Here is a 445428-nt window from a genome sequence, read left to right as displayed (position 1 = left end):
TTTTCTAAATATACAATCATGTCATCTGCAAACAGGGACAATTTGACTTCCTCTTTTCCTAATTGAATACCCTTTATTTTTTTCTCCTACCTGATTGCCCTGGCCAGAACTTCCAACACTATGTTGAATAGGAGTGGTGAGAGAGGGCATCCCTGTCTTGTGCCAGTTTTCAAAGGAAATGCTTCCAGTTTTTGCCCATTCAGTCTGATATTGGCTGTGGGTTTGTCATAAATAGCTCTTATTATTTTGAGATACTTCCCATCAATACCTAATTTACTGAGAGTTTTTAGCATGAAGCGATGTTGAATTTTGTCAAAGGCCTTTTCTGCGTCTATTGAGGTAATCATGTGGTTTTTGTCTTTGGTTCTGTTTATATGCTGGATTACATTTATTGACTTGCATATGTTGAACCAGCCTTGCATCCCAGGGATGAAGCCCACTTGATCATGGTGGATAAGCTTTTTGATGTGCTGCTGGATTCGGGTTGCCAGTATTTTATTGAGGATTTTTGCATCGATGTTCATCAAGGATATTGGTCTAAAATTCTCTTTTTTTTTGTTGTGTCTCTGTCAGGCTTTGGTATCAGGATGATGCTGGCCTCATAAAATGAGTTAGGGAGGATTCCCTCTTTTTCTATTGATTGGAATAGTTTCAGAAGGACTGGTACCAGCTCCTCTTTGTGCCTCTGGTAGAATTTGGCTGTGAATCCGTCTGGTCCTGGACTTTTTTTGCTTGGTAGGCTATTAATTATTGCCTCAATTTCAGAGCCTGTTATTGGTCTATTCAGGGATTCAACTTCTTCCTGGTTTAGTCTTGGGAAGGTGTATGTGTCCAGGAATTTATCCATTTCTCCTAGATTTTCTAGTTTATTTGCACAGAGGTGTTTATAGTATTCTCTGATGGTAGTTTGTATTTCTGTGGGATCGGTGGTGATATCCCCTTTATCATTTTTTATTGCGTCTATTTGATTCTTCTCTCTTTTTGGAGCTTTAAAATGTAATGAATGCCCTGCTGGGTTTCAGACTCATATGGGGCTTCTAGTCCCCTTTTTTGACCAACTTCTGTCTTTTGAAATGGTAATGTTTACCCGATGCCTGTACCACCATAGTATCCTTGGAAGTAAATAACTTGTTTTTGATTTTACAGGCTCATAGATGAAAGAGACTTGCCTTGTCTCAGATGAGACTTTGAACTTTTGAGTTAATGCTGGAAAGAGTTAAGACTTTGGGGAACTATTGGGAAGGCATGATTGTATTTTGCCATGTGAAAAGAACATAAGATTTGAGAGGGACCAGGGGCAGAATAATATAGTTTGGATGTTTGTCCCCACCCAAATCTCATGTTTGAATTATAATTCCCAATGCTGGAGACAGGGCCTGGTGGGAGGTGTTTCTATCATGGGGGCAGATTCCTCATGGCTTGGTGCTGTCTTCACGATAGTGAGTGAGTTCTCATGAGATCTGGTCATTTAAAAGTGTGTATACCTCCCTCCTATTCTCCTGCTCTTGCTCTTGCTCTGCCATGTGAGATACCTGCTCCCCCTTAATTTTCCGCCATGATTGGAAGTTTTGTGAGGCCTCCCTGGAAGCCAAGCATATGCCAGCTTTGTTTCATGCTTTCTTTGCCATGCTTCCTGTACAGCCTGTAGAACCTGAGCTCTTAAACCTTTTTTCTTTATAAATTACCCAGTCTCAGGCATTTCTTTATTGCAATGTGAGAAGGGCCTGACACAGTAACTGCCTCCATTTACTGATATGAATCAATTAATTGGCTGTATAAAATTAAGGGCCTGATATATGGGACATGCTATGAATTGAATGTTTGTGTCCCCCAAAATTCATATGTTGAAATATAATCTCCAATATTATGGTATTTGAAGGTGGGGCCTTTGGCAAGTAGTTAAGTCATGAGTGTAGAGCCCTCGTGATAGGATTAGTGCCCTTATAAGGAGAGGCCAGAGTGATCTCCCTTTCTCCTTCTGCCATCTGAGAACATGATGAGAAGGTAGCAGTCTGCAATTTCGAACTGGGACCTCACCAGAACCTGACCATACTGGCACCCTGACCTTGGACTTGCAACCTCCAAAACTGTGAGAAGTAGATTTCTGTTGTTTGTAAGCCACCAGGTCTATGGTACTTTGTTCTATCAGCTCAAACTGACTAAGGCAGGACAAATTGTTCTTTATTCATTATTCATTTATTCATTACTCATTGACTTATGAATAAAGGGACAGGCATCCAAATAGGAAAGAAAGAAGTAAAATTATCTCTATTTGAAGATGACATGATCCCATATGTAAAAAACCCAAAGATTCCACAAAACACTGTTAGAACTAATAAATGAATTCAATAATGTTGCAGGATACAAAATCAATATACAGTAATCGGTAGCATTTTTATTCACAAATGCCAACCTAACTTGAGAAAATAAATTGAAGAGGACACAAATAAGTGGAAAGCTTCCTGTGCTCATGAATCTGAAGAATTAATATTGTTAAAATATCCATACTTCCCAAAACAATATGCAGATTCAACACAATCCCTATCAAAATCCCACTGGCATTCTTTGCAGAAATAGAAAAAACAAATCCTAAAATTTGTGTGGAAACATAAGACCACAAATGGCCCAAAGAATGTTGAGCAAAAAGAACAAAGCTGTAGGCATCACACTTCCTGATTTTAAATTATATTCCAAAGCTACAGTAATCAAAACAGTAGGGGATTGGTATAAAAACAGAAGTGTAGACTAATGGAAAAGAATAGAGAGCCCAGAAATAAGTCAAAATATATAAAATCAACTAATTTTTGCCAAAGACATCAAGAGGACACACTGGAGAAGGGATAGTTTCTTCAATATCTCCAAAAGTTGGATATTCACTGTCAGCAGGCCCTGCAAGCAATGATTTAGAGACCCAGCTCCTTATGTCTTCTGGCTGCAGCATCTTTATCACTGACTTTAAGGTGAATGTCTCCATCAAGCCAAATGAAGGGGAAAGAAAGCTGGAGAGTGACAGTGGCAGACCTGGAAGAATTATTTGTCACTCTCAGTTAAATTCCATTGAACGGACTTCAGTCTCATGACCACACTAACTGCAAATGAGATTGGGATATGAGGCCCAGCTGTGTGCCCAGGAAGAGAAAGAAATGTGCAAATAGGCAGCCAGCCTCTGCCACACACCCTCTTCCCTGGCCTGCCTGCAGCGCCCTTACACGATTAACCAATTAACCAACAGGGAGCACACAGACTTGACCACAGCGCCATCAGCTCCCGCGAATAGCAAGCTAGTCAGCCAGGTGTAGGTGCTGCTTCAGCCAGCTGAGCTGCATGCATGTTTATCTTGTCAAGTATGTTCGTTCTCAAATCTATTTATGCTGGCTACACTGATATGTAGTTTAATTAGATGTTATAAATTAATGAAATATAAGTATTAAAAGAGGAAAAGTTATTATGTCTGCGAAACTGAAAGATGAATGAATGCTTTGGGGATACTAGATGGAGGTAGGTCACTAAATAACACTGCTACTGAATTAGGAGTGGGTGAGACCCTGGTAAAGGACTGGGGATAGGGGACAAAAAGTCAGACAAATCTAGAAGTACTCAGCTCTCATTGTCTGGCACCTATCTTTAAGCTTTACCTTCACTTTATAAGAGTAAAACTGGAAATCTTTGCTGTCTGTGATGTATTACCAGTATAATATTCTAAAGAAAGAAGAAACTCTAACCAGTGGACAAATATTCAAAGAAATTACCTTGACCCTGTTAGATAATTTTCAATAAAAGGTAAAATCATGACTCTTATTCAAATATAAAAAAAGAACACATATTAAAGACTTTATTAAACTTATTAAATGAAGGAACCAGGTAAGTGTTCTAACCTTCAAAGGAAAGGTCAAAAAAGAAACACATTTATAAGCAGAAATGTTGAATTAAATGTGCAAATGGACACAGGCGGGCTTTCCCACGTGAGACTGGGAAAACAATTTCCAGCAGACAAGACATAAATTGTGTGTCTATCAGTTACCTACAATGTAGAGATTTCTACAAGAGCTCCCATAGATTCAGCCTGATAAGGCAGAAGGCTGTGCTACAGAGGATGCAAAGTTTCCCGTTGAAGTACAACATGTTCTTCTACAACCCAAGTCAGAAGATTGGAGAATGAACACATTTATATGAGGCAAGTTAGAGGAAGTATGTAAGGTCTATGTATCGTTTTTAATGGTTTCTATATTTACCAATTAACTGGTTAACAATTAGCCTCAATCCTTTGAATTAGAGAATCTCAGTTGTAAGACACCTTCTTTCACTGGCCAAAAGGAATGGTTAAAGAAAAGATTTGTTGTTTTCTAGTTCAAAACAAAAGGAAACAACACAGGAATTGATTATCTTTTCCAAATGTAGTAACCTGGAAAAATGAGCATTAAAGATGTAACTATTTGGAGAAACAAAGTGAAGCATACCTAGAACTTCCCTGTAATATTTGTGCAATTTCCTATGAATCTATAATTATTTCAAAATAAAAAGTTCTTAAAAAGTACATTAAAGTACAGCACTAGTAGAGACTCCCAAAACTACCACCTTCCCTTTCCAGTAGGACAAAGGAAAATTGTCTGGGACAGGGAGCAAGGGACAAAGGAGGCTGCTCTGTGTATTCAAGACTAGGATTAACAAATCTTAGAGGACACAGCGTTTTTCTGCTCAAAAAGGGCACGAGGGTTACAAAGCCAAAATTGCCTGAGCAGTGTGGAGTGCAGAGAACTTGAACCTGAGAGTAGTAGATCTTAGCAGGAGATGGGACTCATTGCTTTTCTTAGATTTTAGGAGTTTGAGTTGTCAGTCTTTCTACTGTCAGATGTCAAAAAGTATAGTGGCAATAGCAGCAACATCAATGCCATTTTCCTGGTTTGGGGTGTACTACAGTTATGTAAGGTATTACCACTGGAGCTCGGGGAAGAGACTAAGGAACTCTCAGTACTACTTTTACAACAATTTAAATAATTGAGTCTACACTTATTTAAAAATAAAAGTTAAAAAAAGAATAGTGGCATATCATTCAAAGTTTATATAGTTGACTTTATAAACTTTTGCTGATTATACTTTGTTCCTGACACAGATAGAATTGTCTGGTAATTTTTCTGGGATGTTGGGTCTGTTATGAGGTCAGATGAATTATGGAGCAAATAAGGGTCAAATTAGCAGTAAAAGTATCATTCCAGGGTATTGGAACTTCCTCCAACAGTGTTTAAAGGACAATCAAAAAAACATTAACAAGCAGAAGTGCTTTTTATACCTTCAGGAAAGGACAAACTTAAGAGCTTTCTTCTGCGGATCATAGTCAAAGGTCTAGTTTCCGGTGAAGAAAACCTGTGGTTGTTCTGCTTCTGTCTCTGTAAATGCATTCAGAGTCAGATTTGCAGGAGAATTCTTTCCCATGCACAAATCTAAACATAGATTGGGCCTGACTATGCAAGTTTCCCTTAAACGGAAGAAGGGCATCAGGCACCCGAGTGTGTGATGGTTCCTAATACTGCGATTACAACAACTGGGCCCTCAGAGTTGCGGGTCCTCACGGCATCTCCACAGCCAGGCACGGGGCTTCGTCAGCACAACAATGATCATCTCCAGACGGTCTTTCTGACTTGGAATGGCAGCCTTTGGCTGAGCCGCAGTAGGACCCCCATAAACGCCTGCTCTGTCAGCCCTCCTTTGCCCTGGGTGCTCCCTTCTTTATTCCTGCTGTGGAGGCTCACAGGGACAGGGAAAGTTTCTTTACAGACCGAACAAGCTACAAGGATTCTGCTACCTCATTTAGAATAATAATAAACAAGACCACAATTGTCTAGTGAGCACCATCTTTTAAAATAAACCTTCCCTGAGGAACAGGGGACTGTTTTGAGAAAGTAGCTTTTAGGAATGTGTTAAGTGGCATTGTTTTATGGTTACTTGTACAGAGAGCGTTTTATCTGTTGTTTTTCAGCACATGTGAGTGCCCTACCACTAGTTTATTCCAGTGCGATAAAATGTACTTTTTGTCCTAATATAGAGGATGCTGCTTACTAAAAACAGAAGCCCATTCTGCAACTTTGTTCATATATTTAAGACCCCAAGTCACAACTCTTTTTTTCTGTAGAAGAGCATGAGCAAACCCTTGGCATATTCTCAACAGGTTTGTAGCTATACGGGAAAGAATGTTGTCCCATCTTCCAAAGAGCAGCTAAACATCAGCCCAACCTTTTATGAAGTTAATTTCACTAAAAACTTGTATTTTTTTCTGCCAGGCGCGGTGGCTCACACCTGTAATCCGAGCACTTTGGGAGGCCAAGGTGGGCAGACCACTTGAGGTCAGGCGTTTGAGACCAGCCTGACCAACATGGTGAAACCCTATCTCTACTAAAAATACAGAAATTAGCCGGGTGTTGTGGCGGGCACCTGTAATCCCAGCTGCTTGGGAGGGTGAGGCAGGAGAATCACTTAAACCCAGAAGGTGGAGGTTGCAGGGAGCCAAGATTGCGCCTCTGCACTCCAGCCTGGGCTACAGAGGGAGACCCTGTCTCAAAAAAAAAAAACCAAAAACAAAAACAAAACTTGCAGTTTTTTTAATTGCAGCTATGGCCTTCAATAGCTAAATTCAGCTATTCAAGCACTGTGCTCAGGGGATGTAAGTCATCAAGACAAGCATAGTCCTCAGTCTTAGGAGATTTGCACCTAAATTACAAAATCATCAATAAAATCAATAAACAAAGGGTAAATATATATCAAGTGAAGTGTTTGTTTTGTTTTGTTCATTTTGTTTTCCTGAGATGGAGTCTTGCTCTGTCACCCAGGCTAGAGTGCAGTGGCGTGATCTCGGCGCATTGCAACCTCCACCTCCCAAGTTCAAGTGATTCTCCTGCCTCAGTCTCCCGAGTAGCTGGGATTACAGGCACACACTACCACGCCTGGCTTTTTTCTTTTTTTTTTTTTAAGTACAGGCAGGGTTTCACTGTGTTGGCCAGGCTGGTCTCGAACTCCTGAACTCAGATGACCCACCTGCCTTGGCCTCCCAAAGTGGTGGGATTACAGGGATAAGACACTGTGCCCAGCCTCAAGTGAAGTTTTATAATGGTGCAAAATTGTAATCAACTTGAGTTTCAAACAGGACACTTTGGTTAAATAAATTATATACAAACCAGCCATTAAAAATGGTGTAGAAGACACACTTAATGATTTGGAAACAGTATAGTAAGTGAAAACAAACACCAATGAAATACACTGCATATATGGTGCGAATGTGCTGAAGGAAGTACAAATAATTATAGGTCACCTGAGGTTATCTCCAAATGGAAGGATAATGGGTGATTTTCATTTTCTTCTTTTTTCTTTTTATATTTTCTATAATAAATATGCATTATTTTGTAATTTGACAAAACTAATAATTATTTCCCCCTTAAGTGAAAGAAAAATGCATCCCTAATGTTATTTACAATATAAAAATCTGATGCTAATCAAGTATTTTCTTTTTTTTTTTTTTTTTGATGGAGTCTCACTCTGTTGCCCAGGCTGGAGTGCAGTGGCGTGATCTTGGCTCACTGCAGCCTCCACCTCCCGGGTTCAAGCGATTCTCCTGCCTCAGCCTCCCAAGTAGCTGGGACTACAGGCGCCTGCCACTGCACCCGGCTAATTTTTGTACTTTTAGTAGAGATGGGGTTTTACCGTGTTAGCCAGGATGGTCTCAAATTCCTGACCTTGTGATCCATCCACCTCGACCTCCCTAAGTGCTGGGATTACAGGCGTGAGCGACCGCGCCTGGCCTCAAGTACTTTCTTTAAGAATATATATGTGATTGCTTGTCTGTATATAAGCTATTTCTGGAAGGAGACTCAAGAAATAGCATTATTGATTGCCTCCAGGGAGGGGAAATAAGTGTTTAGGGACATAAGTAGATAGAAGGCTTTTCACCCAACATTGTTTTATATCTTCTAAATGTGTAACCTATTCAAAAATTAATTTAAAGCTTGGAAATTAAAATTTTAATCGATAGTAACTGAAAGTTACCTTTATCAGCCTTAGTCAAGTCCTTGCCTTGGTGTCACTGGCAAGCCTTCAATGCTTGGGACCTCAACCAGCATATCCCATAAGGTTTTTTCCAACTTACTCACTACAAGTAATGCATATGGGGCTGGGCGCAGTGGCTCACGTCTGTAATCCCAGCACTTTGGGAGGCGGAGGCGGGCAGATCACACAAGGCCAGGAGTTTGACAGCAGCCTGGGCAACATGGCGAAACCTCATCTCTACTAAAAATATAAAAATTAGCTGGGCGTGGTTGTGCACACCGGTAATCCCAGCTACTCGGGAGGCTGAGGCAGGAGAATCACTTGAACCTGGGAGATGGAGGTTGCAGTGAGCCGAGATCACGCCACTGCACTCTATCCTGGGTGACAGACCAAGACTCCGTCTCAAAAAAAAAGAAAAAAAGTAATGCATAAAGAGTCTACACATTCCTAAAGCTCAGTCATGGATACTCTTTTCAAGAACCTGATTGCTATGGGCAGAATGTTAAATGTAATGTGTTCTGTGGGCTACAGTTGACAAAGCAACCTATCAGTTACTCTATCCTGCTTGCTACACAGTTGTTGATCACGGTGGGTAGAGAGAATAGAGGGTGAAGGAAAGTCACTGATTTCATTGATGGGGTAAAATACATTGAGCTTGATAATCAAAATTGAGGCTAACCTTGGCACCATTACTCTAACGGCCACACTGGATCTTCCCATGTGTAAGGTTACTCTATCTGTCTTGGGATACCCTCAGTCCCACTTTTTCATTGACTTCCCTTTTGGAGGCCTATGACTGCAGGGTTTGCTTCTGTTCTGGTCTGTCCTCCTGGGATCCATTCAGCTGCCCCTCCCATGAAACTTTTTCTCACTGTTCCACTCCTGAGCCACTTGGGCCACTCAGGACTGCTATAGCACCTAAACTCTGGACCACACTCTTTGGTGGTAATACACTGCCTTGGATGTTCACTGTGTAGTCAGTTGTGATTTGTTTCTCCAACTAGATTCTCAGCTTCTGAAGGCAGGACCATGAACTATATTGGGGCCCCTACTGAACCGAACATAAAGTAGATACTCATTATTGCTTATTTGACTAACTATAATAACATAAAATTATGTACACACACACACACTCTTTCCAGGAATATTGCTCTCTCTGCCTCAAGTTCCCCTCTCTTGTTCCACACATGGGGAATTCCTTGTCATTCATCCAAGCACAGTAACTGATGTCACTGGGCTTTGATGAATCTAAGTCTTCCCTCTAGTCTCCAGAGCACCTCGCAAGCTGCACTCTCACATTGAACTGACTGCTGTGGCCCTCTACCCGCTCCACCGTATCACTCCCATTGAATGCCCATGCTTAGCCATGTCTAAACATAAAAGGGACCAACACATTTTTAATGCATCAAAGAATAGCCAATGGCAATGTTTTTCAGAGTGAATTCCCAATCCCACATTCTCTAAATTTTTTTGGATGTCCATGGATGTTCTATAAAAGTTTGTTAATATTGTGTTTTCATTTTGATTATTGGTCTACTTAAAAATATTTAACTCTATTATTAATTAATGAATGAATAGCTGAAGGAAGTCTTGCTAACCAGTGGGATTTGGGTGACCATGTTTACATGTGTATATTTATGTGCTGGTTTTCAGAAATTAAATGTCTCAACTAATTAGAAAAGAAATGGGAAAATACCATAAATATGTAAGTGATGCATTCGGTAAAGTGAAAGCCGAATGGCTGTCAAGACTATGTCTGTGAGTGAAGGTTTCATAGCAGTTTGATAGAGACCAGCGGTGGGAAAATGAGATCATCATGTCATATGCAGTCATGGAGACTGTGGTAGGGACAGTCAGAACATGGCCTCACTGCAGGATGAGGCGTAGTCTCCACAGAACAGCAGTGTATCCCATGAAATGGCAACTTGAATTTTGTTGGGTTTGGTGGTCTTTTGTGTTCAATTTGTAAATTTCTTTTTGTTTTAAAATAGCAATAGGTGTTATACACATGAAGAGTTTATTACTAGCTTTATGTTGATGCATGTTTAAGAAATATTATAAGAAAAATAATATGGCTGGGCGCAGTGGCTCACTCCTGTAATCCCAGCGCTTTGGAAGGCCGAGGTTGGTGGATCGCCTGAGGTCAGGAGTTCAAGACCAGCCTGACCAACATGATGAAAACCCGTCTCTACTAAAAATACAAAAAATTAGCAGGGCATTGTGGCAGGCACCTGTAATCCCAGCTACTTGGAGGCTGAGGCAGGAGAATTGCTTGAACCTGGAGGCGGAGGTAGCAGTGAGCCGAGATAGCACCACTGCACTCTAGCCTGGGCAACAAGAGCAAAACTCTGTTTCAAAAAAGGAAACATAAGATAAGGGAATAGTCCAGGCTGGGCACTAAGAGCAAAACAGAAAGAGAGAAAGAAAGGAAGAAAGAAAAGAAAGAAAGAAAGAAAGGAAAGGAGAGAGAAAGAGAAAGAAAGAGAGAGCGAGAGAGAGAGCAAGAGAGAAGAAAGAAAGAAAAGAAATGAAAAGAAAGGAAAAGAAAAGAAAATTAATGTAAGGGAATAGTAGCCGTCTTCTTTTCTTTTCTTTTTTTTGGGGGGGTGGGGGATAGAGCGAGACTCTGTCCCCCAGGCTGGAGTGCAGTGGTGCAATCTTGGCTCACTACAAGCTCTGCCTCCCGGGTTCACGCCATTCTCCTGCCTCAGCCTCCTTAGTAGCTGGGACTACAGGCGCCCGCCACCACGCCCGGCTAATTTTTTGTATTTTTAGTAGAGACGGGGTTTCACCATGTTAGCCAGGATGGTCTCAATCTCCTGACCTTGTGATCTGCCCACCTCAGCCTCCCAAAGTGCTGGGATTACAGGCGTGAGCCACTGCGCCCGGCCCTTTTCCTTTAAGAGAGTCTACAAGTAACCTCAGATGGGAATTCAAAGCCACATACATGCAAAAAAAAAAGCTCTGGTAAAGGTGATTATGCATTTTTAAAAAACAGTATAAATACTTGAAAGTGCAGTATAAACTAATAAGAGCAAAATTTGGGAAATCCACAAATATGTGGAAATTAGACAACATAATTCAAAATAATCAATAGGTCAAAGAAGAAATCACAAGGTAAATTAGAAAATACCTTGAGGTGAATAAAAATGAAAACACTACATAACAATACTGTGGAATGCAGGGAAAGCAGTGATCAGAGGGAAATTTTTCTAGCTGTAAGCATCTATACTAAACAGAGAAGAAACGTCTCTAATTAACAACCTAGCTTTCTACCTTAAGACACTGGGAAAAGAAGAGCAAACTAAACACTAATGCAAATGTAAGGAAGAAAATAACAGGGATTAGAGCAGAAATTAATGACATAGACGGTTCTTTGAAAAAATCAACAAAATGGACAAATCTTTAGCTAGACTGACCAAGGAAAAGACTAGAAGACTAAAATTAGGAATGAAAGAAGGGACATTATGACTAATCTTACAAAAATAAAAAGGATTATAGGGGAATACTATGAAGAACTGTAGGCCAACAGATTAGGAAACTTAAGTGAAATTGAACAATTTCTACAAATACACAAACTACTAAAATTGACTTAAGAAAAAATAGGAGATCTGAATAAGCCTATAATAATTAAAGATATTGAATTATTAATTAAAAGCTACTGACAAAAAAGGGGGGGGCAGGCTCAGATTGCTTTAATGTTAAATTCTAACAAACATTTAAAGAACTAATACCAATCCTTCAAAAATTCTTCCAAAACATTGACAAGGAAGGAACACTTTGCACTGCATTCTATGAGACCAGAATTACCCTGATACACAAACCAGACAGACACCACAGGAAAATAAAACTAGAGACCAACATTTCTTATGAATATAGATACAAACATTTATTTTCAACAAAATACTAATAAACTGAATCCCACAATGTATAAAAAGGATTTTACACCATAAACATATGGGATTTGTCCCGAGAATGCAAGATGAGTTCAATCAATGTGATGCAGGGCAGGCAAGCCCCAAAATTGGGAGAGTTTTTGGCTTCGCTCAGGAAAGAATTTAAGTGTGAACTTGTGGTGTGAAACAGCAACGTATATTGAAGCAGCAGTGTATAGTGGCAGCAGAGGTACTGCTCCTTGTGCAGCAAAGCTACCCCATAGGCACTATACCCAGAGCAGCAGCTCAGAGGCAGTACTATTTGTACCCACTTTTAATTATATGCAAATTAAGGGGCAGATTATGCATAAATTTCTAGAAAAAAGCTGGTAACTTCCAGGCTGTTGGGTTGTTGCCATGGAAAGGGGCAATCACTTCTGGATGTTGCCATGGCAATGGTAAACTGACATGGCACGCTGGTGGGTGTGGCTTACAAAAAGCTGCTTCTGCCCTGTGTCTGTCTTAGCTAGTCCTCAATTTGGTCTGGTGTCCAAGCCCTGCCTGCAGAGCTGAGTCCCACCTACTACCTCAAATGTAATGTACCTTTATAGAATAAAAGACAAAACCACACGATTATTTCAATCAATACTGAAAAAGCATTTGAAAAAATCCAGCATTCCCTCATGATAAAAACACCCAACAAACTAGAAATATAGAAGGGAATTTTCTCAACCTGACAAAGGGCACATATGAAAAGCTTGTAGCTGGCCAGGTGTGGTGGCTCACGCCTGTAATCCTGGCACATTGGGAGGCCAAGGTGGGTGGATCACCTGAGGTCGGGAGTTCCAGACGAGACCAGCCCGGCCATCATGGTGAAACCCTGTCTCTATTAAAAATACAAAAAAAGAAAGAAAAAGAAAAACCTACAGCTAATATCATACTTAATGTTGAAAAACTATCTGCTTTCTCCCTAACATCAGGAACAAGACAAGGATATTTGCTTTGGCACTTATATTCAGTGTTGCACTACCACCTCTAGCCATGTTAATTAGGCAGGAAAATGAACTTAAAGGAATCCAGATTGGAAAGGAAGAAATAAAACTCAATTTTCAGAGGATTTTTGTCTTACATATAGAAAATTCTAAGAAATGCATTAAAAGCCTATTAAAAACTAACAAAACAAGTTTAGCAAAGTTGCAGGATACAAGATCAAGGTACAAAAATCAATTGTATTTCTATAGATCAGTCATGAACAAACTAAAAATGATATTAAAACAATTCCATTTATAATAACATCAAGAATAAGATATTTAGAAATAAAATTAGGAAAAGAAGTATACAAATGCTCTGAAAACCACATAACATTTTTTAAAGAAATTAAAGAAGAGTTAATTAAGTGTTAAGATAGCTCATGTCCAAGAATCAGAAGACTTAATATTGTTAAGATGGTGGCACTACCTAGACTGGTATCTGTAGACTTATTGCAATGCCTGTCAAAATCTCAGCTTTTTGCAGAAATTAACAAGCTGATACTAAAATTCATGTGGCAATGCAAGACAATCAAAACAACCAAAACAATCTTGAAAGGAAAAAACGAAGTTGGAAGATTCACACTTTCTGATTTCAAAACTTACTACAAAGCTATAGTAATCAACTACTTTAAAGTTCATATGGAACCAAAAAAGAGCCCGCATCACCAAGTCAATCCTAAGCCAAAAGAACAAAGCTGGAGGCATCACGCTACCTGACTTCAAACTATACTGCAAGGTTACAGTAACCAAAACAGCATGGTGCTGTTACCAAAACAGAGATATAGATCAATGGAACAGAACAGAGCCCTCAGAAATAACGCTGCATATCTACAACTATCTGATCTTTGACAAACCTGAGAAAAACAAGCAATGGGGAAAGGATTCCCTATTTAATAAATGGTGCTGGGAAAACTGGCTAGCCATATGTAGAAAGCTGAAACTGGATCCCTTCCTTACACCTTATACAAAAATTAATTCAAGATGGATTAAAGACTTAAACGTTAGACCTAAAACCATAAAAACCCTAGAAGAAAACCTAGGCATTACCATTCAGGACATAGGCATGGGCAAGGACTTCATGTCTAAAACACCAAAAGCAATGGCAACAAAAGCCAAAGTTGACAAATGGGATCTAATTAAACTAAAGAGCTTCTGCACAGCAAAAGAAACTACCATCAGAGTGAACAGGCAACCTACAAAATGGGAGAAAATTTTTGCAACCTACTCATCTGACAAAGGGCTAATATCCAGAATCTACAATGAACTCAAATAAATTTACAAGAAAAAATCAAAAAACCCCATCAAAAAGCGGGCAAAGGATATGAACAGACACTTCTCAAAAGAAGACATTTATGCAGCCAAAAGACACATGAAAAAATGCTCGTCATCACTGGCCATCAGAGAAATGCAAGTCAAAACCACAATGAGATACCATCTCACACGAGTTAGAATGGTGATCATTCAAAAGTCAGGAAACAACAGGTGCTGGAGAGGATGTGGAGAAATAGGAACACTTTTACACTGTTGGTGGGACGGTAAACTAGTTCAACCATTGTGGAAGTCAGTGTGGCGATTCCTCAGGGATCTAGAACTAGAAATACCATTTGATCCAGCCATCCCATTACTGGGTATATACCCAAAGGACTATAAATCATGCTGCTATAAAGATACATGCACACGTATGTTTATTGCGGCACTATTCACAATAGCAAAGACTTGGAACCAACCCAAATGTCCATCAATGATAGACTGGATTAAGAAAATGTGGTACATATACACCATGGAATACTATGCAGCCATAAAAAATGATGAGTTCATGTCCTTTGTAGGGGCATGGATGAAATTGGAAATCATCATTCTCAGTAAACTATCGCAAGGACAAAAAACCAAACACCGCATGTTCTCACTCATAGGTGGGAATTGAACAATGAGAACACATGGACACAGGAAGGGGAACATCACACTATGGGGACTGTTGTGGGGTGGGGGGAGGGGGGAGGGATAGCATTAGGAGATATACCTAATGCTAAATGACGAGTTAATGGGTGCAGCGCACCAGCATGGCACAGGTATACATAGGTAAGTAACCTGCACATTGTGCACATGTACCCTAAAACTTAAAGTATAAAAAAAAAAAAAAGCTATAGTAATCAACACAATATGGTACTGGCAGAAGGAATGCATAAATGATGTCAATTGAGCAATAAATCCAGCAAATGGTTGCTGTGAAGACAAATGGAGCCCAAGTGGACTGTATTAAGAGAATCAAGTTTCCATTCATCCAGTGAACATTTAAGTTTGTTTCTATTTGCACTGGAAGCTAGCAACTGCCTACAGCAATGCTCCAGGAGTTAGAAACAAAGGTTCTTGAGTTTGACAAACATTCTCCATGGTTATCAGAAACCTTACTGCTAATAAAGAATGTTGGCGTAAGCTGACCAAGTGAGGGTGTCCAGTGCTTTTTCACACTTGCTGCTGCACGTTTCCTTAGCCCCTGTCTCCCAGCTCCTCCTAGGGATGGGTAAGGCCACCGGCTCCTCTTTCTTTACATTTTGAGTAAGAAGGATTTAATATGGTCGGCCTTTCAAACGAGTCTCGGGTATAGTAGGCCTTCACTACAGAAGTAATTAGTTGGAACTGTTACTGATGGAAGTTGTCCTGGTTACTGGCAATGAATCCCTACAGGTCTGCAGCAACCTCAGTTCTTGCTTCCTCAGAAGAAAGGATTCAACTGAGGGGCATTGCCCGCTCATGCCTGTCTAACCACCTGTAATAGGACTGTATCGGACTATTGGGATTGGAAATGGGTTGAAAAACATAAAGAACATAAATCCATAGGGACAGAAAGTAGATTAGTGTTTGCAAAGGGCTGGGGTAGAGGAGAATGAAGAGTGACTGCTAATGGGTGCAGGTTTCTTCAGGGTTGATGAAAATGTTGTGGAATTAGATAGTGGTGACAGTTGCACAACTCTGTGAACATAATAAACATCACTGAATTGTACATTTTAAGCAGATGGGTTTCATGGTATGCGAATTATATCTCAATCAATCAATCAATAATGAGAGCTGCTTCAGTGGCCAAAAATACCAGATGGAGCAGAGTAGTTTAGTAACACGAAAGTCTAGATCGTAGATATTTTGAGCAACAACTGCAAACTCGATTTGAGGGCAGGACTGGAGACTTCGAAGAAGGTTTTATATGAGGCCAAAGGAGCTGCAGTTTCTCTTTCCAGAATGGAGGAAAAGGTTGAAGGTAATTTTTCTGACATTTGAAGATTAGATTACATGAGTGTAATAAGTTTACTGAGCTCAATATTTGACTTTGCATTTAGTCCAGGACAAACTATTCATTGAAAGATTGGGTGGTTCTTATGAATGCTCTCATGTATTTTAAAGGCTTTATATATAAATCTATTGGGAGTGGGGATAGACTTCAGGATACATCTCCAGGCAAGAGCAGAAAGTAGTGATCGCAGTGGGGAGGTCTATATTGAACGCAGGGAGTCAAGCACAAAGGAAATAGAACTTAAGAGGGAAGGAGCAGCAGCTATAGCGTACTGGCTGACTCAAGCATCGAGATGTCCTTGTCTCTAGTGATTCTTGATCCCCACTATCCTTTCCTTGAGTATCCAAACCAGGGAGGCAAGAAGTTCAAAGCCCTAGAACTTTGAGGCTGGAAGCTCAAAAAGTCTTCTGAAATGAGTGTCTGAATTAGTAGCCTGATATATGACGACATGGTTTGTCTTCTCAGGTAAACAAGGCTGTTGTATTTTCCAACTTAGAGGAGACCCTGCCTACCCTTAGGAAGTAGACAAGATGGAAGTCTAGCACACTTAATAGGTAGATTTGCTTATGTCTCTGCCTAAGGGATAGAGCTCTCCCTAGGAGAGAACTCATCCAAAGGAAGAGGAGGCAGAGTGTCATGGAACTAACATAGATTTGCTACTGAGTTTGGTCCGCACCCGGCCTTCCCTGAACTTATTATATCTGGGCCCCAGGGAAAGAAGGGACAATGAGTAAAAATGGAAGGAGGCAATTTTCCTTGAAGCATTTGTGAGATGGAAGCAGCTTTAGCCGAGTGTAACACAAAAAGGGAGAGAGGCATTCTGTTTTCAGCTGAGCTAAACCCATCTTTAGGCCCAACATTTGTACTGCTATTTTGGGTATCTCTAGGCTCTGCCAGTTGGAAGTGGGCGGAAGCTATATATTTCATTCCCCAAAACCTCACAACCAGATGGTACGTACCAATCATTGTACGTCTCAGACTGGAATCTGCAATGTACAGGTCTCATTAGCAACTAGGTTCCCAAAGTCACACAACCAGTTTTGTGACCTCTGTGGTTTCCCACCTCTTTCCATTTATTGGCACCCATACACTGGATTCGTTCCCTAGGGCTGCAGTAACAAAGTAATGATATCTTGATGGTAAAAAGCAGCAGAAATTCATTATCTCACAGTTCTGGCGGCTAGAAGTCTGACATCAAGGTGTCCGCGGGGCAAGGCTCCCTCTGAGACTCTGGGTAAAATCTTCCCTTGACTCTTCCGAGCTTCGAGTTGCTGCCGGCAATCCTTCACATTCCTTGGCTTGCAGCTGCATCACTCTAGTATCTGCTCTATCATCATGTGACATTCTTCTCTCGGTGTGGCTCTTCCCTTCTTATCAGGACACCAGTCATATTGGATCAAGGGCCCACCCTGTTCCAGTATAACTTCCTCTTAACTCGATTCCATTTGCGAAGACCCTGTTTCCAAAAAAGGTCCCATTCATAGGTGCCAGGGGTTAGGATTTCAATATATATTTTGGGGGAGCACAATTCAACCCACATCGTGCCAGAAAAGGCCACTCAAAAGCCAACATGGTAACGTCCCAACTATAGGACCAGGTGACGATGACGTATGTAAAGCGGGTCCAAGATCTAAGTGGAACTTGCGAGCGTGGTACTACCGGGTCTTCTCATGCTTGTGTCCCAGTGATACAGGAGCAAAGCTCGTAACTTGAACATCTCTCGTTCTACAAATGAAGAATAATATCTAACATCCCTCAGATAATTAACCTTCTAAGGATGAGGGTTTCTTAAAAATTTTGTGCCATGGACTCCTTTGGCACTCTGAGAAGGCTATGACTCTCTTCTCTGAAAAAAAAAATGCATTTACTCTTTTATTGTAATCTTTTAAATTAAAATAAAATACATAGCTTTGCAAAGGAAAGCAATTATTTTGAAATATAGTTCTCAAAATACTAGAAAAAATCAAATTTGTGCTATAGTAATATATGTGCTTCATGATTATCCCTTGAAATAACAAGCTCTAGTGGAAAATCTAATAATTAGTGTCATTTAGAAGTGATGACAAATGTAAAAAATATTTGGAGATATCTGCAGCAACTGGGACATCAGTGAGAGTCCCTGGGACTCCTGCACAGCAGAGCTACTGCTCCTCTCCTACTGGGGTTTGCTGCCTACTTTTGTAATGGAAGGAAATGCAGTTTTTCAGTTTAAAGATAGTGAAATAAGTATGTAATTTTTTCCATTCCGGTTGATGGACTTCCTAAATTCTATCCTGAGACTCCTGGGCGGTCAGTGGACCTCATGTGAAGAATCCTCCAATGGATATGGAAAGTGGATTCCTAATTAGGGAGCTTCAAAAGGTGACTTACAGCACCAGGGGGAAGAAAAATTTCATTCTATTACACTGTCTACACAGAATCATCTTAAAATAGGTTATAGACCCTTTAAGGCATTTCTCTTCACAACAGAATTCTGGGAGATGAGGGCTATGCAGGCACCATGTGGGGGGCTGCAGACGCAGGGGTTAGCCAGATGGGAGGAGTGGGGGTCTCGGAGAAGCTGTAGTACGATCAGCTGGAAGCAGAGCAGGAGTAGACCTAAGAAACAATTGGGAAGTGAAGATGATGGGGCCAGAGCAGAAGAAATTAAACTGCTGAAATGGCTAACCTCACCTAGTAACTAATTCAACGTGTTTGTAAACATTTGCAAGGTAGCCTGGGCACCCCTATAAAATGCCTGAAGAAATTCCTGCATTATTTGGTGGTTGGATAGAACCAATGAAATGTAGGTTATGTTAGAATGTTTCAGATGGGTTTCCTCTACAAACAGTACAAGTACAAGTTGAAAACCTGAAAATCAATAATTACACTACCGCTGTTATTTCACTGTGTACTCAAGGTTAAGAAACAGGAACTTAAATTTCAGAATTTATATTCCCAGTTCAGTGATGATGCCCTCAGAAATGGATCTCTTTTTTTTAAGAAAAAAAAAAAAAAAAACCAGGCCGGTCGCGGTGGCTCACCCCTGTAATCCCAGCACTTTGGGAGGAGGCCGAGGCGAGCAGATCACCTGAGGTTGAGAGCTCGAGACCAGCCTGACCAACATGGAGAAACCCCATCTCTACTAAAAATACAAAATTAGCCAGGTGTGGTGGCACGCGCCTGTAATCCCAGCTACTTTGGAATCTGAGGCAGGAGAATCACTTGAACCCGGGAGGCGGAGGTTGGGGTGAGCCGAGATAGAGCCATTGCACTCCAGCCTGGGCAACAACAGTGAGACTCTGTCTCAAAAAACAAACAAACGAACAAACAAACAAACAAAAACCTACCAGTAAAGAACCATTGAGAAGCTCATTCTCTAATGCATATAATCTGTGGCATCCATTTAGAAATGTTCAAAATAGCCCTTTAGCACATCCTCTGTCATCTTCTGTACCTACACAAACGTGATGGAGGTGGAGTATATGGTAATGCTGGTTTTGGTGGGGTTGCTGGGGGTGGAGTGGAGACTGATGTTGAATCTTGTCTCTAAACTTCTCTTCTTGTTTTTCAACTGTGCCTGGCCCACAGTTGATATATTCCATGTGCCAGTGGCCTGCAAAAGAAAAAGTAAAGCTCCCAGCCTCTGTTTTAGGGAAGGCATGGCCATCCAATCACCTGGGCCTGAATAATCCACCTTCTTGGAGCCCTCTTCTGAACAGCCGTGCCTTGGAAAGGGGCCTGGGGTGGACATCAGGAGACCTAGGGCCTAATCATAGCCTTGCTGAGGATGTGTTGTCTGACCTTGGAAAAGTCTGTTAATCTCTTGGGGTTTCAGCTTCCTCTCTACTAAATCTCCCAAGAACTTTCCAGTTCAAAAATTATTCTATGGCAGCACAACACTTAAAGGAAAAGCATTTGTGTGGCCCTCCAGTATTGTTTTTGATTATTTTAGTCAAAATGTTTCTTAAACATGTAAAGTTAAAACTCAATAACGGATTTCCTTATGTAAATAATTTTAGAGATTTGAGACAAGCAAAACAACAGATGAGATAAAATTTTAACCAATATATACTATTAAATTTTAATTACTTTTCCTCATTGATAATTGACATTATTAATTCCATGTGATGAATAATACTGGTTTTGCTAGACCCAAACTGCTGCTCACACTGGAACATGCTACAGAGAACTCCTCCACCATTGTGTTCCATATGATGACTCAGGTCTCCCATCACTGTCTCCTTCTGAACCACTGTGAAATTTTCTTCAAGCCCTGCCATCATTTGGCCTTTGCATTGGAAGAATGCACTGTTTTTACTTTATATTCTCCTTTGTTCCTTCCTCCTGAGCCTGCAATTATTAAAGTAAAATGACAAGACACCAAATGATGCTGTAATCAATGGCCATATCTACATATGGGTCCTCCAGACAACCTCAAAAGTGTTTACACTAATATTTTTGTTAGGTTATCACTGAAATAAAAACACAAGAATTTTAAGCCAAGCATAATGGCGTCTGCCTGTAGTCACAGCTACACAAGTGGATGGCTTGAGCCTAGGGGTTCAAAACCAGCCTAGGCAACATAACAAGACCCCAAGCTCTAAGAAACAAAACAAACAAACAAAAAAAAGAATTTAAAAATTTTTCATAAATTCACAGTTCCTTGAAGATGTGTGCCTGGATCTTCGTGTGAGAAATGCTCCTTTATCATTTACAGGGGCCTCGACAGAACCTTCCTCTAGTGTCCCCATCCCTCCTCCGAAGGAAGGACACAACACATACACAAGACCTTCAGTTCTTCTCAAGTGTTTTTGGAGATCAGGGTGTAGAAACCAAGATCAAGTTTGTTTCCAAACGTCATCAAAAACAAGGTGACGTACCCAGAAAACTTGCGCCCTCTCTTACAGAAATCCAATTCTCATTCCCTGCTTTCTAGGAGGAATTTAAGAAAATAGGTTGAAAAGATTCGAGGACCAAAGGTATATTACTTCAATGAGAAAAACACAGCCAGAGACTGACCTCTTGACCTCCAGATGGGCTGTTTCTTTTCTTTTTTGCAGGATGCTGCTATAGAAAAAGCTCATGAAACTCAAAGGCACAGAGACAAGCTCATGGCTGCATTATGAAGCTTGCATAGTCCCAGGAGAGCGGATAGCCCTCTTAGCAGATTCAAATTCCACTCTCTCTAGAAACATGAAGTAGCAGCCTACTGTGTACAAGAAAGCCATCAGCAATGAGGTAAGGTTGACCTTCACAGCGCAGCCCAAACCCTGAGACCTCATGGTCAGAACAACAGGAACGTAGTGTTTTCATGATAAGGTGTGGGAAGGTAGAAATCAGTCATGACACAGAAGCCAACCACCACACAGGAAGCCCCCAGTCCACTGGTGGCCCAGCAGGGTACAATGGATCCAGATGAAATTGTCAGGATCTGTGGCAGTTTGGCCACTTTGGCGGAGCTTTAAAATTATTAATCCAATTTCATGACATTTATAGAATTATTTAACTTATCAATTTCATAATCGGTGAACACATTAAGGATTGTTCTTTCTTCTTAGAGAGTTGGCCATTTTGTTATTATGTAAGTTTGTCTTTATTCCTGATAATTTTCCTTGCTCTGAAGTCAGCTCTGTCTGAAATTAATGTCACCACTCCAGTCTTAATAGGTTGAATCTTATCCCCTTGTTACAGGAAAGGGGTCCTGATCCAGATCCCAAGAGAGGGTTCTTGGATCTCACACAAGAAAGAATTCAGGACAAGTCCGCAGTGCAAAGTGAAAGCAAGTTTATTAAGAAAGTAATAAAAGGAAAGAAATAAAAGAACGGCTACTCCATAGACAGAGCAACCCTGAGGGCTGCTGGTTGACCATTTTTATGGTTATTTCTTGATGATATGCTAAACAAAGGGTGGATTATTCATGTCTCCCCTCTTTAGAACATATAGGGTAACCTCCTGACATTGCCATGGCGTTTGTAAACTGTCATGGTGCTGGTGGGAGTGTAGCAGTGAGGACAACCAGAGGTCACTCTCGTGGCCGTTTTGGTTTTGGTGGGATTTGGCTGGCTCCTTTACTGCATCCTGTTTTATCAGCAAGGTCTTTATGACCTGTATTTTGTGACGACCTCCTGTCTCATCCTGTGACTTAGAATGCCTTAACTCTCTAGGAATGCAGCCCAGTAGGTTCAGCCTCATTTTACCCAGCTCCTATTTCAGATGGAGTTGCTCTGGTTCACACACCTCTGACATTTCCCCCCACCCTTTTTATAAACCCTTAATCCTAAGGCTTGCAGAGGCATAAAGATCCGTCTTCTGTAACTTCTTCATGCTGAATAGGGGCAATGATATTCCTGCCTAACTATGAGGGCCTCTTGCATTCAGGGTAGAGAGGAGCTCAGTCAGAAAGCATTAGTATGGTAAGGTCCATTTATAACTTTTGAGTTTCAACAAAAGGTGATATTTGGAAGATTAATAAATGTTTAATTTAAGAAAGCATTCAGTAAGTTTGTCCTGTATTCCTACACAAAGAGTATTTGGAAAATTAATAAGTGTTTAATTTAAGAAAACATTTAGTAAGCTTGTCCTGTATTCCTACACAAAGAGTATAACAGCAATATATTTCACAAGAGTAAAGGAAAATAAGTAAAGTTATTCCAAGTAAACTAAATTAGAAAGCTTTTCATGAACTGGGCAACTGTTGGAACTAAGCTGATATGGGGTTGTTAGCTGATTGTAATGTGCCCAGAATTAGAATACTGATCCAGATTTTTGCATTACCCATCTCTCTTGTTTCTTCTGAGCAGCAGTTAGACATCAGTGGTTGGTTCACAGGAATATGCAGTGTTAGACTAAATTGCAGAAACAAACTTAAAAACAACTGATAAGACTAGAATCTAATACAAAGTATACCAGTTTTTGAAATGTAATATTTCTCTCTCCAGTTTCCTATTTTTACTAAAGACAAATCATGGTAAGACCGATTTGCTTTATTATACTTGGCCTGATTATTTGTACAGCAAGAATAATTATTTTTCACATAAGCTCATTTTAAATTGGCTTTGAACTCTATTCCATAGAAGGAATTTCAGATAAGACTTCTTTTTTTTAAATTGAGACAGAGTCTCGCTCTGTCGCCCAGACTGGAGTGCAGTGGTGCTATCTCGGCTCACCAGAACCTCCACCTCCTGGGTTCAAGTGATTCTCCTGTTTCAGCCTCCCGGGTTGCTGGGATTACAGGCCCTGCCACCATGCCCAGCTAATTTTTTTTCTATGCTTTTAGTAGAGACAGCGTTTCACCATATTGGCCAGGCTGGTCTCAAATTCCTGACTTCCAGTGATGTGCCCACCTCGGCCTCCCAAACTGCTGGGATCCACTTTGCTCTGCCTCAGGTAAGACTATTTTACAGCCGAGCCCAGCCATGGGTTTGCACCCTCAAATACCTGAGTTGGGTAAATTTTTTTCCTCTCGAGGTCACAAGATAACTTGGGGCTCCATGACCTGTCAGAAAGTGACATTCTTTACTCACCACAGGTTAGAAATTCTGCACAGAGACTGTTTTAGGCAAGGTATGAGGCCAGTCCCCCAGGGGGCTTTTATTGGCTCTATATGTTAGGTTTAATACCCTAAAGGAAAACATGCTGTTCCAGTCAAAGCCTTAGCAAAATAACCAATGTCTCCCGTTGTGTCCTGTTACAAAAGAAAACGGATTTTTATTGCACCTATGCAAATAACTATATTGCCATAAGTTAAGAATACTTACAAACAGTTTCCAAATTTTAGAGAAATTAAATACAAAGAAATAAAAATAAATATGCTCCAAATTCTGTTCATAGGAGTACACTCAACTGTTAAAAGCTGTAAATAGCTCAAAAGAAAAGTTTCCTTGACTCTGAAAAACAAAACAAAGGATCAGCAATGTTTTAAGCAAAGTTAAAAAGATTAGACTTCTTCAGTTTAGTCCATATAGTTAACTTCTGTTTGATAGTTATGAATATTTCAGTTCTCCATTAGAGTTCTGAAAGTTTTTTCCTTTATTCTGATGACACAATCTCCAAAGTTATCAGAAAACCTGCATTTAAGAACACCTATTAGAGTTCTATAATTGATTATAAATCACCTTTTAAAGAGGATTAAAACGAGGTAACGATTGGGCCAGGCACAGTGGCTCACACCTGTTATCCCAGCACTTTGGGAGGCCGAGGCAGTTGGATCACCTGAGGTCAGGAGTTCAAGACCAGCCTGACCACCATGGCGAAACCTCATCTCTACTAAAAATACAAAAACTAGCTGAGCATGGTGGTGGGCACCTGTAATCCCAGCTACTCAGGAGGCTGAGGCAGGAGAATCACTTGAAACCAGGAAGCAGAGGTTGCAGTAAGCTGAGATTGCGCCATTGCGCTCCAGCCTGGGCAACAAGAGAGAAACTTTGTCTCAAAAAGAAAAAAAACCAGGTAACAATTGTCTATGGCTGACAAAATGTTTTAGGGGAGCCACGATCAAAGAAACAATTGACAAGGAAATTTGTTACCTCCATGGCATACAATGATTTTATGTAACGATTATCATTATTACTGATAATGTACACTAAGTCATATCAGAATTATAAGAGTTTCCCATGATTTTGGAATATATATACCAATAACATATTTATACAAATATGGCCCAAAGAAAACCAAACACCATTTTATATTTGACAATGCTCCCTGTATGATTTTTGTACCAAATAAGCCAAATGTCACTGTTGCATTAGTGCATTATCAATGTCAAACCCAATTCTTAATAAAACCTTATAAATATATCGATCCAATCTTAATCAGTTTGACCATAAGGTAAGATTCTTATAAACCTTTTATAACCCTTTACAAGTTTTTGTTAAATAGCAGATCATAAGCAGGTTTTTGCTCTAAGAAAAATCTGTTGTGCTTTTATTCCAATTTTTAATTTATAGAAAAACTGAATAATACTCCTTTAATTTAGCCAATGTCCACACACAGAATCTCTTTTACAATTAATTTTCTACAAACCCTCCACAATTGTTCAAACCTTTATTCTAACTTAAAACAATTCTTTAACCCCTTAGGCAAAAAAAATGCACATTCCCATGCCTTCTTGTAATCTTTCGCCAAAAACACATTTTACTTTCTTTACACACCTTGCATGTAAAATTTTTTTTAGTAGTTTTAGTTACATATTATAACGTTAACTTTTAGCAACTTTTATTTTTGGTGAAAAACTTGGTAAGTTCGGGATTTTAATTATATACAAGGTGTGGCGCCTAGCCTAGGACACACCAGACAGAAGTGTAGATAAGAGCTGACTCTCCAGCATAGCTAGGTTGCATGACTAACTCCACATGTCCCCAGGCCTTACCTAGCTATAAAGCAGGCAAGTTGTACAGCAAGAGTCATAGTGGCATTTTATGAAGCATTTACAAGGCTTAACAACCTTTGAATTGTATGACATTTCTTGCATAAATTCCCTTTCACAAATCCTTTCATGACTTACACAGACCATCTGAGATATTATTGGACTTTCTGACCTGCCCTAAACATCCCTCCTGTTAGACAACCAGTCATTTTACTTTAGGACAAGAATTTCCCATACAAGATCCTTTCTTACATAAAATCCCTTTCTTAATAATCTTCTTTGTATAGCAAAGGGGCATGGCTAATTCCACATGTCCCCAGGCCTTATCTAGAACCTCATGGCTTTAAGGTAGGTAAATTGAACAATTTTGGAAAAGTTAAAGCAGCAGTTTATGACCTTAAAGCCTTTAGCAAACTTAATATCTGACCTGCATAATTTAGACTAAATGTTTTTATTTTAACAATAATTTTAAAAGCTGTTTTTCCCAAAGATTACTAAAGTTATATGAACTAAAAGGCATTACAGTTTCTATTTTGCTTTTAAAATATTTGATGTAAGTGCTTATTTTTGTTTCAGCCAATTAATTAGAGCTCTTATATATAAACATTACACACAACACATATGTAGCTACAAGAAAGACAGAAGATTATACTACAGTAGTTGTAAAATTTTTCATTTGCCAGTTTTTAAGTTTCTTCATTGGATTACTGGCTTTAGGATGGAGCCCCCGGAAGAACAGGGCCAGGAAAGTGGTCTCTGTTTCCTCCTGTTTTTCCCAAGGAGTCTAGGCTGTTAGAGTTTAACTATCCGCTTTTAATAGTACTGATTTTAACCATAGCACTCTTTAATAAAGTCCTTTTAGAATTTCTTATGCCAAACGGCCGATATTTCTGACTTTTGAACTTTACCAAAGGTAACCTCCCAGGTGCTTAGAGAAAGGAAAATTTAAGACAGTCCACAGAGGAGAAGAGAATAGACAAGGTCATGCAGGTATTAAACCAGAAACGACTTACTTCCTAGGTGGGGAATTGAACCTGGACCGCTACTGTGAAAGCGCAAAACCTTAGCAACAGAGGTGCAGCATGGGACAGCCTCTGTTTCCTTCCCCAGACGGAGTCTAGAGTAGTTAATTTTGAGCTTGTAAAGGCTTTTAACTTTTTAATATGATTTTTAGCACTAACTATGACATGAACCCTAAAATTTCTGTTCCCTGGAAGGCAGAGACCAAGAGAAAGTACCGCCATGTGGTTAAAAGGTCAAGCTCCCAAGGACATAAAATAAGGTGGAAACTTCATCCAGTTGTTTTTTGTTTGTTTCAGGGACCTGCAGCCAAGTTCGTTACGGACCAGCTTGCTGAGTTGTCTTGAAAAGCGGGCTTACAGGTGTTCTAAGCCCATGTTTTATCCTGAAGTTCCCCTCGACAAGAAAAACGAATTCATAGCACAAAGTACACCAGTTTAAGACTAGCCTTAGAATTCTTTTTTGCATTAATCCAAACAGAAGAGATTTGTTTTACCATTCCTTCAATCGTTCCCACAGAGAGAAGTCAGAAATCTGACTGGTAAGAAATTTTTACCCTTTTGCCGGCATGCCAATCTTCTGGGTTCTCTTTCTCTGAGCAGTCCTAGTGATCCAGCTTGTGGCACCATCACCCTGGGGCCAAGCCACATTATAAAGGAATTTTTTTTTTTCATTCTGGCCAGAGCAAAATACATGTGATAAAACACAGACATTAGCCACTCTGCTTAGCACCCAATATCAAACTGGCAAGGCTTAAATTTTCCCCCAGATGAGTCCCATCATCTTTAATCCAACCTCCGACTTGGAGTATCAACATATGGTCTCTGGGCAAGATGGTCACCCTGAGTGACAGAAAATATAGGAAAGGAAAAGTAGAGAAGGAAAGTATTACCTGTGGTAGGGTGGGGAAGGTGAAGAGCTCAGGGAAGCCAGAGAAAACGCCCACTCATTGCAGCCGACAATGAAAAGTTCAAGGCCGGGTGTGGTGGCTCGAACCTGTAATCCTAGTACTTTGGGAGGCCGAGGCGGGTGGATCACCTGAGGTCGGGAGTTGAAGACCAGCCTGACCAACAGGGAGAAACCCTGTCTCCACTAAAAATACACAATTAGCCTAGCGTGGTGGCGCATTGCTGTAATCCCAGCTACTCAGGAGGCTGAGGCAGGAGAATTGCTTGAACCTGGGAGGCGGAGGTTGTGGTGAGACGAGATCGTGCCATTGCACTCCAGCCTGGGAAACAAGAGCAAAACTCCATCTCAAAAAACAAGAAAGGAAGGAAGGAAGGAAGAAAGAAAAGGAAAGGAAAGGAAAGGAAAAAGGAAAGGAAAGGAAAAGACAGGACAGGACAGGAAAGGAAAGGAAAAGAAAGGAAAGGAAAGGAAAAGACAGGACAGGACAGGAAAGGAAAGGAAAAGAAAGGAAAGGAAAGGAAAGGAAAGGAAAGGAAAGGAAAGGAAAAGACAGGACAGGACAGGAAAGGAAAGGAAAAGAAAGGAAAGGAAAGGAAAGGAAAGGAAAGGAAAGGCAAGGCAAGGCAAGGCAAGGCAAGGCGCGGTGGCTCACGCCTGTAATCCCAGCACTTTGGGAGGCTAAGGCGGGAGGATCACCTGAGGTCAGGAGTTCGAGACCAGCCTCAACATGGAAAAACCCCGTCTCTACTAAAAATACAAAATTACCTGGGCGTGGTGGTGCATGCCTGTAACCCCAGCTACTTGGGAGGCTGAGGCAGGAGAATTGCTTGAACCTGGGAGGCGGAGGTTGTGGTGAGCCGAGATCGCGCCATTGTACTCCAGCCTGGGCAACAAGAATGAAACTCCGTCTCAAAAAAACAGAAGAAAAGAAAAGCTCAGGTGGCCGCTTTTCAGTAGCAAAGGGATCTTTTCCAGCAGTCCCATCAGCTCTTAAGTTTCCCCTTTTAGGGAGGAAAAAGCTCCGCATGTCCCATGATCCTGTACATGCCTAACCCTGTCACCCACAGCCATCAGCAAAGAGTGCAAGGCAGATTAATCCAAAGAGAATAGCAGTTAACATCCCGTAGTGCCAAACCTGCTTTTAGCCGAGAAGGACTTATACTGAGAGGGGCCTCTAACTTCCTAAATCTTAGAAGGGACTCTAACCCTCCTAAGTTGGGCCTCTAACCCAAGGTCGGTCAAGCGTCCTTGCCTTTTATTAAGAGGGACCTCTAACCCACTCTGTTTTAGGAGAGACTGTAACTTCCCTAGCTGGGTCTGTAACCCAATCCCATTCTTTATCCAGGTACTCCGCCACTCACCCAAAGTTGTCCAATCACTTTACCTTTATCCAGGTACCCCACCAATTACCCAAAGTTGTCCAATCAGTGCTGCAGTCTATTTCCTTTGGGTTGCGGGGGGCGTTCCTCAGTATTGTCCCTTTTGTGGCTCACAAGAAAAATGTTACTGAACCCCACCATTTACCCAAAGCCAGCATTTGGGTCAGGGGTTTCTGCAGTAAAGTCACTACCGTGGTTGCCACAAATATGTTACAGGACTCCAACACTTACCCAAAGGTAGCTGTTGGGTCAGGGTTTCTGCACTACAAGTCTCTTCTGTGGTCACCAGAAATATGTTACAGGAAAGCAGTCCCGATCCAGACCCCAAGAGAGGGTTCTTGGATCTCACCCAAGAAAGAATTCAGGGTGAGTCCATAGAGTAAAGTGAAAGCAAGTTTATTAAGAAAGTAAAGGAATAAAAGAATGGCTACTCCATGGACAGAGCAGCCCCAAGGGCTGCTGGTTGCCCATTTTTTTGGTTATTTCTTGATGATATGCTAAACAAAGGGTGGATTATTCATGCCTCCCCTTATTAGACCATACAGGGTAACTTCCTGATGTTGCCATGGCATTTGTATACTGTCATGGTGCTGGTGGGAGTGTAGCAGTGAGGACGACCAGAGGTCACTCTCATCACCATCTTGGTTTTGGTGGGATTTGGCTGGCTTCTTTACTGCAACCTGTTTTATCAGCAAGGTCTTTGTGACCTGTATCTTGTGCTGACCTCCTATCTCTTCCTGTGACTTAGAATGCCTTAACTGTCTGGGAATGCAGCCCAGTAGGTTTCAGCCTCATTTTACCCAGCTCCTATTTCAGATGGAGTTGCTCTGGTTCACACGCCTCTGACACCCTCAAATGATATTGAAGTCCTAACCCCAGTATCTCAGAATTTTACCTTATTGGGAAATAGTGTTGTTGCAGATACAATTAATTAAGTTAAGACAGCCCTGGAATAGAGTCCCTAATTCAATATGACGTGATGTCCTTATATAAAAGGGAAATTTGGAGACAGACATGTACACAGGGAGAATGCCATGGGAAGACTGGAGTTATCCCGCCACCAGCCAAGGCCCTACCAGAAGGTAGGAGAGAGTCCTGGAACAGAGCCCTTCCTAATGCCTTCAGAGTGGTGGCCCTCCTAAAGCCTGAATCTTTGAGCAAGGCCTCCACAACTCTAAGAAAACTGTAAATTCCTGTTGTTTAAGCCACCTTGCCCTAGCTTATGGTATTTTATTATAGTGGCCCTAGCAAACTAATCCATCCAGGTTTCTTTCGATTAGTGTTTAACATGGTAGATCTCAGGGCTATGGCTGCTATTTAGTTTTTGCTTTTTGTTTTTCTCTCTGCTTTTAATTTCTCTATTTTCTTTTTTCCTTACTTCCTTTGGGTTACTTGAACATTTTTTAGAACTCCATTTTGATTTATCTATGCCTTTTAAAAGCGTATGTCAAGCCTCTGAGCCCAAGCCGGCCTGTATACATCCAGATAGCCTGAAGCAACTGAAGAATCACAAAAGAAGTGAAAATGGCCGGTTCCTGACTTAACTGATGACATTACCTTGTGAAATTCCTTCTCCTGGCCCAGGAGCTCCCCACCAAGCACCTTGTGACCCCCGCCCTGCCCTCAAGAGAACAACCCCCTTTGACTGTAATTTTCCACTACCCACACAAATCCTATAAAACTGCCTCACCCCTAGTTCCCTTTGCTGACTCTTTTTTCAGATTCAGCCCACCTGCACCCAGGTGATTAAAAAGCTTTATTGCTCACACAAAGCCTGTTGGTGGTCTCTTCACATGGACACGCATGACATTTAGGTGCCGAAGATCCAGGACAGGGGGACTCCTTTGGGAGACCTGTCCCTTGTCCTTGCACTCACTCTGTGAGGAGATCCACCTACTGTCAGGCCTCTGAGCCCAAGCTAAGCCATCATATCCCCCTGTGACCTGCACTTATACATCCAGATGGCCTGAAGCAACTGAAGATCCACAAAAGAAGTGAAAATAGCCAGGTCCTGCCTTAGCTAATGACATTCCACCATTGTGATTTGTTCCTGCCCCACCCTAACTGATCAATTGACTTTGTGACAATACACCCTCCCCGCCCTTGTGATAATGTACTTTGTGATATTCCCCCATCCTTGTGAATGTGCTTTGTACAATACACCCTGCCCACCCTTAAGAAGGTACTTTGTAATATTCTCCCCTGCCCTTAAGGTACTTTGTAATATTCTCCCCACCCTTAAGAATGTACTTTGTAAGATCTACCCCCTGATCGCAAAAAAATTGCTCCTAACCCCACCGCCTATCTCAAACCTATAAGAACTAATGATAATTCCACCACCCTTTGCTGACTCTCTTTTCAGACTCAGCCCACCTGCACCCAGGTGGTTAAAAAGCTCTATTGCTCACACAAAGCCTGTTTAGTGGTCTCTTCACATGGATGCACGTGACAGTGTATATCTTTGAATAGCTTTTTTTATGTAATATGTTAAATATTTAAGACAATAATGATATAATTATAGATATTAATGATAAAATTGTCTTAAATATTTCCCCTGCTTACATTTAAAACCACAATAGTGGCTACACTTTTTGCTTCCAAAAAGTGGAAACGTTACAATTTTTGCTTCCACCATCATCAAATGTCATTTAGGAAAATCAAAAAGTGAGTATATTGTATTTTTGCTTACTGTGTTTTCTTGCTTTCTGCTTTTCCAGAGTTCCTTCTTTTATTATTTTCTTTCTGTTTGGAGAGCTTCCTTTATTCATTATTTTAGGGTAGATCGGCTGGTAAAAAATTATTTAGTTTTTCTTCATCTGAGGATGTCTTGATTTCTTCTTCATTATTGGAAGCTATTTTTACTGGATATAGAATTCTGGGTTGATAGTTATTTACTTGAAATATTGTGCCATTTCCTTCTGGCCTCTATGGTTTTGGATGAGAAATTTGTTGTAATTAAATTACAACAAATGTATTGTTGTTTTTTGGCTGCTCTAAAGATTTATATTCTTTTACTTTAGTTTTCAGACATTTGACTATAATGTGTTTCGGTGTGGATTTCTTTATGTTAATTCTATTTAGAGTTTGCTCAGCTTCTTCCATCTGTGAGTTTACATCTCTTACCAAATTTAGGAAGTTTTCTAGACATTATTTCTCCCAGTACTTTTTTAGCCCTGCCCTCTCTCTCTTCTCCTACTGGAACTCTGATGAGATAAATATTAGATCTTTTGTTATAGTCCCATAGGTTCCAGAGGTTCTGTCTATGTATTTATTTATTTTTAGTCTATTTTTACTCTGTTGTTCACCTTGGGTGTGAACTCAAAAGTATCTGAGACAGATCTCAATCGATTTAGTTTTTTTTGCTAAGGTTAAGGAGCCCTGCGTGACACATCTTCAGGAGGTCCTGATGACATGTGCCCAAGGTAGTCAGAGTGCAGCTTGCTTTTATACATTTTAGGGAGATATGAGAAATCAATCAATATGTGTAAGATGTACTTTGGTTTGGTGCAGAAAGGCAGGACTGCTCAAAGTGGGGCCTTCCAGGTCATAGGTAGATAAGAGACAAACAGTTGCATTCTTTTGGGTCTCTGATCAGCCTTTCACTGAATACACAGTTTATATGTGGGTGGGGAGGGGGTGAAGATAGAGGAACAGTCATGCCTTCTTCTGGCTCAGTGAATCTGCATTTTCGCATAAACAGTAGGGCAGAGGAAGCCATTAGATAACCATTTGACTCAGGTGAGCAGAGGGATGACTTTGAGTTCTGTTTGTCCTTCCAGCATCTGTGAAGATAAGCTATCAATTTACATTGCCAGGGTGAAATTCAACAGAATTGTTTTAGGATAAAGATCTTGAGGCCCACAAGGAATTCCCATGTGGGCAAATGGTGAGGGAAGGATGTAGCTTCTTTATCCTTGTAGCTATCTTATTTAGGAATAAAATAAGAGGCAGGTTTGCCTGATGCATTTTCCAGCTTGAATTTTCCCTTTGGCTTAGTGATTTGTGGGTCCTGAGATTTATTTTCCTTTCACATTGGGTAGTCTCTATTGTGCTATCTTCATTTTCTTTCATTCTTTCCTCTGTCTCTTCCACTTGCTTTTGAGCCTTTCTATTGCTTTTTTGGTTGTTGTACTTTTCAGTTCTAAAATTTCCATTTGTTTCTTTATGGCTTCTATTTCTTTGCTGAGACTTTCTATTGTTTCATTTGCTTCAAGCAGGTTTACAATTGCTCATTGAACCATTTTTTATAGCTGCTTTAAAATCTTTGTCAGATAACTTTGACATCTTTGTCAACTTAAGTGTTGAAATTTATTGATTTGTTTCATTCCGAGATCTTTCTGGTTCTTGATGAGTTTTTTAAATTGAATCCTAGGTATTTTGGTTGTTATACTATGAGACTTTGGATCTTATTTAAACATTCTTTTTAGCTTCCTTCTTTTGATGCCACTCTGGCAGAAGAAGTGAGGTTGTTGCCATCTCATTCCTGCCTAGTGAGGATCAAAGCCCAGGTCCCCCAGCTGGCCTCCTTTGGCACTAGGGGAGTGAGGGGTCCTCAATACTACTGGGTACAGTGGAAGCTCTGGCTCCCCCACTGGGCTGTACCTTCTGCACTGGAAAGAATAGGAGTTTGTCCACACTCTCCCGACACGGTCTCCAGTGACACCACTGGGGGTGGCCTTGTCATCACAAGGTGATGGTGAACATCCTGACCTTCCACTAGACCTTCTCTGACACCACCTGAGTAGGGAGATTGGGACACCCCTTTACAGCCTGATGAGGGTAGAACTCTTGGCTCTCCAGTAATCCTTTGCTTGCATAAGTGGGAGTGGGACCACAGTCTTTTCTGTAGCATTTAGCTGGCGTAGAGCAATTATTGTCTAACAGTTTCCTATCTTGCTAAGCTGTCCCTCTGCTGGCTCTTTGGCTAGGAAGATCAAGCGTTGTTGAGGCTTTTGTTATGTTTTGTTTTGTCTGTGCCATTGGCATTTCTAGTTTTCCAGTTGCTTCTGTTCTAACTTTGGTATATATAAGGGGGAGAAATCGAGGGAACTCATCATCATGTTATTCCTTCAGTCCTGAAGTCCCTAGCCAGTCTTTCTTCTCCTCTCCACCTTTCAGTCTTCTTGTGTTTGTTTTGCCTATGTCCAAGGTTTTTAGTTGTGCTTCACAGGAAGAATACGCAAAGTCCACCTACTCTCTCGGCAGAAGTCCCTTAGTATTTTTTTTTTTTTTTTTTTGAGACAGAGTCTCACACTGTCGCCCTGGCTGGAGTGCAATGGTGCGATCTCAGCTCACCGCAACCTCCACCTCCCAAGTTCACATGATTCTCCTGACTCAGCCTCCTAAGTAGCTGGGATTACAGGTGCACACCACCACACCCGGCTAATTTTTTCTATATTTAGTAGAGACAGGGTTTCACTATGTTGGCCAGACTGGTCTCGAATTCCTGATCTTGTGATCTGCCTGCCTCAGCCTCCCAAAGTGCTGGGATTACAGGTGTGAGCCACCGTGCCCAGCCCCTTAGTGCATCTTTAAGACTTATTTTGGAAGTTATCTTTAGATGGAGAAAAGGAAAGGAGGACGTTGCCTTCCCCCACATTAAGGCCACACTGCTGAGGCACATTTTTTTTTTTAATAATTATCCAGTTAGAGCAGAGCTGCCCTTGCCTGTCTGACATTCAGGTCCCCCAAAGTAGACCTGAGATGGAATCTGGGTGAAAGGGATTTATGAAGAACTGAATAACCAGTAGGGGAATGAGGAGGTGGGACTAAGAAGTGAGGGAGGCCAAACAAGGGGGCATGATCCACAGAGGGTGATGTTGGCCTGATCCTGTGCAGAGCAGGAGGGACAGTACAAGTGTCCTCTCTGAGTCGTTCTGATCAGAGGCAAGGGTGGGGGTCTTCATGGGAGCATGCAATTATACAGGACCCTGTGCTCAGAAGGGCCCATGCTTGGTTTAACCTTCTGCTGTCACCATCTTGAAATTCTCCACCATTTTCTATTAATAGCAAGAGGCTCTATGCTTTTATTTTCCACTGGGCCCAGTAAATTAGGTAGCCAGTCCTAGACAAGGGGGTAGAGTACTTATAGCCTTCTTCCCCAAAAAGGAGTTGGAGGGGTATAAATTCCTAGGCATTCTGGATTCTTCCTGAGCTCGGGGTTCCTGGGCTGAACAATGTCCCCCGCCAAAATTCATGTTCATCAGAACCCCAGAATGTGGCTTTGTTTGGAAAAAGTGTCTTTGCAGATGTAAACAGTTAAGATGAGGTCATACTAGAGTAGGGCAGCCCTAATCCACTGACCGGTGTCCTCATAAGGAGAGAATACAGACAGACAGACACACATACACACACACACGGACCATTGCCATTTGAAGATAGAGCCAGAGGTTGCAGTGCAGCAGGCACAAGCCAAGGAACGCTGGGAATCGCTGGCAGCCACCAGAATCTTGGAGAGAGGCATGGGACAGATCCCGCTCCGAGCCTCCAAAAGGAACAAACCCTGCCAACACCTTGACTGCAGGCTCCAGCTGCCTGCACTGTGGCAGAATAAATGTCTGCTGCTTCAAGCCACCCAGTCTGTGGAACTTTGCTGCAGCAGCCCTAGTAAACCAGCACACCAAGCCAGGTCAACTCCAGGTGCTGGCTGTTGGGAGTCAAGGCACATCTGAACAGGTGTGCCAGAAAAACGGCAAAGGATCTGAGGGGCAAAGGCAGAGCCCAGCTGAAGCCAGGCCCTCTGGCCTTGACCTTTCAGTGAACCAGACCAACTTTGCACCTCTAATATGGGGGCATGGACTAATGACCCAGCCAAAAGGGAGGCATTCAGACAATAGGGGAGGTAGGGCCTCCAGTGAACCAGAGATGGCCGGCGCCACTTGAAGGCATTCACATTCAGATTTTTAAAAACGAAGCAATGCCAACCAAACAAGCATGTCTGAGTGCCCAATTCAGCTCCTGGACCTGGAAATTATATATTCGGCTGGGAAGCTCTCCAGGGACTCAGCTGATCCTCACGTTACAGCTGCTCTCTGGGGTGAAGTTTCTTCTACCTCCAAAGTAGGCTGGCTTTATTCACAACACCTTCATATAGATGGTGTTCTCAGCTATTCACAAAAACCTCCCCTGCTGGCCCTAGGGGTTCTGAAATTCTAGCCAAATTACTTCTTGAGTTAAAACATAAGTTATTTGCTCGAATGTGTTATTGTTACTGGCGTTGAGTCCATACAGGCCTGCGGCAACCTTGATTCTTGCCTCCTCAGAAGAAAGAATTCAACTGAGGGGGCATAAGGCAGAGAGAGGACTGAGGCAAGTTTTAGAGCAGAAGTGAAAGTGTATTAAAAAGTTTTAGGGCAGGAATAAAAGGAAGTAAAGTACACTTGGAAGAGGGCCAAGTGGGCGCCTTGAGAGATCAAGTGCCCGGTTTGAACTTTGACTTGAGGTTCTATATGTTGGCCTGCTTCCAGGGTCTTGCATCGGCTCTCCCGATTCTTCCTTTGGTGGGGAGCTGTCCATATGTAGAGTGACCTGCCTGCCAGCACGTGGGAGGGGAGCATGCGCAGTGTGTTTACTGGAGTTGTACCCGTGCTCACTTGAGGCGTTCTTTCCTTACCAGTTGAGTGTTTCCATAGGCCATATACCAGTTAAATTCCACCATTTTGCCTCTTAGTATGCATGCTTGAGCCCACTCACCCAATTTCCGAGATCCTATCCGGAAGCTGCTGATCACCAGTTCCAGGTTTTTTCTATCTATTGGGAGACTGCCTTTCCCTGGCACTGGCTGTGACCAATTACTCTTTTAGAGAAGACAGTTAACAACCACCTGACCATCACCTGATGGTCGCCTGACATTCCTGGTTGGGTGGGCGGTGAGGGCCTCTCCTGCCCTGCTCATGTCTGACTAGTTACCTACTATAACATTGTCATCAAGGACTATAATATAGGTAGATTAACATAGATTGCACCATCACCTAATCTCTCTGAAGACCCTGCAAAGTCTTAAGCTAAGGGGACATTTGACAGGTACATTTCAATTTAGGTAGGGGAATCAGGAGAGCTGGAGCCACAGGCCACTGCTTGGGGGGCACAGTCCAGACAGAACAACACTGGATAAGGCATCCGGCAGCTGGGCAGAGGCATGCACCATGAGGACAAGGAAAGTTATGTAGAAAAGAAAGAAGGAGGCCGGGCGCGGTGGCTCACGCCTGGAATCCCAGCACTTTGGGAGGCCGAGGCTGGTGGATCACCTGAGGTCAGGAGTTTGAGAGCAGCTTGGCCAACATGGTGAAACCCCGTCTCTACTAAAAATACAAAAATTAGCTGGGTGTGGTGGTGCACGCCTGTAGTCCCAGCTATTCAGGAGGCTGAGACAGGAGAATCACTTGAACCCAGGAGGTGGAGGTTGCAGTGAGCCAAGATCGTGCCACTGCACTCAAGCCTGGGCGACAGAACAAGACTCTGTCTCAAAAATAAATAAATAAATAAATAAATAAATAAATAAATAAATGAAAAGGAAGAAGGAGACCTGGCAGAGAAACGCTATATCTAAATAGTGCTGAGGCATTTGGCTTGATGCCAGAGACCCAAAAATAATAAAATCATAAATGTAAATATATGTATTTTCTTCTTATTTCTGAAATTTCTGAAACTCTAGCTGGCTTACTTCTTGGGTTAAAACATAAAAGTTATTTGATCAAATGTATTATTATTACTGACAGTGAGTCCATACAGGCCTGCAGCAATATCTCTGATGCTGCTCACAAGATCTCTGAAAAGCAGCTATTTACATGTCCATTTTATAGACAGGAGGGTTAAACTCATAAAGATTAAGTTAGTTTTCCAAGGAGCAAGTAGGAGAGCTGGCATCAAGCCAACTTCTTTTCAGAGGCTTACACTTGCTGGCCATCCCAGGGGCTCCTGGCCCATTTGGGTTCAAATCCTGCCAGCAGGAGGTTCCATAGAAATGATAAAACAGAAATAGCCATCAGGGCCAGCTGCCTAAGCCTGCAACGAGCCAGCCACCCAGGACCACATGCTAAGCAGGGGGCCTCTCCTGGGGTTTGGTGCTTTGCAACTGGCATGTTGAAATTCCTAATAATTTGATCTTTGAATCTATGCTCTATTAGTGAAGGCCAATGCAACATGCTCCAGGGGGGCTTGGAGCCTCAGCTCACATGCGGTCCCACTCCTGCTGCCTCCCAGCCTTTCTGGGCTCAGTTGCCCACTCCTTACCCTCAACCAGCAGCTGCCACTGCCCTCCACTCCTGCTGGGGGCCTGGGCATGCCACCATGACCAAAAGAGCATATTAAATAGCAAATTTTAAAAATGCCTTATCAGGTCAAGAAAGAAAAAGAGAGACTGCAAAGGAAAGGAAACAAGCCTTTTTCCTTCTTTATAAGCATGTAGATCCATGCTTTTATCTTGCACTGGTCCTTGAAAATTATATAACCAGCCTTGATAGCAGTGACCTATTATACTGTCTAGAAAAGCAACATGAATGTGCCCAGAAGCCCATGAGCTGCTTGTTGGCTGACTTAACACAGCCCCAACATTCCAGATTTTTAAAACCTATTTTTAATACTAAAAGTAGCTCTCCAGGGACACTCAGCCTGTCACACTGCTCTCAAAAGACGGACCAGTCTTCACAGCTGGTCCATAGCTCAGAACTCTGAGCAAACCAGTTATCAGCTCCCTTAAAAGAGCAAGAGCTAACCCTCTCCTGCAACGGAACTCATCCTCCTTACACATACTCTTAGATTGTGATAGTCTATGTATAAGTAAATTATGATTATTTTGTTCATTTCTAAATTCTACCAGTAGAATCCCAGGGATGTACTTAAAAAGTCAGTCGTGAGCTTTTCCCTTAATTTTACTATTCAATGGGAGTGTGGAAGGGGAGACTCATCTGTCCTCCACCTTCCTGCCAGCTGGTTGCCGTTGACTTCCGAAGATTAAGGTTGCAGCTTTACCACTTGTTTCTGGGTATGTGTCAGCCTTTTTAGATTAAACACAATTATTGCCTAAAGTGGGGCTAAGTTTTGTTCCAAGTCTACTGCGAGCATGCGTGTGTTCTCTCTACCTACCGTGTTGCTGCGGGGAGATTCAGCCCAGCGCTTGTCACTGCTCCAGGCAACAGCTGACAGGCAGGACAGGCTCCTCCTGGGCCTGCTCTCAGGCAGCTGGCAGGAGAAGAGGCTGTGCACTTGAGCCCTGTCCAGTAGCAACCTGGTCACAGAAGGGAAGCAGGTGGCCTGGAGCTGGGACAGCAGGGACTGAGAGGTTCTGCTGCCCTGTGACTGGACAGTGCTGGGTGCAGAGAGCAGCAGGATGCCCCCAAAGGACAGCCACAGTCTTCCTCATGCCCTGTGCATTGGGGACCCAAGGAACAGAGTAGAGATCACACCTGTGACTGCAAGCAGGTGAAGAGCCTGCCTGTGTGGGGCCCCTGAGGGACGGTGCTTGAAGCTGCTCCAAAGAAAGCCGAGCCCACGGAGGCTGGAGTCTTGCACAGGCTCCCTGGCACATGAGCTCAGCCTATTAAAAGTGCTTGCTTAGCCCAATGGGGACTGACAGCCAATGGTCATGAAAGATTTTATTGGGGTGATGGAAACACTATAAAATTGGATTATGATGGTGGTTGCACAGCTCCATACATTTACTACGCTATTGAATTGTACACTTAAAACAGGCGAGTGTTATGGTACATAAATTATACTTCAATAAAACTCTTTAAAGAAAAACAGAAAGAGGATATATTTTATATACATACATATATATATATATATATATATATATACACACACACACACACATATATATACTTTCATTTCTTTCAAAATTCCTGTCTAGTCAGATCCTAGCTCCAGGTTGCATTTATGTTCTTGCTTTTAAATTTTACTGATGTGTAATTTACATAGAATTAAATGTGCACTTTGATAAGTTTTGGAAAACGTAGACATCTATGTATCCACTGGCACGATCGTGATATAGAACATTTCATTCCCCCAGCAAGTTCCCTCTAGCCTCTCTGCAGTCAGCCCTCTCCCTTATCCCAGCCACAGGCCACCACTGATCTGCTTTTTGTCACTATAGATTAGTTTAGACTCTTCTAGAATTTCATATAAATATACTCTTTTGTGTCTGGCTTCTTTTAGCCAGCATAATGTTTTTGAGATGCATCTTGTGCTCCCCTTTAAAAACAAAACAATTCGTGTTGGTGAGTTCTCCAATGTGAAAAAGGCTTCTCTATTCCAAGAACAAGTTTTCCAAATTAGGAAACAACTTTGCTTCAATAGTCTAAGGCTTTTGGTTGAAAATGTTTTTCTTAATGATGAGTTTGAAAGAGGATCCAAACTTAAGAAGTTATTGTTGCCAGGCACGGTGGCTCATGTCTGTAATCCCAGCATTTTGGGAGGCTGAGGCGGGCAGATCACGTGAGGTCGGGAGTCCGAGACCAGCTTGACCAACATGGAGAAACCCCGTCTCTACTAAAAATACAAAATTACCCAGGCGTGGTGGTGCATGCCTGTAATCCCAGCTACTTGGGAGGCTGAGGCAGGGGAATTGCTTGAACCCGGGAGGCGGAGGTTGTGGTGAGCCGAGATCACGCCATTGCACTCCAGCCTGGGCAACAAGAGCGAGATTTCGTCTCAAATAAATAAAAAGTTATTATTAAGTTATTGTTAAGAATTTTACTTCTAATTTAGAAATCGTTTTCTAAAATTACCCTTGCTAAACTAAAAAAAAAAAAAAAAGACAGCAAGAAAGGACTTAGGTTAGAGAGAAATAAACAGGCTAAGATAGAAGTATTTTAAACTAAAAAACTTACCCAAAGATATCACATATGTAAAGTTTACAAACCAGGTGAGTAATTCCTTAGGAAAGGCAGAATATTTCTGTTAGGGACGAACTGCCCCAAAAAAGCTTCTTGGTACTGCCGACACTTCCCCCAAACCTCTCCGTGCTGCCCACTCCTCCCGCTTATGCTCTGCAACCCTTCGTGCCGCCCACCCTTCCCCCTGAGCCCCGTTACACTTCTAAGCCCTTATCTAGGTGCCGTGGTGAAGCCAGCAGACTTCACCTACCAGGCCTTGCTGCGATAAGCAAACCCCAATTACAAGCCATCGGACCGCACAGTGGGAGGTTGTGGGAAGCATAAACCAACTTTACCTACACCCTCCTGTAAATTCTACCATAAACGTCACAAGGCAGTATGTGGTAAAATTAACCAGCAAACAACCCCGGGATGCGGCCATGCCAAAGGACTCCCCCAAACTCCCCTCCCCACTATAAACCCCTCATTTTGTAAGCTCAGGGCTGCTCCTCTGACTGTTAAGAGGGCAGCCGGCAGGTTAACAAAGGCTTGCCTGGACTTGGGCCTCTCTCTGTCTTGTCCTTTCTCTCTCGGCTGACCTTACATTCCATTTTGAGGTATATAGTAGACACTCAAGTAATTTTTGAAAGATTGGATGAATTTGAAAATATTTATAGAATTCACAGGAACAGATGTCTCTCCAAACTTGCCTAAATTACTACATGAAGCAGTCAGTATGAAATTTGCCTTTAGTGATGGATGTGAATCCAAAAGTATCTGAGACAGATCTCAATCAAATTAGAACATTTATTTTGCCAAGGTTAAGGGGCGTGCCCATGACACAGCCTCAGGAGGTCCTGACGACATGTGTCCAGGGTAGTCAAGGTGCAGCTTGCTTTTATACATGTTAGGGAGACAGGAGACCTCGATCAGTATGTGTAAGATGTACATTGGTTTGGTCCGGTAAGGGGAGGGGAGTGTAGATAAGAGACAAAGGTAGAAAAGAGACAAAAGTTTGCATTGTTTTGAGTCCTTGATCAGCCTTTCAATGAATACACAATTTAGTCTGGCTCAGTGAATCTGTATTTTTACATAAACAATAAGGCAGAGGAAGCAATCAAATATGCGTTTGTCTCAGGTGAGCGGAGGGATGACTTTTGTCCCGTACCTGTGAAGATAAGCTATCAGTTTACACTGCCAGGGTGAAATTCAAGAGAACTGTTTTAGGGTGAAGATCTTAAGGCCTACAAGGAATTTTCTTGTGGACAAATTGTGAGGAAGGTATATAGCTTTTTTTTTAATCTTTGTAGCTATCTTACTTAGGAATAAGATGAGAGGCAGGTTTGCCTGATGCAGTTCCTGGCTTGACTTTTCCCTTGGCTTTGTGATTTTGAGGTCTTGAGATTTCTTTTCCTTTCACATGAGCAAGTTTTGCTCACAAGATAGCAAGCAGCCACTTTGGAGTTGCAGAGTGAGTTTTTAAAATAAATAAATTGGCCGGGCACAGTGGCTCACGCCTGTAATCCCAGCACTTTGGGAGGCCAAGGCGGGTGGATTACCTGAGGTTAGGAGTTAAAGACCAGCCTGGGCAACATGGTGAAACCCTGTCTCTACTAAAAATACAACAATTAGCTGGGCATGGTGGCTGGTGCCTGTAATCCCAGCTACTCAGGAGGCTGAGGCAGGAGAATCGCTTGAACCCAGGAAGCAGAGGTTGCAGTGAGCCGAGATCATGCCACTGCATGCCAGCCTGGGTGACAGAGAGAGACGCTGTCTGTAAATAAATTAATTAACTAATTAATTTAATTAAATAAATCAACTGAACAAAATGTGGGTGTTGGCTGATAATGGGAGTAGGCTAAGTTGCGAGTGCAGTCTGGGAGCCATTACTGAAGCCAAAAGTGGCCTTTGACTGGTTTAAGCCACTTGGGGAAGGAGGTGAGACAGTGAGTATTAGCTGAAGAGGGCTCCACGCTGGGGCACATAAGCCTTCATCTTTGCCTCCCAGGAGAGAAAAAAATTGTTCCATTGTTACTTTTCAAAGAGGTGAGTGTTTCTCCACACTGTGCCCCGACAGCAGGCACCATCTCCAGAAGTCCCGAGAACATGCCTCTGGAAGTCTATTCTATTCCCACAACTATCTCATACAAAGGTATCTGAAGCTTCTGCCTGGGCCTCCCTCTTCCTACCATCCTAAATAATTGTCATTTTTCAAGTGTTTCAACATTTCAACTTATAAGAGTATCTGGTAATCTAAACATACTCATTTCTTTGTTCCCTTCCTGTCCCAGCTTCCGTTTGGGACAGTCTTCCTTTTCACTGTCTGACTATTGTCTTTGACTCACTTCGGGTCACCCTGATCCCCTAGCCTCCTTGATTATCTTCCCCCTGTAGCTTGGGGCCAACCACCCCCACCCCAGCTCAATCCCTGCTGGCAGCAGGGGCAGAAATACTCCACACCTACCTGAGTTTACACAGTCACTTTCTACACAAGGAGCTGAAACCGAATCCAGGGCCCACCCCATCCCTCTCCAAGTGTATGGGCTGAATTGTGCTCTTCCAAAAAAGATGTGTTGAAGTTCTGGCCCTCAGTACTGCAGAATGTGACTTTATTTGAAGAGTGTCTTTGCAGATATAATTAGTTAAGATGAAGTCATACTGGAGTAGGGTAGGTTCCTAATCCAATATGATAATGTCCTTATTTTTAAAACCATCATGCAAAGATACAGACACACAGGGAGAGCAGCATGGGATGACAAAGGCAGAGATGGGAGTGATGCAGCTGCAAGCCGAGGAACAGCACAGATGCTGGTGACCCCTGGAAGCCAGGAAGAGGCAAGGAAGGACTCCCCTCCAGGCTTCAGAGGCAGCAGGCCTTGCTGACACCTTGATCTCAGACTCCCAGCCTCCAGGACTGCGAGGCAACACAGTTCTATCTTCAGCCACACAGTTGGTGGTACTTTGTTACAGCAGCCTAGGAACTGATACTTTGCATGTGATGGTGAATTTTAGGTGTCAACCTAGATGGATTAAGGAATACCTAGAGAACTAGGAAGGCATTATTTCTGGGTGTGTTTGTGAGGATGTCTCCAGGAGACTGGAGTGTGAGTTGATAGGCTGAATGAGGAAGATCTCCCCTCAAGGTAGGTGGGCACCATCCAATCAGCTGCGGCCCAGAAAGAACAAAAAAGTCAGAGGAAAGGTGATTTCCTCTCTCTCTCCTGGAGCAGGACACCCTTCTTTTCTTGCCCGTGGACACCAGAACTCCAGGATCTCCAGCTCTGGGACTCCAGGACCTGCACCAGAGGCTCCCCAGGTTCTCAGGTCCTTGGTCTTGGACTGAGAGTTCCACCATCTGCTTCCCTTGTTCTGAGGCCTGTGGACTTGGATTAGGCCAGGCTACTGGCATCCCAGGGTCTCCAGTTTGCAGACAGCCTGTTATGGGACTTCTCAGCCTTCACAATCATATAAGCCAGTTTCCCTGATAAAATCCCTCCTCTGTATCTGTCTACCTACTCCATCTATGTATCTATCTATGTATCTATGTATCTATGTATCTATCTATCTATCTATCTATCTATCTATCTATCTATCTATCTATCGTCTATCCAATCATCTATATGTCTAGCCTATTGGTTCTGTCTCTCTGGAGAATCTTGACTAAGACACTGGGTGGCTCTCATTTGCACTTGATAGTAATCTCCTCCAAGAAGCCAGTCAAATTTAGGAGATACTTCTTGTCAGGCCTCTGAGCCCAAGCTAAGCCATCATATCCCCTGTGACCAGCACGTATACATCCAGATGGTCTGAAGTACCTGAAGAATCACAAAAGAAGTGAAAATGGCCTGTTCCTGCATTAACTGATGGCATCATCTTGTGAAATTCCTTCTCCTGGCTCATCCTGGCTCAAAAGCTCCCCTACTGAGCACCCTGTGACCCCCCACCCCTGCCCACCGGAGAACAACCCCCTTTGACTATAATTTTCCTTTACCTACCCAAATCCTATAAAACGGCCCCACCCCTATCTCCCTTCCCTGACTCTCTTTTTGGACTCAGCCCGCTGCACCCAGGTGAAATAAACAGCCTTGTTGCTCACACAAAGGCTGTTTGGTGGTCTCTTCACATGGATGTGAGTGAAACTCCTATGATATCTTATATTTATCCTGTGTTTGGTAAAATAAGATTTCTAAAATAACCAATTTTGGGGTTATTATTATTTAAAAAAACTTTTTTTTTTTCTTTTCTGGCGTTCTTCCCAAGCAAATATTCAGTCCTGATATGGTCAGGGAGATGATAGGATGGTGGGGGACGGTGGAAATTACCAGCAAGATTCTTCCCAAAGTGACTTAAAACAAGATTTTTATTTCACACCTTTCATGAGGCAAGAATCTGGGAGTCCCTCAGCTGGGTGGTTCCAGTCCAGAATTTCTGCTGTAGATACAGTCAAAGTGTCAGCTGGGGCTGCAGTAATCTGAAGGCATGGATTCCAAAGCATGGTCCCTAGGGGAACACGGAGGACCAAAGCATAGACATGTATTTGGGGACATGAGGTTTGAAGAAGGAGGCTCACCCCCACAACAACCCTGTCAGATTAGAAAATTTCCTGACAAGTGAGGAGGGAAAGGATGAATAGGGGAGGAGGTGAGAGCAGAGGATGGAGGGTTTCTAAAAGAGAAGCTGCAATTGGCTTTCCTGGAGGAGTCCTGGGAAATGTGGGAAGACCTTGGGGCAGTTCCAAGCACTTTGTAAGAGGACTTCATAAGTATTTAATCTTCACGAATCTCTGTAAATATTATTATTTACAAATGCACAAACTGAGGCTTAGGGAGGTTAAATAACTTGCACAAAGACACTCCCTGGATAAGCAAGTGTGGTAGCCAGCCTCCAAGATGACCTCCAATGAGTCCTACTTCCAGTATTTATGCCCTTCCACAGTCCCAGCCCCCCACACTGAATCAGGATCAGTCTATGTGACCAAGGGAATGTGGCAGAGGTGATGGTATATTGCTTCTGAGGCTAGGCCATAAATGATATGTGGCTTCTGCCTTCTGTCTCTCGGAGTGCTTGCTTAGGGCGAAGTTAGCCGAAAGTCATGAGGACATTCACACTGTCTATGAAGAGGCCCATATGGCGAGAAACTGAAGCCTCCTGCTAGCAGCCAAGTGGGTGACCCATGTTAGGTGTGAATCTTCCAACCTCAGTCAAGCCTTCAGATAACTCAGCCTCAGCTGACATCTTGACTGCAACCACATGAGAAATTCTCAACTGGAACCTCCCAGCTAAGTCACCCCTAAATTCCTGCCTCACTGAAAATGAAATAAGAAATACTTGTGTTATTATGAATCACGTTGAGGTAATCAGCTGCATAGCATAGAGAACTAGCACAGCAGGGTTCAAACAGAAGCTTGTCTGACCCCTGGGTGATGCCATCAGTTTCCCACAGGCCCTTCTGTCTTCCGCCTTTTCTCTTATCAATAATAAATGGAGAATACATTAATACTTAAAAATCAAAATGCAAATGTTATAAAATGTTCAGGCAGAAATTTAAAGGAGAGAAAAAAGATTCTAGCAACCACCGAAAGCAAACATGGCACGAACAGAGGGCACGGGCTGGGGCCGAAAGTGTTCAAGCCATAAACTGTAATGAGTGCAAACTCTAGGCCCAGCACGGAGCAGGCAGGGGCTTGGCCCTGGGGAGGTACAGACATACAAAAACCCCAGCACCTGGCCTCAGGGACCCTGCAGGCTAGCCAGAGAGAGTCTCTTTTTTCTGGTGTGACTGGTGGTCACGTACAAGTTGAGCAAAAGCAGGAAAGGAGGAGACTGACGGGTCCTGGGAACACAGCAGGGGACATACATTCAAAATGGGGACATTTGGTCCTTTTCATTCTGGAAGTGTCCAGTTATCAACCTTAAGAGACAGCGTAACCTGCGCCTAGCTGTGGGTGAGCAGCACCCTGAGGTGTGGCCATGGCTGGAACCCACTGGGAGCTGCCCGAGTCACCTTAAGGTGCCCGTGTTCAAACAGTGTTGAGTTAATATCTTCTGAGCTCTTGTTTGCAAGGCACTGTGTCAGGCATTGCAGACTCCACCCTTAAGAGGTCAAAAGTGTGAGACAAACACACAAAGAATTCAGATCCAAGAAAAATATTCTGTGTCCGTGAAGTTAATGACATGATCCAATGGCTAAAGCCTGGCCAGCAGTGCTCAGTGGGCAGCTGGGAGATTGTGGCCTGGGGTCTGACAAGGGCAGCAGCAATGGCTGCTGGAGTAAAGGGCTCTGGAAATTGGAAACTCATTGACTGGTTTGTCAGTACAGTAGTATCAAGGGAATATATGTACATTTATAGGCAGGAGCTAGGACTACCAAGACACTGATGGAAACGGTAGGCCCCAAATCTGAAAGTTCCAGGTCAAAGCAAGAAGCATAGAGGAACAAAGTTGAAAGTCCAGTTGAGCATAAAAAATGGGTTTGGGCAGTGAGAGCCAGGACAGCAGGAGTTTGAGCCTGGTTTGGCAGGGCAGAGGAGCGAGATGAGGTGTCAGAGTAATAGTCCTGCTTCCTAGGGAGTAGTACCTGATCTAAAAAGATTGTGAAAAATTTCCCAGAGGTAGACAGAAAGTTCATATCCGGTTGGGGAATCAGTAAAGGCCTGTGGGGCTTTGAAGGATAAGCAGGGTTTTGAGCAGCAGAGCTGGTTATCAGGGAAGAGAAGGAATCATGGTGGAAGAGTCAGAATGAGCAATGGCACTGGTATGGGACAAACGCAAGGCATGCTTGGTGAACAGCTTAGACCAGTCGCACGCAGCAGGGGTGGAGGGGAGAGGATGCTGCCAAATCTCAGAGGGAAGGGAATTTGCCTGGCTTTTTAACCTGATTCCTTCCCTTTCATTTTGGCTTCATGGAGTGGAGGGATTTGAATGGCAGGCTATAGCATTTAAGCATTGTTCTGCAGACAATGAGAAGACAATAGGTGTGTTGGAAAGTTGAGGGCAGAGCTCATTTCTGAGGCAAAGAATTGGCATTCAATTCAATAGAAAATGAGCTGTCAAGTGTCACAGAACACTGTTTTCTCCCCAATTGGATTGTTTCCTATTTGATTCCTAAACCCTCCCTGAAATTTCAGCCTTTCAAAAGTTGATGCTGCTCCAGGGAAGGCAGGTAAGCCCCATGCTGCTGCAGCTCTGTCTGCCTGCATCTGTCTGCTCCATGCTCACTGTCCTTGCCAGCCTGCTGGACCATTCTTCAGCCCCAGCTGAAATATCATACGCCATTTTTTCACATTTTTACATTCCTGCCTTTGGGAAGCATCTTACATTCATGTCAAATGACACTTACCAGCAGTCAGACAGAGAAGTATACTGCGAGGGGGTTGTCATTGCCTGCACATATGCAAGTTTAGCCATGTGTGACCGTATCAGATGATTTGACTGTCACTTCAGTTGAGCTATTTGCATTGGTAGCACCAGGCAAGACTGAATTTAAACTTGAATTCAGGTCCCTAATCCTAATCTTAAATGACTCTTAAAAGAGTATGTATGATGCAGGCTGGATGCAGTGGCTCATTCCTGTAGTCCCAGCTACTTGGGAGGCTGAGGTGGGAGGGTCACTTGAGCCCAGAAGTTCAAGGCTGCAGTGAGCTATGATCATGCCACTGCACTCCAGCCTTGGCGACAGAGTGAGACCCTGTCTCTAAAAACATAAAAAGATTATATGTGATACAGAACTGAAACTAAAAATAATGCAGAATGCAAAAGACTCTGAGGGTAAGCCTGTGGTTTTTAAATGTGGCATAAAGAGGACCATTTCCCTCTTCTCTGAGAAATCACCCAAAAGTGAGAAGGAGAATAAGAAACAGGAACAAAACTCTATCTTGAAAGAAATTAAGAGACATCTGAACCCTGAACCAAAATAGAAGAGGAAGGACTTCCAAATACAGTGAAGGTCAAGCAGGCGTGTGGGAAGATAATGAGAGAGGATGCCCACAGATGGAACCATCAGTCAAACCAGGAAAGCCTAGTTCCTCAAAGTAAGGGACATGCCCTGAGTAGCAAAGCCAACAGCCCCTTTTTGGACCAATAGGAACAGTCTAGAGGTTTGTGACTGGAGACTCCCTAGGCTGGTTAAATCCATAGTCTGAACAACTAAGAAAGGCAGGACTGAGTGAGAAAAAACACAGACAAGCTAGGCTGGCATTCTGATGGTGAGGCAGCATGGTGCAAACTGTCTTACCCTGCTTATGGTATCTGGGAAAAATAGAGGATAAAAGAACTTTCTCACATACACACACAGCCATCTTTAGCCGGGAACATAGCACTAGCCCCTCTTCAATCTAAGCCTCTAGGAAGAATTCACCTCTTTACAAAATATTTTTTCTTAAAAGTCATAGGATCTAAACAAAGATACCACAATAAAGGAAAAGATGAAAGTAACAGTCGAGAAGTGGCATGAAAAACCCTCACCAAAAAAGCCATTGCCATGAAACAGATGAAAAGTTAACCAAACGCAGTGCCAGAAATTTAAAAAAGCAATTAATGAAGCATTTAGTCTTTTCAAAGGAGAGCATGAAACACAAATTCGAGAGCCCAGGAAAGACATGGCAAGGCACAGAGAGAGATGAAATGTGAGTTGGCAGAGCATGGAAAAGCAGGGAGATAAAAAGTGAAACCATTTCAGAAACACAGGCTGGGCGCAGTGGCTCATGCCTGCAGTCCAAGCTACTTGGGAGGCTGAGGTGGAAAGATCACTTGAGCCCAGAAGTGAAGCAATACTCAAGAGAAGAAACTGAGTTGGAAACACGGTAAGATAAAGGGGAGAGAGAATTGAGAAAGGTGAGCAAAGTGAAATTAAAATGACCAGAGAGTTTAAAATGATTGCAGAGGATATCTTCAGTTACGATGGGCTGGTTAGTATCAGACCAGCTTTCCCCATGAGAATACCACCAGACTGAGCCCAGGAGAGGGAATTAAGGAATGGGAAAATAAGTAAGTTGAAAATACCTAAATTGAAGTCCTGAAAGGAAAAACAAAGAGTAGAAAATATAAAAAGGGCATAAGAGACATCTGGGACGTGGTGAAAAAGTCTGACATGCACTGCAGATAATCTGGCTTGTAATTTTCCAAAAGTGATAGAAGATATCAAGTCACAGGTTAAAGAATCCTCCCAGGATACATGTAATGAAAACCACACCCAGGCACATTGTAAAAAGGATAAAGGGAAAATTTTAAGGACATTTTTAAAACAGAAAAGGGAATAAAAACACATTACATTCAAAGATACAATGACACTTCTAGTTAACTTTCAACAGAAGTTGTAAAAGCCCAAAGAAATGCATTGTCATCTTTCAAGTCCTGAAAGAAGACAATGGCCAACCTGAAATTCTCTTCCCAGAGAAAACAGGATTCAAAAGCTGCAGAGATGGTCATTTTCAAAAACTCAAACAAACAAAAAATCAAGAAACCTGAGAGACTGTATTACCAGCAGAGTCCACTAATAGAGAACTGAAGAGGTTTTCTTTAAGCAGGTAGAGATTGATCTTAGCTGGAGGTGCAAGAAGGAATGAAGAGAACCAGCAGAAACATGAGGATAAATCTAAGTCAATACTGAGTTTTAAATAGTATTTTTATTGAGGATCTTATATGTTCAATTAAAACACATAACAGCAATAGTATAAAAGGCAAGAAGAAGGTAATAAAATCAAAGTGTTCTGGTCAGGTGTGGTAGCTCATGCCTATAATCCCAGCGCTTTGGGAGGCTGAGGTGGGAGGATCCCGTGAGCCCAGTTTAAGACCAGCCTGGGCAACATAGCAAGACCTTGTCTTTACCAAAAATCTAAAAAATTAGCAAGATGCAGTGATGCGCACCTGTAGTCCCAGCTTCCCTGGGGTGGGGTGGGGCATCGGTGGGAGGATTGCTTGAGCCCAGGAGGTGGAGGCTGTAGTTAACTGTGATTGTGCCACTGCACTCTAGCCCCAGTGACAGACTGAGACCCTGTCTCCAAAACTACATATAATAAAGCATTCTAAGGTCGTTGCACTGTCTGAAAAGTGGTGAAAGCATTAATTTAAGGGACACTCACAAAGTCAAAAATGCATTTTGCAATCTCTAAGGCAAGCGAATAATAAGAGAATATGTAACTAATAATAAAGGAAGGGGCATGAAATGGAATAACAAAAACACAACCAAAAAAAGGTTGTTAATCTAAAAGAAGTCAAGAAAGGATAAATATTAAAAAACAATGAAAATATAGAACAAATAGAAAAATGGATAAGACGGTTGATTTAAACCCAGATATAGAATTAATTATATTAATGTAAATGAACTAAGTAATTAAAAACCGAAAACATTGTCAGACTCAATTAAAATGAGCCAAAAACTATGCTGCTTAAAAGAAATATTTTAAATATAGAAACTATGAAAGGTTGAAATTAACAGGATAGAAAAAATATAACCAAAAGTAAATTGTGTAGCTTTGCTATATCAGACAAAGTAGACTTTAAGACAAGAACTATTATTAGAGACAAAGAACATTTTATAATAATAAAAGAGTCAATTTAACAAGAAAATGTGATTATTCTAAATAATCCAGAAGTCAACATAGAAATCACAATGGAAATTATGAAATATTTTAAATGATAAAAAAAACAGACAATGTATGGCATTCAGCTAATGTCATACTTAGAGGGAACTTTGTGGCATTAAATGCATTTATAATGGGAGAAAAAGGCTGAAAAGCAATTACCTAAGTAACTATTTCAAGAAACCTAGAAGATAATCATCAAATTAAAACCAAAAGAAATAGAAAGAAGAAAATAATAAAGAACAAAAATCAATGTAATAAAAAACAAACATGCAATACTTAAAAATCTAAGAAGCCTAAAATTAGTTTTTAGACTAATAAAATTGATAATCTCCTACCTGAACCAATGAAGAAAAATAGAGAAAAAGCATAAAACACCAACATACAGTTATAAAGATCCTAAAGACAATAAGAGGATAATGAGAAGGCAATATAAATAACTTGATACCAATAAACTTAGACATTTAGATGCAATGAGCAAATTCCTCGAAAAGCACTATTTTCCAAAATAGTCACAATGAGGAATAAAAAATATAAGTCATTCTATATTTATTAGGTAAAAATGAATATATAATTTAAAATCTGTCACAAAGAATAAGCTAAGCTCTGATGGTGCCAATAGAAAATTTCTCCCAATATCCCACGATATTATGTAAACCTTTACAGAGAAAAGACAAAAAGATTAAGAGGCCAGCACAACATAAATTGTATCACAACCTGAAACTTCAGTTAAAAAGTTTGTTGTTGTCGTTGTTTGAGATGCAGTCTCGCTCTGTCACCCGGACTGGAGTACAGTGACGCGACCTCTGTTCACTGCAACCTCTGAGTAGCTGGGATTACAGGCGCCCACTATGATGCCCGGCTCATTTTTGTACTTTAAGTTGAGACAGGGTTTCACCATGTTGGCCAGGCTGGTCTCAAACCCCTGATCTCAGGTGATCTGCCCACCTTGGCCTCCTAAAGTGCTGGGATTACAGACGTGAGCCACCGCATCAGGCCAAAAAGTTTACTTTAAAAAGAATCCACTAGAACAGCAGTCCCCAACCTTTTTGGCACCAGGGACTGGATTCATGGAAGATAACTTTTCTACAGATGGGAAGGCTGTGGGGTGGTTTCGGGATGAAACTGTTCCACCTCAGATCATCAGGCATTAGATTCTCATAAGGCACGTACAACCTAGATCCTTCTCATGCACAGTTCACAATAGGGTTTGTGCTCCTTTGAGAATCTAATGCCACCGCTGATCTGACAGGAGGCAAAGCTGGGGCGGTAATACTCCTTGCTCACCCACCTCCTGCTGCACGGCCCAGTTCCTAACAGGCCACGGACCAGTACCAGTCCACGGCCCAGGTATTGGGGACCCCTAGTCTATCCTGTTGGAAAGTCTCTAGTTATATAATTACAAGTTTGTTGGATGCTTCTGACTGGTTGAGCTTAAGTTCTGTTTTCCTTTAATACAAATATTTACAAGAAATAGCTCGAGTTAAGTTTTGCTTATGTTTACAAATCAAGCAAGGTCGTGGTCATTTGTGAGGCCTGACTTATGGTTCTGTCTGCTCAGGGGTTCTTCAGACCTGGTCTCCATTTTAATGGACTGTATCATTAGAGCCTGCCTGCATCCAATGACTGTACCTCTCTTCATGTAGAACCCTCTCTTATGAGGATAAGAATTTCTGTATAGCTTTGCATAAATGAAACCAAGGATGCAGGCTCTGCAGCAGATTTAAGAGATTTTCTAAGGCACTTCTGGTTCTGCTTGATTTTTGCCTCTGGGCTAATTACGACACATTATCTGCTCATCAATTTCGATGCCACCGCATAACAGATAGAGAGGATGTAGTGTGAGAAGATAGATTCTACATACCCACGCACACACACACACAATTGAGGGGAGGATGAGGGGGAAAAGGATTTATGCATGTACAGGCATTTCTGCCTTCACCTGAAGCATAGATAAGAACTCAGGAGTTCTCATCAGCGTGGACTTCCCCGGCAGAGGAACTGAATATGCAAAGACATGGAGGCATAAAGGTCGAGGCTTGTTGAAAAACTAAGGAGTCACTTGTGTTTCCTCTCTCTGGTGAGGGGACATTAGCTCATGATCCTGACAGAGGGATAGACTGCTGACATTTTCTCTTTGGTTCCTAGTGTTAAATCTAGTTAAATGGTTCCAATGGGCTGGGAGTGCAATTAACAAGCAGCAAGAGCACCCCAGGGACACTGGTTATGGAGTCCTCTTAGGGCAGCACTGCCCAATAGAACTTTCTGTGATCATGGAAATGTTCAGCAGCTACACTGTCGAATATGATAGTCACTAGCCATATGTGACCATTTAGCATTTGTGGCCAGTGGGAATGAGGAAGTGAATTTTTTTTTGAGATGGAGTCTTACTCTGTTGGCCAGGCTGGAGTGTAGTGGTGCCATCTCGGTTCACTGCAACCTCTGCCTCCCGGGTTCAAGCAATTCTCCTGCCTCAGCCTCCCTAGTAGCTGGGACTACAAGCATGTGCCACCACACCCAGCTAATTTGTGTTTTTTTAGTAGAGATGGAGTTTCACCATATTGGACAAGATGGTCTTGAACTCCTGACCTCAGGTGATCCACCTGCCTCAGCCTCCCAAAGTGCTGGGATTACAGGCGTGAGCCACCACACCCGGCCAGGAAGTGAATTTTTAGTTTCAGTTAATTTAAATTTAACTAAGCTTGAATTTAAATAGGTACATGTGGCAATACATAACAGCAGCTCTGGGGACACCCTCCATGATCACAGCTCCTGGTCCTCCAGTCTGCTGTGGCAATTCCCCATAGGCTTTTCCCTTCTACCATTCGTTAGCATTTCTTGAGCAATTACTATGGGTAGAGTTCTGAATTCGATGCTGATGGGAGCAAACGATGGAACAGGCATGGTCCCTGACTTCTAGGAGCTTGTGTTCTAGAGAGACAGAACTAAGGGAAGGCCACTCGGTGAGTGCAGTGGCCAGAAGGGCCCAGGGTTCTGGGACAGCACGAGGAGGGCTGCAGCCCTGTCTGTTGTTCAGGGGTGGCTTCTCAGAAGGCAGAGGCATGAGGCTGAACTGGCACTGGGAATGGAGGTTGGGGAAGGGCCAAGTGGAGGAGGCGGCGCCCTGCTGTTGTCATGGCAACACTGGGGCCCTGGCATTCATAGCCTGCCCCTGTGCTGCTATGTAATGAAGCCACCAAACTGTGGTAGGGAATTGCCATTCATGTAATTTATTTTTATACCTTATTTCCTCCCTGAAACAGTTGAGGAGAATTGTGAGAGCAAACACACAGCACAACAGGATAAAAATAGCCCTTCAAGTGAAGGGAAAGCAAGGAGACCTGGTCAGATGAAGCCGGAGGGCTCCAGGGTAATCTCCAGCCCTGGGGAGCCGTCAGATGCGTTACTCACATAGAGACGGCCTGCCCGCTGTGTTATCTGGGAGCCCAGGCACTTGGCATCACTGCAGCCTGGTCCTGGGCAGGCCCAAAGATGGGAGTAATTTGAGGAAGCAGAACCATGGGGTCCTCTCAGTTTCATAAGTGCTGAAGGACATAGAACTGAACCCTTGACCTAGCACCCAGTGATGGGTGGAATCGTGTTCCCCGGAAAAGATATGTTGACTGACATCCTAGCCCCCTGTACAGTGTGAGCACTGTAACCTTATTTGGAAATGGGGTCTGTCCAGATGTAATCAAGTTGAAATGAAGTCAGTCATTCAGGTGGGCCCTAATCCAGTATGACTGGTATCCCTATAAAAAGGAGAAATCTGAACACAGAGACAGACACGCAGAAAGAAGATGGCCACGTGAAGAGGGAGGATTGGGGCAATGCACCTACAAGTCAAGAAAAACCAACGTCTGCTGGCAAACTGGTAGAAGCTAGGGAGAGGCAAGGAAAGGTCTTTTCCCTGCAGGTTGCAGAGGGAGGTGGCCCTGTCCACACCTTGATTCCGTCCTTTCAACCTCCAGAATTGTGAGATAATCATTTCCGTTCCTCGAAGCCACCTTGTTTGCAGTGTTTTTTTACAGCAACTCTGGGAGGCTCAGACACACCCTGATTCACAACTTGCTGCTTAAAAGGCTGTTGGAATGAGGGCCAGCTTGGGAGCATGTGAGGGGCTGAGACTGTGAGGTCAGGGGCCAAGGGGGACTGTATAGCAGAAGGTGCCCAGTGTGGGGAAAGGAGGAATGTGTCAATGACAGGGATTGTTCCTAACTCGAGAAACCTTCTTCACCATTAATTTCACTTCTATTGTACCACAAGGAATGGAAGGAGACCACACATACAGAAATTTCAGTTCACTCACAGTCTTAGAAAGACTTCCCATTTCCTGATCAGTGTTCTACTTGTTTCTGGGTTTTTGGCTGTTTTTTAAAGTTTCTAATGTCTTTGACTAATCATTTTTCTACATAGTCTATAACACTTTATTTTAACTTTATGTTAAAATACAAATAGCCAATTATAACTAATTTGTACCTTTCATTCCATGTCAGAATCACAGACAATGTGACTTGTCACACCTGACAGAGTTTGGACATGCCCCTAGGTGACTAGTCACTGAAAATGAAAAACTATTTAAAAGAATAATTTTTTTAAAAATGTAAGGAGAGGTGGGGTGGCAAGGCCAACTACTTTAGTCTGCCTTAGTGTAGAGCAAAGCTCCAACATCTACTGTACAATTTTTGATTTCTAAGATTTGGTTACATAACAGCACCCCAATGTCAGTTGGTCTTTGTTTTTTTTTGAATAATTTTTAGTGCTTCAGTTTCCTTATTTGCAAAGGAGCAACAATAATATCACTACCTCATAGGGTTGTTGAGGGCTTAGAGGTTAACTTGGCGCCATGCTTGGCACGTGGTTAGTGCTCCAGGACATTAGCATGGGTGTCTCCTCTACACTGTTCCTGACTCATGAAAACACTGCCAGTGCTTGACCCTCACCAACGACCGCACTCTACCAGCTCCCTGCACAGCCCATCCCAGTTTAAACAGCTTAAATGTTAAAATGTTCCTCCTTACTCTAAGTCCATGAAATTCTGCTACTAGAAATTTAAAATTAAGAAGTGAGTCGGGCCAGGTACAGTGGCTCACGCCTGTAATCCCAGCACTTTGGGAGGCCAAGGCAGGCAGATCATGAGGTCAGGAGATTGAGACCATCCTGGCTAACACGATGAAACCCCGTCTCTACTAAAAGTGGAAAAAATTAGCCAGGCGTGGCGGCGGGCGCCTGTAGTCTCAGCTACTCGGGAGGCTGAGGCAGAAGAATCGCTTGAACCCAGGAGGCAGAGGTTGCAGTGAGCCGAGATCGTACCACTGCACTCCAGCCTGGGCGACAGAGCAAGACCCTCTCTCAAAAAAAAAGAGAGAATGTCTTTGTAAGTAATACATGCACGTGTGATGGGGCATCAGATCAGCAACTTACTGTCAAATGGCCCTGGGAAAAAGTTCTTCATTGTATACTTGGAGAGAGTTTAATAAAAAGACTCAATCTTGTTAAGATGGCGGTACTCTCCAATTTGATCTGCAGAATCAGTGAAATCTCTATCAAAATCCTAACTGGTTTCTCTGAAGAAACTAACAAGCTGATTCTAAAAATTGATATGGGAGAAGGAAGATTCTTTTCAACAGATAGTGCTGGGAAACTAGATATCCGCCTGCAAAAAGAATGAGGCTGAATCCTTACCTCACAGTATATATAAAAATTAACTCAAAATGGATCAAAGCCATAAATCTAAGAGCTGAAACTCTAAAGCTCTTAGAAAAAACAGAAGGGTAAATCTTTATGACTTTGGATTAGAAAAATGCTTTCTTAGCTATAACTCTAAAAGCACAAGCAACCAAAGAATATACATATAAATTGGACTTAGCCAAAATTAAAACCTACTGTGCTTCAAAGGATACTACCAAGAAAGTGAAGAGACAACTTAGCAGCTTTTTAAATAATAGCCCCAAACTGGAATCAACCCACATGTCCTTTAATGGGTAACTGGTTAAACAAACTGTGGTACATTCATACCATGAATACTATTCAGCAGTAAGAAGGAATAGACTACTGACACATACAATAACTTGAATGGACCTCAAGGGCACTATGCTGAGTGAAAAAAAAGCCAACCTCGGCTGGGCGAGGTGGCTCACGCCTGTAATCCCAGCACTTTGGGAGGCTGAGGTGGGCGGATCACCTGAGGTCGGGAGTTCGAGACCAGCCTGACCAACATGGAGAAACTCCATCTCTATTAAAAATACAAAAATTAGCCAGGTGTGGTGGCGCATGCCTGTAGTACCAGCTACTTGGGAGGCTGAGGCAGGAGAATTGCTTGAACCTGGGAGATGGAGGTTGTGGTGAGCCAAGATTGCGCCATTGCACTCCAGACTGGGCAACAAGAGTGAAACTCTGTCTCCAGAAAAAAAAAAGGAAAAAAAAAAAAGAAAAAAAGCCAACCTCAAAAGGTTACATACTGCATGATTCCTTTATATGACATATGACATTCTTTTTTTTTTTTTTTTTGAGACAGAGTCTCGCTGTGTCACCCAGGCTGGAGTGCAGAGGCATGATCTCGGCTCACTGCAACCTCTGCCTCCCAGGTTCAAGCCATTCCCGTGCCTCAGCCTCGCAAGTAGCTGTGATTACAGGCACACGCCACCATGCCTGGCTAATTTTTTTTGTGTTTTTATTAGAAACAGGGTTTCACCATGTTGGCCAGGCTGGCCTCCAACTCCTGACCTCAGGTGATCCACTCACCTTGGCCTCCCAAAGTTCTGGGATCATAGGCATGAGCCACCATGCCTGGCTGGTGCTTCTTTAACTATATTTTGGGGAGTTATTTTCTTGGTGTTTGCCTTTGGGATACTATTAGCCTCTTAATTTATAAAAATCAAATTGTATTGATACCAAATTAATTTCAATCAGATTTAAAAACTTTGCTTATACATAGCTCTGTTTCCTCCCCTTCCTTTGTGCTGTCTGTGTCATGTGAATTATATCCTTATACATTGTGTACCTATCAACATAGTTTTACAATTATTGCTTTATTGCAATTGTCTTTTAAATCAGATAGGAGACGCCGGGTGCGGTGTCTCACACCTATAATCCTAGCACACATTTGACTGCAGAACTCAACTCTCCCAGAGACAGTAATCTGCAGAACATAATTGAGACTTGGACTTTATGCTTGGATATCTTCCAGCTGTGCCCATTCTCTGACCTGCCATGCTCTCCCATATTGCCACACCTCTGAACCCTACTTCCTCTGCTTTGAAACCCTTTACGCTCCCACATTTATCTGATTAACTATTCATCCTTCAAAACTTATCCTAACCATCTTCATCTTCCTGAAGCCTTCCCCACCTCCCTCTCATAGAATTGGCCACTCCTTCTCCTGAGATTCCCGAGCACTTTGTAGAAACATCCACTGAGTCATCATTTGCCATGCTGCAATATAATTATATGTTTACATGGCTCTTCTTGTGACCTCCTTGTGGGGACTGTCACCTCCTCAAGAGCAGTGACCAATCTGATTCATCTAGATGTCCTCAACGCACAATATAAGGCCAGGCATTGGCAGCATCATAACCGTTGAGTGAGCAATTCTTACTTCCAAAGATGACAGCCAGTGGAAATCAAGGATCATGACCAAGATGATCCACCCTGCAATATTTAGCAGCATTAAGACAAGTCACTGCAATCCTCTGAGGCACAGTATTTCATGATGACTAGGAGCACAAACTCTGGGGCCTGATGGCCAGGGTTCATATCTACACTTTATCACTTGCTATCTGTATAACCTGGAGCAACTCATTTAACTCCCTTTAGCCTCAGATTCCCCATCTGGAAGATGAGGATAGTAGCCTCCTCTACCTGATGGGATGTGTGGGGATTAAATGAGATAATTCATGTAACAGAGCTACCAAGCCCGACACATAGAAAGCACTCAGTGAGCAGTGGCTGTTTATGTTATTACCTTTTCCTGCTTGTCACCTGCCTGCCACCACCTCCCCTCCTATGTTCAGTCAGTTATCAGCAGGCTCCCCTCTAGCTTCCTTACCCCTGACCTCCTGCCTGTCACTATCACCCATGACCAACACTTGTCCACCCATTCATACCCAGGGGCAGCCTGAGCTGCCAGCATGCACCCATCCTCACATGTACCTCCAGGGCTGTATGCACAGGCCCAACTCATCCCTCAAGGCCAGATTCAAGCTGAGTCTGCCTGTGAAGCTTCACCAACCCTTGGCCTCTCCCTTCCCTCCTGTAGCATTCATCTGGCCCACGTGATGAGCATTTGGCCATGTACCCCCATTGTTTCACATAGGCCAGAGTTCCTCCCTCAGAAAGATGACAGTCCTTCTGGGCAGAGGCCTAAGCTCATTCCATTTCCTTCTGTGACTGGCTCCTAAATTCAAGACCCAGGCAAGGGCCATGGCAGGATACTGAGAGTGCAACAGCACATCACGCCGTCTCTATACATGTCCCTTGAGGTCGCAATGATGAGATAGCAGCAGTCCCACAACCAGCTGCCTCCAGAGTCCAGGCAGCAGGTTCTATGTGAGATCTTCAAGGTTTTAGATAACTAAACCTTATACTCAGAGGTGTGATGTTATCTAAAATGGTTTGATGATCTTGGGCTGCATGAATAGAAGCTCAGTTTCCAGGACAAAGGCAAGGGTTTTGTGTCTTCTCAACTGGTGTGACATTGTGTTTCATCCCTGCACACTGATGGACTGTCATAGCAACACCAAGAATACACAAAAAAAGGGAAGCACCAATGTCTAGTAGTCTAGAAACGACCTCTGATGGGGAACAGCCAGAAACATAAGAATTTTCCATTAAGAAAATATAATCATGTGATGTCCTTTAATAAAGATTTTTAGGGTTTTTTTTTTAACCTTAAAATCTAGCATTCATAGTGATGTAGCTACAACATCCTAGCAAGCTGTTGTTATTGTTTTTTCAAAAAAAATCAAATTGCCATCTGCTAAACCTTGTTGATAAATTTATTTCGAAACATGCTTTCTTCTTCCTTTCTCCCATCCCAATCTTAATTATAGAAGAGCCAGCCCACAGTACTCTCCTCCAATCAGGGCTTTAAAACACTATGAGCTATCTCACACGAAATGTGAGGTCTGGAAATCAGTGGGAAGAATAGTCTGTAAACTGAGCATTCAGTGTAGGAAGACAGTGAATATTATCTTGAAAAACTGGAATTATGTTACTGAAGAAGTGTAAGGTGACTATTCATGTCTACATGAGATCGTAAGGAAGAGAGACTCAGCAGACACAGCCAATGGTGGGACCCACACTGCAAAACCTAATGATGATTAAACAGTCTGAGAGGCTTAAGATGCTCAGAGAAACAAAGGAAAGGACAGAATCCACAGGGCAGGGAGAGGATATTGGGGAAAATAAGGAAGCAAATAGAAATAAAATAGCCATTAAGGTTAAAACACTCCCTAGGCAAGTTAAACTAGATGACTAGATAGAGGACTTGTAGTTTGGAAGATGATTCTAAGGAAATCAGACCAAAACACAGAGAAAGAGCAGAAATTATGAAAGTGAAATCAACGTAATGTGAAGAGTAGAATGACAAATTCAATATAAATCTAAATAGGGATTTGAAGCAGAGAATAGGGAGAGTGAGGGAGAGGCAACATATTGAAGAGATAATGGAGGAGAATTCACCAGAATTGAAGAAGGGTGAGTGCTCAAACTGAAAAGGCACACGAATTATGAGCAGAATACATGAAAATAAATCCACCTGCAGTCGCACTGTAGTGATGCTGAGGAGTGTCAAATACAAAGACCAAATATTAAGATTTTCTTAAGAAAGGGAACTAATGTAAGTTACTGAGAAGCTATATCCTGTCTTTTCTGCTGGGCTGGTGGGCTGGTGGCTGGTGGCTGGTGGGTTGGTGGGCTGGTGGGCTGGTGGGCTGGTGACTGGTGGGTTGGTGGGATGGTGGGCTGGTGGCTGGTGGGTTGGTGGGATGGTGGGCTGGTGGCTGGTGGCTGGTGGGCTAGTGACTGGTGGGCTGGTGGGCCGGTGGTTGGTGGCCTGCTGAGCTAGTGGCTAGTGGGCCGGTGGGCTGGTGGGCTGGTGGCTGGTGGCTGGTGGCTGGTGGGCTAGGGGCTGGTGGGCTGGTGGGTGGTGGGCTAGTGGCTGGTAGGCTGGTGGGCTGGTGGACTGGTGGGCTGGTGGCTGGTGGTCTTCAACTTCCAGCCAGAGAATGCAGCAAGAACTGAGAAGTAGCCAGTTACTCTCCAAGTGAAGGTTAGGCTACTTGAGTGAGACATTTAGACCAAGAAGAAGGTGGCAACTTCATCCAAACCACTCTGCAAGGCCTCGTTGTTAAGATATGTTGATAACGTGGGCTTGGGCTTTCATTCTTTAACATGGGTGGGCATGCATGTGCGTGCATGTAGGGCAGTGGTGTTGGGCATCTTAAATTATCTGCAATCCATCTCCTACTTTTTAGTAATGTACATAAAAGGATAATGAAAGTCTCCCAAAGCAAAAGTTCTCAATCCTAGCTGCAGGTGAGAATACACTGACGCCCAGGCGGGCCCATGTTTAAACTCTCTGGAGAGTGACATCAATGATATAGATGAGTCTGTGTCACGGGGCCTCCTCCTCTGTCCATGTCCTGAAGGAACTCAGCCAGTGTGCCTGCAATACGTGTCAACTGCCTCTCTGAGCATCAAGTCCCGTGAGGGTCCCTGAGCCGTGATGGGGTTGCTGGTCCCCTGCGTTCTCCACCCTCTCGTAATCATGGTTGTGTCCACTGCATGCCCCCAGTCCTGTTGTAAACTTAAGCTTCACCACAGGCAGGGAAGAAAGACACTTTCTCTTTAGACAACTGGCTCGGCTAAAATGTAAATATGACCTTTGGGAACTGCTAACCTGACCACCCGAGGGTTGATTCCAGTAAAAAGAATATCTTCATCATTTTCACTTGCAGAATTACAAAGACATGACAAACATCGCGTTCTGTTTTAAACATCGTCACCCAGAAAGCTTTACCCCGGCTTTGGAGTCAGAGTCTGCTGGGATGTACTTGTTGAAACCACTTCTTTCGCATGTGGGAGGCTACACAAATTCCTGTGGTTTTGGGACCTTCAGTTTCTTCATCGGTAAAAAGAATGAGGGGGCTGGACTGGACTTTTGGCTTGTGGTCCGTGGGATACAGGGTTCAGACCTCCAGGAAACTCTCCAAATCAGGGCCTTTGCAGATAGGACCCAGGCTTTTGTATTTTAAGAAGCCCCCACAGATGATACTGACATACACTGCTGGCTACTGACCTCGATTACTTTAATTCCTAACATTTTATATTAAAACCCCCAGTTTGCAGACAAAGTAAAACAGTGTCTAATAATAGTGCTAAAAATTCCCTCACAAAATTTTAGTACTATGATTCCATTTAAATTGGATTTTTTCAATTATTTAGATAAATAATTAATTTATAATGAAAGAAATCCAAGTACCAACGCTGTATTAACCAATATGGCTCTAATATATATATACTCATCATTTAAGTGAAACAAAGTACTTGGTTTAGGAGGAATACTAATAAGAAATGCCTTAGTTAGGAAATGTTCTAAAACATTCATGATGAAAAAAGGGCAGTGTAGGAGTCTCCAAGCAAAACTACCTCATTTCATTACCAAATCATTAGACCTCAGAATCAGGTCTTACATCAGGGATGAAAATAAAGAACTGAAACTTACCCTGGAATTGAGAACAGAAACTGAAGCCATGGCTAAAAAGCAGAAGATAGCTGTAGAGAAAGCACCTTCTTGTCATAGCACCCAGTGGGTGAGCAAGGAAAAACTGATGAAAGGAAAATCCTGGTGGGCGAGGCTCAGGGTGCCACTGAGTGCTGGTCTCTCTGGCCTGTGTGGAGAGGCAGGAGCACTGTCTCAGCATCTGAGGATGAACTAGACACTACACCCCAGCACAGGTAGGGCGCACCTCAACTCCGACCCCTCACCTCTGGGCAAAGGTGGGGCAGGACTACAACTCTAAAGCTATTAAGTGCCTCATCCTGTCAAAGTCAAGCCTCAGAATAGAAACTGAGTTGACTTATAGAAAAATGAAGTTGTTTTTCCTTGCACATTTGTGGACTGGTACATATATATCCCCGCCACAGAGTCGCTGTGGTCGTTAGCTTTGTTTAACTCTGCTCTTTGGCTCAAATGGAGATCTTGGCATACCCTGAGTACCTTCCGGCTCCTTCTTTTTTTTTTTTTTTTTTTTTTTTTTTTTGAGATGGAGTTTTGCTCTTGTTGCCCAGGCTGGAGTGCAGTGGCGTGATCTCAGCTCACCGCAAACTCCGCCTCCCAGGTTCAAGCAATTCTCCTGCCTCAGCCTCCTGAGTAGATGGGATTACAGGTGTGCGCCACCACCCCAGCTAATTTTGTATTTTTAGTAGAGACGGGGTTTCTCCATGTTGGTCAGGCTGGTCTTGAACTCCCGACCTTAGGTGATCCTCCCACCTCGGCTTCCCAAAGTGCTGGGATTACAGGCGTGAGCCACCGCGCCTGGCCTTCCTGCTCCTTCTACTTCTTCAAGTATAGATTGCTCCTTCCTCCCTCCATTAGCAGTGGGAGAATTTATTCATTCACTCCCTCATTTCATTCATTCGTTCTATAAACACCACATGTCAGAGACAACACAAATGTCAGGCACATGTCAGGCAACACGTCAGGCAACACACATAATAGCAGGAGGCTGCGCATGGTGGCTCATGCCTGTAATCCCAGCACTTTGGGAGGCCAAGGCAGGCATATCACCTGAGGTCAGGAGTTTAAGACCAGCCTGGGGAACATGGTGAAATCTTGTCTCTACTAAAAGTACAAAAATTAGCCAGGTGTGGTGGTGGGTGCCTGTAATCCCAGCTACTCAGGAAGCTGAGGCAGGAAAATCGCTTGAACCCAGGAGGCAGAGCTTGCAGTGAGCCAAGATCATGCCACTGCACTCCAGCCTGGGCAATAAGAGTGAAACTGTGTCTCAAAAAAAAAAAAAAGAAACGGAAAGAAGGAAGGAAGGAAGGAGAGAGAGAGAAAGAAAGGAAGGAAGGAAGGAAGGAAGAAGAAAAAGAAAGAGAAAGGAAGGAAGGAGGAAAGAAAGAAAGAAAAAGAAAGAAAGAAGAGAAAGAAAAGCAGAGAACAGGACAAGTTCCTTTTCTCCTGAAGACTACATTTTGAAGGTGAGCGACAGACAGTAAACAAATAAATATATAATGTGTCAAGTGGTGACAAGTGCTCTGAAGATAAATATAGTAGGGAAAAGGAATGAAGAGAGACAGGAGGCAGATGCTATTTTAGAGGTGGTCAGGGAGGCCTCTATGTTGACCTGACATTTGAGCAGAGAGGTCTGTGAACTTATAAAAATGCTTTATACACAGGATAACCACAGATAATCAGCCAACTGGCACAGTAGGGGAACTATTCCCTCAGCAGTACACCCAGAGCCTTGTCACAGTGTAAGGCTGGATCAAATGACCTCTAAAAGAGGCGTAATTGCCAGCTGGGTATGCATCCCCACTGATGAAAGGGAAGCTGACCAAAAATAAAAACTGGTAGCACTAGAAATGGGCTCCCATTCAAAACAATGTTCCTGTAAACATATATTGAATTACTTATCAAAAGAGTAGACTGACAAAATCTAAATACCTAAAACTATCCAGAGTATTTCCCAATCATGTTTTTCCTTATACTGCATTGATCCGAAAATGTCGAGGAAAGGTTTAGAAATGCATGCTCCCCCAGGCACAGAGGCTCACTCCTGTCATCCCAACACTTTGGGAGGCCAAGGCAGGAGGATCACTTGAGGCCAGGAGCTCCAGACCAGCATGGGCAACATTGCAAGACCCCATCTCTACAAAAAAATTTTAAAATTATCAGGGCATGGTGGCATGCACGTGTAATCCCAGCTACTCAGAAGGCTGAGGTGGGAGGATCCTTGAGCCCAGGAGTGCGAGGCTGCAATAAGCTTTGATTGTGCCACTGCACTCCAGGCCAAGCAACAGAGCAAGACCTCATCTCTAAACAAAAATAGAAGTTCAAGGTCGCAATCATGTTCCAAGATTCCACAGAGACACACAATACGGCTTATGGAAGGCCTCCTCTCAACTGCAAGTGAGAAGCAGAAGGTGTGTGGAGGGTAGACAATGAGACTTCATGGTCAGGCGGGCCTGTGTCTGAATGGAACTGAGACAGGGATGTTAAATAACTTGCCCAAAAGCACACAGCCAGTGAGGCAGGAAGTCAGTATTAAACCTCAGGCAAATCTTAGGGGAATTATGCTGAGGGAGAAAAAAAAGCCAATCTTAAGAGGTCACATACTGTCTAATTCCATAACATTCTTGTGTAACATTCTTGAAATTACGAAATTATCAAAATGGAGAACGGGTTCCAGGTCAGAGGGGTAGGGAGGGAGGTGGCTGAAGCCATAGCAGGGTAGGATGAGAAGTCCTGTGGTGATAGAACAGGTCTGGGTCTTGATTGTGGTGGTGGTGTGATACCGAAATCTATGTGTGATACAGTTGCACAGGATTAAATACACACACACACACACACACACACACACAGGATGTATTAAAGCTGGTGGAATCTGAAAAAGCTCTGTGGATTGTTCCAATGTCAATTTCCCGGTTTCAGTAGTGTTCAGTAGTATGCAAGATATTACCCGTGGGTGAAACTGAATGAAGGGTTCACAGGATTTCTGTTTTTATTTCTTACAACTGTGCATGAATCTATAATTACTTCAAAATAAAAAGTTAAAAACCAACCAAACAAAAAGCAACTCAGGCAGTTGTAGGCTTGAGCCTAAGCCTTAACCATGATGTAGGGCCAGTAGCTGTGAAACTTTTATGAATCAAGAGATTTTTTAATTAAACAATTTCTATTATTCTGCAATGTTCTCTTTACCTTTTTAATGGACAAGGAAAATAAATCTAATTTAAAATAGCTTTCAAATGCATGTATTGAGTATTTTATCTAAATCCTTACTTTCTCATAATATAGCCCACATAAAACATCCCAATTCAACATAAGGGGAGAAAACAGCTTCTAAAATATCTGCATTTCTTTCACACATCCCCATTAAAATACAAACTTCTATAGATAGAAAAGTAATCAGGAAGCAAAAGCTTTAAAATAATCCTTGGCCAGGTGTGGTGATTCACGCCTGTAATTCCAGCACTTTGGGAGGCCGAGGTGGGCAACCCCGTCTCTATTAAGAATACAAAAATTAGCCAGGTATGGTGGCACATGCCAACATGGTGCAACCCCGTCTCTATTAAGAATACAAAAATTAGCCAGGTATGGTGGCGCCTGCCTGTAATCTCAGCTCCTGGGGAGGCTGAGGCAGGAGAATCACTTGAGCTGGGAGGCAGAGGTTGCAGTGAGGCTAGATTGTGCCACTGCACTCCAGCCTGGGCGACAAGACTCTGTCTCAAAAAATAAAATAATAAGCAAGACTCTGTCTCAAAAAATAAAAAAATTAGAAAAAATAATCCTCAATGTCCAGCACCATGGACTGAACTGTCCATGTAACACTCACGTGTTTCTACTGCATTTGTGGAAGGCTGTAGGGAGAAAGGAGTGCCTTTGCTCAGCATACCTTCTGCAAGTGTCCCCCAAATCCATAGTAAAAGTAACATCCCTTTTGTTCACCTTTAGTTGTTTAGATTTTTCTGAAATTTTACATTTTAGGCTCTGGAAGATACTATATCGCATGTACAGCAACAATCTGCGCAAACTGCTATGCTTAATTGTGGGAAAATGTATTTTTAAACAATCATTTACAAAGCAAATTTGAGATAGCACAGGATGGTGACCTGGCTCTGCAGAGACCACAGGCAAGGAGGCAGAACAGTCTGGCAAGACTGTGATCCGGGAATGCAAACCTGGGCCTGAGAAGGAGGGGAAATTAATTCCCCCAGAGAGGCCTGGGAGCCCTGGTGAACCCGAGAGCAGGGAAAGGACCAGCTCGACCCATGAACTCCTGGGAAGAGCTGGGGAGCCAAGATCCTCTTGGCCCCAAGCAAGGCAGCTTAGGGACAGTCACAGGGCACAGGCCTGGGGGGCTGCACCAGCAGCTCTGGAAAACCTGGCTCTCCTTCACTTACTCTGCCTGCCCCTTCTCCCTTCCTATAATAGGAAGAGATTGCTTGAGAAAAAAATTAAATAATATTTTCATTGTAAATTTGAGAATTTATCAAAGAGAAACATTTTCTGCTCTTGGGCCTCAGGCAGCTGCATGGTCTGCATCCCAAGACCTGGGTGCTAGGTGATAATGACAAGAGCTTTGATGGGTATGGTGCCAGAGCAGAGCTCAAGAGAGGATGACTTGAGCAAAGATTTGACATGTAGTTCATTTCCCTCTCCTGCTTTTTAGTATTTGTATTTGATTCCAGACTTTCCTACTAAGTACCTGTAATCCCAGCACTTTGGGAGGCCAAGGTGGGAGGATCACTTGAGTTCAGGAGTTCAAGACCAGCCTGGGCAACATAGTGAGACCCCCCCCTCCCTCGCCGGCTCTGTTAAAATAAATAAAAATTAGCTGGGTGTGGTGGTGTGTACCTGTAGTACCAGCTACTTGGGAGGCTGAGTTGGGAGAAGCAGTGAGCCTGGGAGGTCGAGGCTGCAGTGAGCCATGATGGCGCCACTGCAGTCCAACCTGTGCAACAGAGCAAACCCTGTCCAAAAACACAAAACATAAAAGGGGTAGGGGGAATAAGCATTCCCATTAATTTCTGATGAACCCCAAAATGGGTTACTGTTGGTGATTTTATAGCCTCCAGCAGTCAGTGCAAAGACTTTCAGATTCCTACGCGTGAGACTTAGGCCTGGTGGGTATAACATGTGGGGGAATCAGCCAAGCTCACAGTGATCCTCTCACTGCCCTTGTTACCTACAGGAATAGAAGAGCACCCAGGACTGTGGGTGCACTGGAATACTGCACCCTTGGCCCCACCCCCTCCCAAACACAGTTGGTGGGCCCGGCCTCTACTTCCTGCAACTGAAAATGAGTCTGAAATTCTGGTTCTGTCCGTTCTGTGCAGACTGCAGCTGACATGTTTTATGCCATGGGGATGGAGTAACAGGAACACCCATCTTCAGGGACAGGACTGAAGCTGATGAGAGGCACATAGATAAAAAGTGTCCTCAGAGACTTTCCTCTTCCAAGTGTTATCCTTTTCTGGGACCCAGCCACAGCCCCCTTCTCAGGTCTCCACGGCACACTTCCTTTTCCTCATGATAATGTCTACCTTTCTGGCCAATCTGGTCTGAGTTCGTTTTTCTCACCTTCCAAGGAAGTGTCCTGCTGAATAGTGGTGGAGTCTGCAGGGCCAGCGACTGTGCTGTTTTGCTCAGCACTGTATCTCCTGTGCTATTGCATCTCCTGGCATGTAACAGGGGCTCAGTGATGGAGTTTTGCTCTTGTCGCCCAAGCTGGAGTTCAGTGGTGAAATCTCGGCTTACTTCAACCTTCGCCTCCTGGGTTCGAGCAATTCTCCTGCCTCAGCCTCCCAAGTAGCTGGGATTACAAGCACCCGCCACCACGCCAGGCTAATTTTTGTATTTTTAGTAGAGATGAGGTTTCGCCATGTTGGCCAGGCTTGTCTCCAACTCCTGACCTCAGGTGATCCACCTGCCTCGGCTTCCCAAAGTGCTGGGATTACAGGCATGAGCCACCACATCAGGCTGACACAGAGATTTTTTTTAAAACTAAACTTGAAGTAAAAACACACCACTTTAGCCATGTTTAATTCAACAGAAACGTTATTAGCTTTGGCCCACACAAGGGGTGGGGGTGTTTACAGAAGAATGTAGAGATAATCGGCGCTGTCTTAGAGGTTTCCCACCACACCCTTCTAGTCACTTGGCAAAGAAAGCAACCTCAATCTCATATATGAAATATATATATATGAGATATATATATGTATATATGTATATATACGTACACATATACGTATACATACGTACACATATACGTATACTTGTATACGTATATATACATATATATGTATACGTGTACATGTATACGTATATATATACGTGTATATATATGTCATTGGAACTACATATATAGTTTCATACATATGTAACTATATATCTATTTATACATATATGTAACTACGAAACTATATATGTATGTAACTTTGTATACATAAAGTCCAGTTTCAATGGCATCCATGGAAATGCTGAGCAACCAGTTCTTGGCAGGGTGGGGCTAAGGGTACCTCTGTAGCAAAAGTTCATAGACAGTCATGTAAGCTTCACATTTTACATAATTCAGACTCATCTTCAACATCCATATTTCTTGGAGAAAACGTTCAAGAGAATCTGGTTGGGCCAATGTGGGAAAGGAGTCCATGGCCAATTAACTATGGCAGGGAAGGCAAGACCATGAAGAACAAGCCTGTGTGCCAGAGGTCCACCGCTGTGGGCAGGGGAGCTGCGCTCTCAGAGGGAGAACAAACGGGTGATGCACCAGACTTCACCCTGGTGATGCTTACAGCCTGCATCTCTGATGGGAAGGGATTGGCAGCAGCTAGAGCTGAGAGCAGGCTGCTCAAGGGAAAGGAGCTGTGATGAAAGCAGGGGCCTCAGGAGGCAGGGAGGTGCATCTGCAGCAGCTCTCAGGTCATATCCTAGGCCTGTGTTTGGCTCAGGCTAATGCCTCACATGCTTCTGCCTGCCTCAGAGACATCAAAAGTCTGTGCGTATCATGTTAGTGAACAAACGAACTTTAGTGTCCTACCAGGGTCTCAGACTAACCAGAGAAGAGGAAATTAGCTCAGAGCTGGACTCAAGCCTTCTGTGCTAACCTGTGCAAGCAATCATGGCCTCAGGAGGCTCCTGGGTACTGCCTCTTTAGAGGACAAGAGCAGGTGGTCCTGAGGTCCCAGTAGATGCTGCAAAGCATGGGCACCATTGGCTGCCACTGCAGGCTAAGATTGGTTGATTCAGACGTTTGGCAACAGTGAAAATTCTGTGGAGGAAATATTTCCTAGGGCCTGATGCACCCTCAGGCAGGCCCCACCTGCACCAGCAACGGGCTAAGATCCTTGCTAGCCATCTCTAGTGGAGCTTCATCTAGATCTGAAGTAGCTGTAGGCCTATCATTGCTTCTTTTGTCTTTTTGAACTTTTTATTATGGAAAGTTCCAAGCGTACCTAAAGTAGAGGGACTAGACAGACTAACATAATGAACTTCCACGCGTTGATTACCCAGCTTCAATAATCACCAACTCATGGCTGATCCTCTTTCTTCTATAGCCCCGCCCACTGTCCCCACCCACCCTGCAGATTATTTAGAAATAAATATCATTATATCATTTGATTCATACTTCAGTATATATTTCTGAAAGATAAAACGAATTTAAAAAATCTTTAAAAACCTCTACAAAATCCAAAATAGCCATTATTACGTCTAAGATGATTAATAAATTCTCATCAGAAGTATAGTAGAGGCTGTGCTTTGTGGCTCACGCCTGTATTCCCAGCACTTTGGGAGACTGAGACAGGAGAATCACTTGAGGTCAGGAGTTTGAGACCCATCTGGGCAAGAAAGCGAGACGCACCCCTCCCAATACCCCTACGACCCATCCCCCACCCAACACACAAATTTAGCTGGGCTTGGTGGTGCATGTCTGTAGTCCCAGCTACTCAAGATGCGGAAGTGGAAGGATTGCTTGAGTCCAGGAGCTCAAGGCTACAGTGAACCAAGATCATGCCACTGCACTCCAGCCTGAGTGACAGAGCAAGACTCTACGAAAGGAAGGAAGGAAAGGAAGGAAAGGAAGGGAGGGAAGGAAGGGAAGGAAGGAAAGGAAGGGAGGGAAGGAAGGAAGAAAGGAAGGAAGGAAGGGGAGGTAGGAAGGAAAAAAGGAAGGGAGAGGAGGAGGAGGAGGGAGGGAGGGAAAGGAGGGAGGGAGGGAAGATCAGAGGGAGGGAGGAAGGAAGGAAGGAAGGAAAAAAATCAGTATTCAAATATTCCCTGTTACTGCTTTTCTTAATACATAGACTAAAAATTAAAATTTCAATTTCCCCAACTGCTTTTAAAAACATTCATATTTCACTGGTGACTACAACAAAAATGTATAAAGCCAACAAACAAAAATGTATAAATGACAAAAAATTAAATCTGCTCTTTAGAACTTGATAATTCATGAGAAAATGAAAATAGTTTCCATCATCCTTTCTCAGGCTGCTGTTTTTTATTTGTCTAAGAAGAAAAGAAAATATGTCAAAGCCTATGGTAGTCACTAGGGCTGTTCACTGATGGGCCCACTTATTTATCTCCAGCCAATGGGAGGATTGAACTTCCCTGGTACCTTGAAGTTTGTGTGGTCATATGACTTGTTCTGGCCAATGAGTGTGAGTGGAAGTGATGAAACGTCAGTTCTTACCAGAAAATTTAAATCGACATTAGGAGACCCTCCATAACCCTCTTTTCTTTCTGCTACAAGTGACCCAAATTACTCCACTAGCCAGGATCCTGGATCAACATGTTGTGGGAGAGAAAAAAACAAATTGCTGTTTTAAGCTATTGAGATTTGGGGGTTCTTTATCATCACAGCATAACTTGGCCTACCCTGACTTATAGAAAGTGGCTAGGCTTAAGCTTGTGATTTCAGGGAAGTTCAAGCTAAGGCTAATAACCTTTTAATGTCAGTCCTCTTGAGGAATCATTTCATTCACCTCTTATGATATTACTATATTGATCCATGCTATCATTTTACTAGAGGAGTAGAATTTTAATTCTGTAGTCTTCGACATTATTATGAGATTAAAACAATAATTATAAGAGTGGCCTGCCATATAAAACACCAAAGATATATACAACTTTAATTAAATGGACCCGAAGACGAAACAAAAGACGAGACCCTGGCCTGGAAGTCATGTCTCTGCCCTGCCATGGTCTTGGATAGGTTTCTTCATTTCTGGGCCTCAGTTTTCTTTTTTATAATAATGATTATTATTATAACAGTGACATTGTTGAATATCTGCCATTTGCTAGGTAATTCCATGGTACTTTAGTTTATTCAATTCTTACAACTAATCTTCAGTAGTTATTTTTACCCTTTTTTAAAAACGTGAAACTGTGGAAACTGAAGTTTAGACAGGCTGAGTAATTTGTCAAACCATAGCTGGAAGTGGAGGAGATACTTCCAAAGCCAGACTCAAATAAATATTTAAGATCCATTTCTTGTTCTAAAATCCTATGGCTATTTTGGTGTAAGATGATTCACAAGAAGCAAAATTACATTGTCAAAATGAAAATCATATTTACTCCACCAAAAAGAGCAGTTCTCTTACTGGCAATCATATTTTCCAGTGTGATAGAACACATATTTTATGGAGATCAAAGACTCTGCTATTAATATTTCCTTGCCTGCATAAACTATGAAAGGGCTTCGAAGCATCAAACTTTTATGACAGTGCATGGTAACCATTGTTAATGTATTGTATTATTGAAAATTGCAAAGAGAGTAGATTTTCAGTGTTCTCACCACAAATAAGAATGTATTAGAGGTAATGCATATGTTAATTAGCTCAATTTAGCCATTCCACAACATATACATATTTCAAAACATCATGTATACAATAAATATATACAATTATTGTTTGTTAATTTAAAAAATTAGTTTTAAAAACTTTAGGACTGAATACAGATGCTCACCGTAATGTAGACTAAAGGTGAAACAAAATTATTCCCCTTGAGATTTTGCACAGACTATTTCTTTGCTAACATTTTTAAGAATAATTCAAACACTTGTTAATTCATGGTCATAAAGACTTCTGACCAGCCATGGTGTGTGGTTTTAAAATATCAGATTTATTTTATTTATTTGTTTGTTTTATTTTTATTTTTTTGAGATGGAGTTTTGCTCTTGTCACCCAGGCTGGAGTGCAGTGGCACAATCTCAGCTCACTGCAACCTTTGTCTCCTGGGTTCAAGCGATTCTCCTGCCTCAGCCTCTCAAGTAGCTGGGATTACAGGCATGCACCACCACGCCCGGCTAATTTTGTAATTTTTTTTTAGTAGAGACGAGATTTCACTATGTTGGTCAGGCTGGTCTTGAACTCCTGACCTCAGGTGATCCACCCGCCTCGGCCTCCCAAAGTGTTGGGATTATAGGCGTGAGCCACTGCACCCAGCCTATCAGATTTAAAATACTAAATTTAACTTGTTAAAGTACCAGAAATTAAAGTAATAACATTTAAAGGAAGTAGAATTTACCTTCTGGAAAACACTGCACAGGTACGTGTGTGCGCTAGCTGTGATGCCTGCCCTCAGACCACCCTGCAGAGGCCATGCAAAATGGCCAATTCTCGATTCTTCATTTAGGGAACTCACACCAGACTTGGCAGAGAGAATTGTGTCTCTCCTACCTTATATTTGTCTCTGCAATTGTCATTATTTTACTGTTTTAATTTTTTCATTGTTTCTGGTATTTATCTGCATCTTGAATATGTTGATCTTTGCCTTTACTTACTATTGCTGGGAATTTTACAGTTACAAGCAATTAAATAATAGGGAGAGGGAGAAACACAAACATCCCTCAATACATTGTTCAATGGCCTTTTTTTCCCCTGAATGGCTTTCCATGGCTGTTAGTTTCCACCAAGCAATGCAATATTAAGTACAGTTGAATGACGGGTGAGGCAGGCTTCTTTAATAATGGTGTTTAGGAACATTCAGAAACTCAGGGCAGCCTAAAAATCAACTTTAAAGTACTCATCAGTACTAGAGAGGACAATGGTAAGGGGAGGTGGAAGGAACAAGAAAAATACTAGGGTATTATTTCCCTCCTTTTAATTGAAAGACTACCAAACCACATGACATTTTTCAAAAGTCACAAGATTAATAATTAAATGTTGCAGGAGAGAAAAAATCAGAGTGGCGCTGGAGCCTATTGTGGAGGAGTTGAAAGGGCAGGCCAAGATTTTGATTCATGTTAAACTTGGCTGTTTGTCCCAAAAAACATTTCTAAAGAATGCCAGAAAAATAAATATAAGCTTATAAACTGTGTCAGTCAGCTTGGAAGGAAAATATTGAACAAACCCATCATTAATTCTCACATCTAAATCCAGTATGTTTATTAGTAAAGGTATGTATGTGTTGTGGTAGTGGTCATTGATGAGATCTTAGTTCATGTAGATTTAGAAATTGCAAAGGAATCTAGTTTTCCTGAGGAATATATGAATAAGGATCTTCAAATATGGGATCCACACTGATACAGAGCTCGGCCCACATGCTCAGAAGCTACTACCCTCATCCTGCTGCATGAACTTGACTGAGGTCTATTTGCCCTACCCTAGGTTACCATAATTTACTACTAAGTTGAACAGACTTAAACCTTAGGCTTCGTGAGCTGACTTTTTTTAAGAATAACACCCAGGGAAACCTCCCAAGGAATAAGGGACACAGGAGACAAAATAAGCAGGTTACTCTTCATCCTGAATAAGACAGACAAGATGCCATATTCCTTCTTACTCGCTTGACTGCTGTGGGCTTCAGACTAGATGAAAGAGACAGAGAACTGAAAATAAAGAAAAATCAGTTAAAGAACTTGAAAAGGCTGGGTAAATAAAGAAATGAGTAGAACCCAGAGTTGCCTTCATTTAATACTCCTCCTCTTTCCTCCTTTGATTCATTTCTTCCTATTCTACCATATTTTGTATATGTCTCTTATTTACCAGATTTGAAGCTCCCTGGAGGAGAAGGACTATGTCTTCGTGATCTTTATCTTTTAGTTCTGTTCATTCATCCATTCATCTATCCATTCATGTAATAAGTGTTATTGAGTGCCCAATATGTGCCAATATTGTAGAAGCTCGGAATTCATCAGTGAGCAAAACGAATGGGGGGAAAGATTGGTAATAACAATACATTTAATGAGTAAGTAAAGTATATAGTATTATAGAAAGTGATAAGTGTTATGGGGGGAAAATGAGTGCAAGGTAAGGAGGATTGGGTCTTGAGGGTAGGTGTAATAAGCTGCAGTATTAACAGTGGTGATCAGGGTATGCTTCGCCAAGAAAATCATAACTGAGCCAAGACTGAGAGGAAGTATGACAGTGAGCCCAGCAGAGAACCAGGGAGAAGGGGGTGGGGAGAAAGCACTTCAGGTGGAGGGCTAGAGGATAGACCCTGGAGTAGAAGCATTCCTGATATGTTCCAGGAACAAAATGGTGGTCATTTCAGCTGAAACAGACCGAGCCTGGAGGAATCCAGGAGGAATGGAAAGACCGGGGCAAGCCAGATCAAGGAAGCTTTTACCCTGAGATGGGTATTCAAATATTCCCTGTTATTGCTTTTTTTAATATACAGTCTCTAAAAATTAAAATTTCACTTTCCCCAACTGCTTTTAAAAACATTAAGCAGGCCACTGCAGGATGTGAACATTGAGAGACGTGACATGTCTTATGTTTTAAATGGATCATGCTGGCTGTCAGGTTGACAATAGACTATAAAAGTACAAATTTATGTCAAAATATAAAGCAAAGCCCAACAAAACTCAAAAAAAAAAAAAAAATCAAAGATGAGTTTATATACTGCCAGGGGTGGATGTAAACACACCAGTGAAAAAGTTCACTGAGTAACTCATGAATTAGGAAAAGTCAGGGTTTTTTAAGTGTGAGAAAGAGAGAAGGGAGTTTGGAGGTTATGCGGATTAAGGGCTGGAAAGTAGTGCTCTGGATAGGTTGGAATAGTGTTGATAAAACATGTCCCTTTGTTAACTGGTCAGAAAGGAGTCTTTGGTTAGGTCTAACAAGGGTCTGGTATGGGGTCACTCAAAGTTCACAGTCCTTGATCTGCTTCAGTTGGTTAGAACCAGTTGTGGTAGAGCATAGCATTCCGTTTTGATATCTACTATGCAAGTGTTGTAAGTGGAAAATTTTCTTTTACAGGTGGAAACAGGGAAACCTGTTAGGAAGCTCTTGCAGAAATCCAGGCAGCGGATGACAGGGCTCATACCAGAGTGGAGTAGTGCAGGTGGTGAGAAGCAGTTAGATTTGGGTACATGTGGAGAGAGTAAAGAATGACTCCCAGGTTTTTGGCCTGTGCAACTGGATGGTTGGAGTTGCCCTGGAGATAGGAAAGGCTGTGGGTGAAGCATGTTTGCATGGGAAGATGTGGAGTTCATGTGAGTTTAAGACACCTCATTATACACCTGAGTGGGAACAGCAATAGAGACAGCGAGGTCTGGCTGGTGACATGAAGTGGGGACCTGAAAGTGTATAGATGGTGTTGAACGGCAGGATACCAGGTGCATTCACCTATGCAGCAAAGGAGATAGAACCCTGGAAAGCCCAACAGTTTACTCCCTCCTAGTTCCAGTTTTAATTCATAGAAGGCATTCTTGCACACCTCCTTAAGTATTTTGTGGAATGAAGTGGAGGTATCAATGGATCAAGGATCTTCGTGCCTAATGTGGTGTTTTGAAAAGAGTGAGTGCTCACTAATAGCTACTTTTGACAGTCTCCTATGTCCCAGACACTAGTCTATATGCTTCACAAACCTATATGCTTAATCTCCCCAAATTTATATCATAATCCCCATTTTTACAGATTAGGAATCTGAGGCCAGAAAAGTCATTTGCTCAGCATCATATAGCTAGTAAAGGCAGGGATGGGATTTAAGTTCAAATTTGTCTGAGTCTCTTATAATTCTGCCTTGAATGGTAAATTACTAACCTGCATAGAGAGCAAAATGAACAGAAAGTGAGGAGTCCCAACAGCTTGTAGCTCCTGGCATATATCACTGTGCAACAGTCTTCAATCTTGAGCCTGTATCAGAATCACTTGGATGCCTTGTTTAAACAGATTGTTGGACCTCAACCCAGAATTCCTGATTCCACAGGTCTGGGATTTGGCCTGCTAATTTGCACTTCTAACAGGTTCCCAGGTGTTGCTGCTACAGCTGGTCTGGGGATGACACCTTGAGAACCACTGGTTTAGCGAGTTTTCCCTGACTCTGCCAGCTAATACCTCCACCTGCCAAATGGCCAGGTCTCTCCAATTTCCAAAAGGGAAAAAGAGAAAAGTTCACAACTAATCAGAACTATTTGAGAGTCCTTAGTGTGATGGTTCCTTCAATTTTAACTCCTGGTTCTCTCCTGAGACACATGAGGGTTGGGGAGTGGGGGTAGAGGATCATAGGGTGATGGTGGCTCCACGCCAGGTTCTCTCTAACACACAGTTTACCATGCTGTCTAGCAAAACGTCTTTCACTGTTAGACTCTCAGTGGCCTCATTGTCCTTTCCTGGGAGGAAAGTTCCATCATCACCCCTCCTGCTCCTAGTGTCCCTCAGGCACAGGGGAGGGTTCAGGTATGGTGGGCCTTAAAAGCCTACCCAACTATTGGGAGGGCTCCTTTAAGAACAAGAATACAGGCTTATAAATACACAATTAGGTTCAGGGACTTGGAAGGAACTTGTGCAAGAGAGGGGGCCCTGCGGCTTAAGCTTCATTAGCTGCATGGGAAATCGAACTCTGATCAAACATGTCTGTATACGTCTAAAGATCCAATTACAGACAGGTGCAAGTTATTTCCCATGGAGCTGCTGAGCCTCAGGCTAACCAGGGGATGTGGCTGATTGCTGTGTAAGAGAACCTCAGCACTTCATGGTTGGAAAGGCTTGTTTGTCCTGAATCTGGCCATGGGGGAAGGGCTGCTGACTTGCAGAGCTAGCACGTTGGAGGCTAAGCAAAAGCGCTCAGTTACATATCCTTGGGTTTGATCTCTTCCGTGAGTCAAAAGCCTTCCAGAAATCTCTTGCCTCAGACATTTTAAACGCCAACTTAAGAGATAATTATTCCTATTTCATTACATCAAAATAAAATTTGACTACTCAATTTTAAGGCTAATATTCAAAAAAGTAAAATTGCTTATGATTAATTTTTTGAGACGGAGTTTTGCTCTTGTCGAGGGTATAGTGCAGTGGCGCTATCTTGGCTCACTGCAACCTCCACCTGCCGGGTTCAAGCGTTTTTCCTGCCTCCGGAGTAGCTGGGATTACAGGCATGCACTACCACGCCCGGCTAATTTTTATATTTTTTAGTAGAGACGGGTTTTCACCATGTTGGCCAGGCTGGTCTCGAACTCCTGACCTCAGGTGATCCGCCCACCTTGGCCTACCAAAGTGCTGGGATTACAGGCGTGAGCCACTGCGCCCTGCCCTAAAATTGCTTTTTAAAATCATTAGGCTAAGGTCATATTTAAATATATATTAATTTATGAATAAATTTAAGTGCTTGCTTGACACAGGGGACTACTTCATAGAGTAGATTCTGGAGTTCCTTTTGTCTTTCTGAAACCTTATTTTCCTATCTAGCTTGTTCTGAGACGTACTGTGGGCAGACTTGGCCTTACACATATATCGACTCACTCAACAAATACAGCTAAGGAAAGTAAAATGTCTCTGGGCTACAAGCTGGGAGGAAGTTACTAAGATGAGTAAAGAAGGACCCCCTCCAAGAGCTTAAATTAAGTCTTGGAGACAACAGCCATGCGCACCAAGAAGCTCAACCTAAGATGAAAAGGGCATCTAAGAGGCGCGAGATGGCTCGTGAAGGTAACAGACGTCTTAAGAATTTTTCCGGGCCCAGCACAGTGGCTCACGCCTGTGATCCCAGCACTCTGGAAGGCCGAGGAAGGCGGACTGCTTGAGCCCAGGAGTTCGAGACCTGCTCGGCCAACATAGTGAGACAGCGTTTCTTAAAAGAAAAAGAAAAATTGGCGTGGCGTGGTGGCGGGTGCCTGTAGTCCCAGACCGCACCACTGCACTCCAGCCTGGGCGGCAGAACCAGACCCTGTCTCAAAAATAAATAAATAATTAAAAAATAAAGAAAAGAAAAAAAAGAATTCTTCCTCGAGAGAGGAAGCCGGCTACTGGATATTCTAAAGAGCAGTCTGTTTGCCCCTGCCTTCTCCATCCAGAGTCACCGACGCTTTCTGCACACGAGGTGTTCCGCGCCAATGTGGGCACAAGCCAAGGCAAGAGGACTCCATCAAGCTCCTCCTGGGTACCATGATTTGGAAGACCCAAGGATGAGTTCAGCGGGCCACCATCCTCAAGGAAGCACCATCAAGAACTGAGTCAGGCCCGGGGTATTCTCGACGTCAAAGCGGTCGAGAGGTGGGGGTGCCACCAGGAAGAGTCACTGGAACGGACCTTCCGCGCTCGTCTCGCGGTCTGTATGCGCACTCACACCCCTGGAAGGCTCTACCACTGTAGGACAGAGCACGGAGGATTGCCCAGGCGCCGGAGAAGAGGTTAGCGCCCCGCAACTCCGCCCCTGCCCCGCCCACGCAACGCGGCGGCTGCGCGGCGAGGCCGCCCCGTCTCCACGTGATTGCCGACACCGCCTCCGCGAAGCAGAAGCCGCCATCATAAGTCCTGGCAGCTGGACCTGGGCCTGCCTCCCTCCTTCTCCTGCGCCAGGTAGCGGTAACGGGCTGGGGTTGTTCTGTCCTGGTTCTGTCTGGCCGTGAAGCCGCAGGCCTCCGAGAGCGGGACGAGGAGGTGGGGCCCAGGGGGCTCCGGGGCGGACAGACTGACCGCCGGACAGCCCAGGTGTCGGCACAGCGTGGGCGGTGCCCAGAGCCGCGCCCCGCCCCTCGCAGGCCAGCGCTCAGGGCTCGCGGGCCGTGCCCGTTTCCAGTATGGCCGCCCGCCGCGCCTGACCCGCGGCCTCTCCGCTCCGACTGCTTGTAGGCGATGCCCAGGCAAAGACCGTGACTGACACTCTCGCTCACACGCACGCACGGACCCAGGCCCACGCTCGGAGATCGAGCCCCGGGCTCGCAACCGTTGTCGCTCCCGGCGCCGCGGCCAGAGCCCGGACCACGGCTTCCGCGCCGCCGCCGCCTCGCCGAGAAGGGCCGCGCCGGACCTCGAGCGCGGCGGCCCCCGGCCGGCAGGGATGGGGAAGCGGGCGGGAGGAGGAGCAACCGGAGCCACCACCGCCGCCGTCTCCACGTCCGCCGGGGCCGGGCTGGAACCTGCGGCCGCCCGTAGCGGGGGCCCGCGGAGCGCGGCCGCCGGCCTCCTAGGCGCGCTGCACCTGGTGATGACCCTCGTAGTGGCTGCGGCGCGGGCCGAGAAGGAAGGTGGGTGTCCCCCGGCGGCGTCCCTGCGGCGGGGCTGTCACCCCGCTCTCGCGGAGGCCGGGAGGGCTGGGCCGGGAGGAAGGGCCGCGGCCGGGGCTCCGGCGCAAAGTTGGGCGGTCGGGTACCGTCCCGAGCCGGGACCTCGCGGCGCCCGCCGCACGGAGTGGCCTTCGCTCTCCGTGATTCCTTCCCGTGCCTTCCCCCGTCTCCTGTCACTGCCATTTCAAAACTTCCTGACTTCTCGTACGTTCTTGCCACTTGGCCCGCTAGGTAGGAGGGGCATATTTTTTGGCTTTATTGCGGCGAATAGGTACATTTTAGGACACTTCTGTTTTCTTGGTTGCGGTTGGTTGCATGCAGACAGAGCTTACTTTAAAATGTGGTAAAAATAGCGAGACACAGCTTAAAAAATTTCACTTTGAATTTGTTCAGACATTTCTTCGAGGGGAAATCTTGGTCCTGTAGCTTCCTCCTTTAGTGTCTCTGCGTTATTGATAACTTTATTATTAGACCTAAATACAATTCCATTTAACTCTTTAGTAAGCTGTTGAAAGCCTGTTTACATTTCTTATTTTAAAATACGTGATTCGGTGCCTTTATCTTTGATGTGAAAGCCTTTAAAAATAAACGTGAAGTTGCCAGCTTGCAAGCATTTATCTATAATTTACAGTTAAGGGCTGGCCCCTATTTTAAAAATCTCATTAGTATTGTACTGCTGCAAAACGGGTACTTGGACAGGGTCAAAAATTATTTTGTAATCTTGAAGACCAAATCAGTGTAATTTCATCTACACTACCTCTTTTTGAGCCAAGGGACATGTGAATGGTCACAGAGCCTTCATGAAGAATTGACTAAGTGAATAGTTTAAAAAAAAAACAAACCACGCAAAACTTGTTAGTTTAGCATTGCACATGAAACTGCCTGTACAAGAAAACAATTTCTTGCCACGGTAATTTTAGAGTTAACATTCTACTTTATGACTAAAGTCACTTGCTTTTTATTGTTGCTGAAGGTGAAAGCAAATACAAACCAAATTAGTATTAAAGTGCAAATGTGCTTCAGTATACTGTTTCTTTTATTTTTGTCCACATTACATTCCCTTATCTAACTCTCTAAGCAACCTTAGTCTGAGTTAACATTGGTGGAAATTATTCAAAGAATTGTCGTCTATAGAAAGGATTAATTGATGGAAGCAAAATTATTTCCAGAATAAAATATTGCCGCTTTAGGACTAGTCGGTCCTGGGGTTGTCATAATACATCATTGGCCACAGATCTGCAGTTAGTTGAGTGTTCTTTCTTATGTGTGATCGTGGCACCTAGCATTTTGGCCTGTAGTGGGTGTTCAGTGAACCCAAAATAGTGCAGTAATTTAATGGACATTTTTTGGGTGGGACTTCAAGTAGACCTTGGTGGGTATTGTGTCCTTGTTTTTCTGTTCCTTTGCTTACCTTGCACAGTGCCAGACACACTGGCGCTTAGCCTTTGAGTGAATGACTGTCTTCATGCGCCCTTAGCACAGGGAATTGAAATAATGGTTGAATCTAGTAAAGCATTAAGTTTGTATTTTCCTTCTACTGCTGCTGATTTTTCCAACAGCCATTTTATATGCTAATAAAAACTTTACTCTGGGTAAAGTTAAGTAAACAAACCTTTTGTTTGAGAACTGTCAGCCTAAAATATATTTGCTAATTTCTCATTTGCATAGTTTATACATGTTAGTGCACCTCTCTAATACCCATAAATGTGTGTAAGGATTGGATGAGGAGAATACTTGCCAGGGTGTTAAGTATGTATTAAAGGGGTGGTTGAATCAGCCAGTGGCCTGGGTGAATCAGATATCCTTTGTGGCCCATGCTTTTCTGTATGAACAATTTGTGTGTGCGGTTATCCAAGATATTAATGGAGATGATGCTGATATAGAACATAGGCCTCTACCCATCATAAACAGATCTGGTTCTAATCAAATATTCTGTGAAGGTATCTCCAGAAATGGCTTCTCCTTTAAAACTGATCATATTCCAGTATTGTTTCTGAGTAAGTAGGGGAAAAGCAATTTATTTTCTTACGTGATTGTGACACTGTGAGTCTGGCATCTGATGAGGCACAAATACAGTATTTGTCCTAAAAGGTACTGTTGAGTTTTTCAGCAAGTTTGGGCAGATTTCTGAAGATGGCTGAGTTCAGTTTGATCATTCACACCCGGAGGAATTTTGTGTCTATTGAAGTAGCATAAACTAGTTTAAAATTTCAAAGTTAAGATTTACCTGCAGTTTTAATGATGATTCTGCAGGTATTTTGTATGTTTGTATTTCTTTTCCTTCATTACTGTATAATTTCACTGCAAAATCTTTAAAAGACAATAAAACTCATTGTCTCCTGAAGAAAAGCTGCAGAAATAAATTACCTAATGTAGTTTTTCATGTTTGGACTTGATGTTGATTTTCTTGAGTCAGAAGCATGGACCATTCCTTGTCTTAACATCCTATATGACTTAACTGAGCTATGGGAGTGTGCTATCACTAGTCCAGAGGAAAGGTACCTTTGAGATGGTTTTGGCTGTGATGTAAAGTTTGTAAGGACTTTGAAAGAGTTTCCAGAGATAGAAGTTGTTATAATCACTACAAATAACTAGTTCTAGATTGGTGGCAAGATTTTGTCTTGAGGCTAACATCTAGATACTGAGAATAGCAAAAATGTGTGTGAGTTGTGAAAATATATTTTTAAAATATATAGTGAAAATACATGTGTATGTGTATATATTAAATGTATACTTTTAGTAGTCTTTTGAATTATAAAGCAGCCCATTATGACTGGCAAATAAGACCTTTTTTAAAAAAGCATTATATATCATGTAATATAATTTCATTGTGAAGTGGGTTTTTGGAAGGCATTTATTATAAATGAGAAGCTATAGTTTATGTATCTAGTAAATATAAATTCGAATAAGTTTTCAAGAATGTTTCAATTTATGACAATTTAAATTTCATTGTCACATGTTTTATTAATTGGCAATTAAATGGCAGGGTAACGTTTGACAGCCTTTATTAGGACTTTAAAAATTTTTTGCCAGTGTACTATAGTTTCATGCACAAATTTTTGTTTTAAGCTGTATTTGTGACATAGGTGCAAAACACAGTACAAAAGTATTTACAAAGCATATGAGAAAAGTGCATAGGACTAAAGACCACAAGAAAACAGATAAGAATCTAATAGTTTTCTAAGGGTAGCCAAATTGACTAGGAGTGTTATTTACTTTTTCTTAACCAAACTATTTTTAACCTACTTATTACTCGATAATGTTAAAATGTTTTTGAAAGTGATTTTCTTAAGAGTGAGATGTGTTAACCCTTTGTATGGGGTAGAGTGGGTACCTTTTAATTTAGGGCCTTGTAAATAGAATGTTATTTAATAAGTGCTTCACTAATGAACGTTTGTAGCCTGCTTTTACTAAAGGCTGTTGCCTGATGGAGCATTGGAGTTTTGTAGTTGGAAAAAGTGTGTCCTTTTTTCCTCTTGCTAATGACCATTTTCCTCCTCCTTCTAATTCTTACAGTGGACCCTCATAGACATCTGCCAACAAGATTGCTTTGGGAGTAGATGTAAACTCATCTAATTGTTACTATCCAGAGTAGCAATAAGCCAAATTACTCTTGGAGGAAAATAAAATCTTTGCTAGGTGCTTGATATTTTAGGTGTTCTCTCTCTTGCCTATATGTGACTCAAGCGCTCTGATTGGCCTTGCCAGACCAAGAGGCCCTTTTCCTACAGCTGAATTTTCCCCTACGGTCTCTTGTAAGCAGCATCTGGCATTGTTTCGGTGACTCTGTACTTCTCGGTTCTGGTTGTGCCCTAGCTGACAGTTGCTGCTCTCCAATTGCCTGTTGGTTGTCTTCCTCCCTGTGTGTGTCTAGCTGCTGGTGCACACTGCATGTGTCCAGGGCAGAATTATCTTGCGCCACCTCCAGTTTTCAGTTTTTTATTAATGCTATGATTATTCTGCCTGCCCCACTGGATTCAGTTTTGACCCTTCACCAAGTGGCATCAGTGCCTGTTACATCCTCTTTTGATCACTCTCCCACTGCCTTCACCATGGGGCACTGCAGCAGCCTCTCTCCTACCGCCTTTCGCCATTTCTGTTCAGTCCTGCATGCTCCCTCTGAATTTGTGGTCTTTGTTAATCATTCATCATTCATTTTGACACCTAATTGTGTACTGCCTTGTTAGCTACTTAAATGATTTCAGGGGTGTCATTCTTCACCTAGGCTGGAATTTCTGTAGGGCAGAACCTTTGTCAACATCTGTAGTACATAAATAGCAGGCATTCAGTTTTGATTGAAAGTTTGCCTAAACTTTCATTGTAATATAATTTCATTGTGAAGTGGGTTTTTGGAAGGCATTTAATTTATTATAAATGAGAAGCTATAGTTTATGTATCTAGTAAATATAAATTCGAATAAATTTTCAAGAGTGTTTCAACCTATGACAATTTAAATTTCATAGTCACATGTTCTATCAATTGGCAATTAAATGGCAGAGTAACGTTTGACAGCCTTTATTAGGACTTTTAAAATTTTTTGCCAGTGTACTATAGTTTCATGCACAAATTTTTGTTTTAAGCTGTATTTGTGACGTAGGTGCAAAACACAGTACAAAACTATTTACAAAGCATATGAAAAAAGTGCATAGGACTTTTTATACCTGAGAACCTGAGAGTCAGAAGTACAGGTAAAATTCAGTTCTGGTGCAGATGTCATGAGGAAGTCTGCTATAGTAGGACATTGAGTAACACCAGTTTTTTCTTCCCCACATGTTGCTTTTCCTTGTAACTAAAAGGAGTTGTATACACTTATCTAAACCATCACTTTTATAACTTTTTGATTTTAAGATTTTCAGATTCTCATAAAACCCTAATCTAGAGATCATGAAACTGAGGCTTAGAGAGGTTAAGTAATATACCCAGCGTGATAGGGCTGGTAAATAGTGGAGCCAGGATTCCGCCCTAAGACATCTGTCCCTTGAGCCAAACTATGTAACCCCAAATGAGCACTTCAGGAATTAGATTTTGTTATATTGTACCAACTGCAAAAAGAACAGACTTGACAGTTCATGCAAAACCCATGTATTAGTATTCAAGTAAAATGTACTTTTTTTTTTTTTCAATCAGCCACAAGCTTTCATATCACTTTCTGTTGACTTGTTAACAGTTTAAGTAATCACAGGCCATTCTGGATCATGAAGGTTCTTAAAAGGAAACCAGTGAGTGGATAATACAGGGAAATGAATATTTGGTATTCGAAGCTACTGTCTCTTTGTTCTTGATGACTTAGATACCTGGTTGTATTGCTAAGGTTAAGCAATATTGCCTTCTGTAGATACTGCTTAGCTCCAGATTGGTGTGATGAGTTAGTCTAGACTTGTGGAATATTCTCAGAAGCTGGCCCTGGACTAACAGGAGCTGGAGATAATGCAAGGGCTGGTAGTGGCATTTGCCTCGGCAGGCAGAAATCTCTCGCAGACTTCCATTAGAGGTCCAAGGGCTCCAGAAGAAGTTCAAAGGTGCTTTGTTCTTATTAGGGCATTTTGGAATTAGGTGGTCATTAGTTCTCATCTGTAGTTCCAAATCTGTTTTGTTGTTGTTGTTTTTTAATTCCCATGTGATTACTTTTAAAACCACAGATGGAGGGTTTCTAGAAAGCCTTTGCCATTTGCCTGATTGATTTTGTTGCATACAACTCTGCCGTTTTAGGGCAGAGGTTTGATGTTTAAGAGGATCTTTTAGATGGTCAGTCATGATAGAGTATGAAACCTACGTTTTTATTTATTTTCATTTATTTATTTTCTAGAAACTTGGTGAAAAAAACACATAACAAAATACTTAACCATTTTTATATGTACAGTTCAGTGGTGTTAAGTGTATTCACGTTGTTGTGTAGCAGATCTTCAGAACTTCTTCATGTAAAGCTGGAAGTCTATACCCATTAAACAACTTCCTATTTCTCTCCCTACCCTTAATCCCCACCCCCAGGCTCCTGGTAACCACCATTCTACTTTCTGTGTTTATGAATTTGACTACTTTAGATACTTCATATAAGTAGAATAATGCAGGATTTGTGACCTGCTTATTTTACTTAGCATAATATCTGTAAGGTTAATCCATGTTGTAGGATGTGACAGTTCCTTCCTTTTTTTTTTTTTTGTTTTGTTTTTTGAAATGATGTTTTGAGAATTTATTTACAACCATTGAACACGGATGATTTTGTAAAACTGACAATTACAGGCTCCTTAAACTCACAACATACATATATTTCAATATTTAAATAGCCTGTTTTCTTCAAAAGTAATTTTCTGCTTTTTCATAAAAATATAAAAAAGACAACATTTATAGTTCCTTCCTTTTTAAGGTTGAATTATATTCCATTGTATGGATATACCACATTTTGTTTATCCATTCATCCATCCGTGGACACTAGGCTTGCTCCTACCTCTTGGCTCTTGTGACTAATGCTGTGAAGTTGAGTATGCAAATATCTCTTCAAGACCCTGGTTTCAACTATTTTGCATATCTACCCAGAAGAGAGATTTCTGGATCATGTGATAGTTCTATATTTAATTCCTTAAGCAACCACCACATTTCCATAGTGGTTGCATAATCTCAGAATCCCGTGAATAATGCACAAGGATTCCAATTTCTCCATGCCCTTGCCAACAGTTGTTTTTGTTTTGTTTTGTTTTGATAGTGGTGTGAGGTGCTATCTCATTGTGGTATTGATTTGCATTTTTCTAATGATTAATGATATTGAGCGTCTTTTCATATCCTTCTTGGGCATTTGTATATCTCCTTTGGAGAAATGTCTATTCACGTCCTTTGCCCACGTTATATTCAGGTTTTGTTGTTGTTGTTGAGTTATAGGAGTTCCTTATATATTCTGGATATTACCCCTTATCAGATGATTTGCAACTATGTTCTCCCATTTGGCAGGTTGCCTTTTCACTCTGTTGATCATATTCTTTGAACAAAAGTTTTTGTTTGATATAGTTACTTTTGCTTTTGGTGTCATATCCAAGATATCATTGCCAAATCCAATGTCATGAACTTTTTCCCTATGCTTTCTCCTAGGCATTTTATAGTTTTGGGTCTTATGTTTCGGTCTTTAACCCATTTTGAGTTAACTTTTATTTATGGTGTAAGATAAAGGGTATAACTCTATTCTTTTGCATGTGGATATCCAGTTTCTCCAGTTCCATTTGTTGAAGAGGCTGTCCTTTCTTCACTGAGTAGTCTTTGTGTCCTTGTATGAAAATTAATTGGCTATATATGCAAGGGTTTATTTCTGGACACTTTATTCTGTTTAACTGCTCTGTGTGTCTGTCTTTATGCCAGTACCAGACTATTTTGAATACTATAGCTTTGTAATATGTTTTGAAATAAGGAAATGTGAGACCTCTAACTGTCTTCTTCCTTTTCAAGATTATTTTGGCTATTTGGGGTCCCTTGAGATTCTGTATGAATTTTAGGATGCACTTTTCTACTTGCCTTGGGATTTTGGGATTTTGATAGTGATTGTGTTGAACCTATAGATCACATTGGGTAGTATTGATATCTTAACAGTATTTTAACCCATAAACTTGGGATGTCTTTCCATTTATTTGTGTCTAATTTTTTCAGCAGTGTTTTGTAGTTTTCAGTGTACAAATCTTTCACTTCCTTGGTTAGGTTTATTCCTAAGTATTTTATTCTTTTTGATGTCATTGTAAATAAAACATGCATTTTTGAACTAATGATTTTAATCAGTGTATCATTAATAGTTGTAAATACATAGTTTTTAGTAAACACTCCATATTTGAAACAAGAAAAAATGCTGCGTACTTAAGGTATTTCGTTAATTACCTGCCTATAAAATGAAAGACATTTAAGCCCTCGTTAGTTCTAACAGTTTGTGACTTTTTTTTGTTTTTGTTTTTTTGTTTTTTTGAGACAGAGACTCACTCTGTTGCCAGGCTGGAGTACAGTGGTGCGATCTCAGCTTACTGCAGCCTCTGTCTCCCGGGTTCAAGCGATTCTCCTGCCTCAGCCTCCTGAGTAGCTGGGACTACAGGTGTGTGCCACCACGCTCAGCTAATTTTTGTATTTTTAGTAGATGAGGTTTCACGGCCAGGATGGTCTCGATCTCTTGACCTCATGATCCACCTGACTTGGCCTCCCAAAGTGCTGGGATTACAGGCATGAGCCACTGTGCCTGGCCAATTTGTGACTATTTTTTAAATCAGTTATAATGATTGCAAAGTGATATGGCAGTTTGGTTCTTGAAAGCTGATTTTTTCTGTATAGTTCTAGTATTACATTTGGATCAAAGGATGTGCTAGTTAAAAACTGTCTTGGCAGTGAAGTTTGAGAAATAGCATAGCCAACTTTATGGATTCAGGTTAATTAGTGGTTTGTATTCATGGTATGGCAAGGGCCCTACATGGATTTTCTTTTTAGAGCATGATTAAACTGGGAGCAGAAGATTTTCTAGGCAATTATTCATGGTACAAAGGTGCTCTGTGAAACCTAACTGTATTTATAAAGATCTTTGAGATAGTTTATGTTTGTCATTCCAAAAGTTATTAGGTAGAGCAGTGTACAAGAGAGGGTAGTGTGCTTTCAAACCTTTGGGCGAAATTGGACCACCTTTAGAAATGCTTCTATGGATTGGTGACATGGGCTCATCTGAAGTATTGCTTCTTGATTAGCAAATGGGAAATGAAGTAGTGGTCAGCACTACCAAGAGGTAATGTCTCTTTCAGAATGGGTGCAGCAGTGGTTATGTTTCAGATATAGGGGAGTTCTTAGGTATTTAGGGGTCCACCTCATTATTCTGGGTGGCTTCTGTTGAGTTATGGCTGGGCATGAAAATAGGTTACTGAGAATTGTTTTGAAGAGAGATGTAGGAAGGAAAAAACAGGCAAGGAATTAGGTCCAGTTTTATTGGAATCCTAGAAATTCTTGTTTAAATTGATTGTAAGAATAAAACAGATTATAAAATGCAGATTAATAAATGGTGAAAAACTGTAACCAGTCAAGAACTAACATGAGTCATCCATGTTTTGGTCTCTGTTCCTTCCTCATCTCTCTTCCCTCTCCTCACTCTTTTCCTGCCCCTATTCCCCATTTAAAAAAATAGATACTGCCAATAGTTTTCTTCAAAGGCAATCAATTCACATCTCAACCATACTGTATGCATGTGCTTACTTCCCCACACTGGCTGTTACTCTTTTCTTACCAGTCTACCAATAAAGTTGTCACGTTGTTTTAATTTATTTTAAAACAATTACTACTAAGACTGAATACTTTTATACATTTGCGACCATTTGTATTTGTGTTTGATCAGTCTTTTGTCAGTTTTCCCATTGATGTTTGAATTTTTCTTTTTGACTTAGTCTTTTGACTTTAAGGATTTAATATTTTTCTGAGTTTCTATTTGCATTTGAATTTTTTATTTTCTATTATTTTTATACCTGTCAGGCAACTCTCTTTTTTTTTTTTAAATGGTTTCTGCCTTTCTGATACCTTAACACCCCTAAAGATTATATATTCACCAATATTTTATGTCCGTGCTTCCATCTTTAAATGCAAATCTCTATTTCTTCAGTCCGTTGGCATCAGGTAGAGAATCTGTTTGTCCTCAAATCATTAGTCAGTTGCCTTAACACCACTTATTGAATTATATACAGTATTTCCTTTCATTCAAATTCTGTTATGTACTGGGATCTATTTCTTGATTTTTTTTTTCCCAGGGTATTTTTTTTTCTCATGTATATGTCTATGCATTTGTACATTTCTGTTTTAACTTTATTTTAGGTAATATAGCTTATTTATACATTTCATTAGCTGGCTTGGCAGGTCATCCCCTCTCCCTAAATGATTATTCTTCAAAAAGCAGTTTCTTATCTATCTTGTTTTTATTCCCTATGAATCCTCAAATCATTTTGTAAAGAAAATTTAAAGTTGCTATTTGCTTTTTGGTTACAATTACATTAAAACGTTAGATAAATTTGGAATTTGACATCTTTATAGGGTTTTCCATTTTGTTTGTCTTTCTCCTAAGTCTGTGTGTGTGTGTGTATATATATATATGTATTAAGTAAAACTGTATGAAATTATAATTTTTGTCAGTCCAACATAATTAACAACTTATTCAATCTAATATTAATATGTATGTTTTTATGCATTATTGCTTTGGCTAGAGCTTCAGAACATTGTTAAATAAGAGTGATGAAAAAGCAGGCATCCTTATGTTTTTCTGTTTTTTTAAGAGAAAAATACCTTAAGTGTTTCATTGTGTAGTATGATTGGGGTAGTTGGTTGAAGTTAGATGTTCTTAATAATAGGAAATTTCTTATATTTTTAAAGAGTTTTAGTTTTAAGAGTTATTAGGGACAGCTACTACATTTTATCCCATGGAGTTATTTTATGACCTTTTTACCTTAAGCTGTAGGAGCAGTCCTCTTAGCTGCACTGAACTCTCTTGGTGAATTTATACCCATGTCTGTTTTCCCTCTAGTAAACTCGTCCAGGGATACCCATTGGACTTGGGCTGCCTGCAGCTGCCAGGCTATACTCACACACTTCCACATTTGCTCCATTTAGTTAATGTGCATATTTTTATATTGTGGTTTTGTTTTTAACTAAAACTCTTTTTAAAAAGCTATTATATCGATATGATCCCTCATGAGTATTGATGTATCAATATATAGTAATTATTATAGTAATATATCATTATATATAATATATATTAATAATCCCTCATGAATAGATTAATGCCCTCCCCAGGGGGATGGGGAACTAAGTTCTCACATTTAATTTCCAAGAGAGTTCACCTGAGACCTGGTATTAAAATGAGCCTGTCACCACCCCCCTTGCCGCCATGTGATCTGCACACTCCTTTGCCTTCTAGGAGTGGAAGCAGCCTGAGGCCCTCAGCAGAAGCAGATGTTGGTACCACACTTCCTGTACAGCCTGCAGAACCATGAGTCAAGTAAACCTCTTTTCTTTATAAATTACCCAGCCTCCAGTACTCCTTTAAAGCAACTCAAATGGACTGAGACATCAGTTTGCTGTCAATTAATTTGATATTTAAAAAAAAAATACCAAGAAAACTTCTTATGGAATTAGGAAAGTTGCTGTTAAATTTTCTATGAAAAAATGAAAATGTAGAAATACTGGGAAAATTCTGGAAAAGTTATGAGGAATGACTAGCACAAGCAGTTATTAAAACTTGCTCTTAAACTATTATGTAATTGGTATAATTAGAATAAGTACTGGTATATAAATAGACAAATTAATGGAATAGAATAGAAATTCTAGTAATAGACCTAAGTATATATGGTTTATGTTAACCTACTTTTCTTCTGGGAGTCTGGAACTTTGGTATGTGTTAGGCAGAGGGGTACCGTGTGGCTAGCCCCAAGTAAAAACCTTGGGACTCTGTGTTAGTTTCCTATTGTGCCTGTAGCTAATTATCACAAGTTGAGTGGGTTAAAACACAAGTCTATTCTCTTATCATTCCAAAGGGCAGAAGTCTAAAGTCAGGGTGTGTGGCTGACTGCCACAGTTATGGTTTGAGACAATCATTACAGCAGTTAACTCCTGTTATTGCTTGAGACTGTCATTACTGCAGTTACTACTGGAGACCATCATTACAAGACTGAACGAAGGGACGAACATAGAAATGAAAAAAGACAAAAGAAACTGTTTTAAGGAAAGGCAACATGGGGAGAAGAGGAGAGCTCCCTGCTTCTAGTGATCAAAGGCAGCCCCCTTGAGCTTCTACAGTCCTTTCGTATTTATTGGGTAAAGAGCAAGGAGGAGGAGGTAACCATTGGTCAGCTGCTTAATTGATCACAGGTTCATGTTGTTACTGACAGGCTTCAGTTATGCCTAATCATGAGAAACATTTGTGCAGCCTCCATCTCCTTTTTGTTTTTAAATTAATTGAGCAAGACAATTGCAGATTATGCAGCCCTTAGTGGCGCCTAGACAGGAACTTGAAGGGACTATCAGGGACAAAAAGGGACCTGAAGAGAACTGAAGAGACCCGAAGAGACCTGAAAAACTAGTTCAGGCCATGATGGGAAGAGGGGGTCGGACATGTCTCATTATACCCTCCTCCCTTTGGAATTCAGGCACCACTTGTAGCTGACTGTCACTGCTACTACTTGAGACTGTCACTACAGCAGTTTCTACTGTTACTGTCTGAGACCGTCATTATGAGACTGAACGAAGGCACAAACGTAGAAATGATAACAAAAAACAAAAGTAATTTTTAAGGAAAGGCTAGCATGGGGAAGAAGAAGAGAGAAGAAAAGAATGAAAGGGCTCCCTGCTTCTAGTGAGCAAAGGCAACCCCTGAGCTTCTACAGCCCTTTTGTATTTATTGGGTAACAAGAGCATGGAGGAGGAGGTAACGATTGGTTGGCTGCTTAATTGATCACAGGTTCATATTATTACTAACAGGCTTCAGTTGTACCTAATTACAAGAAACATTTGTGTGGCCTCCAACAAGGGTGTTGGGGCTGTGCTCTTTCTGTAGGCTTCAGGGGAGAATCTTTTTCTGTCTTTTTTAGCTTCTAGAGGCTTCCTGAATTCCTTGGTTCATGGCCTCTGACATCACCCTTTTCCTAATCCAAACATCTTGCATATCACATTCTGTTCCTCTGAGTGTGATTATTAATATATTTGGCCCATCTGACTAATCTGGGATAATCTCCCCATCTCAAAATCCTTAATTTAATCACATCTACAAAATTCCTTTTGCCATGTAAGGTAACATTCACAGCTTCCTGGGATTAGGACATGGACATTTTGGGGAGTCATTATTCAGCCTACCACAGACATTGAGTTTCTAATGAGCTTTCTTGATAGATGTGACACCAAAAGCACAAACAACAAAAGGGGAGAAAATAGATAAAGTAGACATCAAAATTTGAAAGTTTTGTGCTTTAAAAAGCCCTATAAAGAAAGCAGAAAACCCACAGAATGGAAGAAAAATTTTCGCAAATCATGTATCTGATAAAGGGATATGTATCTAGAATGTATAAAGAACTCATAACCTCAGTTACAACAGACAGTGCAATTAAAAAATGGGCAGGGGATCTGAATAGGCATTTCTCCTAATAAAGATATATAATAAACGTATGAAAAGATGCTCTACATCATTAGCTATCAGAGAAATACAAATGAAAACCAAAATGAGATTCCATTTCACACCCACCAATATGGCTACGATCAAACAGATGGATAATAAATGTTGGCAAGGGTGCGGAGACATTGGAATGTCTTGTTGCTTTATGGGTAACATAAGATGGTGCAGCTGCTTTGGAAAACAGTTTGGTAGGTCCTGAAAATACGGAGTTACTGTATGACCCACAGTTATGCTCCTTAGTATATACTCCAAAGAAACGAAAACACAAAAACTTGCACATAAAAACTTGTGCAGGAACATTCATAGCAGCATTATTTATAGTAGCCAAAAAGTGGAAACAACTGAAATGTTTGAAGAATAGATCAAATGGAATATTATTCAGCCATAGAAATGAGTGAAGTATTATTATGAATGCTTGTTACAACACAGGTGAACCTTGAAAACATTGTGATAAGTGAACAAAGCCACTCACAAAAGACCATATAAGACCATAGAAGCCATTTATATGAAATGTCCAGAATAGGCAAATCCACAGAGACAAAATAGATAACATGGTTGTCTAGAACTATGGAGAGCAGTGTAGGGAGTGACTGATGATGGGTACAAGGGTTTTTCTTTGGGATGGTGGTTGAACAACTCTGAATACACTGAAAACTATGCATTATATACTTAAAATGGGAGCTGTTATTAAACAAGTTTTATTAAAAATTGATAGGCTTTTCATCTAAGGGGGAAAAAACCTAAATGAGATACCATTTCTCACTTATTTGGGTGGCAAAGTTCTAAAAGCTTCACAACACTTTCGATGAGACTGCAGGAAAGCACGTGTTCTCACACCTTGTTAGTTGGAATGCAAAAAAGATACAACCTTAATGGAAAGAAGTTTGGCACAGTGTCTAACAAAATTACATATATGTTACGGTTTTCACCTAGCAATCTCATTTTTAGGAATTGGCTGTTTTAACAATACAAATACATATATATAAGGTTATTCATAGCATGATGATTTGTGAATGAAAACTATTGGAAATGACCTAAATGCCCCTATATAGTTGAATAAATTGTTACATCCACATAATGGATCATTATGCACCTTAAAAAAGAATGAGGAAAACCTCTAGAATATGCTTTTTAGTGATTTCCAAAGTATATTGATAAATGAAAGCAGCAAGGTTATAAAGAGTGTATGTGTGTGGATAGCTACCTTAACAGATTTTTAAACTTTTTTTTTTTTTTTTTTTTTTTTTTTTTTTTTTTTTTTGGTGTGTAGTTCTGTGAGTTTCAGCACATGTATAGATTTGAATAACCACTACCATAGTCAGGATACAGAACATTTTCATTACCCTCCAAAACCTGTGCTATCTCCATATAGTCCACTTCTGACTCTTGTCAACCACTGATCTGTTATGTGTCACTGTAATTTTCTCTTTTTGAGAATGTCATATAAATGAAATTAGTGTGTATAATTTGAGATTGTATGGTTTTAAGACTGGTTTATTTTACTCAGCACAAGACACTTGAGATTCTTCCAACTTGTGTGTCTTGATAGTTAGTCTCTAATGTTGAGTAGTATTCTGTTGTATGAATATACCATGATTTATTTGTTCATCTGTTGAAATTTTGGGTTGTTTGCAGTTTGGGGCTGTTATAAATAAAGCCGCTTTGAACATTCATGTGTAAGTCTTTGTATGCACATGTATTTTATTTTCTCTCAGGTAAGTACATATGAGTGGAATGTCTGGATCCTATGGTAGCTGTATGTTTAAGAAACTGCTAACCTGTTTTCCAAAGCGGCTGTACCATTTTATATTCCCATAAGAAGTGTATGAGAGTTCCATTTCCTCCATATGCTTGCCAGTGCTTGGTATGGTCAGTCCTTTAATTTTAGCCATCTTAACAGGTGTGTAGTGGTACAGGCATTTCTCATTTTATTGCACTTTGCCTCCTTCACAGCCAATATGCTGTTTACAAATGGAAGGTTTGTGGCAATCCTGCCTGACACAAATCTATTAGCACCATTTTTCCAATAGCATATGCTCACTTCTATTTTTATGTCACATTTTGGTAAGTCTCACAATATTTCAGGCTTTTTCAGTATTAAATCTGTAATGGTAATCTGCAATCAGTGATCTTTGATGTGATTGTGTAATTGTTTTGGGATGCCCACAAACCACACCCATATGACACTGCAGGCTTAACTGATAAATGCCTGTGTTCTGACTGCTCCAACTGGCTGTTCCCCCACTTCTCGCCCCTCCTCAGGCTGTCGTTTTCTCTGAGACAACAATATTGAAATTAGGACAATTAGTAGTACTAAATAGCATCTAAGTGTTCAAGTGAAAGGAAGAGTCACACCTCTCCCTTATAAATCAAAAGCTAGATATGATTAAGCTTAGCGAGGAGAGCATGTCAAAGCTGAGAAAGGCCAAAAGCTAGGCCTCTCGTACCAAACAGCCAAGTTGTGAATGCAAAGGAGAAGTTCTTTAAGGAAGTTAAAAGTGCTACTCTGGTGAACAAATGAATGATAAGAAAGCAAAACAGCCTTATTGCTGATAGGAGTAAGCTTTAGTGTTCAGGATAGAAGATCAGACCAGCCACAAGCATTCTATTAGGTCAGAGTTTAATCCAGAGCAAGGCCCCTCTCTTCTCTTCAGTTCTATGAAGACTGAGAGAGGGGAAGAAGCTGCAGAAGAACAGTTGGCAGCCAGGAGAGGTTGGTTCATGAGGCTTAAGGAAAGAAGACAGTTTCATCACATAAAGTGCAAGGTGAAGTGGTTAAGTGCCGATGTACAAGTTGCAGCAAGTTTTCCAGAAGATCTGGCTAAGATCATTGATAAACGTGGCCACGCTAAACAACAGATTTTCCATGTAGATGAAACAGCCTTCTTTTGGAAGATGCCATCTTGGTCTCTCATAGCTAGAGAGGAGAAGTCAGTGCCTAGCGTCAAAGCTTCGAAGGACAGGCTGACTCTCTTGTTAGGAACTAATGAAGCTGGTAACTTTAAGTTGAAGCCAATGCTCATCTGTCATGCTGAAAAAATTCTAGGGACCTTAAGAATTATGCTAAATCTACTCTGCCTGTGCTTTATAACTGGAACAAGAAAGCCTGAATGACAGCACATCTGTTTATAATGTGGTTTACTGAATATTTTAAGCCCACTGTTGAGACCTACTGCTCGGAAAAAATATTACTTTCCAAATATTACTGCTTGTTAAAAAGGCAACTGGTCACCCAGGAGCACTGATGGAGATGTACAAGGAGCTGCATGTTGTTTTCGTGCCTGCTAACACAGCATCCATTCTGCAGCCAAGGATCAAGAAGTAATTTCAAGTTTCATGTCTTATTTTAAAAATACATTTTTTAAGGCTATAGCTGCCACAGAGACTGAGTCCTCAGTTGGATCTGGGCAAAGTCCATTGAAAACCTCCTGGAAAGGATTTGCCATTCTAGATGCCATTAAGAATATTTGTGATTCATAGGAGGAGGTCAGAATATCAACAAGAGTTTGGAAGAAGTTGCTTCCAACCTTCATGGATGACTTTGAGGAGTTCAAGATGTCAGTAGAGGAAGTGACTGCAGATACAGTGGAAATAGCAAGAGAACTAGGATTAGAAGTGAAGCTTGGGCTGGGTATGGTAGCCCTTTCAGAGGCCTAGGCGGGAGGAATATGGAGCCCAGGAGTTCAAGGACCTCCTGAGCACTGTGGCAAAACCCTGTCTCTACAAAAACTACAAAAATTAGCTAGGTGTGGTGGCTCTCACCTGTTGTCCCAGCTACTCAGGAGGCTGTGGTGGGAGGATTGTTAGAGCCCAGGAAGTCAAGGCTGCAGTAAGCACTCCAGCCTGGGCAACAGAGTGGCTGGCATCCTGAAGATGTAACTGAATTGCTGCAGTGTTACGATAAAACTTGAACAAATGAAGAGTTGCTTCTTATAGATGAAGTGATTTCTTGAGATGAAATCTGCTCCTGGTGAAGATGCTGTGAACATTGTTGAAATGGCAGCAAAGGATTCAGGGTATTATCAACTTAGTCGATAAAGTAGTAGCAGGGTTAGAGAAGATTGACTCCAGTTTTGAAATAAGTTCTTCTGTGGGTAAAATGCTGTCAAACAGCATTGCATGCTACAGAGAAATCTTTCATGAAATGGCAGCAAACTTCATTGCTGTTTTTTATTATTATTATTTATTATTATTTTTTTCCCCAAGACCGAGTCTTGCTCTGTCACCCAGGCTGGAGTGCAGTGGCGCAGTCTCGGCTCACTGCAACCTCCACCTCCCGGGTTCAAGCAGTTCTTCTGCCATGACCTCCCGAGTAGCTGGGATTGCAGGCGCCCCCCACCACACCTGGCTAATTTTTGTATTTTTAATAGAGACGGGGGTTTCACTATGTTGGCCAGGTTGGTCTCGAACTCCTGACCTCATGATCCGCCTGCCTCTGCCTCCCAAAGTGCTGGGATTATAGGCATGAGCCACCACGCCTGGCCCATTGCTGTTTCAAGAAATTGCCACAGCCACCCCACCCTTCAGCAACCATTATCCTGATCCTGATCAACCTTGAGGCAAGACTCTCCACTAGCCAAAAGATTATGACTTGCTGAAGGTTCAGATAATTGTTAGGATTTTTTAGCAATAAAGTATTTTTAAGTTAAGATATATACTTTCTTAGATACAATGCTATTGCGCTCTTAATAGATTACAATACAGTGTAAATGTAGCTTTTATAAGCACTGGGAAATCAAGAAAACTTACCTGACTTGCTTTATTGTGTGATATAGGTTTTATTGTGGTGGTCTGGAACCAAACCTGGCAATATCTCTGAGGCATTCCTGCATTTCATTGTAATTTTAATTGTATTTCTCTGGTGAATAATGATGTTGAGCATCTTTTCATGTGCTTATTTGCCATCCATATATCTCATTTGGTAAAGTGTCTTTTCACATCTTTTGCCCATGTTTTATTAGGCTATTTTCTTATTTTTGAGATTTGAGAGTTCTTTATATGTTCTGGGTACCAGTATTCTGGAGATACATATTTACAAGGATTCCTTCCAAGTCTGAGGTTTGTGTTTTTATTCTCATAACAGTCTTTTGAAGAGCAGAAGTTTTTAATTGATTGAATCAACTTTACCAATTTGCTCTTTTATAGATCATGTTTTTGGTATCGTATCTAAGAAATCTCTGCCTAATGCAAGGTCACAAAGATTTTCTCCTGTATTCTTTTCTGGAAGTTTTATAGTGGTAGGTCTTTCATTTAGATCTGTGATTGATTTTGAGTTCATTTTACATATGATATGAGTTTTGTACCCAAGTTCTTTTTTTTTTTTTTTTTTGCATATAAATAACCAGTTCTTCTAGTGTCTATTAAAAAGTCAATTAAAAAGACTACTACCCTTTTCCCACTGTATTGTGCTTGTACTTGTTGAAAAGCAATTGCATGTACATGTGTGAGTTTATTTCTGGTTGTCTGTCTCTCTTTTGTTCTGTTAATCTATTTTTCTGCCTTGATGCCAGTACCACACTGTCTTGACTGCAGCTGTATTATAGTTACCGAAACAGTGTCAGTTCACCAACTTTGTTCTGTTTCAGAGTTTTGCCTATTCAAGATCCTTCACATTTCATTATGAATTTTAGAATCAGCTTATCAATTTGTACAACAGAGCCTTCTTGGGTATTGATTGGGACTGTGTTGAATCTATAGATGAATTTGTGGGGGGAACTGACTTCTTAACAGTATTTAGTTTTCTGACACATGAACAGGGATATTTTCACCATTTATTTAGGTCTTTAATGTAGTTTTCAGTATAAAATTTTTAAAGTATCTTTTGTCATATTTATCTCTAAGTATTTCATATTTTTGATACTAGTTTATTAATAAATGATATTTTTTTAAAATCTCAATTTCTGGTTCATTGCTAGTATATAGAAGTAAATTTTATGTTGATCTTGTATTCTGTAATCTTGCTAAACTGACTTAATAGTTCTAATAGCTTTTCTGTAGATTGCATTGGACTTTTTACGTAGATGATCATGTCTGCAAATACGTTTTTTTCCAGTCTGGATACCTTCTGTTTTGCTTACCTGATTGTACTGCTTATGACCTCCAGTGCAATGTTGAATAGAAGTAGTAAAAGTGGACATCTCTGTCTTGTTCATAATCTTAGGGGGGAAGCATTCAGTCTTCCACCATTAAGTATGCTGTTAGCCATAGGTTTTTCATAGATGCCCTTTCCCAGGTTGAGGAGGTTCTTTTATGTCTTGTTTGAAGAGAGTTTTTAACAGGAATGGATATTTATCAAATGCCTTGTCTGTATCATGGATTTTTTTGGTTAACATGATGAATGACTAACCTTGCATTTTTTTCTTGGTCATGATAGGTATTATGCAATTTATTTTAAAGTTTTGTTTGTTTGTTTGTTTGCTAAGACTTAGAATTTTTGTATCTTTGGTCATTAGGAATATTGGTCTTTTTTTTTTTTTTTCTTGTAATACCTTCCCTTTCAGTATTAGAGTAATGCTGGTCTCATAAAATCAGTTGAGATGTGTTTTTCCTTTTTAATTTTTTGGAAGAATCTGTATAAAACTGGTGTTATTTCTTCCATAAATATGTGGTAAGAATTACCATTGAAGCCATCTAGGCTTGGAGTTTACTTTATGGGGATTTTTTTAACCACAATTTCAATTTTTAAGAAGCAGGGCTCTTCAGGTTATCTATTTCTTCCTGAGTGAACTTTGGTAATTAATATCTTTCAAAGAATTTGTTCATTTCATCTAAGTTGTCAAATTAATTGGCAAAGTTGTTCATAATGTTCCCTTACTATCTTTTGAATATTTGTAGCAACTGTAATGATGACACTTCTCTTATTCCTGAAACTTATAATTTGTGTTTTCTGTCGTTTTTTTCTTGATCAGACTGGCTACAAGTTTATTAATTTTAATCTCACAAAAAGCATCTTTTGGCTTTATTATTCTCTGTATATGTTTGTATTTGTCTCACTTTTTCTGTTTCATTGACTTTTTCACTTGAATTTTATTTCTCTTTTTTTTTTCTTTGCTTACTTAGAGTGTAATTTTTCCTTTATTTTCTAGTTTCTTAAGGTGGATACTGAGGTTTTTGATTTGAGGTCTTTGGGTATTTATCAAAGATCTTTTTGTTATTGATACATAATTTAATTCCATTCTGGCCAGAGACCATACTTGGTATGACATTAGTTCTTTTGAGACTTGTTTTGTGACTTTGAATATAGGCTATCTTGGTGAATGTGTGCATTTGAGAAGAATATGTCTTCTGCTGTTGTTGGAGTACTCTGTCAATGTCAGTCAGGTTGGTTGTAGTGCTGTTCAAGTTCACCATTTTCTTGCTGATTTTTTGCCTGCTTTATTCATCAATTATTGAGAAACACATATCTGTATTCCACCTGGTATCATTTCCTTCTGCCTGAAGGATTTTTTTGTAGTGTGGATCTGCTAGTAATGAATTCTTTCAGGTTTTATATCTCTGAAAATGTCTTCATTTTGCCTTTGTTCTCAGATACTTTTATTTGCTATAGAATTACAGGTCGACATGTTTTTTTTTTTCTTTTTCTTTTAGTCTTTAAAGAGATACTGTCTTCCCACTTGCATTGTTTTCCAGAAGAAATTTGATGTCATCCTTATCTTTGTTCCTCTGTATATAACATGTCTTTTTTTTTCTCTTGATACTTTTAAGATTTTTTTTGTAAATCTGGTTTGAAATAATTTGATTATCTCTTGGTGTAGTTTTTTTCATGTTTGTTGAGCTCAGGGTTTGTTGAGCTTCTTGGATCTCTGGATTTATAGTTTTCATTAAGTTTGGGACATTTTTGCTTACTATTTCTTTAAACATTTTTCCTGTCCTCCTCCTCCTCCTCCTCCTCCCAACCCCATTTTGAGGATTCCAGTTCTGCAGGCATTAGACAGCTTGAAGTTGATCCCACAGCACATTGCACTGTTTAGGTTTTTTAGATCTTTTCCTGCGTGTTCCATTTTGGATGGGTCTACTGCTATGCCTTCAAGTTCCCTAATTTTTTCTTTTGCATGTCTAATCCACCCTTAATCCCATCCATCACATTTTTTTCATCTCACAAATTGTGGTTTCATCTCTGGAAGTATAATTTGTCTTTGTATCTTCCATCTCTCTACTTAACTTTTTGAACATATGGAACACATTTATAATACCTGTTTTATTGTCTTGTCTGCTAACTTCTGTGCCAGTTCTAGGTTGGTTTCAATGGATTATTCTCGTATTGGGTCATGTTTTTCTGTCTCTTGTGTGTGCCTGATAATCTTTGATTGGATGCCAGATATTGCAAATTTTACGTTGTTGGGTGCTGCTATTTTTGTATTCCCATAAATATTCTTGAGCTTTGTTTTAAGATGCAGTTAAGTTACTTGACAGTTTGATATTCTGGGATGTCTTGCTTTTAAGATGTGTTAAGTGGGTCTGGAACATTGTTCAGTTTTGGACTGATTATTCCCCACAGCTGAGGTAAGGCCCTCCTGAGCACTCTGTCCAGTATGTCATGAGTTCTGGATTTTTTTCCAGTTGGTATAAATAGGTACTGTTTCTGACCCTGTTTGAATGGTGGGCATTGTTCCTCTAATCCTTTTGGATGGTTCCTTCCCCAGCGTTGGGGAGTTACCTCACACAAATGCACTGATCAGTACTTCACCGAGGACTCAATGGGGACCCTCTGTAGTTCTCCAGGGTTCTCTATGCAGCTCACTCCATTTTGGTATTCTTTTCTATGAACTCTAATTGCCTTGGTTTCCTCGGACTCTCAGCTTTGTCTCATCAATTTGGAAAATCCACCAAGCTCTACCACTGTTTCCCCTCCCTGCACTGTGGCCTAGTAACTCCCTTGAGGCAGTAAGCTGGGCCAATCATAGGGCTTACCTTGTTTGTTTCCCATGTCCTTCGTTGACTGATGTTTAGGGTCTGAAAATGATCATTTAATTAATGCAGTTCGTGTGAGTTTCTGGTTGCTTCAGGATGGGAGGGTACATCATGCCCAGAAGTAGAAGTTCATATGTCTGCATCAGTTATTATTCTACAGTGTAACTGGCATTGTTATTTTCAGATGTTATTCCTAAACCTCTTGGTACAGAAAATTTTTGGTAATTAATGTGAGATAGTATGGTGTATTAGTTTCCCTTTGCTGTTACTGTAACAAATAACCACAAATTTAGTGGCTTAAAAACAACACAACTTTATTATTTTATGGTTCTGGAGATCAGAAGTCCGTATGTAGTGAGTCTCACAGGCTAAAATCAAGATGTTTGTAGGCCCCTACTCTATACCCACAAAATTAAAAAAGATTTTTTTTAATATGTGTTTGTAGGACTGTATTTCTTTCTGAAGGCCCTAGGGGAGAATTTGTTGGCTTGAGTTTTCCAGCTTCTAGAGGCCACCTACATTCCTTGGCTTGTAGCCCCTTCCCCTGCCTTCAAAGCCAGCAGCATTGGGCCGAGTCCTCCTTATGTGCCTTCTCTCTGGGTCACCCTCTTCTGCCTCCCTCTTCCACTTTTAAGGACATTGGGCCCACCTAGGTAACCCAGAATAACCTCCCTATTTTAACATCAGCTGATTAGAGCCTTAATTGCATCTGGGAGCTTAATTCCCCTTTGCCATGTGATTTGGCATATTCACAAGATCCCGAGGTTAGGATGTGGGCGTCTTGGAGTGGGCTGATGACTATTATTTTGCCCACCACAGATTGATGGTTTTTAGAATGGTCTCTGCCTAAGACTGCCTGCCTGCCTGCCTGCCTGCCCGCCTGCCTGCCCGCCTTCCCTCCCTCCCGCCCGCCTTCCCTCCCTCCCCTCCCTCCCTCCCTCCCCTTTCTTTCCTTTCTTTCCTTTTTCTTTTCTTTCTTTTTTAACAGGGGATCTCATTCTGTCACCCAGGTGGGAGTAGTGCAGTTTCTGGGGGGTCTTGCTTTTAAGATGTGTTAGGTGGGCCTGGAACATTGTTCAGTTTTGGACTGATTATTCCCCACAGCTGAGGTAAGGCCCTCCTGAGCAGTCTCTCTGGTATGTCATGAGTTCTGGATTTTTCCAGTTGGCAGAAATAGGCACTGTTTCTGACCTTGTGTTTCTGTTTCTGAAATGGCAGATCTCGGCTCACTGCAGCCTTCACCTCCCAGGTTCAAGGGATTCTCCTGCCTCAGCCTCCCGAGTAGCTGGGATTACAGGCATGTGGCACCACTCCCGGCTAATTTTTGTAGTTTTAGTAGAGATGGGGTTTCACCATGTTGGCCATGCTGGTCTCAAACTCCTGACCTCAAGTGATCCACCCAGCTTGGCCTCTCAAAGTGCTGGGATTATAGGTGTGAGCCACTGTGCCCGCTCCTTTCTTTTGATGACAGTGAAGAATTGTCTATATAGGATTTTATTTTATTTTGCTTATTTTTTTAAGACAGGGTCTTGCTCTGTCACCCAGGCTGGAATGTAGTGGTGTGATGGCAGCTCACTGCAGCCTCGACCTCTGGGGCTCAAGCAATCCTCCTGCCTCAGCCCCCTGAGTAGCTGGGACTATAGGCATGCACCACCATGCCCAGCTAATTAGGATTTTCTTTTTAACCTACACACAGTAAGACATTATTAGAAACAATGAGACTACAAACCTATACTTTAAAAATGTGTTGGTTATATATAGCCTGTCTGTCATACATAGCATTTAGAAGTAGCTTATTTTAATTTCAGGTATGATTCAGAAAACTTTATGGATTATTTCACAAAGTTTTGATTTGAGAATTTCTCAGCCCATTGCATTTGGCAACGTATAGAAACTTTCAAGCTTGGGAAATTGATTGATAGCCACAAATGTAATTTTAGATCAGTATCAACTGTCTTATATTTCAGTATTTTTTTTCTTTTAAAATTGAAGAATGGTATATTTTCCCCCCTTCCTCCACTTATCACAGCTAATGCCTTATGTTCTTTGTTGCTTTTGTCACGTGGAACACCTCCTTGTGTGCTATTTTCCTGTCAGGACTTCAGTGTGTCATCCCCCACATTGTCAGCAATTTCAGTGATCTCTGAAAAAGCCCAGGATTTTCTCCCTGACCTTTACCCAGTGCCCTTTGTAAAGGGTTATGTATACCTGATTTGATGGAATAATTTATGTATAGCAGCTCTGAGCTGAAGTTAGCACTTTTGCTTCCATAACTGTCTTCATATTGTATTTGACTCCCATCTTCTTCATATGTTTAAATAATTATTGATAGAATTCTAAAGTAGTAGTTTATTTAAGCCAGAAGTTAATGTGCAAGGTGAATAATAATTTTAATCATTCTTTATACTCCCCCCACCATAGGCTACATTAAAAACAAACCCGGCTTTTATTTGTCCAAGAATGGTTGAGTGTCAGTAGGTCAGTAGAGCCAGTTCCAGAGCACATAGTCAAGCCAGCAGGTATTTGTAATACCTTCTCTTCTGCTGCGTTCTGCTTGCTTCTACTTGCACACTCCTGGGTAAAAGTGAATGAGATATGTCCAGCATGGCAGACCACCAGAAGTTGGCCATAGCACTCAGCACTTTGTCCTTGCTTCAGGAATAGGCCCAGATGGTTACTCTTCTCTGGCCACAATCCTGGGACCAGAAGCCCAGTCAGCAGAGCACCTGCTCTTCCACCAGGCTGGTTTGTGCCTGGAGTGAGTGGTGAATAGATGAGGTCAAGGCTTTGCAAATGGATGGCTTTTCTTCACGTATTGGTTTATCATTTACTTGTTGTGTGTGTCCTTGGGCAAATTATTTGTGGACCTTTCTCAACTGTACAGTGGGCATAAACATGCTTAATAGAGTTGCTAGGCACTTTGCCATAGGTCTTGAAATGTTAGTTTTCAGATATGTTTGCAGATTAGGCGTGCTATCTTTTGTCTCCTCTCTCTGTACTGTTTCTTTTGGCCTATGTCTCTATTTACCTCCTCCCGCACCTTGCCTCCAGTGAAAGAAACCAGGCATGGAGCATTTGTCTCTTGGATCAGCCTTGATACCCTTATGCTCCCTACTGAGCAGTTCCTTGGGGCCAAGGGGAGTCTAAGGCCATCCCCAAAAGAGGTAGCCATTTCTTTAAGGTACTGTGTTTTATTTATTCAAATTTTGCATTCCGTTTCAGTATCCATGCTGGTTCCAGTAGAAAAACAGATTTTCCCAAGTGGATACACCTTAAGATGTGTCTCATGCTTTGTACTTAGGGCTCACAATAGCACGTTTCTGGAAACATTTCTGTGTTTCAGCAGTACTATAACAGTCATTCTTCATCAACAAGGAGAATGGAATGGAATGGAATGTTGCCAGGGTCTTGGTTCACAGAGGTAGACTAACTTTGACCTTCCTGGGACCCTGAACAACTCCACATCAGACAGATCGTTGTGAAAGGCACTGAGTAACATTTAGATAAGTGGATGATTTTGCATTTTTTACAGTAACATCAGAAAGTCCAGTGTTGTATGAAACACTGCTTATTAATAAAGTAAGAGCATGTGGTTAGATATCAGCTACTTGTAGGAGAATATGCGTGGCTTTCAGTTTCATAGTTCTATTCCTGCAGATTTTTATTGCATCAACTTGTTTTATTTGAGCAGTTTGTGTACAGTGATGTATGGAATAATCTTCACCAAATAGTGTGTAGATATGTTTTTGACTCATAGCAGAATAAGTACTCTAAGGCCTTAGAATAGTAGCCTGGGAAGACAAATGTTAGCACAGAAAGATACATCATTCTTAGATAGCCAAGAAGACCTGCAGGTGTCATTAATTAGCATCTGAAAAGGAAATATTTTGGAAAACATAAATAATACAGGCAGTTAGGTGTCTGCAGCCAGAGAGTTAGAGAAGGAAAGAAGTAACAGACTAATGGAGGGGAGTTGTCAGGGAAGGAGGTGTTGGGGCAGAAGGGCCCAAACATGGGGAGCTTGGTGGAGGGCCTGGAAGAAACTGGTGATTAAAGCAACAATTGTCTGTCTAAGCACACACACCCTTACCCTGCCCCTATCATTAGGCGGCTGGCCTTATGATATGTACTGTGTACAGGGTAACTTCTCTTTTGTACAATTGAAGATAAAAGGCTTAATTTATACATGTCTAGTGGTCATAATACATCAACAAATTGCTCTTAAATGAGTTAGTTTGTCAGCTGAATTAACTAACATAAATGTTGTCATATCCTTTTCCTTTTTTTTTTTTTGAAACAGAGTCTGTCTCTGTCACCCATACTCAAGTGCAGTGAGTGGCACAATTATGGCTCACTGCAGCCTCGATCTCCTAGGCTCATGTGATCCTCCCATCTTAGCCTCCCAAGTAGCTAAGACTAGAGGTGCGCCTCCAGGCCCAGCTAATTTTTTTTTTTCTTTAGTAGAGATGAGGTTTCACTCTGTTGCCCAGGCTGGTCTCGAACTCCAGACCTCTAACCATCCTCCCACTTTGGCCTCCCAAGGTGCTGGGATTACAGGCAAGAACCAGTGCGCCTGCCCGATATCCTTATTCTGATGGGAAGGATGTGCCTTAGCAAACTGGTTCAAATGAGAAGTTGGGGAAGGAGTATAATCTTCTGGATAATGGGAGCCAGGAAACTTGCCAGGTCTCGTCTTCACTACGCACAGATGAGTGGGAGATGTTGGGAGTCACTCTTGCTTTGTGCAGGCTTCCCTACAAACATGTCAGCACTGCTTGGCATACTTCCTGAAACTTATGTTTTTGTCTGAACATTGCCCCTCCAAAGGGAGAACTCATTTTCCGAGACCCTACTGCAGGGAGATAGGAGTGCCCACTGTGTTGTCTGAAATGTGTGTGGTACACAGCAAGTGCTCAGTAAGTCTCAATTCAGTTGAAAGTTGAATTACACACTGACAGGCAGGTTCATGACTATTCCCATGTTTACGTCCGAAGTTCATGTTGGTGTCTCAAAGTGTTAACACTTAAAATATTAAAACACCACATTGAGATATACATAATATATAATATATATATAATAAAGGAAACATAGACCCTCTGCGCCCTTATCTGGTAGTCACTCCTCGGTTCTTATCTGGTCACTAGGCTAGACAGAACACCAGCAAATTAATTCGTTAATTTTTATTCAGTAGGTGCCATGTCTTAGGCTGGGTGTAGAAAGATAATGACACAATTCTGGCTTTGCAAGAGCTTTCAGTGTGGTGGAGTGAACAGGCCTACAGATGGATGCTGAGTTATAAGTGGTTGCCAGGATAGGTCGGGTGCTGGGGACAGGACTTAGTGTACTAGGGCATTACTTAGAATAAGTAACTCATTTTGAGGTCTTAGGCAGTAAGACATTATAGCCTTGTTATGTGTCTGTGTCTCAGAGTTCTGAGATTTTTCTTCTGTGCCTCCCACCTTAAAAAACCTCTCCAAAAAAAAAAACAACCTAAAAAAAGTGGCGTAAGACATCCCAACAGGATGTGTTACATGGGAAGACAACATGGTATGATAAGAAGAGCATCGAGGCTCTAGTGCTTACTAGCTCTGTGACCTTGTACAAGTTACTTATCCCTGAGAGTCTGTTTCCTCTTAGACTAAGTGGGAATAAAAGTATTCTGTGGAATGTTGAAGAGGTTAAACTTTTGGTTTGAGGATGCTTAATCTATTTAGCTTCATCTTCTCTCCCCCCACTATCAACCCTCTTGAAAAATTTTCCATTGCACCGTTCGAATTAGTTGAGTATACAGTTTTTTATTATAAGCAGTTTGTTACTTATTAAATTTCTTATTTCCATGTGATCTTTATACTCTTTTTTTTTTCTCTTTCCTTTCTGACAATTTGTCTGTACCCAGGGAATTTAAATAAATAAACATTTCATTTTGTAGTCACATATGAATAAATTTACACACTGTACTGTTTTATGTTACACTTCCTGTTTTCTGTCAGTGTGCATCTTTCATGCAACCAGTATATTTTTCAGTACACTGCTGGGTCCTTGGATATGTTTATGAGTAAGATAGTAATTAGCTTCCAAGAATTTTTTTGTTAGAGACAGGCATAAACAATTACAGTGTAAGATTAAAGGTACATATTAATATGTGTGTGCCACAGGAGAGAGCTAGGTTGACTGTATACACAGACCTGTGTATCAGTCAGCTTATGAAATTAGAGAGGACAGTTCTAATGGGGCATTAGGTCTGGATCTGAGTAACTCCCTTTTATGGTGAGTCAAAACAATACTCCATAAGTTCCATCTGACTCACCGCCCCCATCTAAGAAGTGTGCCGTTTGTTTGTTTGTTTGTTTGTTTGTTTTAGGTGGTGGGCAGGTGTGGTTGAATTCACACCTGTGAACACCCCTGGAACAAGTTTGGTCAAAGCAAGGGCTTGTCTTCGTAAGTGATTAGTCTTGTCATCTTATATGAGGGACCTGCCTGGCTACCTTTCTCAGTGGTGTAGAGAGTAAACAGACTGCTGACTTGGAATATGGGCTTGACTGTGACCTTGAGCAAGTTAACTAGTCCTCATGTGTCAGCTTCCTAATTTGTTTAATGGGGATAATAGGAATACCTGTCTTCTAGGGTTGGTGTGAGTATTGAATCATCTGTAGGGCTTGGTATGTAGTAAGTGCTGGATTAGTGCTAGCTCTTGTTGCATATTCATGTTATGTTTGACTCTGGACTACTTGTGTAATCCCAGGTGAGCCAACTTGAAGCTATTTTCAGTTGGACCAGACCAACTCCTTAGTCTGAAGGTAATCCATGTAGTCAGCTCAACAAACATTTATTGAGGGCCACTGTGTCAGACACTGGATTGGTCGTTGGAACCTAAGAGATGAAGAAGGGGTGATTCCTGGCCTCAAGTAGTTTATACCTTTTATTTATTGTGTTCTCTTTAGTTTCTCAAAATACTTTTAAGATCAAGACATTCAAAGAATTAAGATTTGAAGAGTGGAAGAAATTTTAAAAAATTAGGAAAGGGTTCTTTTAAAGTAATGTATTAGGTAATTTAGGGAGAAATTGTCCCTTCCAGACTCTGTTAACCACCCGGAAAGATTTTGTCTGAGTCGAATGCCAGACACCTTGCTGGTTTAACTACTGCTAAGTTATGTTGCAGTGAGCAGAGAACAGCCGATTTACCCTGTGAGGCTTACATGTTCAGTGTATGCATTGTCAGCTCTAGTAATTATTCTAACATACTAGATATTCATGATAGAAATTTGTTTTATGACAAGGGAAAAATATACCCCTGTCAAAATGATAGCAAATAAATTTGATAATTTTGCAATTTAAGTTTTTTTTTAAAAAATTGCTTTTGTTCAATTTTTTTGTTTCTAGGCTTTGCTTACTTTCTCTTTTACTGAATTATCCTTGCATTACTGTTCTTTTTCTACTCAAATTTTTAGCTCTAGCAGGAAAAGCCACCCTAGGAAAATTGACTAATGCCATCTAGTTCTACCTTTATGTGAATTTCAGGGTTACATTTAAATCACTTCTCCATGGGCAGGCAAAAGAAAGGTAGAAAATAGCTTTTGAAGTTAGCCTGTCTAGGAGTAGGTAATTTTACACAATCTAAATTCACAGGAGAATTTCTTCAGATTTTTAGGAGCAGTAATTTTCATTACACATTCCCTAATTTCATTAGGAAATTTTTAAGTAATCTGTGCTGTTTGTGAGATTAGATGAATTGGTGCCCAGCCATGGGGCTTGTCACAGCCATCCAGATTCATCATTCCTGGTGTCCACTTGGTGCTTAGCAGCGTGGCCCTTGGTAGTAAGTGGTAGCTATTATGTGCCAGGTAATCTATGCAGTAGTGCCTGTTTTAAAAATGTTGGAGAAACCAGCCCCACACCACCTGGCGGGTACCCCGAGTCCAGCGGAGACAAAGGAGTTAGAAAGAGACAGAATAAGAGTTTAAAAGGTGGGTCCAGGGGACCAGAGTGTCAGAGGCTTGCTCACAGCCCGGAACTCTCAGCCTCCACCCAATTTATTGGTTTACAAGCTCTTTGTTCTTAGGGTAGATGGGAGGGGTACGAAGCGATGAGGAAAAGAATTAATCGGTGAAGGAGAACTCGTCAGTCATTCAATAAGATATATAGCAGTGGCGGTTTCTGTGAATTTCCCCAAGCAAAGGCGTGTGTCTAAACGGCTTAAGATCTTTAACTTACCGGGACTGAAATGGGTGGGAGTGGGTTTCAAGAGGAACCAAGATGTTTGATTATACTCCACTGTTTCAAGGGAGTGTTATTTCCCCGAGCAACCTGTGGCATGCCGCGGAGCTCTTACGCTCTTGGGGCATAAAGACATGAAGGCAATAAGGAGACTTTTCTCCTCAGAGGCCGCCCATGGCTCCCAGTGGGTGTCTCACACAGGGGAGACCAACTCATCTGGCACCCTAGAAACTCTCTTTCCCACAAAAAAGAATTGTATCTATATTTTATAGATGAAGAGACTGAGGTTGTAAAGACCAAGAGTCAGTGTTTTCCCAAAGTTTGCTGATAATAGTGTGTATTAATTTACTGCTTGGTAACTTATTTCTGTTTTATAGATTAGTATCTTCCTTCCCAGGATTTGTTGGAATTAAATAAGAATAGTGCATGCAGATTGCATAGTACAGTGTCAGGATGTAGAAAGCATTTAGGAGATATGGTTAGACATTTTACTTGGGTTATTTCTGTTTCGATGTGTTTTTCTGTCTGGGAGTAAACAGGTGGTTTAAGGAAAAATCTTGATTGCAGTAGAATTGACTTAGTCAAGGACGTATATTTCAAATGTGTGTTTAACAAGCTTGATATGATAAAAATAGATCCAATTCTTAGTTGCATGTGATTTTTGCTTTCCTCTGTAATATTTATTTGACTGTTTTAAAGAAATTATGGAAAACATTGACTTCTTTCCCAACTGTATTTCCCTGCAATTTGTTTGCAGTGGAACTGAATTTACTCTAAAGAGGAGGTATGTGGCTTGCATATCATTTTCAGTAATAGGAAGTGACATGAGCAAAATTGCAAGGAAACAGAGATTAGAGACCAGCCTTGAATAAATCCAGTATAAAAGTAGAATGCCTTAACATTTCTCCTAATTTCCTAAATTGTATTACAGCAGTATTTTTGACCTTGTAGGTGGTGGTCTCCTTTATTATTATTATTTTGTCTGGGGACATAGGAGATTTCTTGAGAAAGACCTTTAACTGCAGCTGTATGTGGTAATAAGTGTGTAGGGATTGCTGTCATTCTATTAGTAGAACATTCAGGAATGTGAATGCTTGATTTGCCAGTTTCCTTGGAAGTCGGTTGGAGTATTAGAATATTACTGTACACTATACCTGTGCCACTTTTATGTAAGCCTGTTAGAACTGGATTCTGGAAAACATTTATATTTGAGAAGTTAACTTATTCTTCCAAATATTAATTCATTCTGTATCTAGATATTTCAGACTTTTAGCAAAAATTTACCACTATGCATTTGCATAGAAGAAAAACTTTTAAAAATATGTGATGTAGTATAAACATCTGATTTATAAGTGAAGATAAAATTATTCTAGCTTATATATAACAACAACAACAAAGGGAAATTATTCTAGCAATCTCAAAAATTCTTATTGTATTTATTTATTTTTTGAGATGGAGTTTTCACTCTTGTCACCCAGGCTGGAATGCAGTGGCGCGATCTCCGCTTACTGCAACCTCCGTCTCCCTGGTTCAAGCGGTTCTCCTGCCTCAGCCTCCTGAGTAGCTGGGATTACAGGTGCCCACCACTAAGCACAGCTAATTTTTGTAATTTTAGTAGAGACAGGGTTTAGCCATGTTGGCCAGGCTGGTCACAAACTTCTGACCTCCAGTGATCTGCTCACCTCAGCCTCCCAAAATTCTGGGATTACAGGCATGAGCCACCATACCTGGCCTGCAATCTCAAAAATTCTTAAAGCTGACTGGTTCCTGAGACCTTAAGGAAACAAAAAAGCTATCAAAAATTAGTAAAGCTCCTTTTCTCCCACTTTTAACATACAAGAAATTAATAAAAGACAGAAATGAGGTGACATCTATGTGCCTTCAGGGTATTAAGAGCCCAGGGTAATAACCTACTTTAAAACAATGCTGTAAGGTTGAACATGACTAAACTTGTGCCAGCTTTCTTTTTCTTTCCTTTATGTTTTAGCCAACTCTATTGAGGTATAATTTGCATACAGTAATATTCACTAGTTTGAAGTGTGCATTTTGATTAGTTTCATAAACATACAGTTGTGAAAATGGCACCATCTTAATGTAGGACATTTCCATCATCTCAGAAAGTTCCCCTGTGCCTGTTAGCAATCAGTGCCTTTTCCTCATCACTGGTCTCAGGCAACAACTATTGCTCTGCTTTTTGTCACTTTCTGTAGCTGCTGCGTGGTCTAGAATTGTAAATAAATGGAATCATACTACATGCAGTCTTTTGTTTTGACTTGTTTCAGTTTGCATAATGCTTTTGAAATTCACGTTACATTTATCATGTTTGTTTCTTTTTATTGCTAAGTAAACTACAATTTAGTTTTTTACCTGTTAATAGATTTCTGGGTTGTTTCAAGTTTAGGGCTATTATGATTAAAGCTTTTATGAAGGTTTAAGTAAAAGTTTTTTTGTGGACAAATATTTTCATTTCTCGCAAGTAATACCTGGGAGTAGATTGATGAGTTGTATGGTAAGATTATGTTTAACTTCAGAAGAAACTGTCAAACCATTACCAGCAGGATGTGAGAGTTCCAGTTGATTTTACAGTATGTCTTTCCCCAACACTTGATGTTGTCAGTCATTTCAGTGGGTACTTAGTGGTATTTCATTATAGTTTTTTTTTGAGACGGAGTCTCACTCTGTTGCCCAGGCTGGAGTGCAGTGGCGCTATCTCAGCTCACTGCAAGCTCCACCTCCCGGGTTCACACCATTCTCCTGCCTCAGCCTCCCAAGTAGCTGGGACTACAGACACCCGCCACCACGCCCGGCTAATTTTTTTGTATTTTTAGTAGAGATGGAGTTTCACCCTGTTGGCCAGGATGGTCTCAATCTCCTGACCTTGTGATCCACCTGCCTCGGCCTCCCAAAGTGCTGGGATTACAGGCGTGAGCCACTGCGCCAGGCAGCCTTTTCATTTTTTAAGCAGCGTTTTTTGAGAGTAAATATTTTAAATTTTAATGAAGTACAGTTTTTCAATTTTTTCATTTACAGGTCTGTGTATATTCTGTATCCTGTAAGAATTTTTGCCTACCACAAGATCACAAAAATTTTCTCCTGTGTGTTTCTCTAGAACATTATAGTTTTAGCTGTTTATTTAGGTCTGTAATCCATTCTGAGCTAATTTTTATATATGGTAGGAGGTGGGAGTCAATATTCATTATTTGCGTATTCAAATAATGGGAATATGTAAATAATGCATATTGCAATAGGGAATAGAACACAAAAGCATGCTTTTTGTTGTTGTTGACTTTTAAAATATTGACCTACAATTTCCCGTAAGTTCACTTTTTAAAGTGCATTTGCATATTCAGCTGTTGCAGCACAATTTATGAAAAGACTTTCATTTTCCTCCATTGAGTTGCTTTGGCACCTTTATTGAAACTCAGTTGACCATGTATTTGCGTGTCTGTTTTTCGATTTTCAATTCTGTTCTGTTGATTTACATATCATTTTGTCAGTTCTGTATTAGCTTGGTTACGGCAGTCTTTTAGTAAGTCTTTAAAGGGAGGCAGTATGAATACTGCAACTGCTTTGGCTGTTTTAGTTACTTCCATTTCCATGTAAATTTCAGACTTGTCAATTTCGAAAACAACAACAACCTGAGATTTTGATTGAGAGCACATTAACTCTAATCAAACTGGTGAGAATTGATATAACAACATGGAGTTTTTAATCCCAAACAAGATTCATCTCTTTATTTAGATCTTTTTTAATTTCTTTAAACAGTATTTATCTCTCATGTTTTTGGAGGCTGTTGTATAGGGAATTGTATTTTTTCCATATACAACAATTGTATATTGTATACAAGTATACAAACAATTGGATATTTGTTCTGTATACAACCGATTGTATTTTTTCCAAATACAATGAAATTATATTTTATTTTATTTTTCAATTGTTCAGTGCTTGTATATAGAAATGTAATTGATATTTGTTATTAACTTTACGTGCTATAACCTTACTTGTTCTAATAGCACCTTTTTTTTTTTTAGATAGTGTTTACAGCTTCCTTTCCTTGTTCCCAATTTTGGGGGGAAACATTCAGTCTTTGACCATCAAGTACGATGTCAGTTGTAAGTTTTTAATAAGTGTTCATAATCGCTGAGGAAGTTCTTTCTATTGGCTTACTGGTAATTTTCATCATGAATTGGTGAATTTTATCAAATTCTTTTTCTCTATATTAAGATGGTGAAGTAACTAGTTTTTCTTTTTTTAGAATGTTAATATGGTAAAATACATTACTTTTTAAAAATGTAAACCATCCTTGCTTTTCTGGTATTAACTCTGTTTGGATGTTATATATTACTCATTTTTACATATTGCTGGACTCAATTTGGTAAAACACCTTTAAGCATTTTTTATGTCTGCATTAATGAAGTCTGTTGGTTTTAGTTTTTGTATGCTATTTTTATTTCTGGTGTTGGATTAATGCTGGTCTCATCAAATGAGTTGGGAAGGATTTTTCTTACAATGTTGAATCATTTTTATAGAATTAGTCTTATTTCTTTTAAGCCGTTTTAGCATCATTTGTTAGAATTAACCAGTGAAACCATCTAAGGCTCAGACAGGAAAACTGCAAAATGATACTGGATCATTTTGTGTCGTAAAGCAAACATGTGCTCCAGGACTAATGGAAACAAGTTAGAACAACACAAAAACTGGCTTGAAGGGATTCTCATTGGCCAAATTTGGAACATTTTGAACATCAAAAAAAAAAGTAATCAGTTATATTGGAAGAAAATATGAGTCCATAGTGATACTTAAACATGAAGAAGGTGGATGGAAATAAAAATGACATTACCAAAGAATGCCTTCTAGTAAATGTACAAGGAATGATTGAATTAGAAAGTTACCGTTTTACAACTGCCACTGTAATCATTGACTCAGGCAGGAATTGTCAATGGATGCTAAAAATTATTGGTAAAGATTATTGGGTATATGTGTACTATCTCAAAATTCTTTTTATGAATTATCTATTACAAAGGGAAAAATACATCTTTGTGATGCAAAGATCTGGTGGATACTACATTAAGCAAGTGATCCAATTTAATATCACCAGTAGTGACAAATTGAAATATCAGTCTCTTGTTAGGGTTGCATGTCATTTCTATATTATTCTTACCAAAAATATTTGCCCTGAATCTAATCATGAGGAAACAATAAAGCAAATCAAGATTGTGGGATATTCTGTAAAACACTAGGTCTTGATTCTCCAAAAATTATGTCATGAAAGACAAAAACTTTTGAGGGGGACTGTTGTAATTTAAAGGAGACTAAAGTGACAACCAAATATAATGCTGTAATGCATGATCCTTGATTGGATGCTGGACTGAAAAAAAAGGTTATAAAGGACATTTTGGGGTGGAAACTTAAATACCGACTGTATTTTTTAAATGTTATATGTCAGTATTAAAATGGTTGGCTGTGGTAATAAAATTGTGATTATGTAGGAGAATGTCTTTGTTCTTAAGGGATCTGTGCTGAAAGTATTTACTGGGAAGTGTTGTGGTGTCTGTAGCCTGCTTTCAAATGGTTTGACCATATATAGATACACACACACACACACACGCAGACATATATATATTTTTTTCTCATATATATGAGAGAGAGAGAAAGGGAGAATGTGCTGAAACAAATCTGATAAATACAGTTGTTTTAACTATTCTGTAGGTTAACCTTTTCTACAGTAAAAGGTGCGCCAAGAAAATACTTCCCTGTTTGAGAGTCAGGACCACAGTGGCTCTTCCAGGCCTTGACCATGGGGCTGAAGCAGTTGGTTCTTCAAACCTGTCCAGCTCTTCCCCACCTCCCCAGAGACACAGATGACCTTGTATCTTAGCTCATTGAAACAGACCCTCCAGCGTCAGCTCCTTCTATTTCTCCCTTCTTGTAACCTCAGTTTGTGTCTCCCCCCACGTTTCTTTACTTCAGTCTTCAGATAGAGCTTTTCTTCTCCTTTCTCTTCTCCTGTTTTCTTGACTTTCCAAGGCATCTACTTTAGAGTCTGGCTTCTCTCTGCCACTCAGAAACCTGTCTCAAGACTTACCAGTGGCTTCCAATTGGCCAACTCTGGTGGCTTATTTTCAAGTCTCTGCCCCTCTGTCCTCTTCTTTTCTCTGTGGGATAGTCTTTGACACTGTTGAGCCCTTTCTTGGCTTCCATGACACATGCCCTCTTCTGTTCCTCTTGCTCATAAACCTCCACTGTCAGTGCTCCACTGCTGCTGGAGGGAGGTTCTGCCCGTAATAAGTTGCAGAGCTCAGCCCTCTACCATTTCTTCCTTGATTTTTGAAAGCTGAGAGCTTCAGTTTCGTCCCTCTGTTGGTGTCCCTTTCCCCAAGTTCAAGTACTGTCTTGGAACTGCCTGCTTCAGCATTTTTCCTTGCATAGCTCATTGTTAACTCAGATCCCATTTATCTGAAGTTGAATTAAGCCTTTCCTTTCTTCATATGCCCCTTCAAATCTGGTCACTTGCCCTAGGCGTAACAGGCATTTAAATCACCAGCCTTCAAAGCTTGTGGGTATCATAAAATGCAGACTCCCAGGCTCAGTCTCAGAGAATGCGATTCAGTATGTCTGAATGTAGGCCCAGAATCTACCTTTTGCTGAGTACCAAGGCATTTTAATGCAGTGGTCCAAGAACTCCACTTTGAGAACAGCTACTTTAATGATTGGTTTCAGGGTTTGTTACTGTTCTACTTCACCATGGGCTTTCTCTGTCTTCAGGAAGCTGCACCTGTTGGGAGATTATTCTAAGTATTGGAAGGTCGTTGAGAGACAGCCTGAGCTTGAGCTTTGTAGAGATGCAGACCTGATCTGTCCTCTCATCTCTGCCACTTGCCAGAAGTTTGACCTTGGGCAAATTACTGGAAAATGGGAAAAATAGCACACAACTTCCAGGGTTTGGTGTGGATGGTGGCTCAGCTTCTGCCCCCCTCTCCAGCCTCTTCTTAATTCTCTTCAATGCTCCCCAGATTTCAGACCTATGAAATGACTTATCTTCTTAAAGAACCATGATTTTTCATACCTCAAATTCCTTTGCACTGTTGTGCTTTCTGGTAGGAATGCCCTACCTTAACCTCCGTGTTCACCTGACTCTTCCTTCAGACGTAACCACTCCATAAACCCTTGTGGCTGAATTTGGTGGTTTCAGTGCACCTGGAGCACCCAGTACTTGATTTATTCGTCTGTGTCTCATCTCAGTGTATGAGTTCCTTGAGGAGGTCCAGCCTTAGCCGTTAGCACTGTGGTTATGTGCAGTAGCTTTTAGTTAAAAGTTATCTTTTTTTTTTTGGAATAATCAAGGCACCTACTATGACATTAGCTAATTGTATTTCAGAGGCCTAGTTTTGAAACTTTCATTATTTGTCAACATACTTGGCAGCCATGCCAGCAGGTATAAGCTTTCCCGCATGTTTTCAAAACAGGAAACTTTTGTCCTTTGGAATAGAAGTTCTAACACTTGAGCACATTTTTTTTTTTAAACTAATGTCTTGAAGAGGTAACTTGTTTCTTTTTTTAAGTTTAGGTTTGCCTCATCCCACAATGAGATCATGAAATAACCTTGCCTCTCCCCATCCTATGAGTTAGCTGGTACTTTCTGTTTATAGTCAGTGGTCAGCACCAAAATAGTATCCCTTGAATTTCAAAGCAAGCCAGGACAGACTAGAAGTACATTAAAATTTGTGCCTGGTTACTAGAGGGGGAAAAATAAAATATATAATGTTGTTTCATATGTATGTAGTCAAAAGTAAAACATGTGACTAAATAAATTTTAAAAATAATAAACTAAAATTCATAGTAATGCTAAAATTTAGTTTATGTAAATCATTAAGTACCAGGCACAACAAAATTTTTGTTTCTTTGCTTTTTGTTTTTATGTAAACATTATTGTGCTTAGAAGTTGCCAAATTTGGTGTCTTTCAATTTTTTTCCTTTTGGAATAAATGTGAACAAAGTCTCACATTTATTCAAACATTTAACTTCATTTTAAAAATTATTGCTGTAGGATAACTTTTTTTTTTTTTTTTGAGACGGAGTCTCACGCTGTCGCCCAGCCTGGAGTGCAGTGGCGCGATCTCGGCTTACTGCAACCTCCGCCTCCCGGGTTCAAGCTATTCTCCTGCCTCTGCCTCCTGAATAGCTGGGACTACAGGCACATGCCACCACACCGGCTAATTTTTGTATTTTTAGTACAGATGGGGTTTCACCATGTTGGCCAGGCTGGTCTCAAACTCCTGACCTCAGGTGATTGCCTGCCTCGGCCTCCCAAACTGCTGGGATTACAGCCGTGAGCCACCGTGCCCAGCCGCTGTTGGATAATTTTTTAACTTAAAATTTATGTCAGAGATGGAGAATAAACTATTAAAGACTAATAGAGAATAAAATTTTTGGACCATGTATTTACAAAAGTCATGTTTAGTAGTAAAAAAAAAATCTAGTTTACACTACTTAATGAAAAAAGAGAAATATTTTTAAATATATATAACACATTCTCACTTTGACATAAATTTTTCTCTTTTTACCCCAGTTACTACTATGCCCAAGAAAATTTTCCAAACTTTAAGTCTTTTTTTTCTTTTACCACTTTGGAGTATGACCTGTTATTTATAAACTTTCCTTGAAAAAAAATCGAAATTTTAATTTGTACCCTGAAACTTTGATCAAAGTAATAGGAGATCAATACCACATGAGTTAAAGAATGGAGTAAAAATATAATTGTTCTCTGTATAATCAAGAAATTATCTGATGGGCCATTGTAACTATTTCACATTTCCATTTAGCAAGTTGGTTCCGAGATACAAAAATATTTGGCACTTTTTGGCTTGTGGATGTCCAGTTGCTCTAGCACCATTTATTGAAAATTGAAAAAATTCCTCCAGTGGATTATTTTCATACTTGTATCAAAATCAATTGGGCATATTTGTGTGGCTCTCTTTCTGGGTCATCTGTTCTATTCCATTAGTCTGTGCATGTCATTTTGGCAATGTCACACTCTCTCAGGTACTCTATTACTAGAATAATACTACCCTTACTCTTACTCTACCTTAATATTGGGGAAAGTAATTTCTGTCACTTTTTCCTTATTTCTCAAGATTGTTTTGACTATTTTAGGGTGTGTACCTTTGCATGCAAATTTTAGAATAAGCTAGTTTGTGTGTATGAAATATGTTGCTGAGATATTGATAGGAATTGCATTAAACCTGTATATTAATTTGGGGAGAATTGACATTTTTCCTGTGTTAAGTACTCTATTATATATGTTCATTTATTTAGGTTTTCTTTTTTTAATCAGCATTTAAAATTTTTTAGTATATAGATCCTGTACATAGCTTTCACTTTCCGGAGTGATTGCAAGTATTTCACTTTCCAGAGTGATTGTAAATGGTGTTTTGTTTTTTATTTTTTGGTTTCCATATGTTCATTGTTAGTATATAGTGTCTTGTTTTTAACTTTTTGGTTTCCATATGTTCATTGTTAGTATATAGAAATGTTATTGATTTTTGTGTGTTAATCTTATATCCTGCTTCCTTGCTGAACTTACTTATTCTAGAAGTTTTAGATGATTTTCACAGGTTCCTTTGGATTTTCCATGTAAACGATCGTATCATTTGCCAATACGGACAATTTTATTCTTCCTTCCTGATCTGTATGCATTTTATTTTCCTTGCCTTATTGCAGTATCTTAGAATTTCTAGTACTGTGCTGAAAAAAAGTTGTGGATCACCTTTTCCCAGTCTTAGGGGAAAACCATTCTTTCACCATTAAGGTATAGATTTTTGCAGATGCTCTTTGTCAAGTAAAGGAAGTTCCAGTTTGTTCCTATTTTAGTGAGAATTTGTATCATGATGAGATGTTGGATTTTGTCAAATGATTTTTTTTGCATCAATTGACATGATCATATGATTTTGTTATTTATTAGTATATTTGATTCCATTAATTTTTTTTCAAATGTTGATTCAGTCTTGCATATTTCGGATAAATTCTGCTTATGGTGTGTAGTCCTTTTTCTATATTACTAGATTCAGTTTGCTGGTATTTGTTTGAGGGTTTTTGCATCTAACTTAATAAGGAATAGTGGTCTATAGTTTTAAAAAAATTTTGCAATGGTTTTGTCTAGCTTTGATGTCAAGAGTAATACACTAGCTTCATTAGATGAGTTGGGAAATGTTCTTTGTTTTTTTAAACTAGATTATGTAAAATTGGCCCTAATTCTTTTTAAAATGTTTGGTAAAATTTTCCAGTAAAGCCATTTTGGCCTGGGAATTTCTTTTTTGGAGATCTTTCTCTTTTTTAGTTTTTTTTTTTTTTTTTTTTTTTGAGATGGAGTTTCACTCTTGTCTCCCAGGCTGAAGTGCAATGCCGTGATCTCAGCTGACTGCAACCTCTGCCTCCCGGGTTCAAGCAATTCTCCTACCTCAGCCTCCTGAGTAGCTGGAACTACAGGCGCACGCCACCACGCCCAGCTAATTTTTTGTATTTTTAGTAGAGATGGGTTTTCACCATGTTGGTAAGGCTGGTCTCGAACTCCTGACCTCAGGTGATCCACCCGCCTTGGCCTCCCAAAGTGCTGGGATTACAGGCGTGAGCCACTGCGCCCGGCTGAGATCTTTCTCTTCACAAATTCACTGTCTTTAATGGTTATGGGTATATGCAGGCCATTTCCTTCATCTTGGTTGAGCTTTGGTAGTTTGTGGTTTTTGAGGAATTGGTCCGTATTTTCAAAGTTGTCAAATTTATGAGCATAAAGTTATTCATTCTATGCCCTTAGTAATCTTCTAATGGCTATAGTATGAAGCTATCCCTTGTTTCATTCCTGATGGTTGTGCTTTGTGTCTTCACCTTTTTGTCAGTCTTGCTAGAGCCTTTTCAGTTTTGATTATTTTTCAGAGAACCAGTATTTGATTTCATTGATTTTTGTTGTTGTTATTTTCCTGTTTTCAATTTCATTGGTTTCTGCTCTTGTTTTTATAATTTTCATTCTACTTGCTTTGAATTTATTTTGCTCTACTTTTTCTAGTTTCTTAAAGTAGGGGACAGAGATTATTAATGTGAGACCATTTCCTCTTTTCTAATATAAGCGTCACTGTGACATAAGTGTTTCGGTCAGAACTGTTTTTTGATATTTTGCGTTTTTATTTTTATTTACGTATATGTATTTTTTGCTGTTCTATTGCTTTTTGGCCAATGATTTGTTTAGACATGTGGTATACAGAAGTGTTTGAAGATTTTTGTGTTATGTTTCTGTTACTGATTTCTAGTCTGATTACATTGTGATTGGAAATCATATGAACTTAAGGTTCACCAGCATTATAGTTGGAAAATGGAATAATTTTAATTATTTTAAAATAGTTGGGGTTTGTTTTATGACCCAGGGTATGGTCTGTCCTGGTGCATGGTCCACGGTAGCTTAAAGGGAATGAATATTCTGTTGTAGGGTGGAGTGTTCTGGAGATGTCTTTTAGATCCTGTTGGTTGATTGTTGTTCAGTTCTTTTCTGTCTTTGCTAATTTTCTTTTAGTTCTACCAGTTGCTGACAGTGAAGTGTTGAAATCTCCACCTGTAATTTAGCTTTATCAGTTTTTGTTTTATTATTTTGCAACTCTGTTGTTTGGTGCATTTACTTTTAGGAGCAGTATTTTTTTATTGATGGATTGATTTTTAAAGTATCGTTATGTAATGTCTTTGTCTCTAGTAATTTTCTTTCCTCTGAAATCTACCTTATCTGTGTTAACATAGCCATACCTGTTTTTAAAAAATAATGTTAGCATGATATATCTTTTAACGACCTTTTATGTAAAACTGATGTGTTTGAAATAAGTTTTATTAGACGGTATGTAGTTGGGTTTTGTCTGACTTTCATTAAGGTCTCTTTGCCTTCTCTGTTTTTTAAAATGCACTTTTCTGAAGTTATTTCATTTCCATACATTGAGCACAGCAGATGTTAAGTTTGTTTTAACCGTCAGTATGATTTAAGAAACTTGATGGAAAAGGATGGTCTCTTATATTTACCCCTTCCTTTGCTCTTGTTTCCTTTATGAAATTCCAAGCTGCCTTTTATTATTTTCTTTCTTTTTGAAGATACTCCTTTAGACCTTCTTTAAGCGTAGGCTTGGTAGTGACAAAATTTTTAATTTGCTAATACCTTTATGTTACCTTCTTTTTTGAAGGATAGCTTTGCTGGTTATAGCATTCATAATTAACAGTTTTCTGTTGTTTTTTGTTTGTTTTGTTTTTGTTTTAATGAGACAGGGTTTCACTCTGTCACCCAGGTAGGAGTACAGTGAGTGGCACAATCATGGCTCACTGCAGCTTGACCTCCTGGGCTCAAGCAATCCTCCCACCTCAGCCTCCTGAGTAGCTGGAACTACATATGCACAGCACCATGCCCAGCTAATTTTTAAAATTTTTTTGTAGTGATGTAGTCTCACTGTGTTGCCCAGGCTGGTCTCGAGCTCCTGGGCTCAAGTGGCCCTCCCGCCTCGGCCTCCCAAAGTGCTGGGGTTGTAGGCATGAGCTACCGTGCTGGGCCCACACAATTGACAGTACTTATGTTTCAGTTCTTATATTTCAGCATTTAAGAAATATGCCACTCCTTTTGCACTTTCATGGTTTCAGACTGAACACCAATTCGAATTGGTGTTCTAGTATAGGTAATGTGTCATTTTTCTTGGTTCCTTTTAAGACTTTTTGTCTTTAGTTTTCAGAAGTTTGTGATGTGTCTTGATATGAATTTCTTTGGGTTTATCCTATCTGGAATTCGCTCTGTAAGTTTATGTCTTTCACCAAATTTGGGAAGTTTTCCTGTATTAATTTTTCAAATCCTCCCTCAGCGTCACATTTTTTCTCCTCTCCTAATGTTAGATTTTTCATTATTGCCCTGGAGGTCCCTGAGGCTTTGTTCATTTTTTTGTTTCAGCCTACTTTTTCTGCAGCTGTTCAGACTGAACAATTCTTTTTTTTTTTTTTGGAGATGGAGTCTCGCTCTGTCACCCAGGCTGGAGTGCAGTGGCGTGATCTTGGCTCACTGCACCCTCCGCCTCCCGGGTTCAAGCGATTCTCCTGCCTCAGTCTCCCAAGTAGCTGGGATTACAGGCGTGCGCCACCACACCTGGCTAATTTTTGTATTTTTAGTAGAGATGGGGTTTCACCATGTTGGTCAGGCTGGTCTTGAACTCCTGATCTCGTGATCTGCCCGCCTTGGCCTCCCATAATGCTGGGATTACAGGTGTGAGCCACTGCGCCTGGCCGAAATTGAACACTTCTTTAGATCTGTCTTCAAGTTCACTGATCCTGTATGGTATTAAAGGACTCTAAAAGGTGGAAAGCGGGTGGACTGGCTAGGGGACGTTAGGACTTGAAACACACTGGACTGGAGTAATTTCCATGCATGTGTGTTGGGGCGGTGTGGTGTGTATGCGTGTTTGTGTTTTTCCCCCGTGTATCCCAGACTGGAGTGGAGTACAACTTGAAATTGCCAACAGGCATAAACAGCAACAAAAACAAAAAACAGAAAACCCTGTCCTCTCTGGCCAAAGGATCAGGAAAAGGGAAGCCCAGGAGGGACTTGCCAATGAGACATTTTACCCAGTGGCAGTAGCAGGCCTAGTCTGCCCACAACAGTGGCCCAGCAGAGATAGAGTGAGAAGCTTACCAGTGAGGTGACTGTAGAACAAGCCACGGGAAATGCTCTTATTCACCCCTCAGGTCTGGCAGTCCCCTACCCACTGGCCTAATCATACTGTGCAGCCTGAGGATGTGCCTTCCACCCCGCTGTGTGGCACCAGAAGCTATCCAGTGGGAGCTCCAGCAGAGCTAGAAGAATGAAGCAGACACATATTACCATCACAGGGGCTTACAAAACTCAATTGTCTTTGGAACTACAGACTACAAAAGTAGACCAGAACCTACACACCAAACCTAACTGACTCCATGTTTTTCTAACTTCCTTAAATCCTTATTTTCACTTAAAGGGATTTTTTTTTTCCTGTTACAATATGTCTGGTTGTGCTGAATGTGAGTCTGCACCATCAGTGAACTGTTGACTTATTCTGCTCTCTGCTTCTGTTCTCTGGTTCTATCATTTTAACTTTAAAATGTGCAACTCTGGTAAATCCCTAAAATTAACAGTGCATGTGTTCTGTAGGAAATGAGTTCCTCTTGGTTTGTTGGCTATTTCCAGCTTATTGTACTTTCTTTACTGCAAATTTAGGCTATTAAAAGGATATTAGTACCTGGAAACTAAGCTCGTTTTCCTCCTTTTAATCCTTATTGGCTAAAATATTAGTCATCTTTGGTTACAAGTTGATGGCTGAGCAGTTTTTCATTCCACAGTGTTGAGAAACTAGACTGGAATCTTGAGCTGATAAACCAGAATGCAGATGTGGTAGATATTGGAGTCTTGGAATCAGCAGACCCATGCCCTAGTTCTGGCTCTGAACTCATTCAACTTCTACATGATTTCTGAGAAACCCGTAATTAAAAAAAAAAAATTATTTCTAAGTCAGTGATGTTAACTGCTCTCCCAGTCTGTTGCTGCCTGAAGGGGAATATCCGGTAAAGAGACCCTGTCCTGATGCTCTTTGCCACAGAGTGTAGAGCTGCTAGCAGGGGGAGAAGCAAGTGTAGGGACATTAGGATCATGGCATACTGGAGAGAGGACTAGGGCTACAGAAGCCACAAGGACAGTCAGGGAGAGGAAAGGTGGAATGTCCATGAAACACAGCACTGCTATCTTCAAACTTTGACTGTTTTTAAATTGAAACATAGCTTATAATCAGTAGAGCACACACATCTTAGGTACGTAGCTTTTTAAATCTTTATATATGTATGTATTTGATTATAGTTAATGATTTTAACTATCATACAGACGAAAATGTAGACTATAAAGCCTTGCGAACACTTTTCATGGGGAAATACTTTTTTCCATTCACTGCTTTAATGAAGTGGTTAAATATTGGCTTGATAAGGTATCTATATGTATAGATGTATTTTTATTTTTTGTCTTGTGCTGAAATTTTGGATATTCTGTAAGAAAGACACGTAATGAGATTGGTAGCCATCATCCTCACAAAACATAGTGATGTGTTTCTCAGAAGGAGGATTTAGTAATGATAGGCCTTTGGGTTTGCAGGTACAAGAAATAAGGCAAGGAAAATGGTTGCAATTTTGGAGTAAGGCCTTCATGTAGTTGATGTGAGATGATGATTTGGAATCCTTCAGAAGCTATTGTATAAAAGTAACCAAAAGAAGCAAGCCCTGTGTGGGGTGTAAAAATAAATACTGACTTTTTTTTTTTTTTTTTTTTTTGAGACAGTCTCACTCTGTCGCCCAGGCTGGAGTGCGGTGGCATGGTCTCGGCTCACTGCAAGCGCTGCCTCCCAGGTTCATGCCATTCTTCTGCCTCACCCTCCCGAGTAGCTGGGATTACAGGTGCCCGCCACCACGCCCAGCTAATTTTTTTGTATTTTTTTTTTCAGTAGAGACGAGGTTTCACCATGTTAGCCAGGATGGCTCGATCTCCTGACCTTGTGATCCACCCGCCTCGGCCTCCCAAAGTGCTGGGATTACAGGCGTGAGCCACCACGCCTGGCCTTGACTTTTAATAAACAGATTTATTGAGGTATAATTAATGTACAATAAACTGCACACATTTAAAGTGTACAGTTTGAGTTATGGCCCATGTGAAACTATTACCATAGTGAAGATTGTGTGAACGTGTGCACTCTCTATTTCCTTGTGACCCTTTGTAGAATTTTCTTACCTCCCTTCCTAATCCCAGGCGACAGTTCTTCTGCTTTCTGTCACTTAGATTAGTTTGCATATTATACAACTTTGTATAAGCAGAATCATACAGTATTTACTCTTCTGTTGTCTCCCTTCTTTCACTCAGCATGATTATTTTTAGATTTGTCTGTAATGTTGCATGTTTGACTGTTTTAGTACTGCATAGTATTCCACTGTGTTGCTGTATCACAATTTGTTTATCCACCCACCCGTTGATGGGAATGTGAGTTGTTTCCTCTTTTGAACTATTACAAATAAAGCTTCCCTAAATATTCATGTACAAGTCTTTCATTTTCATTCACACATACGTTTCATTTCAGTTGGGCAAATACCTAGAAATGGAATGTCTGGTGGGTTATGTGTTCAACTTTTTCAGAAACTACTGGCCTGGCACGGTGGCTCACGCCTGTAATCCCAGCACTTTGGGAGGCCGAGACGGGCAGATCACGAGGTCAGGAGATCGAGACCATCCTGGCTAACATGGTGAAACCCCATCTCTACTAAAAATACAAAAAATTAGCCGGGCGTGGTGGCGGGTGCCTGTAGTCCCAGCTACTTAGGAGGCTGAGGCAGGAGAATGGCTTGGACCTGGAAGGCGGAGCTTGCAGTGAGCCGAGATCACACCACTGCACTCCAGCCTGGGCGACAGCGCGAGGCTCCGTCTCAAAAAAAATAAATAAAAAAAAAAGAAACTACTGACATGTTATCCAAAGTGGTTGCACCATTTTATATTCCCGTTAGCAGGGTATTACAGTTCCACTTCCTGCACATCCTTGCCAACACCTGATATGGTAAGAAGTTTTCATCTTAATCATTTTATTGGTTATGTAGTGGTGTCTCCTGGTGTTTTAATTTTTATTTTCCTAATGACTAAGGATTTTGAGCATCTTTTCATGTGCCCTCTTATTTCATGTGCTATTCATGTTGTCTTTGCTTAAATGTCTGTTCACATCTTTTTTGCATTTTTTTAAATTGAGCTGTTTGTTTTCTTATTTAGTTGTAACAGTTATTTACATATTCTGGATACAAGTCCTTTGTCAGATAAGCATTTTGCAAATATTATTTCCAGTCTGTGGCTTGTATTTTTACTTTTGTAACAGTGTCTTTTGAGGAGTAAAAGCTAAAAAAAAAATTTTTAATCCACCTCTCAATTCATCTTTTTTTCTTTTATAGTTCAAGATTTTTTTCTTTTTTGTATCCTACTTAAGAATATCTTTGCCAAACTCAAGATCACTAAAATTTTCCCGTGTTGATTTCTAGGAACTTTAGAATTTTAGCTCTTACATAAATTCTGTTATTCATTTCAAGTTGATTTTTGTAAATTTTGGAGCATCCAGATTCTCTTTTGTTTTTCTTTCCCATGTGGCTATTCATTTGTACCAGCATGACTTATTGAAAAGATTACTTTTCCCCAATTGAATTGCCTTGGCACCCTGTTGCAATCAGTTGACCATATATGTGGGGGTCTACTTTTGGAGTCTCTGTTCTATTTCACACATCTGTTATCTGTGTCAGTTTTATACCATCTTGATTACTATGATTTTAAGTCTTAAATCAGGCAATGTTGAGTCCTCCAATCTTGTTCTTCTTTTTCAAAATTCTTTTTACTATTTTGGGTCCTTTGCTTTTCTGTATAACTTTTAGAATCATCTTGTAAATTTTTACAACAAAAAACTTGATTGGAATTGTATTGACTGTCTAGATCAATTTGGGGAAAATTGCTGTAACAATATTGGTTCTTTTGATGCATGAACATGGTATATCTTTCTTTTTATTTAGGTGTTCTTTAATTTCTTCCAGCTGTATTTTGTCAAATATTTATCTTAGTATTTTGATGCAATTGTAAATGGTTTTGATTTTTATTTTCCAGTTGTTCCTTGCTGTTATTAGAAATATGATTGATTTTTATATGTTGGCCTTGCATTTTCCTACTTTCCTAATCTTACTACTTTCCTATATCCTGTATCACCTGTAAAAATTGTACCAGAATCAAAAAAATTCTAGTAGAATTTTTATAGGTGTTATAGGAGATATCATGTCTGTGTCTAAAGACAGTTTTATTTTCTCTTTTCCAGTCTACATACTTTTTTTTTCTTTGCGTTTTATTGGCACGAAGATTGCCCTCTTACCTTCATTTATTCTTTCACTATGATGTTAAATAGGAGTGGTGAGAAGGAACAATCTTACCTTGTTCTAATCTTAAATGGAAAGTATTTAGTCTTTCACCATTAAGTATGATGATAGCTGTATATCTTTTGTACATGTCTTTTATCAGCTTAAGGAAGTTCTTTTTGTGCCCATTTTGCCAAGATCTTTTACCATGAATGGATGATGAATTTTGTCCAATGTTTTTTGTCTGTTTTTTGAAATGATTAATTTTGTTTTTTAAGTCTTATATGTTGAAGTTTTTTTTTTGAATATTTAAACAGTATTTCATTCCTGGGATAAATCCCACTTGGTCATGATGTTTTTATCTTTTTTATACATTAATGGATTACATTTGCTGAAATTTTGACAAGAATTTTTGCATCTGTAATAAGATGTGAAATTGGTCTGTAGTTTTTTTGTTTTAATACCCTTATTTGTTTTGGGGATCAGAGTGATGCTGGCTTTGTAAAATGAGTTTGGAGAGTTTCTCCTGTTTCTGGGAGAGTTTGCGTATGATTTTTTTTTTCCCCTTAAATATTTGGGAGAACTCATCGTTAAATACATCTAATCCTGGAGTTATCTTTGTGAGAAGATTTTAACTACAAAATAAGTTTCTTAAGTACATATAAGCCTATTCAAGTTAGCTAGTTTTTTGTGAGTGACCTTTGGTATTTTGAGTCTTTGAAGGAATTTGTCCGTATCATAAACTGAGAGTTGTTAATTATATTTGCTGATTAGTCTTCTAATGTTTATAGAAAGTATAGTCGTATTCAGTCTCTCATTTCTTATGTTCACAATACCTGGCTTCTCTTTTTTCAAACTGACTAGCTAGATGTTTATCAATTTTGTTAATCTTCCCAAACAGAAAACTTTTGTTTCCTTCGATTTTTCTCTATTTTCTGCTTTCTACTTTATTGATTTATATTCTTTATTATTTCTTTTCTTTTTTTATTAAAAAACAAGATATGGATTACTTATCTAATATTTAGAATGTGATCTTATAGATTATATATGAGTATGCAATATAGATAACTGTATGGATATACCATATTTCCAATCATAAATATTATATTACAAGATGTAATGCAAGATAAAATCCCTGCACAATAGCTGTGTTGGCATAAGCATCATTTTAACTGAGTGTTTTAAGATGGTTGTAATACCACTGAGTGTTTTAAGATGGCTATAATACCACTGTAGTCACAGACATGTCAGCAGCATGTTCTTGGCACATTTAATCTGTGGCTACAGTAAGGATACCAACCTCCTCTGTAATCAGTATTTCCAACTTAGCATAATTTAAGTGAATTTACAATTGCTTGATGTATATCTTTTTAAAAGAGTGAATGTGTTCAAACGTTGAGATTTTTAGAAGTCTTACAGTAGTGGTTTTCTTTTTTCAAATTTTTGGCATATATTCAAACTTTCAGAAAATTTTTAAGAATGAAAATAGTCAAAAACATTCATATTCTTTACCCAGATTCACCTGCTGTTGACAGTTTGACCCATTTGCTTTATCATTTGCTGTTTTCTCCTCCCCGTGCACAATCTAATGAATGAATTTGTATCCATGAAAGAACTATAAGCTTAAAGCTCTTGAGCAGAGATTACATTTTGTCCTCTGGTTACACAATATTTAAAATACCATTTAGATAAACATTTTAGAAAAGATTTAGGGAATAGAACACAAAAGCATGCTTTTTGCTGTTGTTGACTTTTAAAATATTGAGATACAATTTCTCATATCATACTTCACCTTTTAAAGTGTATAATTCAGTGGGTTTTTGAAGTATACTCATAGACTTGTACAACCATCACAACTGTCTCATTCCAAAATATTTCCATCACCCCAAAAGAAATCCTTTATACAATAGGAGTCACACCCTATTCCTTCCCAGCCCCTGACAACTGCTAATCTAGGTTCTTTTTGCCTATTCTGGACGTTTCCTATAAATGGAATACTAAAATATATGGCCTTTTGTATCTGGCTGCTTTCACTTAGCATTAGTCCTCAAGATTCATCTGTGAGCTTTGTGTCAGTACTTCATTCCTTTTTGTTGTGGCTGAAAAATACTCCATTAAATGGATTTACCACATTTTGTTAACTGCTCATTAGTCAGTGGACATTTAGGTTGTTTTCATTTTTGACTATCATGAATTTGAACAATGCTATTATGAACACTGGTATATAAGTTTTTGTTTGCACAAGTATTTTCGGTTTTCTTATGTATATACATAAGAGTATAATTGGTATATTGTATGGTAACTTTATATTTAGTTTTTTTAATAACTACCCAACTGTTTTCCAGTGTGGCTGCTCCATTTTATGTTACCACCAGCGACTTAGGCGTTTTCGATGTCTCCACATCCTCATCAATGCTTATTGTTGTCTTTTTTATTACAGCCATCCTTTTGTTTTTGAAGCAGTATGTTGTTTTGCTTTTGATTAACATCTGTCTAAGGACTGGTTTTGAGCGTCTTTTCGTGTATGTATGTATTATTGTCCGTTTATGTATCTTTGGAGAAATGTCTAGTCAGTTTCCTTGTCCATTTTTTGATTGGGAGGTTTGTCTTTTATTCATTGCAAGAGTTCTTTTTATATTCTCTGTATGTATCTCTTATCAGATACATCATTTGCAGAAATTTTCTCCCATCCTGTGGGTTGTCTTTTCACTTTATTGATAGTGCCCTTTGAAGCACAAACTGTTTTAATTTTGATAAAGTCTAATTTATCTGTGTTGTCTTTGCTTACCTATTCTAGTTAAGAAACCATTGCCTCATCAGAGGTTATGAAGATTTACATCTATGTTATCTTCAAAAGTTTTATAGCTTTATCTCTTACACTGAGGTCTTTGTTCCTTCTGGATTTAATTTTTGCATATGTTGTTAGGCAGGGTCCGTCCTCATTCTTTTCCAAGCAGATACCTAGTTATTCCAGTGCCAGTTGTTGAGAAGATTGTTCTTTTCTCCTCTGAGTTATCTTGGCATTCATCAATTGAGTGCCGAAATCAATTGGCCATAAATGCGAGGGTTTGTTTCTGGACTGTCAGTTCTATTCTGTTTGATCTATTTGATTAGGTTTATCTTTTATTTATTTATTTATTTTTATTTTTAGTCTGAGTCTTGCTCTGTCGCCAGGCTGGAGTGCAGTGGCGCAATCTTGGCTCACTGCCACCTCTGCCTCCCAGGTTCAAGCAATTCTCCTGCCTCAGCCTCCCAGGTAGCTGCGACTACAGGCGCGCACCACCATGCCCAGCTAATTTTTGTATTTTTAGTAGAGATGGGGTTTCAGCATGTTGGCCAGGATGGTCTTGATCTCTTGACCTCATGATCTGCCTGCCTCGGCCTCCCAAAGTGCTGGAATTACAGACGTGAGCCACTGTGCCCAACCTTGATAAGGTTTATCTTTATTCCAGTACTGTTCTGTCTTGATTAATATACCTTTGTAGTTAAGTTTTGAAATCGGGAAGTTTTGAGTCCTCCATTGTGTCTTTCTTTTTCAAAACTGTTTTGGCTATTCTTGAATATTCTTATGAACTTCAGGAGCCACTTGTCGATTTGCAAAAGAGCAAGGTGAGATTTTGACAAGATTGCGTTGGATCTGAATATTACCATTTTAACATTATTAAGTATTCTAGCTTATGAATACCAGATATCTTTCTATTTAGGTCTTTTAAAATTTTTTTCAGTGATGCTTTGTAGTTCACAGTGTACAAGTCTTGTACTTGTTCGAGATGTATAATCCTTTGTATATGTTTCTAGATATGATTTGCTTGTATTTTGTTGAGAATTTTTATATCCACATTCATAAGAACATCTGTAGTTTTCTTTTCTTGTGATGACCGTGTCTGATTTATGTATCAGGGTATGAATTGCTTCATATAATAATTTGGAACGTGATGTTTTCTCTTGAGTTTTAAAATTTTTGTTACTTAAATTTTTTTAGAGACAGGGTCTTGCCTTGTTGCCCAGGCTGGAATGCAGTGGTACAGTCATAGCTCGCTGTCACTTCAGACTTCTGGGTTTAAGCAATCTTTCTGCCTCAGCCTCCTGAGTAGTGGGAATACAGGCATGCACCACCACACCCAGCTCTTTCTTTCTTTCTTTCTTTCTTTCTTTCTTTCTTTCTTTCTTTCTTTCTTTCTTTCTTTCTTTTCTTTTCTTTTCTTTTCTTTTCTTTTCTTTCTTTTCTTTCTTTTCTTTCTTTTCTTTCTTTCTTTCTTTCTTTTTTTTTGTAGCCATGGTATGTTGCTATGTTGCCCAGGCTGGTGTTGAACTCCTAGGCTCAAATGATCCTTCAGCCTCAGCCTCCTAAAGTGCTGGGATTACAGCCGTTCCCCATGCCCAGCCTGTTTTTTGTCCTTCTTTATGCTTTTTAAAAAAAGCTTGTGAAGGATATGTTTTAATTCTTCTTTAAATGTTTAGTAGAATTCATCAGTGAAGCCACCTGTCCCTAGGCTATTCTTTGCGGGGAAACTTTGATGGCTAATTAGGTTTGTTAAGATTTTCTGTTTATTTTGGAGTTAATTTCAATAATTTGTGCTTTCTAGTTATTTGTTCATTTCATGTAGGCTGTCTAATTTGTTTGTGTATAGTTGTTTCTTGTGTTCTCTTTTAATCCCTTTTACTGTAAGATTGGAAAGTTCATTTCTTTTTGTAGCATTAGTAATGCTCCCTGTTTCTTTCTTTTCTTTTTTTTTGTATTTTTTTTTTTTAAATTATACTTTAAGTTCTAGGGTACATGTGCACAACGTGCAGGTTTGTTACATATGTATACATGTGCCATGTTGGTGTGTTGTACCCGTTAACTCGTCATTTACATTAGGTATTTCTCCTAATGCTATCCCTCCCCCCTCCCCCCACCCCATTGACAGGACCCGGTGTGTGATGTTCCCCACCCTGTGTCCAAGTGTTCTCATTGTTCAGTTCCCACCTATGAATGAGAACATGTGGTGTTTGGTTTTCTGTCCTTGTGATAGTTTGCTCAGAACGATGGTTTCCAGCTTCATCCATGTCCCTACAAAGGACATGAACTCATCCTTTTTAATGGCTGCATAGTATTCCATGGTGTATATGTGCCACATTTTCTTAATCCAGTCTATCACTGATGGACATTTGGGTTGGTTCCAAGTCTTTGCTCTTGTGAATAGTGCCACAATAAACATATGTGTGCATGTGTCTTTATAGCAGCATGATTTATAATCCTTTGGGTATATACCCGGTAATGGGATGGCTGGGTCAAATGGTATTTCTAGTTCTGGATCCTTGAGGAATCGCCCCACTGTCTTCCACAATGGTTGAACTAGTTTACAGTCCCACCAACAGTGTGGAAGTGTTCCTATTTCTCCACATCCTCTCCAGCACCTATTGTTTCCTGACTTTTGAATAATCACCATTCTAACTGGTGTGAGATGGTATTGCATTGTGGTTTTGATTTGCATTTCTCTGATGGCCAGTGATGATGAGTATTTTTTCATGTATCTGTTGGCTGCATAAGTGTCTTCTTTTGAGAAGTGCCTGTTCATATCCTTCGCCCACTTTTTGATGGGGTTGTTTGATTTTTCCTTGTAAATTCGTTTAAGTTCTTTGTCGATTCTGGATATTAGCCCTTTGTCAGATAGGTAGATGGTAAAAATTTTCTCCCATTCTGTAGGTTGCCTGTTCACTCTGATGGTAGTTTCTTTTGCTGTGCAGAAGCTCTTTCATTTAATTAGATCCCATCTGTCAATTTTGGCTTTTGTTGCCATTGCTTTTGGTGTTTTAGTCATGAAGTCGTTGCCCATGCCTATGTCCTGAATGGTATTGCCTAGGTTTTCTTCTAGGGTTTTTATGGTTTTAGGTCTAACATGTAAGTCTTTAATCCATCTTGAATTAATTTTTGTATAAGGTGTAAGGAAGGGATCCAGTTTCAGCTTTCTACATATGGCTAGCCAGTTTTCCCAGCACCATTTATTAAATAGGGAATCCTTTCCCCATTTCTTGTTTTTGTCAGGTTTGTCAAAGATCAGATGGTTGTAGATGTGTTGTATTATTTCTGAGGGCTCTGTTCTGTTTCATTGATCTATATCTCTGTTTTGGTACCAGTACCATGCTGTTTTGGTTACTGTAGCCTTGTAGTATAGTTTGAAGTCAGGTAGTGTGATGCCTCCAGCTTTGTTCTTTTGGCTTAGGATTGTCTTGGCAATGTGGGTTCTTTTTTGGTTCCATATGAACTTTAAAGTAGTATTTTCCAATCCTGTGAAGAAAGTCATTGGTAGCTTGATGGGGATGGCATTGAATCTGTAAATTACTTTGGGCAGTATGGCCATTTTCATGATACTGATTCTTCCTATCCATGAGCATGGAATGTTCTTCCATTTGTTTTTGTCTTTTTTTTTTTTTTTTGAGATGGAGTCTGGCTCTGTCGCCCAGGCTGGAGTGCAGTGCCACGATCTTGGCTCACTGCAAGCTCCGCCTCCTAGGTTCACGCAATTCTCCTGCCTCAGCCTCCCAAGTAGCTGGTACTAACAGGCGCCTGCCACCACACCCGGCTAAGTTTTTGTATTTTTAGTAGAGACGGGGTTTCACCACGTTAGCCAGGATAGTCTCGATCTCCTGACCTCGTGATCCGCCCGTCTTGGCCTCCCAAAGTGCTGGGATTACAGGTGTGAGCCACCACGCCAGGCCGTTTGTGTCCTCTTTTATTTCACTGAGCAGTGGTTTGTAGTTCTCCTTGAAGAGGTCCTTCACATCCCTTGTAAGTTGGATTTCTAGGTATTTTATTCTCTTTGAAGCAATAGTGAATGGGAGTTCACTCATGATTTGGCTCTCTGTCTCTTATTGGTGTATAGGAGTGCTTGTGATTTTTGCACATTGATTTTGTATCCTGAGACTTTGCTGAAGTTGCTTATCAGCTTGAGATTTGGGGCTGAGATGATGGGGTTTTCTAAATACACAATCATGTCATCTGCAAACAGGGACAATTTGACTTCCTCTTTTCCTAATTGAATACCCCTTTATTTCTTTCTCCTGCCTGATTGCTTGGCCAGAACTTCCAACACTATGTAGAATAGGAGTGGTGAGAGAGGGCATCCCTGTCTTGTGCCAGTTTTCAAAGGGAATGCTTCCAATTTTTGTCTATTCGGTATGATACTGGCTGTGGGTTTGTCATAAATGGCTCTTATTATTTTGAGATATGTCCCATCAATACCTAGTTTATTGAGAGTTTTTAGCATGAAGGGATGTTGAATTTTGTCAAAGGCCTTTTCTGCATCTATTGAGATAGTCATGTAGTTTTTGTCTTTGGTTCTGTTTATATGATGGATTACGTTTATTGATTTGCGTATGTTGAACCAGCCTTACATCTCAGGGATGAAGCCAACTTGATCTTCGTGGATAAGCTTTTTGATGTGCTACTGGATTCAGTTTGCCAGTATTTTATTGAAGATTTTGCATCGATGTTCATCAGGGATATTGGTCTAAAATTCTTTTTTTCCTGTGTCTCTGCCAGGCTTTGGTATTAGGATGTTGCTGGCCTCATAAGATGAGTTAGGGAGGATTCCCTCTTTTTCTGTTGATTGCAATAGTTTCAGAAGGAATGGTACCAGCTCCTCTTTATACCTCTGGTAGAATTCGGCTGTGAATCTGTCTGGTCCTGGACTTCTTTTGGTTTGTAGGCTATTAATTATTGCCTCAGTTTCAGAGCCTGTTATTGGTCTATTCAGGGATTCAACTTCTTTCTGGTTTAGTCTTGGGAGGGAGTATGTGTCCAGGAATTTATCCATTTCTTCTAGATTTTCTAGTTTATTTGCATAGAGGTGTTTATAGTATTCTCTGATGGTAGTTTATTTCTGTGGGATCGGTGGTGATATCTCCTTTATCATTTTTTATTGCGTCTATTTGATTCTTCTCTTTTCTTCTTTATTAGTCTTGCTAGAGGTCTATCAATTTTGTTGATCTTTTCAAAAAACCAGCTCCTGGATTCATTGATTTTTTGAAGGGTTTTTTTTGTCTGTATCTCCTTCAGTTCTGCTCTGATCTTAGTTATTTCTTGCCTTCTGCTAGCTTTTGAATGTGTTTGCTCTTGCTTTTCTAGTTCTTTTAATTGTGATGTTAGTGTGTCAATTTTAGATCTTTCCTGCTTTCTCTTGTGGGCATTTGGTGGTATAAATTTCCCTCTACACACTGCTTTAAATGTGTCCCAGAGATTCTGGTATGTTGTGTCTTTGTTCTCATTGGTTTCAAAGAACATCTTTATTTCTGCCTTCATTTCGTTATGTACCCAGTAGTCATTCAGGAGCAGGTTGTTCAGTTTCCATGTAGTTGAGCGGTTTTGAGTGAGTTTCTTAATCCTGAGTTCTAGTTTGATTGCACCATGGTCTGAGAGACAGTTTGTTATAATTTCTATTCTTTTACATTTGCCGAGGAGTGCTTTACTTCCAACTATGTGGTCAATTTTGGAATAAGTGCGATGTGGTGCTGAGAAGAACATATATTCTGTTGATTTGGGGTGGAGAGTTCTGTAGATGTCTATTAGGTCTGCTTGGTGCAGACCTGAGTTCAATTCCTGGATATCCTTGTTAACTTTCTGTCTCATTGATCTGTCTAATGTTGACAGTGGGGTGTTGAAGTCTCCCATTATTATTGTGTGGGAGTCTAAGTCTCTTTGTAGGTGTCTAAGGGCTTGTTTTGTGAATCTGGGTGCTCCTGTATTGGTGCATATATATTTAGGATAGTTAGTTCTTCTTGTTGAATTGATCCCTTTACCATTATGTAATGGCCTTCTTTGTCTCTTTTGATTTTTGTTGGTTTAAAGTCTGTTTTATCAGAGACTAGGATTGCAACCCCTGCTTTTTTTTGATTTCCATTTGCTTGGCAGATTTTCCTCCACCCCTTTATTTTGAGCCTATGTGTGTCTCTGCAGGTGAGATGGGTTTCCTGAATACAGCACACTGATGGGTCTTGACTCTTTATCCAATTTGCCAGTCTGTGTCTTTTAATTGGAGCATTTAGCTCATTTACATTTAAGGTTAATATTGTTATATGTGAATTTGATCCTGTCATTATGATGTTAGCTGGTTATTTTGCTCGTTAGTTGATACAGTTTCTTCCTAGCCTTGATGGTCTTTACAATTTGGCATGATTTTGCAGGTGGCTGGTACCGGTTGTTCCTTTCCATGTTTAGTGCTTCTTTCAGGAGCTCTTGTAAGGCAGGCCTGGTGGTGACAGAATCTCTCAGTATTTGTTTGTCTGTAAAGGATTTTATTTCTCTTTCACTTACGAAGTTTAGTTTGGGTGGATATGAAATTCTGGGTTGAAAATTCTTTTAAGAATGTTGAATATTGGCCCCCACTCTCTTCTGGCTTGCAGAGTTTCTGCAGAGAGATCCGCTGTTAGTCTGATGACCTTCTCTCTAGTTGTTCTACCCATGTTTGAAAGTGGGATATTGAATTCTCCAAATATTTTTATTGAATTTCTTCTTTATCCCTTCATCCTGCATGTTTTTATTTCCTGTGTTTTGGAGCTCTCTTGTTAGGTTCACGTATGTTTATAATTATGTCATCTTAATGGAGTGATCCCTTTATTATTATTAAATGTCTTTTTTCCTCTTGTAGCAATTTTTATCTTAAAGTCTGAATTTTTAAAATTTATTTTTTAATAGTTGCTGTGAGAATTACAATTAACATCAACTTGTAATAGTTTAGTTTGGACTAATGTCACCTATTCTTCAAATATTCTTCATGCCTTTTTTTCTCTCCTCTTCTGAGACTCCTGTTGTACAGATGGTGTTTTGTAGTCACTCAGGCTCTTTTCATTTTTCTTCATTTTTATTTCTGTTTCCCAGACTGGATAATCTTAACCAACCTATTTTTGAGTTTGCTGATTCTTTCCTTTGCCTGCCAAAATATGCTATTGAGCCCCTCTGATGAATTATTTTAGTTATTGTACTTTTATGTCCAGAATTTCAATTTGCTTGTTTTTTCCAGTTTCTTTCTCTTTATTGATATTTTCTGTTTGGTGAAGCGTTGTTCTCATACTTTAGTTTTGCACGTGGTTTCCTTTTTTCCTTTGAACATATTTAAAATAGCTTATTTAAAGTCTTCTAGTAAGTCCTGTCCTCAGGGACCATTACTGTTGATTGCATTTTTTCCTATGTATGAGCCATACTTTCTTGTTTCTTTAAATTTATTTGAAAACTGGGCAGTGGGAGGGGCTCATTTCAGTTACTGTGCTTTTCTATTTGGTTATTTTAATAATTTCTTTCTCTTCTTAATATTCTCCATTTGGTGTGACTTTTAGTTCTTTGGACATTATTTCCTTTAGTTCTTTGAATATATTTAATATAGCTGAATTAAATTATTCAGTAATTCTAAAACCTGGGCTTTCTCAAGGGCAGTTTCTATTAAATACTTTTTGTCCCTTTATACTTTTTTGTTTCTTTGTATGTCTCTCAATTTTTTGTTGAAAACTGGACAACTAACATATAAGGTGGCAACTCTGGAAATTAGATTTTCCCCTCCCTAAGGTTTGTTGTTGTTTTTGTTGCTGTTTGTTTAGTGGCTTTCTGAACAAGTTATTTTAAATCTATATTATTTGTGGTGCATGGCTACTGAAGTCTCCGTGTGGTGAGCTTCATAGTCATCTAATGATTGAACAGAGATTTCCTTAAAAACCTGGAACCAGTAATTCTCCCCATCTTTGTTGAGAGGCCTGTGTATTTGCGTACATATGTGTGTGTTGGGGCACATCAAAACACTCAGCCGGGCAGTTGACAGCTGTTCCTTAGCCTTCCCCTCCTGTTTACACAAAGCCTGGGGTCAGCCCCAGGTGTGAGAGCTTAGGGATGTCTCAGGTTTCTTCTGAGCACAGGCAGAGCCAGAGCCCGATGCGTACACAGGACCTTCTAGATTGGCAGGAAGGTGTCAACACTTTTTACAGCCCCTGTGGACATCTTATTCCCAACTTTTCCTTTTAAACTTTTGGGTCTGCTTATTGTTTGGCCCAACTGTCATCTACCACATTGTTCTGCAGCCAAATTTTTAAAAATTTCCCCTAAAGGTTTTTGACAACTGTTACCAGGGTCGAGGCTTTTCACAGTGGGAAAGCTCTGAGTCAGGTCAAATAAAAGTAGCCTTCCAGGTGGGGCCTCACTGGGACTCACCACACAGATCAGATAAAGACAGTTCTCTGGAAATCAGGCTTTCGAGGAGCTGCAGCATTGTTCTGCCACCCTTATTGCCTGTCAGGCTGCTGATTTTCACTGTGATTGGGCTGTTGGTTATAGTGCTGTCACAGAGCTGGAGAGAAGAGAATGAGAATAGAAAAGTTAAATGCCACATATTTCACTGTTCTTGTTGAGATTCAGCTTTTTAAAAATGTATTAACATTCCATGGATTGCTGCAAGCTTTTGGAGATTGCTGCAAGCTTTTGGTTAATTGCCAGAGTTCTTAGAAAGTTTATTCTGATGCTGCCAATTTTCTTGTTCTTGTTAGAATTTTCAAATGTCCCTAACTTTGCCATTTTCACTGACAGTACCTCTGTTGCTTTTTTTTCTTCTTCTGTGCTATTTTGTTTCTTCAAACTATTCTCAACTTTTGCTGTCAAAACCAGTTGATTGAATTAACATTGATAATGGCATGTAGGTCCTGAAATTAAATTTCATTATCTTAATATTATAAATATTAACCCATTTAAGAATCACTATTACAAAAACATTTTGAAGATAAACTATTGAGCAGGTAGAACTAATTACCAGAATTTATCATTAGCTATTTCATTTTTTAATACAGATTCTTATTGAGATCATTTTAGAATCATACACTGTTATAAGAAGTTATACAGAGAGATCCTGTGTAGCCTGTACCTGGTTCCTCCCAATGGCAATATCTTGACAAAGAATACTACAAAGTCACAACCAGGATGTTGATCTTTTGATAGGAATGGGTATTTCATTTTCACCATCCTGATATTGTGGCTTTCATTACCATTTCCCTGATGGTTAATGATGTTGAACATCTTTTCACTTGCTTATTGGATTGTTCTTTTCTGTTTGTTTTTGAGTTCTTTATATAGCCTAGATCTTTAGACTTTTGTTAAATATGTAGTTTGCAAATATTTTATACCTTTTCGTAGTTTGTCCTGTCCTACTCTTAACAGGGTCATGTGAAGGGCAAAGTTTTTAATTTTGAATGAGGTACAACAATTTATCATTTTTTTTTTCTGGATTGTGCTTTTGGTGTCAACTCTAGGAACACTGCCAAACCTTAGATCCTGAAGATCTTCTCTATCCTTTTTAAAAAGTTTTATAGTTTTACATTTTAAATTTAGAGCAGTGATGTATTTTGAGTTAATTTTTGTATAAGTTGTAAGGATTAGGTCAGGGTTCTTTAAGAAAAATATTGTTTTGGTCTATAGATGTCTCATTGCTTCTGTGCTATTTGTTGGAAAAGCTGTTCTTCCAATGAATTGCTTTTGCAATTTTGTCAAAACCAGTGAGGCATATATGGTTCTGTTTCTAGGTGTTCTACTCTCTGCAAGTGATTTATGTGTCTATCCCTCTGCCAATATCACACTGCCTTGGTTACTGAAGTTATGCAGTAAGACATAATGTCTGGTGGAGTGATTCCTCTCACTTTATTCTTGTTTTTGAAGATTGTTTTTAGCAATTCTAGGGTTTGTTCCTATCTAATTTTTTGTATAAGCTTGTCAACAAAAAATTATCCTGGGATTTTTACAGGGTTTACATTAAACCCACAGATTAATTTGGGAAGAATTAACATCTTTACATTTTGAGTCTTTTAATCCATGAATATAGTGTGTCTTCTTGTTTATGTAGATCTTCTTTGATTTATTTCATCAGCATTTTGTATATTTCAGTACATATGTCCTGTGCATGCTTTCTTAGATTTATATCTGAGGTACTTCATTTTATTTGGAGTCGTAAATGGCGTTGTAAATGGCATTTTAATGTTGATTTTTGCATATTCATTGTTAGTATATAGAAATGTACTGGATTTTAGGATTTAGACCTTGTATTCTGCAACTTTGCTATATGTACTTATTACCTTTAAGAAGGACTTTTCTTTTTGAGTCCTTGGGGTTTTTACATAGACAAGTATGTAGCCTGCAATTAGGGAGTTTTATTTCCTTTCCAGTGTGTTCGTCTTTTTTTTTTCCTTGCCTTGTTAAAGTGGCCAGAACTTCTAGCACATGTTGAATAGAGTGAGAGCCACATCCTTGACATGTTCCCAGTCTCAGGGCCTATATATTCAGTCTTTTACTGGTAAGAAGGATATTACCTAGAGGTTGAGATTGAGGTAGTTCTACATTTCTCCTATCTTCTTGAGAGTTTTTATCATGAAGAGGTGTTCGGTTTTGTCAAATACTTTTTCTGTGTCAGTTGATATGATCATGTGTTTTTCCTCTTTAGCCTGTTGATGGGGTGAATTACAATGATCAGTTTTTGAATTTTGGGTGAGTCTTGCATACCTTGAGTAAAAGTCACTTGGTCGTGATGCATAATTTTATACATTGCTGGGTTCAATTTGTAATTTTTTTTTTGTCTAAGTTAATGAGTTTTGTAGTTTTTAAAATAACATGTATGTAGCATAAAATTCAGCATTTATAACTATTTTAAGTGTACAATTCAGTAGCATTAATCACAATGTTATACAAACACCACCATTCTTTTTTCATTACCCTAGAGACTCAGTAACCATTAAGCCACAACTCCTCACTTCCCCCTACCCTGTTGCCCAGTAACCTCTAATCTACTTTCTGTCCCCGTGAATTTGCTTATTCTACATTTTTCATGTGAGTAGAAGCACAGTATTTGCCCTTTTTTGTCTAGCTTATTTCACTTACTATAATATTTTCAAGGTCCATCCATGTTGTAGCATATATCAGAATTTCATTCTTTTTTGTGGCTGAATAATATTTCATTATGTAACTGCCATGTTGATCCATTCATCTGTGATGGACACTTGGTGTTTCTGTTTGGAGACTTTGGGTACTATGGTCACGCATCACTCAACGTGGAAAACATCCTAAGTGGTGTTAGGCCATTTAATCATTGTGCTAACATAGAGTGTACCTACACAAACCTAGGTGGTATAGCCTACTACATACCTAAGGTATATGATACAGCCTATTGCTCCTAGACTGCAAGCCTGTACAACATGTTACTATACTGAATACTGTAGGCAGTTGTAACACAATGGCAAGTTTTCGTGTATCTAAACATAGAAAAGGGTACAGTAAATACAGTATTATAATCTTATGGAGCCACCATCATCTATGCAGTCCATCGTTGACCAAAACATTACATGGTACATGACTGCATTTAAATACTTTGTTTTAACAGTCAGCCTATTTAGGTTTATCATATAGGTCCTGACTAGGGCCTGCTGTTTTGGGCTATAGTTCCAGTAATAGCTTAGTTTTTAGAGCATTTGCAGTGCGAGCTTCAGAGTTTTAGTGATTTTCTGATACTGAAGCTGCTAAGAGTAGTTGGTGGTTCTTGAGCATTAGTTCTACATTTTATAACTGAAGTTTACAGATCTTTTTAGATGACTTAGATTCTTTAGGATAAGGTGAAAATTAATTATGGTATTTTGTCTTTAGCTATAAAATTAATTTTGAAAAACCTTTCTGGCTCATCTTTTTAGATGTATGGTATATATCCTGCACATCTGAATTACATAGGATTATATTTTGAGTTTTAGTAAACAACATGGGCATTAGCTTCTTTAGGAAGTTGATGATATTGAGTGGTCTTGATAAAATTAAAATATGGTTTATATGAGTTCCCTTGTACTTCTAATGTGGCAAGAAGACAAGTATATGTTACATTTTTCAGATAATAAAACTAATGAGGGAAGAAACAAAGCTTTGATCATAAAATGTCTTTAAGCTCGAAGGGACCCATGTGGACCTAGTCCAGGATGTTTTAAAATTGCTATTGAGCCCTTTGTTGAAACAAAATATTGAGCAAGTGTAACTGTAAAAGAGATATTGATGTATTTAACAATGTTGAATTCTAAAATAGCAGTGTCTTTTTTTTTTTTTTTTTTAAGACAGGGTCTTGTTCTGTCACCCAAGCTGGAGTGCATTGGCACTATCTCAGCCCACTGCAACCTCTGCCCCCTGGGCTCAAGCACAATGTCATTATCCTAACCAGAATTTCTTATCTTATGTTTTTCAGACTTGCTTCTAGGCACAGATTATTGACAAGCAAACCAGGAACTTTTACAGATTGTGATAAGAATTAAGATAGGGAATATAATAGAGGATAACTGGGCTGCTCTGAGAAGCCAAGGAGGGCCACACTGTGAGTGGGGTCAAGGCTGAGACTTGAAGGAGGAGAAGATGCCAGCCATAACAACAGCATGCTAGGCAAGGTGACTCTGTAACACAGCTTTGGGGACCCTCCTGAGGCCTGCCTGTGTGGCCCTTTCTTCTGTTCCTAGTTTTTGTAGAAGAAAGTTTAAAAATCGCTGATTTGACTAGTCCAGCCTTCTCCTTTTGTGGGTGAGGAGATTGTGAAGGCTAGAAGGTAAAGATATGCAATGACAACCTAGGTTCCTAATGCCTGATACCACCCCCCACAATATGGCATAAATTTTTCTACTAGTTATTTACAGCATTTGTTTTTTTCATGAGTTATTTTAGATGTATTAAAATTGCAAATTATATTTATTCATCAGTTGTAATATTCAGAAAAATACCTTCACCTAAAAGAAAAACAAAAACTTAGTAGACAAAGATTTGTCTTTAAAGTGAAAGATATTTTTAATCTTAACTAAATGAAATAGGGAAGTAAACAGTTTGTGAACTTCTGTTTTGAAAGCAAGTGTTCCTATTTTGAAACAACTGACACATTGACATTTTTACACTGATTATAAATGGCTTTGTTACTCACAGACAGCTTAGAGATGTGGGTCGGTGTGAGGAGCTTAAAGTAGATCTTACTGAGCCCAGCTTCAGAGTAAATATGAGTAGAATCGTAAAAGCCAGAAATGTAAATCCTTTTCTTTCCTTTGTAAATCTTCCTTTCCTCACTTATTGTCAGAAATATATGCCCAATTAAAAAAATTTGGTTGCTAAAAGGTGCTGTTAGTCATGAGCATTCTGTAAAGTTTATTTTGAAAATAAATAGGGATGGGTTTAGAAGCACAGATTCACATTGCCAGAATTCATACTTTTCTCTAGCCACTTTCTTGCTAAGTATATCTCTCTGTGTGTATTTCTTTACCTTAAAATGGATCATAATGTCTGTGTCATAGGGTTAGTTTGAATATTAACAACAGTGATCAGTAATTATTAGTTTATTTTTATTTCAATTACAGTTGTTTGATGCTTGAACTAGGGAACATCAGGAAAGTTTGGGATTCATTAACAGCATAAAATTAGGGGAAATATTTTTGGGAGAGGAAGCTGTTACTAGTTCTGGTTTTGAATCTGGAGATGTGATAACTTGACTGACTTTTGTTACATTTTATATTTTATAGCTTAATAACTGCATGTGAAATGATTAAGTCTGTATCTAGTGTTCTGTTTTTTGAGGCATATAATTGAAAGGTATTATAATTGGCTGTTTAAAGCAAAATACGTTAATTTGTTTTATGCCAGAGTTGAATCCTATTTATCTCTACATCTTTTAAGGAAAGCCAGTGATGTGTAACATAGTATTTTCCTTTTGAGACTTTATAATCAGCTGCTGTTATTAATTTTTTTAACTAACATTCATATTTTTAACATAACTCATACTTTTTAAAATATGAATTCATAATTCATAATAGAATTTTTATATATTTTTAAAGCTTCTGATTTAAAAAGCAGTATACCCAAACTACTGCCTTTATGTAGTTCTCTTCAGTTAGATCAGCATTTCTTCTGGCTCAATGGTGGGAACTCATTCAGTGGTCGTTCTATTGGAACTCTTAATAGCAGCCACCTATAGCTCGTTTCCAGTTGTTTCTTGTTGGTTTCCTCTGCCAATTAGACATAAAGCTTCTAATTAGAGGCCTTGACTTTATGTCTTTTACATTGTGAACATCTGGCTGTTCAGTTATTTCTTGTTAGTTCATTGTGTTCTTATGTTAATAAATTTGTCTTCAGTAGGGAATAACCAAAAAATTCTCTGGATCCTGTGAAATTTCAGTTTGTGTTAAAAAGTGGGGGGAACAGGTGAGGAATGGGATGGGTGAGCTGAGCAGAGCCTTTTATATTCATAGTCCTTTATTGTAATGAGTTTATCACTTTACTTAGAGACATTCTAAGTATACTGTGTCAGTAATTCTGTTGGAGCCATTAGCTCTGATCTTGATATTGAAATTCCACTATAAGCCAGGACTAGAGATAACATAACCAGAAAAAGGTCATTTGCATCAGTAAGTACAAATGCCAGTGCTTATTGTACCTGAGCAAAAAGGTGGGACATCATTCATGCTTTCAGTATTTATTGAATATTCTCTATATGCCACAGACTGGTTAGGGGATGAATAGAAGTGGAGCAGGTTGGCACTGTCATTGAAGAGAAACACAGGAAATGGAGGACAGGAGTTTTCCCAAAATAAAATCAGGATGTGACTGCTAGACTAAGGAGAAAAGGATGCTTGGCAGGCAGAAAAAACATCCAACGAGGTAATGTAATCTAATTAACTAGTATCTTATTCTGCTGCTTGACTGTCCACTTTTGTCATACCGGAACAGCCAGGTACATATGTGGGACAGTGAGTGTCTTCCCTGATTTCCAAAAGACCAACAAATGGGAGTCAGTGAATTCCATATTAAGCCAAATGAAATATCACATAGTTGAAATTCTGCATGTGAAAGTTGTCCCTTTTCTCCCATTTATTCAGCAATTTATAGCAATATGGGTTTATGGATATTTATTTTATACTTTGGGCTACATCTAGTACTTCTTCATTTTGTTGCTCAGATTGTTTCAGCTTTGGTCATTTGGGAGCTCTTTCTGTTGATTCTTACCTTCCTTTCTCTATCCCCATCAGTGTAGGATTTGGGTGGTTTTCTCTATTTTTTACTTTCCGGCACTATAGGATGCTCCATTCTCATCTCGTGTATTTCCTGCCCCTGTCCTCAAATCGGCCATTGCTCCAGGAAGCCCTGGTTTCTTTTATTGGAAAATAATATTAGAACACAAGATCTGAGTTCCAGGTGTGTTCTTTGCTATTGGCATGTCATTGCTTTAGGCTCTTAGAGCTGACAGAGCAAGGAAATACATGTATGTATACTAACCTATGAATATACACATCTATAAATATTCTTATATGTATGTAATAATGTATATGTTTCACTAAACATGAATTCTTACTGATATCACTGACTCTTAACCATTACCACCTGGATCATTTTGGCCTCCCCCGCCTTGTTTCTGTATAAATTGCTCTTCCAACAGTGAGACACCTGGCTCCCAGTATCCACCATCTGTGTACTTAATTGTTCGATTTCAGTGTACATGTATAGTGGCATCAGAATGGTTAACCCAAACTCCCATGGGAAAAAGCATTATTAACTAGAATACATTGCGTGTGTATGGTTTCTTTTGCCTTTAGTCTTACAGATTCTATTCATTTCCAGAATTACTTAGGTGAGCACTCTCCCCTCTCCCCCCACTTCAGTAAGGTTGATTCATTCATTTGTAATACAGTTAAATTGTTTTGTCATTTTATGCATTCCATCCTGGAGTCTCCCAGTCTTCTAAATAAATTTTTAAAATTTGCATACATTTAGATTCACTTTTTGTGCTGTGAAGTTCTGTTTTGACAAATGCATCATGTCCTGTATCCACCATTACAATTTGATAAAGAATGGTTTTACCACCCTAAAATATATTTGTGCTTCACTTATTCAACCTTTCCCATCTCCCCCTGATCTCCTAGCAACCACTGATCTTTTTACTATCTCCATAATTGTCCCTTTTCCAGAATGTCATGTACTTGGAAGCATACAGTATGTAGCCTTTTCTTTTAGTAATATTCCATTGTATAGATATACCACAGTTTGTCTGTTCACCTTTGATGGCCATCTTGACTATGCCCAGATTTTGGTGATTATGAATAAAGCTGCTTTAAGGAATTGTATGTAGATTTTTGTATGTAAGGTTTCAAATCAGTTCAGTCAATACCAGAAGCACGATCGCCAGATTGTATGGTATAACTATGTTAGCTTTTAAATATATTACCTTTGCATTGCTGTTTCTTGGATCAGAATAATCTTTTGCTATTTTCCCTGCCCACTTCCTCACCAAATCCCTTTGACTGTGGATCCCAGGTCATATCATCACTACAAAAAAGCAGATGATACCGAATTTCAGCTGATCATTTCTTGGGGGAAATATAATACTGTAGTGATCTTTTCTATATGCTTTTGATATTTTCAATTAATCTATCAGGGAAAATAATTAGTTGCATCTTGTTGAATTTGACTATTTTGTGCTTTCTCATAATATAACAGTAATGGATATTTTGAAGTTGATGCATATAGCCTGTAGGTTGTTGAAGTTACTTTATTATTTGTTTTATTTTAAAGTATTTCTTAGTTTGTAAAATTCTGAAGTATTAGTCATATTTTTCTTTTCAACCATCACCATTAAGCAGTCCATTTTTAGATATAAAATTATATTAATTAACTTTAAAGTCAAAGATGTTATGAAAATCAAATTTATGTTCCTGTAAGTGATGGTATGTTTTGTTTTCTTCACAGCATTCGTTCAGTCAGAGAGCATAATAGAAGTACTGCGTTTTGATGATGGAGGGCTACTACAGGTAATTTTTTTTTAAGTAGACAAGTTATTGTTAAGCCTTGAATAATATCTGGTTATTATTTTTCTTTTAAAAATGTAATTGGTTTATCTGAAATATATTTATATTTTATGAGCTTTGAAGATAGGTCAGTAGAGTCTTTAGTAATATAAAAACCTCTGTAGTTACGTGAGTTTTCTTTTAGATTAAATATTTCTTTAAAATGCAAACTCATTGTGGTATTAAAACCTTGTAAATAAGTACATTATCATTCTTATCTTTACGTAAGAGGTGTTGAGAAATGTAATAGAGAGTGGTTGCATAGTATTTGCCTAGAGTCAGCTTTGTATGTTTTAAAACTGAATAAAAACTGAACATAATGAGCTCTAATTTTATAAAGCCTTCCTACTAAAAAATGATCTTAAGTCTCTTTTTTCTAGTTCTTTAATCTGTTTCAAGGTGAGAACTTGGAGAACCTATGGGAACAAATGTTTTAAATATCTCCCTTTAGGTGGTTGTTTATAGGATCTGGATGGCAGACAAATCAGGACTGAATTTCTGGAAAATTCCCTAAGTGTGTTTGCTCTGTATTGATTGAGGAAGGATTTGTGTCTGTTAGGAACTGGACATCTAGGTTGCAGGTTGATAATCCATTCTAAAAATTCTGGAGCATGATTTGTATTTTTGCTGAGGGAGGCTGCTAATTTGTATCTAGATGGAGTTGGCTATGGAAAAGCTTGTGAACTGGGATGTGATTCACTAATAGTCTTTGGATCTGCTCAGATGCTTGGACAGGAGCTTGGGTGAGATCTCAGAATTCTGTGGCAAAGGTAATTTTGGTCTAGAAAAATGTTGAGGGCAAGTAGTATCAATTGGTTACTTAAGCCACAAAAAAACCTAAGACTCCTACAGAATGTCTAATATTGAGATGCTATATAATGTAGTATATGGCCCCTAAATAGCTGAATAGAAGACCCTTTTGAATAGATGTAAAATTGTTCATTTTAATGTTGAAGAGTGTTTCTCAGAAACAATTTTTATTTTGACATAATGTTATCTTTTTCTGACTGTAATTTACCAATAGGTTTAACGATTTTAAATAACTCCTGGTTTCTTATGCTATGATTAGAACAGAAAAATGTACATGTAGCATTTCTATGGCAGAATATATATCCTTTCTCTAATTTAAATTTAAGCTAAAGCAGGGAGAGTGTCAAAGCAACAACCTTGTTTTACATTATTTAAAATGTGAATTTTGCCCAAGAACATTCCTTCTTAGATCTGCAATTCATGTACATTCATGTGGCTTGGCCATAGTAATTTTTTTTTTTTTTTTTGAGACAGGGTCTCGCACTGTCACCCAGGCCTGGAGTGCAGTGGCGCGATCTCGGCTCACCACAAGCTCTGCCTCCCGGGTTCACACCATTCTCCTGCCTAGGCCTCCCAAGTAGCTGGGACTACTGGCGCCTGCCACCATGCCCAGCTAATTTTTTTTGTATTTTTAGTACAGACGGGGTTTCACCATGTTAGCCAGGATGGTCTCAATCTCCTGACCTCATGATCCGCCCGCCTCGGCCTCCCAAAGTGCTAGGATTACAGGTGTGAGCCACCGCGCCCGGCCAACTCATAGTAATTTTTTTAATCCTCAAAAATCAACTGATAAGAAATCAGTAAAAAAATAAATTTTAAAAATTGCCAAAAAGATTAGACTTGTTTTCTTTATTTTTAGATAAGGAAAATTAGGTTTATGGAAGTTAAATAATTTATTCTGTAGTACTCAATTGCTAGAGCAGGAATTCAGTGTCCAGTAAGTACCATACTCACCATGTCTAATTTCAAAACTCTCCACGGCACGATGCATGTGCAGTGCTCTCAGATATTCCATGGGTTTGCACTTGTTATGAATATAAATTATAACCCCCATAGATTATGTTTTCTATAGTTGATGCTTTGGCCATTGTCATTCCTGTTTGGCTGGACTAAGATTTAGCATCCAGAATACGTAAAGATCAGACCGTTCCTAAGATGACACGGACTCTGAGGAATCTGCATCTCAACAGAAGAAATCCACATTAAGGCCATAACCACAGGATGCCCTGGTCAGGTATCTCAAACCATCATTCCCATCCTAACTGATCAGAATGGTTGGCTCTTCTAACCTGTTCCTTTGAAAGATTATAAAATGGAATAACAAAAGATTCTTTCATTTACAAGCATAATTTAATAAACCTGAATCTGCTTCCTAATCTAACTTTCTTTTTAAAAAAAATAGAGGCAGGGGTGGACACAGTGGTTCACGCCTGTAATCCCAACACCTTGGGAGGCTGAGACGGGTCAGTCGCTTGAGTCCAGGAGTTCAAGACCAGCCTGGGAAATGTAGGGAAACCTTGTCTCTACAAAAAATTAGCCAGGTGTGTTGGCACACACCTGTGGTCCCAGCTACTCTGGTGTCTGAGGCAGGAGGATCGCTTGAGCCTGGGAGGTCGAGACTTCAGTGAGCTGTGATTGTGCCACTGTACTCCAGCCTGGGCAGCAGAGTGAGATCCTGTATCAACAACTACAAAAAAGTGTTCCCTGAGTTCAAGTCCCTTAAATTTATTTTGCACCTCATTTTAAAGGGGGGTTGAGAGTCCTGAGCTAAAGTGGTGAGCAAAGCCCCCATTATTGCCCAGCCATTCCTCCTCTAAGAGGTTCACGCCCTTGGCCAAAGTCCTCAAAACCTGGAGCATCTCAGCCCCAGCTCCGCATTGGAATCACCTTGAGAGCTTTAAAAATTTCTGGTGACAGGTACTTTCCTAAGGGCATTACAGGAACGAACTCACCTGGGCCTCACCAGCAACTGATGGCATGGTACCCAAGGGTCCCATTGTACAGGTGGTGGGATGTGGTGGGGACAGGGGCCAGGTGTACCACAGGCAGGGAGATGGTGGCTGAGCTGGGGTAAAAAATGCATGCCTGTCCCCACAGGGCCAGTGGACCCCCATGTCCTGACCTTGGAGGTCCAGAGAGCACATCAGAACTTGGCCAGCATACGGAGCTCCACAGCTGACTGACCACACAGTTCATAGAGACAGGGTCTCACTCTATTGCCCAGGCTGGTTTGCAGTGGCGCAATGACAGCTCACTGCAACCTTGACCTCCCGGGCCCAAGTGAACCTCTCGCCTCAGACTCCAGAGTAGCTGGGACTACAGGCACATGCCACCATACCCATCCAATTTTTTGTATTTTTTATAGAGACAGAGGTCTATGTTGCCCAGGCTGGCCTTGAATTCCTAGCCTCAAGCCATCTTCTCGCCTTGGTCTCCCAAAGTGCTGGGATTACAGATGTGAGTCACCATGCTCGGCCTCTAATCTAACTTTTTTTTTTTTGAGATGGGGTCTCGCTCTGTCACCCAGGCTGGAGCGCGGTGGCGCAGTCTCGGCTCACTGCAAGCTCTGCCTCCTGGGTTCACGCCATTCTCCTGCCTCAGCCTCTTGAGTAGCTGGGACTACAGGCACCCGCTACCAAGCCCGACTAATTTTTTGTATTTTTAGTAGAGACGGGGTTTCACCGTGTTAGCCAGGATGGTCTCAATCTCCTGACCTCGTGATCCACCCGCCTCAGCCTCCCCAAGTGCGGGGATTAGGCCACTGCGCCCGGCCTAATCTAACTTTTTTATATGAAGATAAAGGTCAGGAAAAAAGCTAGCTCTGTATTTTTTTCACTATCCTGCCAGAATAATAAATAGAATTTTAAAATTTTGGAAAGCAAGCTCTAGAATGTTTGTGAGTTGAAAACACAAACAGAATTTTGTCTTTTTTTTTTTTTTTTTTTTTTTTTAAAAAAAAAGACAGTGTCTTGCTCTGTTACCCATGCTGGAGGCCAGTGGCACAATCATGGCTCACTGTTGTCTCAACCTCCCAGGCTCAAGTGACCCTCCTCCCTCAGCCTCTCAAGTAGCGGGGACTACAGGCACATGCCACCACATCTGGCTAATTATTCATTTTTTATAGAGGTAGGTTCTCACTATGTTGCCCAGGCTGGTCTCAAACTCCTGGGCTCAAGCAGTCCTCCCATCTCAGCCTCCCAAAATGCTAGGATTATAGACCTGAGCCACTATGCCTGGCAGAATTTTGTCTTTTAAAACTTAAAGTCCTGTTTTATTTTATTTTTATTTATTTACTTTTTTTGAGATGGAGTCTCGCTCTGTCACCCAGGCTGGAGTGCAGTGAGCAATCTCAGCTCATTGCAGCCTCTGCCTCCTGGGTTCCAGCAGTTCTCTTGCCTCAGCCACCAGGATTACAGGCGTGTGCCACAACACCCAGCTAACTTTTGTAGTTTTAGTAGAGACAGAGTTTCACCATGTTGGCCAGGTTGGTCTCGAACTCCTGACCCCAAGTGATCCACCTGCTTTGGCCTCCCAAAATGCTGGGATTACAGGTGTGAGCCACTGTGCCTGGCAAAAGCCATGTTTTATAAATGGAATTCTAACCACTTAATTAGAGAACCTATATTGAGCCTTCTTGCAAAGAGTATACGATTTTGATTCATTTATTTTTTTTCTTTAAAGTGTTTATTGTGAGATATAATTTACATATAGATGCTTAAATTTGGGGAGGGAATGCAAGGCAAATACCTGTGTAACCACCACCCAGATTAAAAACTAAAAACAGGCCATTACCCTCCAAAGTTTCCCCTCAAGCTCTCTCCTAGTTACTACCCATAAAGTTAGCCATTTTCCAGAATTTTATAATAATTGCCTTTCCCTGTAATTTTAACATCTGAGTGTATATCTCTAAATACTACAGGGTCACATATTTTTTGAAGTTCATACAGTTTGTATTTTTTTTTTCTGGCTCCTTTTTCTCAGCATTATGTTTCTAAGATTCACAGCATTATGTGTTGAGTGTAACTGTAGTTACTTCAGTTTCATTGCTGAATAGTGTTGCATTGTATGGATATGCCCCAATTTATGTATTATTTCTGCTGTTTATGTGTATTTTGGTTGCTTCTTGTTTTTTGCTGTTAAGAATAATGCTGTCTCTTGGTGAACATAATATATGTGTTCAAATGATTTTTTTCTGAGGGATTAGAATGCAGTTGTTGGGTCATAGAGTAGGGATCCCCAACCCCCATGCCATGGACCAGTACCGGTCTGTGGCCTGTTAGGAACAGGGCTGCACAGCAGGTGGTGGGTGAAGAAGTGAACATTACCTCCTGAGCTCAGCCTCCTGTCAGATCAGTGGTGGCATTAGATTCTCATAGGAGTGCAAACCCTATTGTGAACTGCACATGAGAGATCTAGGTTGTGCGCGTGCCTTAGGAGAATCTAACTAGTGCCTGATGATTTCAGGTGGAACAGTATTATTCTGAAACCATCCCGCTAACCCCCCATCCATGGAAAAATTGTCTTCCATGAAACCAGTCCCTGGTGCCAGAAATGTTGGGGACCACTGTCATAGAGTATGTGTATCTTCCATTTTAATAGATAATGCATATAGTTTTCCAAAGTGGTTGTTTTAGTTTGCAAACCTGTCATCAGGAATTCCTCTGCAACAACTTTGTAAAGTGTTTTCTTCCTTCCCTCCTTCTGTTCTGGAGAATGGCTAATGATCTGTAATTTCCATTTTATTTTCGTTTCCCTGATTTCTCATAAAGCTGAGCAACTTTTCATGTTTACTTGACCATTTGGATATCTTCCTTTGTGACATCCGTTAAGTCTTTTACCCATTTTGCTGTTGGTTTGCATGTCTTTTTTCCCATTGTTTTGTAGAGGTTCTTTATAAGTTCTGAATACAAGATCTTTCCTGGAGCCGTAACCTCACAGCAGTAACAAAAATCAGTTCCATTACATGAGTTCTTTATTGGTTACATATATTGAAAATAGCTTCTCTCACTGGATGGATTGCCCTTTTGGCTTATGTAATGGTGACTTTTAGTGAACAGGAATTCTTAATTTTAATGAAGTTCAGTCTGTCAGTATTTTCCATTATGGTTAATACTTTTTTATTTTGTGTCTTGTTCAATGTTTTTCTATCCCAAGGTCGTGAAGATATTCTCCCGTATTCTAGAATTTTACTGTTTTGCCTTTCACAGTTAGCTCAAATTCTGTCTGGAATAAATTTTTGTTATTGATGTGAGATCAAGATTTTATTTCTTGTATTTGATTGTCTCAGCATCCTTTATTGACTATTTCCCAATGTTTTCTTTCCCTAGTATTTGTCAGTGACACCTTATTCATAAATCAAGTGTCCATATATGTGTGAGCCTGTTTCTGGGCACTGTATTGGATTTCTTTGGCTTATTTGTCTATCCTAATACCAGGGTCACCGTTTTAATGACTATAGTTTTTAAAGTTTTGATATTTGGTAGAACAAATCCTGACACTTTGTTATTCTTCTCAGTAATGTCTTGGTTATTCTCAGTTCTTTGCCTTCCATATGTATCTTTTCAATTAGCTTTACACACACACACACACACACACACACACACACACACTCGGGATTTTTTATTAGCGTCACTCAGAATCTGAAGATCAATTTGGCAAGAATTAAAAATCTTTCAGAATTTTCAGTATTCAGTCTGACAGTCTGAGACAGTATATTTTTCAACTTATTTAGGTCTTCTTTATCTCATAATTTTATATTCTGCATAAAGATCTTGAACATCTTTCGATAGATTTATTTCTGGGGCTTTGGTATTTTTTAATACTACTGTAAGTGACATTTTTTCAAAATGTTCGCTTTTTGTCATTATTAGGTTGAAGCATATTGCTGATGCCCGGCCTTTATTGATCTATAAAAGTGGCAATTTCATACGACTCAACATAAAATGTAGAAATGTGGTTGCTTTTAATATATTTGCTGTGTATCCTGAAAACTTGCTAAATTACTTATTGATTCTAATAACTTAGCTGTAGATGCTTTTGAACAACCTCCATAAACTATCATCTGAGCTTGATGACATTTCTTCAGTTTGGCACTCAAAATCAACTGTCACACATTCTACCTTTTCTTTTTCTTACCTTAACTTTACTAGCTACAGCCAGTATGATGTTAATACAGTGCTATTTAGTAGTCCTCTTTGACACTTTCCTCATCTCAGAAATACAACATTCAATATTTCACGGTTAGATACGATTTTTTCTTCACTGCCCCCTTTGCCACCCCCACCCAAGATAGCCTTTATCACATGTCAGTTTGAGTTCTCAACAAGATCCTGAGACAGAATTAGGAGTGCAAGAGATTGAGGGCTACTGCCTGTGAAAAATAAGCTAAAGAAAGCAGGATTGGGCAAGGAGAGTCTCAGACTGTGATGCAGAATCTCGGCCAACCCAGTGGGGAGCTCTGGAGCAAAGATTGCCCATTGGAAGCATCCTGCACTGGGTAGAGTTGGCCAGGCCCTAGTATACCTGCTGTGCTCATTCATTGTCTGGGAGGAGCCCAAGAAGAACGTGGCCTTACCTCAAATGCCACAGTTGATCCCAGAGTACATAGGTGGAGGCTGGTAGCCAACAGTGTTTTTCACAACTGAATGCCAAGTTCTTCCTTGTAGGGAGATCTGAGCTGTTCATAGAAAAAATATTGGAAATCAAAGCCAGGCTGGGCGCAGTAGTTCATGCCTGTAATCCCAGTACTTTGGGAGGCTGAGGCAGGTGGATCACTTGAGGTCAGGAGTTCGAGACAAGCCTGACCGATATGGTGAAACCCTGTCTCTACTAAAAATACCAAAGTAGCCAGGCATGGTGGCACATGCCTGTAATCCCAGCTACTCAGGAGGCTAAGGCAGGAGTATCGCTTGAACCCGGGAGACGGAGGTTGCAGTGAGCTGAGATCGTGCCATTGCACTCCGGCCTGGGCAACAAAGGTGAAACTCCATCTCAAAAAAAGAAAAGTCAAAGCCAAAGAGATACATTCTAAAAGCAACTAGAGAAAAAGAGAGACCTTCAAAGAAGGTAGAATTAGCCTGACAGCTGACTTATAGACTGAAACAATGAGAGGCAAAAATAATATATAATAAAATTTACTGAAAAAATTTGCCAAACTAGAATTCTATACCCAATGAAAATATCCTTTACAAATGAAAGTGAAATCGACATTTTAAAATAGATAAGAATGGAGAGAATTTGTCACCAGAAAATTTGTGCCAAAGGAAATAATACAGTCTTTAGGCTGAAGGTAAATGATTTTAGAAGCTCAGAAACGCAAAGGAATAAAGAACATTAAAAATGTTTAAGTGTGTGGATAACTAAATGAATGTATACTTTGTAGAACAATAATAATAATGTTTTGACTAATGCATTGTGGCAGAACATTTTGGTACCACTAAGGCTAAATCTTATGAAGCTTGACAACTTCTACCTGGGTCTGTCAGTTTTGGAACGTTTCTTTTGGGAAGTGAATCACCGTGATGTGAGAAACTTAAGCCACATGGAAAGGCCACATGTAGTCTTCTGGTCAGCAGTCCCAGCTGAGCTCCCAGCTGACAGCCAGCATCACTTTCCCATCACGTGAATGAGCCATCTTAGACAACCAACACATTTGAACTTTCAGACAAATGCTGCCTGAAATCACATGTAACTGCAATACAAAAGAGACTTTAAGTGAGAATAAATTGTTTTAAGCCGCTAAACCTTAGACTGCTTTATTATGCAGCAGTAGATAACCAGAATGCTTGATATATCATATCAGACTTGGTTGGTCTGTGTTCAGTTTTCTTCCACTGCTTCAGAAATGCCTTTTTGCATTTGGTTTGTCCAAAACAGGATCGAGACAAGGTCTACACATTGCATTTGGTTGCTATGTCTCCTAAGTCTCCTTTATGCTATTTCCCCCACCCGCCTTTTTGTTGTTGTTTTTGTTGTTGTTGTTGTTAATGAAATTGGCTCATTTGTCTGTGGGATTTCCTACATTCTCAGTTTGGTTATTTTCATCCTCTTGGTGTCATTTAACATTCACTTATGGTGTGAATTTTCTGTAAACTGTTAGCTAAATCTAGAGTCTTGATTAGGTTTAAATTCATTTGTTTTTCTTGGCAAGAAGATTTTATAGCTAGTTGTGCAGTAATCTGGTCTTTGTCTCTGGTCCTGAAGATGCTCTAAATCTTGGAATTTTCTTAATAATAAGAGTGTCTTTGTTATTCATGAGTCCCTTGGATCACATCTGAGTTTATACCTAATGAGAATACTCAAGATGGGGGTTGGTCATCAGAAAAACCAACCATGTTGGCCGGGCGCAGTGGATCACACCTGTAATCCCAACACTTTGGGAGGCTGAGGCCGGTGGATCGCCTGTGGTCAGGAGTTCGAGACCAGCGTGACCAACATGGTGAAAACCCGTCTCTACTAAAAATACAAAAATTAGCCAGGCATGGTGGCATGCGCCTGTAGTCCCAGCTACTCGGGAGGCTGACACAGAATTGCTTGAACCCGGGAGGCGGAGGTTGTAGTGAGCCGAGATCGTGCCACTGCACTCCAGCCTCAGTGACAGAGCAAGATTCTGTCTCAAGAAAAAAAAAAAAAAGAGAGAAAAAAACCAATCATGTGATTAGAGGGTTGGGCTTTGAGCCAACCCACCCTCCTCTAGGGAAGCCGAAATGTGAGTTGGGTCACATGGTGGTCAGTGATTGAATCAGCCATACCTTACCTACCTGATGAAACTGGATACTGAAGCTTGCTAGAACCTGCTGGGAGGTAATTGAATCATGGCGGCGGTTACTCCCATGCTGTTCTTGTGATTGTGAGTTCTCATGAGATCTGGTGGTTTTATAAGGGGCTTTTCCCCCTTTGCTCAGCACTTCTTGCTGCTGCCATGTGAAGAAGAATATGTTTGCTTCCCCTTCCGCCATGATTGTTAGTTTTCTGAGGCGTCCCAAGCCCTGCAGAACTGTGAGTCAGTTAAACCTCTTTTCTTTATGAATTAATTACCCAGTCTTGGGTATGTCTTTATTAGCAGTGTGAGAACAGACTAATGCAGATGGTTAGCATCAGAATTGTACTGCAGTTCACTAGTGGGACTGTACATTGTCTGTATTTTTCTTGAGGACATGCTATGCCAGATTGCCTTAGATTTTTAGGTCACAGATTTTCTTATGTAGGGACTTAATGATTCTGGAAATAAGATATTGTGGCATTATTTCTGTTGATCTAAGCCAGATGTTGGCAAACTTTTTCGGTAAAGGACCAGATATTAACTACTTCAGGGTTTGTGTCCCGAATGGTCTCTATCACAACTATTCAACTTTGGTCATCGTAGTGTGAAAGCTGCCGTAACAGTATGTGAGAAATGGGCATAAAACTTTATTTGCAAAAGCTGGCAGAAGACTGGATTTGGCTCATGGGCTAATAGATTACCAACTTCTTTTCTAAATTGTCTTGGAAATGGGCTTTAATGTTCTCCCAGGAGAAAAGGAAATGGAGAAGGAGCTGTGATTTTGACTTGTAAGGAGGCCTAGAAGTACTCATCTTTTGTTTTAAATTAAAGGACTTCTATTATAAAAGAAATATAAGCTTGTAGAAAATTTGAAAAATGTGAAAAAATAATAAATATAAGTCATATTTATTGGGTGTTGACAAGTCAGGTACTCTTCTAAATTCTTAAATACATGAGATGGTATTCATTTTATGATCATTTTACAGGTGAGCATATTAAAGTGCAGGGAGTTTAACCTAACCAAATAAATGATTATTAAGTGATAAAGCTAGAATTGAAAACCAAGCATTTGACTCTGAGGCCTAAGTTTTTAACCGCTCTGCAATAACAGGGGTCATTACCCTTGTATCCCACTGCCTAAATGTACTACAAGGTAGTGCTTTTTGTTTTTTCAGTTATTTTTCTCTCTGCAAACAAAGCTAGATTTTCTCACTCTACATTATCAGTTTTACAATATTACAACTAATTTTGTACTCAAAACAGCCACTTCATGTCATGTCAAGTTGATTACCTGTGGCTGAAGAGAGAAGTGGGTGGGACACTAGAAAGCCGTCATCAGAGGCCAACAGCTCTGCAGCTCCTTGTAGTTGGCAGAATGCTGCTTTTACAGACTTTCCCCAAGGGTATTTGGCTAGTGAGGGCAGAGCTGGTGTTTGCACACAGGTTTTTATTTTCTACTTTAAATTTTGAGTCTTCTCAGAAATACCTGCTCCCCACTTCATCCTCATTTTGATTCTCCCTTTACTACTATTTCCTGCCCTCTATTGTAGTACAATAAGTGGTACAAAAGAAGAATAAATAGCGGGTTCAGAAACAGCCTTAAGGCTGGGTGCCGTGGCCCACGCCTATAATCCCAGTACTTTGGGAGGCTGAGGCGGGTGGATCATTTGAGGTCAGGAGTTTGAGACCAGCCTGACCAACATGGTGAAACTCCATCTCTACTAAAAATTAAAAAAAATTAGCTGGGCGTGCTGGCACATGCCTGTAGTCCCAGCTACTTGGGAGGCTGAGGCAGGAGAATTGCTTGATCTCGTGAGGCAGAGGTTGCAGTGAGTTGAGATCACTCCACTGCATTCCAGCCTGGGCAACAGGCAAAATTTTATTTTATTAAAATAAAATAAGAAACAGCCTTAAAAACTAGGAATAAAGAATACCACAGAATACTAAAATGGTATGCAAAGTCTGAATATAGAAAGATCTCACACCTTAAACAAAAACTAACTCAAAATGGATCATGGACTTAATGTAAAACTATAATAAAACCTTTAGGGAGAATAAAACTAAGAGGAAAGCTTCAGCTTACAGGGCTAGGCAAAGAGTTCTTGACACCAAAGAATTAATACCAGATGTGCAATGTATAAAGGAAAGATCGATGAATTTAAAACTTGCTCTGGGCCAGACGCAGTACCTCATGCCTGTAATTCTAGCACTTTGGGAGGCCAAGGGAAGAGGAGCCATTGAGCCCAGGAGTTTAATTAAGACCAGCTTAGGCAACATAGTGAGACCTTGTCTCTAGTAAAATAAAAAGTAAGTAAATAAAATAAATAAAAAATTGTCCAGGTGTGGTGGTGTGCACCTGTAGTCCCAGCTACTCAGGAGTCAGAAGCAGAGAATCTTTTGAGCCTGGGACATCAAGCCTGCAGTGAGCCATGATCACACTGCTGCACTCCAGCCTGGGCAACAGAGCCAGACTGGTCTCACAAAAACAAACAAACAAAACCTTTCTCTGCAAAAGACCATGTGAAGATGTAAAGATAAATATAGACTAGGAGAAAATATTTGCAAGTCACACACCTGACAATGGACCTAGTTTCTGGAATATAGAAAGAACTCTCGAAACTCAATAGTATAAAAATAAAGGAAACAGGGAAAAGAGATGAGCACACATTTCCCTGAAGGGGAAATACAGATGGTAAAAACGACATGAAAACCTGTTCAACATTGTTAGCCACCAGGCAATGCAAATTAAAACCCAAAACACAAAACAGTGACAACACCAAATACTGGCAAGGATGTGGAGAAACTGGATCACGCATGCATTACTAGAGGGTATGTGAGTGATACAGCTACTCTGGAAAAAACAGTTTGGCAGTTTCGTATAAATCTAAACATGTGGTTACTATAATTGACCTACTAATTGCTCTCTTGGGGATTCTCCCAAAGAAATGAAAATTTATATTTGCATTAAAACATGTATATAAATGTTCATAGCAGCTCTGTTTATAATAGCCCCAAACTGGAAACAACCCAGATGTATTTCAGTAGATGTACTGTTAAACAGTGATACGTTCATACCATGGAATACAACTCAGCAATAAAAAGGAATAAAGTGTTGGCACACACAACAACCTGGGTAAGTCTCCAGAGAATTAGGCTGAGTGAAAAAAGCCAACTCCAAAAGGTTACATGTGCATGATTTCATTTATATGACCTTTTTAAAATGAAAAAATTTTAGTCATGAATAATAGAGGAATGGTTGCCAGGGCTTGGGGGGAAGGGCAGGAGGAAGATGAGTGTGATTATAAAAGCGACACACTGGATTCTCAGGGTGCTGACACTGTTCTGTGTCTTGACTGGTGTTCATGAACCTACACAGCAGAGAAAATTGTGTAGAACTAAATACATGAACAAACACAAATGAGGACATACAAAACTGAGACCTTCTGAACAAGGCAGGTGGATCGTACCAGTGTCGCTGTGCTGCTTGTGATGTTATGCCATAGTGTTTGCAGAATGATACAGTGGGGAAACTGAGTTAAAATATAGCTCTTTTTACTATTTCTTGCAACTGCATGTGAATCTACAGTTATCTCAGTGAAAATTCATGTTAAAAATACATACACACAGAGAAGCACAGGAAGCAAAACAATTAGAAAGTCAGGAAAGACCCCTTTTGTGAGTTAAAAATTCTTAAAACTCCCTCACAGATGTCATCCATTTTCACTATGAGATGATTTGCAGAGAACTTTGTGGGGGAGATTGGGTTGATAAGAAGTAGGATTACATGTTGAGATCTTCATAATCAAAAGCAGACCTCATCCTCTACCTTCCCCCAACCCAGTCCTGGAGGAAGTATGTAATTTTGTCTCTAAAGGTGACAGAGAAGCATAGTCTCATCGCCTGCAAGGAAACTGGCTCCCAGGTATATCCCTGGGGAAAGCTGCCCAGTATGTAAGTAATACTCAAATGGCGCCTGGTGTGGCTTCCTGGTACCACGGGTTTGTGTGCATGTGCTGCCTGTACCATCAAGAAGCTTAAATTCTAGGGTGTGCAGACCTTGTCTTATTTCTAAGCATCCATGCCGTGTGCACAACTGCCACGTACCTCATTCTGAAGTGAATTTCATTTTATTTTTCTAACAAGATTAAATCTTCTGTTTAACAATAATGCAGTATAAAAGTATGGCCATCTTAAAATTTGTTAGCAATAATATAGCCAACTTCAGCTCATGTAAGCTAAAAGTTGGTTTTAGGCATATGCAGTTCTGTCAAGGATAGGTTATTGTATGAATGCAGTACTAGACCAGATCGAAGGATTTGAATTCTAACTCTTACCATTTGCTAATTTAGAACATTTAGAGGCTTAGTTTCTTTATCTGTAAAATGAATTCTGTATTTATCTCCAGTGTGTTAAGAACTGCAAGGACCACTGGAAATACAAACACAGTTAAGACAGTAACGCACTTTGAATTAAAAGGCAAGGAGATGTTATTACAAATGAACATCTAAATTATTGATATCTCTATAAAATTGAGGTTGTAGTACGATGTTCAGTCTTGGCCTGTGTACGTTTTGGACCAGATAATTGGTTGTAGGGTAGAAGAAAGAGCGTCCTGTGCATTACCGGGTGTTTAGCAGCAGGCCGGACTCTACACACTTAATGTTAGTGGCCCCCTGATTTGCGACAAACAAAAATGCCTCTTAGTTTTTTAACTCTTTTAGAATTTGTCCAGCATGTTTTTTGGTGTTAATAAAAACCCGCACACAGAGAAATGCTTCTGGACGTTGCCAAATTCCCCCAGGGAAACAAAATTGCCCTCGGTTGAGAACCACTGAGTTACAGGGATAAAATTATCAGATGTGTTCGTTTTATAAAAGAATTTAATAATATTTTAAAGCATATCACATATATTTTTGCCGAGGCTGGTCTATTTGATTGGAAGAAGAGTCCATTTTCCTCCCGCATATCCCCTTTTGGAGTTGGGAGTGCATTCTGAGAGAAGCTGTGCTCAGATTATTTGGAATCTGCACCCTAGTGAGGAGCGAGGTTGAAGCTGAAGTCCTTAAGTATGACAGAAGCATGGGTGGGAAGGTACCGAAAGACCAAAGAATTTGGGGATGGGGAGGTAGGAAAGGTGTCTCCAAACTCACATGCATATACATATTTTCCTTAACACCTGAGGTGAAAGAACACCCCTGTTATATCTTGTCTGTTCTAAAGAGATGTGGTGAAGAGAATTTGCAGTGAGTTAAGAATCACTAAAGTTTCTGTGATTCAGTGAAATTGCCTTTGAAACATTGTAGGAGTGTCTTATATTTGATAGAAGATTAAAAAAATGCATGGCATGGGCATTTTCTAGGGCTCTGAGTACTCTTAATAGACCCTTATCTCTGGATGTGAATTCATGAGGTTCAAAGGTCCCTGCCAGTCAAATGGCAAACTATGGAATTTCCCTGTCCTCTAGAGATTGCTTTACTGTCTACTGAGGTTGATCATCTTTTTCATATGGTTATTGGCCATTTATTTTTCTTTAGTGAATTGTCTTCTTGCCCTTTGCTTACATTTCAGTCACAACATTGGTTTTCCCATTTCCTTTTTTCCTTTTCACTGTCGAATTATAACAGTTTTTATGTATCTTTACATTGTAAAGTTATTAATGTTGTAATCCTTATTTGCCTGTTTTTATCCTTATTCAGTGTTTATTTTTGCCCATTCTCTGACCTTTGACATTTCTGCATTTTGTATTAAATTGTTATAGTTAGGTTCCAGTTGTTTGATGCAATCCTTTTGTCTTTATATAAACAGTTGAGTTTATCTTATTTAGTCTCACTGTAGATGTGTTTAATCTTTTCCATCTGCTTTTTATGCATTCATATTGGCTTTTGTTTTGTTTTTAATCTCTTGATAATGGGGCTCAATTTTCAGATATACTTTTAAGATATGTTTATGCCTTTATTTCTCAAATTGCTTCAGAAACAAAATAGTGTCTATTGTGATCTTCCTTATTCTCATAACACTTAAGGATGTGTTGGCATGTTCTGAGATTTTTATTCTTGTTTATTACAGTTAAATGATTATTTTTCTGTTTTGTGGCATATACTTCAAAAACAATATTTATTTTCTGATTTTCTAACTTTATTTCCACAGATCCTTTGCATTGAGTATCTGCTTATCTTTCACAAGACAGCTTCCTCATTTGTGAGTCTTCGTATGAGTAATTTCAGTGGTCAGATTCTGTCTTCATGATAATTTTTTTCTCCTCAAGAAAGTGCACATGAGTGATACACGTCCTGAGTTCCTTTTCTGTAGACTTCATGTGAGACCATAGCTTCTCATGCTCTAGAATTCTGTCATAACCATTATTGATGTATAAATGACATACAATAAACTGCATGTGTTTAAATTATGTAATTTAAAAAGTTGGCATAATTATGTACCTGTGAAATTATTACTACAATCAAGATAATGGACATACGTGTCACCCTTAAAAGTCTACTTGTGCCCCTTGGTAATCCCTTTACGCTCCTTATCTTTAGGCAACCACCAGTCTGCTTTCTGTCACTGTCAGGAAGTTTACATTTTAAAACACTTTATATAAATGGAGTCATACAGAATGTACTTTTTTGAGGGTCTGGGTTGTTCCACTCAGCATAATTATTTTGAGATTAATCTGTGTTGTTTTGTATATCAATAGCTTATTCTTTTTATTGCTGAGTCGTATTCCATTGTACGGATATAACACAACTCATGTGTCTGTTCACCTGGATACGTGGAAGTTTGGGCTGGTGGAAATTTGGGCTGTTCCAATACTGAGCTGTAACAAAGCTGCTACGAACATTTATGTACAAGCCATTCATTGTACGGACAAATGCTTTTGTTTCTCTTGGGCATATATCTAGGAGTGGAGTGATTTGGTCATATGGTAGGTGTATGTTTAACTTTGTAAGAAATTGGCTTCAAACTATACTACAAGGCTATAGTAACCAAAACAACATGGTACTGGTACCAAAACAGGTATGTAGACCAATGGAACAGAACAAAGGCCTCAGAAATAATGACATTTATGCAGCCAACAAACATAAGAAAAAAAAACTCATCATCACTGGTCATTAGAGAAATGCAAATCAAAACCACAATGAGATACCATCTCACACCGGTTAGAATGGCAATCATTAAAAAGTCAGGAAACGACAGATGCTGGGGAGGATGTGGAGAAATAGGAACGCTTTTACATTGTTGTGGCATGTGTCAGAATTTTCTTCCTCTTTAAGACTGGATCGTATTCCCTTGTATGTATAAATCACATTTTGTTTATCTGTTCACCTGTCAATGGGCATTTGGGTTGCTTCTACCCCTTAATGGTTGTGAATAATACTGCTGTGAATGTGGGTTCATGCAGTATCTTTTTGAGCCCCTGTTTTCAGTTCTTTAGGGTATATACACAGAAGTGGGATTGCGGGTCGTATGGTAATTCTATGTTTAATTTTTTTGGGAACCACAATACTGTTTTCCATAGTGGCTACACCATTTTAATATTCACACTAACAGTGCACAAAGGTTCCAGTTTCACCACATCCTTGCCAAAGATCCTTATTTTCTTTTTAAAATTTTAAATAGTAGTCATCCAAACAGGTATGAAGTGGTATCATTGTGGTTTTGATTTGCATTTCCCTAATGGTTAGTGATGTTGAGCATCTTTTAAAGTGCCTACTGGCCATTTGTGTATTTTCTTTGGAGAAATGTTTGAGTCCTTTGCCCACCTTTTAGTTTGGTTGTTCTTCTGTTATTGAGTTGCAGGAGTTCTTGATATATTCTAGATATTAATCTCATCAGATATTTGATTTATAAATATTTTCTCCCACTGCATGGGGAATAGATGTAATTTTCATAATAAAAAGTTAAAGAAATTTTTCTTTACAGAAAATAGAAGAGCTCAACCAATACCAACTCATTTACCACCCAGACTCAACGGTTATTACCATTTTGCTGTGTTTGCTTTATCCATACACCTCCCCACACACACAAATTATTTTGCCAAGACATCTCAAAGAAAATTAAGGACACCCTTACACTTTACCTAGTACGCATCTTGAAAAAATTAGGACAGTTTTCTACATCTGCCACATTTTCTGCATAAACAGTCTCCAAAATACTATTTCAAAATAATATATATTATTGGGAAAAAATAATGCTGTTTTTTCTCATTTTGATGTAGCAGATAACCTTTTGGGATAAGTTCACTGATGGTATTCCTTATAGCATTGGCATTTTCTCGTACATCAATAAGAACTTCCATTTCTTCATCACCTGAACTACAGCTGTTGCCTCCAACTTCCTACTTTTTCTCATCTTCCTTATCTTTAAAACCTAAAGTAGACCAAACTTCTTCCCATGACTTCCTTACAAGGCAGAGCATTATCTGGCCTCTGCTTAGCCCTCCAGTCTCATTTTCTCCTTCTCTCCCAGCTCCAGCAGAGAGACCTGCCATCTGTTTCTTGAACATACCAACCTCTGCTCTCTATGAGGGCCTTCACATGTGCTGTTTTCTCTACCACCATCCATCCCACTGCCACACTGCTTTTTTTAATCCTTCAGGTTTTTATGTAAATATTGTCTCTTCAGACAGGCCTTCCTTCATGATGTGTTTAAGTATGGCAACTATTTATTCCTGTTCACAGCACCTTTTCAATATTTTGATAATCCTATTTCAGTATATAAATATGTATTTTTAAATGACTATCTCCCTCACACACACCACCCACTGTACCTTGAGTTCCATGACAGTGGGAATCATTACCACCAGCACCTGGCAAGCAGTTAGTGAGCAGGGAACAGTCCGAGGCACAGCAGCCTCACAAAGTGATTGTCAAAGGGGCTGTTCTCAGGATGTGTCGGTTTGGCACACTTTTAAAAATCCATCGCATTACTTTCTGTTACTTCATGTGTGTTTACAATTTGATCTAGTCATTGTATGTGATTTGGAGACCAGGTTTAACCTTAAAATCCAAATGGGTATAAAATGAATGTTGAAACTAAAATAGAATATTTTGGATATTCCATATGTCTGTAATATAAATATTTGGCTTCAGTTTTTTAATCATTATTTTATTCCTTTTACAGACCGAGACAACACTTGGACTCAGTTCATATCAGCAGAAAAGGTAAGTATATTTAATAAGATAATTAACATACTTTCGGTTCCTTCTGGGGGATTCCTGTGGTTCTCCCTCCTCTTTCCCCTTGCTCATTTTGGTGAAGAAGGAATAGCAAATTGTAAATCACATTATATGATTATTTCTAAGTGTTGTGTGTGGGAAACCAGGTTTAAGTTTGAATGTGCACATCATGCAATTGTGTAGCATGCCTCCCCTGTCGTGTACGAAGGGCTGTTACTCAGCTGAAACTCCCCTTGCTTTGTGAGATGATCAGCTGTGTAACTCCTTAGAGGCTTCTCTTGTGGCTATCCCTGCTTTTGATGTACTGACCACTGCTGCCCCCAGTTACCAGGGGTCTGCCCGCAGGCCCCCAGAGAAGGATCTCAGACCTGCGAAACCCAGTCTTGTGACTTGGAGAGACCGCTTTTAAATACAGCTTCCCTGTGATAACAGGGGGATGGTTTTACCTCAGGTGTTAAGGAAAATAGGTACATGCATGTGAATTTGGAGACACTTTTCCTGCCTCCTCACAACCAAATTATTTGGTCTTTTGATACCTTCTCACATCTGTAAAGAGACATACTGTGCTGATTCTCTTTCTATATGCGGTGAAAGTCTGTTCTGGTGCCTAAAGGTGAGAGAGAGCTTTCTTTGAGTTGGATAAAACAGTCCCTCCAGCAGCTATTTTGTGTTCACTCCCAGCCCTTAATGATTGCTCCCCGGAGGACCATAGATGTAAAGGAAGTTAGCTTAGAAGATTCAGCGTAATGGTATAGTTGCTCTTCCTGTTTGCCAGAAACAACTAGTCAGGCACCAGTACCTGTTCTAGTGAGCGCCCTTTAGTAACAATTGAACGGCTGGCAGTGGTGTCAATAGGGCTTTCAGGTAAGGAGCCCACATCATGGATTTAAGAACCCAGTTATTTTACAGTGTGTGTTTTTAGAAGTATGTTTTATTCTGTCAGTATATTTATTCCTTAAATGACAGCAAGGCAAATTTATCCTTAAAAATTATTACTATCCACTGAAATCAGACACTTAGCTACCAAAGTGGCTATGGCAACAGAAGGTGTCCCCACCCTTGCTGTCATCACTGCAGTTTCCATTCTGATGTAGCAGGAACAGGGAAGCATTTGTTCCTCCTAGGCCTTCATGTTTAAAGTACATCTATGAATGTCTCCAGACTAGCGAAATGCAGACTGCATCAACAAAGAATTTTGCTTTGAGAGAGAAATATAAAATATTCAGACTATTAGGAGGACAATTAAAACTTCTTACCTCATAAATAATGAAAATTCTTTAGTATTCACTATTTTTTCTCTTTTTACTCTTTCATCTCTGCAGTAACATGGCCCTTTTCCCCCATTGTTCTGTCATTCTCTCTAATATTATATGCCCTGTTGGGACCTGCCCTGTCTGTGAATCTTGCCCAAATATTTAACACTGGCATGGGTTGTCTCCAAACCACTGCATGTTTAGCCTGATTCCTCCTTGGCTGGACCATCTAAGAACCCTAGAACTCTCTAACCACATCTAGAGCCAAAATAATGGTGAGAAAAACATATATGTTATCTTGTGATTCTTCCTTGATTCTTTATTCCAGCAATTAGGAAATTAGCTGTGGAATTAGACTGCACTACATTTACGAAGATGAGGATGTTCATTCGTGATCAAAATTTGGGCTTTAAGTATTTTCCTAGTATAATGAAGAATTGACATCAGTACATAATTATATTCTCATCTCATGCTCTACTTATCTATTATCTACTTCTATCTAAAAGTTAGTGGCATAAAATAACCATTTTATGATGCTCTCAAACTCTGTCAGAAATTCAGGCAGGGGACAGCAAAGACAGCTTGTCTCTTCTCCATGATCTGGGGACTCAGCTGGGGAGATTTCAGAGTTGGAAATGACTTGATGGCTGGGAGCTGGAGGCATGTTCATTACATGTTGATGCTAGTTTCTAGCTGGGACCTCAGCTGAGCTCTCAACTAGAATGCCTATATGTAGGCCTCTTTGTGTGGCCTTCACATGGGCTAGTTTGGGCTTCCTCCTAGTATGATGGCTGGACTCCAAGAGTGAATGTCCCAGAGGAAACTAGTGAAAGCTGTATCACCTTAATCTGCCCTTGGAAGTCATAATATTACTTCTGCTGCCATATGCTATTAGTCAGCAAGTCACTTAGATTGGCCTAGATTCAAGATAAGGGTGGGGAGAAAGAGCTCCGTACCTACTGATGACAGGAATATTAGGTTTGTAGACAGAATTTACAACTGTCACATTTTACATTTTGTGTGTGTGTGACCAGGATCATGAGTTGGGTAAATATTTAATTCAAATTAGTATGCAGATTGGGTATGGGACTGGGTTAAGCCCTAAAACATGTCTTAGTGAGTCCAGGATGCTATAACAAAATACCATAGACTGAGTGGCTTAAACAACAGACATTTATTTCTCACAGTTCTAGAGGCTCAGAAGTCTAGGATCAAGGGCTTGCAGACTTGGGCCTGGCAGACTGTTTTGATGCTGATGAAAGACTGATAACCATATGGACCACTAACATATACCTTAGGTGTCTTGATACCCCTTACAACTAAACCCTGAGAGGCTTACAGCATCCGTTTATAAGACCCTCTTCAAAAGCACAGCTTTCTTTTAGAGTAGATTGCATTTTGTCATTTCATCAACACATATGCTTTATAACCTCATCAGAAGTGGTGTCTCCAATATCCTCCAGAGGTATTTGGGTGTGTTTAACGGCCAGAGGATATTGGCAGATCTCATTTTCTACAGGCTTTGTGCTACAGAGGCTTATCTTGAGGAGGGCCGGTGGCATCCAGGTGATGCCTGTTCCTCTACAGAGAATTTAATACATCAATTTTATGTGTTCAGCAATTTAAAGGAAGACATGAACATAATGAGGGAAAATGGACAGTATGAAAAAGAAACAAATGAAGCCTCTAGAGTTGAAAAATGTTGTTTCTGAAATGAGTATTTCACTGGATAGGATTAAGAACAACCTAGACATTGCAAAAGAAAAGCTTAGTGAGTTTGAAGACAGTGACAGCAGTAATTTAAACTGAAGCACAGGGAGAAAAATGACTAAAAAACAAATAAACCCTTGGTGACCTCTGGTACAGTAGTAGCAAGCAGTCTAACACATGTCTAAGTGAGTTCCTAGGAATTGGGAGAGGGAGGAGCTGTCAAAGAACTTTAATAAACCTGAAGCAAGAGTAACACAGAAAGTCACACCAAGCCAGATAATATTCAAGTTGTCGAAAATCAGTCATAAATAGAGAAACAGCCAGGGAAGAAAACTAAATATAGTAGTTCAAAAGATAGGAATGACTGCTGGTTGTTCATCAAGGACAAATGCCACCCCAAAACCAATGAAATGACATTTTTAAAGTACCAAAAGAAAAAATCGCTAATCTAAAACACTGCTTCCAGCAGGAATATCCTTCAAAAAAAATGAAGACATTTTCAGACAAAACTGAGAAAATTTGCAGTAGACTGGCACTTTTAAGAAATGTTACAGGCTAAAGGTAGTTAACCATTTGAGGTGAAAACACGGATCCTACGAAGAACAAAGACCACCAAAAAGGCAAAAATATGTGGAAAAATATAAAAAATGTTTTCTGGTTAACAAAATGTTAATTTCTAACATTTTAAAAACAAAAATGATTGTTTATAACATGTATACATTGCATATGTGATAACAGCACAAAGGACAGGAGGGTTGCATGGAAGAATTGAGTTGTAAGGTTCTTAGATGTTATGTAAAGTAGTACAATATTATTTGAAGTTAAACTGTGGTAATATGAAATAAGCCCCACACGAAACATTAAAATCAAAAAAAAAAAAAGAACTATAGCCAATAAACTAGTCACGAAGATAGAATGAAATACTAAATGAATACTCAGTTGATCTAAAAGAAGGCATAAACAGAACAAGAGGAATAAAAAGCAGATGGGAAAAATAGAAAACAAATGGCAATATGGCAGACTTAAACCCAAACATATCAGAAACCGTAGTAAATGAATAATTTCAACACCAATTGTCAGATTATATTTAAAAAGCAAGACCCAAGCATATTTTGTCTACAAGAACTTTATTTTAATTTTGTATTTAATATTTTACCTTTTGTTTTGAAATAATTTTAGAGAAAAGATGGAAAAATAGTACAAATAATTCTTATATCTTCTTGACCCAAATTCCTCATTTGTTAATGTTTTTTCATATTTGCTTTATCACTCCTAATCTCTCTTTTTTAACTCTCTCCTTTTCCTTCCCTCCCCATAGCTACCTTTTTATACATACATGTACATGTATTTATAATTTTTCTGAAGCATTTGAAAATCATTTGTAGACATGATGCTATTTTACCCCTAAATATTTCAGTGTATATTTCTTATAAACATGAACATTGTTTTAGAGATCATCATATACTCATCAAATTCAGGAAATTAAGACTGTCTCATACTGCTGTTTAATCTAGAGGCCTCATTGGAATTTTGTAAATTGTCCCATTAACGTCTTTTATTTTAAAAAATTTGGGGTCCAGGGTTCAGACCCTCATATTTAATTTTCACTTCTCTTTAGTCTCTAATGTAGAACTATTGATTTGTCTTTCTTACTCTCTTAGAACTTTGACATTTTTGAAGAGTAGATGCTGTTTATTTTATAGAATAACCCAGATGGGCCTGGGCACGGTGGCTCACAGCCTGTAATCCTAGCACTTTGAGAAGCTGAGGCGGTGGATTGCCTGAGTTTAGGAGTTCGAGACCAGCTTGGGCAACACGGTGAAACCCCATCTCTACTAAAATACAAAATGCGCCTGTAATCCCAGCTACTCAGGAGGCTGTGACAGGAGAATTGCTTGAACCCGGGAGGCGGAAGTTGCATTGAGCCGAGATTGCGCCATTGCACTCCAGCCTGGGCAAGACTCCCTCTCAAAATAAATAAATAAATAAATAAACAAACAAACCCAGCTAGAGTTTTCTGATATTTACTCATTATTTGATTCAGAATTTGCATTTTTGGTGGAATATTACTGAAGTTTGTGTCTCTCCCAATGCATCCTATCAGGAAGCACTTGGCGTCTCTTTGTTCCATTTTTCTCTTATAATTCATAAGTGTCTTGCAGAGAAGTACTTTGAGACTATGCAAGTACTGTGTTTTACATGAAACTCTGACTAGTTTTAGAATCTACTGATGATTCTTGCCTGGAACAGTTATTGCGCTGGCTGGGTTTTCTAAAAATTCTATCACACTTAATCTATGTTTCTTAGTTGACATTCTGATTGAAGTTAAGATTGAGGTCACAGTTCATTTTTATCCAGGTATTTCACCATCATTTGCGCTGTCATAAAAAAATCGCACGTGCTTAGTTAGGTCTATTCTGTGTCATTTACGTGTCCCCAGCAATCATTGAGCACTTCTTACTTTCTGGTATGTTAGGATGTTCCAGGCTTGTTTTGTAATTTCCTTGCCACAGCCCTGGAACAACCTATTTCTTGAAAGACTCCTGCTTCATTTTAGTGGAAGATAATATTGAAAAATTAATCTTTATGTGCCATGTGTACTCATTGCTACTGTAATGTATTAGGATTCTCTTAGAGGGACAGAACTGTTAGGATAAATATATAAAGGGGAATTTATTAAGTATTAATTTACACGATCACAAGGTCCCACAATAGGCCGTCTGCAAGCTGAGGAGCAAGGAGAGCCAGTCTGAGTCCCAAACTGAAGAACTTGGGAGTCCAGCGTTCAAGGGCGAGAACCATCCAGCACAGGAGAAAGATGTAGGCTTGGAGGCTAGGCCCATCTCTCTTTTCATGTTTTCCTGCCTGCTTTATATTTGCTGGAAGCTGATTAGATTGTGCCCACCAGATTAAGGGTGGATCTGCCTTCCCCAGCCCACTGACTCAGATGTTAATCTCTTTTTGGCAACACCCACACAGACACACCCAGGATTAATACTTTGTATCATATCCTTCAATCTAATCAAGTTAACACTCAGTATTAACCATCACAAGTGGTGTCATTATTAGTGAGGTGTCATTATCTCTAGACTCTTAGTAAAAGGAAGAAAATGTTTATGTTTATGTGTATAAATATGTACAGTATACACAAACATATTCCTATTCTTGTATCTGTGTATATTAAAAACCGTGAGTTACTGATGCCTCCAATTTTGATACAAAACCAGTGTTCTGTCTATTCTGTTTCTGTCCATTCTCCAACAATGAGAAATCTGGCTCCAGTTATCTGTCTACAGTAAGTGTATTGATTTGTTCAATCCTAGAATACAGATAAATTAGTTTCAAAATTGTTAACTGTTACAGCCATAAAAAAAGAGTACGGTGTTTAGAGTTCATGTTTTTTCTTTAGTCTGAGTGTATATTGTCAAAATACTGTATTCTAAATTTACATGGGTTATAATGTTCTTCATCTTTCTCTTCATCCTTCTCCCACCCCCACACCCATCTGTGTTGTACATTTTAAATGAAGTTTAGTTTATTTGTTTCTCTCTGTATCCCATTTAGGATTTTTACTCTACTTTAAAATTTTTTTTTATTATTGCATAATACATATTGATGGGGTACATGTGATAGTTTGATACATGCATAGACTGTGTAATGATCAAATCAGGGTGTTTAGGATATGCATCACCTTGAACATTTATCATTTCTTTGTGTTAGGAACATTTCCAATCTTCTCTTCTAGTGACTTTGAAATATGCAATATATGGTTGCTAACTATAGTCACTCTGCCCTGCTGTTAAAAACTAGGGCTTATTCCTTCTGTCTGTTAATAACTGTATACTTGAGCCCAGTAGCCTACCTCTCTTCATCCTCCCTCTCACACCAAAAAGCAAATGCTTCCCAGCCTCTGGTGACTGTCATTCTACTCTTTACCTTCACAAGATAAACTTTTTTAGCTCCCTTCTATAAGTCAGAACATGCAATATTTGCTTTTCAGTGCCTTGCCTGTTTCACTTAACATAAACTCCAGTTCCATCTATGTTGCTGAAAATAACAGGATTTTATTGTTTTTTATGGCTGAATAATATTCCATTGTGTTTAATATATACCTATTTTCTTTGTTCATCCATTGATGGACACTTAGGTTGATTTCATATCTTTGCTACTGTGAATAGTGCTACGGTAAACCTGGGGTTGCAGGTGTATCTTTGAAATACTGATTTCTTTCCCTTTGGATAAATAGCCAGTAGTGGAATTGCTGGGTCAACTCTTATCTCTCACCATATACAAAAATCAACTCAAAATGGATTAAAGACTTATATCTAAGACCCGAAACTATAAAACTACTTGAAGAAAACGTAGAGGAAATGTTCCAAGACATTGATGTAGGCTAAGATTTTAGGGCTAAGATCTCAAAAGCATAAGCAACAAAAATATCCCCATTTAAAAAATTTACTTTTGTGCCATTATTTTTTTACCCACTGTCCTATATATGAGCATTTCATTTGTTTCCCGTATTTTGCAATTGCAAACAGTGCTTCAAAGAATAATCTCTTGTGTATGTATTTTCATATTTTTGAAGGTTATATTCAGGGTAAATTCCTACAACTTGAATTGCTCAATCAAAAGATAAGTGTAGCTGTAATTTGTATTGTTGAATGTATATGTTTAGAAATGACTAACGGTTATATGAAGAAATGCTCTGCATGGCCAGTCATCAGGAATGCTAATCAAAACAAAGATGCATTATCATCTCACACCTGTTAGAAAGGCTGTCATCAAAAAGACAAAAGATAACAAATATTGACCAAGAATGTGTAGAAAAGGGAACCCTGGTTCACTGTTGGTGGGAATGTAAATTAGTATAGGTATTATGGAAAACAGTGTGGCAGTTGCTAAAAAAAATTAAAAATAGAACTGCTATGTGATCCAGCAAATTCATAACTAGGTATATATACAAGAGAAATGAAATAATTATGTCAAAGAGATAGCTGCATTCTCATGTTCATTGAAGCATTATTCACAATAGCCAAGACAGGGAGGAATCAACCTAAGTGTTCATCAGTGGACACGTGGATAATGAAAATGTGGGGGTGTATGTGTGTGTGTCTGTGTGGATTCTTAATAGTATTCCACACATATATAGTGGAATACTGTTAAGCCTTAAAAAATAAGGAAATCCTGTCATTTATGACAACATGGATGAACTTGGAGGACATTATGTTAAATGTGATAAGCCAAGTACAGAAAGATGAATAATGCATGATCTCACTTAAATGGAGAATATAGAAGCAGAGAGTAGAATGGTGGTTACCAGAGCTTGAGGGTGGGGACCAGGGAGATTTGAGAGATGTTAGTCAAAAGACACAAAATTTCAGTTAGAAGGTGTAAGTTCAGCTTAGCAGTTTTTGGACTTTATGATGGTGCCAAAGCACAGTATATGTTCAGTAGAAACAGTATTTCACATTTTGAATTTTGATCTTTCCTGGGCTAGCTGTACAATACTCTTGCAGCTTTCAGTCAGCCACACAATTCAGAGAGTAAACGACTGATACTCTACCTGTACCATGTTACCAGATGACTTTGCCCAACAGTAGTCTAATGTAAGTGTTCTGAGCATGTTTAAGGGGAGACTAGGCTACCTTAAAAGTAAGTTGGTGTATTAAATACATTTTTGACTTGTGATTTTCAACTTATGATGGATTTATTGGTATGTCACCTCATCATAAGTCAAGAAGCATCCGTATTGTGTACTTGAAAATTGCTGAGAGAGTAGATTTTGTGTTCTTACCATAAAAGACAACTATGTGAGGTAATGCATGCATTAGCTCAATGTAGCCATTCTACAATGTGTACATATTTTAAAATATGTTGTACATCATAAATATATACAGTTTTCACTTGTCAAATAGGGAAAGGGATAGATATAAAGTTTATGTGTAGGATAAATTCCTGGAAGTGGGGTTGGTGAGTCAAAAGTAAATGCTGACATTGTTTCATTAAGCATTGACAGATTCTCCTTCAAGGTCTGTGCCACCTTGCATTCCCTCATTGGTGAAAAAAAGTGCCTGTTTCCCACATCCTTTCCAACAGAATGTGTTACATTTTTTATTTTTGCTGATCTGATAGGTCAGAAATTTTATCACAGTGTAGTTTTAGTTTGTCTTTAATTATGTGTGAGGTTAACCATCTCCTGGTATTTAAGAGCCATGCTTATATTTGTCTCTTGATGTTGTCTCTTCATAACTGTTCTACCCATTTTTCTATAGTGCTTTTAATTTTTTCTGATTCAGTTAAGAGTTCTTTATATATTGGAGATATTAGTCCTATTTTGCAAGTGTCTTCTCCTGTTCATCAGTAGTCTTGATTTTGAAGAAATACACTTCTTCGTAAGTATGCAAGTAGGTTAAATGTAAAAAGACCTAGGAAAACAAGTAAACACTAATCTTTAAAATGCTGGGATGGTTATGTTACTCTCAGACAAAGTAGACTTTAGGACAGGGAATATTATCAGAGATAAAGAAGGACATTTTACAATTATGAAGGAGACAGTTCCCCAGGTAGATACAACAATCCCAGATTCTAATATTGGAGCTTTAAAGTACGTGAAGGAAAAAAATGAATAAAACTAAGGGAAGATTTCAACATTCATCTGTTAGTAACTGATAAAATAGATGGAAAATCAGCAAGGGTGTAGATTTGAAGAACACTATTAAGTAACTTGACCTAATAGGTATTTATTAAACACTACATCCACCAAGAGCAGATTATATAGATTATACTCTCTGATTATAGCAAAATTAAATTAGAAATCAGTAACAATGAAAATCCAGATATTTTATAATTAGAAATTAAACCAGAAGCTTTTCAATACTCATGGGTTAAGAAAGAAATCATAAGGGATATTAGAAAATGCTTTGAAAACAAAAGTACAACATATCTTAGTCTGCTTGGGCTAGACTGCCATAACAAAATACCATAAACTGGGTGGCTTAAACAATAGACATTTATTTTCTCACAGTTTGGAATCTGGAAGTCTGAAATCAGGTGTCAGCGTAGTCACTTTACACTGAGACCTGTTTTCCTAGCTTGTAGGTGGCAGCCATTCCACTGTGTAACTCACATGCCCTCTTTGTGCACATGTGTGCATGGGGGCTTTCTGGTGTCTCTTTTTGTAAGGATACTAATCCCATTATATTAGGGCCCCCACCATTATAACCTCATTTAACCTTAATTGCCTGCTTATAGACCCTGTCTCCACATAATAGTCATAGTGGGGATTAGGGCTTCAATATGTGAATTTTGGAGGTAGCGGGTGGGGTGGGGGAGAATTCAATTCATAGAACAACATACCAAGTTTTCTGGAATTTAGCCAAAGCAGTATTTAAATAGACATTTATAGCTTTAAAAGTTTATATCAGATAGAAGAAAAATTTTATAATGAACAATTTACATTTCCAGTTTAAGACATAGAGCATCAGCTTTAAATAGAAGAAAATAAAGGATATACTAGAAATCAATTAAATAGAAAGTGAAAAAAAATCAATGTAAACTAAAACTGATTCTTTGAATGTAGCTAGATTGGTTAAGAAAGGCAGACAAAAAAAATCAGTAATGAAATAGGGGATATCACTACAGATCTTATAAACATTCAAAGAATAAGAGAAATTATGAATCCCTTCATTCTCAAATTCAGCAATTTAGATGAAGTGGTCAAATACTTGAAAGATACAAATTATTAAAACTAACCAAGAGAGAATTAGAAAATTAGTTTTTAAATATCTGTTAAAGACATAGAATTTACAGTTTTAAACCTTTCCACAAAGAAAACTGCAGGCTCATATGACTAAACTGGTAAATTCGATCAGACACCTAGTGAAAAATTACTAGTCTTACATAAACGCTTTTAGAAAAGAGGAATAGAATGTCCTTCCTTACACGTTTTATGAGGTGATTATTGCAGGCATTAAAGAAAGCTAGAAGCGACATCTCTTCAAACATATATTCAGAAATCTCTAACAGAATATTAGCAAATCAAATCCAGAAACGTGATAACAGGGTAATGCATCATGGCCAACAGGGTTTTATCCTAGGAATGCAAGATTATTATTTGAAAACAATATAATTTTTCTTGTTAACAAAATTTTAAACGCCTTTGTAATTATTTGAATAGATGTAGAAAAAGCCTGTGACAACATTCAGCATCTGTTCAGCACATTAAGAATAGAGAAGAATGTCTTTAACCTGATAAAGAGTATCTATGGAAAAGTAACAGTTAACATGGTATTAATGGTAAAAGATTGAATGCTTTCTTTCTAAGATTGGGAAAGTGGCAAGGATGTCCACTTTCATCACTTACATTAAACATTGTACTGGATGTGGTAGTCATTACATTAAGACAAGAAACAGAAATAAGAGCCATCAGATTGGAAAGGAAAAACAAAAAGGATTTTGTCTACAAACCATGTGATTGTGTGCATAGAAAGTCCTAAGGAATATACCAAAAAGTAATACAGTCAGTAATCAGAAGTAACTGATTTCTTCATAACAAATACAAAAATAAAATGTTGTAGAAAAATGTGATTTACAATGGCATAAATCACTGCATACTTTGGGATAAATTTAACAAAAAAAATGTTGAGACCTGTACACTGAAAACTGTAATATAGAGTAATTAAAGAACTCCTAGATATATTGAGAAAGATTCCGCGTTCATGGATTAGAAGACTGTGAAGATGATAATTCTCCCCAGATCAGTTTTAGATTAAGCAATTCCAATAGAAATTTCAACAGACAATTTTTTTTTTTAGAAATTGATAAGCTGCTTTTCAAGATTAGATGGAAAACGTTAAGCATCTAGAATAGACCAAACAAGTTTTAAAAAGAAAAACATCAGAAGATTTAAACTACATGTTTTGAAGATCAAGTTTAAAACTTCTTGTCCAGATGTGTCAAGGTAATTCAATGGCACAAGAATACTCCTTTTCAGCAGGGGTTACAATCCTAGTCTCTGATGAAACAGACTTGAAACCAACAAAGATCAAAAGAGACAAAGAAGGGCATTACATAATGGTAAAGGGATCAATGCAACAAGAAGAGCTAACTATCCTAAATATATATGCACCCAATACAGGAGCACCCAGATTCATAAAGCAAGTTCTTAGAGACCTACAAAGAGACTTAAACTCCCACACAATAATAGTGGGAGACTTTAACATCCACTGCCAATATTCGACAGATCAACGAGACAGAAAATTAACAAGGATATTCAGGACCTGAACTCAGCTCTGGACCAAGCAAACCTAATAGACATCTGCAGAACTCTCCACCCCTAATCAACAGAATATACATTCTTCTCAGCACCAGATCACACTTATTCTAAAATTGACCACATAATTGGAAGGAAAACACTCCTCAACATATGCAAAATAACAGAAATCATAACAGTTTCTCAGATCACAGTGCAATCAAATTCGAACTCAGGATTAAGAAACTCACTTAAAACTGCACAACTACAGGGAAGTTGAACAACCTGCTCCTGAATGACTACTGGGTAAATAATGAAATGAAGGCAGAAAAAAGATGTTCTTTGAAACCAATGAGAACGAAGACACAATGTACCAGAATCTCCGGGACACATTTAAAGCAATGTGCAGAGGGAAATTTATAGCACTAAATGCTCACAAGAGAAAGCAGGAAAGATCTAGAATCGACACCATAACATCAAAATTAAAAGAACTAGAGAAGCAAAAGCAAACAAATTCAAAATCTAGCAGAAGATAAGAAATAACTAAGATCAGAGCAGAACTGAAGGAGATAGAGACACAAAAAACCCTTCAAAAAATCAATGAATCCAGGAGCTGTGTTTTTGAAAAGACCAACAAAATAAATCACTAGCCAGACTAATAAAGAAGAAAAGAGAGAAGAATCAAATCGATGCAATAAAAAATGATAAAGGGGATATCACCATTTATCTGACAGAAATAAAAAACTACCATCAGAGAATACTATAAACACCTCTACGCAAATAAACTAGAAAACCTAGAAGAAATGGATAAATTCTTGGACACATACACCCTCCTAAGTCTAAATCAGGAAGGAGTCGAATCCCTGAATAGACCAATAACAAGTTCTGAAATTGAGGCAGTGATTAATAGCCTACCAACCAAAAAAAGTCCAAGACCAGACAGATTCACAACCAAATTCAACCAGAGGTACAAAGAGGAGCTGGTACCATTCCTTCTGAAACTATTCCAATCAATAGAAAAAGAGAGAATCCTCCTTAACTCATTTTATGAGGCCAACATCGTCTGATCCAAAACCTGGCAGAGACACATCAAAAAAAGAAAATTTCAGGCAAATATCCCTAATGAACATCGATGCGAGAAGCCTCAATAAAATCTGGCAAACCAAATCCAGCACCACACCAAAAGGCTTATCTACCACGATCAAGTTGGCTTCATCCCTAGGATGTAAGGCTGGTTCAACGTATGCAAATCAATAAACGTAATCCATCACATAAACAGAACCAACGACAAAAACCACATGACTATCTCAATAGATGCAGAAAAGGCCTTCGACAAAATTCAACACCCCTTCATGCTAAAAACTGTCAATAAATTAGGTATTGATGGAACATATCTCAAACTAATAAGAGCTATTTATGACAAACCAACAGCGACTATCAAGCTGAATGGGCAAAAACTGGAAGCATTCCCTTTGAAAACTGGCACAAGACAAGGATGCCTTGTCTCACCACCCCTATTCAACACAGTATTGGAAGTTCTGGCCAGGGCAGTCAGGCAAGAGAAAGAAATAAAGAGTATTCAAATAGGAAAGGAGGAAGTCAAGTTGTCTCTGTTCGCAGATGAAATGATGGTATATTTACAAAACCCCATCATCTCAGCTCAAAATATCCTTAAGCTGATAAGCAACTTCAGCAAAGTCTCAGGATACTTCACTGTGCAAAAATCACAAGCGTTCCTATACGCTAATAACAGACAGCCAAATCATGAGTAACTCCCATTCACAATTGCTACAAAGAGAACAAAATACCTAGGAATCCAACTTACAAGGGATATGAAGGACGTCTTCAAGAAGAACTACAAACCACTGCTCAAGGAAATTAAGAGAGGACACAAACAAATGGAAAAACTTTCCATGCTTATGGATAGGAAGAATCAATATCGTGAAAATGGCCATACTGCCCAAAGTAATTTATAGATTCAATGCTGTCCCCATCAAGCTACTATTGACTTTTCTTCACAGAATTGAAAAAAACTACTTTAAACTTCATATGGAACGAAAAAAGAACCCACGTAGCCAAGACAACTCTAAGCAAAAAGAACAAGGCTAGAGGCATCATGCTACCTGACTTCAAATTATTCTGCAAGGCTGCAGTAACCACAACAGCATGGTACTGGTACCAAAACAGATACATAAACCAATAGAACAGAAGTGAGGCCTCAGAAATAACACCACACATCTACAGCCATCTGATCTTTTGACAAACCTGACAAAAACAAGCAATGCAGAAAGGATTCCCTATTTAATAAATGATGTTGGGAAAACTGGCTAGCCATATGCAGAAAACTGAAACTGGACCCTTTCGTTATACCTTATACAAAAATTATCTCAAGATGGATTAAAGACTTAAAACGTAAAACCTAAAACCATAAAAATCCTAGAAGAAAACCTAGGCAATACCATTCAGGACGTAGGCATGGGCAAAGACTTCATATCTAAAACACCAGAAGCAATGGCAGCAAAAGCCAAAATTGACACATGGGATCTAATTAAACTAAAGAGTTTCTGCACAGCAAAAGGCACTATCATCAGAGTGAACAGGCAGCCTACAGAATGGGAGAAAATTCTTGCAATCTATCTGACAAAGAGCTAATATCCAGAATCTACAAAGAACTTAAATTTACAAGAAAAAAAAACCATCAAAAAGTGGGTGAAGGATATGAACAGACACTTCTCAAAAGAAGACATTTATGCGGCCAACAAACATATTTAAAAAAGCTCATCATCACTGGTCATTAGAGAAATGCAAATCAAAACTACAGTGAGATACCATCTCACGCCAGTTAGAATGGCGATCATTAAAAAGTCAGGAAATGACAGATGCTGGAGAGGATGTGGAGAAATAGGAACGCTTTTACGCTGTTGGTGGGAGTGTAAATTAGTTCAACCATTGTGGAAGACAGTGTGGTGATTCCTCAGGGACCTAGAACTAGAGATACCATTTGACCCAGCAATCCCATTACTGGGTATATACCCAAAGGACTATAAATCATTCTGCTATAAAGACACATGCACACATGTGTTTATTACAGCACTACTCACTATAGCAAAGACTTGGAACCAACCCAAATGTCCATCAAAGATAGAGTGGATAAAGAAAATGTGGCACATATACACCATGGAATACTATGCAGCCATTAAAAAGGGTGAGTTCATGCCCTTTGCAGGGACATGGATGAAGCTGGAAACCATCATTCTCAGCAAACTAACACAAGAACAGAAAACCAAACACCTCATGTTCTCACTCATAAGTGGGAGTTGAACAATGAGAACACATGGACGCAGGGAGGGGAACATCACACGCCTGTCGGGGGTTGGGCGGCTAGGGGAGGGATAGCATTAGGAGAAGTACCTAATACAGGTGATGGGTTGATGGGTGCAGCAAACCACCATGGCACATGTATACCTGTGTAACAAAACTTCACGTTCTGCACATGTACCCCAGAATTTAAAGTATATTAAAAAAAAGTCTTTTTCAACAAATGATAGTAGGCCTACTGGATATTTACAGAGAAAGAAAAAGTGAACTTTAATCTTTAACTCACACCATCGCCACAATTAACTTAAAACAGACAATAATAAATAGGCTCATGTCTAAAAGTTAAAGGTTTAAAATTTTTAGGATAAAACCAAGCTTTTCATAGAAATATTTGCAAACTGGACAAAGCTTTAAAATACCAAAAACACATACCATAAAAGAAAAAATGAGGCCAGGCACAGTGGCTCACGCCTATAATTCTAACACTTTGGGAGGCTGCAGTGAGAGGATCACTTGAGACTAGGAGTTTGAAACTAGCCTGGGGAACATAGTGACACCCTGTATCTACAAAAAATAATAATAAATTAGCTAGTTGTGGTGGTGTGTGTCTGTAGTCCCAGCTGCTTGGGAGGATGAAGCAAGAGGGTGGCTTGAGCCCAGGAGGTCAAGGCTGCAGTGACCCATGATTGGACCACTAACTACACTCCAGCATGGGCGACAGAGTGAGACCCTATCTCAAAAAAGAAAAAATGATCATCATTTCGACCTCATCAGAATTTAAAACTTAGGCTCTTCAAAAGACACCATTAATAAAAGGAAAAGGTAAACCAGGACCAGGGTAAAAATATTTGCAGCACGTAACAGAGAACTCTTACAACTGAATAATAAGACAGACATTCCAGTTAAAAAACTTTCCACAGACGTTTACAAAAGATACCTAATTGTACACCAAGTAAATGGAAAGATGGTCAACATTATTCATCATTAGGGAAGTGCAAATTAAAAATGTGTTTATGGGAGAATATATATCATATAGGAGAAGTCTTATTCATTTAAATCACTGTTTATTTAGCTGGCTCTTTAATAAAAATCATATTTGAAATCAATTTAAACTGCTGGTGACTTTGATAGTTTTACTGGTTAAGGCACTTCCTTCCCCACCTCTTATTTGTGGCTGTAATGTTTGTGGATCAAGATGCAAAATAGTGGCTCCTAAATGTGAGGGTGCTTAAAAATGCAGGTTTCTGGGGTCCATTCTGCTTACAAGGAATTAGATTCTGGAGGTGGGGCCCCAGAATCTGCATTTCCACAAACATTGTAGGTGTTTATGATGCAAATACATCACAAACAATTGTTTTAAAAATGCTGGGCCAAAGAGTATCTTTTGTTTAGGTAGTAGTTGATCCTAGGAAAACATTTTAAACTCCCAGAGACCCAAGAAGCCCATATGTTTGATTTGGGAGTTTCCTGCTCAACTTTGACCTGACAGTTCAACAAGCAGTATGACCATTTCCCACAAGATTTCTTGTATCTCTTCAGTTGTTTCCTAGCTTGAAATCAGAAAATAGTCTTCATTCATCTCCATATAAATAAGATTTTAGTGAAAATTTATAAAACCAATTGTATTGACACTTCAGAACATGTGTAATCATTGCAGAAAGCATAAAATAATGCAATATGCTATCATAATGTCTCAGATTTTGTTGCTTTGAAATTGTCAAAGGGTGAGCCCAGCACACTGGCATGCTGCATCTGTAGTCCCAGCTACTCAGGAGGCTCTAACACAGGAGTTTGAGACCAGCTTGGGCAACATAACGAGACCCCTGTCTCTCAAAAATAGTAATAATAATAATTTTAAAAATCAGGGAAAAAACTGCAATGATATTAGCAAAGGCCACCACTCTTTATATTGCATCTTCCCTAGTTTGTTTTTCAATATTACATATTTGCAGACATTTGCTTTCTGTTAATAAAGCACTAAACAGTGCCATGTTAAATAAACGTGGATAGGAACCATTTGAATCAGCTGTGGAGACAGCTGTGTTACTGCATTTTTGGTTTGGTTAACATAGGATTGTACCTGTGTCAACTTGTATCGTACTCACTCGGATATTAAACTGTTCCTTAGATATAGATCTGGTATGGTTTTGAAAATATGCTTTTATTTATGAGGGAATCATATTTGATGTACTGTTTCTTCTATATCATTCTGTGAGCACTTTGTAAATATCACAGTAACAGTTGCTGGACATCACATCTTTGAAGCATTTTACAGGAGATCTTAGCACAAGACATAAAAAATAAAACTTATCTAAGGATTTGAAAGGAAGAATCAAATTGTTACTTGCAGATGATTTGTCTACAGTGATCATCCAAGATAGTGCTCATTTTGGCAGCACATATAGCAGCAGTGGAAAATCATGAGAGAATCTAGACAGACTGTTGGAATTAAACTCACCAAGGTGACTAGGTATAAGATCAGTACGTGAAAATTAGTAACTTTTTAATATGAACAGTATCCATGTATAGTTACTTTATGACATCTCCATCTAGATAAGACATCTAAATTTAAATGTCTAAAACAATGCTCTTGAAAATCTACCTCTTCCCACTTCCAACCCACTCCTCCCATGTCATGACTGTGTATCCAGTGAAAATCTTAGAATGAGTTATCCTTGATCCCTCAAAATCAATCCATCAGCACAACCTGTTTTCTCAAGCTTCCAAATATATTCAGAAACCAGCCACTGCTCGCTACTCTCCCTTGCAGCCACCCTAGATTGTATCTGCCGTCACCAGTTGCCTGGAGCACTCCAGGACTTCCCTGCTTCCCACTGTTGGGCTCCTACAGGAACTTCCTTGGTACTTCACAAAGTAGCCAGAATTAACCTTATGATATGTGTCAGATCATGCTACTCCTTGCTCAAAAACACTGTAGTTTGTTACACTTTGAATAATCTATACTCCTACAAGGAGACCTGGCTCTTGTACCTCTGAGCTCAGCTCCTACCTCCTACTCCTCCCTCACTGCACAGTGGTCACTTCAGCCTCCTTGTTCAACTCGCCAAATACATTACTACTTTCTTCCCCTAGATCTCTGTCGTTCAGGTCTTGGCAGCAGTGTCCCTCCTCAGAGAGGCATTTTCGGTTCTAAACACAGCCCCGCCGTGTTTGATTTTTCTTTATACACACATTTTCACCTAACATATTCAACTTTTGTTCCCCCTACTAGGAGGTTAGTGCCATGAGAGCAGGTGCTTTTCTTTATTCCCCACTGTAGCCCCAGCCAATAGACGGTAACTGGCATATAGTAAACATTCATACATTTGTATTGAATGGATGGGGTATATACTTTTTTACCCCACCTGGCCACTTTAGACATTTCCATTTGTAATTTGCAGAACAGCCTCTTGGCTCTGTGAGAGAAAAACACTGTATCTTAATTTCCTTTTTCTCCAACATCTAAACAGTCCATGGAATTAATATATAGGAATTATATATTATATATAGGAATATATATTACATTATAGGAATATATATTATATATAGGAATATAATATTATATAGGAATTAATGACATACAGTTATGCCTTATACTTTATTTTTCCTTGATTTGATTAAGATTTATGTAAATTTGAGTTTCATACTAATGAAACTAATGAGCTGAGGAGCATCTCTTGTTTTAAAGGCGCCAAAGAATGTTTTTGTTACATAACATCTAAGAAACAGACAGGGCAGAAAGCAGGAAGGAATAGATGCCAACACTGTGTTGCAAGGAATTGTGCCTTCATGTCCCGGTGTCTTTAGTTTCATGCTTTAGTAAAATATAATCTTACTTTTGGTGCTTGCTTTCTTTTTTTGTTTGTCATCTTTTCTGTTCAACATATGCAGAGGGATTCTTAAGCTACACAAAAGAATGTTCTAAATTGGTAGGGCTAAAAACATGTTTGGATTTTATTACCTTCAGCTAAATTATTCCACTACTCAGATTATTTAATCTTTATAGAATTGAATTAAAGCCAAATTTCCTCCATATTATGAATGTCCTTGTCTATTTCTAATTATTTCTTGTATCTCCTAAATCCTGGATATTTCCTCTGACTCCTTAATCCTGAATGAAATTACTATATCATTTCAAAGCTTACGTTACTATGAATTTCAGTGATGATGGAAATAAAGTAGTCTCACAAAATGGGTTTTGCTCTGACATCATTTCCTAGAACAAAAACATCAAAATCTACTATTTTGAAACTTAGTGCCTGACTGAATTTCTGACTTTCTGACTGAATTTCTGACACTTTAGGCATGTGAACCACCACCACTACTCCCCCTACCCCACCAAAAGTCATTTATGTTTTATATCAGCGTTAGGCCCTGATGTTGTCTGAGGTTTGCTATTCAGAAATCTGTTCTATTGAGAAGTTCTGGTATCAGGTGGGTTAGTTAGAAGATGCTACTGTAATATGGAGGCCAGGACATCAGAGATCAGTTCTAGTGTATTCCAAACTCTCAGATGAAATAGATATTTCAATTCTTGGAAGTTTGTATCCCAAATTCATTTTTGTTTAGTCCTTTGCCACTCTAGTTACAATCTGATTGTGATTTTTGTCTTCATATATTGTCTGCTAAATGTATGTAAGTTGTATTAACTCTTTATTCATCATACATGTATCAGAAAATCCAAGCGACCTATTAAAGTATATCGTTACCAATTATACCAACCAAATAAATTTCAACATTCAGTCTGCCTGAGCATTTTCTATTTGCATATACCTTTGAAGAAGAAAAATAATCCCACTTTTTCATTTTCTAAAACGCAATCTTTATTGGTTTCTGCTAATTTAAAAAGTGACGCACATTTCTGATAGATTGTTAGACCCAATTTTTCTTAAAATGGCATTGTTATGACAAAAGTCAGCTGTCTGAATAGAGTTTGGGGAAACATATATTTTGAAGAATTGCTTCTTATGTTGTTTTCTTTTTATTTACAGTATATCTCTCTACCGGGGGAATTGCAGGCCCATACGATTTGAGCCACCAATGCTGGATTTCCATGAACAGTAAGTTTAAAATTTTTGGACTGTACTTTCCCATTAAACTATTAAATGTATTTTACATGCATTTGTCTTGTCTTTTGCCTGTGTTACATCTATGTGGGAAAGTTACATGTTCTAGTCATCAGGAAAACAAATGATACTGAATGCAGTTTGAAAATGGGAAGTAAGTATCTATTAGGAGTCTAACATGTAATATTAACTTTTAAAGCTTGAAAAATACTCGCTTGTTGTAGTCTCTGGTTCAGAGACTCTTTGGAAACAGCAAAGAACTTATAGTTAGCTGTTTTGATTAGCACTTCATTTTTATTTTTACTATTTAAAAATCTTCTTATGAATAAAATATATTCTATTTGTTTAATATATGTGCTTTTAATAGACAAGCTCTTATATATCACCAAATAGTATTATCACCAACCCATAATGGCAGGTAAAAGCAAACGCACAGACAGACATGGTTCATTCACAGAACTCTGCCTTGATGAGCTAAGCAAACCACTGCACACCCTCCCCCAAGCAGGAGAGACCCCCGGGCCTCTAAGCAGCTAATATACCCAAGGGCCAGCAAAGCAGCTACATACCTGCACTCAGCACCTAAGAAAGAGCCCCACAGTGCACCCCCAAGATATTTCCTTGGCCTGCCCAATGGCCCTGCACCTGAAATCAGGGCCTGAAAAACAGCCCTGTGGGCAACCACCGGCAGACACACCTCCAGACCAGCTGAGCATCTCTGTGCCTGTGTCAGGCCTAAGAAATAGCCCTGTGGGTCGCCACTAGCAAACATGTCCCCAGGCTAGCCAAGCAGCTTTGTGCTCACATCATGGACCTGAGAAGCAGCTGTATAGGCTGCCCCTGGCAGACACATCCTCGGGCCAGCTGAGCAGACTTGCAACTGTGTCTTGGACCTGAGAAACAGCCCCATAGGGCAGACACACTTCAAGGCCAACTAAACACCCATGTGTCTGCACCCCCACCCTGAGAAACAGCCCCATGGGTCACCCCAAGCCAACAGACACCCAAGCCATCTGAGAAGCCATGAGACTGCATCCCACGCCTGAAAAACAGCCCTGCGGGCCATCCCTGGCAAACATAACTCCCAGTTCAGCTGAGCAGCCTCAGCGGGCTCCTATATGTCCCTTCTCAGATTCTCCAAAAAGAGTTTTTTCATCTTGCTGAGTCAAAAGAAAGTTTTAACTCTGTGACATAAATCCACACGTCACAAAGCAGTTTCACAGATAGCTAGGCCTGAGAAACAGCCCTTTGGGCTACTCCTGGCAGGCATACACCCACACCATCCAACTAAACACGTGCTTGTGCTGCTGTCCAGAGTAACAGCCCTGCGTTTTAGAGCCAGACCCTAAGTTGGCCAGATTCCAAGCTGCCTGACCCACTGTGTGGATGCACACATCCCTGACCTGAGAAACAGCCTTGTGAGCCCACCCTCAACAAAGCTGCACCACTACCACCACAGACTCTCTCAGCCTAGGCTACTGAGATACTTGCAGACGTCAAGTGTGACTGACAGCTGAGGAAAGTACCCAGAGACTACACTACAGTGCCCACCTAGACACAGATGCACCAAAGCCAATGCACCCCACCAATCTGACACTCCAAGACCCATTTATAAGAATAAGTCTTTCCCTGTGAAATGTACTCCATAAAATTGGAAGAAATGACTTTTCTACCAGATGTATAGAAATCAACATGGGGACACATCAAACACAAAAAAGCAAGGAAACATGACGCCTCCAAAGGAAAACAATAATTCTTCAGTAACAGACCCCAATCATAAGAAAATATACTAAATGCTAGAGAAAGAATTCAAAATAATCTTAAAGAATCTCAGTGAGATACAGGAAAACTTACAGTTCAGCAAAATCAAGAAAACAATTCATGATTTGAATAAGAAATTCAACAAAGAGACAGGTAACATAACAAAGAACCAAACAGAAATCCTAGAGCTGAAGAATTCAATGAGTGAAATAAAAAATACAGTCAAGAGCTTCAACAATAGACTAAACCAAGCAGAAGAAAGAATTTCTGAACTTGAAGACAGATCTTTTGAAATGACACAGGCAGACAAAAAAAGAAAAAAGGGTGAAGAAAGCCTACAGGATGTATTGTATACCATGAAGTGAACAAATATATTATGGTCATTCCAGAAGGAGAAGAGAAAGGAGAAAGGCTTAGAAAACATACTTAATGAAATAGTAGCTGAAAACTTCCCAAGTCTTGAAATTTGAGATGGACATCCAGGTCCAGTAAACTCAAAGAATTCCAATTAGAGTCAGCCCAAACAGGTTATCTCTGAGGCACATTATAGTCAAATTATCAGATGTTAAAGGCAAAGAATTCTAAAAGTAGCAAGAGAAAAGTGTCAAGTCACATATAAGGGAATTCCCATTAAACTAACAGCAGATTTCTCAGCAGAAAACTTACAGGCCAGGAAAGAATGAAATGATATATTAAAAATACTCAAAGTGGGGGTGGGGGACCTGTGAGCCAAGAACACTATATACCCTGCAAAGCTACATTTCAGAAATAAAAAAGAATTAAAATCTTTCACAAACGGCCGGGCGCGGTGGCTCACGCCTGTAATCCCAGCACTTTGGGAGGCGGGCGGATCACAAGGTCAGGAGATCAAGACCATCCTGGCTAACATGGTGAAACCCCGTCTCTACTAAAAATACAAAAAAAAATTAGCTGGGCGTGGTGGCGGGCGCCTGTAGTCCCAGCTACTCGGGAGGCTGAGGCAGGAGAATGGACCGGGAAGCGGAGCTTGCAGTGAGCGGAGATCGCGCCACTGCCCTCCAGGCTGGGTGACAGAGCGAGACTCCGTCTCAAAAAAAAAAATCTTTCACAAACAAGGAGAAATGAAGGGAATTCATCACTGCTAGACTGGCCTTACAAGAAATGCTTAAGGGACTCTTATATCTGGAAATGAAAACATAACCACCATTATGAAAACATGTGAAACTATAAAATTCACTGGTAGAGCCCAAATACAAAGAAAGGAAAAAGAATCAAACCGTATCAATGTGGAAAACCACCCAAGCACAGAAAAACCATAAGAAAAGAAGTACAGAACAAAAGATAAAACATCCAGAGAACAATATGACAGGAACAAGTCTTTACCTATCAATAACCTTGAATGTAAATGGGTTCAGTTCCCCCATCTAAAAGATATAAACTGGCTGAATGGATAAACCCCAACTATATACTGCCTGTAAGAAACTCACCTCATCTGTAAAGTCATACAGACTGAGAGTGAAGGGAAAGAAAAAGATACTTCATCCAAATGGAAACCAAAAGCCAGCAGGAGTAGCATTACTTACATAAGGCCAAACAGACATCAAGTAAAAAGCTATAAAAAGCAACAAAGAAGGACATTATGAGATAAAGGGATCAGTTAAGCAAGAAAATATAACAGTTGGAAATATATATGCACCTAGCACTAGAGCACCCAGATATAAAAAGCAACTATTAGATCTAAAGGGAGAGATAGACCCCAGTACAATAATAGAGTTGGGGATTTCAGCAGTCCACTCTCAGCATTGGACAGGTCATCTAGACAGAAAATCAACAAAGAAGCATTGGATTTAAACTACACCATCAACTAAATGGACCTAACAGACATTTACAGAACATTTCACCAAAAAGCTGCAGAATACCATTTCTTTCGTCAACACATGAAGCATTCTTCAGGATTGATCGTATGTTAGGACACAAAATGAATCTCAAAAAAATTTTTTTAAATTAATTTTATCAACTATCTTATCTGACCACAATGGAATTTAAAACTAGAAATCGATAACAAGAGGAACATTCAAAACTACAAATACGTGAAAATCAAACAACATGTTCCTGAATGACCAATGGGTGAAGGAAGAAATTAAATGGTAAACTAAAATATTTCTTGAGACAAATGAAAATAGAAATACAATATACCAAAACCTATGGGGCACAGCAAAAGCAATATTAAGAGGCAAATTTATATAACAATAAATCCTACATCAAAAAACTAGAAAGATTTCAAATAAACAACCTAATGATGCATCTTAAAGAACTAGAAAAGAACAAATCAAAGCCTCAAAATTAGTGGAAGGAAATAAGTAAGATCAAAATCAAAATGAATGAAATTGAGACTAAAAATACCTACAAAAAGTGGGGAACATCTGTATTTATTTGTTGAGTTACAAAAATCTAACCATATTATCTCAATATACCATTTTTATAACAATATATTGTGCATACTTCAAAAAATTCCATTGAATTTTCTGTTATTTTATAATAAAGAACATCAAAATTTATGGGTATATTATATTTGTTAAATTCACTTATTTTTAATTGTTTTAAACTTTTTATTTTGTGATCAGTGCTGAAACTGATGATTTAAACACAACCATGACTATTTCCTTTCCTCAAGAGAGAGTCCTAATGGAAGGATATACAGAATATTAAAGATTTTAATTAACCTTTAGCCTAGAGAACAGTTCGGTGTCATGAACAAGGAGCAACTTAAAGAAATAAAAGAATCAGTCTATGACAAGTGAGGAAATAAATGGGATTTCTCATAGAGACTGTTACTAGTCATAGAGAACCTGAAATCTCATGAGCTGAGAGAAATTGTGGAAGATTTGTGGAAGAAGTGTGAATGGGTAGATGAACTCCAGTACAAGCAAGGGTCAGTTGACACAGTAAAGAAAATTTATTTGAAGCATAGCAAAGGAGTATAGTTATATAAGACTGTTCCCCAAAGCAGCGGATTTACATGCTGCTCCAAAATAGTGGAAACAGACAAACAAACTTCGCTATAGTCTGAATGTGTCCTCCCAAAATTCATACATTGAAACCTAATCTCTGATGTGATTGTGTTCAGAGGTGGAGCTTTAGGAGGTGTTTAGGTCAGGAGCGCAGACCTAATCTCACAAATGGGATTAGTGACCTTACAAGAGAGGCCCCATAGAGCTACTGTCCCCTTTCTGCCATGTGAGGACCCAGCTAGAAGGTGTCACCTGTGACCCAGAAAGAAGGCTCCACACCAGAACCCAACCATGCCGACACCCCGATCTCAGATTTCCCAGCCTCTAGATCTATGAAAAATAAATTTGTCATTTATTGTGCTATAGCAGTCCAAAAGGACTGAGCCACCATTCTACTATTATTTAAAACTTTCTGGATCAAGTCAGAGAACACTGAGCGGAGTTTGTTATATCTCGCAAGTGTAGAAGTGGATCTGTAGAAGTAGGGGTTGCAGGCAGGTGTGAACCAACATGTGTAAGGGTTCAATCAGAGGCAGAACCAGTCAGATTTTAAATGAATGTATATGTATATATACACGCACATGGGTTTATAATAAGGAATTGGCTTATGCATTTGAGAGAGCTGGTTAAGCAAGCTCAAAGCCCACAGGGCCAGGGAGTCAGTAAGGGAGGATAGCGGGCTGGAACCCCAAGGGCACAGACTGAAGTTTCTTGTCCACAGATAAGTATCCAGGGAAGATCCTGAGGAGAGGAGAGAAATTGCAGGTCTAGCTGCTGTTTGAAGCCTCTTGGCTCAGACAGGGCCTAAGCTTTCTTTGAAAGTGCTTCCCAGTGACAAAGTCACAGACTCACCTAGAATAATCGTTTTTATTAACTTGAAATCAGCCTATTAGGGACTTTAATTATGTTGGCAAAATCTCTCCCAGCAGCACTTAGGTTAGTGTTTGAATAACTGGGAAAAGGTATATTATGCTACAAAATAGCTGCTGTCTCACTTTTCTCTTCTGTCTCTAAGGAGATAATATTACTTTTAACTCACCCTAACCAGAAACATACTAGAAAGGGAGTTCTGGGGACTTTAGTTCAAGTCAAGTTGATATCACAAAGCTACCCCATAGATACAAACAAAGAGGTTCCTAAATTTTGAACTTCTGACTCTAGAAAATGAAGAGAGATATGGTTGAAAGAATTTGCTTAGTAATTTTAAGGTAAGGTTCTTTTTGTGAAACTTGAAAGTAGTCTTGGGACAAAGAAAATGAAATTTGTACATTTTCACTGCAGAAAGTAAATTATCAATGTCTTCAGAAAGTGACTGCTAAAGGAAAACAGATATTTTAGAATAGATCCTCTTTTAAAGTTATTGTATGTTTTTTCCACTCTCAGAAGCATACAACTTGTTGATTCAAGTTTTTTCCTGCATTAACTGCATTTATTTTTGCCCCCACAAATCACTGCTCTTTTTAACATGAATGTTATTAAGTGAAAAAAGATTAGAATACTGTAATACAGAATGGCCCCTCTTAATACCTGTTAGCTACCTATTCAACATCTACCTCCCCCGCCCCCCCCCCTTTTTTTTTTTTTTTTGCAGTTATCCAGCCTTTAGGCCTGGCACCCTGTCCCTAGCTCAGGGGTAAATCTTGATAAGTCAGTTGTAATAATTCCATTATTATTGCTTGTGGTCTGTTCAAGGGTGAGTGTGACCCAGTTTTACTCTGTAACAGGAGGGCAGGTCAACTGAGGTGTTTCTGGGGAAGGATTGTTTTTTTTACTCTAAAAAGAGTCACAGCCAGATGCTGTGGCTCACGCCTGTAATCGCAACCCTATGGGAGGCCGAGGTGGGAGGATTGCTTGAGCTCAAGAGTTTGAGACCAGCCTGGGCAACATAGTGAAACCCAATCCCTACAAAAAATTTTAAAAAGTAGCTGGGCATGGTGGTGTGCACCTGTAGTCCCAGCTATTCAGGAGGCAGAGGTTGCAGTGAGCTGAGATCACAACAGTGCACTCCAGCCTGGGCAACAGAGCCAGACCCTGTCTCAAAAAAAAAAAAAAGAGTCGCAAGAAAGAAACGCCCATCTTCTATGCCAGATACTGTCTGCATGCAGTGCCTAGGATACTGCGGCAATCATCTTGCAATCAGTGAGGGGTTCTAGCCGGAGGACTGATGCCATGCAGTCATGAAAGGCAACTGGTCTAACAGAGTGGAAAGATGGAAAGAACCTGCGTCTTTCATAATGTTGTCGAACTGCTAAATTAACCCTGGAACTGCCCTACTTTAGGTCTTTTTGTTTGGTGACACTTTGATCTGTTGGAGAGTGCATGGCACCTGGCACCACTGACTTCTTCCTCCCTCTCAGATCTTTCCCTGCCTATACCCTTGTGAACCATTGTCCATGTTTTCCTCCTGTGCCTGAGGCTATTTTTAAAATTATCTTTCAAGGGTTTATGTTCCTCTGTGTATCCCCAAATTGTGGTTGTGTGCGGCTGCATTTCTTTCTTCACCTCATTTCAACCAACTCTGCGCTTTCTTACTGGGTGGGCTCTTCCATGCCTTTGACATATGCCTGTAATCTCCCAATCTCTGTCATCCCCCCTCACTTACCATGTGTCTCCAACACCACACTAAACTCACCATGTCTTGCTCTTCTGTATCTCCAGTCCATGAACGGTACCACAGTCACCAAAGCCAGAATATTCAGGCTTCCTGGATTCCTCCCTTTCCCTCACAGCACTCCATCCCCTTCCTGTCAAATCCATTCCAGGAAGGAATCCTATGAATTTTTCATGTCTGTTCTGCTCTAATCCTCACTACTTACCCCTCTCCTCTTAACTCAGGTCCACATCATTTCTCATCTGGACTGTTACCATATGCCTGCCACTTTCTAGTCAGGATTCATGCTGTCAACAGGGAAATGTTTTTCACATCAAAATCTGATCATGTCGTTTTTCCCACTTCCCCTCCCCCAAAATTCCTTTAATGGTTTCCTATTTGCCTTCAGGATAAATGCTAAATTCATTATAAAACCTGCCTTTTTACCTTCCTTATATGTCCTCCACACCTGGGGAGAACTACATGTCATTTCCTGAAAGCACTGATCTTCATAAGGGCTGGGCGTGTTATTCATACCTTGAGTCTCCCCTCTAAAGATAGTTTTTTATGGAAGTTTTCATACATATAGGAAAGTAGAAAGAACAAATAATGAATGTACTTTTAACATAAACTCAGGGATTATTGCCATTTTTGCATATTTATACTTCTGTTTTTGAATCATTTGAAAGCAGCAGACCTCATGACCTTTCATTCCTAATTCTTGAGCACACACTGCCATACAGTTGATCCTTTAACAACATGGCAGGTTAGGGGCACGGACTCCCCACCACACTGCGTAGTTGAAAATTCACATGTAACTTTTGACTCCCCAAAAACTTAACTACTAATAGCCTACTTTTGACCAGAAGCCTTACTGATAATATAAGCAGTCAGTTAACATGTATTTTGTATGTAATAGGCATTATATGTACTGTATTTTTACCATAAAGGAAGCTAAAAAAAAATGTTAAGAAGACAGTAAGGAAATTCTCATTCATTAAGTGGAGGTGGATCATCGTAAAGGTCTTCACCTCATCTTCACATTGAGTAGGCTGAGGAGGAAGTGATAGTCTTGCTGTCACAGGTGGCAGAGGCGGAAGAAAATCCGTGTGGACCCTCATAGTTCAAACCCATATTGTTCAAGAGTCAACTGTATAAGGACATTCTGCATAACTACAGTACCATTATTGACATTGTGAGAAAATTAATAGTAATTATGGAGTGCTTTTAATCTCCCTCTGTTTTGGTCAAGGCTGTAGTTATTTGGTTGTAAGTGACAGAAACCTGAAATTAACTGAGGCAAAAATGATAATATATTGGAATACTGAGGACCATAATATATCTGCAGGAAAGTCAGAGATGCAGCTGGCACCTGGGAACAACAGCATTCACTTGCTCTAACACCACCAGGAGTCTTCTGTCTCTTATTTCTGCCTGTCTATGTATTGGCTTATTCTCTCTCACTGCCGGTATCCTTTCCCTACAGCAGTGGGAAGAAATTCGCTGACTGCTCTTCAGCCTTGCATTCTGTGTCTTCACTCCACTGGGAAGCTCTGTTGTAAAGCAAGCCTTTCCCCAGTCTAACTAGCAGGGGTGGAAACTGCCTTCTCTCTGCTTCCAGGGTGGTGTTAATCCTGCTGAGATGAGATGGAGCCCCACCCAAAATTTGGTTCAGATATCAAGACTGTTGATGTCACATATGCACAGACACCAGCAGAATGAAAAAGTTTATTGTACTCACCGAATGAAGATTCTAGGGGATGACCATGGTAGGCAGATGTGAGAAAGGGCTGGAGAGAGCAGAGAAGGACTAGATTGGTTTTTTTGTTTGTTTGCTCATTATTATTATTTTTTAATTATTATACTTTAAGTTCTGGGGTATATGTGCAGAACGTGCAGTTTTGTTACATAGGTACACATGTGCCATGGTAGTTTGCTGCATGCATCAACCCATCACCTACGTTAGGTACTTCTCCTAATGTTATCCCTCCTCTAGCCCCCCAGCCCCTGACAGGCCCTGGTGTATGATGTTCCCCCCTCTATGTCCATGTGTTCTCATTGTTCAACTCCCACTTACGAGTAAGAACATGCAGTGTTTGGTTTTCTGCTCTTGTGGTAGTTTGCTGAGAATGATGATTTCCAGCTTCATCCATGTCCCTGCAAAGGGCATGAACTCATCCTTTTTTATGGCTGCATAGTATTCCATGTTGTATGTGTGCCACATTTTCTTTATCCAGCCTATTGATGGACATATGAGTTGCTTCCAAGTCTTTGCTATTGTGAATAGTGCCACAGTAAACATACGTGTGCATGTGTCTTTATAGTAGAATGATTTATAGTCCTTTGGGTATATACCCAGTAATGAGATTGCTGGGTCAAATGGTATTTCTAGTTCTAGATCCTTGAGGAATCACCACACTGTATTCTACAATGGTTGAACTAATTTACCTGCCCACCAACAGTGTAAAAGCGTTCCTGTTTCTCCACATCCTGTCCAGCATCTGTTGTTTCCTGACTTTTTAATGATCGCCATTCTAACTGGTGTGAGATGGTATCTCATTGTGGTTTTGATTTGCATTTCTCTAATGACCAGTGATGATGAGCATTTTTTCATATGTTTGTTGGCTGCATAAATGTCTTCTCTTGAAGTGTCTGTTCCTATCCTTTGCCCACTTTTTAATGGGATCTTATTTTCTTGTAAATTTGTTTAAGTTCCTTGTAGATTCTGGATGTTAGCCCTTTGTCAGATGGATAGATTGCAAAACTTTTCTCCCATTCTGTAGGCTGCCTGTTCACTCTGATGATAGTTTCTTTTGCTGTGCAGAAGCTCTTTGGTTTAATTAGATCCCATGTGTCAATTTTGGCTTTTGTTGCCATTGCTTTTGGTGTTTTAGTCATGAAGTCTTTGCCCATGCCTATGTCCTGATTGGTATTCCCCAGGTTTTCTTCTAGGATTTTTATGGTCCTAGGTCATATGTTTAAGTCTTTGATCCATCTTGAGTTTATTTTTGTATAAGGTACAAGGAAGCGGTCCAGTTTCAGTTTTCTGCATATGGCTAGCCAGTTTTCCCAACACCATTTATTAAATAGGGAATCTTTTCTGCATTGCTTGTTTGTGTCAGGTTTGTCAAACATCAGATGGTTGTAGATGTGTGGTGTTGTTTCTGAGGCCTTTCTTCTGTTCCGTTGGTCTATATATCTGTTTTGGTACCAGTACCATACTGTTTTCGTTACTGTAGCCTTGTAGCATAGTTTGAAGTCACATAGTGTGATGCCTTTAGCTTTGTTCTTCTTGCCCAGGATTGTCTTGGCAATACGGGTTCTTTTTTGGTTCCATATGAAGTTTAAAGTAGTTTTTTCCAATTCTATGAAGAAAGTTAGTGGTAGCTTGTTGGGGATAGCAGTGAATCTATAAATTACTTTGGGCAGTATGGCCATTTTCATGATATTGATTCTTCCTATCCATGAGCATGGAATGTTTTTCCATTTGTTTGTGTCCTCTCTTAATTTCCTTGAGCAGTGGTTTGTAGTTCTCCTTGAAGAGGTCCTTCACATCCCTTGTTAGTTGGATTCCTAGGTATTTTGTTCTCTTCGTAGCAATTGTGAATGGGAGTTACTCATGATTTGGCTCTCTGTTTGTCTGTTAGTGGTGTATAGGAATGCTTCTGAGTTTTGCACATTGATTTTGTATCCTGAGACTTTGCTGAAGTTGCTTATCAGCAGCTTAAGGAGATTTTGGGCTGAGTCGATGGGGTTTTCTAAACGTATCATCATTTCATCTGCAAACAGATACAATTTGACTTCCTCCTTTTCTATTTGAATACCCGTTATTTCTTTCTCTTGCCTGATTGCCCTGGCCAGAACTTCCAATACTATGTTGAATAGGGGTGATGAGACAGGGCATCCTTGTCTGGTGCCAGTTTTCAAAGGGAATGCTTCCAGTTTTTGCCCACTCAGTATGGTATTGGCTATGGGTTTGTCATAAATAGCTTTTATTATTTTGAGATATGTTCCATCAATACCTAGTTTATTGACAGTTTTTAGCATGAAGGAGTGTTGAATTTTGTTGAAGGCCTTTTCTGCATCTATTGAGATAATCCTGTGGCTTTTGTCATTGGTTCTGTTTATGTGATGGATTACCTTTATTGGTTTGCTTATGTTGAACCAGCCTTTCCACCCCAGGGATAAAGACAACTTGATCGTGGTGGATAAGCTTTTTGATGTGCTATTCAGTTTGCCGGTATTTTATTGAGGATTTTTGCACCAGTGTTCATCAGGGATATTGGCCTGAAATTTTCTTTTTTTGTTATGTCTCTGCCAGGTTTTGGATCAGGATGATGCTGGCCTTATAAAATGAGTTAGGGAGGATTCCCTCTTTTTCTGTTGTTTGGAATAGTTTCAGAAGGAATGGTACCAGCTCCTCTTTGTACCTCTGATAGAATTTGGCTGTGAATCTGTCTGGTCCTGGACTTTTTCGGTTGGTAGGCTATTAATTACTGCCTCAATTTCAGAACTTGTTATTGGTCTATTCAGGGATTCGACTTTTTCCTGGTTTAGTCTTGAGAGGGTGTATGTGTCCAGGAATTTATCCATTTCTTCTAGATTTTGTAGTTTATTTGCATAGAGGTGTTTATAGTATTCTCTGATGGTAGCTTGTATTTCTGTTGGATAAGTGGTGATATCCCCTATATCATTTTTTATTGCATCTATTTGATTCTTCTCTATTAGTCTGGCTAGTGGTCTATCTATTTTGTTGACCTTTTCAAAAACACAGCTCCTGGATTCATTGATTTTTTTGAAGGGTTTTTTGTGTCTCTATCTCCTTCAGTTCTGCCCTGATCTTAGTTATTTCTTGTCTTCTGCTAGATTTTGAATTTTTTTGCTGTTGCTTCTCTAGTTCTTCTAATTTTGAAGTTATGTTTTCGATTTTAGATCTTTCCTGCTTTCTCTGATGAGCATTTAGTGGTGTAAACTTCCCTCTACACAGTGCTTTGAATGTGTCCCAGAGATTCTGGTACATTGTGTCTTCATTCTCATTGGTTTCAAAGAACATCTTTTTTCTGCCTTCATTTCATTATTTACCCAGTAGCCATTCAGGAGCAGGTTGTTCAACTTCCATGTAGTTGTGCAGTTTTAAGTGAGTTTCTTAATCCTGAGTTCGAATTTGATTGCACTGTGATCTGAGAAACTGTTTGTTATGATTTCTGTTATCTTGCATATGTTGAGGAGTGTTTTCCTTCCAATTATGTGGTCAATTTTAGAATAAGTGTGATGTGGTGCTGAGAAGAATATATATTCTGTTGATTAGGGGTGGAGAGTTCTGTAGATGTCTATTAGGTTTGCTTGGTCCAGAGCTGAGTTCAGGTCCTGAATATCCTTGTTAATTTTCTGTCTTGTTGATCTGTCTAATACGGACAATAGGGTGTTAAAATCTCCCACTATTAGATTGTGTGGGAGTTTAAGTCTCTTTGTAGGTCTCTAAGAACTTGCTTTATGAATCTGGGTGCTTCTGTATTGGGTGCATATATATTTAGGATAGTTAGCTCTTCTTGTTGCATTGATCCCTTTACCATTATATAATGCCCTTCTTTGTCTCTTTTGATCTTTGTTGGTTTAAAGTCTGTTTTATCAGAGATTAGGATTGCAACTCCTGCTTTTTTTCATTTCCATTTGCTTGGTAAATATTCCTCCATCCATTTATTTTGAGCCTGTGTGCCTTGCATGTGAGATGAGTCTCCTGAGTACAGCACACTGATGGGTCTTGACTCTTTTTTCAGTTTGCCAGTCTGTGTCTTTAATTGGGGCATTTAGCCCATTTACATTTAAGTTTAATATTGTTATGTGTAAATTTGATCCTGTTATTATGATGCTAGCTGGTTGTTTGCCTGTTAGTTGCAGTTTCTTCATAGTGTTGATGTTCTTTACAATTTAGTATATTTTTACAGTGGATGCTACTGGTTGTTCCTGTCCATATTTAGTGCTTCCTTCAGGAGCTCTTGTAAGGCAGGCCTGGTGGTGACAGAATATCTCAGCATTTGCTTGTCTGTAAAGGATTTTATTTCTCCTTCACTTATGAAGCTTAGTTTGGCTGGATATGAAATTCTGGGTTGAAAATTCTTTTCTTTAAGGATGTTGAATATTGGGCCTCACTCTCTTCTGGCTAGTAGAGTTTCTGCAGAGAGATCCGCTGTTAGTCTGATGGGCTTCCCTTTGTGGGTAACCCAACCTTTCTCTCTGGCTGCGCTTAACATTTTTTCCTTCATTTCAACCTTGGTGAATCTGACGATTATGTGTCTTAGGGTTGCTCTTCTCGAGGAGTGTTGTTGTGCTGTTCTCTGTATTTCCTGAATTTGAATGTTGGCCTGTCTTGCTAGATTGGAGAAGTTCTCCTGGATAATATCCTGAAGAGTGTTTTCTAGCTTGGTTCCATTCTCCTTGTCACTTTCAGGTACACCAATCAAACGTAGATTTGGTCTTTTCACATAGTCCCATATTTCTTGGAGGCTTTGTTCATTCCTTTTTATTCCTTTTTCTCTAATCTTGTCTTTGCTCTTTATTTCATTAAGTTGATCTTCAATCACTGATATCCTTTCTTCCACTTGACCAATTCGGCTGTTGAAACTTGTGTATGCTTCACAAAGTTCTCGTGCTGTATTTTTCAGCTCCATCGGGTCATTTATGTTCTTCTCTACACTGGTTATTCTAGTTAACAATTTGTCTAACCTTTTTTTCAAAGTTCTTGGCTTCCTTGCATTGGATTAGAACATACTTCTTTAGCTTGGAGGAGTTTGTTATTACCCACCTTCTGAAACCTACTTCTGTCAGTTCGTCAAACTCATTCTCCATCCAGTTTTGTTCCCTTGCTGGCGAGGAGTTGTGATCTTTGGAGGAGAAGAGACCTTCTGATTTTTGGAATTTTCAGCCTTTTTGTGCTGGTTTATCCCCATCTTTGGATTTATCTACCTTTGGTCTTTGATGTTGGTGACCTTTGGATGGCATCTTTGAGTGGACGTGCTATTCCTTTCTGTTAGTTTTCCTTCTGACAGGCTCCTCTGCTGCTGGTCTGCTGGAGTTTGCTGGAGGTCCACTCCCGACGCTGTTTGCCTTGGTATCAGCAGCGGAGGCTGCAGAACAGCAAAGATTGCTGCCTGATCATTCCTCTGGAAGCTTCTTCCCAGAGGGGCACCTGCCAAATGCCAGCTAGAGCTCTCCTGTATGAGGTGTCTGTTGGCCCCTACTGGGAGTTTTCTCCCAGTGAGGATACACGGCGGTCAGGGACCCACTTGAGGAGGCAGTCTGACCTTCAGCAGAGCTCGAACGCTGTGCTGGGAGGTCCACTGCTCTCTTCAGAGCTGCCAGGCAGGGATGTTTAAGTCTGCTGAAGCTTCGGCCACAGCTGCCCCTTTCCCCAGGTGCTCTGTCCCAGGGAGCTGGGGATTTATCTATAAGTCCCTGACTGGGGCTGCTGCCTTTTTTTCAGAGATGCCCTGCCCAGAGAAGAGAAATCTGGCAGTCTGGCCACAGCGGCCGTGCTGAGCTGCAGTGGGCTCTGCCCAGTTCGAACTTCCCCGTGACTTGTGACTTTGTTTACACTGTGATTGTAAAACCACCTACTCAAGCCTTAGCAATGGCGGACGCCCCTCCCCCCACCAAGCTCCATTGTCACAGGTTGACCTCAGACTGCTTCTGTGCTGGCAGCGAGAACTTCAAGCCAGTGAATCTTAGTTTGCTGGGCTCCATGGGGGTGGGACCCACTGAGCCAGGCCACTTGGGTCCCTGGCTTCAGCACCCCTTTCCAGGGGAGTGAATGGTTCTGTCTTGCTGGTGTTCCAGGTGCCAATGGGGTATGGAAAAAAAAGAACTCATGAAGTTAGTTCGGTGACTGCCCAAACGGCCGCCCAGTTTTGTGCTTGAAACCCAGGGCCCTGGTGGGGTAGGCACCGGAGGGAATCTCCTGGTTTGCAGCTTGCAGAGACCATGGGACAAGCGCAGTATCTGTGCCAGAGTTCCTCAGGTTCAGTCCCTGACAGCTTCCTTTGGGTAGAAGAGAAAATTCCCTGACCCCTTGTGCTTCACAGATGAGGTGATGCCCCACCCTGCTTCGGCTCGCCCTCCGTGGGCTGTACCCACTGTCTAACCAGTCCCAGTTGGAAATGTAGAAGTCACCCGCCTTCTGCATCCATCTCGCTGGGAGCCGCAGACTGGAGCTGTTCCTGTTCGGCCATCTTGCCAGCAATTGGTTTTTATTGCGGTTGGGGAGCAAGGCTGGAGTGGGTTTGCATGATTGGAACTTCTCACTAGCTCCGAGAGAGAAGGGCTTTTTGATTGGCTTGCCCAGGTTTGGGGCTAAAGGTAAAGGGGCATCATTGGGGCTTGAAAACTATCAACAGTTGAATATCAAAAATGGAGTTAGAGTCTTTCTAACTCATGGCATCTTCTAAAAAGTATCAGGCCCTTCAGGAAGGGTGCATCTAGAATTTCCCTTGCTTCTTTCTTGACCCCAGTGCTGACTCCTGTCATTACCCTGATCATTCCTACTCTCCTGTAGAATTTGTTTCACAATAAACAGATCAAATTAGCTTTCTTTGTTTTCAGACTTTTTGTTTAAATTTATTCTTTAAGCCTACCTGTATTCTCTCTGCCCTTCCTCCCTTTCCCTCCCCCTCTTTTCTTTTCCCCCTTTCTCTCCTCTTCTCTCCTTGTAACAATCCCATGGGGCAATCTAGACACCACTGGCTCCCCTCCCATTCTCCACTCCCCCCCCGACCCCATTTTTATGCCAGTGCTGTTAAATGTTTTTCTGTTTCCATAGCAACTCCTATAATTACCTGATGGATTCTTCCTGCCTGCTATACAGACAAAACCAGTTCACTGAGACCATGGTATTGCAATAAAGAGTTTTACTAACATGAGGCCAGCCACACAGGAGATAGAGTTATTACTCAAATCAGTCTCCCTGAAGGCTTGGAGATTAGGGTTTTACAAGGATAGTTTTGTGGGCAGGGGGCTAGGGAATGAGGAATGTTGATTGGTTGAGGATGGAATCATAGGGATGTGGAATATGGTCCTCCTGCTCTGAGTCAGCCTTTGGGTGGGGGCCACAGGACCGGTTGAGTCAGCCAGTTGTCAGAAATGCAAACATCTGAAAGGATCTCTCAAAAGACCAACCTTAGGTTCTGTAGTAGTAATGCTTCCTACAGGAGTGATTGGGAAATTTAGAAACCTTATGATCTCCCAGACAATGTCCGGTTATCTCAGGCCCCTCTGATAACCCTAACCTCATGGCTTTTCATTAGTTTTCAGAAGCAGTTTCGTTTTGGGAAAGGTTATTATCATCCTTGCTTTAATGTTAAACTATAAACTAAATTCCTCCCAAAGTTAGCTTTGCCTGTTCCCAGAAATGACAAAGGACAGCTTGGAGGTCAGAAGCAAGATGGCGTCAACTATGTCAGATTTCTCTTACTGTTCTAATTTTGCAAAGGCAGTTTCACTCCAGACATTCATTGCAGGCTGTAAAAGATGCTTTGGGTAGAAACTTGGTTTACTAAAATCTTTGGCTTATATAATTATTACATTCAGAAAATCTTGATTTCAGATCTGAAGGTTAAAGTAGGTACTTCATGGCTATAAAAAAAATGGACGTTGAATAGACTATTGCTAAAAATAGATGTCTTTATTGTCAAGATAAATTTAGTTTATGAAAGGCATTTTTCTCTGATGACTTTTTGGTATTCCAAGAAAATCAAATAGGCCCCCTAAAGGGATACTTGGTGCCTCTTAGCTTTTCAATTCCTACCTACCCAATCTTTCCATAAAAGATTTTACATCAACTCCCCAGCTCAGCCTTCAATCTAAAATGTTTTTGAAAGGAGGATAGTAGTATTTTGCGGTAATTGAGTGGTACAAAGTACTGCATATTGATTTGACCCGACTTCCTGCCCAAAACTATGCTTAACAGAGTGCTGTGTCACTGTCATTCATAAGGTCTGCCTCAGGGCAGTTGCTAAGCCATTTCTTCAGCTGTTTCCTGGCACTGCAGTGTCATCTTTCTGTGGTGTAGGAAACTTGCCCTTGACCACAAAATTGCAGTTTACTTTCCAAGCTAGTCTCTAATTCATAGCTGCTGCTTTCTAATTCTTTTGAGCCTCAGACTATTCGAAAATATGGACAGTTCGTAGTTCTGCTGCAGCAGCACAGAGAACAGCTGTATGCCTGCTTCAGCTTGGTTTATAAATACCTCACACTGTCCCTTTTGGCCCTACTTCTGTCTTTGGACAGCCAGTAATGGAAACAAACAGGACCAGCACTGGCAGGCATTTGGAAATCTTTGTTTTATTTTTAAATTTTACCTGTTCAGCCAAGTAGTCATATATCCTGCTTATGATAGGCAGAATTCTAAGATAGACCAGAATTCTAAAAATTTCTGGCCTCTAATGTACCTGTACATACATTCTCCCAATTATTCAATCAAACACCAATCTAGGTGTTGCTATAGAGGATTTTGAAACTGTAACTAAGGCCCCAAATCAATTGACCTTTGAGATAGATTTTTTTTGGGTGAGCCTGACCTAATCCACGAACCTTTAAAATCTGGCTTTAGCAATCAGAAACAGAAATGTCAGGTATTTGAGGTAAGGGAGATATTGGATGCAAGAGAGTTTCTTCGTGCTGCTTTTGAAAATGGTAGGGTCATATGGCAAAAGACTGAAAGCAACCCGAATTTTATCAACAACCAGAATGAACTTAAAAGAACTTTGAGCTTCAGATGAGGACACATCTTGCTGACACCTGCATTTCCTTGTGAGACCTCGAGCAGATAAACCAGGCATTCTTACAGAATTGTAAGATAATGAACGGGCATTGCTTTAAGCCTCAAAGTTTGTGGTAATTTGTTACATAGTATAGAAAAGCAACACATTGTGAGTTTACAAATGGTCATGTACTTTCCATGGTCTAGATTCTGCTCATGTCACCAAAGGAACGGAGGATGGTGAGGAGGAAGGCAAGCTGTTCACAGACCTATGAGGTCTGTGAGCAAGTCTGTCCAAGGAGTGCCCGCTCCCTTTGCTTCCTGTGGTGTGGACTGCCCAGAGCTAGAGGCAGCCTGCCCTGTTTGAGCACGCAACGACTAAAATAGCCTGCTGATGTCCTTCCTGACAGCTTCCCTCTGTTCTTGTTACTCCAAGCTACTTTGAACAACATAAGTAGATGACTCATCTCCTCTGAGCAAGGGTTCATTCATTTCTATGGGATGTGGCCCATGCCTTTCCTCTTTGATCCCTGGAAGAAAGGGCAGGGCCAGCCTCAGAAGCATTGCAGATCAAGCATTCTGATCCACTCCTGCTTCCAGGCTCCTAGCACTTCCACACTTGTCTCTTTTCCCCACAGCCCTCTCCTGCAGGAGGCCACCTCCAATCCTGTCTTCTTGAAGGATACCCCAAATTACCTGTCCATTATGTATCCTGTCTTCTTTATCTTAGCTGAGATTGATTGTACTAAAGTTACACAAGGAAAAACATTGAGAAGGAATTCACAGGGATGTGCATGAATGGTTGCCAGTTAGCCTGAAGTCTATTTGAATTGTAAAAGCATTTTTTTTCTTAAGAAAGCATACAGTTGGTGAACTTTCAGGATGCAAGGAGGATGTTTTTATTTCTGTGCGCTGTTGTTTTCTACGTAAATGTCTATATGAAGCTTGAGGAAGAAGACTTTTATCTTCTATATTGTATCGATTGAGCTTCCTGCAGTATCGTGGCTGTAGTTTGAGGCCCCTTGTGGTTTGTACCCATTTCCCTAATTGTTTCATGGTGTCGTAACCCCACCTGGGATTGATGAGCCTGTCATTTAAAGGATCTGAGTCTCCACGGAGGCAAGAGGAATTCAACAATTTGAGTGCTTCTTGGTTTGAGGAGTTCTACTGTCTAACTCCAAATATGTTCTTACAGACCTTTTCTGGATACCTATCTATCACTGCCTCAGGACCCAAACCCTGTTCCCACTTTTTGTTGTTGTTGTTGTTCTGAACTGTTAGGCCACAGAATGATTGTGGACCTCATAATGTGCAATCTACAGAACGTCAGCCACAGAATGATTTTTGGCCAGGATTTTGCTTCCCTGGGTAAAGCAGAGAAACTCTCCTGTGGGATCCTACCTCTCCAGTGCAGTCTGTGGGCACGGCTTTCCTAGTTAGTAAAAAAAATAAAGTAACTAGCATGATGATAGACTTTAACTCTATCAATAATTGCATTAAATATACATAATCTAAACACATCAATTAAGAGACCAAGATTGTCACATTGAATAAAAAAGCGAGACACAACTAGCAGAAAACCTACATATATGTGTGTGTGTGTATATATATAAAGACATAGACAATATTTTATATATAGATAGATAGATAGATAGACATAGACAAGTTAAAAATAAAAGGATGGAAAAGATATTACCATGTAAACACTAACCAAAAGAACCGTGAAAGGGCTGTGTTAATTTGGACAAAGTAAACTTCAGAACAAGCACTATTACTGGGAATAAAGGGGGATATTACATAAATATAGAGGGGTTAATTTAGATACACAAAAATAACAACTCGAAATATGCATGCATCTAACAATGGAGCTTCCGAATACTTGAAGCAAATATACCCTTAGGGCATGGGATTTTAAGAATGGAGTAAGGAGCTCAATGGACCACCTCAACAGACAGTACTTTAACTAATGAGAATTATTTTTTAAAAAGTTATTAAAGTTGCAGGAAATTATTCATTCAAAAAAATGTTGTAAATCTTCATAAGAACAGTGGCAGTCTCTGGCATTTGGGCTACAACCTATTCTATTATGCTCCCCACCACATACCCCTCAAGCCCCAGCTCCTTGTTATAGAAGCTCCCTCTAACCCCAGTTTATACTCTGGGACTGCAGTTTCACCCTGAGAAGGGAGGGCTGCTAGCATTTCTCATCATCTCCAACTTTATGTTGCAGAAGTTCTATTTCAGGCACATTTCAGAAAGGACTGGGTCTCTCTTCACCCACCCCACTCTAGGACAGATGCTGTATCCCAGATGCAGCAGGCCTGAAACCTGGGGAACCCAATCTTGCTCACCTCACTAGTAGGATAAGTTCCACACTAGGAAGAGCAAGCTGAGAAGACCAGGGTCTACCACCCCTTCCCCAGTGACCACTACTTGTACAGCAGGGCATCACTAGGGGAAAAGCATATCAGACAACACAGACTTTAAAACCAAAAAGTTACTACAAATAAAGATGGACATTTTATGATTACAAAAGGGTCAATCCAGGGAGATATAACAATTATAAACATATATATATATAACTAATAACAGAGACTCACCCAAAATATATGAAGCAAAACTGCCAGAACTGAAGGGAGAAATACACAATGCGACAGTAATAATGACAGTCTTCAGTATCCCCATTTTCAATAATGGCTATACCATCTAGGCAGAAGATAAAGATATAGAAGACTTGGAAAAAGTATAAACCAACTTGACTTGTAGACATCTGTAGAACACCATGCTCAACAACAGAATACTTATTCAGCTCAGGCATATGTAGAATGTTCTCCAAGATAGACCATATGCTAATCCATAATACAAACACTAGTAATTTTAAATGGATTTAAACAATACAGGCTGAACATTCCTAATCTGAAAATCCAAAATGCTCCAAAATCTGAATTTTTTTGTGTGCCAACATGATGCTCAAAGGAAATGCTTATTGAAGAATTGCAGATTCTCAGATTAGGGTTGCTTAACTGATAAGTGTAATGCAGATATTTCAAAATCTGAAAAAATCTGAAATTCAAAACACTCATGGTTCCAAGCATTTCAGGTAAGAGGGATACTCGTCCTGTACAAAGTATGTTCTCTGTCTTAATTTTCTACTGAAATAAATTGGAAATCAAAAAAGTCTTGGGATAATAAACATACTCCTTAATAATCAGTGAATCGAATAAATCAAAAGGGAAATTAGAAAATACTTCGAGATGAACAAAAACAAAACATATCAAAACTTACGGGATGCAGCAAAAACATTGCTGGGAAGGAAACATATACACACCAAAATATCTCAAATCAGAAACTTAACCTTCTCCCTAAAAAAACTAGCAAAAGAGCCAACTAAAGCAAACAGAAATAATAAAAACTAGAGGAAATAAATAAAATACAGAATAGAAAAACATAACAAAATCAACAAAACCAAAAGTTGGTTCTTTGAAAAGATCGAATTGTCAAACCTTTAGCTATACTGACCAGGGAATAAACAGAAAAGACTCAAATTACTAAAATCAGGAATGTAGGAGGTGACATTACTGTCAACTTTATAGAAAGAAGATTACAGGGCAATTTTATGAACAACTGTATGCTAATTCATTAACTTAGTTGAAATGGACAGATTTCCGGAAAGACCCAAAATACACAAACTGACTCACGGAGAAATAGAAAATCTGAATAGACTTATAACAAGTGAAATGTTTGCATTAGTCATTTAAAAACTTGCCAGAAAGTGGCTGGGCACGGCGGCTCACGCCTGTAATCCCTGCACTTTGGGAGGCGAGGCAGGCGGATCACGAGGTCAGGAGATCGAGACCATCCTGGCTAACGGTGAAACCCCACGTCTACTAAAGATACAACAAAAATTAGCCAGGCGTGTTAGTGGGCACCTGTAGTCCCAGCTACTCGGGAGGCTGAGGCAGGAGAATGGCGTGAACCCAGGAGGCGGAGCTTGCAGTGAGCCGAGATCGTGCCACTTCATTCCAGCCTGGGTGACAGAGCGAGACTCCATCTCAAAACAAAACAAAACAAAAACTTGCCAGAAAGCAAGCCCTGCTCCACATAGCTTTACTTAAGGATTCTATGAAACAATCAAAGAAGAATTAATACCAATTATTCCCAAACTCTTCCAAACAATAGAAAGGGAAACAATTCCCAGCTTAGTCTGTTAGATCTGTATTACCCTAATACCAAAACCAGACAAAGACACTACAAGAAAATATAGACAAATACTTCTGCTGAATATAGACGCAAAAATCCTCCACAAAATGCTAATAGATTATAAAAAGAATCTAGTGTACACCATGACCAAGTGACATTTATCTCAAGAATGCAGGGTTGGTTTAACATTGAAAAAATCAATACAGGGAAAACCAATAATCAAGTCAATAAACACAGAAAAAACATTTGAGATAATAACATCCTTTCATGATAATAATGCCTAACAAACTAGGATAGACGGGATTTTCTTCAACCTAATAAAGAGCATCTATGATAACCTGAAGGCTGACATCGTACTTAATGGTGAAAGAATGAAAAAATTCCCCCTACATCAAGAACAACACAAGGAGATCTATTCCTGTCACTTCTCTTCAACATTCTGTTCCAAGTTTGACCATGGCAATAGACCACATTACAATCTATCACAACATTGTGTGTGTTATCCAATTAATTTACTCCAAACATATCATGTTACTTGGGTGTGTGAACTTATGAGCTACTGTCTGGTAATGCGTATTGAGAAGGGCAGAAGGCCAAGCCCTGGTCTTTGTCTCTTCTTGTGAATTTAAAAGGAGAGATAATCCCCAAAATGGAGAGCCCCAGTTCCATACATACACATAAAAACTATTGATTGCCCCATATTTGTCACCACTCTTAACTGACAATGCTTAGGCAGAAGCATCGTGGGACAAAGGTGTCTTCCTAAATCATAGTTCAGTAGCCCTAGGACTGTGGAGGACCAGAGAGAGATGTTAGAGGAGAGCATTTCAAGGGCAGCTGCTCATCAACTCCTTACCCTGGCAAGCTTTTCTATTCTAGGTTGAAGGATCTGGCTCTATCTCAAGGCAGACAGGGAAGAAAGTGGAGAATAATAAAGTTCGGAAGCCTTCTCATAGCCTAGCCTCTCGTTGTCAGCTCAGGCTGCCCATTGACACTCACTTTCCTTTGCCTGCCACTTTAAGGCAGCCTTCAGTTCTCCCAAGGGCTTCTCACTGTTTTTTGGTTATTTCTTGGAGTCAGTACCTCCCTCTAACTTCTAAATTTTTTCAGCATTATTGTTGTGGGGAAGGAAGATGGCAGGAAGAGCCAGCATGTACTAAATCACTATCTTTAAGGAACCTAAATTAGCCCCTGATTAATTTGTTGCTTTTTTTTAAAATTATTTTAAATTTTTGTGGGTACATAGTAGATATATATATTTATGGATTACCTAAGATATTTTGATACAGGTATGCAATGCATAAAAATCACATCAAGGTAAATGGGATAGTCATCACCTCAGTCATTTATCTTTTGTGTTACCAACAATCCATTTATATTATTGTAGTTATTTAAAAGGTACAGTTAATTTTTTTTTTAACTGTAGTCACCGTGTTGTGCTAGGAAATGCTAGGTCTTATCCATACTTTCAGTTTCTTTATACGTATTAATCATCCCCATTTCTACCCATCCCCGCTGCTATCCTTCCCAGCCTCTGGTAACCATCCTCCTACTCTCTATCTCCATGAGTTCAATTGTTTTGATTTTTAGCTCCCACAAATAGTGAGAACATGGAAAGTTTGTCTTTCTGGGTCTGGCTTATTTTACTTAACATAATGTTCTCTAGCTCCATCCAGGTTGTTGCAAATGACAGGATCTCATTATTTTTCATGGTTGAATAGTACTCCATCGTGTATATGTACCACATTTTTTTTATCCATTCATCTGGTAATAAACACTTAGGTGGCTTCCAAATCTCGGCTATTGTGAATAGTGCTGTAATAAACATGGGAGTACATAAAACGCTACAATATACTGATTTCCTTTATTTTGGGTGTATACTCATGACTGGGATTGCTGGATTGTATGGTAGCTCTACTTCTAGTTTTTTGAGGAACCTCCAAACTGTTGTTCCTAGTGTTTGTACTAATACATTCCCACCAACATTCCCTTTTCTCCATATCCTTGCCAGTATTTGTTGTTGCCTTTTGGATAAAGCCATTTTAATTGGAATCAGATATCTCATTGTGGTTTTGATTTGCACTTCCCTGATAGTCATATTGAGCATTTTTTATATACCTCTTTGTCATTTGTATGTCTTCTTTTGAGAAATACCTATTCAGATACTTTGCCCATGTTTTAACCAGGTTATTAGATTTTTTCCTTTAGAGTCATTTGAGTTCCTCATATATTCTAGTTATTATTAATCCCTTGTCAAATAGGTAGTTTGCAAATATTTCCTCCCATTCTGTGAGCTGTCTCTTAACTTTGTTGATTGTTTCCTTTGCTGTGCAGAAGCTTTTTAAGTTGATATGATCCCATTTGTCCATTTTTGCTTTGGTTACTGGTGCTTGCGGAGTATTACTCAAGAAATCTGTGCCCACTCCAACGTCCTGGAGAGATGCTAACTAATGTCCCTTTCTTTCAGTTTGAAAGAACTCCCATTAGCATTTCTTGTAAGATATATCTGATGTTAGTGAAATCCCTCAGCTTTTGTTTGTCTGGGAACGTCTTTATTCCTCTTTCATATTTGAAGGATATTTTCGCTGGAAAGGATATTTTTGCCAGATATACTATTCTAGGGTAAAAGTGTGGGGGTTTTTTTTGTTGTTGTTGCCTTCAGCACTTTAAGTATGTCATGCCAGTCTCTCCTGGCCTGTAAGATTTCTACTGAAAAGTTTGCTGCCAGGTATTGGAGCTCCATTGTACCTAATTCTGTTTCTTTTCTCTTGTTAATTTTAGGATCCTTTCTTTATCCTTGATTTTTTAAAGTTTGATTATTAAATGCCTTGAGGTAGTCTTTGAGTTAAATCTGCTTGGTGTTCTATGACCATCTTGTAGTTCAATATTAATATCTTTCTCCAGATTTGGGAAGTGTTCTGTTATTATCACTTTAAATAAACTTTCTACCCCTATTTCCTTCTCTACCTCCTCTTTAAGGCCATTAACTCTTAGATTTCCCCTTTTGAGGCTATTTTCTAGGTCCCGTAGGTATGCCTCCTTTTTAATTCTTTTTTGTTTTCTCTCCTCTGACTGTATTTTCAAATAGCCTGTCTTCAAGCTCACTAATTCTTTCTTCTGCTTGATCAATTCTGCTATTAAGAAACTCTGATGCAGTCTTCAGTATGTCAGTTGCATTTTTCAACTCTAGAATTTCTGCTTGATTGTTTTTAATTATTTCAGCGTCTGTATTAAATTTGTCTGATAGAATTCTTAATTCCTTCTCTATGTTATCTTGAATTTCTTTGAATTTCCTCAAAACAGCCATTTTGAATTGTCCGTCTGGAAGGTCACATATCTCTGTTTCTCTCGGATTGGTCCCTGGTGCCTTATTTAATTCATTTAAGGAAGTCATGTTTTCCTGGCTGGTCTTAATGCTTGCAGATGTTCATCAGTGTCTGGGCATTGAAGAGTTAGGTATTTATTTTAATCTTCACAGTCTGGGCTTGTTTGTACCCCTTCTTCTTGGGTAGGCTTTCCAGATATTCAGAAGGACTTGAGTGTAGTGATCTAAGCCATATCTGCATTAGGGGGCACCCCAAGCCCAGCAACACTGTGGTTCTTGCAGACTTGTAGAAGTACCATCTTGGTGGTCTTGGATAAGATCAGGAAGCATTCTCTGGATTACCTGGCAAAGATTCCTGTTCTCTTTCCTTACTGTCTCCCAAACAAACAGTCTCTCTCTCTCTGTGCTGAGCCACCTGGATCTGGGAGTGGAATGACAAAGCATCCCTGTGGCCACCACCACTGGAACTGCACTGGGTCAGACCTGAAGCCAACACAGCACTGAGTCTCGCCCAAGGCCCACTGTAACCACTCCCTGGCTTCCAGGTGTGTTTCTTCAAGGCCCTAGGACTCTAAAATCAGCAGATAGTGAAGCCAGCCAGGTTTGTGTCCTTCTCTTCAGGACAGTGAGTTCCCCCAGGTCCCAGGTGGGTCTGTAGGTGTGTCCAGACCAGTCCAGACCAGGGACTGGAGTCAAACACCTTAGAAATCTACCTAGTGTTCTGTTGTCCTGCAGCTGAGCTGGCCTTCAACCCATTTGATGCAGTCCTACCCACTCTTCCCTCCCCTTTCCACAGGCAGAAGATCCCTACCCCATGGCCACCACCACCACAAGCCCACGGAGAATACCGCCAGGCTACCACCAGTATTCACTTAAAGCCCAAGGGCTCTTCAGTCAGCTTGTGGTAAATGCTGCCAGGTCTGGGACTCACCCTTCAGGGAATTGGGCTCCCTCCCCAATCCACAGCAGCCCTATCCTGCTGTGGCTGAGCTGGTATCCAAGATGCAAGACAAAGTCCTTGTTTCTCTTCCCCCTCCTCTCCTCTGTCAAGCAGAAGAAAGGGATCTCTTTCAGAGCTGTGAGCTGTGCTGCCTGGGGTTGGAGGAGGAGTGGTGCAAGCACTCCCTTGGGCACCCCAGCTCATGTCTCAGTAGGTTGCATGCCCCCCAAGTCTACTGGCTCCAAGCCCAGCACGGCACTAGGACTCTCTTAGGAATTGCGGTGCTTGTGGCCTAGACTGCCTTTCAAATTTATTTAGGGCCCCAGAACACTTTAGCCTGAGGTGGCAAGGCTAATGGGAACTCAAGTTAGGACTGCTAGAGTTCATCTAAATGCTGTCTCCTTGGGCAGGCGACCGCTGAGTTCAGCCAGATTTTGCTTTCTGCTGTGACAGGGCAGCACTGAGTTCATGGCAAAGTCTCACAGTCGCTGCACTGTCCCTCTCCCAAGTGCACAGACTCTCTCTCTGTGCCACTTGGCTGCTGCCGGGTGGAGTGGGGTAGGTGGGAAAGGGTGGCATCAGCGATTCAAGATTTTCTTCCCTACCCTCTTCATTGCCTCTTTCAGTGATATGAAGTTAAAACCAAACCAAGTACTGTGAGTGCTCACCTGATTTTTGGTTCTTATGAAGGTGATTTTTTTGGCATAGAGAGTTGTTAAATTTAGTATTTCTGTGGGGAGAAGGGACAATGAAGGTGGAGCCTTCTATTTGGCCATCATGCCCTGCCCTTCCACCTGCATTCCATTTTCTTAAACTATTGAAAATTATCAGCTGTTCACTGTTTATCAACTTTCCCAAGTCTTGAATTAGAGGTGAGCAACTAAATTGAAGAAAAGGTAGAGACAGAACTTCTTGAAGAACAAAAGCATGGTGGACAGTTGAACGAAATATAAAATGAAGTTCTGGCTCTGCGTTTTCAACTGCTTGGGATTTGAGGTTTATATGCATACTTTAAATGTGAATTACAAAATGTAAAATTTCGAAAACCATGGACCAAAATGATTGCATGAGGAGAGGACCTTGTGAAAGAAGGGTGTATATTTGAATTAGAAATGAGGGTTTGGATTGGTATAGGAGGATAGGGAAAAAAAACACAGGGCAGGCAGATTAGCAGAGCCGTGGGGGACTTGCCCATGGAACTAGCCTGGCTCAGGTGGAAGGTCTGGATTGAAAACAGGGTTACTTGTTTAGGTTGGGTCATGTGAGATTAGGAAGGAACCTAGTAACTAGTGGGTGTGTATAGGTAGTTAGAAAAAGCAAGGAAGCTATAGAAGTTAGGAGGCCTGTACCAATAAGATTAGCTACAGAAGTAGTAAGTGGACTATAGAATAAAGTTTCACTTCTAAGGCAAACCATGGCATGGATGCCAAGGGAGTCATTAAAATGGATTTGTGGATTTCAGACCATTGAGTGTGTTTAGGTTTGACAAGAGGCAGTTCAGTACTGGCGGTTAAAGCGCAGACTAGACCCAGAAGACTTAGATTCACATCCAGGTTCCAAGTGTGCCTTTGACAAGTTAATTAACTTTTCTGTGCCCCAGTATTCTCATCTATGAAATGAGTATAGTAAAAGCCCCTAACTCACAAGATTTCCTCACACAACTTTGCTACTCAGTTTCTGCTCCTAAAATGAAGAGCACGTATCTGTGGAATTTGAGAAGAGGACACAATTGGTAGGAGGCCGGGTGGTGGTACAGAAAGAAAGAAAAGGAACTGACCATTTTGTGCCCCGTCCGCCGCCTCACTGGGTTCTGAGCCTCAGGGATGAAACTTGCTTCACTGTATCCCAGCACCTGGCACTGTACGTGACATAATTGGCACTCAGGAAATATTTATTGAAAGACTAAATGCATTTTTATGTGTAATTTTAAATATAAATTCAGAAAGCATTTTAATATATTTAGCTATGTATTTGTCTAACAATTTTGATTAATTTTTTAACAACTAGAAATAATCAGAATTATCTGTGAAATATTTGTGATAATTTTCTTTTTGTTTTACAGACCAGTTGGAATGCCAAAAATGGAAAAAGTCTACTTACATAATCCTAGTTCTGAAGAAACGATTACTTTAGTATCAATATCTGCTACAACATCACATTTTCATGCATCATTTTTTCAAAATAGGGTAAGTTTCTCTGCTATACATGATCTTTCCTGAGTTTGAAGTTGAAATGTCTAGATTTTTATTGATTAATAACTTGCTGTGATTAGAATTGGGTTTGAATATTTCAAATCTGTTCCTAGATTTGTTTCACTTCCTAAGAATGATTACTTCTACCCTTAACCATATTGTTTTTCTCAACATGCAACAGCTTAACAAATCAGCAGTGAACCTTAAATACTCTGAAAAAGGTAGCATTCTTACATTCAGTACATTTTATTTTCCTTCCTAATAATAGGTAATTCCTTCGCATTGTGTTAGTTGTTTCTTGCTACATAATAAATTACCACAAACTTGAGACTTGTGGCAACAGCCACTTAGCACACAGTTCTGTAAACTGTAAGCACACTGGGTTGTTTGTTCAGTGTATCAGGCTGAATTAAGATGTCTTCCGGGCTGAGTCCTTGTCCAGAGGCTCTGAGGGGAAATCACTTCCAAACTCATTAAAGTTGTTGAGAGAATTAGGTTCCTTGTGGTTGTAGAACTGAAACCCTTGTTTCGCTGCTGGCTCTTGGTCAGTGACCCCTCTCAGCTCCTCAGGGCCTCCAGGTTCCTTCTCACGGGCCATCCATCTTCAAGCCAGCAACAGCGCATCTTTCCCCTGGCACTTTGTACCTCTCTGGTGTCCTCTTCTGCCTCCAGTGAGAAAACTCTGCTTTAAAGGGCTCCTGTCAGTGGGTCAGGACTCTCTGGATAGTCTCCCTTTTGATTAACTGAAAGGCAACTGGTTGGGAGCCTTAATTACATCTTAGTCACAGCCTCAGAGATTAGGGTATAAAGTCTTGGGCTCCAATTTAAGGTTCTCCTTACCACAAATATCCTCTAAAATTTTATTTGTAATTTTCATAGGAAGTATGTAAACTCATTATTAAAAACTTTCTCTGACCAAATAAATAAAAATGGTATCTTAAGTACATTTTAAATTTGAGAGAATACCTAAAACTTTAATATATAGGTTTCCAAAATAATTAACAAAATAACAAAGATCAGAGGGAAGTAAATGAATAGGACCGAATTTCATCTTCCCAGAATTTTCACTGACTCCTTTGAAGGGATGTGATTGAGTAACAAAGAAGAAACCTTTTTAGCCATGTAAGATATTGGTTGCTACATTTTTATATCATTTATTTGATGTTTACATTTCTCCTCTCTAAAATCCTGTTTCATCATATGTTGTTTACTTTAGAGTAAAATTAAAAAGCATAACTTTTTCATTTAAAGGTATTTTATAAACAAGGGACTGATAAATCAGCATATTACTTCTGGTAATAAAAAGTTTAATTTTGGGGGGATCTTTGTGGAAATATCCCTTTTCTAAATTATTTCTTAAAATAGCTTTCCCTTGAGTTATTCTTTGTTATCTAAAAGATATTTCCACACTTTTTATAAATGTGCTATTAATAATAGCCTCCAACAATATAATTCTAATGCTGTGAGAGACCTGTGTATACACAGGCCGAGCTCCAGAGAGGCCTGTTCCAGTCATGCAGTGAGTGACAGGTGCCAAGGTGAAGGTGTCGGTGTTCTATTATCATCCCCAGTGATTTATATCATATTACACTTCAGTGAGTGGCCTGTACCTAATAGCTTCTATAGAGAGATGTATTTATGTGTAATGAAACCATCCAGCTTTCAGGCATTGTCAGTATGCAGAGACAGGTTAGGTTAAAGGGCAAAATTGTGAAGTAAAAATGGAATCAGTTAAAAAATAGTTCACAATTGCACTATACATTTTATTTCTAACTTGTTAACTTTTTGCTAAGTCAAGCAATATTTTGTTGTTTCTGAACACTTCAAGCTTCACCTGTGTTAAAGGCCAGGGTTTTTATTTTTTTCATTGCTACCGTAATACAGAGACTAGAACAAGAGTTGCAAACAGATTCTTAAACTGGGCTAGGTAAACAATATAAATGAGGGAAGCAAGCCAAGTGGGATGTGGGGGTGTCCTAGAGAACATGTGACCCATTCGAAGAGATCAGCCCCCACCGGGCTCCAGCCCAGTGGTTACCATGTTGGGAGTCTAAGCCCATGTGCAGTTCTGCTGATTCCCAAGAAGAGTCAGAAATAAGAAGTTTCATGTATCTGCCAGTCTTTACACATTGAAAATCAGTTCAATTTTAGAAAGACAGTATGGGCCAAACAACATAGGCTAAAGGCTACTAACTTGACGTTTCTGAACTAGACTCTCCCAGGGACTATTTCTATATATGAATGTTAGGCAAAGAGAATAGTTTCTCTGGAAATTTTTTAAAAGATAAACTAAATGTGTAGGTAATCAAGGAACAAGTTAACCAATCTGTTTTGTGCTGTCAGATGATGGAATTAAACAATAAAAATAATTACACCTATCAAAATCCACATTTAAATAGTCAAGATTTAGCTCAAAGGAGATAGCCAAAATCTTTACTCTCTCCTCTTATCCTTTTTTCTTCTTCTTGCTTTGCATCTTTTTTTCCCTACAATAAGACACTGACTTAAGCTCGAGACGTAGAGGGGAGAGATAGAATGAACTCTTGGGGGAAGAAATAACCTATTTCCTCTCCACTTCAGCTTTATGCCAACAATAAGAGCCTTGGGGAAAGATGAATAGAGTTTCTTATGTCGAGGAGAGCAAAATCTTTCTGTATGTTTACTCTAATTGCCTTTGTCATGCTCGGAATTCCTGGTCAGGTCTTATTTCTTTGACAATAAAACATTGTCTATAACTCAGAGTTTTTAGTTATTAACTGTTATCTGTACGTTAACCAAAAAGTAGGAAATACAGAAAAGACTATTTTTTAATTATTGTTCAAACTAAGTTTTACATAATTATATTTTAACACGCACATGCAAGTAATCTTGTTAAGGTTTTGATTTTAAGACCACCTGAAAATCAAAAAGAATAGAAATACTAAGAGAGGTACGGGGTATGGTTGTATGACAATTTATTTCTCTGTATATAAGTTTTTGTAATTATCTATAATTATCTGTTAATTGAATATAATTATCTAATTATAATTCAAAATTATGTAATAGACTGCATTTAGGCCATTCATCTTTCATGGCCATATTATATATAGGCCATAAAATATGCAATATATGTTTTGCATCAGAAAATACAGAATTTTATAATAATATTCTATACAAGTCCAATTGTGGAAATGGGGTGCCTTACACACAGTAGGAAACAAAAATGTTTTCTTTATTGACTAGAAGCTTTTGATTAATTAAATTTTCAGACAAACTGAAGATTAGGACAAACTTTGTTTCAGTCTGTGACTAAAATTAAAATGTTATAGTTCACTTATTTCAGTATACTTAATGATCAATCTCTTCTCATGGGTTGAAGGGTGTTAATAAATATTAATGATTATTTTAATTAGATATAGAAGGACATTATTCTATTGATTCCATGCATGTTTTTGGGAATTTAACAAAATGCGATGTAGCAATAGTATGGAATTTTATGCAGATAATAAAGAGAATGAAATAGGTCTCTGTCTATTGATCTGGAATAATATACATGACATGCTAATATGTAAGAAAAGCATATTGTAGAGTAGAATATAATGCCTTTTTTTTTTTTTTTGAGACAGGGTCTCTCTCTGTCACCCAGGCTGGAGTGCAGTGGCATGATCTCAGCTCACTGCAACCTCTGCCTCCTGGTTCAAGCAATTCTTGTGCCTCAGCTTCCCCAGTAGCTGGGACTACAAGCACCTGCTACCACACCCAGCTAATTTTTGTATTTTTTGGTAGAGATGGAGTTTTGCCATGTTGGCCAGGCTGGTCTCAAACTCCTAGCCTCAAGCAATCTGCCTGCCTCAGCCTCCCAAAGTGCCGGGATGACAGGCGTGAGCCACCGTGCCTTGCCTATAATGCCATTTTTATTAAAAGCAAAAAATCTGTGTATATTTATTTGGGTATATTAATAAGAGCCGGAATAAAGCACAGATTTGCCAGGTTGACTGGATAACCTAATAATGGTGAGAATGGAGGAAGTTTGAGTGTATTAGCTTTTTATTCAGTCATCTTTGCACTGTATCACTAAGTAAAATAAGCACTTGTTACTTTTGCAGTTTAAAACATACAAGAAAATGTAAATTAAAAATAGTTTTGCCACCCCACCTATGTGGAAAGAAGGAATTAATTTAACAAATATTTATGAAGTGTCTACTTAAAGTGCCAGGCACTTTTGTTTTTACCAGTGAAAACAGAGATGCTTATCATACATACTCTGGGGAGTTTGGGTGAAGTCAGCAGCAGAGGGAAGGCAAGCATGATAAATAAGTAAATTTTATAAGATCTTAGAAGATGTTACAAGGTCAGAAGAAAAGTATAAGATCAGAGACTTAGGTGTGCACAGGGAAGGCGGTACCATTTTAAATAGGGTGGTCAGGGTAGGCTTTATTCAGAAGGTGACATTTGAACAAAGACTCGAAGGGCGTGAGGTAGGACTGTTTGGAGGAAAGTGAAATATATGGAAGAAGAGCATTCTAGCCGGAAGGACCAAGCAGTATAAAGTCTCCATTGTTGAAAGCAGGCCTGTTGTGCAAAGACAGCCAGACCAGAGTGAGCATGGGTGAGAGGAGAAGTAAGGGGGCAGACTATGAAGGGTCTTACAAACTATGGTTTGACTTGACTCTTTTTCCTGAATGATGTGGAAAGCCATCAAAGGGTTTTGAACAGAGGAATGAAATTGTAGCTTTAGGTTTTAATAGGATCATTGTTCATCAAAAATAGGACAAGGGACACCAGTCACATTGGCTGTTGTCATACTCCAGGGTAAGAAGATGATTAGATGATTACTCTGACCAGAGTGGTACGTGGAAGAGGTGAAGAAAGGAGTTGGACTTGGGATACAGGGATACCTTGGAGATATTATGGGTTCCGTTCCAGACCACTGCAGTAAGCCAGTCACAGAATTTTTTTGTTTCCCCATATATATAAAAGTTATGTTTATACTATACTGTGGCCTATTAAGTGCAGTAGCATTGTGTCTAAAAAATGTACATACCTTAATTTCAAAAATACTTTATTGCTAAAAACTGCTGATGATCATGTCAGCCTTCTGCAAGTCGTCATCTTTTTGCTGGTGGAGGGCCTTCCCTCAATGTTGACAGCCACTGACTGATCAGGGTAGTGGTTGCTGAAGGTTGGGATGGCCGTGACAGTTGCTTAAAATAAGACAGCAGTAAAGTTTGCCACATTCATTGATTCTTCTTTTCACAAAAGATTTCTCTGTAGCGTGCAATGCTGTTTAATAGCACTTTACCCACAGCAGAAATTCTTTCAAAATTGGAGTCAATCCTTTCAAACCCTGCCTCTAAGTTTATGTAGTATTCTAAGTTCTTTGCTGTCATTGTCAGCATATTCACAGCATCTTCACTAGGAGTAGATTTCATCTCACGAAACCACTTTTTTTGCTCATCCCTAAGAAACAACTCCTCTTCCGTTCAAGTTTTATCATGGGATTGCACAAATTCATTCACATCTGCAGATGCCACTTCTAATTCTTTTCTCTTGCTGTTTCTACCACATCTACAGTGACTTCTCCACTGAAGTCTTGAACCCTTCCTTCAAAGTCATCCATAAGGGTTGGGATTAACTTCTTCCAGCCTCCTATTGTTGACATTTTAACCTTCTCCCATGAATCACAAATGTTCTTTTTTTTTTTTTTTTTTCCAAGACGGGGTCTCACTCTGTCGCCCAGGCTGGAGTGCACTGGCACAATCTTGGCTCACTGCAACCTCCGCCTCCCAGGTTCAAGCAATTCTCCTGCCTCAGCCTTCTGAATAGCTGGGATTATAGGCCCGTCCCACCACTGCCAGCTACATTTTTTTTTTTTTTTTTTTTTTTAGTAGAGATGGGATTTCACCATGTTGGCGAGGCTGGTCTCGAACTCCTGACTTCAGGTGATCCACCCGCCTCAGCCTCCCAAAGTGCTGGGATTACAGACTTGAGCCACTGTGCCCAGCTGCAAATGTTCTTAATGGCATTTAGAATGGTGACTCATTTCCAGGAGGTTTTCAATGGACTTTGCCCAGATCCATCAGAGGAATCACCCTTTGTGGCAGCTATAGCCTTAAGCAGTGTATTTCTTCAATAAGAAGACTTGCAACTTGAAATTACTCCTTGATCCTTGGCTGAAGAATGGATGTTGTGTTAGCAGTCATGAAAACAACGTGCATCTTCTTGTACATTTTCATCAGAGCTCCTGGGTGACCAGTTGCCTTGTCACTGAGCAGTAATATTTGGAAAGAAATCTTTTTTCTGAGCATTAGGTCTCAACAGTGGATTTTAAATATTCAGTAAACCATGTTATAAATAGATGTGCTGTTATCTAGGCCTTGTCCATTTATAGAGCACAGGTAGAATAGATTTAGCACAGTTCTTAAGGTCTCTAGAATTTTCAGAATGGCAGATGAGCACTGGCTTCAACTTAAAGCCACCAGCTGTGTTAGTCCCTAATAAGAGAGAGTCAGCCTGTCCTTTGAAGCTTTGAAGCCAGGCACTGACTTCTCTTTAGATGGTATCTTCCAACAGAAGGCTGCTTGATCTACATGGAAAATTTGTTGTTTAGTGTGGCCACGTTCATCAATGATCTTAGCTAGATCTTCTGGATAACTTGCTGCAACTTGTACATCAGCATTTAATGCTTCACCTTGCACTTTTATGTGATGGAGCTGGCTTCTTTTCTTAAACCTCATGAATCGATCCCTTTTAGCTTTCAGCTATTCTGCAGCTTCCTCCCCTCTCTCAGCCTTCACAGAATTAAAGAGAGTCAGGGCCTTGCTCTGGATTAGACTTTGGCTTAAGAGAATGGTATGGCAAGGCCAGGCGTGGTGGCTCACGCCTGTAGTCCCAGCACTTTGGGAGGCTGAGGCAGGTGGATCACCTAAGGTCAGGAGTTCGAAACCAACCTGGCCAACGTGGTGAAACCCCATCTCTACTAAAAATACAAAAATTGGGTGTGGTGGTGTGCACCTATAATCTCAGTTACTCAGGAGGCTGAGGCACAAGAATCGCTTGAACCTGGAAGGCAGAGATTGCAGTGAGCCAAGACCACGCCATTGCACTCCAGCCTGGGCATCAAGCGAAACTCCATCTCAAAAAAAAAAAAAAAAAAAGAGAATGCCGTGGCTGCTTAGCTCTTCCATCCAGACCACTAAAGCTTTATCCCTATCAGCAATAAGGCTGTTTTCCTTCTTTACCACATGTGTGTTCACTGGAATAGCATTTTTAACTTCCTTCAACAACTTTTCCTTTGCATTCACAGCTTGGCTGTTTGGCACTAAAGGCCTAGCTTTGAGCCTCTCTTGGCTTTGAGCATGTCTTCCTCACTAACCTTATTTCCAGATTTTGGGTTAAAGTGAGAGATGTGCAACCCTTCCTTTTACTCCAACACTTACAGGCCATTGTAGGGCTACTAATTGGCCTAATTGTAATATTATTGTATCTTAGGAATAGGGAAGCTTGAGGAGAGGAAGGGAGTTGGGAGAACAGCAGTTGGTGGAGCAATGAGAACACACATAACATTTTTCGATTTAAGCTTGCCATCTTATGTGGGCATAATTTGTGGTGCCCTAAAACAATTTCAGTAGCAACATCAAAGATCACAGATCACCATGCAGATATAATAATAATGAAAAATTTGGAAATATTGCAAGATTGCCAAAATGTGACACAGAGATAGAAAGTGAGTACATGGTGTTGGAAAAATGACACTGATAGACTTGCTTGATGCGTGGTTGCTACAAACCTTTAATTTGTCAAACAAAAAACTGCAGTACCTGCGAAGTGCAGTAAAGCAAAGCACAATAAAATGAGATATGCTGTATGTTTTGAAGATACACCCAACAGGATTTCCTGATGTGGGATTTGAGAGAAAGAGAAGAGTCAAAATTGACTCTAGAATTTTGTCCTGAGCAACTAGAAGGACAGAGTTGAGTCAGCTGAATTGAAGAAGGCAGAGGGTAGAACGGGTTTCAGAGGTACAATCAGTAGTTCAATTTGGACATGTTAGATTTCAGGTATCTCCTAGATATCCAAGAGGAGGTGGCAAATAGGCAGATAGTATTCGAGTTTGGTATATGAGAACTCGACTAGAAATAGAAATTTAGGAGTCACTAGTGTATATCTGAAGCCATGGATCTGGATGAGATCACCAAGGAAGGAAAAAGCCCAGGGACTGAGCTATGGTACAGTGCTGACTTGGGAAAATTACGGTTTCTTAGTGGTATTACTAGAAACTCAGATCTCCTATCCATCATCTACATACTAGATGTCCAGTTCCGATAGTGGCAGAAAACTGCACTAAAAATTAAACATTCCATGGTGATTTTTCTAACTCTTTGGAGTTTAGATGGGCCTTAAAAGGGTATTGTTTGAATATAGACATTTTTAAATCAAATTAAGTTCTCATAAAAACCTTAAAGGAAACCAGTTTTCCTCTGGATACATTTTCAGTAATAAACATAGGCCTTATGAATCTCTTCATTGACACTAGAACTGTTCTTGGGTAGGAATACCATAATTCTAAAACTTTCACCTTTTTTTAGAGAACATTTTAGATTTTTTTTAGGTGGATACACAGCATTTATTGTACTAATTTTGCTACTGTTTTTTTTCTTTCAACTTTTATTTTAAGTTCAGGGATACATGTGCAGGATGTGCAGGTTCGTTACATAGGTAAATGTTTTTTTCACATCTTTTATATCAGAAATTGAGACCCATGTTACAGTCAAGGGCACCTTACAGTCATGGTCAGCCTGGATTAAGGGTGTGTTTTTCCAGAGAGGATGGCACTGGTGGTCTCAACACTACCAAGGAAACATTAAATTGTCTGCTTGAGGTTTTTTTAGACCACTGGTATGTATTCAGACCACACACCTCTATGAGTACTGATATATAGCGCAAATTCTAAGAATAAGTTAGTTTTTCTCCCTTCCTGCGGTGCCCAGAATGACTCACATAAGTTTTCTTCACTGCCCCTTTCTGTGGGTCAGGTTTGTACTTGTCATCCTCACTCCTTGTTTTATCTGAAGATCTGTTAGGTCTGCATTTTTGAACATTCTCTTTTTTTTCTTTTTCTCATTCTTGGTATGGTATAAAACATCTGTATTACAAGCACTGGCATCTTAGATGGGAAAATGATATTGTCATGTTTTGTTTTGTTTTGTTTTTTTCATACTGCCGGAGAGTCCTCTCTATGTCTCTCAGTGTCAGTTCTGTGAATCCTTATATTGTCAGAGGGAGTTAGGAAGGTGATAAAAGGGTGACCAGTCATATGATTCTGTAGAATTAAATTCACAACAATAAAAAGTGTGGGTGGACTGCCTGAACTCAGTGATATTATCTACTTCATTTCAAGATTTTGTTGTTTTAAAGTTAATTTGGCTTTAATCTTGCCCACCAAGAGTTAAACCTGAACATTCAATTATTTGTTCTTGCCCCAGGGGAACATGAACACTGAGACCCTTATGAAAAAAGGTCCAGGCTAAAATATGCTTGAGTGAATCCGCAACCCTCGTGGATTCACCCAAAACAGTAAAAAAAAAAAAAAAAAAAAAAAGAGAGAGAGAGATATACACACACAGACACACACATATATATACATAGACACACTGATGTATTTAATATATATTTTATATGTATTTGTTTTTAAATTATAGTATACTTGCAGTGAAATTCACCCTTTTAGTGTATAGTTCTGAGTTTTGACAAACCCATAAGGTCATATAATCAACAATTTGGTCAACTCAAACCACTGAGTGTAGCCTATTCCAGAAGACTGTATTAATGGAACCATGTAGCATATAGCATTTTTAGTCTGGCTTCTTTCTTTTAGCATAATGCATTTCATATTGGTTGGTGTAGTAGGCTGTATCAGTTCTTTGTACCACTTTATTATTATGGAATAGTATTTCATTGGCTGGCGGTGTCACTGTGTGGTTTATTCATTCACTAGTTGAAGACTTTTGGGGTGTTTCCAGTTTGGAGTTATTATAAATAAACTCACTGTAAATATTTACCTACAGATTTTAACAGTTTTTTATAACAACTGTTCCAGTTTGTATTCCCATGAGAAACATGAGAGTTTTGGTTGCTCCACATCCTTATTAGCACTCTGTATTGTGAGGTTTGGGTTTTTTGTGATGCGAGTCACTCAGCTAGGTGTACAGTGTTAGGCCATTTTTATCTTAATTTGCATTCTCCAGTGAAAATTGATTTTGAGCATCTTTTTATTTGCCATCCATATGTTTTCTTTGGTGAAGTGTCTGTTCAGTTCTTTGCCTGTTTTTTAAGTTGAGTTGTTTGTTTTCTCATTGAGTTCGTGAGAGTTCCTTATGTGTTCAGGATACAAGTCTTTCTTGAGATATGTGATTTGCAAGTCTTTTCTTCCAGTTTGTGTCATACCTTTTCATTCTTTTTATATAATATTTGAAAGAGCAGAAGTTTATAATTTTCATGGTGTCCAGTTTATCAAATTGTTCTTTTATGGGTCATGCTTTGGGAGTTGTAGCTAGGAAATCTTTGCCTAATCCAAAGTCACAAAGATTTTCTCCTTTTTTTTTCCTAGAAGTACAGCTGGCCCTGTGTATCCATGAGCTTCTCATCCATGGATTCAGTCAACTGCAGGTCAAAACTATTTGAGAAAAAAAAAATAGTGCTTCTGTACTGAACAAGACTTTTCTTGTCTGTACATGTTCAAACAAATAATACAGTATAAACTACTTACATAGCATTTACATTGTATTAAGTATTACAAGTAATGTAGAGATTATTTAAAGTATCCCCAGGAGATACGTGCATAGCCAGGAGGATAGGCATAGGTTATATGCAAATGCTACATTGTTTTTTAGCAGAGACTTCAGCAACCACAGATGTTGGTATCTGCATGAAGTCCTGGAGCCAATCCCACAGATACTGAGGGACAACCATAATAGTTTTAGATTTTATATTTAGATCTACAGTCCATTTTTAGCTACTGTTTGTTTATGGTATAAGATATGGATTGAGGATTGTTTTGTTTTGTGTGTGGATATTCATTGGTTCCTGGACTGTTGGTTGAAAACAACTATTCTTTTTCATTGAAATCCCACTGTACTTTTGTTGAAAGTCAGTTGACCTTGTATGTGTGAGTCTGGTTTTGGACTCTTCACTATGTTCTAATACGTATCTAATAGACTCTGAAATACCTGTCCTTTCACCAGCCCATACTGTTTTGATAACTGTGGCTTTATATTAATTCTTAGAATTAGATACTATGAATCCTCCAATTTTGATTTTCTCTTTCAGAATTGCTTTGGCTTTCCTTATTTCCTTTCTTTATCATCTAAATTTTAGAATCAGCGTGTCAGTTTCTTTAAAAAAAAATACTGCTGAGTTTTTTTTATAATGTTCTTTTGAATTAACTTTAAAGATGTACAGAAAAGTAATACTCTCCATATATTCCTCACTCTAACATTCTTCTGATGTTAACATCTTATATAATCATAGTACAATTTTCAAACCAGGAAACTAGCATTAGTACGATACCATTAACTAAAGAACTTATATGAATTTCATCAGTTTTTCTATCAGTGTACTGCTTTTTCTGTTTTAGGATCCTATTTCCTATTGCATTTAGTTGTTACTTCTCCTTAGACTGAATTTTGGTTCCACTTGCATTAGATATATAAATCCATTTCAGGAGAACTAACATCTAATATTGAGTCTTCTAACCCATGAACACAATATTTTCATTAATTTGTCTTCTTCAGTTACTTTCAGTAGTGTTTTATAGTTTTCAGCTTACAGAACTTGTATGTTATTAGATTTATACCTCAGTATTTCTTTGTGTGTGTGTTATCCTAAATAGTACGTTTTTAAAAATTAGAATTCCACTTGTTCATTGCTAGTATATGGAGATACAATTGATCATTATATGTTGACCTTGATTCCCATGACTTTGTTAAACTCTTTTAGGAGGATTTTTATAGATATTTTTAGGGATTTTTCTGTGTAGAAAGCCATGTTATCTGAATAAAAACAGATTTTTCTTCTGTACTAATGTGTAGTGCCTTTTATCTCTTTTTCGCACTTCTTTGCACTTTATTTTTGAGACCGAATCTCACTCTGTCACCAGGCTGGAGTGCAGTGGCGCAATCTCTGCTCACTGCAACCTCTGTCTCCCGGGTTCAAGCGACTCTCCTGCCTCGGCCCCCCCCCCCCCCCCCAGTAGCTGGGACTACAGGCACGCGCCATCACACCCAACTAATTTTTGTGTTTTTAGTAGAGGTGGGGTTTCACCATGTTGGCCAGGATGGTCTCAATCTGTTGACCTTGTGATCCGCCCACCTCGGCCTCCCAAATTGCTGGGATTACAGGCGTGAGCCACCGCGCCGGCCCTCTTTGCACGTCCAATACAGTGTTAGATAGCTGTCATAAGAGAGGGCATCCTTGCCTTGTTTTAAATTTTGGAGGAAAAGCATTCAATCATTCACCATTAAATGCTGTGGTAGCTCCTAGGGCAGGAGTGTCCAATCTTTGCTTCCCTGGGGCACATTGGAAGAAGAAGAATTGTCTTGGGCCACACATAAAATACACTAATGATAGCTTTAAAATAAAAAGGCACCAAAAAACTTAATGTTTTAAGAAAGTTTACAAATTTGTGTTGGGCCCAATTCAAGCTATCCTGGGCTGCATGCAGCCCATGGGCTGCAGGATGGACAAGCTTCTTTAGGGTTTTTGTAGGTGTTCTTTATAATATTGAGGGAGTTCTCTTCTATTGACTTAGTTTACTGAGATTTTAAATCATGACTTGATATTCAATTTTGTCAAATTATATGCTGCTGTTGAGATGATCTTGTGCTTTTTCTTTAGTCTGTTAAGTAAATTACATTGATTTGATTTTTGAATGTTGAACTAGAATTGCATTTCTAGGTTAAAAACTACTTGCTCATGATGTGTTGCCCGTTTTATATCTTGCCTCGATTCAGTTTGCCGTACTTTGTGGAAAGTTGTGTTTCTATGTTTACGAAGGATATTGGCTTATACTTTTCAAGTCTTTATGTGGTCCTGATTCAGGGTAATGCTGAATTAGGAATGTTCTCTCCTGTATGTCGGAAAGTTTATGTAACGTAGGTATTATTTCTTTCTTAAATGGTTGGTAGAGAATTCTTTTCCACGAGTGAAATCATTTAAGCTCGGGCTTTTCTTTGTGGGAAGATTTTAAACCACAAATTAAATTTTAACTGTGTGCACGACTATTTCAGTTTGAGTGAGCTTTGGCAGATTGTGTCAGATCTAGCCGACTGTCAAAGAATGTGTCCATTTCTCCTAGCTGTTAAATTTGTGGGCATGGAGTTGCTTGTAATACTCCTTTATCATTCTTTTTGTGTGTAAAGTGTATGCAATGATGTCCACATTTTAGTTCCTTATATTTTTGACTTCTCCCTTTTTATCACAGTCACTCTCTGTAGAGTTTTATCCATTTTATGGACTTTTTGAGGCACCAGCTTCGGTTTTATTGATTTTTTTTTTTTTTTGCTACTTTCTGTTTTCTATTTCATTAATTTTTACTCTTTATTTTCCTTCCTTTTGCTTACTCTGGGTTTAATTTATTCTTTTTCTAGTGTCTCAAAACAGAAATGTAGATTATTGATGTGAAACATTTCTGTTCAAAATAAGCATGTAATGCTATAAATTTTCTTCCAAGTATTGCTTTACCTGCAGCCTACAGATTTTAATATTGTGCTTTCATTTCCAATCAATTCAAAATATTTTATAATTTCTCTTGTTACTACTCATTTCACCCGTGGCTTATTTTAGAAGTATGTTGTTGAATTTCAGACTTTTTGAGGGTTTGCCGGGTATCTTTCTGTTGCTAATTTCTGGCTCAGGTGTGAATAGCACCAGTGTCTACAGCTTCCAGGGCTTTTGTGCTCCCGTGCAAGTTCACACAGTCAACCTCTAGCAATGTGTAAACATGTTAGCTGCATTTCTAGCTGACACTCCTGTATGATAGCCTCATCTTCTTCCCTTCTCTGCCATGGGTGAGCCAGTATTCCCATTCTATCTGTCCTTGGAGGTGCTTGTCTTTTCTACGATTTCAGGCTAGTTGATAATCTCACTCTGTGATGGGTTCAAGAAAAGTTGTGAATTATTGTAATTATTCTTTTGTTGCACTACATTACCGTAATATAATGCAACAAAAGAATAATTACAATAATTCACAACTTGTAAGTTACTCTTTTGTTGGTGGTAATGTAGGAGACATACTCTCGCTTTCTTCAGACTAAGGTGAAGCCAGAGTCTTACTACCATGTATTTTGAGCTATCATTTAGGTAGCATTTTAGAGTTCTAGCCATAGAGGCAGAATGAGAGAGGTTGATGGCTTTACATATTAAAATGCACTTTAAGGCTTTGTTTCAGGGCAGAACCGCAATTTCAGTCTCTTGAACATGGGAGTAGCCCTATTGTTTTGTGGTAATAACATTTTATTTTACTAACTATAGTGACATTCTTAATCTGCAGAAAGTAACAGGAGTGAGTTCCTGCACATACATTCACCCCTGCCTTCTTTCCTATTTAAGTTGCTGGGACATTTTGTTCCTTGTGTGGATGGAAGGCAGATTTCATAAGGTTGAGGCCTGGGCTTATTCTTTGGACTAAAACAAGTCACTGCTTAGTAGTACAGCAGTATATCTATATGAAAACTCAGCCTCAACGCAACTCCTATCTGATTGTCTCATCGTGGAACAGCCTGTAATTAGGTACTTCATGCCAGCCTAGTGATTGTTAAATGAACAGAATCCAGGAAACCATCTGTTGTACAAGGCTGTGGCTGGTAATTGACAAAGATATGTGACTGTAGACATTCAATATGGAAGACATCTTTTTAATTATTTTCCACTGCTAACTTAAAGCTTAAACTTTTAAAGGAAAAACTAGTTTATGGAAGTGATTCTAAGAAACTTGTTTAAGGAACTTGAGCTGTATAATTTTTTTTCTTGTTACAAATTTAACTTTATTTTCTGTTTCAGAAAATTCTTCCAGGAGGAAATACATCATTTGATGTAGTTTTTCTTGCAAGAGTAGTAGGAAATGTAGAAAATACTTTATTTATTAATACATCTAATCATGGGGTATTTACTTACCAGGTAAGAACCAGAATTAAAACTTATTTTATACAATATAATCATTACCTCTGCCTTATCATATGACAGCCTTTTAAGAACTCAGGAACTCAAAGGATAATAGAAAATGTAGGAGTTTAGACTTAGAGCATTTTTATACTTACAGTGAATATCTCTATTCAATATCTCTATTCAAATCAGACTGAACAGGTGATTTTAAAGCAACAGCTAAAGTGTTAATTTAAGATTGACAAAAGAATAGTGAAAAAATATTTTCATGCTGACTTATAAAATTTTGTTTAATTTTTACTTTTACACACTTATGAAGCATACTTGATAATAGTGTCAAGATTAAAACATTCATGTCTACTTTCCTTTAGTAGGTATTTTTTGATAAACTTATTTTTACATAGAATTTTGGTTTAGGTCATTAAAGAAAGTTAATGTATATAGGAGTCATATAGTAAATCTTTTTGTATATCAGCCATTATTCTGTTTGTGAATCAAGATTTTTATATGTCAGGACTAAGGCTGGGTATGGTAGCTCACACCTGTAATCCCAGCACTTTGGGAGGCCAAGGTGGGAGGATCACTTGAAGCCAGGAGTTCGAGACCAGCCTGGGCAACAAAGCAAGACCTCATCTCTACAAAAAACATTTTTATAAATTAACTGGGCACAGTGGTGAGCACTTGTAGTCTCAGCTACTCGGGAGGCTGAAGTGGGAGGATCGCTTGAGCCCAAGAGTTCAAGGCCACAGTGAACTATGATTACACCACTGTACTCCACCTTGGGTGACAGATCAAGACCACATCTCTAAATGAAGAAAAACAAAGATTCTTAACAATAATTGCTCATATTTGTCCAGCAGTGTACTATACATGCCCTTCTACCTATGTTATAGGTACAGTTATTCTTGAAGTTTTAAAAGGTTAAATCATTTGCCCAAGTCATGCTATTAGTAAGTTGTTGAGGGGGACTCAAACTCATGTCTTTGTAAGTATAAAGACCATAATCTTTACCACTGTGCTGTGCTGCCAGTGGAACTTGAGTGTTAGCTCTGACACATTACTTTACAGTTCCTGTGCTTTTTTTTTTTTTTTTAAACATTTCCTCCCCAGTACCCATTAACTCTGACATATCATATAAAATAAGGGTCAGTCAGAGTCAGTGTTCCCTTTCAGTAAGGACTGTGTCTTCTGCTTATGTATGGTGAGTAAATCTTTAGCGGTTGCTTAGTAGGCATTCAGTACGCTGTTGATGGTTGGTTCAGTAATTTTGAAGTGCTAGACAGATCTTACCCATTTAGCATGTACGTGTTGAGTAAATGAAAAGACTATCATAAAAATGAAGGTCATTGCCCCACGATGGCATCCCACAACAGACCTAGGTGATGGCAGCCAATCTGGACTATTGAGGGTCATGATCAGGTTGTTCTCAAGGTGACCCCAATGGCCAGCTGTCTTCTTTCTTTACCTCTTCACATCTAGTCTTTCACCAAATATATCTCCAGTCTGTTTACTTCCCTCCTCCTCACTACCACTGCTGTCTTCCAGGCCACTCTCACTGGATTACACATTAGCTGTCTGAATGCCCTCCACTCTCCCCCAACACTGTCTGTTACTCACTCTCTGGCAGAGGGATTTTTTTTTTAAATCTTTTTATTGGTATCCAGTCTGTCTCCAATACTACGATGTAAGTTTCATGAGACCCAGCACATTATCTGTTTTTTTACTGTTGAATTGTTCACTATTGTATATGTGCCTAGCACCTCATAGACACTTAATAAATAGCAATATATTAATAATATCATTTGAATTACTGGTTTACCCTGCTTAGTCAACCTAGGGCCATCCCATGTGGGAATGACCTGGGGCTGGGCTTGGTATTTGAGAGGTTGTCTGGGCCGTAGATCCATCTTCTGATGGTTGGGGTCAGGAAATCTTTTGACTCCCTATTTTCTTCTTTTGTCTATTGCATGGCTTCTTGAAGGACTGTTATTCAATTTCTAATATATTAAAGAAATCATTCTAAATTCACATACATAGTCAATCAAATATGTAGCCAAATCATGTACAGAAACAACATTTGTGGGGGTTTTTTTTAAATAAAGGGATTGTTAATTTTTTATACATAAATTAGATTTGCCAGTCTCCCTAGATCAGTCAGTTATAACTAAAAATATTAATTATAAAAGCAACTAAAATTGCATTTTTTTCCTCCACTGAAACAGGTATTTGGTGTTGGAGTTCCAAATCCATATCGATTGAGGCCGTTCCTTGGGGCCAGAGTCCCTGTGAATAGCAGTTTCTCACCTATAATAAACATCCACAATCCTCACAGTGAGCCTTTACAGGTGAGTTTATGATGGTAATTTTGAATAAGCTTCATTTTGGTGGGAATTAATGCTTAGCATGAAATCTCAGTTTGTTACAGTTTCCAAGACTATTTAAAATAATAGGGTTTTATAGTGTATTGAGAGGGGTATTACTTTTAGTACAGCTTGCTGCAGTCTGAATTTTGGAATACAGCAGTCTGAATTTTGGAATACAGCAGTCTGGATTTTGAATTTTTTGAATCATTTTTAAAACGACTGTGTCTTCTCTGGTGTTATAGTTTAGGCAGCTCTGCATTTAAAGAAGAGTTTTTAGCTACACAAGGCTGCTTTTTTTCTTGCCTGTAAACACTTTCTGGCCCAATATCCATGTTTTTTAAAACAGTTCAAGTTTATTTCTGGAAATAATAAATTTTTGGTGATGGCAACCTAGAAATTAAAATTCAGGGAAAGGGTAATATAGAATTATGCTTAAAAGCAAGCTTGTTTTTTTATTTAAAAAATTCAACTTATCTTACCTAATCTTCTAGCAGTAATTGTTTTCAAGTGTGAGATTCCTCCTCACTAGCTCCTTGTCTCTTTCACAGTGGAAGTGGCTAGTGTCATTCCTTCAGAGATTTTCTGAAATCTCTACCTTACATCCTAGGGACTTAGCTGTGTGACATGTGCAGCCTCTGTGGCTTCTAGTTGTGTTGTCTGTGTTAAAAGTAGATGTGAATGCTTTCTAGAATAGTCCAGGGTGCCAGAGTTCTTTCGGACCAACACTGCAGGACTTAAAAGCAGCTTGAAAATGACAGGTGGAGGAAAAATACTATATTTTGTGGTAAGTATAGGGCTTTGGCAACTAAAATGGCTGTTGTCCCAGACCACCCTGGTATAACTGTTCATAAACAATGGAAGAGGAAATGAGGATGAACCAGGGAAATGTTCAGAGCCTGAATAGTGAAATGCTTAGAAATGATAAGTGAAAGCAGCACGAAAGAAATCTCTCCCCAACACTTGGCAACAACTGGGTGAAGATAGCCCCAGTTTTAATTTTTGTAGCTGGATGTCTGCATCACAGAAGAACCTGTTCTTATGTCCTGCTTTTCAGGTGGGAAGTATTCCCTCTTATCCTCACCATCCTTCTGTTGTTTACGTCCTTTTGATACTTTAGGTAATGGTGTAGTTTCCCTGTTCTGGCTGTTATTACAAATCTATGTAGAAACTTCAGAAATTCTTGCTGCTTTCTTTCCTGTTTTTACAAAAGACAGGGTCTCACTCTGTCACTCAAACTGGAGTGCAGTGGCACGGTCATGGTTCACTGCAGCCTTGAACTCCTGGCCTCAAGCAATCCTCCTGCCTTAGCTTCCCAAAGTGCCGAGATGACAGGCATGTGCCACTGTGCCTGGCCTCTTACTCCGTTAGACCCGACTGCATGAGTTGCCCCACTGTGCCGTAGAAGGGCTGTTAACAGGGTGCCCCAAGGGTGCTGCCTCATTGTGGTGGCCAGACCACAAGGATGGAGCTTGCAGGACTCAGCAGATGTTGGTCAGTCTACAATTGCCAGAGTTGCCTTACAGTCTGTACCTTTTCTCTTCAGCCTTTGGAGTTACCAAGCCCAGCACAGTGATCACTTCGAATTCAATTCATCTAGTCTTTTTCCAGTTAAAACATTTTAATTCAAGATTTACACAAGAGAGCAAATGGAACACCAAAGTTACTCTCTTAGAACCAAATATAGATTGTTTACCTGGGAAGACACTCTTACCCTTGTAGTCCAGTGTTACTGTGTGTCACTAGTCTTGTCAATATTACAGTAAGAAAAGATTGTAAAGCGAGAAAATGTATATCGTTTGTTGATTATACAACATAAACACATGAGTATGTTCTCCTCAGGAAAAAAATGTTAACAATTCAAACATGAATGAAGCAAAAACGTCCCTTTGAACTTCCTACTTCCCAGTCCAGCTGTCCAGCAGAACTTTCTGTGATGATGGAATAGTTCCTTTCCTGCTTTGTCCAAAACAGTAGCCGCTAGCTACGTGTGACTGTTGAGCTCTTTAATTCAGCTAGGGTGGCCAAAATGTTATTTCAACTAATTTAAATGTAAATAACCACATGTAGCTGATAGCTATTGCATAGACAGCATAGTTGCAGTCCAAGCCCTTCCTCGTGGACACCACTTTTGCCACCTTGTATGTATCATTCTAGACCTTTCTCTTGTGCATGCGTGTATGTGGGCACAGAAACATTTATTGTGGGAATTTGTTTACACATAATATATTCTGTACATAATGTTTGGCTTCCTTTTTTTCCTAAACTATACTAAATTAGAACAAATAGCACTGGACTAAAAATAAAGAATGTGTCAGGTTCCTAGTTTTAGTGTAATTATTTGTTTGACTTTGTAATTTAGACTTTTTCTGTCTCTATTTCTTTATTCATTTTCTCTGTTATCAGTAGGCGACTTTTTAATCTTCTGGGGGTTTTTTTGGTTGGTTGGTTGGTTGGTTGGTTGGTTGGTTGGTTGGTTGGTTGGTTTTCCAGACACCAGGCTGGAGTGCAGTGGTGCCATCTTGGCTTACTGCAGTCTTGACCTCCCAGGCTCAACCAATCCTTTTACCTCAGTCTCCTGAGTAGTTGGGACTACAGGTGCACGCCACCACACCTGGCTAATGTTTTTTATTTTTTTGTAGAGACAGACTCTCACTATGTTGCCTAGGCTGGCCTACAACTCCTGGGCTCAAGTGATCCCCGCTACCTTGGCCTCCCAAAGTGCCGGGATTACAGGCATGAGCCACTGAGTCTGGTCTAATCTTCTGTTTTCAAGCATTGTTATGCTTGTTTGCTTGATACTTGGAAGGATTGATGAAATAATGTGTGATGTTTTCTGGTTTTCCAGAAAAAGTTCTATAGTCATCCTATCATTTAAGGTGCTATTATTATTAACACAATAAGCACTATAGATGAGCACTGTAACAAATCAGCAGGCAAGTAATAATATACAAAGAAAATCTATAGCTTATCAGTCTTTGGTAAATGCATTACTTTTACAGCAGCAACTCCCCGGCCCCTGCCAAAAAAACAAACAAACAAAAAAAACCTTTAAGGGTCCAGGCGCAGTGGCTCATGCCTGTAATCCCAGCACTTTGGGAGGCCGAGATGGGTGGATGACGAGGTCAGGAGTTCAAGACCAGCCTGACCAACATGGTGAAACCCCATCTCTGCGAAAAATACAAAAATTAGCTGGGCGTGGAGGCATGTGCCTGTAATCCCAGCTACTCAGGAGGCTGAGGCAGGAGAATCACTTGAACCCAGGAGGCAGAGGTTGCAGTGAGCCGAGATCACACCATTGCACTCCAGCCTGAGCGACAGGGCGAGACTCCGTCTCAAAAAAAAAAAAAAAAAAAAAAAAAAAAAAAAAAAAGTTTAAGCTTAAGAATTGCCATTTTTCTTGCTTTATCCTTTTTTATTCACTCCTGGAGGACTTCTTGTGATGAAACAAGTGAACGTTTCCACCCATTCTCATACTTCACCCCAAATTTAATTGAATTAAATATATTTTTTCTTTTTAAGAATTAGGGTTAGCTTACCTTTAAAGGAAGGTCTCCTGCCTTGTGACCCATTTTGTGTATATATATTTACCCAAAAGAAAGGAAAGCAGATGACCACACCAAGACTTGTACTCAGTATCCACAGCAGCTTTCTCTTTAATGGCCAGACATTGGAAACAACTCAAATGTCCCATTAATGTGTGGATTGAAAAACTGCGGTATAGTCATCAAATAGAAGTGAACTATTAATGCATAAACAAAGTGGTAGACCTCAAAATAATTGCATTGAGCAAAAGAAGCCAGACACAAGAGTATATGTTGTATTATTCCATTTAGATAAAACTCTAGAAAATATGAGCTAGTCTGAGGTGATAGAGAGCAGATCAGTGGTTGCCTAGAAATAGGAAGGGACAGAGAAGGATGGATGGATTGCACAAGGCATGAGGAAGCTTTTGGGGATAATGGATATATTTAATATCTTAATTACAGTGATGGTTTTATGCCCAAACACATAGGTCAGGATTCATCAGGTTGTATACTTTAAATATGTATTATTTATTTTACATAAATAACTCAATAAAGCTGTTTAAAAAAAGTAAGCTTAGGCATAAGCCACAGAAATATTTTTGCTACCAGTAGAAACCACATATTTTCATGTTCCATTAGAGTTATTTTGTATATATCTCAAATATTTTTACTCTTCCCCATCTCACAATTATGGTAGTTATTTGATCCACTGCTGGCTCTTGTTATAAATGTATGGATAAAGAAGCACTTTGTGTTACTGTAAGAAATACAAAATTTATGTTTCCAAAACTTGGTAATTTTTGTAAGTGATTCCCTTTGGAAAAAAGAAAAATAAGTATCCTGTTACTTTCTAAAATCTGGTCTCTGGAACAACTATGGTACTTACACTGTTTCTAAGTTAAATTTTCAAAGTTACCTTATTTTAATTAAAAATACAACTATTGCTTACACATACAGAGCACTGAATTTAGTGATATTATACATATCCTACGTTTATATCTTTAAATGTTTTGTGATAAACAGTTAGGATGTCAGAATTATTTCTGTGTAATAGCAAGTCACCTGCTTTGAGAATATGACTTTGAACGTAGCCATCATGTGCTCTTTTGCCCCAGGTTGTAGAAATGTACTCTAGTGGAGGAGACCTTCACCTAGAACTCCCAACGGGTCAACAAGGAGGTACCAGAAAACTGTGGGTGAGTTGTAACCTAGTTTTCTCTTGTGTGTGCTCCCATGAAACCGATTATTCTTAAATTAGAAAATATTTAACTCCTTAATAGGCTTAACAAATATGGATGACTTCTCTTTAATCGTTGTCTTAATGTTAATTTATGTCAAGTATATATGAAAATTGGAGGAGGAAAGAATATAAGTAGTAATTTTTGGAAAGGGCAGTGAGTAAAATTGGTGGGAGTTCTACCCCACTACATGGAAAGAAAGTAACTTCAGCTATTCTTCCTCCGAATTATATGGGTAAAGTTGTCTCTGAGTCTGATAATTTATGATGTGCTTTACACATAAAAAAATGTAAATGATTAAAAAAATGTAGGAAGCATTCATTATGTTTTTGTTTTGTTTTTGAAGGTAAGTAATTGAATGTTCAGATTCACCATTGGTAAAGGAGATGGCATTTGCAGAGAGAACCTAGTCAAGTGCCTGCGATAACTTAGAAAAATTTTAATTCTTGAAGGTGATCTGTGTTCACCTTCAATATTGTTGAATATTTAACAATATTAACCAAATTAAAGAATATGTAAGAGAACCTTATTTATAAAGATTCTTGCCATTTGTGAGTTTTAAAAATGTTTACCATGCTTTAATTCAAGAGGGAGAAGGCAATTGTGGTCAATTCAGTTCCATATCCAGCTCACTCAGATCACTGCTCATCTGTAATGGAGGAACACAAATTTTACAACCAGGAGTAAGGTTTGAGGATCAGAGTTTCTTTATTAACTGCTGTTACACACACACAGCCTCTTGATTCTGTCTTCTGACCAGTCTTGACCACAGAAGAGATGTGGAGATTATGTTTTTAGAATGTTAATATGAACATCTAGAAACAAATTTATCAGCCAGTTATTTGGTTAATTCCCAGAATATAGAAACACAACCAGCAAAAAGAAATATGCAATGGACAGTTCATTTATATCCTTTCACAAAAATGTTTCACCTTGAAATTGTGGTGTTTGAGGGAAAAATCATCTATAAAACAATCCTTCAGAGGATTAAATTCAGACTATTATATCTGTATATATTATTCTAGACAGAACTAAGAACTTCCTGTGAAACATAATTGGTATCTAATAAATAAACCTAAGAGAATTCAGATTTTTAAATAGTCAAGAGTGATAATGATAACAGAGAATAGCATGTTTTTATAGTCCTAGTGGCTGCAAAAAAAGATATGGTAGTTCTTATTCCTACAAACCTAGACTGAGAAAAAAGCCAATGGGCTGTGACCTCACCTCCAGCCTATTTCGGTGTATAGGTGAAAACCCCAGAGACCAAGTCAACTCCCTAGAGCTGGGGAGTGGATGGTCCATCCCTCCAATCTTAGGAGGGTCCCAATCACCTGTTTTCTACTTTGGGACTAAAAAAGAGAGTAGGGATAAGTGAAGGCCACTAAGCTGTAGAACACAAGAATCTCCTAAAATATGCTGAAAGGTTTGTGCAGAGAAGAAATTCAGGCAGTCCCAGGGAGCCATATTGTTCTGAAACCAGGAAAGAGATTACTCCTCAAAATTTTTTTTCCAGTAAGTCTTCCTTTTAGTATATAAATGTTCTCTCATTACGGGACTGAAAATGTATGCTGTCTTACATGAATGCAGTTGGTAAACTGTGGATTTACTTGAGAAGCTTTGCATTGTTAAGTTTTCCATGAAAGAGCAGTGTAAGCCCTGCTGGTTATCATTTATGAAGGTTCTTGTGGACTTCTAGAAAAGTATTTACCTCTGATGGTGACATTTCTGTTGGTTAAATTTCAAGACTGAGTTATATACCCAAACACCACTAACTAGCATATTAAAAAATAACTGATTTTGTAGATTAGTTTTACCTTTTAATGGTGATTTTGTAACTGACAATTTGTTTTCAGATCATTTGACTTCTTTTGCTTTGCCTACCTTACATATCGTATTTCATCAATTCTAAACAGCACATTTTTCACATTTTAAAGTTCTCCAGAAATGGAGTGTGTGTTACATATTGGTTTAATTAGCAATGCATTTTTTTTATTAATAGGTATATAGAATACTCATCTTTCAGTCAGTGTCATCCAGTTCAATAAAAAATGGTGGTTTTGCTACATTACAAAAGCTGTGCTACATTATGGTCTGTTAACTTGTCAGGAAATTCCTCCTTATGAAACCAAGGGAGTGATGAGAGCCAGTTTTTCATCTAGAGAAGCAGATAATCACACAGCCTTCATAAGAATAAAGACTAATGCTTCAGACAGCACAGAGTTTATCATTCTTCCTGTTGAGGTTGAAGTTACAACAGGTTAGTGGAAAACTGATGAAATCGAAAGTTGTTTTGTTTTCAGTATAGCTTACTCTGGCAAAGTGAAAAATAATTGTTGACTTTTCTTTTTTCCAAGCTCCTGGAATTTATTCCTCAACTGAAATGTTAGATTTTGGTACACTAAGAACACAAGGTAAAAAAATCTTTTAAAAGAGTCTTTATGGAGTTTTTTTTTTTTTTAACCCCTGTATTCAGTGCTGAATGGCTCTACTATGTAATTCAGCTTTAAACATTATTTCTCAGTTGGTTGCATGATCTTGTACAAATCTCCTTTTCAGACTCAGCGCCTTTACAGGTTTATACCCCATTCCGCTGAGGGGTGGGTGGCATTGCTTAACAGGTTGGAAAACAAGGCCATGGGATAATTTAAGTCATCTAAATGGAAGATTGAGGCAGAAAATAGTTTTCTAGTTTCTTAATCCAGTTGCTCATCAGTTCAGTTACGCTGAATCTTGATTTTTACTTCTGGATTTTGTTTAGATATGAGTTATTAAATTACATTTTGACAAAATGTTGAAAGTTTGTTGCAGCTGTTCAGAAAACTCAAATTCTGAAATTAAAAACAACTAAGTAAAGATTTTTGCTAAGGAAAAACTAAGAGCACTTGTAATTTGGGATGTATATGGACTATATATAATAATATGTAGTTAAGATTGAAGACCATATGTTTAAAAATTAGATTTGCTGTTAGTATATTTTTACATTGTAAATTATTAATTTGCTTCATTATGTTTTGCTGGAAAGCTAAAAGATTAGTAATGTCTGACTTCACAAAAAAATAATATTTGGGGGGCTGGGCATGATGGCTCATGCCTATAATCCCAGCATTTTGGGAGGTGGAGGCAGGCAGGGCACTTGAGGCCAGGAGTTCAAGACTAGCCTGGCCAACATGACGAGACCCCATCTCTACTAAAAAAATAATACAAAAGTCTGCTGGGCATGGTGGTACATGCCTGTAATCCCAGCTAGTCAGGAGGCTGAGGTAGGAGGATCACTTGAACCCAGGAGGCTGAGGTTGCAGTGAGCCAAGAATGCCCCACTGTACTCCAGCCTGGGTGACAGAGCAAGATTCTGTCTCATTTAAAAAAAAAAAAAAAAAGTATATATTTTGGGGTTTTCAAAAATCTGGTTTAAGAGGGAACAGTTCTTATAATACACAATGTCCTTATGAGTAAAGCAATTACCACCTAATGTTTCTTTTTATTAATCTTATTGTCATTGTATTTCACAAATTGATAGCTTCAATTTGATATCTTATAAGGTAAAGATTCTAACTTGGCTAAAAAGCACCTTTTTAAGAAATATTTCTTTTCCTCAATTTTAACAGATCTACCAAAAGTTTTAAACCTTCATTTATTAAATTCAGGAACAAAAGATGTACCAATAACAGTAAGTTTTTACTTCTTTTTTCCCCTAATTTATATATTCTTTGTTTTTAAATGTATGACAAAGTTAAAAATAATTAAACCCTTATTCTAAAATAATTATATTTGGTGATGACCTGGTGACACTTTGGTTCTAAGTGTGATGTGAGAAACCTGTTCTGCCCCAGCCACCCGGATTTTAAGGATGAGAGAGAAATGGGCAATCTTTTCAAAGTAAGTTTGAACCAAAGTTCATGAGTTTCTTATACAGGCACAGTCATATAAAAGGCCTGTTCTGATAAATCCTAAAATCTGTGGGCCATGTGTATAGAAAAACAGGTTATAAGGATTTCATCAGATTTGGTTGTTGGAGTTAAGGTATGGGCAGGAAAGAGGAAGAAGAGTCAGATGAATTGGGAAGAAAATAAGCAAAAAAAATGTTGTAGGTAGTGGTAAAGTGCTGTTAACACTTGTCACAGGCTCCCTAACTAGCAGTTATTGAGTTACCGTAGGCAGCACATTATAAACTAAGGCCCTCTCTCCCTCACACATACATACAGAGTAAGTAACTTTTAGGCCATATGGAATTGAGGTGCCGTTAGATAGTTTTAGGAAAAAAAGGGATATCTAAGTTTTGCCTTGGCCCACAACGTCTCTCCCTGATGAGGTCCCCAAGATATATACATGTGTAATCATTATATAGGAAAATAGGACATTTTTATTATAATTTGTGCTGATGCCAGAAACTTAACTTCAGTGAACTGACAAAATGAAATATAGATCATGTGGGCTTGAGATTTAAGGGACCTTTGTCCATCGATGGCCATACCCAGATTTTATCACCAGCTGGTGGAGTAGACCAAAGAGAGAAGAATATACAAACCCCAGCGAGGAAGCAAGAGATGGTCTTCCCAGGTAACCACATTCTGATGCGCAGTGACCTTCCTCACTAGTGGGACCGGGATGCAGGCATTGTCTTCATATCTGACCTAGCATTTCTCCTAGATGGGAAAGTGCCTTTACTTAGCCCAAGCAAACCAGCCTAACTTTTTACGTACAATAAATGGACTGAAACAAGTATCTTTTTCAATAAACATATTATAGGAAAATGAAATTGGCAATTAACCCTAAGAATGTGAATGAAGAACTAGTACTCAGGTCACTTATGACATGGAATTAAATAGGCCCATGTTTGTCCTTTTTCTTATTCACTAAGGAGTTTTAGGATATATTGTAAGTGAACATTTTTGCTCTTACTGGGTCAGGCACTATGCTAGTACTGCTATGTAATAAATGTATTACTTAATACCTATATGGTGCAGTGGTCCTAGTTTTCTAGATAGGAAAGCTGAGTTAGAGCTGCTTTTTTTTTTTTTTTTTTTTTTGGAAGTGACTTACACAACTATAAAAAATGCAAAAATAGGCCAGGCATGGTGGCCTCACGCCTGTAATCCCAGCACTTTGGGAGGCTGAGGCTGGTGGATCACTTGAAGTCAGGAATTCAAGACCAGACTGGCCAACATGGCGAAACCCTGTCTCTACCAAAAATACAAAAATTAGCTGGGCATGGTGGCATGTGCCTGTAGTACCAGCTACTCAAGCTGAAGCAGGAGAATTGCCTGAACCTCAGAGGTGGAGGCTGCAGTGAGCCAAGATCACGCCGCTGTGCTCCAGCCTGGGCAACAGACCGAGACTGTCTCAAAAAAAAAAAAAAAAAAAAAAAAAGAGGTATGTGAAACATGAAAGTATATTATACAGTGTCACTTAGCAATCACATCTTTATGAATATATCATTTTAATTGCATAGTCTATTTCTGTTAAAAACCTATATATCTGTTAATATAATACATCTGTACCTACATCTGTACCTACCTATGTGTGTATCTTTTATAATATCCAAAGCCCAAACTCTGCCAGTGTTTTGGTAGTTTTCTCTTATTCCCGCCTTCATTCACCCATTCAATAAATATTTAATGAACATCAACTGTATGCTAGCTGCTATGCTGACTGAGAATACAGCAGTGAATCAGACCACTGGGGTTCCCTACCCCATCAAGCTCACTGTTTATCAGGGCTCTCTGGAACTCTGGGAGATATTTAGATTTTATTCTAAGTGTAATGGGAAATTATTACAGGATTTTAAACGAGAGTGACATCATCTGATTTATGTGTTGTAAAAGGTCACTGTAGCTACTTTGTGGAGAGTGAACTTACAGACATGGAAGGGCAGAAAGCAAAGGAGACCACTTGGGATCTGATTTAGCAATCAGCCTGAGAAATGATGGTGGCTTAGATTTCCCACCTTATCAGCTATGGGGCAAGCCCACCTACCGTGGAAACTGAGTTTTCAGAGCTCTTCTTAAGGTTTTCCCTGTGTGTTTCAGCATTTTCTGCATAATTCACCAGGCTTAGAGACTATAGATATTTAGAAAGGTTCCTGTCTCCTTTTGTTTCACAAACATAGAATTTTCAGGATTTGCTAAGCAGTGCTAGAAGCTGGAGATCTTTTTTTTAAATTCCCCTTCAGGGAATTCATTCTCTTTCTAAATATAGGATTACTAAAGCAAGCAATTCCAAATAGAAGTTCCTCAACTGCTAACAGACAGGATGCGCAGGTCCAAACTCTCCTAATATGTCTATAATGCAACTTTGAGAAAATGGCTTTCCTCAGCATTTACAAAACATTAGTGCTGTATAAATGATGGAGTAAGTTTGCCTGAGATGCCTTCAGAGGAATGTTTGCATGAGGTTTCCCTTGGTAATTAACAAATCGGAATCATAATATCAGCTTAACATATGCTTTAGTGAACTCATACACAAATTATTAGAAATACAATGTTAAATGCTGAAAGTGCTTTTTTCCTTATTTGCTCAAGTGCTTTTATAAGCAGTTTTAGAATGTTCCGGACCGTTGAATTTCACTTGAGGGTTACTGAGCATTAGTTGGGTCTGAATGTTGTGAGAAAAGCCTAGAACTATATTTAGAACATATGCAAGCTTGCGAACTGCCTTTCCTGGGAAACTTGCAATAGTTTTATACTTCTTGATTATCTTTGAGTTAGCAATAGTCACTAACAGGTTGTTGTATAAATATGCTTACTACAAGGTGTTGATTGTGTATGAGTTGTCATTTAAAGCCACCAGAATGGGCCAGCTACTTAAGTGTTTTGTCTTGGGTTTGTTTGTTGGCTTTTTGTTTCCCTGGAAAATGGGTTTTAACAATTTGGGTTTGGTTTTTTTTTTTTTTTTTTTTTTTTAACTGATAATGAGTGAAGAATTCAGACCATTTGTATAAAACATGAGTTTTCAGTTGAATATTTCTTTGTTATTACTGCAGCGTATTTTAAGGTAGCAATACTAATGTAAAGTTTTTATCTGGTAAGGAAAATCTTAAAGTGGTGTGTTTCACATGAAAAAAATTTCATCAACTATTTTAAATTCTTACTAATAGTGACTATATTTTAACAAACATCCTTGCTTTGCTATTTCTGGCTTGGTGTTGTACAGGCTGATAACACTCAAAAAATATTGTGCTTGTTGTTGATGAACTCCCACTTCTAGCCTTTAAGCATATTGAAAAATGGTCAAGCCTTCATTGTGTGTCCAGAGTTGGTTCCTTCTGGTGGGTTCTTGGTCTCTCTGACTTGAAGAATGAAGCCATAGACCTTCGTTGTGAGTGTTACAGCTCTTAAAGGTGGTGCGGACCCAAAGAGTGAACAGCAGCAAGATTTATTAAGAGCGAAAGAACAAAGCTTCCACAGCGTGGAAGGGGACCCTAGTTGCCTCTGCTGGCTTGGGTGGCTAGCTTTTATTCCGTTATTTGGCTCCCCGCCATGTTCTGCTGATTCGTCCATTTTACAGAGCGCTGATTGGTCCATTTTACAGAGTGCTGATTGTTGCATTTACAATCCTTTAGCTAGACACAGTGCTGACTGGTGCATTTTTACAGAGTGCTGATTAGTGCATTTACAATCCTTTAGCTAGACACAGAGCGCTGATTGGTGCGTTTTTACCGAGTGCTGATTGGTGCATTTACAATCCTTTAGCTAGATACAGAGCGCTGATGGGTGCATTTTTACAGAGTGCTGATTGTTGCATTTACAATCCTTTAGCTAGGCACAGAGCACTGATTGGTGTGTTTACAGTCCTCTAGCTAGACAGAAAAGTTCTCCAAGTCTCCACTCAACCCAGGAAATCCAGCTGGCTTCCCCTCTCAATCCCCCCTCTAAATAGGACACCCCAACTGCTGTTGGGAATTGGGCAATGATCATTCTAGCTACTTCCTACTGGATAAGGGCAAAGAAGGGACCCTGCAGTGGTAGTGTCCTCCAGAGGGGAACTGTCTAGGCCAGTCAAAGGGCCAGTGGGTCGATCCAGGGGTCCTTGGTAGAAGTTGTTAGTTGAGCTTATTTGGGGTTCCATTTGTAAGACCATCTGTAGCTTGATGGCCTCGATCGTAGAGGAAACAAATTTGACAAGGAGATTAAAAATACAGGGCCCAAAGGCGAGTAATAGCAAGATGGCTGTCACAGGACCTAGAAAGGGAAGATGCCATGTTCCCCAACTCCAGAGGTTGGTATAAGAGTTGGAAAGGCATTGAAAGAGTTTGAAAGGCGTTGTCTGATTTCAGAAGCCTTTTCCTGTAAACGCTGTAGTATCCCTGACTGGTTAGTGTAAAAAAACACTCTTCTCCTAAGAAGGTGCAAAGTCCTCCTTTCTCAGCAGTGAGGAGGTCTAGGCCTCAGCAGTTTTGGAGAGTCACTGCTGCCAAAGAGTCTATTTGGGATTGTAGAGTAAGGATAGATTTCATTATTTCTTGCAAACTGTCTGAGAAATCCTTTGAGAGTTTGTGGTAGTAGGATAATGATGTAGATAAACCTGCTATTCTGGTTCCTGTAGCAGTGGCCATCTCTAACCCTATAAGTAGGGGTGTTAGTTGTATGGCCCTGTGCTGAGACACTTGAGCTTTGAGGGGCACAGACCCTATGTCTGATTTCCATAAGATTAGAAGTTAGGATAATATATGTTACACTTTTTTTTTTTCATAATTGAGATTTCATTGGTTGAGGATCGTACAGACATTTCAATTTGTACACAAATCTTAACATACATAACGAAATTCTAAAAAGCCATGTATTGTAATTATTTTTTAAAGTTATTCCAGTGACTTTCCAGCTTAAAATTTGGAAGCAAATTTTCCTTAAGAGGCTATCAAGTACCAGTATCTTCACATGTTGGTCAGCTGTTACATACAGCCCACCAGTTCACAACTCAATAGCACGTACACTACATATTCAAATTTGTAATCTTTCACAGCACAGTAACAAAGTTATTAGGAAAACAGGACTACCACAACCAAAGATGTTACAGAGTGCACACAATTCTGGCAGAGAGAGCCATGATCAAAGAGTGGTTTTCTTTAGGAAACAATTCTACTAAAAAACAACATGGTAATAGAAGTAATTTAAAATGTTCAAGACATTAAATGCAGGACTGACTCCATATTGCCATTTAATATGCTTTGTATTATAGGATATAAAAACTAACCCCCCATCTATGGAATGTTAAGCTGACACCCGAGACAATCAGAGCCTCCCATAATTCAATATCCCACACTATTTTCTGGTTGTACCAAAAAATAAACAACCAGCAAATGATTTCACCTCTTAAAAAAAAGCATTTACACTTAAAAAATGGGATGAGGTGGGATTCCCTCCTTCTTAAAAATGTTTCTAGAGCTACTAAAAAACTTGCATTTACAAAATAGTTGATAAAAATATTCCTCTGGATTGTACAAGAAGGGAGACAGGGACCACTGATAAGACATGGTATATGGTTATTAATCAGACTTGGCTTCTTTCTCTCCTGCTTCATCAGAGGCTGGACTCTCCTCAGTTTTCGTTTCCCCATTTTCTGCAGGTAAATCTTCTTTAGTTTCTTGGTTAGCCACTTCGGCCTGTTTTCCCTTTGCTCCCCTTTTCCCTTTTGTTTGCACGTTTTTGTCTGAAGATTTATCCTTCGCTGCTGCCTTTTTCGGCTTTGCTTCCACTTTTGCAGGAGGTTTAGCTGACAACCGCGCCGATCTCCTCTTGGGCTCTTCCTTGGCAGCGGCTTCAGCGGAGCTGACCTTCCTCTTGGGCATCCTGGCGGCGGGGAAGGCGCGTGCCAGGTGCCTGCGGGCCGCGGCGCGCCAAGAGCCTTCACGAAACTGGGCTGCCTTGCCGCTGCCACTCCTCCCCAACACTGTTAACTTTTAGCAAACTTTTGTTGAAAACCTTGTAAGTTTGGGATTTTAAAATTTTTTTTTTTTTTTTTTTTTTTGCTTATCACTTACTGAATACCCATTGTGTCTTTTTCCCTTAATTGCTTGGGAGGAACCATCTATCGTCCTGTCCTGAAGGGAGTTCCTCCTAGGTCTGGTCGGACCTTTGTATAGTAATTAGTTAAGATTTAGATCCCCTGTTAGGAAACCTGCTGGGTTAAGGATTTTTGATAGGAAGGCTACTGGTTGTCAGTGACCTCAGTGCTTTCAGGCTATGTCCTTGTTTACTCTGACAGCAAGGTGGTATTGGAGTGTTATAGGGTTACAGAGAAGACCTTCAATTATCAATTATAGGTTTTAAATTTACCCTGGCTTTTAAAGGACTAGGGTACACTTTTTTCTTTACTACTTCCATTTCTTTTTCTTTCTCTTTGACTTCTTTTTTGTCTCTCTTTTTTTCTCTTTCTGACTTCCTCTTTGTCTCTTCCCCTCTCTCACTGTTTCTCTTTCTCTCTGACTTCCTCTTTGTCTCTGTCTCTTCCTCTCTCTCTCTGACTTTCTGTCTCTTTCTCTCTTTCCTTTCTGCTGGTCTTTCCCTGCCTCTGCCAGCTGCTTATGCTGCTGTTCTCCCTTCTCCTTCCCCTTTTGATGGCTTCGGCGGTGTGAGACTGCCACCTCTTTGGATTTTTGTACTGCGTGCAATAACTCCATAATTTCCTTGTGGTATTTAATGGGGGTTCCCCTAGAGGTTAGGAACTCCCTTTCTTTCCATATTGCAGCATGGGCATGTAGGAATAGATAAGCATACTTGCTATCTGTATACACACATTTATTCTTTTTCCCTTTCTCAGTTTTAAGGCTCAGGTAAGTGCCACTAGTTCTGCTAACTGGGTGCTGCTCCCTAGGAGAAGAGGCTTACTTTCAAGTACGGTTGCATCATTAACTATGGCATAACCTGCCCTTCATATCCCATTTTCCACAAATGAACTTTCATCAGTATATAGGTTAAGTTCAGGATTAGCTAAGGGGACTTCTAAGAGATCATCTCAGGTGGCATAAATCTGGACTATAATTTGTCAGCAGTCATGCTCGATTGGTTCCCCATCCTCTGGGAGAAAAATGGCAGGGCTGAGGGCCACACATGTACATATTTGAAGCACCGGTTGCTCAAGGAGTAGCATCTGCTATCTAAGTAGGCGGTTGTCTGATAGCTATAAACTTCCTTTGGCACCTACTATGCCATTTACATCATGAGTAGTCCAGACAGTGAGATCCTTTCCTTGTATTATTTTGATAGCCTCTGACACTAAGATGGCCACTGCCACAACCACTCATAAACAGTGAGGCCAGCCTTTTGCTACTACATCAGTTTTCTTACTTAGGTATGCCGCTGGTTGTGGGGTTGTCCCACGAGTCTGAGTAAGGACTCCAAGAGCTATCCCTGCTCTCTCTCTGACGTATAAAGAGAAGTGTTGTCCTGTGAGAAGGCTTAAAGCTGGAGCTTGTAGTAGGGCCTGCTTTAAGGTTTTGAAGGCTGTTTCTGCCTCTGGTTCCTATTCTACTAGATGAGTATCTGCCCTCTGGGTCTCCTTGATTAGAGCATAGAGTGGTCTGGCCATCTTGCTGTATCCGGGGATCCATAGTCAACAAAAGCTGGTGATGCCAAGGAACCCCCGTAACTGTTTTGTCTTAGGGTGAGGATAAGCCAGTATAGGCTGTATTCATTCCTTGCTGAGGGCACTGGTCCCTCTAGCTAAGATTAGGCCTAGATATTTGACCTGCTGTAGGCAAAGCTGGGCCTTCGACCTAGATGCCTTGTACCCTTGATTAGCTAGAAAGTTCAAGAGATCTAGAGTAGCCTGCTGGCATGAGGCTTCCGAACTGATAGCCAAAAGTAAGTCATCCACATACTGAAGGACCAGAGTGCCTGGACTTGAGAAGTGGCCTAGATCATGGGCCAGTGCCTGACCAAACAGATGAGGGCTATCCCTAAACCCTTGGCATAAGACCGTCCACATAAGTTGGGACATGTGGTCTGTGGGATCCTCAAAGACAAAGAGAAACTGGGAGTCAGAGTGCAGGGGAATACAGAAGAAGACATTCTTGAGGTCCAGAACAGTGAACCATTCTGCTTTCTCTGGTATTTGAGAGAGCAGGGTATAGGGGTTGGGTACAACTGGATATAGAGGAATTACTGCCTCACTGATGAGTCTAAGATCTTGCACTAGTCTAAGATCTCCACTGACCATTCGGTTTTTGTACTCCTAGAATTGGGGTGTTGCAGGGACTGCTGCATTTCCTTACTAAGCTTTGAGCTTTTAAATGTTTAACAATATCCTGTAATCCTTTATGAGCTTCAGGCCTTAAGGGATATTGCCTTTGATAAGGAAAAGTAGTGGAGTCTTTTAGCCTGATTTGAACTGGGTGGGCATTTTTTGCCCTTCCAAATTGTCCTTCCAATGCAGAGACTTCAGGGTTGATTCCCTCCTCAAGTAGGGGACAACAAATGGGTAACTTGTTCCCCATATTCATGTAGGTAATAGCTCCAGCTTTGGCTAATATATCTCTCCCTAATAAGGGTGTGGGACTTTCAGGCATAACGAGAAAGGCATGTGAAAAGAGCAAAGTCTCCCAATTACAACTCAGGAGGTGGGAGAAATACCTGGTTACAGGCTGTCCCAGGATTCCTCGGATGGTAATGGACCTTGAGGACCGTCGTCCAGGACAGGAGATTAACACTGAGAAGGCTGCACCAGTGTCCAGGTGGAAGTCAATTTCCTGGCCTTCAATGGTTAAACGTACCCAGAGCTCAGTGAGGGTGATGACATGAGCTGGCACTTGCCCCGGGCACCCTCAGTCCTGCTGTTGGATTATCTGGTTGGGGGCTTCTGGCCTAGAGAACCTTTGCCCTCTGGGGCAGTGTGCCTTCCAGTGATTGCCTCAGCATAGTGGACATGGGTGAGGGGGTGGCTTATTTTTCATTGGACAATCTTTTTTAAAGTGTCCTTGTAAACCACACTGATAACAAGCCCTACCAGGTGATTGGCCTGCTCAATTTTCTTTCCTCTCTGAACCACCAAGGTTTGTTTGAGGGCCTTGACTAAGGCTGTGGCCTTTCTCTGATCTCGCTTTTCCTTTTGGGCCTGTTCCTCTTGGTCCCTATTATAGAACACCGAGGTTGCCAGGATTAATAATGCCTCCAGATTTTGTTCAGGGCCCAGGGCTTGCTTTTGGACCTTCCTCCTGTTATCTGTGGCTGATTGGGTAATAAACTCATCTTTTAGGATCAGTTGACCCCCAAGGGAGTTGGGTGACAGGAGAGTATATTTCCTTAAGACCTCCCGTAGCTGCTCGAGGAAGGCAGAAGGATTTTCTTCCTTTCCCTGAGTTATGGTGGACATCATTGAATAACTCATGGGCTTTTTCCTAATTCTTCTTAGTCCTTCCAGAACACAGGTCAGCAGATGTTTACAACTCCAGTCCCCATGATCTTGAGTCTAGATCCCAGTGGGCATCCATACTGGGGATGGCTTGCTGACCGGTAGGGAATTTGTCCCTTTCTTCAGCTGTCATTCTATCATTTACTTGGCTAAGACACCAGGTATCTCCAAATTCTTGGGCTGCAGCTAAAGCCGCATTTTTTTCATTAAAGGCCAGGGTTTGATCTAACAATAGCATGACATCTCTCCAAGTGAGATCAAAGGTTTGCCCTAGACCATGTAGGACATCTGTATACCTATCAGGATCATTTGAAAGCTTCCCCAGGTCTGCCTTGATCTGCTTTAAATCAGAGAGGGAGAAGGGGACAGGTACCCAGGTTGGGCCAAATTCCTCTCCCCCTACAGCTTGAAGGGGACATAACCGATAGCCCGGGGAGTTTTGTGGTACCTTGGAGATTTCTTTGCTTGTTTCCTTCTGGGTGGGGGAAATTAGAGGAGGCTTATCATTAATAGGAAGGTGAACTATAGGGAGGCTAGGATATGGGGGTAAGCTGAGAGGTCCTCCTGTGGGATGTAAATTGCAAGCTTTGCATAGTTGTGGATTCTCCGTCAATGAAAAGAAAGCTTAGAGATAAGGTATTTCACTCTACTTGCCTTCCCTCTTACAGAAAAGGTCAAGCTGCAGGATAGTATTATAATTTATACTTCCCTCAGGTGGCCATTTTCCCCATCAGAGAGAGAATATTGGGACCAGGCCGTAGTGCAGAAAAAAATGAGCCACATCTTTTTCAGGGTTTATGGGTCAAATTGGTCCCAATGGCTTAGGATGCATTTCAAGGGTGAGCCTGTTGATGCCTGAGTGTTTCCCATCTGAAAGACAAAACTGCCTGTGGTTTTGGTTTGTTTGTTTCCCCCCAGCCCAGGCACCCACAACAGTCCCTGGACCCTGCTGATCGGAATAGTTGCACTCACCAACGCAGCAGCAGAAACACTAGTTTTCCTCCTAGACCACAAGGAGGACCAAGGAAGGTTGGATTTAGTGGCCCTTACCAACACATTCTCGAAAACCTGCACCCTTGCCTGTCCTCCTATACCACAAAGAGGACCAAGAAAAATCAGATTTAGTGGCCCTTACCGACGCATTCTCGAAAACCTGTTAGAGTTCTAAGCATTCTCCTGTTAGTGTTGGGACTTTACCCCATCCTATAAAGATGTTATGCCCCAAAAATGAAGTGGAGGGCCGTACCCTGAGCAAGGGAAGGGATCTCCAGGGTTGGAAGAGTGACGCCTTTTATCCTCACTTCTCATCATGTGAAAAGGAAGGATATCGTTTCTGAGGCTCCCCGTATCCTAGCTTCAGGAATAGCTTTTGTTAGGCCTGCTAGTCTGAGGAGGGATCCTAAAATTCCAGGTAGTCCCCCTGCCCTCGAAGGGGCTTTGGGCAAAAATTATGTCTTTGATTGGTGAGTCCAGGTGCCTAAAGGAGGGAATAGAGTCCTGGAGTTTATACTGGAAATCATTCTTATAGGAGAAACTAGAAAGGCATCAGAGACAGAGAGTGGTTTTTAGAAGCGGAACTATCCTTGGAGAAGAGAGGCAAGAGGAAGTTTGTCTGACAGGCATTAGGACCCAGGGGGCAAGGGTCAGGATAGATAGGATAGATAGGCAAGTCTCGCTTGGGCAACATAACTTTGAGAATTCCGCTCATGGCCACAGTCAACCAACTTTTTGTCGGGATCCCGGAGCTGAATGGCTTTCCTCTCTGTTGACCCTCAGCTCAGCCCAGAAGTACAGGAAAAGTGGAAGATGGTTCCAGGCAAACCAATGCTCCCAACTCTGAAGAGTTGGGGGTTGTTAGCCCTTTCCCAGAAAGCCTGACACCTGTGTCTTTAGTCCGGTGGCTGTGCCAGTCGCTTTTAACTGGCTGACAGGTGTCCGGTATTTAGCCCCCGAATTCTAAGGAAAAATAGGACAGAATAGCAAGTGAAAGGGGTCCAGTGGTGCTCACTGCTTGGCGATAGTCCCTTCCTGGTCACCAAAATGTATCCCATGTGGGTCGCCAAAATGTGTCCGGAATTTCTTCCTTCCAGTGAGTTCGTGGTCTTGCTGACTTCAGGAGTGAAGCCGCAGACCTTCGTGGTGAGTGTTACAGCTCATAAAGGTAGTGCAGACCCAAAAAGTGAGCAGCAGCAAGATTTATTGTGAAGAGTGAAAGAACAAAGCTTCCACAGCCTAGAAAGGGACCCAAACGGGTTGCCTCTACTGGCTCGGGTGGCCAGCTTTTATTCCCTTATTTGGCCCTGCCCGCGTCCTGCTGATTGGTCCATTTTACAGTGTTGATTGGTGCGTTTTTACAGAATGCCGATTGATGCATTTACAGTCCTTTAGCTAGACACAGAGCACTGATTGGTGCGTTTTTACAGAGTGCTGATTGGTGCATTTACAGTCCTTTAGAGACAGAGTGCTGATTGGTGCATTTACAATCCTTTAGCTAGACACAGAGCACTGATTGGTGTGTTTACAATCCTCTAGCTAGACAAAAAAGTTCTCCAAGTCCCCACTCAACCCAGGAAGTCCAGCTGACTTCACCTCTGAATTGTTGCTGGATCATATTCAGTAGAGCAAATGAGGAACTTCAGGAGCCATATCTGTGGAAGTCCTCTGCAAACTACAGAGCTTCATGTGATCACCTGTAACAAAGCTTGGCCTCAAGATAAAGTGGCTCATTTGTGGGGGGAAAAAAAGCAAAATTAACTGACTCACAAAATGTTGTAGATGATGGGATCTCAGAAAACAACCCATTCCCCTGGCTGGGCTGCTTTTTTTTTTTTTTAGAAGGAGTCTCACTCTGTTGCCCAGGCTGGAGTGCAGTGTCCCAATCTTGGCTCACTACAACCTCCGCCTCCCGGATTCAAGTAGTTATCTGCCTCAGCTTCCCGAGTAGCTGGGATTATAGACACCCACCACCACGCCTGGCTAATTTTTGTATTTTTAGTAGAGACGAGCTTTCACCATCTTGTCCAGGCTGGTCTTGAACTCCTGACCTCATGATCCACGTGCCTTGGCCTCCCAACGTGCTAGGACTACAGGCATGAGTCACCATGCCCAGCCAGGATTTTTTTTACAGGTGGGAAAAATGAGCCCCAGAGTAGATGGGCAGCTGACTCAAGCTCACATCTCTAGTTAAACATCCTTTTATTGCATAAAGTGATGCCACTGGATTGTCACATATACTTCTGTACTGATTTCCTCTCTTTGGAAAAAGTATTAGCATGGTAATATAGTATAGTATAACCAAATGGAACTTTTCCCAGTTTGTCTTACAGTTCAAACTCTACTTTGTTTTATTATTAAAAATACACACACTCACCTTTCAGTGAATGAAGAAATTTGTATTTTAAATGTCGCTAATAACAGCAAACTTATTGATAAGTAAAAATATTACATGAACAAATCATTCCCAGCCCCAGCTAGAGATCCAAAAGCAATTGAGAAGGAGTTCTTGAAGAAGAAAAACGGAGGAAGTTAAAAAGAGTTAAAATGCCAAGAGAGCCTGAGGTCCACAGAACCATCCTTAGGGCCTTCATTTCAGACCCTGTGAACGAACACTTGCTGACAGCCCAGGACTAACCCACCAATGGAAAGGGAGCTGCTCTAGCAGTGTCTTTGATCATTATCATATAATCAGATCCGTACCCTGTGATCCCACACACAAGGCACGAGGATCATTCTCTCTCTCCATGCTCTTCTCAGGTGCTTATCGCACCTTCAAGAGACTGCCCTTTGATGTTCTGTTGAGGCAGATTTCACCTTTATAAACGGGCGGAAAAGAGCAGGCAGGGATCCAGGGGGAAGAACATAGTGACTTGCTGGATCTGACTGTGCTCCTGTTAAGGGGCTTGCCTGATAAGTCTCACAGAAAAGGACAATGTTCTTTTCTCCGGGAAATAGCAGGCTTTGACAAGTTTTTAAAGCCCTTCATAATTCAACAAATACAACCCACGAGGGTTCAGACCAAGGTTCAGATTCAAAGTAATCATAAAGGAAGATTATTTTTTAATCAAGAGTTGTATACAGTACCACGATTTTGTGATACATGTTTGTGCAACAGGATGTCAGATGAAGGCCCTGCACCAACCCAGGGATTCTTGTTTCATTCCTACCTGTTGATGCCTAGCTATTAAAACATCAATATTGGAAATTTCATTAGTAAAACAGAGAAGGAGGTTGGAATCTTTTACGTCCCTTCCAATTGAAAGGGCTTTGTGTCAGTGAGGAAATAAAAAATAACTGTACCTTAAAATGTATTTTTAAAAAGCATGCTCTCCAAGTACAAGGTTTTCCTGTTTGTTGTTATTTAAGCATTCTGGCTTCAAGCTGAACATCCCTGTGGGCTGCCTCAGTGCTCAATCCCATAGCCAGCAGTATAGCCCTCTCTCTGGATAGCAGCATGCCTCACTCGCAGAGCCATGTCTAGAGAGAAAGAGAAAATGCCATTAGAAATGAAGTGTGCAGAACTACCTTGGCACTGACACACCAGCTTCCAAGTTCATGTTTATTCTTCACCGTCATATGGTTCAGATATTTCCTCAGTATTGTGAATTTCTTTAAGAGGGATCCATAAGTCTTTTTCATGTCGCCTCCACTGGTGTGTGAATTAGGCATTCATTTGGAAAATAAGTACCTTTTTTAAATGCTTTATGTACTCACACCAAATGTAATAGATTCTTACACTTACAAATCTGTCATGCTTATTCTCTGGTCATTTTCTTTTATAAAGATATTCTGATGAAATTAATTTGAAGTTTTCCAGTGTGGCCTACTCCATTTAAAGGGACAACATAAGTTAAACTTTTCAAATTTAGAGTCCACTTTACTTTTCCAGTATACTTTCCAGTATAAGTATAAGGCAACTGAACCATTAGTCTGAAATAATGCCATGTATGTATTTTTGTTCTCTTTGCAGAGTGTTCGACCTACACCACAAAATGATGCTATAACGGTACACTTTAAACCAATTACATTAAAAGCATCAGAAAGTAAATACACCAAGGTTGCAAGCATTAGTTTTGATGGCAAGTATTCACCATTTTCTCTCTGATAGAGTGATGTTATTTTGATAAACTAGAAAGCATCTGTATTAACGTCTTAATATAAAAATCCAAACTGTTTTACCATCAGAATTTATATTACTGCTTAGGTTGATCCCCCCCCGCCCCCCCCCGCTGTAAACCATCATGAACTCTTACTTGATTGATTCATGAGAGAAAATACCACAACTTTATAAAGCTAAATCAGTATTAGCAATAGAAAAGCACTAGCAAATACATTAGGATTGGAATCATTTCCATAATCTGGGCTAGCCTTTTTACACATATTATGTATTATAATTCATCTTAATTATGAAGTTACAATATATTTGAAGTTCTGAAACATGTTTGAATTTGAGAGCAAAAATAAAAAGTATTCTTTGTAACATTTTCATATATTGGCTTTTATAGGCAAAGCAGATCCCCTACTTAAGCTAAAATAATAGACTTTATGACAGAATTGTCCAGTTAGCTATTATTTCTAATGTGTATAGTATACATTTTGATACTTGAGGTGTTAAGCCAGACTATACCATTTTTATAGCATGTTTTTATTTAGTTTTGCCTACTTTAATTGGAACATTCATTGAATTTGCTGTCACAACATTTTTAAAATAATGACTTAATGGCTGCTTAACCATACAGATAATTAAATGAGAATTGAACCTCTGAACAGGGCTTTTTTCATAGGCACCCATGCAACTGAGTAGCTGCTATTAAGCTTAAACTTTGGCTTTATGATAAAGCCATCTGTGCTCAGAGTCCACATAGTAAAGCTCAGCTCCTCATCGGATGAGAATATTTGATCAATGAATGTAGGAGGACACTGGCACACTTCACACAGTGTTTATGAGAGTATCTATGCCTGCTGCTCACTGTGGAGAGTTCTAGGGAGGGTCTGGAGCAGCTACGGAGGTGGGGCTGGCCTCAGGGTTCATCCTGTGAGCTCAGTGAGGACTCTCAAGGAATAAAAATCACATAGGCAGCATACTTCATGATACAGTTGTCAAGAAATAGTATTATAGAAGACATTAATGCCACAGTAATTTCTACATTTGTGGTAAAGTGTTCTCTATGCTGCTGAGAGACCACATTCATGCCTACCAGTGTCAGTATCACGAGGTACATTGTCTTCCCTTACAGAGGAGGAGGCGGCTAATTTTTGTATTTTTAGTAGAGACAGGGTTTCACCATGTTGGCCAGGCTGGTCTCAAACTCCTGACCTCAGGTGATCTGGCTGCCTCAGCCTGGCAAAGTGCTGGGATTACCGACGTGAGGCACTGCACCCAGCCAGGATAAGAGCATTTAGGACCCACCCTTCACAGATGTGCCGGAAAATTCTCCACATGGTCTGCAAGGGTGAAGAGCTGCTCTGCAAGGGTGAAGAGCTACTCTTCTCTAGCTCCTGTATTGACCACCCACTTAATCTTTCCCTTCTTGAGATAAATGCGATGTCATTAGTGTTGGTTCTTCTGAGATCGTAGGCTCTAAGATAATTGTTTCTTAAAGAAATATGTAAAATTAAATAACAACAGCAAAGGGAAAGCATCTTTAAGAGCAAATGCTACATTTCTTAAAAGTAGGTTTTTAATATCATGTGAAAATCCCCCCACCATTCACCTCTCCCACTGCCATGCTGGATCCCCACACAAAATACCTCTGAGATTGCTGTGAAAATCAGTCAGGAAGTGTGTGTTATTTAACTTTTAATATTGTTAGAATGCACCTTATATATGTATTAACTCTGCAGTGTTCATTTATCAAGCATCTTTCTCATCAAAAGTTATTCTTCATGATTTTCAACAGAATTTTCTTGAGCTTTTTGACCACTTTATTTGCTATGTATGATACAATGTCATGAAATGCTTAAATGTGGCCCTTGTAATCAGTCTTACGTCAGAACAAATAGTGAAAAATTGAAAGCATCCAGAGATGGCTAACTAGCAAGCAGAGAAATAAGAGGCTGAATGGGAATTTTTAAAATGGAAAGTCTGTGTCTGCCATAGTCAAACACTAGATGTCATACCATTTCCTTGTTCTTTTTTGTCATGAGGTTGGATGACACACATTTGCGGAACTCACATATGAATTCTTCACATAAATGGAAGTGTTCCTAAAGTACTCTAAGAGGATAAACATAAACAGCTTCTTTATTTGCTTTGAAAAGAACCATCTAATGGGTACCTAGATTGGACCCAACTGAATCAATTTCTGTAATTCCTTATTTATTTATTTATTTTTTAATTTTTGTTTTTTTGGGTCAGAGTCTCGCTTTGTTGCCCAGGCTGGAGTGCAATGGCGCAATCTCGGCTCACTGCAGCCTCCACCTCCCAGGCTCAAGCGATTCTCCTGCCTCAGCCTGCCAACTAGCTGAGATTACAGGCACGTGCCACCACACCTGGCTAGTTTTTGTGTTTTTAGTAGAGACAGGGTTTCACCATGTTGGCCAGGTTTGTCTCGAACTCCTGACCTCAGGTGATCTGGCTGCCTCAGCCTGGCAAAGTGCTGGGATTACCGATGTGAGGCACTGCACCCAGCCAGGATTATTCAAAACTGCTATGAAATCTGAAGTTTTTACTTCATCTAAGATGAGGACAATATAATATGATGACAGGAGGGGATTTATCTCCTCTTATACCATGAGTTTTAGGGTTGGCTGGTTTTTGAGAAGAGCTCTGAATTCTTGACTTTTCTTATACCATGCTACTTTATTGGTGATAGAGCAAGACTTTGGCCATACAAGAAATGTTATTTCTTTCTCAGTTCAAGTGTAAATCAGCAGGGCTAAGTGGGGGGTAATTTTGCCTCCAAGGGGATATCTGGCAATGCAGAGAGGCATTTTGGTAGTCACAGCTGCAGGGATGCTACTGCCGTCTAGCAAGTAGAGGTCCGGGATGCTGCTAAACATCCTACAGTACACACAACAGCCTCCGCAACGAAGAATTAATCTGGCCTAAAATGTTAACAGTGCCAAGGATGAGAAATTCTGCTGTAAGTAAAGCCAAAGCCTGTGGCTACAGCAAAGCAGCTTAGGTACAGTGTTTTACCTCCTGAACCATGCTCACCAGCTAATTCCTTATCTGCTTATCTTATTACAGGAAATATAAAACATTTTCCCCCTTTTGTATGAAAAATGTGATGTTTCATTTAAAATGTTATAAAAAGTGTTCTGTTGGCCAATTTGGAAGCTCAACTTTTTTTTTTTTTAAGATTTTGTCAATTTACATAAATTCACTAATTCTCTTTGGTAGTAAAAGGTAACAGAGATTATTTTTTATGCTTCCTTTCAGCATCGAAGGCAAAAAAGCCATCTCAGTTTTCTGGGAAAATAACAGTTAAAGCAAAGGAAAAGAGTTATTCTAAACTTGAAATACCATATCAAGCAGAAGTTTTAGATGGGTGAGTTTCTTTTTAAAATAAATTCTATTACTTTTTACTAATCAGTAAATTATATTTTCCTGCTAAATGACCTGCAGAAATACTAGCCACGTTCACATAAACTTGATGGAATTATTTTTTGAAAGAACAGCCCCAACTATAAAAGAGAAAACCTCCTATATTTTGTTTATATTTTACTTTTTTAGAAGAAAAGGGTAAGTGGGATGATAGGATTTGGGCTTAAATGAAGACTTAATGATTCAAAAATCTGATTTTTTAAATATTATTTAAATCATTTGAACCATTTCCTTTCTGACATTTGTTTGTAATATGTAAGTGATTGTGGCCTATTATTAAAGTATTTTGACACTCGAAACAGAATTCTTTATATTCCTTTATAAATTCATAAACACTTCTAGAATTACAACTTTTTATAAATGGGAAGTGACATGTTCATTTTCTATTGTACTTTAACCAATAGTAGTTTAATACTCAACTTGGCAAAGATTCATTTTAGCAAAGCTCCTTGTAATTCAGTGATAAGCATGATTTTTTTCAAAGTAAAGCTTTTTTTGTTGATATGTCTTTGATTCTAATTGTATGATTCATATAATTCATTAGAGAATGGTTGTTTGTATTAATTTCAGTATTTTGCAAGCTAAATTTTGTTTTAAATCATATAGTCAATCACTAAAATATTATAGTTCTAAATCTTTAATACAATCCCTAATGCTAAATGTAAATTATTACTTACAACAGAAGAACTTGGATTTTAAATTAACACATGGAAATAAAAATGATTTATTTTGTTCTTGTTGTTTTTTTTAATAGTTATTTGGGATTTGATCATGCTGCAACATTATTTCACATCCGAGACAGCCCTGCTGATCCTGTGGAAAGGCCAATTTACCTTACTAACACTTTCAGTTTTGCGATCCTCATTCACGATGTGTTGCTACCAGAAGAAGCCAAAACAATGTTTAAAGTATGTCCAGGAGCCCTCATACTTTTAATTTTCCTGGTCTACCAACTAGGTGATGCTGACACTTTGTTTTTTTTCTCTTCTGTCATTTCTCAGGTTCACAACTTCAGCAAACCAGTCTTAATTCTTCCTAATGAATCAGGATACATTTTTACCCTGCTTTTTATGCCTTCCACATCATCCATGCACATTGATAACAACATTTTACTTATTACCAATGCTTCTAAATTTCATTTACCCGTGCGGGTATACACAGGCTTTTTAGATGTAAGTATATTATCCATCTTTAACATTTAAACTCCCTGCCCACCTTTAATGTTTTCAGATCTTATTAGGCAGTCGTGTTACATACGGTTTGCCATTATTTGTGCTCTGCAAATTGATCTAATTCTCCTAGTCAGTTTTTACCTTTCCAGGTAACTAGTTTTTACCTTTTCTGGCAGCTCTCTCTTGTGATACAGTTGACTTCTCTAGTTACAGTCTCTACTTAGATCTTTTCCACATTCTGCTTTCTCTTGGATATGCTTTTAAACTATTGTAATAATGGGGAATATAGAAAAGAACTAAATAGAAAAATGATAGGTAGAAAAAGAATAATACAAGGAAGGTGAAGAGGGATATACGTAGGGAAGAGATGATCAAAACCAAGAAATATCGGGACAAAGAAGAGAATCAGATAGTAAAGAAGAAAATAAGGTAGTAAAGACGCAAAGTTGGAAGATTATATATGACACAGAAGGAAACAATGAAGGTACTCCTGGTACAGAAAATAAGCAGGGGGAAAAATTCCAAACAAAGCTATCTTGAGAGTGATCAATGAAAGAAGCTTAGATAAGAGAGAAAACTGTTAGGAAAGATAAAAAGAAAGCTAGGACATCTAGAAATGTAGCCCTTTAAATAGTTGGCATCGATTAGAATTTTAGAGCTGGAGGGACCTTCAGTAATGTCTCGCTCCTGCTTCAGTTATTTTGTTTCAGTGATCATTGGTGATGCTTGCTGAGACCACATGCTTTTTGCCCGATCCCCTAGGGTTCCACTAAACCTCTCTTAGTAGTTTAGCTTCCTGCCTCTTTCATGTGCCCTCAGAGGAAGAATAGCAACTCAGCAGAAGCCATGGCTGTTTTCATTTCTGATTACTCAAAAGACTTTCGTCATACAAAGCCCTCAACTATGTCGTATAAATGTGTGGTTTTATGCATATATACAAAAGCATAGGAAAGCATAGAACTGTAATTTTTTTTTTTTTTAGATGGAGTCTCGCTGTGTTTCCCAAGCTGGAGTGCAGTGGTGCAATCTTGGCTTGCGGGTTCAAGCGATTCTCCTGCCTGAGCTCAGCCTTCCGAGTAGCTGGGATTATAGGTGCACACCACCATGCCCAGCTAATTTTGGGGGGAACTTTAATACATCTTTAATATAGTTACTTTCTCTTCATAATATTGTTAGATCAATGTGACTTTTTTTTAATCTGGTTCTTTTATATCTTTCCAGTACTTTGTATTGCCCCCCAAAATAGAGGAACGTTTCATAGATTTTGGAGTACTGAGTGCTACAGAAGCAAGTAATATTTTATTTGCAATTATAAACAGCAATCCAATTGAGGTAAAAACCTGTTTTTATTCTAAATCACATTTAAGGATTTTATGCTTGTGTTGTGATAATCATTTTCATATCTTTTTTTAAAGTTGGCTATAAAAAGTTGGCATATCATAGGAGACGGTTTATCAATAGAACTTGTAGCTGTGGAAAGAGGCAATAGAACTACAATAATTTCAAGCCTGCCAGAGTTTGAAAAATCCTCTTTATCAGATCAATCATCGGTAAGTAAACTTTCTATTGTCTCCTTAAAGTAAGATGGATGTCTAAACTGCAAGTGGAAGATCATTGCTATGCTACATGTATCACTATTATTTTTATGCAGTTCATAATAGTGTTGGTTACTTGCTATTAAAAGGACCTTATAGGTAATGTAATTCAACCCCCTATTTTTATGATGAGGGCACTGAAACCCAAAGGGGTTTAATTCTGCCTTGTCATAAAAAGTTCTATAACACACAAATTTTTAATTATCTTTTTGTAACACAAGTGTCATTACAGGAGAGATTCCCATGGGTACTAAACTAACCTTGTGTTCATTGAGTTTACTGGGAAAAAGAGATGGCCCTGAACATTGGTAGAAAATATTTTCAATTATGCAATAATACGTCTGTCCAGATACTGCCTCAGTATCAGTGAGGCAAACATTGTTTGATCACTGTGAGTCTGCCCACATATTTTTACCTGTCTAATAAACATGTTACAGTTGGTTGTCAGAGAGCGCTAAACAAGAGAAAACAAATTTATTAGTTTCAGCACTCACCAGTACTGAAAGGGGAACTTGGAGTTTATACCTACTGGGAAAAGAATTAGAATCACAATCTGTGAGAAGGAGCATCAGATAATCTCATCTGCAGGTTAGAATAGAATTTCTTGGGGCAGTTTTACAAAAGGAAAAGCAAGTGTCCTTATACACAGAGAGTGTTGACAAACACGTTTCCGTGGAATGCCATAGGTCTGGTGTTTTGTTATATCTGACCTCAGCTGCCCTGAAGATATGAATATTAACATTACAGAGTGACATCCACAGCTTGAAGCAGAGCCAGCTGTGTATACAATTGTGGCTCCAGTGTGCCTGAAAGGTTGGTGGAAGGCTGTGTCCCTCTGCTCCAGCCCCTTTGGCCATACAGGTCCATGGGTAAAGAGTGAGGAGCTTTATTAGCAAGAGGACCACACCCCTCCCTCTTTCAGGAACCAGCTTTTTCAGTGGCCCATGGAACAAGTGTAGTAGAGAAATATCAAGGGATGGACACTATTTTGAGATATTTGTACACAGTGATATGGTAATTCAGTGTCATACTGGTATATGTTAGGATTTGTTAGTCATTTTATCGCTACACCCTTCATGTCCATTTTAATAGGAAACTTCAACTAACAAGGCTAATGAATGATACCATTTCTACTATCTACAGGTAACATTAGCTTCAGGCTATTTTGCAGTCTTCAGAGTCAAACTTACTGCAAAAAAATTAGAGGGGATTCATGATGGAGCCATCCAGATCACAACAGACTATGAGGTAAGGACTTTATGGGGATTCATGGCAGTGGGGTTTTTCTGAATAAGTCAGTCCTTTCTTGTCTTTATGAAACCAAAGAATTAAGTTTACTCAGAGTTACAGTTTACCAGTTTCATACCTTAAAAACTGAGCTTTCGAGAATAGTTTATAGAATATTGATGTTCATAGGCTCATAGTTTTTTGATAAAACCCAACCCTCCTAACCTAAAAAGCAACTTCAGAAGAATGCCTTTAGCACGTTTAGAATTGCTTTGTTAGAAACCTGCTTAAACAGATGGTTATATCATTGCACAGACCCCAGCTGAGTGTCCTGAGTTAGATACCTCTGATTGTTCCTACAATCATAAATAGCAGTCAGGGTCTAACATTTCTGAAAAGGAAGATAAAATCAGGAGATCATGTCCTAATCTGAGTGCTCACATTTATATTTTCATGAGTCATTCAAAGTCAAGGGACTAAAGGTTACTAAGCTTTTAATTAAAATATTCTGTGTGGAGCTTATTTTGCATTCAGTAAGATTTTGAATGGATGTATTTCTGCCAGACCTAAATGTTTTTAATTGTATATCTAAAAGCTCTTAGGAAAGTCAAGCACTGTTAAATTCAACAACTTACCACCTTTGCCCTCATAGATGTTTTCAGTGGACACAACTCCCACGTGGAAAAAAAATGTAATTATAAAATAAACAGAATTGGCCATTTAATAATAAATGATTTGTTGAGAGTATGTCAGGTGAGGAATTCATGGTTATCACTCATGACAGAAATAAGTACATTTCAGAATTCAGATAAATTTTTGTTAATATGGGTGAAAATAAGAATTAAGAAAAATACCCTAGAGAAGTAGCTTTGAGAGTTACTAACAGTATGGGATGGGATTCTAACTCTAGAATGTTCAGTGCATTTTTAAAAATTAGGTTGATGTCTATTTCTGTATCAAAAAAAAAGCTATATAACTCTAGATATGCTGGATTTTACATACATTGTTTTAGGAGTACAGTTTGACTTTCTTTTTTAAAATAATCTATTTTTATAGATTATTTGTATTTTGAAATACAAAAATATTTGTATTTTTAAAAAATCTGTCTTCATTGCTTCCCCGTTGTTTAGTCTTTTTTACGTGTTTTCAATGAATCACTGAGAAATCTGTGGAAATGTGTTATATTTCATTACATTTTATGGAGTACATTGGACAGATTAAACAGTATCTATGGGTGATTTTAATATTGGTATGGAGCTGGTTATTGTCAATATTAGTCCCAAAATTAGGTTAACCCCAAAATATAATGCAATAGTTATCAAGATCAGGCTAAGTCTTAACTACTTATCTATCATCATCTTCTTGACTTCACAGATCCTGACAATCCCTGTGAAGGCTGTGATTGCAGTAGGCTCACTGACCTGCTTCCCTAAGCACGTGGTTCTTCCACCTTCCTTTCCAGTAAGACCATTAATACACACATTTTTCTATTGCTCGTTTTTTGCCTTTGCCTTTAGCTCTGTGTTCCTAGAATCTTAGAGTAAAGTCAGTTATTCTTTATTAGTCATTTATTTTAAAGACATTATACCAGGTTCTTTAGAAGATGTAAAGAGATACAGTCCTTTTCCTCAAAAAGTTTTCTATCTAGAAAGGGAAATGGACCCACAATTCAGAGCTATAAAGCGGAATGTAGAAGTTGCCCTAAGAGGAGTGAAAATAAAGTGCTGTGAGGGAAATACACGTCTCACTGATGCAGGGGCTATGGGAGCCAGCTTAGAATTTCTTCCAACAGAGATGGAGAAGGGGTGGCAGAGACGTGAATCTAGGGCCAGGGCGCAAGCTCAACAGGGATGCAGAGGCAGTAAAGTCTGAAGTTGGTTCAGGCAATAGTGAGTTGTCCAGTTTGGCAAGAATTGAGAAAAGTTTTAAGAGAGAAAATGGAATGGTCTGTGGGGGTGATAACATGGAAAAAACTTAAATGCACTTAAGTTCATGGGAATATGAAGTTTTTGAGTGAAGACTTGACATCATCAGAGCTGAGCTTTAAAGACTGGCTCTCTGCAGAAAGAAATAGAGGACACAGATGAAAGTAACAATAGAGTGCCTGGAGGCCAACCCGCAGACTGGCCAGAGTCCATGTGAAAAGTGCCAAGGGGAGTTTGAGCGCATGGCTGTGGCTGAGGCAGTAAAGTCCCTTCATACCTCCAAGCCTTTGTTGTTTCTTTGCCTCGAATGCCCTTCCTCCTGTCCTTCCTTCAAAGAACTCCTGCGTGTCTTTCAAGATTCAATTCCATTGTCATCTCCTCTCTGAAGATTTCTTGACTCCTCTAGACAATACTGGTTGTTTCATGTGTGATCCTAGAATACTTTGAAATTACCCCTCTTGCTGCAAGCCTCGTATTGTGCTATAAATATTTCCTTATAAGTTGGCCTCCCCAGTGAGAGTCTGAGATCCTCTAGGAAACGGATGAGAGATCGTTTCTTCCCAATAGCAGGCACTTAGTACATAATGTATGGATGAAGGAACAAATGATGGAGAGGGAACATAGGCAAGAGACATTGCAGGTGAATCATTTGAACTGTGCTTATATCCTAAAGAGGTCATACAAACTGAAACAAGTATGGGGAGGAGGGTGGGTAGAGGAGGCAGGAATATGGCTTAGAGTTTGAGCCTGGAGAACAAAGACAAAACAAATGAGAAAACCAGGAGAAGATGCTGCCTTTTGCAAGAAGATGGTGCAGTCCATTCAGGAATACCAGGGCAGATGTAAAAGTGTCTCACATCCTAGTGGTAGGAGACAGTAGTGGGTTAAGAGAAACAAGACATTGCAAAATCTTAATGCTGTATGCAAGTTGAGCATCCCTAACCCAAAAATCTGAAATCCAAAATGTTCCCAAATCTGAAACATTTTGAGACCACAAGTGGAAAATTCTACACCTGACCTCTTGTAACAGGTTCCAGTCAAAACTTTGCTTCATGCACAAAATTATTTTAAATGTTGTATAAAATTACCTTCAGGCTATGCATATAAATGTATATGAAACATAAATGAATTTCATGTTTAGACTTGGGTTCTGTCCCCAAGATATCTCATTATATATATGTAAATATTCCAAAAAAAAAATCTAAAACACTTCTGGCCCCAAGCATTTTAAATAAGGGATACTCAACCCTTACAGTAAAACCTGAATTCAATATTTAACTCCTTAAAAATACAAACTTTGAATTACTAGTTTCATCACATTTAAGTTTGGGTCTTAATTAAATCCTCATCTTCCTGTCATTCCACTTTGTACTGACTATACTAAACTCTTCGTTATTTATCCAAAAGAGCCATGTTTCTTCCTTCCATTACCTTCTCAATCAATGATGTCCTTAATCTCTGCGTAAACTCTGGCAGGGAAAAGTTCAGTTCAGAAGACAGCAGATGACACAGTGAAAAGCCCCATGAGTGGAATAAATGAGAAAGCATGTGTATAAAAACAAGATGTTGGTCTGGATCCATTTGTGTTGCTATAAAGGAATCCCTGAGGCTGGGTGATTTATTTTTAAAAAAGAGGTGTATTTGGTTCACAGTTCTGGAGACTGTGCAGGAAGCATGGCCCCAGTGTCTGCATTGGTGAGGGCCTTAGGCTGCTTCCACTCATATTGGAAGGCAAAGAGGAGCTGGCATGTGCAAAGATCACATGGCAAGAGAGAAGAGAGGGAGGTGCCAGGCTCTTTTTTAACAACCAGTGGTTGTGTGAACTAATGGCATGAGAACTCATTACTACGAGGTCAGAACGCACCAAGCCATTCATGAGGGATCCACCCCTGTGGCCCAGACACCTTCCATAGGGCCCCACCTCCAACACTGGGGATCACATTTCAGCATGAGATTTAGAGGGGTTGGTTTTGAACTGCTTCAGATTAAGCTTTCAGATATCTCTAGGAGGCTTACAGGACCAGATACTTGCTTGGAATTCTAAATTACCTCTATATTACCAAATCCTGTCAATCTCTTTATCAGATGGAGAATACTAGAGCTTACTGGAAACAATACCTCAGAATAAACATTTCATGTAACTCATAGCTTAATATTTGAATAGAATTGTGAGAGCAGCATTTATATCTGTGAGCTCTTTTGATCCCCCACACCCCCAAGAGACAAGGCACGAGGGAAGTAGTTATTTCAAGTACGCCAAGTGCGGTGACTGCCCGAGGGCTCCTGTCGGCATTGCAGCTGCATGCCCGCCCTCTGCTGGCTGTCGGGTGTTTTAGCCTCACTGGGCTGTAAATGAGGAGCGCTGGCCTCAGTGTCACAGTCATTGCGCCCTTTTTCCTGTGCACGCTCTTCACTTCTGTATTTTTTATTCCAAATATTTAAAAAGTGGGTTTAATCATTTCAGAGACCTCTTCAAATGAGTAGGAATCTACAAAAAGTAAAATTTTGTATTCAGCCAAAAGAAAGATTGTAATATTCTTCTGGAGGATTACGTAAATTATTTAATTTTTTAATTTAAAATTTGGTACCCTGTCACAGACAGAAGCTTGTGACTGGTAAGAGCAATTGCTGGTTATTTAACAGTTTTATTTGTGTGCTGGGGTTTTTGTTTGTTTGTTTGTTTGAGATGGAGTCTCACTCTGTCACCCAGGCTGGAGTGCCGTGGTACGATCTCGGCTCACTGCAGCCTCCGCTTCCCGAGTTCAAGTGATTCTCCTGCCTCAGCCTCCCCAGTAGCTGGGACTACAGGTGTGTGCCACCATGCCTGCTAATTTTTCGTGTGTATTTTTAGCAGGAACAGGGTTTCACCATGTTGGCCTGGCTGGTCTCGAACTCCTGGCCTCAAGTGATCCACCCACCTTAGCCTCCCAAAGTGCTGGGATTACAGGCATGAGCCACTGTGCCCAGCTTGTGTACTGTTTTAATAAGATACTTGACAACCCATAATTTCAAAAGATGTGTAATTTCTCTTTGATACAAATGACATATATTTTTCCTAATGAAGAGACTTTCTTTTAAAAAAAATTGTGATTTTGTCCCCTTTGGCTTTAGATTTTAGAATTCAGTGATTTCAGGGCATTCTTGCCTGGGTGTAAACAAACCTTGCTTACCAAACTGAAAGTAACCATTCCCTTTATCTAAAGCTATCTCTGTTTGTACCTTTGTTGGCATCCTCAGTATCTTAACATGAAAGTGTGAATGTTAACGTCAATCAGTTGTCACAAGATTGCAAAGATTTGTCCTCCTGATTTTTCTGTAACATGCCACAGCAAGAAAAAAAAGTTTTTTGGTGAGGTTTTTTGGCTGTTGATTACAATTTAAAGATTATCAATTGATGAACATTCTAAGATGTCTTTTGGGCTTTGGTTTCCTAGAAGTATGCTTGTCTACTCTGAAACTTGTGATCTTAAGAAAATTTAACCATATACAAATGAGTTTGTTCTTTGCTTTCTTCCTTCAGGGGAAAATAGTTCATCAAAGTTTAAATATTATGAATTCCTTCTCACAGAAGGTAAAAATACAGCAAATACGATCTTTGTCAGAAGATGTGCGATTTTACTATAAACGATTACGGGGCAATAAGGAAGACTTGGAGCCAGGAAAAAAATCAAAGGTTTGAAGATATTATATTTGAGAATTCCCATTGGTTAACATTTTGTTTTATGACCTCCTGTGGATTTGGGATTCATGGTTCTCCTGTGCCTCTTTATAGATTGCAAACATTTATTTTGATCCTGGACTACAGTGTGGGGATCATTGCTATGTTGGCTTGCCTTTTCTATCCAAATGTAAGTGACCTTGCTGTTCTCTCTCATGTCTTCACTTCCCCCAAAATACTCTTTTAGTAAGAGGCCGCCACTTTTAAAGTACATTGCTGTCTTTTGTTACTATAGAAATTATTTGAAGGAAAATTGACAAGTGAGTATAGATGCAGGTTAAGTATGTTTCCTTGTTTTAGCTGAACCCAAAGTGCAGCCTGGTGTAGCCATGCAGGAAGATATGTGGGATGCTGACTGGGATTTGCATCAAAGCCTGTTCAAGGGATGGACAGGAATAAAGGAAAATTCAGGTCATAGGTGAGTGGTTTATGTTTATTTATTTTAGCCATCTTTACAAGATGACTATTGAAACATAATGCTTTCTAAATTATATTCTTATGTTAGATTATTTTGCTTTATAGCTAAGAAAGAATGCCTAATTTTCAGAAAGTTATTAGTGAGGCATCTTAAATTGCCATTTTAACTGTATGTTGCTTGGAAATATACATACTGTCATTTTTCTCTTTTCTGTGGTGCTTTAGATATTTCTTACACTCCAAGAAAATATTTGAAGTTGTTCTTATGTAGGATGACGACAGTATTCACCTTAGACTCATCCATTTGCATAGGAAAGAAAGTTTTTTACCTACCACTGATGTCTGTTAAAGGCAAGGGAAACATTTTCTAGGTTTACCCCCACCTAGGCACTTGGTACAAGACCAGAGTGTCTGTTTTCTTATTGTGAAAAGAATACCTCCTTCCTTTTTTTTTTTTTTTTTTTTTTGAGACGGAGTCTCACTCTGTCACCAAGCTGGAGTGCAGTGGCGTGATTCTCCTGCATCAGCCTCCCAAGTAGCTGGGACCACAGGTACATGCCACCATGCTTGGCTAATTTTTGTATTTTTGGTAGAGATAGGGTTTCACCATGTTGGCCAGGATGGTCTCCATCTCTTGACCTCGTGATCCACCCACCTCAGCCTCCCAAAGTGCTGAGATTACAGGCGTGACCCACTGTGCCCAGCCCACCCCCTTCCTTTCTAAGTGCTGAGCTATTCGGGAGCACACAGGGCTCCATTCAGACAGGCCCCACAGTGTTTCTTTGGCAGGTAGGAAATGTGCATCTAATGACAAATCAATACTGCACCCAGATTCAAAAACAAAAAATGTATTGATTTGGTAGTATAGAAATCTGATCTTTTCATGTACTTCAGAAAAGAATTTGACTAGAATAATGATAGTATGGCAGCTGATGGAAACTGCTCTTCTCAAGCTGCTAATTTGAAATATATTTGTTAGTATCAGGATATTCCCATTTAAGAGTACTGTAAATTCTCAAACCATTAATAATTGGAGGGTTTGTTTATCTGAACTCTCTGCTATGAAAAGTTTTCTTAAGGCAAAAGAAAGTCGAATGTTTACTTTAAAAAGATGGTTAAAATGAATACAAAAGAGACTTCCTCTAATGGACTTGCTAAGAGAACACTAATTAAAACTCTCCTTTGTACCCTGTATTTCCACAGTGGACATTATAAAGGACAAGCAAGCCCCAAATGTTAATGTCCAGTTATGAACAAATAACTTACAGTGTTGTCCTATGCTCAGCTGCTAAGGGGCCTCTTCACCTCCTACCCACAAAAAGCCTGCCCTCCTCTCTGTGTCCCCAGCACCCCATTGCTAAGACCTTGGCTCCCTGTCTATCTTGAGTGCACAGTAGATGTGATATTCTCCCTGATCCTGCCTTTGTGTTACTTTGTTATGTGTGTGTTACAGAGGATTTCTGCTACTAGTCATATAAACTTGTACTCTTACCAGTATTAGAGTATCATAACACTACAACAATAGAGTTAGGGGTTAAAATATGCTTCAGCGTTTAGTCCCAGGAATCTTAGCTCCATTTATAATATTGTGTCTTTGGGAATGTGTTCTGAGTTCTAAGCAACTGGCTTATACACACTTATAAGTAGGGAGATATTCAGATGAGGTCTTGAATATTGCTGAAAACTTTACATGTGTCTGCACAAAACCCTCGTAGGTTTTACCTCTGTTGTCAACTGATGTCTTCATTGAATCTGAGGACTCTGTTTTGTCTTTATATCAAGGGGGAAAAAAGCCATATGCCAAGCAATGTACTGCCTTCTCATTAGTCCTACTGAAAATGTTTTTAGCACCCTGCTTGTAGATGTCTAGATCTTTCCTCTAGGCACATAAGATCCTTTAGGATCTGCGTAACATCATGTATTATCTTTATATGCCTGCCTTTTCTAAATAGGTTATCTACTATAGGCCAGCTTTTCTTACTGAATTTATACTTGGAAAGGTTTTTCGAAACTTACGCGGGATTACATTAATGCCATTGGTATTATTCCTAAGATTTATCATCCTTTCTATATTCAGTACAGAAACAGAGGATCTGTGACAGATATTTTGGCAACTCTTTGCACCAATATAGAGACATCATATAGCATTACAAGCATAGTAAAATATTAGAATGAATAAATGTGTTTTTTCAGGGCCAGCAAAAAATTTCTCAAGTACATAAGCCTAATTGAATTTCTTATGTTCAGAAGACTCAAATATTTCATTTTGATACAGTGACTTACAAATTGTTTTTCTAGATTGAGTGCTATATTTGAAGTAAATACAGACCTTCAAAAAAATATAATATCAAAAATCACTGCTGAGCTCTCCTGGCCTTCCATACTTAGCTCACCCCGGCACTTGAAATTTCCACTTACTAATACAAACTGCTCCTCAGTAAGTATTCAAAGTGACATTGGTTTTTGGAAATACATACTAGGATTATAAAGTATTTACTCTTAGCTTTAACTATAGAAATCTTTCATTTAATGTTTCATTATTTTGTTTAAGGAAGAAGAGATTACTTTAGAAAATCCTGCAGATGTTCCTGTCTATGTTCAGTTTATTCCTCTGGCTTTATATTCCAACCCTTCAGTGTTTGTAGATAAGTTAGTATCAAGGTAAGTATTGCTTGGGATCATCACAGTGTTTCTATGTAGTATTGAATTAGTATTTTATTCACTTAAAAAGCCTTATTTGCAGCTCATACAGATTAATAGATTTGACGAGAAGTTCTGGATCTATAAGGTTGAGAGAAGGTTTTAGGGAGGTTTAGGTTGATACTGTGCAAAGCATCCAGAAAAACTTTCAATATAAGGCAAGAAAAAGTAATATGGAACTCCCTTCTAAAAATGTGTAAAGAGAAAGTAGATGAAACCTTTCAAATATTCTAGTTTTGAAAAGTGAACAAAATATTAATTACAAGTTGTGGCCTTTAATTTTCTTAAGGCTATAAATCTGGTCATATTGATCTCAAAACCTGACAGACAATAATTTGAAAATAAAGCACACACCTGATAATCACTCCATAACTCCCTTAACTGTGATGTTGCTTATGAATAAATATGTGTACATTTTTTGTTTTAGGTTTAACTTGAGTAAGGTGGCAAAGATAGATTTGAGAACACTAGAATTTCAAGTCTTCAGAAACAGTGTAAGTATTCAAACTTCATACTATTCCAAAGAAATTATTTTATAATATGATCAATATAAATATGAAAGAAAATTATTGGCTACTCTTAAATTTGGCTGAAGGGTAAGTTACTGAAGAAGTCAGAGCAGTCCAGTAATTATTTCAGAGGCAAAATAAATCAGGAAGAGTAGGTGGGATTTAGATCAAGGTGAGGCACATTGAGTAAAAGGTTCGTATTTATGGGCATTAAACATTAAGCCCATGAAGGTTTGTAATAATAATTACAGAAATTCTGAGAATATATAGATGAGGTAAATATTAATACATCATTGATTTTTATTAAGCATCAAAATATTGAGCTCAGTCATTTACATTTTCATTCTGGATACTTTGTAATTAAATTGTAAGCCATCCATGAATGCTAAACCCATGACTGGCTGTGTTTGTATTTAGCATGGTAATATGCATGATTTTCACTCAATGGATAATCTTTTATTTATAAACATATACATAAACTGGTTTGTTCTAGGAACCAAACTATTTTCTATTATTTAGGCCAGGCTGAGCAACCACTAACCACACGTTATTAAATAAGACCTAATGTAAGGGTGTGTGTTGGGAACTTAACACTTGGAGCTAAGGCTCCCTGCAAACTGGTCCAAGCCTTTTGGCCACCATGCCCTTGTTTCTGCCCAAGGCCAAATTCAAATCTGGTTCTCTGATTCCAGAAGCCTTGCCCTTACCATTGTATCATGTGGTCACTGCTGATCAGGAATTGCTATGAGCCTTTTCAAACCAGATCCCTTGTAGTTCTTGAAATACTGTATTCTTTCCCATAGCTCCATGTTTTAATCTGTAAGGCATATATTAGCCCAATCCTTATTAGAATAGTTTTTATAACTCTGTCTTTAAGGCGAGCTTACATAAGAAAGTAATATTCAAAGTAGTATTTTTTTCTGTCAAATAATGGCTGGGACACTAGACTAAAGTTTAGACAGTCTTGTATTCCAGCCTCATGCGCGGCTCTGGGAATCTTTTCGTGCTTTGCTTTTCCCATCTGTAAGATGCCAAAGTAACAAATGTTATTGGAAGTTATCTAGAAGGCTCAGTAACCAGAACTTCCTTTCATTCTGCTTTTCTTTTTCTTTTTTTTTTTCTTCTGAGACAGTCTGGCTCTGTCACCCAGGCTGGAGTGCAATGGTGTAATCTCAGCTCATTGCAACCTCTGCTGCCCGGGTTTGTGCAATTCTCCTGCCTCAGCCTCCCGAGTAGCGGGATTACAGGCACGTGCCACCACACCTGGCTAATTTTTTTTTTTTTGTATTTTTAGTAGAGCCGGGGTTTCACCATGTTGGCCAGGCTAGTTTCAAACTCCTGACCTCAGGTGATCCACCCACCTTGGCCTCCTAAAGTACTGGGATTACAGGCGTGAGCCACAGTGCCCGGCCCACTCTGCTTTTATAATAGGGAGAAATTTCACATAAGTATTAAGTGAGCTAATATTTAACTTTCTTATTTTATTAACTACAAGCCATATTTACAAGATGTAGAACACTGAACTAAGCACTGTGAGAGATAGGAAAATAAGTAAGAGTACTCTAGACGTCAGAAATGTATTCTAAATAAGAAATTCAGGAGGAGGTCCTAGAGTGAGCTTAGAGTAAATTCTATCTCAGGCATCTCTACAGTGCTATAGAATGTGGTTCTCAAAATACTTGGTCTCAGGACTCCCTTGCAGTCTTAAAATTATTAAGGACCCCAGAGAGGTTTCTGGTTTACATCCATCAGTGTTTTGCCATATTAGAAACTGAAACTGAGGCCGGGCATGGAAGATCTTTAAAATAGTGATTTAATTTGTTTAAAATAATAATAAACCTATTCCATTCAACATAGGTAACATCAAAAATGAAAACTACCTATATTTTAAAAAATCATTTAGCAAGGAGAATGGATTTTTTTTAATTTTTACAACTCTCTTTAATGGCTGGCTCCCTGACTTAATAGACAGGTAGATTCTCATATCTGCCTCTACATTCAGTCTCTCTTGATATATTGTTTTGATCGAAGTATGTAATGAAAATCTAACCTGCTACAGACATGTAATTACAAAAAGAAGGAGTATTTTAGTTGCCTTTTTATTTATAACACTGTACATCAGTCTTTTGGAAAATACTGGTTCACGGAGACATGCAGACCTTACAAATGTTGCCACAATTCACTATGCACTATCCAAAAATGAATCATCCTCGCTAATCTAACCACCAGGCTCATCAGGAAACTCTTGAAGTATTGGGAAGCTGTCATGCTCACAATGGTGAATACAAATTATCCAAAATCCTAAATTTTGCTCAAAAGCTTGAATTTTATTAGAAACAAATACTTCAGTAGGCTCACTTATTTCTGTGAAAATACCTGCCAGATGCCCAAGTCTGAATAACCATGGACTGTCTGTCATTCTTTCAGACATAAACGGTGTTCCATGAGAAAAGCAGCTAGTTCAGCTTCCATCTCAAACAGCTTTTCAAAACAACATGGTAGCTGTAGAAATACTTTTTACATACTTCCCATTGTATCCCACAGAATATTAAAGACATGCTCCAGGGTTGAAGTTTTTATGGCATAATCGAGGACTTTTTTTTTTTTTAAATACAAATGAATGACACTGAAAAACACAATGGCTGCTAGGAAAGTTTGATACCACTGCTTTGATGCATGCTAAGGGGTCAGCAGTTTTACCCTCCATGGCTTTTGCTGACCATCAGTGCAGATGCCAACATAGTGAAAAAGACAAATAACGTCTATCGGTATTATTATGAAAATAGTTTTGACATCGTGGTGGATACTCTGACAGGATCCCTGAGATCCCCAGGGGTCCAAGGGTCACTCTTGGAGAACCACCACTATAAAATTATTAAGGTCCTGAATGGTATACGGGAGGCATCACAACATCTTAAAGTTTTCCCCAAACCATGAGAGTTTAAATTAGCTAGTGCTTGCTGGGAATATATGTATAGTACATCATTGTGTCCATCAGTTAATCAGAGTAGTTGATTTAAAAGGGAAATTACTCACCAACCATCTTGAAGCAGTTGGAATATTCTTCTGTCTTAGTGGACTTTGACAGAAAGGAAAAAAATAGCAGTTAACACTTGAACAACACAGGCTTCGACTGTGCTGACGCACGCATACATTTTTTTCAATCAAGTGCAGATGGAAAATACAGTTTTCAGGATGCAAAACTGCATATATGGAGAGCCCTACTTTTTGTAGGCACATTCCACAGTGGCCAACTGCTACTTGAAAAATCGCAGATTTGGTTATGCCAGGAATCCTGGAACCAATCTCTGGCATGTACAGAGACAACCGTATTTACCTCAGAAGCAAGAATTAAAAGTAATGTGCTTCATAAAGTCTGTTGACTCTGAGTTAATGTTTGTGGAATCATGCTGAAGCAAGTAGCTAGATCTCTATGTGTGAAACACACACCGATCTATGCCAGGGGGAGTAGAAAACAATACAAAATGCACCCTCCTTCCATGATAGCAGAAGCCATGAAGAACTGGTGGATGTTTATAGCCAAGCGTTGACAACCCTTCCCTCAAAAAAGTTTACACTTAATGTTGCTTAAAAACCAGAACGGTATATCCTTATATGTGACCTGTGACTGTTTTTGTAATAAAAAAGCAAATGTTTTTCAACCTTAACTATAACTGGCTGTCAAAAAGTCATATTTTGAATATTAAACTAAGCTATGCTTTAAACTTTAAATCATTGGGTGTTTATGAAACAGTAAGCGTGTGTAACCTTCAAAATAAGATTCAAGGAGAAATGTATAGGAATTGGAAATCTTTTTACATTTAAACATTCGGTGCAGCCTGAAGACCCTTCAGCTGGTCCCCTTCAGAGGGGAGGAGTGGCGTGGCAGTGGCAGGAGGCCTGAGGTGTTGGCCCTGGTCCCCTTCAGAGGGGAGCAGTGGCGGGAAGCATCAGGAGGCCTGGGGTGCTGGCATTGGTTCCACAAGTGTTTGCTTTGTGCTAATGTGTCTAGCTGATCATCTTAGGTTTGTGTCCTTTTCTGTGTGTGGAATATTTCAAATTTTTAGGTTAAAAACAAAAAAGATATGTATCCAAAAACAAATGCCTTGTGCAAACATTGAGGACTTTATTTGGTGACCTGGGGAAGAAAGCCCCTTTTTGGACTTAATGTAGAATATGAATCTCATCGTTGGTTACTCTGTGCTGCTTTCCAGCTAACCCATATCTAAACATGACAGATAAAATTGTTTATGCATTTAATCAGTTTGAGAAACTATACTGGGCTCTAGATGGGGTGTAAGCGAAGAAACATTCTTCCAGAGAATATATTCATGACTCCTCTCTGTTTACCCAATGATTCAAGGCTCATCCACTGCAGAGTTCAACAGGATTTATGGAGGGCCTCTCTCGACATTTAATTTTAAACCTAATTTTAAAACCTGGAGAAAAGAAATCTGTCAAAGTAAAGTTTACTCCAGTTCACAACAGAACTGTTTCTTCACTTATCATAGTCAGGTAGGTTCTGTGATATAGGTGTGGGTTCATTTTTACTACTTACTTAGAAGTCCTCACTTGTTTTAAGATGAATTTGCATGTCTAACTTATGAAATAGTTTGAATTCACTTTGTCCAAAACATGCACACACTCCATGCCTGATGAAACATACCTTTGTTATCAAATGCATAGTTCAAAAACATGAATGGTGTCTTAATGTGTGTCTCTTAAAAATAAAAACTTGCTCTTCTCTGTGTATTTTTGAATTCTTAAAGTATAAATTCTCACCATTAAATTTAATTTCTATGTGGTGCTCTGTAAAATAACAGTAGAAATTGCAAATCAAAAGATTGTGCAGATTTAATGAGAGAAAAATCTGTAATTCTCATTCTTGCATAGAAATAACCTGACTGTGATGGATGCTGTGATGGTCCAAGGACAAGGAACAACTGAGAACTTGAGGGTGGCAGGCAAGCTTCCAGGTCCAGGAAGCTCCTTACGCTTTAAAATCACGGAAGCATTGTTAAAAGATTGTACAGATAGTAAGTCTTCCTAACAGTTTCAAGGACACTAATTTCAGCATTTGCTTTCAACAGTAAATAATTTCAAAAACAACATTATTTCTGTATGTGCACCTGTGTATATTAGTTATGAATGCTTAAGAGCTTAAGGAAATTCCATGTTGTGTTTAGAGTTGTTTGATTTGGATCTTAAAAGATTTAAAGTGTTTGCACTCATTGCATACCTTAGCTGATTTACTCTCAGTATGAAATGTGAAGTATAGTCAACTTTTGCCATCTAAAATGATTTATCAAAGTAGATTACCTCATGATGAAATCTGAGGAACAGCTGATCTCTCTGACATGCAGGGATGGTTTATAACCTGTGACATATAGTAATTCATGAATAATGTATTTATCATTTGGACTGGGAGCACATGATGGCAAGATTTAGTCTTATTCCTGATTTTTTATCCTTTAGGTTTAAAACTAAGAGAACCAAATTTCACATTGAAAAGAACATTTAAGGTAGAGAATACAGGACAACTTCAAATTCACATAGAAACCATTGAAATCAGTGGATACTCATGTGAAGGATATGGCTTTAAAGTTGTTAATTGTCAAGAGTTTACTCTAAGTGCCAATGCTTCTAGAGATATAATCATATTGTAAGTATTTTATTTTAAGGTGTAATGAATCACTAACTTTCCTCAAACTCTGTGCAAAGATATGTTTTCATATTTACCAAAGGTCTTTATCCACAAATGCATTCATTTGTTTTTTTTTCACTTAATCTTTGGCTAAGGTATTTCTTCATATCTTAGTTTTCAAAGTTGTAAATTTTTTTTCACTTAATCTTTGGTTAAGGCATTTCTTCATATCTCAGTTTTCAAAAGTTATAAAACTTTATCTCCGAAGTGGATCAGATAATCTTAGAAATCAATTTCAAAATTATTTTCAGGGTTACGTTAAAGCAAAAGATGTTGATGTAAATTCACAGTCCCTCAGCAACAGAGATTTGTTTCATACATGTACAGTTTTTTCACGTTTTGCAGTATACGGATATGTAATATTTTGGTCAGAAGACAGTTTTAATACCTATCTCAGTAATAGCTGCAGCATATTTTAACAATTAATTGATAACTTGTTCTGTTATAAAGTTTATGCAATAAAATGCAACTTCTGTCCCTTAATTGAATATTTAATTTAGTGATCTTTAATGAATATTTACTTAATAAGTAGCTACATTATTGCATATAAGGCATAATGTTTGACACCTAAAGATGCAATGAGGAATAAGACACCTTTCCTCAAGGTACATACAATTAGCAAAAAATAAAAATAGAATAATTGCAACAGTAATCCATACTGCAGGAGATGATGGAAAAATCACTAGGCCCCAGCCAGTTGGTTTGTTTTTTTAAAAAAGACATTATTGGGATTGTAGCCTGGGAAAAGAGCATGGATTTAGATAAAGAAGAAAGAAGGAGAGAAGGACATGAAGCTCAGGACCATTTTCTGAATTAATAATTATGAGAATTTGATTATTGTTATTTTTTAGTGTAATTTCTCTAATTATTCACAGAATACAGTTGTTCCTATTACTGACCATGGGACAATACTTTTTTCATCTTAAAATACGGAAGTTGAGTAAAAGTATCAAACGCAAATTCTGTGTTATATTTCAAAGGCTTATAGGACCAGTATTATATGCAGACTGCTTGTGAGATATTTTTAAAACTTAGCCTTACTACCATCATTCTGTTTTAGGTTTACTCCTGATTTTACAGCTTCTAGAGTTATTCGGGAACTGAAGTTTATAACAACCAGTGGCTCTGAGTTTGTATTTATATTGAATGCATCCCTTCCTTACCATATGTTAGCAACCTGTGCAGAAGCCCTACCCAGACCTAACTGGGAACTGGCTCTGTATATCATCATCTCAGGAATAATGAGGTATTGTGTCTTGTTTCAAGGTTCATATTCATTCAACATTTAACACTGTTGATCGAGTGCCCACTGTGTGCCAGCCACTGTTCTGAGTGCTAGGATATGCCAGCAAACAAGACAGAACTCTGCCTTTATCAATCTCACAGACTGGTGGGAACAGTTAAAACAGAGCCCTTCTTGGGTGGCATATATAATAAACAGTGTTCTTTACCTCTGAAATTTGTTATACAAATTAAGTACATTTTAACATCTTTTTAAAATGCTCAGATAAAGTTACTTGACTTGGGCATATATATAATATACTTAACACAATAGTACCTAGGCCACTTGAAACTGATTAGAAATATTTTTTAAATTCTCAGTGTCTTCATCTGTTCTCAATATATTACTTTGTGTTTCAAGAGTCAGATAAATTCACCTCTAAACTAATTTACATATTTATATCACACATCCTTTAGAGGAAACGGGTTGGAGAGTTGAAACTAAAATTCTTCTTAGTAAAAGAAAAATCAAATTCCAGGCATTTCTTCTAATACACATAATTATTGCCTCCATATAAAACCTCCATGTGAGATGGCATTCTATAAAAATTCATGAGCAGGCCGGGCACGGTGGCTCACACCTGTATTCCCAGCACTTTGGGAGGCCGAGGCGGGCAGATCACCTGAGGTCAGGAATTCAAGACCAGCCTTGCCAACATGGTGAAACCCCGTCTCTACTAAAAATACAAAAAATTAGCCGGATGTGGTGATGCATCCCTATAATCCCAGCTACTGGGGAGGCTGAGGTTGCAGTGAGCTGAGATCGCCCCATTGCACTCCAGCCTGGGCAATAAGAGCGAAACTTTGTCTCAGGAAAAAAAAGAAAGAAAGAGAAAAACTGATGTGCAAACTTTTATCCATAAAACTGTGGGTTTTTTGTTTTTTTTTTTTTTTTTTTTTTGAGACAGAGTCTCGCTCTGTTGCCCAGGCTGGAGTGCAGTGGCACGATCTCGGCTCACTGCAAGCTCCGCCTCCCGGGTTCATGCCATTCTCCTGCCTCAGCCTCCCGACTAGCTGGGACTACAGGCGCCCGCCACCACGGCCGGCTAATTTTTTGTATTTTTAGTAGAGACGGGGTTTCACCATGTTAGCCAGGATGGTGTCGATCTCCTGACCTCGTGATCCACCCGCCTCGGCCTCCCAAAGTGCTGGGATTATAGGCATGAGCTACCGTGCCCAGCCAAAACTGTGGGTTTTGTCTGTTAAAAGTTGTCACAGACAACTTGGTTTTCTATTACATCATATTGTACTTTACCAAGAAACTCTGCCTTTAACATCGAATTTTGTTGCTTGTCTACTAACAAATGAATCCTGATTTTCCAATTTTTTTTACCCCTGCAGTGCACTGTTTCTTTTGGTCATTGGAACAGCCTATTTGGAAGCTCAAGGAATATGGGAGCCATTTCGAAGGCGGCTATCCTTTGAGGCCTCGAACCCGCCCTTCGATGTGGGAAGGCCATTTGATCTCAGGAGAATCGTTGGTATTTCATCTGAAGGAAAGTATGTTCACATGCTGGCAATAAATTCCCTAGTGTACATAGATTTGGCTGATAAAATTACAATAAAAAATAAGTTTCTTTTCATCTTTGCTCAGGAGAAAAAAAATCTTAATTCTGATTACTTAATAACACCCTGTATGGAACTCTGAGTGACTTAGAGCTCATGCTGGATACTGTGTTTTTATTATATTGGTAAGGGTTAAAATACTTTTAGTTAGATCACTGATGGTAAATTATAAATGTTCAGATAGAACAGATGTTAGAGAGTTGTAGAAATTTCCCTATTTCTTGCTATTTTTTCCCTAGTGTAGTTTATATTTATGGTGGCTGTACTGATGAAGTTGAAGTTTTTTTTTAATATTAGATTTTGTAGGTTGCTATTTACTGATCTGCAGTTGGTCCCTTTTTCAGCTTGAACACACTCAGCTGTGACCCCGGTCACAGTAGGGGGTTCTGTGGAGCAGGCGGTTCATCATCCCGACCCAGTGCCGGGAGTCATAAGCAGTGTGGCCCATCGGTCCACCCACACAGCAGTCACAGCAATAGAAACTCAGCTGACGTGGAAAACGTCAGAGCCAAAAACAGTTCAAGTACCTCTAGTAGGACTTCTGCTCAAGCAGCTTCTTCACAGTCTGCTAACAAAACAAGCCCCCTTGTCTTAGATTCGAACACAGTGACTCAAGGTCATACAGCGGGCAGAAAGTCCAAAGGGGCAAAGCAGAGCCAGCACGGCAGCCAGCACCATGCCCACAGCCCGCTGGAGCAGCACCCTCAGCCTCCTCTGCCACCGCCAGTGCCTCAGCCCCAGGAGCCGCAGCCTGAAAGGCTGTCTCCCGCCCCCCTCGCACACCCTTCCCACCCAGAACGTGCCAGCAGCGCGAGGCACAGTTCCGAGGACTCGGACATCACCAGTCTCATAGAAGCCATGGACAAAGACTTCGACCACCATGACTCCCCAGCCCTAGAAGTGTTTACAGAGCAGCCTCCATCGCCATTGCCAAAAAGCAAAGGTAATCATCTCCCACTGCCGGAGATCCGTGATGTGTGAGGGAAAAGCCAGTGCGTGCTTAAGGAGCTATTAAGATTATAGTTGTGGTAAACAACTAATTCAGTAGGTTCCTCTGGCTCAGATTTATCTCCAGTGTTGGACTTCAACTTTTCCATAAAAATGCAATTAGAGGTATCTGTCATAAAAGATATATTTGTATTTCTTAGATTGTTTACCAAAATCAGAAATTCTGTGGACATCTGCTTTTCTTTTCAGCTGCCTGAGATTGTGTTATTGTGATAGATTTAGCTTTTGTTTTATTGTTAAAATAATTTTGAGCACAGGAGTAAAATGGAGATCATCTGCCTTTTAACTCCAAATTAGGATTTCTTTACTTTAGAGCAGGGGTTGGCAGACTACAGTTAGCGGGCCAAATCACCACCTGGTTTTATAAATAAAGTTTTATTGGAATAGAACCATGCTCATTTGTTGGTATATCCTCAGCTTTCATGCTTCTATGGCACAGTTAAGTAATTGTGACCAAAACAATATGGCCCACAGAGCTGAAAATATTTGCTATCTGGCCCTTTGCAAAAAAAGCCAACCCTGCTTTAGAGTTCTGCTTACTGTATTAATTACCTATTTCTGAGTAACAGATGACCTCAAAACCCAGGGGCTTAAAAGAACGTATACTCTTATCTCACAGTTTCTGTGGTCAGGGACATGAGTACAGCTTAGCGGGGTCCCATGGCCCTCACAGGACACAGGACTGCAGTCAAGGTGTTGGCCAAGGCTGATGTCATCTTAAGGTTCAACTGAAGGTGGACCTGCTTCCACGTTCACACAGGCAGTTGATGGTGGGATTCAGTTCTTCACGGACTGTTGGACGGAGGGCCCAAGCTCCTCCTTGCTGGCTGTGGCCAGAGGTCTGTCATGGTTCCTCTCCACAGAGCGGGTCACAGCTTGGCAGTTGGCTCCCCCAGAATGAGCAAACAAGAGGGCAAGGAGGAAGCAGGACGGAAGTCACTGTTTCTTACTATCTAATCTGGGAAGTGGCATCCCATCAATGTTGTAGTATTCTGCTCATTCGAAGTGTGGTCCAGCCCACACTCCAGGAGAGAGAACCGCGCAAGGGCATAAATACCAAGAGGTGGGCACCACTGGGAGCTTGGAAGTCTGCACCACACACAAATAGGTAGACCAGTTTGTAAGCTCCAGAATCAAAAGGTAAAAACCAGTAAATAGCCTCTAGTTGTATTGCAATTTCATCCCTTCACAGCCTGAGCTTTTTTGCATCTTCCTTTCTGTCTTGTGGCAGCCATGCTAATATACATTATTCCAAGCCTGTATCAGTCCCTTCCAGAATGGTTTACCAAGGAGTTTTGGGCTTCAATTTATACGGAAAACAGGGATCTTGGCAGCCCTAAGAGGCCAGAAGAAACTTGACATCCCAGAGTCAAGGAGTTTTAGATAATTTTTTAGTCCCAGGAATACAAAAACTAGCTCTATTGAGTTCTCTTGGAATTACACGCATTCGGATTTGTAAAACAGTAAGATGTCTTGAATATGATTGGTTAACCTCTTCTACAGAAATCCTTTTTGGCTAACCCATTATTAACTGAGCTTACATATTTTAGGGTAATTTTTAGAATAATCTTAAGTGAATACTTAAAAGTTCTTTTTTAATTAGATCAAGTTACATAGCGTTTTCCCCACATTTAGGGCGTGAATAAAATAAATCTGTATTATCCTTTCTTATCACAAAGAAAGAGTTGGGCAGTCAAATTGACTACCTCATTCCTGTGTCAACACAGTCTTCCAACACCAGCGTGATGGGCCAATTCTATTTTCAGGGTCACTCATTGAGAACCTAAATTTTAAAATGAAATGCTTTTTAATTTTCACAGTGGTCCTAGAGTCAACCTACTAAGAGATACTCAGTGAGGGAGCATGGATGCCACATTATTGGTGACTCTTGAGCCTGTGAGGAGACAGTGGTTAGAAGCTTTGCAGGCGCGGCTACTCTACTCACTATCCTTCCCACTGATGCTGTTTGGGAAAAAGGAAGGAGCCTGTATCTATATTTTTTTTCTTCTTCAATGTTTTTATTGAAGTATAGCATGCATATAGACAGACAGTCTTTAAAATGAACTTTAAAAGGTGGGCATTGATCTTGGGGTTGCAAACTAGTAGTATGTTGTGAAACTATAGGCTTCCAGCTGGGCAAAACCTTTATAATCTTTCAAAAGCCTACCCCCACACCCCTGCAAATAGCAGATTTACATTAAATAGTAACATTCTCTTTTTAGAGGCAACACGTTCTTTTTTTTCTCCCCCTGGTATCTCATACTAAAATTATTTCTTATAATGAGCTTATGTAGTTTCTGGTTTTTGGAAGCTGCTCAGGATGACCTCTTCAAGTGAATGTGTTTATCTCCCTGGATCTTGCCTTCTGCGGTTGGATGGCTTGCAAGCCACACAGCCATGCTATGCCATCTCTCCAGTCACTGCTTCCAGTGGAAGATGATGCCCAGAAATGCCGCCTGTTCATGGTTGGCCTGAGCAGGGACTCTTGTTGCTGAATAATCATTAGATTCTGTACTTCTTTGGTTTCTCCCCCCTCTAACACTTAAACCCCATGGACTGGACAGCAGCCACTGCAGGATTGAGGGCTAAAACCCAAGAAAGCCGTGAGCCTGGCACAGTTGGGTCTCAGTGTCTGTTAACCAGAGAAATGATGGCGTCTGTGGCCATTCTCGTTTCTGGCTTTGGCTTTATCAAGGGTAGGGAGAGGCAGAGAGGTGTGGCGTCCTGAGGCCACGTTCTGCCATTAGGCAGGTGCAGATTATATCTTGACTCCGCTCCCTTACTAACTGTGTGACTTGGGAGAAAATGACTCCCCTGAGCCTCCACTTGTTATTTTTAAAGTGAAGAGAACAGTTACTCCCCACATCATAGGATATCACTACTGCCATGGTTATTATTGGGGCAGGAAGTGGCACATGCCATCTGTAGCCTGCTGAGTTGAAGGTGGCTGTGGAGCATCCCAGCAGAAGCATCTGTTAGGAACTTGGTCTCAAGGGTAAGAATTGGGACAAGCAGAGAATCCTGAGGGCAAGGCCAAACGAGAAGGCAGCCAGCAGATAGCATGACAGACAGCATAACAGAAAGCAGTGGAAGGTGTGGTTAGCACATGCCAGCAGGCAGGGCCAGGCAAAGCAGAGGCTGAAGAGTGCTCGCGGAGCCTGGACTTGAGGACATTATTTGTGACCTTGGAAAGAACAGTTTGTGTGAAGCGCCATCACCTCTGACTGAGACCAAGTCACTGTGGCTTAGAGTAACTTTCACATCAGACTGTTAGTAGTGGCCACTAACTAGTGAGTGTTTTGGGAGCTTTTACTCTTTAACCTGTATTTTCCCTATTTAATTTTTAACAAGAAAAAAGTATGCATGTATTGTATGGTAGGTTTTTAAAAAATATAGAGAGTTACAACCAAGAAGGCAATATTTTTTATGAAAAATGAATAATACATGGAAACATGGTGCTTGAAAATATCTCTGGGCCAAGGTCAGAAAGCCTATAGAGCTGAGACAGTGGTGCTGATCCACACTTGCCAAGGTTTCAGACGTGACCACAATTTCTCGTGCACCCTGGTGACTGGCACTGCTTGCTACGGTTTTCCAGTAAGGCAGCGCTGGGCAGAATGGGAGCAAGACCCAGTCTGTGTGATTCTAACTCCTGCACTGTGCTGCCTCCTCGAAGAAAAAGAGGGAGGGGGAAGAAAATGAGGAGATAATTGGTGAAACCATGTGCCCAGGTGGTGGAGTGGGCCGAGACCCAGTTTGGTAGATGATAAAAGGATGGACAGTCCGCAGGTGTGCAGATGTGCGTGAGTTGGTAGAGATGGAGAGGCAGGATACGGGTTTTCACTTGAACTTGAGGAGTCAACTTGAGGCAGCATGTGGGTTTAGGGAAGTTTTTACTTGAACTAAGTCATCCTCTGAGACTGCTGGGGGAAGTGGTAGGGTAGAAACACAAAATAGACAAAGTTTGGAATAGTCAGATTCCACGTTGCTGAGAATGTTGTAGGCCCAGGGAGTCAGCAGGGGCAGGAAACTTGGATCTGTACGCTGGCCCCTTCAGCAACATTGGAGGCCCAGCCGAGGGCCACTGAGGCACTGCCTCAGGTTTGTGTCACTTTCTCACTTGTACCCTGCAGCCCAGTGGTGAAGAATGAAAACTGGGTAGTTGGTGGAGTAGGACAGTGCTGGAGTTCTGTGGGGCAGGGACAGCAAAAAGACAGCGAGTGAGGACGTCACAGGAGTGCTGGCAGGAGAGCGGTGGGGTGCTGTGCTGGCAGTGTCGAATTAGCAACTTGGGGAAGGACCTTTAGCCAGAAGGAACCTCACAGATAGAGAACATGGATGAGTCAAGGGATGGGAAATCCAACAGATTGAATTTCGAGGATGGTGGGAGCAAGGAATGTTAGGAGACTAAGGTTTAAAAAGGAGGTGTGAGTGTAAGGTTTCAGAGGAAAAGCAGTTCTGGGCAATACCAGGTTCGTAGGTGCAGCCTTGGAAATGGGATGTCAGAGTGAGCTAGAGGTGAGGTCCACAGTCCTTATGCAACACTCTGGGTGCCTCGTGTGTTTGAGAATTCAGAATTTTGGAAAGGTATGTAGTCATGCACCACACGATGCAGAAGACTGTAAAAGTAGGTGAACATCAGCAGCCACCAAAAATATATAGTCATATTAAGTTTTGTTTCTAAATGAGTTTGGGGAAAAAAACCTTTGAGAGTTTTTTGGATTTCAGATTTACAGATAAGAGATTGTCCACCTGTATAAGGCCTGGGGCCCAGACAATGGGAGGTCCAGGAAAAGAAGAAGTCCGTAAGTGTGATGCCAGCACCCCTGAAGCCTGGGGAAATTCTTTCTGGAGGTCACAGTTGGTGATTCTCTGGAGGTTGTCCAGAGATGTCCCTCTCAGGTGCTGTCACTGATATGACAGGGCCTAACGTGGGACCACATATGTTCAGAGAACCCATTTGCTAGTGATTGAAACTTCCCTGAAATAGTTCTTTTGGGTGGCAATTAAATGAAATGATTTAAAGTGGGAGAGAGGCAACTAACTAGCTCAGACTAACGATTCATTCAGAGCACCTAGCTCAGACAAATTCATTACACAGCATGTAGTGAAGATAAAGACGAAGTAAATGTCTAGGACATGCTTTTTACATAGATAATTCATACTTTGCCTACATTTAAAACAGATTAGAGGCAGTTTAAATTATCATAGCACATATAAAACAATGAATAAAAGTCAGAAATGGTTTTTGGTGTTTCATCTGTTTTTTAGTTACGGTACTATCAGCAGAAACCTCGAATAAAGTTAGTTGTTACCATTAAGTGTTAAGTTGAACTGCAAATTTTCTGGCAGTTATGGTTGAGGAAAAATGTCATATAGTTCTGAAGGAAAAGGGGGCATAGGAGTTCATCTGGAAAAAACAGTTTGCTGGCATTAAATTCCTGCCTGAATCTGAGGACATCGAATAGTAGAACGGATATCGTGGCTCTGTTACAGAGACTATGGCAATGTTCTTCACATAGATCCTTTCTGTCGGCCCCCCGTCAAACCCAGCATCTTCACATTGAATGAGAGCTCCTCACCTACACCGTGCCTCTCAGATGAACACTCAGTCACCCCCACATGCACAGCATTTATGGTGACCATGGGTAAGTATAGCTAGTGGGTGGTTCTCTACACTAAACATTTAGCAGCCTAAGTGTTCTTCCACACACTGAGGTTAGCCCCAAGGTACCCCACAGTCAGAGACAAATGTTTTTGTCAATAAAGAGTTTTTGGTTTTTGGTTTTTGGGAGTTTTGTTAAGACAGAGTCTCACTGGCTGGAGTGCAGTGGTGTGATCTCAGCCCAGTGCAGCCTCCCAGACTTAAGGGATTCTTCCACCTCAGCCTCCCAAGTAGCTGGAACTTGTAGGTATGCACCACCATGCCTAATTTTTTTATTTTTATTTTTGGAGAGACAGGGTATCCCTATGTTGTTCATGCTGGGCTCAAGCAATCCCTCTGCCTCAGCCTCCCAAAGTGCTGGGATTACAAGTGTGAGCCACATCGTATCTGGCCACTTGCTTGTTTTTTAGCTTTTTATTTTGAGATGCTTGTAGATTCACGTGCAAATAATAAATTCAGAGATCTCTTATACCTTTTACCCAGTTTCTCCCAATGGTAACACATTGCAAAACCACTGTACACTATTACTATACCCAGGATAGTGATGCTGATACAGCCAAGACACAGAACATTTCCAAGCCCACAGGAATCCTCATGGGCCCTTTTCTAGCCACACTCACTTCCCTCCTTCTTCAGCCTACCCCTTAGTCTGGCAACTATGATTCCATTTATGTAACATTCTTGAAATGACAAAATTGTAGAAATGGAGGAGATTAATAGTTGCCAGACTAAGGAGAACTTTTCCCCAAAAGGAATGTACCATTTTGGTTTTTCTGAGTCAGTTTAATTCTCTGGAGATTCACCAGTGCGTTCCTTTTTATTGCTGAATAGTAGTCCAACTTATGGATGTACTGTAGGTTTTTTAGTCATTTGCTCATTGAAGAACATTTGGATTATGTCTAATTTGGGGCTGTTATGTATAAAGATGCTACAAATATTTGTGTACAAGTTTTTGTATGAACACAGAACTTCATTTCTCTAGGATATGTGCCCAGGAGTGAATTTGTTGGGTCTTATGATAGTTGCATATTTCATTTTTTAAGAAACTGCAAAAACGTTTTCTCTAATGACTGTGCTGTATTACATTCCCACCAGCAACGTAGGAGTGATCCAGGTTCTCCACATCCTCAGCAGCATCTTCATTTTTTTCTGTTGAATCCATTCTGATAAGTGTGTAGTGATACCTCTTTGTGGTTTTTATTTGCAGTTATTTTCTAATGGATAATGATATTGAATATATTTTCATGTGCTTATTTGACATCTGTATGTTTTCCTTGGTAAAATACCTTCTTCATGTCTTTTGCCCATTGTTTTAATTGGATTGTTTGGGTTTTTCTACTATTGATTTTGAGAGTCATTTACACATTCTAAATACTAGTACTTTGTCAGATATGTGGTTTGCAAATAATTTTTACTTGCCTGTAGTGTGTCTTTTTATCCTTTTATAGTCCATGATTCATTTTGAGTTCATCTTGTATGAAGTGTGAAACTTAGTTTGGAGTTCACTTTGACTTAAAGTGGGGGGAAGATGTTAATTTTTAAGTCACTTTCCTAATAGTTACAGGGCTGTTCACATCATCTGTTTCATATTCAGTGAGTTGTGGTAGTAGTGTTTTTTAATCAAGTGGTCCATCATTTCATCTAAGTTACCACATTTATGTGAATAGAGTTGTTTATAGTATTCCCTTACCATCATGTTGATGTCTGTAGGGTCTATAGGAATATTCTGTTTTGTTTCTGATATTGGTAATTTGTGTCTTTTTTAGTTATTTTTGTTCATTTTTTGGGGTTTTTGGTCAGTCTTGCTAGGTTTGTCAGTTTTACTGATCTAATCAAAGAACAGCTTTGTGTTTCATTGATTTTTCTCCGTTGCTTATCTGTTTCAATCACAGCGCCTTCTGTTCTTATCTTTGTTATTATCTTTGTCCTGCTTACTTTAGATTTATTTTTCTGCTCTTTTTTTAGTTATGTAAAGTGGAAGCTTTAATTGTTAATACAGGACTTTCCCCCCCGTTTTATGTATGCTTTTAGTGCTATAAATTTCCTCCTCACCCCTGCTTTATTGATGTCCCACAAATTTTGATATATGGAACTTTCAGTTTCATTCCCTTCCATTTTTTTTCTTTTGAGACTTTCTGTGACCCATGAATAATTTAGAAGTGTGTTGCTTAGTTTCCAGTCTTCCAAGATTGGAGACTTTTCCTATCTTTCTGTTATTGCTTTCTACTTTGAATCCACTTTAGTTGGGAGAATGATTTCACTTCTTTTGATTTCATTTCTTTTAAATGTGTTAAATGATTTCACTTCTTTTAAATGTGTTGAGGTTTGTTTTATGGCCCAGTATATGGTCTGTCTTGGCTTATGACCCATGGGCACTTGAAAAGAATGTATATTCTCCTGTTTTGTGTGGACTAGTTTATAAATGTCCATTAGAGTCTGTTGGTTGATAATGGTGTTAAGTTCTTTCCTGATTTTTCTGTCTAGTTGTTATACTGTTGAGAGAAGGTTGTTGACATCTCCAAATGTAATTGTGGATTTCTCTTTTAGATGTTTCTGCTTTACATAGTTTTCAGTGCTTTTGTTTGATGCATTTACATTTAACATTGCTGTAACTTCTTGGTGGATTGACTGTTTTATCATTATATCATGTCCTTCTTTGTTTCTAGTAATTTTCTTTCCTCTCAAGTTCATCTAGTATTAATATAGCCACCTGCTTTCCTTTAATTAATGTTTCCATGATTTTTTTTCCATCCTTTTACTTCAACCTGCCTATATCATTGTATTTGAAGTACGTTTCTTATAGACAGCATATAATTTGGGTCATGATTTTTAATCCAGTCTGCCAATCTCTGTCTTTTTAATTACATAAGTAGACTGTCTGCTTTTAATGTGCTTATTGATATGTTAGGACTTAAATCTACCATTTTATTTTTATTTTGTTTTCTCTATTTTCTTTTTCCTGCCTTTTTGTGGGTTACTTGTATATTTTTTAGAATTCTGTTTTGTCTGTAGCATTTTTTAGTGTATCTCTTTTTTAGTGGTTGCTCTAGGTATACATTATATGTACATAACTTCTCATGGTCCTGGGGTCATCATTTTACCATTGCAAGTGAACTATAGAAACCTTATCTCCCTTTATGTTTCTTTGCTTTCCCCCAGTTGTCTTAAATATTTCCTCTACATACATTTAGAACCAAATCAGATAATGTTTGAATTTTTGCATCAGTCATCAAACATAATTTAGAAGACTTAAGATATGAAGGAAATCTTGTTTTATTTATATTTTTTTCCTAATCCTCCAAGGTTCCTTCTTTTATCATTTCCTTTCTGTTTTGGTAACTTCCTTCAGCCATTTTTTTAGGGTAGGTCTGTTGGATATGAATTCTCTGAGTTTTGTTTCATCTGAGAATGTCTGAATATTCCTGAAGGATATTTTCATTTGAGTATAGGATTCTGGAATGACACTTGTTTTCTTTGAGTACTTGAAAAATGCTTCCTTTTAGCCTCCGTGGTTTCTAATGAGAAATCTGTCATTCTAATTGTATTTTCCTTATAGATAATGTGTCATTTTCTCTGGCTGATTTCAAGGTTTTTTTGTCTTTAGTTTTCACAAGTTTGATTATAATGCATCTTGATGTGGATTCGTTTCTGTTTACCCTTTTTGAGGTTTGCTCTTTTTTTTTTTTTTAAGTCTATATAGGTTTAGTCTCACCAAATTTAGGAAGTTTTTACCCATTGTTTCTTTAGGTACTTCTTCAGCCCTTCCTTTTTCTCCTTTCCTTCTGAGACTTTGATAACACAAATGTCAGATCTTTTGTTATAATTACACGGGTCCCTGAAGCTCTGTTCTTTTTTTTTAGTCCATTTTCTCTCATAATTCCTAATTGTCTGTATTTGTTTACTGATTATTTCCTGTCTCCTCTGTTCTGCTATTGAGCCCATGCAGTGAGCTTTTTATTTCAGTTACTATATTTTTCAGTTCTGACATTTCCATTTTGTTCTTCTTTAGCTTCTATTTCTTTGCTGTGGCTGTTTTTTCAGTTGTTTCAAGCATGTTCATAATTGCTCATTGAACAAGCATTTTTATGATGGCTTTGTCAGGTAATTTCAACATCTCTCTCATCTTGGTGTTGGCATCTGTTTATTGTTTTGTTTGTGTTTTCATTTGATTTGAGAAATTTCTGATTCTTGGTATGAAGAGTGGCTGTAGATTGAAACCTGGACCATTTGGGTATTAATGTTCTGAGACTGGATCTTACCTAAACCTTCTGTTTTAACTGGCTTTCTCTGACTGCTCTGGCAGAGGCAGAGGAAGGGGTTGTGCCACCTTTTTATTGCCAGGTGGAGTTAGAAGTGCTGGTTTCCTGCTGTCCTCTGTTGACTCGCAAGGGCAGGGAGGCTCCTCATTACTGCTGGGTAGGGCTGGGAGTTCTGGTTCCCATGTTGTCTTTGCTGACACCACTGGGCAGTGGTAGAAGTCCTGACTGTCCACTCGGCCTCCTCTGTCACCACCTCAGTGGCAAAGGGAGGGGAGAGTTGGCTCCTTAGTGCCTGGCCAGGAAGGGCGTTCATTACTGACTGTCTGGAATGAAAGGCTCAGCTCCCTGCTTAGCCCTCCCTGATAGCACCATCGCCAGCATGCTGGGATGTCTGGTTACAGCCTTGCAAGGGTGGAAGTCTTGGCTCCCACTTTGGCCTTTGTTGGCATGGGTGGATATGGCACCCCAGTTCTTACCGTGGTGTTGGCCTGGAGCCTTTGTCTTGCTGGGCTGCCCCTTTCCTGCACCTTTGGCAAGAGATAGCTGGCTTTTGTCGAGGCTTTATTTGTGCACATTGGTGTTTCTGAGTGGATGTGTGTGGCAAAAAGAAAACCCAGGAATCTTACTATCATGCCTTTCCTCAGACCCCAGTCTCCCTCCAGTCTGTCACCTTCTCTGCCTTTCAGAGTCATCTTCTTTGTTTTTGTATACTGCCTAGAGTTTTTAGTTTTGCTTGGCAGGAAGAATAAGGAAAAGATCTACTCCATCTTCCCAAAAGTGTAAGTCTCCAGGTGTTTTGTTTGTTTGTTTAAATGAGATTTATATTTCCCAATTAGGGAAAATCTTGGGCTCCACTAAGTGTAGAGACTGAAATGGGATCAGAAAGTCATTTGTAGAAATTTTCACTGTAAAGCCACAGATTGGTACTAATCTCACAAAAACCAAACTCATTGGTCATAACCACTAATCCTAGAAGAGCATTACAGTCTACTTATTGATAGGATAAATTACTTATAAAGGATTGAGATGGGATAAGCATTTGGACTTGGGTTAGTGAGTCTCAGAGCAGGTCACAGCATTGGTATATTTCACTGTTGAGAAGGCTAAACACTGACTTGTGCAGCCTGGCAGATGCTGCTGAGCACTTGCCACGTGCTGGGCGCTGTGCAAGGCACTGGGGCTGGAGAGATCAGTAAGGCCTTATCCCTGCCCTTAGGTGCTTAGGCTGTATGACGAATAGAGCCAAGGGGGTCCATGCCGGGAGCCTGGAAAGGGGCAATCTCAGGGAGAATGTCGCAGAAGAGCTTCATGTCCAGAGACAGACCCGAATGATTGCATGACCTCAGTAGGTGAGGAGTCTGTGTGGAGATCGTGGGAGCAGGCAAGCAGGGTGACCAGCCTCAGGGATGCTTCATCCGGGCAGTGGTGTGAACCCGACGAACCTGGCTGCTCTACCAAGATTCCTTCTCTGCCACCAGGTTCACCTTGGGCATATTTCTCACTTGGTCACTTCAAGGGAAACACACTTCCGAGTTTTTCTAAACCGCTTCTCCATTCAGCTTGTACCATCTTTATTTAGATGGGTTAATTTTTATTACTGATTATGCACCAGTTAAGTTGTGGTTCCCGTACAGCTGGGAGACATCCTGCCTTCCCCACTGTTCATTGAGTTCATTAATTCATCTTTGAGAGGACAGTCTCCCTCTGAATTCTGTTTTTTTAATTGGCAAATAATAATTATATATGTTATACAATGATTGCCCCTGATAGGTCAAGGGTGGAGCATATGGAAGAGTTAGGGATAGGCTGGAGCAGACACTGGTAAGGTAGGTGAATCCAAATTTGAACTTTATCCTGTAGAAAATGAGTGACAGGATAACATTTCTAAGCTTTAAAAATGTTTCAAAGGGAAGTCAGGGCTACTGACAGTGTAGAAAACGGAGTGGGGTGGGAGAGTGGGGCAGGAAGAGATGCTCATCAGGGAGACAAGGCCATTACGGGTGGCCAGGCAACACTTGAGGAAGCCCTGGGCTCAGGGAGTGGCAGTGGAGGTGCATGAGAAAGGCATTTGAGGTTTTAGAAGTAGAATCCATTCCTACCGATTGATTGATGGTAAAATTGCATTGTTTAGATCATTTCTTCCAGGTGACTCAGAATTCCCCCAATTCTGTTCTGAATGACAGCACCTATCCACCAGAGATTCCCAGGGGACAGAGAAATAGGAAATGAGGCCCTGCATTTTTGCCAGCAATTCCCCAACACAGGTCTCTGATAAACCTGGATAGAATTTATACCTAAAAGCCAGGGTATTCTTTTGTTTTTGTTTTTGTTTTTTTTTGTTTGTTTGTTTTTTGTTTGTTTTGTTTTTGTTTTTTTGGAGAAAAGGTCTCACTCTGTAACCCAGGATGGAGTGCAGTGGTGCAATCATAACTCACTATAACCTCAAACTCCTGGGCTCAAGAGATCCTCCTGCCTCAGCCTTCTGAGTAGCTAGAACTACAGGTGTGTGCCACCACACCCAGCTAGTTTTATTTTAAAATTTTTTGTAGAGATGAAGTCTCACTATTTTACCCAGGCTGGTCTGGAACACCTGGCCTCAAGTGATCCTCCTGCTTTGGCTTCCCAAACCTTTGGGGATTACAGGCCACTGCTGCGCCCAGCCCTGGGATTCCTAAATTGACCATACATTATTACTGTCACCTGGAGGTCTTGTTAAATAGATTGCTGTGCCTACCCGCAGAGTTCTGGTTCTGTAGGTCTGGAATGGGGCCATAGAATTTGCATTTCTAACAAGGTCCCAGGTGATGCGGACTCTGGGGCAACAGGGGACACTTTGAGAACTACTGACCTAACAAAAGATTTGGAAGAGTCTCTCCTTTCTCTGAAGGCCAGTTTTTCTACTGGAACCCAGCCCTAAGGAAGAGACAAGACCCTTAGGAACACGCTTGCCCTGAGAGTCAGCTTACTGCTTCAGCCCACCCAGGGGCAAGCGGGAGGCAGAGGCCACTCCCTGTGGGGACAGAGACTGCCTGCAGCTAGACGTCGGCCATCCAGTCTTATCAGTCAGGTTAGGGAAGGCATCCAGTATTATCAGTCAGGTTAGGGAAGGCACATTGTCTCCCCTCCCACTAACATTTGAACTTTTGGGTATCCAAACAGCAGAAGAAATCATACATGGCCCTGAAGTAGCTCCTAGCCTGGGTGGTTGGATTGATGTTGATACCATGGACCAGTGGCTCTCAGCCTGGGTGCACAGTAGAATCCCTAGGTTCTATCCAGAACTGTTGAGTCAGAATCTCTCTGAGGGGTGGGGCCTAGACCCTGAGGGGTCGGGCCCAGACTGCAGTATTTTCTTTTTAACATTCCATGTGTTATTCTGAAGTGTGTCTGGTTAAGAACCATAATCACAAACTTGAGAATCCACACGATGTTTTTGGGATAGTTAACTCAGTTTTGGACATTTGGGACTTGGATTGTTGATGTTAATGAAATTGAGCCCTAGGGAGAATGTAAAGGAAAAAGAGAAAAAGCTCCAAGGGCAGATCTCTAGGGAATACCAGCAAAGATAGAGTCAGCAAAGAAGTTGTCAGAAGAAGGGGTTCATGGTGGGGCCTGGCAGGAGCTACATTCTACAGTGTCCAGTGGAACGGGAAGGTCATGTAGAATGAGGAATGATAGGCATCATGGGCTTCAACAGGTTAGAGATTCTTGTCAGCCTTTCCAAAATCACTTTTGTTAAGGTGCTAGGGACAGAAGTCGAAGGACTGCATATTGAGTTAATAAGGTGATGATTTTAAGATAAAAAGGGTAAATTACTCTTCCATGCAATAATTTTTTTTTTTTTTTGAGATGAAGTCTTGCTCTGTCACCCAGGCTGGAGTGCAGTGGCACGATCTCAGCCCACTGCAACCTCCACCTCCTGAGTTCAAGCGATTCTCCTGCCTCAGCCTCCCAAGTAACTGGGATTACAGGCACATGCCACCATGCCCAGCTAATTTTTATATTTTTAGTAGAGATGAGGTTTCATCATATTGGCCAGGCTGGTCTCAAACTCCTGACCTCAAGTGATCCGCCCTCCTCGGCCTCCCAAAGTGCTGGGATTACAGGCCTGAGCCGAATTAATCTTTTGTTACTGAAGTTTTCAACTTAACTATTGTTATGTTAGGTATTTTTTGTCTACTCATAGCTTCACTTTTTGAGTTTAGTTTTTGAAAATTCATTTCCAGCCATTTCATATTTATTATGGAAGTTTCAGGTTATTGTAAATATAGATTATTTATACAGATTTACTGCCCCTCACCCAATGAACCTAAGCATGATAAAATTGTATAATTGCAGGTGAGAAGTTTATTATATGGGGAACTGATCTTGACTGTATGGGAAATTTTGAAGTATTCTCAGCCTGGGCTGTTGAACTCTCAGAATGTAAGAAATCCCAGAGCTCATGGAGCAAAGCAGGACACTCCCCTTCCTGTCTACCATGATGGGGAGAAGCTCTGGCTCTTCGATGTAGGTCAGGGGCCTGTTTTTTGTTGGTTTGGTTTGGTTTGGTTTGGCTTGGTTTGGCTTGGTTTGGTTTTTTGAGGCAGGGTCTTGCTCTGTTGTCCAAGCTGGGGCACAGTGGCACGATTATAATTAAACAAACTAGTCAGTCCTATGCTTGAAACGAGATGCCCCTTCAATTTTTGAGACTTACTATCCAAGTTATGGTTTCAGATCTAACACTTCTTGTAATCAGTGTGCAATAAATGATGAAATGACATTCCTGGAAATCACTAAGCGATTTACTTACTCTTTTTCTAGCTCAGGCTCAGCAGACTTTTTCTGTAAAGGGCCAGGTAGTAAATGTTTGAGGCTTTATGGGCCACAGACTATCTCTGTTGCCTCTTCTTATTTGTGTCTTTTTTTCGACCACTTCAAAAATGTAAAAATCATTCTTAGCTCACAAGCCATAAAAAACAGACTGCAGGCCAGATTTGGCCCATGGGCCATAGTTTGCCAACCCGTTTTAAACACTGAGGTTCGAGTCTCCCATTAATGGTGGCATTCTCTGGGATAACGCCTAAAACATTGGAGTTTTAATTAAGTTGTATTAAGTCACCATTATCGAAAAGATGTATTAGAAATTATGACCCGTACAGACTGGGTTAAAATGTGGCTTGTGTGTCTTCTGCAGCTTGCACCTGCCTGCCCGCCCAGGTGATTTTGCAGGCACAATCTGAGGTGCTAGAACCTGGGGCTTTCTCTGCCTCTGTCTAGTCCTGCTGGATTGTAAGCTCCATGAGGGCAGGAGCTTGCTTGTTGTTTGCTACTATGTTCCCAGCACACAGAACACTGCTGGGAAATATGTTCGGGGCTGGTTCTCATTTGTCTTGATAGCATCCAGATTTTTCCAAGTAGTTGGCTTTCCGTATGTCCATTTTACTCTCTGTCCATATATATACACAACATTACATAGTACTCATGCACCAGTTACCATTCCCAGGGATTATGTAATTCCTCAGTACAGCCCTGTGTGGTCTTGTGTCTCCATCTTACAGATGAGAGGCCATGATCAGGCAGCTAGTTTGTAGAAAGCTGCCAGGGTTTGCACCCAGCCATTATGGCTACACTGCTGGGACTCTTAGCGCCCCTAAAGGGAAGCACTTGAGTGGCTCGTTGTTTATGTCACCATCAGGCTTCCATCTCCCAGCAGATGTCAGAGGATCTCTGGTTTTCACTTCTGTAACTTTTCAAAGCTCTATCACCCTTTGGAGAATATAAGAACATTCTGAGACAGACATACAGATTTGTCAAAACTGCCGAGTTTGTCCAAACTCACTGAACTGTACCCTTAAAATGGGTGTGTTCTATTATATATAAGTTGTATCTCAGTAAAGTTGATTTTTAAAATTGTTCTCATCACAAAGTCAAATGGATTTGGAAAGCTTTAATTAGAGAAGAAAAAAAGAAACCTTTTTTAATCAGAAGAGTCCAGCCTCTTCCAACAAAAGTTGTAATTGCTTTGTTTTCCAAGCTAGCTATTTAAAAATCAGGAGTTCTGGCCAGGCATGGTGGCTCACGCCTGTAATCCCAGCACTTTGGGAGGCCCGAGGCAGGCAGATCACGAGGTCAGGAGATTGAGACCATCCTGGCTAACACGACGAAACCCCGTCTCTACTAAAAAATACAAAAAATTAGCTGGGCATGGTGGCGGGCGCCTGTAGTCCCAGCTACTCAGGAGGCTGAGGCAGGAGAATGGTGTGAACCCGGGAGGCGGAGCTTGCAGTGAGCCAAGATCTCGCCACTGCACTCCAGCCTGGGTGACAGAGCAAGACTCCATCTCAAAAAAAAAAGAAACAAAAACAAGAGTTCTTTTACTTTAATTTTTATCCTCAGGGAAAGGAAAACCTCTTCAGCGCAAGGTGAAACCACCTAAGAAGCAAGAGGAAAAGGAGAAGAAGGGAAAGGGAAAGCCACAGGAAGATGAGCTGAAGGACTCTTTGGCTGATGATGATAGCTCCTCCACCACCACAGAGACCTCCAACCCTGACACAGAACCGCTCCTCAAGGAGGTACGGGCTGATCTCACACAACAAAACACGAGGGAGAAAGAGAGGTCTCCTGCAGCTCACAAGACCTTCCATCTCATAGATTCTGGTTTTAGTACAAAAGTAATGTTTAAATCTAGGATGAGCACCTACTGAGGAATGGTTCCTGTGCTGGGCGTGCCTCCAGAGTCATTCCCCTGCAGACAACAGTCACAGCTGTGGGGATGAATGGCTCCATGTCCTCCAGGGAAGAACAGCTGGAAGCATGTTACTAAAGTAAGATGGTTAGAAACTGGAAACACTGCTTGAAAGCTAGGGACTATCTGGAATAGTAACTATTCTACCTCATGAAACTTCTTTCAGATTTTAAGGATCAAAAGAATGAGAAGGAACTCTACCATTTTAATTAGGTTGTGTTTTTCCTGTCATGTTGCTCCTAGCACCTGCTGGAAGCGGGGTTTTGGTGGCCGCTTACTCCCAAGCAGTAGAGTGGTGACCGCCCTGGAGGGAGTGTGGCCCCAGGAAAGACCCCAGGCTTTAGTGGCCCCCAGGGACGAGGAGCCCAGCCCAGGACACATCAGCACGCCAAGAAGCTGCCTCGCCCGTTGGAGGCCTCGGCTCCCAGGGCTGTTATCACAGCAGGAAGAGCAGTGCAAAGTGTCGGGTCCAGTGGGCCTTAGTGACGGGGTCAGATTACTGCTGTGAGTAGTATGGGGTGTGCAAGAAAGGGTAATAATTCCACTCTGGCGCTTTTATTTTTAGATAAATGGATTTCAAATCTAAACTGATCCTAATATAGCCTTTAATGTTGTAGAACAGACTTTCTTTTTTAGTTTTAGTCTATTGACCAAGGAATCACTTCTTACAGATTTCCAGCAGTGTCATTCACATGCATTAAAATGTTTAAAATGAAATGTATATGTAACTTACTTTCAAGTTAGCCACCTTTCCCTTTGCATTCCCTCACCGTTACCGTGGTCCTCCATCTACCCCTAGCCCAACTCCTAAATAGTTCTGGAGCTCTGTAGTTTATAGCACTTTAACAAATTACTTCAGAGAAACAGAAAGCCCTGTGCTAAACTTTGAGTAAAATCCCAGCAGTTTAAACCCTGTGCATCAGCGTTCGGAAGGCATTTTCTGCACGACTTTCTCCCACTTCCCTTCCCACCTGCCAGCCTCTTCCTGCTCACACCACTGTGGCCCCCTCTCCAGCGGCCCCCAGTGGCCAGTGTTCTGTGCTCACCCACTGATGTCATTCTTAGCTCCCTGTTCATTCCCTCCTGTGTTCCCAGCTTCTTCCGTGCTATTTGTGCAGCTCAGAACTCACATCCTTCATGAGGCCTCCTTGTCTGGTTACTACCCTGTCCCCTCCAACGAGTTATTCCTCCTGCTCAGCAATCTGCATAGAGGCCGTGTGCTTTTATTTCTCTGCAACTGATCTCAGTTTGTCAGTTAATGTGTATTTTCTTCCCAGCTAAATCACAACTTTGATAGGTCATTTTCTCTTGCATGTCTTCTCCAATTCTGTTCTACCCATTCAGTCAACACATAGGAATTGAGCACCCACGTGCCAGGCCACGTGCTAGGTGCGTAGGCAACAACAGTGGACAAAAGGCCACATCCTTGTCCTCGAAAAGCTCATGGTTTACAAGATACCTGATGGGTCAAGTATTCAAGAAAGACTTCATGAATAACTCAAAGTAGTTTCAAACGATATGTGAGCCAGGGAGATGTTTTAGCCCTAGCTCTGGTTATTTACTCTTGACAGTTAAATAGATTCACCTGGTGTGACCTATTAAAATCCAGGCTGTCTTCATAATCATAAATTTTAAAGCTCTTGGGTAGATGCTAATTCACCACATGCCTATAGCTCCCCTCCACAGCCATCACTGTCCCCTTTGCTGAGTACGTCCTTCCCCATCTGTCCCTGCCAGTGCTTCCGTAAACACAGTATTTCACAGATTGTCTGGGGCAAAGAACCAGGTTGCTTTTAGTACACAGCCCACTCCACATGCAGCTCCCCAGGCGAGTTCAGCAATACCTGAGTGCAGCCTGGGCAACATGGTGAAACCCCATTTCTACAAAAAAATACAAGAATTAGCTGGGTGTGGTGGCATGTGCCTGTAGTCCTAGCTACTCAGGAGGCTGAGGTGAGAGGATCACTTGAGCCCAGGGGTGACAGAGTGAGTACCTTGTCTCAAAAAAAAAAAAACCACACATAATACATGAGTAGATGTGTACCCTGTTGGGGAGACAGGTCCACTGATCTCACACTCAGATGCTGCAATGAAGTCAGATTGCCACAGAAATCCGTGGGGCAGGTTCTGTACTTTCCTGGTCCTGGCTGGGCCAGCTGGGTAGCACAGCTTTAAGATGCGTCTTGGATGTGGCCGCCCACTCCAGATTCCACATTTTAGCGGGCAGGACAGCCCTTCTGTGCTGCTGCAGTGGCCAGTAACATTCCCCCAGCAGAGGTCCATGCTGGCGTCTGTCGTGTGTCTCCCTCCTGCTAGACTTCACCATCCTTAGGAGGAGAAACTGGGCCCTCTTGGTAATCCTATGGCCTGGCACCAAGCGGGTGACCCGTAAATGTGTGTGGATGAACTGGACAAACAGCCCCTCCCATTGATGGAGCAGCTGTTAGCTTAGCATTAAACCAGCCGGAACCCTGCCGCAATCGCAGGCAGGCGAGCATGGCCCCTTTGGCTGCCGCACTGCTCTCTTGTCCTGAGAGTTGTGCTCAGGATGGGGTGCATGGCTGGAGTGCTTGACTTTATACTGCAGTCTCTACTGAACTTTTCTTTTAAGGAAATACAGTGTTTTACTCCCCAGTGCTTGAAAAGAAGCTACCAATTTGCTACTGCCACTGCCACCACCATCTCCAGTCAGGATATGAGTATAAATTAAAATGACGTTCTTTATAACTCCAACTCACCAAAACGTAGTCGAGACAAATTTTACTTTATTTTTTGAGATGGCGTCTCGCTCTGTCGCCCAGGCTGAGTTTAGTGGCATGATCTCAGCTCACTGCAACCCCTGCCTCCCCAGTTCAAGCGATTCTCATGCCTCAGCCTCCCAAGTAGCTGGGATTACAGGCATGCGCCACCACGCCCAGCTAGTTTTTTGTATTTTTAGTAGAGACAGGGTTTTACCATGTTGCCCAGACTAGTCTTGAACTTCTGAGCTCAGGCAATCCACCTGCCTCGGCTTCCCAGAGTGCTGGGATTACAGGCATGCGCCACCGCACACAGCTGAGACAAATTAAAGAAGGCCAAAAAATTGACAGAACCGCAGTGAAGACAGATTTGAAGAAACGAGTTTGTTTTTACGTATATGATGTGTATATTTTTACATCTTTGATTTTGTGTCTGTATCTTAAAATGGAACTAATTTCAGTCATTTTATTAATCCTTCTCAGCAATTAAGTGTCCATTTTTTACAGGATACAGAAAAGCAAAAGGGAAAACAAGCCATGCCTGAAAAACATGAAAGTGAAATGTCTCAAGTGAAGCAAAAAAGCAAAAAACTCTTAAATATTAAGAAAGAAATCCCAACAGATGTGAAACCCAGGTGAGAGAAATAAGTGTACAGAGAAATAAGGTCTATAAAGAAGTTGCTGGCGAAAACCAGGTGCTGTTTTGATTTGGCCATTTGGCTGGCTGGTTGGCTTTTAGGGGAGTTGATAGCAAAATCCAGGTGCTACGTCACATTCCTCTTGGGATTTTTCTGTCACCTGATATGTACTGTTGTTGACTCGGAATAGCCATATGCTTCTCAAGTCAGATATGCAGAGGGCAGAGCTCACGATCTGTTATAAAAATTTAGGAGGAAAATTTCTGTTGGTGATTCAGTCCCAGGCTGAGATCCATTTTACTTCTGCACAAAGATGACCTTGACGATTGAACCACAGGTACAAGCATAACTTTCCTCCAAAAGATCTCTGAGTCTGTCGAATTGTTAACCCAGTTGGGATCTAGAGTTCCATGCCATAAAACTTGGAAAAGTTTATTCTTACCTTAAAAATGGTTCAGAGCAGGTGTCACCAGTCAGACGGTTCTACCATTAAATAACTCCAGTTCCTCCCCATGGAATGGGATTCAGTGGCCCCCGGGGAGGGCTTGTGCAGGCTGTTTCCCCAGGGAGATGAGTGAGTTGAACTGTTGGGTTATTAACTGAAGTTACTTCACATTTTCATTAAACCTTGGCTCAGCATCTACCTGATAATTTTAGTGTTGGTGCATCAGTAATACCTTTCCTGGTTCATTGTATAGAACTGTCATCAGCACGGGAGCTGCTGTCTACCCGCTTGTGGGTTGTGATCAGTAGAAAGTGACAGAGGAAGTCGAATAAATTAGGTGTAAATTTAAAAGGAAGACATGGCTTGTCTGTCATCATAAGTGTGGGCCATAGATTTGTGGAAGGTCTATTCTTACTCTGATCCTGGGAATCATACTTGAGTTTTGCAAAAACACCACTAACCTAGACTCTGTCCCTAGATTATATGGCTTCAGGCAGGGCCAGTCCTGTTCTATAGAACCCAAAAGCTAGTAAGAAATTAGTGATAACTGCAGTAAAATTTAACCTTGTCCCTGAATTTATGAAATAATACAGTATATGGTGGTGCTTAGTAATGAAGTATTTGTACCTAAAATTTACTCTTTTGTGGCAATTGTTAGTTCAAGTGACCAGGTCCCACAATTTGTTGAGAGCAGTCTGGCCCAGGTAGAAGGAACGTCAAGCAGAGTGGTATCAGGTGGTTGATCATTTGAAGGGGAGAGAGAAAAGGAGACCACCTCTTCTGAAGAGGAGGTTCACATACTTGGATCTCTCCTGAGAGAAATCCACCTGAGACACCAATATCCTGGCACCCAGGACAGGAATAACACTGGGCTACTAGCTAGAGATTCTTCTTCTTGGCCTTTTTCAGGCTTAGGTGAGTGATCAGATATTTTAAAGTAAATGAGGCTAATAAGTCCAAATAATGAAAATCCTCATTTTTACATTTGCAGAAATCTTGTGAGGTAGACAGACATGCAGTAATTCCTATGATGATAAATTTTAAAACCAGTGCATCTAAGAATTATCTTAGAGGTACCATTCCATAGGTGACTGTCACCAAATTGGCCCTGTTGATTAGCCCTCAGGCCTGAGCTTAGTATTGTTAAGCAGATAGAACACACTAATCCTAACCCCCATCCCTGTTCCACTGACTTACATTGTATTCTGATTTTTTTTACAAGTTGACCATCAGCAAATTTGCATTTGAAAAGTTAGTCAAAGACGTCGCTTGAGTGTCATTACCTTTGCAAGGGTTTTTAGTTCTCTTGTAAACCAAAAAGCTTAGAGTGGTCAGTCCTGAACCGCCTAGTCAAGGGGCAGTTATAGCAATAACCGGTGCTCTCTCAATATGTAGTTAAAAGATAAATCATTACCAGAACACAAATCAAGCCGTGTGCTTGAAACTGTCTTTTGTAACTGGAGAAATCTATATGCAACCTTTCTTCTATCCTCCTTTATCTGATCTCTTTAAACTCACTGATCTCTTGTTTTTCTGAACTCGAGGATGAAAGTATTGAGTCAGAATTTATTAGTTCATCAATCATTTAATCAAATAAAGACTGGTTTTTTTAATAACCGGAGAAGGTTGGCTTTCTGAACAGAGCCATTCTGTGACTCCACTGCATTCTGATAATAAATGTCAAACACTGTCACTCAGAATCACAGCCAGTACTAGCTTTAGTGATTCCTGAAATTCCTGTCACCTTTTAGTGTGTTAATATATAACCCCACATGTCTGAAGGACAGGTACACATCTTTTAATAAGATATGTCATTAATAAGGCATATATCATTGCTGTCTTTCGGAAGCTTTGTGAGAGGTGATAAAGCCAGAGGAGTGGCTCAGCCCCATCCATCCACACTCCCAAGAGTTGACCTCAAAAAAATCACTTGCTAGGAAATAGGAGGGTGGGGCTGCAGCAACAGAAATCTGATCTAACCGTGTTTTCCAGCTGTGGCAACATAGAAATGGGCCTGCAGACCTCCGGAAAACTGTAGTCTATGGCAGAGATGCCAAGGAATGGGAATCAGATCTCAGGCACTGAAGGTTTCTGCAGAACCAGGAAGGGCCCAGGGCATCCCTGGTTTAGGACCCTGAGTATTCACTGATCCTTTTGTTTTTCTATTTGTTTATCAACAGTATATGTTTACATAAATGTAATAATCTAAAATAAGCAAAAGAAGTAGATTAATCATATTATCTGTAAAAATCTGCTTAAATAACACTCTCAACTCAGGCCCAAGGGCTGTGAACACCACACTGCACACGCCAGCCCCAGACCTGTCAGCACTCAGAAAACCCTGCTCCACAGCTGGTCATGTCCCTAGCTGTGTCCTCAGCTCTGCCTCTCTCCTCCCCAGACAGAAATGTGTACTGTGTATTACAGGAATAAAAATAGGCCAGGCTTGAGTCAGGTGTAACGTTGTGAAAAGCAAAAATAAAAAGAATACGAAATCTCAGAATATTAAGAAAAAGAAAAACATTATTATTAAAAAATGGAGGAAAATATATTATAAAAATAAGCCAGGTGTGGTAGCTCACATCTATAATCCCAGCACTTTGGGAGGTCAAGGCAGGAGGATTGCTTGAGCCCAGGAGTTCAAGATCAGCCTGGAAAATATAGCAAGACCTTATCTTACAAAAAGTTTTTCTTTTAAATTAGCCAGGTGTGATGGCACACACCTGTAGTCCCAACTACTAGGGAGGCTGAGGCAGGAGTTAGAGACTGCATAGAGCCCAGGAGTTAGAGACTCAGGAGTTGAGCCCAGGAGTTAGAGACTGCAGAGAGCCGTGATTGCACCACTGCACTCTAGCCTGAGCAACAGACTGAGACCCTGTCAGTAAATAAATAAATAAAGCCTGGCATCTGAACCACCTGTTTTTCCTTTTTAAAAAGAATCACTTCAGTCTGGGCACGGTGGCTCACACCTGTAATCCCACTGTAATCCCAGCACTTTGGGAGGCCAAGGACGGCAGATCACCGGAGGTCAGGACTTCGAGACCAGCCTCACCAACATCGTGAAACCCCATCTCTGTTAAAAATACAAAAATTAACCAAGCATGGTGGCACACACCTGTAATCCCAGCTACTCAGGAGGCTGAGGCAGGAGAATTGCTTGAGCCTGGGAGGCAGAGGTTACAGTGAGCCAAGATCGTGCCACTGCACTCCAGCCTGGGTGACAGAGTGAGACTCTGTCTCAAAAAAATGAATCGCTTCAATTAAGTTGGCCGTTACCCATTTTATTCAGAAGCCTTAAAAAAGGATTCTTGATAGAGATCATCTGGCTTAATTTAGGAAAGTATGAATCAGCAAAAATAACAGGAGTTGTCTGGCACCTTTCTTCTTAAAAACCAATTACTTTTACAGTGGCACAGAATTTAGTTTTGTATAAATAGCTACCCACGCACACTTAAAAATAGATCACACCCACACCACCTCCACCACCAGAGGGCTGGTGTCTACTATGGGAGCCTTTGGGGTTTTTTTAGAAGATGGGTTTTTTAAATAACCCTGTCAGTCAGAAGTAGAAGAGATACAAAAGATTTTATAATGTAGCATTCATCATCTGGCCCATAAACAGTGGATTTTTCACTTCAGTTTGTTATCCTACCTAAAATTCTAGTTATTTGGGCTAACGGAAACCCTTTGGCTTTTTGGTTTGCTCTCTTACTAATTCCAGATATAATACCTACTTATTATTATATAATACCTACTTGTGAAATACAACGAAACAAAAGAAAATGTCCTTTGACCCTACCACCTTATAAAATGTTTGTAAATAGCCTTCTTAAATGTATTTGTTTATTTATGAGCTCACACTTTACATTGAGGATGTTGGGGAATGAGGGTGTTATGGTGCCGTTAGATCGGGAAAGTTGGAACTCTTCTCACCTTTGAAATCTCCTGTGAATGAGCACAGCAGATTGCCTCTGACCCAGAACCTAGCTGAAATGTACTGTATCCTGTGGGCTGGGAGGACAGAAGGCAACATGGTGCGTGAAGAACTTGGAGGATGGGGCCGGGAGTCCTGAGTAGTATCACACACTTGAGGGTTGGGAGCAGAAAGCACACTGAAATGTGGAAAATGCCGGCGATGCATCCATTTTACACCATCTGTGTAGACTTTGTAGATTTGGAATGAAAAGCTAGCCATCAGCTCAGCCCTGAACTGACAGCTGTCACCAGGAGCTCTGTAGAGATCCCTGAGGATTCTTGGAAGATTTCTCCAAAGGGGCCACTGGGCTCTCTGAGCTGCATCTCAGCCTTTGCTGGAAAAGGTCCTTCTTGGACCACATTAGCTGAGCTCCTTCCGGAGGTCCTCCCAGTCCCAGACATGGTCTTGGTGGGCATTAGAGATGTGGCTTCATAAAGAATGCCTTTGTAGCCCATATAGGTATTCTACTCACAATGCTGTCTTCCATGGGCCAGCTACCCAGTTCATTTCTCTCAGAGATTCATTCTTTCCAGCTGCTGTCTCCCAGCAGGTTTTCCTACCTCACTTATTGAGCTTTGGAAACTTAAGATATATTTATACATGCTTATTATCTTAAGCTTACCTCAATATCTTTCAGAAAGCGTCACTCTAAATAAATCAATAAAAAATATATTTAATTTTTTTGCTTAAGATTAACCCTGAGTTCAAGAATAAGGAAGAAAATTCATCCTAGCCCACTCCCTGTAGTAACCAGGAACTTAGCTCTGGGTCACCTCATAATTTCTATGAGAAAAATTTGTTCAGTTTTGAATAGTGGAGTCTCTAATGTTATAGATGTGAGATCTTTCAAAATCTTCATGTTCAGGAATCCCACTGGTGGTGGTCTAGATGCTGGGAGAGACTCACAGGCAGAATGACCGCACTTCCAGCCCTGAGCAGCAAGTTGGAGCTAAGGGCTTTCTTTCTATGCCTTATCTGAGATAGATCCTCCCTCACGTTACGTATTATTAAATAATGGACCTCAGTTCATTGTCAGCACTTGGAATAGCAAAGGTTCAGTCTGCAAGTGCTGAATGTCTGCTGGGCAGTCTTAGCTACAGCGTTGGGCATGCAGCCAGTCCTGAGTTAGGACCAAGGGTAGATAACGCCCCAGGAAGCCACATTAGCTTCCTGCATGCAGTTGTATTGTAGAAGAATTACAATCTTAATGACTTCTGTCCTCCAAAACAGAGGAATAAATTTGTATTTTCCATCCCTGATTGTCTTTCAGTTCATTAGAACTACCATATACTCCCCCTTTGGAAAGTAAGCAACGTAGAAATCTCCCAAGCAAGATTCCTCTTCCAACTGCAATGACAAGTGGATCCAAATCACGAAATGCCCAGAAAACAAAAGGTATTGTCATCTTGTTCTCTATGATCATGTCTTACGGATCTTTTCATAGTGCACCGTATTAACAATTGTTGTGCATTATCAGTAAGCAGTCAGTAGTTATTAGTCATGCAAGGCTAAGGCTGTGTTCTTGTCCTCATTAGAAGGTTCATTGAAATAGACCTGAAAGAAAGGAATGATTCTCCATTAACCATGTTCTTTTCTGATTTTTGTGCAGGTACAAGTAAGTTAGTGGATAACAGACCACCTGCCCTAGCAAAATTCCTCCCGAATAGTCAAGAATTAGGCAACACCAGTAGCTCAGAGGGTGAAAAAGACTCTCCTCCACCGGAGTGGGATTCCGTTCCAGTTCACAAACCTGGCAGCTGTAAGTATAGTAGTTTAGAAACCACAGGGCTCCACTTACCCACAATCCACCCCACTCTGGGCATGGAACTCTTCAGGGGCATGTTGCTTTAAAATACCCATTGACAGTGCTTTGCCAGCTAAGAGCCCATTGTTAACTAGCCTAATCAGTGGCTAAACTGCCGTAGGTTGAAATCAGTCCTGGTAAGATTATTTACATCAGGGGACTCATTCAACAATTCACATCAGGGCTTTTTTTTTTTCAGGGAGCTGGTATACTAGCACACCACTGCCCAATGTGCAAAATGGAATGGTCTGTTTGGAGTGGTTAATCTTCTAAAGAATTGTTTGCCTTATACAAGTATTGACTTAGCTATCCTTTACCTGATGAGTTCCTCATTTATAGTGTAATTGTTTTTGTAAGAATTCCATCCTCTCAACTTTACCCACATCTTTTTACATGAGCAACCTACACAAAGGTTTCATTATTTTTCTCACTACCTTGACCTTGTTTCTCCAGTTTGGCCTGCAGTAAATCAAGACAGTAGGCACAGTCAACCAAAATAGAAATCCTCACCCTACAGACACTTGACCTGAAATAGGGGGCAACAGAGACCAGAAAAGGGAGCAGCTGACAGCAGGGATTTGAGATCAAGAGAGGTCCTGGCTTTAGGACTGATTGGTCCGCACTCACCACTGTGTTGGAGTGTACCAGAGGGCAAGTCAGGAAGACCAGAGATGCAGTCAGGTTTGAGCAACAGTCGGGTCATTGAAGGTGAAAGGAGTTGGACGAAGGGCAGGCTCACTGGGCTGAATGAGGGCAGAGAGCCTTGGAGGCTCGGGTAGGGCGTCCACGCTCTCGCCGGAATGTGTAGATACATCCTGGAAAGAGATGCTCTCTGAGATACATCCTGTAGCCCTATTTGCCATGAGACTTTCTGGCACCTTTTAGTACTACTTTTTGCCAGGGGTGGGATACAATCCTAAATCCTTCACTCAGCAAATCTTGAAGAAGACCGTGGGTGGTCCGTGTGTCCAGGTGGGATGCTTCTGCTTCCTAGCGCCCCCTGAGGTTTCTGCTGGCCATTGGCTCTTGGCTTAACACTCCACGATTTAGGCAGTTCCCCATTAAACAGATGCCACTTTCAGCAACAGAACACAGCCCCTGGAGCCAGTTTCACAGGGGTGTTCTGAGGCCCAGTGAGGTGACATGAGCCGTGTTGGTGACGTAATGACACAAGCATGCAGAACCATGCTGCCGGGAGAGCAGGTGACAGCCAGACACAGCCACAAACTGGCTGGCAGCATCCCCACCTGGTGGCACCTGAGCCACATGTTGACATCACTCCTTCTGTGTGGAGGGGAAAGGATGACAGGACCCAACCCCAGACAGGAGATTTTGGTGCCACTCCTCGGGGCAGGAATGTGGGAAATGGCAGGCCAGCCCTCTGGAGGAGGAACTGTGAAGGGCCCAGTGCCGCATGCCTCAGTTTCCTGCCTGGCTCTTCCACAGAGGCCAGCTGGTGCATCTGAGCATGGCGCCTCAGGGCAGAGCTCCACGGTGGGCACTGGGGGAAGAGATGCAGAGCTTGTCTCCTCAGCCCACGTCTGTGCAGTCCTTTTGTGTTTTTCTAGCCAAGCAGTCCCTTACACTGGTTCCAAGCCCTGTGACCTCTCTGCCCTCACTGCCAGCGTTACTAAAATGTTCCAGCAGAGCTCCACTCGATAGAGAATATGGGTGGAGGAAACCCAGAAGAGTCGGTCCCACATGCTCTCCATCACTTTTACCTTCCTGCTCTGCCCCAGCTTTCTCATCCCCTTTTATCCCTTCGCCTCCCTTGGTGTTTCGTCTTGCTTAGACCTGAAGTTCTGCGAGCGCTGTTGGCAGTGCCAAGCTTAGTGCAGTTCCTTGGGGTGAAAGCGTTGGTCCCACCCAAGACTGTGCAGCCAGCATGTGGCAGTAGCCGCTGGGGGAGTTGTGCAGCCTCTGTGTAAAGATCTCTCCATCCCAAGTAGCACCCCTTAGCATGGTGCCCTATACCATCTGTACCACATGAGTTGCAGAGAAAATGCTCCTTGAATAATTTCATGATTTAAAAAGGCAAAAAATACAAAGGGTTATTAAAAGGAAAAGCAAATCAGAAGCCACAAAGGAAAATTTTAATAATATTTGAATCAAAACGTTCTCTAATTGCAGCTCGTGTACTGTTCAGAGTCTCCCCTTCACTCCTACCTCAAGCACTGTTCAGTAGGGGCTTTTGCTAACTTCCCTTTGCTTTTCCTGTTTCATTTCATCATCACTGTCTTGGGAGCATCTGTAGTTCTGGGCCCTGTGAAACACATTCCACCCACAGGAGCTGCCCGCACCTTTCCCCAGGACAGGCACCTCGGGAGGATCGAGCGCACACAAAACGGAGCACAGCCTGCTCCAAGTGTGGGCACTGCCTGAGGGGACGAGTCACTGCAGGGGCGGAGCGAGGCCAGAGGAAGTGGCTAGGGAAGGGTCAGGACAGTTGTACAAATAGCAAGCCGACAGTGTAGACGTGGTGTCAGATGGGAGGCCTCAGAGGAGCTTGATGGGGACAAAGATTCGAGCAGGGCTCGTATGGGAGAGCGGTGTGAGACACGTCCTGAGTGTGGGCATCAGGTCAGCAGATCCACAGAACCAGCGAGGAGGGGCCCATGTCATCAAGGGGTGAGAGTGGGCGGGTGGGAGACAGGACCGTGAGTCTGGCACCAGTACCAGCAGCACTGGGGAAGGTGAGAGAGAAGGTAGCAGGCAGCCCTGAGGATGGCGGAGTGGAGAGCACGGGCTTCCAAGGGAAGGCTGCTTTGCTCGGCAGGGCCATGCTGGAGGCTTGACCTAGCCAAGACATGGGAAACCTTGAGCCCTGAGCCCTGGGGGTAGGGGAGAAGCAGCTTGTGCTACAGGGTGTGACCAGGGAAGCAAGAGGCAGCAGGCAGAGCGGCTGCAATGTGGCAGTGAGGGGACGGGAGAAGTGGAGCCGGGGGTACTCAGGGTACGCGGAAATCTCACAAGGCAGGAGGGGCCAGCCAGGTAGCGAGCTGGCCAGGCCTGGGCTGGGGATCGTGCCCTGTGGTGATGGGAATTCACAGGTCCAAGCTCTCCCCCACCTTCTTCCTCTTGCAGTAGCTACAGCAGCACCAAGTTGCACACAATAGATGTGCAAAATGATACATTTTTCTGATAAAAGGTATACATATTTCCGTTTACTGAGTAGAGAATGTTATTTTATGACTGAAATTTTTTGTTTTAATTTCAGAGATGGGGTCAGGCTGGAGTGCAATGGTGTGATTATAGCTCACTGCAGCCTCAAACTCCTGGCTCAAGCCTCCCACCTCAGCCTCCCAAAGTGCTGAGGTTACAGGTCCGAGCCACTGTGCCCAGCCTGTTTTAGATTTTTAAAACAGCTGTATAGACATTACTTTAAAGGGCACAGGAATATACTAGGAGCTTAATAGGGATCAGAGCTGCACATCCCAGTCACGCCAATGGAGAGGCTTTACTGAACTTGGGGATTCAGCCCGGAACACTGCACCTCCCACAGCTGTAAACCTGCGTGTAGGCACAAGGATTTTCCAGGTCCCCAGGCAGCGGCCTCAGCTGTCCACCCCTGGAGGATGTGGAAGACCCTCCTCCCCTACCTGAGGTGGGAGAAGTGAAGACATTGACTGTCCGCCACACAACACAGCAGGGACCGGGCACGCTCTTGCTCCCCTCAAATCCCCGAGTGCAGAGAGATGTGGCTGCTTTCTCTTTAAAACCTGTTAAACAGAACACATCTAAGAGCTTTCGTTTGTTTTCTTTGTAGAAGGGCTTGAGTTATGCATAGTCTTAGAGAACATTCAAAGTGATTTGGAAGAGCGCTAATCAAAACACCACACTAACGAGCCCGTTTGTTTTTAATTTCCAGCTACTGATAGTCTTTATAAACTTTCTCTGCAAACCCTCAACGCAGACATTTTCTTAAAACAACGCCAGACCTCACCGACACCTGCTTCCCCGTCTCCCCCAGCTGCCCCCTGCCCCTTTGTGGCCCGGGGCAGCTACAGCAGCATCGTCAACAGCAGCTCCAGCAGGTAGGCCTGCTGCTTCCTTTCCGGTTCTCAGCTTGAAATGTGCCTAAAACCCGATGTCACACCCTTTAAATGGAAACACTTAGCGGCCACAGGCCACTGTCTGGTGTTACTTCTGATGGCTGCCAGCTTGTGTGGACCCTTTTACCTGGGGTCCACCCCCGCTTCCTGCTGCTGTGCCCAGCTCCAACAGTAACCCGGTTCCCATTCTAATCCATTCATTCTTACCACCTGTGGACCGAGAAATGCACCATTTAACTCACTAGAGTGATATTCTCAGTGAGCCAATGAACATTTACTAAGCCTTACATGAAGACCTAAAGGGGATTCCTGTGAGTTGGGAGTATGGGTTTATGTGACACTAATTTTGGCCTTTGGACAATTTGGCTTAGGACTTAGAAGGGCAGGACCTGGTCCAAGACCGTTGTGCTGGGTGAGGTGCTGCAGTAGGGGATGTGTGCACCCGGGAGGGCAGCCTCCTGACCACACAGACAGGATGCAGGAAGCATGCTGTTCTCCGAGGCACGGAGCCTCACTCGTGTCCGCCTGCCACAGTGTACCGCAAGCCTGACAGTCACGGATGGCACTCTCACCGTGTGCCTCGCCGTGGCGTGGGTTTCTGTGCATCGCGTCACCGGCCAGCCTAGGGTCAGGTCCTCCCCGCCGTTGCCCAAGAGGCAGTAACCACTGAGGCTGGGGGAGCCACCCCGCTTCTGGGCCTTGCCACAGGAGCACCTCGCCGTGTCCTGGCAGGGAAGGAGACTCCCTGAGGCCCCGCCCTTTCCGGTGTCGGTGGCTGCCCTCTGCATTTCCTGCCGAGTGGCTCTCTAGCATTCTTCACAAAAGTGTGATCGAAGCCTCTGCCAGTCCCTAAATTGTGATCCCTGCCCTGGTCTCTTTCATAGTGATCTTTTGTTTTCTTACCTTTCTCCAGAAAGCCCTCTATCTCTGTCTGATTAAGCAGTCTGAGGCCCCAGAGCATGTGACATGAGGCTGAGCGATGCTCTGTGAGCTGCCCCGCTGCAGAGAAGCCCACTCAGGGCTCAGTCCTGCCAGCCCCACACCTCCCCGAGACAGGGCACTGCTGATGAGGAATGAGTTCTCTCTTTGCTTCTTTTTCAAGTGACCCTAAAATAAAACAGCCAAATGGAAGCAAACACAAGTTGACAAAGGCAGCCTCGCTCCCGGGCAAGAACGGCAACCCCACTTTTGCTGCAGTCACGGCTGGCTACGACAAGAGCCCAGGTCAGTGCCTTTGCTTCAGAGACCTGCCACGCCAGGCGCCAGGCCTGGTGGAATGACCTCTGTCCTAATGTGCCTTCCATTGATTGAACGTCCATTGTTACAGGTGGGAATGGCTTTGCTAAAGTTTCTTCAAACAAAACAGGTTTCTCCAGCAGCCTTGGCATTTCACACGCTCCTGTTGACAGCGATGGCTCAGACAGGTACGGTAGACCACCACTAACCGCTAGAAAGACGGAAGGCTTCTCAAGTCGGGTTAGCACCTTTTTATCCATAAATGGGTTTCAGGGCATTTTTCCCCTAATTTACAAGGAGGCATTTGTCAGAAGTGGTCAAGTGCCTCTAAGAAATCATGTCTGCTGGGTGGAAGCAGAAAGCCGGCTGCGGTGCCTTCCCCAGGGGGTCCAGATAGAGAAAGGGGGCACCCATGCCTGTCTCAGCCAGGCAGACACACGTTACACCTGTTCTCACTCTCCTCCATCTCCTGGTCTGTGGTAAGATGTGATCTGATCATTAAAAATAGAAGAGCGAAAGTGACTTGGGAGGGGGGAAATCTGGAGCAAATACTAGCCAATTTATAGTAAATCACTGGCCACGCCTCTTTCTTGAGCAGGCTTGTTTATCATGCAGGGGGTGTGGTGGCCTGCAGCAGTCACCTTGGTTGACTTTTCCAGATAAGCAACAATAGAGCCCCAATTTACCTACTTTGCACTAATAGGAAATGAGTTCTAGATTTGAAATAGTTTTTAAATAAATCTTCCAGTACCAAAAAGCAAACAGAAGGAAAAAATGTCTGTTTCTCTGCAAAACACTTGCTTTGAACCTGGCTGTGAGCTAGTGATAGGGCATCCGGAGCTCTGGGGCTCCCTCCGACTCAACCCTTGTGGTAAGCAGCCATTGTTCAGCTCTTCCTTTTGTCTGTTTTTAATATTTGAGTACCCCCAGTTGAAGCAGTGTCTCCTGTTTGTGAAGCTGTGCACTATGGATCCGTTTGCACTAACCACCATACATTTTTGTGTGTTGCGTTTTCCTCTTGTAACATTTAGCTCGGGTTTGTGGAGTCCCGTCAGCAACCCAAGCAGCCCTGACTTCACTCCCCTCAATTCGTTCTCCGCCTTTGGAAACTCTTTTAATCTAACTGGTGGTGAGTGTTTAACACTAGATGTGTAACTAATAAGCCTGTGGACAGAGGAAGGGAGAGGAGGTGTGGTTTTGTGTGCTGGAGAACACAGCACAGCAGCACTGTGGAAGAGGCCCCGCAGGAAGCTCCCTGGGAAGGGTCCCCTCCCCTCTTCCTCCCTCATCCACACCAGCAGCCCAGAGGGGCAGTGGACCAGGCTCGACACGGTGTGCGCACACCAGTTGGTGTGAGTTCCATGGCGGGTATTGAAGGGCTTCACAGAAGGGTTCTGGTCTGAAATGGGACCCCTGAGTGTGCCAGGGGTCCTCTTCTTGCTGTCCAGAACTAGAGGTCACCATGGAAGCTTCCCATTAGCTATCATGTGAGAGTGGGGAAAGTTTGCATTTGGATGTCATTGGTGGCATATCAGCTCGTGCACTATGCGTTTGAGTTCTGGAGGACACTCCTGCCCCTACTTCCTCTGGGCTGTGGTGGGCTGGTGAAGTGGGTGTGGTGGCTCCAGGAGCAGTGGTTGGAGGTATGCCATTGAGTGAAGCCCCATATGCTATAGTGATCATGGCAAAACCAAATATGGACTTGATGACTGTTGCTTTATTTCCAGAAGTTTTCAGCAAACTCGGATTATCTCGATCGTGCAATCAGGCCTCACAGAGGAGCTGGAACGAGTTTAATAGTGGCCCTTCATACCTTTGGGAGTCGCCAGCGACAGATCCCAGTCCTTCCTGGCCAGCCAGTTCCGGCTCCCCGACCCACACAGCCACAGTGAGTACTTGGGGCTGGGGCTGGGGCCTGGACCTGGCCCACCCACTCGCCATCTGCCATTGCTGTGACATGGATGGCACTGACATAGTTATAAACAACAAACAGCAGCATCAGAGGGGTGGGTTAGTACTTTTATTGTCTCCATTGCTTTGTCTTCATATTCTGTCAAAATGACTGATCGATGTTCTTCAGAGCCATTACAATCAGGAAGTTTTAGGAAGAACAACTGAACAGCTATGGGGTTGGTCTCTGGAGTCCCTCCTAATAGCTCAAGGGCATTTTCTGCCTCTTCCCAACCTGTAAATGGACCACAAGGGTGACCATAGGCCTATGGCAGGTTCAGATGGTTGAGGGAAGCCTTCGGCATCTGTGCAATGCAGCCACTGGCCACCCAGGAGCAAGCTAGATACTGCATTTACTTTGTTGCTGAGAAGCACCTGTCTCTTAGGTTAGATTTTCAAGAGTGCATTTGTTTGCTTCTTGGCTAAAGTCTTCTGCAAAGACCATGCTGAAAAGAGTATTCTTGCCAAGGAAAATAATTAGTGGTTTTGGCTTCCACAAAATTATGACAGAAAAATATGACCCCACTGTGTTTGCCTCTTTGTTCTCAGAGAAACTAAACATGCAAGGTTTTATAACAGATATTTCAACTTTACAGATTCCAAAGGTTGTCTTCATGTGTAATTATTCAGCCTTATGTTTTAAAACCACCTTAACCATTCTTTAAAAGAGAAGTCAGCAAACTTTTTTTTTTTTTTTTTGAGACAGAGTCTTGCTCTGTAGCCCAGGCTGGAGTGCAGTGGCACAATCTCGGCTCACTGCAAGCTCCGCCTCCTGGGTTCATGCCATTCTCCTGCCTCAGCCTCCTGAGTAGCTGGGACTAGAGGCGCCCACCACCACACCCGGCTAATTTTTTGTATTTTTAGTAGAGACGGGGTTTCACCATGTTAGCCAGGATGATCTCGATCTCCTGACCTCGTGATCCGCCCACGTCGGCCTCCCAAAGTGGGAGTCAGCAAACTTTCTATAAAGAGTCAGATAGTAACTATTTGAGGCTCTGAAGGCCATGCTTCACCACTGCCATTGCAGTGCACAGGCCGATGGGCGCAGCTGTGTTCCAATACAACTCTCTTTACAAAAGTAGGCAGAGCTGGATTTGGTCCACAAGCTGTCTTTTTTAAAATATCACAACTAGCCGGCATGATGGCTAGTGCCTGTAATCCCAGCACTTTGGGAGGCTGAGGTGGGAAGATCACTTGAGCCCAGGAGTTTGAGGCTGCAGTGAGGCATGATCACACCACTGCACTCCAGCCTGAGTGATGGAGCAAGACCCTGTCTCAAAAAAATCAGAAACATCTGCTCAAATACATATATATAACATTTGTTCTAAAGTAAACAAAGTAAGAGGAATGCGTGCCCCAGCCTCATCTTTTCTGTAGCCTTACCCCCTTACCCACTTGACCCTCTGCCTGCCGGGCTCAGTGCTGGACGCTTTCTGTTTTGTCGCAGTCGGTCCTCGGTAACACCAGCGGCCTGTGGTCCACCACTCCATTCAGCAGCTCCATTTGGTCCAGCAACCTTAGCAGCGCCCTTCCCTTCACCACTCCAGCAAACACGCTGGCAAGCATCGGCCTCATGGGCACAGAAAACTCCCCTGCTCCTCACGCTCCCTCCACCTCCAGTCCAGCTGACGACTTGGGACAGACCTACAACCCGTGGCGGATATGGAGCCCCACGATTGGAAGAAGAAGCTCGGACCCTTGGTCTAATTCGCACTTTCCTCACGAGAATTAAATTAAGCAAAAAACAAACAAACATAGTGGGCCCTCGTCTAGATCATGATGTGCCAGTTTCTGAGACATCTTTTTAAGGCTCTTACTGCAGCTCCCCTCCCCACCCTCCTCTTCTTTGCAAAACAGACCCAAGCAGGGCAGGCTCAGACCACTCGCTTCTTTCAGATCTTTCTTGCAATTATGATAACATGAGATTTGCTGTTGTGCTTTTAGAGAAAAGTCTGGACTCAGCCACAAACTCTAATAAGACCTGTACATCTGAGAACCTTTCCCGTTACTGCGTTTTCACCACCTGTCTTCCCCATGCTTTATTTATCTGTATGAACACAGATTTGACATTACAGCTAAGGAAATAATTTGAGTTGATTCAGAAATCCTGGCATGTGACAATTTTGTTAAATTACCAAGTTTGGTTTTTAATAATTTCTCAATATTATGCGCCAAGATCTAATTTTAAAACTGTATGAGGACTTTGTGCTGAAAATAGAGTATTTTTTTAAAGTAAGGCTGTCTTGGTTTAAAAGCAGATTACAGAAATGTAAGTCAACTTAAGAACGGTGAATGAATGTAAAAACATTCAGTTGAGACCATATGCATTTTCTGTGCTGTTTGTACTTGAGGTATGTAACATTTGTATACCTGAACTTATTTTAAAGATGAACTGAAATGCACATAGCCAAGTCTTGAGATACAAGATTGAATGTGTATTTCTTAAAAATACAACTTTGTGTTGTACTTTGAAATAAATGATGCTTTTTTCAAAAGCCTTGTTTTGTGGTTTTTTTTACACACAAGGTGTATTTATTAGGATTTTCTCACACCAAAGTAAACCACCTTATCCTTGCCTTACTCTGTGGAGCTGACAGGTTAAGACGGGGTTTGCCTTCTCATTGCTGGAACTTCCTGCAGTCTAATGGAGTTCTGTGTGTTCCCATGGCAATCATGGAGGGTCCTTGATCGAAAACAACTTGAAAGCCTGTTTGGATTCATCCAGTAAGCGTTTTCCCTCTGCCACTATCCTAAAAGGCCTCATAAAAAGCAGTAATTGCTACCATTTATTGAATACTGACTCTGTCAGGTACCTGGCTAACACTTTGGGATATGTTGGGTTACTCCATTATACTTGAGGAACCTGGCTGGGCAGTGCTGGCTCAGAGGCCCCAGGTCAGGCTGACCGCAGATTCACATGGCACCCACTGTGCTGCCTTCCTTCTGGTCACAGTCACCATTCTCAGGAACAGTCTGTGTCCAACTCACCACTGCATGTTCTAACACTGGCCAACCTTTACCAGCCTTCAGTCTGAGGAAGTTGTATGGTGAGAGGAAGACAGAAAAGGAGAGAAGCGGGGCACAGAGGGAAGACAGCAGGGGCACAGAGGGAAGACAGCAGGGACTCGGGCAGCCTGGGGGAGGGCTCTGGGGGCCACCTGTGGGAGCTTACCAGCAGCAACACAGCATGCAGTGCCCCTTTGGCCCTTTCATTTCTAAATGATGGCTTGGAGACAAGGGGGGATGCCTTGGGCTATGGCACAGGGGCTGGGGGTACTAGAAACAGCTATTTACCCACTGGTATTAAAATGCTTTAGCAGTTTACCTGCTAATACAGCTATACCCCAAAGCCAGGCTGGATGGAAAGCAACCTGTGTGCTACTGAGGAATGGAGCCACAGGTGGCAGTCACACAGGGTGCCATGTAGAAATACCAGCTGGGGCTGCTGGAAACGGAGCCTTGGTGCAGACTGGAAATGACTTAGCCAAGCCTGTAAGGTGCAGTAGTAAAGACTACACATCTAAATTTTATTTTTTTTCTTTTAACTAGAAGTGTGTTGACCCTTTTCCAATTTTAAGACTTTCAGCTCCTCCATGGTCCCTGTTGAGTTCACACAGACACGAGGCGAGTCTCGGTACGCCACAACGCATCGGTTGGTTTAATCTTGCCTGTTCCAACTTGCTTTTCTCATTGTCTTGTTTCCAGTCTGTGTTAAAGCCAGGCTTTGCTAGGTAACATAAATGTTCTGTTGGAGGCTAGTTACATCATGAAATCAAAACTATCCCCATGAAGGTGGGAGTGATTTAGTCAAAATGTTATTTGGCGTGATTGTGAACCTGACCTTTTCTCTGCTTTATACCAAAGCTCACAGAACAAGTCTCATTGTTTTGACAACTTGTGATTTGTCCCTCGGGGACACCAGATTTCCTGTGCAACCAGAGCTATGGTGTGTAGGCTGACATCAGGCCTTGTACAATGTTAGCAGCAGGGTTTCCTACGTGCACTTGCACGATCAGGACAAATTCAAGTCTTGGGATTCTCTTTCTACACCAAAGCAGATAATGACGTGTAAAGCTCTACATACAGGTGAGCTTCATATAAACCCTCACTTAAACCAAAGAAAAACTGGGCCAGGCGCTGGGGCTCACACCTGTAGTCCCAGCACCTTGGGAGGCCGAGGTGGGCGGATCAACTGAGGTCAGGTGTTCTAGACTACCCTGGCCAACATGGTGAAATCCCGTCTCTACTAAAAATACAAAAATTAGCTGGGGGTGGTGCTGTGCATCTGTAATCCCAGCTACTCAGGAGGCTGAGGCAGGAGAATTACTTGAACCTGGGAGGTGGAGGTTGCAGTGAGCCAAGATCATACCACTGCACTCCAGCCTGGAGACAGACAGAGCAAGACTCCATCTCAAAAAAAAAGATAAGAAAAAAACTGTATTGGCAGACTTTTCCTCAGAAAGAGTATCTCAGGAATTGATTCTAAACTTGCTTCATCAGAACAATCGCCTGAGACCCCCCCCGACCAAACTCCTTTTTTAAGTTCTAATTTCACCCCATGAGCCTCGCCAGCAGGCTTGAGAGAAACACTGTGTACTTGGGAGAAGATACAAACAAGGGTCTCTTCTGTTACTTGTGCTTTCCAAATAATTACTCTAAGGGTAGGTATTTGAGTGGCAACATACCCACCAAATCTGAAGATCTGACACAACTCAGTCTGTTTACAGTGAACACTTGTTGGCATGATAGTCGCTTTGTACTAGGCCAAGGTTGAATTTAAAATTACAGGTTGTATATAATTATATTTACATGAAATGATAGTGGATGTCTTTATTTATTTTGAGACTGGGTCTTGCTCTGTCGCCCAGGCTGAAGTGCAGTGGCACAATCATAGGCTCACTGCAGCCCTGAACTTCCAGGCCCAAGCAGCTCTCCCACCTCAGTCTCCCAGGTAGCTGGGACAAAAGACACGGACCACCACATCTGGCTAATTTTTTTTTATTTTTTTATTTTTTGTTTTTTATAGGGATGAGGTCTTGCTTCGTTGCCCCCTCTGGTCTCAAACTCCTGAGCGCAAGCGATCCTCCTGCGTCAGCCTCCCAAAGTGCTGGGATTACAAACATGAGCTGCTATGCCCAGGTATCTTATATGTTTATATAAATACGTATAAACAAAGGTATAATCTTTTTTAAATGTTTTTTTACCTAAACTGTGTATCAAAGGAGTGAAATTAGAATTTGGATTTTTCATGACAACCTGAAATAATGTAAAGGATCAGAATCTCATTTAAAAGACTGTTTTAGCCATCCGGGAAACACAGACTCCAAAGGAAAGGGGTCAGTGTTCCGGAGCTAAAAGGTTAAGGTCTCTTTTATACAGGCAGAAAACACATTTAGTGGAATCACGGCATTTTCCATATGAGTCTGGCTTATGAGCTACAGCAATTTGATTAGTTACAGCTTGATGTTTTTTCTTTCCAATTGAAAAGACTATATTTAACATTGTGATTTAGAGAGTATAGTAGTTGTGAGGTCCTTGTGTAAGAGAAGAAAGAGGGAAATTATAATGACGATCAACAGTTAGGAGGAAAGGGGTCTTCCCTGCTGCCCATGAGTTTTTTATAACATTTTACAAAACAGTGTAGGTAAAGAAAAAGGATAGTCTATGATCAGAGAAACAGGTTATAGGTGCCTGTTGCATGACTCAGGCCTCATCATCACATTCCTTTAAGGCTCTAAATAAAATTTCAACAGCTTTGATTTTGAATTATTTTCACACAAGTAAAGTGATTTAGTTATGCTAAATTTGAAGAAAGATTCCTTTTTGTCACCAAATTATTAACTCTCAATGTAAAAAATACGCTTTAGTAATTTTGTTAGAGATGCCTTTGAGTAGCCTTGTCCTAATTTTACTTGTTCCTATTTCAAAATGCTACCACAGAGTTAAATTCACCCTTAAAATATAGACCAATCCCAGAAATTAGGTCATCACAGATGACTAAAACATTTGCTCCCACATGGGCAGGTTGGAAAAAATAAAAGAACAAATGTTTATATTGATAGTATAAATAAATGTGATTGGGGCTAGTCCACAAAATTTGAATGCTTTAGGAACAGGCTTCTAACCCTGACAAATGCCTGTAGAAGTTGGATAACAAAGACATTTTAGATGCTTTGCTATCTTAGCTATAGTAATAGTAAAAGGTCATTCAAATACAAAGACTCAGATCCTAATGGCAGTGTTTGGGCTGACCACTGTGCTAAAGAAACAAGATCAGCCTATAGAAACACTCCTGTGATCTCACCGGTCTTGAGAAATTCAGAGGCTGCTATTAGTGTCAGAACAAGCCCCTGGTTTGAAAAAAGAAAATGGGGAAAGTTCTGATGCCTTTTACATCTTAGGAGGGCCAGCTGATGTCATGAAAAAAGGTGATAGTGGAATCTAACAAAAATTCTTCATGATGTTACCCATAATTAGATAGCTGTAAAAATAAATTGGCAACAATATTAATTAAGCCAGGTAATTTTAGAGGTATTGCCAATAATGGTTACAAAACATCCCCCTGTGAATGAAATCCTGATAAAACATTTAAATGTAGACGTGAGCAGGAACTGGAGAGCTTGAAGGCCCTTCAGACCCCTCCAAGTAGACTCCATACAAATGCCTTCTGCCGTGGATTATAAATACATTCTGGTTATTGTTTGTTTATATTCACTGTGGATTGAAAATTTCCCTGCCAGAGTGACAAAAAGTGCTTGATTTTGTTTTCCAACCTGGAAAATCCCCACTTACTTCTAATGACAGAGATACTCCTTTTTCCAGACCAATGCTGTGGTTTGTTTGGCCCTGCTGAGTCTCTTGTTGAAATATGATCCCCAGTGTGGAAGGTGGGGCTTGGTGGAGGGGATGGAGCCCTCGTGAATGGCTTGGTGCCATTCTCATGGGACTAAGTGCTCACCCTTAGTGCCCACAAGAACTAGTTGTTGAAAAGAGCTTGGCACCTTCCCCCACCTCCCTCTTCCTCCCTTTCTCACCGTGTGGTCTGCACGGGGCTCTCCTTCACCTCCACCAGGAGTGCACCCAGCCCAAGGCCCTCAGCAGAAGCCAATGCTGCTGCCTCTACAGCCTGCAGAACCCTGAGCCAAATAAACCTCTTCACACATTACTCAGCCTCAGGTGTTCCTTTACAGCAACACAAAGGGACTAAGACATACTGTTATTAAGAAACACTGAAGTTGTGCCTTTAATCCAGAGATTTCACTGTCCTTGTTTTCTCCAGTCCTCTAGAAAAACAGAACTAATGGAATTTTTTTAAAAATAGCATACCTCTCAGAAACCTCCAAAATTCTACATCTTAAGAAATTACCATTAGCATTATACGATCAACCACCTCTAGGTCCCATGTTGCTTCTTATGAATTCATAACATGCCACTGTATACAGTTTGAAGCTTCATCCCATCTTAGATTCTACATGATTACATTTTATTTCCAGCTTTATCTCAACATAAATATGAACTATACAGTATATCCAAAACACACCCGCCTCTACGTGATCTACAGCTTCTGTACAAAAGGCACACAAAGACACGAAATTTATTGCTATTATAATAATATGCTCCCCATACGATCTGTGCTTCAGTGGGACACTACATCTTATTAGCCCATGTCAGGCTTATATTGGTCTGCCACACACTCATGTATATTCAGAGTGGTTAGATATGTTCAGATATTTACAACACCCACGTCTCCAGTAATCCATTCTTTGAAAGAATACCCAGCAATCCAGCGTAAAATTATCATAGATGATTCCAAAACCTTCCAGTAGCGATCCTTGATTTGCTCTTCATGCATACTCTGCAAACTCCAGTTCCCACCAAAGGAATAAAACGACTAGAGAGAGAGTTCAAAACTAGTTGGTAATTTTAGCTGAAGCCATAAACGAGACCACTCTGCTCTGAAAGTCCAACCGACTAATCTAAGTCCATTCTTTAGAGTTATCAAGGACAGTCATATAAGCTTTATTTTCCTCTTAGCCAGCAAAGGGACAGGTCATGCCATAACAAATACTCCTTTTTTATACCTAGAAAAACACCACAGGGGAACAGGACAGTTTGTGACTATTAGAAAAAGCCTTGACCTCTAAAGCCAACCCAGCTGGCTTCTGGAACATGCGCCCATTACCTGGAGGCGCTCTAGGCCCTTGTCTTGCAGACCTGTTACGAGGACTAACAGTCCTTGCGTTTCTCGTAATTACCTGTAAATGGTTGGCTAGTATCTCCTGTCTAGAGTTTTAGATGGTACTGCACACCATTTCTTTCATCATGCGATTCAACAACTCGCTTTACAACAGACAGGAAAAAACTGTTAACTCTGGTGTAACTATAGACTGCGTTCATTAGACACTCTTGAGCCAGCCTCCACTCCAGAGCAAACCCCTGACTCCATAGACCCACCCCCCAAATAAGCTAATAACCAAGGCCCACATCCTACAATTGCTACTTCCTGACACCCTCTTAGGAGACACCCCAGCTCACTGTTGTTTGGGTCCCCCTTGCTGCAGGGAGCAACAAGCCCAGCTGCTTTAACTGCGGTGCGTTGCTGCTGCACTGCGGGGAAGGGCGTTGACCATTTGGGTGTACACATGAGTGCAGTGGCATGGATGAGTGTGGCCTGGGTTCCAGTCCTGGCTCTGCCATTTACTGATCATGGCCCTTGGGCACACTCTGCCCCTCTCAGAGCCTCAGTTTCCCTATATGCAAAACAAACATCCTCAGGAGGATGGTGTGAAACATGAGGCCAAATAAATAAGTGGTAGCACTTCCTATTGTCTGTTACTGTGGTATTCCAAAGACATTTCCCAGTGTTAAACCCCTAGAAATGGCAACTTCCTGATGGGGATGGAACTCATTTGGCAGGGGGCATGAGGCCACCAATCTGGAGCCTCCTGAGCTCCTTGCCACTGCCTGGGGCCCCTCCTCCCACGCCCTCATCCCTCCCACCCTCACCACTGGGTCCACCGCCAGCCTGGGCTCCCGTTTGCCTCAGCCCCGCCTCTCAGCAGAACTGCGGCAGCATGTCCAGGGACAAGGTTCTTAGAGGGACTGGATTTGGACCATTCCTCCCAGCCAGATATTTTGCAGCAGGGAGAGGAGGCTGCATCAGATTCCTATGCCCACAAAGCACCACCTCCTTTTCCAGTTAAGGCAATGTGGGGCTGCAAATTTTCATGCATTCAGGATCCTTCTGTAACTTAATTCCTTTGCCGTCAGTCCCCTCCCGCTTCTGCAGAATGCATGCTCCTAGCAACTCTCACAGACCTGACCCCTGACAGTCATTGCCCACCCGGAACTCCAAAGCCAGCAGGGCTTGCTGCTGCCTAGAAAGACCTATTGCCATCATTCCCTTGTCCCTGCTCTATAAACGTCCTTTTGGGAAAAGCACTCCCATCTCCCTCCTTTCCCACACAGACAGCGCACTATGCGTGCTATTAGTCTGTGCCTTTTGTAAAAATAGGAAGTGTCAGCCGGGCGCGGTGCCTCATGCCTGCAATCCTAGCACTTTGGGAGGCCGAGGCAGGCGGATCCCGAGGTCAGGAGATCGAGACCATCCTGGCTAACACGGTGAAACCCCGTCTCTACTAAAAATACAAAAAATTAGCCGGGCTTGGTGGCGGGCGCCTGTAGTCTCAGCTACTCGGGAGGCTGAGGCAGGAGAATGTCGTGAACCCGGGAGGCGGAGCTTGCAGTGAGCCGAGATTGCGCCACTGCACTCCAGCCTGGGCGACAGAGCGAGACTCCGTCTCAAAAAAAAAAAAAAAAAAAAAAAGGGAAGTGTCACATCCACTGTAAGCAATACTCCCTCTACAAACGCACTCCCAGACTAAACCGTCACGGACCTAAGAAGAGCACATGAGATCCGCAATCAGCCCCGGGCTCATGGCCTCCCACGGGAGGGAAAGCCTGTGGCTCCGCTTTCAGGAGCAATGTTATGGGAAGCTATATATGGAAACTAGAATTTGGCCTTACAGTGCTACGGTGCTGTACGTTTTATAAAATTAGAATCCAGTGTCTTTTAGAGGTGGCGGGAACCTTGGAGAGTGCATGCTGGGTAGGTGCCCCATTGAGAACACCCTGAGTGGGAGGGAACCCCGCCCAGCTAGCATATGGCAGTGAACAGGGAGTGAGGGGATGGCCCAGAACCCGCACCTGGCCTCACGCAGCCAGTCGCAGCACAGAGGCCACCAGGGGTCAGTCTAGCAGCATCATAAGTGAGAAAGACCCTGGTTCTTCTGCTCCATGGAGAACACCCCTGCAGTTCACTAGCCCAGCCCATGGCAGGCGGGGAAGCAGAACGGACTCTTCATAGCCACCAGCCTGTTGCCTCCTCGCCTGATGAAAATCAGACCAATACGAAATTACAGAGAGAAGGAAGAGCCATGACTTCTTAAAAAAAACAAAATAGAGCTTCTTCTTGATCAAAGAAAACCTGCTTTAAACTTGCCAAGTGGATTAACAGTTTTTAATCATTTATTATAAATACTGTACCAACACATCGATTATAAGGAACTGGTTTTCCCCAACCATTCTGGGTTTAGCCCCATCATCAACATTGTGAATAAATATTCCTAATGTAGCCATTGCCCTGTGCTAATAAACTTTCAACAGGTAAGAAACATGGCCTCAGGTGAGATATTTTACACCACACAGACATGGAGAGTCAGGCAGAGAAGCCACATGCCTATCACTCTATCCTTGTGGATTAGGTACAGGCCACCCGTTACTTGGGAAATTTCACCGTCAGTGTTTCCCACACTGGGGTTTTAAAATCTAGACACTTGGCTTCAAGATGCATTACAAAGACTAATAGTCATTAGTTCCTGGGAAGTGTCTGCATTAGAGTTGGCAGACATGTCCTGCCCACAGCCTTCCACACTACAAAGCAGCCATCTTCACAACAGATGGCTCGGCCAGTCACCAATAGCAAAAAAAAAAAAAAAAAAAAAAAAAAAAAAAAACCTCGTGCCAGTACAGGCCAGGTCCAATAGACACTCTTCTGACAGCAGGATTTTTTCACACTGAGATAAAATTCACATCAAACAAAATGCACTTTAACCATTTTAGAGTATAAAGCTCACTGCTTTTTAGTGTATTAACAGTGATGGGCAACCATCACCACTCTCTCATTCCAGAACATTTCATCAACACTGCCACCTCCCCCACCTCCAAAAACAACTTCCATGCCCATGAGCAGTCACTACCCACTGTCCTTCCCCTAGCCCCTGGCAACCACTATCTACCTTCTGTCTCTCTGGATTTGCCCATGCTTAACACTTCATATAAATAGAATCACACAATATGTGGCTTTTTGTGTCTGGATCCTGTCACCTCGGTAAAGTCTTTGAGGTCAGTGGCTGCTGTGGCATATGTATCAGTACTTCATTCCTTCTTATGGCTGAATAAGGCTTCCGTGTATGTATATACCACACATTTATCTACTCATCTGTTGATGGACATTCGAGTTACTTCCACTTTTTGGCTGTTATGAATAATGCCACTGTATACACAATGCATTCATGTACCAGTTTTTGTGTGAACATACGTTTTCCATTCTCTTGAGTATTACCCAGGAGTGGAATTCCTGGGTCAGATGGTTAATCTATGTTTAAATTTTTAAAGAACTGCCAAACTGTTTTACAAAGCAGCTGCACTTTGTAACATCCCCACCAGCAATGCACGAGTGATCTGACTTCTCCACATCCACTCCCACAGTTGTTTTTGCCCATTTTTCCTTTACCTTTTTTTTTCTTTTGGAAGTGCTATCTCATTTGCATTTCCCTAATGATTAATAATGTTGAGAATCTTTTCATGTGCTCATTAATGAGTCAATGGTATGTCTTAAAGAAATGTTTGTTCAAATCCTTTGTCCATTTTTTACTTAGACTGTCTTTTTATTGTTGATTTATACAAAGGTCTTTATATAAGTTGGATGTTAGATTCTTCCCCAATATATGATTTGCAAGTACTAGGCCCATTCTGTGAGTTCTCTTTTCAATTTCTTGATACACTTTTCTTGTACAAAGAGTTTCAATGTCATGAAGTCCACCTTCTCCATTGTTTTCTTTTGTTGCTGGTGCTCTTGTGTCTTAGTCTGTGTGTGCTGCTGTCAACAAAATGCCTTAGACTGGGTAATTCATCAACAACAGAAATGTATTGCTCCCAGCTCTGGAGGCTGGGAAAACCAAGATCAAGGCCACTCCTGTCCGGGTGTGTCACCAGCAAAATCTGCCAAGCCCTTAACCTCCTCTGAAAGTTCTGCTCACCTCCTTGCTGAAGCCAAAACTTAAAAACACAGGTCTATAAATTGTGGCATAGACAACGTTGGTTGTGCTTGAGCAAGAGACCTTCCATTGTATTTTAATCCTCACTGGACTTACAGAGAGTAACTGTATATTTTGTGGCGGTGGTGGGTTTTTTTAAGCTATTTTTAAAATTGTAGTAAAACATATTTAATAATATTTGTCATTTTAACTTTCTAGGTGCACAATTCAGTGTCAATTACATTCACAGTGTTGTGCAACCATCACCCCTATCTATTTCCGAACTTTTCCATCATTCCCAACAGAAACTCTGTAAACGTGAATCCATGATTCCTCATTGCCTACTCCCCCCAGCTCCTGGTAACTTCTATCTGCTTCCCGTCTCTATGAATTTGCCTGTTCTAGATATTTCCTGTAAGTGGAACCATACGATGTTTGTCCTTTTGTGTCTGGCTTCTTTCACTAGCATATTTTCAAGTTTCCTCCATGCTGTAGCAGGCAAGAGAGTTTCCCTCTTGTTTCAGCTGGATAATGTTCCATCAGCTGGATAATGTTCCATGGAATGTATACACCTCATTTTGTTTATCCATTCATCATTTGATGGACATTTGGGTTGTTTCAACCTTTTGGCTATCGTGAATGATGCTGCAGTGAACATTGGTTTACTATTATCTGAGACCTTGTTTTCAATTCACTGGGGTGTATACTTAAAAGTGAACTGCCGGGTCGATGGTCAGCCCATGTTTAGCCTTGTAGGGAAACATCAAACTGCTTTCCACAGAGGCTGCACCATCTCACATCCCCACCCACAGTGTGTGAGGGTTCCAATTTCGCCACACCCTCAGCAGCCGTAGTTACGGTGTGTGCACACGGCCATCCTAGGAGGTGTGAGGTGTGGCTTGTCACTGTGGTTTTTATTTTCATTTCTCTTATGATTAATGAAGTTCACATTTCATGTGTTTGTTAACCATTTGTATAGCATCTGTGGAGAAATGTCTGTTCGAGTCTTTTGCCCAGTTAATTGAGTTGGATATTTTTTTGTTGTTGGATTGTAGGAATTCTTTATGCATTCTAAACACTAAATCCTTATCAGATAAATGATTTGCTAACATTTTTCTCATTCTCTGGGCTACCCTTTGATGATGTCCTTTAATTTAAAAATTAAAAGGTTTTTTGGCCAGGCACAGTGGCTCATGCCTGTAATCCCAGCACTTTGGGAGGCCAAGGCAGGTGGATCACCTGAGGTCAGGAGTTCGAGACCAGCCTGGCCAACATGGTGAAACCCCATCTCTACTAAGAAGACAAAAATTAGCTGGTCATGGTGATGGACACCTGCAATCCCAGCTACTCAGGAGGCTGAGGCTGGAAGATTGCTTGAGCCCGGGAGGCAGAGATTGTAGTGAGCCGAGATTGCACCACTGCAGTCCAGCCTGGGGGACAGAGCGAGACTCCGTCTCAAAAAAACAATAAAACAAATAAAAATTAAAAACAAAAAGTAAAAGATTTTTATATTGATCAAGTTCAGTTTATCTATTTTTCTTTTATTGCTTGTGCTTGGAGTGTTATACCTGAGAATCCACTGCGAAATCCAAAAATATTTACCTCTTTGTTTTCTTAAGAGTTTTACAGTTTGGGCTCTTATATTTAATATTTAGGTCATTGATCCATTTTAGTTAGTTTTTTTATATGTGTGAGATAGAGGTCTGACTTTTTGTTTGTTTTGTTTGTGGAAATCAAGTTGTCCTGGTACCATTTGTTGAAGGGATTATTCTTTACCCCAATGAACAGACTTTGCAGCTGTGTCACCTTCCCTGGATCCTTCCCTGTTATTCTCTGTTCTCTTTTTCAGACCATGGAGAAGCTCTCCTCCCTCTGGCCCATGAAACCTTTCAGGAATTTGATGGATCAGCTATCACATTCCCCTGGCCCCATCCCCAGTTTGCTTTCCTCCATGGAAGGAAGTAATATTTAATAAGCAGCTACTAAGTGCTAAACTAATGCATTGTTTCACTTCACATCACTACTCAGAAAGGTAAACACAGTTATTATCACCATGTGACAAATGAGAAGACTGAAGCTCCCCAAGGTTAAGTAACCTCCCTGAGGTCTCACAGCCAGACTGCAGAGTCCAGGGCCTTGTCATATTATACCGAGCTAATCTGCCAGTTTTGGTTTTTTTCACTTCGTCCACCAGAACAAAATTTTGAGTTTATTTAGCGTGTCTACAGGGTAGAGGCCATTCTCCCAGCTCTCTGAGGAAGAAGGTGTCCAGGGAATGCAGAGCTAGCAATGAGTCAGAGCTGAGGGGAGCACCGGGCCAGGGCCTGCCGAGGAGCGGGGAGTGGATAGGGTTTCGCTGGGTTCAAATTCTCCCTCCTAGCTGTGTGGACTGGGGCAAGTCAGGCCACCTCCCTGAACTTCCGGTGCCTCATCTGTGAAATGTTTACAGATGGTGAAATTGGACTTTCATTCAAGATGGCAGACCAAGTACACATAGAAACCATTCTTCAAACACTTAGCAATGACAGGAAAATACCAGGTATACAAGAGACCACTGCAGAGATGCCCAGAGACAAGGGTTGAAGCCCCCCACCACCTACCCATTAGGAGGCTAGTACCAATGCAGGGCCCCCTAATGTATGAAGCCAAGAGCACAGGCTCTCATATACAGCCCTTACAAGATACACATGCAAGAAATATTCTGAAGAGACAATGGATTCACAACCACTTCATGAAATTTCCACAAACTCCCCAACTGGAAGAATTTACGTCTGAGGAAATAGAGAATAATAGTGCAACCTTAAAAGAATTTTGCAATAAATATATTAAAAACTCAAAGAGATAAAGAAGGGAATAACAGCCATAAACAAGAACAGGAGGCCGGGTGCAGTGGCTCATGCCTGTAATCTCAACACTTTGGGAGGCCGAGGCGGGTGGATCACCTGAGATCAGGAGTTCAAGACCAGCCTGACCAATATGGTGAAACCCTATCTCTACTAAAAATACAAAAATTAGCTGGGCATGGTGGCGGGTGCCTGTAGTCCCAGCTACTCAGGAGGCTGAGGCAGGAGAATCGCTTGAACCCGGAACGTGGAGATTGCAGTGAGCCAAGATCGCGCCATTGCACTCCAGCCTGGGCAACAAGAGCAAAACTTTATCTCAAAGAAAAGAAAGAACAGGAGACTATGAGACAAAAGCAGGCAGATATAAGAAAGAACCAGGAGCTCATATGTGAAAAGTTTCATTGCTAGAATAAAAACTCCACAGAAGCGGAAGTGGAGAGCCAGAGGTGGGAGGGATTTAACAAGGCCACATGGGATTTTAGTGGCAGCCACGGAGCCAGAACCAAGGCCTAACTCAGGAGTTTGGTTCCGAGGAGGATGAATGTATGTGCTTTCTTCTCCCTTTTTTTCTTTCCCATTTCTCTCCCTGAAGTATAAGGTTGGTGCTGAGCTGAACACCACAGCCCCTTCCTAGATGAGAAACAGGGCTTCCATGCCTTGATTGGGCAGGGTGGGACAAAGAGTTTTGCCTCAAGATGGAGAGCTAACAACCTCTGTCCTCTAGAACATGAATTAAACAGAACCTTAATGTCTACAGAGGAGTTTGTTAAATGAAGCCCAGAAAAGCTGCCAATAGAGTTGCCTCTTACATATTGGCCTTGGGATAGTGGGCATGTTGGGTCTGTAAACCAAGTCCTCAGAGCCTTGGTTTCCTCAACTGTAAAATGGGTTCAAGAGTCCCCACCCCAGGCAGATGTTTTGAGAATTAAACAGGAAGTTGTGTGTTCGAGGCACCCAGCACATCAGAATTGCCTCCCACAAATACCTTCCTGGGGCTTCACAGCCCTCTAATTTGAGCTCAGAGATACCTCAGACAAGGACAAAGCTACAGGCACATGGGACCCCAGCCTCCAACAGAGAAGAGAGAAATTTGAAACCCTGAAGGGACAAAAGGTGAATGGAAGCAGAACAGGAAACTGATTCACCATATCCTCACCCATGTGGCCACAGGGCAGCCTACGCCCTTGGCCTTTTGCTCAGAGCAGAGGATGGGGCCTGAGAAGGTGCGAGCTCTGTGCTGGGCATGAGGCCATGAGACGTTCACAGCAAGAGGTGGCATCTGTCAAGCTGGCGCACATCTGAAAACACTGCTCAACTTCGCCACTTACAAGAGAAATGCTAATTTGTCTTAATTTACACAATAAGATATTTTTCCCATCTAAAATTAAAAAATGTTTTTAAAATGGTAAAACCCAATGCTAGGAAGCCGTGGACCTGGTAGATGGAGATGTTAGTTGCTTCCTGGCCAAGGAGTCAGGAAATATGAAACAAAGAGGATGTTACTGACCTCCCATCTTGATCACCGCACCAGGCCTTGCGTTTTCTTCCCATTTCCAAACTCAGCCTTCCAGCCCCGCCAAAACCTCTCTTTGTTTCCAGAAGGACATTCTCTCCCACTACACACTATTCCTGCTCCCTGGGATACTTTCTTTACGGTCCCCAACCAAATGTCACTCACCCTTCAGAACTCAGCTAAGGCGTTCCCTCCTACAGGAAGCCCACCAGATTGGCCCCTCTCAGCTGGCTCAGGAGCTTCTCTGGACCTCCAGGGCCCAGTGGGCTGCCACCATGCCAGTGGTTATCACCCTGAGCCTGTGTGCCTCATGACACACGTCTGGAATAGGCACATGATCAATAGAGGAGGAGTGAGATATTTGGAGAAGAGGTGTGCTCTGTATGGTCTTGGAACGGTAAAGGGAATGGGGGTCAAGGTTGGTGTCAGCAGCTGGAAAACCTTTCTAAGAATTGTAACTCACTTACCAGCCCAGGCTGCGTTGAGAGGTAATGGATGAGCTGCCCATCACAGGAGGTGTGCAAGCAGTGATCAGAAACTGCGTCCCTCAGCCCCTCTCCTCCATACCCAGGGAGCCTGGGCGGGGAGCTTTCCTAGCGGACATCACCCGGGAGGGAACGGGGAGCTTTCCTCGGGGACATCACCTGGGGGGGACGGGGAGCTTTCCTAGCGGACATCACCCGGGAGGGGACGGGGAGCTTTCCTAGGGGACATCACCCCGGGGGACGGGGAGCTTTCCTAGGGGACATCACCGGTGGGGACGGGGAGAGCTTTCCAGGCAGCGGCAGCGGTGAATGCAGAGGCCCAGAGGGGAGTCCGCGTGGGCGCTGGAAACCCTGGAGGAGGGTGAAGGGGCTTGGTCAGAGCCGCCAAGAGAAAAGATCCTGCAAGCACCTTCCAGGGGACTGTTGGGAAAAAGCTGAGTGTTGGGAGGGAAACTGAGATGGGGCTTGCATGACTGAAATAATGGCCTCTGGAACGTGTCTAGACTTGCTGGCTCCTTGCTTCTAGCCTTCCTAGGCTCCTAGATCGATTGTATTCCCATTATCTCAAGTAGCAGAACATGTTCCGTAGAAAAGCTAAACCATCACAGCTGTAAATCATGTGCTTAATGCAACGTGTCCTTTTGACAGCCACATTCTCACCACCTGTTTCTTTGTTGGATTACAAATAAATACCGTGGGCTCCCAGAGCTCAGGGTCTTCGCAGCCTCCATGATGGCGATGACCCCCTGGTGTCCCACTTTTATCTCTCAAACTGTCTTTTTCTCAATCCTTTGACTCTGCCGGACTTTGTCACCCCCACGACCTGGTGTTGGGTCTGATCACCCCAACAGGGGACAGGAATGGGGACCTGGAGGTGAGGGCCTGAGGTCGTGCTGCTAGCGGAAAAGGAGACGTGCAGAGGTGAAGCAGGCAGTGAGGGCGGGATTGACCCCAGCTGGCCTCGGCCTCTGGAAACATCGCCACCTGGAGAGTGCTCTGCGGAACTGCACCCTCTTTCGTTGGTTCCTCAGCGGACATCTCTGGTGGGTCTGTTAGCGTTCCCAATGTACTTGACACCCATTTTTTAATGCCTCCTTCTTATAAAATAAGATTACTTTCATCAATAATGATGACATGAAACATAATGATGACCAAAAGGCAATGAAAGCCACAATTCATTTACTGTCTGATATATTTTACATAATGTAAGTCGTTCAGCGACTCACAAATGAATTTTAATAAAACTGAACTACCTGCAAACCACGATTTAAGAAACCACTAAATTGATGCAATTTGTCTTAATTCGTTCATTAGCTTTTAAAACAATTAATTTAAAAACAATGTTTGCATTTTGGTATTTTTCAGATTCAAATTCAGTAATACGGTTCATACGGGAGCTAATACGTGCATCTACCAATGAAAAGCATTGTATCTCATGATTTGCAAGGCACCCCTGGGGGGGTGAAGACCCCAGCTGGATGGGGGAGGGGGGGTTAGCGTTTGTTAAAATAGCTCCAGGTGATCCTAACGTGCACCTGGCATGGGGCACACTCATCTCCACACAGGGGAGCTGGGCTCAGCCAGGCACGCAGCCCTTGGGCCCACACCCGCCTGGCCTCAGGTTCCCCACTCCACCCCAGCCGCTCACTCACATGAAGGTGTCCCTAGGGTGGAGAGTGGGACCCAGCCCCATCTTCCCAGGGGTCACTTCCAGGCTCAGTCCACACAAGAACAGTCACCTCCATGCACTTTTCATAACCCACCCCTCCCCTGACACCTACCCTCACCCCGGAAAAGATGAGGGCGCTCAGACAAGAGGGAAGCTGGGTTTATTCTGGTGATCTACGCCTGACCACCTGAGGATGCCCAGGCTCCAATGTCAGGGCCCAGGGGAAGGCATCCGTGTAAGCAATGCCCTCAGCTCAGGGCCCTCCGGGAGCCACCAGCCCAGGACAGGCTGCACAGCCGCACCCTCCCGGACCTCCCTGCTCCCCAGCCAGAGAGGACAGGGGGCCAGGCAGGCAATGCAAGGCCGGTGTGGCCTGAGACACCCCCTACCACAGCCCAGCTGTGTGTGGAGACAACCAAGCAGGGCTCAGCCAGACTGCAGGACCTGGGGTGGGGCTGAGGGTGGGGAAGAGCCGGCGTGGAGGGCTCCCCTGGGCAGCGGGAGCTCAGGCACAGGCAGCCTCAGCCTTCTGTGTGCTGCCTGGGGGCCCTTCCACCTTGCTGGCCAGGCTGTAGTAACAGGCTCGCATGCGCTGCTCCACGGTCAGGAAGTCGGGGCGATCCTCCCACCTGTGGGGCGTGGGGTACATCCAGGCTGCTGACCACGCCCCCAGGACCCAGCTTCACCAGTGGGTGGGCATGCACTGTGCTTGGCTGAGGTAGACTTTTGGGGCTCAGAAAGTCAGCAGGGCTGTTGGGGTGGCGGGACATTGGGTGGTGGAGAGGACTCTGGGGTGTGAGAGCGTTGGGCAATGCCACACAGCCTAAGGAGGCAGAGCTGCCCACACACAGGGTGCTGGGATGACCCCTCTACCGAGCGTTGACCAGTGAGGACTCAGGGGACTGAGTGGACTTGGTGTCAGAGTGGCAACTATTGACCACGGGGACCTGGGATATAGAAAGCTGATGCTCTGTGCATGCACCTGGGGCCAGGGTATCAGTGTGCTGGGGCTTAGATGAGAGGGAGTGCAAGGCTGGTGATCAGCAGAAGCCTGGAGCATGGCAGTGGGTCTGGCCAGCGGGGAGCGGCAGTATTAACGGTACTGTGCATGGGGTATCCATGGACTGTGTTGGGGTGCTAGGTGCTAGCCTCTTTGGGTACTGGGGTGTGGTGCCCTGGGTGTTTCCTGATGGAGGTGGAATTAACACATGTCGCAGGAGGGTGGGCCAGCCAGAGAGGGTGTCTATCTGTTGGGCTGCTTGGGTGTTGGGGTGTCAGCATGCTAAGTGCTGGCCGGTGGGGGGTCATGCGTTACAGTGTCCACACATTGCATGGGCAGTCTAGGGCGTCCGCTTGTCTGGGGGTGTGTTGCCTGTTGTCTGATGGGAAGTTGGGATACTGATGGTGTTAGGAGTTGAGATGTCTGAAGGTTGGGCTTCAACCAGGCAGAGGTGGGGGCTGGAATAGATGAGTATTTGGTACCTCAGTGCTCACCTGTCTGGTAGTTGGGTGCTGTGTGCTGGCTGGTGGGGACTGGAGTGTTGGGTACTGGAGAATCATCTCATGCCCTGAGTGTCAGTGTCATAGGTTGAGTAGCAGAGTATGGACCTGTTTGCGTGTTGCAGGGTCCATGTGTTGAGTGATGGCTGAGGTTTTAGATGCTGAGGCACAGGCCCACAGGTGGGATGGCAGGGTGTGGCACACTGGAGCAGGACAGCAAACCCTGGTGTGTTGGAGAGCTGGGTGTGGGGGTAGGGGGCAGCTGCAAAGGCTATGAACTGGGTGAAGGGCTTTGGGTGAGATGACATTGGGTAGAGTTATATTGACATCAACTCATCGGGCACCAGGACTTTCCAGGGGTCAGCCCAGCCGGGTCCCCTCCCCACTGGCACTCACTTGTAGATCCAGCAGTCACTCATGAGTGCGTACAGTTCGGGTGGACACTCTGGTGGGCACTCCATCCGCTTGCCCTGCTCGATGAAGGCCATGACCTCCGGCCCTTTCATCTTCTGCTCAAGCCGGGGCAGAGACACCTGTGAGTGACCAGTGTCCTCCTCCTCATCCCCCTCCCCACCACACCGCCCACCTGCCTCTGCCCGCGCCTGCCTTGTAGGGCTTCTGGCCGTAGGACAAGGCCTCCCACATGGTGACCCCATAGCTCCAGACATCGCTGCGGCTGGAGAACTTGCGGAAGTTGATGCATTCGGGTGCGTACCACTTGAGCGGCCACTTCCCTGCTGAGCGGGCCTGGGGAGGGGGAGATGCTGCTGGATCAGGGGTCAGGGACCCTCTACCCACCCAGCCCATCCAGTCGGGCATCACAGGGGCAGAGGCTTACAGTGTAGTAGCTGTCGTCGGCACCCAGTGCTTTGGAGAGGCCAAAGTCGCTGATCTTGGCGTAGTGCCGGTTAACCAGCAGGACGTTGCGGGCCGCCAGGTCACGGTGCACAAAGTTCTTCTCCTCCAGGTACTTCATCCCCATGGACACCTGGTGCAGCAGCTCGGCCACATTGCTCACAGGGATCTCCTCCCTGGGGTGGCGGGGAAGGCGGGGTCAGCTGGGAGAAGACTAGCCAAGTTCCCAGGGGCAAAGCATGCTTCTCTGACCCAGCTGGGCATGAGCCAGGTGACCATGTGTTCAAAAACGCTTATTGAGCACCTGCTGTGTGCCAGGCGTGGGGCTGGGGACACAGCAGTGAACAAAACAGGCAAAACTCCTGCCTTCATCCAGTCTCAAGGCTTTAGGGATCACCCACACGCTACGACTCCCAAGTCTAGACCTATGCCTGCACCCTCGACGTGCTGAGGTCTCACAGGCATCTCAAAGATAATGTGGCCTGATTGTCCCCATCCCCATGTGCACACACATATGGCTCCTCCACTGTCCTCTCCAGCAGCTCCTCTTTCTCTCACACCCAATCCATCAGCAAACCCTGGCAGTTCTGGTGTCAGAATCTCTCCAGAATCCACCGCACTCCTCATCTCTGCCTCTGCCACCGGGAAGCAGCCGCAGCATCACTCACCTGGACCCCCAGGCAGGAATAGTCAGCTCCGCCCAGGCCCTCGCTCCCTCCTGTCTCCCACTGTCTTGTCCTCTCTGCCCCTGAGTCAGGTCCTCCCCCTCCTCTGCTCACAGCACCCCCTAGCTCCCACCCAACTCAGGGTAAAACTCCAAGTCCTCCTGGCAGCCCGCAAGGCCTGGCACGGTCTGCTCATCCCCTCCCTGCCCGCACCACACGAGGCACGGGACCACCTCAGGGCCTCTGCACAGGCGGTGCCCTTTGCCTGGAATGCCCTTCCCCACGTCTGGGCATGGCGGCCTCCCTCAGTTTGTTCAAACCTCCCTGCTCACTGCACCTCGCACCCCAACACTCCCAACCCCCTGGAGCTGCGGCAGGCTTGTGCCCACCACACTATCTTCCCACATGCTCTAGATTTCATCAGGATTGTTACTTACTGTCTCTCTTCTCCAACCAGAATACAGAGCATGGATCTCTGCCTTGTTTATTCGCTAATGAATCCCAAGTGCTACTAACAGTTCCTGTCACTGAGAAACTGTCCAATAAACACCTGTCAAATGACTGAATGTGGGAGCCAGGGGCACACTGGGAAGGTGTGTGCACCAGCCAGAGGGCACAGATCAGCAAAAACGTGCCTTGGGGAGTGCAGAACTTGTGTCTGTGAGGGTAAGAGTTTGGGGATGAGGAACCACAAATGAAACTGCAAAACTTTTCAGTAAAGGGCCGGATAGTAAGGATTTTAGCCTTTACAGGCCACAAGTGATCTCTGTCACATCTTCGTTTTTGTTTCTTTAAAAAAAAAAAAATTAAAAATAGAAAACCACGCAGCACGTAAACAAAGGGCAGGTTCCAGATAACTGGCAATGGGCACTTTCCCAGGGGCCATGAATTTGGCCCAGGGAGTCTGGGGAGCAGCTGATGTGTACAAAGCTCTTACTAGCAGTGCCCTTTATTTATTTTTATTTATTTATTTTTTTGAGATGGAGTTTCGCTCTGTCCCCAGGCTGGAGTGCAGTGGCACAATCTCGGCTCACTGCAAGCTCCGCCTCGTGGGTTCAAGCGATTCTCCTGCCTCAGCCTCCTGAGTAGCTGGGAGGCGCCCACCACCACGCCCAGCTAATCTTTTGTATTTTTAGTAAGGACGGGGTTTCACCATGTTGGCCAGGATGGTCTGGATCTCTTGACCTCATGATCCACCCGCCTTGGCCTCCCAAAGTGCTGGAATTACAGGCATGAGCCACCGCACCCGGCCCTAGCAGTGCCCTTTATAGGTGCCGACTCATTCGATCCTCGCAAAGGCCCTGGAGGTAGACACTGTTATTACCGCACTGGTGCAATGGTGGACTGAGGGTTAGCTCTGCTTTGCAGGCATGGGTATGGGTGTGGGTGTGCAGGCTGAGAGTGTGTCCACGATGGTGTGGAAGTGCCCCGGCTTCCCACACACGCATGCACGCGGGTGCATGTCCACCATGCCCAGGATGGGCCCCGGCCCCACCCACCCGATGGCCGGGCCCACCCGGTGCTCACCTCTTGCCGACCAGGAACTTGTGCAGCGGCCCGCCCCCAGCCATCTCCATGACCAGCATGAGGGCCTCGGCCTGGCAGACGCCAATGAGCCGCACGATGTAGGGGTTGTCCAGCTGGTGCATGATCTGCGCCTCGCGCATCATCTCTTCCGTGTCTGCCTTCTCCGTGCCCTGCTTCAGCACCTTGATGGCCACGTCGATCTGCTTCCTGCCCGACCCGGCCACGGGAGGCACGTGGGCGAGGGGCACCGGCCCTGCTCGGCCCCACACCCCCACCCACCCATCTCTCTTCTCCCTTGAGTTGTGTGGTAGACAACTGTAGTCGCCACCCAGGCTGGGACCAAGGCGCTCAATGTCCCTGCAGCCTGGAGCGTCTGCTGAGGACGGCTCACAGCCGGATCGCTCACCGGGAACAGCCCATCGCCAAAAAGAATCCAAAGTGACACCCTCCCCAGGGGCAGCCTGTCAGGGGCCAGTGGACTCAGGGATCGGGGACCCCACTGCAGCTCCCCTGGGTTGGGAACTTCAGCTCCACAGCCTCCCCCTGCCCAGGCCCCATCCCACCCCCGTCAGGTGTCCCGAGCTCTCTCAGGGAATCCTCCAGCGTGCAACGTCCTGCCCCAGAGTCTGTTTCCCAGGCAAACTGCTGTGAGACAGACATCCCGGCTCCCGTCCCACAGCCCGGTGAAGCCACTCCCCTCTGCCCCAGGCGGCGGTGCTCCCACCACGGCAGGGGCGGCCATACTTGCGCATGCGGTACACGCCCTGGCGCACTGAGCCAAAGTTGCCGCAGCCAAGTTCAATGTCAGCTATGAGGAGGTTATCGCGCTTCAGGAAGAGCTTCTTGTCCTTGAGCTCCTCTGGGTCGCTGTAGGGGCTCTCATACACGCTCGTGTCCATGGGCATCGGCCGCGGTTTGTCTGGGGACGTTATGCGTGCTGGGCACACACAGCGGTACACTCCCAGGTCAGGGGCAGGGGTGTGGGGAGCAAGGCAGCCTCAGCCCCCACAAGCACCTGCCCCAGACAAGGGTGCCGTCCCTGGAGCATGCACAAGCAGGTGGGTGCCCATGCGTGTTCCTGCACATCCACACGCACACACTGGCATACACTCCTGGCCACAGCTGTGGGTGCCCCATGAAGCCACATGAGGGTGGACTCTAGGGGCGTGTGCATTGGTATCCACGTGGCACCGTTACTGTGCCAGCTGGGGTGTGCATGTGTGTGCATTCGTACGTGTACGCCTATGGCCGGGCCCGTCCCTGTCTGCGTATGCAGCACACAGCCACATTTACGAGGCCTCCAAAAGCGAGCCTCTAGGTGCACATGTAACTATGTGTCTTCTCTGTGCATACACATGTTCAGGTCTGGGCCCACCCATGAGAAACAGGAGCACCCGCAGCAGACCATTTTAGGAATGTGAGCTCTGGGGCCCATCGTGGGTTCACATCCCGCCTCTACCACTGCCTCACATCCCCATAGACAGACCCCTCCCTCTCTCATCTGTAAAGTGAGGTTAATCACCATAGCCACTTCATAAGGCATGTCAGGAGGGTTCGGTGGCTCATACACACAGTGACCTCGGAACGTGACTGACACATAGTAGGTACTCAACAAACGTGTGTCTGGGGAGCCTCAGGCAAGGCCAAGTGTGCTCCCTGCACGTCAGTACACACTGGGACGTACATGTGCACAGGCAGGTGTGATGGGTGTGGGCACATGTGTGCACAGGTGTTAACCAAGCCAACTGCCACAGCCTGGCCCGGCCCACAGCGCCCCCCGTGAAACCCCACAGCCCTGACAGCGACCCTGATCTCGGCTCAGCATGAGCCCCAACCCGCGTCCCCACCTCTGCCCGCTCACCTGGCTCAGGGGTGTATCCATCTGAGTTGAGGGTGTCGATTCGTCTCTGAGGCTAAAGGCCACAGGGTCAGCAAGGCCTGAGCTGGGGACGTCCAGCCCCTCTCATGAGACCTATATCCACTGAGGACTCCCAGAGACAGTGGAGAGAGAGCTTCTTCCGCTCCACAGGCACCCCAGCCTCCATCCCAGCCTCCCCCACAGCCACTCCCCAGCTCCATCCCCAAGGCCACACTCCAGGTGCCCCCAACTCACATGAGTCAACGTGGATGGGTGGGCTGGGAGTGTGGGAGCAGCAGCCCCTGGGGGAGCAGAAGGGACAGTGAGGGCTGGGGGCCAGGTCTCCTGCCGCCCCCGCCCACCGCCCGCCCGCCTGCTGCCGTCACCTGAGGCGTTGCTGGCACTGCTGTTGGGGCAGGCCTCCTTCAGGCAGTAGATGAGCCCGTCCGCCTTCAGCTTCAGATACTCCACCAGCTGCAGGGAGCAGGCAGCTAGCAGAGAGGCTCCTCTCCTCCCCAGAGCCCGGCACCCCATCTGAGCACGGCATCTCCCAGAACAAGTTGCACGGGCAGCCTACCTGCCAGAGCGTGTCAAACTTGGTGCCCTCGGGAATGCAGTACTTGCCCGCCTTGTCTTGGCTGATGAGGTAGTGGTACACCGTCTTCCCATAGATGAGGGACAGGGCGTATGTGCCCTGCTCCTTCCGCGGCCTCAGCCTGGCAGGGGAAGGGAGGGGATGTAACCCCTAGAGCCACCTGGGGGCCTCCTGCTGTGCCCCGGTTCCCCCGCAACACACCCTATGGGCTCCACACCTCAGAGCCTTGCAGAGAAGCTGCAGGGACTGGGGAAGCCAGGCCAGGCCCCCATCACCTCCAGATCTGCTGATGATGGGCCAAGTGGCAGAGGGCGGTGGAGGGGCCATGGCTGTGTTCCCAGGAAAATGCACTGTTCTCCAAGAGCCAACAGATGGCCATTCACGGGGAATACCTGACCCCCCACGGTGGACACCCAGCCACGGAGGAGGGGACACCCATCCACTGGGGAACACCTGGTCCCCCATGGCTGAACAGTTGGCCATCCACGGCCAGACACTTGCCATCCACAGAGAGATAGTCATCCACAGGCACTCATTGGGGGTACACTCGGCCATACAGTCAGCCAACCATGGGGGGCACTTGGCCTTCTACAACAGACCCAGAGCCTTCAACAGGTAGACCTAGCACCATTCTCCTGGGGAGAGAAAGCCTTTTCCACACAGACCCACACAGGTAGGCGCAGCTCCATGACAAGCTTACAGGGCACCCCTGTGCAAATCAAAACAAGTCACTTTCTCATCACGAGACTGACCAGTTCCATAATAGATGGACCTTTCCTAGAATGAGACCCTCGATTGCCTTCTGCTGGAATTTTGTCAATATAAATATATAAATCTTCCATGTCTATGATGGGAATTGAGCCCCTCAAAGGTGGTGCATTTGTGGGGTAAGAAACTGTCCCCCCATCCGCTCCAGCCCTGAGTACACACATCCCCCCTCAACACAGACCAACTTAGTGTCAGACACCGGCACCCTCGCATGAAGCCCCACAGTGACACCAGTCAGCATCCCCCACACAACAGTTTTGTCTGGGGTCACTGGCACAAGCCTCTATTGCAGGGTCAAGTGTAGCTTTACAGTGAGGAGGGAGGGCAGCTGGCCCCGTGGAAGCTGTGGAGGCCGGAAGCAGCCGACTCCTGATCTCAGGGATTGCACTGCACTACAGAAGAGCCCTTGTGATGGCCTGCGAGCTGCACCCTCCAAGGTGCAAATTCTCAGACCAGGCCTGGCCCTGCCTGTGGATGTTCATTCACTGGACAAGTCTTTACTGACAGGCCAGGCACTGTTCTCAGCGCAGGGATATGGCAGTGAGCAAGGCAGCCATGGGCCCACCTTGCAATAAGGCCCTTCCTTAGGAAATGTCCCCTGAGTGAGGGAGAGAGGTGCAGCTGTGACCATCCTCTCCATTCCTGGACAGCACGTTCCCCGAAGTACAGTGCAGTGAAGGGTGGGGCAGTTCCCAGGCTAGCCCACAACAGTCTGGAGATAACATGGAGAGATGGGAAATCAGGGCGGGGGCAATGAGGGCACACAAAAGGGCAAGGAAGAGAACCCACCACAAATTAGGAAACAAACATCCCACAGAGACAGTAGGCTGGGACAGCAGATGCAGCGCCGTCACGTGAAACCCCGCAGTGACACCAGTCAACATCTCCCACAAAACATTTCTATTTTGAGTCACTGGCACAAGCTCCTGTTAAGTGCAGCTTTCCAGTGAGGAGGGAGGGCTATTGGCCCTGGGGGTCTCAGAGCTGTGGAAGTCAGAGGCAGGTGGCAGGCTGGCCTGGAGGTGATGGTCTCCAGGGACTGTGAGAAGTGAAAACACCTCCTAAGGGTCACAACCTGAAGTTTTAAACTGACAACAGAGACTCCATGCCAAGCCACTCACCAGCAAACAGCAAACCTCCCATCTCCCCTCCTCTGTCTCTTTTTTTTTTTTTTTTTTTTTGAGACCGAGTCTCGCTCCACAGCCCGGGCTGGAGTGCAGTGGCGTGATCTCGGCTCACTGCAAGCTCTGCCTCCTGGGTCCATGCCATTCTCCTGCCTCAGCCTCCCAAGTAGCTGGGACTGCAGGTGCACACCACCACGCCCAGCTAATTTTTTGTATTTTTAGTAGAGATGGGGTTTCACTGTGTTAGATAGGATGGTCTCAATCTTCTGACCTCGTGATCCACCTGCCTCGGCCTCCCAAAGTGCTGGGATTACAGGCGTGAGCCACCAAGTCTGTCTGTCTCTTTCATTCTTTCTTCTAGAACTAATAATTTCCTCCTTATTTGTTTATTTAAACTTCCATGTGGAATACTGGGGGAAAACAGCCACAATATTAGGGAGCTCTTCCCATCAATAGGTGGGGCCTCCTCCTCTGTCTTCTGAATCAGGGCTTGACCATGTGCCTTGCTAACAGGACATTAGCAAACATGACACAAGCAGAGGCTTGAAAAATGGTTGAACATTGAGGTTGGCCTGCCCTCTCTTGCTTTTCCTGGCAGCTCTCCAAATACCATGGGAATGAGTCCAAGCTAGCCTGCTAGAGAAGGCCCATGGAGGAGAACCAAGGCACCCTACATGAGTGGCCAATAGCCATTCATGTGAGTGAGGCCATCCCAGAGACCATCCAGCTCCAGCCAATCTTCCAGCTGGCTGTGGCCACATGAGTAAGCTCAAAAACCCAGCAGAAGAGGCACCCAGCTGAACTCAGCCCAAATTACCAAGCAACCAGCCAAATTGCCAAGCAAAACAAGAGTGAATAAATGATCGGTGTTTGTTTGTTTGTTTGGGACAGAGTTTTGCTCTTGTTGCCCAGGCTGGAGTACAATGGTGCAACCTTGGCTCACTGCAACCTCCACCTCCTGGGTTCAAGTGATTCTCTTGCCTCAGCCTCCCAAGTAGCTGGGATTACAGGCACCCACCATCATGCCCAGCTAATTTTTGTATTTTTAGTAGAGACAGGGTTTCACCATGTTGGCCAGGCTGGTCTCAAACTCCCGACATTAGACGATCCGCCTGCCTCAGCTTCCCAAAGTGCTGGGATTACAGGTGTGAGCCATCACACTTGGCTGTAAATGACCATTGTTTTAAGCCACTACATTTCAGGGTATGAATACAGCACATTGTTACACAGCAAAAGCTAACCAATACACTCTTTGGAAAGAGATGTGTGAGTTCATAAAGAGCAGCTGCAAATTCCCAGATAATAACCACAAAAGCTAAGACATTGGTGTTATCACCACATATATTTCAGTACCATAAGTTCTACTTGATTTACAAAAAAAAAAAAAAATGCTAGGTAGTGGCAGTTCTTTGTTCTTGCAGTTGGAACTTGCACTTAAGCCAGAAGTACAGGCTAAAAAATCAACTTGTATCTCTGCTCTTAAAATAATACATAGAACCTATAAGAGCTACATCTGTCTCTGGTTCACGATTGTAAACAAAACAAAACAAAAGGGCTACAATTTATTTATTAAGATATTGGTTCTAAATTCCTCACATATTTGTCCTATAATCACAGCACTCCCCACAAAGTAGGCACTATTGTTATCTCCATTTTGCAGATGAGGAAACTGAGGCACAAGATTATGTATCTTGCCTAAATTGCAGAGTTGGTAAGAGATAGGAGGGGGAGCCAGGATTCAAATGCATTTCTGACTCTACAGTTAATTGCTACCTAGGACTAACACCCAGCTCTGTCACAGATTATCTGTGAAACCCTGAATAAACTGCTTATCCTCGCTGTGCCTCGGTTTCCTTATGTATAAAATGAGGTAACTGGTCTAAATCATAACTTCTTGACCTGAAAAGGGTTCTAAGGACGAGGTTCAGGACCAACCATGATCTCATATAACTGTCTGCAAAGTCTTTGAGGTGAATATGCTTTGGGGGATTGTGAAAGGAGCAGTCAGTAGGATTCCAAAGAGGTCTGCAGTCCAGGAGAGGATAAGAAACACTTGACAGGCCAGGCGCGGTGGCTCACGCCTGTGATCCCAGCAATTTGGGAGGCCAAGGCGGGTGGATCACCTGAGGTCAGGAGTTCGAGACCAGCCTGGCCAACATGGCAAAACCCTGTCTCTACTGAAAATACAAAAATTAGCCAAGCGTGGTGGTGCACGCCTATAGTCCCAGCTACTCAGGGAGGCTGAGGCAGAAGAATCACTAAACCCGGGAGGCAGAGGTTGCAGTGAGCGAAGATTGCACCACTGTGCTCCAGCCTGGGTGACAGAGCAAGACTCTGTCTCAAAAAAAGAAACACTTGACAATGTACTCTCTTAAAGGCCCTTTCCAGGACAAGTTTCTTTTAAAGTCGAATCAGCCGGTTCCATAAAATTGCTGCCAATAACACAGAAACAAGCCAGCATTGGCAGTGCACAGCCCTGGGTACAATTAAATCTGTTCTTCGGCAACCATGAACTGTGATCAATGGTAGGCGTGGTCCTGGTCTTCACTCTAGGCCTGAGTAGCACGTGTCTTTCTCTCACACCCCAAGCCCTGAGAAAGCAGTTATAGACTACAGGAACCACAAGAAGAAGCTCTCACAGTTTCTGTCCAAAGCGTACCTTGCCTAATTTTCCAGGAGCCTGGCTCTTTGTAGCTGCTTCGTCTCTTGACGTTTACCCAGAATGAGTCATTGTCCTCATACCACTGTGCCAGCTGTGGACCTCACTGCCAGCCACACGCTCTATGCTGTGCCCAGATGCTGGGCATCTCTCCTTCCTAGCCACACCCTCCCACCGCCAACGCTTGTCCTATTTGCCTGGGAGACTGCACGCCAGTTTGATATGCAATGCACAGACAGCTGCTTAAAGCTGTTGGCCCTGGCTCTCCTGAGACTCCTCTAATCTCAGCAGACTGGTTGACTCTAAGCCTGTCATGAGCTCTGCTGTGTTACACAAAAACTGTTTGAACTTTTCCTTTGGGCAGTGAAACCTCTGCCACACAACATTGTGTGTGGAAGCCTAAGATAGCAAACAGATCAAAGCTGAGCGGCTGTCGTCATTCAAGCTGGAACAGGGGCCCAAATCCCACCTGCTCAACCCTTCTCTCACTCTCCCACCCCCTAGAATCCTCTGCCACTCTCAGGAGGCTTTAGGGAATCTGGGGGAAATTTTTAAGCCATTGGAGTGGCAGAATCATGACCTGTATGTGTGTGTGTGAGTGCAAGATGAGGAAGAGAGATGGGGGTGGGGAGGGAAAGAGAGAAGAAGAAAGGAAAACTGAGACAGAAGAGAGGCAGAGATGGTGGGGATGAAAAGCTACATTGGGGATGTAGGGGGAAAACAGAGAAGAAACTCAGATTATAAAATCAAAGAAGACAGATGAATTTACATTTTATGAAAGAGAAAGCAGAGACGGAAGGAAAGAATCAGCTACATCAATAGGAAGGGTTTAGAGCCTTCTTCGCGTGTCCAGCCTGGGGAGAGCCCCTGGACTCTCAGGCACCTGGGGTAGCATGTAATGGACGAGGGGGATATGAGCATGTGAGAACGTGGGAGCAAACATTACTAACATCTTGGCGAGGGTCACACCTGGGGTGGGGTGATGCAACATCTGGAGGAAGGTGGGTAATACCTGGACCAGCCATCACCATGTACTGCAAGATGGAGCCCTCCAGATGCAGCAGGGCAGGCCCTGCCCTCAGGCTGACAGTCCAAAAGGAAAGAGAGACAGCCCCCAACACCCATGTTCACAATGCCCATACCTTCACGACAACTTGCTTCATCCAATCCTACGACCAACCGTTTGCAAAAATGGCTCCCTGCATTCCTCTCCCTTAAGGAATCCCTTCCCTACAGTGACTTTGGTTTTGGTCGTATGACTTGCTTTGTCCATTAGGACATCAGTGACATTACACAAACAAAGGCTTGAACTTGCCCTGTCCTCTCTGACTGATCTTGGGAACCCTGCACCACCACCACACAAACAAGCTTCAGCTAGCTTGCTGGATGATGGCTGCACTGGGCCAGCTCATCCCCATCACCCAGGTGACACTGAGCCAATGGCCAGTCATGTGAGTGTGGCCATCCCAGCCTATTCAGGCCCAGCCTAGATGACCCAAACCAGAACTGCTTAGTTAGCTCACAGAATCATGAAGAGCAATAAACTGTCATTTTGAGCCAATAAATCTTAGGGCTGCTTGTTATGTAGCAAAAGCTAACTGATACAAATGCAAAGGTTTCCTCTTAGAGAAAACAGCCCTGTCCTGTTCAGAAGTTGTGCCGGCAACTGAGTATTACGTGCAACATGTATCTAAGAGCTCCCTCAGAAGCCTTGGAAACTCCACTCCAATTTACAGCCTAAATCTGAATCTGTATGGTAGGGTGAAAAGAGTTATTTTATCAGCCCACAACAGAATCTTGGAGAGGGAGCTGCATCTTGCAAGAGGCCTGCAGGCAATCTACAGAAACTTCACATGGGTGAGGAAAATCAAGGGATGTGGTCATTTCCTCCAAGTGGGTTGACCTCAGGAGAGGAAACAGCCCTGGGGGAGGCAGATGACCCAAGGGATCTGCTGGGCAGGGGCTCAGGCCAAGAAGCACTCACGAGAAGGAAGGCCCAAGAATTGTCCCCACAGATTTCTTGGGGGAAAACACTGGGCTTCCTGAGGTCATGGGAAAGAGGCAGCACCAATTTATCTGTGTCTTGAGGCCTGAGTGACCTCAGCTGCACCTGGATACCATCTGTTACAGAAAAGATCCCGTGTCCAAACCAGAGAGCAACAGCCCCAGCAGGGCTGTCAAACACTCAGCAGAGTTTTAAAAAGAGATTTTCAGAGATTTTTTTCACATTAACAAACTCACAAATAGCTACATGGCCTCAGCTGTGGCTCAGACACGCACGTTCACCCACATATAAAAGCTAACATTTACCGCATTTTTCCTATGTCAGTTACCATACTCTCGATTCACACGTATTAATTCATGTAATCCTCATAGAGGATCCTGAGGGGAGGTACTGCTGTCAACCACAGGACAGTTAGAGGGGGCTGCTTCAACACTCTCCCGGGGATCCCACCTCACTTGGGGGAAAAGCTAAAGTCCCCGCCCTGCCCTCACCTCCTCCCATTCTCCCCCTCACTTACTCAGCTCCAGGCACATGGCCTCCACAATGTTTCTGGAACACGCCAAATAGACTCCTGCCTCCTGATCTTTGCACTTGCCATTGCATTTTCCAGGAACACCCTTCCCCCTGAAAGCTGCACAGCTCACTCCTCAGCTTCTTTCCCTTCCTCAGAAGTCACCTTCTCAGGAAGGCCTCTTCTGACCACCTAATCTAAAATTGCAACCGCCTCCCCACCTGCACACACGGCGCTTACCACCATCTGACAGGGTCTCTATTTTATTGATTCCTTTTCTTGTCTACCTGCCCCATGAGGACAGGCACTGTGTCTTTTTGGCTCACTGCCGTGTGCTCAGTGCCTGGTACACAGTAGGTATTCAGTAAATATTTGTTGATTGAAGGAGGGGAAACTGAGGCAGGCAACCACAGTCCGCTACTTGCCCAAGGGCCACAGCCAGCAGGTGGCGGAAGCGGGATTCCAAGCCAGGCCAAGGGACCGAGTCTGGAGGCTTTCCTAGTCACTACCTCTACTTCCCCATGTGCAAGTCCCTTTGCACATCAGAAACACACAACCCACTTGCACATGTGAGCACAGGGACACCCTTACGGCCCAACTGCACACTCACGTCTGCCCCAGTCCCCAGGATCCCTGCCAACGAGCCCCAATCCTCACCGCACCCAAATCCCGGGCCCCACATACAGGAACTTGCCGTCGGTCTGCGCCCCAGAGTAAAGTTTGCGCTCGGCCTCCTCACGCGTCAGGCTGCTGTGGTACCAGGGCATCCGCTCGTGGGCCGTCGTAGCAATGAGCTTCTCCACCTGCGGGGCCTGGCTGATGATGGCCTGCTCCAGGGCCTCGCCCTAGAAAAGGAGAGGCGAGGAGGTCTGTAGGTGTGGCCAAGTGCTCGCCACAGGAACCCCCTTCCGGGAGCCCTGTCCCAGAGGACTCCCCACCCCACCCAGGCGTCCCTAGCGCGTGTTAGGCAGGTTTTCGAGGACTACCTCCGCGCCATCTCCGTGGTCCCCTCCCCAATCCAGCTAGGGAGGAACCACCCCCACCTTCCAGCGCGGCCCCAAGCGCATCTCCAGCTTGAAGACCTAATTCAGGTAGTTGTGCATGGTGGTGTCACTCAGGCTGTGGACGACTACTGCCCATCTTCCCCAACAGCCACCCTACCCTAAGGGCTCACCCTAGCCCCGCGCACCCTCCTCTCAGCCCCGCCCCCATTCCAAGCCTCGCCTTCGCCCGGCCCAGTGCGTCCCTCTACCTTCCCATCTGGCATAGTAGAGCACCATAGCATCGCTCAGCCTGCGGAAGGCGACCGCCACCACGGAGCCCCTGCCTCTGAGGCCTCCTTTCAGGTTCTTCCCCAACCAGTGCCCCACCTCTCCAGCTTCCAAAGGGGACTGAATGGGGAAGACGACCTTTTCCTCCCTCCTATCCCCCCAAAACCCTCGACTGCCCCTCTTCGGCCACGCCCCTCCAGACCCCGCGCCCCAGGCTGCGCTCTCACCTCCAGCTTCCACGTCTGGCGCACGTAGTCACGCACCATGGCGTCTCGCAGGCAGTCGAAGACCCCCGGCTGCGGCTCGAGGCCCGACGGCCGGTTGCACGGCTTGCGCAGGTTGCAGGGCAGCCCGTCGGGGTCGCGCGAGTAGAACTCGCAGAGCTCTGCCGGTCCACAGTGCGCTTTGCCGCCGGCAATGGCGTAGGTGCCGTTGAGCTGGCGCTCGATGGGAAAGTGGTGGAAGCGCACATCGTGCACGAGCGACAGCACATAGCCGCCCAGCGAGCGCAGGCACTGGCGCAGCAGGAAGAGCCCGTCCGCCATGCCCGCCAGCTTCAGGTGCTCCTCGGCCTCGGCACGCGAGATGCTGCCGTAGAAGAAGGGCAGGTGCGCCGCGGGGTCTGGCATCGCCCCTGGGCCTCCCGAAACCTGCGGGTTCACAGAGGGTCGGAGGCACGTCAGGGCCTTCCTGAACCTGGTGCGTTGGGCCCAAAGACGGCGCGAGAGACGCCAAGTGGAGGGCATCAGTGCCGCAGACTGAGCTCGCCAAGGGGGCAGAGCCTGCTCTGTGCCAGAGTCAACCTGGAGAGAAGCCGCAGCCTGCTGGGCACAGATCGAGAAGTCCCAAACCCCCATCTGACTTTCCAGAGACATTATGTGGACGCCCAAGCACGCCAACTGGTCCCCAAGCACCCACACCTGTACCCATCTCTTCATGTCCCAACCACGTGCTGAATTATTGTGTTTCAGGCCCGGTGCTGGGGATATGCACGCTTGAGGCAGGCGCGGTCCCACCCCGTCCTCCCGAAGGCAACACTCTAAGGAGGGAGAGCCGTGAGATAAACTGAGAAAGAAACAAAAATAATAATTACAGATTGAGGTCAGCATTACAAAGGAAATAAGTGGAGTGACATTAAGAGAGAGAAGAGGTGGCTCTAGCTAGGATGGTCACCTTCTCCAAGGAGCTAGCATTTGAAGGGAGAGCTGAAGGAGGAGGAGCCAACTTTTCAAAAAGCGCGCGGGACAGCGCATCAGGCAGAGAGGACTGCATGCGCAGAGGCCCTGAGGCCGCACCCAGCTTTGCTCACCCAAGGGCCCTACCCCTCAGCCTCCCTTGTCCCTTCCGCTGACCCTTTCCCCTCGGCCTTAGCAGGCACCCCTCGCCCTGCCCTCTGCCTTCCTTGGCAAGTTTCTACAGAGCATACGCTAATTGGAATATCCATCCCTAGGGGACTGGTTAAATGCATTAGGGTTTAATCTCAAAGTGAACTCTGATACAGCTATTAAACAAAACGTGTGATTGAGGGGAGGAGGAATTAAGGCTATTTAGACAGATGGATATCTGGTAAGGCAGATAACTTAAAATTGCCTGCCCTCAACTTTCTGGGGTGATGGTGACGTCCTGTATATTCACAGGGCTTGGGTTATGCAAGTGTCTGATTTTCCGAAAACTAAGAGAATGTACACTTAAGATGTGTTCATTCCATTGTATTTGCCCTCCCTCAATTAAAAAAGAAACATAAAATATTGAACCCTAGGTAACGATCTGCTTGCAGAAATGTTTAGGAGTGATGGGAACTGAGGACTGTAATCTAATTTGAGAGCATCCCAAAAATAACACTGACCGATGGACGAACAGAGCGAGAGGGATGGATAAAAGGATAGACAGCCAGATAGACACAGTTGATTTCTGTCATTCTCTGCAGTTCTATAAAGTCAACGAAAACACTGAATTAGCAATATAGAACTATCCCTCCTAGGGGAAATACAGAGTTAGGTTCCTAGGAAACTGTTTACATTTTCATCAACTGATCAAGACATAACCTTGTTTTTTTGTGAGTTTCTGTTTAAAGGCACCTTATTTAATAGACATGGTTGATTCACTAACATTGAACTCTTAGCCAACAGCACTATAACTATAAGCTTATCTGACATGTTTTCTCCATAAGGCACATACAGCATTCTTGCCCTTAGGAATGCTAGATAGCATTTCAGCACTATGGTTGGGGGCCATGTCAACCACTGAAATCACCAACAAAAAGCACAAACATTCAAAATATGTGAGGCCGAGTGCAACGGCTCATGCCTGTCATCCAGCACTTTGGGAGGCCAAGGCGGGTGGATCACTTGAGACCAGCAGTTCGAGACCAGCCTGGCTAACATGGTGAAACCCCGTCTCCACCATAAATACAAAAAATTAGCCAGAGGTGGTGGCGGGCACCTGTAATCCCAGCTACTTGGGAGGCTGAGGCAGGAGAACCTCGTGAACCCAAGAGGCGGAGATTCCATTGAGCCGAGATCAGGCCACTGCACTCCAGCCTGGGCAACAAGCGCGAAACTCTGTCTTTAAAAAGATAAAATAGGCCGAGCGTGGTGGCTCACGCCTGTAATCCCAGCACTTTGGGAGGCCAAGGCAGGTGGATCACAAGGTCAGGCATTCGAGACCATCTTGGCCAACACAGTGAAACCCCGTCTCTACTAAAAATACAAAAAATTAGCCGGGCATGGTGGCAGGTGCCTGTAATTCCAGCTACTCGGGAGGCTGAAGCAGAATTGCTTGAACCTGGGAGGCGGAGGTTGCAGTGAGCTGAGATCGCGCCACTGCCACTGCACTCCAGCTGGGGCGACAGTGCGAGACAGCAATCTCAAAAAAAAAAAAGATAAAATAAAAAAACAAAATATGTGGCACCACCAAATAGAACATGAAAAAGATTGGCCGGCTGCGGTGGCTCACGCCTCTAATCCAGCATTATGGGAGGCCGAGGCGGGTGGATCACAAGGTCAGGAGACCAAGACCATCCTGGCTAACACAGTGAAACCCTGTCTCTACTAAAAATACAAAAAAAAAAAAAAAAAAAAAAAAATCAGCCAGCCATGGTGGCGGGCGCCTGTAGTCCCAGCTACTCGGGAGGCCAAGGCAGAAGAATGACATGAACCCAGGAGGCAGAGCTTGCAGTGAGCTGAGGTCACGCCATTGCACTCCAGCCTGGGCGACAGAGTGAGACTCTGTCTCAAAAAAAAAGAACATGAAAAAGACACTTATCTGCAGCATGAGAGTGTTTGCCTTGTGCAGCCTCGGTGGGAAAATGTGTATCGAGTGATTCATATTTTTGCCACTCTGTATGTCTGAGAATGACCACAAAAGTGCCATGTTGGTTTTAGGGTTTCAGATAAATTTAACAAGTAGGCAAACTCACAAATAAGAACTCCGCAGTGTTGATCAACTGTATGTGATAAAGCAATTATAGCAAATCATAAACTGGAGAATCTAGCAGGTGAGTTATTGGTGTACAGTTAATTCTTTCTATTTTCTGCATATTTGTAAGTTTTCATAGAATGTTGGGAAAAAATACCTCTCCATAGCGGTTCTGAGTTGTTTCTCTACTAACATAGGCCCAGCAAGGCTACTCAGGCATAAGTTTGCATTGGAGAATTGACTTTGAGTGCCCTTCTTAGTTATGCAAATGCAACCAAGGGGTAAAATGAATGCTTTTGTGAAAGCTCCCTCTGCCCTGGGTGTCCAGAGATGGGCTCTGGAGCTGAAAGGAAGGTACTGGAATGGGAATCAGGTGAAGTCTGGGTCAGAGTAGCTAGAGGAGGGGCCAGGATCTGCACTGTAACCCGATTGATTGTGACAGTGAGGTTGGGAGGGCCAAGCTTGAGGGGGGTCCTGGATGTCCCAACAGTTACAGACAGGTGGGTGTTCCAGAGATTCATAAGGGACTGCATTTGTGGCTCCACCTGGAGAAAAAGGTCACCATTCCACAAGAGTGTTTTTAAAAAGTCATGAAGCGGCTGGGCGAAGTGGCTCACGCTTGTAATCCCAGCACTTTGGGAGATCAAGGCGGGTGGATCACATGGGGCCAGCAGTCTGAGACCAGCCTGGCCAACATGGTGAAACCCCGTCTCCATTAAGATACAAAAATTAATGGCTGGGCCCGGTGGCCCACACTTTGGGAGGCCGAGGCAGGCGGATCACCTAAAGTCAGGAGTTTGAGACTAGCCTGGCGAACATGGTGAAACCCCGTCTCTATTAAAAATACAAAAAAATTAGTCGGGCGTGGTGGTGGGCGCCTGTAGTCCCAGCTCCTCAGGAGGCTGAGGCAGGAGAATCGCTTGAACCCAGGAGGTGGAAGTTGCAGTGAGCCGAGATCGCACCACTTCACTCCAGCCTGGGCAACAGAGCAAAACTCCATCTCAAAACAAAACAAAACAAAACAAAACAAAAAAACCCATGAAGGCTCCTAGGTATTCACTCTAAAGAAATGGAAATTTACATTCACACAAAAACCTACACAGGAACATTTATAGCCGTACTAGCCACAGTTGCCAAAAATTAGGAATAACTTACATGTTTCCCAACAGATGAATAAGATACACTGTGGGACATGCCTACAGTGGAATTCTACTCCGCGGTAAGTGGAACAGCATACGGAGACACGCAGTTCCGCAAACGCATCGCAAAGGCCTCAGGCTGGATGAAAGAAACCAGGTTCCAAGGGCTACGAATTGTGTGATTCCACACACAACTATAGGGACGGAAAACGCACCAGAGGTTGCTGGGTGCTGGGGGCCGGAGAAGGAGTGACGACAGAGGGCAGGACGGAATTTGGGGGAATAGTCTGTATCTTGATTGATGTGGTGGTAGTCTCTGGGCTGTATGCATTTGTCAAATCTCAGAATTTTTCACTAAAATGATATAAAAATTTTATTGCATGTAAATTATACCCCAAATTTTTAATTAAGGGGGAAAGGAACTGGAAGATACAGACACAATGGACACTAAAAATGCTAATGAAAATAGGAAAAGTGATTAAGGGCTGTCTACACTCCTGTCCCTATGTCCTTGACTCCCAGCCTCTCAGCCAGACCTGGTCTGCGCCCCCCCCCCAGGCTGTTCTCCAGCACTGATAGCACCCCTGGCAGTCTGTAGGCACCAGACAAGCACTCTGTGACCTCCTCAATCCTGGGCCCCCTGAATGGCCGACACCTATGACTCCTCCCTCCTGCTTGAGCCCCACAGACCTCTCTGGTCCTTCACAAACTCCCTGGCTTGCCTCTGCCCTCTGACCATCCTGCTCACTCTCCTTCCCCCACCCCCGTCCCCTTACTTGGGTCATCCTGTCAGTAGCTGTACATGCTGCCACACCCACCTCTCCCAGAGCCCAGATCTCTCGCCCGACTGAGGTCGGTTGGTGCTGGCATCATCTCCTTTGATCTCCACCAACTGTTTCCATTAATACAACCAACCTAAGATCCAGATGGCATGCTCATGCTGCCTGTGGCTGGCTGAACCTCACAGTCTATTTCCACAGAGCTGAGCCCCAGAGTCTGCAAGTTGCTCCTTGGCAATTCTTCCCCAAGGCCTCCCTTGCTCAAGACCCTAATGGCTACTGCATTGGATCTCCCCAGCCCTCTGCCCCAGCTGAGCTGTGCTACTTGCCTTCCTTCAAATGGATGTTCATACTTTCATCCACACAGCACCCTCCACCTAGTGCACCCTTCCCTCTCCCCTCCATCTTCTCCAACCCAGCCAGCCCATCCTTGAAGACTCATGGAGCCACTCCCATAAAGCATGAGGATGCAGGATGAGGCAGAAAACTGAGGGCTTGTCCAAGGACCATGGGTGCAGAGTAGCAAAGCTGGTCTCTGGGGCAGGAAGCTGTGGCAGGAAACTGTCGCCAACACAGTTTGAGAAGCTCCTCCCCACGTGGCCGCAGGTGCAGCCTGGGTAGCTAGAAGTGGGTTAGGGCAGAAGAGGAGATGAGGGAGGCTCAGTGCCCAGCCCAGGGCTGCCATCCATGACCCGAGGCTAAGGAGTCCCAGAGGCAGGCTCTCTTCCTGTGCATCTCGGCTGCGTCCCAGCTTCCCTGTCCCACTGCCCACAAGGACAACGGTAATCACAAGCACCACCCCACACACACAGGTCGGGTGGTGGGCGCCTCCTCTTCCACCCCTGGGGCCTTTCTGGACTGTCCTCACTAGTAAAACATGGGGCCCAAGTTCCCAGGGACCCCATGGCCAGAGATGCTGGGGAGGCCAGAGAAGGTGGGCAGAGGTGGCAGAGATGAAAAGTCCGGGGGCAAGAGGTGGGAGCATTTGCCACGCAGCGGCTAGCCGGAGTGTCTGCTGTCAGTGAGCTGCACCGATCTAGAGCTCCCCGGGGTGACCCCAGACCCCAGGCAGGGGATCAAATGTTTCTGTTCTCAGCTGTGTCCCTGCAGACTCGTGGCCCTCCCAGAAGACACACCCACCATGAGACCCACCCCAGCCCTCGACCTGCCTGGGCCATCCCGACGGACAGGACTTGGGTTAGGAGCCGCGTCCCTCAGTCCCCAGTGAGCCTGTTCATTCCCCAAGCCTGGCCTATGGTTCTCCCTAGGCTGACCCCAGTCAGCTTCCTCTTGAGCTCACAGTTCAGAGATCCTAGTTTGGCCTTCCCAGAACTTACAGCCCCTGGATCACAGCACAGAGATCACAGCAGAGCAGCCACGGGGCACCTGCCCCACACTCACAGCCCAGGCCCTGGGAGGATGATGGGAGGAAGCCTTGGAGCCTGGTCAGAAGGACCTGCCTGGAATCCCACCATTCACCCAGCCTCCCTGGGTAAAGGCAGTGCTAGATTACAGCTGTTCCAGAGAGATCAGATTCCCCAAACATGCTTCAAAGGAAAAAAGAGTCAAGGGGTCAAATACAGTTTCAAATGCTGTGAAAAGCACATTAAAGGCTCCGAGAAGACCACATGGAAGGACCTCTTTCAGCGTCACTTAATTCCCACACCTATTCAGCAAAGCCTTGAAGGTCTACTGTTTCACAGAACATTCCCTGGGCATCAGAAGCCCCCATTACATGCCCATCGTCAGAGCAGAGGTATCACACCAAAGCCACTGGACCTGGTGGGAGCGGGCAGGAGCAGCACAAGCTCCACATGTCCCCCCAGCCAGAGGCTCCACGTGTCCCCCCAGCCAGAGGCTCAGAGGCTCCTCGTGTCCCCCCAGCCAGAGGCTCCACATGTCACCCCAGCCAGAGGCTCAGAGGCTCCGCATGTCCCCCCAGCCAGAGGCTCCGCATGTCTCCCCAGCCAGAGGCTCCGCATGTCCCCCCAGCCAGAGGCTTGACATGTCCCCATCCAAGGCTCTGCAGGAGCAGGGCCCCAGCCCCTCACCGCCCCACCTCCTCCTACTGCCCCCCCACCACCCTGTTCCCACTCCAGCTCCTGGCTCTCTCTCTCTGAACCCCTAGTCCTCACCTGAGACCCTAAGTCCCTCTGAAGCCATGTTCCCTGCTCCTTAATCCCCCAGCTGTGCTCGGGCCGCCTGTGCCCACCAACAGAGGCAGCATAGGCACTGGTCGTCAGCACACGCCAGCTTGGTGACGCCATGAGCCACACAGCCGCAGTTAGCCATGGCTGCAGGCTCCTCCTTCATATGTCTTTCCTGACTGCAGGGATTGGATTCAAATCATGGAATCGTGGACCCACCACATGGTCACAGTGCAGCCTCAGCAGCGAGTGAAGCTCGCCAGACCTCCTCCGGAAAGCAGGGCCAGTGAAGGTGTCCAGCACTGGGGCTGCAGGGACTCCCTGGGGTGAGACTTGCTGGCCCCCGTCATGCCATCACATCCTCTTCTCTGCTTGAAGCCCTCTAGGCTCCCACCTCACTCGGGGTGAAAATGCAAGTCCTCAGGGTGGCCCCCAAGGCCCTTCATGATGCCCATCACCACCCCCCGCCACTCACTCCCCTCCAGCCACACGGGCCTCCTCATGTTATTCGTTCAGGTCCCTCGGACAAACCAGGCATGGTGCAGCCTCAGGGCCTTTGTACTGTCTGTTCCCTCTGCCTGGAGACTCTTCCTCCAACACCTTCCACTTTATTCAGGTCTCTGCCTAAGTCACCTCCTCCAGGAGGCCTTCCCTGACCTCCCTCTCCAAAATAGCCTCTCCTTCTCTCTCTAGCCCTGACCCAGCTTTGTTGTTCTTCACCACCTAAAAGATGATATTGTATCTATTGGTGACATAGTACCTTTGTCCCTGCCAGAATGTAAGCACCACGGGAGTGGAGCCTTTGTCTTGTTCTCCTACCTATACCAGCATGGCACAGAGGAGGTGCTCAATATACCAGGTACCTACAAAGGTCTGCAGTCCACTGGGATGGGTGGGGATGCCTCTGAGCACCGGTGGAACCTGACACCTGGGAAGGGGTGAGGGGCCACAGGGGCTTCCTTGGGTGGAGGATGGCGGGAGAGGAGGGGCCCATCCTGAGGATCCTGGCCACAGGCTATTCCCTCAGCCCAGAACTGCGCTGCATCCTTCTACTGGGCCTCCGGCTTCAGGCCTCCTCCGTTGTCCCATCCTCCCAGAAGCATTCCATGAGCCCTGCCCCCTCCCCAGCCTGGGTCAGGCACCTCCCCTAGGCTTCCAGGGTCCCCATCCTCCCACATCACAGCCCTGATGGCCTCTGTCTCTGCTCCTCAGTCCCTCACCAGGCTGAGCTCCCCGAGGCAGGGCCCACGGCTCTGTCTTGTTTTCTATGGAAGCTCCTGCTTCCTCCCCACAAATATTTGTCAAGTGTGTAAGGACAATCACAACAGCCTCTGTGCTGGGGACTGCACTACCCTTTGCGAGCATTAGCCATTTATTCTAATTCTCACCACAACTACATTTGGTGGGAACTGTTATCCCACTCCTCAGCTAAAGAAACTGAGGCTCGGAGAGGTCAATGTCACTCTCAGAACATGCAGCCTGCAAGGGGCCACCAGGATTTGAACTCAGGTCTGTCCAATGCAGCAGCCAGCACTAACCACTCCAGCAAATGTCTATTAGGAGACCCTGGAGAGCTGGGCTGGTGCGGGGTCAGGGTCAGATTCCCCAACCCAGCACACTCTCCAAGTGTCTGTTGATTGAACAATGCCCTTCCACCGCCCCTCCAGTGAGGCCCCCAACTCCGGCCTCCACTGCCTGTGTGACCTCAGCAAGCAGCGGTCCCTCTCTGGGCCTCAGGCTCTGTGACTGTAAAAGGGAGATGGGAAAAGGCGGTGTGAGTCAGGAGGATAGGGGCTGATAGAGACAATGGAACAGGGTGGGACTGTCCTGGGCCTTGTAGGCTGTTCACAGGATTCCTGTCCTGGACATGCTGGATGCCAGTAACACCCGCTGGGTCACAACCCAAACTGTCTCCAGGCACTATCAACTGTCCCAGGGAGACGGGAGGAGGTAAAATTGGCTCTGATGAGAATGGCTGCCTTAACCCTGTACCTTGGGGTGGGGCAGGGAGTGGTCAGCACGGGGTGGTCTGGGTGCTGCAGCCCCGGAGAGCATACAGGAACTGTGGAGTCCAGAGCCCGAGGCCACCCAGAGCTAGTGAGGATAATGAGGGTTTTAGTGAGACCTTTCTGCAGCACCTGTATGTGCCGGGCAGTGTGGATACAGTCACTCTCTTTATCCTCCCGAGAGCCCTGGGAGGGAAGCACAGAGAGATGCGGTGACTGGTCCAGTCACACAGCTGGTGAGTGGCAGAGCCAGAATGTGAAGCCAGGCCCCCAGGCTCCAGAGTGTGCACATCAACACCACCCCCGCAACACTGCCAGGGCAGTGGGGCTGAGGATGGAGGGCAGGTGTGAAGAGGAAAAGGAAGCTCTGGATTCAGCAGGAGGCAGCTTCACAGGTGGCACCTTAGGAGTCCCTGACCCTGATCTCTCAGCAAGGCATTATTAAACACCTCCTGTCTGCCTACTGTTCCAACCAAGACGAGAGTAATGAATCATCTCGAGCTGCTCACCTCATGAACTCCTGTTCCTTCCTGTCGGGGATGCTTCCTACCTGGGACACATTTCCCAGCCTCTCGCCAACAGTCAGGAACCAGGCGCCTGCCAGGTGCCCATATCTGCATGTGCATTTAACAGATGCACAAACTGAGGTCAGAGAGGCCAAGCAACTTGCCGAGAACACACAGCAGTTGAGGAGAACTCGGTGTTTTGCTCTTTCTCTCTCCAGGTCTTCCTCTAACCTGAGCTCGCCTACAAGTGGCTCAAGCCTGCCCTGGACTCCTCACAGGAATCACAGCATTCTGCTGATGGAGCTCACGGCCCTGGTGAGCAGCCCCCTCATCTTCACAGAGTGCACATGCGCTTTCTCTGGAGGTTTCTCTGCCTCCGAGAGCCAAGGATGCAGCCAAACAGGGCCCAGCAGGAGCCCAGGGACTGAGCAGGCCTCACCGTGTCCCCTGAACAGCCCCGCTCGGCCAAGCCTCTGGAGGGGGAGCTGCTTCCCTCAGCGTGGCCACAAGCCCCGTCTGCCTCCATCTCCAGCCAGTCACCACCCAGCCCAGTCCTCCAGCTCTCCTGGTCCTCCCAGCAACCTCCTGACTCCCAGTTAATATTCTGTCTTCCTCCTCCAGACACAGCCCACCATGGAGACGGTGGCCAGGTGCCACTCCACCCAGGCACCACTTACCTGGGGACGTACAGGTGGATGTCCAGGCAAACAGGCCACTTGCGGGGTCTCTGGTCCCAATGCCAATGGAGAGCCGGTTCTGGGTGAGGAATCGGGGCTTACAAAGCCGGTTTGGATTTCCCTGCAGCCCAAGCCCCCAGCCTGAGAGGGAGGCCCTGCCGCTCACACTCTCCGCACACACCCCGGGGGAGGATGTCACACCCCGCCAGGGTTTCTCACTCATGGATGGGGGGGGTTCATCCTCTGCCAGGTCTCCCAGAGCCCCCTGGGGTGGCCCTGGTGGCAGGACACAGGCAGAAGGCCCGAGGACAGCCGCTTACCTGAATGCCCCAGCAGCAGCTCTGAGGCCCACGGTGGGCCAGGCCTGCCCGGAAGGCCTGGTGTCTGCTGAGCTCCGGCAAGCAGGCTTGTCTGAAACTAACCTATTTCCTGGATGCGAAGACAGGAAAGGGGGCTGTGTTTGATGTTTACATCAAAGTCACAAAGTGCTGTGCTCAAGGAAAATCACAGGCCACGTGCTCCAGGGAGGCAGAGGGCATTTCCGGGGCCCAGCACTGCCTGCCCAGCTGCAGGATGGGACTGAGAGATGGGAATGAGGCTAAGCAAAGGCAGGGTTTCAGGAAGGACGACTCCAGCAGCAGGAACCGTCAGAAGGGAGGAAGCCTGCATACCTGGAACCGGAGGGTAGGCAGCAGTGGTGGGAAGGAGGGGAGTCCCAGGGCTCATGGAAACTGGAATGCCCCCATTTTCCCCTCAAAGGGGCGTCGCCCTGGGGCCTGCACCAGCTAGACAACCCAGAGGAGTGATTTGTTTATTCCACAGGCAGGTTAGAGCTGGAGGGAGGAGAAACCCACTGAGTCAGCCCATACCCCGAAGGTGAGAACCCCTTCTGTGCCAGGCATCTGGATGGCAAGGACAGCCTGCCCTTGCTCTCCAGTGGCTCGCAGGCTTGTTGGGGGCAGCTGAGTCCACAGGGAGCCAGGGCTGGGAGGCCGGAAGCCTGGGCACTGTGTGTCCCCAGAGTATCCCCAAGCCAGCCTGGAGGATGTCAGGGATGCGTTCCAGGAGGAGTCAGCCACCCAACCGAGACACAGAGCCAGGGCATCCCCAGTGCTAGCCCGGCCCACCTGGGACCTTTCCCACGAAGCTGAACCTGGCTGAGTGCCATCCCGCTGTGGCCACCACCTCCTCCTCCTCTTCCTCTCCTCCCTTCCCTCACCCTGTGCACCCCCTACCCTTGGGCCTGGGGCCACACCTCATGCACTCTCTCAGAGAGGGGCCTGCAGAGCCACTCCCTCGGCTCCATCTCCCCTCTAGTGCCCCAAGGCCTCTGGGAGCCCCTTGCCCACCACCTCCTTGCTTTCTTGGGCACTAAGGGAGTCGTCACAGCTCTCCTGTCTGTGGGGCCTCAGAGACCTGTGTGGAACTGCCCTGGGCCCACTGTGGAGACTCCTAAAGCTTTTCTTCTTGGGGTCCTGCTGCCCTTGTTAAGTGGGCTTGTGATACCCTACCTTGTTTTAACCTGAATTGACTCTCCCTTAGCTAAGAGAGCCAGACAGACTCCATCTTGGCTCTTTCATTTGCAGCCCCTTACCCACCCCGCTTCCTCAAGGACTTAATTTGTGCAAGCTGACTCCCAGCACATCCAAGAATGCAATTAACTGATAAGATACTGTGGCAAGCTATATCCGCAGTTCCCAGGAATTCGCCCGGTTAATAGCACCCAGAGCCCCGGCGTTTGTGTCCGGTTGATAACGCCCAAAGCCCCGTGTCTATCACCTTGTGATAGATTTTAAGCCCCTGCACCTGGAACTGTTTGCTTTCCCGTAACCATTTATCCTTTTAACTTTTTGCCTGCTTTACTTCTGTAAGATTGTTTTAGACCCCCACCTGTCCTTTCTAAACCAAAGTATAAAAGAAAATCAAGCCCCTTCTTTGGGGCTGAGAGAATTTTGAGCACTAGCTGTCTCTCAGTCGCCAGCTAATAAAGGACCCCTGAATTCGTCTCAAAGTGCGGCGTTTCTCTGTAACTCGCTCGGTTACAACAGGCTCAGCTCCCCAGTCTGCCTGAGGATCCCCTCACACCCTACCCCGAAGCCTCCTTGGGGACCTCCTTTCTGGCCCTCTACTATCCTCTGGCCGCCTGAATCCCCTTTAGAAAATCTGAGTTCCGGCTCTAGGCTACTTTTCTCCTTCATACAGCCCCCTCCAAAATGGTGTTTGCTAGCAGCCTCCCTTTTCCCCAGCGGCATCTTGAAACTCCAGGTGCAGCAAGCATCCCTTCACATCCATGCTGGACGCTCATTTCTTGGAGTATTGAGAGAAAAAGACACCGGCACCCTGAAGAGAGGAGAAATTACAGCATCAAATCACATTCATACTACAATAATGAGAGTCGCACTGATTATGTGCCAGACATTGCTGTACGCACATCACAATTAATAAGCCATTCAACCTATTTTCCAGATAAGGTAAGTAAAGCCCAGAGAGGTTAAGAGATGCCAAGTGGCCAGGTGGGATTGCAGCCCAGGCAGCCTGACCCCACCCACGTGCTGCTGGACATAAAAGAAGAAAACTTTGGTTGTAAAATATCTCCCCGAAGGAGGCCAGCGCCCCAGGGAGCTGGAAGCTGAGCCAGCTATGGGACAGGGTGCCTCTGTGTGGGTGGGGGGCTTCCAGTTTCCAGGGTCTTCAGGTCCTGAGAAGGGGATTCCCAGCCTCTGCAAGGCACTGGCCCTACAACCCTTGAGCCCCCCACTTCCTGTCCCAGAGGCTGGTCTGGAAACTACAAAGCCCAGTGCTCAGACAGCTCTGAGATTGGGCTACAGATAATCCGAGATTGGCATGCAGATAAGGTCCTCTGTTCTGCCAGAGTGGAAGGAGGTGGATGCATCTTTTGAATGTTTACAGTAAAGGGCAAACGGATGGAAATGTGGGCTAGGAAAGTTGCGGTGCCTTTGCCTCATCGGGTTGGGGTAAACATTCACTCTACTCATGCCAAGAGCCTCGAAGAAATTCATCAGTCACCCCCATATCCTCAGGTCTTTGCCCACACCTCTTCACCTGCCTATTTCCTAGTCCTCTTTCAGGTCTCCAATTAAGCGTGTTTTCCTCCAGGAAGGCTTCCCAATCCTCAGACCGGGCAGGGATGGGCTTTCTGTCCATTTCACCTGGAGCTGAGCAGGTCCAATCTGGCTGCACAGTTAAGAGAACACAAGCCACTGCTGGGAGACGTGCAGCAGGGAGATAGGGTGGAGGCTCCAGCAGGCCCGAGAGGAGATACACCCCAGTGCAATGAGCCCCAAAGGAAACAGGTCCATCCAGGGCCCCTCCTGGATTCCCTCTGGGTGTACAGAAAAATGGTGACTTTTTTTTTTTTTTTTTTTGAGACGGAGTCTCGCTCTTTCACACAGGCCGGACTGCAGTGGCGCTATCTCGGCTCACTGCAAGCTCCGCCTCCCGGGTTCACGCCGTTCTCCTCCCTCAGCCTCCCAAGCAGCTGGGACCACAGGCGCCCGCCACCGCGCCCGGCTAATTTTTTGTATTTTTAGTAGAGACGGAGTTTCACCGTTAGCCAGGATGGTCTCGATCTCCTGACCTCGTGATCCACCCGTCTCGGCCTCCCAAAGTGCTGGGATTACAGGCGTGAGCCACCGCGCCAGGCCAAAAATGGTGACTTGTATCTCCTTTCCTTCTGGTTCTTTTCTGGTTCTGCCACTTAACCCTGAGGGACCGTGAGCACGTTACTTAGCCTCTCTGCGCCTTGGTTTCCTCCCTTAGGAAACGGGGATAATGGTACCTGTCTTGTAGGCTGTTGTGAAAGTTAAAAGAGGCCTAAAGGCAAATGCTCCATTACTGCTACCACCACCGTCATCTCTCATGTCTAGTGACTGCGCGTCCGAGTGCAGCAACGGGATTCCCTTGCGCCCTCCAGGGGCAGCTCTCCAGTATTGCAGGCTGCCAAGCACAACTCAGGCGTCCCTGAAGGCTGAAAGTGACCACCGCCCTGCCCTGAAATAAAAAAAATTAATCCAGCTGGTTTAAGTCAGAAAAGAATTGCTTGACCACAGCAGCCACATGCTGTGCTCTCCCCTGGGGGCTTCTCAAGTGGATGGCTCCTTCGGAAGCCTTCAAACTGCCATGGCACTGCCACCTCCTGAGACCCCTGGCTACTTATTTATTCAATACTGAACACCCGTTCTATGCCAGACTCTTTTCCGGGTACTCTGTTCTATGGATCCGCAGTGAACAGCACATGAAAATCTCTTCCCTCATGGAGCTGACATTCTAGTGGGAGAGACAGAGAATGAACAAAATAGATAAATATTTCATAGAGTATGTCACATGGTTACAGGTGCTAAGGAGTAAAATAAATCAGAAAGGGTAGGCGAGGTCTTGAGCATGTAATTTTGAGCCAGTCAGGGCATGCCTCGGAGGGGATAACCTGTGAATCAAGACTTGAAGGTGGCTCACGCCTGTAATCCCAGCACTTTGGGAGGCTGAGGCAGGCAGATCACAAGGTCAGGAGATCGAGACCATCCTGGCTAACGGTGAAACTCCGTCTCTACTAAAAATACAAAAAATTAGCCGGGCGTGGTGGCGGGCGCCTGTAGTCCCAGCTACTCGGGAGGCTGAGGCAGGAGAATGGCGTGAACCCAGGAGACGGAGCCTGCAGTGAGCTGAAATTGCGCCACTGCACTCCAGCCTGGGTGACAGAGTGAGACTCCGTCTCACAAAAAAAAAAAAAAAAAAAAAAAAAAAAAAAAAAAGACTTGAAGGAGATGTAGGAGAGAGCCACGGAGATACGGAGATATTGGGGGAAGAGCATTCCCAGCAAAGGTCTTAAGCAGGACTGTGTCATCTGTGAGGTAGGAACTATCTTGTTCCCAGCTGCGACCCCAGCAACTGGAGTGGTACCTAGCACAATAGTACTCAATAAATATTGCATGGATGGGTGAAAAAATCCCACATATGCGCTTCAGGAACAGCTTGCTCTGGGCTCAACTGATGACCCCAAGGTTGTTGGCTTCATTCTCAGACAAGGTTTCTCCCTATGGTCCAAGAAAGTCACTCAGCTTCAAATCCTATTCAAGGAGCAAGAATCTATTTCTCGATATTACCGGAAAAACCCCCAGCACAGCTCATTGGCTGAGTAGATCACCTGTCCATCCCCCAGCCAATCCCTGACGCCAGCGGATGGCATGGGGACGTGGCTTAGGACCAGGTCACATGCCCCACCCACAGCACACTCTGGAAGGAAGGAGTGGCTGGAAGGAGGAGAAGGGATGCTGGGTGGGCAAAGCGCTGAAGTCTTGCAGAATATTCATAACAGCTTAAATGCATCTATTTCTTTCTATCAAGCACGACTGCGTGCTGGCCCCAGCTAAGGTACATTTAACGCTCACAACAGCCCCAGCGAGTAGTAGATTAGCCTCATTTTACAGATCTAGAAACTGAGACCAAGAGGAAACTTAGGCTTGAAATTCCACAGCTAGCAAGTGGGGAGCCTGGGACCTCCTGGCTCAAAGGGAGCTTGGAGCTTCCACAGGGCTCCACCCTGAAATCCCCTGTGCTATCAGGGTGACTGCCGTCATCCAGCTAGGGACAAGCAGGCTGAACCAACCCTGAGCTAAAGCTGCAAGGCCTTAGCGTGAAGGCAAACTGACAGCGCAAAGGCAGCCACCTCTTTGATGAAGAAAGGGAAATGGAAATGCTAGTTCAGGGCAGCTCCCAGGGGCCCACAGGCCATGCGGGGACTGTTGGCAGAGGCTATAGGCGCTGATAGGGCTTGTTCCTCAAATGCAAGCCCAGGGTAGAGGTAGGAGGCCAGCAGAGGGGTGGGCTGCCTCTCAGGGCTGGGGTCCCAAGAAGTTGCCATGAGGATGGGACAAGGGTGCATGTGCAACCTGTTGAGAATTCAAGGAAAATCTGGTATGCTTGCTGTGCCTGCTGTATGCCCAGGCTGGGGCAGCTGCATCTCCTTCCAAGCGCAGAGGACCCCAGCCACCTGCTGCCCTACAGCCACCCCACATCCAGCCCAGCACAGGGCCTGGCACCCGGCAGGTGTCCAATAAATGTTTGCTGCTGAACGGACCACCCAATGGCTCTGTAAAGAGGGTAAATTATCAGCCTCATTGCCAAGAAGAGGAAGCCAAAGCTCTGAGAAGGTCCAGGCAGGACAAGTATTGAAGCCCAGCTGGACCCAGCTCCCCAGCACCATGCCTGGGAAACTCCCAGCGTTGTGAGGGCCGGGCAGGCGAATGTCAGGTGGCACAGGCCACACCCCAGTTGCTGGCATTCCTCTCCTGGGGCACCTGCCCTGGCGAAGCACTCAGAGACCTTTGGACAGCTGGCAGGTCCTCCGGGGTGACCAGGGCCCCACTCTCCCCACCTCCCCGCTGGCTTCAATCTGAGAAATGGAAAAGGTGGTGCTCATCTCATAGCGAAGGGGCTGGAGCACAGATACCAGGGCAGGCTCCAAGGTCAACCCCCAGTGGAGAGCTCTGGGAGGGCCACATGGTGGGGTGTACCTGCCCACCAGGGCACTGTGCCTGGCATGGGGAGGTGCCCAGTAAGTGCTGACTTGAGCAGAAACCAGTTGGTAAGTTACACCCGTTGTTGATGCTGCTGATGCTGGGGAAGGAATGGGCTCTCCCCTCCCCCAGCTCTCCACGCAGCCACCCATTCCCCACCCAGTTCTTCTTCCCCACCCTCTTGGAACAAGTGGGCTGAACCAACCTCTTGGGGCTCATTCCTGGCCCATCAGTACTTCAGTACTCCCTCCCCTCACCCTCCTCCTTCTAACACCTCCTCCTACCCCCTCCTCCATTCAAATCTCCCACCCACCACATAGTTCCCGCTTCTCCACTTCCCTCCCCCCATTCCTCTACCTTCCTTGTCCCCACTCCACTCCCTCAGCTTATTCTCCCCACTCTCTCCACCTTATTCTTCCCCACCCACACCATTGTCCCTGCCCTCCTCCCTTCTCCTATCCCGGCCCTCATCTCCCTCATCTTACTCTACCCCTTCGTCTCTGCCACCCCATTCCGTCACCCCGCAGCTGCCCTCCCCCCAGCCCCCCAGTGCTCCCCCTCCACACCCCCACACCCTGAGCACCAGGCCGGGAAGGTCAGGAGGGGGCCCTGCAGGCACATCTGGGGATTTTGGTAACCCTCCTCGGGAAGCGCCTAACTGATGCCTCCTCTCCTCTGCGCAGAGGGAAGCGGCTGCTGGGATAGACAGGAAGGGGTCTGAGCCTCCCAAGGGCCAGAAAGGCAGAAGTGCATTGCGGGTGCAGTGAGTCCTCACTTAGCTCACTGAGAGGTTCTTGGAGACTGCAACTTGACGTGCAGTAAGGAAACCAATTTTCCCATAGGCTAACTGCTATAGACAAGAGGTAAGTTCCTATGGCATATTCCCGGTCACGAAAACATCACCAACCATCTACATAAGGACCCCAAATGCGTTAATATTAAACATTAAAATAATTGTGAGCTATACATACCTTTAAGAATGATTACTAAAAAATAAGTCAGATCATGATTTCTCCACTTACACAGTTCAGGGTAGCAGGGGCCGGAGCCCAACCCGGCAGCTCAGGACAGCGCAAGGTGGGAACGAGCCCCAGCCAGGACTCCATCCCCTCTCAGGACACACTCACACACACCCACGCTCGCTCACGCTGGGACACTGTAGACACGCCTATGCACCGATAGCTTTGGGATGTAGAAGGAAACGGACTTCCCGGAGAAAATCCCCGCAAACATGGGGAGAACGGGCAGGCTCCACACAGACAGTGGCCCCAGCCAGGAATCAGGTTTGGTTTTTTTTTCTCATCACCATTACAACCAAATGACATTGAAAAAAATGGGCATGGTGGTGGACGCCTGTAATCCCAGCTACTCAGGAGGCTGAGGCAGGAAAATCGCTTGAACCTGGGAGGCGGAGATTGCAGTGAGCAGAGATCGCGCCACTGCACTCCAGCCTGGGCGACAGAGTGAGACTTAGTCTCAAAAAAAAAAAAAAAAAAAAAAAAAGGCCGGGCAGGGTGGCTCACACCTGTAATTCCAGCACTTTGGGAGGCCGAGGTGAGTGGATCACGAGGTCAGGAGATCAAGACCATCCTGGCTAACACGGTGAAACCCCGTCTCTACTAAAAATACAAAAAATTAGCCGGGCTTGGTGGCAGGCACCTGTAGTCCCCGCTACTCGGGAGGCTGAGGCAGGAGAATGGCGTGAACCTGGGAGGTGGAGCTTGCAGTGAGCCGAGATCCTGCCACTGCACTCCAGCCTGGGTGACAGAGCAAGACTCCGTCTCAAAAAAAAAAAAAAAAAAAAAAAAAAATGACGTTATTATATTAGAGGAGCTGCTGTCCAAATGTCCTAAGCAGTCGGGGGATCCTTGAGAATGAGACAAGCATCTGGACTGCGACTCTTGGTTCTCCAAGCCCCTGATTTGGGAGGTGGGCTGGGGTGGGCCTGGGAGCCAGCTCTGTCCAGTACATCAGGCCTTCTGTGGCTACAGCAGGACCAAAGTCCCAAGACCACTAACTGGGCAATTTTTAACTAAATGGCCTAATGTGGTGGAAAGAGTTTTTCTAGGGATGGGCTGTTTTTCCATCTTGGCAAAGAACTGAGCAGAGCCTTCCAGGGCCACCTCGTCGTCTTCACTCCCCACACAAATAGGTCCAAAGCTCTCAGGTCCTAGCTGGACCGCCTCTGAGCTACTCCTGACCACCCCTTCCCCTGCCTTTCCTGAGGCCCAGCTCCCAGAGCCCATCCATGAATGGAGAAGGTAGCCAGGAACCCTTCAGACGCAACAGTTGCCCCCAGGAACCTGCAAACCTGCTGACCACAAGCACCAGGGCCATAACCCACATCCCTTGATTCCCTAAACACACTCTCCCATGCCTTGCAGTGGCCCTGGGCCCAGCCCAATCAATCTCACGTACTCTCAAGACTCAAAGTATCAGAAAAAGATTGTGTGGCCATGTATTCATTTCCCAGGGCTGCCATAACAACCACAAACCGAGTGGCTTAAAACAGCAAAAATTTATTCTGTCACATTCTGGAGGCCAGAGTCTGAAACCGAGGTGTTAGCAGGGCTGCAGGCCCCTCAGAGGCTCTAGAGAAGAATTGTCCCTTATATCCAGTAGATAGGCAATAACAAGTGCTGGCGAGGATGTGGAGAAAAGGGAACTCTCATACATTATTGCTAATGTATGGAATGTACGTTAGTACAACCACTATGGAGAACAGTTTGGAGGTTCCTCAAAAAACTAAAAATAGAGCTACCATACAATCCAGCAATCCCACTGCTGTGTATATACTCAAAAGAAGGGAAATCAGTGTATAAAAGAGATATCTGCACTCTCATGTTTATTGCAGCACTATTCACAATAGCCAAGATCTGGAAACAACCTAACAACAGTCTATCAACAGATGAATGGATGAGGAAATGTGGTACATTTACACAATGGAGTACTATTCAGCCATTCAAAAAATGGTCATTTGCACCAACATAGATGGAACTGGAAGTCATTATGTTGAGTGAAATAAGCCAGGCACAGAAAGACAAACTTTGCATGCGCTCATCATTTCTGAGAGCTAAGAATTAAAACAATTGAATTCATGGAGATAGAGAGTAGAAGGGTGGTTACCAGAGGCTGGGAAGAGTAGTGGGGGTGGGGGAGATGTAAGGATGGTTAATAGGTACAAAAAATAAAAGAATGAATAAGACCTAGTATTTGATAGCACAGTAGGGGGACCACAGTCAATAGTAATTTAATTGCACCTTAAAAATAACTAAAAGAACATAATTGGATTGTTTATAACATGAAGGATAAATGCACCAGGTTTTGGATACTCCATTCACCCTCACGTGATTATTATGCATGGCATGCCTGTATCAAAATATCTCGTGTACCCCATAAATACATACCCCTACTATGTACCCACAAAAATTAAAAGTTAAAAAAATCTCTTACTACTCTATATATCCTCCTACTAGTTCTGTTTCTCTCATGGGACCCTGACTCATCCAAATTTTGGTACTAGAAGAGAGGAACAGAATCTTAAATCTATTTCCAGTGGCCAAGAGGGCATTTAGGTACTCCATGGCATGATGTGGCAATAGAGATATACAAAATATTACCATTGGATACTCTCAATCAAACACATATAAAAGGCAAGGTTCTGGGTGCCCACGTGTTTGATGATATCTGAGAACATTTTAATTAAACTGAGGAGTATGATATTGGCTGGTTGCTGGAGAAAGTGGGGAAAGAAAGGGATGAGTTTAGCCTTTCACATTCTCAGCTTAAACTGTGCATAAATGAACTGAAAACTTCTATGGGCCGGGCATGGTGGCTCATGCCTATAATCCCAGCACTTTGAGAGGCCAAGGCGGGGGGATCACCTGAGGTCAGGAGTTTGAGAGCAGCCTGGCCAACATGGTGAAACTCCATCTCTACTAAAAATACAAAAATTAGCTGGGTGTGGTGGCACGCACCTATAATCCCAGCTACTCGGGAGGCTGAGGCAGGAGAATCGCTTGAACCCGGGAGGCGGAGGTTGCAGTGAGCTGAGATCACGCCACTGCACTCCAGCATGGGTGACAGAGCAAGACTCCGACTCAATAAATAAATAACCCCACTTCATGACACTCTCAATTACCCCATTTCTTTGTGCTGGTCACGCAAGCAGGAAATCACCTCCTGGGGCGCTCCCACAATTCTTAGCAGTTTCTTTGCAGATATAATACTTTCTGTACTCCCACCTCCCATAAAAGCTATTTAGTATGGTTGTGCTCACACCATGGACTGTGATCTTGCTCGGGGAAGAATGCATGCCTGGGTCACTGTTAGTTTCCTCATTGTATTTTGATATTGTCAGCATGTGAGGTGGTCTATTAATATCTGTTCAATGAATGACTGAAAAAATGAATCAATGCTTTATTAAATGATAAATCCATAGTCTGTCGGGTTCACCGACGCCAGCCATCGGTGCCATATTGCCACAAGTGTCCTATGGTAAAGCAGTTTTTCTTGGTCCATTCAAATTGGGATGGGAAGCAGACGTTTTTGTAGAATACACCTCCCGGGCAGAAATGGAATTGCCTCCCTGTGGTGCGCAGATGGAGAATGTCCTCGCATTGTGGTTTCAAGTCCTGGTTTGACGGCCCCACGACCTGGCTTAGACACAGGAGCTGCTCTTCAACTGTTTCTGTTTTTTTGCAAGTTTTGTGAAATTTTTTTCTTCAGAATTGTGCCACCATGTCTTTCCATCCATTATAAAAATATTATATGTCGTGTTTGCCAGAGGAGATCTAAAACAAAATAACAAAAACCACAGTGCTCAGCTCAGCGCACAGGAGTCCTGCTGTCTACTCGCTGGGCAGTGGTGGAGGCTGACGCTTCCCAGCGTGAGGATTCTGCTTCCCATCAGTAAGGTTTGTCATCTGTGAAATTCTTTTTGCCTCTGGGCAGCACAGAGCCTCTGGGATACTCTCTTCCCCCCAGTTTCTCTTAACTAACTCAGGCCACCCACAACTTTGACTGGTCCCTATGGGAGGGGCCACAGTTCTGACCACTTCTGCTGGCATCTCAAGGGGCATGGAGGGAAAATGGCAGGTCCAATGGATGAGCCTTGGTAGGAAGAGGATGCTGGAGGTGGGGGTTGGGGGAGGTGGCCTGAATAAGTCACCAGTTCCAGGAGCCTTGGCATGGAGAGAAAGCAATGCCACTCTTGTGGGGAAATTCAAACACTGCTACCTCTGGAGTCAGAGGGTGGGTAGGGGTGGGGATGGACACTTCCCCTCAACACACACCTCCACCCCATTGCTCTAGGGGCAAGCTGAGCATTCAGTGCAGTGTCAGGCAGGACTGAAGGGCTGTGGGGAGCTGCTCTTCCTTCTGTGGTCAGGAATACATGTCCCTGGGGACGCAGCAAGAAGCACGTAATTTCAAAATGCAGCTATGCATACACGTCATCGTGCAAACCATTTGCTTCCTAGCGCCTGCTCATGGTGAGTGCCTCTGTGCCTGAGCCCCCTCATCTAGAGGCCTAACCAAAATATTTAACAACTGGTGTAGACGGGGGTGTAGACAGGCACTGACCAGTCAAAATGACCACCACTGAAGCAGAGCCTTGGAGGGCCACGGCTGTGCCAGGCACTAATCCTTCATTTGCAGGATCACGGAGAAGATCAGGAGGTCAGTGGGAAGCTCGGGGAAGGCTTTCAGTATTCTAACAAGCAGGACAGCTGTGCCAATGTGAAGGAGCTGAATATCAGCCCTGCTCTCACTCTCCTTCGTGGCTTCAGCCCTCCTCACCCTCTTAGATTTGTATTTTTCCTTTCTTTTGTAAATCCATATTCCTATTTACCAATCTTTCAGCCAGAGCCCTCAATATGGGGACAGGTCTGGCCTAACCGTAGTGGCCTTGAGAGGCAACCCTGGCCCACCCAGGGATCCCCAAACCCGGCTGTGCATCAGAATCACCCAGGCTGTGCCGAAAACCCATGGCCCAGGTCCTGTGTGCTTTGACAGAGCAGGCCAGGGGATGCTGAAGCACAACCAGGCTTGCAGCTTCTGCCCTCCTCGTAAACCAGATCAGCAGGAAGCCCTGAGGGCAGCGTGAGTTCTAACACCCGCGGGTTCTTGGAAGGAAGGTTATGCCAGCACCACGCACGATGGCTGTTTCTTCCTGATGTATGAGGCCAACCCAAGCAGCAACAGCACGATGGCCATGAGGATGGCCACCCCTGAGACGGCGGCGATGATGGTGTTCCTCTGCAGGAAGTGCAGAAGCTGCCCGCAGGGCATAGTCCTAAAGTGAGCATCTAAATGAGAAGACACAGCGCAGAGTGAACAGAGATACCCACCGGGCTACCCACAACCAGGACTAAGCCTGCAAGGGACACCTGTTCATTCCATTCATAACAGAATAGAAACCTTGGCATCTCGGCCGGGCGCGGTGGCTCACGCCTGTAATCCCAGCACTTTGGGAGGCTGAGGCGGGCGGATCACGAGGTCAGGAGATCGAGACCATCCTGGCTAAGACGGTGAAACCCCGTCTCTACTAAAAATACAAAAAAAATTAGCCGGGCGTGGTGGCGGGCGCCTGTAGTCCCAGCTACTTGGGAGGCTGAGGCAGGAGAATGGCGTGAACCCGGGAGGCGGAGGTTGCCGTGAGCGTGAGCTGAGATCGCACCACTGCACTCCAGCCTGGGCAAAAGAGTGAGACTCCATCTCAAAAAAAAAAACAAAAAACCTTGGCATCTTAGCCACTGGTTCCAGAAGTCCTCTTGGGAAGGAACTGGCTGTTTGGGGAAATGCATTCATATGCATTCATCTGCTATTTGGCGATAAGATGGGATGATTTTGGGGGGTGGAGATGAGACACTGAGGATACGGGCTGGCATGCAACAAAGCAGCCAGAAAGAAAGTTCCACAGACAATTTGTAGGAGGTAAAGAGAAGAACAGAGGAGAGCTCAGATGGGTAGGAGGAAGCAGGGGCACTAGAGGAGGTTGAGAAATCCTACTGCAAAGGATTTTAAGAACAATGGAGGCGAACACTCTGCAGCTTTTCACAGGGCAGTGATATAACCTCTTCTCTGCTTCCCCTCCTCTGCCCCCTGGCCTCAGAAAGTTGTACTGCATACACAATCTGCCTCGTGTGTGTAGGTTTGGGAGATTTCATGTCTGCACCAGCACGAGGCAAACACAAGGCCACAGATGATCCTGAGCTCCTGAGCCCCTCTGAGGACTTACAGAAATTGTGAGAGTGGACGGAATACCACTGAGCACAGGCTGGGGAAAACGCGGCAGTCTTAGCTAGATCTCAAAGGAAGGAGATCTCAGCCGACATTAGTGTCTCCTAGAGCTTCTGTCACCCCATTTATAATGTGACCAAAAAAGAAAAAGACATCAGGGAAATCAGGCATGGAGGTATGATCCCAGGTATCGGCTGGTTTCGTGTGGAGAGCTGCCCAGGGCAGCCGGTTATGTAGACAGCAGAGTGCTGAGCAAGGGTCTTCTTGGGTGATGGGGAGAAAACAGGGCATGTCCAGCCTCCTACCTTCAGCTATGCTATGCCAAGAGGCAGCGTATCCAGCAGCTCTAAGGCTCTGCTAGAATAATTCAGCATTTAATTTCTAAGCATTAGGAAGTGACAACCAGGTATAATTTTGACAGGGAGTGGCAGTGTGGAGGGGTGTACTGCACTTGGTACCAGCATGGGTGAGCTTCTGCCCACTCTAAACAGGTCTGGGCTCAGGGATGAGCGAGGGTGAAGCCCTGGCTGTATAGAAACAATATAAAAGTAGCATCTTTTTGGAAGAGTGGTGAAATTCCCGGAGTTGGGTTTTTATTTATTTATTTATTTTTTTAGATTGAGTCTCGCTCTTGTTGCCCAGGCTGGAGTGCAATGGTGCAATCTCAGCTCACTGCAGCCTCCCCCTACTGGGTTCAAGTGATTCTTGAACTGCCTCAGCCTCCCGAGTAGCTGCGATTACAGGCACCCGCCACCATGCCCAGCTAATTTTTTCTTTTGTATTTTTAGTAGAGACGGGGTTTTACCATGTTGGCCAGGGTAGTCTCTAACTCCTGGCCTCAGGTGATCCGCCCACCTTGACCTCCTAAAGTGCTGGGATTACAGGCGTGAGCCACCGTGCCCGGCCTCTGGAGTTGGTTTAATTCATAAATTTTAACTGCAGGTTGTATTCACTGCAGATTTAATTCACTTTAGCGGGTGAATTAAAGATGTCAGTTAAAATACCATGAAAGGCAAAAGACACATTCAGAAGTTGTCCGTATTTAAGCATCATACTTAGTTTATAGGCCATATAGATTCCCACCTGGTTTAGCTGCTCCTTGAAGTGTTTCTTTATCTATAGTAGTTAACTGCTCTCTTAAATCCCTGTCGAACAGACAGGATTCTTTAAAATTCTTCTCCTCTGAAAGGTGATCTACAAAAGATAAAATGTGTTCATCTACAAACAACCATGGCATGTGATTAGTTCAGCGTTTATGATAAAAGTAGCTTCTTCTAGACTCAAAGTGAGGAGTTAGGGAGGACTTGGGGGAAAAGTCTAAATGTCCTACAGAACCTCAGTGTTTTGGTGTTTTATTGTTTTTGTTTACTTTTTAAAAAATCTAACAAATTCCTGGGCAACCCACCCATAGCTGAGGCAGCATTTCTTACACTCGAGCGTGCATCTGAATCACACTGGGAGGGCTTATGAAAACACAGATTCCTAAGCCCCACCCCAGAGTTTCTGATTCCATAGGTCTGGGGTAGGCCTGGGAATGCGTATGTCTCACAGATCCTGAAAGACGCTGCTTCTGTGGGTAGAGGACCACACTTAGAGAACCTCTCTAAGCCCCAGCCTACTTCTCCACTTGCATAAAATAGAGATAATGAGACCTACTTCACAGATTGTACAATGTTCATGAAAATAATTTTTAAAACACGAAGTACTATAAAAATTTTCTTGAGTTGCGAGGACAAGATAGGAAAATTAACCACACTGAAATATTCAGGTATCAGTAGAGGGATTGCAGAATAGTTTAATAGAAAGAAGACAGTCGAAAATGAGAAATATTTGCATCCTAGCTCTGCCCTTTGGTGCCTGACTCGTTTGCATATGGGACCTGTCAAAGGGCCTGAGTTTAGCTTGGAGAAAATCGGGAGGCCAGCATGGCCTGCCTATCTTTGCCAGATGCAGGATGGCCTGGGAAGAGGCTGAGAGATGTTTTGAGAAGCTCTGGGGAACAAACTAGAACCAATGGGTAGGCGCTCCAGGGAAATCTGTTTGGACTGTTTAGCATTTAGAAGGTGAGCTATCAAAGAGGGAATGGGAAAGGATGAGAAGTAATGAATCTCACACCCCGGAAGACTTCAAAGCAGGCTGGAGCCCCCAGCTCCAGATGGGAGACCTCCAAGAGCTGGAAGTGGGGGCGGGGCAGCTTTGGATGGGTTTGGTAAATCTTCCTTGGCCTTGTTCACAGAGAGATAGAGAACTGTCACAATAAGAGTTTGCGACCAGCCTGGGCAACATAGCAAGACTTCATCTCTACTAAAAATAAAAAAAAAAAAATTAGCCAGGCATGGTGGCGCACACCTATAGTCCCAGCTACTAGAAAGGCTGAGGTAGGCAGATGGCTTGAACTCAGGAGATCAAGGCTGCAGAGAGCTATAATCACACCTCTGCACTCCAGCCCAGGTAACAGAGCGAGACCCTGTCTCAAAAGAATAATAAAATTAAACAATAAAATAAAATAACAGAAAATTATCACAATATGATTAAGACCATCATGTGGGTGTCTGATAACAGTCTCATGAAGTTCTAGGTATTCCTGGAAAAAAGAGAGAAATTTGTTCCTTATTCAACTTGGCTTAGAAAAGAGAGAAAACTCCCAATTTAATAAGACTGATAATTAACTTGACTTTTGAAATGCAACATGTCAAATCCGACTCAGATTAATAGCCACAGACAGAAAGCCCTGGCGAGCATGGAGTTATCCACCAGGGGGCGCGCTTGGCTTGGTCTTCCACAGAGCTGCAGCAATGGTAGACCTGACACGGGAACACATTTTCACTCTCTTTCTCTACCAGAGGCAAGAGCCACTGCCTATTCTTATCGTCAGTATGGACGTAAGTTTTCATTTACCTAAGGTTCTTTGAAGAATCTGAAGGCGTCTTTTATGTTTGATGGTTTGTGTTTGATCATTTCTTGGATTATTTTTTTGTGGGAAAAAATAAGCACAATTATCAAATTTTTGACCAACACAGTTTCATTTCCAGATTTCTTTCCAACTTTAGAACTACTAACTATGACAGGAGCAGCCACCCATTACAAGAGCAATTCTCCCGTCCTTCCATGGTGTAGGCTCAACCCAAGCTGCCAATCAAGCATGTGCTGGGCTTGGTAAAAACCTTCTTAAAGGAGTGCAGAACCAAGAAACTCTGACTTTGTGCTCAAGAAAAAGTTGAAGTCTTTCATCTTCATGATTCTCTATGTTTTGGAGACTCTAACATTGACGTGAGCCTTTGATTACATGTTAATAGCATGTTATTGCTAGGACTGATGCTATGTTCCATTCAGTGGACCTATGATCATCAGTAGCTACAGCTGCTGTCCACAGACCTGGGCACACCTTTTAAAAGACACTTCACTTCCCAGAATGGTCATTTCCCCACTCCTCCTCCTATCGAGATGTTTTCGACCATTGGTTTTTTTGTTTTTTGTTTTTTGTTTTTGAGACGGAGTCTCTGTCCCCCAGGCTGGAGTGTAGTGGCCCCATCTCGGCTCACCGCAACCTCCACCTCCTGGGTTCAAGCAATTTTCCTGCCTCAGCCTCCCAAGTAGCTGGGATTACAGGGATACGCCAGCACACCCAGCTAATATTTGTATTTTTAGTAGAGATGAGGTTTCACCATGTTGGCCAGGCTAATCTCGAACTCCTGACCTCAGGTGATCCACCTGCCTCGGCCTCCCAAGTGCTGGGATTACAGGCGTGAGCCACCACACCCAGCCTTTTTTTCTTTTTTTTTTGAATGGTCACTACTGCCAAGGAGGAGGTGCAGACAGTGTGGTCTGGAATTTACTGTCCCTGCAGAGTAGCCTGAGAGCAGCTCCCACCCTCTGAAGATGGATCTGATCAGCCCCCTCAGCTGGCAGACGTGAGCTTTGTCACTGCCTACAGTTCTTCTCAGCCCTCTTCTTCCCTCACTCTTCCTACTTGGAAAAACCCTATCAAGGAGATCAGCCTCTTGTTCTCCCAGAACTCCGTGCGATTACAACGTAAGCACTTTTTAAAGACCTTCAATGTTAGCATGTTTATATCTAATAGTTATTTACCGATTAGATTGACTCTCCTAAGAGCTGTGAGCTCTTGGAGGACAAGAATGCCTCACTGAGCTCTCTAGCTTCCAGCACAGTGCTTCCCACTGGGTAGGACAGATCAGTAGTTAGGTCTTGAGTGAGAGAATGAATCTGGAAGAATCTTGACTGCAACCTCATGGGGGACTCTGAGCCAGAACTACCCTGCTAAACCTGTCTTGCTAGGCAAGACTGCCGGGCATGGTGGTGCGTGCCTGTAGTCCCAGCTACTCAGGAGGCTGAGACAGGAGAATTGCTTGAATTTGGGAGGTGGAGGTTGCAATGAGCCAAGATTGCGCCACCGCACTCCAGCCTGGATGACAGAGTGAGATTCCATCTCAAAGAAAAAGAAAAGAAAAGAAAAGAAAAGAAAGAAAATAAAAGAAAAAATGTTGTCCTGGCTTCTCCTGAAGGAAAAATAAAGATTTGAAAGTAAAATTATGTTAAAGCAATTGACTGAAGAAACAGTTTTAGAAATCAAAAGATCAAGCTAGATAGTAGGCTTTCTATTCCTCAAGCATATCATTTAATTTTACTTAAACAATGATTATTCAGGGGTGAAGGTAAATTATTCAGGGGCATTTTTTATTCAAGGGTGAAGATACATTATTCAGGGGCTGAGGTATCTTGGCACTGTAATATACATTCCTGGGCAGACCACACCTAACATTTGCAAAAAACCAGCACAAGAATTTTAATAGGTTAACAAATGGTACTAGGAAAACAGGATATCATATGCGAAAGAATAAAGTTAGAGCCTTATCCAACACCATAAACAAAAATTAACTCACAATGGACCAAAGACCTAAATGTAATACCTAAAACTATAAAAACGTTTAGAGAAAAACATAGAGCAGAAACTTCATGACATTGGATTTGGAAATTATTTCTTGGGTTTGATACCAAAGGCACAGGCCACCAAAGAAAAAACAGACAAATTGGACTGTATGCAAATTTTAAAATTTTGCGCATCAAAAGACAGTGTCAACAGAATAAAAAGGTACCCCACCCAGGATGGGAAAAAACATTTGCAAATTGTTTATCTGATAAGGGAATGATACTCAGACTATAGAGAGAACTCCTGACACCCAACAATATACAAAAATACAAACAACTGATTCAAAAATGGGCAAAGAACTTGAATAGATATTTTTCCAAAGAAGATATACAAATGGCCAATAGTACTTGAAAAGATGCTCAACATCACTAATCATTAGGGAATTGGCGAGGATGTGGAGAAACTGGAACCCTTGTGTGCTGTTGGTAGGAATGCAAATGGTACCGCCATGATGGGAAACAGCATGGCGTTTCCTCAGAAAATTAAAACCAAAATCATATCATCCAGCAATCTCACTTCTGAGTATATACCCAAAATACCTGAAAGCAGGGTCTCAAAGAATTATTTGTACATCCACGTTCATAACAGGATTATTCACAAGGCTAAAATGTGGAAACAACCCAAATATCCATCAAGGGATAAGTAAGTAAACAAAACATGGTAGATACATACAATGGAATATTACTCCGCTTCGAAAAGAAAGGACATTCTGGGCCGGGCATGGTGGTTCACGCCTGTAATCCCAGCACTTTGGGAGGCCGAGGCGGGCGGATCATGAGGTCAGGAGATCGAGACCATCCTGGCTAACACAGTGAAACCCCATCTCTATTAAAAATACAAAAAAAAAAAAAAAAAATTAGCCGGGCGTGGTGGCGGGTGCCTGTAGTCCCTGTAGTCCCAGCTACTGGGGAGACTGAGACAGGAGAATGGCATGAACCCAGGAGGAGGAGGTTGCAGTGAGCCAAGATCGCGCCACTGCAGCCTGGGCGATAGAGTGAGGCTCTGTCTCAAAAAAAAAAAAAAGAAAGAAAGAAAGAAAGGACATTTTGAAATATGCCACAACATGGATGAACCTTGAGGACATTATGCAAAATGAAATGTCAGTAACAAAATACTGTATGATTGCACTTACGTGAGATATTTATAGTCAAAATCATACAGAAAGTAGAACGGTGGTTGCCAGGGGATGCTGAGATGGAGGAATGGATGGTTATTATTTAATGAGTATAGAGTTTTGGTTTTATAAGATGAAAAGAGTTCTGGAGATGAATGCTGGTGATGGTTGCACAACATTATGAATGTATTTAATACCACTGAACTGTGCCCTTAAAAATGGTTAAGATGGTAAACTTCATATTATGTGTATTGTATAATAATTTTTAAAAATTGAAAAAGAATACAAATGGAGAAACACCTATCATATGTATCAATAATTAAAAGTTATAAATCATGGCTCAGTCTACATATCTATACAAAGACCTGCTGCTTTCTTGGTGGCTAAAGGAACCCCAAGGCTCCTTCCAATCCCCTGCCACTCTGAGTGACAGCACAGATGTGCTGAAGCAGAGAAAAAGCTGGGCCCAGGCCCAAGATTCCTGAGCAGTGACTGGACTCTCCAAGCCTCACTATGACCAAGTAGAATTTATTCTAGGAATGTAAGGTTGGTTTGATATTAGGAAATTCATTATTATCATATATATAATCTTAATAGACTTAAGGAAAAGAATCATATGATTAGTTCCAAAAATTCAGCACCCATTCTTGATTTTTTAAATATGTAATAACAAATGTTAACAAGGATGTGAAGAAATGGGAACTCTTGCACATATTGGTGGGATTGTAAAACAGTGTAGCTGCTATGGAAACAATATGGAGGTTCCTCAAAAAATTAAAGATAGATTTACCATATGACCCCACAATCCCACTTCTGGATACATATCCTAAAGAATTGAAAACAGGATCTTGGAGATATTTGCATACCTATATTCATTGCAGCATTATTTACAATAGCCAAGATGTGAGAGCAACCCAAGTGTCCAACAACAGATAAATGGATAAAGAAAAGATGGTATATATATACAATAGAATATTATTCAGCCTTAAAAAGAAAGGAAATTCTGTCATATGCTACAACATGCATTAACCTTGAGAACATTATACTACATGAACTAAACCAACCACAAAAAGACAAATACTGTATGATTCAACTTACATGAGATATCTAAAGTAACACAACTCACAGAAACAGAAAAAAATACCCAAAAAGTATCTTTTGGACAGATATATTCTCATTCTCAGTATAAATATATGTATGCATACATATTTACATGTATGTGTGTAGATGGAAGGCTAGATATACAGATAATCTCTCATTCATATTAGTCCTATAACCAGACTCTTAATCAGGAAACTCAAGAGGCATTTCTCCAAGAGCAAGAACAAAGCAGGATGCCCACTGTATCTCCAGCAACCATTCAAGATTATCCTAGAGGTATTAGCAATGCAATTAAACATGATAAATAAATCAGGTAGAGGCATAACAATAGGTAAAGATGTAAAACTGGCTGGGCATGGTGGCTCATGCCTGTAATCCCAGCACTTTGGGAGGCCAAGGCGGGCAGATCACCTGAGGTCAGGAGTTGGAGGCCAGCCTGGCCAACATGGTGAAACCCTGTCTCTAATAAAAATTCAAAAATTAACTGGGCATGGTGGCATGTGCTTGTAGTCCCAGCTACTTGGGAGGCTGAGGCAGGAGGATCACTTGAACCTGGGAGGAGGAGGTTGCAGTGAGCTGAGATCATGCCACTGCACTCCAGCCTGGGCAACAGTGTGAGACTCCATCTCAAAAAAAAAAAAAAAAAAAAGAAGTAAAACTATCTCTATAACAGTATACGTAGAATTGAACAAGGCAATAGGACATAAAATTAATATATAAAAATCAAGCCTTCCTATACCCAAACATTAAGTAGGTAGAGAGTATAATGATAGAGAAACCCCCTCTCTTACAATAGCAACACAGAAAATTAAGTGACTTAGGAATAAACTTAAGAAGATACATGTAAAAATCTATGTAAGGAAAACTTTAACACACAGTGAAAATAAACTTGAAGAACTGGAAAGGCATTCCCATTTCTAGCATAGGATGACCTAACATCTGTTTTCCCACAGTGAATATTGTAGTATAAATTTGATGCAATGCCAATCAGAATACCATAGCCTTTTGATGAAGTTAGACAAGTTGATGTTAAAGTTCACATGGAAAAACAAACATGCAAAAATAGCCAGGAAAACAATGAAAAAACAAAAACTGCAAAAGGGGAACTAGTCCGACAAGACATTAAAACACACTATTTTCAGGCGCGGTGGCTCATGCCTGTAATCCCAGCACGGAGTTTCGCTCTTGTTGCCCAGGCTGGAGTGCAGTGGCGCGATCTCAGCTCGCTGCAACCTCTGCCTCCTGGGTTCAAGCGATTCTCCTGCCTCAGCCTCCTGAGTAGCTGGTCTTGAACTCCTGACTACAGGGGAGCTACATCACCCAGCCAGGAATAAGGATTTTTAATAAGCTCTTCCCATTCCCCACCCTGACCTCCGGCTGATGCATGGTGCGGCCCGGGAACTCCTGGCCAGGTTCATAATCCTGCACCCAGGAAAGACCACATATTTACCAGCTTGGACAGTGACCTATTTGGCCTGGTTTTTTTCTTTTAAATCTTTTAAGTCTTTCTAGGGGAGAAATGCTTCATGGATTCTAGCTGCTCATCCTGTCTGTGGAGCCAATCTCCCTCCAGCATGATCAGATAGCTCAGATGAGCCTCTGCTCCTAGCTGGAGGCAGCGCTTTCCCACACTCCTGAGGAGGAGGGGAGAATTCCTCCGGGGCAGCACCTCAGGAATGTGCTCAGCCACTGCCCAGCCCCACCACCCCAGCGGGGGAAGGACCTGCCCAGGTCAGTTTGGGAGGAGGCACCAGGTGTCTGCGGCTAGCTCTCTGTCCCTCCTGGCTGGCATCCGTCTGCCTGCAGAGAATAAACATTCTGATCTGCTCCTCCATGCTGTACATATCACAGAAGCAGACTCGCACAGGGTGGGATTTGGGGAAACCATGGGTATCCTAAACCTTACCATTGATTAGGGAACTCTTCATAATTCAGGGTGAAGCACACACGTTGTACAGCCAAGTACAAGTACTCTCTTGTGGCCAGGTGCGGTGGCTCACACCTGTAATCCCAGCACTTTGGGAGGCCGAGGCAGGCGGATCACGAGGTCAGGAGTTCAAGACCTGCCTGGCCAACATGGTGAAACCCCGTCTCTACTAAAAATACAAAAATTAGCTGGGTGTGGTGGTGTGCGTCTGTAGTCCCAGCTACTTGGGAGGCTGAGGCAGAGAACTGCTTGAACCCAGGAGACAGAGTTTGCAGTGAGCTGAGATGGTGCCACTGTACTCCAGCCTGGGCAACAGAGTGAGACTCTGTCTCAAAAAAAAAAACAAAAAAAAAAAAACAAGTACTCTCTTGTACTCTCTACAAGAGAGTCTGAGCACCATCTGCCAGACCCTCAGCTCTGAACTCAGGTCAGGTAAAAGGAAAAGGAGGGGCCAGGCCCGGTGGCTCACACCTGTCATCCCAGCACTTTGGGAGGCCAAGGCAGGTGGATCACGAGGTCAGGAGATCGAGACCATACTGGCTAACACGGTGAAACCCTGTCTCTACTAAAAAATACAAAAAATTAGCCAGGCGTGGTAGCGGGCCCCCATAGTCACAGCTACTTGGGAGGCTGAGGCAGGAGAATGGCGTGAACCTGGGAGGCAGAGTTTGCAGTGAGCCGAGACTGCACCGCTGTACTCCAGCCTGGGCAACAGAGTGAGACTCCGTCTCAAAAAAAAAAAAGAGGAAAAAGAACAATGACTTACCAACCCCCAATTCCAATTTTATGCATTTGCATTTACCTTTATCAGGAATTTTGTCCACACTGCCAAGGAAATATTCTGGTTTAGGAGAATTCCAAGCAATGCTGGTTCCTTTGATAAGACACATGAATAAAAAACAATAAGAAAAAGGGTATTCATCAGTACACATTTGCAAGCACCTTGGGCCCATATTTTGTATTCCATTTTTTGGTTTTTTTGTGGTTTTTTTTTGTCTTTTGAGACAGAGTCTCGCAGTCACCCAGGCTGGAGTGCAGTGGCAAGATCTCGGCTCACGGCAACCTCCGCCTCCCAGGTCCAAGTGATGCTCATGTCTCAGCCTCCCAAGTAGCTGGGACTACAGGCATGAGCCACCATGGCTGGCTAATTTTTTTGTATTTTTAGTAGAGACAGGGTTTCGCCATGTTGGTCAGGCTGGTCTCGAACTCCTGACCTCAAGTGATCTGCCCACCTCGGCCTCCCAAAGTGCTGGGATTACAGGTGTGAGCCACCGCGCCTGGCTTGTTTTCCATTTTTAAGTTGAAATGCTAATATAGAACTCAACTTGTGTGAGCAAAATGTGTGTTTGAAAGTGAATGCCTTGATGTAGACAGTGGTGCCGCCTCACTGCCGATTGCAGAGGTGCCCAGGCAGTTGTCCTGGGCTACCCTCAGGGAAACTACCCTCAGGAATTGGGGTGCAAACATCTGTCTGCAGAATACCAACACAGTGCCCATTCCCCCTCCCTGCCTGGGGCACTTGTACCCACGGCTGGCAGATTTCCAATACACTATTCTATCCTTATTACTGTGAGCAAATACCTATCTTAATTCCCAAAGTGCTAAATTTTTCCCATAATATGAAGCTGCTTTGGGGAAACAGTGTGTTCTTCACATGTGTCATTTCTATGGGTGTGCTTAAGGTAAGTCATTTTTTGGTCTTGTTTTATCATCCACTGAATGGGGTATTAATGACTGCACTAATTCTCTCAAACCACGTTGTGCACTTAGAAGGATTCGTGTGTTGGGTTGAAAGTTAGGATGCTGCTGGGGGCTCCTGTTGTCGGGAGTGGGGAACCCCACTTGCAGATCAGGTTTCTGTCCTCTGAATGCCTCCAGGGTGGCAGAACCTGCCTAACACTGCACATCAAGGATCACCCCAAAATACAGGGATATTCACACTTTGGAGCACAGATTCCATAGTGAGTGGAAGGTTATAGAGAGGATTTCAGACAGTTGTTTCCTTCATATCTCAATTTGGCTTTGCCCCACCAGTAGTTGGTTTAAAGACTGCTAGTATGATAGTATAGCACATTTAAGACAACACATAGGCCTATAGAAATGTGTGCACTTATTATGTTAATGACATACACTTGCCTTTTCTCATGTCTGTCTTTGTAATGGATCTGACTGCTGTTGCTTCGTTAAATGATGGGTCATACGGAAACTTTGGAAACACCTGCAGTAGAATTTCATCTCCAGTGGAGCAAACAAAGGCATGTTAATACAGCAACGCAGGATTGATATATTTTGCTCTCTAAGTACCTAAAGCAGTCTATGAATACAGTGAATACATGACGCAAACGCCACAGATATGGGACGTTATTCCCTAAAATGCCTTGTCTTGGGAAGGAAAACTCCAATTACCTAAATCATTTCCGGAAAATTGTGATGTCTGAGACATCCTGGGCAGTAAACACTGCCCGCTAAAGATATATGGCCCCAGATCTCCTGATACTTAGTGCCCTAATAACTCTTCTGGTTTCTGTTGTCATTCTGATGCACCTTTGAGGCTGTTCGCAAGATGACTCATAAAAATAGGGTAAAGTTTGTGAGGGCACAGATGAATCAGAACAGATTCTAAAAGCTCAGAAAGCTCTTTCTTTATAAAACTGTTGCTAATTCATGAGGGTTACATTTTTGAAATACATTAAGTTCTCCTTCCCTTTTAAGTTCTCAGGCTTCTGGCTTCCCTGGGAAGAAGCAGTTTTACCTTCCCCTCTAGGCTTTCCTTGCTAAGTCACAGAAAACAGCCCTCACAAAGCCCACTCATCCTATATTTATTCTCCGTGTATTTCCAGGGCTGTTGGTCCTCGGTGGTTTCCACTCGCTTGATGTAACAGGAGCTCACCACAGAGACACCAGAAAATGAACCATTGGGGTCACCAGGACAATGAGGAGCTGCTCTCACCACCTGTCCTTGATGACCATGCTGACCTACGAGTCCCTGGAAATGCTGCCCAGAGGGAACTGCAGAGTTGAGCCGTGGCCTCCAATGCCAAGGCCCACCTGGTGTGAGCTGGGCTGGTCAGTGGACTCTTGAGGGGTGATGGGAGCTTCCCAAACCCCCAACCAGACTCCCATCTTCAGATGCAATCACTCCCCTCCTACACATATGGGGCCGAATTCAGAGACACTGGGGTCACCTGCAAGGCCGAGAACAAGGCTTCTGCCTCCTAGACAGCAGGTGCTGAGGGCACAGCTAGGGGGACTGCAAGTGCTACCTGCATCTGCTCATGCATCCCCTCCTGGTCACCTGCCAGGCAGTTGTCTATGCAGACTGCCCGAGGCCTCTGTGATGGCTCCCGTGGGGAGGAGCAAGCCCAGCGCTCCTGACACGGACAGCTGCCGGAACGGAATAGAGGCCCATCGGGTGTCGAGAGATCTGCTCCCTTGCAAGCAGGAATGAACAGGCATCGCTCTGTGATCCAAATGCCTCCTAACCCGGGGGGAAGCATCAGCGCCACTCTCCCAGTTGCTCCTTCTCACACCTAAGGTGACCCTCAACCTTCACTCCTGATGCACAGCCCAGGCACCCTCAGGAGAGACTTCACTGGCCTTTGGACAGCTTCCTTCAGCAGACAGCTGTGGTTCAGAACCCTTTTCTCCATCTCAGCTCTCTGCTAAAGAGGACTTCCTTGGGCCTTGGCTTTGCTTTGTTGTGGTGGTGGTGGTGGTGGTAAAATACACTTAACATAAAATTTCCATTTCTGCTATTTATTTAGAGACAAAGTCTCGCTGTGTCACCCAAGCTGAACTGCAGTGGTGTAATCATAGCTCACTGCAGCCTTAAACTCTTGGCCTCAAGCAATCCTCCCGCCTCAGCCTCCTGAGTAGCTGAGACTACAGGCATGTGTCACCACACATCCGGCTAATTTTTTAATTTTTTATAGAAACAGGGTCTTGCTATGTTGCCTAGGCTGGTCTGGAACTCCTGGCCTCAAGTGATCCTCCCACCTCAGCCTTGCAAAGTGTTGAAATTACAGGCATGAGCCACCATGCCTGGCCCATTTTTACTCTATTTAAGTGTACAATTAAGGGTATTCAAAACATTCACAGTGTTGTGTAAACATCACCACTGTTTATTTCCAGAACTCCAGGCTGGAGTGCAGTGGTGCAGTCTCAGCTCACTGTAACCTGTGCCTGCCAGGCTCAAATGATCCTCCCACCTCAGTCTCCCAACTAGCTGGGACTACAGGTTCACGCCACCACACCCAGCTAATTTTTTTTTAATTTTTAGTAGAGACAGGGTTTCACCACGTTGGCCAGGCTGGTCTTGAACTTCTGACCTCAAGCAATTCACTTGCCTTGGCCTCCCAAAGTGCTGGGACTGAGGCGCTCGGCTTCCAGAACTTTTAAATCAACTGAAACAGGGCCAGGCACGGTGGCTCATGCCTGTAATCCCAACACTTTGGGAGGCCGAGGTGGGCAGATCATGAGTCAGGAGTTCGAGACCAGCCTGGCCAACATGGTGAAACCCCATCTCTATTAAAGATACAAAAAATTAGCGGGGCATGGTAGCTCATGCATGTAATCCCAGCTACGCGGGAGGCTGAGGCAAGAGAATCGCTTGAACCGGGGAGGCAGGGGTTGCAGTGAGCTGATATCGCGCCATTGCACTCCAGCCTGGGTGACAGGGCAAGACTCCATCTCAGAAAAAAGAAAAAAAAAAATCGACTGAAACAGAAACTCTACACCCATTGCTATGATTTAAATGTGTCCTCAAATTTCAGGTGCTGGAAATTTGATTCCCAATGTGGTCGTCATGTTAGGAGGTAGGGCCTAATGGAGGTGTTTGGGTCATGGAAATTGTGCCCTCATTAAGAGGTTAATATGGTTATCACAGGAATGGGTTAGTTATCGTAAGAGTGCATACCATGTAAAAGGACAAGTTCAGCCCTCCCTTGCTCTCTCTTTCACCCTCTATGGCATTTCCGCTTTCCACCTCTATGGCATTTCTGCTTTCCACCATGGGATGATGACACAGCAAGAAGGTTCTTGCCAGATGCTGGCCCCTCAGTCTTGGACTTCCCAGCCTTCAGAATTGTGAGCCAATAAATTTCAACTTATTACAAATTACCTAGGCTGTGGTATTCTGTTATAACAGCACAAAATGGACATGTAGCAGCTGCACCATCTTACCTTCCCACCAGCAATGTATGAGGGTTTCAATTTCCTTCATCCTCACCAATATCTGTTATTTTTCTTTTTAAAAAAATAGCCATTCTGGCTGGGCACGGTGGCTCACACCTGTAATCCCAGCACTTTGGGAGGCCGAGGAGGGCAGATCACCTGAGGTCAGGAGTTCGTGACCAGCCCGGCCCACATGGCAAAACCCCATCTCTACTAAAAATGCAAAAATTAGCCAGGTTTGGTGGTAGGCATCTATAATCCCAGCTACTAGGGAGGCTGAGGCAGGAGAATTGCTTGAACTTGGGAGGTGGAGGTTGCAGTGATCCGAGATTGCGCCACTGCCCTCCAGCCTGGGTGACAGAGCAAGACTTTGTCTCAAAAAAAGAAAAAAAAAGGCCAGCACAGTGGCTCACGCCTGTAATCCCAGCAATTTGGGAGGCCAAAGCGGGAAGATCATGAGTTCAGGAGATTGAGACCATCCTGGCTAACACAGTGAAACCCCGTTTCTACTAAAAATACAAAAAATTAGCCGGCCATGGTGGCAGGCGCCTGTAGTCCCAGCTACTCAGGAGGCTAAGGCAGGAGAATGGCGTGAACCTGGGAGGCAGAGTTTGCAGTGAGCCGAGATCACACCACTGCACTCCAGCCTGGGCGACAGAGCGAGACTTTGTCTCAAAAAAAAAAAAAAGAAAGAAAGAAAGAAAGAAAAAAACCAAAATAGCCATTCTAGGCCGGGCGTGGTGGCTCATGCCTGTAATCCCAACACTTTGGGAGGCCGAGGTGGATGGATCACGAGGTCAGGAGATCGAGACCATCCTGGCTAACACAGTGAAACCCTGTCTCTACTAAAAATACAAAAACTTAGCCATGCGTGGTGGCGGGCGCCTGTAGTCCCAGCTACTCGGGAGGCTGAGGCAGGAGAATGGTGTGAACCCGGGAGGCGAAGCTTGCAGTGAGCCAAGATTGTGCCACTACACTCCAGCCTGGGTGACAGAACAAGACTCTGTCTCAAAAATAAAAATAAAAATAAAAAATAAAATCCATTCTAAGAAGCGTGAATAGTGATATTTTGCATTTCCCTAATGACTAATGATGTTGAGCATCTTTTTATGTGTTTATTGGCCATTTGTATATCTTCTTTGGAAAATAGCTATTCAAGTTATTTGCCCATTTTTGGAGTGGGTTGTTTGTTTGTTTTGTTGTTAAGTTACAGGAGTTTGCTGTGTCTTCTGGATATTGATCCCTCATCAGATATGTGAATTGCAAACATTTTCTCTCATTCTGTGGGAGAAATGCCTTTGATATACAACAGTTTTTAATTTTGATGATGTCCAATGTAGCTATTTTTTCTCTTTTTGCCTGCTTTTGGTGTCAGATTTAAAACATCACGTGCCTAATTCAAGGTCATGAAGATTTTCACCTATGTTTACTTCTAAGAGACTAATAGTTTAAGCTCATTAATTTAGATCTTTGACCTACTTTGAATTTTTGTATATGGTATAAGGTAATGAGCTAGCTTCATTCTTTTGCCTGTGACCTTCCAGTTTTCCCAGGACCATTTGTCGAAGAGACTGTCATTTCCACTCTGTTGGCTTTGACATCCTTGTTGAAAATCAATTGACTGGCCGGGCACGGTGGCTCATGCCTGTAATCCCAGCACTTTGGGAGGCCGAGGTGGGCGGATCACGAGGTCAGGGGATCGAAACCATCCTGGCTACCATGGTGAAACCCCATCTCTACTAAAAATACAAAAAATTAGCCAGGCGTGGTGGCGGGCGCCTGTAGTCCCAGCTACTCGGGAGGCTGAGGCAGGAGAATGGTGTGAACCTGGGAGGCAGAGCTTGCAGTGAGCTGAGATCACACCACTGCACTCCAGCCTGGGCGACAGAGTGAGACTCCGTCTCAAAAAAAAAAAAAAAAAAAAAATTAGCTGGGCATGGTGGCGCATACCTGTAATCCCAGCTACTAGGGAGGCTGAGGCAGGAGAATGGCGTGAACCCAGGAGGCGGAGCTTGCAGTGAGCCAAGATCGCGCCACTGCACTCCTGCACTCCAGCCTGGGCGACAGAGTGAGACTCCATCTCAAAAAAAAAAGAAAAGAAAAACTGACCATAGACATATGCATTTCTTTCTGAACTTTCTATTCTATTCTACTGGTCTATGTGATTAGCCTTATACTAGTATCACACTGTTTTGATAACTGTGCTTTGTAGCAAGTTTTGAAATGAGAAAGTGAAATTCCTCCAATTGTTTTCTTTTTTTTCAGGACTATTTTTGCTGTTTGAAGCATTTGAAATTCCATACGAATCTTACGGTAGATTTTTCTTTTGCTGGGAAAAAAGCCCTTGAGATTTTGATAGGGATTATATTGAATGTGCAGATCACTTTGGGCAATTTTGACATCTTTTTTTTTTTTTTTTAATAGATACCAGGTCTTATTGTGTTGCCCAGGCTGGATCTCAAACACCTGGGCTCAAGTGATCCTCTTGCCTCAGCCTCCCAAGTGCTAAGATTACAGGTGTGAGCCATCATGCCAGGTCAATTTTGACATCTTAACAATATTAAGTTTTTCAGTCCATGAACATGAGATTCTTTGTTTCTCTATTTTCTTTTATCAGTGCTTTGTAGTTTTCAGTACTGGTATAAGTCTTTCACTTTCTCGGCTAAGTTTATCTCTAAGTATTTTATTCTTTTTGATATAATCGTAAATGGAATTAATTGTTCTCATATCTTGTTTGGATTATTAGTGTATATATCGTTAGTGTATAAAAACACAGCTGATTTTTGTGTGTTCAATTTGTACCCCACAACTTTGCTAAATGCATTTACTGGTTTTAATATGTTTGTGTGTGTGTGTGTGTGTGTGTGTGTGTGTGTGTGTGGAGTCTATATGGTTTTCAACATATAAGATCAAGTCATCTGCAACCAGAGATAATTTTATTTCTTCCTTTCTGATTTGGATGCCTCATTTCTTTTTTTTGCCTAATGACTCTGGCTATGACTTCCAGTACTGTATTGAATAGAATTGGTGAGAGCAGGCATCCTTGCCTTGTTCCTGATCTTTGAGGAAAGCTTTCAGTCTTTCAACATTGAGCACGATATCATCCATGGGTTTTTCAAACAGGCTTTTATTACGTTTTGGTAGTTTCCTTCTATCTCTAGTTTGTTGAGTGTTTTGGTTTTTTTTTTCAATCATGAAAGGGTGTTGAATTTTGTCAAATGCTATATCTGCATCAATTGAAATGATATTTTTTCTCCTTCATTATATTAATGTGGTATATTACAGTGATTGATTTTTATTATGTTCAACCATCCTTCTGTTCCAGAAATAAATCCTTCTTGGTCTGGTGTATAGTCCTTTTAATAGGCTATTGGTTTTGGTTTGCTAATGTTCTGTTGAGGATTTTTCTGTTTATATTTACAAGAGACATTTGTTTTTAGTCTTCTTGTAGTGACTTTGTCTGCCTTTGGTATCAGGGCCATACTCCATACTGGCCTCTTAGAGTAAGCCAGGAAGTGTTTCTTCCTCTTCAGCTTCTTGGAAGGGTTTGAGGACTGGTGTTAGTTCTTATTTATAGCTTTTGTAGATTTTGCCAGAGAACACATCTAATTCTAGACTTTCTTCGTTGGAAAATTTTGATTACTGATTCATTCTCCTTACTTGTTATGTGTCTATTCAGATTTTCTTATTTCTTCTGGAGTCAATTTTGGTAGTTCGTGTGCTTCCAGGAATTTTAAAATTTCATCTAGGTCATCCAATTTGTGAGCATACAAATGTTTATATTCTTCTCTCATTAAATGCTTTCTATTTCCAGAAAATTAGTAGTAATATTCCCACTCTAATTTCTGAATTCATAATGGATCCTCTTCTTTCTTCACCTATCTAGCTAGAAGTTTGTCAATTTTGTTGGTCTTTTTAAGTAACTAATTTTGGGTTTCATCAGTTCTCTTCTATTGTTTTTCTGTTATTTCACTTCTTTCCTCTGTATACTTTACTATTTCCTTCTTTCTCCTAGCTTTCAACTTAATATGCTGTTCTTTTTCTAGTTCCTTTAGGTGTACAATTAGGTTATTTATTTAAGATCCCCCCCCTTTTTTTTTTGAGACAGAGTCTTTCACTGTTGCCAGGCTGGAGTGCAGTGGCACCATCTCGGCTCACTGCAAGCTCCGCCTCCTGGGTTCATGCCATTCTCCTGCCTCAGCCTCCCAAATAGCTGGGACTACAGGCGCCCGCCACCACGCCCAGCTAATTTTTTGTACTTTTAGTAGAGACAGGGTTTCACCGTGTTAGCCAGGATGGTCTCGATCTCCTGACCTCGTGATCCGCCCGCCTAGGCCTCCCAAAGTGCTGGGATTACAGGCGTGAGAAGATCCTCTTTTTTAATGAATGCATTTATATCTATAAATCTCCCTCTTGGCATTGCTTTCACTGCATCCCAAGTTTTGGCATGTTGTGTTTAATTTGCACTTATCTCAAGGCAGTTTCTAAATTCCCTTGTGATTTCTTCTTTGACCCATTGATTATTTAAGAGTGTGTTGCTTAATCTCCATGTGTGTAAATATTCCAGATTTCCCTCTGTTGTAGATTTCTAGTTTCATTCCATTGTGATCTGAAAAGATACTTTGTATTATTTCAGTCTTTTTCAATTAATGAAGATTTGTGTCCTAACATATGGGCTATCCTGGCAAATATTCCATATGCTCTTGAGAAGAATACATATTCTTCTGTTGCTGGGTGGATTGTTCTGGATATGTCTGCTAGGTCTAATTGGTTTAGAGTGCTGTTCAAGTCTATTCCTTTACTTACTGTTCCTCTGTACAATTCTTTTTTTTTTTTTTTTTTTTTTTTTTTGAGATGGAGTCTCGCTCTGTCTCCTGTGCTGGAGTGCAGTGGCGCCATCTCGGCTCACTGCAACCTCTGCCTCCCTGGTTCAAGTTATTCTCCTGCCTCAACCTCCCAAGTAGCTGGGACTATAGGCGCATGCCACCATGCCCAGCTAATTTTTGGGGTTTTTTGGTTTTTGTTTTTTTTTGAGACGGAGTCTCGCTCTGTCTCCCAGGCTGGAGTGCAGTGGCGCAATCTCGGCCCACTGCAAGCTCCACCTCCCGGGTTCATGCCATTCTCCTGCCTCAGCCTCCTGAGTAGCTGGGACTACAGGTGCCCACCACCACGCCTGGCTAATTTTTTGTATTTTTAGTAGAGATGGGGTTTCACCGTGTTAGCCAGGATGGTCTCGATCTCCTGACCTCATGATCCGCCCGCCTCGGCCTCCTAAAGTGCTGGGACTACAGGCGTGAGCCACCGCCCCTGGCCTCTTCTGTCTAGTTCTATTCATTATTGAGAGGAGGATACTGAAGTCTCCAACTATCCTTGTCTCTCATAAACCATGTGGTTTAACATCTATTTTGTCTGAAAATAATACAGCCACCTCAGCTCTCTTTTGGCTATTATTTGCATGAAATACATTTTCCATTCTTTTACTTTCAACCTCCTTGTATTCCCTAAGTGAATCTCTTGGAGACAGTAGATACATGGACAGGTTTTTAAATCCAATTTGCAAATCTCTGCCTTTTATTAAGAGTTTAATCCATTTAAATTTAATGTGATTACTGATTAAAAAGTATTTAATCTGCCATTTTGCTCTTTTGTTTTTGTTTTTGAGATGGAGTCTCACTCTGTCGCCCAGGCTGAAATGCAGTGGCATGATCTCGGCTCACTGCAACCTCTGCCTCCCATGTTCAAGTGATTCTCCTGCCTCAGCCTCCCAAATAGCTGGGATTACAGGCATGCACCATCACGCTCAGCTAATTTTTGTGTTTTAGTAAAGACGGGGTTTCACCATGTTGGCCAGGCTGGTCTTGAACTCCTGAGCTTAAGTGATCTGCCCACCTTGGCTTCCCAAAGTACTGGGCTTACAGGCGTGAGCCACCAGGCTCAGCCATTTTGCTATTTGTTGTGTATATGTGTGTTGTGTTTTTGGTCATTTAGGGGTTTGTGTTTTGTGTGTGTTTTCTTTTGCTCGTCATTCCCCCATTACTGCTTTTTTTAAAAGTTGGTTCTTTATAATGTTCCATTCAACTCTTTATTTCTTTTTCTTTTTTTTCTTTTTTTTTTTTTTTTGAGATAGAGTTTCACTCTTGTTGCCCAGGCTGGAGTGCAATGGCGTGATCTTGGCTCACGGCAACCTCCGCCTCCTGGGTTCAAGCAATTCTCCTGCCTCAGGCTCCCGAGTAGCTGGGATTACAGGCACCTGCTGCCCGGCTAATTTTTGTATTTTTAGTAGAGATAGGGTTTCATCATGTTGGCCAGGCTGGTTTCAAACTCCTGACCTCAGGTGATCCCCCCACCTCAGCCTCCCAAATGGCTGGGATTACAGGCATAAGCCACCCTGCCTGGCTTCGACTCTTTCTTTTACTCTTTTGTTCCATATTTTTTTAGTTATTATTTACTGGTTACCTTGGAAACACCTAAACTAGTTAAAATTTGTTTAAACTTAAACACCTAGTATCTTAAATTTTTAACAACTTAGCTTGAATAGTATCAACTTAGTTTCAATAGTATACAAACACTCTGCACACATATATCTCTATTCCCTTCCCTTTATATTGTTGTTATTACAGAGTCTATCTTTATACACTGTATGACCATTAACAGATGTGTAATTATTATTTCATGCATTCACCTTTTAAATCATATTTTTAAAAGGCAGAAGTTATAGATGAAACCTAAAGTACAATAAGACTTTTAGAGCTAGTAGTTACCTTTACCAGCATTTTTTTTTTTCTTATGTCAAGTGACTGTTAAATGTCCCTTCATCTCAGCCTGAAGGGCTCTCTTTGCCATTTCTCATAAGGCGGGTCTCTCAGCTTTTGTTTACCTGAAAATGTTCTGTTTCTCTTTTATTCTGGAAAGATAATTTTGTCAGATAGAGAATTCTTGCTTGACAGTATTTTCCTTTTTACTTTTTTTTTTTTTTTCCAAGAAAGGATCTCACTCCCATCACCCAGGCTGGAATGCAGTGGGGCAATCTCAGCTCACTGCAGCCTGGACTTCCCAGGCTCAGGTGATCCTCCCACCTCAGTGTGCTGAATAGCTGGGACTACAGGTGTGCACCATCACACCCAACTAATTTTTTTTTTTTTTTTTTTTTAGTAGAAACAGGGTTTTGCCGTATTGCCCAGGCTGGTCTCGAATTCCTGGGCTCAAGTGATCTGCCCACGTCAGCCTCCCAAAGTGCTGGGATTACAGGAATGAGCCACCATGCCCTGCTGATTACATTATTTTTCTTTCAGAACTTTGAATGTGCCATCCTACTGCCTCCTACCCTCTGTGGTTGTTGCGGAGAAATGAGTGGTGAATTTTATTGAGGGTTCCTTTTATGCTGAGTCACTTATCTGTTACTGCTTTCAAGATTCTCTTTGTGTCTGGATTTTGACAATTTGCTAATAATGTGTTTCACTGTGAATCTCTGAGTATTCTGCTTGGAGTTCATTGAGTAACTTGAATGTGCACATTCATGTCTTTCAACATATTCAGGAAGTTTGGGGCTATTCTTCATTCAAACATTGTCTTCATATCTCTCTGTCTTTCCCTTCTGAGACTCCCATAATGTATATTTTAGTATGCTTGATGGTGCCCCACAAGTCCCACATGTTCAATTCATTTTCTTTTTTTTTTTTCTTTCTGCTTCTCAGGCTGGATACTTTCAATGTCTTATCTTCAAGTGTGCTGATCCTTTCTTTTTTTTTTTATTTTTTTGAGGCAGAGTCTTGCTCTGTTGCCCAGGCTGGAGTGCAATGGCGCGATCTCGGCTCACTGCAAGCTCTGCCTCCTGGGTTCATGCCATTCTCCTGCCTCAGCCTCCCGAGTAGGTGGGACTACAGGCACCCACCACCACGCCCTGCTAATTTTTTGTATTTTTAGTAGAGACGGGATTTCACCGTGTTAGCCAGGATGGTCTTCATCTCCTGACCTCATGACCCATCTGCCTCGGCCTCCCAAAGTTCTGGGATTACAGGCATGTGCCAAGTATTCATTTATTACACTTTTCAGCTCTAGAACTTTTCTTTGGCTCTTTTCAATAATTTCTATCTCTTTATTGATATTATTTTATTTATACATTGTTTTCCTGATTTCCTTAAGTTATTTGTTCATGGTCTCCTTTAGTTCAGTGAACATTTTGAAGATGGTTGATTTAACATCTTGTGTAATAATTTTAATTCCCAGGTTTCCTCAGGAACAAGTTCTGCCAAATTCCTTTTTCCTGTGAATGAGCCATCCTTTCCTGTTTCTTTGTATGTTTTATAATTTTACGTTGAGAGATGGACATTCTGTGTATTACATTTTGATAACTCTGGAAATCTAATCCTCTCTTTCAGTGATTGTTGATTTTTGCTTATTGAAGGCTGAAGCCATCTTTTTGTAACTTTTCCAAACTAGTTTTGCAAAGTGCGTACTTCTTGTTGTGTGAAAGTGCTGAATTTTCTGTTTTCTTATCTCTGAAGTTAGTCAATGACCTGATAAAAGTTTCCTTAAGTGTCTATCTCCAAAAAGAGAAAAACAAAAAACATTATTTCCTTAAATCCCCTCAACAGGGCTGCTTGGAAGCCTCTTCAGCCCATAGAGTTTTTTAACTGGCATTTAATAATGCCAGTTAAAACAACTGTCAGTTTTAGTGCTAGCCCCTTGGAGCTCTAAAGTAGCAATCAGCAATCAAAATACGCGCCCTGAGTTTTAGAAGACAGGTCTCTATTGCCCACCCTGGCACCAGCAATCCTCACTAGGAATGTGGACTGCTATCCACACTGCTGCCCGTCACAGGGCTTGGGAATGGAGGATGGCAGCCACTACCCAAAATGTTGAAATTCGGCAGCCTCTTCATCAAGCTCACTCTTGGACACTGCAAGTGTTCTACTAGACACCAATATTCCATAGCTACTTAACATAGTTCTTGCCAGCTCAGTTGTTGTTTTGGTAAAGGGACAGATTCCTGGAGCTCCCCACCCCACCATCTTCCATCTGGGCCTTAGTTTTTCTCAAATAGTAAATTAGAGGCTTGGGGTAGATGAATGAGTCACAGCCTAGAATCACCTGAAGGGCTTTAAAACCTAGTGATGCAAAGGTCTCACCCCATCTCACAGAATCTGATCACTGAAAGTGAAACAAGATGTCTCTCTCTTTTTTTTTAATAGACAGTACAGCTCTGATGCCCAGGCTGGAGTACAGTGGCACAATCATAGCTCATGGCAGCCTCAAACTCCTGGGCTCAAAAGATCCTCCCACCTCAGCCTCCCGAGTAGCTGGGACCACAGGCACATGCCACCACACTTGGCTAATTTGTCGTGTGTCGGGGAGGGGGGCGTTTTTTTAGTGTTTTTTGATATGTTGCTGAGGCTGGTCCTGAACTTCTGTCCTCCAGCAATCCTCCCACCTTGGCCTCCCAAAGCACTGGGATCATAGGTATGAGGCACCGCACCCGGCCAAGGGGTGTCTTTTTTTTTTTTTTTTTCTTTTTTTTTTTTTTTGAGATGGAGTCTTGCTCTGTCGCCCAGGCTGGAGTGCAGTGGCATGATCTCGGCTCACTGCAAGCTCCGCCTCCCGGGTTCAAGCAATTATCCTGCCTCAACCTCCCGAGTAGCTGGGATTACAGGTGCACACCACCATGCCCAGCTAATTTTTGTATTTTTTGAGTAGAGATAGGGTTTCACCATGTTGGCCAGGCTCATCTCGAGGGCCTGGGGTGTCTCTTTTAAACAGTCTCCCCAGGGTATTCTCACACTACCAGATGGTAGCCCTGCTCCTGCTCCATAGATCACTCTTTGAGGAGCAGGATCCTTTCCAGGTGTTTATTTTCCACGTTTAGCTTAATTTATCGAGGTTTTGACTCATAGAGAAACAGATTCTAGCCTCAAGGCAAAGCACTTGCTTTCCCCTCAAAGCAGCAGGAACAGGCTACTTGAGAGACAACCAGGGACAAGCATGCAACTCTTCAAACACAGGCTAAAGGCTTCATAGCAGGAGGCTACTTACCAAATATTTTAGCCAAATGTTCCTCTCGCTCATTTGAACCTGATGCAAATGCAGCATTGTTCAAGCTCTTCTGTTGGGAATAGCCTAAGGGAAAATAAACCATGGCTGTGATTAAGTCTTTCATTGGGTCTGCAGCTGTTCCCTTCAGATTGATACTCTTCTGCACGGGATTTTGAGGTGAGCATCATGCACTTGGCCTGAACCCACCTATTCTGAGTGTCACAGAGCATTCATGAAGTGTCTGCAAGCATCTGAAGTTCCAACACAACACCAGGGGCTAAGCTCATTTTCACATAGTCTGTTGACAGACAATATGCATAAGCATTGAGAGATTTGTGCACATGGCAGGTTTAATGCTACAGGAAAACGGGTAGAAAGGCCTACATGGTGTATGGCAAATGATTTCAAGTACAACCACTTTGATCCAATAAATGACAATGCACAGTTCTCTGTTAATAAGACACTGATAAATCATTAAGAATAGACATACTTAATCATGCAAGCACTTTGCTAAAAATGTGTTCCTCAAAATGTATCTGCCAAGGGAGCATCATAAAACATGGTGCAGGGCAAGCTATTGAGATTATGCAGTGAAATATTCATATGTTTTCTCAATGGCTTATGGAATGCATTGGCAGAGTGATTAGTTACTAAATTGCTTTACTGAGAGTCTTATAATTCCTGGCACACATAGCTGGCTTATTCTGATAACTAATTACTCATTGTTACTTTTCTTCCTAATTCACATGATGTCCACCTTACAAGGTTTCTCTTTTCTTCATGTGATTTGGGGTTAATATGCATTATTTTTGCATATGTGGCCAGCTGCTTCCTCTCAGCATTGGCACTGGAGCATCAGTGCTGGAAGAGAAATCAGCTCTGCTTCTCTGGGCAAATATTTTACAGAGGATGAGGTGGAATGATGGCAGAGGTGACAGGGAGGGACGCAGGAAGACATTACTCTCCCAAGCCGGTGACTTGGGCACTCCTGGGCAGTGACCTATAAAGCGCTGGTGAACAGAAAGTGATTACACTTCTCATAGCTCCTGTTACAAGGAACAGTGAACCCCACTTGCAAACCGGGTTTCTGTCCTCTGCACAGCCTCCAGAGTGGCAGAACATGCCTGACACTGCACGTCAGGGATCACCCCAAAATACAGGGATATTCACACTGAAGCCTATAGACTCCCATATTGGGAGGAAGACTGTAGAGGGGATTTCAGAGAGTTCTTCACATCTCAGTTTGGCTTTGCACCCCCTCCACCACAGTAGTTAATTTAAGGAATGCTAAAATGCTAGCATCGCATATTTGAGATAACACAGAGGTCTGTAGAGGTATGTACACATGTCAGGTTAACGACATATACTTGCTTTTTTGTGTGTCTCTCTTTGTAATGGATCTGACTGCTGTTCTTGTTTCATCAAATGATGGGTCATACGGAACCTTGGAAAACACTTGGAGCACAATTTCATCTCCAGTGAAGCAAACAAAGGCATGTTAATATCAGCAATATTTTGCTAAGTACCTAAAGCAGACTATGAATACAATGAATGCATGACACAAACTCAATGGATATTGGACATCATGCTGTAAATGCCTTGTCTTTGGGAAGGAAACTCCAACTACCTAAATCATTTCCAGAACATTTTAATGGCATGAGACATTTGGGGCAGCAAACACCGCCCACTAAAGATATATGACCCCAAATCTCATGATACTCAGTGCCATAATTCTCCTTCTTCTTCCTCTTGTCATTCTGCCACACAAGCACTGGGGAGGCCCCCAATGATATCAGAGAAGCGGGCCTTTCCCGACCTCCTGCGCCAAAGCCACAGTGGCCTCCCCCAGATTGCTATGACAGAAGGAAAATAAACCACTCTTTGTTTAAGCCACTATACGTCAGGTTTTCAGGAAATTGCAGCCAGGTGCATTCTTAACCGGTACAGCAACTATGGCAACACACGGACTGCCCTCACCGGGATGATCTTGACCACTCAGTTTTATGACCCATTATTGTACAGAGGAACCAAGCCCACCCTCCTAAAGATCATAATGCTCCTGGAGACTGGCCTAGAGTAGAAGACTTCAGATCATTCACACAAGCTTTCACCCAGCCTTATCTCTGCACAGAAACAGTATGAGGTGCTGGGGGTTCAGAGAGGAAGGTGACCTGGTGTGTGGTGTGCCTCCCCGAGCCATCTAGATAGCGGGAGAGGCAGAAGTATATACAGATACAACCAGACATGACACAGCCACACAGAGCTACAAAGCAAGGGCCAGGGAAGACAGGAGGGGAAGAGCTCGGCCTGCTGGGGAAGAAGTGGGCCCTGCTGGTAAGGGTGGGTTCTGGATTCAGTTGACCACAGTATTTATTGAGACCCAAGGTCACTCCTGTTCACCGACATTCGATGTCTCTGTCAACTTCCTTCACCAACAATCTGGCGCTCATGATCTCACTCCAGCCCTGGTAGGCCAGTGTGTGACATGCAAGACACCTGGAAACAGCATCTAGGAAACACTAGCTCATGAGCTACAAGCATCATGAAAAGCCCTTGAAGCAGTCATTGAAGGGGTGCTGCAGACCAGCCATAGCCCACACCAAGATCACACATGACTCACACACTCCACCCCACGCTTCGTGCCACTGAAGAAGGATGTGGAGCAAGGAGCCCAACCCCAGCACTTCCTGGGATGTGACTGCCTGGGACCCGACAGACACAAAGGGGAAAGCTGTCCTCAGAGAGTTTTGAAGCTTGTGTAAAAATGTTCTATATGAAAATTGTACCCACAAAAACAGGGGTAGGAGCCATGGGGGCAGAAACAAAGCAGAATAGATTCTATAAGCTCGGAAATCTCTTTGTTTATAAAGCTGTTGCTAATTCACAAGGGTTACATTTTTGAAATATATTAAGTTCTCCTTCCCTTTTAAGTTCTCAGGTTTCTGGCTTCCCTGGGAAGAAGCAGTTTTACTTTCCCTTCCAGGCTTTCCTTGCTAAGTCACAGAAAACAGTCCTCACAAAGCCCACTCATCCTGCATTCTCAGTGCATTTCCAGGGCTGTTGGTCCTCGGTGGTTTCCACTCGCTTGATGTAACAGGAGCTCACCACAGAGACACCAGAAAATGAACCATCGGGGTCACCAGGACAATGAGGAGCTGCTCTCACCACCTGTCCTTGATGACCATGCTGACCTACGAGTCCCTGGAAATGCTGCCCAGAGGGAACTGCAGAGTTGAGCCGTGGCCTCCAGTGCCAAGGCCCACCTGGTGTGAGCTGGGCTGGTCAGTGGACTCTTGAGGGGTGATGGGAGCTTCCCAAACCCCCAACCAGACTCCCATCTTCAGATGCAATCACTCCCCTCCTACACATATGGGGCCGAATTCAGAGACACTGGGGTCACCTGCAAGGCCGAGAACAAGGCTTCTGCCTCCTAGACAGCAGGTGCTGAGGGCACAGCTAGGGGGACTGCGAGTGCTACCTGCATCTGCTCATGCATCCCCTCCTGGTCACCTGCCAGGCAGTTGTCTATGCAGACTGCCCGAGGCCTCTGTGATGGCTCCCGTGGGGAGGAGCAAGCCCAGCGCTCCTGACACGGACAGCTGCCGGAACGGAATAGAGGCCCATCGGGTGTCGAGAGATCTGCTCCCTTGCAAGCAGGAATGAACAGGCATCGCTCTGTGATCCAAATGCCTCCTAACCCGGGGGGAAGCATCAGCGCCACTCTCCCAGTTGCTCCTTCTCACACCTAAGGTGACCCTCAACCTTCACTCCTGATGCACAGCCCAGGCACCCTCAGGAGAGACTTCACTGGCCTTTGGACAGCTTCCTTCAGCAGACAGCTGTGGTTCAGAACCCTTTTCTCCGTCTCAGCTCTCTGCTAAAGACTTCCCTGGGCCTTAGTTTTTCTCACATGTTCAGTGGAAGGTTCAGAGTGGAGACCAATGAGTCTCAGCCTAGTGTCCCCTGGAGGGTTAGAAAACTACAAATGTGAAGGTCTATCCCCACACCCCAAAATCTGATGTGGGGTGTGTGTGGAATGTCTCAATTGTTAAAAAGAGGATTGCCCCAGGGGTTTTCATGCTCAGTTAGGGCTGAGAACCCCTGGAGGAGGTTCAGCTCGGCTTTGGGGCCTCAGAGCAGAAACTGGCGAGGCAGGTGTGTCACAGCTAGTGTGAGGTGGCATCTGACGCCGCAGTCCCACATGGCCCTGCTCTGCTCCACTGATGCTCAGTAGGGTCCTTTTGAGGTGTTTATCATCTGTTTTGCTTAATTTCCTGAGACTGTGACACGTAGACAGATTCTAGCCTCAAGGAAGAGCACCTGCCTTCCCTTCACAGCAGCGGGAACAGGTTACCTGGGAGACAATGAGGACCATGCACGCAACTCTTCAAATCCAGCCTGAGGTTCCACAGGGAGTGGGGTAACTCACCAAAGATTTTAGCCAAACCTTCATCAGGATTTTTTGAATTTGAGGAAAATTCAGGCCAGGTGCCGTGGCTCACGTCTTTAATCCCAGCACTCGGGGAGGCTGAGGTGGGAGGATCACTTGAGGTCAGGAGTTCGAGGCCAGCCTGGGAAACATAGGGAGACCCCCGACTCTACAAAAAATAAAAATTAATTACCTGGGCGTGGTGGTGTGCACCTGTGGTCCCAGCTACTCAGGAAGCTGAGGCAGGAGGATCCATTGAGGTCAGGAGTTCATGACCAGCCTGGCCAACATGATGAAATCCCATCTCTACTAAAAATTATATTTTAGTAATTACTAATTTACTAGTAACTTACTAATTTAGTAATTTATTAGTTTAGTAAATTAGCCAGGCGTGGTGGCACACGCCTGTAATCCCAGCAACTTGGGAGGCTGAGGCAGGATAATCACTTGAACCTGGGAAGCAGATGTTGCAGTGAGCCAAGATAGCGCCACTGCACTCCAGCCTGGGTGAGAGAGCGACACTCCATCTCAAAAAATTAAAAAATTAAAAATTAAATAAAATTAGATAGTGATGCTTCACAACTCTATGAGTATACTAAAAACCACTGAATTATATACTTTGTAAAGGGTAAATTTGGCCAGACATAGTGGTTCATGCCTGTAATTCCAGCACTTTGGGAGGCCAAGGTAGGAGGATCACTTGAGCCCAGGAGTTTGAGACCAGCCTGGGCAACATAGTGAGATCCCTATTTCTACAGAAATTTAAAAAATTAGCTGGGTGTGGTGGTACATGCCTGTGGTCCCAGCTACCTGGAAGGCTGAAGGGAGGATCCTTGGGCCTGGAATGTTGAGGCTGCAATTAGCTGTGATTATGCCACCGCACTCCAGCTCTGGGTGACAGAGGGAGAACCTATCTCAAAAATAATAACAATAAATAGAAAAATAAAATAAAGGGTGAATTTTATTATATATTATATCCTATAAAGTTATTACTAATTTTTTTTTTTTGAGACAGGATCCCACTCTGTTGCCCAAGCTTGAGTGCAGTGGTGTGATCACGGCTTACTGCAGCCTCGACTTTTTGGGCTCAAGTGATCATCCCACCTCAGCCTCCCTAGTAGCTGGGACCACACGCACGCATCACCATGCATGGCTAATTTTAAAATTTTTTATACAGACAGGCTCTCATGATGTTGCCTAGGCCTGTCACAAACTCCTGAGCTCAAGGAATCCTCCTGCCTTGGCCTCCTAAAGTGCTGGAGTTACAAGAGTGAGCCACTGTACCCGGCCTAACCCTGTTATTTTTTAAATAGTGCATATATATAGATAAAATCAGGAGGGTTAGTTAGCATATGGTGGTTCTTTATACTAATCTTTCTACTTTTGCATATGTTTGGAAATGCTTACAGTGAAAAGTTAAAATACGCATGTATGCCACCCTCCTATAGAGCTCTGAATTTTGAGAAAGCTTCAAAGTTAGGAAAATGTTTTCAGTTACTCCCTTCCCCCAAGTAATAAACCCTGAATGGCAGATTTGGGGAGGTATAGAAGGTAGAGTAGGTAAAGCATCTGTGTTCCCCACACTGTGGGAGGGAACGCCCTCCTCTGCCCCACTTAGGCTTGAAGTGAGGCCCATGTTTCTCTCCAGCTGCCACAGCAATATACCTTGGATCCAGCAGAGAACAAAGAAGAGGGCCATGGCTCTGCTCATCTTTGCCTTAGTCCATAAACCATCATGGAGAAGCCAGTCTTCTGATGGCCCTTCAGATTCAGCAGCTGTGGACTCCAGGGTACCACGGAACCTAACGGTCTATGAAGTCATACACGGAAGTGAGGTGGAGCCTGCTCAACCATGAGAAGGGGAAGGGCCTGTGTCTGTGGACAGTGACGGGGGCTATGCTGGTGGCCCTGAAGTGACTGCCTCTCTGCTCACTTCCCTCGGCTCCCTGGTGCCTTCCTCCATCCTGCATGTCCTGAGGGCAACAGGATATTAACCAGGACTCTGAAGTCACAAGTGATAAAACTTCAACTAAATTGGCTGAAGCGAATTGGAAGTAGCTAGAATAGCCAGAAAAATCCTATGATCAATCAAGACATCACAGCCGGGCGCAGAGGCTCACACCTGTAATCCCAGCACTTTGGAAGGCTGAGGCAGGCGGATCACCTGAGGTCAGGAGTTCCAGACCAGCCTGGCCAACATGGTGAAAGCCCGTCTCACTAACAAAGTGTTGCTGCTTATTATATTAGGTAAAATTATAACACCAAAAATAGCATAGACCAATTGATACGCCCATTTTGTTACTCACGTGTCACTATTTCCCTCTATTACATTTTATAAGTATTAAACTGTTTTCAAAGGAAAAATCTATTATAGTACCTTGTACTACACTTTTTTCTAGTTTTTTCTCCATGTTCATTTTGTAATGGGTCCCACAAATTATGTAGCCAGCCCTGCCCTTGAGCCTTCATGTTCTTACAGTGTCTGTTCCATGGCTGAGATGGCAGATATCTTTTAGGGGTAAAAACTTGCACAAAGAGTTATATAGGGCCGGGCACGGTGGCTCACACCTGTAATCCCAGCAATCTGGGAGGCCAAGGCAGGCAGATCACTTGGGGTCAGGAGTTCAAGACCAGCCTGACCAACATGGTGAAACCCCATCTCTACTAAAAATACAAAAATTAGCCAGGTGTGGTGGCGAGTACCCATAGTCCCAGCTACTTGGGAAGCTGAGGCAGGAGAATCACTTGCACCTGGGAGGTGGAAGCTGCAGTAAGCCAAGATCACACCACTACACTTCAGCCTGAGCAACCGGGCGAGACTCTGTCTCAAAAAAGAAAAAAGAAAATAATCTGCATAGAAGTGGACCCGCACAGTTCAACCCTGTGTTGTGTAGATGCTGACTGAATCGTCTCCCAGTTCTGGAGGCTGGAGGTCTGAGATCAAGACGTCAGCAGGGCTGGTTCTTTCTGAGGCTGTGAGGGAAGTCTCTGTTCCAGGACGTGGGCTCAGATGGCCATCTTCTCCTTGGGCTTGCAAGACATCTTCCCTCCATACACACCTGAGTCCACATTTCCTCTTCTAAGAACACAGGATCATATCGGATTAGGGCCTGCCCTAATGACTTCATTTTAACTTGATTTCCTCTGTAAAGACCCTATCTCCAAATACAGTCACATTCTGAGGTTCGGCGGGGTGGCTAGGACTTCAACATATGAAGAGAGGGTACCATGTAATCTGTAACAGCAGGTCATGGTAACCACAGAAATCTTATTTCTCTAAAATACCTTCCAAAACAAAAACAAAAACTAGAATAAAAAATAACAAAGAATATATAAAACAACACAAAACCCACACCCTCACCACAACCACAGGACAGAAAATGTCCAAATTCCAAATGACTGGTAAATAGAAAAATAAATGCTAACCCGGGCTCCATCTCTTTTGCTTCTGCTGCTGGCCTTTGCAAAGAGGAAACCTGGAGGTTGAAGAGGGTCTAAAATCTCCATCCTGAGTTTGCAAATGCTGAAAGCGTAACCTGGTTGATCAGTACAAATACCCAGGGGTGGAAGTGCCCTGGGGACAGGAGATTGGTGAGACTCTCTCACCAATGGACTCTCTCTCCCTCTCTAAAAAAACAATGATGTTTATTCAGGAACGGGCATTACAATGGGAATAAGTATGGATGTGTTCCAGGAGGTAAAGGAAGACATTTTTTAAAGAAAAAATGAAAAGGGTTACATAGGCTTTTATAAGACAATCATCTTTGGGGCCAGGCACGGTGGCTCACACCTGTAATCCCAGCATTTTGGGAGGCCGAGGCAGGCAGATCACAAGGTCAGGAGATCGAGATCATCCTGGCTAACACGGTGAAACCCCATCTCTACTAAAAATACAAAAAATTAGCCAGGCGTGGTGGTGGGCGCCTGTAGTCCCAGCTACTCGGGAGGCTGAGGCAGGAGAATGGCATGAACCCGGGAGGCGGAGCTTGCAGTGAGCCGAGACCGCACCACTGCACTCCAGCCTGGGTGACAGAGTGAGACTCCATCTCAAAAAAAAAAAAAAAAAAAACTTAGCTGGGCATGGTGGCGGGAACCTGTGATCCCAGCTACTAGGGAGGCTGAGCCAGGAGAATTGCCTGAACCCGACAGGTGGAGGTTGCAGTGAGCCCAGATTGCGCCACTGCACTCCAGCCTGGGCAACAGAGAAAGATTGTCTCAAAAAAAAAAAAAATAAAAAAGAGACCTGAAGGTGCCTCATATACTGTTCAGAGACATTCATGCATATAACAGTCTACACTCGGTGTCTGCTTTCTCTTTGCTTTTACTTAGCAATGTGTCCTGATATGTTTCATATGAAATTATATAGCACTCTCTCATTATTTTTAATGGCTACACAGTGATCTATTTTATGAATGTATAAACACTAGATGCAAATGAATACATACCAATGACTTCATCTGCACAAAGTCCAGAAACAGGCAATACTAATATGTTTTCAAAATTCAGGATAGAGGTCACCTCGGAGGAGGAACAGGTCAGAGACCAAGGGGTAGGAGCTGACGGGGGGGCTGTTCATGCTATTAGGAAAACAGGAGCCTAGGAGAGACAGGGTGACACCATTTTAAAATCAACTGCTTTTTTTTTTTTTTTTTTTTTTGAGACAGAGTCTGGCTCTGTCACCCAGGCTGGAGTGCAATGGTGCGATCTGGGCTCACCGCAACCTCCATCTCCCGGGCTCAAGCCAACCTCCCACCTCAGCCTCTGGAGTAGCTGGCACTACAGGCGCACAACATCATGCCCGGCTAATTTTTGTATTTTTTGTAGAGACAGGGTTTTGCCATGTTGTCCAGGCTGGTCTCAAATTCCTGGGCTCAAGCAATCCACCCACTTCAGCCTCCACAAGTACTGGGATTACACGCATGAGCTACCGTGCCCATCTCAACCCCATCTTTTTTTTTTTTTTTTTTTTTGAGACGGAGTCTCACTCTGTCGCCCAGGCTGGTGGCGCGATCTCGGCTCACTGCAACCTCCGCCTCCTGGGTTCAAGCGATTCTCCTACCCCAGCCTCCTGAGTAGCTGGGACAACAGACGCATGCCACCACGCCCAGCTACTTTTTTGTATTTTTAGTAAAGACAGGGTTTCACCGTGTTAGCCAGGATGGTCTCAATCTCCTGACCTCGTGATCTGCCCGCCTCGGCCTTCCAAAGTGCTGGGATTACAGGCATAAGCCACCGCGCCCGGCCCCAACTCCATCTTAAAACTAGCAAGGCACATTCCTTGCTAGTCCCAACCCATGGTCATAAGATGCTATGGCTAAAAGAGCAGTTTAGTAATGCCTGCAAGGACAAAATCCTACAACAACAAAATGTCCAGATGCTCCAATATTGCCTAACAATATATGATTTAAGATAGTTATAGTTACAGGACTCGATGGCTCACACCTGTAATCCCAGCACTTTGGGAGTCCAAAGTGGGTGGACTGCTTGAGCTCAGGAGTTCGAGACCAGCCTGGGCAACATAGCAAAACCCGGTCTCTACTAAAAATACAAAAAAATTACCTGGGCGTGATGGTGCACACCTGTGGTCCCAGCTACTTGGAAGGCTGAGGCAGGAGGATAGCTTGAGCCTGGGAGGTGGAGGTTGCAGTGAGCTGATATCAGGCAACTGCACTCCAGCTTGGGCAACAAGGTGAGACCCTGTCTCAAAAAAACAAAACAAAACAAAATATATATATATATATATATATATATATATATATATAGAGAGAGAGAGAGAGAGAGAGAGAGAGAGAGAGAGAGAGAGAGAGTCATGCTTTGATGTATTTATGCATTAAAATGCCAAGGATAACTTTCTTTAAATCAAAAAGCACTAAATTTTGTTATGCTGTCAGCCCACCCTCATGTAGACATAGCTTAGTTTTTACATAGATAAGACCCCTCTATAAGAAGAGTTTAATATAAAGAGGGTGTGTTCCCCCTCTTGCTTTCTGAGGATGGCCTACTCTGTAACTGAGTAGCTTTCAATAAACAATCGCTTCTCACTGCACTCTGCAACTTGCCTTGAATTTCTTCTGGGCAAGATCCAATAACCCTCCCTTGGGGTCTGGATCGGGACCCCTTTTCCAGCAACAATATTGTTTCTTGAACTCGGTGGTTATGCAAGTGTGTCCACATTTTAATCATTCATTGAAATGTACATGTACACTTGTGATTTCTGCACACCCGCTTCAATTTTACAAATTTTATGCTCACAACCCATTGGGAGAGGTATATATACAGGGAAATAACTATGGATCCGTTTGGTAAACAAATGTAGAACTCAACTATCCTGCACTCTTGAAGCAGCTGACTCCAGTGCCGCAGGGGGCTACCTGCATGCCAATTCCACACCCAATAATCTTGGGCAGGTTACCAAAGTGTGAAGACCCTGACTGAAAAATGGGAGTAATAATACAACTACCTGATATTGTTGCAAGGATTTAATATAACTTATGTAAAGTGGGCAGAAGTGCTCCGCAGGCACAGAGCAGGTGCTCAATAAATGCCAGGACCAAAATACCACGAAACTGTAATTTTTATAAGGAAAAGGATCTTTTCTTCAGTGCTCAACGAGGAAATATTATGGGGCCGTGCGCAATAGCTGACGCCTGTAATCCCAACGCTTTGGAAAGACTAAGCGGGAGGATCGCTTAAGCTCAGGAGTTCGAGGCTAGCCCGGGGAACATAGCGAGATCCCTTCTCTACAAAAAAAATTTTTTTTAATTAGCTAGCGTTGCGCGGTGGCCGTATGGTGGCCAATGAGGTTTATCCGAAGCGCGATTATTGCTAATTGAAAACTTTTCGCAATACCCCACCGTGACGACTTGCAATATAGTCGACATCGGCAATTTTTAACAGTCTCTACGGAGACTATTTCAGTAAAAATAAATAAATATGGTGCGCGCCTGTAGTCCCCCCTACTGGCTGGCGCGGGAGGATCGCTTGAGCCCAAGATTTCCAGCCTGAGCGACAGAGCAAGACACCTTACCTAGAAAAAAAGAAAAAATAAATATTTTGGGTGAAATATCCAGGGCCGGCCTCCTTGGAGAGGGCGCTCTCACGAAGGAGCGTGGCCCGAGGTGCTGGGACGCGGGAAAGACGTCTTTCTGGACCGGTGCTGGGACGCGGGAAAGACGTCTTCCTGGACCGGTGAATTTCCAGCTCCACAGACTCCGGCCGCGCGCACACCAGCCCAGCTCCACTTTCTGCCGCCCGCGTCCCCTTTAAGACGGAGCCATGACATCATCCCAGACACTGCGCAGCCTACCTTGGCAACGCCGCGACCACTTTTTTCCGGACGACCTCAATTGGCTGGCCAGCCTCCGGAGGCCCCGCCCCCTTCGCGCAGCCAGCCCCGGGCACCTGCTGTCAATCGGGCCAGGTGGGAGCGATGATTGGCCGCCGGGCCCGCCCTCCAGAAAGCCCCGCGGGGCTCGCGTAGGCTGCAGGCTCGGGGAGGGAGGGCAGCGGCGCCGCGTCGGGAGCCGCCGCCGTCCCGGTCCTCCCGCCCGCCCGCCCATCCGGTGCCTCCTGCAGCCCGCCTGCTGGGCAGGGCCGGCGCGGCCCGGCCATGGAGTCCTACGACATCATCGCCAACCAGCCTGTGGTCATCGACAACGTGAGGCCCGGCAGCCAGGGGGAGGGCGGGCGCCCCGCCCCCGGGGGCGCACGCGGCGGCGCAGGGAGAGACCCCCGCCCGCCTCGGCGCGTCCTCCGCTCACTGCGTGGCCGTCGCCCCCGCCGGGCCGCTGGCTTCGCCCCGGGGGCGCGCGCCCTCTTGGCCTTGTAAGGCCGGCCATGGGGCGAGCCCCCTCGCCCGCGTCGCAGAGCCTCTTCCCCGACCCCTCCCCGAGTCGGGCGGGGAAGTTCAGGAGAGCTTGAGTGACAGCCGGGCGGCCGGGCGGGGACGCGCCCCGGACTCTTCTCAGTTGAGAGTGCGGTTCCTGGGCAGGTTTCCACACCAGTTCCTTTCCGCGTCCTTCGGCCCTGGCTCTGGCTGCCTGGCGGAGGTGGGGTAGCATTTGTCATTTGCACACTGCTGGCTTTATCTTTGGGGCTGCACCCCGAGGCAACAAATGCAGGATGCTCTGTCACCCACATGTCCACCACCATCTGGTTTGCCTTTTGGCTACTTTGACTTTCTCCTTAAATGCTTCCTGTGCTGAGCAAACATTCCACAGCCAGCAGAGCAATGGAGAGTTCATGGCCACTCTTCCCAGTATCAGCAAGCAATTTGGGGTGATCGTTTGGAAGCCTCAGAGGAAAGATGTCATCAGGCTTCCTGTGGCTTTGTCCTTCAGCAGTGGGGCTCGGCTTGCTTTCACCTGCCTTAGGAAGATTTCTGGCTTCCGAGCTCTGATATGGGGAGAAGATAAGGGCTGGGATCTTTGAGTCTGCCCCTAGCTGGGTATGTGCGTCCGGTGTGCGGGCCTTGGAGTTTTTGGTAATGACTCACTTGTGCTCTTTCTGGGATCTGTCTCCCTCCCACATGACCCCGTGGGGTCCCTGAATGACTGTTTTAGAGTACCCATGTGGGTTCCCTGAGTCACAGCAGGGGATGTTTAATAAGGAGGTTAGCACTGAGCTTGGGGACGTGCTGTCACACCAGCAGGACGCTGCAGGAAGGAGCAGGCTACTTCCTTTCTTGACGTGCAAATAACTCGTATAGGCTAATCAACAGGCTTATAAGTTAAAAGGGCTACCGCTCGGCCCCTTGGGGATTCCATCCCCTCCTCTGTAACTTGGAGATGTTTGTTTCTGCTGCAGACTCAGAGGGTTGCGATGAAGAGTGGTGGGACTGAGTTGAGAAGCTTATCCCTTCGCTGGGTGGGAGGTTTCTAATTGCCCCGTTCTTTGGGGGATCCTTAAGTCCAGCTTCCAGGTGGGGGCAGCGATAGGACCAAGTTCTCCTAGTAGTCTCTGGGAAGCCACTTGAGGGAAGCTGCCGGTCATCCCATGCACCCATTGGTCTTCTCCAGCAGGCCCTGTAGGTCGTCCATGTTCCATGCCTTCTGGGTTCTTGGGGGAGAAGGAAGCTGTTGAAAAAAAAAAAAAAAGACCCACACAGAGGGGTTTCTTCTAGCTTTTGGGAGTAGCATGTGCTATGGAATCCTGCTGGAGCCAACCATTAGTTGTGCAGAGGAAGGTGCCCTTCGTGGTTTCTCTATCTCTATATTATTGACATTCTGGGCTAGCTCCTTGTTGGTAGTGCAGGCTCGCCTGTGCATCGTAGGATGTTGAGCAGCATCCTTGGCCTCTGCCCACTAGATGCCAATAGCATCCCCCACTGCATGTCCCCTCTCCCCAGCTGCCAGACATTGCCAAATGTTGCCAGAGCAGGGGGATACAAAATTGCCCCCAATCTTGAACCATAGGTGTACTTGTAAATGATCCTGGCAGGGTCCCTGGCTTCCTCCTTGGCCTGCCTTGACGGGGCAGCCAGCTCTCTCCATTGCGGGGGACTGGCTTCATCTGGTGGTGCATGTGGGCAGCTCAACTTTGTTTTTCCTTGCAGGGTTCGGGGGTGATTAAAGCTGGCTTTGCAGGAGACCAGATTCCCAAATACTGTTTCCCAAACTAGTAAGTGTGGCTCAGGCAGCAGCCTTAGTCCTTTTGTTTACCTTCTGTAAGAACATTGGCCTTCTGTCACAGGGCTCTTTGAAGACAATTTGTGCCCTGACCTGTATGGAAAACACCAAATTTGTGAGGTTGACACTCTTGAGAGAGCACTGAAAGAACAAGACAAGCGTTCTAGGGTTCCCCTTTGTCTTGGGAGTCTCTCGTTTTGGTCTTGTTGAGCCAGCAAGGAGGAAAAGCAACCAGCATTTCCCTGGGGATGGGGTGTGGTAGCAGCAGCAAGAATAAAGGGAGACATCTCCGAGGGGAGCCCTAAACTCGGAGCAGGAAGAGTGAGGAATTAGATGCACAGCCACCCTTTCCTCCCTGGAAGTGTTTTCTGCCGGGCTTGTTTTCAGACTCTAGAAAATGTCTTGTTTCAGTTAAGAGGGGATCCTTTGCCCTGTATGGTACTGGTGGGGGCGGGAATAAGAATTGCAAACCCAGAGAGCCTGGGGTGCCCCTTGCACCCACCACGAGCCCATTGGGAAAGTTGCCCTTAGGGGCACCTCTTCACAAATCCTGGAGGCTTTGGAATGAGTGGCCTAAAGGCAGCGGGCAGCAGGGGATCCTAGGCCCCGAGTGGCAGGCTAGCCCGAGCCCGGCCTGGTCTGGGACAGAGCTAGCATGGTGCGCCCTGTCGAGCTTCAGCATTCCTTTCTGACTGCATGGGTATAATTAGAGGTTCCTTTGCCTTTAGTGGTAGCTCATCAGATCCTATAGTTTCCAAGAACTGAATCTCTGATCCAGAAGCGCTGGCAGTGGGGTAGGGCGCTTGACTGAGTGAGAGCAGGGTGCACAAGGGAGCCCCGACCCAGCTTCCTGGGGTTGTCCTCCCTCAGTCTGTGGATGGTGACGGCAGCCCTGCCCCACCGAAGTCAGGAGCGTGGGCTGAGTCACTGTGGCTGCAGGAAGCCGACCCTCTGCAAGGGCTGGGCCATGGAGGGCTGGGTTCTGGCGCTCAGACATGCAGCTGTCTCTGCTGACCGTGCCTTCTGACCCTGAGCTTCTCGTCCTGCCTAGGCCCCCTCTCTAGCCCCGAACCCCATAGGCCCCAGTTCCAACCTGTGCCCCCCAGCCACATCCTGGTGTTTGGAGGCCAGGTACCCTCTGGGCGACTATGGTTGGATTTCGGTTTTTCTGGACACAAGCTCTGCCATGCTCCCTGCCCACCTTGCTGACGTTATCCGTCCTAACAGTGTCGGGCGGCCGAAGCACATGCGGGTGATGGCTGGAGCCCTGGAGGGGGACCTCTTCATCGGACCAAAAGCAGAGGTAACACCGAGGAGCCTGCCTTTCCCTGGGGGTGGGGTCCTCAGTTGCAGGAACATGGCATGTGTTCTTGGGCCTCTGCTGGTGACCTCCCGGGTACCTCCTCCAGGCTCCAGCTGGGAAGTGCTGTGCAGGGGCACCTCCCCCTGAGATGGGGCAGCAGTTCCTCTTCTAGGGAGCATGGGTAGAGCTCATCGTGTCCTGTCTTTTAGAAGCTATTTGGAAGCTACAGAACCAAGAACTGATCAAAAAGTGATATAAGAGTCAGAATCACACACACTTCACGTCTGCTCTAATGAGGGCCATGGGGCCGCCTCTCACAGTGAAGCCGGAGTGTCCCACCAAGGGGCTGCATGGCCTGATCAGACCCTCAGGAGAGCATGTGTGGGTGTGGGGAGAGCAGCAAGCTGAGCTTGGCCAAGGGCAGTTTAGGCGCCTGAGGAGCATTGTGTCGGGTGCCGGGGCGTGGGGCATGCGTGGTTCTGGGCCCAGAAAGGGGAGGCCTGAGCTGGAGGTGCAGAGGGTGGGGGTCTCGCAGATGGGGTCCGTAGGAGCCGAGGTGGTGAGAGGAGCTAAGTGGTGCTAGGTGAGAAGGGGCATGGCTGGGGGGACATCGAAGGGCAGGTGGAGGCAGCATGTCAGTGCAAACAGGGGACTGGTGAGGACCGGCCAAAGGGCTGGGGGGAGAGGCGTAGGTCAGGGGGCACAGGTGGCCCAGGAGGGGCCGTGTTGGGCGGCTGCAAGGTGCCGGCGCTGGCCAGAGGGGAGCTGGCAGAGTGTGAGGAGAATGTGGGGGATGTGCCGGCAGTGAGAATGGGGAAGAAGAGAGCCTGCAGATTGCGGGGCACACTGCCACCCTCTCTGATCCCCCCAGCTGAAGCTAGCTGGGCTCTAAGAGCCTAAGAAGCTGGTGGGCAGGTGAGCCCATGCTGAGTTCAGGACCCGCCACAGACCCTGGGACACCCAGTGAGCAGGGGTGGTTCTGGTCAGGGCAGGTGAGGTTCTGGTCAGGGCAGGTGAGGGTCAGCTTCCAGGAGGGCGGAAAGCAGCCGCTGAGCAAGGGCCGGGTGCCACACCTCCCTTCCCACCCCACCAGGAGCACCGGGGGCTGCTGACCATCCGCTACCCCATGGAGCACGGCGTGGTGCGAGACTGGAACGACATGGAACGCATCTGGCAGTACGTCTACTCCAAGGATCAGCTGCAGACCTTCTCGGAGGAGGTGTGGCGGCTGCCCCTCCTGCATGCTCTGCATTCTCCTGGCCATGCCCCTCTCCTCTGCGTCCCTCCTCGCCGGGCTCCCACATTTCCCTTCTACATTTCTAGAGGGCCTGCTGCCTTTCCGTGTGTGTCTGGGTGCGCATACGTACCCAGTGGCTGCTAGGCAGAATCTTCCAAAGAGAGCCGGATCTCCGGAAGAGTAACTGCCAGCAGATAAAGGGATGGGGCCCTCAGGAGGGGTAGGAGGCTGAGCTGCCTGTGCGCCAGCGGGTGTGGTTCTCTGGAAAGAGCCTTTTAGGGCCTTGCAAGTTGCCTCCTCTGATGCCTACAACTGTCCCGTCCCTCGCAGCATCCTGTGCTCCTCACGGAGGCCCCGCTCAACCCGAGTAAGAACCGGGAGAAGGCGGCAGAGGTGTTCTTTGAGACCTTCAACGTGCCGGCCCTGTTCATCTCCATGCAGGCTGTGCTCAGTCTGTGAGTGCTCCCTAAGCCTGGCCTCCCTGAGTCCTGTCCTCCCTGTGCCGTCCTGCTTGCCATGACCAGGGTCTGACTTCCCTGGAAAAACAGCCCCTTGATGACTGTTCCTCTAGGGAGTCCCTCGTGTCCTCTCTTCAGACTAGATAATGCAGATGTGCCAGGGTTCCTCCCCTGGGTGAGGAGGTCCCCGTGCCTCAGTGGCTGAGGTGAGGGGATGCTGACCTGGTGACAGGTACGCAACAGGACGCACGACAGGAGTGGTTCTAGACTCAGGGGACGGGGTCACTCATGCTGTGCCCATCTATGAGGGCTTTGCCATGCCTCACTCCATCATGCGGGTGGACATTGCCGGCCGCGACGTCTCCCGCTACCTCCGACTCCTGCTGCGCAAGGAAGGGGTTGACTTCCATACCTCGGCTGAGTTTGAGGTTGTCCGGACAATCAAAGAGGTGACAAGGGGCGAGAGGGTGTGGACACGACCTGGGGTGAGGAAAGGGTGGCACCAAGGCACAGGTGTCCCAGGTGCAGCCTTCTGAGGGCTGTGTCCCTGTCCCCGCAGCGAGCGTGCTACCTGTCCATCAACCCACAGAAGGATGAGGCTCTGGAGACGGAGAAGGTGCAGTACACGTTGCCAGACGGCAGCACGCTTGATGTAAGTGGCCGGGCCTGGCACTGGAGTGGCAGCCGATGCCCAGCCTGGGGGAAGGGGTAGCCCGCTTCTCCAGGAAGCCTGTCTGCCTCAATCTTGTACACTAAAGGTGGGGCCTGCACGATTCCGGGCCCCCGAGCTGCTGTTCCAGCCGGACCTTGTCGGGGATGAGAGTGAGGGGCTCCATGAGGTGGTGGCCTTCGCCATACACAAGTCCGACATGGACCTGCGCCGGACGCTGTTCGCCAACATCGTGCTCTCAGGTGGCTCAACGCTTTTCAAAGGTACTGTGGCTTGAGAGTTGGTGGTGGTGAGACGAGGCCCAGGGCAGCTGGACCCTCAGAGAGTATACCCCTACCCAGAGCCATATTCTGTTGGCTTTTTGGTGGTGCTCAATGAACATTTTTTTTAACAGACCAAAATTTAAAATTAAATTTTGTTTACTCTGTGAATAGAGGAGAAGTTTACACAAGCTCTAAAGTGTATTGTGAGAGTCGAGCAAGGAGCATGTGCGGCTTCATCTCACGCTGCCTCTGTGAGGACGCAGGGCCCGCAGGCAGCCATGGGGCTGGATCATTTCTCAGCCTTGCCCTTCATCCTGGGAAGAGCTGCTGATAGAGGACCAGCAGTAGCTGGGGGCCCTGAAGGCTGGGTGCGGGAGCTAGCAGCGAGGAGGCCGGGTGCAGACCCCAGGCTCAGCCAGCTTTGTGTTCACAGGCTTCGGAGACCGATTACTCAGTGAAGTGAAGAAGCTTGCCCCAAAGGATATCAAAATCAAGGTGAGGTTACAGAAACTCCCCCTGGGGCACTAGGGCGCTGGCAGCCTTGGCATGGGGAGGAAGGTTGAATGCTGCCCCCAGACCCGCTCACCAGCTCACGTCCACCTAGTCCTGTTCTTCCCAAGGCTGCTGCTGCCACTCCCCAGCTTATGCCTTTGCTGTCAGGCTTCAGGACCTGGGGAAGGTGACCCCAAGGCTGGGAGGATGGCTTCTGGGTGGGGATCCACAGTTAACGTGGCCACTTCCTCCTTCTAGATCTCAGCCCCGCAGGAACGGCTGTACTCCACATGGATTGGGTGAGGCGGGGCTCAAGGGAGGGCTCTGGGAGGAGACCACTTTACCCTGGATGCTCCTCCCATTGTTGGCCTAGGCCACGTGGAGGTGGGTGGATTTCCCTCCCAAATTAGGGAAATGCAACTCTGAGCACCCAGGAAGGTGGTTGGCTCCCTGACAGGTCCACAGCAATACTATCCCTCCATCCCCACAGCGGCTCCATCCTGGCCTCGCTGGACACTTTTAAGAAGATGTGGGTGTCCAAAAAGGAGTATGAAGAGGATGGCTCCCGTGCTATTCATCGCAAAACTTTCTAGTGCCCAAGGAGGGCGGGGCATGTTGGGAGAGGGGGAGGGAGGGGAGACAGAGCCTTTAACCCTTTTTGGTCTTGGCTCGTATACTAGGCTTAGGGTCCCCTGCATGCCCTGAACCCCTGGGTGGGTGGCACAGCAGTGCCCCCCTGCAGCCTTCCCCTCTACACAGGACATGCACACACAAGTAACATTGAGCTGCATGGACAGGAGCCTTGAGCTGGCGTGTGGGAATTGAGCGCCATGTCAGGCTGTTGTGGGTATCCCCCTGGCAGGGCCAGCTAGGCCTGTGGTTCCCTGCTCCGACTCTCAGGGCTGCCTCCCTGAGCTCCAGGGCCAGAATGCCTGGATGCCTGGGTAGCCAGTTTGGGGAGTGGGCTGCAAGGGGCAGCCAGCAGCTCCCACTGGTGTGTCACTGCATCCATTGCCACCTCCTGTTCGTGACCTGACAGGGTGACACAGCCCCTTTCACACTCTGTCCTCCTATCTTCCTGGGTAGATGCCCTGGTGTAGGGCTGAGTACTGAATGGTCTTCCATCCCCAGCAAGGGGGTGCAGCCCAGGGTCAGGCCCTTCAGAGCCAGGGCAGAGGATGCACGGTGGCTAGAGCCGCTGCACTATCCTTTTCAGAGCACTTCATCCACTTGCTCCTCCCTCTACCCTCGGCACCCTGGGTGGGAAAGGGTTGATGCTCATCATTTATTGAGGGGAAGCCACTTAATAAGGAGTCAGACCTAAAAGGGGGTGGGGGACATTTTCTTACCTCACCCAAGAAAGAGGTCGTCACTTTTGCTGTGGCCAGGGCCCCACCTCCCTCTCTCAGATATGTACAATAATTTAACACGGTTGCCTGAAAAAAACTTTTGTAAATCATTATAGTAATAATTATGGACAAGGCCCAGTGTGTGGCTCTGTTTTCTTGTGGCTCTCTGTGCTATCGTTTGTTCTTCCATCCCTGGGGACTTTCAGAGAAAGGACCAGAGAGAATGCAGCAAGGCACTGGCTCTAGCTTAGCGGCATGAAGGTTTCAGTGGTTGGCCCGCCAACGTGGCACAAAAAGCCTCAGGAGGCTGGGCTCTCACCCTGTAGCATAATTCCCTCGCCTGTTACCTCCCCTGCTGCAGTCCACCAGGGGAAGTAGAACCAGGCTACCTTCTTTGCCCCCGGACCCTGGACAGGCCTATTTGAGCACCTCTGCTCACCCCATTCAGCCAGGGCTAAGGCTGGTGGACACCAGCAATGATGCAAGCTCACGCCTTCAGACAAGTCAGGATGGGGAAGGCAGGGAGAGGCAGAGAGGCTGTGAGCTTAGCCAGGCCCTAGAGGAATAGGCAGAAGAGCAGTGAGGAATTAGGGTTTGGAGAATGTCTGCTCTTTACTTTCTTAAGTGTTTGAGAACCTACAGTGTTTCCAGGATGGTGCCGTGTGTTTGGGGCCAATGGTCAACAAGTTATATCCTTGCCCTAACAAATACACACGTCAAGGGAGAAAGACAGATGAGCCATTTTAGTACAGAGTTGTGGGGGCCGAGGCGTTAGTCATCTGGCCCGACAGGTGGGGCAGGCCGACTTGCAAGGATCCAGAGGTTATCCAGGGATGGGGAAGGCATTCTATGCAGATGTGAGAGCCCAAAGAAGCACCTGGGACCAGTGGGTCTGGAGAGGAAGGCAGGGACCCAATGCCCAGTCAGCAGGGAAAGGTCAGTGGTCTGTGGTCATTGTGTGAGATGAACAAAAAAGGTGGGTTGAGCTGGCACATGGAGGATTGTTAGCTGTGTCCTGGGAGATGGGTGGCCAGCCATAGAAAGATGGTGACCAGAGCAGTGTGTTGTAGGCAGTTGGGGTTTGTGGGGGGTGAGGGCAGCCCCAGGACTGAGGAGATGAGGTAGGAGTGAGGAGAGTACTGAGGCCTGTCTGCCAAGGCGTTTTGTGAGGCTTTGTGGTCACAAGGCAGTTATGCTTGCACTGGCCCTCAAAGGGAAAGCAGAATTTGCACGGAGAACTCCATATTAGGGCACCCTCCAGACCAGTTCTTCCCACAGTGCTCTGTTCATGGCACCACTGGCTCCCTGCCTCCCAGGTTAGAGCCTTATCCATCGACGCTTTCCTCTTCCCTGTCTCTCCCACTCTGTCAGTCACCAGGTTGTGTGGTTCTTCTGTAGTACCTTTCCCACTGGTCCGTTCTTTTCCAGCACAGCCACTGCCACCATAGCTATGACCACAGCTCCATTCCCTGGCCACCCAATCTATTTGCTCGTGGATCTAAAGCCCAGATAAGATTGGTTCTGACACCTCCTACTCCAAAGTGTCAAGTGGTTCTCCACTGCCTCGTGACATGAAACAATTGATGTGATGCTGGTAAAACCACCTACGTGAGCCACATGTTGTGTTTGACTCAGGCCCCTTGAGATCTGTTCCTTCCCTGTTTTAGGTTTACCCCTCACATCCTTTGCCTGCTAGCCTTCAGGCATGCTGTTCTCTCCATGGGAATGACCTTCGCTTGTGCCTGTGAAAATCTTGTCCTTTAAGGCAAAGCACCATCCTCTGTACCCCCTCTTCTGGCAGGTTTAAGTGCTCAGACTCTGCCAGCTTCTTACTGTTGGAAAAAGCTACAGATGAGGAAGGTAGTACAGCTGGAATGAAGCCTGTGTTGGATTGGAGTTGGAGGTAGTATGAAGTCATGGTTTTAATATACATACAGATAGATACCAAAATAAACACATCTGTGTGTGAGAGCCAGCATCAGAACATACACATGCATTTCCTAGCCCTGTCTGTTGGGAAGGTCTGGAAGCAATGACACTACAATAGCAATGAGCACATACAGTGTCCAGATCTTGGTTTCTAAATACCATTCTGGGAAAAAGTTCTTTATTCTGTACTTGTAAATAGTTTAATACCATTAGTGTGAGGCCTGTGTTCTCCCTTGGTGAGGGAAGATGGGCTCCATTTTCTAAACTAAGCTCAGATAGAAGCCACTTCGACCCAAGAGCAAAGGTTTGGTCCTCCTAGTAGGGGACATGACATTTCCCCTGGGACAATTCCCTGAAACAGGGAAAATAATAGATGAGCTTGGAATATTCTGTGGTACCATAAAGTAAGGAAGTGAAAAAGGGAAGGGCTTGTCTAAAGGACACAAGAACCAACTAGAAGGAGCACCCAATGCTCAAATCTGTAACGGATGATAAGCCATGGCATAAAATATGCGTGAGTCATACTCATGCAAATAAATAACTGAATAAATGTATACATGGGGAAGAAGGGACAGTTCTCACTTATGGTAAAATTCCAATTGATGTCAAAGGAATTGTGGGAAAAAAGTCACCATTGAGGAAACACCATAGTGATCATTGTTGCAGGTAAGAATGGAGACAAAAATCAGTGGGCAAAAGTAAAGACATTTGTGTTGTCTCTATCCCTCTACAAGATACTTATTAATTACAAAAGGAGAAATAGTAACTTTATGGTGGAGAGACATTGACACTACCTTAACCAAATAATCAGAGTATACATCTCCAGTAATAAGTCATTGTCTCTGTTTTTTTTTAAGAGGATCTCACTCTGTTGTGGAGGCTAGAGTGGAATGCAGTGGCACGATCACGGCTCACTGCAGCCTCCATCTCCTGGGCTCACGGGATCCTCTTGCCTCAGCCTCCAAGGTGCTGGGGCTACAGGTGGGCACCACCACACCCCACTAGTTGTTATTTTTTTGTAGAGATGGGGGTCTCACTTTATTGCCCTGGTGAGTCTCAAACTCCTGGCTTCAAGTACATCTCCTGCCTCAGCCTCCCAAAGCACTGGGATTACAGGCATGAGCCACCAAGCCCAGCCATAAGTCATTGTCTCTTTTTTTCTTTGCTTTTTTGAGATGGAGTCTCTCTATGTTGCCCAGGCTGGAGCGCAGTGGTGAGATCTCAGCTCACTGCAACCTCCACCTCCTGGGTTCAAGCGATTCTCCCGCCTCAACCTCCCGAGTAGCTGGGATTACAGGCGCTCACCACCACACCCAGCCAATTTTTGTATTTTTAGTAGAGATGGGATTTCACCAGGTTAGCCAAGCTGGTCTCGAACTCCTGACATTAAGTTATCTGCCTGTCCCAGCCTCCAAAAGTGCTGGAATTACAGGCATGAGCCACTGGGCCTGGCCATAAGTCATTGTCTCTTGATGATGCACTAAGAGGGGCCTGATTTTCCCTCTGGTATTCTTGCATCACCTCAGTCTAACCAGGAGCAAGCAGTAGGCAAACCCAAACTGAGGGCAGTCTACAAATGAATAGAGTTGCCTTGTTCAAAAGTGGCAGGTCATGGGGACAAGGAAAGACCAAGTGCAATGTGAGATCCTAGGTTGGAAAAAAGACCTTACCAGGAAAGCCAGCAAAATCATGATAAGGTCTGCTGGTTAGTCCATAGTACTGCATCAGTGTTAATTTCCTGGTTTCAATAATTATGCTATGGTACTGCCAGGTGTTAACATTAAGGAAAACTGAGTGAAGGTTAAGTAGGAACTCTATTATTTTTTGCAATTTTTCTGTAAGTCTAAAATTATTTTAAAATAGAAAATTGCGCTGCGTGTGGTGTCACATGCCTGTAATCCCAGCACTTTGGGAGGCCGAGGCTGCAGGATTGCTTGAGCCCAGGATTTCGAGGTTCCAGTGAGCTATGAACAAACCACTGCACTCCAGCCTGGGTGACAAAGACCCTGTTTCAAAAATAATAACTTAAAAGTTGGGGTGGGGGAAAAGAGCTCAGGGTCTGGAGCTATGGTCTGGGTTCACAATCTTGCCACAAGAAATTGCTAGCTGTGTATTCCTGAGCTGTCCCCAGGCTTCCCCATCTCTATTATGGGGATGGTAATAATAGCAGCTTCCTCATGGGTTTATTCACAGCCTGGAAGACAAGCCTGGAACATTTTATTCCAGAAAATAAAAAGAAATGCTCAAAGAGGCCGGGCGCAGTGGCTCACACCTATAATCCCAGCACTTTGGGAGGCCGAGGCGGGCGGATCACGAGGTCAAGAGATCGAGACCATCCTGGCTAACACGGTGAAAACCTGTCTCTACTAAAAGTACAAAAAATTAGCTGGGCGTGGTGGCGGGCGCCTGTAGTCCCAGCTATTTGGGAGGCTGAGGCAGGAGAATGGCATGAACCCAGGAGGTGGAGCTTGCAGTGAGCCAAGATCATGCCACTGCACTCCAGCCTGGGCAACAGAGTGAGACTCCATCTCAAATGATAGAGGCATGTCAAAAGGCCACAGGAGCCAGCTAGAAGAGGTTCCCGCTGGCCAAATTTGGAACAAATTAAACATCAAAAAATAAATAATGATAGCCATGGATTATAATCCACTGAATAAAATAAAGTATGAATCCATACTGATAATTAGTAAGCTGAAAGTTTGATGAGGAACAAGGTATTGACATTTCTAAGTAGTGCCTCATAAGATAGTAAAGAGCAACTTCACAGTGAAGTTTGGCAGACATTAGCTTCATCAAGTGACAGAAGTGAACCTCCTCAGCAGTGGACAAGTGGGCATCACGTGCCTCCCAGGAAGGGGGCAGCATTCCTTGCCCACCATGCGTAACCTGAATCCAGTGTGAAAGAGACAAACCCAAGTTGTTGGTATAATTCTTAAAAGTGTCAAGGTCGGGATAGTCAAGGAAAGACAGGAACTGTTCCAGATGGAACAACTAAGGGCAACACGTGATTCTGAGTTGACTCCTTTTGCTATAGAAGACATTATTGGAACTTCTAGCAAAACTTAAATGAGTCTGAAGATTAGATGGTAGAAATATACAAATCGTAGTTTTGTGATTTTGATGGTCATGTTGTGGGTATTAAGAGAATGTCTTTGTAAGAAATAAACATGCGTGTGATGGGGCATCAGATCACCTTACTTTCAAATGGCCCTGGGAAAAAGTTCTTCCTTGTATACTTGGAAAGAGTTTAATACAGTTAGAGTGAGGCTTATATTCTTCCTTGGTGAGTGGAGATGGCATCCAATTTAAGCTGCTAAGTGGCCAGAGGTTCAGATGGAGCCCACTTCTACCCAAAAGCAAAAGTTTTGTCCTCCTAGTGGGGAACATTATATCTTTCCCCCTACCACTAGGGCTCCCAGTTACCATGAGGCAAGGAAGCGAGCTATTCCATATGGTTAGCCTGAAGCAGTTCTCAGCCTTGCTGTTGGAAACACCTGTGGAACTTTAAACTTCTGATGCTTGGGTCCTACCCCAAGATACTATTTTAATGTCTGGGTGTGGCCTGGGCACTGGGAGTTGTAAAAGATCCCCAGGTGGTTCTAAGGTGCAGCTAAATATGAGACCTACTGACTCAGGGATTGGATTTATTGATCTGTGTATTCTTTTCCTATTAGTGCCACAGAAAATTCTCACAAACTTAGTGGCTTAAAATAACACAAGTTTATGGCCGGGCACGGTGGCTCACACCTGTAATCCCAGCACTTTGGGAGGCCGAGGCGGGCGGATCACAGGTCAGGAGATCAAGACCATCCTGGATAACACAGTGAAACCCCGTCTCTACTAAAAAAAAAAAAAAAAAATTAGCTGGGCGTGGTGGCAGGCGCCTGTAGTCCCAGCTATTCAGGAGGCTGAGGCGGGAGAGTGGCGTGAACCCAGAAGGCGGAGCTTGCAGTGAGCCAAGATCGTGCCACTGCACTCCAGGCTGGGCGACAGAGCAAGACTCTGTCTCAAAAAAAAAAAATAGTTAGTTATTATCTTACGGTTCCTAAGTCTAATGTGGGTCTCACTAGGCTGAAGTGAAAGTATCAGCAGGGCTTCACTCCTTTCTGAAGACTAGAGTATCATTTCCTTGCCCTTCCCAGCTTTTAGAATAGCTACTTGCCTTCCTTGGCTCGTGGACCCCTTCCTCCATCTTCAAAGCCACCAACATTGCATCTCTCTGACCATTCTGAGTCACATCTCTGACTCTCTTTTGCCTCTTTTGTGCTTTTTGGATCCACCTGGATAATCTGGGAATAACTGTTTTAAGGTCAGCTGATTAGCAACCTGAATTCCATCTGTAGTCTTAATTCCTTCTTGCTATGTGACCTAACATATTCACAGATTCTAGGGATTTATGACGCGGACATCTTTGGGGGATCATTATTCTGCCTGCCACTGTCTGGAAATGTACTGGAGATTTTTCTTTCCGCTTGTTTTTTTGGTTTGAGACAAGGTCTTGCTTTGTCACCCAGGCTGGAGTGCAGTGGCACGGTCATGGCTCACTGAAGCCTCAAACTCCTGGGTTCAAGTGGTCCTTTCCACCTCAGCCTCCCAAAGTGTTGTGGTTACAGGCATGAGCCACCATGCCCAGCCAATTTTTCTTTACAAGTAAATTGGTTAAATTTTAAAAAAGAAAAGCAAAGACTTGGAGATGAGGGAGGGAGAAAACAGACTGGATTAATGATGTGGGGAGTCAAAAGTCTCCCTCAGCCGAGTTTGAGTTGGAAGAGATGTGGAAAGGGAAAGGCAGGCCAGCCACACAGGAGGGCTTAGTGACAGCACAGACTAATCTCATGGGCGTGTAGGGGTTAGATTTCACAGGGGGTTATCTGAGAGCTCCCCTTCCCAGAGGAAAGGGCCTTAAATGGCAGGTCAGTGCTTAGACATTTCCTGGACACAGGTCATGAACAACAAGGATGGAAGCAATAGCTTTGACTACACCTTCAGGATGGGCAAGATGAGGGGAAGGGGCTTTTCTCTGACTCTATCAGCTCCCACTGAAATACCTACTTTCGACCAATTTTGTGAAGATAGTAACTGAAGCCACCTCTGGCTAATCTCCACACAAAATGAAAAGGTATTTCCATTTTGTAGGTAAGAGGGTTTTGAGATTTTAACTTGTCCCAAGGTGTCACAGGTATGAAGCAGCTAAAGTGGGCTTTTTTGGCATTTCTCCCCTCCCTTATTCCTGTGCGTATCTCAAGCATTAAAAAAAACAAAACAAAACTATATAAATACCTGAAAGGGTGGTAAATGTCTACATATCAAATATCCAGAGTTCAAATTCTTCTCAATTTTTTTTCCTTTATAATTGTTTTCAAATCAAGATCTAAACAAGGTGTGCATGCTGCTGACTGGTATCTCCCTTATCTGTTTCTCCACATGTTCTCCCTAGCTTTTCCCCCCACTCCTTGCAATTTATTTGAAGAAACATGGTCAGTGATTTCTGAAATTGTTCCATATTCTGAATTTTGCTGCTGGTATCCCCATGAATTCTTACTTTGCACCTGGGTCCCTCAAGACTTCAAAATCCCCAAAACTCTCTTCACAAGGCCACCCTGTCTCTATGAGGATACTGTGAGGACCTACTATCCACTCAGCTCTTTACATATTAAGCACCTTGTAAGGTACTTACCTTTTTGTAGTTGTACTTGACCCCCAGAGAACATGTCCACAGAGATAGAGCCAAATGATGGAGCCAATATTTTAAGTCCTGTCAGCCTGACTCCTCAGCCCGCCCCTTTCTCTCATACCAGGTGGTCCCATTCATTGCATTACGGGTTGTCGATCTATTCTTATTATTAATCTAAGCACTATACACTGGTTATACACTTTCAGTAAGTGGATGGCAAGCTAGCATTAACAGACAGCTTTTCCCAAAATAAGCATATTCCATGCCTACCAAAGAATACGGGTAAGAAATAAGACCAGCCATCTATGGGAGAAGGAGCCAATGCAATGGCTAGTCTTTACTGGAAAGAAGAAACTTTACAGCACATTTTGAGTAATTTAGTGCAGGTGCTCAGTGTGCCAGCTGCTGGGGCACCAGCTTGTAATGGGCTCCACAGCGGGGGCATCGCTGGGCCTCGCCTTTGTGCAGCCAAAACCAGACGACGCTGGTATTGTCCTCTTCACCTAAAAGGGAAAAAAGGTGGTTTATGGTCATCCAACCTAGAAAGGGAGACTTTCAACATGAATTTCTTTTCCTCAGACATCTCTGATACACAAGTAAGACTATGGTTGATATCTTAAGAGATCAGTTCAAGCCCTCCTCCCATTCTTCAGATGAAGAAATTGAGGCTCTGAGTTCACCTATGAGTAAACTGACCTTGTATCAAGGTCACTGTAAATTCTAACAATTCCCTTGCCTATGTAGAACGCAAAGCAGGGTCCGTTCTGGTATGTATCCCTAGTGTCTAAAATGATGCCTGGCATAGAAGCAGTATAACAATAAATATTTGCTGGGTGGGTACTCCTTCATGCCGCACTCCCAGTGAGCCAGTCTTACCGCTGTGCTGCGCTTCTTTCCAGTAAGGATGAACTATCAGGCATAATGAGGCTTGAGAGTGTCAAGACCCTTAGACAAACTTACCAACATGCACTCACACACTGAAGATTTGAGGCAGCTTACACACTATTGTAGGATATATTAAGCAAGTGGATAAAAAATAGAGGTGAGGTACTTACAGATGCAGCCTACTATTCTCTTGTTGGAGATGGAGGGGACTAAATTAGGGTCTTCCCTGGTGCCTGAAGCTCCCTTTGGGGCCAGTACATTGTATGGGTCCTGAAGAAAAAACAAAAAACAAAACAAAACAAAAAAAACAAGAATTGAACCATTAGGCCAAATAAGCCCTACCTTCCAGAAGCTCAGGGGACTGTTCCTACAAGCCAAGTTTCCTGTATCAAATACTCCCAGAGAGGAGACCACTATGAACACATCCAAGGCCATAAGTTACACAGAAGACACAGAAGGGAGTTTCTCCTTACCAGTCCCTTCTTTGCAGCCAGCATGATCTCCCTCTCCAACCCAGTCGCCTGCTCTTCATCAGTGGGAACACCACCTAAAGGAAGATAACGTGAATTATGACGCTGACTGAAATGACTGATAGAAAAACTACAAACAGAAATGATCAAGGAAAATGGTGCCCCGAAACTTCTGTATAAGTTTTAGCGGGCTCACAAGCTCCTAAAGGCTACTCATATCCATGGTCCCCTAAGAACCACCAAGTACCCATCCACACAAGCGGCAGCACTCGGGGGAGCTTTTTTTTTCTTTTTTGAGACGGAGTTTTGCTCTTGTTGCCCAGGCTGGAGTGCAATGGCGCGATGTTGGCTCACGGGAACCTCCGCCTCCCGGGTTTAAGCGATTCTCCTGCCTCAGCCTCCCGAGTAGCTGGGACTACAGGCGCGCGCCACCACGCCCGGCTAATTTTTGTATTTTTAGTAGAAACGGGGTTTTACCATGTTGGCCAGGCTGGTCTTGAGCTCCTGACCTCAGGGGATCTGTCCGCCTCGGCCTCCCAAAGTGCTGGGATTACAGTTGTGAGCCACCGCGCCCGGCCTATGAGCTTTTCTTTCTCCAACCACCGAGGCAAATTTGTCGACATTTGTCTAAAAGCATGTAGAACCCACTCTGCTTGAGGTGGGCGCAGGTTTGAAGGGAGGCCGGACCCCTCCCCATCCCGGTGGCAGCCCCGGTCCCTCCCAAGGTCACCCGGCACCTCCGTTTAGGATACTTTCGCAGCGGAGTGAGTTCGGGGAGCGGCAGGAGCAGCGGTCCAGAATTACAGGGAGATGCCTGCAGAGCCTGAGGCACTGGGGACCGTAAAGCGGCCACTGGGACCTCGAGAAGCTGCACGAGCCGCGCCGCTTTGCCGCCCTGGGACCACCCTGGGAGGGCAACACTCTGGTCCCTGGCACGCCCGGAGACCCGAGTACCTCCAGATGCCATGGAGCGCATCGCGGCCGCGCCACTGGGGCCGCGAGCCCTCAGGGCCTGCGCGGCCAGCGTTCCAGCTCCGCGAAGTAACCTTGAAGCCATTGCGTCCGCGACTAGCAGCAAAACTTCCGGGAACAAGCTGCAGAGACAGGAGGGACTTCCGGGGGCGGGCTTCTTTCTCCTCTCGGTCAGCTTTCGGCTTCCTCCCAGCCCTCGAGCCCGCCCACTCCCAAGACTGTGGCGGGGGCGGAAATTGCGCATGCCCAGCTCTGCCTCTTTCTGCACCGCGTAGTGGCTGAGGCTTGGGGGCGGGGTTGCCTTTAATAACGCTGGGAGGTGGGAAAGTCTTTTTGGTCCCTGGAGTTGAGCGGCTGAACCACATTGGAGTTCCTGTGGGTCTGGCCCCGTAGTCGTGTTCAGCAAACGTGGAGGCTGCTAATGGAAGCTATTAGGTCCCCGTCTGTGAAGAGACTTACTGAACCCCAAATGATTTGAATTTAGAAGTGGGCTCCTAAAGATCACTGCGTTCCTTACTAGGCTGGTTAGTGGCAGGGCTGGTTCTGGCAGTGCGTGGGCCGTCGCGAGCGTGTCGCATTGGACGGGACCTACCTGCAGTCCTGGCCCAGTTTCGTGTTAGAGTTGTACTGTGTGTGGGAGGCGCGGAGGTCCCGGCCTGGGGAGGAGGACAGGGCCGGGGGCGGGACCCCCTACCAGGACCAAGGCCCTGGTGATGTGAAGGAAGTGGCCACTCTTTTTCGAGGCTACTAAGGGAGGAGGAGCAGGAAGGGGAGTTGATAATAGGAAATGGAGTTAGAGCCTGCTGTGACTGGAGTTCCTTGTTTGAAACGGAAAACATATTCCGTCCATGGCTTCCCGTTGCCCATAGGCTAAGATGTGCAAATTTCTTAGGGTGAGCTTTAGTCAGTATAGCCCTGTGACAGGCTAGCTGCATGCGGTATCTGAGTTTCCCTACCAGATAGAAAAATCCCCTTAGAGTGGGAATTAATGCTCATCATTGAATCTTCAATGCCTTGCAGAGGTCTGGTATATAGTAGGATCCAGTAATTTTAGTAAATTTACTACTTGGATAGAGTATACAAAACCAGTTTATAGGGCTTTTCCTGGCCCAGTGAGGTCAATTGGAGGCAACATGGGGAGAGTTGAAGGCTTAGGTGCTCCCGCCTGTCTCATGCAGGCTACGGTATTTTCAAAAGGACGTGGTGGAGCGTTGCTTCACAGGAGCACGTCTGGTCTTCCTGGGTGCCCCCTCCACCAATTAAAAAAAAAAAAAAAAAAACCCTGTATTCTAAGGCCAAAATTTCTTTAAAGGTGGTTTTTGCTTTGAATGGCTTCACTGTTACTCCCTTCTCCCTCACCTCCACTGCAACCCCTCCAAGTTGAATTGGGCGAAAATTCTGAGGATCTGTAGTTAATTTGCAACTGTGGTTAAGGTCTTAGGCAGGAGAAAAAAGCATTGGTCTGGAAAGTAGCCCCACCAGCTAGTTCAGCTACTTTTTATCCTTTGGGCCGCCATTTCTACATCAGTAAAACTGTCGTTCAACTAGGTTAGTATTTCCCAAAGTGTATTGCATGGCATCCAAGTCTCAAGACATGATCTCAAGAAAAAGGACTTGGTCAAGACAGGGAGGGCCTGCATTTGATGACCACCCTTTTGGAGATGGACACTAGCATAATAAAGGCTCTGATTAGGCTTGCAGTAAAGACCTCTTATTTAATTTACCTGCAGTTTAAGCCAGAGTTTCCCTGTCTTAATTGACCACAAAATCCTTTCTGAGGAACACCTACTAACTTGCCCCTCAGCAAACCAGTGAGGTATTCAGCTCTGATATGTTATGATTCCCTGCTGCCTGACCAGAAGTGGTTTACTCCAGGCTATAAAATGGAAATTGAGTTTAGGCTTCTCACTCTCATAGTAGGCTTGCCTAATAATAGGAAATTTTCGCAGGCCCTCATCCAACTCAGGAAAACCTCAGCCTCACTCTGGGATTATTTAGATTGTGTGAGTGAGCTCCAAGGTCAGGTCCAGGCTCCCCAGATGTCCCCGCATCCCTTGCTGCTTCCAGCTCCCACCACTGTCAACTCACACCCAGTCCCTCAGGTCTCCTTTGGAAACAGTTGGCTTGGGGAACAGTCTGCCACCTCTGCTCTATCATTGTCTTTGCCAGCACAATAAACTTATTTTTATAGGATAATTTTCAGTTGTCAAAATAAATGTACATTATAAGTTGAACAGCACAGATATATAAGGAACAAGCTAGCAGTTTGGTGCTTATCCTTTTTTTCCTTTCCCTATGACAGAGTTTCTCAAGCTCAGCACAACTGACATCTTGGGTTGATAATTCTTTGAGGGAGGTTGTGCATTGTAGGATTTAACCCTATGTCATTAGCACCTCCCTGACATGATAACCAAAAATATCTTCAGCCATTGCCACATGCCCCCTGGATTTGCAAAATTCCCATTGAGCATCACTGCATATATGAATATAAAATATAAAAACATAACTACTATACAAAGTTTTAGTTAGTTGCTTCTTTCATTAAAAAATATTTTGTAGGCTGGGTGCGGTGGCTCACACCTGTAATCCTAGCACTTTGGGAGGCTGAGGCAGGCAGATCACCTGAGGTCAGGAGTTCAAAACCAGCTTGGCCGACATGGCGAAACCCTGTCTCTACTAAAAATACAAAAATTAGCTGGGAGCGGTGGTGGGCGCCTGTAATCCCAGCTACGTGGGAGACCGAGGCAGGAGAATCACTTGCACCCGGGAGGCAGAGGTTGCAGTGAGCCAAGATCACATCATTGCACTCCAGCCTGGGCGACAGAGCAAGACTCCGGCTCAAAAAATATATATATTTTGTAGATGTCCCTTCAGATCAATACATCTAGATCTTAACTTACGTGATGGCTGCAGAATATTCCCTACTGTGAATGTACGTTAATGTGCCCAGCCATTCTCCCATGATGAATATTCCAAAGGCTTCTAGTTTTTTGCCTCTCATACAATGCTGCAGTATATTCTCATACAATATCTGAGAGTATATTCTTATAGAAGCAAATATTTCATTTTCAGTAGAAGCTTATGCTCATTAACAAATGGCCATAAAATGTTTTTTTAAAAGTTGATAATTTTAAAAATAATATCAGCAAGCTTTTACCATTAAAATCTCCAAGGGGTTTAGTCCTTTTGATATTTTTCTGTACATGTTTTTGTCTATATCCACCTTTGTCTATTTTTTAAAAAAATTTTTCTAAAATAAGTCATATTTATTTATTGTATTTTAAAGCTCAAAATGTATTTAAACATTTTATTAATTTAGGCTCTTTTAAATAATATCTTATTTGATATGTTCAGTTAATTACTAGTTGGTAAGTTTAGATATAAAGTTTTTAAATGGCAGAGGTCTATTTCATAAATTATGAAGCCTGAGGTTGTCAAACCCTAATTTGATCAATGCACAATTTATACATGTATCAAAATATTATATCGTATGTCATACATATGTGCAATTTTTATATATTGATTAAAAATGAAAATTTAAAAATTATTGAAATAAGTTGTCATTTAAATAAAGGTTTTTTTGATTAGTTTGAATTTAGTAAAAATGCTTTAAATAAAATCACCTGAATATTTTTTATGCACAGTACCTATTTCATTTCCCTGAGTTTAAAATTAAATCAGCCATAGGTGCCAGACATTGAGGCTCTACTTGTCTTTTTCCAAAACCATCCATCATGGTCATTAGCATTTTGGTCTTCAAATCTAAAGACTGGTAGAAATTGATCAGTACTGAAGGGATTTACATGTCGATGAGCCAGGTGAGATGGTAGCAGATCCTAGATTTCAGTGAAGAAAGGGCAGAAATTATCAAAGAATGGAATGATGTATTCAAATATCATATAAAAATACTATCAGATGTGGGAGCAGAAATGAAAGTAGACTTGGGGCCCCAAAAAATCAAACATGAATTTGCCACGTGGGTGTTGTTTAATAATCAATGACAAAAGCCAGGCATGGTGGCTCACACCTGTGATTCCAGCACTTTGGGAGGCCAAGGCGGGCAGATCACTGGAGGTCAGGAGTCTGAGACCAGCCTGGCCAACATGGTGAAACTCTGCCTCTACTAAAAATACAAAATCAGCCGGGCCTGGTGGCACATGCCTGTAATCTGAACAACTCGGGAGGCTGAGACAGGAGAATCCCTTGAACCTGGGAGGCAGAGGTTGTGGTGAGCCGAGATCATGCCATTGCACTCCAGCCTGGATGACAGAGGGTGACTCCCTCTCTAAATAAATAAATAAATAAATAAATAAATAAATAAATAAATGACAAGATAAACCAGCACTAACCACAACTAGAGGGTGTTTGTAGAGGGCTATTTACAGAGATTAGAAATTGAGTTGATGTAAACAATGGTGGAAGGGTAAATCCTTTCATTGGTCCTCTGTACTGCAGAAACCTAATAAGGGAGGGGATTTAAGGATCCTATAATACATTGGCCTCCAAAAAGCAAGGCTTATTATTTATAGAGGCATTTGGAATTTGCTAGACTGTGGAAATCTCAGAGAATAACATCTGTTATCCAGAAAGCCCAGGGGACACCCAACTCCTGAGCCAAATGCATGAATTTTCCTGCAAGCACTGTTCAGACCAGTTATAGAATATTCAGGTGAGTATGTCCTTTAATTTTTTTTTTGTTTATAAAATTGTGAACTTCTGGACGGAAAGTCCTGGATATTTTACAGTTTTATCTATAGCATGACATCTAGAATTTAATTGGAAACATTTATTGTAGAATATGAAAAGTTCTGTGTTGTCTGTAACTTCAGGTTGCATGCAGCCTTGGTCGTCTGCAAAGTTTTCAAAGTGCTCAAAGGCACTTTTTTATTTTCCTAATATTCCACTGAAGTTTTTATTTATGTAATGGTATTTTTAATTTACAAAATCTATTTTGTTGTTTGAATGTTCTTTTCAAAGTCTCTTGTTATTTTTTGATATTTTTACTCTATAAAATAGAAAACATGACTTTGTGAAGGTTATACATTTTTATTTATTTATTTTTATTTTTTACTTTTCATGTCACAAAAATTAAAAAAATTAATAAAAATTAAAAATTAAGAATTCATACAGCTTCACAAAGTCACAGGAGTCCATACATTATGTTTAAGATCAAAACTTACCCTCAAATGGTTCAAGGATAAAAGGATGTCTTAAACTTCTAAGTATTTTACAAGTGATGATGATAAAAAGTAAAAAGTAAACAAATAAAAGATGTATTCTAACACAGAAAAGGGGGCAATCACATACAGTTCACAAGGTTAATTTTTTTGAGACAGGGTCTCACTCTGTTGCCTAGTCTGAAGTGCACTGATACAATCAAGGCTCACTGAAGTCTTGCCCTCCTGTGCCCAAGCCATCCTCTCACCTCAGCCTCCAGAGTGGCTGGGACTACAGGCACTACAAGTGTGGGTCTGGCTAAATTTTTGTTTTTCTAGAGATGGGGTCTCTCTATGTTGCCCAGGCTGGTCTCAAACTCCTGAGCTCAAGCAATCTTCTTGCTTCAGCCTCCCAAAGTGTTGAAATTACAGGCGTGAGCCACCGTGCCTGGCCCTGTATAAATTCTTAGTATTTCCCAGCTTCTTTCTTTCTTTTTTTAAGAGATTTCTTTTTTTAAGGGGATTTCTCACTTGTTGCCCAGGCTTATCTTGAACTCCTGAGTTCAAGTGATCCTCCCATCTTAGGCTCCTAAAGTGCTGGGATTACAGGCATGAGCCTCCACACCTGGTCGCAGTTTCATCATGGAAGTAATAGAACAGCAAGCATAAAATGACCTCATAGAAATTCAAGGCGAAAAATAAGATATTAATAATAAGTGTAAAACATTTACATTTTAGTTTGCTGGGGCTGCTGTAATAAACTATCACAGATAAAACAATAATTTGCTCTCTCACATACTGAAAACCTAAAATTTAAAATCAACACGTTGACAGAGTTGGTTCCCATTGGGGATTCTGAGTAGAAATCCAGCCCCTCCCTGTCTGCTGGTTTCTGATGGCTGATGGGAACATTTAGCTTTCATTGGCTTGTGGCAGCATAGCTCCAGTGAGCTCTGTCTCTGCCTCTGTCTCCACATGGCTGTCGATGTGTCTCAGATCTTCCTTTGATTTCTTCTATAATGATACGAGTCATTGGACTTAGGTCCCACCCTAAACCCAGACTAATCTCATTAGGAGATTACCAAGGTAATTACATCTGCAAAGATCCTATTTTCAAAAGGTCATATTCACAGGTTTCAGGGGTTAGGACTTAGACACATATTTTGGGGGGCCACGCTCTTTGGCAATTTGAAAAAATGTCTGGCTCATAAAAGAGCCACATAACAACAAAAACACAACTGTATTTTTATTTTCACTGCTTTATACGCATCATCCTAACATTTACAATTGGGAAGACAGTACTTCTTTTCCTAAATTCAGATTCTGAGTATTCCACATCTCTTTTCTAACATCAAGTCTATGTGACTTCCCCTTTTTCCGAGTTAGAATACATCTTATATTTATTTATGTATTTATTTTTTATAATCATCACTTACAATATATTTGGAAGTTTGACATCTTTTTATCCCTGAACCATTTCAGAGTATGTTTTGATCTTAAACACAAAGTATGAAATCAAATATTTTTTAATTTTTTTATTTTCCTTTGTGAATGTTACTTTTTTCTTAATTACTCTCCTGTTACATTATTACGTTTATTTTTATTTTTTTAGGACACTAATGAACTGACTTTTTTCAGATTTTTGAGGTTAAAAATTCAATAACTTTCAAGTTTACCCTCTTCTAAGTTTTTCACAGTTTATTTTAATGCTTTTTTATAAATTTTAATTTTTATTTATATTTTCATTTATTATGAACAATTTTCCAAAAGTCTTTTTCACATAATAAATTTGATATATGAGCTATTCTTTATTTTATCTTCTACCTCAAATATGGACTTGAATTATTATCCAATATTTTAAAACATTTTAATCTCTATGTTAAGGAATTTGTGTTTTGAGGCATGTGATATTATAACATTCTTCACACTTCTAGTGAATTTTTAACGTCATTCAAAGGCTACATCCTTCTATACTCTACTGAGAATTAAAAATAGTTCTCAAAAATATTCTCACATATTCTGAAACTCATTCTCAGAATTTCAACCTCCACTGGCATCTTAACTCTGTTCTCTTTCCCTTCTAATGCATATTTTCCCCTGAAGTCCCCATGTTACACTCCTTATGCACCCTCTGTTTAAGATCTGGTTTCATTTAATGTTGTATGTGTTTGTACACAATTTTACTGAAGTTAGGCTTTGTCTTAGAATAGAAGATTATCCTAAAAAGACTAGTGAAAGAGTTATGAGAATTTGGAGAATTAGTTGGGAAATCATGTCCCAGAGGAATTACTTTAGGCAAAACAAAATTGGTAAAAAAATAAATAAATAAAATTTAAAAAAAATAAGCAGTAGTTATCGGATCTGCCATGTTTTCAAGTTCTATAATGGAAAATGCCAGGTATTTTGGAGGCACTTTCCGGAGGAAGTCAAACTTTCACTGAGGCTTAAAGATGATGAACAGTTAACCAAATAAAATTGAAATGTTTTATAATTGTCATTAAATCCTTGATATTTAAAAGGAGAAGCGGTATGGTTCACTAGAAAGCATTCATTCCCATGCATGGTTCCTGGAGAATCTTTAATTCAGTCTTTTATCACAGATTCACATTCCCTCACAAAAAGGTAACAACAGTTGGATGCATGTCTGGAGGAGCTCTTGGGCTTGTCCTATTGCATCTTTAACTTCTCATCTGCACCTTTAGCTATGGCTATTTGGGCTGTGCTTAGAAAATGGTCATACTCAGGGCACTGTAGAATGAACAGTCTTTCCCGTTTAGGCATTTCTCCTTCCACTTTAACTCTTGACTCTGTCTTCAGGGCATTTCTGTTCTATTAAGCTTCTTAAGTGATGAGTGGTCTGGTGTTTGCCTTATGCAACTCAATTTAAGATCGGTTCATGCGAGATCTGGCAGAAAGAAGGCTGGGGTGGGGTGCGGAGATATTGAATATTGCGCATGTAGCATATGAAAGGCAAATATGGATTTTCATTCAGAAATGGGCTATATTTTATTTATATCATTGAGTAAATTAATTATACAAGGGACATATGACAAATAGGGTGTAATTTTTTTCATTAATCCCAATGAAGCAGAGTAACTTTCTTTTCTTTCTCCTCAGAAATACAGAATCATACATACTGCAGGACTTCCAGAAAGAAATCATCCACTGACTCTTAAAAGTAAGGAACTCTGTGTTCTTACTCTGGTGTCTGCATAACCGGGATCTTATAAGTAAGCCAAAGACATCAAAGTGGCTTTGCCTAGAAGCCAAGGCCATTGGTCCAACGCAGACATCTTGAGGTTACTGGAATGCATGGAGAATAATCTCCCATATGATGACAACGGCACGTTCAGCTCAACTCAGTCACACATGGACTGGGGAAAAGTAGCTTTTAAAAACTTTTCTGGTGAAATGTGCAGACTCAAATGGTTAGAGATTTCTTGCAGCTTGAGAAAATTCAGCACTTTGAAAAAATTAGTCCTGGAAGCTAAGAAATGTGTTAAAAATACAAACAAAAGCCAAAAAGGCAGGAACCATCCAGACTTTCCAAAGAGGCTCCTTACTGCTTATATCCGCTTCTTCAAGGAGAATTGGCCCCAGTACTCCCAAATGTACCCTGGGATGAGAAGCCAGGAAGTGACCAAAATCCTGTCAAAGAAATACAAGGAGCTCCCAGAGCAGATGAAACAGAAACATATTCAGGATTTCCGGAAGGAAAAGCAAGAATTTGAGGAAAAACTTGCTCGATTCAGGGAAGAACACCCTGATTTAGACCAGAAGGGCAAGAAATCTGATATCTGCAAGAGGGTTCAAACCAAAGTGCAAAAGAAGGTTCAGAAAAATATTGAAGAAGTGAGGTCTCTTCCAAAAACGGATCAATTTTTCAAGAAGGTAAAATTTCATGGAGAGCCTCAGAAACCCCCCATGAATGGATACCAGAAGTTTCACCAAGATTCCTGGTCAAGTAAGGAGCTGCAACATTTGTCCCTGAGGGAGCGCATGGTAGAGATTGGCAGACGCTGGCAGCGCATCCCGCAGAGCCAGAAGGATCATTACAAGAGCCAGGCTGAGTTGCTGCAGAAGGAATACAAAGTGGAATTGGATCTCTGGCTCAAGACTTTGTCACCTGAAGATTATGCTGCATACAAAGAATCGACCTATGCTAAGGGTAAGAATATGGCGATGATGGGAGGCCCGGCCCCCAGCTTGAAACAAACAGATCCGCAGTCCTCATCAGCAAAGGGTCTGCAAGAAGGGTTTGGGGAGGGGCAGGGGCTCCAGGCTGCAGGAACAGAGGCATCACAGACTATTTGGGTAAACTGTCAGGTCTCTATGGAACCAGAAGACAACAGGAAGAAAGATGGCGAAGAGGAAGAAAGCAGTAACTCTTTAGACTGCAGCAGTGGGGAAGACATGGAAGTTGATGTCTGAGGGCAGTGACTCTAGTGCAGCTTCCTCAGAGGACTTCTAACTGGGACTCCACCTGACTCAGACTCTGCCTGACTCAGACTCCAGGGTCAGGCAGAGTTTCTCCGCAAAAGCCCATTCATGCCATCCGTGTCAAGGAAAAGGGACTGTCCTTCTGCCTCTTTTTACTTCTTTGCTTTTTTTTTCTCTTTTCTTCCTTCCCCGCTCTCCTCCTCTACACAAAGTAGGACAGGTTGGAAAGAAGCGACTTGGTGCAGCAGCCTCTTACATCAGGATTACAAACCTGGGAGGGACTCTTTGGGGAGAATAAATATAAATTTGAGCCAATACCAACCTTATCCTTAAAAAACAGACAAATATCATCCCTTTCCCAGTGAATTTTGTGCAATTAAAGCTTCTGGAATGAAGTGATGATTAGGTGTAGGGTACACACTGTATTAGACTGAATATTTCTGAAGCAAGAAGCTTTGCTTTACTCATTTTTGTTCTGCTAAAGGCAGTAAGAAGACACCCATGAGCCTGGGACCCCGACTTTCCCTGTGGAAATGTTTTTCAGGACTCCTGCACTTAATCTAGGGTTGGGGATATTTGATGAAAGGTGGGGTAGGTGTCTTAAGAAAATTGTACTCTTGATATCTCGCTCCTCCACTCCCTGAAGTAAGGAGTTGGTCACTTGCATGCCTGGGAGTAGGCAGCAATATTTCTATATATGTGTCTGACTCTTAGCTTTCATTGAGACTTTTCTTTCTCATTTCAAAAAAAAAAATGAAAATACAAAATAAAAACTTACCTATTTCATCGGAATGAGCTCCTCCACAGAATCCCTTATGACATTGGGTGCAGCATCTCTAAGTGCCATCTGCATTTATTCTTGAAGCTCCAAATATTTTCTGCTGATTCAGGTGCAAGTGAATCTCACCTTAAGCACTCAGGATTGATAGAAAGATGCACAGAAAGACACATATAGATAAATACACTATTCTGTTTCACTATCTGCTCTATGAATTCATGCACCAATATAACATTGTTTTAATTTTTTTTGGTTAACTAATATGTTTGAAAATCAACCTAAGGTTAGTGCCTTCTCAGTATACCTTTATTCTCTTAAACATTTCTGGCTATTTTCATATTTTGTTCTCATGAACATAAGCATCACAGAAGTAGATGTATACTTTTTATATGAAAACCATTGACTATCATGTGTTTATTTTGTCCCTAGATATCTTAGTAAATTTTTATTTATAAGTTTTTTCTAGGTAAATAAGTTTCAGAGAATAATGAAAATATTTACCATTTTATACCTCTAAATGTATCAGATTAAAATATCCAGGAGAATGTTAAGCAATAATAAAGTAATATGTTCTTGGCTTGCTTCTGACTTTCAATCTAATGCTTACAGAATTTAAAATCATGAAAATTATGCTGATGTGTACATTTGAAATAAATTACAAAAAAATAAGAAAATTGCTATTTACTGTTATTATTATTTGGTTAACTTTATAATGTATATCGATTTTTAACAAATTTATTTTGTTAAATTTATCATATATTTATGTAATTTTTCCTTAGTGTATTAGTCATCATCCTTCAGAGAAACAGTAGCACCAAAATAGAGAGAGAAACAGAATGACAGAGAGAGAGATAGAATAATACAGAGAGGAGACAGAGAGAGACAGATAGGGTGTCTTGTCACCCAGGCTGCAGTGCAGTGGTGTGATCTGGGCTCACTGCAACAACCGCCTCCTAGATTGAAGCGATTCTCCTGCCTCAGCCTCCTAAGTAGCTGGAATTACAGGCACCTGCCACCACGCCTGACTAATTTTTGTATTTTTAGTAAAGACAGGGCTTCGCCATGTTGGCCAGGCTGGTCTCGAACTCCTGACCTCAAGTGATCCGCCCACCCAGAAAGACCAATTTTATTATGAAGAATTGTCTGACAAAATTGTGGAGGCAAAAAATACCATGATCTGCAATCTGCAAGCTGGTCACTTAGGAAAGCCAGCGGTGTCATTCAATCTGAGTCTGAAGGCCTGGGGACCAGGGAAGCCAATGGTGTAAACCCCAAGTCAAGGGTAAGAGAAGAGAAGATGAGATGTACTAGCTTAAGAAGTGAGGCAGGAACAAAAGGGTCAAACTCCTCTGTCATCTGCCCTTTGTTCTATTCAGGAGCTACTGGGGAGGGAAACCTACTTTACAGAGACCAATTCAAGCTGACACATAAAATTTACTATCACACTTTCATTTTCTTACAGATTCTGGGGATTTAGGCATTTTCACCATTTTTTCATGAATTCTAGATGGCTGATGGGTTGAATTTATTTAGAAAATGTATTTGCATATTATGCCCCTTGTTTCGCTTCTTAACATCAAGTTTGCAAAATTAAAGACCTGATTCTTTTTACTTCCAATTTAGAAGATACTGTAAGTCACATTTGCCACTAAGTGGTAGTAAGGCCTATAGCTCAGGCTAGATGGTGAGATGTACAAATGCAATTGGGACTTTGCTTGTGATTTTAAATACAGCATTTTAAAATTTATTCTGCATCTACTCTTTTTTAAGTCTTGCCCTCCTTATGTGTGACACACAGATGAAAGATACAATTCTTGACTTCATGACACTCAGAGTTAAAGATGGTGGGGGGAGGGGAGAGTCTGAAGAAATTATATCAATATTCTACAAATATATCAATATTCTAAATTTCTATCAATATTCTACAGTCTCTTCCAGAAAATAGAAGCAGAGAGAATACTTCCTAACTCATCCTAAGAGGCCAGTATTACCCTAATACCAAAATCACACAAAGCCATTATAAGAAAATAAAACTATGGGACCAATATCTCTCATGAACATAGATGCAAAATTCCTCAACAAAATAAAGGCAAGTAGAATCTAACAATGTAAACAAAGGATTATACACCAAGACAAAGAGGGATTTATCCCAGGTATGCAAAGCTGGTTTAATATTCAAAACTTATATAGATATATAAATTATCACACCAACAGGCTAAAGAAGAAAAATCACGATTATATCAATAGATGCAGAAATCACATTTTGACGAAATACAACACCCATGATAAAAAACTCTCAGTAAACTAGTACTAGAGGGGAACTTCCTCAACTTGATAAAGAACATCTGCAAAAAACCTATAGCTAACATTATACTTAATGGTGAGAAACAGCTTTCCTGCTAAGATCAGGAACAAAGCAAGTATGTCTCCTCTCACCACTCTTTTTCAACATTGTGCCAGAGTCTTAGCTAATGTGATAACACAAGCAAGGGAAATAAAAGGTATACAGATTGGAAAGGAGGAAAAAATATACTCTCTGTTTGCAGCTGACATGTTTGTCTATATAGAAAATCTGAAAAGAATAAGCAAAAAAATTCTAGGCTGGGCATATTGGTTCACACCTGTAATCCTAGCACTTTGGGAGGCCAAGGTGGGTGGATCACTTGAGCCCAGGAGTTCAGAGACCAGCCTGGGCAACCTGACAAAACCCTGTCTCTACCAAAAATACAAAAATTAGCTGGGCATGGTGGTGCATGCCTGTAATCCCAGCTACTTGGGAGGCTGAGATGAGAGAATCGCATGAATCTGGGAGGCGGAGTTTGCAGTGAGCCTAGATCACACAACTGCACTCTGGCCTAGGTTACAGGGCAAGGCTCTGTCTCAAAAAAAAAAAAAAAAAAAAAGAAATTTAAAAATTAGAAAGTCAATAATTATACCAAGGTTGCAGGATACAAGGTTAATATACAAAAGCCAGTCACGTTCCTAGATACCTACAAAGAACAAGTGGAACTTGAAATTAACACACAATACCATTCAGCTAGTATCATACCAAATGTGAAGAAACTGAAAGCCTTCCCTCAAAGATCTGGAACACAACACAGACACCCACTTTTACCACTGTTGATTCAACATAGGACTGGAAGTCCTAGCTAGAGTAATCAGACAAGAGAAATAAATACAGGGCATCCAAATTGGAAAGGAAGATGTCAAATTATCCTTGTCTGCAGATGATATGATCTTGCATTTGAAAAAAAACCTAGATTCCACAAAAAAACTATTAGAAATGATAAACAAATTCAGTAAAGTTGCAGGATACAAAATCAACATAGAAAAATCAGTAGTATTTCTATATGCCAACAGTGAACAATTTGAAAAAGGAATTAAAAGAGTAATCCCATTTACAATAGCCACACATAAAATACCCAGGAATTAGCCAAATAAGTGAAAGACTTCAATAACGAAAACTATAAAACACTGATGAAATAAATTGAAGAGGACATCCAATAATGGAATGACATTCCAGGATCATGGATTGGAAGAATCAGTATTGTTAAAATGTCCATAATATTCAAAGCAACCTACAGATTCAATGCAATCCCTATCAAAATACCAATGACATTTTTCACATAAATAGAAAAAAAAAATCCTAAAATTTATATGGAACCCCAAAAGACCCAGTATAGCCAAAGCTATGCTAAGCCAAAAGAACAAAACTGGAGGAATCACATTACTTGACTTCAAATTATACTACAGAGCTATAGTAACTAAAGCAGCATGGTACTGGCATAATGATGGACACATAGACCCAATGGAACAGAATAGAGAACCTAGAAACAAATCCACACACCTACAGTGAACTCATTTTCAACAAAGGTGCCAAGAACACACACTGGGGAAAAGACAGTCTCTTCAATATATGGTGCTGAGAAAACGAGATTTCCATATGCAGAAGAATGAAACTAAATCCTAGACTTCTGTATCTTGCCATATGTAAAATCAAATCAAAAGTGTTTAAAGACTTATGAAATTACTACAAGGAATCATTGGGGAAAATCTCCAGTACATTAGTCTGGGCAAAAATTCCTTCCTTCCTTCCTTCCTTCCTTCCTTCCTTCCTTCCTTCCTTCCTTCTTTCTTTCTGACAGAGTCTTGACCTATCACCCAGGCTGGAGTGCAGTGGCATATGTCTGCCCACTGCAACCTTCACCTCCTGGGTTCAAGCCTTTCTCGCATCTCAGCCTCCCGAATAGCTGGTATAACAGGTGTGCGCCACCACGCCCCATTAATTTTTGTATTTTTAGTAGAGGCAAGGTTTCACCATGTTGGCCAGACTAGTCTTGAACTCCTGGCCTCAAGCAATCCACCCCTCTAAGTGTCACAAAGGACTGGGATTATAGGCGTGAGCCACTACGCTTGGCCCAAAAATTTATTTAGCAATACCCCACAAACAGAGGCAGCCAAAGCAAAATTGGACTAATGGTAGCACATCAAGTTAAAAAGTTTCTACATAGCAAAGGAAACAATCAACAAACTGAAGAGACAGCCCACCAAATGGTGGAAAATATTTGCAAACTACCCATCTGACAAGAAATTAATAACCAGAATATATGAGTAGCTAAACAACTCTATAAGGAAAAAAATATAATAATCCTATCAAAAACTGGGCAAAAGATTTGAATGGACATTTCTCTGAAGAAGACATACAAATGGCAAACAGGCATATAAAAAGGTGCTCAATGTCATTGATCATCAGAGAAATATGAATTAAAACTACAATGAGATATTCTCTCACTGCAGTTAAGGTGGCTTATATCCAAAAGACAGGCAATAACAAATGCTGGCAAGGGTGTGGAGTAAAGGGAAACTTTGTACACTGTTGGTGGGAATGCAAATTAGTACAGCCACTATGGAGAACAGTTTGAAGGTTCCTCAGAAAACTAAAAATACAGCTCCTCATAATCCAGCAATCTCATTCACAGGTGTATACCCAAAAGAGAGGAAATCAGTGTATCAAAGAGATATATGCACTACCATGTTTGTTGTGGCACTGTTCATAAGAGCTAAGATTTGGAAGCAACCTAAGTGTCCACCAACAGATGAATGGATAAAGAAAATGTGGTACATACACACAATGGAGTACTATTCAGCTGTAAAATAGAATGAGATTCTATCATTTGCAACAACATGGCTGGAACTGGAGATCATTATGTTAAGTGAGATAAGCCAGGCATAGAAAGACAAGCATAGCATGTTCTCACTTATATATGTGAGCTAAACAAATTAAAGCAATTGAACTCATGATGATAGAGAGTAGAGGAATGGTTACCAGAGGCTGGGAAGGATAG

At 42.4% G+C, this 445428-nt stretch overlaps 5 protein-coding genes, 3 long non-coding RNA genes, 1 other non-coding gene and 4 pseudogenes across 34 annotated transcripts, besides 51 other annotated features; 8 read left to right on the top strand and 5 right to left on the bottom strand.

Annotated features, from left to right (window-relative positions):
* Positions 20527 to 21726: an enhancer, noted in NCBI's record as "CDK7 strongly-dependent group 2 enhancer chr2:98670618-98671817 (GRCh37/hg19 assembly coordinates)". NCBI's record gives its function as "activates an origin of replication core promoter dependent on BRD2, BRD4, P300/CBP, MED14 and CDK7 cofactors, with strong dependence on CDK7, by STARR-seq in HCT116 cells {active_cell/tissue: HCT116}" and the evidence as "EXISTENCE:reporter gene assay evidence [ECO:0000049][PMID:35650434]".
* LOC105373501 (uncharacterized) lies at positions 23482 to 30645 on the top strand. Its single transcript, XR_923092.3, has 3 exons — positions 23482 to 23591; positions 26889 to 27130; positions 30319 to 30645. It is a non-coding gene; the product is annotated as an uncharacterized LOC105373501 (long non-coding RNA).
* Positions 27571 to 28071: an enhancer, noted in NCBI's record as "H3K27ac hESC enhancer chr2:98664273-98664773 (GRCh37/hg19 assembly coordinates)". NCBI's record gives its function as "activates a minimal SCP1, AML or CMV promoter by ChIP-STARR-seq in naive H9 embryonic stem cells {active_cell/tissue: H9 hESC(naive)}" and the evidence as "EXISTENCE:reporter gene assay evidence [ECO:0000049][PMID:30033119]".
* Positions 28072 to 28572: an enhancer, noted in NCBI's record as "H3K27ac hESC enhancer chr2:98663772-98664272 (GRCh37/hg19 assembly coordinates)". NCBI's record gives its function as "activates a minimal SCP1, AML or CMV promoter by ChIP-STARR-seq in primed H9 embryonic stem cells {active_cell/tissue: H9 hESC(primed)}" and the evidence as "EXISTENCE:reporter gene assay evidence [ECO:0000049][PMID:30033119]".
* Positions 48036 to 48145: a silencer, noted in NCBI's record as "silent region_11798". NCBI's record gives its function as "represses an Ori minimal core promoter by ATAC-STARR-seq in GM12878 lymphoblastoid cells {active_cell/tissue: GM12878}" and the evidence as "EXISTENCE:reporter gene assay evidence [ECO:0000049][PMID:35858748]".
* Positions 48286 to 48405: an enhancer, noted in NCBI's record as "active region_16253". NCBI's record gives its function as "activates an Ori minimal core promoter by ATAC-STARR-seq in GM12878 lymphoblastoid cells {active_cell/tissue: GM12878}" and the evidence as "EXISTENCE:reporter gene assay evidence [ECO:0000049][PMID:35858748]".
* Positions 48796 to 48855: a silencer, noted in NCBI's record as "silent region_11797". NCBI's record gives its function as "represses an Ori minimal core promoter by ATAC-STARR-seq in GM12878 lymphoblastoid cells {active_cell/tissue: GM12878}" and the evidence as "EXISTENCE:reporter gene assay evidence [ECO:0000049][PMID:35858748]".
* Positions 58908 to 59281: an enhancer blocking element, noted in NCBI's record as "374 bp MIR2 fragment used in the reporter constructs". NCBI's record gives its function as "blocks activation of a CMV promoter by a CMV enhancer when located between the enhancer and promoter in transfected HEK293 cells; also blocks activation of a somite promoter by a CNS enhancer when located between the enhancer and promoter in zebrafish midbrain {active_cell/tissue: HEK293 | midbrain}" and the evidence as "EXISTENCE:reporter gene assay evidence [ECO:0000049][PMID:26216945]".
* Positions 58969 to 59222: a mobile genetic element.
* Positions 59022 to 59023: a transcriptional cis regulatory region, noted in NCBI's record as "B-box mutated nucleotides". NCBI's record gives its function as "necessary but not sufficient for MIR2 insulator function in a zebrafish reporter assay {active_cell/tissue: midbrain}" and the evidence as "EXISTENCE:site-directed mutagenesis evidence [ECO:0005528][PMID:26216945]".
* Positions 62850 to 63309: an enhancer, noted in NCBI's record as "active region_16252". NCBI's record gives its function as "activates an Ori minimal core promoter by ATAC-STARR-seq in GM12878 lymphoblastoid cells {active_cell/tissue: GM12878}" and the evidence as "EXISTENCE:reporter gene assay evidence [ECO:0000049][PMID:35858748]".
* On the bottom strand, positions 73940 to 78238 carry LOC124905591 (uncharacterized). The gene is made up of 2 exons (XR_007087148.1): positions 76987 to 78238; positions 73940 to 74828 (listed from the first exon to the last, which is right to left on the bottom strand). It is a non-coding gene; the product is annotated as an uncharacterized LOC124905591 (long non-coding RNA).
* Positions 79224 to 79503: an enhancer, noted in NCBI's record as "active region_16251". NCBI's record gives its function as "activates an Ori minimal core promoter by ATAC-STARR-seq in GM12878 lymphoblastoid cells {active_cell/tissue: GM12878}" and the evidence as "EXISTENCE:reporter gene assay evidence [ECO:0000049][PMID:35858748]".
* Positions 79674 to 80187: an enhancer, noted in NCBI's record as "H3K27ac hESC enhancer chr2:98612157-98612670 (GRCh37/hg19 assembly coordinates)". NCBI's record gives its function as "activates a minimal SCP1, AML or CMV promoter by ChIP-STARR-seq in primed H9 embryonic stem cells {active_cell/tissue: H9 hESC(primed)}" and the evidence as "EXISTENCE:reporter gene assay evidence [ECO:0000049][PMID:30033119]".
* Positions 79674 to 80643: a biological region, named in NCBI's record as "H3K27ac hESC enhancer GRCh37_chr2:98612157-98612670".
* Positions 79724 to 79973: a silencer, noted in NCBI's record as "silent region_11796". NCBI's record gives its function as "represses an Ori minimal core promoter by ATAC-STARR-seq in GM12878 lymphoblastoid cells {active_cell/tissue: GM12878}" and the evidence as "EXISTENCE:reporter gene assay evidence [ECO:0000049][PMID:35858748]".
* On the top strand, positions 79933 to 319545 carry TMEM131 (transmembrane protein 131). Of its 8 annotated transcripts, none has more exons than XM_005263910.2 (42): positions 79933 to 80405; positions 148394 to 148455; positions 164210 to 164260; positions 167183 to 167223; positions 187761 to 187829; positions 216454 to 216577; positions 231620 to 231736; positions 233944 to 234066; positions 238724 to 238804; positions 240956 to 241106; positions 241204 to 241260; positions 242455 to 242516; positions 257160 to 257268; positions 260574 to 260682; positions 261493 to 261646; positions 261740 to 261910; positions 263132 to 263242; positions 263326 to 263460; positions 264649 to 264753; positions 266107 to 266193; positions 270178 to 270330; positions 270430 to 270505; positions 270676 to 270793; positions 273091 to 273229; positions 273344 to 273453; positions 273920 to 273986; positions 278365 to 278516; positions 278895 to 279037; positions 279477 to 279663; positions 280766 to 280951; positions 282328 to 282486; positions 282897 to 283495; positions 299863 to 300038; positions 303457 to 303584; positions 309279 to 309403; positions 309618 to 309767; positions 313681 to 313846; positions 314967 to 315088; positions 315192 to 315288; positions 316132 to 316229; positions 316831 to 316988; positions 318498 to 319545. In XM_005263910.2, the coding sequence occupies exons 1-42, from the start codon at positions 80219 to 80221 to the stop codon at positions 318780 to 318782; spliced, it is 5700 nt and encodes a 1899-aa protein (XP_005263967.1). In that variant the 5' UTR covers positions 79933 to 80218; the 3' UTR covers positions 318783 to 319545. The 8 variants fall into 8 exon arrangements, with proteins under 8 accessions (XP_005263967.1, XP_005263966.1, XP_047299799.1 ...); XM_005263909.2 differs by having other exon boundaries at positions 316828 to 316988; XM_047443843.1 differs by lacking the exon at positions 164210 to 164260.
* Positions 80084 to 80643: a silencer, noted in NCBI's record as "silent region_11795". NCBI's record gives its function as "represses an Ori minimal core promoter by ATAC-STARR-seq in GM12878 lymphoblastoid cells {active_cell/tissue: GM12878}" and the evidence as "EXISTENCE:reporter gene assay evidence [ECO:0000049][PMID:35858748]".
* Positions 81820 to 81899: an enhancer, noted in NCBI's record as "active region_16250". NCBI's record gives its function as "activates an Ori minimal core promoter by ATAC-STARR-seq in GM12878 lymphoblastoid cells {active_cell/tissue: GM12878}" and the evidence as "EXISTENCE:reporter gene assay evidence [ECO:0000049][PMID:35858748]".
* Positions 108985 to 109044: an enhancer, noted in NCBI's record as "active region_16249". NCBI's record gives its function as "activates an Ori minimal core promoter by ATAC-STARR-seq in GM12878 lymphoblastoid cells {active_cell/tissue: GM12878}" and the evidence as "EXISTENCE:reporter gene assay evidence [ECO:0000049][PMID:35858748]".
* Positions 112660 to 112739: an enhancer, noted in NCBI's record as "active region_16248". NCBI's record gives its function as "activates an Ori minimal core promoter by ATAC-STARR-seq in GM12878 lymphoblastoid cells {active_cell/tissue: GM12878}" and the evidence as "EXISTENCE:reporter gene assay evidence [ECO:0000049][PMID:35858748]".
* Positions 117967 to 118046: an enhancer, noted in NCBI's record as "active region_16247". NCBI's record gives its function as "activates an Ori minimal core promoter by ATAC-STARR-seq in GM12878 lymphoblastoid cells {active_cell/tissue: GM12878}" and the evidence as "EXISTENCE:reporter gene assay evidence [ECO:0000049][PMID:35858748]".
* Positions 139224 to 139725: an enhancer, noted in NCBI's record as "OCT4-NANOG hESC enhancer chr2:98552619-98553120 (GRCh37/hg19 assembly coordinates)". NCBI's record gives its function as "activates a minimal SCP1, AML or CMV promoter by ChIP-STARR-seq in primed H9 embryonic stem cells {active_cell/tissue: H9 hESC(primed)}" and the evidence as "EXISTENCE:reporter gene assay evidence [ECO:0000049][PMID:30033119]".
* RNU7-96P (RNA, U7 small nuclear 96 pseudogene) lies at positions 162764 to 162827 on the top strand (annotated as a pseudogene).
* Positions 167624 to 167733: an enhancer, noted in NCBI's record as "active region_16246". NCBI's record gives its function as "activates an Ori minimal core promoter by ATAC-STARR-seq in GM12878 lymphoblastoid cells {active_cell/tissue: GM12878}" and the evidence as "EXISTENCE:reporter gene assay evidence [ECO:0000049][PMID:35858748]".
* Positions 188138 to 188637: an enhancer, noted in NCBI's record as "H3K4me1 hESC enhancer chr2:98503707-98504206 (GRCh37/hg19 assembly coordinates)". NCBI's record gives its function as "activates a minimal SCP1, AML or CMV promoter by ChIP-STARR-seq in naive H9 embryonic stem cells {active_cell/tissue: H9 hESC(naive)}" and the evidence as "EXISTENCE:reporter gene assay evidence [ECO:0000049][PMID:30033119]".
* Positions 188638 to 189139: an enhancer, noted in NCBI's record as "H3K4me1 hESC enhancer chr2:98503205-98503706 (GRCh37/hg19 assembly coordinates)". NCBI's record gives its function as "activates a minimal SCP1, AML or CMV promoter by ChIP-STARR-seq in naive H9 embryonic stem cells {active_cell/tissue: H9 hESC(naive)}" and the evidence as "EXISTENCE:reporter gene assay evidence [ECO:0000049][PMID:30033119]".
* On the bottom strand, positions 247531 to 248729 carry HMGN1P36 (high mobility group nucleosome binding domain 1 pseudogene 36; annotated as a pseudogene).
* Positions 255676 to 256209: an enhancer, noted in NCBI's record as "NANOG hESC enhancer chr2:98436135-98436668 (GRCh37/hg19 assembly coordinates)". NCBI's record gives its function as "activates a minimal SCP1, AML or CMV promoter by ChIP-STARR-seq in naive H9 embryonic stem cells {active_cell/tissue: H9 hESC(naive)}" and the evidence as "EXISTENCE:reporter gene assay evidence [ECO:0000049][PMID:30033119]".
* Positions 300215 to 300928, top strand: LOC124907861 (uncharacterized). The gene is made up of 2 exons (XR_007087147.1): positions 300215 to 300290; positions 300455 to 300928. It is a non-coding gene; the product is annotated as an uncharacterized LOC124907861 (long non-coding RNA).
* Positions 304741 to 305253: an enhancer, noted in NCBI's record as "OCT4-NANOG hESC enhancer chr2:98387091-98387603 (GRCh37/hg19 assembly coordinates)". NCBI's record gives its function as "activates a minimal SCP1, AML or CMV promoter by ChIP-STARR-seq in naive H9 embryonic stem cells {active_cell/tissue: H9 hESC(naive)}" and the evidence as "EXISTENCE:reporter gene assay evidence [ECO:0000049][PMID:30033119]".
* Positions 305254 to 305767: an enhancer, noted in NCBI's record as "OCT4-NANOG hESC enhancer chr2:98386577-98387090 (GRCh37/hg19 assembly coordinates)". NCBI's record gives its function as "activates a minimal SCP1, AML or CMV promoter by ChIP-STARR-seq in naive H9 embryonic stem cells {active_cell/tissue: H9 hESC(naive)}" and the evidence as "EXISTENCE:reporter gene assay evidence [ECO:0000049][PMID:30033119]".
* Positions 311660 to 312441: an enhancer, noted in NCBI's record as "H3K4me1 hESC enhancer chr2:98379903-98380684 (GRCh37/hg19 assembly coordinates)". NCBI's record gives its function as "activates a minimal SCP1, AML or CMV promoter by ChIP-STARR-seq in primed H9 embryonic stem cells {active_cell/tissue: H9 hESC(primed)}" and the evidence as "EXISTENCE:reporter gene assay evidence [ECO:0000049][PMID:30033119]".
* Positions 314377 to 314596: an enhancer, noted in NCBI's record as "active region_16245". NCBI's record gives its function as "activates an Ori minimal core promoter by ATAC-STARR-seq in GM12878 lymphoblastoid cells {active_cell/tissue: GM12878}" and the evidence as "EXISTENCE:reporter gene assay evidence [ECO:0000049][PMID:35858748]".
* ZAP70 (zeta chain of T cell receptor associated protein kinase 70) lies at positions 319517 to 362305 on the bottom strand. Of its 8 annotated transcripts, none has more exons than XR_007081582.1 (15): positions 362207 to 362305; positions 361887 to 361965; positions 351443 to 351865; positions 350629 to 350789; positions 342860 to 342998; positions 342669 to 342756; positions 342538 to 342584; positions 342286 to 342337; positions 341169 to 341361; positions 340425 to 340631; positions 338216 to 338408; positions 337984 to 338124; positions 337774 to 337886; positions 333367 to 334559; positions 319517 to 331799 (listed from the first exon to the last, which is right to left on the bottom strand). XR_007081582.1 is itself a non-coding variant. In XM_047445775.1 (14 exons), the coding sequence occupies exons 3-14, from the start codon at positions 351842 to 351844 to the stop codon at positions 334472 to 334474; spliced, it is 1824 nt and encodes a 607-aa protein (XP_047301731.1). In that variant the 5' UTR covers positions 351845 to 351865; positions 361887 to 361965; positions 362207 to 362305; the 3' UTR covers positions 319517 to 334471. The 8 variants fall into 8 exon arrangements, 6 of the variants coding, with proteins under 6 accessions (XP_047301731.1, XP_047301732.1, NP_001070.2 ...); XR_007081583.1 differs by lacking the exons at positions 319517 to 331799; positions 333367 to 334559 and adding exons at positions 336021 to 336506; positions 337372 to 337580; XM_047445775.1 differs by having other exon boundaries at positions 319517 to 334559.
* Positions 327029 to 327078: an enhancer, noted in NCBI's record as "active region_16244". NCBI's record gives its function as "activates an Ori minimal core promoter by ATAC-STARR-seq in GM12878 lymphoblastoid cells {active_cell/tissue: GM12878}" and the evidence as "EXISTENCE:reporter gene assay evidence [ECO:0000049][PMID:35858748]".
* Positions 327089 to 327138: an enhancer, noted in NCBI's record as "active region_16243". NCBI's record gives its function as "activates an Ori minimal core promoter by ATAC-STARR-seq in GM12878 lymphoblastoid cells {active_cell/tissue: GM12878}" and the evidence as "EXISTENCE:reporter gene assay evidence [ECO:0000049][PMID:35858748]".
* Positions 330131 to 330240: a silencer, noted in NCBI's record as "silent region_11794". NCBI's record gives its function as "represses an Ori minimal core promoter by ATAC-STARR-seq in GM12878 lymphoblastoid cells {active_cell/tissue: GM12878}" and the evidence as "EXISTENCE:reporter gene assay evidence [ECO:0000049][PMID:35858748]".
* Positions 335822 to 336321: an enhancer, noted in NCBI's record as "H3K4me1 hESC enhancer chr2:98356023-98356522 (GRCh37/hg19 assembly coordinates)". NCBI's record gives its function as "activates a minimal SCP1, AML or CMV promoter by ChIP-STARR-seq in naive H9 embryonic stem cells {active_cell/tissue: H9 hESC(naive)}" and the evidence as "EXISTENCE:reporter gene assay evidence [ECO:0000049][PMID:30033119]".
* Positions 351018 to 351608: an enhancer, noted in NCBI's record as "H3K4me1 hESC enhancer chr2:98340736-98341326 (GRCh37/hg19 assembly coordinates)". NCBI's record gives its function as "activates a minimal SCP1, AML or CMV promoter by ChIP-STARR-seq in naive H9 embryonic stem cells {active_cell/tissue: H9 hESC(naive)}" and the evidence as "EXISTENCE:reporter gene assay evidence [ECO:0000049][PMID:30033119]".
* Positions 356897 to 357046: an enhancer, noted in NCBI's record as "active region_16242". NCBI's record gives its function as "activates an Ori minimal core promoter by ATAC-STARR-seq in GM12878 lymphoblastoid cells {active_cell/tissue: GM12878}" and the evidence as "EXISTENCE:reporter gene assay evidence [ECO:0000049][PMID:35858748]".
* Positions 359262 to 359776: an enhancer, noted in NCBI's record as "H3K4me1 hESC enhancer chr2:98332568-98333082 (GRCh37/hg19 assembly coordinates)". NCBI's record gives its function as "activates a minimal SCP1, AML or CMV promoter by ChIP-STARR-seq in primed H9 embryonic stem cells {active_cell/tissue: H9 hESC(primed)}" and the evidence as "EXISTENCE:reporter gene assay evidence [ECO:0000049][PMID:30033119]".
* Positions 359777 to 360292: an enhancer, noted in NCBI's record as "H3K4me1 hESC enhancer chr2:98332052-98332567 (GRCh37/hg19 assembly coordinates)". NCBI's record gives its function as "activates a minimal SCP1, AML or CMV promoter by ChIP-STARR-seq in primed H9 embryonic stem cells {active_cell/tissue: H9 hESC(primed)}" and the evidence as "EXISTENCE:reporter gene assay evidence [ECO:0000049][PMID:30033119]".
* Positions 361524 to 362497: an enhancer, noted in NCBI's record as "H3K27ac-H3K4me1 hESC enhancer chr2:98329847-98330820 (GRCh37/hg19 assembly coordinates)". NCBI's record gives its function as "activates a minimal SCP1, AML or CMV promoter by ChIP-STARR-seq in naive H9 embryonic stem cells {active_cell/tissue: H9 hESC(naive)}" and the evidence as "EXISTENCE:reporter gene assay evidence [ECO:0000049][PMID:30033119]".
* Positions 364471 to 364660: a silencer, noted in NCBI's record as "fragment chr2:98327684-98327873 (GRCh37/hg19 assembly coordinates)". NCBI's record gives its function as "represses an EF-1alpha promoter that drives an FKBP-Casp9 reporter gene in an ReSE screen in K562 erythroleukemia cells {active_cell/tissue: K562}" and the evidence as "EXISTENCE:reporter gene assay evidence [ECO:0000049][PMID:32094911]".
* Positions 367585 to 368143: an enhancer, noted in NCBI's record as "H3K4me1 hESC enhancer chr2:98324201-98324759 (GRCh37/hg19 assembly coordinates)". NCBI's record gives its function as "activates a minimal SCP1, AML or CMV promoter by ChIP-STARR-seq in primed H9 embryonic stem cells {active_cell/tissue: H9 hESC(primed)}" and the evidence as "EXISTENCE:reporter gene assay evidence [ECO:0000049][PMID:30033119]".
* Positions 368144 to 368704: an enhancer, noted in NCBI's record as "H3K4me1 hESC enhancer chr2:98323640-98324200 (GRCh37/hg19 assembly coordinates)". NCBI's record gives its function as "activates a minimal SCP1, AML or CMV promoter by ChIP-STARR-seq in naive H9 embryonic stem cells {active_cell/tissue: H9 hESC(naive)}" and the evidence as "EXISTENCE:reporter gene assay evidence [ECO:0000049][PMID:30033119]".
* On the bottom strand, positions 372815 to 411940 carry C2orf92 (chromosome 2 open reading frame 92). Of its 10 annotated transcripts, NR_038386.2 has the most exons (10): positions 406047 to 406168; positions 404382 to 404550; positions 401324 to 401425; positions 400160 to 400250; positions 399953 to 400036; positions 386888 to 386986; positions 385554 to 385625; positions 376745 to 376855; positions 374577 to 374727; positions 372815 to 373212 (listed from the first exon to the last, which is right to left on the bottom strand). NR_038386.2 is itself a non-coding variant. In XM_024453110.2 (9 exons), the coding sequence occupies exons 2-9, from the start codon at positions 406090 to 406092 to the stop codon at positions 373080 to 373082; spliced, it is 822 nt and encodes a 273-aa protein (XP_024308878.1). In that variant the 5' UTR covers positions 406093 to 408977; positions 411409 to 411620; the 3' UTR covers positions 372815 to 373079. The 10 variants fall into 10 exon arrangements, 9 of the variants coding, with proteins under 9 accessions (XP_024308878.1, XP_024308873.1, NP_001338297.1 ...); XM_024453110.2 differs by lacking the exons at positions 400160 to 400250; positions 404382 to 404550 and adding an exon at positions 411409 to 411620 and having other exon boundaries at positions 376745 to 376879; positions 406047 to 408977; XM_024453105.2 differs by lacking the exons at positions 400160 to 400250; positions 404382 to 404550; positions 406047 to 406168 and adding an exon at positions 411688 to 411940.
* Positions 384388 to 385187: an enhancer, noted in NCBI's record as "H3K27ac-H3K4me1 hESC enhancer chr2:98307157-98307956 (GRCh37/hg19 assembly coordinates)". NCBI's record gives its function as "activates a minimal SCP1, AML or CMV promoter by ChIP-STARR-seq in primed H9 embryonic stem cells {active_cell/tissue: H9 hESC(primed)}" and the evidence as "EXISTENCE:reporter gene assay evidence [ECO:0000049][PMID:30033119]".
* Positions 386723 to 387922: an enhancer, noted in NCBI's record as "BRD4-independent group 4 enhancer chr2:98304422-98305621 (GRCh37/hg19 assembly coordinates)". NCBI's record gives its function as "activates an origin of replication core promoter dependent on BRD2, P300/CBP, MED14 and CDK7 cofactors, and independent of BRD4, by STARR-seq in HCT116 cells {active_cell/tissue: HCT116}" and the evidence as "EXISTENCE:reporter gene assay evidence [ECO:0000049][PMID:35650434]".
* On the top strand, positions 410911 to 411589 carry RNU4-8P (RNA, U4 small nuclear 8, pseudogene; annotated as a pseudogene).
* Positions 411150 to 411290, top strand: LOC124900516 (U4 spliceosomal RNA). The gene has a single exon (XR_007088703.1). It is a non-coding gene; the product is annotated as a U4 spliceosomal RNA (small nuclear RNA).
* Positions 411319 to 411658: an enhancer, noted in NCBI's record as "active region_16241". NCBI's record gives its function as "activates an Ori minimal core promoter by ATAC-STARR-seq in GM12878 lymphoblastoid cells {active_cell/tissue: GM12878}" and the evidence as "EXISTENCE:reporter gene assay evidence [ECO:0000049][PMID:35858748]".
* Positions 411739 to 412198: a silencer, noted in NCBI's record as "silent region_11793". NCBI's record gives its function as "represses an Ori minimal core promoter by ATAC-STARR-seq in GM12878 lymphoblastoid cells {active_cell/tissue: GM12878}" and the evidence as "EXISTENCE:reporter gene assay evidence [ECO:0000049][PMID:35858748]".
* ACTR1B (actin related protein 1B) lies at positions 411837 to 419942 on the top strand. Of its 3 annotated transcripts, none has more exons than NM_005735.4 (11): positions 411837 to 412038; positions 413935 to 413999; positions 415235 to 415310; positions 416404 to 416529; positions 416878 to 417002; positions 417238 to 417454; positions 417565 to 417657; positions 417764 to 417938; positions 418372 to 418433; positions 418689 to 418729; positions 418921 to 419942. In NM_005735.4, the coding sequence occupies exons 1-11, from the start codon at positions 411991 to 411993 to the stop codon at positions 419021 to 419023; spliced, it is 1131 nt and encodes a 376-aa protein (NP_005726.1). In that variant the 5' UTR covers positions 411837 to 411990; the 3' UTR covers positions 419024 to 419942. The 3 variants fall into 3 exon arrangements, with proteins under 3 accessions (NP_005726.1, XP_005263911.1, XP_016858605.1); XM_017003116.2 differs by lacking the exon at positions 411837 to 412038 and adding an exon at positions 412092 to 412429; XM_005263854.6 differs by lacking the exon at positions 415235 to 415310.
* Positions 412279 to 412338: a silencer, noted in NCBI's record as "silent region_11792". NCBI's record gives its function as "represses an Ori minimal core promoter by ATAC-STARR-seq in GM12878 lymphoblastoid cells {active_cell/tissue: GM12878}" and the evidence as "EXISTENCE:reporter gene assay evidence [ECO:0000049][PMID:35858748]".
* Positions 412699 to 412768: an enhancer, noted in NCBI's record as "active region_16240". NCBI's record gives its function as "activates an Ori minimal core promoter by ATAC-STARR-seq in GM12878 lymphoblastoid cells {active_cell/tissue: GM12878}" and the evidence as "EXISTENCE:reporter gene assay evidence [ECO:0000049][PMID:35858748]".
* Positions 412699 to 413375: a biological region, named in NCBI's record as "H3K27ac hESC enhancer GRCh37_chr2:98278969-98279610".
* Positions 412734 to 413375: an enhancer, noted in NCBI's record as "H3K27ac hESC enhancer chr2:98278969-98279610 (GRCh37/hg19 assembly coordinates)". NCBI's record gives its function as "activates a minimal SCP1, AML or CMV promoter by ChIP-STARR-seq in primed H9 embryonic stem cells {active_cell/tissue: H9 hESC(primed)}" and the evidence as "EXISTENCE:reporter gene assay evidence [ECO:0000049][PMID:30033119]".
* Positions 419943 to 427497: 7555 nt separating the features above from the next.
* COX5B (cytochrome c oxidase subunit 5B) lies at positions 427498 to 429819 on the bottom strand. Its single transcript, NM_001862.3, has 4 exons — positions 429692 to 429819; positions 428741 to 428814; positions 428438 to 428537; positions 427498 to 427885 (listed from the first exon to the last, which is right to left on the bottom strand). The coding sequence occupies exons 1-4, from the start codon at positions 429792 to 429794 to the stop codon at positions 427773 to 427775; spliced, it is 390 nt and encodes a 129-aa protein (NP_001853.2). The 5' UTR covers positions 429795 to 429819; the 3' UTR covers positions 427498 to 427772.
* Positions 429715 to 429894: an enhancer, noted in NCBI's record as "active region_16239". NCBI's record gives its function as "activates an Ori minimal core promoter by ATAC-STARR-seq in GM12878 lymphoblastoid cells {active_cell/tissue: GM12878}" and the evidence as "EXISTENCE:reporter gene assay evidence [ECO:0000049][PMID:35858748]".
* Positions 429927 to 430861: an enhancer, noted in NCBI's record as "NANOG-H3K27ac-H3K4me1 hESC enhancer chr2:98261483-98262417 (GRCh37/hg19 assembly coordinates)". NCBI's record gives its function as "activates a minimal SCP1, AML or CMV promoter by ChIP-STARR-seq in naive H9 embryonic stem cells {active_cell/tissue: H9 hESC(naive)}" and the evidence as "EXISTENCE:reporter gene assay evidence [ECO:0000049][PMID:30033119]".
* Positions 430075 to 430124: an enhancer, noted in NCBI's record as "active region_16238". NCBI's record gives its function as "activates an Ori minimal core promoter by ATAC-STARR-seq in GM12878 lymphoblastoid cells {active_cell/tissue: GM12878}" and the evidence as "EXISTENCE:reporter gene assay evidence [ECO:0000049][PMID:35858748]".
* Positions 438116 to 439296, top strand: UBTFL6 (UBTF like 6 (pseudogene); annotated as a pseudogene).

This window comes from Homo sapiens, chromosome 2 (assembly GCF_000001405.40).
Source record: "Homo sapiens chromosome 2, GRCh38.p14 Primary Assembly".
NCBI classification, from domain to species: Eukaryota; Metazoa; Chordata; class Mammalia; order Primates; family Hominidae; genus Homo; species Homo sapiens.
Note: the sequence above shows the minus strand (reverse complement) of the source record. Positions and strands in the feature narration are given on the sequence as shown.

Coding starts and splice junctions, on each gene's coding strand:
- TMEM131 (XM_047443842.1), top strand. CDS start 80,219: ATGGGGAAGCGGGCGGGAGGAGGAGCAACCGGAGCCACCACCGCCGCC. Junction 238,805..240,955: donor GAGGTACCAGAAAACTGTGG/GTGAGTTGTAAC, acceptor TTAACTTGTCAG/GAAATTCCTCCTTATGAAAC. Junction 242,517..257,159: donor CAAAAGATGTACCAATAACA/GTAAGTTTTTAC, acceptor TTCTCTTTGCAG/AGTGTTCGACCTACACCACA.
- ZAP70 (NM_001079.4), bottom strand. CDS start 351,844: ATGCCAGACCCCGCGGCGCACCTGCCCTTCTTCTACGGCAGCATCTCG. Junction 342,585..342,668: donor CAGTGCCAGCAACGCCTCAG/GTGACGGCAGCA, acceptor CTGCTCCCCCAG/GGGCTGCTGCTCCCACACTC. Junction 338,409..340,424: donor AAGTTCCTGGTCGGCAAGAG/GTGAGCACCGGG, acceptor CCGCCACCCCAG/GGAGGAGATCCCTGTGAGCA.
- C2orf92 (XM_024453105.2), bottom strand. CDS start 411,940: ATGGGCGGGCGGGCGGGAGGACCGGGACGGCGGCGGCTCCCGACGCGG. Junction 385,626..386,887: donor AAAGACAGACATGAGAAAAG/GCAAGTGTATGT, acceptor GTCTTATCAAAG/GAACCAGCATTGCTTGGAAT. Junction 374,728..376,744: donor TCAAGGAGCAGCTAAACCAG/GTGGGAATCTAT, acceptor CTTCTCATTTAG/ATGCTCACTTTAGGACTATG.
- ACTR1B (NM_005735.4), top strand. CDS start 411,991: ATGGAGTCCTACGACATCATCGCCAACCAGCCTGTGGTCATCGACAAC. Junction 417,455..417,564: donor TTGTCCGGACAATCAAAGAG/GTGACAAGGGGC, acceptor CTGTCCCCGCAG/CGAGCGTGCTACCTGTCCAT. Junction 418,730..418,920: donor CTGTACTCCACATGGATTGG/GTGAGGCGGGGC, acceptor CCATCCCCACAG/CGGCTCCATCCTGGCCTCGC.
- COX5B (NM_001862.3), bottom strand. CDS start 429,794: ATGGCTTCAAGGTTACTTCGCGGAGCTGGAACGCTGGCCGCGCAGGCC. Junction 428,815..429,691: donor GCGCTCCATGGCATCTGGAG/GTACTCGGGTCT, acceptor ATCTTCCTTTAG/GTGGTGTTCCCACTGATGAA. Junction 427,886..428,437: donor GAGAATAGTAGGCTGCATCT/GTAAGTACCTCA, acceptor TTTCCCTTTTAG/GTGAAGAGGACAATACCAGC.